The sequence below is a fragment of the Schistocerca cancellata genome, chromosome 3 (assembly GCF_023864275.1).
Source record: "Schistocerca cancellata isolate TAMUIC-IGC-003103 chromosome 3, iqSchCanc2.1, whole genome shotgun sequence".
Lineage (NCBI taxonomy): Eukaryota > Metazoa > Arthropoda > Insecta > Orthoptera > Acrididae > Schistocerca > Schistocerca cancellata.
In genome coordinates, this window is record NC_064628.1 from 869,266,023 (window position 1) to 869,702,501 (window position 436,479).

A 436,479-nucleotide genomic window follows, 5' to 3' on the forward strand; every position below is an offset into this window, starting at 1 on the left:
GAACACGACCATTTCTACCTATGTCAACATCGAATAATCTATGTGATCAGAAAAAGTTCAGTATCCTAATGAAATTACAGGCTGGATGAAGCAACAATCCTTTACATCAGAGTGAATAGGCAAAATTGAAAGTGTCCTCCAAATAAGACAACATTAATAAGTGTGGCATCAAACTGAAAATTAGACATAGAATAACCTAACATTACACAGAGCATCACTGGTTCATTACATTGTACTGTGGCTCTCAGTGGCCTTGTATATGCAATATTGTAGTATAATTAGTTAAGAAAATCTAACAGTAAACTCAAGAACTGGATGGCTCCAGGTGACCTCGTACTTAGAATATGTTCATATCGTAATAACTGAAACAATTATAGGGAAAATATCAATCAGAGGCTCCCAGTGGCCTTTCTACATACATAAATACTGATCTTATTAGCAATAAAGTGGTCTATTATTACATGCAAATCTTAATATCTGTAACAATTATAGAGAAAATATGAATCAGAGGTTCCAAGTGGCCTTTCTACATGAAGTAATTGCAGACCTTAATAACTAAAAAGTGACAAAAATCTTCTTTGAGGCTCACAGTGGCCTGGTTTTACCTGAAATAAGTGCTGACCTTAATAGCAAATGTGACAGAAAACATCTTTCTGGCTCAAGGTGCCCTATTTTTACATAGCATAAACATCAAAGTTTAGGAAGTATCATAAAACATCATTTACCTATAACTTTGTATGGCACTTGGCCTATGCATAATTCATAATGAGAATACACAGCTCGGCATGTCTTTTAAAAGAACAAAGTGCATAAATAGCAGTATTATATAAAAGTACAGCTCTGTACGGCCTGTAAGAGTACATATTAGACAAATAGAATCATAGAGTCACAGTATGGTATCATGTGAGTAAAGACACAACTTTTATAGGTTGTGTGGCACCCTTGGGGCTTCATAAAATTATCCATTAAATGACCTATATCTCTAACGATGCGTATTTCAACAGGGAAGAATATGGGAATGATTGATATGGGCAGTGCACTTTATCCATAAAAAATGATTAACTGTCTATAGTCATTCATCTTGAATCAAGAACTGCTATGGCCAAAGCAAAGAAAAAATATGATTATAGTATATGCAAGCGTAAAGACCAGAGTACTAAGTGCAATATAGCTTACTGACTAGATAAATTTAATTATCACAGTAAATCAAGAGATAAATATGCAAAGATGGGGGTGAACTGCAGAAATATTGGCACCTCTAAATGTGATTAGTAAACTGGAAAAAAAGGCAGTCATGCATGCTAACATAAGAAGGCAGTATCATATGCAATCTCATAGGGATTGGCGAAAAAAAAATGTTTAAATGTAAAGCTTCTGTAACGGTCTCTCACAGACACCTCCAATTATGTGGCACAAGGTAAGACAGACTTTCCTAGAAAGTACACAATATACACAAAATATGTACTAGCAACATATAATATCATTATAGAGAAATCATCAGTATATCAATATAATCCTCATTATTGGAGTGCAGCTCAGGGCATGAACACACATTAAACATCAATATTCCATGATTATTCCAAAAATTTGGTGCAGCACATGACATGAACACTCAGTAAATTATCTAACAATACTCTTATACCTAACACCAAAAATATCCTTAATCCTAAATCTTTATAGGCAAGCTGTCCAACTTACCTATTACACCAATAGGAAAATGGTTATAAAACCCTGCCAGGAAACAGTGTGAGAAGTGTCAGTGGTGTTCAATATTCCATATAAGTTGCTTATGTCGTGCTTTCTATGTAGTGCATTTCCTGCACTTGCGTGTGCTTCTATTGATGAGCATATTGTCTCGTTTGGAAACAATGAGACTTCGGTACATTGGTTCTGCAAAATATAGGAAATGGATGAGTATATTCAATGGACATGAGTTACAAGGTACATTGATTTCTTAAATCTACATAGGTGAAAGCAAGTAAACTAGTGACATGACCAAGTACAAGAGATATACAGCAAATTATAGCACAATTCTGGGTATGAAAGAAACATGGCAACATTTTAAAAGTATAAAGAATGACTAACCTAACAAAAATGTAATAATAATTCATCAGACAATAGCATAACTGTCAGCAGTGATACTGTCTTGCCTAGGGTGTGCAATAATGGCAAAGTGGAGTACCATAGCATCAAAAAATGGCACATTTCATAGTATCAGTAAAGACATAATAGCATCAGAAATAAATGAACATAAGGTATATATAGGCTATATAGAAAAGGGCACAAAATCTTATTATACACAAAAAAATGTTTGAGTTACAGTTTGCAGCGGTCAGACCACCCAAGGGATGTGATCTGCTGGACACATGTCAAAATAAATGGTGTCTCTTTCAGTGGTGCAGGCCTAAGCTTACGGTAAGAGAACCGACCTGCAAGATTCTCCCTGCCAGGCCACGTCGCCACCCAATAAAATGCTGAATAACCAAGGAATCGTGAAAACAAGGCACCAATAGAATTTGTACAAGCAGGCTAAATGCATTAGACAAAAAAACATGTGTTGTGTCATATTATTATGTACACTCATATGAAAACAGAATAAACATATACGAAAGCTTTCAACATAAATACATACATCTGAAAAATTTGGCAGTTAGCATAGTTCCTGAAAAATAGCAAAAAAAAGTTGCACAAAGCTGAATGGCGGAAAAATAAATAATTGTGGTATGTGATCATTAAAAATTCTGTCTAGCTACATGAAATGAACCAAAGCAAAATTTATTCTATAAAGTGCTTGGCGTTGCTGATGTGGTAATTTCCTCGCGATTTTCTCGTCCGTAAAGTTTCAATATGAACAACATAGGGGTGGGGAAGATTACTTGTTCCAAATTGTCCAGAATGCAAAAGTTCAAATTTACTGCAACAGCATTTTCCTTTGTTGGATAGGTAGTGAGTGCATACCAACACTTTTTGTTCTATGCAAAATTCCTGGAGGTTAGTCACCAGTTTTTGTTGACGTTTTCGGCGCTGTGATGCACGCTTTATATTGTTAAGTGTGATGTCTATAATTTCACGTATTTTGTTAGGTGGATCTATAACTTTTAACACAAGATACAGGGAAAGCATGGTACAGTCGTTTGGTATGGAATTGATGACGCCCTGAAAATCTGAAGTGTGCTTGTCCCAATCAGTATGTTTTTTTTTGTGACAGCAGCTACGACAAAGTTTTCCAATCTCTTTCATGATGCGCTCAGATGTGTTGGAAGAAGCGTGGTACCTGGAAACAAAAATGGGCGTAATATTTCTAGCTTTCACTGTGTGTTTCCATATTACTTATCGAAATTGCGGTCCATTGTCGGAGATTACCTTCTGAACATGTCCAACGTGAAGCAAAAAATTGTTAGTAAAAGCATTAGAAACACTTCTAGTAGTGGCTTTTCTGAACGGAGTGAAAGATACAAATTTCGAAGTTAGTTCTACAGCAACGAAAATGTAACAGAAACTTTCATTAGTTCTTGGAATGGAACCAAATAGATCAACAGCTGTCGTTTAATTGGTACAATTGGGTAAAGAGGGGCAATGTGAGATACTGTGAAAGATAAAGGTTTTTGAAAAATTTTGTAAATCGCTAAGACTCGTCGAATACGCTTTTCCATATTTGTGAAATAACAGTTCTGTCGAAGTATCAAAAAGTATTTGCGAGCACCATTATGGGCGTAGCTCAATTGTGTATACAAGATTAATTTATTGACATGTTATTCAAGTACGCAGAGAGTCCAATTATCGCTCTCAGGGCGAGCGCCGCGAAACAGAATGTTACTGTGCACGATGTAGTAAGTTCTGATTGTTGTCTGGTTCGTGTCACGCTCTGTTTCCAGACGTCGTCTTTGCTCTGCTCTCTGGCGATGTCTTTTAATGACGCCGAAACAAAATTTTCAAAAACTACCTGTTTAATGCTGAAATTAGTTTGACAGGAACTAGCACCGATTTCTTGCTGGTTACTGCACAGTGAGCAAGAAAGCGCATCTGCTACGGTATTCTAAGTTCCTGTGATGTGGACAATCGTAAAACGAAATTCCTGCAGTTTCCAACGTTTAAGTCTGTCGCGTGTGAATTTAGCTGATAAAAGAAATCGAATAGCTCTGTGATCTGTTGTGTGTCTGCCGTATAGAAAGTGACGAAATATAGTGAAAGCCCAAACAACACAAAGTTTCGAGTTCGGTGATAGAATAATTTTTTTCAGCCGATATGAGGATGCGACTAGCAAACGCGATGCTTTTCTTAATAGCTGTAGGTAGACACCAAGAGCAGTCTTGAAGCTGTCTGTAGCAATCGAAAAATTCTTTGTCGGGTCGGGATGTGATAGAAGTGGAGCGTTAAGCAAAGCCTTTCTCAGATTGAGAAACTCGGACTGTGCTTGGTCGGCCCACGACCAGATAGTATTTTTACCAGTAAGATGACACAATGTAGGGGTATCTAGCGCAGAGTGGTGTATGAAACGGCGAAAAAATTGATCAGAGGAACCTGCTAAGTTTCCTTTTTGTCGACGGAATTGTAATGTCTGGGATGGCTTGTAGTTTGTCGGGACGAAGTTACATTACCTAGAAATTTAATGGATGTCTTTCCAAAATGAGATTTACTGAGGTTCACATCTTCTGTAAAAAAAGTTTGCAATAGCATGCAAAGAACAGAATTATGTTCTGACCAAGAAGGTTCTTCAATTAGAATGTCGTCAATGTATGTGGTTTTCTGTCTTTTAATTCATTTGAAAGAATAGTATTCATCGCACGGATGAAAGCAGCGGAGCTAATTGTTAAACCAAAAGGTAATTTACAAAACTGATAGCAGTTACTGAAACAAAGGAAAGTAGTGTATTTTCTGTAACTAGGATGCAGTTGAATTTGCCAGAATCCAGATGTTAGGTCCAGAGTAGAATAGATTGACGTTCCTTGAAATATTTTGCAAGAGCGCTTCCATCATTTGCGGACGATTGGTTTCAGTAATAATGATTTTGTTGATATGACATGAATCCAACACAAGACGAAGTGAGCCATCTTTCTTGTTAACAACGTGAAAAGGGTTAATACACTCCTGGAAATTGAAATAAGAACACTGTGAATTCATTGTGCCAGGAAGGGGAAATTTTATTGACACATTCCTGGGGTCAGATACATCACATGATCACACTGACAGAACCACAGGCAACAGAGCATGCACAATGTCGGCACTAGTACAGTGTATATCCACCTTTCGCAGCAATGCAGGCTGCTATTCTCCCATGGAGACGATCGTAGAGATGCTGGTTGTAGTCCTGTGGAACGGCTTGCCATGCCATTTCCACCTGGCGCCTCAGTTGGACCAGCGTCCGTGCTGGACGTGCAGACCGCGTGAGACGACGCTTCATCCAGTCCCAAACATGCTCAATGGGGGACAGATCCGGAGATCTTGCTGGCCAGGGTAGTTGACTTACACCTTCTAGAGAACGTTGGGTGGCACAGGATACATGCGGACGTGCATTGTCCTGTTGGAACAGCAAGTTCCCTTGCCGGTCTAGGAATGGTAGAACGATGGGTTCGATGACGGTTTGGATGTACCGTGCACTATTCAGTGTCCCCTCGACGATCACCAGTGGTGTACGGCCAGTGTAGGAGATCGCTCCCCACACCATGATGCCGGGTGTTGGCCCTGTGTGCCTCGGTCGTATGCAGTCCTGATTGTGGCGCTCACCTGCACGGCGCCAAACACGCATACGACCATCATTGGCACCAAGGCAGAAGCGACTCTCATCGCTGAAGACGACACGTCTCCATTCGTCCCTCCATTCACGCCTGTCGCGACACCACTGGAGGCGGGCTGCACGATGTTGGGGCGTGAGCGGAAGACGGCCTAACGGTGTGCGGGACCGTAGCCCAGCTTCATGGAGACGGTTGCGAATGGTCCTCGATGATACCCCAGGAGCAACAGTGTCCCTAATTTGCTGGGAAGTGGCGGTGCGGTCCCCTACGGCACTGCGTAGGATCCTACGGTCTTGGCGTGCATCCGTGCGTCGCTGCGGTCCGGTCCCAGGTCGACGGGCACGTGCACCTTCTGCCGACCACTGGCGACAACATCGATGTACTGTGGAGACCTCACGCCCCACGTGTTGAGCAATTCGGCGGTACGTCCACCCGGCCTCCCGCATGCCCACTATACGCCCTCGCTCAAAGTCCGTCAACTGCACATACGGTTCACGTCCACGCTGTCGCGGCATGCTACCAGTGTTAAAGACTGCGATGGAGCTCCGTATGCCACGGCAAACTGGCTGACACTGACGGCGGCGGTGCACAAATGCTGCGCAGCTAGCGCCATTCGACGGCCAACACCGCGGTGTCCGGAGCAAGTATGTTGGGTCTGACACACCGGTGTCAATGTGTTCTTTTTTCCATTTCCAGGAGTGTATATTGAATAACGGCTGGTTCAATGATACCTCTAATACAACCTGAAGTTCTTGCTTGACTTGATCTCTATACATGAACAGAATAGAATAACGTTTTCTGTAACATATAATGCGGTTTTACTTGGAGTTCGTAAACAAAACTGGACATGGTTCCCGGTACATTGTTAAATACTTCAGAGTGCTGTAAAAGAATATTCTGTAACTGTTGGCGCTCATCATCGTTCGAAGCTTTACATTCATTTACCTTCTGCTGATCGTCTGCACAACGTCATAGTCAAGTTCATCAGGGGTACTTTAATACAGAAATACGGTCTGTAAACAGTGTTGCATGCCAATTAGTATTCTTAGATGCTGAAATGACCTCCACTCTCTAAATGTCTTGCTCCTCATCTGACAAATAATTCTGAAAAGTGACAGACAGTTGTTGCGTATCGGATTTCAATGTAAGTAATGACTTCTTAAAGTTGATAACAGCGTCATGTTCCACAAGGAAATCCGTGCCAAGTATCACGCCGGTTGTTAAGAGAGGAACAATCCAGAAATTAGCAAGTATAAAAGATAGATGGGTTTGCAGTTTCTCGTTTACTCCCTTGTTGGCGACTGTACCTCGAACCTTAGTTTTACCAAGTTGCAAAGTAGGACAGGTATTGTCGGCATTATATTTTGAAATGCTGTTTCATCTATCAGCCAATTTTAATTTCAACTATGGGATGAGAAATATTCTTTTGAGTCTAGTGCCTCTCTTGTAATAGTGTGTCTCTAATGTCGTCGAACGTTATGACGTTTTGCTGAACAGTATCATGAATAGCAGAATAACAATGTGCGTGTTCCCACTGAACAGCGTTGGTAGTTTCTAGTCATGCGTTACTAGTGGGCTGGTTGATGGCAGAATGTTGCTGTGATGGTTCAGTTATATGAATTGTACTGATTGTGAAATTAACTGGCAGATTAACACTGTGTGCCGGACCGAGACTCGAACTCGGGACCTAAGCCTTTCTCGGGCAAGTGCTCTACCATTTTAGCTACCCAAGCACGACTCACGACCGGTCGTCACGGCTTCAATTCTGCCAGTACCTTGGCTCCTACTTACCAAACCCCACAGACGCTCTTCTGCGAACCTTGCAGAACTAGCACTCCTGGAAGAAGGGATAAAGCGGAGACATGGCTTAGCCACAGCCTGGGGGATGTTTCCAGAATGAGAGTTTCATTCTGCGTGGAGGCGAAAGGCAAACGTCCTGAGTTCGAGTCTCGGTCCGGCACACATTTTTAATCATCCAGGAAGTTTCATATCAGCGCACACTCCGCTGCAGAGTGAAAATCTCTTTCTGTACTGATTGTGATGAAAGTTGCTGTTGCCAAAATTACGCTTAAATTGTTGACTATTCCCATCAGGCTTGTGGTGAAAATTTTTTTGCTGTTAATCGTTTCGATGTGACTGCGACCATTGGCTTTTTTGGAGAAGTTATTCCCTTCCGGTTACGTAAAATTACTAGACTTGGACGTACTGGCAAAGCTAGGCAGTGGCACATTGACCTTCGCTTGAGCTTGTACACCGTAGCCGCGTGGGATTAGCCGAGCGATCTAGGGCGCTGAACTCACGGACTGTGCGGCTGGTCCCGGCGGAGGTTCGAGTCCTCCCTCGGGCATGGGTGTGTGTGTTTGTCCTTAGGATAATTTAGGTTCAGTAGTGTGTAAACTTAGGCACTGATGACCTTAGCAGTTAAGTTCCATAAGATTTCACACACATTTTTTGTACACTGTATTGTTGTTGAATATTTCCGGGCTGCTGCGGCTGCAGCAAGAATTGCGGCTGGAAACTGTGACTGATAGCGTCGAAATTTTGATATTTTTGCTGCTGCTGAATGCACTGGTTATCAAAATGTTGTCTCTTATTAGCATGTCCATATACACTCCTGGAAACTGAAATAAGAACACCGTGAATTCATTGTCCCAGGAAGGGGAAACTTTATTGACACATTCCTGGGGTCAGATACATCACATGATCACACTGACAGAACCACAGGCACATAGACACAGGCAACAGAGCATGCACAATGTCGGCACTAGTACAGTGTATACCCACCTTTCGCAGCAATGCAGGCTGCTATTCTCCCATGGAGACGATCGTAGAGATGCTGGATGTAGTCCTGTGGAACGGCTTGCCATGCCATTTCCACCTGGCGCCTCAGTTGGACCAGCGTTCGTGCTGGACGTGCAGACCGCGTGAGACGACGCTTCATCCAGTCCCAAACATGCTCAATGGGGGACAGATCCGGAGATCTTGCTGGCCAGGTTAGTTGACTTACACCTTCTAGAGCACGTTGGATGGCACGGGATACATGCGGACGTGCATTGTCCTGTTGGAACAGCAAGTTCCCTTGCCGGTCTAGGAATGGTAGAACGATGGGTTCGATGACGGTTTGGATGTACCGTGCACTATTCAGTGTCCCCTCGACGATCACCAGTGGTGTACGGCCAGTGTAGGAGATCGCTCCCCACACCATGATGCCGGGTGTTGGCCCTGTGTGCCTCGGTCGTATGCAGTCCTGATTGTGGCGCTCACCTGCACGGCGCCAAACACGCATACGACCATCATTGGCACCAAGGCAGAAGCGACTCTCATCGCTGAAGACGACACGTCTCCATTCGTCCCTCCATTCACGCCTGTCGCGACACCACTGGAGGCGGGCTGCACGATGTTGGGGCGTGAGCGGAAGACGGCCTAACGGTGTGCGGGACCGTAGCCCAGCTTCATGGAGACGGTTGTGAATGGTCCTCGCCGATACCCCAGGAGCAACAGTGTCCCTAATTTGCTGGGAAGTGGCGGTGCGGTCCCCTACGGCACTGTGTAGGATCCTACGGTCTTGGCGTGCATCCGTGCGTCGCTGCGGTCCGGTCCCAGGTCGACGGGCACGTGCACCTTCCGCCGACCACTGGCGACAACATCGATGTACTGTGGAGACCTCACGCCCCACGTGTTGAGCAATTCGGCGGTACGTCCACCCGGCCTCCCGCATGCCCACTATGCGCCCTCGCTCAAAGTCCGTCAACTGCACATACGGTTCACGTCCACGCTGTCGCGGCATGCTACCAGTGCTAAAGACGGCGATGGAGCTCCGTATGCCACGGCAAACTGGCTGACACTGACGGCGGCGGTGCACAAATGCTGCGCAGCTAGCGCCATTCGACGGCCAACACCGCCGTTCCTGGTGTGTCCGCTGTGCCGTGCGTGTGATCATTGCTTGTACAGCCCTCTCGCAGTGTCCGGAGCAAGTATGGTGGGTCTGACACACCGGTGTCAATGTGTTCTTTTTTCCATTTCCAGGAGTGTAGATCGTTGTCGGAATCAAATCCTCTATTTCTCTTGTTATGAAATGGGCGGGCTTTCTCCTTGTAAGCGAATGAGTTATGCCCTTTATTGCCGTTATTAAAATTCTTATTAGCAAATCAATAGTCCCATTGCTGAATTTCTATAAATTGTATTAAGCCTCTTAAATACTTACTCTTCTTACTCTTTGCTTTATGGTGAGAAGGGAAACTCGTAATGAACTTGGAACTTTCGAGATGCATAATTGTATGAGAGCAGATTGACTATACAGTTCGGTCAGGTACTGGTTTTATTGGTCCATGTACTCAAAAAACTGGGTGATAGTTGGAAAACTGGAGTATTCAAAGTTGAGTAAACTGATTAGTTGGTCTCTTATGCCTCACTGAGTCGTTTCCAACCAATATGCAGATAGAGAGTTGCTTTCTTAGAACGTTCTAAACGGGGTACTAGCAGTAATAGGCAGCCCGGGTGGCTGACTAGTGTGATAAGGATATCTTGTAGAACACATTATATCAAAATGTTAGAAGTATTCATAATCAAGCTACAGTAGCCCATTACAAACGGTATTGTAAGGTGCTTAAAAATGTTATTAGGAAGGCAAAGAGTGTGCATTGTGCAAAAAAAATCAAACTACTATTATCGCTATAGAGTGAATGAGAGAACAGAATATATATATCTGATTATTTAAGCATCAACGATTTCACAAAGTGGTATCCCAGATATGCTCAATAATGTTCATGTCTCGGGAGCTCGGTGGCCAGTCACTCAGAAGACTGTTCCTGGAGAGACTCTGTAGGAATTCTGGATGTGTGGGGTGTCGCATTCTCTTGCTGGAATTGCCTGAGTGCATCGGAAAGCACAATGGTCATGAATAGACGCAGCTGATCAGACAGGATGCTTACGTATGTGTCACCTGTCAGAGTCATATCTAGACGTATTGGGGGTCCCATATCACTTCAACTGAACGCGCCCCACAACATTACAGAGTCTATACCAACTTGAACAGCCCCCTCCTAACATGCAGGGTCCATGCATTGATGACATTGTTTGTTTACCCATACACGTCTATCCGCTCAATACAATTTGAAACGAGACTCGTCCGACCAGGCAAGATGTTTCCAGTCATCAACTGTCCAGTGTCGGTGTTGACGGGCGCAGGTGAGGCATAAAGCTTTGTGTCGTGGAGCCATCAAGGCCTTTGGTTCGGAAAGCTCATATCGATGGTGTCTCGTTGAATGGCTTGCTCGCTGACACTTGTTGGTGATCCAGCTCTGAAATCTGCAGTAATTTGCGGAAGGGCTGCACTTGTGTCACGTTGAACGATTCTTTTCAGTCATTGGTCCCGTTCCTACTTCCCGACCGCAGCGATGTCGGAAATTTGATGTTTTACTGGGTTCCTGAGATTCACGGTACGCTCATGAAATGGAAACGGTCGTACGGGAAAATCCCTACTTCATCGCTACCTTGGAGATGCTCGGTCCCATCGCTCGTTCGCCGACTGTAACACCACGTTAAAACACACTCAAATCTTGATAACCTACGATTATAGCAGCAGTAACCGATCTAACAATTGCGCCAGCCATTTGTTGTCTTATATAGGAGATGACGACCGTAGCGCCGTATTCTTGCTGTTTACATGCTTCTGTATTTGAATATGCATGCTTATACCAGTTCCCATAAAGGCTTATTTTTAACTGAAAACACCATACTTGTGGAAATTACGATTAGTCTATACTTACGTAGTGTCACTAACTATTTAGTATCTCTCCTCTGTACGAGCATCACACACAAAGTTAATAAAAATTAAACATTCATCAATAAATTGAAATTTCTGTGTTCTTTCTGATCTCAGAAGCTTCCTCTGCTTTGACTACCCTAATTATTTATTTGTTTCATAAATTCCACCACCCATAGACATTGAAGCTACAAAGCTCTCTTATTAAGGTGTTAACTCTATTATGTCTCCAATTGGGTACTAGCTGGCTCTTCCTTTTGTACATCCTCAGCCTCTCTGTTTCGATATGCCTACCAAAACAAGTATTTGCAAGAAGCATATACCATAAATTTGGTGTCGGTACTCCTCAAGTGGGATATTACTGAAGTTTCTAGTGGCAAGTCACAAAGCTTATGCACAATAATAATTTCCTGGCGGATTAAAACTGTCCAGACTGGGACTTGAATTTGGGTCCTTCGCCTTTCAAGTGCAAATGCTCCACTGAGTATTTCTCCAATCTGTTTCTTCATCTTTTCTCATTAGTGATTCCGTGCAGATGTCACAAGCCATCAGCCAAGTTCCATCAATGAGAATTTCACTGAGGTCTTTTTCTTCTGCAGAGGGTGGTTTAGTCCACTGCCCGAACATGCTGAGTTACTGTGCCAGCACCTACTAACCTAGCAAAGCACCATTTGGGACCAGTACTCACAGCTTTAATTCCACATCATCACCTTGCTTTCCAACTTCACAGAAATTCTCCTACATAACTAGGGGTCTAGAACTCCTGGAAAAAGGGTATTTCAGAAACATGGCTTAGCCACAAATTGGGGCATTGTTTCCAGAATGAATTTTCACTCTCAATAGAGTTTGTGGTGATTTGAAACCTCATGAGGGATTAAAATTTTTTACTTGACCAGGCTAAGCCATCTCTCTGTAGTATCAGTTCTTCTGGGAGTTTTAGTCCTGCAAAGTATGCAGATGAACTTCTGTGAAACTGAGAAGGTAAGAAATGAGATACTGGCGAAAGTAAAGCAGTGAGGCCATGTCGTGAGTCATGTGTGGATAGCATAGCGAGAAAGACAAAGGCCCCAGTTCAGACCCTAGTCCAAGACACACTTTTAATGTATCAGGACTATTCACTTTAACGAGCACTATGCTGCAGAGAGTCCACGTTTTTACCTTTACTGTTATGAATGACTGTAAAATACCTGTCATAATATTAATAATTTGTACTGGCTGAGGAAACAGTGAAACACCCAGAAGTGTTGGAGGCAACATAATGAAACTTCATGAATTGAGAGGATATGTAGTGTTATTTCAGTTATTACTGTATCAAGTCAGATTTACAAAGCACTTGGCAGTATGGGCCCACTTATCAGAATGATGCTGCTAAACCCACCCCTTGCTGGCATGGATGCATGCTTTGATTTGGTTGGTAAGAGTCTCATAAATCCATTGAACCATCTCCTGATACAAGCTGGCTCATAACTTTGGAACTGATCCTTGATACCCTCGGCACTGCAACAAAGTTGGTCTCTGAGCTAGACCCACACATCTTCTAATTGCGGACATATCTACAGATGTTGTACATCATATCCTACATTCCCAACTTCACGTAAGATCTCCTGCATAGCTCAATTTCATGCAGACAGTTCATAGAGACATGTGCCACATGTGGATGAGTGTTGTCCTGTTTAAATATTGCACCACTATACCGTCACATGATAGGTAATACATGAGGATGCAAAATGTTTGTTATGTACTGTTGTGTTGGTTGAATTCCATTGGCTGAAGTCATACCTTGCAAATGCAGCTATTGAAAAGTGGAAGATAAAGGGTTACTGAACATACAAAATGGAATGTGTTTGATGTAGGATATTGCTTTCTGATCATATGTTTATTTCTGTTGTAACGGAATTGACTGTACCTAAAATGAATACCTGCTATGTTTAATAATAATATTATGAAATGTACTTGCACTCCTCTATGAACACCTGCTATTGGTGGAGAAGTGGTTCATCATGTACCTATTACAGAGTATATAAAAAGTGTTAAATTATTTACTGATGCTACAAGTAAATTAGCAAATCCACCAATTACAATTGGTATTATTACAAATATAATTATCACAAATGAATGGGCTGTAATAATTGCATTATATATTTTACACCTCCAGTTAGAGTTCTGAACTGATGTAACTTGGTTCAAACAAGTATGCTTATTGATACTAATATTTCTGTCTACATTATAAATAAAAAATGAAGTACCAATGTCTATTTAGTTTGTTCAGAATAGTCATTTCTTCAGAAAGATGGCTCCAATGTTAGGCAAAAGACTGTAAATCTTATTGTAAGAACTTTGACTCTGTTATCATGATCTAGGTCTTATATTTGGTTATAACTGTTAACTGCAATTCTAGAGGTGCAAATTTTTCTAGAGCTTTTAAGAGCAATATTATAACAATAATTCTAAAAACCATCAGTAGATAAACTTAGGCCCTTACTATATAAAATTTGGTTTTTGAGACATATATTTTACTGTTCATGAACATCTTGTACATAATACATTAAGAGCTAAAAGCTGCATTCATATACTGTAGTGTGATGTCTTAGGCATTAATACTGCTATAATTGTTTTATGTTTACTACATTATTGTCTTTTGATGATTATATAAAAATTCACTTTGGTGAGGATCAAACAAATGTTGGTTATTCACCAAATGATAGTAAGCTTAAAAGTGCTATAAATATAATTTCTGTCTTTATTTTTCTTCCTGAGCAAATTTAATTCATGAAGAAGTAAACCATTTGTTTAAGTATAAAGACTATAATTAGTCTTAAAAATTCTTATACGGTACAGATCACTAATATTTTCTCTTACGAGTAATGAACCAATAATTCATCATAGTTGTTCATACTAATGTTTGAAGTGACTCTCCAAATGCTCAAATAATAATACTTAGAAAAATAATTGTGAAAATTGGTGTTCTTATTTTAATACAATAAAATAAAATTTTTATTTCAACAGTATTTTGTAATTTAATGCATCTAACTGCTTAATTATTTTCATCCTCCTATAATTTCTAGGAATAGTGCTGCTCAAAATTTAAGTAATAATCTCTCTTCTCCATCCTCATAGATATTTCACCTGAATAAGTAAAATTAAAAATAATGCTTTTGTTGATGCTATAGCATGAAAAATAAACTATTTAAGCGATAATTCGTATATTACTATGTTTTGATAAATTTAATAATAGGCAGTAAATGAGAGTTAGTCGATTCTACTCCAATTCAAATTCCAACTCAGGATTTAGTGAGAAGAATTTCGTTGTTTCTGTCAATAATGTTGATAGAAGTTTTATAAAGTTTTGTTTGTTACAAAAAAGAGAGAGTAAATACATATTTAATTGCAGTATGAAGCCAATAGATGAAGTTGCTTGACTTTCTTAGTTATATATTAATGTGCATGAAGCCTGTTATGTAGTATTTTGTAGGGGTTATTTTATTTACTTTGTTTACCCTGTGAAAATATTGAATTGGGCATTACAGTATGTAATAATATTTTTTTTACTTTTTTCTTTAAGTTAAACAATTAAATTTAATATAATACCATTGATTAAATATATGACTATAAGTTTGGTGTAATAATTATTAGGTAATTATCTTGCTCTGCATGTGTATCAAATGTGTATGGACATATTTTTGAAAGAGTATAGAAAATTTTGTAATATATTTTAGCAGTGTAAATGCATATAATACACTACTTTGAAATGGTAACAAAAATCTAATATAAATGAAATTTGAAACAATTAATTACCTACATGAAGATAAACATTGATGTACAAATTGAAATAAAGCTACTAATTTAAATGTTATTATATTATACAATACATATAATTGTGTGTTATTAGAGAGGGTGCCCAGCTATCTTGTCCACCCAAAATATCTCTGGAACAATAACAGCTATTGGAAAACAACTTTCACCAGTATATAGGAGTCCCATTTAAAAAAAAACATAAGTTCCTAATATGTACATTCATGGGCCCCAGCCCTACCTTGATACCGGTGAAAAGTCGTTTTCCAATAGCTGTTATTGTTCCAGAGATATTTTGGGTGGACAAGATAGCTGGGACACCCTGTATATTAAATTAAAATATTCATTTAAAAATAAATTTGTATTGTTTAAATTTTCTTTATTAATTATAAAAATGGAGATTATGTAATTCAGTTAATAACAATACATTCATTAGCAAATTAGATTTGTATCACTGTTTTATTTATACATAATAGAGATTTTACTGTTAAGAACTTTTTGTAATGCTTTCTGTTTTCTTAATTATTTCATAATTTTAGAAGTCAAGTAAGTTGCATCTGTCACCATACATATATTTCCTAAAAACTTTTTATTCTTTTTAGTTTCCTCACAGTTTTCATGCTTTATGTAAGTTATCTTAAATTAATCGTTCTTAATGCTGAACTTTGATTTTGGGATTAGGAATCTTAATCAACACCTACAGTCAGGTTTATACATCTGATGCAATTGAATGTTATTGGTATTTATATAGTTGATGCAATTGAGTACTATTGGTTTTTAAAGTTGTTTATTATTTTAGCATTACATTATGCCCTTGGAAAGTGATATTTCAATTTTTTGTGCGTCCTGTTAAGAATCTGCAAAACATATATATTAAACTAATGTTAGATACCCTATAATTTTGACATTTCTGTATATTTTCCAGGATATCATTAGTTAAGGTCTTTAAAGCCAAATCATTTTGTGGCATCATATTCAATTAGAATAATCTACAATTTTATTAATAACAGCCACATAACTCCAGCTAATCTATTTGTTGGTGTATCTTCATTATTAGAAAATTTCCTGATTTGAAATTATAAAGTTTTTTGGATCAATATGTAGCTTATGATGAATATCATAAGCTATATATTGATTACAATATATATTTGTAACAGATTATACAGTGAAAAACTTCATGAAAATCGATTAGATAGTGTTAAAAGAAATGAAAAAATTCCTTGACGTCTATATTTATGTGCTGCTCCATGACTCTGCTGTCAATATCTTTATTCTTGGCTTGTGTGTAACTTCTGTGTTTTTCTTACAGTAAATGTGTTGTTTTTTTCCGCATCATAGGGTGTAATTACAAAGCTAATAAAATGTTTTCTTGCCTTTAAATAATATTTTTCATCAGGTTATGGGCCCAGTACACGTGTAAAGGCAAACAACACAGTTTAATTAAAACAATATTTGAAATGAGCGTATGTCTGTAAAGAAACATGACTGCTAGCGGCGATTATAAGGTCAGCATTGATAAGCTTGAAGGACCTGACGACTGGGCCAAATGGAAATGGCATATTTCTATGGTGCTACGTTCATATGGACTAGAAGATATTATTAACGGTACACGTGAACGTGTAGAGTTGCCGCAAGATGCGACAAGTGAACAAAAAGAAGCGTATGAGGAATGGCTCAAGGACGACGCAAAGGCAGCAAGTCTTATAGCAAGTGCGCTAAGTAAACCTGTTGCAGAACTCGTCTTAACGTGCAAGAATGCTAAAGAAATCTGGGACAAATTACGCGCCCGATTTGAACGTAGCAGTACTCAGCGTTTGAATATGTTGATTGAAACATTTTTCCGTGTTAAACGTGATGAATCGGAAGATATTAGTGCGCATGTGGCCAAACTGCAAAAGTTATTTGTGGACCTGAACGATGAATTAGCAAAACATGAAGAAAATACGCTATCTGAAAGAATCTTAAATGGTCGAATTTTGTCTACACTGGGAAAAGACTACGACAATTTTAAGGATCTCTGGGATACGATACCGACAGAAAAGCAAAGCTTGAGTTTATTGATTGAAAAACTCTGTACTATTGAACTGCGTGAACAAGACGTTAATGGAAGTGCAGCTTTTGTCGTTTCTAAAAGAAGAAAACGGCAAACAGCAAACAAGTAATCAGCAAGTAAAGATGACGAAGTCACAATTAAAACAGAAGTTTCCGTGTAAATTAGGTCACTGGGCAGCAGAGTGTCCACAGAACAGTCGTGACAGCAATAAAAGAAAAGAGAAGAAGCAAGACAGTGAACACGCTGCATTTACTTCATACGCTATGGGTGTGTGTACCAGTAATCACAGTGACCCAAATAAATGGTATTGCGACAGTGGCGCTACAAATCATATCACTCCCAACAAACAGTATTTTGTTTCGTATAGTGAATTTGATGTTCCTCAAGTAATTTCATTGGGAAAACAAGACGTCAAAATGTGTGCGTACGGTCAAGGAACAGTTTACATCCAAATCCGACAAAACAATAAATGGTACAATGCTAGAATGGACAATGTTTTGTACGTCCCTGATGCAAGTGCTAATCTGTTCTCTGTGAGAGCCATTGCCTGCAGAGGCTACAGTACTAATTTTAGTTATAATAATGTCTGTGTTCGAAAACAAGTCAGTGGCAATATTGTTATGACAGGTTATGTGAAAAATGGACTTATGTGTTGAACATGCGTGTTGTTAGAAATGCAAAAATGAATCGTATGAGCTTGATGACTTCATCCGAAACATTGCAAGTGTACCATGAAAGGTTTGGTCATCAGAATAAACAACATGTGAAGAATATTTTAAAAGGAATGAACATTAATGTGGAAGATGCCAAGAGTGAATTTTGTGACGGCTGTGCAGTTGGAAAGATGCATAGGCTGCCATTCAAAACACGAACAATATGCGCTACCAGTACTGGTGAATTAATCCACGTGGATGTAAATGGACCAATGAGCACGAAATCTTTTGGAGGCAAGCATTATTATGTATGTTTCGAAGACGATTTTAGTAAATTTCGTCGAATTTTCTTTTTAAGACACAAAAGTGAAGTGTGTACTGTGCTTAAGCAGTTTTTAAATGAAGCACGAACTAATGGACATGTTGTCAAACAATTTAGATGTGATGGTGGCAAAGAATTTAACAATAAGAATGTCAGTGAACTGCTTGCAGAGAGGGGAATAGAGCTACTGATTCCTCCTCCTTACACTCCTGAACAAAGTGGTGTGGCTGAACGGGAAAATAGGACCATTGTTGAAGCTGCCCGGCCAATGCTAAATCCGAGTAAATTACCTAAAGGGTAGTGGGCAGAGGCATGTAACACAGCAGTCTACCAAATAAATCGTACTGGAAAATCATCAGTTGAAAATAAAACCCCTTATGAACTATGGTTTAATCGACCAGTAGGACGACTTGATCATCTCAGAATTTTTGGCACAGGCTGCTATGATCACATTAGCAAACAATTCCGTTCCAAGTTTAATGATAAGGCAATTTTTGGACGACTTGTTGGATATGTTAATGACAAAGATGGGTTCAGAGTTTGGATTCCATCTAAAAGAAAAGTGGTGTTGAGTCACGATGTAAAATTTAAGCCAGAAATTGTTTGTGATTTACATAGTGATCATGTTGAATTTGAAGTCCCTCGGGAAGAATTTAATGATCCGAATTCATCTAAAGATGACCAATGTAAATCTCCTAGGCTGTACACTTCTGGAGGAAGCCAAACTCAAGAAAAAATTGGCACTCTCGATTCTAGAGAAAGTCAAGAGTCGAGTGAATCTGAAGAAAATAAAGAATTAGCAGAATATCTAAAAGCAGAAGCTGCTGAATCTTCTAATGAAGAGAAACAGAAGAATAAAAGACAATGAAGAAAACCAACCTGGATGGAAAGTGGTGAATTTTGTATGGCAACAAAAGTTGATGCACTTGGATACAAAGATCCAAACTGTTTTTCAGAAATATTGCAGTCAAACGAGAAGGAAGAATGGATGCAAGCTATTAGTGAAGAACTTCAATCACTTAAGGAAAACAATACCTGGGTGCTGGTTGACTGTCCGAAGAATGCCAAAGTATTGCAAAACTGCTGGGTTCTACGGCGAAAGGTTGCAGTCAATGGAGGTACTCGCTTTAAAGCCAGATTGGTTGCAAAAGGCTGTATTCAGAAAGCAGGGATTGATTATGACGACGCCTTTAGCCCTGTGGGACGTTATGACACCATACGAACTCTGTTGGCTGTAGCTGCTTCAAAGAAAATGCTGCTAGAACAATTCGATGTAAAGACAGCTTTTTTGAATGGAATACTTGAAGATGAAGTATATATGGAACAACCAGAAGGTTTCGAAGATGGTACAGGCCGAGTATGTTTCTTAAAAAAAGGTCTTTATGGGTTGAAGCAAGCGCCACGTTGTGGGAACAAAGGTTTTGTTGAGTTCATGAAGAAAGCTGGTTTTTCAAACAGTGATGCAGACCCATGCATATTTTATCGTAGACAAAATGGAAATAGCCTTTATGTGGCAATCTACGTTGATGATGGCCTAATTGTCGGCAGTAACAAGAAAGAAATTGCTGTTTTTATGGATGTTTTACAACATGAATTCGAAATAACAACTGGCAGTCTTGACAATTTTCTTGGCATAAAAATAAAGCAATATGAAGATGGAGCAATAATGATAAGTCAAGAGAAATACACAGAAGAAATTCTGCAAAGATTTCGAATGGCAGAATGCAATACAATCTCAACTCCTATTGGACGTGAGGACAATAATCAAAACGAAGAAGTTTCGTCATCTGTACCCTACGGTGAAGCAATTGGTTGTCTCATGTACCTTTCAGCAGTAACTCGTCCAGACATCACTTTTGCAGTCAATAAAGCTGCTCGAGCTATGGAGAAACCAACCACTGAAGACTGGAATAGAGTAAAGCGCATTTTCCGGTATTTGAAAGGGACCTTAAATTTTGGAATTGTATACAATAAAAAAGAAGAGTTAAAGATTTACGCTGATGCAGATTTCGCAGGTGATAACCGGACAAGGCGCTCAACAACTGGAATTCTTGCAAAGTACTCAGGTGGTGCAGTGTCATGGACAAGTCAGTTGCAGAAAGTAGTGGCCACATCCACAACCGAGGCGGAAATAATTGCGGCTAGTGAAGGAGCAAAAGAGTTAGTTTGGTTACGTTGTCTGCTATCAGAATTAGTGGAAATGTCGGGCCAGCCTCCAGTTCTTTACATTGACAATGCTAGTGCATTGAAGTTGGCGAAAAATCCAGAATATCATCGACGTTTTAAACATATAGAGGTCCGACATTTCTATGTTCGTGAAAGATATCTGAACGGTGAGATTTTCTTGGAACACATTGGTGAACACAACCAGTTGGCAGATATTTTGACGAAACCTCTTGAACGAGTTCGATTTAATTTTCTATGTTCAGAAATTGGCATGCAAGAGACAAAGCAATAATTTCATGATTTTTTTCTTTTGGAGGAAGTGTTAAAAGAAAAGAAAAAATTCCTTGATGTCTATATTTATGTGCTGCTCCATGACTCTGCTGTCAATATCTTTATTCTTGGCTTGTGTGTAACTTCTGTGTTTTTCTTACAGTACATGTGTTGTTTTTTTCCGTATCCAGGGTGTAATTACAAAGCTAATAAAATGTTTTCTTGCCTTTAAATAATATTTTTCATCAGATAGTAATTTAGTATAGTTGACTAAACTGCCATTGACTCTGAGATAACTGTGGCACTGTTATATAAAATTCATATGTACAACTTATCAGTACCTTGTTAACTGACATAATTCCAGCTGATGATTTACATATTATCTTACAAAATGTATAATGGTAAGGAAGCTATGGAATAAATTCCAAAGTACTTCAGGAGAACTACATCAAACTATACTTGTTACGAAAATCAAGAAAATCTGTCCTTCTAAAATACATACATACTGCTTTACACAATATATCACCGCAGTTCAACAAACCAAGCACAGAACAATAGTTGGTTGGTTGTAAAAGGAAAATTTATATTTCTTCATTACACTTGTTCAAAATTCGCTTTGAATTAGCAAATCATATAAAAATCTCGGAAATATGTAATCACATCATGCATAGTATCAAACATCATACATAAACATAAAATGAAAGAAATTAGGAAAAACATCAAAAACTGAACACACTCTTGAAATGACACACACTAGTTGATGGCAGAAACAGAAGATAAACAAACCATACATTTCACAAACGACTGGTCAGCCTCACTAACATATATGTCCCAAAAAAGAACTATATATGTTAAAAAGAAGACCTAAATACGATTTCTGCAAGCTTGTTACATACTAGATAGTGGAGAATCAAATAACCGGAAGTGACTGTATAATAAAACATCAAGAAAAAATAATTTCAAACTTCAATGTATGGCTAACAAAAGAGCTAAAAACAGAGGAAATTAGATGTGCAATACGTAATCAGAATAGAAATATAAAGTTAGGAAACTAAAGTGCCAAAGGAAAATTATCCAGAAAAGAAGGGGTAAGATTAAAAATGCAGAACTCTCCTGCCAAAAGCTATAAGTTACAAGGACACTGCTGCAGTCACAGTGTCACAGGAAGAATACAAACATAAGACTAAAATTTCTAGAGAAAAACAAGATATCTAAAGAAACCAGTGTTCAGTTACAAAGATACCAGAAATATACATGTAAACTTTTGAAAAATGCACCACACATTCACAAAACAGAAAACAAAATGGCTGAAACAGAAATGGTTCAAATGGCTCTGAGCAATATGGGACTTAACATCTGAGGTCATCAGTCCCCTAGAACTTAGAACTACTTAAACCTAACTAACCTAAGTACATCACACACATCCGAGGCAGGAATCGAACCTGTGACCGTAGTGGTTGCGCGGTTCCAGACTGAAGCGCCTAGAAGTGCTCGACCACACCGGCTGATGAAACAGAATATCTCAAGACACCAACTATAAACAACTTACCAAAAATTCATGAGCAGAGCATCCCACAACAACCACCTGACATCATTTGATAATACATCCATATACACTAATATAATCACTACAGAAACCACTAGCATCATAAAAGGATCCTTAGACGAACAACAGATTTTCCAGACCACACATAAGATACGAGAAATATTCAATAATTAATCACAAAGGAAAATTATTTCTCATTTGACAGACAAGTCTATTCACAACAAGATGTGCATCCCATGATATCACCAATCAATGGATTCCTAGCTAACAACTTCTCAAATCACACTGAGAACAACATAGTTGAACTTATAGTGAAACTCAAACAACACATAATAAGATATTGGCATCATTATGTTGAGAAAATCATTTGTTTTTTAGGTGAAACACCTAGTCACATAGAACCTCTCCACAATGACATAACACAGTCCATCCAAAGATTTAAATTCACCACAGCAACAAAAAATGTTTAAAAAATCATAATTATTTACTTCACAGTACACAGAAACAATGACCAACATCAATATTCCATATACAGGAAACCCACCACTACCAGCACAGCCATTCACAAAAACACTAACTACCCTCCAATGCACAAAAAAGTTAATTTCCAAAGCATGTTACAGAGGTTGAATAAAACTACAGTCAATTTGTACAATGCTATAAAAATGAGCTGCAGACAATAAAATAGTTGTTGAAACTGAATGAGTGACAAACATGATAGATTAACTGAATCACAAAATAAAAATTGAAGTGAAAGAGCCCACCTTCCAACACATAATAACAAGCAGATAAACACCAACATACAAACACTGACACATAGAAAACACACAGAATACAAACATACCTGAACAAGAAACAACCACAACAATTAACAAATGGCTCACAGCTCACAGGGATGGAAATATATACAAAAAACAAAGACTGAAAACAGCCTACAGAACAGATTACTCTATACAAAAGAAATTGAGGACAACCAACATTACCACAATGCATGCAAAATCTGTCACCTCATATGTGAAGGCTGTAACTCAGTTTCTATCTGACAGAAGGTATAAATTTCAGCAGTAGATACAGTCAACACAGACGGTCACTTGAGAATATCAGCAGTCACTCTACATTTGCAGAGTATCTTATAGATATGAACCACTGGGCAACAGAAAGAGACACTGACCTAAAAATTGTTAAGTGCGGCAAGACTCCACATACAAAATTATAATAGAAGAAAATGAGTGAGTGAGTGAGAGAGAGAGAGAGAGAGAGGGAGGGAGGGAGAGAGAGCATGAGAGAGAGAGAGACAGGGCATATATTTGAGAAATATAGACAGGCAGACAGACCGGTTGTCAATTCAAAGTTCGAAATGCCCACCCAGAATTTACAAAACAAAATGGTGGAACTGATGAATGTCTTGTAAACATAAATGTAGTGATGTTATAAAGAACATTTTGCATAGGGGCATGACAACATGCAAACATGAAAAGCAAGTAAACACAAATTATATACTCCCCCTCTCTCACTCACCACTTTACAAACCATATTACAAGTAATGTGTCCTCATAATATTTCTAAAACCATTATATTAACCTAGCAAATGATAGTTAAAAGATAATTAACAAGTTAGTGTTGATTGCAGACTGGAATATAATGACAGAATTATACACATTTAAAAAGTGGAGAAAAATCAGTAGTTTCATTTTAGGCCTAACATTTCGATATATACATTTACAATACGATCAAGAAATCCTGATTAGTTTGCAGATGATAAACTTGAGAAAAATGTCAGCCACCTGCAAATAACATATAGTGGTAAAAAATCAATATTTAAAACCAGTGCAAGGGCAACTGTCCTGCACCACAGACCATAGATTAAAGGAGTGAATGATAGCTGCAGAGATGTGTACAGGCGAATAGATCTGTACGTTTTAAGCAACCGACCACCTGGCTGAACCAAGGGGCTACCAACAGTTTATTCTCAATGACTGTTCAGTAAACATTGCTTCATATTGGTCCCCTTGCAGGAGTCGCACTCATTCACACATGCTGACTGCTGTGTATCCACGATGAAGACTGGGATTGGCAGGCCTGTACCGCAACTGGATGTCAACTGAATGGCGACAGGTAGCCTTTTCAGATGAATCACACTTTATGCTCCATCAAACAGATTGCCATTGACATGTATGGTGCGAAACATCTGAAAGCAAACATCCTGCAACAATCGTTGGAAGGGTTCAAGCTGGAGGTCGTTCCCTGGATGATCTCGTCATTCTGGAAAGCACAATGGACCAACACAATTATGCATCTACCCTTGGGGACCATGTCCACCACTATATGCAATTTGTCTCTCCTCAACGAGATGGCCTCTACCAGTAGAACAATTCAAGGTGGCACACAGCTAGCAGTGTACATGCGCATTTTAAATAGCGCCAAGGTGAATTTTCTATTCACCCCTGACCACCAAACTACCTGGATTTAAACTCAATCGAAAATCTGTTGGACCATCTCGATTGGGCTGTTTGCATCATGACTCCTCAGCTGAGAGAACTAGTGCAGCTTTCCTCAACACTGGAGTTGGCATGGCTCCACATCCCTTTCAGTACCTTCAAGAATCTCACTCACTCTCTTTCTGCATGTATCGCAGTGATCTGCACTGCAAAAGGCTTTTGACAGATGGTCACATTAATGTGATTGGACAGTGTAATTTTTCTGTACAGTAATTTACACTTACCTATCATATGTCTCCCTCCTAAACGCACAGAGACAGAAACACTAACATACACACACACACACACACACACACACACACACACACACACACAAACAAACAAACAAACACACACACACCATATTACCACACATTCAGAATTTCTTGTATGGAGCAGAAGGACTTGTGAAGCAGATACGTTTTCTTTTTTTGTTTAAATTCTCCACATCACTGAATAAGTGGGCAAACATTTTTATGACGGAATACATCACTATATTTTGTCTCATATCGTTATTTCTTATATAGTATTCACTTTGTCTGCTACATTATATGTAGCGACAAGGAAATTGCACTGTTATGTGCTGTCACATTAATTATACTTGATGACTGAAGCAATCGAGAGAAAGGCGTCGTCGTCATTGATCAACGATAACAGAATGTAGAAGAACTGGCGGGAATAACTTGCTATTTGTGGAAGACAGCTCCGGCGTCCATAACTTACTGCGATGTCATCCATTGACAGTGAAATTGTGATTAAAAAAAGACACAAATTTCAGGAACATAGTTCCAGTCAACCAACAACATTCCATTAATCCTCTTCTTTTTTTTTTTTTGCAAATGGAGGTTCATTTCAGAGCCTTGCGAATTTATTTCTCATTTACTTGAAACTTGTAGATCACTGTGGAACTCCTGAACGAGTATTTAAATGACAAACAACTTTAAATATCTGAATTATCGAATTTTTATTCATTTTCATTCAAGAACTGAACAAATACCACTAAAAAGCCTGACTTCCCCGAATGTGTCATTAACACCTAGATTGCTTACGAATGGGACAGGAGAATGACCACTAATTGTCGATGTCAGTGCCCAAACACACACACACACACACACACACACACACACACACACATTAATCATTCCATTCTCTTATAGAAGTCTAATTCTGCTTGATACAAGACAAGACTTCGTTCGCCTTTTGTATTGTCAGTGCCCTCTGTATTTGTGTCACCTTCCATAGTATGCATGGCACATACTTGCCATAGGCACTTCATTCATCAGTGCCCTTTTTTTCCTGCTTCTCCAAAACTGTCAACAGCAACTAAGAAGCGAGATTATAGTTGTCTTGCTTCCCATCTTTGCCATTAATTTTTTCCTGTGGCGCAGAAGATGTAGTATAAGGACCAGCAACTTCCTCGTTTTCGTCACCCCCTCCTTCTGTTGAATCTTCCAAAACCTGAAATCAAATTCCTTTCTTTCACATACCAGCGAGTGAAACCGACTGATGTGAAACGGCATATGTATGTTCTCACAGGTAATTCACTTCCCCCATTCTGTGGGAGCAATTGTTGGGTATGATGTAGTCCTGCAGCGTCCTTTAGCTAGTGTAAGCGAACTTTATAATTCCAAAGGGTCAATTAGCATCGGGCTGCTTGCTGTTGTTGACGCCACCTACAACTTTTTTATGCAAGTATTCGCTGCCAAAGAAGTATTTCAGATGGCATTGTATTGAAGAACGAGCTCATTGGTGAATTAATACGAAAAAACAAACAAAAAACGAAATTGCCACAAACCAAATGCGTACCTGGAGGGGCAAAGTCGCTACCATATATTGTATTTTCTTTGCAGTTTAAACTTTTCAGTTACACGAAATCACTGTGTAACCGTACCCAGGAAGGCATGTTCAATGTGCAAAAGAAAGGACTCTTAATTACTGAGTGTCTAAGACTAGAATGGCTGTAGAGAACACATTTGGTGTTAAGGCTTTGGTTTTCCGTGTCTTCTGAAGAAAAGATTCAATATACCCCACAAGAAGGCTTCGCATCATACAATTTACAGACAAGTGAAATTATCCCAGGCACGTGCTTCTATTTTTACTGAGCCACAAAACATACCACAGAAAGCTTCTAACTAATAAATCTGTGACGAGTCACAACTTATTTTTTAAGCCCAGAAGAGAGCCTTGCTTTACCTAGTCCATTATTATAAGTGGATCGATCTTTAACAGAGAGGTGAAAAGGATGAAATCATTCAACGACTTTCTAGACCAAGCGAATTTCATGTGGTAGCTGGAGGAATAGTGGGGACTTGAATCTTACATGGGTCCACTCGGTGCTGACCAAGGTCCTTGCAACGTGTTATATCCTATGTCAGTTACCTAGTCTGCTCTCACTGAGCGAGGTGGCGCAGGGCTTAGCACACACTAGACTCACATTCGAGAGGACGATGGTTCAAAACCGCGTCCGACCATCCCGATTTAGGGTTTTCCTAAACCGCTCCAGGCAAATGCCAGAATGGTTCCTTTGAGAGGACTCGACCGATTTTTTTCCCCGCCCTTAAAACACAGCGACCTTGTGCACAAGCTCTAATGATCTTGTAGTGGAGACGACGTTATATCCTACTCTTCCTTCCTAGTCTGCAACTCGTCCTGATGCTGAACTCCAACTGGTAGCACTTATGAGTACAGTCCTTGACTAAGAGGAGAGGTCTGCGGGAAAAGTTTGCTTTGCCAACAAAATAAGTACCCAAAATGTCAGGTGAAAAATGCCATATTGTAGAGACCCTGTGTCTTCCAATTAATTTGGGATACGTTATTAATACTTTTCTAATTGCAGATCAAAATGCAATTCACCAGAATCCTTGGAGCCTTCACAGCAGCCACTAGTTGCAACTAATCGTCTTCATAATGTAACATTGATCAATCAATAATCTCTGTAAGTCATTAAATTAAATATGCTGCTGCCATGCCGAAGCAGCAGGATAGTACTGTCACTGAACACCCACAATTCTCCACTGCTATGAAACTGTCACATGCAGTTAACACCAGAAGGCCTTCTGTGATTATTTATCACAGCACTGACTAGAACAATAATTGTTACTGTGTTTACCATGAAAGGAGTCTACTGGGGTACATTTGTATGTGGACCCTAACATGGTAATAATATTCATGTGAACAGTTGTGGGTAGTTGTTTGTGAGAGAAAGAGGATGGAGTAGGCAGTTTTGTGGAGTGCTCTGTGAAGCACCCAACTGTTAGATTAATTTAGAAATTACAAGAAAATGTAAGCAGACGTCTTCTCGCAAGTAAGGTAAAGATGTTAAATGTTTATGATCCTCGTTTTACCAGTGCGTTAGTATAGATGAGTTGGCTGATAATTTCTAAGTTGTTGAGTAACCCCAGAATGTATGTAAACTGATTTGACGAAAAGGCTAGTTAAATATTTCCCTTTTGTAATGATTCTGACATTTGTTAACGCAGGTATGTGTAATTTTATTATTTGTATTCATGATTTTTTAGTGACGTTGGACAATACTTGCTGCATAAATGTTATTGTTTGTGAATCAAGTAGTAAAAATGATGCAATTTTTCTGAGTGGCACAATTTCAATTGTCAGATGTTTTGAAAAGCCAAACTTAACTTGGAATATAATTTCACTAAAAAAAATCAGTGTTAGTAATTCACCACAATCAGTAACGCTTCCCTTTCCAGGTCATATGTTTTTCAAAGACAGTGAATTTTTTTGATGTTTTCATTTATCAGCCAAAAGAATTTCATCTGCATTTCAAAGTATTATGGCTAGCATTGCACACTGCTGAGCCTGTAGCTACCATTTTTTTTCTGAGAGACCTGAATATATCGCATTCCACTGTTGCTGCTTTAGAGGTAAGACAATTTAACATATTTGTTTGTGCACAGGGACCAAAGTAATCAGTTTTGAACAGGGCCAGAGCATTCAGTGCCTAAGGGGCTGAATATATTTTACAGTGACTGTATTTCTTTATTGGTAATGGGAATTGCATTGCCCAATCAGTTCGTGTAAATGTTTGCTAACGATAACACAGAGTAAGCACACCACTTGCAGTTACAACATACTACACGATAAACCCAGTATTGTATCTAGTGCTCAGTCATCCATTCATTCAATAATTTAGTTAAAGACGATATATATTTGCATACAGTCACACATTCACTCAATGGAAAAAAAATAATAAAATAAAATAATTAAATGGACATTACAACCATTACACAAACTTTCTTCCTCTGATCCAATCAAGTCTAAATCTGTAGTTATTGTCACAGCCAAAAGTATAACTTTTAAGTACAAGTTAAAGCCACCCCCTATGTGACTGTTCACATTTATACTATGCAACCATCTGAGGAAACCAACTAAAGCTAACTGTGTCACTTAGATCGAACTGACAACATCTACAGGTCTGTCCTCCACAAACAGCTGACGTGCTTTTTTTTCAGGGAGCGAATTGATGCTGCCTTATTTGTAAATTGTTTGTCGAGTGTGACATCAAGCACATCACTTTCCATCTATGCATAATTTTGTTACTTAGATGCTTCAGACCTACATCTACATCAGTACTCCACAAGCCACATAATGCTGTGTGGCAGAACATACTTCTGGTACCATTATGTGATCCCCCTATTCTTGTTCCATTCGCGACTGGCATGTGGGATGAATGAGTGTCGGTAAGGTTCTGTATTAGCTCTAAATTCTCGGAAGATCTTGTTGTGGACATTAGACATGCCTAGGCTGAGAATGACACGGTGGTTGTTCGGTACTGTTGGACCTTCAAGGCCTATTCAGACAGAGATCAGTTTTTATGTGAGAGGACATGTATTTGGAAAAGTTCAGGAGATACAGGAAGATTTCAGTTATATTACATCTTGGACAGGCAGAGATTCTGCAATCAGATATTTGATTGTAAGGTGAAGCCAGAGGCATATAAGACTAGGTCACAATCTAGTAATGATGAAGAGTAGGCTTACGTTTAAGACTAGTCAGAAAGAATCTATGCACAAGGAAGTAAGGTATGGCAATACTAAGGAATGAAGAGATATGCTTGAAATTCTCTGAGGCTATAACTAAAGCGATAATGAATAGCTCAGTAGGTGGCTCAGTTGAAGAGGAAATGACATCACTAAAAAGAGCATCCACAGAAGTTGGGAAGAAAAACACAGTTACAAGGAAGGTAACTGTGAGGCAACCATAGGTAACAGAAGAACTACTTCAGTTGATCGACAAAAAGCGGAAGTATAAAAATGTTCAGAAAAATCCAGGAATAGAAAAATACAAGCCACTTAGGAATGAAGTAAAAAGGAAGTGGAGAGAAGCTAGGGCGAAATGGAAGTGTGAACAAAACGATTACTCATGTTGGTGCATAGAATGTTTGATTATGGCCACATACCATCATACTTTTGGGAGAACATCGTCCACACAATTGCTGGGGTTGCAAGAGTTGACAAGTGAGCGCACAATCAGCTAAACAGCTCATGCATCCAAATTACTAAGAAGAATAACATACAGAAAGAAAACTGAGGATGCGTTAGATGACGATCAGTATGGCTTTAGGAACAGTAAAGGTGCCAGAGAGTCATTTCTGATGTTGGAATTGATAGTGGAAGAGAGACTGAAGAAAAATGAAGACACGTTCATAGGAGTTGTCAATCTGAAAAAAGCGTTCTACAGTGTAAAATGGTGCAAGATGTTCGCAATACTGAGAAAAATGGGGGTAAACTGCTCGGAGAGACTGGTAATATACAATATGTGCAAGAACCAAGAGGGAATAGTAAGAGTGGAAGGCCACTAACAAAGTCTCCAGATTAAAAAGGGTGTAGTCTTTCGCCCCTATTGCTCAATCTGTACGTCTAACAAGCAATGACGGAAATAAAAGAAAGATTTAAGAATGAAACTAAAGTGGAAGGATATCAGTGTTAAGATTCGCTGATGCCATTGCTATCCTCAGTGAAAGTGAAGAAGAATTATGGGATCTGCTGGACGGAATGAACAATCCAACAGTATCGAATATGGACTGAGAGTAAATCGAAGAAAGACGAAAGTAATGAGAAGTAGCAAAAATACACTACTGGCCATTAAAATTGCTACACCACAAAGATGACGTGCTACAGACACGAAATTTAACTAACAGAAGAAGATCCTGTGATATGCAAATGATTAGCTTTTCAGAGCATTCACACGAGGTTGGCGCCAGGGGCGACACCTACAACGTGTTGACATGAGGAAAGTTACCAACCGATTTCTCATACACAAACAGCAGATGACCGGCGTTGCCTGGTGAAACGTTGTTGTGATGCCTCGTGTAAGGAAGAGAAATGCGTACCACATCGTTTACGACTTTGATGAAGGTGGCATTGTAGCCTATCGCGATTGCAGTTTATCGTATCGCGACATTGCTGCTCGCGTTGGTCGAGATCCAATGACTGTTGGCAGAATATGGAATCGGTGGGTTCAGGAGGGTAATACGGAACGCCGTGCTGGATCCCAACGGCCTCGTATCACTAGCAGTCGATATGACAGGCATCCTATTCGCATGGCTGTAACGGATCATGCTGCCACGACTCGATCCCTGAATCAACAGATGGGGACGTTTGCAAGACAACAACCATCCCCACGAACAGTTCGACGACGTTTGCAGCAGCATGGACTATCAGGTCGGAGACCATGGCTGTGGTTACCCTTGATGCTGCATCACAGACAGGAGTGCCTGTGATGGTGTACTCAACGACGAACTTGGGTGCACGAATGGCAAAACGTCATTTTGTTGGATAGGGACGTTTGCAAGACAACAAGCATCTGCACGAACAGTTCGACGACGTTTGTAGCAGCATGGACTATCAGCTCGGAGACCATGGCTGTGGTTACCCTTGATGCTGCATCACAGGCAGGAGCGCCTGCGATGGTGTACTCAACGCCCAACTTGGGTGCACAAATGGCAAAAGGGTCATTTTTTTCGGATGGGGACGTTTGCAAGACAACAACTATCTGCACAAACAGTTCGACGACGTTTGTAGCAGCATGGACTATCAGCTCAGAGACCATGTCTATGGTTACCCTTGATGCTGCATCACAGACAGGAGCACCTGCGATTGTGTACTCAACGCCGAACCTGGGTGCAAGAATGGCAAAACGTCATTTTTTCGGATGAATCCAGGTTCTGTTTACAGCATCACGATGGTCACATACGTGTTTGGCGACATCGCAGTGAACGCACATTGGAAGCGTGTAATCGTCATTGCCATACTGGCGTATCACCTGGTGTGATGGTGTGGGGTGCCATTGGTTAGACGTCTTGGTCACCTCTCGTACGCATTGACGGCACTTTGAACAGTGGACATTACATTTCAGATGTGTTACGACCTGTGGCTCTACCCTTCATTCGATCCCTGTGATAACCTACATTTCAGCAGGATAATGCACAACCGCATGTTGCAGGTCCTGTACGGGCCTTTCTGGATACAGAAAATGTTCGACTGCTGCCCTGGCCAGCACATTCTCCAGATCTCTCACCAATTGAAAACGTCTGGTCAATGGTGGCCGAGCAACTGGCTCGTCACAATGTGCCAGTAACTACTCCTGATGAACTGTGGTATCGTGTTGAAGCTGCATGGGCAGCCGTACCTGTAAACGCCATCCAAGCTCTGTTTGACTCAATGCCCAGGGACATCATGGCTGTTATTACGACCAGAGGTGGTTGTTGTGGGTACTGATTTCTCAGGATCTATGCACCCAAATTGAGTGAAAATGTAATCACGTGTCAGTTCTAGTATAATATATTTGTCCAATGAATACACGTTTATCATCTGCATTTTTTCTTGGTGTAGCAATTTTAATGGCCAGTAGTGTAAGAATAGCAAGCAACTTATCATTGTAATTGGTGATCATTAAGTAGATGAAGTTGAGACATTCTGCTAACTAGGTAGCAGAAAAACCCACGACAGACGAAACAAAGAGGACATAAAAAGCGAGACCAGCACTGGCAGAAAAGGGCATTGATGACTAAGAGAAGCCTGCTAGTATGATACATGGGTCTTAATTTGAGGAAGAAATGTCTGAGAATGTACGTTTGGAGCATAGCATCTATGGTAGTGAGACATGAACTGTGAAAAACCGGAACAGAATAGAATAGAAGCATTTGAGATGTGGTGCTACAGAAGAATGTTGAAAGCTAGATGGGCTGTTAAGGTAAGGTAAGGAAAGGAATATTTGGGAAACACTGACAAGAAGAAGGGACAGGACAACGGAACATCTGTTAAGACATCAGGGTATAACTTTCAAGATACTAGGGGGAGCTATAGAGGGTAAAAACTGTAGAGAGAGGCAGAATTTGGAATACATCTAGAAAATAACTAAGATATAGGTTGCAAGTGCTACTCTCAGATGAAAAAGTTGGCACAGGAGAGGAATTTGTGTCAGGCCACATCAAACGAGATAGAAGACTGTTTGAAAACAAAAAAAATTTTGGAGGAAGTGACATGCTAACCGACTCTTTCTGGAAAGCACTCTCCGGAAATTTCAGTCGTAAACCTCTTAGTGATGCACAACGCCTCTCCTGCAACGTCTCCAACTCGAGTTTACCGAGCGTCTCAGTAACGCTCTCGCGCCAACTAAACGCTCCCCTGACGAAATGCGCGGCTCAGCATTGGATCCTCTGTATCTTTTCTATCTGTCCTACCTGCTAAGGGTCGCATATTGATGAAAAGTACCGACAAAACGGTCGAACAAGCGCCTTGTAAGCCACCTCTTTAGGTGATGCGCGCTGGTGTAAGCTGTCGCCACCACACCGGTCGGCAAAGATGTAGTGCGAATGTCACGAGAGAAGCCAGAGACACACCCAGAAGCAACATGCCGCCAACGGCCTCTCGACAGCATGTATTTAGGCCGCCGCCAGTGACTGAAGGGCCGAACTCACTCACTCACTCATCGAGTTTGGCATCTGTCAGTTTACTTGCAGAGCGGGTTTACTTCATCACAGGCTGTGACAGTGCATAGCGAGCAGATTAGTGAGTATAGCGGGACTAGTACCTTACTTCAGTCTGCAAGAGGACTATTACTGATGAGCTTGTACCACAACCCATAGATCCTGTTCAAATTAAGTGAAGTATCCAGTTCATGTAAATAAAGAACCGTATTAATCCACATGTGCATTTGTGTTGTAGAAAGAGGATATCAACCACACATTACAGCATACTCTTCCTATCTTCCTTGCGGTATAAGACTCTACAAGGTGAATTACATTCTCTTAAGATTCTCCCTTTGACTCTCAGTCTGACATCTGTTTTTCCTACTGTTTGTTTTACGTGATCATTTCACATAAGATGGCTCCGGATTGGTACTCCCAGATATTTTACGATGGGCACTGTTTACAGCAATTTATCATCAATATGATAGATTTACAATAGTGCATTTCTTTTACTGTCTATGCACAATGTGTTACATTTATTTACGTGCAGGGTTAACTGTCAATTCCTGCACCATTCATCAATCCTCTGTAGGGCCTTCTGCAAATTGTTACTGTCTTCTGGTGTTGCTGTCTTCTTATACACAAACGCATCATCTGCGAACAGCATTAAACAGCTTCTGACACATAGACCATTTATTTATCCTGTAACATTTCTCTCACACTTCCTTGAGATACTGTCGAAATTATCTTTACTTCTGTCGTTTTGTTCTGTTAAGAGTGTGTTGCTGAGTTCTACCTGCAAGGAAGTCTTGGACCCAGTCGCAAATCTCGTCTGATACTCGTTTTTTTTTTACACTAAACAGCAGTGTGGAACAGTGTCAAAAAATTCCAAAAGTCGACGAACACGCCATCAAACTGAATGCCGATGTCTACAGCGCTGCACGAGATCGCAGATCTCGCGGAGGAACAGAGCGATGAGTTGCACATGATCTCTGTTTACAGAATCCACGTTGATTTTTGTAGAGAAGATTTGCTTTCTCCAAAACGTCATAATAAATAAGCACAAAACCTGTTCCATAATTTTACGGTATATTGCCGTCAACGATATGGGTCTCTAATTACGTGCCGGGAATCACCTGTACTCTTTTCCAGTCGCTAGGTAACATCCGTTGCTCCAGCGATCTGTGATAAACTGCTGCTAGAGATGGAGCAAGCTCCTTCACATAATCTGTGTAGGATCTTCTAGGTACCTCAACTGATCCTCAAGTCTTTCCACTACAAAGCGATTGTAGTTGCTTTTCCATTCCGTGATCAGTTACCTAAATGCCTGCCATTTCGAAGTTCGTACGATGATGGAAAGGAGGAACCGCATTACGATATTCCGTGTGAAACAATTTCCGAAGATCGAATTCGGTATTTCGGACTTCCTTCTGCCATTTTTCATTTCGATTATGGCCACTGAGTGAGTAAACAGATGATATCGAACCACTTATTGATTTCACATAAGACCAAAACCTCTTAGGGCTATTAGTAAGATGGCTTGACAAAATTTTACGTGTACCTCACATGCCTTAGAAATTCTTCTTATACTAATTTTACGATCTCCTCGTCTATCAAAAACCGTAATTTTACTGAAGGACTACTTTCTCGCTCCCAACCTCAAGAGCCATCGGACGAGTCCATTGGCTGTTGCTAAGAGGTGTCTTCCCAACAACACTTCAGCGTACTTTTTAGTTCCGACAAATAACGAGCGAGGTGGCGCAGTGGTTAGCACACTGGACTCGCATTTGTGAGGACGACGGTTCAATCCCGCGTCCGGCCATCCTGATTTAGGTTTTCCGTGATTTCCCTAAATCATTCCAGGCAAATGCCGGGATGGTTCCTTTGAAAGGGCACGGCCGACCTCCTTCCCTAATCTGATGAGACCGATGACCTCGCTGTTTGGTCTCTTCCCCCAAACAATCCAATACAAATTTAGTTTTGGCCGAGCGGTTAAAGGCGCTACAGTCTGGAACCGCACGACCGCTACGGTCGCAGGTTCCAATCCTGCCTCAGGCATGGATGTGTGTGATGTCCTTAGGTTAGCTGGGTTTAAGTAGTTTTAAGTTCTAGGGGACTTATGACCACAGCAGTTGAGTCCCATAGTGCTCAGAGCCATTTGAACCAAATTTAGTTTCAACGAAAGTATTCCCACACCAAGTTTCCAGAACTCTTGAGACGCCTTGGCTTCACCCCTCCACGGCCATTGCTGTCACGCACCTGGATGACTAGCACCTTTAGCGGGCTTGGTTCACCCACCAGCATAAAATGGTCGAATAAAGCTGCCAAGCACTTCCCCATATTCTGATCAACTACTCAATTAAAAGCTACATAACTCATGATCTAAAGCGTATATTTAGAATATTACTACCAGCATTTGCTCCTATCTTCCCCTTAATAAATTACGTAACGTTATCTCTCGGAAATGAGTGTGGTCTGTGAGATGATTTATCACTGCCTAATCTATGGCAAAATAACTATGAACGAAAGTTATATTCAAATTCAAATGAAGATAAGCAAACGTTAAGTTTTTTAACTCTTTCTCCACACTGTCTGTTGATTCTTTTGGCTCATGGACATCATCGAGGAACTGCAAGAGCTGAAACACAAAACATTGTACATTTGTATATAGCATTCGCACTGTTGTTTGATCTTTTGTTATTCTCCTCGCTTCTCCTGTTGGTACTGGCTGAGAAGCAATCGATTTTATTTATTTTTTCCGATACAGTTGCTGCTGGTGTCAAAAATAGCACCAATTTTCTGCAAAGAGTCTTGGTTTCATTATTGTTGTTTTTCTCCTTGCTCCGCACATTCCACAGGCACCCCACTGCCTGATACAGCACCATCAGCTCCACAGTCTGTTGCCTTGTCCACTTAGTTATTTGCTAAACAAACCCAATAGGCATAATCACCACGCAAAAAACAAACATCAGCCAGTACTTTGTAGTGGCGATGTGTGGTGGCTGGCCAGAAACATTGTTTTCTTTGATCTGTATGAACTCTGTGTGGAGAAAATGGGTCTCCAGGGTGTACTTCATGAGGTTATAGACCAGTGGTTTCCAGCCTGGTCACTACGTGGTGAGACACAGTCGATTTACTTACTCCCTTTCTGTTCATAATGATTACTTCAGTTTTAATTGCGCACTGCGATGGTAATCCGAAGGGTCAGTCATAAAGTTCCCTGATTAACTGTCTTGGCAAGTTTTTGCATCTCAAATCAACAATGCATATCTCACTATATTGCTGCACACATGCTGACTAACACTCCCTCACCGTATATCGCTGCTCAACTGTTACTCTTGATACCACGCTCTGTGTTTTCATGCCTACAATGTACACAGCAGTTCTTCACATCACAGTTAATATTACAAATGCAGATAAAATAAACAAAAGAAACTAGTCTTTTCATATTCAAGTAATAATAAGAAAATATATTTATCCAAGTGAGAAACAGAAATACATTCCTGTTACATTTTAACATTATTATCAAATACAGCTATGCTACATCATCAAAGATATGAGTACTTAGTCTAAGAAAACAAGAGAATGACAATGAAAAGAGAAATAAATTACTTATTACTAATGGTTATACTTTCACAACTGCCATAGATAGCTGTTTCTACAATTGTAAACGTGTTTCCAACATATTTGCAAATATCAGCAACCCAGCAGTAGTCAGAAACATTGTTGCAAATTCAGTGTGTCTACCTTTATGTAATACGAACATCAATGTTGTTTTCTAACAGTGATGGATTAAAGATAGAAATATCATAATGGAGTAATTGTATTTTGAGACTTTGATCAATAGTTTAAAGAGCTGCCTACAAGAGGGTCCAGACTGGACACTATGTATTATCCTTAATATAGACTTCTGTGTAACAAGCACCTTTTGTTCAATGACGTTTTATCGCAAAATATGATGCCATAAGAATTAATGAATGAAAATAGAAAAAGTAAGTCAACAGTTTGATATTCTTATCTTCGAAATTTGACGTTATGCGAAGGTTGCAGAGACTAGAAGTTTATGAAACTTTGTATCACATGTCTTTCAGACCATATTCTTATCAATATAAACATCCATGACTCTAGAGTATTCTATTTCGGTTATTAAATTCCACTCATGCATTGTTGCTAATGGTGTTGTCAGCACTTATGCAGTACCTAATTGCATGTAATTGTGTTGTATCTAACATGTAAACCTACCTAATGACATAATTTGATTTTGATAACCTTTGAATATGTTCTAGTGTACAGCAAACTACAAGGCACAGATTTTTTATATAGCTATTATGCATGTGAAACATTCACTACAAAAAAATTAAGTTTAGTGTTTCTGAATGAATACCATTGAAACGGCTACAGATACAAAAAAAATCGTATAAAATTCATATGGTTTTTAATGTACACTTTTACAGTGCATACAGATTTCTCAAAAACCTCATTTTTTCGAATTTCTCTCACAACCAATATTTTGACTGTCATTTCAACATTTGACTAATAGCAAAATGTATTGCACTGTTAATACCAAATTCAATCACATGTGAAGAAGTGGTGTTTGAAAGACGCATTTGTCAGCTTTAAGCTAGAAACATCTATATATCACCGTATGGACACCCAATGTGTGTCCTCCTCAATGGCAATTGTCATACTGGGTCGTTTAATAAATCTTTCCCAGATAAATATATTCTACATATATTTATCTTTTAATTTTATGAAATATAAAATATCTTGTACTGTACTTTTTAGTTTTGAAATGGTACCCTTTTCAGATCTAAGCATGTTGTATCTCAAATTGTTTGTACATTATTGTTGTAACGTTATTGAAAATCTGTACAATAATAAAAAAGTGCAAAACTGTTCATAGAGACAGAAAGGTGTCAAAGAGAGAAGATCTGTATAAAGGGGAAGCACAGATGCTACAGGAGGGATGAAAAACGAAAACTTATTAGGTATTTCCCAGTATGTATTACTTAAATTTCAAATCACCATGGACAAATCAGTACCAATAGATGATCTGTATATAACGAGGTGGGCTTTACAAGCGAGCGGTAATGATACTTTGTCACAACATTTGTTCAAAGCTTCCTCAAAATGGATTCATAATTTTAACCTAAGGCACCAGATTGTGTCAAGAAAAATCAATAAATTCATCACTCAGATGCAAATAACAAATAAGAACAGAGAGAAAAACTTTACAGATTTGTGGAAACAGTAAAATCGAAAACTGTATTGACTAGATATAAGGACCACTTGGGTTTCAATATGGAAATGCATGCAGGATGAACATTATTCTTCAGAGGAACATCATAAATGGAAATTCTAGCAAAATACCTCAGTTCCTTAACCACCTATTTATACAGTAAAACTCATTACAACTGCAAGCAGAAATTTAGTGTCCCCCCTCGCTTGTAAAGATGGAAAGTTTAGAACCAAAGTTGATAAAGATTTATACAAAGTGGATAGTATCCTTGTGTTCACTTCTGTGTCCAGCAAATTGATATTGGAGCTCATAAGAAAACGGTTTGAATGGATTGATATTCCTAATATGAACGAAAAATCGGTCTTGTGTTTAGATTTGGGGATTGGGCAAATTTCATAACAATGATTAACATGTAAAAGAGTTAAATATTTTAACGATTCCTGCTGATATGACCAGAATGATGTAGCCATTAGATATACATACATTTCAGTCATGGAAAAAAAGATTGAAACATTTTTCTGACATACTTATATTAGCTAATTACAAAGTTAAGTTGCATTTAATAAATAATATTCTAAAAATTCAATCCCTCATTCACAATCAGTTTTTTCCTTACATAATCATTAACCTTTTTAAATATGAGTGACACAAGAGTTGTTACACTGAACAGAAACCACCCAAAACTCAGACATCTCACAACATTCGCTTTCAAAAGTGTGATCCTGTTCGGGACTCCTGTCATGAAACTGCGCTTATGTCAAACGTGCTTCATACAGAAAATTAAAGTGCATTCAGCATTTTTTGGTCCAAACTATACTGTGCTTCGTTGTTATTGTACAGATCTACAATACTATAACAACAATAATGCACAAGCAATATAACATAATTAAATCTGAAAAGATTACAACCTGAAAACAAAAAAACCAAATGTAAAAAAGACACAATACCACACAAGACATTTTATATTTATCTATAGAACAATGTATGTAGAATATACATTTAGAATCTGTTTATCTGGGAAATTGTAATATTATTGGATTTCAGCTACTTTGCATGTGAGATATTTGTCATTAAAGAAAAGGACAGCCCACGAGCGGTAGTTTGTAAAGATGCTAAGCATCACAGCGCTAGAGTAAAGAGATAAAATATTTTTTTTAATGTGCTCCTATACCAAAACGAGCGTCCAGCGTTTAAATACCCTAAATAAACACTATGACCCGCTGGGTGCAGATATTTAAAATCATTCTGCAGCGCTTCATAACAAGAAGCTGTGAAACAGACGAAAGAACAATCTATCTTTTGTTAAGGAATATTCTAGAAACTTAATTATCCCTTGTTCTTTGGTGGCCGACATGTTAAGACGTACTGCATAGCATTGCTACAAGTTGTATTTTTATTTTGTGTAAAAACTATGTGAAACGACGAACAAACATTTTGGTAACTCGGGTGTGGATACAATGTACTTACGCACACGCAAGGACATTTAATTTTAGGAAGGAATAGACTGACAAAGCAGCGATTACTGGAATGCGCCATCCACAAAATAAATATCAGATGTAAGTCATGCATTTATTGTGTATTTGTCATTGTTTAGAAGTTTAATGCCAATTTGTTCAAAATATATTAATATTTTACGATGCAGTAATTTTCTTCTTATTCTTTTCTTTCTTTCACTAACTAAACATGATGTTCAAATTGTATATGAGCTTTGTTACAGGTTCACTCTTTATCACGGTGTCTCGATTGTATTTGGGAGACCACTAATGTGTTCAACTTCCGATCTGTTAACCTTTTTCTTGTGAAATTCCACTAATTTGCTTTCATTTCCATTTTTATATTCAAATAGGTCCCTTAGGTATTTCCATCGAAGATTCTGATTGCATGAAGGCAACCCAGATCAAAAGGTCAATCATTCACATGATCAATCTATACATCTCCTGAACACGATCGAGAACTGACGCATCGGTGATCTCTCTTTTAAAGTCGTACTAAAAAATGGCCACACAGGATAGCTGTAAGTACGCAATCTAGCGTTAGGTTGCATTTTGTCAGTGAATATTACCAACCAACAGTTACAGCATTACTATTATTAATAAGCAAGATCCTAAGGCCAGAAAAGACTTATTAAACAACCCAACATGGGTGTGGGGAGCATATGATTTTCTCTGTTACTAATATCATGTGAATGAACAAAATGGTTTCCCTCAAATAATTCATGTTTGGTGTACAAAAAGATAATATTCTCATATATATGGCGATGGCAGAGTTAACATTTTATGTTTCCGAAGTAATGGACAACATGGTTCTTTATGATTTTCAGTACAGATAATTCGAATGATTTTTTCTGTATTTTTAGTATCCATACTGTGTTCGTCATATTACCCCAAAAAACAATATCATACCTGATAATAGATTCAAAGTAGCTTGTATACATTGCTTTTTGTGTGTCTATGTCAGTTGCAGTTGATAATATTTGCATTTCAAATGCAAACCTGCTCAGTTTGTTTGTTAGGTATTCAATGAGTCCCTGCCAGCTCAAATTTTTATCTGCATTTAAACCTAAGAATTTAAATAAGTCAACTTCTTCCGTATCTTTGCTGTTATATACATTCTTAATCTGCTCACATTTTGACTGTTTGGTTTTGAACTGCATCACAAGCATCTTAGATACGTTTAGATTCAACCTATAAAGCTGAAATTAAGTTTCTAAAGTATTGAGGGTACTGGCAACAGATTTGGAAATTTTTCTGAATCATGATTTTCAACTAAGGCAGAAGTATCATCAGTGAACAGAACATTTTGGGAATAATTCATTAACATAGAAGGAAAATAGGACTGGGCCTAATACAGCGCCTTGTGGAACACCACGAGATTTTTTTCCAGTCAGAAAAATAATTTGCACCATTTAAAGACATGCTACCTGTTTGCTTTCTGTTTGATAAGTAGTATTTAAGCTGTTGTAGGTCAGTGCCACTAATGCCATACTTTTCGAGTTGATAAATAACAAATACATGGTTTACAGAATCAAACACCTTTGTGAAATCGCAGAAAATTCCTGCCAGTTTATCTCTCTTGTCTAATGACGTACTTATTTTCCCAAGGAAACTGTTCGCAGCATCTATAGCGTTCTTCCCCAGTTGAAAACCAAATTCATTGTTTAGAATATTTTGCAATGAAGGTTTGAATATGGGACAACAGTAAGTTTTTCAAATATTTTAGTTATGACTGGGAGAATTGAGACAGGAAGATAATTTCCCATGATCTCTCCTGATCCCTTCTTGAAGAATGCTTTAACTTAGCACATTTCAGTACCTTGCAGAAATGGTCCTCTTCAAAACATTCATTTATCATTTGAGCAAGCGGGTTTGCAATTTTATTGTGTGCTGCTGTAATAACTTCAGCGTGTACTCCATTCCAATGTGCAGAGTTGTTGTTTTTTAATGTCAGGATTACATTTTCTACAACCTTCACAGAAACTTTAAAAATTCTATAAAATTTTCAGAGTTTTCACTAAGGCCAAAGAGATTTTCTTTGTTGTGAAAATCTGTTGCATCTAGATCAGCCTTTGCTAAATTTTATGTAAAATTCATTAAAGTACCCTGGTATTTCAATTGGACTTGTAACAGTACTTCCTTCAATATCAATTTTCGAAATTTCTTGGTTACAAGCTTTAACACCTACCTCAGATTTAATTACTGACTACACAGCCTTTGTCTTATTTTTATGATTTAAAATTAGCCTGTTATTTACCAGTTGTTTTGCAGCCTTGACAATTTTTTTAAAATATGGTTTTATAGATTCTAACATACTCACTGAAATCAATATCTTTATTATATTTTAATTCTCTGTGGAGTTGCCTTTTCCTTACACTGGAAATTTTTATACCCTGGATAACCCACTTTATTTGTCATTTTATTGCTGTAGAGTCTAGGTGGAAATGTTTCATTAAAGACACCAAGAAAACAATGTAGGAATTTCTCAAAGTTTTCGTCGTTTAAGTTACAATGATGAAAAGGCCATTTTTTTCTCTTTCTCTGAATATTAGTAAGGTTTCTTTGCTAAAGTTCCTTCACATACATGTTCACATTTCTCAAATGTTCCTGTCTGTCTGTGGCAGCTCAGTGAACAATGCACAATGATCTGAAATATCTAGATCTAGACAAAATTTATACACATCTTCATGTACATAATCGAACATTATCAATACAGGTAGCAGTTTGCCCATTGTCTCTCGTAGATTCAAACAAATTCAATTTGAAACCACATTTCTTCACTAAATCAGTGAATCTTGAAGCATAGCTACTATCACATGCGATTTCAGTAGCAATTACAATTTTTTTCTTTCTTTCTCTACAAAGCATAATTTGAATCTTCAATAAGAGTAGTTCTGTTGTTGACATCCTTGGGATTCAGTATATTGAGATTATTATGACATTTACTAGTGAGTCCACTACTTCTACACAACAGTTATCAAACACACATTCTTCATTTAAATAATTAAAACAATTTCTGCTCTTGTAGTTTAGATCACTAAGTAGAAGTACACATGAGCTGTGCACGACTTATCTCTTCTGCTACTTGCTAACCTAGAGTTCAGTATTTTGTTTAAAATTTTAATTGTGTGCTCAGTTAACGAATGCTCATTTAAATAAACAACTCTAGTATTTGCACGTACTTACAACGATTTCCAGTTTGTCTGTTTTAGAGCTTGTATTGTTTGAAGCATCAGTGTTTAAATCATTAGTATTCCAATGCATAACTTTGACTATTACTTGTGGGCTTTTGCACGTTTATTGCCAGATAGTGGTTTGGTTTGGTCTTTCTTAATTATACTCAAGTTTTTTCACACCCATCACTACTTATCAGTTTCCCTTATTTTTTATAACCTGGCGAGTATCTATGAACATCTTATTGAAAATTTGTGAGCCCAATCTGTCCAGATGTAGATGAATATTTATGAGACCAGTCTATCCAGATGTAGACCATCTTTGGGAAGACACTTCGCACTTAGAAATTTGTTGGGATCAATGAAAACGACTCCCAGTTTACTGCACTTTCGTTAATATTGCCGTTTATTCCCTGCACATAACTGTCACTCACTGATATCCTGCACACATTGCCACTGCTTATTATTCTGGAGTTTGGGTAGAGGCTTCCAACCATTCGAATAAGGTTCCTTGTGTAGTTTACAATTTCTTCTTCGCTGTAGTTTTGAAGGGAATTTCCTCCCAAATGGATAAAAATGCCTTTTAGATTTCTGTTACGCTTATCTGCTGCGCTCTCACTTGAGTTTAAGACGTTGTTTAGATATTTATGCAATGTATGAGACCTGATTCCTGTTCGAACGTCGATTTCGGAATTTGGAACGACTATGTTTTTCAACAATGTGTCACCTATAATAAAGAATTCACTTTCTTTATTACTATAACGCCATTTTGTATTTTTGTACGTTACACCGGTCCACTTATAGATGTTTAGTTCTTATCTATCTTTAGTTTCCTTCTCTTTCGTAACAGCGGCTGAATTTTTTCGTGGTTTGTTAGTTGTTTCACTCCGCGTATTTTCTGATGTAGGTCCTGCTAATATACAACGTTATTCACGTTCCAACGCAATGTTCACGCTCCTGCTTTTCCAATGTCAATTCTGCTTTTAGGGAGTCAATGCCACTTCGAAGAACACAAATAACTTCGTCTTTAAAATGTAATGCGGATGTTAAATGCGCAGTTTCGTCACTTATGCATTCGAGGCATATCTATTGAATATCGTCATTTATAAATTTTATGCACACTTTTGCGCTCTTCTCGTGTAACCAAAATTTGCACTTAGCACACCGAATTCCTTTGAATACACTGTTTTCACTTTCAGCGCGAAGAACTGTTTAATTTCAACTGATTTTGGAACATCCTATCACCACATAATCCAACCGGCGCCATGTTGATCTGAATGTCGAAATGGAAAGCAAAGTTGGTGAGGGGGAGGGGGGGGCAGAGTTAGAAAAAAAATGATTTTTTGACATGTGTGTGTGGACTGTTGTAATGTACATTATAACCACAGAATTTTTAAGTTCTTTTATGTCTGGTGTTTAAGAGGCCAGGTACCCATTCAGCAAACTAAGTGGTCACAGGTTACATACGCCTCACACTAATATGAACTGAATATTTGGTTCCATATTATTAACTACAAAATTATATTATTAGTTGTGGTGTTCATCTTATGAACTTCTGCAATTGCATTGTGGCCTGGATTCGCTTATCATACTGGTGACTTCACGACGAAGTATATTAGATTCAATGTTGTCACCGCTACCATTATATTATTAGATGTTCGTATTAAGTGCTCAGAATGGGAAGTAAGATGATTTTAAAGATACGTACCGTCCTTGCAGACATTTTGTGTTAAGTATCCATGTATGTACGTCAATCGCTTCTGGACTCCACTCCAATTCTGACAAAGTACGTTTTTCTACGTGGAAATGAGTTTTGTAGCGAGCAGGAATTGCTTACGATGGCACTGTTTTAAACGGATTGACATTTACTCGGGAGAACAGCGGATCCAGCCTTCATCCAGTAGCCCTTATTTATGTTTTTGTTGTTTCCCCAAATCGCTTCAAGAAAATTTCCAGGTTGGTTCCCGCTTTCAGTCTACGTGTGACTACCTGAGCAATCCTTGTCGATCTAAACTCGTTAATGTGTAAATGCCTGTACACATGAATTTCATTTAAACTCTAATATTATCCCATCATTGTATAACTGATCCACCGACGAATAAAACTACAACTACTATTACTGCGCTCATAAAAATGTGAACAGTATTCGCCATCGGTAGTAATTTTGGCGCCGGTAGTTGGTGCTTATTGGAAATGTGCATTACCTTCACTGATTTTGTTTGTTGTTATAATATCTTTGCGTACCTGAGCTGTCATTCAAATGCGAGTTAAGCGCGCGAAATTTTGTATAGTCCCAAGTATTACTTGCGTGTATTATTTTTGTATCAATGTTTTTCAATTTTCTATCCAGTTGTTTCAAGAGCGTGAGCGACAAACAAGTGATTGAAGACGTTTTTTACTAATCAGTTCCTTCCGGATTTTGTTAAGTTGCTATTGTTTTATTGACACATCGTGTCACTTTTTGTTATTTTATGTATAGAGAAATATGTGTGAGTCACGTACTGTGCAAAGTGCTCAGAAATTAGGAGACGTGGGACTCAGATCGTTGTGGTGCTCTGTATTTAATTTAGACACTTTTCCTGTTATTGAAGAACATGAACTGCAAGAAGTCACATTGCTTGTTAATACACTACTTATGTTATTCAAAAGTAAGTTTTTTTTTGATTGATTATATAATTGCCCCACAAAAGATAACATGAAATAATTCTGTTGAACGCTGAACTCTACCTCTAGCCTTATTTTGTTGAGCCTTATAGACCACTCAAACCCTTTACTAAACATACCTCAACCTTGATTTTATATTTTGTTTCTAATATTGTTTCCAAATATTCCTTAGCATGTATTTTGTGCGTTTTGTTTTTCACTTGGTGCTCTAATTAAAGACCGTAACAGCTTTCAGAAAGTGTTCTTAAAGTGTGGACTTGCAGGGTTTCCAACTGTTATGCAGTGATAGTATCTAGGGAACATGAGGCTAATTATCCCTTTCTAGATTCGACACCAAGTAAACTGGGTGTCCTACCTGACCATCTTTAATATGAATGAAAATTTACATAGATGTCCCTTATAGAATAAATTAACCTGTGGAAACTTGGAGCTCAAGATACAAAACAATTCACCATTTTAAAAGACTTTCATTAGCGGAACCCAAAATGTTGTATGAGCTCTGTGATAGTTTTGGGAAAATTTATGATGTATTAAAACTGAAACTAGCAGTAATCAAAGGATGTATGAGGATCAGCTGCACAGTGCTTTTGTGCTCTTTATGCGGTTACAATTTCAAGGCTGTTTCATTCACTATTTTCTTGCTATAGGATGTCAAGTTTGGGTAAAAACAATTGCAACAATTTCTCGACCATTTTCTGTTGAAGAAAATGCATGTCGTGTCAACTCCATCAAGACATCAGAAGCTTCAGAAGAAAAAAAAAAAAATGAACTGTGTTGTACCCATACAGAAAAATGAAAGGACAGAAGGAATTTCAGCACATCTTATAGTAATTGCTGATAGCTGAGCAGATCCATTTTCATGAATACAGGCTAATATTATACTTCTGTAGAACCAATCAGAAGAAAGAGGGAGTATCTATATGGAAAACTTGGAGTTGTGTCCCTGCGTCACCTCTCCCCAAAAATGTGAATGTGCATGCTGACCCACCACTGCAACACCTTCATCATTACCACGCATAAATGTTGGAATGGTTCCTTTCTTCCCAATCCTTCCTCCATCTGAGGCTTGCACCATATCTAATGACCTTATCCTTGATGATATGTTAATATTGCTTCTTCCTTCCTAGATTCTGATGCCAGTTGCACTCCTGAAATGTGATACTATAGTAGAATGTTGAAGATTAGAAGGGTAGAGTGGGTAACAAATGAAGAAGTACTGAATCAGATTTGAGGGAAGAGAAATTTTATGATACAACTTGAGCAAAGGAAGGGATTGGTTGATGGGATACATCCTGAAGCATCAAAGAATTGTCAGTTTGGTAATTTGGGAGGAGGGGTATTATATAAGGCTTGAATATAGAATGCAGGTTCAAATGGATGTAAGTTGCAGTTATGTGGAAATGAAAAGCCTTCCACATGGTAAACTAGTATGCATGAAACCTGTCTTCAGTGTGAAGATTACAGTAACAATCATCTGCTTTCTACAATTAAAGGTATGACTCTACCCATGCAAGAGGGAACACCATTAAAGTTTAGTTTTCTGAATAGAGTTTGGTGGTAGACACAAACGCTTTTTCATGTTTTTCTTTGTGAAGAATCTTCACAGAAGTGCAATTGAGAGGCAGGTAATAAGCTTTCCTCAAAAAATTAATCTAGTGTTTTATTATAGGGACTGTTGATAAGAGTGGATGGAATGAAATGAGTTCGTAATTGGAGGTGGTTTGATAACTCCAGTTTTATCTGGTGTCATTTGGTCTCTGTCATATGCCTCCAATTTCACTACACTTGTTTGACACAGTGGTTCTTTATGATCATTGTTGATTTTCTGGTACAAATGCAATTTTTTACTCTTTCTATTTCTCCTGTTTGTTTGTGGTAGTATATTCTCTTCTTTCTGATTCTATATTGTAGAGAATGCAGGCCAAGGCTCTACAGAATTATTTTTCATTTCTGGCCCATGTTGGATACCATGTTGCCTTGAACTGCTTGCAGTGCTTGCTCCAGTTTGTTTTACTTTGGCGTCAACATGAAATATACTATCTTGCAATGGCTGCACTCAGAATTCTGCTTTTAAAACTTCCTTATTCCCTGAAAATTGCTTGTATATTCACTTTCATAAGACTGCACTGCTATGCACTTCACAGTGGTTTGCAGAGTGTGGATGTAGATATTAGCGTCTTTACTCACTGCCCGCATTTGTTGGTGTAAAGGATGTGAAATTGTGGTCACTTGTTGTAAGTTCATCACATACCCTCCAACTTAAAATGTGGTCACTGCTTTTCCAGTCTGCATGTATGATGTTGTAGTTTGTTGGTTGTTATAGACGGGCTAAGAGGCCTATTAATCATGGGCAGCCTAGAGCTTTTGTATAGCATCATTGAGGCAGAGTTACATTAGTAACTCTGCTATACTGCTATCTGATAATGGTGCTCACCATACCACTCTGTCGTGTGCAAGCCTCTTTTCTTCTGCATACTTGTTGCAACTTTCATCCATTTGCAGCTGCTTACTACATTTAAGCCTTGGTCTCCCCCATTGACTTATATCTTTTCACATCCCTCCATCCCCCCTGCAGGTCCGGGGTAAGAATAGGCCCGAGGTATTCCTGCCTGTCGTAAGAGGTGACTAAAAGGAGTTTCAACTGTTTCGGGATTCCATGTGATGGTCCCCCTTGGGGCTTGACCTCCTTTTTTCAAAATTCTACAGAAGTACGAGCCTTTTGGGGAAGGACGCCTTATGTGGTGTATCACTGGTCCTCAGTGCACTAAGACCTTGGCACTCAGCATTGTAACGGCGTTGTAACCACACCCACTATTCTTCAAATTGGGCCTAAACGCCTGATGGGTTGCACAAGTTACGCCCATAGTGCGTCCCCATCTGCACCTACGATCATGATGGACTTTCCATGGCACCTGAAATCCAGCACGGTAGCCAGCCCGTTGTGGTGGGGTCGTCATGTGCCCTCTAGGTTGTAGGCCCCTGACAACACAGGGATCGTACTGCCGATACCTGAGCTGCACCCTCCCCACGTCTCCTTGGGGCATCGGGACTCCCGGCAACAGTCATCCTGCCAGGTGGCCCTTGCTGAGGCTGGGTGGCGCCCGTGGGGAGAGCCCCTGGTCGGAGTGGGTGGTATCGGGGCGGATGTTTCGCAGATGAAACGTCAACATGTATCAGGTCACTCTGCGGCCGAGTCTTTTAAAAAGAAAGGTACTGTCTCTGGTTCTGGTTCTCCTGCCCTTTCCCCCTTGGCCACTCCCTGGGAGGAAGGACAGGCCCACCGGCTTGGGGCAAAGTACTTCCCCCGCTATTTAGTCTGTTCTCGGACCGATAGGGGGACGTTTGCCACCTCCAAGCCCATGTTCTTTGTCCAGCACCTCGAGGACATCTTCGGGGAAATCGAGGCTCTCAGTAAAATGCATTCGGGGTCCGTTCTTATAAAGACCGCCGCCGCCACACAGTCGGCGGCGCTCCAGGCGTGCGACCGACTAGGGGACATCCCAGTGTCTATTGTCCCGCATCTGGCACTAAATAGGTCACAGGGGGCTATTTTTCATCGGGACCTCCTGCTGCAATCTGATGAGGAGCTCAGGGCCAACCTGGAGTGCCGAGGCGTGCATTTCGTCCGTGCGAGTTCAGCGCGGCCCCAAAGACCATCGCATCGACACCGGAGCCTTTATCCTCGCCTTCGAGGGGGATGTTCTCCCGGAGAAGGTAAAGGTGATGTGCTACCGGTGCGACGTGCGACCTTACGTCCCGCCTCCTATGCGCTGCTTTCGGTGTTTGTGCTTTGGGCACATGTCGTCACGGTGTGAGACTGAGCCCCTTTGTGGCGATTGCGGACGTCCTCTTCGTGAGGAACATACTTACACCCCACCACCTCGGTGCGTCAATTGTCCTGGCATCCACTCACCTAGATCTTTAGACTGCCCCGCGTATCAGAAGGAGAAGAAGATTCAAGAATTAAAAACTTTGGATTGTCTCTCTTATTCTGAGGCCAGGAAGAAGTATGACCGCCTCCATCCCGTGATGTTGACAACTTCGTTTGCCTCAGTCGTGTCCACTCCTTCCACAGTATCCTCACCCCTATCCTGTCCCCCCTCCACCTCCTCACCCCATCCGGGGTCTATGCCTCCGCCTCCCAAATCCCTCCCTTCCAAATCCTCCTCCCTCGCGGCCCCTGCCCCCTCTGCCCTGGGGGCCACCCATCCTCCTCCTCCCCCTCCGCCGCCTGAGAAGCGATCCTCTTCTTAGGCGTCCATCGGGGAAACGTTCCGGACCCCGGCTTTCGAGGTCCGGCGTTCCAAAACGGACCCCGCACATGAGGACCTTCTTCGGGTCCAGCCCACCATCCCCGTGCCTCATCGGACTTCCAAGAAGGCCTCCAAGAAGAAATCTTTATCCCCCTCTCCACCCTGGTGCGTTTCGTCTGATGCTCCATCCATGAGTCGCTGCTCCCGGCCGTCCTCAGTTTCGCCGGGACGTTCTGCTGCCAGTCGCTCAGCTGGCCTCTCATCGGTGAATGATGCTGCCCCTTCTACGCAACCCGGGAAAGCGGCCGCCACTGGCGACGACTCGATGGAACAGGATCCACCTCCCACTAATTGTAGCGTTGTTTCCTCGACACCTGGCCCTCCGCGGCCATCGAGGTGACCAGCTCTTCACCCATTTCGTTCCCCCTCTTTTCTGACTAGCGATGGCTTTGTTACATTGGAACATAAGAGGTATTCGATCTAATCGGGAGGAATTACAACTGCTCCTCCGCCTGCACTGTCCACTCGTCCTTGGTCTCCAGGAAACCAAGTTGTGCCCAACTGACCGCATTGCTTTTACCCACTATACCTCGGAGCGGTCTGACCTCCCCCCTGTGGACGGTATTCCAGCTCATGGTGGGGTCATGTTGCTCGTTTGGGACGATGTCTGTTACCATCCCCTCCCATTGACCACCCCACTCCAAGCAATAGCTGTCCGTATTACTCTTTCTGCCTTTACTTTTTCTGTTTGTACTGTCTACACTCCATCGTCATCCGCAGTTAGTCGGGCTGACATGATGCACCTGATTGTTGAGCTTCCTCCGCCGTTTTTATTGTTTGGCAACTTCAATGCCCATCATCCCCTTTGGGGCTCTCCTGCATGCTGTCAGAGAGGCTCCCTCTTGGCAGATGTCTTCAACTATCTCAATCTTGTTTGCCTCAGTACTGGCGCCCCGACTTTCCTCTCGGACTCTACTCATACCTACTCCCACTTGGACCTCTCGATCTGTTCTACCACTCTTGCCCGTCAGTTCGAGTGGTATGTCCTTTCTGACACCTGTTCGAGCGACCACTTCCCCTGTGTCGTTCGTCTCCTGCACCACACTCCATCCCCACGTCCTTCGAGCTGGAACATACCGAAAGCTGACTGGGGACTTTACTCCTCCCTGGCGACCTTTCCGGACCACGATTTTCTCAGTTGTGACAGTCAGGTCGAATACCTCACGGCTGTTATCATCAATGCTGCCGAACGTTCCATTCCTCTTACTGCCTCTTCTTCACGTCGCGTTTCCGTCCCCTGGTGGAATGAGGCTTGTCGAGATGCTATCCGTGCTCGATGACGTGCTTTACGCACCTTTCGCCGCCATCCTACGTTGGCGAATTGTATTGGATACAAACGACTCCGAGCGCAATGCCGTAGATTCATCAAAGACAGCAAAAAAGCTTGTTGGGCCTCTTTCACCAGCTCCTTTAAAAGTTTTACTCCCTCTTCTGTCGTCTGGGGTGGCCTGCGCTGGCTGTCGGGCATTAAGGCCCACTCCTCGGTACCTGGCCTGACTTCAGGTGATGAGGTCCTTATTGATCCTGTGGATATCTCCAATGCCTTCGGCCGCTTTTTCGCGGAGGTTTCAAGCTCCGCCATTTACCACCCTGCCTTCCTTCCCAGGAAAGAGGCAGAAGAGGCTCAGCAACCTTCCTTCCACTCGCTGAATCTGGAAAATTATAATGCCCCCTTTACTATGCGGGAACTCGAACGTGCACTTGCACTGTCCCAGTCCTCTGCTCCGGGGCCAGATGCCATTCACGTTCAGATGCTGACACACCTTTCTCTGGCAGGCAAAAGCTTCCTTCTTCGTACCTACAATCGCGTCTGGACCGAAGGTCAAGTCCCCATGCGTTGGCGTGACGCCCTCGTTGTTCCTATACCCAAACCCGGGAAGGATAGACACCTTCCTCCTAGTTACCGCCCCATTTCTCTTACATGCTGTGTCTGTAAGGTGATGGAGCGCATGGTTAACGCTCGGTTAGTTTGGATTATTGAATCTCGACGGCTGCTTACCAATGTGGCTTTCGTCGCCGCCGCTCCGCTATTGACCACATTGTGACCTTGTCGACATTCATCATGAACAACTATTTGTGAAAGCGCCAAACGGTCACCGTGTTCTTCGATTTGGAGAAGGCTTATGATACCTGTTGGAGAGGAGGTATCCTCCGCACTATGCACAGGTGGAGTCTACGCGGTCGCCTGCCCCTTTTTATTGATTCCTTTTTAACAGATCGAAAGTTTAGGGTACGTGTGGGTTCCGTATTGTCCGACGTCTTCCTCCAGGAGAACGGAGTGCCTCAGGGCTCCGTCTTGAGTGTAGCCCTTTTTGCCATAGCGATCAATTCAATTATGGATTGCATTCCACCTAATGTCTCAGGCTCTCTTTTTGTCGATGACTTCGCGATCTACTGCAGTGCCCAGCGAACATGCCTCCTGGAGCGCTGCCTTCAGCGTTGTCTAGACAGCCTATACTCATGGAGTGTGGCAAATGGCTTCCGGTTCTCTGAAGAGAAGACGGTTTGCATCAACTTTTGGCGATATAAAGCGTTCCTTCCGCCATCCTTACATCTCGGTCCCGTTGTTCTCCCATTTGTGAAAACAACTAAGTTTCTAGGGCTCACACTGGACAGGAAACTTTGTTGGTCTCCGCACGTCTCTTATTTGGCTGCCTGTTGTACACATTCCCTTAATGTCCTCAGAGTTCTTAGTGGTTCATCTTGGGGAGCGGATCTCACTGTCCTGCTTCGCTTGTATCGGTCCATAGTCCAATCAAAGCTGGATTATGGGAGCCTCGTCTGCTCGGCCATCCCTCTTACGCCGTCTCAACTCCATCCACCATAGGGGGTTATGTCTTGCGACCGGAGCTTTCTACACTAGTCCCGTCGAGAGTCTTTATGCTGAAGCTGCCGAATTACCATTGACCTACCGGCGCGACGTACTGCTTTGTCGGTATGCCTGCCGGCTGTTGTCAATGCCCGACCACCCCTCTTATCAGTCCTTCTTCTCCAATTCTCTCGACCATCAATATGGGTTGTATGTGTCTGCCCTGCTGCCCCCTGGAGTCCGCTTTCGTCGCCTACTTCGACAATTGGATTTTGCTCCCTACCACCTTCAGAGAGGGTGAGAGCCCGACACCACCTTGGCTCCAGGCTCCGGTTCATGTTTATCTCGACCTCAGCTCGCTCCCGAAGGAGGGTACTCCGGCTGCAGTGTATTGCTCACGGTTTGTCGAACTTCGTGCGCGACGTGCCAGTCACACCTTTATTTACACTGATGGCTCCAAAACTGACGATGGTGTCGGCTGTGCCTTTGTCGTCGGGGCCATCACTTTTAAATACCGGCTCCTCGACCAGTGTTCCAGCTTTACAGCCGAGCTTTTTGCTCTTCATCAGGCCGTTCAGTATGCCCGCCGCCACCGCCATTCATCGTTTGTACTCTGCTCTGATTCACTCAGTGCTCTTCAGAGCCTTGGAGCTCCATATCTGGTCCATCCGTTGGTGCAACGGATCCAGCAGTCCCTCCATTCTTTTGCTGAGGGTGGCTCTCCTGTCAGCTTTCTGTGGGTTCCCGGCCATGTAGGAGTGCTTGGGAGTGAGGCTGCTGATGCTGCAGCCAAGGCTGCAGTCCTCCTGCCTCGGCCAGCCTCCCATTGTGTCCCGTCATCTGACGTTAGTGGGGTTGTTTGTAAGAGGCTTGTGTCATTTGTGGTGGGATACTTGGTTCTCACTTCAAGGAAACAAGCTCCGGGCAGTAAAACCGTTCCCAGCTGCTTGGACAACCTCCTCCCGACCATCTCGGCGAGAAGAGGTCCTTCTGACCAGGTTGCAGATTGGGCATTGCCGGTTTAGCCACCGCTACCTGCTCTCTGGTGACCCAGCCCTGCAGTGCCCTTGTGGTCATGCATTAACAGTGCGCCATGTTTTATTGTTGTGTCCCCGTTTTAGTCAATCTCATGTTGTCCTGTCTCTGCCATCTACTTTACAGGATATTTTAGCTGATGACGCTCGAGCAGCTGCTCGTGTTCTTCGTTTCATTACTTTGACTGGATTGTCCAAAGACATCTAACTCTTTCACTTATTTTATCTGCATCTTTGTAAGAACTTTCTGGTGTCCCCCCCCCCCCCCCCTTGAGTTTTACTAGATTCTATGTGCTCTAACAATTGTGACTGGGCGCTAATGACCTCAGTAGTAGAGCGCCCTTAAACCCCAATAAAAATAAAAATAATAATAATAAAAAAATCCCTCCATTACCAAACTGACAAGTCCCCAATTCAATTCATTAACTCCTCTTTAAATATTTATATTTTTCATTTGATTGTTGAATGATTAAAGTCTTCTCAGTAATAATAATAGTAATTATTATTATATGCTTGGGGACATCCATACTAATGAACTCTGAAGTTTTCGACTACCTTTGAGGTGGATTGACTCTGATGCGTTGTAGAATGATCTAATTATAAGTTTGTGCCCATCCTTCGTGTGGTGTCACCGCCAGACATCACACTTGCTAGGTGGTAGCCTTTAAATCGCCCGCGGTCCGCTAGTATACGACAGACCCGCGTGTCGCCACTGTCAGTGATTGCAGACCGAGCGCCGCCACACGGCAGGTCTAGAGACACTTCCTAGCACTCGCCCCAGTTGTACAGCCGACTTTGCTAGAGATGGAACTGACAAATTACGCTCTCATTTGCCGAGACGATAGTTAGCATAGCCTTCAGCTACGTCATTTGCTACGACCTAGCAAGGCGCCATATCCTTTGCTATTTATCTTGTGAAGCATGTACAGTCAAGAGAGATTTTCACCAATTGTGGATTAAAGTTAAGTATTCTACCAGTTACCTCCTGTTTTACTAGTCTTATTTCTCTGACCTGTTCCAGACCTCACGCCAGCCTGCGTGAGCTTAAACGCGTGCCTTTCGGCTTCCTCCAAACCCCGTGAATTGGCTCCTGCCAATTCACAACACTTCGTAATGTGACATGCCTATATGCAAAGAAAGGGTAAACTGAGTTATGCATGAGTGATGCTTACAAAGTATCTGCTGATTTGTGGACAGAAGCTTTAAAGGCTAAAGGAAATTTAATGTATTCAAACTTAGAATATTCGAGAATTTTGCAGCAAACCAACATTAAAGATATTGGTAGTTATTTTGCAGGTCTGTTCTTTTACCTACGGGAGTCACCTGCACTTTTCCCCAGTATCTTGGGGCTTTGTGTTGGGCGAGAGATTCACAGTAAATGCAGATCAATGAAGGGGGCCAGTGCCGAAGAGCGCTATCTGTAAAACCAAACTGAAATTCCATCCTGACCTGGTGACTTTTTACTTCCAGCCTCTTTCAGCTGCTAACACCAGGATACCTATTTAATCGCCGTTTTCCCAGAATTTTGTGAGTTTTGTTGTTAAACCACAGTGAGCCTTTTCCATCCTTAATTCTCTTACTCAGCACATTCTACTGTAGAGCGTGATTTACAGTCAGTTTAAATTTTGCATTCCTCTGTGCCCATCATATTGAAAGTAAATAATGTCCATTCACTTCTATGCAGGATGCTCATCTGCTCTTTCCAGCATAAATACTCTCCTAGCAGTCTTGATGGATTTATTAACTTCAGCAACCATTATTGCTAGGACATCATGATCACTATACTGACACTTTCTGCATGTGCATGAAAGATCTAAAATATTTCCATTGCTTATAAGTTGTCAAACTAGCTCATCAAAACAGTTTTCTGAGGATATGTTGAGAACTACTTCCCTGGACTGTCTGTCTGTACCAGCTGCAATGAACCCACAAACATCCCAGTGTATACTAGATAGGTTAAAATCACCTCCAACTAATCTTGCACAATTGGGATGCTTTTGCTCTTCTTTATGTGACTTTTTTTGCCTGATTCTACAATTGTTACAGTGAAATCAGGTGGTCATTAAAACATCTGATAATTTCAGTTAGGTTGGTTACTTGCACCATTAACTTCGCAGTCACTCAATTTTTACCCCATAACATCTAACAGTTTTGTTGACCTCAGTGATCAAACTCCCCCTCCTGTGACATCTAACCTATCTTTTTGATATATGTTGCATACCTCTTTAAATATTTCAGAGCTTTGTACCTCATTTTATGTAAATTGAAGATGGAAGGTGGAGAAAGGAAAGGGAAGGAACTATTGATGTCAGCTGCATCAAGACTTCATGCGGAATCACCGCCGCTGGACTGGAACTCGAACCCGGGGTCTCCTGCTGCTAGGCAGTCACATTAACCAGTGCACCACCCACACAAAATGTTTATCACAATTGCACAGACTACCTTGTGCAACCCTGTCCATGTCCTCCATGCTCGCTACTTTAATATTTCTGCAGGTCGTCAAACATAGTTGTGCATCAGCACTGAAGGTGGTGGATTCATTGCCTATTGATGTGAATCAATTATGTGAATGCATGGTGTCTGTTCTTTCGGACATGGATAGGGGTGCAAATACAAGTAGGTGACGCTAGTTGGGAATGTAGGTTGACTGAGAGGCGTGCCAAGATAGTCCATGCAGTTGCAATAAATACTATGTCTAGGTGGCACAGTGGTTAATGCGACTGCGTAGTAAGCAGAAAATCCTGAGTTTGAATCCTAGTATGGCATACACTTTCACGTGTCACTGCTGATTCCACCTAAAGTCCCGAGACAGCTGACATAAATAGTTCCTTCCTTTTCCTTTCCTCTCTCCCCCTCGACCTTCAATTTACATAATACATATCACAGGTGCGGTTTCTGCATGGTGTCTGTTCTTTCAGACATATAACTTCAGATTTCATCCAACACTTGGCTGAGAGTATAGTTTGAGCCTGACAGCTTTCCTGCAGGGCAGTAAATTAAGGGACATTGCTACAAATGCTTTGGGTAATTCACTGTTAAACTCTTGACGTTTGAGGTGTCTTTACTTTGTAAGTGATCTGATTTCACTTTCTGCAATCGACTGGTGAGCTTCCATCAGGGGACCTGAAACCACCCATAGCTTAAAAAGAAAACCATGTGCACTTTACAAGTACTTTGCCACAAAATATGTGACACTTCAAGATCACTGGGAAAGCATGAAGAATTATATTGCTTGAAATGTTCCTACATTTCGTGGAACCAAAACTGATCTTCCCCAAAGTTAGTCCACTTTTTTTTTTCTTCTCCTCCCTGAAAACAATTCCTGTTAAAATTTTGCAACCATGACCTATTAGACTGACAGTTCAGTGATATTTATACCTGTCAGTACTTGCTTTTTTGGAATTGGAATTATTACATTTTTCTTCATGTCAGATTTTTTTACCTGTTTCAATGTCTTGCACACCAGGTGGAATAGTTTTGTCATGGCTGGCGCTCCTAAGGAGCTCCGTAATTCTGAGGGAATGTCTTCTATGCCAAGGACGCTATTTCGACTTAGGTCTTTCTGTGATGCATCATTTTCTTCTCACATTATCACATCTTCCATTACCATAATATTATCAACAAGTTCATTTCCCTTTTGTAGCCATTCTATATATTTCCTTCCTCCTTGCAGCTGTCACTTCTTTGCTTAGTCATCTCACCTGTCACCTGTGCTGCTGCTATTCAAACAACTGCTTCTGTTTTCTTCAAATGTCTCTCTAACTTCCTGACATGGGCAGCATCTATCTTTCCCCTAGGTATGCATGCCTTGCATGTTCCTCTAGTCATTCTTGCTTAGACATTTTGACTTTCTGTCAATCTCATTTTTCAGATGTCTGTATTCCCTATTGCCGCCTTCATGTGCTATATTTTTATATGTACTTCTTAACTACTCCTTATGTGGTTAAGTCTAGTGACTATTGAAAATATTGATTCATTGTGTGGAATTTCCCCATGTAATTCCTTATTTATTCCTTCAGTGCCTCGTCACATAGTCGTTATATCTTTGTTACTATTATGCTTTTCTCCAGCACCACAGTGGCAGCCATCGGATGATACCCTGATAATGTTACAGTCTGTGAAATGCACCCACCACATCAAACTTCACAACATAGAGAAATGGCCCTGAGAATTCAGTGTTTTTCTGGGACTGAGGAATATTGAGGACTCGTGTTGTTGTATCCATTTGTGCACACTCTGGGCTCGCCGTGGTGAGATGTTTAATCTTAGTGTATTGATCCCTGACAAAGATTTCTGAAGTATCAATCCTTGTCATCTGTCAGAAGCTGCAATGAAATTCCGCATATTCTTTACAAAGAAGGAAGATGCTGGCAGCTGGCTTTAACTGTGCACATGTTCCACATCCTGGAGGACCTCCTCACTACGGATCAATTGGAATGAAAGTAAATCTAATCTAATCTAATCTAATCATGACAAAATAGTTGTGCATGGTGATACTGCTTTGTTGAGGATATTTGGCTGTGTCCTGTATAATGGTTGTAGCTGTACCTCAGAAATGCATTAAGGGCATTCAAGATTCCATTTCAGTGTGGAAACGCATCCTCTCTTGGGAATTGGACTCCAGATCAGAGTAGTTTTGCTTATGGCGAGTAAGAAGTAACTGAAAGGTCTAAATGATTTGTCCTTCCTTTTTAACCTTACCCAATGTAGGCTCTCCCTCTCTCCTCCCTGAGGAAGGAACTATTAAATCTAAAAGCTGTGAAGTGTGTCATTTTCACTTTTACACTGAAGAGCCAAAGAAGCTGGTACACCTGCCTAATATCTTGTAGGGCTCCCGCGAGCACACAGTAGTGCTGCCACACAACATGGCGTGGGCCTGACTAATACCTGAAGTAGTGCTGGAGGGAATTGACACCGCAAATCCTGCAGGGCTGCCCATAAGAATATGACGAGATCTCTTCTGAACAGCGTGTTGCAAGGCATTCCAAGTATGCTCAATAATGTTCATGCCTGTGAAGTTTGGTGGCCAGTGGAAGTGTTTAAACTCAGAAGAGTCTTCATGGAGCCACTTTGTAGCAATTCTCGATGTTTAGGTTGTCACATTGCTCTGCTGAAATTTTCCAAATCCATTGGAATGCACAATAGACATGAATGGATGCAGGTGATCAGACAGGATTCTTACATATGTATACAAAGACAGTAACTTGTTCTCGAAAGAACAGTTACTGTTGATGACCGTGCAGCTTTTCCCTGGAATAAATGATGACTAACTGAAATCTCAGCTGCCGACAGGTGTTGTTGATATACCTCGATGTAGACAGCTGAAAATGTGTGCCCCGACCGGGATTCAAACTCGGGATCTCCTGCTTACATGGCAGACGCTCTATCCATCTGAGCCACCGAGGACACAAATGAATAGTGCAACTGCAGGGACTTATCCCTTGCACACTTCCCGTGAGACTCACATTCCCAATTGTCCACAATTCTACATATGTATTGTACCTTATAGACATTTGCCCACCCACTCATTACTCGCTCGCACTTTGGCGATTCCCATAAGAGTTTGGGCAACCTGTGCGCGTTCGCACAGACGAAGGTCAATGGCTGGGTAGCCTTTTAACTATATATACGAGGACAGTAACTTGTTCTTGCAGCTGAGGTTTTCAGTTAGTCATCATTTATTCCATGGAAAAGCTGCACGGTCATCAACAGTAACTGTTCTTTCGAGAACAAGTTACTGTCTCCGTATATATATAGTTAAAAGGCTACCCAGCCATTGACCTTTGTCTGTGTGAATGCGCACAGGTTGCCCAAACTCCTACGGGAATCACCAAAGAGTGCGCGAATAATGAGTGGGTGGGCAAATGTCTATAAGGTACAATACATATGTAGAATTGTGGACAGTTGGGAATGTGAGTCTCACGGGAAGTGTGCAAGGGATAAGTCCCTGCAGTCGCGCTATTCATCAGTGTCCTCGGTGGCTCAGATGGATAGAGCGTCTGCCATGTAAGCAGGAGATCCTGGGTTCGAATCCTGGTTGGGGCACGCATTTTCAGCTGTCCACATCGAGGTATATCAACAATACCTGTCGGCAGCTGAGGTTTTCAGTTAACTTACATATGTCTCAGCCTCAGTCATACCTAGACATATCAGGGATATCATATCCCTCCAAGTGCACACGCCTCACACCATTACCAAGACTTCACCAGCCTGAACAGTCCCCTGCTGGTGGTGTCAAGTTTCCCAGATAGTACTCCATTTCTGCATGGAATGTTTTACTGAAGAAATGGAAATCGTGTTGTTCTGATGAGCAGCCAGGGGATTAGAAGTCAACAAAGAAGAGCCCATTACAAGCGAGGAATTATAATATAATTGCGAGATTTTGCAGATGTCTCGGAGGTTACTCACTAATGAGTGATTTCCTTCAACAGTCATTCATCCCATCACCACATTTGTACTACTGGGTATGCTGTATTATGATTAGTACAACAAGCAGAGATCTCACAAGAAGCTAGGGAAACTATATATCAGCCACACTCACACAGGGTGCAATAGGCATAGATGGACTAATATGACAGGGTAGGATAGTTAACAGATATCATCAGAAATTGTCTAAGAGTATTTCATTGTTACTTCCCTATCTTTTACACGTGCTTTTCATGTTTCTTTGTGTCAGAACCTTCATATTTGCGCTCAATTTTAAAATGGTGAAGAAATTATAAAAAATTCTGAAAGCCAGAGGCAAAGTTGTATAAATTCTAGATAAAATTTCTGCCAAAGTAGATAGTGTCAGGTGGGGTAGATGCATCACACTTCACTAACAATATTAGAAAGTTATTCAGAGAAAAATAGCATAGCAGATTCAAATGAAGCTCAGTCGTAATTGACAAACAAAAGCTGAGCAATTTCAAAACTGACCAGCAGCAGTTGTAAAAAAGCATTCAGTGAATTCAAAAGCAATATCTAACATGTTGAGTCGCCAAGAAATTGCAAAATATTTAAGCCTTTCGTGACCACTTGTTCACAAACTGCCTGTTGCCTTCTGTCTTGGATTCTTTGTCTGGTGTTTGTTTGACTATTTTTCTGATGTTTCGCTAGCATAAGTGGTCGGCATTGTCAAAGCTGCCCCCTCCATTCGTGGTAGACTGGAGTTGAGCTCATGGTCGCAGATTATATGTACCTGGTGCGCCAATGTCCAAGGGCTTTTCCATGGTCATTACTGCTGTGGTTCTCTCTTTGCTATCTGTAGTGGTCATTCGCTGCAGCATGGGAATCCAGGATCCAATCTCCTTCAAGCTTTCCTCTTTCTTGTTGTAACAGTTATCATGTTGTTTGTGGATTTCTGCGGCTTCCCTGAACAGGTGAGTGTGGTAGCTCTTCTCCACAGCAAGAACTTCTATGTCAGTGAATTTTATTATGTGGTTGGTCTCACACAGCACATGCTCGACCATGGCCAATTTCTCCAACTTTTCCAGCTTGCAGATACCATTTTAGTTCACTGAGCCTGGTATTGATTTATAGCCCACTCATTCCTGCATAGGGTTTTTCACATGTACATAGTATGCAATGTATTCCTGATGTTGCAAGTGGGTCACTTTTGTTTCTTTGCTGATCTGAGACAGTCTTAATCTTCTTCATTGATTTGTTTTCTAGCTGAGGTGCTGTGGTTGGGCTCACTGCATGCAGGGAGAACATAGTGCTGGGCAGCCGCAAGTCAGTAAGGCAGGCCGCTGCCTTTAGGCCTTCTTCTCGGTCTTCTTTGGCAGCAGCACAGCCCGGATGTTGGGCAGGACACCACCCTGTGCACTGATGACGCCCAACGGAAGCTTGTTGAGCTCCTTGTCATTGCAGATTGTGAGCTGCAGTTGGCGCGGGATGATGTGTGTCTTCTTGTTGTCGTGAGCCATGTCTCCAGCCAATTCGAGCACCTCAGCTGCCAGGTATTCCATGACTGTGGCGAGGTAGAGAGGCCCGCCGGTGCCAACGCACTCAGCATAGTTTCCCTTATGCAGAAGGCAGTGGTTTCAGGTACAGAAGGCAGTGGTTTCAGCTGATTGGGAAGTGCAGCCCAGCCTGCTTGAGCGGGACTTTGACTTTTCCTTGACTTTGTCTCCCTTTCCACGTCCAGACATTTCGACTGGTGAAGTGTGACTGATGTAGGCAAACGAGTGATGGTGTGACCCGCAGCGAGTCGATCAGTGGAGTCTCTATACCATGCATGCACAATATCTGTCACTCTAGGAATGTGTGACAGAATGCTCGTAATCTACATTTCTTCTTCTGGTGTGTCACATCGTCGAGCGTTTGATTCCACAAGACTTCTTATGTGAATGGTGGAATACCCATTGCTCCTCAGAATGCTTTCCAGGTGTTGTATCTTGTGTCTCAGGCTCTGCCACTCACATATTTGTCTTGCACATTTTATGAGGGTATTAATCATCCCTCTTTTTCTAATTTGATAGTTTGTGCAGGTATTAGACCCTGTGTTGGTTTTCAACGCACCATTCCGTGTCCCAGGGTTTCATTATCCCTCATAACCAGTTTTTCTAGAAAGGGTGGCTGTTGGTACTTTTATACCTTCACAATAAATTTTATGTTAGCGTGGAGACTGTTCAGATGTCTTAGAAAGCCACCACCCCCTTTCTCTCTCTCTCTCTCTCTCTCTCTCTCTCTCTCTCTCTCTCTCTCTCTCGATGTATCTCTACTGCACCTTAGGTGTATGAGGTGTAGCAAAGTCCAGCACCTGTGTTTCGAAATGCTCCATGAAGAAGTTGGCCATCACTGGTCTAAGTGGACCACCTATGACAACGCCTTCCAGCTCTTCAAAGACATTGCCATTCCACATTATATAGTTCGTGCATGCATGAAGGAACGTGGTACTTCTGTATGTTGGCCAAGAGAGAAGATGCTTTAATTAACTGACTCATATTCCATGTGATTGGTAGTATCAGATCTGCATTTAGTTTTCGGTATGTTGTCGGATTTAATAGGTCTCGAAGCTTCTGCTCTAATCTCAGTCTTTCTTACAATTTCACTATCATCCTCGGAACTATTCCTATGGAGGATATTGTTGCTAACCTGTTGCTTGACATGCCCTATCAAATTAGGTGAGGAAACTTGCAATGAAACTGCCAGAATACTACACAAAGCAAAACCCTCAGCTTGCAACCTGAAAAAAGAAGTTATGAGTTATCAAGAGGTTTAATTCTGACAAGAGTATATTGATACTGCCTACCAACAAGAGAAATATGGCCATTGTAATGAAGAGTGGAGATTATGAACAGAAGCTCCAAGATCTATGAGATACGATGACAAACCCAAAACTAAGTGCATATCCTACATATCGGATCATATAGAACACCAACCGGTTAATCAAGGAGTCTTCAGTCTTGGCGGAACCTTTGCAGCTCACAAACACTACCACCTCGGCTGTATAGATTACCAAAAATCCAGACCAAATGACATCCTGGTCAGCTTTGATGTTATTTCTTTTTTCACCAAAGTGCCAGTCAGTAATTATCTAGAGTATATGGTTTCCATTTTCCCATAAGACGATATAAGGCTCTTTCATGCATGTCTCACCACTAGCCGAATATGTGAACTGTAGCATCTCAGATGCAAGATGCAACATCTGGAAAGTATTTTCAGGAGCAGTGGGTACTCCACAAGTTACGTAAGAAGCGTCACGGAATCCAACACTCGGTGAAGTGACACATCAATAGAAGAAATGTGTGGTACTATCATTCAGCGATACATTCCGAGAGTGATGCACAAATACTGCATAAAGGCTGTTTATAAACTGACAAACAAGATCAGAGTGTTTCAGATTGGCAAAGAACAAAAGGGACACACTTGCAGTGTCAGGTGTGCAAAAGTCTATTATGGAATGACTGGACAGTCGATCAACACCAGGATCACCGAACAGAAGCGGCATTGCCCATTGGGACAGGTAAAGAAATCAACTAGATTAGAGCATGCCATGTGTGAGACCGACCACATAATAAAATTCACCAACATGGAAGTTCTTGGTATGGAGCAGAGCTACCACACCTGCCTGTTCAAGGAAGCTATAGAAATCCACAAACATGACAATAGCTCCGACAAGAATGAGGAAATCCTCAAGGTGAACTGATTCTGGGTTCTGTGCTGCAGCGAACAATCATTACAGGCAACAAGCGGATAACCACAGTGACAATTACCACAAAGAAGCCCTTGGACATTGGCGTGCCAGGTACATTTAGTCTGCGACCACAAGCTTGACTCCAGTCCCCCACCAGCAACGGAGGGTGAAGCATTGACAATGTAAGCCACTCATGCTTCCAAAACATCAGAAAAAAAACATCAGTCAAAGAACCTGAGACAGAAGGTAACAGGCAATTTTTCAAGAAATTTTAAATTAATTAATGAGTCAAAGCTATCTGTCCCAGATACTCATTGATCATATTTCTTGAAATGTATTTCATAAATCAAAGGCAAAAATACTCGATTCCATCTACTGAAACAGCTTCACTGGTGATGGTCGCAACACTGTTCTTACTTTCCACCAACGTACATATGCTAGAATTACAGACAATGTGAGTGGAATTAAACAACTGAAGCTGTGCAGTAGAGAATAGCACAGTGGGCGTGTTCAGATACCCAATAGACTAGTTCCTATTCTAACAACAGGCTATTGTTGCTCTATGGTACAACAAAGCATCTTACATGACATGTAACAGACAGTTCATTTCAATCTAAGAATTGTGGGACCAAAGTACAGACCTTTCCTGTTGCCACCAATAAATTAACATTCTATCTGTTATGCTGTGTGTACACACCAGACAATTAATTAATTTCGTGTTCTTACTTGGGAGAGTTAACTGAAAATCTTATTTGTTTCCAGATTTTACAATCTGTCAATTTCTTTAATGGTCCAATATTCACAGTTTCTCATTACAAAGTGCAATGTGAACATTCAGTACAAAATTTTATGCTTGCCTGACACTGAGATCCAGAGTCCAGCATTTTGTAAGTAGTGTGTTAACAACTACACTATTCACGTACACTTCAGTTGCAACTCCTATACTGCATCTGAAAGACAGAAAATCTGATTCCTGGTTCTACACACAATTTTCCCTTACCAACAGATTTCATGAGTGTATAAACTCCGTTAAAAACTAGTGAAATATCATCTTATGCTAAATGCATGAATTAGTAAAAAAGAAGAAGAAAAGTCGAGAAAACATTTCACTTCCTTCTACACAAATTTAAATTATAAAATACGAGAAGTAATTTGTATTTCTAGAGCAGGAGTTGTTAATGCTACTAGTTGCCGCACCAGAGGCATTAACAGTAACAACATACACACATTGCCTTTTAACCTTTTCCATGTAATAATCAGTGACTTATATCTTATGGGCAATAGCATGTCTTGATAAGGAATGATTTTGAAGCCTCTCATTTTTCTTGGGACTGTGCAAAATCTTACATCTAGTCATTGATTGATTCTTTTTCCGCAGTTGACTTAGAATGCTTAGCAATTTTTTTACTTCTCAAAAATCTTTTGTGGAAATTCAGTGATTCTGTTTCTCTGCTGGTTGAAGTTCCACTTCCTGAGATACAAGTTCTTCAACTCTTTGTAAGTGAGCTTTATGTACTCAGAAACTAGTTTTTTGTGATGTGTGCTGTGGACTTATCTGTGTAATTTATTGAATACAAGAGGAATACACTTGAAGCATCAATAAAAATATACTGATGCTGATTACATCTATACAGTTCTACGCAGATTACATCTGCAGTTTGGGCAGTGGAGCTTTTTCTACTTATGGAAACGTGCTATGCTGCTGGGTCATCTCCAGAAGTGCGTATGGTTCTCAGAATCTGTGCTACTGTGATTGAAAGACATCTGCCCAGGAGGAGATGCAAGAAACAGAATGGGGTGCTCATCTGGTAAGGGTGCCAACTCTGATGCAACCTGATTAACTGCAGTGGAGATTGCTGTGCTGCCTGGACCTTTTCCAGTGGTCATGCTGGATGCTGATTGTAATGGTGGTGGAGCCAGACCAGAGCTCCCAGTGTGTAGCAATAGTGGTGCTGGTAGAGTGCAGTAGCATGCATTGTTGGCATTGATGTAACAGTTCTTTCAGGCTTTTGTCCCCACATGGAGCAGTTCTGTAAGAACTGAGAAATGTGGTGAGCACTTTATCAGGAGAAATGGTAGCAAGGCTTAAAACCATGTGCACAGTGGTTTTATAAAGATGTGGACCATGGGTTCTGCTTCACCTTTAGATTAGGTGTGAAAAGCTAGCTTGAGAAGGTGAGTGATTCTTTGCTGTATTGAAAAGATGCAAAAATTGAGCTGAATTGTGGGCCATCATCCGTGTCAGTAAATTTGGAAGGCTTTGAATGTTGAAAACTTATTCGTAGGCAAACACTCTGTGAAATTACTTCTGCCCACCAGTGGTTCTGTGTCCTTGTTAACAACTGGCCACTGCTTTGCAAAAGTTAAGGACAGAAGTACTTTCCTATGACTCATCACTGCGAAGTAACATAACTCGATGAAACTTGGACCATACGAGAAAAAACTGCTATAATATAGCACAAGACAGTACAGTACAGGAGGTAACTGAAAGAAATACACAATGAGATGAAGCGAAATAGCGCTTTTACTCAAAGACAACAATTACACTGAAGGCGCCACAATTTATGATGGTCCCCTGGACATAGGGTGTGTGGTCACCACGGACAGCAATGCACACTCTACAACATGCTCTCATGCTGGTTGGTAGGGTGTTCTTGTGGTAGGGTGTTCCATTCTTCCACCAATACAGTTGACAAATGCTGGATGGTTGTTGGTGCACATGGACATGCTGCAATACATCTCCTCAACACATCCCACTCCTGCTCAGTGGGATTTAAGTCAGGAGAATGGGCAAGACAGTCCATTGGCCAAATATCTTGTCGACACCCAGCCAAATGTGTAACCTGTCGTAGGGATGCACCCGAGGGTGATTGTCCACCTCCTTCTCCCTGCCGTATCAATTGCAGTGGCAGCCATACCACATCCTCTTAGGATTGTTCCATGTATCTTGATGAGCAGGCTGTGCAGGAGACCTGGGTAAAGGGAAAAGTGCCTTACCCTGTCACTCGCAAGCTACTGGCTAGTCGCAAACTCTGCATTCTCCCGTCTGGCACTTATAGTTCAGTTCTTGCTACCTCTTGCTCCATGAAGGACATGGCCACCAGACATACAACCTCAGATTCAGCTCTGAGGTTGTCAAATCGCCCAGTGCCAAGGTAGCATCGCCATCCCCTCATCCCACTGTGCAACGAGCCATTAAACTCTCGTCTCAAGGGGCGAAGCCACCAGCTTCACAACTGGTAGGCCGGAAAGGACAGAAAGAGTACTCCCATGAAGACTTCCTACATCCCTCCAGCCAACCAACATCTGAGTCTTCCTCTGCTAACTGGAAGGGCTCAAAGAAGTCCACCAAAGGCAAACGGTTTTCTTCCTCGCTGACTCGAAGATCCTCTTTGATGGTGTTGCCACTTGATACCTTAGCCCGGCCGGCCTTCGTGTCACCAGTGTGTACCACCAACTGTTTTTCTGCATTGGACTCCACAGACCGACAGCACAAGCAAGCCGATACTTCCATGGACCTCATGCAGCAGGATCCTCCTGCCTCTGTGCCCTGTAGCAGCAAGTCTTTGCAGGCTATCACTCTGCAGCTGCTGAGATGACACCCCTTCATTTCTTCCTCATCATGACTCTCCTCCAGTGGAATGTTCATGGCTTTCGGTCCCACAAAGAGGACTTACGGCTGCTTTTAGTTTCACAGCATCCCCTTGTAGTTTGCCGTCGGGAAACAAAATTGCATCCTTGCTTTGAGCTTTCACATTTCTTCCCGGTTCGTTTTAACCTTCCCCCTGAGGTTGGCATTCCATCTCATGGGGACATCATGCTGCTCATACGGGATGACATTCATAGTCATCCCATCTCCCTGACTACCTGTCTTCAAGCTGTTGCAGTTCGCCTTTCCCTTCCTCACCTGACTTTTTCCCCATGTGCCATTTATGTCCCTCCATCATTCAGTGTCACCAGGGCAGACTTCCTTCAGCTTATTGGGCAGCTACCTCCCCCATTTCTGCTACTCTGTGACTTGAATGCACATAATCTCGTTTGGGGTTCTCCCAGAACCTGTCAAAGAGGTGCCCTTTTGGCTGATATTGTTAATCCTATCAACTTCTTCTGCCTTAACACTGGAGCACCCACATTCCTTTCCGACTCTTCGCACATCTGTTCCCACTTGGACATATTCTTCTGCACTGCCCAGCTTGCTCATTGTCTTGAGTGGTCCATTCTTTCTGACACCTACTCGAGTGACCATTTCCCATGTGCTATCCATTGCTGACTCCTACCCCAACTGCGTGCACACCCAAATGGCAGCTTACTAAGGCTGACTGGTGGCTTTACTCCTCCTTGGGGACCTACAAAGAACAAGATTTCCCCAGTTTTGATGACCAGGGGGAATATCTGGCAAACATTATCTTTACTGCTGCAGAACGTTTCATTCCTTGCACTTCCTCTTTACCATGCCATGTCCCAGTCCCTTGGTGGACTGAGGCATGCCATGAAGCATTTTGTGTGTCGAGACGTCACCCTACGATGGTAAACTGCATTCACCATACGCTTCCTTCCTCTGTCGTGTGGGCCAACCTCCAATGGCTGTCTGGGACCAAGATCCATTCGCCAATTTCTGGCTTGACAATGACAGACGATGTCATCTTGTAACCTGTCGCTATCTCCAAGACCTTGGGCCGCCATTTTGTGGAAATTTCAAGCTCTTCCCTCTATCACCCTGCCTTCCTCCATTGGAAACGAGCAGAGGCGGCTTGGGTGATACACTTCTCTTCTCAGAATCGTGAGTGCCACAATGCCATCTTTACTATGAGGGAGCTAGACCATGCTCTCAGTTCATTCCAATCCTCCACTGTCCACATTCAGATGTTGCAGCACCTTTCTCTTGCAGGCAAGCATCTGGGCAGAGGGCATGTTTGCCGGACGTTGGCTTGACACTATCGTCATACCCATACCTTCCTTCTAGCTATCGCCCTTTCTCTCTTACCAGCTGTGTTTGAAAGGTGGTGGAACATATTATGCGTGCCCGGCTGCTGTGGTGGCTCAAGTCTCACAATTTACTAACAATTGCACAGAATGGACTTTGAGCACACCGTTCTGCAGTTCACCATGTTGTTACTTTGTCCACCCACGTCGTGGACTATGGCTGTGTATTTCGATTTGGAGAAGGCCTACGACACCTGCTTGATAATTGATATCCTCCAGACTCTTTACACGTGGGACTTCTGTGGCTGCCTGTGCCGTTTCCTTCAGGAATTTTTAATAGACCGAGTGTTCAAGGTGTGTGTGGATTCTTCCTTGCCGGACACCTTTATCCAGGAAACTGGTGTGCTCAGGGTTCTGTCCTGAGCGTCATCCTCTTTGCTATTGCCATTAATCCTATAATGGACTGTCTCCTGCCAGGCACCTCTGGCTCCCTTTTTGTTAGTGATTTTGTCATCTATTGCAGTTCTCCACGGACCAGTCCCACTGAGTGGAGTCTTCACTGATGTCTTGATTGTCTTTCTTTACTCCTGGAGCATCGACAGTGGCTTTCGTTTTTGCACTGACAAAACTGCCAGTGTGAATTTCTGGCGGCGCAATTGGTTTCTCCCACCATCTTTACATCTTGGGCCTCTTGCTCTTCAGTTTATTGAAACTCTGAAATTCCTGAGGCTCGTGCTTGATAGGAAAGTCACTTGGTCCTCCCGTGTGTCTTACCTATCAGCCCGCTGTACGCAGTCCCTCAGTGTCCTTCGTGTCCTCAATGGTACTTCTTGGGGTGCAGATCGAACCACTCTCCTCCATTTGTACAAGTCCCTTGTCTGTTCGAAACTAGACTATGGGTGCTTTGTTTATGCATCTGCGTGTCTGTTCCTCTTACGCCATCTCAACAGTATCCTCCATCCCTCCTGTGGGTCCGGGAGTTGGAATAAGCCCGAGGTATTCCTGCCTGTCGTAAGAGGTGACTAAAAGGAGTCTCACACATTTTGGCCTTTATGTGGTGGTCCCCTGTAAGGTTTGACCTCCATTTTCCAAATTTTCCCGAAGAGTGAGCCAATTGGGGAAGGGTGCCTTACATGGTGCATCGTGTCCATCATGTGTTGAGACCTATCACATCCTTCGATGTGGATCTGCTCTTCTTCTCATTCTCCAACTGTTGGGCAAGGTCACCCTTGTGGGTGCGTATTTTTCCATCAACTGTGCAGTATCGTCTTCTATGCTGATGATGATAATGGACTTGTTTGCTTGGTTGCACCTGATATCCAGCACAGTAGCCAGTCCGTTGTGGTGGGGCCGCCATGCACCCTGTTGGTTGTAGCCCTCTGACCACACAGGGATCACTCTGCTGATGCATGTGCCGTTAACTCCCCATGTATGCCAAAGAGTAGATGCTCGTCACCTTGGGGCATCGGGACTCCTGGCAATGGCCATCCTGCCAGATGGCTGGGTAGCGCCCGTGGTGAGGGCCCCTGGTCGGAGTGGATGGCATCAGGGTGGATACGTACGATGAAGCTTACCACGTCATCACTTGCTGGTGATCAAATGCCAGCAGTCTCTAAACATTCCAAGTCTCAGTACATTGCAAGGAAGTATGATCCTACATTGTTCACCCCCCTGGCCACACCATGGGAGGAATGCCAGGCTAAGGATGGCAGCGAACCTTATTCGCCCCCTCACCTCATATGTACGAGAGCTGATGGGGCTCCTTTGTCTCAATGAAGCCTCAGTTTTTTATAGAGCATTTAGAGGACAGTTTTGGGGAGGTGGAGGGCTTGTCCAAAATGAGATCTTGGTCAGTCTTGATCAAAACAGCATCCTCTGCCCAGTCATGGGCGTTACTCGCTTGTGACAAGCTGGGGGGTGTTTCTGTAACCATCATGTCTCATAAGAGCTTGAATGTGGTCCAAGATATTATATTCTACAGGGACCTTCTTTTGCAGTCTGACGATGAGCTGCGAGCTAATTTAGAGTGGTGAGGTGTACATTTCGTTCGGCATGTCTACTGGGGTCCAAGGGATAATTAGGTTGCCACCAATGCCTTCATCTTGGCCTTCGAGGGTTATACAATAGCCGAGAAGATCAAGGTGATGGTCTACTGCTGTGATGTAAAGCCCTATATCCCTCCCCCAGTGTGATGCTTTAAATGCTGGAAGTTTGACTTTATGTCTTCTCGCTGTACTTCCAGCATCTTATGTCGAGATTGCGGGCGCCCATCACATCCAAATACTCCACGTGCCCTACCTCCCATTGTGTTAACTGCGGAAAGCACCATTCGCCTTGCTCACCTGACTGCAGGATTCTCCAGAAAGAAAGGAAAATCATGGATTACAAGACTCTGGACTAACTGACCTACACTGAGGCTAAGAGGAAATTTGAACATCTACAGCCTGTACATATGTCATTGTCTTACGCTGCCGCTACAACAGTTCTAGCCCCATCAGTTCCGCCAACCCCAATCACCTCTCAGATCCGGAAGACTATACCTGCCCCCTTGATGGTGGGCAGCACTTCTCTCCCTGTTGCTCCTGCACAACCTACTTCGGGAGCAACAGCCCCCCCCCCCCCCCCCCCCCCCCCGCCCCAACTGTCGGGGATATCAGTCCCCAGTTCTGCACCAGAGAAGCGTAAGTCTTCTTTTACTCCTCTCGCTAGGAAGGGGTTCGTTGGGTCACTCCCTTCCCAGCTTTCTGCTAGAGGAAAAGATGACACCCACCAGTCACTGAAGAGCCCAAAATCAGCTGCTCATAGGGCTTCACAATCATCCTCAGCCCCGGATACTGAATCAATGGAGTCCTCCCAGCCAGGGAAACCCAAGGAGCAGTGAAGATCAAGGGAATTGCGATGGCACCCACACCACCACTACCTATAAGTTCTATGTCTGAGGATGAGGTGAAGATTCTGGCATCTGCTGAGGACCTAGATCTCGCCTAACCCTCAGACACAATGTCTATAGCCTGTTCAGGAAATAAGTCGGTGGCACCAGGTGACCCTGAGGCGTGAACTGCCTCATTGAGTGTTTCCTGCTTTCCCAGTCTCACATTGACATCGTCCTCCAGTGGAATTGCGGCAGTTTTTTCCACTGCCTGGCTGAGCTACGGCAAGTGTTAAGCTTTACATCTGTTTTCTGCATTGCGCTCCAATAAACCTGGTTCCCGGCAATGCGGACCCCTGCCCTCCGCGGCTATAATGGATATTACAGGAACCGTAGTGACTATAATCGAGTGTCAGGTGGAGTTTGCGTTTATGTCCTAGACTCAGTCTGTAGTGAACCTGTGCCCCTTCAAACCCCTCTTGAAGCTGTGGCTGACAGAATAAGGATGACACAGGAGATAACTGTCTGCAATGTATATCTTCCTTCAGATGGTGCATTACCCCTGAATCTATTAGCTGCACTGATTAATCAACTCCCTAAACCTTTCCTACTTTTGGGAGATTTGCGTAAGCACCATGCTTACTGGCCGAAGCAGAGATGTTGAAGCTTTACTGTCTCAGTTCAACATGTGCCTCTTAAATACTGGGGCTGCCACACATTTCAGTGTGGCTCATGGTAGTTACTCAGCCATTGATTTATCAATTTGCAGCCCAGGACTTCTCCCATCTGTCCACTGGAGAGAGCCCATGATGACTTGTGTGGTAGTGACCACTTCCCCATCTTCCTGCCCCGGCGTCAGACCCACGACACCTGCCCAGATGAGCTTTAAACAAGATGGACTGGGAAACTTTCACCTCTGCTGTCACCATTGAATCTCTCCCACACGGAAACATCGATGCGATGATTGAGCCAGTGACAACAACAATCCTTTCTGCAGCTGAAAATGCGATCCCTCGTTCCTTTGGGGTGCCCCCAGCGAAAGGCAGTCCCTTGGTGGTCACCGGAAGTAACTGAAGCAATTAAGGAGCATCGGCGAGCTCTACAGCGGCATAAGCGGCAACCTTTCCTGGAGCACCTCATAGCCTTTAAGCGGTTCCATGCCCACGTTTGCCAACTTATCAAATGACCATTGGGTGCCATACATCACCTTCCCAAATCTGGGCAGGGATCAAACATGTTTTCGGGTACCAGATCCCAACAGGTGTTCCCCGTGTTGTTATAAATGGCGTGCTATCTACCAACGCAATCATGATTGCCGAGCACTTTGCTGAGCACTATGCCTGACCCTCCGTATCAGAAAATTACCCCTCCTCCCAGCCTTTCGCACTCTCATACGGAGTCTGGAAGGGAAAGTCCTCTCATTTACTATATGCCACAGTGAATCCTATAACGCTCCATTTACAGAGTGGGAGCTCCTCAATGCCCTTACACATTGCTCCGACACTGCTCCTGGGCCAGATTGGATCCACAGTCAGATGATTAAACATCTCTCATCTGAGTACAAGTGACATCTCCTTATCATCTTCAAACGGATCTGGTGCGATGGCGTCTTTAAATCGCAGTGGTGGTAGAGCACCATCATTTCGGTGCTCAAACCTGGTAAAAACCAGCTTTATATGGATAGCTATTGGCCCATCAACCTCACCAACGTTCTGCGTAAGCTGGTGGAACGTATGTTGTGTCAGGAGTTGGGTTGGCTCCTGGAGTCACATGGCTTACTGGCTCCATGTCGGGGCGGCTTCCGCCATGGTCGCCCTACCATCTATTGCAACCATCCTAGACACATTTGGTGTTCAGAACTTTGGCCAGCGGACTTGCAACAAAGAAGGGCTGAGCCGTGACCATCACCCGTAAGGAAATGATGTGTAACAGTGCACCTAATGCTTTCTGTGGTTTTATAGCAACTCACATGGCTTGACCAAGTGAAGGTTACAGGCCAGTGGAGTGGCATGGCTGCCCATCACAACATCCTCTTGGACATGTTGTGTCCTCTGCTAGCATAATGTCGCTGAGGCCTCTCTCATCCAGGTGAGTATCCCCATGTTGGCCCATGAGCTCAGTCGCCACTCAGCCCGGATCAGCATGATTATCTTCACCCACCATGGGTCTGTGATGTATCCTGTGGCCTCTGCCCACAGATTTCGGTGGTGCCATCATAATCAGTTTCACCTCCATCATCCTGGTCACCAACTGTTTTTCTGTCCACAGTGGACCTCCAATCGTGTGATGAATCGCACAAATTCCGTTGAGCCTCAGCCCATGAGATCTGTCGAATACACAGTGATGGCATTAATGTTGTGGACTATGTCATAGGTGGAACTTTGATACAATGCAGATTGGACTTTGCTTTGAAGTACGGACTTGAGTTCCTGGTTTCTAGGGGGAGTATCATGTATGTATTTCTTGTTCTAAATAAATCAGTGTTACTCCCTGCTATGTCATGTGTAACTCACTGTTACAAAAACTGCCAGTCACAATTCCTTGTTAACTAGCTCAGATTGCAATCTTTGAAATCTTATCAAATTCTGGGTGGATATTTGTATAGCTTTTTTCAGATAGTACTTCATCAAAGGTAACTGCACATCTGCACAAAAAACTCAAGATTATTGTTAACATTATATGCCAGGTTGTTAATACACAATATGAACAGCACAAATCTCAACACTCTTTCCTAGGGCATGTCAGTAGTTACTTCTATTGATAACTCTCCATCCAAGATAACACGCTATGTCTTCATACAAAGAAAGACTCATTACAGTCACAAATTTGACTTGATACCCTATGTGGTCATCCTTTATTAATAAGCATAGGTGCAGTACTGAATCAAATGCTTATTGGAAGTAATAACACTGCACCTATCAACCTGGCATATTTAATTCGTGTCCTTTTGAACGTCATGTGGAAAGTGTGTGGTGAGTTTGTGAGATTGATGCCTTCAAAAACTGTGCTGGCTGGCAGGCAGGAGGTGATTCTGTACTAGATACTTCATTATGTTGGCGCTCAGAGTATGTTCTAGGATTCTACAACAGATGTACCGACATGTAATATATATTTGATGGTGTTTTGTGGATGACTTCTGCTACCCTTCTTTCAGATGGACATAACCTGTGCTTTGTTCCAGCTGGTGGGCCCAGTTTCTTGTTTGAGGGGTCTGTGGTATATTATGATCACAAGAGGGGTAACTCGGTCACAAATGCTCTGTGAAATCTGATAGGAATTCTGTTGGGTCCTGGAGCTTTGTTTAGTTTTAGCAATTTCAGCTATTATCTCCACACCACTGACACTAATATCTTTGTCACTTATCTTTGTAATGCTGCAAGAATTAAACTGGAGCAGTTCTCCAGATTTTCTTTTGTAAAGGAACACTTTAAAAATGTGTCCAATATTTCTGCATTTATGAGAATCTAAATTTTAGAAATTGATGTGGAATATATCATTGTTTTAAAGCAATGTTGCAGTAATTCCCAACCTCATCGATATAAGAGGCTACAAATAGTGTTAACTTAAACCAATATTAGAAAAGAAAGGAAATGTTATCATTAGATTTTTTTTTTCTTTACAGTGCAATAATTTTAATGTTGTATATGGTGAGGTGTCAAAATGCGGTACACTTTGAGCAGTTCTTTTACCTGATTATTTATTCATTATCAACCTTACAATCCCCCAACATTAAGTGATAAATTTTCAGTTGTTAGTTGAAAGATGTATGTATTTCTGATGTCACTAGACAAGGGAAAGAAATTTTCTTACCTGCTCCTCTTCAGTTAGTTCAGCAAATATACCAAAGAGACAAAATTATGCAAAACCTACAGGGCTTCTGCTGCAATGACCGAGAAAGGAGTTGCCATTGTGCTCTGTATATGGACATATTGGTTTCAGGAAAACCAGGTAGATAATTATCACTGTATTACAGACTTACAAAAGGATTTCCCATTCCCCATGTGTTGTATTCTCACAGTTAAGTCAGATAGTCATGTGTCAATAACAGAGAGAATAGTTGGAAGTGAGGGACAACAAGCAGCTAGCAATATGAATGTGTCTGTCCATTTGCAGTTATTCTTTCTTCTGATGATGGAGATGAGATGATGTCCTGTATATATATATACGTGTGTGTGTGGGAGGGGGGCAGGGAGGGGGAGGGAGTTTGTTCTTTGACAGATAACTTTTTAATCCAGTAGGTGGACCCATATGTTTGCCGCAGTATGTGGCTGTACTGCAAGATACATTCTTAGGAGATGTTAACTATTGGGAGACTTTCCCTCTATTTACCCAATCTGAAAACTATTGAAGTATTCAGTGTAAATATTCATTTACTGCTGGACACCCATTGTTGTTGTTGTGGTCTTCAGTCCTGAGACTGGTTTGATGCAGCTCTCCATGCTACTCTATCCTGTGCAAGCTTCATCATCTCCCAGTACCTACTGCAACCTACATCCTTCTGAATCTGCTTAGTGTATTCATCTCTTGGTCTCCCTCTACGATTTTTACCCTCCACGCTGCCCTCCAATACTAAATTGGTGATCCCTTGATGCCTCAACACATGTCCTACCAACCGATCCCTTCTTCTAGTCAAGTGGTGCCACAAACTTCTCTTCTCCCCAATCCTATTCAATACTTCCTCATTAGTTATGTGATCTACCCATCTAATCTTCAGCATTCTTCTGTAGCACCACATTTCAAAAGCTTCTATTCTCTTCTTGTCCAAACTACTTATCATGCATGTTTCACTTCCATACATGGCTACACTCCATACAAATACTTTCAGAAATGACTTCCTGACACTTAACTCTATACTTGATGTTAATAAATTTCTCTTCTTCAGAAATGCTTTCCTTGCCATTGCCAGTCTACGTTTTATATCCTCTCTACTTCGACCATCATCAGTTATTTTGCTCCCCAAATAGCAAAATTCCTTTACTACTTTAAGTGCTGGACACCCATATCTGCAATTTTTTGTCCTCTATTCAGGAGTTGAAACGTCTTGGGAGATTAAAACTGTGCTCTGGACCATGGCTTGAACCTGGACCTTTGCCTTTTGTACAAGAGTTGTTCACAGCACTTTTTAGAGTCCTTTATCATGATGTATTACTTGTGTATCTACGATTACGTTTTCACAGTATGATGATCATTTTTACTTTTGGACTCCCTGAATGAAACAAATGTTTTGCCTTTGTTCTTTGGAGTGTATCTTCAGAGGCAGGTTTTGTGGATGTTGTTCTACATGTTGTGGTTTTGTTCCATCTTGAATTTTTGTTTTGCAGACTTCACAGCACGAGGAACTGAACACATGGACAGTTTAAAAGTAAAAATTATCAACATGCTCCAATATTACAACAGGACTAAAAGTTGAAGATGTTAATTTTTATTGTGTTGAACACCTGTGTTAATAATACTATGGTATATAATTTGAAAGTAAGCTAAGAAACACTTCTGGTGAACTCCTATTTCACAGAGAAATCCCGTGTTTAGAAACTTATGCATATTTTGAGCAAAATTATTACATATTGTTATTAAAGTATGATTTTCTGTATGCAAACTCTTCTGTAAATTGACAGCTTGCAGTCATACTATAATAGAAATTAATTCATAACATGTAATTTGACCGATTTCATGTACTGTGACATATTTTGCAAGTGACCCAAGGAATGTATCACCCACGAACTAGAATACTTCACAATATTCTGTTTTGTTTTATTTTAATAATATATGTGTATTCTGTAGTGTATTCTAGTTCTGTGTAGCAAATGTACTGTTGCCTCGTCAACTGTGGGAGTCAGCTCCGACACAAACAAGGATGGAGAGAACTTGCAATGACTGGTGGCAGGAATCCAAAATGATCTGTAGACAACAATTTTAAATTAATAGAACTCTTTATTTCTAAAAAGGAAAGAAAAACTTAACTTCTTGTTATGAAGTGGCTTCATGTGCCTCCTACGTGCAATTAAGTTGGCTCTCTACTACTACAATGCGGGCTAAGTATTATCTTCTTATTACTCAGTAATGATGCTGTCGAAGCCTGCAGCTGAATTGGGGCCAACCAGCAATGGGCTGCTGGTTAAGTCAGTGTTGACATTGGCCGCTGAACTCTGTCTTCGTGGAGGTGTGGCGCTGCCCACTCTTTCCATTGGTGTGCAGGTCAGTACCTTCTTGATGCCACTTCGCGGCACTGTGCTGGTTGGTGCAGTCGATGCTTTGGGACTGTGCATTCCCCTTCCCTCCCACCCCCCACCCCCACCCCAAAAATGACACACCATTGTCATGAAGGGAGCCATCTTATGACAAAAGAGGTGGGGGTGGGGGTCAGGTAGCTGGGTGGCATGAGGAGCCCCGAGAGCTGCAACTGGGACCAACGCCGAGTCCCCAGCCACACCCCAACATCCATCCTGTGCTGCGATGGGAACATAGATCAGATAACCGCCAAAGGGCACCCACCCTCTTTCTGAGCTGGTCTGATGAAAAACAGTGAGTGTGGTGCCGGGTCCACAGTGGCACCAGGCTGAGCGCTGGGAACTTGAGCTATTGTGGCGGCAAAGGCAATGGGTTCATCTCCATCATTTCCACAGACGGTGCCAAAGAGGCCGCTGGGAGTAGCTGCACCAGCCACAAGATCCTGAGAGGATGCAAATTTTGGGACAGAAAATATGTGTAAGAGTCTTGCACTTGACAAGCATGAATCTGGTTCTGATGGCGGCACAGCAATGATACTTGTGGAGTGTGGGAGGTGCCATACATTGTGGTGGGTGAAGCAACTGTAGCAGCATTCGGTGTTGCTGGCCATGTAGAAGCTCCGCCGGCAATGTATCATCGAGAGACTGGGAGCAGTATGTTACAAGGAAGAGTGGCAGTGCTTGCTCCCATGTGTGGGAGACACATAGTTCACTCATCTGTTGCTTGAATGTAGCCACAAATTGTTCAGCTTCTCTGTTTGACAGAGGATGAAACAGAACAGTAGTAAGGTGAGTGATACCATTGGTTGTACAAAACAGTTCAAATTCCTGAGCTGTAAACTTTTTGCGACCAACACTTTAGGCAAACCTTCGAAGCAAAAAATAAATGACAAAGCCTGAATGGTGATACACAATGTAGTCAAGTTTATGGATGCTGCAAATGGATGTTTGCTAAGAGAGTCCACAACAATAAGCCAACAAATGTTCCAAAAGAGACCAGCAAAGTCAATATGCACTTGTTCCACGGTGATTGAGACTTTGGCCAAGCTGAAAACGTTTGTGGTGGGGCCGATAGATTTTCAGCCCAAGCTAGACAGTGTGCCTTCCTGGAGGTGTGACGCTGCCTGCTCTTTCCATTAGCTCGCAGGTCAGCGCCTTCTTGATGCTGTTTCGCAGTGCTGTGCTGTTCAGTATGTAGCCAGTGTTTTAGGACTACACATTTACAGCTCTAGAATGCAGCTTAGAAATCTTTGCTGCCCTTGATAACTATTCATAAACTTCAGACCTTACCCTTCAGTTATCCAATAGTCTTTTTTCTCTCTTCCCTTTTATTTTCTTCAGATCCACTTCCTACGAATTCCTCGGATTTCTTTTGTGTAAGAGATTACAATTTTTGTTACTGTTAGAAAAATTATTATGTAACCTGGGGCAGCTCTTAAGTGATTATTGAAAACTTAATGTGTCACTGATATCCCATCTAAATCCCCCCCCCCCCCCCCCCTCCCAGTACACTGACTTGGTGCCTGGCTTGGTGTTGCGGAACATGTGCTGTTGAACATATGCAATCTCAAAATCAGTACATTCATAATTTAATTCCAAGATTTAAAAATTTTGTAGCTATAACTGTTAGAGACTCATTTAAAAAGTTTTGAGAAAGCAATGCAAACTTTTTGCTTTTAATATTTACTTTTATATAATTGAAACTAGTCACTTTCAAGTGATAATATTGTAGTGCACTTTCTCTAATCATATTGTGGTTTGCCTCTGTAGGGAACTATTTCAGGTACACTCTGTCTGTCTGTAGGCAGACACAGCTGCTTCTAGTGATTTAGAATAGGGTCCAGTGATGATTTTTCTTTTGCTTTCAGCAAAAGAAACACATTGTGAACAAATCTGTGCTTTAAGATGGGTGTGGAGGCCCCTAGATTCAGGATCTTCACTAAATGTGTGGTTTTTTTGCCACCCTGTGAGCAGATGTGCTTTAGATGGACAAGGTCCCAAGTAAACATATTGTTGGCTGTTTTTTCTCAGTTGGCCTAGAAAAGCTTTAGAAGAAATAGTACTAGATCTGTCACAGTATCTTAAAGTCTAATAGTTGTGATGTGTCAAACATTACTGTGAAACATCTTAAGGATGACTGCTGTTGCATGCCAAGACTGGTTTTCATCTTCTAAAAGAAAATTATTTTTTGTCTGCGTCAATTAAAGGAGTGAGAGAAGTGCCCAAGGAGAAAAAGATCAATGAAATGGAATAACATTTTGTTAGACCCATATAGAAGTCACAAAAACTTGTATCATGAAAATCTTATTCTTTGCAGTCTATGGCTGAAAGCAACGGAACATTATTAGAGCTCAACAATGGAGGCCCATTTCCCACTTCTAATATTTTTACTTTCTTGGAAGTGCAATGTTTGGCTAGTTGTTATCAAAACTTCCATAGTATCCTTTGTATTTCTAATTGCCTCATTTCTTTTCTAGAGCTACATTCCAAGTTGAAAGAAGCAGAAGATCAATATGGGACCATCAAGACTGAATTACAAGCATCAGTGGTAGAAGTAAATCAGCTGAAGAAAGAACTAAAGAGGTATTATTATTATTATTATTATTATTATTATTATTATTATTATTATTATTATTATTATTTGTATTATTACTATTTAGAATTTGGCATTGTATATCATCCAATTTTTTTTTTTTTTTTTTTTGGCTAGTGGTAAACTTTCCTGTGTTTACTGCATGGAGTGTGCTAACATTGAATATAATATGTTGAATTTTTCAAAACAGTATAACATAAAAAATGACCAGAAAACAAACAAAAACTTCCCTCTATGATTCCACATGCTTGTTTTGTCAACCTTTTGCCTTGTGGTGTTGGAACTTGTTGGAATTGTGTTGACTTCCTCATTGCCAGTACAAAAGTTGCAAAGAAATGCTGCAGACATATGAAGTATCCCTGTGAGTTGTCAGACAGGTTCTGTTTGGAAGAATATCCCTGCCTCCTCCCTTTTTCCAGAGAAGCTTCTTGATATTGAGCCGCTAACAAAGAGCACTTTTGTGACAAGGGGCACTTGACAAGATCATTTACAGATGTAGAAAAAAAGTTGTCCCTCTCTGATTGTATAGCTACAGTGATTGCAAGTATTCAGCATAGTAAGAAGAAAAATTTCAAAGTTCAGTTGCTAGAAGATTGGAATTGTTACTTTCGGCCATGAATAAGGAACGACAAAAATTGCAGGAAACAGCACACAAGTAAGAATGAAGTAAAGCTGAGATTCAGATTGCCAAAAATTTTAAAGAGTTCCCAGAAAGAGAGAGCTTAGATTTGAGCTGAATTCAAAAGAAAGTACTGGTTGTTAAAAGGCAAGAGGGAAGGTCAGAGCTTACCAGTGCACTACGAAGAACAATGTAGAATGCTGTCCTTCCATGTATACATGGGGGATTGGCTTAGTATGCAATAGAATTAAATGCTAGGGAAGTAGAGTAAATAATGGTGGGCATACAATAAAGGAGATCGTCAAATAATGCATTTTACCACATAAATGTGTTGTAAAGTTGAAGACATGACACTAAGTCTGTCATGAAACAGCAATGATGTAGCATACCTCTTAGGACTTTTAAGAATACGTGAAATGTAAGAATGCAATTCATTATTCTCACAAACTATTTACTTTTTAAGTTATGTCATCACCACCTCCACAGCCCTGAGATTTGAAACTGCTGCCATTAATTATGTATGTGTACATTGTGAGTCAGTTCAGTTAATGACTTCACACCCTCTGTGCCACTGCTTTATGATATAATAGGCTTACTCCTTTTTCTGCTCCATGTAGTCTGAACTACCTTTCTTTTTATTTTCGTCTTGTAGAGCTGATGGTGGCTGTAAAGTTGAAACCAATTATCTGTGCAAATAAAATAAAATGTGACTGTGACTGTGAATTCTGTGATCCATTTAGATATGGAGGTCACTGGTCTCCTCCAAAGGTCAAAACAACCTCTTTTCATTATCATATGTATAGTGACATCTTGCAACTAACTGGTCAGAAATAAACCTGCACAAGATATTCTCTGTTCTCTATGTGTGGCTGAAATAATATTACAGTAATCTTTGTTAATCTGTGGAAGTGGCATGGTTCAAACATGTGAATAGGAGGAAGGGAAAGAAGGACTAGTGCTTCTTTATTCAGTGTGCAAGGTTGCTAAGAAAAGTCATTTCTGTATATTCTGTAAACATAGAAGTATCTGGTAGGTTTTTATGCGAAAAAGTTTCTTAGTACTAAATTAAATTACTGTTTTGAATTTCCTACAAAAACAATCCTATTCTTTTTCTCTCTATGAGTAATAGTTTCCATGTTCCAGGGATGGAAAAATCACACGGTATTAACAATGTTGTTGTAATGGTATAAAATCTATGTTTCTTTTAAAATGAAGTGGGTTAACAACAATTGTTAAATGTTACCACGTCTAAATGCAGCAGAGTCATATTTATGGGATATCTAACAGGGTGGGAATGGGTAGAGGGTAGGAGCGCAGAAGCACGAGGAAAGGTAGGTCACCGGATGCAAAGTGAATGATGAGCTGATGATTCCTCATGCTATCTACCCCATTATGCCACAAGCAACAACTGCAGGATGTTTCACAAATTTATATCGACCCTTCACAGTGCGCCTTATGAATTACTGGAGTTACAGTGTGCTGACATGCCCATGGGATGTTTATTTCCACAAAGTGCATTAACACTACATGGGATGTGTATATGAGTAATTAATGATACTAACACAAGAAACATTTAATGATACTAACACAAGAAACATGTATGGGCAGACTCTACATTAATCTCTGTAGACTGTTCTACACTCATAGTGGTGGGGAACTAATTCTTAGTCACCCACTGTTTAAGTACGGGCTTAATGAAGCTATTTTGTCTACTCACTTAAGGAAATTGAACAGGAATCTTGTGGAGGTATAGTATCCTTGTAAACCGAAAAGTGAGAAGTGCTCGGTGTGGGGGTGTTACCTATCCCCGAAGAACACAACTACTGGCATATAGGATGACTAAGAATCAATTTCCCCTAAATCAGTATAGAATGGTGTTCAGAGATTTACGTAGATTCTGTCCATATACTATTAATAACTTGTATATGCATCCCATGTAGCGTTAACGCACTTTGTGGAAAATGAACATTGCCTGGACATGTCTGCACACTCTCTCTCCTGTTATTCATAAGGAGTGCTGTGGAGGGTCTCTATATACTTGTGAAACACTATGAAGTTACTGCTTGTGGTGTAGTGAGCTGGACAGAGTAGGGAATCACCCTCTCACTGCTCAGTTTGCAGATGTATGGAAAAGGAAAGTGAGTGACCACCTTCCAACAACCTACCTTCCCTTACACTTCTACCTTCCACCCCCTCCCTGAACACAGTTTATCTCTTAATATGGCTCTGCTGCATTTACACTTGTTACATACATTTAATATTTGTTTTAACCCGCTTCATTTAAAAATAAACAATGATTTCATATCGTTAAAACAGTATTTTTAATACTCTGCAATTCTCCAATCCCTTCCAACATGGAAACGATAAGTCCTAAAAGAAAATGAATATGAACTTTATTGTAGTAAATTTAATTTACTTAAATTAGTACTGGGAAACCATTTTGCTCGTAACCATGGTTTTCGAATTACGTAAGAAAAACATAAAAAGTGACCTTTAAATGCCCCCAATCCACCCCAGTGCTCACTCCCAAGTGATCAGGATTTTTTAGTATGTTGTTCGTGGCACCCCCTCCTACCATTGTACTAAAATTTTTGACCATGAGATTTTCTTCCGATAGTCAACCATTTGTGGTCTTTGTTAAGTGGGCTGTCAGATGTGATTGTATTTTTGTGAAAGTTTTATTTCAAACACTAGACTACAATAAAAATACAAGACAAGTCCACACAACAGTTTCTTGTTTTGCTCCTTACCAACAGCAACAATGATAGAACCTCTGAATGAAAAGCTAACAAGGCAAAAGACAGGGCCCTGTGCTCTTCAACAAATCAGGAACATGGTTCACAAGGTCAGTGATGGATTTGCACATCTTCTGTTGTGCTTGTTGACACATGAATCATCAGTTCAGATCAGTAGAGCTGTGAAGTTGCAGTTGACAGGGCCTATATTTAGAATATCGGGTAAAAGGAAAGAGAGTGTGCCTGTTGAGGAATTGAAGAGTGTACAAAAGTCTTATTCATTAGAAATAAAGTTAGAAGTCTGCATTGCTATGTGCCTGTTGAGGAATTGAAGAGTGTACAAAAGTCTTATTCATTAGAAATAAATTTAGAAGTCTGCATTGCTATGATGAAGGTAACCGTATTATTGTCATTCAGCATGCTTTGGGACTTACTAAATCCACAGTGAGACCTATTCATGACAATGCGGAATTAGTTCGAAAAGCTGTTCACTCTTCAAGTGACTCAAGTGTGCTAAGAGTGTTCAAATCACTGCTGGATGCGATGGAAACAGTGAAGAAAATGCTCAGCCATTTGATTGAGCAACACGACCACCAGCAGATGCCTCTCTCGGGAACTGCAATTAGAGCTACAGCAAAGGGCTTGTACTAAGATTTGACAAAAGAAGGGAAAGACCCATCTTTCTCAGCCAACTCAGATTGGTTTCATCACTACAAGCAGCATTTTGGCTTTCACAACATTAAAATGACAATGTGCAGCTGCAGTGGAATAAGTTGGTGCCATGGATTTTAAAAAGATGGTTAAAGAAATTGACACAAAAAGTGTATACTGCAAAGGGCATAATGCATGTCACTTCAGGCAGGTGGGTTACCTTCAGAGTCTCGGATTTTGTTGAATTAAGCCAATGTCAAAATTCAGGAGTAAGTAATAAACACTTTTTTTGTGCCCCCCTCCACAAAAATTCCTGCCCCGAGATACAGGCCTCCAAAGATGACACTGTGAACACCATTTTAAAGGTGTGAATTTTGGAAAGTTTTTAAAATGCTCTATCTCTGTGACAGTTCTAGATATTTTGTTAGTTTTTTTTTTTTTTAAGATAATTGTTTTATGATTACAATGGTATCTTCCATTTGGACATATTAAAGTTCTTTTACTATTGCATTTTGAATTTTTTATACTTAACTGACATTTTTTTTTTAAAAAATGCCAACCCAGAACAGTTAGATTTTTTTTCTGTTGATTAGTACCATACTCTCTGTAAAGGAGAGCTTCCACTTTTAAGTAGGACCAGTTTTATTTTTTTTTAAAAAATCATTTCTTTTAACTTTCGAGGGTAATATATGTCTTCACTAAAGACGTTTCTTACTGATTTCTTTGTTACAATGTTTATTTCTATTGCCGTTGTTGCAGTTATTTCATTTCACTTTCTCTGTTGCAGATATTTCTTACAGTTTGTTGTAATTTCATGTCAGTTTCTTTGTTGTGGTTGTTCATTGCAGGTTTCTGTATTGTAGTTGTTCAGTGCTAGTTTGTTTACTGAAGATGCTTCTAAGAAGTCTGAGTCCCATCCAGTGAGTTCTGTGTTTTTGTGAGGAATTTACCAGTTGACACAGTTGCAGTGTTTTTTGTGAAAAGGACTGTTTGACATGTCTTCTGACTGGTGCCACATGAGAGTGAAGTGTGCTGACTATTTAACACTTTGTTCAAGTTAGGAATAAGTGTTCTCATTTGAAGACTCTGTTTCAAAGTGAAGACATTTCCATTGATGAATTTTGTATTCTAAATGATTTGACAGAATAACAACGATAGTATCTGAACAAGGTGAAGCCTCCCATGGTGCAAATGATGCACATTTTGCATCAACAGAGGAAGAATTAAGTACCCTGAATCAGTCAACTGCAGAGGTAGTTGTTAGTTCTGTTAAGAAACTGTTAAGTCAGTGAAGTCGAGTCATAAGCTCCATGCATCAAGAGAGCACAGAGAAATTACTAAAGCTGTGGATGAATACACTACAGCAAATGATCACACCCTTCAAAGTAGAAATTCCATATTAAGAAGAAAATTAACCAAAGCACTCTTGCACCACTTGCCAGGAATTTTTCACAAATATCAATTCAGCTGTTGAATATTGTGCATCCTACAGTGAAAAGGTGCAAGTTTTAACTATTATTCCAGAGACATTTTCAAAGAAAGCAATTTTGATCCAAGTTGTATCAGTATCAAAGTACATGGTAGACAATTTAAGAAATGTGAGGTGTGTTAAAGGAGTCCTTGGAAGACCAGATCCCTATTATGGTCATCCTGAAGAGGCAGTTCAAGTTCAAATAGTGCAGTCATTTTATCTGGAAGATAAATGGAACGGTTCTCGCCAGAGTACCAACAAAAAAAGACACTATAACTGTAACAGTTGAAGGTCAAAAAGCTGTGAAAGTGGAGAGGTACATGACTCGCAGTATTAAAGAAGCCTAGAAATTTATAATAGCAATTACACAACATCACATATTGGAAGATCAAAATTTTATGCACTACGGCCTAAGTGGGTAGTTCCACACCCACCTAGAGATGTCTGTTTATGTGTGTATTGTGTGGTAACTTCTAAGAACTTACTGGAGCACGTGGCATATGACACCTTGGTTGGGCATGTGAAGTCATTTAGTAGTCTGTGATGTAAAACGAGAGACCTTTTTTGTTTAAAGAATGTGGTGACTGCCCTTGAAAGTTAGGACAGTTTTTACTGACACTTGGCCTGATAGACGTAACAGATAACTGTGCAGAAATTACGTACTCTACATAGGTGGAAAATAAACCAATTAAGAAAACTGTTGCCTTTGACAGTTTCATTGATGAACTTGGCAAATGGTCAGTGAAAGCCGTAACACATCAGCATCTGAAGAAAATGCAACAACACATTGCAGAAGTGAAAGGGTGTGTACAGGTTGATTTTGCAGAGAATGCAGAAAATTCTTCAACTGCAAACAGGGCAGAGAAGATCATCAGTATTTCTGATGGTGCTCCTAGTCATTTTAAAAATAGTTACCAGCTGTTTGAATTGAGTAAGTCGCTAGTGCCAACTGACTGCGTATACAGTGCTACTGGTCATGGGAAGGGGCCTTGTGATGGTGCAGGAGGCCTGCTGAAGCACCATGCTACAAAACAGAATCTTTGCAGACCAAATACAGCTGTGATTCAGAATGCTGAGGATTTTACGAGAGTTGTGAAACCGTGCACATCCACAGCCCACATTCTTTTGTTCAAAGAGGAAATCGAAGAACTCTGTGAGCAGAAAAAAGAAGAATGGTCCAAACAAACTATTCCTGTGAAAGGAATTCAGAAAACATATTTTTGGACTCAAAGTGATGGGCGAACTCATATTGCACACACTTTAAATAGCAATAAGGAAGAAATGTTGTTAGTTTGGCCAACAATTGTAAGTGCTCCAGTCCCTATTGGTTCAACTGTAAGCCATCACTCTATATCAAAGGAAGACATTGAAGAAGTGGAACACATTTTTAGTTCATTGACTGCCTAATTTCAGTACAAAACAGAGTGCACAGAAGTTGTATAAATAGAAACCTTTAAGGCTTTGGACCTTCCACATACATTTTAGAACCATTTAAAATGCTTGAAAAATTAGTCTCTTGCTAATTTTTCAAAACTACAATTATGTTAAATAAGGCTAGGTTTTGATTTTTATGAACCTGTTATGTGATAATGTGGTAATAAAGCAGGTTTTAGGTATGGCAAAAATTTCAATTGTTCATAAAAGCTGTTCAACGTAAAAGTGGAAGCTCTCCTTTTCAGGGAATGTAGAACTATGTGGTACTAATCAAAAGGAAAAAAAAATCGAAATTTTGTGGATTGACATTTCTGAAAAAAAAATTTTTCATAAATTACAAAAAAGTTCAGAATGCTATAGTAAAAGAATTTTGGCAGATATGTCCAGATCGAGGATTTCTTTATAATCATAAAGCAATTATCGTTCAAATAAAAATAAAAATAAAAGCCCAACAAAACATCTATAACTGTTCCAGAAATACAGCATTTTAAAATTTTTTCCAACATTCGCAACTTCAAAATGGTATGCACAGTGTTATCTTTGGAGGGCTGTATCTCGGAGTAGAAAGTTTTTTGGAGGAAAAAAAAACCTATTCCTTACTTAGTTCTTCATTTTAACATATGCTAAATTCAATAACATCCAAGACTATGGAGGTAAGATTTTTTCCTAGCCTGCCTGAATCAATATGGACTATGCCGTAGTAGATTTTGAACCTTGATGAAACAGGTGTATCTGGAAAGTAATGCCTAGCCACAAGATCACTGCTATTGAAGAAAAAAAGCACCTGGATTTAAGGCTGCCAGGGACTCATGCACACTTCTTTTTGCAGAAAATGTTCAGGGGAGTGCAAATGAAAGCTACGTATGATCTCCCCCATTCGAAACCCTAGGGCACTGAAGGGTTGTGGAAAGAGCCAAGCTGGGATTGAGCAAAAAAGTGTGGATGACTTCTCGTATTTTCAGCTACTTTTTTGTAATAACTAAATAGATGATTGTACTGTGATAAATAAAAACAATCCCTTTCAAAATTCTTCTCCTCTTTGATGATGTTCCCAGCCACTCACTTTCCATTATTGATTCAAATAAAAACATTATCTGTTTCTGCCACCGAACACTACATCTATCCTGCAACCCATGGACCAGGGAGTTATTTCTACATTAAAGGCATAATATCTGCATAAAACTTTCTCAAATCTCATTGAAGAATGTGATTTGAATGACTAACTTACAATCACAGTTTTCTGGCAACAGTTCAATATTAAGATGGCGACTGCTGTTGTTAGAGATCCTTGGACTGATATCACTCAAATATATGTGGGTGGTGTATAGAGGAACCATGGCAAGATGCTGTACCAGTGCTAGAAGATGAAGTGATCTCACTGTTGCAATGAAAGAAAGTGCGGACATGGCACAGCAGATTGGATTCACTGATGTCGATGAAGAGAATGTCTGTGACTTCCTAAACTCTTATTCCAAGAGTCTGAGGAACGAAAATTTGCATATAAGGAAATCCATTATGAAAACTGAATGGAGTATATTACCACCAGATTCTTCTGATGCAGATGGTCCAGAGGCTATTTAGGTTGTAGATAGGCTTAATGAACATGATTTTAACATATTACTGTGTGTTTCAGTGTTAAATTTTTAAGTGCATTAATTCTGCATTAAAACACATTTCAGAAAGATGATAATGGTTATTTTGATAATAGTCATAAAAAACTATTCTATTTTAAACTTAATATGTGAATAAATGAGAACCTAACACCACATTTTGAATTTAAATTAAATGACTCAATTTACATGAATTTGGTATGTGTGGCGATTGCACGGAATGTAACTATTGCGTAAAATGAGATTTACCTGTAGAAACTAATACACACAAAAACGTCTTTTCCTGCTTCTTAAAAATTGCAGTAATGACAAATACTGGATAAGAAGGGGGAAAATGGAAGATAAGAGTAAAAAGATTAAGGACAGGGGTCTATGCTCTAAAGAGAGTTGGGCTCCGTTAATCAAAAGCACATAATGCCAAAACAAGATGGGGTATGGGCCTGAAATCCAAATGCAAAGTAACTATGCTTGTATAGACCGTCTGAAGTTAAGCAACATCTTGCAAGAATATAATGAAAACCAAACAGGCCAAAAAGGAACATAAACCTGGAACATCCTTGAAACAAACTATTTGCATTCAAACTCTAAAATGTCATCACACGAGACAATGCAAATGGGAAATACTGGGAATTGAAAGAAATCACAAGCTCCATCTACTGGTCGTGACACACAGAGGCAGATCAAGTACTGCAAGAATGTGAAATTACTCTGAAGTGGCACAAACAGCTATGGCACACACTATAGTTAATGGACCAAGCTCAATAAGTGTTACATGGCTTGTAGTATGTGTTCATAGTTCTAAAGAAATCTTGTGTGTTTTAGTTAAAGTCGTTTCCCCAAGATACTCGAACGCTATTTGGAAAACTTCTGGTATATTTTGATCTTCTAAAGACTGTCCATAATCCTTCCCTTATTCGGCTTGTGTAGTAGCTGCGTTCCATTATCTATTCTTGGCATCTCACATCCATCTAACCTACTATGTTTGCCAAAAAATGAAATATTACTATTGCTTGCAGGTATGAAAAAAGAACTTAAACCTCCACATATGGAATAGGCCATAGACATGTTCCAGCTGGCTGATTGCTGCCTACAAGGCAGTATGAGAAACGATCTATGATCAGCATGCTGCCAATCCCTTTGGCCCTTATTGCCAGTTGATGAATACTGGTGATGCTTCCATATTTCAAGCAGCTCTTCATTTGGCATCTGGGGCTGAGTAGACTCCATTCCAGACCTTCCTACCTCAGAAAAAATCTGAGGAGATGCTTGCATTGTGACCAGGTCTTCCCACACCAAAGGCAGCGACATTAACAATATGGTCATAGAGGTGATCTATTTGCAGCTGTATGTATCCTAAACCTGTCACTATAGCTCTTGCTTGTTTGGCGTACATAGAACTTCTCCCATGTTCCACAGCCAATCATGTAAATACTCAAATTCAAAAGATGGTGCAATCCTATGCATATTCTGCCACAATTTCTTACTGAAAGATTTTATGTATGTAAGTTGTTTTTATTTTTGGTGTTATGAAATGCTCTAGTGATCTTATTTGAGGCAGGAAAAGATACTGTATTTAGATTTTCCTTTCTCTGGTTTCCTTAATAGCATTATTTTATTGTTTATTTTATCCTTTTTCTCGTCGTGTTTATTATTATACAGTGTGTGTACCCTGTCTTCTGTTCTCAGTATTGTATTTAAGTATTTGAAGTTCTTTGTCAGTCTCTTTGGTTCTAGAGGGATGTTTTGAAATTTGCTTATCGTAGGATCGAAGTACACTTTTTATGCATTATAGAATAACATGCTGTCTTGTAGTGCATATCATTCAATTAGAGCAACATTGTATTAACTTTGTCTCTGGAGCTATTGGACAAAACTAATGTTTTGGTGTTGTAATTTTTAGGATATATTACATTGTCACATGTTTGTTTAAAGTTTTTAGAAAAAGTAGGTTTTGTAAAATTAATGGTTCCACTGCTGATGTGTCAACAGAAACAAGCTTACTGTTAGTTGGAGCTTGGATGTACTCAATTCAGTTGAATATATCCGTGGAGTTTTATATGCTATATGTGGATTTGTATGTATTCAATCTATTAATATTATTGTTGAGCATTTTACTCAATAAATACAAATAATTGAGTTATTGTATTTATGTATTTTTGGTTTACTCTCAATGTGGGTCTCTCTAAGCTTGTTAGTAGAAGGGCTCTGCCTTATGTTTATAAGAATAAGTATTTCCATCTTTTTGAGGTGTTCTATTTTTGTCTTTGTATTTTTCTCTCTTTATATGGCTATTTCCATCATTGCAGCTGTTAAGAAGAAGAAGAAAGAGAAATATGTGTGGGCATTAGCTTTCGTTTTAGAAAATTTGTTTTACTTCAGTTTTATTGAATTCAGATTGTTACTTCAGTTTTGTTGCATTCCAATTGTTACATCTATCCCTTCTGTCGTTTTACCCATTTACTTTAAATCTGTTATCTAGGTGTCCATTCTTTGTATTATTGGTACTGAGGACGATAAAAAATTGTGCATTTACATTGTCTTGTATTTATTATAATATAAGTCACTTACTTTTGTTTAATAAATCATTTTTACAAGCTGATTTTTAAATTTATGATTATGTACAAATGATGAGGTGCCTTATTCATGTGTAGGTGCACAGTCCACTGTGTCTGTTTTGATCCAAAGGTTTTTTCCCATTGCTGCTGCTGTTAAGGAGGAAGAAAGAAAACTGTGTGTGGACTTGACTTGTATTCTGTTATACCGTATAAAGCAAAAGTGTGACAAAGAACGCTGTCACATGTAATTACTATTGCAACAAATAGTGATTATGATACTATCAGTTGTTTCCACATTAAGATATGATTTAGATACAACTTTATTTATGAAGCCAGCACACATGATGAAGAAGAAAGGAAGAAAAAAAGATTGGGTATTACATTCTGTCAACATTGAGGTAATTAGAGACTGAGCACAAGCTCAGATTGCATCAAAGGTGGGGAAGGAAATCTGCCACGTCCTTTCAAAAGAACCATCCCAGCAATTTCTTGGAGCAATTTAGGGAAATCATGGAAAACCTAAATCTGGATGGGCGGGTTGCAGGTTTAAACCACTGCCCCCCCCCCCCCCAAATGTGAGTCCAATGTGCTGCTAACTACTCACATAATAACAATCAGTTCAGTTTGTGGCAAAATGTGTATTTTAAATGGTCTCCTCATCTATTGTATGCCCATCATTCTTAATTCTACGTAAGTTGCGTTAAATTCTATTGAAAATTAGTCAAGCTCCTTGTGTTTTTACCATTGTGTGATTTGATGAATACTTGAACTGTAACCCAGATACGTCCATTTCTGACTGCTTATGCTATGCAAGTTCTCTTTTGGCTTAACACCCAATAGTTGTTTTATAGTCTGTGATATGTATTACAGAAAATCATTTGAAAAAAGCTTCACTGCCAAAAATGCCAAATAATGGAAGTAAAATAAAGGGATATTTTAATCTTTGCATGTGGACTTTGGCCTCTGAGCAACAACTTATTGTGTACAAACTCTGTGCGTAATTATCTTTGTCAGACATTTTTTGTCTTTGAAATTTGTTCTTAGCTGTCCGATAATGTGAATGTCTTGTACATGCACTCCGCAATTCTATGAATAAATGCTGTTAATACTTTATCTGCAACCAACATGAATGTCATTCCAGTTACCCATCTACCTGGAATCCACATTCCCTGACAGGCACTGTGTCAGAATGTTGTTATTTTGATTTGATTTTGATTTATTGATCCATTTTCATCTACAGCTGCACAATATGCAAGAGATATTTGGATTTTTTGTTAATATTAACAGTTTTACATATAATATACCTTTGTACATAATAACACACATTAATATATCAATTAATGATTAATACTTAAATAGATGTTGTTACTCTATATACAGAGAGATAAAATACAAATGTTCTTCTGAATGAGACTACCTTGGGTAAACACACAAAAATTTAGTTTTGTAGGTATTCATTTACTGTGTAAAAGCAGTGATCAACCAAGTACGACTTCGGTTTAGATTTGAAGTGACCAACGTTTTGTATGTGTTTAATGGTATCTGGTAAGACATTGTATAGTTTGATACTAGGATGGATAAGGCTGTTTTGAAATAACTTTGTGTTGGCACATCCAATTGTTGTCTTGTATCTTAGCTGTGTATTGTGTGATTTTGAGTGATGAGTGGTCTTTTTGTATGTAAGTTTTGCTTTAAATATATTATATTTTCAAGTATATACAGGGTGTCCCAGCTATCTTGTCCACCCAAAATATCTCTGGAACAATAACAGCTATTGGAAAACAACTTTCACCGATATCAGTGTAGGGCTGGGGCCCATGAATGTACATATTTGGAAACATTCTAAAACGAAAGCATATGCGTTTTTTAACACAAACATGTGTTTTTTTAAATGGACCTGCTATATTTTTTCTGCAGCAATCCATAGCATGACAAAGCACATACACAATGGCGTTGATTGCATCACAATATTCCCATTACATCCCGAGATATTAAGACGCGAAGTTGACGCTTGAAATACCCGACATGCGCTGCTAGCGCACTTCCTGAGGCTCAGGCGTGAACCCCATGCTGCCCGTAATCGCGATGTGATTGACATGCGTAATCACACTTCCATACTTATCAATAGGTCCGAAACGAGTAATACGGTCTGCTGCCATCCTGCATTAACGTCGTACATTCCAGCAGGTATTTATCCTATAGGCTAGGGGTGATGCGGTTTTGTAACATATCTGTGTACCGCAACGTTAGTCACAAAGTAACGGATTAACGATAAGCGAAGTTAACTTTGTGACTAATGCGCTGCGGTACACAGGTATGTTACAGAACCGCATCACCCCTAGCCTATGGGATAAATACCTGCTGGAATGTATGACGTTAATGCAGGATGGCAGCAAACTGTATTATTCGTTTCGGACCTCTTGATAAGTATGGAAGTGTGATTACGCATGTCAATCACATCGCGATTACGGGCAGCATGGGGTTCACGCCTGAGCCTCAGGACGTGCGCTAGCAGCGCATGTCGGGTGTTTCAAGCGTCAACTTCGCGTCTTAATATCTCGGGATGTAATGGGAATATTGCGATGCAATCAACGCCATTGTGTATGTGCTTTGTCATGCTATGGATTGCTGCAGAAAAAATATAGGAGGTCCATTTAAAAATACATAAGTTTGTGTTAAAAAACACATATGCTTTCGTTTTAGAATGTTTCCAAATATGTACATACATGGGCCCCAGCCCTACATTGATACCGGTGAAAGTCGTTTTCCAATAGCTGTTACTGTTCCAGAGATATTTTGGGTGGACAAGATAGCTGGGACACCCTGCATATGCAAGAAAGTGGCAGGATCATCCTTTTTTGAAACAATGGTCTACATGATTTGCGAATATCTACCCCTTCCATTATTCTTATAATTTTTTTTTTTTTTTTAATTTTGAATGTTTTGATGGCATCTCCAGAATTTCCCCAGAACATAATCCCATACGGGAGGTGAGAGTGTACAACTGCATAATATACACACTGAAGGGTGTTGTAGCTGGTACAATTTTTTAATGTACACAGCTCAAAACAAGATGTACTTAATTGTTTGTTCATTTGCTCAATATGTGCTTTCCATTTCAAGTTGTCTTGTAGGTGCAGTCCAAGAAATTTGGTACAGGCTGTTTTGGCAATTGTCTGTCCATATAGCTCTAGATTGGGTGATACCAGATTTTTTGTTTGTGCTGTGTGTATATTCATAGCTACAGTTTTTCATGGTTTATTATTAAGTCATTGTCATCAAAGTAACATGTTAGCCTGTCAGTGGCTTCTTTTATGTTTTTTACAAGAGTTTCTTCTGAGTTTCCGGTAATTAGAACACTTGTATCATCAGCAAATTGAAATATTTTTACTGCTGTCATTGCTTATGTTTAGGTCATTTACATAGAGTAAGAACAGAACAGGACCCATTACTGATCCTTGTGGCACTCCATATTTAACAGTCAGTAGCTTGGAATTATATTTCCTAGTGACATTGTCCCTTTCTTGATCTATCTCCACATATTGTTCCCTGTTTTTAAGATAAGAGCTGAGCCAGTTGTTAGCTGTTCCCCCAATGTCAAGATTTTCTAGCTTCAGATGTAGTTTAAAACAGATAAGGTGTGATACAATCACAGTCGTGTACATGATTAATATTTACTGAGAGATGTCTCAGTTTTTTAAACCGGGTGACAAAATCAACATCATGATAAGCATCATCTGAACAAAAATTGAAAATAGCCAAGGGCCTTATACAAGTGATTTAATTTAGCACTTTCTGAGGGAAACTTCTTATAACTATGTGTGAAATAGGTTATTCTTGTGATGCATTTACCATGTCTGCAGCAGTTCCTTGGGTGACACTGTCTCTCTGTGTCTGTCGCACTGATGATGAGACTGTGTTGCCCATTACAGTTCTTCATTTCTATAAAAAAAAAAAAAAAAAAGATTCCATTAAAAATCCAGAGTTGAAGGATACACAGCAAAAAAGAGGTTTAACCTTTTAAAAGACAAATTCAAAGAGTGCTTTCAATAGAATAGTAATGGTGGTGGCAAATGGTGGTAGGATTCCTTTTTTGTATAAATACTTCTTGATTATTTCTTGTACAAAAAAATCATCTATTCAGTAGCATTTCTTATCACTTACTGTAATAATGGATTCAATAGAATTTTATTTTATTCATACATCACATTGAGCACAAAAAAAAATTAAGACTAACTCTTTTTATTATATGTTTTAAGCTGACTTGTCAAGAAAATGCCATCATTAACCACATACCATGGTAAAATTAGCGTGTAATATTTACTTGCGAGTGTGTGTAATTGTCAGAGTTCACTACTTAATTATAATTTTTGCTTGTAGGGCCAACGAATCCTCATGTCAGAACTGTTTAATTTTGGAAAAAGAAGTTGATAAGTATGTCAAGAAACTGAAAGACCATGAATCTCGCATTAATTCTATAGGTTAGTAATTCCTATTTATATTTTTCTTCCGTAAATATCAAATTTGCATTTAGTTTGCACATAAAAAAATCACAGGTTGGCAATGCTTACAACCACACAAAAAACAAATGAACAAATGTAAACACTGTAATACTGTGATGAGTGTGGAACACGTGTAACTGTAGTTCTTTTTCTAAAGTGAGGTGAAATGCAAATAGTGCCACTGCAATGCATGAAAAAGTGCTTTCAAAAAACTCCAAGTGTAAATCTACGACAAAGTTTCTTTTGACCCCAATGTCCACTAACAACGAATGAAAATATGCAACAAGAGACAGAAACACCATATGTAAATTGCATGCCAAATTTAAAGAAATACTGTTTTTAATCTATAACAACGAAAACGTACAGGCATGTATCCATATTTCCAGGACGACCACAGGCTTTGTAAATAAAAGCAAAACACTTTTGGTGTAAAGTTCTCTTTCATTAATTGCAATAAGTGTAAGGCAGAGAAACTGATAATTGACGTATTTTATTTGATGGTAATCTGGAAAGCTAATTTCTTCATTAAAATCTGTATATTTGTAGTAAGTGTGGATTTAAAATCGCTAGATGTTTTACCCAGTAGTCTCTTTTATAAAGCAAAGGTAAAGCTGTTATTAACCCAAAGGTTGGTTTGAAACTCACAGTGCTTAACAAGGCAGGATCATGTTGGAGGTGGTATGCATATGCCTTCCTCAATCTTAATTAACCCAGCCAATTACTAGAGGAACCAAAAGTGTAATGTGGACTCTGAACCAGAATGTATCTCGGAATTTTTCAAACATACAAGTCATCTACTTTTCCTGTTGACTATTTCTTAGTCTTTAACTACCTCACTGATTTCAAAAGTGCAGCTGAACAAGGTCACTCAGTGGTAAAATACTGGACTCACATTTGGGAGGATAGTAGTTGAAGTTCTAGTCAGGTCATGCTACCAGATTCCTTCTCGACCCTTCCCCAATGTGAGGCTGCGCTTTTCTGCTGATGGCCTCATCATCAACGTGCATCACTGTGGATAATCCATTAGATTTTTGCTGTACAACTGCTACAAATCTTCCTCCGGTCTTTTAAATTTATGTATTGCACCACTGTGCATGCAACCACAGAGACTCGAGCACCCGAGATGTCATTTGGTACCAAAGAGCTATGCATTATTGGAGTCTGTGGTTAGCTGGCTGATCAGCAGTGGGATATCAGTGTCATTAGTTGCTGCACTGTAGCAGCTTCTTTGAGAGTTTTTAAAGGAAAATATTGGATTCTATCCTTTGTTCAGGCTGAAACCACTATCTTTTAATTCAAATCACCACTCTATGAATTTCTAGTCCACTGAGTCCCAAAAAGATAAAGCCAGCGCTAGAATTTTGACATTGTCACAACTGTAATTGTCTTTAATAAACTCTCAAAAGACATTGCTGCATTTCAGCATTTAATGACACACTGATAGCCCAGCATTAATTGACCAGGTGAACACACATTTGGTTTGTCCAAAGCTGCTGAGCGACATCTCTGGTGCTTGTGTGTCTATAGCTGCATGTCCAGTGGCACAGCCCGTAGCTTTAAAAGGGTGGTGGGAGCACTGTAGCTTCAGTCTGTTGGTTCAGGCTGAAGATAACCATAAGATAAGTGATCAAAATATATGGTGAGGAAATAGGTTTTCAGCATTTGCATGCACTAAACCTAATGGATCAACCTCATCATCGACTGGATATTAATCCTTTTGGACTCAGTGTTGAACTACGTCTGACATTAAGATTTTCCAGTGCAGCTTCAGTGTCAGATGATGTCTGACATGTTTCCATTAGTGTAAACCAAAAAAGAATTGGAGAGAATGCTATTTGTAGAAAAATTGTATTGGAAAAGGTTAAACCCAAGTCGTCTTTTATTTTTTCACTGTTCAAAAGCAGTTGAATTTCATGTTTTCATGACAGTCACAAATGTAGAACTCTATAAGCAAGCTGCTCAGTTTTAAAGATGACATAATATCAAATGAAATTGATATGAAGCTCTTGAATGTGTTGAGAGTATTCTTCTTCATTTTCCACCAACAGGAATTGTCATTTGTGAAAAGGCACAAAATACACTGCTGGAAATTGAAATAAGAACACCGTGAATTCACTGTCCCAGGAAGGGGAAACTTTATTGACACATTCCTGGGGTCAGATACATCACATGATCACATGATCACACTGACAGAACCACAGGCACATAGACACAGGCAACAGAGCATGCACAATGTCGGCACTAGTACAGTGTATATCCACCTTTCGCAGCAATGCAGGCTGCTATTCTCCCATGGAGACGATCGTAGAGATGCTGGATGTAGTCCTGTGGAACGGCTTGCCATGCCATTTCCACCTGGCGCCTCAGTTGGACCAGCATTCGTGCTGGACATGCAGACCGCGTGAGACGACGCTTCATCCAGTCTCAAACATGCTCAATGGGGGACAGATCCGGAGATCTTGCTGGCCAGGGTAGTTGACTTACACCTTCTAGAGCACGTTGGGTGGCACGGGATACATGCGGACGTGCATTGTCCTGTTGGAACAGCAAGTTCCCTTGCCGGTCTAGGAATGGTAGAACGATGGGTTCGATGACGGTTTGGATGTACCGTGCACTATTCAGTGTCCCCTCGACGATCACCAGTGGTGTACGGCCAGTGTAGGAGATCGCTCCCCACACCATGATGCCGGGTGTTGGCCCTGTGTGCCTCGGTCGTATGCAGTCCTGATTGTGGCGCTCACCTGCACGGCGCCAAACACGCATACGACCATCATTGGCACCAAGGCAGAAGCGACTCTCATCGCTGAAGACGACACGTCTCCATTCGTCCCTCCATTCACGCCTGTCGCGACACCACTGGAGGCGGGCTGCACGATGTTGGGGCATGAACGGAAGACGGCCTAACCGTGTGCGGGACCGTAGCCCAGCTTCATGGAGACGGTTGCGAATGGTCCTCACCGATACCACAGGAGCAACAGTGTCCCTAATTTGCTGGGAAGTGGCGGTGCGGTCCCCTACGGCACTGCGTAGGATCCTACGGTCTTGGCGTGCATCCGTGCGTCGCTGCGGTCCGGTCCCAGGTCGACGGGCACGTGCACCTTCCGCCGACCACTGGCGACAACATCGATGTACTGTGGAGACCTCGCACCCCACGTGTCGAGCAATTCGGCGGTACGTCCACCCGGCCTCCCGCATGCCCACTATACGCCCTCGCTCAAAGTCCGTCAACTGCACATACGGTTCACGTCCACGCTGTCGCGGCATGCTACCAGTGTTAAAGACTGCGATGGAGCTCCGTATGCCACGGCAAACTGGCTGACACTGACGGCGGCGGTGCACAAATGCTGCGCAGCTAGCGCCATTCGACAGCCAACACCGCGGTTCCTGGTGTGTCCGCTGTGCCGTGCGTGTGATCATTGCTTGTACAGCCCTCTCGCAGAGTCCGGAGCAAGTATGGTGGTTCTGACACACCGGTGTCAATGTGTTCTTTTTTCCATTTCCAGGAGTGTAGAATAATAAGAAGAGAGACCTGTCTGCAGTGAAGGTCCTTTTACTGATGCTCTTAAGGATGTCAAATGGCTTAAAAAATGTCAAACTAAAAGCTCTTCACTAGGCAAGCAAGTAAACAGCTTATCAACTGAGAGGTCCAAGACCTCAACTTATTCCTGAAACAGAAACAAGATCCTACAGTTCCACTTCAGATAGGTAAAACATGACACACGAGGTAAAAATTAATACACTTCTTGAAGGAAAAATTAAAACCAATAGCTTTTTCACAGCAAATACCTGTGTAAAAGTAACTTACAAACCTAATATCAGAAGTATCATTCACCCAGGAAATATTTCAACCTAACGTTAGTTTATCATAAAGCCTGAATGATCATAAATGTAATTCCACCAGTTACTGTCATTGGCCTTAATGAGTAATGGAAAATAATACTATTAGCGGCTTGGCTTTTGTTTGTACATAAAACCCACTTATTTTGCAACCCCCGGAATGGCTATGTGTCAACTCCCAAAACTGAACAGAAGTGACTGATTAGCTAGCAAATCCAAGCATCCACCTTAGGTGGTGGTTTTCTGTGCATTTGAAGTGCCATATTTTATGCAACAGTTGGAGGTGTGTAGCCTAACTTTTCAGCTTGCCTAAAAGCATATCAAGGTTCATGAAATTGTGTCAGAAGGAAGGAAAATTAACTTGAGAAATCTATACATTTAGAAATAGACAGAATGGCTCACCAGTACTTACCTTCAGGAAGAAAAATTACTGTGCTGTTATAGACACAATTAAAAGTGAAAGAAGCTTTCCTAGCTTTTGGAACTATTAGTTCCTTCTCTGGGAAGCAAGAGGGTTAGGTCGAGGAGAATTAGACAGGAGGGGCAGAATAAGAGGGACTCACCTACTGTAAGCACGAGGGGAAACGCAGAACCTTGGGTCAAATGTAGTAGTGCAGAGGTTTTCAAACATTTTGTATCTGCAGTAGCTTCTTTGATCTGATGGAAAGGCGTCACACTCCCTCCTGTTTTTCACAAGATTTTATTAATTTCACGTATCTGCAAATGGTTCAAACATTTGAACCAGTATACTACCATGTCTGTTATTAGAATGTATTGAAATGTTCTAAGCATAAAGTTGTCGACAAAGAAATATTATAGCTCTGTATAACATCAGTTTAAGATTACAGCTCCAGAATGGTGGGTGAAATCTATAATGTCAAAAAGTGAAATGTTAAATGATAATTATTCATCTTGTAAGATACAGTTTTCAAATCATTTGATGTGATGTATAGGAGACATGTCAGAATGTAAAATAAGATACATCCATCTCCTCTTCCACACACCCTCTGACCTTGAGCCTTATTCATTGTTATTGTAAATTCAGATTCTGTAGTACTATTCTAATCATAAACAAATAAGCCACAAATAGAACTTTCCTGTTTGCGTACTATTCAAAGAAAATTATACATACAGTATTATGTACTTTATTATGCATGATACATAACCAATTCTTTTTTACTAGGAAGCTATCTATATTCATTTGTTTCTGCCAACGCTTCAACACTTGGTGAAAATGTGACACAGCATTATTGTCAAATAAATTTGTAGCACACTTAGCCACTGCTTTATTGGGGGTGATGATTTTCAGCATTTCTCTTTTTGAACCAGAAGATTCCTGCTTTGCTGCTACCTCCTCCTCCGAACCCCTCTCCGCAACTTCCTGCTGTGAAATACCCTGCAACTACATAATCTCTTCAGTACTCATTTCTTGACCGTGATCTTCCACAAGCTCATCAATATCATTGTTATTCTCTTTTGGTTCCATGCTCTTGGCCAAAGACACAATATCGTTGACTACACACTCCACAGGTACTGAATCAAATGCCTCAGAATCACATTTGATAATGCACTCTGGCCAAAGCTTCTTCCAAGCAGAAGTAAGAGATCTGCTGGTAACCCCTTCCCATGCCTTTTTGATCATCCCAAAGCAGGCAACAATGTTGAAATGATGTTTCCAAAACTCTCTGGGAGTGAGATTGGTAGCTTCAGACAAATTAAAGCAATGCTCGAACAGTGCTTTAGTGTAGAGCTTCTTAAAGTTGGAAATAAACTGCTGATCCATAGGCTGGAGTACGGAGTGGTGATGGTAGGCAGAAATTGGAAAGTGTAGTCCATAAGAAGCAAGACATGGAGTGCCAGATACATCTCAAGAAAATATTTTTTCACTGAAGAACCAAACACTTCATTAATCCAATCACAAAAAAGATCACGTGCCGTCCAAGCCTTGCTGTTTGACCTCGACATCACATTTAACCTGCTCTTCTGGACTTGCACTTCTTGAAGGCTCATGGTGTTCCTGAATGTTAAAAAAGCAGTAGTTTGTCAAATCACCACTTTCATTGGCACAGAATAGCAGTGTGAGATGGTCTTTTATTGGCTTGTGACCAGGCATTGCAGACTCATCTTCTGTTATAAAGGTACGTTTCAACTTTTTTTTTCCATAATAGACCCATCTCAATTAAAAACCTGTTGTGGCAGATAACTCCCAGAATCTATGAGGATCTTGAAGTTGCTGGTGAAGTTCTCTGATGCCTTTATGTCAGACTTCGCTGCTTCTCCATGCCTCACAATGTTGTGGATGCCAGTTCTTCTCTCGAACCACCCACGGCTTCCCTTAAACACTTCTTCAGCCACTTGTGATCCTGGCGTCTTGTTAACGAGGTTGGTGAAAATCATTCTCATGTTCTCACAGATGATGATCTCATTAATAGTGTTACCTTGCAATTGTCTTTCATTTACCCATATAAGGAGCAACCCTTCAGCTTTGTCCAGAGTATGAAACCATTGTTTAGGTACAATTGTCACTCCCTTTGCAGCATCAATCTCATTAATCATGTTGTTCTTGAGGATAGTGCAAATAGTTGGTGTAGACCGACTGTATGTGCGTGCTAAATCATCAATGCTCACACCACATTCACATTTTTCAATGGTTTTACATTTCATTTCTAAGGTCATTTTCTTTCTCTTATGGTCGTCTTCTTGCGGCCTTATCGTCGGGGACATTTCTACAAAGGTTACTAAAATTTGCACACAAAAAATGCTGTGTAAACACAAGTTTTGAGAAATGTGTTATCACAAGCTGCAGGAAGATGGCTGCAGAAAGAGTGCTTAAACCCAGACTGCAGTACATACTAAAGACATTGCTCGTATGCCACTGCCAACAATGAAAGGTGTTCATATTGTTGAACTTTTTCCCAACCTCACACTAATAGGTGGTGACGTTACAGTAAATCTCCATGTCGCTCATTATGTGACACATAATTTGCTAAGCGAGTCATTTTTGTACAATTTGTTGTGCTTGTTATGCGAATTGAGCGTTATGGGAGATGCTTGATAAGTGAGATTCCACTGTAGTTTATATGCATCTAAACATTAATTACAGTAATGTGTGAAAATCTGAAGTAAATTGGAAAGGTATATTTTGAGATTTTTAGTAACAATGTCTGTTTATATTGAAGAATTAAGTACCTAAAAACACACCCACATTCAGTTTTGCATCAAAATTTCAAAGCAGTCTGTCGAGAACTTTTGGAGATTTGAGATTTTGAAGAAACAAACATCTACGTTTGTACTGATATAGAAACTATAAATATTCCTAATCTCAAATACCTGAAAGTTTTTAACCAAATGCTCTGAAATTTTGACAAAACGTTGCACTGGAGTACGCGTGTATTTTCATATATCTCTTTTAAAGTATATGTAATATATAATTTTTTGTAAATTTAATAACAGTAACATGTAATAATGTATTTTATATATATTGTTTTAAAGAAATAGGTACCTAATAACATGCCTGTATTAGAATGAAGCGTTGTGTCAGAATTTCAAAGCAGTCAGTCAAGAACTTTCAGAGATACACAATTCTGAACAAATTAACATTTACGTTTTTATTTATATGGATTTATTGTTTATTTGGTCTTCAGTGTGAGTACACAATGTAGCCTCTAACAGTTAAAATCAGAATTTGCATCTTGTCTAAGTTTCTTGGTCAGATTGTAAAATTGCTCACTAGAATAAATCTTGGCAGGCATCAAAGAACTGCTCTGTATGGCGAGTGTTGTAGTTGTGGTCAAAATGGAAACAGTTTAGTATATCCTGATTTTGATATAGCAATGAGACCAACTCAAATATGTAAAGGGAAAGAGTGTATGGTATTTTTAATTTTTTTATCATTGGTCGAAAGGATACACATTGTTTGGCAACATGCATTCCAATTTTTTTGTTTTGTAATACTAGGAGTCTCATGAGATTTTCTGAATTTCCCCAGAAGATTATGCCATAACAAATAACTGACTCAAAGTAGCAATGACAGACTACTTTTCCGGTGTGTGTGTTTGTGTCACATGCCAAAATACATATTGCAAATGGTAAGCTGTTGGAAATGGTAAGTAGTTAAGTTTATTTGCTAAGTAGTCGGTGTGTACCTTCCAATTTCAGTATTTCTCAGGATTTAGGCCTTAGAACCTCAGACAGTTTGCCTCTGTGATCTCCTGATCAGTGGAAGCTACCTTTATTTAACTCCGTTCTAATGATTTAGTAATAAATCGTATAATTTTGCTTTTAGTACATTTTGATGGAACCAAGTATTGTTGATACTTTTCTGGAATTCTTTCAGTTACCTAATTTCCAATTACAGCTGCTGTGTCGTCAGCAAATGAAAAAAAATGAGCGTCAGTAGCAAGTGCTGGGTAGTTAATGTTGAAAAGGAACAAATGGGGACCTAATATTGAACCTTGTGGGATTCCTTGAGATATTGTTTATCAGTTTGAGTATTTTGTCGAATGTGAAGTTACAATTACTCTTTGTTTCATATCTGTTGAGTAAGAGTAAAGCAGTATCCTTGAGTCCATATATCTGTAATTTTTTTTTGAGAAGTGAGGAATGGTGAATCAGGTGCTTTTGTCAGGTCACAGAATATTCTTGCGATCTTATCACACTTATCTGATGTGGAGCGTATTGTTTGAATAAACTCATTTATGGCATTTACAGTGTTTTTGTCCTGTCGGTATCCGAACTAGTTTTTAAAATTATGTCATTTATAGTAAGAAAGTTCTTTAATTTGTTTTGCTGCAATCTTTACAAACTCTTTAGGGAAGGCCAGCAGAAAAGAGACAGGTGATAATTTGCCATATCTTCTGTCAGTCACTTTTTGAATAATGGTTTTATCTTTCCATATTTCAATATGTTCAAAAGATTGGTTTATAATAACTGACAGTGATTCTGGAATCAAACAGTGGAAAATCCAGGATGGAATGTAAAAATACCAGAGAAGGAAAGTTGCTACTCACCATATAGCGGAGATGCTGAGTCGCGATAGGCAGACGGGTGTGCAAGTTGCGTTTGCATGAATGTGTGTGTAAGTGGTTCTGAAATGGTATTATGCACTCTTTTGATTACAGAAATAGGTATTTCATCCCACCTAGACAAAAGTTTTGCTTTTTAAAGACTATATTTCATTTTCCACATCCCTGTGGATGATTTTTTTCAAACTGTTTAAAAGATGTGTTCTGGTTTGTTTCCAAGCTTATGAAATTTGCTTTGTCTTGATAGGCTGACATGTGTACATCTGATCTTGCTGTATTTAAGGAGGATTTGTTGAAATAATTTTATATCTGAACAGAGTATTATAATATCATTTTCAAACACAATTTTTAAATTCTTTCAGCTTTTGACTTTGGCTCACAATTATGACTGAACAACTGACCCCACTGCTTTTGTCTTCTTTCCGTGTTTGGGGATAAACATATTATTTGCTATTCCTTTAATCACTACTACAAATTTCCATAATACACCTTTTTAAGGTTTGAAATAGCAACAAAATCAGGATTTCTGTTTGATTTTAACTCATCATGTAGTTTTCTGTTTCTAGGACTAGAAATTTTTATTCCTGTATAATACATTTAGGTTTACTGCTTACTTTCTTTTGCCAAGATCTAGGAGGAAGAGATTCACAATGTATATCTAAAAACAATTTCAGAATTTGCCATAGTTTATGGCCTTTGAACTGTAGTAGTCTACAGGTGAGCTTACAGTACTGAGTTTATTCCAGATTAAATCCATATTACTTTTTCTGAAAATTTCTTTTTATATGCACTTCTGTTTATTGAGCACTTAAAAGCAGATCAATTAAGCCTTCAGAACTGATGATCAGAAATGCCTAGGTCGAAGTGGTGCATATTTGCATTTTCAAACTGATAATTTCTTATGATAATATAAATGCAGGTCACTGATCTGCTGTTTGCTCTAGTGCCTTCAGGAAAGTTTAACTCGAAACAGTATTTCTAAATTAAGTTGCAAAATTTTGTCTGATTTTACTCAGGCTAGTTATCTTGAGTGCGTATGGAAAAGCAGATGAAGAAGTTCTGAAGTTTTCAAAATAAGCACCTTTTTTTCATTAAAAAAAGTTTAATATTTTTCCCATTGTGCTGGACACAACCAGTAGTGCAGGCACTAAGAACAAAAGTTTGTTTACCTACATACAGGTAAATATCAGACATAGAAACAGTACTATAAGCTGTAGAACACAATCTGTGGAGGAGCACCGGCTGCACTGTCTTTATATAAAGGAAGGCTCCAGTAGGCAGCGTGGTGGGTGGTCTGACCATGTGCAGTAGTCTTGTGACCCACTATAGATGGCCTCTGGTGGCTGACTCATGCAGCTGCCATTGGTGGACTATTTGAAGTGTAACGCATCGATAGCCTGGAGCCATGGGGTGTATTCAGTTATTACGTACAGGATTATAGCAATTTTATTTTTAAAATGCCTGTTTTGTTCTTTTTTTCCTTTATTCTTTTTAACTGGAATTATGTAAAAGGAGTCTTATGATATGGAGAAGAAGTAAAAGCAGTATCTATACTGTCTTATTGAGAGTGCAATTATTAGAGGGCATACCAGAATGAAGTTATGCTGTTCCAGTTCAGATACATGTACGTTATTGTTGAACGCTATTCAAATTTTGATAATGTAAATTTGTTTGTTTTTAAGAACAGAGTTTCACAAAATGAGACAAGACATGTAACTCAAAATTGCTACACATAGTTCATTTGGTAAATTTAATCTCGTTTGTTACTGGAACATATTTTGATAGGACTTCTCTTGAAAACATGCACATCCATTATATCAGTATTGGGGAAATTCCCTGTAACTTATATCCATTTAGTTTCAGATCTGTCAAGTAACAACCTACTCACTCAATTGTTATGACTGCTTAAGCTTTGAATTCATTACATTTATAATATTGTGAAAGATTAAATATAGAGAAAGATTACATAGTAGTTACTTTGTATGTCACATTATAAAAACAAACCCATCCATCACAACAATGAAAGGAATTAACATTATTATGCTAATGGTTCTGTTTTGGGTATTATAGCTTTTTAAATACAACTTACGGAAACTCATAGAGGAACTTTAATTGTAAATTACATGAACACCTCACACATTCCAGTTGGAGAACTCTATGGCTGTGAATTAATATACCGCATTTTATTTACAGAGTGTTAATGTGTAATCTTTGGGGTAATTTTGGTACACCAATTGTATTAAGCTTGTCTATTCGGGCTCTCCCTAAGTACAAAATAGCTGTTATTGTATAACAAACAAACATTCTGTGAGATGAGTATTTCATTGTCATGAAATCTATTGAAAGAAATGGTATCAAGTGATGAGTGATCTGTTGTGGTTGGCAGGAGAGGCAACACCGTGTTACTAGAGGAAGCCGAAAGGCACGCGTTTTAGCTCATGCAGGCTGGCGTGAGGTCTGGAAGAGGACAAGGAAATTAGAATTTAGAAAAAACGGACGTAGCTGGTGGAATACTTAACTTTAATCCATTAATGGTGAACGTCGCTCTTGACGGTACATGATTCACAGTATCAATAGTAACTGGTAATGGCGCCTTGCTAGGTCGTAGCAAATGACGTAGCTGAAGGCTATGCTAACTATCGTCTCAGCAAATGAGAGCGTATTTTGTCAGTGAACCATCGCTAGCAAAGTCGGTTGTACAACTTGGGCGAGTGCTAGGAAGTCTCTCTAGACCTACCGTGTAGCGGCGCTCGGTCTGCAATCACTGATAGTGGCGACACACGGGTCCGACGTATACTAACGGACCGCGGCCGATTTAAAGGCTACCACCTAGCAAGTGTGGTGTCTTGCGGTGACACCACATGATCTCAAACAGGTGTGTGTATTGTTACCAAGTGTGTTTTAATTACTGACACAAGAAAAATTTGTTACTACATAGAAGTCTGTGTGTAGTTTATGCCATGGGACTCCATGATAAAACATTGCCACGCCAGGCCACAATGTTCGTAAAACTGCAGTAGTTTGTGGATAATGTCCCGTTGTATCTCTACACAGCAAATACCCACAGTGAAAATGCTGTAGTATACTGCTCCCACACAATCAAGAGCAATCCATAGTTACAGGTAAAATGTGAAGGGTGACTGCATGTATAACATATGCAGTACTATGAAAACCATCAGTAGATTCACATTTCATTCACAGTTATTGCCATAATATGTTAAACTGTGGCAGGATGTGCTGGACTCTCAGATCCTTAGAATATCGTCATATTAAGCGAGGGTTAAATAACTCAACATTAGTGACACAGCGCAGTGGTAAGGCACTGGACTTATTTTGGGAAACACAGCAGTTCAAATTCCTGTCCTGCCTTATAGATTTAGGTTAGGTTAGGATTTTCCTAACTCTCTCAAGTGCTAGGATGGTTCCTTCCCATCCAAGCTTGTGCTGCATCTCAAGTGATCTTTTCATTGATGGGAGATTAAACCATAATGTTCATTTTTCTTGTTGCAACGGACTTACAATCTAAAGTCAAGGCTGGCTGTTATATGTTGGGAAAATGAAAATAAAAAATTTTAGTCATAATATGATTTCCATATTCTACAGTCCTAATGAGTACAATATGCAGCAACTACTACAGACCAAATTAGTAAGAAACAAGTAGAAAACATTCTGATAAAATTTAACATTATTAACACAGAGATGCTGTATATGAAGTACACAGAAACAAAACTTTTCAAAAATAGAATCTTATGACTTAAAAATAAATAAAACATAAATAATAACAGTGATAACTGCAAGTTCTCAAAAGTGCAAAATTTAGTTATGAAAGAGGATTTATATTTGATGTAGATGCATGTAATTTTTCTTGAAATAGTTTCTACGTATCTTGTGTAACTGTAGATGTCCGCATACAGGCTACATAGTTTCTGAAATTGTGTTAGTGTTTATTAACTCTGAGTGAACATCACATATATGTTCAATAGGGCTGATACCAAGCAAATTTGGAAGCCAGATATGACATGGAGCATAATACATATCACTTCAGGCAGGAGGGTTACCTTCATAGTCTCGGATGTTATTGAATATAGCATATGCTAAAATTCAGGAGTAAGTAAAAAACACGCATATTTTTGTTTTCTCCAAAAAAAAAAAAATCCTGCCCCGAGATACAGGCCTCCAAAAATGACATTGCGAACACCAATTTGAAGATGTGAATTTCGGAATTTTTTTAAAAATGCTGTATCTTTGTAACAGTTCTAGATATTTTGTTAGGGTTATTTATTTATTTATTTGAAAGATAATCGCTTTATGATTACAATGGTATTGTCCATTTGGAAGTATCTGCCAAGGCTCATTTACTGTTGCCTTTTGAATTTTTTTGTAATTTACCGAACATTTTATTTATTTATTTATTTATTTTCAAAAATGCCAATCCAGAAAATTTAGATTTTTTTTTCTGCTGATTAGTACCATGTAGTACTATATTCTCTATAAAGGAGAGCTTCCACTTTTAAGTAAGACAGGTTTCATTTTTTAAAAAATCATTTCTTTTAACTTTCAAGGGTAATATATGTCTTCACTGAGGTTGTTTCTTACTGATTTCTTTGTTACAATGTTTATTTCTATTGCCTTTGTTGCAGTTATTTCATTTCACTTTCTCTGTTGCAGATATTTCTTAAACTTTGTTGTAGTTTCATGTCAGTTTCTTTGTCGTGGTTATTCATTGCAGGTTTCTGTATTGTAGTTGTTCAATGCTAAATTGTTTACTGAAGAGGCTTCTAAGAAATCTGAGACCATCCAGTGAGTTCTGTATTATCATGAGGAATTTGCCAGTTGACACAGTTGCAGTGTGTTTTGTGAAAAGGACTGGGGCCGCAGGAGAGTGAAGTGTGATGACTATTTGCATATCCATAAAAGAGTGATGTATAAGACAAACAAAAAAACAGACTTTGTTCAAGTTGGGAATAAGTGTTCTCATTTGAAGGCTCTGTTTCAAAGCGAAGATGTTTCCATTAAGGACTTTTTGTGTTCTAAGTGTTTTGATGGAATAATGACAATGATAGTATCTGAACAAGGTGAAGCCTCCCATGGTGCAGATGATGCTAACTTTTCATGAATAGAGGAAGAATTAAATACCCTGAATCAGGCAACTACACTGATAGGTGTTTGTCCTATTCAGAAATCATGGTCAGTCAAGTCGAGTCATAAGCTCCATGCATCAGCACGATAAATTACTAAAGCTATGGATGAATACACTACAGCAAAACTGATCACACTCTTCAAAATAAAACTTCCATATTAAGAAGAAAATGAACCAAAGCACTCTTCCACCTCTTGCCAGGAATTTTTCACAAATATCAATTCATCTGTTGAATATTGTGCATTCTACAGTGAAAAGGTGCAAGTTTTAACTACCATTCCAGAGACATTTTCAAAGAAAACAATTTTGCACCACATTCTATCAGTATCAACGTACATGGTAGACAAATCAAGAAATGTGAGATGTGTTAAAGGAGTCTTTCGAAGACCAAATCCCTATTATGGTCATCCTGAAGAGTCAGCTCAAGTTCAAATAGTGCAGTCATTTTATCTGGAAGATAAATGGGATGGTTCTCGCCAGAGTACCAACAAAAAAAAGACACTATACTGTAACAGTTGAAGGTCAAAAAGTTGTGAAAGGAAGACGTACATGACTCACAGTATTAAAGAAACTTTTGAAATTTGTAAGAGAAACTACACAACTTCACATGTTGGAAGGTCAAAATCTTATGCATTACAACCTACGTGGGTAGTTCCACACCCACCTAGAGATGTCTGTTTATGTGTGTATTGTGTGGTAACTTCTAAGAACTTACTGGAGCACGTGGCATATGACAACTTGGTTGGGCATGTGAAGTCATTAGTAGTCTGTGACGTAAAGCGAGAGACATTTTTGTTTCAAGAATGTAGTGACTGTCCTGGAAAGGGAGGACTGTCTTAACAGACACTTGGCCTGGAAGACATAGCAGATAACTCTGCAGAAATTACATATGCAACATGGGAGGAAAATAAGCTAATTAAGAAAACTGTTGCCTTTGACAGTTTCATTGATGAACTTGATAAATGGTCAGTAACACATCAGCATCTGAAGAAATTTCAACAATAACACATTGCAGAAGTGAAAGGGTGTGTACAGGCTGAAGAACTGTGTTTAATGCTTCGCTGTGATTTTGCTGAGAACTGGTCTGTAATTCTCCCACAAGAAGTACAAGGGTATCGTTGGAGTAATGACCAGGTTTCCATGTTTACAGGAGTGACATATTTTCAAAACAAGACCACAAGTGTTGCAATTATAAGTGATGACACAGGACATGACTCAGCACATGCTTTGCTAGCAATGCACAAAATTCTTCAAACTCAAACAGGGGCAGAGAAGATCATCATTATTTCTGATGACGCTCCTAGTCATTTTAAAAATCGTTACCAGCTGTTTGAACTGAGTAAGTCATTTGTGCCAACCGACTGATTATACAGTGCTACTGGTCACGGGAAGTGGCCTTGTGATGGTGTAGGAGGCCTGCTGAAGCACCATGCTACAAAACAGAATCTTTCCAGAGCAAATACAGCTGTGATTCAGAATGCTGAGGATTTTACGAGAGGTGTGATATCTTACACATCCACAGCCCTCATCTTTTTGTCCAAAGAGGTAATCGAAGAACTCCGTGAGCAGAAAAAAGAGAATTGTCCAAACAAACTACTACTGTGAAAGGAATTCCGAAGACACATTTTTGGACTCAAAGTGATGAGCGAACTCGATTGCGCGTACTTTAAAGAGCAAGAAAGAAGAAATTTCGTTAGTTCGGTCAACAATTGTATGGGCTCCAGTTCCTATTGGTTCAAAAGGCATCACTCTATATCAAAGGAAAATACTGAACAAGTGGAGCACATTTTTATTTCATTGACTGGCTAATTTCAGTACAAAACTGAGTGCATAGAAGTTGTATGAATTGAAACCTTTAAGTCTTTGGATCTGTCACATACATTTTGGAAGCATTTAAAATGCTTTATAAATGACTCCCTTACTCATCTTTCATAACTAAAACTATGTTGAATAAGGCTAGGTTTTGATTTTTGTGGGCCTGTAAGTAACAACGTAGTGATAAAACAGGTTTTATGTGTACGACAAAAATTTCAAGTGTTAATAAAACCTGCTCAACCTAAAAGTGGAAGCTCTAATTTTCACTGAATGTAGAACTGTATGTTACTAATCAACAGAAAAAAAATCAAAATTTTATGCACTGGAATTTTTGAAAAAAAAATCCCTAAATTATAAAAAAAGTTCAGAATGCTATAGTAAAATAACTTTGACAGATATGTCCAAATGTAGGATTTCTTTGTAATCGTGAAGCAATTATCTTTCAAATGGAAAAAAAAAGCCACCTTGAGCTGACCTAGGTTTCTTGGTCTAATCCGATACACAGTGTCTATCAATGTCCCCATAAAAGATATATTTTAAAATTTTTTTCAAAATTTGCATCTTCAAAATGGTATGCACAGTGTGATCTTTGTAGGGCTGTATCTCCAAGCAGAAATTTTTATGGAGTCCTTCTTTTTAACACATGCAAAATTCAGTAACATCTGAAACTATGAAGGTAACATTTATTCCTAGCCTGCCTGAATTGATATGGACTATGCCATGGAATTAATCACCTTGCCCTTCAAATAATTGGAAAATGCAATGTTTGGTAGGTGTGGCAGCTGTGATGCAAGAAATTAAGAATAATACTGAAGTAATCTACATCTTTCATTGTTTGCAAGTCTCAAGAAGCCCAGGTCAGTGTCATGACTGACTAAAGCATTAGGCACTATTTTAAGGGGGAAAAAAAGCCGTATACTGTCTATTTTTGCAACACACATTGAGTTAAGTCATTGCTGTAGATTTTACAATGTATCACTTCAAATGGTGATGATTTCAGTCTGCACCTTGAGCTGACCTAGGTTTCTTGGTCTAATCCGATACACAGTGTCCATCAGATGTCCCTATAAAAGAACTACCAGAGATCTGGAGACTGGGGTGCTCAAGCGAAGCAGTTTTGTCATTCCTTGAAATTACGCGATCCACAGACAAACATTTTACTACTACCAGAGACTGGCAGTGTGTAAGGTGCCTCCATCCTCAAAGAAGTAAGGGCCTATCACCCCACTACACACCATATAGTAACTTTGTTACTGTGCAATGGGCACTGGTGAAGTTGAGCGGGGGTTTCTTGAGCCAGGTAACAGAAGTTCAGCTGATTCATGTGACAACTTGAGTGGCAATAGGCTTCTTCATATATTAAGACTCTGAATATAGTTTGCTTCCTCACTGGCCGTAGACAGCAATTGTTTTAATTCTGTATGGATGAAATTCAAGCCAATGAAGTATTATTTGGATGCCGCCACGTCTGAGCTGCAAGAACTTGGCAAGTTTTTGCACTGATTTAGGATGATTCCTTTTCATGGCAGCCCACACGGCATCTGTATTTTCATTGTTACTACACACTGTGAAACCCAACCAACCTCTTTCTTCAGAGCCGAATCAGTTTCCTCAAAATTCAAAATTCACATTATACAGCTGTCAAACTGTAATTATGTTGGTGAAACGAATGTGTGGTGACTGCATGCTCTGAACCATTTGACTGCTCCATGGTAACTAAGTTTCGGTTAGTGCTACACAGTATGATGCCTTTCCCCGATTTCTGTTAGCACCAACTTAAAATTTTCCCATTTCTCTGTGCTACCTTGTACCACTACTATTTCCATGTTTACATCCCACATGACGTCTGTTGACTGACAGTTGTCATGAGGTTGGCATTCCAGGAATAACAGGAAATTTGTATACATTGTCCAGTGGTCAAATCATGGTGTTGTGAGCGTTTCACTGAAACATTTGATTCACTAGCTCTTCCATAGTTATTTTGATAGATGCTATGATGGGAACATGCTAATATCTGCTGAGACTTACAATTTTCGTGATTCTTGGCCACCTTGCCACTGGGGTCCACATTCTGCTCTTTACTTATTTCCTCTACTTTCTCAATACTCAGTACATAGATTGTATCAGGCGATTTTTCTACATCTCATCACTTGTTAAACACCTTTTGAATTAATATATAAATGAAAATAATCAATTTTTGAAAATATAATATAATTGTATAGATTAAAAAATGTGCTCACCAAGCAGCAGCAAGAGAAAACATATATAAAAGTTAAATAAATGTGCAAGCTTTTGGAGCCAGGGGCTCCTTCTTCTGGCAGAAGGGGAAGCAAGAGGAACGGAAGAAAGTAACTGGTGAGATTTAGGGAACAGAGAGAGTTCGGGAAAGTTGCACAGAACCCTTGGACAGCGGAGACTTACTGAATGCTCCCCATTCTGTAAACATCAGCAGTCCTTTTCCTTCATCTTTCTTCCTTCCCCTTCAACCCTTCTCCAAGAAGAAGGAGCCACTGGCTCTGAAAACTTACATGCTTTTTTAAGGTTTATGTGTGTTTTCTTCTGTCTTCGCTTCGTGAGTGGATTTTTATTTATTTGTTTTCAAATTAATTTATATAAAATTATGAGACAAAATTACAAGTCAGTACTTAGCTTTAAGAGGCAAAATTTTTGTACAGCTGATAATGTAGTGAACCATGGACCTTGCCGTTGGTGGGGAGGCTTGCGTGCCTCGGTGATACAGATAGCTGTACCGTAGGTGCAACCACAACGGAAGGGTATCTGTTGAGAGGCCAGACAAACGTGTGGTTCCTGAAGAGGGGCAGCAGCCTTTTTAGTAGTTGCAGGGGCAACAGTCTGCCTTGTAACACTAACCAAAATGGCCTTGCTGTGCTAGTACTGCGAATGGCTGAAAGCAAGGGGAAGCTACAGCCATAATTTTTCACGGGGGCATGCAGCTTTACTGTATGGTTAAATGATGATGGCGTCCTCTTGGGTAAAATATTCCGGAGGTAAAATAGTCCCCCATTCGGATCTCCGGGCAGAGATGTTGTTGTCAGGAGAAAGAAAACTGGCGTTCTAAAAGTCAGAGTGTGGAATGTCAGATCCCTTAATCGGGCAGGTTGGTTATAAAATGTAAAAAGGGAAATGGATAGGTTAAAGTTAGATATAGTGGGAATTAGTGAAATTCGGTAGCAGGAGGAACAAGACTTCTGGTCATGTGAATACAGGGTTATAAATACAAAATCAAATAGGGGTAATGCAGGAGTATGTTTAATAATGAATAAAAAAAATAGGAATGCACGTAAGCTACTACAAACAGCATAGTGATTGCATTATTGTGGCCAAGATAGATACAAAGGCCATGCCTACCACAGTAGTACAAATTTATATGCCGACTAGCTCCGCAGATGACGAAGAGATTGATGAAATGTATGATGAGATAAAAGAAATTATTCAGATAGTGAAGGGAGACGAAAATTTAATAGTCATGGGTGACTGGAATTTGATAGTAAAAAAGGAAGAGAAGGAAACATAGTAGGTGAATATGGAATGGGGGTAAGGAATGAAAGAGGAAGCCACCTGGTAGAATTTTACACAGAGCATAACTAAATCATAGCTAACACTTAGTTCAGGAATCATAAAAGAAGGTTGTATACATGGAAGAAGCCTGGAGATACTGGAAGGCTTCAGGTAGATTATATAATGGTAAGACAGAGATTTAGGAACCAGGTTTTAAACTGTAAGACATTACCAGTGGCAGATGTGGACTCTGGCACAATCTACTGGTTATGAACCGTAGATTAAAACTGAAGAAACTGCAAAAAGGTGGGAATTTAAGGAGATGGGACCTAGATAAACTGAAAGAACCAGAGGTTGTACAGAGTTTCAGGGAGAGCATAAGGGAACAATTGACAGGAATGTGGGAAAGAAATACAGTAGAAGAAGAATGGGTAGCTTTGAGGGATGAAGTAGTGAAGGCAGCAGAGGATCAAGTAGGTAAAAATACGAGGGCTAGTAGAAATCCTTGGGTAACAGAAGAAATATTGAATTTAATTGATGAAAGGAGAAAATATAAAACTGCAGTAAATGAAGCAGGCAAAAAAGAATACAAACGTCTCAAAAAGAGATTGACAGGAAGTGCAAAATGGCTAAGCAGGGGTGGCTAGAGGACAAATGTAAGGATGTAGAGGCATATATCATTAGGGGTAAGATAGATACTGCCTACAGGAAAATTAAAGAGACCTTTGGAGATAAGAGAACCACTTGCATGAATATCAAGAGCTGAGATGGAAACCCAGTTCTAAGCAAAGAAGGGAAAGCAGAAAGGTGGAAGGAGTATATAGAGGGTCTGTACAAGGGTGATGTTCTTGAGGACAATATTATGGAAATGGAAGATTATGTAGATGAAGATGAAATGAGAGATATGGTATTGCGCAAAGAGTTTGACAGAGCACTGAAAGACCTAAGTCGAAACGAGGCCCTGTGAGTAGACAACATTCCATTAGAACTACTGATAGCTTTGGGAGAGCCAGCCCTGACAAAACTCTACCGACTTGTGAGCAAGATGTACGAGACAGGCGAAATACCCTCAGACTTCAAGAATAAAATAATAATTTCAATCCCAAAGAATGCAGGCGTTGGCAGATGTGAAAATTACCGAACTGTCAGTTTAATAAGTCACAGCTGCAAAGTACTTACACGAATTCTTTACAGACGAATGGAAAAACTGGTAGAAGCCGACCTCGGGGAAGATCAGTTTGGATTCCATAGAAATGTTGGAGCACGTGAGGCAATACTGACCCTACGACTTATCTTAGAAAATAGATAAAGGAAAGGCAAACCTACATTTCTAGCATTTGTAGACTTAGAGAAAGCTTTTGACAATGTTGACTGGAATACTCTCTTTCAAATTCTGACGGTGGCAGGGGTAAAATATAGGAAGTGAAAGGCTATGTACAATTTGTACAGAAACCAGATGGCAATTATGAGTCGAGGGGCACGAAAGGGAAGCAGTGGTTGAGAAGGGAGTGAGACAGGGTTGTCTCCTCTCCCTGAAGTTATTCAATCTGTATATTTAGCAAGCAGTAAAGGAAGCAAAAGAAAAATTCGGAGTAGGAATTAAAATCCATGTAGAAAAAATAAAAATTTTGAGGTTCACTGATGACATAGTAGTTCTGTCAGAGACAGCAAAGGACCTGGAAGAGCAGCTGAATGGAATGAACAGTGTCTTGAAAGGAGGATGTAAGGTGAACATCAACAAAAGGAAAACGAGTATAATGGAATGTAATCGAATTAAGTGGGGTGATGTTGAGGGAATTAGATTAGGAAATGAGACACTTAAAGTAGTAAAGGAGTTTTGCTATTTGGGGAGCAAAATAACTGATGATGCTCGAAGTAGATAGGATATAAAATTTAGACTGACAATGGCAAGGAGAGCGTTTCTGAAGAAGAAAAATTTGTTGACATCAGGTATGGATTTAAGTGTCAGAAGGTCTTTTCTGAAAGTATTTGTATAGAGTGTAGCCATGTATGGAAGTGAAACATGGACGATAAATAGTTTAGTCAAAAAGAGAATAGAAGCTTTCAAAATGTGGTGCTACAGAAGAATGCTGAAGATTAGATGGTTCAAATGGCTCTGAGCACTATGGGACTTCACTTCTGTGGTCATCATTCCCCTAGAACTTAGAACTACTTAAACCTAACTAACCTAAGGACATCACACACATCCATCCCCGAAGAAGGTTTCAAACCTGCGACCATAGGGGTCATGCAGTTCCAGACTGTAGCGCCTAGAACCGCTCGGCCACCTCGGCTGGCGAAGATTAGATGGGTAGATCACATAACTAATGAGGAAGTATTGAATAGAATTGAGGAGAAGAGAAATTTGTGGCACAACTTGACTAGAAGAAGGGATCGGTTGGTAGGACATATTCTGAGGCATCAAGGAATCACCAATTTAGTATTGGAGGGCGGAGCAGAGGGTAAAAATCGTAGAGGGAGACCAAGAGATGAATACACTAAACAGATTCAGAAGGATGTAGGTTGCAGTAGGTACCGGGAGATAAAGAAGTTTGCACAGGATAGAGTAGCATGGAGAGCTGCATCAAACCAGTCTCTGGACTGAAGACCACAACAACAACATGAGAAGTACTATAATTTTGCCTCACAAAGGCAAGTACTGGCCAGCAATACTGACTTAATTTTAAAGTGTTCTCAAGTGAATTTTCCTTTATAGAATTATGTTATATGATTTCCACATTACACAGGAGATCTCGTTCTCATATTAAAAGTGTGTTCAAAATGTTGTGACCAATCACTGTAAGTATTACTTTCAGCTGTTGCTTACAACTTAAAAAATTCTTTTGTTAAAATACTGAAGTAAATCACAATGTATAATTCAGTCAACAGCGGATTGTGTACTGTTGCCACATTTCCTGACAGGTCAAAACTGTGCGCTGGAGCTGAATGTGAATCCAGACTCTTGTCTTTTACAGTCAATGCTCTTACCGACAGAATCACTGAGGCATGATTTACAGACTACCTCCAGAGCAAATAGGGGAGAGATAATTACAAAACTGACGCTGTGAAAGTGGATCCTGAGTTGTTCCCGTATAGTAAGAGCATTCACTGTGAGAGGCAATGATGCGTATCAGAGTCTCTGCCCAGTGTACTATTTTATTCTAATGGGAAATTTCATAGAAGTTCTTGTTTTTTTTAGGGAAAAAGAAAAAACAGATGTGAGACTTACACTAAAGGAGTGACAATTTGTTTTTAAATGATTCTTTCAATATAGAATTTATCTCTCTCTCTCTCTCTCTCTCTCTTTCTTTTAAAGATGATGTAACTTACCAAACAAAAGTGTTGGTATGTTGATAGACACACAAAATTCAAGCTTTCGCAACCCACGGTTGCTTCATCAGGTAAGAGGAAAGGAGAGGGAAAGACGAAAGGATGTGGGTTTTAAGGGAGAGAGTAAGGAGTCATTCCAATTCCGAGAGCGGAAAGACTTACCTTAGGGGGAAAAAAGGACAGGTATACACTCGCGCGCGCGCACACACACACACATATCCATCAGCACATATGCAGACACAAGCAGACATATGTAAAGGCCTTCTCCTTTCCTCTTTCCTGATGAAGCAACCGTGGGTTGCGAAAGCTTGAATTTTGTGTGTGTGTTTGTGTTTGTTTGTGTGTCTATCAACATACCAACGCTTTCGTTTGGTAAGTTACATCATCTTTGTTTTTAGATATACACTCCTGGAAATGGAAAAAAGAACACATTGACACCGGTGTGTCAGACCCACCTTACTTGCTCCGGACACTGCGAGAGGGCTGTACAAGCAATGATCACACGCACGGCACAGCGGACACACCAGGAACCGCGGTGTTGGCCGTCGAATGGCGCTAGCTGCGCAGCATTTGTGCACCGCCGCCGTCAGTGTCAGCCAGTTTGCTGTGGCATACGGAGCTCCATCGCAGTCTTTAACACTGGTAGCATGCCGCGACAGCGTGGACGTGAACCGTATGTGCAGTTGACGGACTTTGAGCGGGGGCGTATAGTGGGCATGCGGGAGGCCGGGTGGACGTACCGCCGAATTGCTCAACACGTGGGGCGTGAGGTCTCCACAGTACATCGATGTTGTCGCCAGTGGTCGGCGGAAGGTGCATGTGCCCGTCGACCTGGGACCGGACCGCAGCGACGCACGGATGCACGCCAAGACCATAGGATCCTACACAGTGCCGTAGGGGACCGCACCGCCACTTCCCAGCAAATTAGGGACACTGTTGCTCCTGGGGTATCGGCGAGGACCATTCGCAGCCGTCTCCATGAAGCTGGGCTACGGTCCCGCACACCGTTAGGCCGTCTTCCGCTCACGCCCCAACATCGTGCAGCCCGCCTCCAGTGGTGTCGCGACAGGCGTGAATGGAGGGACGAATGGAGACGTGTCGTCTTCAGCGATGAGAGTCGCTTCTGCCTTGGTGCTAATGATGGTCGTATGCGTGTTTGGCGCCGTGCAGGTGAGCGTCACAATCAGGACTGCATACGACCGAGGCACACAGGGCCAACACCCGGCATCATGGTGTGGGGAGCGATCTCCTACACTGGCCGTACACCACTGGTGATCGTCGAGGGGACACTGAATAGTGCACGGTACATCCAAACCGTCATCGAACCCATCGTTCTGCCATTCCTAGACCGGCAAGGGAACTTGCTGTTCCAACAGGACAATGCACGCCCGCATGTATCCCGTGCCACCCAACGTACTCTAGAAGGTGTAAGTCAACTACCCTGGCCAGCAAGATCTCCGGATCTGTCCCCCATTGAGCATGTTTGGGACTGGATGAAGCGTCGTCTCACGCGGTCTGCACGTCCAGCACGAATGCTGGTCCAACTGAGGCGCCAGGTGGAAATGGCATGGCAAGCCGTTCCACAGGACTACATCCAGCATCTCTACAATCGTCTCCATGGGAGAATAGCAGCCTGTATTGCTGCGAAAGGTGGATATACACTGTACTAGTGCCGACATTGTGCATGCTCTGTTGCCTGTGTCTATGTGCCTGTGGTTCTGTCAGTGTGATCATGTGATCATGTGATGTATCTGACCCCAGGAATGTGTCAATAAAGTTTCCCCTTCCTGGGACAATGAATTCACGGTGTTCTTATTTCAATTTCCAGGAGTGTATTTTTCCCACGTGGAATGTGTCCCTCGCGTAAATTTCAAATGTTTAGATATGGCTTTTGTAATGTTCCTCTTAGTTGCATAATGTTCAGCGATCTATCTTTGAACCAGAATTTGACTATAATTTTGAAGCAATTGTATGGAATTGCACATCCATGTCTAAAGTTATTACTTAGCTGATTGTCTCTTTGTGTCCTGCTTGTCACGCATCCTATTCTCATAATAAGAAACATTAACTGATTTAATTAGTGTGATATTCAGGTAGCTCCCAAAGATTATTCAATAAAATAAAGTTCCTGAACTTTAAAATAATTGCATTCAGCAATATTTTGCACTCTGAACTAATCACACAAAATACATCTGCCTTTAGCAGTTCTACAAAAGTATACCAGCTCTAGTCCCACCAATACTGTCCATTTACAACTATGATCCTGCCAAGACTGTGCACAAGGAAGAAGAACAGAGATATAACATAAAAACCAAAGAGTTTACATCTTTGATGATAACAATTGCTGATAAATCTTCAGAAGATTAATAAAATGAAATTTCAAACTTTTAAGTAAACTGCTTCGACATTAATTCATATATGCAGAATATGAATATTTAAGTATGAAATAACTAGTTTTTATCAACATGTATTTATATTAAGTTATTGTTATGCTATTAAAGACATCAGTACTCTCTGGTATTTTATAATTCTTATTATATAATTGGCTTGATTGACTTACACTTTGTATCATATGGAACTGGGGACCTAGAAACGATGGAGAGGCTTCGTCCCCGCCGTAGCCTGCAGAGGTACACAACCCCACAACAGTTTACTCACCCCGCCCCACACCAAACCCAGAGTTATTGTGGGGTTCATGCCCCAGTGGACCCCTCAGGAATGTCTTCACCAGACAAGTGCAACACCAATGTCTGCATGGTAGAGTAATTATGGTGTACGCGTACATGGAAAAAGTGTTTGCACAGCAATTGCCGACATAGTGTAACTGCGATGGAATAAGGGGAACCAGCCCGCATTCACCGAGGCAGATAAAAAACCGCCTTAAAAACCATCCACAGACTGGCCGGCACAGCCAACCTCGACACTAATCCGCTGGGCGGATTCATGCCAGGGACCGGCACACCTTTCCGCCCAGAAAGCAGTGCATTAGACCACACAGCTAAATGGGTGGGCTGATTTACATTTTACAAAGACTGTCTTGTATATAGGCTACAACCAAAAAACAACTGTAAAGCAATAACTGAAGTATATTTGTTTTTACATTAGTGTGACCCTGTGTTGTCCAGGTACACATACTCAATGGGTAGCTTAGAGCAAATTAAAAAAAAAGTAAATTATGTAATTTAATATCCTAATGTGTTTACATATCATAAGGATATGTATTCTGTCCTTTTTTGTGTTATTGGTTGAACATTGTGGCATTATTTGTGTCCTAGTCTTCTATAAGTTGCTGTGATTTTTGCATTAAATTTTATGTGGTGGAAGTTTCTTTTATATTACATTTCATGTAGATGAGACATTTGTTACAGAAAATTCATGACGAGGCTTCTGTACCTTTTCAGCAAATATTTTAAACCTTCAGAATGGACAAGACAGTGAGCCAGATGAGAAGAAGTCTACAGCAAGAGCATATGATCTGGTGTCTCAGATGCTTCTCGGAACCACCAGGCCTCCAGTTCAAGCAAAAAGACGATGTAGGGAGGAAAGGAATCTTGACACATCAAAGAGAAAAAAGATAAGATCAACAAACAAACATTTAGAGCACAGGGAGTGCATTTCAGACTCTGAAGAATCCACACCACAGCATGACTCAGATATGTTGCAGAAAGATGACCTTGCTCATGCTTCAAAAAATATTGTTATTCCAGAAACTCTTTGGTCATTTCCACAGGCAACTGAATGCCCGGTGCAACTTGCAGATAATAGATTGGACAAAGAGGTTCAGAAGAAATGTTCTGGTGAAAATTCAGGTAAAACAAGTCCTGTAATTAGCAGCAACACACCAGTAAAACCATCATTAAAGCATGTCAAGAATTTATCAGAAGTTCAGGTTTCCAGTAACAGTCCTGGTAAAGTTCTATCAGTTACTACCTCTAATGCAGAAAGTAATACTGTTGCAGCTCTTAAAAGCACAACTGCTGATGAAAACCAGGATTTAGGGAAGTACACGTCGCGGGCAGACTTGACAAACAAAATTGGTAAAAAGCCAGATTTTTGGAATTTGAAGCCCAACTACAGTGTTGAGCTTAAACCTGGAGATAAGCAAAGTCGTAGACTGAAACAGACTCAGCTCTCAGTAGGATCCTTTGCAAAAAGGATAGATGTTGGATCACTTGAGGAATTTAATGAAGGAATCCGAAAAACTTCTACACAATACTCAGCAAAAATTTGCACTGATTTGGAGGATGAGCTACTGCAAAAAGCCATTCAGGAATCACTCAAGTATTCAGAGGATAGGCTTTGCGTCTCAGAGGATGATGATATTGTTGCTGAAAGCCCAAATGCTTCACAGAAGAAAAAAGCAAACCCCCTGCAAGATAACATAAACAGGTAAGATACATTTATTGAATTTCATAAAAACTTTGAATGATAGTCTTTGTTAAAACCATAAAATATTACATGGAATGCGTTAGGTATAAACACTGACTTTTTGCTTTGGGGCATTGAGTGTGTGTGTGAATAGATGATGTGAAGAAATATTGGATCATACCATTACAGCCTTTTATAATCCATTGTAATGAGTGAACACAGCACTGTCGTATCGGAGAAATATTTGTGAGGATCCTGCATTAAATATCCATTTAAAATTAGCTGTTGTATAGATGGCTTACAAATATGAAACAAAAAAGTAAAACCTTTCTAGTATCCCAACCACTCATCTGGTTCAGGTTTATTGTTGATATGTGTGTGGTTCAGGTTTATTGTTGTATGTGTGGACTCAGGATCAAGACACCCTGTCCACATTTCTTAACAACCTACACACTTGTTCTTGCATCCACTTCACCTGATACGCCTCTACTCAATGCGTCACCTTTCTGGACATTTACCTCAACCTTTCTGATGGCTCCATCCACACCTCTGCCTACCCATTAAGCACCAGCAGCACTTGTATTATGACTGCTGCCATCCTTTCCACACCAAAAAATCCCTTTGATACAACCTAGCTACCCTTGGATGATATATCTGCAGAAATGAGAACGCCCTTGCCCAGTGTTACTGAGGGCCTCACAAAGGCCTCACCAACAGGCAATTACCCCCCCCCCCCCCAAACCTCATCCACAAACAGATCTCTTGTGTCTCACCCACAACATAAGCACTCAAATCAAGACTGGAACAACTGAACCATGTACTTTGCCAGGGCTTTGATTATCTCTCATCCTGCCCTGAAATGAGAGACATCCTACCCTAGATCCTTTCCACCCCTCCTGTGACAGTGTTCCATTGTCCACACTACCTATACCACACTCTAGTCCATCCCTATGCCACTCTCATTCCCAACTCCTTGACAGAGAGCTCATATCCCCATGGCAGACCAAAGTGCAAGAACTCCCCAATCCACCCACCCAGCACACTATTCCAGTTCTGTCACAGGCTTATACTACCCCACCAGAGGCCAGACCATGTGTGAATTCAGAAATGCCATATACTAACTCTGCTGCAAACACAAGACAGCCTTTTATTCTGGTATGTCCACCAGGATAAATGGCCACTGCCAAACTGTTGTGAAGAACAAAATTGACCACATGGGGACACACATGCAGCTGAGCATAATATGCTCAGTTTCAATGGCTGCTTCACAACATGAGCCATCTGGATCTGTCTCACCACCAGCTGCTTTGAACTATGTAGATGGAAGTCATGTGTGCAACACATTTTCTGCTCCCATTATTCTCCTGGGCTCAATAGGTAACTATCTGACCCCACACTCTCCACCCAACAGTTTGCTCTTCCTCTTTCCTGTCACCCCCTGCCGGTTTAAGTCCCCACATTGCCTTCGGCATGTGCCTCTTACCACTGGCCACTAGTCATGCCAGCCCATATATCTGCCACCTCTCCCTACTGCATTCCTAATCGTAAAACCAGCCTCCTCCCTCCGAGACACTAGCCACCCACATCAAGCCCTCTCTCTGCCTCCCTCTACCCCAGTCCACCCCAATCAACATTATCCCCACCACAACCAGTCCACCTGCTGCAAAATAGCATTGGCAGTGTTAGTCCAGTCAGCACCATGTAGTGGCATAGGTTTGTGTGTGAGTGTTAATGTATTTTATTCTAGATCATCAAAGGCTAACTCCAAAAGCTAGCAAGTTGTCTTTCCTTTGTGGGTGCCTGTTGAATACTCAACACTTCTGCTTTTTGGTCAGTGGCCTTGTTTAATCTTAAAGTATCAAAGTTTACATATGCCTGGTATTTTATACAGTACTGAGTACATCATTTCCCCAAATACTTTTAACATATTATACAGCTAATTTTGCAGGCTGTGTTATTAGTTAATCCAGCTTGTGTAGACGGGTGAAGTAAATATACCAGATAGCAACACGAAAAGACAATCTCAGCATTTCAGAAATCCCTGTGCACTATATACACATTACACACAAACAGAAAACACTCATCAAGAGAAATATTCCAACATTTAAAAAGCACTTCTATGGTTTCTTTTGAGTAAATGTGTAGTGATTATTAACATTATTTCCAGACATGTATTTAAACATGTCAACAAGGCAGTCAATTGTCTAAATAGCATTACTGACATAATGGCATTCATAAGTAACTATAAAAATGATACATTGCACGGAACCTTGCTCACCATCAGTTTATTTGACACTGTCCATATGAGCAAGCAGCTGAAAATGGCACATTACTGAAATTAGTTAATAGTGTGAAAAAAATGACAGTGATCATAATACAGCCAAGGTGGAAAATGGGAAAGTCATTTAATCCATTTAAACATTTTTAACAGGGAAGTTGAATCATAACAAAGTGAAATAAAACATAGTCTACCACCACCACCACCACCACCACCACTACAAGAAAAAGAACTAGGAAAGGAAGGTCAAGTTTGGTTTCATGGTCAGGTGTCATATTTAAAGTTACCAAAATGCAGTTCAAAATTCCATAAACTATATTGTTAATCACTAACCATTCAAATCATGTATCAGTACAATAATACCAAGGGTGACTCAATCACTTCTTTCAATCTTCCATTTTCTTTAACTGTTCTCATGATGTAGGGGCAACAATGTGGCAGCAGGTGTGCTCTCATAACTATAGTTGCAATACAGTTACCAAACTACAGTGAGTCTGTTTGCTTATGTGTAAAGTCAGATGTATCCTCTAAGACCTGTGATGTCATAGTGATCGTAGGTGTCACCTGTGTTGGCACCTCTGTGATTAGACTTTGCCAAAATAATCAGTGCACACACTTGTACATCTGCTCATTACGCCAGACACCACCGTTCTGTTGTTTCTTCCTTGTCGTCTATGGCTGGCTAATGGAAAGTGATAAATTATTAGCTGAGCTGTCCCACATTCTTTGTTGGCCTACGCTTGTTATTCTAATTGATGTAGCCTAAATGGTTCATGGGTCTTAAAAATTTATAATCTTCACATAAAATTACTATGTTTTCTGTATGCTCTTTTCTTATGTTTATTTGTTTTTGTAGATAATTCCTTTTTAATCATAATTCTACAATCCAGCAACAAGCTTTGCTATCTTCTATGGTGTGGAACCTAGCAACAGTGTGTCACTTAGGACGCAAGTATCAGTATTGTGCATAATAACGCAAGAGACTCATGAAAAAAGCTTAAAAATCTCTAAATGTATAGGAGACTTATTTACAGTGTGCTGGCTTTCATGTGTGGCCCTATTACATATCAGATTGGAAGTGTCTGTGACAGGATTGCAATAGGAGATGATGGGTGGATGTATAAAAAAGATCTTGCACTGGAGTCATGCACAGGAGAAAGATGCATGGCTAGCAATGTCGGAACCAGGTATGCAACACAATTGGACTGAGATATTACATGTATTGAGTGAGCAATGAAATACCACTGTGTGGTCTGAAATGTAGTGTCCTCTAAGGTTGGTTGGTTGGTTGGTTGGTTGGTTTGGGTAAGGAGACCAGACAGCGTGGTCATCGGTCTCATCGGATTAGGGAAGGATGGGGAAGGAAGTCGGCCGTGCCCTTTCAGAGGAACCATCCCGGCATTTGCCTGTAGTGATTTAGGGAAATCACAGAAAACCTAAATCAGGATGGCCGGACACAGGATTGAACCGTCGTCCTTCCGAATGCGAGTCCAGTGTCTAACCACTGCGCCACCTCGCTCGGTCATGTCCTCTAAGGTGACTGTATAACTTCCATAAAGATTTTAATGATCTCATTCCATCAGTCCTGATCCTCACAACCTTAGTTTTATACACTGTACCCCAGGCACTGGTCTGTTTGGGAGAAATGATAAAATTTCCTTGTGGCAGTTCAAAGTTAGATATTCGATAAATGTGTTAAGATAAATGCTGAGCTGATTTCTTTGAAAGTCTGTGAGAGAGATTTTCTTCGCCATCCTCATCCGAGCTTGTGCTGTGTCTACGTACTCTGTAACAAGTTTGTTCTTTGTCCCATCTTTGAGATCGGTATCCAGTCTACCCAGTACCATCAACAGCTAGTATTCTTAATATCATTTGAGGAAGCTAATCTGTTTGGCTCATCTACAAACAAATCCTAAGAGTCCTGCTGCCACTGTAAACCATGCTTCATAGAATACCTCCCTTATCACCAACATTTTGACAAACTCAGCCTCTCCATTTGCCAAGGCTTCAACTGCACTTCGATGTGACTTCAGATGAGGACATCCTATTCAAAAAGATTCATTCATTACTGCCCCTCCCCTTCCTTTAAAGTGGCATTCTTTGGGCCATACTGTTTATGCAGTATTGTTACTGATTCTTTCCCCATTCTCATTCCCAGTACTGTGCCACATGGGGATTTCCCATGTGGATGTTTCAGAGGCAAGTGCTGTTCTGAGTACCTAGTTTACACAGTATCCTAACTCATTCCTTCGCTATTGCTGTGTGTGGTCCTGTGTCCCATGAGGCTTTCTGCTGTGGATGAATAAGATGCCATGCACTTGACCACCACCACCAGTCTTCCAGTCCTATAACAGGGGTATCGCAACCAACCAAATGTAAGGCCTTGTGTGAAAGTAATCGCAACATTTACAAGGTTTGCTCCAATTAAGGTGCATGTACTCATATGAGTGGCCACTGTTAGGCTGTGGCTAACCTCAAACCTAAACATCTAATTCAAAAACACTCTGCATAACACAGCAGTTATGACTTTCAAAAGCTACTTCAATACTCCTGTCATTTGGATAAACACCCCTCCCTCTTCAAAGTACCAATTCCTCTAAACTGGACAGGTTCCCTATCTCTACTACTCCCTGTTCTGTGACTCTCCTTTGCTCCGTCTCTCATAATTTTCTCAAAAGCTTTGTACATTATGTTGTTGTATTTCCTTTTGTTTTCTATCATACTATACAACTTCAATTTTATACCTGTTGCCAATATTAACTCTTATTGTGCCAACACTGCTCAGAGCTGCTGTGCATGTCCTCCCCCTCCCTCATAATCATTCAAATGTTGCAATGCCCACATAAGTAGTGTGTGTGTGTGTGTGTGTGTGTGTGTGTGTGTGTGTGTGTGAGTGAGAGAGAGGGGGTGGAGGGGGGGAGTCATATTTGTTTCCGTTTTCTCATAGAATTTTTTCTTAGAGTTTTCATTATCGTAAGTGGCTGTTACCTAGATGTTAAATGACAGTGGGATATGTAATGAAATGTTTTTAAATTCCAGAAATTACAATTTACATATATTTTAATTGGCATTCATAAGATATATGGTGATTGCTACTATTAATGGCTCCCTTCTGCTTTACAATCAATATCATACCAGACAACACATATTGACATGTCATGCTTAGTTTTCAAGCCTGCTAATTACTTTTATTACAACCTTATGTGTGACATTAATTTTGTTACTTTTATTTTATGACAAATGTAAGATGTTTTGAATACTATGTCAGTGTAAAACAATACCATAAAATGTTTCTTTTGCTTTAGGGTCTGTGACACAGATATGACAATATTTCTTCCTCCCAACATGGAAAAGCGTTCAAATGGTGGCACTTCATCAGTATCAAAAGCTAATTGCAGTGGAAATAAAGCAAAAAATGAAAGGCCAACAACAAATTTAGATGCAGATAAAAAAGGAAATACCAGCTTTGACAGGTAATGTTGTATACCACAAAAGAAATATCACCCCCCCCCCCCCCCCCCCCCAAATACACACACACACACAAGATAGCACCTTCTTGGCAGATGTTTTTTTCTTAAAATATTTTTCTACACATATAGTATGGAAAGCAGTCATGAGAATCTTTTTTGAGGCAGTAAGTAATGATGAAGTGAACATAGGTATGATTGAACACACTGCCAATACTATTATTCCAGTCCTCGCAGACATCTTCAATCTCTCCCTTGTTCAAGTGGTACATGTAGTACTGAGTCAAAGCAAAGCTTAATTCAACTAGTACTCAGAAATGATAAAACAAAATCAGCCAGCACCTACAGGCCAATCATCACCTGCAGTACCTAAAGCCTTGGAGTACATTGTTCATGTACAACTGCCATTTGATCATAAAATTTATAACACTCTTGATGAATATCAATCAGACTTCTGAAAACACCGCAGCACAGCTATTGCATTTATAAAGATGGCTGATGACATCAAGCACGTTATGGACAGTGGTGAAGTGACAATTTTAACACTGCTCCATTTCAGCAAGGCTTTTGATGCTGTTTATATCCATATATTATTTATGAAAATGAAACAGCTGAATTTCTCAAACATTGTAGTACTTTGGTTCGATGGATACTTTAAAAACAGATGTCAATGAGTGATCTGTGGATCAGAGAAGTCACCATGGAAACATGTGATCTCTGGAGGCCCCAGTGTTTTCTCTTTGATCTATTGCACTTTCTCACTGTATACTGATAATGAACATCTGTGTTACATTCTTGTAATTTATCACTTATAAGCTGAGACATCCAATTGTAGTTACACAACAGCCCCGAAAAAGATTGCTGCTGCCATATCAGGCACTAATGATGGCCTGTGTTCAATAGTGTGAGGGCAAAAAACCTGTGTCTTAAAGTAAACTGTAAGAAGTCACAGGTAATCATCATCATCATATCACACTGAAAGTTGATCAGTGGACATTTTCCAGTAAAATTTCAACATAATCTTGGATGACATATATATATAGGAAAGGACAAGCTATTACAGCATGCAAGAAATCTTTCTTGCTTATTAGTAATTCAAAAATTTTGAAAAATATTCCAACCTTCAGCCCTGCAAATCTTTGCTACTCTGATTTAGAGCATCATGGGACAACAAAGACTGAAAACTCTTGACAACTTGAGCTAGCCATGACTGCTTACATGAAATTTGTGTGTAACATTCTGTTGTTTGATTACACCTTCTATGCTCGGTTAGGGTCTGTGTGAGCAGGTAGGCGACATAAATTTCATACACACCGTTTTCTTTATTAGGTTCTTAGTATCTGTACTCTCATATTGTATACCTCGCAAAAGAAATATTCTGACATCAGTCACAATCGCTCATTGAAATAAATCCAGTTTTGACAAGTGAAAATTTGCACTAGACCAGGACAATAATCCAGATTTCCCACTTATTGAGAGTGGTCACTTTAACCACTCTTTCTATCTGAGCATGCTTCCTGCCTAACCAAATTCCCATATGTCATACACTGCATACATAGTGTTCCGTGTCCATTATTCTCATTACTTTGCCTATCCAGTCTCCTGCAAGAGGTCAAACAAAGAGTGCACCTGTACTGAAGGTATCATTACTTGCCATCAGGATGTTTACAAGTGTCTGTTCATTCAGGCATGTGTGTGTGTGTGTGTGTGTGTGTGTGTGTGTGTGTGTGTGTGATACACTGCCTGGCTGCAGCTGGTGTCTGAATTTCTCTTCATCATGTATATGTACGGATGCAGAATAACTAATGGTGTCTGTCATCATCATTCCACATCTGCAGTGTGTCAAGCATAATGGCTGTACCTTTGCATAATACTAAATCTTTCTCCATCTCCTCTGTATCGACTACATAACTGAGGAACAAACTGCCCTGTAGCCTGCATCTTATTCTAAACCACTTTGGTTAAAGCTGTATCTATTATCATCAGCACAGCTTCCCTCTTGGCCAATGCCAGTTGTTTTTGTTCAGTCCAATAGTAAAGCAGTATCTCTATCACACTGTTAACAATATACTTGCTTTTCTCACCCATATTTATTTAAATCTTCTTCCTTCCATCTCATCTGCTAATCATGCCAATTGTTTCTCACTCTTTCTCTTACCAGTTAACTTCTTTCTCATATTTTATTCCTTCTGTTCTGCTGTTTATTTTTGTAACATGTCATTATTCACATTCAGTAAGAAAGTAATGCGAAAATGCTTAACACTAGAACCGCCGGATTTTTCGAATCCTCCAGTCAATACATTTACAGCTTGTTCTTAGACTTTTTGTATTGTAGGGGATAACTTTTTCTGTTACAAATAGTCACCCTAATAGTCTGTTATTTTGTTATGGAGTATTTTCATATTTTTTCTCCAAATACTTGAAAAATGTTCATCAAATTATAAAGATACCTTTGTGGCTTTTATATGTATAAGAAATACAGCCAAGTCAAAAAGCTTTCGTTAGTATATGATATTGCAACAAGTGAGAAAGAACGTGTAATATAGACTCAATATGTTACCATAATTTAGAGGTCTACACTTCGATACATATTGTCTAAGGGTAAACATTACAGTCTGCGTAAGTAAATACGTTCTTTATAGATACCTACTGGTCATCATTGGCTGTAGACTAGAAGCTTTGCAGCCTGCACAGACATAGGAAACCATAACAAAACAATTCTTGAAACTTCCTGCCAGATTAAAACTGTGTGCTGGGCTAAGACTCAAACTCAGGATCTTTGCCTTTTGTGGACAAGTGTTCTATTCTTTGAGCTACCCAAGCAGGACTCACAACCCATCCCCACAGCGTCACTTCTACCAGTACCTTGTCTCCTACCTTCCAAACTTCACAGAATTTCTCTGCGAAACATGCGGTAGTAGCACTCCTGTAAGAAAGCATATTGCAGAGATGCAGTTTAGCTTCAGCCTGCAGGATGTTTCCAGAATGAAATTTTCACTCTGCGATAGAGTATATGCTGATATGAAACTTACTGCCAGATTAAAACTGTGTGCTAGACCAAGACACGAACTCGTGACCTTTGCCTTTCACGGAAAAGAGCCCTGCCAACTGAGCTATCCAGGCACGACTCCCGACCTGTCCTCACAGCTTCACTTCCACTAGTCATGCTTGGGTAGGCCAGTTGGTAGAACACTTGCAGAGCACTTGTCTGCGAAAGACAAAAGGTCTCAAGTTCATGTCTCAGTCCAGCACACAGTATTAATCTGCCAGGAAGTCTCATATCAACGCACACTCTGCTGGAGAGTGAAAATTTCATTCCCCAGAACATTTCTTGTAGACTGACCCTGGTTTCTGTATAATCTCTGCGAAGTTCCACAATGAGCTTGAGAAGGAAGTTTCACCTTGTTATTCTGATCTTTGTTCATCTCTGTAGGTTACCCAATCATTGATGCCTGCTAAATCTAGACTATTATAAAAATATGAACTGGGCACATTTTTCCACCAGCTTTCACAGAGTGCTGGCAAGCCACCTGGTCAACATCATGTACCATGTTTGGTGTTTCCCTGTAACACGTCACTGTTAGGCTTTCAGTACATGTAAGCTTCAATTTGTACATCTGGATGCAAGGAACTCAGAATTATTACAAGTGTATCTGGCTTTACTTGGTACACTGTGAGGGTAATACTGTTTTTGAGAGCTACAGTTTTGCATACTTTCTCACAAGCTTTCTTCATACACTCGGGCACTTCCCTTCCAACTTTGTTGATTGTAACGAGCAAGGTTCTTTGACTCTGTTACACTTCTTATATAACTGATGGAGTACCCATTGTTCCTCAGAATGCTTTCCAGTGTTAAGTCTCATGTCTGAAGTGCTGCAGCTCACATATTCGTCTTGCTCATGTTACAAGCATATTAATCGTGCCTCGTCAACACTTGGCAAAGTGTCACATCAGAAAAAGAAATGTCGGGCATGGCCTTTCTGAATACATTTCCAGAGTGATGGACAGAATCGGCACAAACATGGCATAAAGACTATTTATAAACTGACAAAGAAGATCAAAGAGTGTCTCAGGTCGGCAAAGGAGGAAAGGGACCCACTTGCAATGTCAGAAATATACTGCATACTATGCAAAATGTGGAAAAGTTTATTGGAATGACTGGACAATCAGAGAACACCAGGATCACAGAACATAAGTGGCATTGAAGATGGGGCATGTGGAGAAATTGGCCATGGTAGTAGAGCATGTGCTGTATGAGGCTGACCACACAGCAGGGTGTCTACGACCCGGGAGATCTGGGAAAAACCCAGGAATTTTTTCATCCGGGAGAAAAATGGGAAAAACCCGGGAATCATTTTGAGTTTCGGGAATTTTTCAGTGTTTTAGTTTTCAGTTAAATTTTTGTGATTTTGACTGGTAAGAACCAATACTCTAACAAAAAAATTTACTGTATCCCACTTCTGCAGAATAATACTGCAACAACAAAACATGAACGAGAGAAAAAAAACGAAAATAAAACTTAAGTCGCAAAGAAAATGCGCCATAAACAACATCAAAACACAGTGCTCATACAAGCGTCTGCCAACTGCAAAGTGTGTCAAAGGCTTTAGGAAGACTGCGCAGTGCTTCGTAACAACAAATTGCCTCCAATGAGCATGACATGACAGTTTTTTACATCAGATTCATTTTAATGCAAGATCTTTTAATGTTTCACACGTACGAACATGCGGGCTTCCTGCATCATCGTAGCTGCGCAAGTGCAGTGACGCCTGTTATCTGGCGCTTTCTGGCAACTGCTGAAACGTACCTTTCTAATAGGTCACGGAAAAATATTGCGAATATTGCTTTGAAAAACGTTACTTTCAAAGTAAATTTCCTTTTATGTAAGATAAACTATGAGAGTGTACGACAAATTTCTTAAATCACAGAGCGTTTGACTCTCATTTAAAAATCAACTCCTTGGGGACGACCATATGAAGAATTTCGAGCCCAGAAGATCAGACAGTTACGTCGTTATTCAAAAATTTTACTGGCACATTTATGTGATGTATGATGCACAAAAAAGATCAACAATATATGTGGAAGCTTATCTTCTCTTGCAGCTTATTAATCTTAGAGACAAATATTATATATGATAGCTATGCTTTTCTTGTAGCAACAATTATACATTAATTTAAGCCATTAATTTTTCTTATTTGTGTGTTTGCGCTACTTAAGAGTGATCTTGCTATTGGCTGACTACATCATGTGTCAAATGCTGTCATCAGCTGGCGAGATCAGGTGACATGAGCTGTGACTGGCTGACAAAAGCGCATCGCAATCTCGATGTTAATGTTTCGGAAAGTAACATGTGGTGTTTGCTGGAATTTGAATTTATACCTTCGTAACACGGAAATATGCAGTGTATATGTTGCTGTACATCAAAGATCTTTCCAAAACGTGTTTTTTTCCCCCTGAGTTTCATTTTTTAAAGTGCCGGGAAATTCTACGCTGGTGTATAAAACCATAAACCATAAAAGGATTAATAAGTGCTGAGAAAAAGTATGCTGTTACTTAACACGGAAAATGTGTATTTTCACCTGGGAGAAAGTGTATTTTCAACCAGGAAATCCAGGAAAAATCCGGGAATTATTTTTCCTTGTCCATGTAGACACCCTGACACAGTAAAATTCACTGACATGGAAGTTCTGGCTGTAGAGAAGAGCTATCATGCCGCTTGTTCAGAGAAGCTGTAGAAATACACAACATAAGATTAGCTTCAACAAGAAAGAAGAAAGCCTCAGGGTGAATGGATCCTGGATTCCCGTGTTGCAGCAAAGGACCGGATAGCAAGAGGAAAATCGTACTGAAAATAACTATGGAAAAGCCCTTGGATACTAGTGCACCAGGTACATATTATCTACAGCTACAAGCTCGACTCCAGTCTACCACCTGCACTGGAGAGTGAATCTATGACAATGCCAGCCACTTGTGCTGGCGAAACATCAGAAAAAGCATCAAACAAATGACGGCCAAAGAACCTGAGACAGATGCAAACAGGCAGTTTGTCAACGAGTGGCCACAAAACCCTTAACAATTTTGTACATACTTGTAAGGTTTTGAAGCCATGAAATGAGTGACCTGACATCTTCTCTTGGACAAAAATTACTGCTCATCTACGCAAATGTACGGACAAGGACTGTGCATGTTTTTACAGCTTGCTATGGCTCTCTTGTATATGTCTGATGTGAGAGCAAGCTTATCATTTTTAATTGCTCCAATCATGTCAACCACAAGTCAAACCCAACAACAAATCAAACATGAGGTAAATTATGATTCCCCTGAAGTGATTAGGTGACATGTGGAACAAATACTAACAAAGAGATAGAGGGGCTGGCCAGTACTTACCTCAGCTCAGTACAGCCGATAGTTACACAAAACAGAACAGAAAATTTACATTCCTAGCTTTCAGAGCTTTGTTCCTTCATCAGGGAGGAGAGAGGGGAAAAAAGGGAAGAAGGGAAAGTGGATTCAGTTACAACCCAGGTTATGAAGCAACAGGGAAAGGTAAACAGGGAGGGTAGTAAGGATGGAGGCATGGTCGTCAGAGTGAAGCCAAAGATATTCTACTGTAAGTACTGTGCCAGCTTCAAACCAAAGAGGATGCATACAGAAGTAAAGAGGTATATAGTATAAAGATAAACACAACTATGTAGGAAGAAAAGGTGCGTGAATGGCTAAAGAGGAGAGGGAAAAAGGAGAAGACCGGAAAGTAAATGGAAGTGAGGTTGGTTAACGTAGGTTCAGTCCAGGGGGATGGCGGGATGAAAGGATGTGTTGGAGTGCAAGTTCCCATCTCTGCAGTTCCGAGGCACAGACGAACTGTCCGCCTAGGAGATGTCCAATACCCAGTAGCAGAGCATGCCCTCCAGCATAATTCTAGGGACCCAGGAACCTGCTACGCTGTATGTGTCATTGGTTTCTCCCACCCAACACCAGTCCCTCGGAACTCCAGAGATGGGAACTTGCACTCCAACACATCCTTTCATCCCGCCATTCCCCTGGACTGAACCTACGTTAATCAACCTCACTTCCATTTACTTTCCGGTCTTCTCCTTTTTCCCTCTCCTCTTTAGCCATTCACGCACCTTTTCTTCCTACATAGTTGTGTTTATCTTTATACTATATACCTCTTTACTTCTGTATGCATCCTCTTTGGTTTGAAGCTGGCACAGTACTTACAGTAGAATATCTTTGGCTTCACTCTGACGACCATGCCTCCATCCTTACTACCCTCCCTGTTTACCTTTCCCTGTTGCTTCATAACCTGGGTTGTAACTGAATCCACTTTCCCTTCTTCCCTTTTTTCCCCTCTCTCCTCCCTGATGAAGGAACAAAGTTCCGAAAGCTAGGAATGTAAATTTTCTGTTCTGTTTTTTGTAACTATCGGCTGTACTGAGCTGAGGTAAGTACTGGCCAGCCCCTCTATCTCTTTGTTAGTATTTGTATTCTGCATTTCTCTGACAAAAAAATTCCACTTCTATTCCTTCCAATTTATTGGCATCCCTGCCATAAAGAACTGCAAGAAATGTTTCAAGCTGTTCTAACAGTAATGACAGTTCTTCACCTCCCAATGATGATGCACCTCTGCTTCAGTGCACTTGTGAATATGACAATGGAAGTGAGGTTGGTTAACAGATTAATCAATAAAACAATTTGAAATCTCAGAAATTTTTTTTCTCCTTCGTTTCACATTACTACGTACACATGGCGATTCATCATAATGTTTTGTAGTATAACAATGAAAATCAGTTGAATTACTGTCTATATCTTCTCCGTTGGATTCAACTTCTTCAGCATTATTAATCAAAGGTAACGTCTGGTCGTCTGTGAGTCTGCAAGGACAATCCACGCTGCTCTACTGCATGGTATCTGTTTGTTTTACATGTATAAAGAGTTCTGTTCTGTAAAAAGATGCTGCACTCAGTTTCATATCTGCTTTGCAGCAGCTGACACAGTCAAGGCTACCAATAATGTGTAGCAATTGGCAGTTTCTAGATTATTCAGTTGGACAAAAATGTCCCATCAGCAGTTCTAGGTATATTTTTTTCTCAAAAACTACAGAATTTATAGTGTCAGTTTTTTTTTTTTTCCGAAATTAACTAGGTTGTGAAATAATGGACTTTCATCCACCCTCAAAAACAATTAGGAGGAAAGGGCAAAAATTGTGCCATGTGGCAAATAGTACCATCTGTGCTTCTAGTGTTAACACTATGTTAAAATAAGACTGGCATTTCTTAACTCTGATGTAACAGCAGTAGTAATAGTAATAGTAGTAATTACTATTACTCATATGTATTACTTATGTTCTGTGCAAAATTGTAACATTAACTCATTGAACAAGTCTGGTTAGGTGTAAGAGAGTGGTGAAGGACATGGTCTTCTTTGGTTAAGTAAATGCATAAACAAATAAATAAAGTGATATACTAGCGAGAAAACTTGTGGTAGGGTGTTAGAGACAGGAAACTGCGACATATGAATCTCGCAAAACCATGGGCTACTTTTGTTGAGCTGTGAACAGAAGAAGTTGTTCTTATACACTTGTGTATTTGCAGTACAGTACTCCTTTAAAACTGGAACACTGGGACTTTTTATACATCTAAAATTTTGGCAGTGTCAAATCGATCACAATGACAACTTGTCCACGTCTCTGTTTTAACACATTTTTAAGTGTAAAAAGTGATTGATTGTTTGTGAAAATATCATCCAAACTGAAGATATATATTACATTCATTTATAGATTTCATATTTATGAATGGAGTCATTTTGGGATAAGGATACAAGAGAAAATAAAGTTGTGTTTCCTTCTAATCAGGAGACATGAAAGCAAACAAAGCATTCCACAGAGATTCCTTTTGTACACACACAAGTTTCTTACAGGTCACATGCATTCAGCCATTTTTTTTTTGTATGTTGACACATCTGAACTGCTTTTTTAAGTTTTCTACATGCTGCTTCATCTTCATTATTTCGTCCTTTGCTGATTGTAGGAAATATTTTTTGACATCTACTTTTCATGTGTTCATCTCTTAATTTTTTTCTGAGTTGTTGCAGAAACTGCTGATACCTTCCCTTAGAACTGCTCTATAAAGAATCCATGCATTTATTATAGAGAATTCTAATATATTACAAAGCAATTATACTAGCCATCTCTATGAAGTTGCTTTCACGGAAAATTTTGTTGTCACCTGGTTCAGTACATCCACTCCATATAAAATTTTATTTTAAATTTCCACAGTTACTGGAAGACCTCAGAGTTCTTCATGAGCTGTTTCGTCCCAGTCTGTGAAGCAGGGAACAATTTTTGGTGACACAATTTCAGACTTTTGGCACCAAAGAAAAGTGCTCTGCTTAAGAGTTTTATTAACCTTTTTTCCCAGGTATTAAAGTGTAAAAACTTTACAATGTCTCTAAGTGTATCCCTTTACATTGTTTAGAGGAAGAACTGTTGGTCAACAGGTTTCTGACCTCAAGCTATCTTTTTAGATTTCACTGACGCAAAATAAGCCATGGACACAGAGAACTGCAATGAATGCGTCCAGATCACAAAGAGAGATGCACCAACTATAGGCTTCCGCCTTTGTGGACAACTGTTTATATTTTAGCATTAAGTAATCTACAAACAGCCAACAGAAGTAGCAGTGCTGTGAATTTCACAAGTTGTTTGCCTCTGCTGTTTAGCATAAAATATTTTTCTTTTGTGGTCATCCAAGTTCATTCACCATTCTTTTATATCTGTCCATGAATGATACATGGTTTTCACGGAGGAGTTTGTCTACTGGTGTAATAATCTGTAGAGTAACTTCTCTGGTCACTTCACAACTACTTTCACTTGATTCAGCACTGTCTTGAATATATTAATCAAAACTAGTTCTTACTTGTAGTTCAGTTTCACTACTGAAACTTGCTATAGATACTATACATACTGCTTCCTTGTCTGACAATTTGTGAATTATTTTGAATATCTGTATCATGACAAAGCACTTTAAGTATGGCATGTCACTGTCATGTGCAGCATAACTGAGCAAAGAAATAATTTCTAGGTATACAGTGAGGAATAAAAGCAATGAGCGTAACTACAGATCTGTAATTTATGCTGTGGAGTCTGTTTTGAAAATAAATTAGTAACATTATTTCAAAGTTGATGAACAAAAAATATTGTCATAGACAGAATTTTTTTAAACAGTCATTCTAACAGCTTTGACAGTTCTAATGTTAAGGACATGGCTTCCTGCTCCTTGTAACTGACTGCATTTTATATTCTGACACAAGGGCTGCCCATAGTTTAAGCGAAGGACTAGCACGAGTGTATTTTAAACTTCTGTGAATTGGTCGAATTATTAGGTAGGAGACTTGAATGTTTTCCTGGGTGGTTGCTTCATTCTGTATGCTGCAGCATCAATAAGGCACCTACATTGACCCATTATAATGTTATATGCATGAACCTGAGATGGTATAAGAACATCCTGAAGAAAAAAGTTATTGAAACTGGGCTCTGTTTTAAACTGACTTGGTAACTTACTCCTAAAGTGCTAAGACATTATTGCAAAGGAACAAGTTCTTCAGTTTATGTTAAAATATAATTTGAGTCATTAAATGCAATGCTCCACCTGTGTAAGAACTGGTGAAATGAATCAGAGAAAAGCTGCACTGAGAGAAAGAAATTTTGAATAATTGATTTGGGTATTTTGCATCACATTCAAGGAAGGAAATGCAAAGAAGTTTAATACATCTTTCATATCCCAGAGAAAGAAGCAACACGTGTTATGAAGAAGCTGCTGTTTCTTCTACTTCCAAAACTAGTAGCAACAGCAAGAGGTACAGAGTATGTTATTGTGATCAATATTACTCCCGAGCTATATTATCTAGAAGTTGCAAATGAGTAAGTTTACGTAGTCTATTAGTGGCAACAAAATAGGGTGAAAAAGGACTGCAAATGAATTAATAATCAATATTTTATAGTATAACATGCCACGTTCAAGTAAATAATTTTCATTTCCTATGGCTCTTCATACCAAAGTAGGAACACGGTTTTGGAAATTCTCTGTTGACCTGTCCATCCTATTTGAACTTGAATTAGAATAAATAATATTGGCAAAGGGCCACTTTAATGATGGTAGTTGGATAGTGTCATTCAGTACTGGAATACCTTTCACACCATATCACATCAACATGAGGTACAGTGGACCTACCTTCACTTGTGATGATAGTTCTCCTTTAAAATTAATAATCTAAATTTTGTTTGTTATTAAGTAAGTCTTCAGTCCAAAAGCATATCTTCCTGGATATTCCATATGCATATATTGAGTGTCCTGGGTGAGAGTGCTTAACTGTATGAAAGTCTCTCTGATACTCATGAAAGAAGACATCAAACTGTTTTCTAGACAACTGGTGGATTTAGAAGCCGTTTTCTCTATGCGAGAGCTATTTGGTCTTTATAAATATAATCAAATTATGTCTTCTCTTCAAGAAATCTACATCAGTTTACATTTCAAAAAGACTTACCCAACAAAAGCGCTGGCAGGTCGATAGACACACAAATAAACACAAACATACACACAAAACTCTAGCTTTCGCAACCAACGGTTGCCTCGTCAGGAAAGAGGGAAGGAGAAGGAAAGACAAAAGGATATGGGTTTTAAGGGAGAGGGTAAGGAGTCATTCCAATCCCGGGAGCGGAAAGACTTACCTTAGGGGGAAAAAAGGACAGGTATACACTCGCACACACACACATATCCATCCACACATACACAGACACAAGCAGACATTTGTAAAGGCAAAGAGTTTGGGCAGAGATGTCAGTTGGGACGGAAATACAGAGGCAAAGATGATGTTGAAAGACAGGTGAGGTATGAGCGGCGGCAGATTGAAATTAGCGGAGATTGAGGCCTGGCGGATAGCGAGAAGAGAGGATATGCTGAAGGGCAAGTTCCCATCTCCGGAGTTCTGACAGGTTGGTGTTAGTGGGAAGTATCCAGATAACCCGGACGGTGTAACACTGTGCCAAGATGTGCTGGCCGTGCACCAAGGCATGATGAGGATCACCCTGTGGCTAAACATGCTATAGTTAAATTCATTTTTTTTTTCCCCAGCCTTGGATCACATGAATGCTATACCTTGTCTGTGTGAGATGGTATACTAAGCATGTGTTCTTTGATCCAATCTGCATTCACTGGATCAAAATGTAAGGCATTTTGGACGATAGTTGATCCAATAAAACTCCCCTGCTGGTGACCTCTCGCTAACTGCATTAAATAAGATGTATAGCACAGTCATGTTATTCTTAGCTTCCCATTTTAAGTTCATGTTTCCCAACCTACAGGTGACAGACCAAAATCTTCCCCTGTAACTATGATAAAGAATGTGTGTGATATTTTTTCCACAGTTGTTTTGAAGTGTTTTACCACTTTGGTAATTCGTGTGGATGAATGATAGAAAAAGTAAACTCTTTATTTTAAGCTCTCCTTTGGTGCTATCTTCTCCCAGATCATATCATATTCTGTCGAAATTGGTCTCCTTGGACATAATGTTGTAGCTTACAACATAAACACATCACTGTCATTGCTACACAGTCTACTCTTTCAGTATAAACTCCATTCTGACTTCAATATTTAACTGATTTTTGTATTTCTGGTTTCAACCAATTCCCTGTTAAAGTCTTCTGTGTGCATAATTACTGATCAGTTTTTGTCACTCATGAGCTTACCCTAAACAATTCTATACCACTTTAATGTTGGATTTGATTTTTTCTGACCTATAATGGTATCTATTCCCCTTTATAATAACTACATGTCATCTGCATGTAGCTTACAGTTGATAGCATATGGCATAGTGCTTATCAATTCAGGCAGGTTAGGAAAAAATCTTACTCTCATAGTCTCAGATGTTATTGAATTTAGCATATGTTAAAATGAAGGACTAAGTAAGGAACACACATTTTTTTGTCTTCTACTCCGAGATACAACCCTCCAAAAATGACACTGCGCATGCCATTTTGAAGATGGGAATTTTGGAAAAAATTTTAAAATGCTGTATATCTGGAACAGTTCTAGATATTTAGTTGGCTTTTCTATATTTGAAAGATAATTGCTTTGTGATTACAAATAAATCCTCCATTTGGACATATCTGTCAAAGTTCTTTTACTGTTGCCGTTTGAATTTTTTTTATAATTTACATAAAAAAAATTTTTTTTTCAGGACTGCCAATGCAGAGCAGATAATTTTTTTGTTGTTGATCAGTACCATATAGTTCTACATTCCCTGAAAAGGAGAGCCCCCACTTTTAAATTGAACAGGTTTTATAAACAATTCAGATTTTTGCCATACATAAAACTTGTTTTATTACGGCACATTATCACATAACAGGCTCATAAAAATCAAAACCTAGTATTATTCAACATAATTTTAGATTTGAAAGATGTTTAAGAGATTCATTTTTCAAGCATTTTAGATGGTTCCAAAATGTATGTGAAAGATCCAAAGACTTAAAGGTTTCAATTTATACAACTTCTGTGCACTCTGTTTTGTACTGAAACTAGCCAGTCAACTTTTCAGTATCTTCCTTTGATATCGAGTGATGCCTTCCAGTTGAACCAGTAGGAACTGGAGCACTTACAATTGTTGGCTGAACTAACAAAATTTCTTCTTTCTTGCTCTTTAAAGTGCATGCAATATGAGTTCCCCCATCACTTTGAGTCCAGAAATGTGTCTTCGGAATTCCTTTCACAGAAGTAGTTTGTTTGGACCATTCTTCTTTTTTCTGCTCACGGAGTTCTTAGATTTCCTCTTTGGACAATAGAATGAAGGCTGTGGATGTGTAAGATTTCACAACTCTTGTAAAATCCTCAGCATTCTGAATTGCAGCTACATTTGGTATGGAAAGATCATGTTTTGTAGCATAGTGCTTCAACAGACCACCTACACCATCACAAGGCCACTTCCCGCGACCAGTAGCACTGTATACCCAGTCAGTTAGCACAAGCGACTTACTCAATTCAAACAGCTGGTAACGATTTTTAAAATGACTAGGAGCATCATCAGAAATAATGATGATCTTCTCTGCTCCTGTTTGCAGGTGCTGAGTCATGCCCTGTGTCATCACTTATAATTGCAACACTTGCGGTATTGTTTTGAAAATATATCACACCTGTAAAAATTGAAACCTGATCATTACTCCAACAATACCCTTGTACTTTTTATGGGAGAATTACAGACCAGTTCACAGCAAAATCATGGTGAAGCATTAAACGCAGTTCTTCAGCCTGTACAAACCCTTTCACTTCTGCAATGTGTTGTTGCAATTTCTTCAGATGCTCACGTGTTACTGCTTTCACTGACCATTTACCGGGTTCATCAATGAAACTGTCAAAGGCAACAGTTTTCTTAATTAGTTTATTTTCCTCCCTGTCACATATGTAATTTCTACAGAGTTATCTACTACATCTTCCATGCCAAGTGTCTGTTAAGACTGTCCTCCCTTTCTAGGGCAGTCACCACATTCTTGGAACAAACAAACCTCTCACTTAAAGTCACAGACTACTAATGACTTCACACTCCCAACCAAGGTTTCATATGCCATGTGCTCCAGTAAGTTCTTAGAAGTTACCACGCGGTACACACATAAACAGACATCTCTAGGTGGGTGTGGAACTTCCCACTTACGTCATAATGCATAAAATTTTGATCTTTTAATGTGTGGTGTTGTATAGTTGCCCTTATAAATTGCAAAAGTTTCTTTAATACTGCAAGTCACATACCTCTTCACTTTCACAACTTTTAGACATTCAGCTGTTACAGTTATAGTGTCTTTTTTTGTTGGTTCTCTGGCAAGAACAGTCCCATTCATCATCCATATAAAATGACTGCACTATTTGAACTTGAGCTGCCTCTTTAGGATGACAATATTAGGGATCTGGTCTTCCAAAGACTCCTTTTACAGACCTCACATTTCTTGATTTGTCTACCATGTTCAAAATTGTTTTATTTGAAAATGTCTCTGGAATAATAGTTAAAACTTGCACCTTTTCATTATAGCATGCACAATATTCACCAGCTGAATTGATATTTGTGAAAAATTCCTGACAAGTGGTGCAAGAGTACTTTGGTTCATTTTCTTCTTAATATGGAATTTCTACTTTGAGGAGTGTTGTCAGTTTTGCTGTAGTGTATTCATCCATACCTTCAGTAATTTCTCTGCACTTTCTTGACACACAGAGCTGATGACTTGACTTCAGTGACCACGGTTTCTGAACAAGACTAATACTTACCCATGTAATTGACTGATTCAGGGTATTTAATTCTTCCTTTGTTGATGCAAAATCTGAATTATCTTCACCATGGGAGGCTTCGCCTTGTTCAGATACTATCATTGTTGTTATTCTATCAAAACATTTAGGACACTGAAAGTCGTCAATGGAAACATCTTCACTTTGAAACAGAGTCTTAAAATGAAAAACTTATAGTCCTTTTCACAAAACACACTGCAACTGTGTCAACTGGCAAATTCCTCATGATAGCACAGAGCTCACTGGATGGTCTCAGATTTCTTAGAAACCTCTTCAGTAAACAAATTAGCATTGAACAACTACAATACAGAAACCTGCAATGAACAACCACAACAAAGAAACTACAACAAAGTGTAAGAAATATTTGCACCAGTGAAAGTGAAAAGAAACAACTGCAACAAAGACAATAGAAATAAACATTGTAACAAAGAAATTAGTAAGAAACATCTTCAGTGAAGACATACATTACCCTTGAAAGTTAAAAGAATTTTTTAAAAATAAAACCTGTCCAACTTAAAAGTGGAAGCTCTCTTTTACAGAGTACTTATATGGTAACTGATAAACAGAAAAAAATCTAACTTCTCTGTAAGTTGTAAAAAAATTCAAAAGGCAACAGTAAAAGAACTTTGACAGATAATCCAAACGGAGGATACCATTATAATCATAAAGCAGTTATCTTTCAAATAAAAAACTCTAACAAAATATCTAGAACTGTTAGAGAAATACAGCATTTTAAAAAATTTTCCAATATTCGCATCTTCAAAATAGTGTTCACAGTGCGTGAAAACAAAAAAAGATGTGTTTCTTACATACTCCTGAATTTTAACATATGATAAATTCAATAACATATGAGACTATGAAGGTAACCCCCCTGCCTGAAGTGATATGGCTTATGCCATATATGGAGCAGCCTTCCCAATCTAAAGACTCATGTGCAAACACTGCTACCAGAGCAGCTGCTTCAGAAATATATTACATGCTTGACCTCACCCAGGCCAAGAAATCTGCACAGGATATCATTACAGAATAGACAAAACTCTGCTGACAATCTGGTTTGGGCCATCCACCATGATTCCCACCACAGGGCCAGTCTGTCCTCATGAGGAGTTGGCAAATTGCAAGCTGTATTATAACCCTCTGAGTGAGGCTAACACTGTTCACCATTTAGCAGGGCATTCTGTAATTGCCAGCAGAGCCCCCACCTCATCTTTGACGATACCCTGGAATGCTTTCAGAGTCCCCACTGGATCTCTTTTTAAAAATCAGTTGAGGTGACCCGCACTACTTATTGGCTTAGAAGCACTTTCAGCAATAGGAAACTGTATGCTGGTGTCAACATCACATTCACCCTCTGACTAGAAATCTAATCCCCAACCATTGTTTGCTATTCTCTCTCAGGTGAGGCCAGTTTTGTACATCAGGAGGCACAGCAGCTCCACAATTCCCAAGCAATGGCATTAGCACATAAGGTGCTACAGCTATCGCCCAAGGCAGCTGCCTGAAACCTGTCAAATGCGGCCAGTACAGTGTCTAGCAGTTTGTAGACTGGACAATTCCGCCGGTAACCATAAACAATGAACACAGTCCCTTGCCTATTTCACTATTCAATAGTCGAAGACTTTGAGATCCAAAAGTTTCAAGAAAGAACACAACTATGATCAAAGCTGGCTGAACTCAAAATGATGTTTAAGTACCCAAACAATTAGAGACATGTTTTCTACAAAACAAAAAGAAAGCAGGCAGTCACATCTAGAACAAAGAGAACAGTCATTTGCATGGAGTGTGTATACTGAGTCACTGAAATTTGAGGGTAAAATATTTTACAGTTGACAGGATTTGAAACCATTCGTGAACAAAAAGTGCCATCCGTATTATGACGCTCTAAAAGTTGAATAATTGTCAAGTGTGATGTAGCAATATGTAAAAGACCAAGTGGTGTAATATGCTGTTTGTTATTTCCATAGTTTTTCATTAACAGAAAAAGATTCTAACAAGTCTATTATGAAGGGAATCAGTTTTAACCAACATAAAAAAAAATAATATTGAAGGAGCTACATTTTTGTATATTTAAAGTTGTCTGCAGTCCCAGAATACATAGAATTCCCCACAGCATAGTATTTGTTTTCGGTATAAATGGAAATGCATCTGGCCAATCCAGGTTACTTCTTTTGTCCTTTATCCTAAATTCAGTGAGCTGCCTCTAATAGACATGGGAATGGAGGACTTGTGCCAATACTCTAACATTACGTCCATCCCCATTTTGTACAAAATTAGTAAGATTTGCTCTAAGTGATATATTACCTGGACATTGCTCCTTTCCCATTTAAATGTTATTTACTTATCATCCTGCAATTTATTCATTGAAATTGTCAATACTGCTGGACAATTTCTAATATCAGGTCACTTGTTACTGCATAAAAGGATGAGAATGCTTTAATACGTTACAAGATGCTAACTTGAAAATGACATGATGTCACATTGCAATAAATATTGTACAACTAGAAGTGGACCATACAGTAACTTCTTTTTGGTCAAATGTTTGGAGTGGCACTGATGTTGTCCATAGGGCTCCATATAAGACAACTGTGAGTGGAGTGAAATCAAGGCTCCCTAAAATTATGTAATGGGTTTTTTAGAAATTTTCATGGGCAAAAGGAGCATCAAATTGACCTGAGTGCTGCAAAAAGAAATTCCTTTAAAGTAATCACTGTAATTGAGTAAATGTTGTTAATGATTTGAGGAAAAACTGAAAAATTTCACATACAGCTGCTGATATGTGAATGAACTGCCAGAAAGTTGGTTTGCACATTTAAAGTTACATTGGTACGGTATTTTGAGAACAAAAGACACAAGAAAAATACATGTCATGGCAGTAAAATTGTTCTGAACAGAATATGAAAATTGAAGGTGAGAAAAGTCAAAAGTTTTGTGAAATGACTTGTCTCAAAGTAAGAAATAAATTAAGGGGAACATTTGAGGTGCCTTTAAATTATGCTCAAAATCATGTTCTAATCTGCAACCCCTCACTTTTCGAGAAATTATTTCTCAAAACATTCGGCAGATTTTTTTAAAAGCAATTTAAGTGTGTCTTTGTTGAAGCCTGCATTCCATATCTGTAGTCTAATGTGCAAGCATTGTTCACTCATGTTGCCAAAAATTCTCCTGAAGAGTTACTTACCAGAAGAAGTAGTCTTGATGATGAAATATACATTAAAGAACAGAAGTCTTATTTGGGTGATATCGTACAAGAAAGGGGGGGGGAGGAGAGAGATATTGATAACGTGAACAGTTCTTGTACAACTTGATTATTTCATACGTTCATGCTGACAATAGCTATTTGTCTCCAGGTTAAGTACTTAGTTTATGCCGCACGGGCAGCAAAGAATTGAGGCACAAATTTTTCAGCTTCAAATATTGAATTTCTGTACTTATATTCTTGAATCATTTTTCTGTATTTTTTGATGTAGCAACAATGGACCTGACAGTTCATTGCAAACAAGTCAACACACTTGTTTGCTGTGCTACAATGGACAAGGCTAGGATAGCTTAATTGCTTCTATTTCATTTTTAACAACAGCAATAAGAATATTATAGCATATTAACCACTATGTGCAGTGTCTATTATTTAAGATTAGATAATGATCTACAGCAGTTTTTTTTACATGTTTTGCACCCATATCTGTTCTATGTTGATGTATGTTACAGAATACCCATAAAAACAAGTACAAGCCCAGATTACAAATATAGACGTGGAGCTGTAAGGAAAAAGGACCAGAGGCAGGCACTAGAGGGCTGGGAATGTGATATATGCAAGAAGGTATGAATATTTATTGAACCTAGATTTTTTATTTTGTTGTAAAATTCAATCATTTTATACTAAACATAAATTTCAGTACTATGAAACAGGGAAGGATGACACTGCAGCTGCACAAAAACAACACATGAATCATTGCTCAAGGCACAGAGATAAATATCCTGTAAGAGCTAAAACACCACCAGGTACTTGTTGAAATCCTAAATAAATTCATAATGAAATATTTTATGAAAGTTGTACTAAACTACACTACTGTTTTTATAGGTTTCTGGGATCCAGACTTTCCTACAACACAGCAGTGCCGCAGCAAAATGCTTGATGTAACTCAAGCAAGCAATATTAGTAAAACCAAAGGGAAAAAGTGCACCAAATGAATTCAATAATTAGTAAAAAAAAATATAATTGTGTACATGCAGCTGTATATTTTTAGAACTTTTTCCAAAGTAAAAATATTTTATTTCCACAATTTCTTAATTGACATGTTCTTCTCAGAGTCCTTCTGCATGACTTTGGCCACAGCCATTTCAAAATCTTCTTGTGTCACATGCACTCTCCGTTCCCTCAAAGCATACATCCCTGCCTCTGTACAGACACCCTAAAACATTAAGAGAGAAAATATACAGTCTTACATACACAAACATAATAACAATAATAATAATTTAGTGAGTGTACACTGAACACATTATTACCTTAACTTCTGCTCCTGAAGCACCAGGCATCAGCTCTGCAATTTTCCGTAGATAAATACCTCTAGTGAGATTCATTTTTCTTGAATGAATTTTTAATATGTCCAGGCGTGCCTCCTCATTTGGTGGTGGGAATTCAATCTTTCGGTCAATACGTCCAGGACGCAGGAGAGCAGGATCAAGAATATCAATTCTATTTGTAGCCATTATGACCTGAAGAAATCCAAAATGATTTTATGTATCATTATTGTACTTATGTATAATATACTGATCTGTCAATAATGAAGTTGTGACTGAGTATCCAAAGTCAGCACAGCATTTTCTATTGAGGATAAAAATATAAATTGGATTTCAAAAGCCATCAGCAGTGAAAACTAACCAAGCAATTATTACCTGAATCATGTGATCCATTTCTTGGTGCCACCTCTTCTGTCATAATTGAAAGTTCTGAATCTCATGTAAAAGTACTTACAGAAACAACGTCGAAAACTACAGTTAAGTCTGCACCACCACAAAACATCAATTTTATGATTTCTTTCCATTTAAAGAACATTTCTAGTTTGGAAAATGACACATTAACCGCATTATGGATGCTGATGTGTAGAATGTAAGCATCCATGCTATAATTGAAACACTGCTCATTAAAAGCCAAGTCTTCACAGCACGGGTAACATTGAACATACTTAACAACAGCTCTGATGACAAAAGGGGGGTAATTTTTACTTTTCAGCAAAATTGAAACTTATGCAAGGGAAGTTTTCACAATAGGTTTGTCTTATGAGATGAAGCAAAATTCTGTTTTTTAATCATGTAGCAAACAGGAGCAATGTGTGAAACAGATACAGATCTCCCTGTACTAGCAATGCAGCACATTCACAATTTACCATAAAGGTCAATGTGGGTCTGTGAAATCACTTAGTTCACAGATCAGAGCACTGCATTACATCTATTTAGATTTTGAGTGACTACTGCTTTCAGATTGGTATGATTGCAAGACAAACTTTGACTGTAACAAAAACTGAATTTTTGTGTGTGAATGCAAAGCTTTGCCGTATTACATCTAGCAACAGTTATGGTACATTACTGTTCTTTAGTTCCCTAAGTCCCAGCATTCACTCACGTAGAGACTCCGCTTCGAACACAACATTTGGACATTTTGTATTGTGACATTATCAGCATATTTTCAGTCAATTTGGACACCTTACTTCCAACTCTGGCAACACAATCATGTTTTTTTTATACATCTAGAATCAATTAAATGACCAGGACAGATCGTCGATCTTCCTCCACTTACTGGCACCTCCACTATTACTCTGCTGTGAGAACTCCTGACTGCTCAGGCAACAAAACCAACCCTGTAGCACAAATTTTCCCTATTTTTACTAAGTGGATTCTATTGCTTATACCATCAATACAAATTGCTGAATAGGATTTCTTACATCTAATACTATTTCAACGTAATGTCATTAACATTGCCCTGGTGATAATGTCTGATATGAAATCAATGGCTACCACATTTCCTGCAGACAAATGAATTTCTGCTACAATTAAATAGCTTATGTCACTCTTTCTAAATCAATGCTCACACATATGGAATTTAATATGTTGCCTAGCTGTCAAGGCTGTGACTTAAGTTTCTAGTAACTCTTATCAAAAAATGTATCTCCACTCCAGCACAGGCCATTCACAATGTATTAGTTATTCCAGGCCAATGCCTTTTCACCAGAAAACTATTCACTCACACCAATGACAACACACAAATATGAACACAACTGACATACAGTGGAACGTCGTAAGTACATCTCTCATTACCACATTTTCCCACATAGTATATACATCTTTGAAGTCAGAGTCTGAATTGTATTAAACACATGTTAAAATGTTTTAAATTTGATGGTATAGGTAGTGTTTGGACATTGTGATTTTTGCTGCCGAGAGTTCTTCAAGTATGATGTCTGCAGCCACAGAGTGAGGAAACGTGTAGTGAAACAGTGTTGTTCAGTGCCAGAAACTTTGCTATGGTAGAAATGACTTCTATCAACAGGTACCAATTGAGGCAGAGGGTGAAATTGTAGCAGCCAAATATTAAACGAAATATTTATTAGCATATGACACAATAACCTGTGTTCTTTGTTTGTGTTGTATTCAGTCCATGGCGGTTGTTGTTTTTTTTTCCCCTCCCTCCAAACAGTGTACCAATACATCATGGACAAAAAGGCAGTTAATGGCAGAAGAAAAGCGGAGCATTATTCAGGAAGTGCACAAAAACTGACACATGAAGCATGTTGATATTGCACGAAAACTAAACATTCCTCCATCAACATTAAATACAATAGTGAATAAGCAAAAACCTGAGTGCAACAGTACGTTTTCAGAACTGGAGAATATGTTATTGAAGTGGATAAAACAGGATTATGCTTCGAATATGCCAGTTGATGGTATTGTGGTTTGTGCTAAAGCAATATATTTTGCACAAAAGGTGGGACTTACTAACTTCAAGCCATCCAATGGTTGGCTCGAAAGGTTCAAGAACCAACACAATTTAGTGTATAAATGTGTTCAAGGTGAGGCAGGAAGCATAAACACTGACACTGCAAAGTCATCGAAAAATACTCTTAACATCAGCCGTGGAAAGGTACAGTCTTTTTTTTAAAAAAGACAGATGAAAAATTGAGCACTGTATGTGGGAAGAATATTAAGACTGAAAGATTAATTTGATGGTATTACTCACTGTTTTCATTCTTGTGGCAGGCACTGCTTTGGAAAACATAATATATGTTTACAAAATACAAACAAACCAAAGAGTGTGGCTGTTGTCTCCAAAGAGTTTTGTTGATCCAGAGATTTTCTTTGCTCATTTTTCGTTTTGTGTGGCATTCATAATAAAATATTTATTTCAGTATTTTAAACATAGCTGCGCAACAGCAACGGTTCCATGTAATTAGACTAAAAACAGCCGACCAGTTGCAATGGATAAAGTCATCTTTACCTAGGTTTCGACAGATTTAAATCTGTCTTCTTCAGAAGGCGGCAGTATTACATTAATATGGAATGATGTATCATTGTCGTTTTTACAAATATCTGCATAGATCCATTAGTCCAAAATAAAATATAGCCCTGAAAATAGGGTTTGTCATGTAAATAAAAATTAGTACATGGATGTTGCAGAGTCGCTGTGAGCTCTGCAACATCCATGTACTAATTTTTATTTACATGACAAACCCTATTTTCAGGGCTATATTTTATTTTGGACTAATGGATCTATGCAGATATTTGTAAAAACGACAATGATACATCATTCCATATTAATGTAATACTGCCGCCTTCTGAAGAAGACAGATTTAAATCTGTCGAAACCTAGGTAAAAAAAAAATATTTATTTATTACATTAGTTTCTTTATAAAAATTATTATTATGTTTTTATGCTGCAAATTTTCTTATGCTATTTACAAAATCTACAACAAAGTGTTTAGGACAATATTTCTGGTAGTGAAGTTATGTTAGACATGTTTCTCAATCCTCAATAAACAGGATAGTATATATATGGGGTGGGGTGGGGTGGGAGGGGGGCAGAGAGAGAGAGAGAGAGAGAGAGAGAGAGAGAGAGAGAGTGTGTGTGTGTGTGTGTGTGTGTGTGTGTGTGTGTGTAAAAAAGAGGTAGAGAGGATGGTGTTTAGGTGTGGTATGGGTGAGGTGGGAGTGGGAGTGGATGAGTACAGTATTTATTAGTTTCTCAAATTCAAGGACTTCAAAATTTTGGAAGAATGGGTTGTTTGCTAAATCAATTTGTTCATTTAAGATGGTGTGGGGTGTTTGAAAATTTCTAATTGTTCCAAGAGGTCCATTTTTATTCCTTTGTCTTCAATGTGTAAAATGTGGAGGTTGGTTTTTATATCTGTGATTGAATACTATTTTGGCCTAGATGGGCTGAAAAAGTGGATGTATTTAAATTTTTTAAACAGAGTGTTTCAGTGTGCTCTTTGTATCTGATTTCAAAATTTCTTCCTGTCTGTCCTATGTAGTAGCAAGAACAGCTGTCACAAGTTAATTTGTATATACCGGATTTGTGATATAGTGGGCTGGTTGTTTTAATGTTGTGAATTATTTTGTTTTGTATTTTGTTGTTTGTGTGGAAATTGATTTTGACTTTGTGTGGTTTAAATAGTTTTGCAAGTTGATGTGATACATTACCAAGGAAAGGCATACAGACATATTTAGTTTCTTCTGGTGCTGAGGAAAGGATTGTTGATGGTTTTTGCTTAGTTTTCATTTTTGCATCTGGTTTGTCAACTATTGTTGGGTCATAAGCATTATTGTGAGCTATTGTTTTTAAAATGTTTATTTCCTTGGTTTTTACAGCAGGTTCAGCATGAATTTTGTTTACACAGTTGAGTGCTGATCTGAAAAATGCTAATTTATGCTGATTTGGGTGGCATTATGTATTATTTATAACAACACCTGATGTGGTGGGTTTCCTGTAAATTTTGAACAGCAAAATTTACATCCCTCGGCATAGTAAACCTGTACACCAACATACCTCTAACAGAAACACTCCAAATAATCAAAGACAACTTGTTGCATCATAAAAAGTGAAGTAACATAGAAATCCATAAACTGATGGATTTGCTTGAATTAGTGTTGTCTCACAATTACTTTTCCTTTAATAACGAAATCTATATTCAGAAAGACGGTTTAGCAATGGCCAGTAGCTTAGCTGGCCTCCTAGCTGACATTTATATTAATTATCTGGAAAACAAATTCTTTAAAGATAAACCAATGGAAAAAGGCAAAGTCATTTATTACAGACGCTATGTTGATGACACATTGATACTATACAATGGAACAACAACACAATAGAAAATCTAGCCACTAAACTAAATAATATACATTCCAAAATACAGTTTACTGTTGAACACCAAACCCAACAGGGAATTAATTTTCTTGACTTAAACATAACATGTCACAACAACAAACACAAATTCAAAATATATTTTATTACGAATGCCACAAAAAACGAAAAATGAGCAAAGAAAATCGCTGCCTCCACAAAACGCTTTGGAGATAACAACAGCCACACTCTTTGGTTTGTTTATATTTTGTAAAGTATGTGGGAGTCGCCATTGGTGGAAAAGTGCCTCTTTCACTTGATATTTAACAATACTGGTAAGTATATATTATGTTTACCAGAGCAGGGCCTGCCACAAGAATAAAAACAGTGAGTAATAACATCAAATTAATCTTACAATCTTAATATTCTTCCCACATACAGTGCTCACTTTTTCATCTCTGTATTTACTACAGATACCTGACCCCAACAATAATCCAACTAAATTATATCATCTGATGATGAATTGCCAGGCAATTCGAAACTGGTCATGAATAAATAAAAATTTAAGAACAAATGGCAATTGGTTGCAGTAATTCCTGAAACCTTAACAAGATAGTCACAGTGTTCCAAATTCAGAATGGATAAAAGTTTTTTGTCACAAGTAAGGTTTCGGGCAGCAAGGCTTTCATCAAAAATAAACCACACACACACACACACACACACACACACACACACACACAAACTGCAGTCTCTGGCAACTGAAGCCACACTGCGAGCAGCAGTACCAGTGCACGTTGCGAGTGGCGACTGGGTGGGGATATGGAGGTGGCTGGGGCGGGGCGGGGAGGGGTGGGGTGGGTATGTCGCTAGGGGTGGGAGACAGTGAAGTGCTGCTGGGGAGCACACAGGAATGAGGTGGAGAGAGGGTAGGGGAGCTATGTGCAGTTGGGAGGTTAGCCAGAGGGCAGGGAAGAGGGGGTTAGCAGAAAAGGAGAGAAGTAAAACGACTGGGTGTGATGGTGGAATGAGGGCTGTGTAGTATTGGAATGATAACAGGGAAGGGGCTGGATGGGTGAGGACAATTACTAAAGAAGGTTGAGGCCAGGAGGATTATGGGAACATAAGATGTGTTGCAGGGAAAGTTCCTATCAGCACAATTCAGAAAAGCTGGTGTTGGTGGGAAGAATCCAAATGGCACAGCCTGTGAAGTAGTCATTGAAATAAAGGAGGTTGTGGTGGGCAATGTGCTCTGCAACAGAGTGGTCCACTTGTTTCTTGGCGACCATTCATGCGGACAGAGAGCTTGTTGGTTGTCATGCCCACATAGAATGCAGCACAGTTGTTGTAGCTTAGCTTGTAGATCACGTGACTGGTTTCACAAGTAGCCTGGCCTTTGATGGGATAGGTGATGTTTGTGTCTGGACTGGAGTAGGTGGTGGTGGAAGGATGTATTGGACAGGTCTTGCATCTAAGTCTATTACACACACACACACACACACACACACACACACACACACACACACACACACACACACACACACACTGTTTCTTCCTCTCACGTATGTAAGCCACCTTCAGCCACTCAACCTAGGTACTATAAAATGCCTGAAACGAAAATACAGGAAAATTCTTGTGCAGATGAGGCTGCCTGTCTTAATACTACAATGAGAAAGTTAATGATGTGGGATGCTAGGCGTTTAGTCAGTGGGATTCCACGCAAAAAAGCACAATCTCAAACTGCTTCAAGAAGCTGGCCGGCAAGGAAGTGTAGTTCAATAATGGCAGTGAATAATGGGTCAAGAAGATAACATTTCCTACCTTGGATTCTATGCCTTTTGAATGTGTCTAAAGTATTGCCTTCTGTCAGTCCATTACAACTGATAAAGTCTTGCAAGTAGAGGTGGCAGAGAAACAAGAAGAAAGTGGAGATGAGGATGAACCAGAACACATGCCAGTTCCTAAAAAATCAAAAGGAGGATGAAAGTAGGAAGTGGGGGTGCTGGGACACTTTCCACTTATCAATACGAGTGCAAATATAATTGCATGGGCTTCTGCAACCAGAGTAAGTTGATACAAAAGTTTTTCATGTGCGGTACCAGGTCATAACATAAGAAACTGTATTGGAGAAACAAACATTTCAGCCATGGTTACAGTGGCCTCCTCCTGGGTCTACTCGATAGTGAAAGGAGGCCACTGTAACCATGGCCTCAATGTTTATTTCTCCTGTATAGCTTTTTACATAACGGCATGGTATCCTACTTAGAAACCTTCTATATCATGGCTGAAAATGTTTCAGTGTTAGAATAACCACAAACAATCTGTCAATATATGGAAGACAGGCCGGAAATTCTCAGTGCCTGTTGCAGAATGTAACTAAAGCATGACTCAAGAACCTGGATTCTTGTTACATGTTCCAATAATATTTCTGAACTCTTAAGCAAGTAATTTCTTCCCAGAACAGTTTCTGTGACTTCTCTAGACAAACTCCATTCCTTTCCTTCCAAAATTCTTTGTTCGTCATTTCCTCCCACCTATTTCTGAAACAATAACTTTGCTTATATCTATTAGTAATTTACTTAGCCTTAGTTCCTATAGCACACACCTGCCCTCAACCCTGACTAAACAATATCTCTTTCACCTTTGCCCGTTTTATTTCTCCAAGCCTGTTTTCCTTTTTGAGTCTGATTTCATTAATTCTCTATACTCTTCATAAAGATTATTATACCTATTTTTCTCCTTTGTCAGCATCACCGAATTGTGAAATATGTTATGGAAAATGTTCACAGTCATCACAGTGTAAATTATACCTTGATATTTTTTGTAGCTTCAAATCCATCTAACTGATTTAACAATTCCAACATCGTTCTCTGCACTTCTGAGTCTCCACCGCTTCCCGATTCTATTCGTGAGGAACCAATTGAATCAATTTCATCCATGAAAATAATGGATGGTGCATGCTCCCTGGAGAATAAAAACAAAATAATCATCATATATTCTGTTCGCCTAAATTACCAAATCAAAACTGCACAAAACAACTTACCTTGCCATTACAAACAATTCACGAACCATACGAGAACCTTCTCCAATAAATTTCTGAACTAACTCTGAACCAGAAACACGGATGAATGTACATTCTGTGTGGTGTGCTACAGCACGGGCAAGCAACGTTTTCCCTGAATCAAAAGTAAAAGCTGTCATTGTCAATCTAAGTGACACATATCAATAATACAAAAAAGTTTTACAGAAACTGTGGAAAATATAAAATTATTTTCACTGCTGTATTTCTCTGATGTGACAGTATGGATTACTGTACCTGCATTTGCACCACTAATTGCAAGTACTATGTATTCTTAAGGTATTTTACATAGTATCACTCTGACTCATGGGAGAGATTATTTCTAAAGAGGAGTGGTGTACAAAAATAAAGCACACAAACATCATCATAGTTTACTTATTGTGAGAGAGAATTGCTTCTTGAAAGACATCATGTGCAAGATAGAGTAAACAGAAATAGTGGTTAGTTGTAGCATGTTTATTAAAGTGCCATACTGTCTGTATACACATGGTGTGTAAACAAAGAAAATTCACTATTATTCACAAGACAGCTATATTGTTAAACTGTCTTAACATAGCAAAGAAATGTAATTTGGCCTTGTCTTCTTCATGAGTGATAAACACTCATAAATAATTTACATTTTTTTTTAGAATGTAGATGTTAAAGGTCTCCATACAAAATAAAAAGAAAGCACTTGCATTTCATCAGTCAAAGATCTAGAATCATCCTCCTCAAATGGTTCCATAGAATGAGACTTGGAAGCATTCACACGGACAGAAATGTATTGCAAGAGAATACAGTGTCTCTACAACATCAGCATTGTCATAAGAGTTTTGATGCCCTTACTGACACTACCGCTCATGACCCCTCATCTCATTCTGCCGCCACCACCACCTCCTCCTCCTCCTCCTCCTCCTCCTGACTGAATTTGCGTACCCCTTCATTTCACATTCGAGTGTGATAACATTTTTTTCTAAATATTTATGTAGCATTCATCTATGGCAGGATGTGGGTACCATTCCATTATTTACCTAGCTGGATGTCGGAAACTGCTTAAAACCCAATCGAGTATGGCCATCTCACTAGCTCTTGTTGTTAATCTGTGAGACTGATTCAATCTAGAGCAGGCTCTCCTCCCAGAATACTGGAAGAAGCATGTTAACACACTTGGCTATCCAAGCAAATCAAAAAAGATCATAAATGTAAGCAGAAACAGTGAGACCCAGGTGTTCAAGCACTCCAGTACCTAGCCTCAAAGATTATATCTCTTTCGTAAATTCAGAATAAAAACACAAGGTCTCACTTAGCTAGTATCCTAGCTGTGTCAGTTCATAAAACAAAAACACTGGCAAACTCCTTTGCTGTTGATGCTATCTGCCTCTGGAACAAGCTGCCTAGCAGTCTTCACAGAATTTGAAGTCCTGCTACTTTCAAGAAAAAGCTGAAGAACTTCCTCCTGCCATCTTCAACGCACTTTTTCACAACTGATGTATATGGCCAGTTTTCCCTTACGTCAAAAAGCAAGGCCAATGTTCCTATCTTCTCCCACTTATGCTTCTTTTCCTTTCTCTATGAATCAACACCTTATTCTCCTTTATGTTCTTTAACAGTGTGTTAACAATTTCATCTTCCCTTCCTCATCCATCCCCTTCTCCTTGCCCACTGCTGCTAGCATTCATAATTAAAAATCTACTCTATTGTAACCGCTATTTTTTTTTTTTTTACCATGTGTGTATGTTTTTCTTATCTGTGCTACCGTAATTTGTATTTTTCTAAATTTAGTATAACATACTTACTGTAATACACACACACATCAGAAAAGTTTTCCATCACCCCAGTTCCCAGAACTCCTGAAGACAGACGTTGACTGTGAATATTGTATCACAAACACAGTCCTTTTGACTGTTCAGAGATGTCACTAAACCCACCCTAAGATGTAAACAACCATGCATGAGCAGCAACTGTTAGACTGAGGGGGTCAAACAGCCGATCAGCCTCCAAGTCATTCACCAAGAAGGAGGTACACAGCTCGTGTTGTCTGTAGTTCAACCATGCCTAAACTGTCAATACTATGGTTTGATTGCATCTGCCTTGTTACTTTGTGTCAGGATGGGCTCTCAATAAGGGAAGTGTTGTCCAGGTGTCTCGGAGTGAACCAAAGTGATGTTGTTAGGACATGGAGGAGATACAGAGAGAGGAACTCTCAATGACATGCTTCGCTCAGGCCGCCAGGAGCTACTACTGCAGTGGATGACTGCTACCTACCAATTATGGCTTGGAGGAACCCTAACAGCAACGTCACCATGTTGAATAATGCTTTTCGTGCTGTTACATGACATCATGTTACGACTCATGTGGGGCCGACGTACAATATGCGAATGCCATCCTCTGACTGATATGGCAAGCATAATTTTTTTTTTTTTTTTGTGGTTTTAGGGCGCACAACGTCAATGGTCATTAGCGCCCTGACTACTCTAAGAATGCACCGCGAGGCACAAGTTGACAACAACAACTAAAAGGGAAAACACGATAAAAGACAGACTGACAGGCATAGGATTAAAAAACAACATCATCAAATGTCCTTAGCGAGGTTTGTCAAATTGATAAAACAAAGAACACGAGCAGCTGCTCGTGGGTCATCCGCTAAAATGGCATCGAAAGTATTAGGCAGGTTAAGATCGAGGCGCAGTGTGTTAAGATCTGGACAGGACATTAAAATGTGTCTAACCGTCAGCAAGAGCCCACATGGGCAGAACGGCGCCGGCGCAGCCGTCAGCAGATGGCGATGGCTGAACCGGCAGTGTCCAATTCTTAACCGGGCCAAAACTACCTCCTCCCGCCGAGAAGGGCGTGAGGAGGACGTCCAAGCCACGGGAAGAGGTTTTAAGGCCCGAAGCTTGTTGTCTGTAAGGGCAGCCCAATCGGCATGCCACAGCGACACAATGCGCCGACAAATGACCCTGCTAAAATCGGACGAAGGGACACAACAAGAAGCTGTCCGAGGCTGGAGGACCGCAGCCTTGGCCGCGGCATCTGCAGCTTCGTTCCCAGGGATACCGACATGGCCAGGAACCCACATAAAGCTAACCGGAGAACCGACATCCACCAGCTGCTGAAGAGAGCGTTGGATCCGGTGTACGAAAGGGTGAACCGGGTACGGATCACTGAGGCTCTGGATGGCGCTCAGGGAGTCGGAGCAGATGACATAAGCAGAATGTCGGTGGCGGCAGATGTAAAAAACAGCCTGGTAGAGGGCAAAGAGCTCAGCTGTGAAGACCGAACAATGGTCATGGAGCCGGTATTTGAAACTTTGTGCCCCGACAATAAAGGAACACCCGACCCCGTCATTGGTCTTAGAGCCATCTGTATAAATGAAAGTCATGTTGATGAACTTCGAACGAAGTTCCAAAAAACGGGAGTGGTAGACCGAACCGGGGGTAACCTCTTTTGGGAGCGAGCTGAGGTCAAGGTGAACGCGGACCTGAGCCTGGAGCCAAGGTGGTGTGTGGCTCTCGCCCACTCGAAAGGTTGCAGGGAGTGAAAAATTAAGGTGTTGAAGGAGGCGATGAAAGGGAACTCCAGGGGGTAGCAGGGCAGAGACATACAACCCGTATTGACGGTCGAGAGAGTTGTCAAAAAAGGAACGATAAGACGGATGGTCGGGCATTGACAGTAGCCGATAGGCATACCGACAAAGCAGTATATCGCGCCGGTAGGTGAGTGGCTTGTTCGCCAGCGTCAGCATGAAGACTCTCTACGGGACTAGTATAAAATGCTCCGATCGCAAGTCGTAAACCCTGATGTTGTATGGAGTTGAGGCGGCGTAAGATGGATGGCCGTGCAGAGGAGTATACGAAGCTCCCATAATCCAGCTTGGAGCGGACGATCGACCGATATAGACGAAGTAGGACGGTTCAATCCGCTCACCACGACATACCACTGAGAACACGGAGGACATTTAAAGAACGGGTACAACGGGCGGCCAAATATGACACATGTGGAGACCAGCTAAGTTTCCTGTCAAAGGTAAGGCCTAAAAATTTGGTTGTCTCCACGATTGGGAGAGCAACGGGACCGAGTCGTAAGGACGGTGGGAGAAACTCTTTGTAGCGCCAGAAATTAATACAGACCCTCTTCTCTGCAGAAAAACGGATGCCATTGGCGACACTCCAGGAGTAAAGACGGTCAAGAGAACGCTGAAGACAGCGCTCCAGGACACGTGTACACTGCGCGCTGCAATAGATGGTAAAATCGTCCACAAAAAGGGAGCCTGATACATCAGCTGGAAGGCAATCCATTATTGGATTGATCGCGATGGCGAAGAGAGCGACGCTCAGAACTGAGCCCTGTGGCACCCCATTCTCCTGGCGAAAGGTGTCCGACAGGACAGGACAGAACCCACACGTACCCTGAACTGTCGATCCATTAAAAAGGAACGAATAAAAAGAGGGAGGTGACCGCGAAGGCCCCATGTATGCATGGTGCGGAGAATGCCCGCCCTCCAACAGGTGTCGTAAGCCTTCTCCAAATCAAAGAACACAGTCGCGGTCGGGCGCTTCCGCAAGAAGTTATTCATAATGAAGGTCGACAATGTAACCAGATGGTCAACAGCAGAGCGGCGCCTACGAAATCCACATTGTACATTGGTAAGTAGGCGTCGAGACTCGAGCAGCCAAACCAATCGAGAGTTAACCATTCGCTCCATCACTTTACAGACACAGCTGGTAAGCGAGATAGGTCGGTAACTGGAAGGCAAGTGCTTGTCCTTCCCCGGCTTAGGAATCGGGACAACAATACACTCGCGCCAGCATGCGGGAACATGTCCCTCAATCCAGATGCGATTGTATGTACGAAGAAGAAAACCTTTACCCGCAGGAGAAAGGTTCTTCAGCATCTGAATATGAATAGAATCAGGCCCTGGAGCGGAGGACCGTGATCGGCCAAGTGCGGTTTCGAGTTCCCGCATGGTGAATGGGGCATTATAACTTTCACAATTCGAGGAGCGGAAGTCAGGTGGCCTAGCCTCCTCTGCCTGTTTGCGGGGGAGGAAGGCAGGATGGTAATGAGCGGAGCTCGAAACCTCTGCGAAAAAGCGGCCGAAGGCATTGGAGACAGCCTCAGGGGCCACAAGGACTTCATTCGCGATCTTCAAGCCAGAAACTGGTGAGTGGACCTTAGTGCCAGATAGCCGGCGCAGGCTACCCCAGACAACAGAAGAAGGAGTAAAACTGTTGAAGGTGCTTGTGAAAGCAGCCCAGCTGGCCTTCTTGCTTTCTTTAATAATACGACGACACTGAGCACGTAATCGTTTATAATTAATACAATTCGCCACTGTAGGGTGGCGTTTAAAGGTGCGTAAAGCACGTCGACGAGCACGTAAAGCGTCTCTACATGCTGCGGTCCACCAGGGGACCGGTACGCGATGTGGAGAAGAAGTAGGGTGAGGGATGGAATATTCAGCAGCAGCGAGAATGACTTCCGTGAGGTGTGCGACCCGACGATCGCAGCTTGTGAAGGTTTGATCCTGAAAGGTCGCCCTGGAAGAGAAGAGCCCCCAGTCTGCCTTGGAGATGGTCCAACTAGAGGAGCACGGAGAGGGAGTATGCTGCAGGAGATGGATAACACACGGGAAGTGGTCGCTCGAATATGTATCAGCAAGTGCATACCACTCAAACGGGCGTGCAAGTTGGGGAGTACATATAGAGAGGTCTAAATGGGAATAGGTGTGAGATGTGTCCGAAAGAAAAGTAGGGGCGCCAGTATTGAGGCAGACAAGATTGAGCTGGTTGAAAAGGTCTGCTAACAAGGAGCCCCTCGGGCAGGATGCTGGAGAGCCCCAAAGGGGATGGTGGGCATTGAAGTCTCCAGTTAACAAAAATGGTGCAGGTAGCTGAGCAATAAGTTGCATCATGTCTGCCCTGGTAACGGCAGATGACGATGGAGTGTAAACGGTACAAAAGGAAAACGTAAAAGTGGGGAGAGTAATGCGGATGGCAACTGCCTGCAGGCCGGTGTGCAACGTGATGGGATCGTAGTAAATATCATCCCGGACCAGCAACATAACCCCTCCATGAGCTGGGATACCTACCACAGGGGGTAGGTCAAAACGCACAGAGGTGTAGTGTGCCAAGGCAATTTGATCGCATGGGCGTAGCTTCGTTTCCTGGAGGGCTACGACGAGCGGACGATGCAAGCGGAGCAGCAACTTCAAGTCCTCTCGGTTGGAGCGAATGCTGCGAATATTCCAGTGAATAAGTGCCATCGTAAGAAAAGGAAGATGAGAGAAGGGGTCACCTCGAAGGCCGCTTAGGGCCTGGCTTCGAGCGAGCACTGCCGCCGCTATCAGTAGGCGGACAGTCATTGTCCATGGGGTCTATAGGGTCATCGGCCATCTCGGGAGGATGGCTGGGAGGGGGAGCTTCCTCCGCCGGTGAACGGCCAGATGTACGGCTACCAGCGGTGCGGCCAGGCGAAACGGATGACGGCCTGGGGCGGCAACCGCTGGGTGGCGCAGGAGAAGAAATGCGCCGTGGCGGAGAAGGAGAACTGTGCTTCCTATGCGCCTTTTTGGAAGGACGTTTGGTGGAAGTACCGGTCGAAGGCTGGGAGGTCGAGGGACGGAGGAAGTCTGCACGGGATGGTTCCTTCTTGAAGGCCCGTGCATCTGACTTCGGGGTCTTCGACTTAGCAGAAGCTGAGGAAGGGGCTGGTGTCTGTGGGGTGATGGGAGGAAGAGGAGACGTCGACCGCGCGATCTTAGCACTGGCCGAACGGACGACCGTGGTGCTAAAGGTCAGATCGCATGTCTGGGTTGCTACCTCCCGGGTAGTCCGAGGAGAGGCGTGGACAGTACTGTATTTCCCCGCTGGGAGCAGCGTGGGCTTCCTACTAGCCAATAGCTTGCGAGCAGCCGAGGTGGACACTTTCTCTTTGACCCGAATTTCTTGGATACAGCGTTCTTCCTTATAGACAGGACAGTCGCGGGAGGATGCGGCATGGTCACCCTGACAGTTCACACAACGAGGAGACGGAGGTGGACAGTCACCCTCATGGGCATCCCTGCCACAAGTGACACATTTAGCCGCATTGGAACAAGACTGTCGAGTGTGATTGAAACGCTGACACTGGTAGCAGCGCGTAGGTGTCGGGACATAGGGGCGAACAGAAATAATCTCGTAGCCCGCCTTGATGCGCGATGGCAGCTTAACACTATCGAAGGTCAAGAAAAGTGTCCGGGTCGGTACAAGGTCATTGTTGACCTTTTTCATGACCCGATGGACAGCCGTCACGCCCTGCTCAGCGAGGAAAGATTGAAGCTACTCGTCAGTCAATCCGTCGAGGGAGCTAGTATAGACTACACCACGAGACGAATTCAAAGTTCGGTAGGCCTCCACCCAGACTGGGAACGTGTACAGGAGGGTGGCCCGAAGCAGTTTTTGTGCCTGAAAGGCACTCTCAGTTTCTAGTAATAAGGTGCCGTTACGCAACCTGATACAAGATTTGACAGATCCGGCTATGGCATCTACGCCCTTCTGAATAACGAAAGGGTTGACAGAGGAAAAATCCTTTCCGTCCTCAGATCGAGAAACTACGAGGAACTGTGGGGCAGGCGGTAGTACTTTTGTCACTGTTGGCTGGTCACGTTTCCGTTTTTGGGTCGAAGTCGAGAGAGATGGAGTAGAATCCATTGCGGAGGAATCCCGCATGATTGCCAGCGTCTCCGATGGCGCACTTCTTCCTTGTGGGGACCCTCTCAGAGGGCACTCCCGCCTTAGGTGAATGTTTACACCTCAGGTCACACCTCCCGAGAAACAGACGGAGGGACCAATCGGCATGGTCAGAAGGTATCAGCTCAGGCAATCACCCCTCCCTGGGCCTGGCCTTTACCAGGGGGTACGCGCGTGCCTTACATGTCTACCCAGGGCGGGGACTTACGCGTTACCCCGTCACCGGCTAAGCATGCAAACGCGTGGGTCGGCCTTCAGGCACGCACAGGGAGGAAGGAAGAAGAGGAAAAAGAAGAGAGGGAGAAAGAGGACAGACTGTCTCAAACGCCAAGGCGGAGACCAGAGAAGGCAAGGAGAAGAAGGCAATGAGAAGGCAAGGAGAAGAAGGCAATGAGAAGAAGGCAATGAGAAGGCAAGGAGAAAAAGGCAATGAGAAGGCAAGGAGAAAAAGGCAATGAGAAGGCAAGGAGAAAAAGGCAATGAGAAGGCAAGGAGAAGTCAAGGGAAAGAGTAAGGAAGACAGTGAGGTGGAGAAGAGCAAAGAAAGGAACCAACAAAAGGAAGGAAGAGACGAGAAGTGAAAAACCAAAAAGACCACAATTATAGGTCGTGGAACCGTCCGTCTCCGGACGCAGGCGCTAACTACCCCCGTGAGGGGGATGGACTCCTTTTAGTCGCCTCTTACGACAGGCAGGAATACCTCGGGCCTATTCTAATCCCCGGACCCGCACGGGAGGGGGGGGGGGGGGGGGCCCAAGCATATTGGCGAGGCATTCGTCTTCGTGAACAACAATTTGAGCCCCCATCGTGCACATCTTGTGAATGACTTCCTTCAGGAAAACGACATCGCTTGACTAGAGTGGCCAACCTGTTCTCCAGACATGAATCCTATCAAACAAACCTGGGATAGATTGAGAAGGGCTGTTTATGGACGACATGACACACCAACTACTCTGAGGGATCTACGCTGAATCGCCATTGAGGAGTGGGACAATCTGGACCAACAGTGCCTTGATTAACTTGTGGATAGTATGCCAAATGAATACAGGCATGTGTCAATGCAAGAGGATGTGCTGCTGGGTATTAGAGGTATTGGTGTGTACAGCAATCTGAACCATCACCTCTGAAGGTCTAACTGTATGGCGGTACAACAAGCAATACGTGGTTCTCATGAGCAATGAAAAGGGCGGAAATAACTTTTATGTTGATCTCTATTCCAATTTTCTGTACAAGTTCCAGAACCGAAGGGATGCAAAACTTTTTTCAATGTGTGTATAATATAATTGGATGGATAAAAAATTTACTCACCATGCAGCGGCAGGAGGATGCACATATAAAGGTACCTAAATCTACAAGATTTTGGAGCCAGTTGCACCTTCTTCTGGCAAAAGGGTTGATGGGGAAGGAAGAGAGTTGAAGGAAAATGACTGGTGAGCTTTAGGAAATGAGCAGAGTTCGGAAAAGTTGCCCAGAACTCCAGTTCAGGGAGACTTACCAGACAGGATAAGAAGGAAAGAAATCCTGCTATTTTTAAGAAAAAGTATAGTAAGTCTCCCCTGACCTGGGGTTCTGGATTACTTTTTGAAACTCCCCAAATCCCACCAGTCCTTCCACTTCAACCATTCAGCCAGAAGAAGAAGCCACTGGCTACGAAAGCATGCAAATTTGAATACCTTCATATGTGTTTTTTCCTGCTACCACCTGGCAAGTAGATTTTTTTTTATCAATGCAATGTAAAATATGTAGAATGCCTCGTTAGATCTCAGAGAGGGGGGGGGGGGGGGGGGGGGCGGCTGATGGCCCTAATATTCTCGGGTTAAATAAATCAAAAAATAAAATAAATATTAGAACGATACTTTGTCATAGGTCATACAATGATATATGCACAGACATATTTTCAGTTTCTACCACATAAATTTTTAGAATTTACTCTTCTCAGAAATTTAATCTATTAATTTGTGTGTGTGTGTCACATGAAATGATCATATGGCATTGTTGGCCGGGAGGCCCCATGCGGGGAAGTTCGGCCGCCGTATTGCAAGTTCTTTTTAGTTGATGCCACTTTGGCGACGTGTGTGTGTCAATGATGATGAAAAACACACAACACCCAGTCATCACGAGGCAGAGAAAATCCCTGACCCCGCCGGGAATCGAACCCGGGACCCCGCGCACAGGAAGTGAGAACGCTACCACAAGCTGCGGAACCACGCGCACATTTGGATCTGAAGGGCGCCCGACGGCGAGGTAATCAGCACCCATATATATTGCGAATGTGGAAATGAATTAAAAGTGTTGTACAAGCATGCACTCGAAACGACCACACAGTCACTATTTACCACGTGCACTCTCACATGCACTAAAATCAATTAGGAGGGAAGAGAGCTTATTGAGAAATTAAAACACAGAAGAACTAAAATAAATACACAGGCTAATGTGACTGGCAGACCACTTAAAAAATCTAGGGAACCAGCCATCCTTTGACACATTAAAAACATCTCCCTACAATCTTGTTAAAAACACTGGACAATTCACAGAACTTTAAAACCCTAACCACATTCGTCTGATCACACACAAATCCACCACAGTCCGCTGATCGGCAAATAAAATGCAGTCCAATAAAATGTGGCACACTGTGATCTGCATGCCACAAGCACCACACATTGGAGGGTTCTCTTGCTGGAGTAAGAATCCATGTGTCATAGGGCTGTGGCCTAAGTGAAGACGAGTAAGAACAACCTTGTTCCGCCGACGTGGCTGGAAGGAGGTATTCCATGGCTAAGTTGTGGGCTTGATGACACGGAGCCTGTTAACGGTCACTGCCAGCCACTCATCTTCCCATCAACACATGACTTTGTACCTCAACAGCGAGGTGGTAGCATGCAGGGGAATGGCACATCGAAATACCAGAGAATCACAACACACCTCCTTGGCTGCTCGATCTGCCCTTTCATTCCCCGCAATTCGAATGTGCCCAGGTACTTAGCAGAAAGACACCTCCTTCCCAAGTTTCTGTAGTTGTAGGATGGCATCCTGGATATTCTGTGTTACTGTATCTGCTGGGTACAAACATTGAAGAGAGTAAAGGGTGCTCAGGGAACCTGAGCAGACGAGAAATTTAACACCATGAGAACACCTCATCTGCTCCAGTGCTCGCAGACCTTGAGGACATGATCCAGGAAAACGATGGAGCAACCAACAGAGTCCCCTGCTTAGAGTCATCCGTAAAAACAGCTACATGGTTGTAGTACTCAGATAAAGTATCAGAGAATATCACATTAAAAACGGAAGCAGGAGTGCAGTCTCTCCTGTACCACACCAAATCTAAAATCACTCTGGGCCTCTCCAGTAACCAGGGCGGCAGGTGGTTGAAACCCTGGATTTGGGGCCATACTGGCTCCAAACCGAATGACTCCAGCACACACTGCACGCAGATCCCAAACAGCATTGTGGCTCATGGATGGTTGCAAAAAAGGCATTCCAGAGGTTGACGAGTAACAGTATGATGTGCGGGTGAAGTTGGAGCTGGAAGGAACTTACACGCCTGACACACCATGACGAGCTCGTGCCGGATGGTAAGTGGCAGTTCCCCCACTTCAGCACAAATGATAGGTATGCGACTAGGTATGCGACTGTTGTGATAAGCACCTGTGGCCAGCCAAAACCTGTCATGATGGACAGCGTCAATGATATGCAACTAAGAGGGCTTTGCTGACCCATACACCATACAACCATAGCCCAGCTCCGAATATACAAAAGCCTGATAAAACTGAAGGAGACACGCCCCGTCCATTCCCCAAGACCTGTGACTAAGGCACTTGATGATGATCAGTACCTTCACAGTTCTGGCTTTCAGGTCTCACACGTGTGGTAACCATGACAATTGGTAGTAAAAAATGAGACCCAGAAACCACACTGTTTCTTTAAAATGTAGGAACACTATGTCTTTAAAATGTAGGATGGTGTCCCCCCATATTCAAGGAAGGCAAATGAAAAAGACGACAAGAACAATTAAAATGCGCGTGCGTGCCCCCCCCCCCCCCCCCCCCCCCCCACACACACACGCAGAAAACTGAAAACCTGTCTTTGCAGCCCACTCCTCTAACTGCACTGTAAGTTGCAACTGATGGCTCACTGTTGCAACACTGAAACACTGCAGGAGGAACAGAAAACAGAAAAAATTGTCTACAAATAAGGAGCATTGTACAGGACTCCTTACTGTAGATGTAACACTGTTGATGGCTATGGCAAAGAAGGTAACACTTAAACACTCCCCTGAGGAACACTAGTTGCTCAGATTGATCAGAGAGTGTGTCACCAACTCGGGTCCTAAAATACTGCTGAGACAGGAAAGACCGTATGAAGATGGGCAGGCGGCCACAAAAGCCCCATTGATGCAGTTGTGCAAGAATACAATGTCTCCAAGTAGTATCGTATACCTTGCTTATACTGAAGAATATGCCGAAACAGTGATCTTTACAGAGAAAAGCCTGCTGAATAGCTGCATCTACAAGGGTCAGGTTGTCGACAGTGGACCAAAATCTTCTGAATCCACACTTAGAGAGGCTAAGGAGTTGCCTGGTCTCTAAGAACCAGACCAGACGACGGTTAACCATTTGCTGATCAAGGTAATACTCCGATAACCACTGGGACATGTGCAGTCCTTTCCTGGTTTGAGGAAAGGGACCAGAATTGCCTCCCTCCACAAATTGGGGAAGTTGTCTGTCTGTCATATTAGATTAAAACATTTGAGGAGGATTTCCTTTGATGCCACTGGCAAAAGTCGAAGCATGTAGTGCCAGATTTGGTCGTGACTGGGTACAATGTCACGAATCTCAGTCAGTGACAATTCAAGCCCCAACATGGAGAAAGGGGAGTTGTAGGCATCAGAACTGTTGGACCTGAAGTTCAACTTATCCCTCTCTACAGTTGCACGATAGCAAAGAAACACCATATCCTGTCTTGTATTGACAGTAGTTTGTGACAAATGTTCGGCCAGCGCATGAGCAATGTCTCTGGGCGTTGTTTGGAGGCACCCCTGTTTCAGCACTGCTGCATTTACCGGAAGTCTTCCGGATGGCTTCCCATACTTTTAGAGAAGAAGTGGAACAATTGATGAAGTCCAGGAACACTTGCCATGACCTTTTCTTACTCTCCCTAACGTGTCAAGGCTTGGCCATCACGACTTGAAAGGCCCTAAGGCTGTCTGCTGTCGTTAGCCATTTAAAATGTTCAAGAGCTGCACGCCTTTCCCTGATTGCAGAACAGCACCAAGGTAATGGTTGCCTCCTAAAATGATCTGAGGACTGTGGGATCAAGAAGTTAGCAGCATGACGGATCACTTTTGTGATATGGTCCACCCATTCTTGAATGCTGTCACAGTGTTCGAACACAGCCAGTTAGCTGAACGCATGCAGTTAGCCCTGCTGACCATCCACTTTGGGGGCTTAACTTCCAGTGGTGAGCCATTTGGTAGGTGAAGGCGGATTGGGAAGTGGTCACTTGCATGAAGGTCATCAACGACCTCCCACTGAACAGAATCAGTGAGTGTGGGAGAACAGAAATAGAGGTCGATGGCTGAGAATGACCCAGCAGCAGTAGAGAAATGTTTGAGTAACTTGTTGAGTATGCACAGCTCGTGTGACATTATGAGGCCCTCCAAAACCTGATCCTGAGGGCAAGCATTGGTCAAGCCTCACAGGATATGATGGGCATTGAAGTCTCCCAGGAGGAGGAATGGTAGCGGGAGTTGTGCGATAAGACCCATGAGAGCCTCAGAGTCTAGTGCATCTTGCAGTAATCAGTGATCCAAAGACAAACATGAATTTGAAGTTAGCAGCAGCTGCAGGTCAGTAGCCAAGGGGAGAACAGAACAGTGGTGTGTATTAGTGACAAACACTGTGACACCTCCCTTGGCCCTTTCTCCTGGCAGGTCATCCTCATGGTATAGTGTATATCCCTGTAGCACAGGGATATCTGTATCTTTAAAATGTGTTTCTTGTAAACAAAAGCACAAGGGACGTGCCAGTGCTAGGCGTTTCAGTTCCTCCATATGAGTCCTGAACCCATTCACATTCCACTGTAATATGAAAGCCACGTCATCGGTGTGGTTATAATGTACCCTATCTTTACACGGGGTGGGGGGGGGGGGGCGTCAAGTACTTTAAGGGCAAGGGGGAGTGGAGGGACTGCCTGGATCCAAGGCATCCAACTCCATGATATCGTCCTCGTCAGTCAGGTGGGAAAGAATGACATCTGATGGTACTCTGGACAGCTTTTGACTCGAACGTCATGAGCCTTTCACTGCACCCTGTCCCTTCGAGGATGAGGGGGAAAGGGGACGGTGAGAGGGACTCTGCTTTCCTTGTACCTTCTGGATGCTCACTGCGGAACTGTTGTTGGTCTTTTCTGGTGCAACTGCCTGGACTGCTTTGTACTTACTCTTTTTCCTTTGACATATACATGTTCAAGTTCAGGTGCTTGTGGTGGATGCTGGCACACTAGGCATCGACTGTGTTGAAGTTCCGCCTTGGGAATAGGCTTCAGCACCATGGAAGAATATAGGGTGGCAAAGACAGGGGGTTTCATTGCCTTATATTCTTTTTCGGCTTCAGCATAGGGGATCTGCTTGGTCACTTCTCTCTTGTATTTTGTGTTCTTCACCAAAAACAGGGCAGTCTTGGCTCCAGATTGGGTGGTTCCCAGAGCAGTCGATGGAGATCACCGGGCAGTCAGTCCCAGGGTCAGGAGCGCCTTTTCTGCAGTTCCCGCAGATTGCTTCACCTCCAAACCTCATGGTTGTATGACCAAAACACTGGCACTCATAGAACCACATAAGGTTTGGAATGTATGGCCGAACATTAAGTAGAAGGAACCCTGCCACAAGGTGTTCAGGCAGTGTCGGAGAATTGAATGTGACAATGAAAGTAGCAGTCTTTTCAGTTGCTCCACATAGACTATTCCATGGGATGCCCATTCTTGCTTTAGTTCTGCTATGTCTATGTCCATGATATCTTGGCATGTGACAACGCCCTTACTGGAGTTGAGAGAGGTATGCATCTCAACAATGATATCTTAATCACTCAGTTTCTGCAATTTCTTAAGATGGTCTACCTGCTTTAACCTGTTACTTTTGACCAACACTGAGCCATTACGCAATCGTTTATAGACCTTAATGTTCCAGCAAGGCCTTCCAAACCAATATCGATATTGATGGGAGATACTTTTTCAAATGTCCCCTCCTTCCTTTTTATCACCAGAAACACACTGTTGTTCATGATTCCATGAGGCCTGTTACTGCAGTCCAAAGTGTTCTTATTATCAGGAGGACTAGCCTCTCTCATTCTTGTGGATGAATGGGTGTGAATACTCCCAAGTGGTACACCCTTTCCGCAAGGAGGAGGAGAAGAAGAAGAAGAAGATTTCGAGGGTTCCATCTCGGCCCCACAAGCAGTTAGGGAAATAAGGGTCCACTCAGACAGAGCCCCATGCCTGAGTAAGCCTTATACAACTGGGGTTAGACAGATTCCCCAGAGGTTGTCCGCTAACGACTGTTCCACCGCCACAGCCATGCATCCCATCAGCACGCAGCACACCTTGAGACGGAGGTTTTACCCAGCAAATCAGTGCTGAGCCGCTGAGGGCTGGATGACAGCAGATATAGAAAGTATCTCTCACAAGAGTCATCATAGATGCATTTTCTTTGGTTTTGGCCATTATTTGCAATTTTCTTTTTCCTACGTGTAGCTGGATCAGCCCAAACAAATACTGCCCATCATGTCATTCATGCAATACCCAGTATCATGGAAACAGTTTGTTTTCTGTTACAAACGTAATTATTTTTAAATTTGCATTCGGGAGGACGACGGTTCAATCCCGTCTCCGGCCATCCTGATTTCGGTTTTCCGTGATTTCCCTAAATCGCTTCAGGCAAATGCCGGGATGGTTCCTTTGAAAGGGCACGGCCGATTTCCTTCCCGATCCTTCCCTCACCCGAGCTTGCGCTCCGTCTCTAATGACCTCGTTGTCGACGGGACGTTAAACACTAATCTCCTCCTCCTATTTTTAAATTTGAACTTGTCATACCAGTTTGACAGAGTGGTCCCAAATTAGTCCAGTGCATTATTCATTTTATCAGTATTTATTAACAGTGACAGTAAAACATGATAAAAAACCAGTACTACAGCAGCAACAGCACCATTCTAGCCCTTGCTGACTGCTACAACCATCCAGCAGCAATGCTTAGTCGTTACTGTGGTACGATTATTCATGATTTTTTTCCTCTCCCAGTAACACCTATCGATAAAATGAATATTGCAGTAAACTAATTTGGGACTGCTCTATTGAACCGGCATACAAAATTCGGTTTTAAAAATCATTTTGTCTTAATGGGAAACAAACTAATGGTTTACATCAACACTGGGCATCACATGAAAGAAGTGATTAGCAGTATTTGTTTGGGATGACTCCAGATACACATAACAAAAATGAAACTGTAAATATTTGCTTAAATACCAGAGAAAATGTACCTAATGAATCTTAGGAGAGACAACCTGTATATCAACTATTATGTAGAACTTTCAGATTCCTAGATTAGAAGAGTTAAAAAGATTGTTCTCTAATCACTGACAGACGCCCTCCACATTGAAAAGTTATGTCATTTCTGCTAACTGTACAAATCATCTGCACCTCTGTACGTGAACATAATTCATTTCGTGAAATTAGAGTACACAATGGTGGCTGTGCAGAGTTCAAATTAATTATTTGAGAGAAAGGAAGTAAGGAACATCAACATTTTTGAGATTATGCACAAGCTTATTGCTGTCTGGGTTCACTATGACTTAACACACTGTTCGGAACTGTTTCCAAAATGCTGCCTATGCTCCAATAGCTACTGACTTCTCAAAAGGAGCATGGGAAATCAGCATGGGTGTTTTATCAAGTGCAGTATGTTGGCCTCTCTTCTTGTGATGACATCCTGACCGTCACACCTCAGATAGATGTAACTGAATTATGAGAGGCTCATAAAGAGGAGGAAGCTGAAGTACATTATAGTGGTGGGAAGGGTGAAAACGAAGATTCAAATGCACCAAATTTTTCTGTAGCTGTGCAAGGACTTGACATCATTTTTGAGGATTTAAAAGATTTCCTTTATCCTTATCATGTTTATCCTATGTCAATAATTGAACAAAATAACTTGTTAACAAAAATACCGAATATTACTTTCAACTAAAATTCTATCAAATTCAAATTGTGAGTCATTGTTTCAGTATAGGTGAGCTAAAGTCTTCTTAGAGGACAAACATTTAGGTTCCAAGAGGTTCATTCTACTGCACACATTACCCAAGGTATCAAAAATCCATACATGTTAGTATCTGCCTACATTCCATGTGAGTTGCAATAATGCTTGTTTTACTAAAGTAAAACATGAAGCCAAATATGTCACAAGGATGCTAAAATTATTTTTGACGATACTGAATTTATGTCGAATAGATGACAAACTGCTAAAAACAGGACTTATCATATTACATGAGCATAAGATGACCCACTTTTTTAAGAGGCTTCTTTGGAAAAATATATTTTTTATGTATTCTGACTAATCAAAGTTACATACTTTCATTGACCTATGGTATCTGCCTAAAATGTTTATGTTACACATATTCTAAACTTTGCCATTTATTGACAGACTGTATTTTGATAATACAAGAAGAACTAAACAAAAAGAAAATGTTTACATTAATTTTTATCTTTACTGCCTTTTTAGTTTAGGTAGCCTGTCGTCTTTGGTATCCCTTTTTTAAACCATCATCATTCTCATCATCCTAAGAGGACAGCTGTGAAACTTATACCTTCATAATCAGAAGTACTTGGCTGTTTCTTCCTAATAAGTTGCAATTTCAGAGGTTGTGGTTATGGTGGGACCTGAGTCACAGCTTTTTTTCCTTGAAGGAATAGCAGATTTTGCTTCTATACTGGTGTGAAAATGTTACAATGTCTCTTGCTTCCAAACATACTATCTGTCCACTAATCTCTCATTGGCTGTTTAGAACTATCAGCTGACACAGCCCCTATCATTCCCGCCAAACATCACGATGAGCATCGACAACACAGCTGCACTAGCTCCAATCTAGACTTTTACCATCTCCTGTAGAAATGTGTGCTATTGTTGAGTATTTGTCCAATTTTAAAGTCAGTTCGACTGTGAGTGTAAATGGATTCAGGCGAACTGCAGTTTAAACATAGTAGATGTTCATAAAAATCCCAAGTATGCAGTGTAGATTCCAATGGTTGGCAGTACGGTGAAATTTGCTGCCTGTGCATGCCCACCCATCCCATGTTCATCGTAGTTCAACTTCTCAGCCAAGCTGGTGTGACTGCACCCCGCCTGCAACCATTCCATAGTGCTGTGCTTGAGCGACAGTGAAACACACACAGCAATATCTTCTGGGATCCAGGTCATATGCAACAACAGCAACTACTATGTAAATAAAAGATCCCAATCACGATTCAGTACAATTCTTGAAATTTTGCTCATCCCATATGCCTGTGACATCTGTCTGTGCTATTTCTACAACAAGTCTTTCTGCCATAATTTATACTTGTGATAACAACTGCTGTCTGCTTACTGTGATTACTGTTTGTTAGACATTTCACTCTGTTTTAATTTTCTTCCTCATTTCATCTGAATGTCACCCTCTTGTTCTAAAGCTGCTAATGTTTTTCCCCACAGGATTCTAAGATGTGAACAGCAACCAAATTTCTTATTTACAACCCACTTGGTAAATTGCTACAGTTTCTCAGAACCAAATAAATACTGACTGGAGTTCAGAATCAGGTAATGGATTTTGAGGGACATTTTCGCCTTTGAGTGTTACCTTTACTTAAAAAGCAGCATAAATGTATGTTTACAGCATCAGTCTGTTGTGGTGACTACTTCACAAGTTCTCGACTATCCCTTGCACTAGTACTGCGAGTCAAATGTCATGTGACCGTTCCGAGTAAGATCCGTACTGTACGAAGCACTACGGCATATCAGGAAATCTTGGGCCTATTCGAACACAAGTAGTTTTTGCTAAGCCCTACTCTTCGGAATTCTCCAAAATTAATTTTGTATGGAACCTCAGTGGCCAAAGCTCCCCTCCTTAAACATACAGTGACCCTAATGATAATCCATTAAACAATGTAAAAACGTTGACCTTGCCAGCAATACTTTAATCTGTGAATATGACAACCTTGTATTTTCCCAATGATGAAATTGGATAAATACAGTATATGGTGTATGGGAATTAGCATTTGAAATGATTCCTGCAAAAGCAGTCCAGGTATCAAACACTGGTTTGAACACCACGGAGTCTGACAATGTGTGGGCATAAAAGACATGGCCTGATCTAGCCCCTCATCATCAAAGCTGGTTTCTGCAGCCTCTATGGGAAGACTTATAACTCATCAGGGCCCTGGACCACACTGTTGTTTCGAATGCCTAAGAGGAGCAATGAATCAGAATAAAACATATGACTTCAGTTATATACCGATAACAACAAACTAGATATAACTGAAACAAAAACAGTACACCTGAAGCAATCTGTCACACCCAGATTTTGCATAGATACAGGAAGCATTCGCTATAAACACTGTGCTATTGTAAAGGTAATATATTTTATTAAGCATTGTGACATATGAGAAAAGTGAGTTAATTTTCCTTTAATGTGAAACCAGACAAAAATCTTCTATTTTAGTTAAGGAGATCTGGAACTGGACAAAAAAATCAAGTAATTTACCCCTTGTTTGCCAGCAACAGTAGCCAAGGACCTGCAAATTTTGATTCTTATAGAACTGTTTTACTAGAAGTGTCACAAAGCAATTTAATTAGCTACTTTGAAACACAAATGTACAAAACTGTGACACACACACACACACACACACACACACACACACACACACACTCTCTCTCTCTCTCTCTCTCTCTCTCGAAAGGACCAAAATTAAAATATCTTGGACAGGAGCAATAAGCAAAACTGAATGGCATATTAATGTATTTCAAGAGTAGTTAAAAAAGTGGGCAAAATTATGACATGACTAAAAAACTCAATGCAGATCACCAAGAAAATAATTATGACATGACTAAAGAACTGATTACAGACCATAAAGAAAAAAATATCACCTGTTCCTGGAGGTCCATAAAGTAGAACACCTTTTGGCTGTGCAATGCCTAATGCATCAAATAACTCTGGGTGTTTCACTGGCAATTCAATAACCTCCTTTATTTCTTTGATCTGTTTATCTAGGCCACCAACCATTTCATATGTGCTGTCAGGCACCTTTTCAACCATCATGAGGGAGACTAATGGGTCAACCTGAAATAAAAAAACAACTTATAAGATACTTAATTCTGAATAAAATGCAGCTCCAATTAAGGTCATTTGAAAATAAAGTGAGAGATAATCACACAGAAAGAGATAACTTCTCAAAAGCCCTATATCTGGACATAGGTCTCCTAGTTATGCCAACAAACAGCGCTAATGTTTGCTTAAGAAAATCTATAGTATCGTACTTCCTAGTAATTTAAAAATATTAAGTGTGAAGATACGTAGCATGCTTCCTGGTTTCAGTTCCCTGAGTGGGGCAAAGGGTGATAATATAGCTCTTACCAACACATTACATCCAGCACAAGAACAATTACTGGAGTATTTATTAGCCACAAGGATCAGTCTACTAGTTATTCTGATTGATACCAAAAATTCTATCGCAAACAAGAAAAGATCAAGATTTCCTCGTAGACACAGTGTCTTTTTTCATAAAAGCATAAACAGTCCTTTTGAAGTTTGGATGAAACTATGGAATTACCAGAAAGCAATTTTTTCTTTCTGTTTTCTTGTGAATTTCCTAGGTACAATTTTTGAAAGTTCACAACAGGTTACTATGACCAAGTTGTGTGTTATGCAGTACAGACATTGTGGAAGCCAATAAAGTAAAAGCAAAAGATAGTTTTAAGACTTGTAGTATGTGTACCCGAAACCCCTCTACATAACTGTTTACAGCCTATGGAATGATGGATACTGGCTGTATAAGTGGTGATAATTCTATTGAAATATGCTCACACTGTCCATCAAAAAACATCAATATTAAACTACAATAATTACAAAGCACCATTGGTCCTCGGCTACATTTCCTCACTGAACATGTGGCAGTGTTAACTGAACTGTCTCAGTTCAGCAAATTTTAACAGAATATTTAGGAATGAGAATGACCGGCAAAAAGCAATTAGCAGAAGCACACTGTACTTTGAAAGAACAGCTCAAACTGACTGAGCATTCTTCTTTCCGCACAGTTGTTATTGGTGATGAATTATGGTGTTATAACATAGAATAAAATGGCAATCAAGTCCATGGAAGATGTCACTGACATCTTGTCCAAAAAAAAGTGTGGAAAAGTGTGTGTGTGTGTGTGTGTGTGTGTGTGTGTGTGTGTGTGTGTGTGTGTGTTGGGGCTTATGGGTGCTCAACGGTGATGTCATCAGCTGCCTTATCCTCATTAAAACAAACAAATGTGGAGATGATCTCTAAAGCTGTTGCACACTCAAGCACTTGAAAGGACCGCACAATACTGTATACCACATGAGCTAAAACAACTTAAAAAGAAGATTACCTATAAATGAAATTAAAAAACAAATAAAATGATGAAGGAGCTAAAACAAAAGCAGAAGGAACTGCCACTTACAAAAAAAACTTGGGCAGAGACAGTCACCCTGTTAACGCATTAAAACCATATCTCTAAAATCTTAGGAAAATGCTGGACAGTCCACAAAACTTTAAAACTTGAACCACATTAATTTGAATGTCACTTAAAATAGAGGACAAGTCCAGAGCCAAATCCGCCGCGGCTCGTTGGTCGGAAAATAAAACACAGTCCAATAAAATGAGGCACACAGTGATCTCTACGCCACAAACACTACACACTGGAGGGTCTTCTCCCTGGAGCAAGAAGCCACGTGTCACAGAGCTGAGGCCTATTCAAAGACAAGTAAGAAGGACCTCGTCCTGGTGATGTAGCTGGAAGAAGGTACGCCATAGCCACATGTGGGCTTTGCTAGACGTAACTCACTGTCTATCACTTCCAAACATGCATTCCCCCACCGATGCATGACTCTGGATCTCAAAAGCAAGGCCATAGCATGCAGGGGGATGGCACACTGAAATAACAGAGATAGCATGCAGGGGGATGGCACACCGAAACAACAGAGGATCACAACACACCACCTTGCCTGCTAGATCCACCCTTTCATTCCCTGCAATACAAATGCGCCCTGGCACCCAGCAGAAAGACGCCTCCTTCCCCAGTTGTTTTTGTTTGAGGAGGGCATCCTGGATATTCTGGACTATTTTATCTGCTGGGTACAAACAATGTTGAGAGTGAAGAGCACTCAAAGAATTGAAACAGACAAGAAATTTAGCCCCCCCATGAACCATGGACCTTGCCATTGGTGGGGAGGCTTGCGTGCCTCAGCGATACAGATAGCCATACCGTAGATGCGACCACAACGGAGGGGTATCTGTTAAGAGGCCAGACAAACGTGTGGTTCCTGAAGAGGGGCAGCAGCCTTTTCAGTAGTTGCAAGGGCAACAGTCTGGATGATTGACTGATCTGGCCTTGTAACACTAACCAAAACAGCCTTGCTGTGCTGGTACTGCGAACGGCTGAAAGCAAGGGGAAACTACGGCCGTAATTTTTCCCAAAGGCATGCAGCTTTACTGTATGGTTAATGATGATGGCGTCCTCTTGGGTAAAATATTCCGGAGGTAAAATAGTCCCCCATTCGGATCTCCGGGCGGGGACTACTCAAGAGGATGTTGTTATCAGGAGAAAGAAAACTGGCGTTCTACGGATTGGAGCGTGGAATGTCAGATCCCTTAATCGGGCAGGTAGGTTAGAAAATTTAAAAAGGGAAATGGATAGGTTAAAGTTAGATATAGTGGGAATTAGTGAAGTTCGGTGGCAGGAGGAACAAGACTTCTGGTCAGGTGACTATAGGGTTATAAACACAAAATCAAATAGGGATAATGCAGGAGTAGGTTTAATAATGAATAGGAAAATAGGAATGCGGGTAAGCTACTACAAACAGCATAGTGAACGCATTATTGTGGCCAAGATAGATACGAAGCCCACACCTACTACAGTAGTACAAGTTTATACACCAACTAGCTCTGCAGATGACGAAGAAATTGAAGAAATGTATGATGAAATAAAAGAAATTATTCAGATAGTGAAGGGTGACAAAAATTTAATAGTCATGGGTGACTGGAATACGGTAGTAGGAAAAGAGAGAGAAGGAAACGTAGTAGATGAATATGGATTGGGGCTAAGGAATGAAAGAGGAAGCCGCCTGGTAGAATTTTGCACAGAGCACTAGTTTGCACTAATTTGCATAGTTAACACTTGGTTCAAGAATCATAAAAGAAGGCTGTATACATGGAAGAAGCCTGGAGATACTGACAGGTTTCAGATAGATTATCTAATGGTAAGACAGAGATTTATTGGTTATGACTTGTAGATTAAAACTGAAGAAACTGCAAAAAGGTGGGAATTTAAGGAGATGGGACCTGGATAAACTGAAAGAACCAGAGGTTGTACAGAGTTTCAGGGAGAGCATAAGGGAACAATTGACAGGAATGGGGGAAAGAAATACAGAAGATGAATGGGTAGCTTTGAGGGATGAAGTAGTGAAGGCAGCAGAGGATCATGTAGGTAAAAAGACAAGGGCTAGTAGAAATACTTGGGTAACAGAAGAAATATTGAACTTAATTGATGAAAGGAGAAAATATAAAAATGCAGTAAATGAAGCAGGCAAAAAGGAATACAAACGTCTCAAAAATGAGATTGGCAGGACGTGCAAAATGGCTAAGCAGGGACGGCTAGACGACAAATGTAAGGATGTAGAGGCTTATCTCACTAGGGGTAAGATAGATACTGCTACAGGAAAATTAAAGAGACCTTTGGAGATAAGAGAACCACTTGCATAAACATCAAGAGCTCAGATGGAAACCCAGTTCTAAGCAAAGAAGGGAAAGCAGAAAGGTGGAAGGAGTATATAGAAGGTCTATACAAGGGCGATGTACTTGAGGACAATATTATGGAAATGGAAGAGCATGTAGATGAAGATGAAATGGGAGATATGATTCTGTGTGAAGAATTTGACAGAGCACTGAAAGACCTGAGTCGATACAAGGCCCCCGGAGTAGACAACATTCCATTGGAACTACTGACGGCCTTGGGAGAGCCAGGCCTGACAAAACTCTACCATCTGGTGAGCAAGATGTATGAAACAGGCGAAATACCCTCAGACTTCAAGAAGAATATAGTAATTCCAAGCCCAAAAAAAGCAGGTGTTGACAGATGTGAAAATTACTAAACTATCAGTTTAATAAGTCACAGCTGCAAAATACAAACACGAATTATTTACAGACGAATGGAAAAACTAGTAGAAGCCGACCTCGGGGAAGATCAGTTTGGATTCCGTAGAAATGTTGGAACACATGAGACAATACTGACCCTATGACTCATCTTAGAAGCTAGATTAAGGAAGGGCAAACCTATGTTTCTAGCATTTGTAGATTTAGAGAAAGCTTTTGACAATGTTGACTGGAATACTCTCTTTCAAATTCTAAAGGTGGCAGGGGTAAAATACAGGGAGCGAAAGGCTATTTACAATTTGTACAGAAACCAGATGGGAGTTATAAGAGTCGAGGGGCATGAAAGGGAAGCAGTGGTTGGGAAGGGAGTGGGACAGGACTGTAGCCTATCCCCGATGTTATTCAATCTGTATATTGAACAAGCAGTGAAGGAAACAAAAGAAAAATTCGGAGTAGGTATTAAAATCCATGGAGAAGAAATAAAAACTTTGAGTTTCGACGATGACATTGTAATTCTGTCAGAGACAGCAAAGGACTTGGAAGAGCAGTTGAACGGAACGGATAGTGTCTTGAAGGGGGGATATAGGGTGAGCATCAACAAAGGCAAAATGAGGATAATGGAATGTAGTTGAATTAAGTCGGGTGATGCTGAGGGAATTAGATTAGGAAATGAGACACTTAAAGTAGTAAAGGAGTTTTGCTATTTGGGGAGCAAAATAACTGATGATGGTCAAAGCAGAGAGGATATAAAATGTAGACTGGCAATGGCAAGGAAAGTGTTTCTGAAGAAGAGAAATTTGTTAACATCGGGTATAGATTTAAGTGTCAGGAAGTCGTTTCTCAAAGTATTTGTATGGAGTGTAGCCATGTATGGAAGTGAAACATGGACGATAAATATTTTGGACAAGAAGAGAATAGAAGCTTTTGAAATGTGGTGCTACAGAAGAATGCTGAAGATTAGATGGGGAGATCACATAACTAATGAGGTACTGAATAGAATTGGGGAGAAGAGGAGTTTGTGGCACAACTTGAATAGAAGAAGGGATCGGTTGGTAGGACATGTTCTGAGGCATCAAGGGATCACCAATTTAGTATTGGAGGGCAGTGTGGAGGGTAAAAATCGTAGAGGGAGACCAAGAGATGAATACACTAAGCAGATTCAGAAGGATGTAGGTTGCGGTAGGTATTGGGAGATGAAGAGGCTTGTACAGGATAGAGTAGCATGGAGAGCTGCATCAAACTAGTCTCAGGACTGAAGACAACAACAACAACAACAAGAAATTTAGCACTAAAAGAATGTCTCATCTGCTCCGGTGCCCACAATATCGCACATAATTCTGCATCTGAGACAGTATAAAGTCTCAATGCAGCCTGTCCTTGGTTGACTGATTCATTGAGAGAGTTTATGGACCAAATGGCGAGATCATCAGTCCCATGATTCCGAAGTGAGTCACAGATGAAAGTGGATCCGCTAAAACTGGACGGATCCAGTTGGGAGTCAAACTATAAAATAATGAAGTTGAAATACACACAGTAAAAGGCAGAAAAGGTGAAACCAAATCTAAAAACTGGAAAAAAAGGGGTGGTCCTTCCATGGGTGTGTGGTCATGGGGCCCCAGACCAAGAGGACATGAAGAGAGGTCCCAACCACAACCACTCTGCCCCTGCTCCAACAGTAAAATAAAACTTTATCTCTGGAAATAAAAACCACTTTCACGGAGGATATGGACATGGACATGTTCGTATTGGCACACGACAGCAAGATCTTTAGCACCCGCGCAGAAACAGATTGACACGAGTTTCAGTAAAATATACAAAACAGGAAGATAAAACAGCATGTAAAACACGGATACCAAAAGTTGGAAAACTACGTGCGTACCCGGACAGAACGACGGGATGAAGTATTGCATCAGTAGTAAAATACTAATGACACAGGAAGAAAGTGGTGTAAGGAGCTAAAACAATATGGCAGGTGGATATGGCTGGCTGACCACAAGAACGAAAAAAAGGAGAAGCCAGCCACGCTGCAACACACAAACCTCTAGCCTAAAACTTTAGGCCAGAGTCCAGACACACCTCGAAACTTTAAAACCTTGAGTCACGCTCGTTGCATGGAATCCCCTTGTCCAGAGAAAATGAACACACACTCCAAGCCATTTATTGGAAGCTGACAACTCGGGTGCCCCAGTGCTATACCTGTGTGGTCAGGGGGCAATAGCCATGAAAATACGTGACAACCTCTCCCCCACAACAGGCTGACTACTGTGTTGGGGTTTAAGCACTTTGATTGTATCCCATGCGTTAGGTGAATAGGTGGAATTGCACATCTGGTGGGATGTGTGCCACTTTGGGTGGCCTCACCCATAGACCATTTTTCAGAGAAAATTTTGAAAAGTGGATGATCAAACTGGGACCATGGGTTAGTCAGAAAAAGAGATACAATATAGCCTAAAAAGTTGGAAGTGTGATCAGAATGTGAAATGTAGGATAAGTTTGGTCTGCATCAAAGAAGCCATCGAGATTTGCGAATCGTAGTGGAAGGACAGTTGGGTAGGGGAACTGCATCTTGTAGTGAGAAGAAATGCTGCAGTGGCTTTGGTCCCCACGTTTGCCACACACACGCTCACAAGACAGTTGTGGGCTTGATCACTTGTGTGCACCTTACTTTTCATCTCATTTTTGCTCTAGGGCAACTGCAGTAGTATCCTGGTGAACCAGTCAGCATCCTGGCTATGATACAGAACGGCTACATATGATGTGTATTAATATTATGCATAATTTTTTTTACATAATGATATTGGAACAGTTATATTCATTTTGAATCCGCCATTCCTTCTGTGTATCGTATATGCCAACAGTATGTCAAAGATTTTACTTGAGAATAGCCTAAAGGTTAAAACTGTCATACCAACAATGCAATTTAGAGCCCAGAGTGGTAAAGGCCTTCGAACATTTCAATGAGGCTGTGGAACATTGTGTAATGAAAATATTACAAAATTTGTTATTCAAAAATGTGACACAACCTTCCAATTCAAATTAAATAACTAAACTTAAAAGGCTATTAAACACTAATATTCTTACCTTATTAGGAAGTATTTTGTGTAAGGTGTAGCTTTCATTTCGAAGAGCTACCCGAGAATTTGCTGTTACATCATTTATGTCTATGTTTTTATCCAAGTCTACAACAAATTTTCCTTCAGGGTGCACTTTCACCAAGACTTTCTTTTTATCCATAGGCTTTACAACCTCACCTACATAAGATCCTTGCTCTTGCAAGAGCTGAAGTTCTTCACGCAACATTCGGACTGGAAAGAAAGACCAGAGCTAAATGATATCTTATTAAAAATAACTCTTCCCTGCCAGCCATACAGTAGATTTATTCTACAGACATTAGCCCTATCATGGTACAAATTTTTGGCAAGCTATTTCATTTCACAAATATTAAACACAGCATTAATTATTTAGTACATCAAAGAACAAAAAGATTATTAATTTTTGCTCACATTTGATTTTAAGGAATTCTAAAACAGACATGCATCAGATAGCATTTGAAAAGTGAGCCAACAAAATGTTATTTATGAGGTGATTGCTGTATTTGCTCAAAATAGACTTGTTTTTGTGGGCTCCAGTCCAAAGACTGGTTTGATGCAGTTTTTCACACTAGTCTATTCTGTTTGAACCTCCTCATCTCTGAATACTTACTGCAGCCCACATCCATTTGAACTGCTTACTGTAGTCAAGACCTGTCTTCCCTTATCATTTGTTCCCCCATTACCAAACAGACTATTCCTTTGTGCCCCAGGGTGTGTCTTGTCAACTGATCCTTTCTTTTATTCAAGTTGAATATTAAATTTTTTTTCTCTCCCAAATTCGATTCAGTAGTTCTTCATTAGTTGCTCTATCTACCCATCTAATTATCATCCACATTTCGCTTCTGTACAAGGCTACACACAAATACAGGGTGACCCAAATGTCCATTAACATTTCAAAATGCACTAATTCATGGAATAATGTAAGCAGAGAGGTAAAACTCGACACACATTCCTGAAGTTACATGGGATCTTACTGAGAACAAAAATGAGTGCAAAACCTGGCCATTAGGTGGCACTGAACAGCAACACGTCAGGTGTGATGTACACTAATGTGTTACAGAATTGCATCATCCTTAGTCAAGTTGATAAAGCAGGATGGCACTCCATCCCATACTACTACAGTTGTGAAAGATCTCCTGTGCACACATCATGTGGTGAGGATCATATGCTGAACCACCACTTCTGTGACGCTCAGCCTCCTAGGTCCCCTCACATCAATCCGTGTGGTTATTGGTTGTGGGGTTACCAAACATCACTAGCCTACTGCAACTGTCTGACTTCATTAGAGATGCCAAAAGACAACATTTGACAGCAATATCCCATCCGGCCTACTGATATGCTGTGCAGTGCCATTCAAAACATTGTCCTTCAATTACACGTACTATTGATGCATGACGGCCGACATGTTGAGCATTTGTTATAGATAAGATTGCCTTTTCTAAATATCAACTGTTACGCTAATTATTGCTTTTGTATCGTACAAAACACCATCTGTTGTTGTTTTTGTTTCCAGGGCTCTCAGGTGTCCAGCCGGATGCGATCGTTGAAGTCCCACGATATTTTGGCGAATAACCTTTCCGCCATCATCAGGTGGTTCTGATGGAATGGTCTGTCTGCTCATTGTCAGTGTTATTTATGTCCGTCAGTCGGGCTTCGATTCCCTGTGCCGACACAGGTCCGTGCCCACCCAGGGGTCGCGCCGGGTGGTGGAAGATGCAGAATCTGTGGAGTGTCCTCTGCGGCCGTCGTAGAAGGGTCTTGTGTCCGCTTGTGGCATGACTCCTTGATGGAGTGAAGTAATGGTTGCCATGCCTTGCTTAGTTGAAAACCTGTGTCTCGGTTTATGAGATTGTCTGTTATGCGAATTTCAATGGTTGTTTGGTTGGTTTGGGGAAGGAGACCAGACAGCGTGGTCATCGGTCTCATCGGATTAAGGAAGGATTGGGAAGGAAGTCGGCCGTGCCCTTTCAGAGGAACCATCCCGGCATTTGCCTGGAGTGATTTAGGGAAATCATGGAAAACCTAAATCAGGATGGCCGGACGCGGGATTGAACTGTCATCCTCCCAAATGCGAGTCCAGTGTCTAACCACTGCGCCACCCCGCTCGGTGAATTTCAATGGCCTCCTTGAAGATGCTGCCCCAGTAGAAACTGGTAGGGGCCAGAATCTTGGTCTCTTCGTATTTCGCGTTGTGTCCAGTTTCCACGCAGTGTTCTGCCAATGCCGATTTGGTGGGCTGGCCTAGGCGCGTGTGGCGTTGGTGTTCTTTGCAGCGGTCTTCGCCTGTTCGGATTATTTGACCGATGTACATTTGCCGCAACCACATGGAATATTATATACACCCACTCTCTTGAGGCCAAATCCATCTTTCACTGTCCCCAGTAGGACCTGAATCTCGGATGGTGGTCGGAAGACCGTGTCAATTTTGTGTTGTTTTAGCAGTCTCCCAATTTTTGATGTGTTGCCTGCATTCGGTAGAAAGGCAAGGCTTGTTTCCTCATCTTTAGATTGTTCTTCATCTGGGTTTCTGCAGTGTTTCCGTCATCTGAGGGCTGTCTGAATCTGTCGTTTGCTGTATCCGTTCTTGTGAAACGCATTTTCTAGGTGTTTGAGTTCTTTGTGCAGATTTTGTTCGTCCAATATTGAGTATGCCCTATGAACCAGTGTGTTGAGCATCCCGTTTAGTTTCGCAGGATGGTGGCAACTCGAGGCATGTAGATCACACCATCTGTTGTTGCCCAAAAAGGAAAATGCGTCAACTTCTTTTAATGTATCACACCTTAATCACATGATTTAGCTCGAAAGCAGTCCATTACCTTGTTTTATTTTCATTATTGTTCATATTGCAGCCTCTTTTCAAGACACTATCCATTCTGTTCAGCTGCTCTTCCAAGTCCTTTGCTGTCTCTGACAAAATTCCGTGTTCCTAACTTGCAAAGTTTTAATTTCTTCACTCTGAACTTTCAGTCAATTTCCAGATTTCACCTTGATTTCTTTTACTGCTTGCTCAATTTACAGACTGAATAACATCAGGAAGAGGTTACAACCATATCTCACTCCCTTCTCAACTACTCCTGCCCTTTTGTGTCCTTCGCCTCTTAAATTTATGCCTGGTTTCCATACAAGTTGTATAGTTGTGTATAACCTTTCACTATCTGTATTATATCTTTGCAATTTCAGAGCATGTACTCCATGCAGCATTTTCAAATGCTTTCTCTAAATCTAAAATGCTATGAACACAGGTTTGCCTTCCTTCAAGCTATCCTGTAAGACAAGCCATAGTGACAGTACTGCTTTGTGTGTTCCTACATTTCTCCAGAACCCAAACTGATTGTCCCCGGGATCAGTTTCTACTAGTTTTCCACTCTTATGTAAATAATTTGTGTCTGTATTTTGGCAATCATGACTTATCAAATTGACGGTTTGGTAATATTCACACCTGTCAGCACCTACCCATACCATCTGGATCCTTCCCACCAACTCCAGATTTTTCTTAATTGCACAAGTGGGAACTGTCAGTGCAACATATCCTACATTCCCATAACCCCCACCCCCAATCCTTGGTCATTTGCTTGTCCCAGTTTCCATCTGCCTCTATCCCATACCCTTTCTTGCTCCCATTCCAGCCTCACACATGGCTTCTACTCCCCAGCTCACCTGCATGGTCCTTTCTCTTTCTCTGCTTGTCTCCTCTCACTCTCCTCTCTGAGCACACTTCTTCTGATGATGATGCAACTGTGATTGAGTCCGCATAAGGAGATCGTTGACAACTGCAGTGGGCTGGACGTGGCAGCTTCGTGAGCCTACCTCAAGCAATAATGTAACGCAATTTTGTAAATGTCTGTATGGCAGCACCGCAGTTCACAGCTCTGTGGATGACTCCTGAATTTGCCCGAGACTGATCTCTGGGAAAATCAACTGGGGCTCTGTAGAAATGTAGGAAAACACAAAGCAATACTGACATTACGACTTGTCTTACAGGATAGAATGAAGAAAAGCAAACCTGTGTTTATAGCATTTATAGATTTAGTGAAAGCATTTGAAAATGCTGCCTGGAATACATGCTCTGAAATTCTGTAGCTGTTAGCATTTCACGGTTGAAAGATGGCTAGAGCACTGCAAGCTATCAGGGATCTTCTTTCACCGTTGCGACTATAGCAGCCCACCATCCTGGCAATGTCACATCCCTGGATATTGCCACAGGCACCACTACATCATCTTCCCCCATTCCTACTCTGCCATCCCTCCCTCACTCCATCTCTTCCATGTGGCAACCACCTATCCCTGCAAAGATTACTACTTGCCCTGTGGAACCAAAGTGCCTTGACATGGCAGTGCCATGTGTGTGCAAGTTGTGCATGTACAAATGAGTATGTGTTGTTTCTCTGCCTGATGTAGGACTTTGTCCAACAGTTAAAATGTACCCGTGTGCTATTACATGTGCCTGTCTGCTGTTCAATGCCCCCTCTATGTGGGGGGTAGCAATCTATCCTAATATTTATATTGTTATTTCATCCAGGATTTTGAATTATATGAGGTATGTCCACAAAGTAAATTCCATTTGGTTATATAAAACAAATGTGTACAGACACAGAAAAAAATATTTATTGTACAAAAACCTACAACTGTTAAACTATTTTTCTACACATCCTCCGAAATTTTGTAGGCATTTGTCATAGCGTGGCACAAGTTTTTGTATGCCTTCTTCATAGAAGGTTGCCACCTGTGTATTCAACCATGTGGTAACATGTTCTTTCAGCTCGTCATTATCGTTGAAATGTTGACCACCAAGGACAGATTTGAGGTGAAAGAAGATAGGAAAGTCGCTAGGAGCGAGGTCCGGGCTGTATGGAGCATGATCAAACGCGTCCCAATAAAATTTCCGTAAGAGTTGTTTGGTCACATTTGCCGTGTGAGGCCGGGCATTATTGTGGAAAAACACCACCTTTTGACAGTAATCCTCAGCACTTGTTCTGCATTGCACAGTGCAATTTCTTAATGGTCTTGCAGTAACCATGTGCATTGATTGTTTGGCCTCGTGATACGAAATCAATCAGCAAAATGCCTTTTCTGTCCCAATAAAATGGTGCACATGAATTTTTGAGGTGTCAAGATTTGCTTAGGCTTAACCTTCATTGGGGATGAAGAGTGCCTCCATTCCATTGACTGCCGTTTTGTTTCAAGGGTGTCGTATGATCCCCAAATTTCATCCCCCATGACCATCTGAGAAAGAAAACCATTGCCTTCTTCATTGTAGCATGTCAAAAACTTAAGTGCACTGCCCATCCATTGTGTTGTTCAGTAAGAGTTTTGGGTACCCAACATAAGCCAAGTTTTCAAAATTTCAGTTTTTCAGTAACAATTTCATGAATTGGTGATCGTGAGATTTGCGGAACTTCCATAACAAGGGCACTAAGTGTAAACTTAAAGTTGTGTTTAGTCTTCCCTTCAATTGCGTGAACCAGTTCATCAGTAACCACAGACGGGTGTCCACTTCGTTCTTCATTGTGCACTTTATCACATCCTTCATTGAACAGTCTGACCCAATCTTCCAACCATTGAATCACTCATAGCATTTTGTCCGTAAACCTTGCAGATTTGTCGATGAATTTCCTTTGGTTTAACTTTCTTTGCATTTAGAGAATGAATCACAGATCTGACTTTACATGCAGCAGTATTTTCAATTATGGCTGACACTATACAGAAGCACTACAAAGTACACATTGGCAGCAGCGATCTAAAAAATGGAGTACATGTCTTCTCCTTAAGTCAGAGTAACTGCCGCGCATGCTCGGAACTACGATCGTAGTGCTGCCGCGGATAGAAATAGGAATGGAATTTACTTTGTGGACGACCCTCATATGTAACTAAGCTCTGGTTAGATATATGCTTAACAGAACAGTTAAGATTGGGAAGCACCATCATACGATTTATTCTCTGTACAGATACTTCTAAGAAATCAGTAACTACAGCACAAGACATGTAAAGTACAGCAGAGAACTAAAAATAAACCGATGCTACCTGAAACATGTCAAAGAGGGAATGTCTGAAGCATTTCAACTATCATAGCAGAATTTTGGGGAAATAATTCTCACAAAACAAAGAAATTCTGGTCACATGTAAAGGCTGTAAGTGGTGGCACAATTAGTTCCCAGACACTCATGGGTGACACAGGAACTTCTTGTGAAACCCATACCAAACAGGACTAATTAATTTGTTTGATCTATGAAAGAGTGCCACAAAAGTTCCAAAAAATCTCAAGCTTACTTTAACTACCTCAACCAGTCCTTCCTCTTTTGGACTTACCACATAGATCTTATTCACAAATAAATCTTCCACACAGTATCCTCTTCTTATCGTCCGACTGACGCAGCTTGCACTATCAATAGGCTTTAGAAGTAAGTCCTTGTTACCCTGTGCCATCCAAGCCTCAAATGCCACAATACTTCATTCCATCAAGACTATGACTTTCTCATGTTAAGCCCTGAAATTAAATCTTCTCTTCCTGATATCCTCTCTTCCCTCCACCCTTTAAAATGACCCACTGTAGTCTTGCATTGCACCACTGACCTCCGGAACATCTTTGTTACCAGCATTTGAAGATGACTGCAGAACAATTCTACCAAGCCAAAATACATTTCAGTTTGCTTAAGGACCACAAAAATAAGAGAAATTAAGGCTTATACGGAGGCATATAAAAGTCTTTCCCTTGCTCCATTTGCAAATTACATATAGTGGTACATGGTATCCTCTGAGGTGCACCATACGGTGGCTTGTGGTGTATAAATGTAGATGCAGATATTGGAATTTTGCCTCCTGATGGTATGAACTGACTAAGCATCGGTCTCTATAATTTTAAGAATATTCTCTACCGAATTCCCCTTTTGATGTGAAAAACCTGAGCTGTCAGACTCTTGAAAAGAGATCAACTATCCTGTTAAAGTATACTTACAAAATTTCTAGAACTATTGGAATCTAGGTATATACTATACCCCATAAATATCACTCCTTTAGAGACTGCGAAGGTAGCATTAAATATATTACAGTGTGAACAAATGCATTTAAGTAATAATTCTTCTCACACTTCATATGTTAATGGACCAGAAAGAAATCTTAACATATGGTAGAATGGGGGGGAGGGAGGAGATATGAAGTAGAATGAAATTTTCACTCTGCAGCGGAGTGTGCGCTGATATGAAACTTCCTGGCAGATTAAAACTGTGTGCCGGACCGACACACAAACTCAGGACCTTTGCCTTTCACGGACAAGTGCTCTAGTGACAGTGACAGCACGTCAGTTGTGCTTGGGTAGCTCAGTTGGTAGAGCATATGCCCGCAAAAGGCAAAGGTCCCGAGTTCGAGTCTCTGTCCAGTACACAGTTTTAATCTGCCAGGAAATTTCATATCAGCGCACACTCCACTGCAGAGTGAAAATCTCATTCTGGAAACATCCCCCAGGCTGTGGCAAAGCCATGTCTCCACAATATCCTTTCTTCCAGGAGTGCTAATTCTGCAAGGTTCACAGGAGAGCTTCTGTGAAGTTTGGAAGGTAGGAGACATGGTTCTGGCGGAATTAAAGCTATGAGGGCAGGTCGTGAGTCGTGCTTGGGTAGCTCAGTTGGTAGAGCACTTGCCTGCGAAAGGCAAAGGTCCCAAGTTCGAGTCTTGGTCCGGCACACAGTTTTAATCTGCCAGGAAGTTTCAGATATTAACATATTTTAGACATCCAGAATAACATCATTTTAAGGCTGTAAGCCAAATAAATTCAATCACAAAAAATAAAAACTCATATTTTATACAAATTACCTTTGGCATTAAGCTCATTACGCTGGGCCTGGAGTCGCCTCAAGTTCTGACTTTTTTCTGCGACTACTAATTGTAATTCCTCTATTTTTGTTATGTAATACTGACGAAAGCCTTCACCCTTACTTGGTCTGTCATCTACTTCCATCTGGAAAAAAAAAACCATATAATTAACAGTGGATAAAAAAAATAATAAATCTACAGCATGCACCAAAATGGATTGGGTGCTATTAGAACAAAAATTTTCATTTCACAAAACATGAGTGCTTGATTGTTGGGAGGCTGGGTGATTACCTAAGCATAAAACATTGGTTTGATGGTAATTCCTAATGTCATAAGAACCTACTGCTGTGCGTCTAGGTTTTGACAACAGATCATATTCATATTAGTCAACAACAACTGCAACAGTGCAGTGCTTGAAAGAAAAGGGCAATGATATGTCAAACTTCAATCGTGAAGCACTGCCAAATACAGTGCACACATGAAAGCAGTGCCAGTTATGTTTCACTGATGTCAAAAGATGAAATAACAGAATATTAAGAGTTTGAATGGGAAAAATGATTGAACTATGGGAAATGTGGCTGCCACATGCTGCAAAATTTGAGCTCTTAAGGGTATGATACAATGTCACATGTGAGACCAGTGGACAGTAAAGTGTTGCACACTGTGACTGGAATACAGAATGCAACCACAGCTTGGGACGATTTTCATCTTGTCCACAATGTTATAACTGACAATAAAGCTTCATAAACACTGTCGATTCACCACTGAGATGGGTGTTTACACGCCTGCACCGATGATCCACTGCCTTGTGCAGAAAGAGGGTCTTGTACGTATCAAATATAATCTCAGAATCAATCGCTGTACCGGGAAGGCTTACCTCCACACGTTCCAGGCCAGCAGGAGAATGCCCAACTATATGCGGTAAAGAAATGTAAAACATCTCTTCAAAGAAAAACTTGTTCAATGAAGTTTCCTAACCACCACATTTGCCTGGCATGTGACTATGGAGGTTCTCATTCTTACCACAGTTTTTAAAGGCTATAATTGTAACTTATGGAGCTTTCATACATTATCCATACTGGTCCCCAAGTATCCTTTCAATATTAATCTAATGATCAGTGTAGAACTAAATTTCTTGATAAAAGCTCTATTGTTCCAGTGTTTGCAGAACAGTATTCCACAAAACAGAGCACCTAGCACTGATATGAAGCTAGACTGCACACATTTTGGAAATTTGATTTTTAGCAGCTCACTTCACTTCAGAAAATGAATAAAACAGTAGGATTCACCTTCAAGTCACTCAGGTATGTCAAACAAGTCAATCTGTAATTAGCCTTCATAAAATGCCTATTAAGGGGAGTAACAATGGAATTTTCTTTCCACATTTTCGGATTTTTATCTCATTATAAAATTTGCAATGATAAATATATCACTTACAACCTAACATGAGAAGTATTTTATTTTGTTAAATCTAATTTACACCGGTTGAAAATGTTAAAATTTTTAGGTGCATTACTTCAAGATCTAATAAAATCGGTTCTTTTTTTTATATATAGAAGACTGTGGATTGCTGTGTTATAAAGGTTAAATTACGTGTTTGTATTGGTCATGTTCAGAAGAGGATGGGCACCAGGCTGAGGAAGTTGAAACAAAGCTTGAGAGACCAGAAACTTTCTGATGGTAAAACCATAAGAGGTAGGCTGACAAACAAACTGATTGATGAACTACAGCAGTATTATGGGATGGCCATAGTAACTTACTGAGGATTTGATGAAAATGAACCAGGCAGTACAAGCTACCTTCTTCCACAGACTGTCAACTGATGAAAAACCAGTACACCACCTTTGCCCTCCTGGACCTGATTCACAGTGCAATTACCGCAATGCCCAGTACTCAAACAGTTCATACAGCCATACATATTCCATCCCAGCAGCAATCATAGATATCATAAAACCTATTTACAGAGACCTGGCAAATCCTGAATTACTGAAGAAGTGTCTGCATGGTCAGACTGAAAATCCCAATGAGTCATTTAATAATCTTATATGGACTCGCTTACCAAAAAATGTTTTTGTTGGAGTAAAGACACTAAAGGGGGCAGTCAGTGATGCTGTTATTGCTTTTAATGATGACAACATTGGTAGGGTGAAAGTGCTACAGCATATGGGAATTAATTCTGGAGCAAACTGCATCAGAGAACTTGAACGGATGGACAAGGTTCGCATTGATAAAGCAGTGTATGCAACATAGTTGACCACTAAGGAGTCCAGAAAGAAGTAAAGAAGAAAAAACCCAGAAAAACAGTCAAGAGGATGATACACAGTATGGTGCAGGGTGCTTCTGAATGACTAAATTAAGCATATATTGAGTGAGTTACAGTCTTTTGAAACTTTAGAAGCCATCCCTGAAAATTTACATTTTCTGTGCATTTTTCCCTAAGCCTCAGAAACCACTTTGAATGGAGTATTCAAATTTTTAGGGAGTAATAACATACATAGCCTGAGTCTACTGAACTAAAAGAAGAACATAATGTTATCGCTAATTAAAATTATTTGGAATAACGTACAAAAAAAAGTAGTACAAAATTTTAACCGTCTAATTAAACAAGTATATTTCCGAAAGCAGTGGCTGAAATGCAATTATTGTAGTTCAGTAGACTCAGAACATACAGTTTAATGTCCTGTAAAAGTTCCATGTCAATGGCAACAGTGATTCCTGGAAAACAGGTAAGCCAAGTCACTAAATTTAACATTGTCGCGATAGGGCATTCCAACTCCCATTAAGTACTTCAAATGAAGAACAGTGATCTCATTTTTGTCGACTTCTCATCATACAAACTGAATATTTAGCGATGCCTGCTAAACCCTATTACCAAAAACTGAAGAATGTAAAATACATATAAACCTTATTTGTGGCAGTTACAAGGCTGTAGCAGGAACAAATAACAATAACCATTGAAAAATATGGACTTTATACAGGAGTCTCTACCAAGGATATTACCACCAACTGCAGAACACTGACATTCTCACACACACTCTCCTCTCAACACTGTCTAACAGTGTGTAGTTGATTCAGCATTCACAATATGTTGCTATAAAAAGAAATCTGTAAAGCTGTGGAGATGTACTTAGAAACCTCATTAATGCAAACCTGTAGACCCCCCCCCCCCCCGACATTATATCTCCAAGTTCTATAACAACTCCTTGCATCTACACCACTTGTATAGGTGTTTACACAAGAATCATCTCACCAAATTCTACAATGCCATCTGACAAACATACAATGATAGCACTTAAGAATTTCCATTATGAAATAAGTAGGCTATAGGCCCACAAATATGCATCTTCCACAATCACTGCCTGGGAATACAAACCCATCTAATGAGTTCAACAAAGTATCAAGACATTTCTCCTAAGTGGGATGTAGGAAACGGCGCTGTCTGCTATATCACAGTAGCACAAGAAAGTTGGTTGGAAAACTTTCAGTACGTTTTGTTTGTTGTTAGGCAACAAGTCACAGATAACTGAAAATGCTACAACCCTTACCCTAACAAGATGCACTGAGTAATGTGACAATTGTTCCACTCATATATGATTTTTAACTAATTGTGGAAGAGATGGCTGAAAGACCTATGTGACATACATACGCTTGTTACATTAAAATCACAAAGAATTTGAAAAGATCTTCGAGAAGCTCATTTTCAATTCCATGAGCATATTGTGTTCTTCATGCCACAACTGGCAGTGATGGAGGCTATAATGAGGAGAACGCATCCCTAATAAGCAATAGAAATTATTAGCCTGTATATTGGAATTCGATTAAAATTCATTTTGTATTCTTACTGCAATATGCCAATCGTTCGGTCAAGTCAAATGCTAGCTTACAGGAAAATGAAATTTCTCCAGTTTTCGTGATTGTATCCGAGGTACGATTTACACTGTAGTTTAATAACTTCCCTCGGAATGAATGGTTATCTACAGCATAATCTTTTCTATCGAAACTATATAATATGAGAGCTAATGCTTCACGGATTACGAGGAAACATCTATGTTCGGTACTCCGAATAAACAAATCTACTGTACTTGTCATCGTATACTGAAATTACATGAATTGTCCCTGAGTACTTATTAGAGGTTTTCCATCATGTAAATAAACAATGTCAATAAAATTTGCAATAATCTAACTTGAAGAACCTTTCAATGTTGCACACTGCGTTGGTTTAACAGTAACGATTACTCAGCACTATGCCTCTCCAGATACTGGATTATTAACAAAATGCATATCTGACTGATAGCTCTATTTAATCATGTGCGCTAAAATCTTGAATACAAACCTCGAAGTTCGTATGCGTCATTTTTATGTTGCTGTCTCACGTTTCCACAATAAATACTACCCACAACGCACTGACACCAACACTTTACGATATAAAGAAGTTCCTGTCAGCTGCAAACAGTTATTTCGTCGTATAGAAATCTCTGGCTGCAAATCAAAGATGCTACTATATGTTTATGTGTCGTTACTCGTTAGTCGTTAGGATGGATATCGTTGGGCGGAGATGGGAAAAGTGTAATTAAAATTAACAACATGGTACAATAGCACAGTACGTGAAAAAGAAACTAGAAGTAGTGGTGTATGCCTTCTAAAAAACTGTGATTAGTAACAAGAACAAATTTAGGCTGCTGTATATACGAGTTGCTCGTGCGTCGCATGTAAATAGTGGAAAAGTGAAATAATGAGCAAGAGGAAACTCACTATATTGTATGGAAGCCAGACAGGATCAGCTCAAGATGTTGCAGAAAGGATATGGAGGGAAGCACGGAGGTAATACGAAAAAAACTTCCCATATATTATGTTGCGATACTTGTGCCTGCAGTATGGTAATGAATTAGTTGATTAAATTGGCCGCAATTTTTAGTGACAGGCCCTTGTATCTTCCATTACGTTGGGACGTAAATGCGATTAGAAGATTTACTTGTGGTAGAGGCAGATCAAAGCATCAGGCCCACATTGTCATAGGTAAACTACCAGCAGAGTCTAGTTATCAGTGGTCTGCTACATCCTTGGCTTACCCTTCGTTTTCTAAAATTTCTCGCTTCCCTAATATTCCAGCTTTTCAATGGCCATTCAGTTTCAGTATGTTCATTTGTTTAATTATTATAATTTCTTTTAATCCTCATAAGTAGTTTGTGATTGAAACACATTCCCCCTTCTGGCCGTATATTGCGACGAACTTATCTATAGTGTAGCGCGTGGTTTATGTTACATTGACATTGACAAGTGACCGTTAGTTACAAGTTGGCAAAGGTAGTAAATGTGAATGTAAAATAAAGGCTGTGTTAAAGTATCCTTTGCCTCACATGATCTCGTCTGGTGGCGCATCTGAGTTCAGCATCACATTTTTGAATTTGCCCTCCAGATATCATTAGTTTGTAGTGAGTGTTGTGATAATTTTATTGCTTTGTATTCTGTATTTAGGATAATACTAACTAATCTTATGCAAATTACATCTGGTCATGTGGTTGAGGTGGATTTTTTCACCTGACACCCTGATGAGGCAGTTCTGTGAAAGTGTCGCTTTTCTGTACAATTGGCGCGCAGTCTGATAATATCTCTGGTGAAGTGTTGGGACTCTGGTAACTTGTGCTAGGTATTTTGAGGGGCAAGTTCCATGGGAGATGGGAAGTGAGCCTTAGGGCCCATTATTTGACTCGCATCTTCTTGGCATGGGTGTCACCCACATTTCCCTAAACTACTGATGCTTAGTCAAGCAATGATCTGACTAGGTCATAGGTAGAACACATTCTATTTATAGTGACTGTGTGAAGCTCGGATGAAGTAGTGGAAATAAAGTCCACAATTGGCAGATGGCCTTCCCACAGATATTCTTGATGTGCTGTCATCATTCTAGTCCACGGTTCAATGTGACACTGAGGTATTTTGCTGTCACTGACCCCATGATATATCCACCATTGATTCTTAGCTGTGGCAGGTTAACTGGAACTTTATTGTGGCAAAAACTATGGCTTGACTCTTAGCAGTGTACTGAAGTCTCCACTTATTTCATCGGTATTCTAGGTCATCAAGAGCAGTTTGGAGTCTACATTGAACAGCCCGAGCATTGATACTTCTTGTGAATGAGGCCATGTCATCAGCATAGAGTGCTAGATGGACTCAGCCCCTCATTACCCCTGCGGGTCCGGGTGTTAGAATAGGTCCGAGGTATTCCTGCCTCTCGTAAGAGGCGACTAAAAGGAGTCCCTCCCCCTCAAGGGGGTAGTTTGCGCCTGCGTCCGGAGACGGATGGTTCCGAGACTTATATTTGTGGTCATTTTGGTTTTTCACTTATTCTGGTTTCTTCTTTCCTTTGTTTGGTTCCTTTCTTTGCCCTTCTCCCTCTCACTGTCTTCCTTACTTTTTATCTTGCCTTCTTCTCCTTGCCTTCTTGTCCACCCTCTGGTCTCCGCCTTGGCGTTTGAGACTGTCTGTCCTTTCTCTCCCTCTCTCCCTTTTTTTTCCTCTTCTTCTTTCCTCCCTGTGCATGCCTGAAGGCCGACCCACACGTAGCCGGTGACGGGGTAACGCATAATTCCCTGCCCTGGGTAGAGAAGTAAGGCCCGCACGCACCCCCTGGTAAAGACCAGGCCCAGGGAGGGGTGATTGCCTGAGCTGACACCTTCCGACCATGCCGATTGGTCCTTCCGTCCTTTTCTCGGGAGGTGTGACCTGAGGTGTAAACGTTCACCTAAGGCGGGAGCTCCCTCTGAGAGGTTCCCCACAAGGAAAGAGCGCGCCATCGGAGACGCTGGCAATCTTGGGGGATTCCTCCGCAATGGATTTCTCTTCTTCTTCTCTCTCGACTTCTGCCCATCTTGATTGATGAGGAGATTCAATCTTTCCTCTCTGAGCAGGGCGTGACGGCTGTCCATAGGGTCATGATAAAGGTCAACAATGACCTTGTACCGACCTGGACACTTTTCTTGACCCTTGATAGTGTTAAGCTGCCATCGCACATCAAAGCGGGCTATGAGGTTATTTCTGTTCACCCCTATGTCCTGACACCTACACGTTGCTACCAGTGTCAGCGTTTTAATCACACCCGCCAGTCTTGTTCTCATATGGCTAAATGCGTCACTTGTGGCAGGGACGCCCATGAGGGTGACTGTCCACCTCTGTCTCCTCGTTGCATGAACTGTTAGGGTGACCATGCAGCGTCCTCCCGCGACTGTCCCATCTACAAGGATGAACGCTGTATACAGGAAATTCGGGTCAAAGAGAAAGTGTCCACCTCGGCTGCTCGCAAGCTATTTGCTAGTAGGAAGCCCACGCTGCTCCCAGTGGGGAAATACAGTACTGTCCTCGCCTCTCCTCGAACTATCAGGGAGGTGTCGATGCAGACATGCGATCTGACCTTTAGCACTTCGCCCCGTCAGCGTCTCCTCTTCCTCCCGTCACCCCTAAGACACAAGCACCTTCATCAGCTTCTGCCGAGACCAAGCCCCTGAAGTCAGATGCACGGGCCTTCAAGAAGGAACCGTCCTGTGAAGACTTCCTATGTACCTCGAACTCCCAGCCATCAAAGAGTACTTCAACTAAACGACCTTCCAAGAAGGCTCGTAGGAAGCAAAGTTCTCCTTCTCCGCCACAATGCGTTCTCCTGCACCACCCAGCGGTTGCCGCCCCAGGCTGTCATCCGTTTCGCCAGGCCGCACCGCTGGTAGCCGAACGTCTGGCCGTTCACTGGCGGAGGAAGCTCCCCCTCCCGGCCATCTTAACACGATGGCCAATGAACCTATTGAACAAATGGACGATGACTCTCCGCCCATTGAATTGATAGCGGCGGCAGTGTTTGCTCGAAGCCAGGCCCTCAGCGGACTTCGAGGTGACCCCTTCTTGCTTCTCCTTTTTCTTTTTCTTCTCACAATGGCACTTCTTCATTGGAATATTCGCGGCATTCACTGCAACTGAGAGGACTTAAAGTTGCTGCTACGCTTGCACTGTCCGCTCGTCATAGCTCTCCAGGAAAAGAAGCTATGCCCATTCGATGAAATTGACTTGGCACACTATGCCTCTGTGCGTTTTGACCTACCCCCTGTGGCAGGTATTCCGGCTCATATAGGGGTTATGTTGCTGGTCCGGGATGATATTTACTACGATCCCATCACATTGCACACCGACCTGCAGGCAGTTGCCGTCCGAATTACTCTCTCCACTTTTACATTTTCCATTTGTACCGTTTACACTCCATCGTCGTCTGCTGTTACCAGCGCAGACATGATGCAAATTATTGCTCAGATACCTGCACCATTTTTGTTGAATGGAGACTTCAATGCCCACCATCCCCGTTGGGGCTCTCCAGCATCCTGCCCGAGAGGCTCCCTGCTAGCAGACCTTTCCAACCCCCTCAATCTTGTCTGCCTCAATACTGGTTCCCCTACGTTTCTTTCAGACACATCTCACACCTGTTCCCATGTAGACCTCTCTATATGTGCTACCCAACTTGCACGCCGGTTTGAGTGGTACGCACTTTCTGATATGTATTCGAGCGACCACTTCCCTTGTGTTATCCATCTCCTGCGTCATACCCCCTCTCCATGCTTAACTAGTTGGAACATCTCCAAAGCAGACTGGGGGCCCTTCTCTTCCAGGGCAACCTTTCAGGATCAAACCTTCGCAAGCTGTGATAGTCAGGTTGCACATCTCACAGAACTCATTCTCACTGCTGCTGAATATTCCATCCCTCACACTATTTCTTCTCCACATCGCGTACCGGTCCCCTGGTGGACCGCAGCATGTGCAGACGCTATACGTGCTCGTCAACGTGCTTTACGCACCTTTAAATGCCACCCTACGATGGCAAATTGTATCAATTATAAATGACTACGTGCGCAGTGTCGTCGTGTTATTAAAGAAAGCAAGAAAGCCAGCTGGGCTGCTTTCATAAGCTCCTTCAACAGTTTTACTCCTTCTTCTGTTGTCTGGGGTAGCCTGCGCCGGCTATCTGGCACTAAGGTCCACTCACCAGTTTCTGGCTTGATGTTCGCGAATGACGTCCTTGTAGCTCCTGAGGATGTCTCCAATGCCTTCGGCCGCTTTTTCGCAGAGGTTTCGAGCTCCGCTCATTACCACCCTGCTTTCCTCCCCCAAAAACAGGCAGAGGAGGCAAGGCCACCTAACTTCCGCTCCTTGAATCTTGAAAATTATAATGCCCCATTCAGCATGCGGGAACTTGAAAATGCACTTGCCCGTCACAGTCTTCCGCTCCAGGGCCTGATTCTATTCATATTCAGATGCTGAAGAACCTTTCTTCTGAGGGTAAAGGTTTTCTTCTTTGTACTTATAATTGCATCTGGATTGAGGGTCATACTCCCACATGCTGGTGCGAATCTGTTGTTGTCCCGATTCCTAAGCCTTCCAGTTATCGACCCATCTCCCCTACCAGCTGTGTCTGTAAGGTGATGGAACGAATGGTTAACTCTCATTTGGTTTGGCTGCTCTAATCTCGACGCCTACTTGCCTACTTACCAATGTACAATGTGGATTTCGTAGGCGCTGCTCTGCTGTTGACCATCTGGTTACCTTGTCGACCTTCATTATGAATAACTTCTTGTGGAAGCGCCCAACAGTGGCTGTGTTCTTTGATTGGGAGAAGGCTTACGACACCTGTTGGACGGCAGGCATTCTCCGCACCATGGGTACATGGGGCTTTCGTGGTCGCCTCCCTCTTTTTATTTGTGCCTTTTTAATGGATCGACAGTTCAGGGTACGTGTGGGTTCTGTCCTGTTCTGTCCGACGCCTTTCGCCAGAGGAATGGGGTGCCACAGGGCTCAGTTTTGAGCATCGCTCTCTTCACCATAGCGATCAATCCAATAATGGATTGCCTCCCAGCTGATGTATCAGGCTCCCTTTTCGTGGACGATTTTACCATCTATTGCAGTGCGCAGCGTACATGTTTCCTGGAGCACTGTCTTCAGTGTTGTCTTGACCGTCTTTGCTCCTGGAGTGTCACCAATGGCTTCCGTTTTTCTGCCGAGAAGGCGGTCTGTATTAACTTCTGGCGCTACAAAGAGTTTCTCCCACTGTCCTTACGTCTTGGTCCCATTGCTCTCCCATTCGTGGAACAACAAAATTTTTAGGTCTTTCATTTGACAGGAAACTTAGCTGGTCTCCACATGTGTCATATTTGGCTGCCCGTTGTACTCGTTCCCTAAATGTCCTTCTTGTTCTCAGCGGTACGTCGTGGGGAGCGGATTTAACCATCCTACTTCACCTATATCGGTCGATCGTCTGCTCAAAGCTGGATTATGGGAGCTTCATTTACTCCTCTACACGACCGACCATTTTATGCCACCTCAACTCTATACAACATCAGGGGTTACATCTTGCGATTAGAGCGTTCTATACTAGTCCCGTCGAGAGTCTTCATGCTGAAGCCGGTGAATTGCCACTAACCTACTGGCGTGATATACTGCTTTGTTGGTATGCCTGTTGGCTATTGTCACTGCCCGACCACCTGTCTTATCGTTCCTTTTTTGACGACTCTCGACCATCAATACGGGTTGTATGTATCTGCCCTGCTACCCCTGGAGTTCGCTTTTGTCACCTCCTTCAGCACCTTGATTTTTCACTCCCTGCAACCTTTCGAGTGGGCGAGAGCCAAACGCCATCTTGGCTCCAGGCTCAGGTTCGCGTTCACCTTGACCTCAGCTTGCTTCCAAAGGAGGTTACCCCAGCTTCGGTATACTCCTCCTGGTTTGTTGAACTTCGTTTGAAGTTCATTAATATGATCTTCATTTATACAGATTGCTCTAAGACCAATGACGCTGTCAGGTGTTCTTTTATTGTCGGGGCACACAGTTTCAAATACCGGCTCCTTGGCCATTGTTCGGTCTTCACAGCTGAGCTATTTGCCCTCTACCAGGCTGTTCTTTACATCCCTGCCACCGACATTCTGCTTATGTCATCTGCTCTCACCGGATCCAACACTCTCTTCAGCATCTGGCAGACGACGGTTCTTTGGTTACCTTTATGTGGGTTCCTGGCCATGTTGGTATCCCTGGGAATGAAGCTGCAGATGCTGCGACCAAGGCTGCGGTCCTCCAGCCTTGGACAGCTTCTTGTTGTGTGCCTTCATCTGATTTTAGCAGGGTCATTTGTCAGCGCATTTTATCGCTGTGTCATGCCGATTGGGCTACACTGACAGACAACAAGCTTCGGGCCTTGAAACCTCTTCCCACGGCTTGGACGACCTTTTCACACCCTTCTCGGTGGGAGGAGGTAGTTTTGGCCCGGTTACGAATTGGACACTGCCGGTTCAGCCATGGCCATTTGCTGAAGGCCACGCTGGCGCCATTCTGCCCATGTGGGCAATTGCTGACAATACGCCACATTTTAACGTCCTGTCCGAATTTTAATACACTGCGCGTTGATCTTGGCCTGCCATGTAATCTGGATGCCATTTTAGCGGATGACCCAGGAGCAGCTTCTCACATTCTTCATTTTATCCACTTGACAAACCTGTCTACGGACATTTGATTATGCTGTTTTCTTTTAATCCCTTGCCTGTTAATATGCCTTTTATAGTGTTGTCCCTTTTAGTTGCTGTTTTAACCTTGTGCCTCGCAGTGCATTCATAACTTAGTCTGGGCGCTAATGACCATTGTAGTTGTGTGCCCTAAAACCACAAAAAAAAGAAAAAAAAAAAAAAAAAACAGCCCCTCATTGGAACATCGGCCATAAGAGCATATAAAATATTGGCTCAAGGACAGATCTTTACTCTACTCCTGTGGGGATGTATCTTTTGTTAGATACCTCCTCATTGGAGTTCACATTGTAGGTCCTGCCAGCCATATACAATTTGAAGAGCGAGACATGAGGTACTGGGACTCTCAGATCAAGTAGCTCATGCCACACAGAGTGAAATGCCTGGGAGATACAGAGGAACAGTGTGCCTGGGTATTCACAGCGTTCCAAGGTGTCCATGGTTTATTGCATGAGCTGTCATGTGGCCCATTTGAAATCCAAATTGGGCATCCTACAGCAGATGTTCTAGTTGAAAGTGTTGCAGTTGATGCACACGGTATAGCTGCTTGAGGATCATCAGAAGTGTTGGAAGAAAGCTGATGGATCTGTAGGTAATAGCAGATCCGCCTCTGCCTTGGGGATGGCTACTGCCTCTACATGGTTCCATGCAGTATGATAATAGCTGCTGGTGAGGATCAGGTTGTAGATGTCAGCAGTCATGTTGGTTGCTCCTGGCGGCAACTTCATCATGTGATTCATCACTTGGCCGTCCTTGCTGTCTTGTGACTCTTGAAGCAACAGATATGTCATATCACTTCCAGTCCAGCTTGAAGTGGTAGTAGCTTGTTGCATCGCAGGAGCTTGTTGGTGGCCTCTCAGATGATTGTGTCATCTAACCACAGCGCAGAGACACTCTGTGACCATTCTTTATTCCAGTGAGCATCTGTTAATGCCTTGAACTCCTTGTCATTTAGTCACAGGGACTCTAATGAGCTGTCACTCCCTATGAATTCTATTCCTGTGTGTGATGAGGTCCAAGATGTGCTATGGCAATGTTCTCGCATAGGGCAGTGTTGTTGAGGAGCAGCCGCTTTGGTGTCTGTGAATTGTTGGATTACAACGTGAATGTCTTTAAAAAGGGCTGGGGGGGGGTCTCCAGTGCTGCACTGATTTCAGCACAGTATGCATCCCTCCTCTGAAGTCTATATTCTGTTGTGTTGGTACAGAACTGTCCAAATTGTCGGAGGGCAATGCATTCGACATTGTGGCTCTGTCTACAAGATGCCCTTGATTGGTATCAAGAATAACTGGCTAGCCACTTTCAGGATACATGTTAGAGTCAAAGAGGCCTACAGTAATGATGGGGGCTTGATCTACAGAGGATGGGATGTTAAACCTGAATATTCCTTCCTTCATCTGCATCCCTTTGAAAACTGTCTTCCAATGTTACTGGTAAATTGGGAGTTCCGAGCAGCACTTTTGGCATTGAAGTCCCTTGTGATGAATAGCTTGCCACAGAGAGCAAGTAGTGCTTCGATGTTGTCAGGTTGAAGAGCTCTTCGTAGTGAATGGTATATTGCAATGAAATTGCATACTGTTTCCACCACAACTCCTGTTGCTCCCATTGTTCCCAGTGTGTGGAACTATATTATATTATAGCAGAGTCTGTTCTGTACATAAACGGTAAACCCTCTACCTGCTGTTGGCTGGTCTTTCCTGCAGATACTGAAATTAGACACATTAACCTTTACCTCAGATTTCAGGTGATTCTCATACATCAGACACATTTTGACCACGTCATCTCATGAACTCTAAGAATTCTGCATCATGTGCATGGATATCATTGCAGCTCCATCTGCAGATGATAAGTACATGGGGTCTAGCAGCCATGTTTAACAGTGGTGGATTGCATCAAGGCCATCTGGAAGGTAAACTTCACTGCAGCACTGATTTTCTTTGGGAGACTGGCCATCACCTCGGAGACACTGGTCAGGGCTCTGGAGATGTCATTCAGGCTCTTGGTGATCTCAGCTGCCATTGCTGTGGGGGCATGGTTTGGCTTAACTCGTTCTTCTCTGGTCTTTCCTGGTGATCCTTCCAGGCCTTCTGGGTTGCTGCTCCAGTCGGGTATTGGATATTGCTGCTGTCGTAGATTGAATCACATGTTGTCATCACTGCTTGGAGACAGCGCACTTGAATGCTAAACATTGATGATAGCTGGCAACATACTTTTTGCCACAGTTGGCACAAGCAACAACTGGGTTTTTCTTCATCAGACACTCCCCGGTGCTGTGGCCAATTACTCTCATGGTGCCTTTTATGGCCATGCTGTAGTACTTGGCAATGTGGTTGAAACGTGAACATTGAAAGCACTGGAAAGTCACTTTTTACTCTGATTTCTCCCACAGCAGTCTAGATGTTGCCAACATATCTAAGCTGATATATCTTCCTGTTGAAGATGTTGTCGATGAGAATTGCATTCGCCAGAGGTTTCCATCTACGTGTCTGTGGTGATTCAAAAGCTACGTGGTTCTGTTGTCACAGGCTTCAGATTCCAAATATTCTTAGACACCAGTGAGTCTGAGGCATGACGACATGTGAATAGTAGGGTAACATTTGCTAACCACAAGTTTCTTCACAGCACTGTAATCGGGAACATTTCCCACACATCTTCAAGGCAACAACAATTATGGTGATTAATGAAGAAACAACTTCTTTTACCATGAACTCCAGATAGTCATCTGAGTATGTCAAAGCTAACAATCAGCAACACTGGTGGCTCACTGGAGATTGGTGCTGGTTCTTTTGGCATTAGTTCCGTGCTGTTTTCGTTTGGTGTAATAATGGTGGATCACTCACTGTCATCAGTGCTTCACTTGCTCTATGACAACAAAAATGTTGTAAAAATCCATCTTCAGCACCAGTTTATTTTTTCCTTCAGGTACAATTGTTCTGGTGGCAATTGTGCTCAGTGTCTTCATGTCATTGGTAGTGCTGCTGCTTGCAGAAGTAACTGTGTCTTCATCAGTGTCTTCAATGGTGCATTTAAGACTAATAGCTTCAATTTTCATACTTCTGATGCAAGACGTGATAACTGATGCTGTTTACGAGTGCAGTAAGGAGTGCCAGGCTTCTGTTGTCATTGGTGTCTTCGTGTGCCTTGTCCAGTTCCATGTGCCATGTTGATTGCTTGTCTAGTGCCAGGTTCATCACCACAAGCCACATCGTGGTATGTGGAGCAGCCAACTCCAAATTGGGCAGGTCAGTTACCTCCACTGTGAGTGCTAATAATCAACGTGCCATGACGTCGCTAACTCAAAACATTGTGTTGACAGGGTGATCTGTAGTTTTTGACAGTAAGACCTCATTCCAAAGTTGTGATTTCAGAACAATTATAGTCAATTTTCTATAGATATAGAATATTGTTTGTGAAACAAGTTTCATTTCAAATTTTGTAAATGGAATAAGAATTAAAGTTTAGAATTGTGTTAATAAAGCAGTGATGGAAACCTTGCCTGTAAATTAAGACAACATAGTTACCTAAATTTTGTTAAGCAAGTACTTCACCATTGATACATTTGTTCCTAATATAGTTTGTTGTTGTTTCACTCTGATGATTCATTTAGGCAAAAAGAACATCTGAGTTGAATTATAAAGGTATATTTGCTATACTGACTGGCACCTTAACTAGTGCTCCCTCTGCAGATTAATATGATTTAATTCATAGGAATTAGTTTGTCCATTTGCTAATGACATATGGTGTTAAATTACTTGCTGCTGTGAATGGTAGGTGTCTCATGAGTTTTGCCAAATGTTGTGTTGACAAACCTTGAATGTACACAGAAAAGACAAGCACTTAACCCTTCTTAGCTATATGATACTTGTAGAGTAATTAGTAAAAGTGCAAAGGGTTAAGCCGAGTACGTTCGTATTGTGATATCTGTTTTGCAAAAGCAGTTCGTAAGTTTTCTGGCAATCTCAGTTTAGTACTTTTCAGTACTTACTTCTCCTCCTCCTCCCTCCCCCCCTCCCCACAGGCCTGTCAAGTACTTCCTTCTTCTGTGCTCTGTCTTTAACTTTGCTCTTTCAGATTCCTCACCTCAGGCGCCCAGTCATTTATGGCTGGGAGTAGACCTTGATTTGATATGTAGGACATTCTCCTTGTTGACAATTTTGTGTAATTACAGAATAGTGATTATGAGTACTAAATTTGATGTCTGCATAGTTTCTCATCATTTTGACTAACTCATATTTGATACTTGCATCTGCATCTGACCTCTATTCCCTCAAAATCTTACAAAAGTGTGGACTTTACACAGAAGGTTGTCAATTTGATGCACATTCCACCAACTATGCAAACCTAACTTAAGAGTCACTTGTGTGAGTTTATCAATTTGTGCACCCACTGCCAGTGCCTCATTGCTGTCTTTGTTGGTTTACACATTATTACCACAACCTTACTATTGTGGCGGCCCTTTGCTGCACATCGGTGTTAGCAGTTCTGGGCATTTCTAGTTCGCTACAACCATCTCGTGTCTATATCTGCCCCAAGCCACCGATTGTGACATACAACCAGATACCTGCTTACTGTGGTTGCTACTCATTGGGATGAATAGAATAGCCCCTTTTGTAGTGAGGCTTCCACTGACCTAGCCTTGCCCTCGGTCTTGGTCTTCTGCTTGTAGTGTCAGCATCGGATTTCACTCCCACACATGTGCCACGTGGCAAAGCATTTTGTCTCTTGAGATGCCCATCATAAAGTATGGAGACTCACCCACTCTGGGCCTTCTCTACACCTGCTACTCAGCTCAGTATGTAAATGGGTGTATCAAACCACAAGACTTTCCAAACGGCAGGTGTTAGTGCCCGTATTGGTACTATCCAAGTTTTGAACTCTTACTGTCATGGCCAGTACTCTCACTTGATAACTTTCCTTCAGGTCTTGCCATGGCCATTTCTCCCACAACAGGTGATCTGTCCCATACCTCGTGTGAGTAAAATCGGTGTTTTGCTGGTGAATACTCAGCGAGAAATTAATGACTTTACTGTGTGTCCCATACTCACACTGTAGGCATCCAGATAATATTTTTCTGGTTGAGTCAGCACTAAGGATAGTATTCGTACTGCATCACCCTTTTTTCTAGTGTCATCATATTGGCAACTCTGAGAGCCTTTAAATTTTGAGACCGTTTCTCGTTTCCTCTGCAGTACTTTAGTTTTTGGAATAAACGTGTCATTTTCTTAATGTAGTGTGAACGTTAAGCATTGCGCATTATGCAACATGCCTCATCTTGCAATTTTGTGATTGTTTTATTAAGTTAGAAAGGGAAACATTTGTACACTGGTGACCCACCAATAACCTCTGACATCTCCAGCACCTCCAACATCATCGACGACCTGACTGCACACCTCGCAGGCCTGCAACGCCAATCTGTGTAGGTGACTTGAAGTGATGAACAACCAGCAGCCCAACCCCAGTGCTGGACTCCACGGCAACACCCACACCAGCTCTTGAATAAGTGCTGCCATTGTCCCCCTGGCGTCAATGCCCAAGCCCACCTCAAATTTCACCAATAGGTCTGGCCATTTTGTGGCTCACCTGCTGCCCTTCAGTCCCTGGGACCTGCAGCTGTGGCTTTCTGCATTGGATGCTATCTTCGATGGCTACATCATAACTTATAAAGTGACCCAAGTTCACGTCAGTGATCAGCCTGCCGACGTACACGATGGAGCTCTGTGACATCATCTCATCACCACCAGTCACTATGAGACACCAGTGCCACCTCATGATGGAACTTACTTCCTCCAAGATGCAGCACATCAGGGTCCTCCATACTCTCAAGCAGTGCAGGGACCAGCAATGCTCACAATTCTTGTGCCACTACTAAAGCCTGACGGAGCCACATGTGGACTCAAAAGATTTCCTGTATGACTCATGGGTAGTTCACCATCTGGCACCAATACAGACAGCTGCAGTGTCAAAAGACTGACCTCTCCCTCACACCACCAACCTCAACGAAAGAGTGCATGAGATGCTGGCCTCCTTGCTTGCGATCTCTGCTGCTGTGCATCAACCACACTCCCACCCAGTGCCACCAGATGGCTGTCATACTGCCAGTCACCCCACCAAATGGTCTCCCTCATCCCTCAACATGCTGCTAATGATGTCACAGCTGCTCCTTTCTCCACAGGCATACAGCTCAGTGTCCAGCAGCTGGGAGTATGACATCTTTAGTCACCGCAGTTGCCATCGTGGGTTGGCCTGGACACTGCTAATGCAGGAACCCTTGCTCTTGGCACCCAAACTCGAACAGCTGCCAGCTGCTGCTCAGTCAACCTGCACATGTTCGTTCGCGATGTTTGCTCTGCCTTGCATTCCTGATCGGTACCAGCTGTTGTCTATCTTCACACTGCGGCTCGTATGGGACTCTTGCACTGCCTCAGCCATCCTCCTGATGGCAGCAAATAACTCCACCATATGTGCCTATGGCATGCATCATAACTTCCTCACCCTCAGCCTGCAATAGGACCTCCCCAAGTCCTTCACCATCACTGATGTCGCTGACCCCATTATCAGTGTGAACTTCATTGGGCACTACCAGATGCTTCCTGGTGTTGCTGGCTGACACTTCATTGATAACAATACCAGGAGATCAATGAAGTGCACACTCATTTTGCTGTTTTTTTCAATGCATATCAGGTAGCATAATCCAGCCCATGCACTGACCTCCTGGTACAATATCCCACTCTCAAATGCCTGTCAAGCACGTTACATGAGGTCTGCAATTCAGCTGTCCATTACATTGATACCATGCCCCCAGCCACCCATCTTCTGCCAGCCATGGCCCCTATCATCAGATGAGGTCAAGATCACAAATGCCGAGTTTAACAAGGTGCTTGCTGCCAATATAATGTGCTCTGCATAGAACTTATGAGCATCCAACAGTCAGCTTGTCAAGAAGCAGCATGGCTCCTGGTGCCAATGCGTTGTTTACTGGAAGCTAACTGCGCGTACTATCCATAACTTGTACCCAATGACATTACTATGCAGTTACAACATGCTGGCTTGGTCTACAACCTTCAGCATGATTGACTGCATAAGAGATTTCATCGAGATACCAGTCGCACCCAAAAATGTCTAGAATGCGGCCATCATCACGCCATTTGACTTCTGTGAAATTGCCTTTATGACCTACAGCCACGATAAAGCTGGCCAAACATGGCAGCATTCCTTCGGTGCCATTTTGTGTGGCTTGCCTTTGTATGGCACCTTCACAGATGACATACTCATCTTCTCCTTGATGTGTGAGGAACACTGCAAACAACTCCATAGTATTTTTTGAACACCCCCAGGATGTCAGCATCACATAGAACATCACATCAACATAGAAAAGCATGTCTTCGGTGTTAGCAAGATGGTATTCCTGGGCCATACCTCCACTGCTACCAGTTCACATGCCCTGCCCAATAAAGAACATCCCCTCTTGAAATTTCCACTACTTGAAACCTTCAAGCACCTCGATCACTTCCTCAGTGTGTTAAACTTTTTCTGCTGGCATCTGGGGAATGACGCTCTGCGCAGCGCCACCGCCAACTCCGCTCCAAGCACCCACATTACAGAACCTTCCTGAGATGTCAGCTTACCACACTACTGCCAAGGACGTCACCGTCTACCCACTGAGCTAAGCTGGTGCTACCCCTGGCCCACCAGTCATCAACAGCAAAGGCACATCCAGGATGGTCATGCTCCTGCATCTCTATGGCTCCTGCAGCCTATGCCCATCATAGCAAGTTCCCCTCCACAGCTGCCAACAGTTGTTAGATCCCAACGCAACCTCTGACGATTCCGCCACTCCCACAGCAGGTTATTTCATGGCCCACTGATTCACATCGCAGTATCTTACATGTGGATTTTTGTCCGTCAGATGCAGGCATCATGGCTATCAGTCTCTTGACACAACCACCCAGCAACGCTGCAGCCCTCTCGCCGCCCCACACTGGCAACCATGTCCAGCACCTGCTCACCACTGCACAAGCAGTTCTGAACACAGACTCGGGCCAAACTGACCCGGTACCCTCCACCCCATGCGCTGCCAGCTTACTCATCCCTCACACTCGTTGCTGATACCATTCCGGTGCTTGCTGTCACACAGGAAATCGTCACTACTAGCAGCCAACTGCCCTGTCCGGTGTCCTGAATTCCAGCACCCACCTCCATCATATGACCAGCACCCTCAGCATCATTCACCACCACTCTTGGTCTCATCACTGGTAAACACACCCCTCTACTGGTACCAGCCATCGTCATTCCCACATCGCTCCTCCTCATCCTCCTCAGTTCTCTGCTCTCGTGACAGGGGGGGGGGGGGTGAGGGGGGATTTGTGTGATAGTGTTTCTCCACACATCAGTCTTAACACTTTCATACGTTCCTAGCTCACTACAGCTGTCTCCTAATACAGCGAGTTTCTTTCTTCAGCCACCTACTTCCGCCCCAAGCTGTTGATTTTGCCATGCGACCGGTTATGTACCTACTATGGTCACAAACTACAGGGATGAATAGAACAGCTCAAGTTCTGTGGTCGTCTGCTTGTGGCATCAACATGGACTTCGCCCCTGGGCATGCACTGATACACACACTATGCGATAATGCATATCATATCTGAGACATCTATTGTGAAATATTGAAGCTCAAGCATGCTGCACAGTCTCTAAACATACTACACAGCTTGGTATGTAAATCTGTGCTTAATGCTGCAAGACATTTTCAATGGCAAGTGGTGCTGCCCACATGGGTATTATCCGAGTTTCGATCTGCCACATGTCTAGGCCAGTACACTCATGTGATAACAGTGTGCCTTTCCCTCGGATCTTTTGCTGTCTATTTGTCCCATGAGAGACAGTAAATTTGTTGCCTCATGTTGGTAAAATTGATGTTGTGCTGGCGAATAAGCGGTGATGAGTTAGTGGCTTTGTTCTGTGTCTCACACTGGGAAAGCTTGCAGAAGATGTTTTTCTGGACAGATCAGCACTAAGAAGACTGTTCATACAGCACCGCTCTTTTATCTAGTGTCATCATATTGACAGTTGACTTTCTCTGACAACTTTTAAATTTTTTGACCATTTCATGTTTTCTGTGTAGTACTTTAGTGTTTAGAAGGAAGATGTAGTTTTCTTAACCTCTCATGACCATTAATCTTTGTGCAGTACCAAACATGCTTTACCTCGCAATTATGTGATTATTTTTAAGTTTCCCTTTCCTTCTCCACTTGCAACTGTAGTGAGTAAAATGGTCTGTCTAAATGCTTCTGTATGAAAACTATTTTTTGTTATGTTGTTGGTTCTTCTACTACATGTAAGTTGGTGACAGAATTATTCTGCAGTCTGTTGCAAATGCCGGTTCTCTTAAATTTTTCAATAGGGTTTTGCAAAAAGAACCTCTTCTTCCCTCGAAGGATTCCCATTTTAGTTCACAGACCATTTTTATAATACTTGCCCATTGATCGAAACTATGAGTAAAAAATCTGGCAGTGTGCCTCAGAATTGCTTCAGTGTCTTCCTTCAATCTGACCTGGTGGGGATTCAAAACACATGAGGAGTACTCAAGAATGGGTCACCACAATTGCTCTGTAGGTGACCTCCTTTACAGATAAACTACACATTCCTAGACTTCACCCTGTATATCAGAGAGAGCAATTTGTCTTCCAAACAACCGACCTTACCTGCTTGTTTTACATCTTAATGTTTAATAGATGACACTGTCAAGCAGCAATCACTAATACTGTATTCAATCGCTATAATATTGTTTTTCCTACTAATCTTCATTAACTTACATTTTGGCACATTTATTACAAGTTATCATTCATCAAACCAAATTGTAATTATATCCATGTTGTCTAGTAGAACCCTCCTACAAAGGATGACACTTACTCATACACTACAAATCATCAGCAAACAGATGCAGATTGTTTACATGTATAGAGAACAAGAACAGCCCTGTTACACTTTCCTGGTAAGCCTCCGATGAACACTTGCCATCTAGAACAACCTACTGCGTTCTGTTACTTAAAAATCACTGAGCCACTCACCTATCTTCGATCCTATTCAGTGTGCTCGGACCTTTATTAACAGTGTATCATTGTGTCACACTTTCTGGAAAGATAGGAATACTGAACAGGTTTAGTTCCAAAGACACTTCCTTATTTTCATGCAGAATTTTAGATCTCTCCAATTGTTTCATAGTCGAGTCAGTGCACAGGAGAATAGAATTTCACAGAGATCCTGAGTGTGGCTCTGCTTCTGATTGTGATAAACGGGCTTGCAGGAGCTATGGGGCATATGGTCTTATTGTCCCTATATATTGACAACTTTTGTATTTACTAGTTCTTAAACTGCAAATGTTGCTGAACACCAACTGCAGTGCACCACAAGGAAAATACGGACCTGGTCCCTCACCCACAGCTTCCGGTTTAACACTGTTGAAACGTGTGTTAATCAGTTATTAATCCATATACAGAATTTTAACCTCGTTATAAGCTGCTCAGTAGGATAGTGTCATATCACTATTTGGAACTTTCATTTGATGCTCAGTTAATGTAGCTACAACATATTCACCAACTTATAAAGAAATGCAAGTTGAAATTTAATGGGCTTCGGTGTCTCATCACACATCTTGAGGCAAGAGCTGCTCCACCTTCATGAATCTAATCCTATCTTAATTAGATTATAGGTGTTTGGTTTAGCAGGATTTGCTGCCTCAGTGGCATTACAGGTGCTGTTCCCAGAAGACCAACTAATGCTGTTCAATAAGCCCCGTGGACAGCTTCCTGGCAGAGACTGGGATCCCAACTTCACTGATGAGTTGCCAGCTGTTAGTTCTGAAGTATACAGTATTAGTTTGCAGTTAAATTACCATATTACCGAAAGAGATGGTACTGTGGTGTGACACTGGACTCCTACTTGGGAGGCCAGTGGTTAAATCCTCATTTGGCCAGCTACATTTAGGTTCTTTGTGATTTTCCTAAGTCATTTAAAGTGAACTCCAGAATGGTCAATTTAAAAGGGCATAGTTGATTTCCTTCCCCCGTCCAAGCTTATGTCTCATTTCTAATGACATTGTCATTGATGGGATGTCAAACACTGATATTCCTTTCGTCAAACTCCGTATCCCTTTCCCCAACAGGTGGATTCAACTCGTGTAAATGAGAGTAAGGTCTGGTGTCATTTTAGTAGCTTGTCTATGGTCTTTTTGGTCCCTCCTCCACCGTACTCCAAGGAATCACCTGGTTAGGTCGTCTTTGCAAACTGCCCCCTCTCTCTTGTCTAATAGTGCCTACCTGACACAAAGCTCCGCCTGTACTTACCCTTGTAACCAATGCAAGCATTTATTGTGGTGCTTGTCCCACTCCTTTCATGGGGGATTTTCTGGTTCAAATTAAATCTTTACTGATGGTTTGAAGGCCAACAGTCACATCAGTACACCTTCACACATTCTGAAATCACAAACAACATTCCATACAGTATGGGTGCAGAGTTTTTACAGTAGATTAAATGGTGATTATCAAGGCTGTCAATTATACTCAGAAATTTCCAAGAATTTCCTAATTTGCGGTCTACAAGCCAGAAACCAACACTATCCTCTGAACCCATTGTTTTTGATCAGATGATCTTCTGTTTGGCCTCTGTGGAACTGGGAGCTCAATTATACATGTCTGGACCCCAAGTCATCAGGATTCTGAAGAATGAGCTTATTCTGTCAGCAAAGGAGGTTACCAAGGTGGAAATCTTGGAGCTGGGTCTGTCAAGATCTGACTTCCAGTCAACATTGTATCTTCAGTTTTGAAAGCTAGGAACAGAGAATGATATGTGATGACCACTACAGAGAAGTTATGAGCAGTAAAAGGGGCCATGGTTGCATGGAAGTACTTTTCCATTTGCTAATTTTTTTTTGTCTGTATGGGTTTCTGTTGAAAATGTCTAATGGACTTATATGGGCCTTTTTCACCTGCTGGATCCAGAGTTTGGTTTTGAGTTGTTCTTTGTATGTCACAATTGTGTGAGTGAGTCTAGTTGTTGGAAGTGTGTGGGTATATCCATAAAATTTCAGTCTTCCCGTTCTGATGTCTGCTGCAAGTCAGAGATTAGGTGGGTGGATCACATAACTAATGAAGAGGTACTTAATAGAATTGGGGAGAAGAGGAATTTGTGGCACAATTTAACTAGAAGAAGGGACCTGCTGGTAGGGTGCATTTTGAGGCATCAATTGATCACCAATTTAGTACTGGAGGGAAGTGGATGGTAAAAATAGTAGAAGGAGACCAAGAGATGAATACACTAAGCAGATTCAGTAGGATGTACTGTGCAGTAGCTACTCGGAGATGAAGAGGCTTGCACCGGATAGAGAAGCATGGAGAGCTGCATTAAATCAGTCTTTAGACTGAAGACAACAACAACAACAGCAGCAGCAGCAGCAGCAGCAACATCTCGCTTAGAATTTTGCATTCTCCTTTTAGTTTATCTGCCAGATTACTTTTTCTCTGGAGTGTATGTCTTTCATTAGCATAGAAGACTTCAGGCTTTATAACTGTGTTATATAGTGCCTGATTTTTGTTTATATCCAAATAATGTGTGCCATTTTTTCTCCCTATGGAGGTTTGAGAATTTTGACTGAACATTTGGGAAGTATGGAACTCTCTCGATTTGTCTCTATTTTGTGATCAGTTTCTGAGTAGGATGTTTTGAGCAGATGTACTGTTTTTTGAGGTTATTTGGAGGCCGACTCTTTCAATGCGTTCCCTGATGGCCTCTGTCTATTCAAGTGCTATCGTCAATTTGTCTGTCAGTACTAATCAGCCATCTGCAAAAGCTAGGCAAGAAATTTGGATGTCACTTTTAGGTATATCGAGTTGTATGAGTTTTCAATAGATTTGGTTTTTAAGTTCTTTTTCACTCTTTGGGATGTCTTTGTCCAAAACCAGATTAAAAAGGATAGGAGGTAGGCCGTTGCCTTGCCAAACACCCATTTTGATCAGAAATGGCTCTAACACCTCACCCATGAACCTTAATTTGTAGGTTGTGTGGATAATAAGATTGAGTGTGTGTATATATATATATATATATATATATATATATATATATATATATATATAAAAAGAAAGATGATGAGACTTACCAAACAAAAGCGCTGGCAGGTCGATAGACACACAAACATACACACAAAATTCTAGCTTTCGCAACCAACGGTTGCCTCGTCAGGAAAGAGGGAAGGAGAAGGAAAGACAAAAGGATATGGGTTTTAAGGGAGAGGGTAAGGAGTCATTCCAATCCCGGGAGCGGAAAGACTTACCTTAGGGGGAAAAAAGGACAGGTATACACTTGCGCACACACACACATATCCATCCACACATACACAGACACAAGCAGACATTTGTACCCCCCTGCGGGTTCGGGGGTTAGAATAGGCCCGCGGTATTCCTGCCTGTCGTAAGAGGCGACTAAAAGGAGTCTCACATGTTTTGGCCTTACGTGATGGTCCCCTCTCGGGTTTGACCTCCATCTTTCTAAATTATTCCGAAGAGCGAGCCAATTGGGGAAGGGCGCCTTACATGGTGCACTGTATCCGTCGTGCAATTAGACCTTTAGCCGGCTTTCACGTCGTTGCAATGGTGTCCCGCTCGTTTTCGATCTTTAGGGCGGGGATACGTCCCTGGGTGCGATTACCACGCTGCCCTCTGCAGTGTTTCTTTTAACTGCGACGACGACCTTGGACAGTTTTGCACCTAAGATCCAGCACGGTAGCCAGTCCGTTGTGGTGGGGCCGCCATGTACCCTCTTGGTTGTAGCCCCCTGACAACACAGGGATCGCTCTACTGATGCCTGCGCCGTTAACTCCCCACGTATGCCAAGGAGTAGATGCCTATCCTCCTGGGGTATCAGGACTCCCGGCAACGGCCATCCTGCCAGGTGGCCTTTGCTGTGGCTGGGTGGCGCCCGTGGGGAGGGCCCTTGGTCGGAGTAGGTGGCATCAGGGCGGATGACCCGCAATGAAGCGTGGTACATCATCTCTCGCTGGCGGCCAGCCGCCAGCAGTCTCTAAGCGTTCTCGGGCTCAATTTAATGCTCAGAAGTACGATCCGAAAACGTTCCCCTCCCTGGCCACGCCGTGGGAAGAGCGTAAGTCCCAGGATGGAGGTAACAGTTATTCGCCCCGATTCTTAGTTTGCACGAGAGCTGATGGGGAGTCTTTTCTCTCCACAAAGCCTCAGTTCTTCGTCGAGCATTTAGAGGACAAGTTTGGGGAGGTGGAGGGCTTGTCTAAAATGCGCTCTGGCTCAGTACTGATACAAACGGCATCCTCCGCCCAGTCACGCAGGTTACTTGCTTGTGACAAGTTGGGGGATGTTAACGTTACTATTACTCCACATAAGAGTTTAAATATGGTCCAGGGTGTTATTTTCCATAGGGACCTCCTTTTGCAGTCTGATGACGAGCTGCGCGCCAACTTAGAACGTAGAGGTGTTCATTTCGTCCGGCGCGTTCATCGGGGTCCGAGGGACAATCAGGTTGCTACCGGTGCCTTCATCTTGGCCTTCGAGGGTGATACGTTACCGGAAAAGGTCAAGGTGATGGTCTACCGATGTGACGTCAAGCCCTATATCCCTCCCCCGATGCGGTGCTTCAAGTGCTGGAAGTTCGGCCATATGTCTTCCCGCTGCACTTCCAGCCTCACATGTCGAGATTGCGGACGCCCATCTCATCCCGATACTCCATGTGCCCCGCCTCCCATCTGCGTCAACTGCGGGGAGCACCATTCACCTTGCTCGCCAGACTGCAGAATATTCCAGAAAGAGCGCAAAATCATGGAATATAAGACCCTGGACCGACTGACTTATACTGAGGCCAAACGGAAATACGACCGATTACGTCCAGTGCGAATGACAACTTCCTACACCGCTGCTACAACACCTGTGCTAGCCTCATCAGTTTCGCGCCTTCCGGCCGGATCGACGAGTGGTACAACTCCTCCTGCCCCCTTGCCAGTGGGGGGCTCTACCCACCGGGTTGCTCCTGTGCCACCTACCTCAGGAGCAACACCATCCCCCCCATCGGGGACGTCGGTCCCCGCTTCTAAGCCGGAGAAGTGTCCAACTTCTTCGGCTTCTCACGCTCGCAAGGGGTCCCTTGGGTCCCTCCCTTCCCAGGTTTCCACCGGCGGGAAGGCTGACGATAGACAGTGGCGTAAGTGCCCACAATCTGCAGGTCGAAGGGCTTCCCGATCCTCCTCAGTCCCGGAGACTGAATCGGTGAAGCCCTCCCAGCCAGTTAAACCCAAGGAGCAGCGTGAGAAATCAAAGAAGAGCAGCTCTAAGCCCAAGGAACGCGCGGTGGTAGCCACCCCATCGCTACCTTCTAGCTTTGCGTCTGAGGACGAGGTGGAGATTCTGGCGTCCACTGAGGACCTCGATCTCGCCGGTCCCTCAGACGCCGTGAATAGCACTAGCACTAGCACGGGTGCTCAATCGGAGGCAGCAGGTGACCCAGCGGCGTAATCTGCCGTCCCAGTCCCGGCACGCCTTTCTCAGCCATGGACAAAACCATCCTCCAGTGGAACTGCAGCGGTTTCTTCCACCATCTAGCTGAGCTCCGCCAACTTATCAGCCTTCACCCTTTCCTCTGCATTGCTCTGCAGGAAACTTGGTTTCCAGCAATGCGCACCCCCGCCCTCCGTGGCTATCGGGGTTATTATAAGAACCGAGCAGCTTATGAAAGGGTGTCTGGTGGCGTCTGCATCTATGTCCTTAACTGTCTTCACAGCGAGTCTGTCCCTCTACAAACAGCTTTAGAGGCTGTAGCTGTTAGGGTGTGGATGCCGCAGGCTCTTACCGTCTGCAGTCTTTACCTTCCACCGGAGGGTGATGTCGCGCAGCATGTCCTGGCTGCGCTGATAGCCCAATTGCCGCCACCTTTCTTATTACTGGGCGACTTTAACGCCCATAACCCTCTGTGGGGTGGGTCAGTGGCAACAGGTCGAGGCGCCACCGTTGAGCATTTATTATCGCAGCTCGATCTCTCGATTTTGAATGATGGTGCCTCCACACACTTCAGTGTGGCGCATGGCACCTACTCCGCCATTGACCTTTCAATCTGTAGCCCTAGCCTCTTACCATCTGTCCACTGGAGTGTGCATGACGACCTGTGTGGTAGTGACCACTTTCCGATTTTTCTGTCACTACCACAGCGTCACTCTTCTGGGCGCCCTAGCAGATGGGCTATGAATAAGGCTGACTGGGACTTGTTCTCCTCCACTGCCGCTATTGAGCCACTCTCAACTGATGCCATTGATGCGGTGGTTACATCGGTCACCGCCGGCATCGTCACTGCCGCCGAGTCTGCCATTCCCCGTTCTTCTGGGTCCCCTCGTCGGAGGGCTGTGCCTTGGTGGTCGCCTGAGATCGCTGAAGCGATTAAAGATTGCCGGCGGGCGCTCCAGCGTCACAAGCGACATCCCTCCATGTATCACCTTATCGCCTTCAAACGGCTGCGTGCGCGGGCCCGCCTCCTTATCCGCCAAGGCAAGAAGGAGTGCTGGGAGCGGTATGTGTCCACCATTGGACTCCATGTCACTCCATCGCAGGTCTGGGCCAAGATTCGACGGGTCTTCGGCTATCGGACCCCTGCCAGCGTCCCTGCGCTCTCACTGAATGGAGCAGTTTGTACTGACTCCGACGTCATTGCAAACCGCTTAGCAGAGCATTTTGCTATGAGTTCCGCTTCTGCGAATTACCCCCAGGCCTTCCGCTCCATTAAAGAGCGAATGGAACGTCGGAGCCTTTCTTTTCGCACCAACGCTTCTGAACCCTACAACGCTCCATTCAGTGAGTGGGAATTTCAGAGTGCCCTTGCCGCTTGCCCTGATACCGCTCCCGGGCCAGATCGCATCCACTGTCAGATGCTGAAACACCTTTCAGTGGACTGCAAGCGACGCCTCCTCGACCTTTACAACCGTCTCTGGGTCGAGGGTAAGTTTCCGTCGCAATGGCGGGAAAGTATTGTCATCCCCATTTTGAAACCTGGAAAGAACCCTGTGGAGGTGGACAGCTACCGTCCCATTAGTCTCACCAACGTTCTTTGCAAGTTGCTTGAACGGATGGTGAGCCGGCGCTTAAATTGGGTGCTGGAGTCTCGGGGCCTTCTGGCTCCGTCTCAGGGTGGGTTCCGTAAAGGCCGCTCCGCCACCGACAATCTGGTGAGCCTTGAGTCGGCCATCCGTACAGCCTTTGCCCGCCGTCAGCACCTGGTCGCTGTCTTTTTCGGAAGGCGTACGATACGACATGGCGTCATCACATCCTTTCTACGCTTCATGGATGGGGTCTTCGGGGCCCTCTGCCGATCTTTATCAGAAATTTTCTGTCGTATCGTACCTTCCGCGTGCAACTCGCGGCCTCGTATAGTTCCTCCCTCGTCCAGGAGAACGGGGTACCCCAGGGCTCTGTCCTCAGTGTCTGCCTGTTTTTAATTGCAATAAACGGTCTCGCTGCGGCAGTAGGAAATTCTGTCTCAGCTTCCCTGTATGCTGACGACTTCTGTCTTTACTATAGTTCTATTAGCATTGCAGCAGCTGAACGTCAGCTACAGGGCGCAATCCGCAAGGCGCAGTCTTGGGCTGTAGCGCGTGGTTTTCAGTTTTCGGCTGCCAAGACCCGTGTTATGCATTTCTGCCGGCGCCGAACGGTCCATCCTCAGCCGCGGCTTTATCTTGCCGACGAACTTCTTGCTGTGGTGGAGACCCACAGGTTTTTGGGTGTCCTTTTTGATGCCCGGTTGACTTGGCTGCCTCATATCCGGCAGCTTAAACGAGCGTGTTGGCGGCATCTCAACGCCCTGCGTTATTTGAGCCACACCCGCTGGGGCGCCGACCGATCTACCCTGTTGCGGCTCTACCAGGCGTTCATCCAGTCTCGCCTGGATTATGGGTGCCTAGCTTATGGCTCAGCATCCCCATCTGTGTTGCGGGTGCTGGACCCAATTCTCCACAGCGGGATACGCCTTGCCACTGGTGCTTTCCGCACCAGCCCTGTGGACAGCGTCCTAGTGGAGGCAGGTGTACCTCCACTGCGGTTCCGACGCCAACGTTTGCTGGCCGCTTATGCTGCCCATGTTTTTAGCTTGCCCGGGCATCCAAATTATCGTGTCCTGTTCCCGCAGTCAGTCGTCCATCTGCCAGACCGTCGGCCCCGGTCGGGTTGCCCGATCGCCGTACGCATCAAGGAGCTTCTCTGCAGGCTTGGGTTTTTCCCAGTTCCACCTCCTTTCCGGGCGCCTCTGCGTACACCCCCGTGGTGTGTTCCTCGCCCTTGCCTTCGGCTCGACTTGGCACAGGGCTCGAAGGACTCGGTCCCTCCAGAGGCCTTCCGCCGCCGCTTTTATTCCATCCTGGCCACGTATCAAAGCTCTGGAATTGTTTACACCGACGGTTCAATGGTTGCTGGTCGTGTCGGGTATGCGCTAACTCTAGGGGACCATTCCGAACAACGGTCCTTGGCGGCTGGCTGCAGCGTTTACACTGCTGAGCTAGTCGCCATCTTTTGTGCCCTAGAGTATATCCGCTCCTGCTCAGGTGAGTCCTTCGTTATCTGTAGCGATTCCCTGAGCGGTTTACGAGCTCTCGACCAGTGTTTTCCTCGTTCTCGTCTGGTGATGGCTATCCATGAGTCCCTGCATACTCTTGCGCGTTGCGGCCGCTCTGTGGTCTTTGTGTGGACCCCCGGTCATGTCGGTATCCCGGGCAATGATCATGTTGACCGCCTGGCGAAAGAGGCCACGAGTAAACAGTCTCTGGACGTTGGCCTCCCAGAGACTGATTTGCGGGCAGTCCTCCGCCGAAAAGTTTTTGCGCTTTGGGACGCTGAATGGCGCAATCGGATCATGCCCAATAAACTCCGTGCCATCAAGGAGACGACGACTGTGTGGCGGTCATCCCTGCGAGCCAACCGCAGGGACTCTGTCGTCCTTTGTCAGCTCCGCATTGGCCACTCCCACCTGACACACAGTTATTTACTGCGCCGGGAGGACCCTCCTGCATGTCGCTGCGGGGCGGCTTTGACAGTGGCCCACATTTTGTTGGCCTGCCCCCTTTTAGCTGTGGTCAGGCAGACATTTGCGGTGCCTGATACGCTCCCTGCCCTCTTATGTGATGACCCTGGTATGGCTGACTTAGTTTTCCGTTTTATTCGGGCAGGGGGTTTTTATTATTTACTCTGAGTGTTTGTTCTGTTCTTTTGTGTTGATTCTGGCCATTGGCCTACGATTTTACGCTGAGTTTTTAATGTGTTCTCGGTGGTTGGCTTTTCCTTTTTATCTCTATGGTCGGCCAACCACTGTCACACTCTGTGTGATTTTAATTTGTTTCGTCTGATCTCTGTAGGAGTATTTCTTGTCCTGTGTCGTCTGACGTCTTTCCTGTTGTTCGTTTTTTATTCTCTTTGGGTGGTTTTACTTTTTTTGGAAAAAGGGACCGATGACCGTCGCAGTCTGGTCCCTTTAATCCCCCCCAAACCAACCAACCAGACATTTGTAAAGGCAAAGAGTTTGGGCAGAGATGTCAGTCGGGACGGAAGTACAGAGGCAAAGATGATGTTGAAAGACAGGTGAGGTATGAGCGGTGGCAGATTGAAATTAGAAATTAGCGGAGATTGAGGCCTGGTGGATAGCGAGAAGAGAGGATATGCTGAAGGGCAAGTTCCCATCTCCGGAGTTCTGACAGGTTGGTGTTAGTGGGAAGTATCCAGATAACCCGGACGGTGTAACACCGTGCCAAGATGTGCTGGCCGTGCACCAAGGAATGTTTAGCCACAGGGTGATCCTCATTACCAACAAACACTGTCTGCCTGTGTCCATTCATGCGAATGGACAGTTTGTTGCTGGTCATTCCCACATAGAACGCTTCACAGTGTAGGCTAGGCAGGTCAGTTGGTAAATCACGTGGGTGCTTTCACACGTGGCTCTGCCTTTGATCGTGTACACCTTCCGGGTTACAGGACTGGAATAGGTGGTGGTGGGAGGGTGCATGGGACAGGTTTTACACCGGGGGCGGTTACAGGGGTAGGAGCCAGAGGGTAGGGAAGGTGGTTTGGGGATTTCATAGGGATGAACTAAGAGGTTACGAATGTTAGGTGGACGGCGGAAAGACACTCTTGGTGGAGTGGGGAGGATTTCATGAAGGATGGATCTCATATATATATATATATATATATATTTTTTTTTTTTTTTTTTTTTTTAGTCTTTGTGCTTTGAAGATGTTAAAAATGGATTGCCAATCGACAGAATCATATGACTTCTTGAAGTCCACACAGGTATATATGATCCAGCTGTTCCTGAGCACTTTGTATTTTCATGTTGTTTTTAAGTTGAATTTTTGTTCTATACAACTTCAAGCAGTAGTCTGCTTAGTATTTGCCAATTTTTTGATCAAGTTCCTCATTAACACATTGGAGTAGGTATGTAATTAATTAACTAACCAACCAACCAACTAAATATGCTGTCATACAACAACACATCCCTTCATTGATTGCACTGTGTTTTTGAGCTACTTGTAAGCTTATATTTATGCATTTACTCCTCATTATTGTCACTTGCATATCTCATCGTGACACTCACGTTTTCATTATCGGTGCTACTGATGTATATACTACTAATGTCTATTCATACCTCCTGATCATTCTTCCCTCTCACTCATCACCCCTCGTCTGTTAACATCACTTAGACTTGTGTTTCTGTCTTTAATATTTACTCAGAACTTGTTTAGTACATTATTTGATATGTGTTTTGTTAAAAGATTCAGTAGTATAAATGTATCTGTAGTCTTAATTAACAGCTGAATTTTACTTGAAAAGTTGTTATTCATTTGTAGTCTTTTTCTGACATTCAGTAGAAGACTGTATACCCAGACTTCTGTATTTCCAGCTTCCAAATCCCATTGCCATTTGCCAAGTGTCCAGTTTCAGAGAGCTGACTTAATATTTTTTCTGGAACCTGTAATTTCTTGTACTTTAAGTTATCTCACCCTAACTAATATGTTGCAGCAAGATACTTCACAGTGATGTCAGTCGGATATATTCCCAAAGTAACAAGAAGAGTCTCTGCTGATGTAGTATTGAATTCTTTGGTCATCCTTAAAAAAAACCCTCTCTTCGCACAGTTCAGGCTGGCTGTGTGTAGTACCAAACTGAGGGATTAAGTCCAGGCACATATTGCAAAGCCCACAATAGCAAACAATGTTTCATTGTGGCATTGTTTTCCAGCCTCCAGGGCTAAATTTTAGCTGGCAGTACTGATACTGGCAATTTTGTGCATGGAAATCTTTCTCCTGTCATTGAGGGAACACCTAAATACAAGTTACAGTGCTGTGCATAATAGAGCTTTTATGTAGCTTAAAGAATTGATTATGATTTAAGGAGACTTTGCTTTGCTTGCCGGGGGATCTCATCCGAGATGTGGAGGAGGCCCTACCGGCGGCGATAGAGAGCACTGGGTGCACCAGACTGCAAATTGTTGCTCATGTCGGCACCAATGACTCCTGCCGTCTGGGTTCAGAGGTCATCCTCAGTTCGTACAGGCGGTTGGGGGAATTGGTGAAGGCGGAAAGCCTCGCTCGCGGGGTGGAATCAGAGCTAACTATTTGTAGTATCGTTCCCAGAACCGATCGCGGACCTCTGGTTTGGAGCCGAGTGGAAGGCTTAAACCAGAGGCTCAGACGATTCTGCGGAGATCTGGGGTGCAAATTTCTCGACCTCCGCTATCGGGTGGAGAAATGTAGGGTCCCCCTGAATAGGTCAGGCGTGCACTACACGCCGGAAGCGGCTACAAGGGTAGCGGAGTACGTGTGGAGTGCACATGGGGGTTTTTTAGGTTAGAGAATTCCCTCCCTAGGCCCGACAAGACGCCTCCTGAGACGCGACAAGGTAGGAGTAGGCAAAATGCAACAGGGAATAACAGTATTAATGTACTGATAGTAAACTGCAGGAGCGTCTGTAGAAAGGTCCCAGAACTGCTCTCATTAATAAACGGTCACAACGCCCATATAGTACTAGGGACAGAAAGTTGGCTGAAACCAGACGTAAACAGTAATGAAATCCTAAACTCAGATTGGAATGTATACCGCAGAGACAGGCTGGACAGTGAAGGGGGAGGCGTGTTTATAGCGATAAGAAGTGCAATAGTATCAAAGGAAATTGACGGAAACCCGAAATGTGAAATGATTTGGGTGAAGGTCACGGTTAAAGCAGGCTGAGACATGGTAATTGGATGTCTCTATAGGTGCCCTGGCTCAGCAGCTGTTGTGGCTGAGTACCTGAAGGATAATTGGGAAAATATTTCGAGTAGATTTCCCCACCATGTTATAGTTCTGGGTGGAGATTTTAATTTGCCGGATATAGACTGGGAGACTCAAACGTTCATAACGGGTGGCAGGGGCAAAGAATCCAGTGAAATTTTTTTAAGTGCTTTATCTGAAAACTACCTTGAGCAGTTAAACAGAGAACCAACTTTTGGCGATAACATATTAGACCTTCTGGTGACAAACAGACCCGAACTACACTCCTGGAAATGGAAAAAAGAACACATTGACACCGGTGTGTCAGACCCACCATACTTGCTCCGGACACTGCAAGAGGGCTGTACAAGCAATGATCACACGCACGGTACAGCGGACACACCAGGAACCGCGGTGTTGGCCGTCGAATGGCGCTAGCTGCGCAGCATTTGTGCACCGCTGCCGTCAGTGTCAGCCACTTTGCCGTGGCATACGGAGCTCCATCGCAGTCTTTAACACTGGTAGCATGCCGCGACAGCGTGGACGTGAACCGTATGTGCAGTTGACGGACTTTGAGCGAGGGCGTATAGTGGGCATGCGGGAGGCCGGGTGGACGTACCGCCGAATTGCTCAACACGTGGGGCGTGAGGTCTCCACAGTACATCGATGTTGTCGCCAGTGGTCGGCGGAAGGTGCACGTGCCCGTCGACCTGGGACCGGACCGCAGCGACGCACGGATGCACGCCAAGACCGTAGGATCCTACGCAGTGTCGTAGGGGACCGCACCGCCACTTCCCAGCAAATTAGGGACACTGTTGCTCCTGGGGTATCGGCGAGGACCATTCGCAACCGTCTCCATGAAGCTGGGCTACGGTCCCGCACACCGTTAGGCCGTCTTCCGCTCACGCCCCAACATCGTGCAGCCCGCCTCCAGTGGTGTCGCGACAGGCGTGAATGGAGGGACGAATGGAGACGTGTCGTCTTCAGCGATGAGAGTCGCTTCTGCCTTGGTGCCAATGATGGTCGTATGCGTGTTTGGCGCCGTGCAGGTGAGCGCCACAATCAGGACTGCATACGACCGAGGCACACAGGGCCAACACCCGGCATCATGGTGTGGGGAGCGATCTCCTACACTGGCCGTACACCACTGGTGGTCGTCGAGGGGACACTGAATAGTGCACGGTACATCCAAACCGTCATCGAACCCATCGTTCTACCATTCCTAGACCGGCAAGGGAACTTGCTGTTCCAACAGGACAATGCACGTCCGCATGTATCCCGTGCCACCCAACATGCTCTAGAAGGTGTAAGTCAACTACCCTGGCCAGCAAGATCTCCGGATCTGTCCCCCATTGAGCATGTTTGGGACTGGATGAAGCGTCGTCTCACGCGGTCTGCACGTCCAGCACGAACGCTGGTCCAACTGAGGCGCCGGGTGGAAATGGCATGGCAAGCCGTTCCACAGGACTACATCCAGCATCTCTACGATCGTCTCCATGGGAGAATAGCAGCCTGCATTGCTGCGAAAGGTGGATATACACTGTACTAGTGCCGACATTGTGCATGCTCTGTTGCCTGTGTCTATATGCCTGTGGTTCTGTCAGTGTGATCATGTGATGTATCTGACCCCAGGAATTTGTCAATAAAGTTTCCCCTTCCTGGGACAATGAATTCACGGTGTTCTTATTGCAATTTCCAGGAGTGTATTTGAAAAAGTTAACGCAGAACAGGGAATCAGCGATCATAAAGCGGTTACGGCATCGATGATTTCAGACATAAATAGAAATACTAAAAAGGGTAGGAAGATTTTTCTGTTTAGAAAAAGTGACAAAAAGCAGATTTCAGAGTACCTATTGGCTCAACACAAAAGTTTTGTCTCAAGTACAGATAGTGTTGAGGATCAGTGGACAAAGTTCAAAACCATCGTACATTATGCGTTAGATGAGTATGTGCCAAGCAAGATCGTAAGAGATGGAAAAGAGCCACCGTGGTACAACAACAGAGTTAGAAAACTGCTGCGGAAGCAAAGGGAACTTCACAGCAAACATAAACATAGCCAAAGCCTTGCAGACAAACAAAAATTACGCGAAGCGAAATGTACTGTGAGGAGGGCTATGCGAGAGGTGTTCAATGAATTCGAAAGTAAAGTTCTATGTACTGACTTGGCAGAAAATCCTAAGAAATTTTGGTCTTATGTCAAAGCGGTAGGTGGATCAAAACAAAATGTCCAGACACTCTGTGACCAAAATGGTACTGAAACACAGGATGACAGACTAAAGGCCGAAATACTATGTCTTTTTCCAAAGTTGTTTCACAGAGGAAGACCGCACTGTAGTTCCTTCTCTAGATTGTCGCACAGATGACAAAATGGTAGATATCGAAATAGACAACAGAGGGATAGAGAAACAATTAAAATCACTGAAAAGAGGAAAGGCCTCTGGACCTGATGGGATACCAGTTCAATTTTACACAGACTATGCAAAGGAACTTGCCCCCCTTCTTGCAGTGGTGTACCGTAGGTCTCTAGAAGAGCGTAGCGTTCCAAAGGATTGGAAAAGGGCACAGGTCATCCCCGTTTTCAAGAAGGGACATCGAACAGATGTGCAGAACTATAGACCTATATCTCTAACATCGATCAGTTGTAGAATTTTGTATTGTGTTCGAGTATAATGACTTTTCTGGAGACTAGAAATCTACTCTGTAGGAATCAGCATGGGTTTCGAAAAAGACGGTCATGTGAAACCCAGCTCGCGCTATTCGTCCACGAGACTCAGAGGGCCATAGACACGGGTTCACAGGTAGATGCCGTGTTTCTTGACTTCCGCAACGCGTTCGATACAGTTCCCCACAGTCGTTTAATGAACAAAGTAAGAGCAAATGGACTATCAGACCAATTGTGTGATTGGATTGAGGAGTTCCTAGATAACAGGACGCAGCATGTTATTCTCGATGGAGAGAAGTCTTCCGAAGTAAGAGTGATTTCAGGTGTGCCGCAGGGAAGTGTCATAGGACCGTTGCTATTCACAATATACATAAATGACCTGGTGGATGACATCGGAAGTTCACTGAGGCTTTTTGCAGATCATGCTGTGGTGTATCGAGAGGTTGTAACAATGGAAAATTGTACTGAAATGCAGGAGGATCTGCAGCGAATTGACGCATGGTGCAGGGAATGGCAATTGAATCTCAATGTAGACAAGTGTAATGTGCTGCGAATACACAGAAAGATAGATCCTTTATCATTTAGCTACAAAATAGCAGGTCAGCAACTGGAGCGGTTAATACCATAAATTATCTGGGAGTACGCATTAGGAGTGATTTAAAATGGAATGATCATATGATGTTGATCGTCGGTAAAGCAGATGCCAGACTGAGATTCATTGGAAGAATCCTAAGGAAATGCAATCCGAAAACAAAGGAAGTAGGTTACAGTACGCTTGTTCGCCCACTGCTTGAATACTGCTCAGCAGTGTGGGATCCGTACCAGATAGGGTTGATAGAAGATATAGAGAAGATCCAAAGGAGAGCAGCGCGCTTCGTTACAGGATCATTTAGTAATCGCGAAAGCGTTACGGAGATGATAGATAAACTCCAGTGGAAGACTCTGCAGGAGAGACGCTCAGTAGCTCGGTACGGGCTTTTGTCAAAGTTTCGAGAACATACCTTCACTGAAGAGTCAAGCAGTATATTGCTCCCTCCTACGTATATCTCGCGAAGAGACCATGAAGATAAAATCAGAGAGATTAGAGCCCACACAGAGGCATACCGACAATCCTTCTTTCCACGAACAATATGAGACTGGAATAGAAGGGAGAACCGATAGAGGTACTCAGGGTACCCTCCGCCACACACCGTCAGGTGGCATGCGGAGTATGGATGTAGATGTAGATGTAGATGTAGATGTTAAGCGACATGTAGGTAGATCTTTTTTTCTGCATCTGCCTTTAGTATGTTGTTGCTGTAACACCACCACCACCACCACCACCACCACCACCACCACCACCACCACCACCTCATCTTTTACAGCACATGGTTTGAATTTTCTTCAAACTCCCATTTTGAATCCCCAGAGGCCACCACCAAAGAGAGGGCAGGTTTGTGTGGGTTTAGGAAGGGTACGTAAGAATGATTTTTGTTTGCAGTAATAGCTTCTCACTATGTGCATCTCTTAATTATTGAAAATTGCTTTCCAGATATCACTTCATGGGTCCTGTGCGGGCAATGGATGATTATCCTGTCAGTCAGCTTATATATGAACGATTAGTGGTTTTTGTTTGTTCAACAACAGGGCAAGGTGAAGAGCCCGATAATATGAAGCAATTTTGGAAATTTCTGTTAAGAAAAAATCTCCCAAAAAATTCGTTACAGGCTGTAAGGTAATTATTGTCATTTCTTTAATATTATTTACCTTCTAACTGTGTAGTAGTGTTACAGATATGTTTGTGAAATTACCACTTAATAAATTAAAGATGGAAAAGTCATACAGTAACAAGCACAACATGCAGCAGCTGCAGTTCCTGTTACACGTATATGAGGGGTGGATATTGTGCTTCCAGTAAAGGGCTTTCCAAGTTAGGAGTAGAAAGTGAAGCAAAGTATGGTAAAAAATTTGAAATATGACATGATTCAATCAAGTTCTGTTTCAAACTTCTTTATTTACACCATTAGTGTCACAGTTCATTTTCAACTGCATCTGTGGTAACATACATGAACACATCATTATCATTTTGTTAAAAAATCGCATGCCATGCATATTTGCATGCAGCATAGTTGTCAAAATAAAATGTCTAAAATAAAAGGTGCACATGATGTAAAATGCTTTTGAGAACAATAACATTACTGTGTTATTAAAATGTTATATCTAGCCAGAAGCAGCAGGGAAACAAACCTTGTAATGTTTACAATAAATCACACTTTATGCACTATGACTGTCAGAGTATGATTTGTAGCAAACATTACAAGGTTTGTTTCACTGCTGCTTCTAGCTCGATGTAACATTTTAATAACACAGTAATGTTGTAATTCTCGAAAGCACTTTGCATGTCATGCACCCTATATTTTAGGAGATGACCATGCTGTGCACAGATATGCATGGCACGTGGTTTTTAATGAGTGGACAACAATGTGTCCACGCCTGTTATCATAGATGCGCTTAAAAATGGAGTGTGTATGAAACTAGTAGTGTGAATAAAGTAATTTAAAACACAGCCTGGTGATATCATCTCACTTTTGAAATTTCTTGAGGCTATGGTTCCCACTCTGAAGAAAATAAAAAATGTTAACTTATGAAACACAAAATGGGGAGAAAAGCCTTCCAATGTCAGAGTGAGAAAAGTGGACAGAAGCATGTCATCAAAAGTAATTAATGGCAGATGAGAAGCCCAATGAAGATTCTTTTTATTCATTCTTCTTTTATGTGTGACTGCCTAACTGTATATACAGTAAATTTGTGCCAGGTTTAAGTGATAGATGGTGGGCTGTTGATTAGGTACGATGGTAGACCAGAAAAACTACACAACCAAACCTCTTGTGAGTATGATGACTGTTGAACCCTTCGTGAGGGCCCCCACGTGCAACTGCACTCCACCACCAAAAAGCACATGCAATTGCAGGCAGTACATCAATAATCAGTGTAACTGCCAGACTGTTGAATGCAAGCTTAAATTGTGTTGAGAAGGTGCTGGATGCCAGTTTGTGGGAGGAGTTCCCTGCCTGTTGCTCCTGTCTGCTGTTTGCAGATGATGCTGGAGTTGTTGTCCGGTGGTGTCCCATATTTGCTCAGTAGGAGACTGATATGCTGATTGAGCAGGCGAAGGCAACATGTCGACACACTGGGTAGAGCATGTTGGGTTACAACAGCGGTATGTAGAGTGTGTCGTGTTGTTGGGGAAAAAAAAGCCTGGAATGCTGTTCATGATTGGCAGCACAACAGGTCGAATCACCAGATTGACTTACAAATTTGCAGTCAGGGTGTGTGAGATAAGCACAAGAGTGCTACCGCTGTCATACAAAATGGCACCCCAGACCATAACCCCAGACGTAGGTCCAGTGTGTGTAACACACAGACAGGTTGGTTGCAGGCCTTCAACTGGCCTCCTCCTAACCAACACACAGCTATCATTGGCACAAAGGCAGAACTAGCTTTCATCAGAAAACACAACAGATCTCCACCCAGTCCTCCAACGAGCTCTTGCTTGACACCACTGAAGTTGCAGGGTGTCTGGCTCAAAGCTGTCCTTGAAGTAACCGATTTGTAACAGACCATTGTGTCACTGTGGTGCCAATTGCTGCTCAGATTGCTGCTGCAGATGCGTTATGATGCACCAGAGCCATATGCTGAACACCATGGGCATCACTCTACTTAGCTTCCCTCCCCGTAGTGCCACAAGGGCATCCGAAGCCTGGTCATTTTGTGACCATACATTCTCATGACCACCCCTGCCTGCAGTCATGTACAGTGGCTACATTCCTGCCAGGTCTTTCTGCAGTATTGCAGAAGCAGCATCCAGGTTCTCGTAGCTCTATTACGTGACCTCATTCAAACTCAGTGAGATGTTGATAATGGCTTCTTTGTCACCGTAAAGGCATTCTTGACTAATATCAGCTCATGACATCCAGTCTCAAAGGTAACTGATGCTGACGATCATTACATTGTCTATTCAAAGCAAACCTGATTTGTTTCCTCATAATGGCACTACTAGTGCCACTCCCGTGCATCTGGTGCAAAATTTGAACAGACATCATCTTTCAGACACAGAAACATGCCTACCAACTTACGTTTAGGTCACACGACTCTTTCTTGGTGTTCCTGCCCCCCCCCCCCCCCCCTCCTCCGTGTATTTGGTTTTATGTTTGGTCAGATTCAATAGCACTCATTGGCAGCCACTGTCCAGAACAATTAGTGCTTTATGACAAATCTGTGCAACAAGAGTCATATCATAAGTGAAGAATGGTGTTTAACTACGTAATTATAAAGCAATAGTTCTGTGAAGTCACCATTGCTGATGGACAGTTGTCCAGTTCACCATTCAGTAAAGACATTTTTATCACTTAAAAAAAGCCAATACATTTTTCACAGTTGGCAAGTACAAGGCCATACACTACACAAGAGGTAATGAATTAGTCAGTGCTACATTCCTGATACCCAAACACTTTACAGAAGCCTAAACTCACAACTAACGTAGAAGAAACTGGTGTTGTTGCTTTTTAACTGTAACACAGGTGATACATACCTTGTGCTAACTGATGCAAACAGTGGCTGTGCCTGGATCACTTTCACATGTATGCTTACCTTTTACAGTGCATAACTTGCTGAGTAACTCTCACCTAAAGGGCCCCAAGTCCATTCCGTACCAGTAGTAATAGCAGAAAAAATGTTTTACTGTAAGACCAGTTGTGGTGGTATTTGTTGGCAATGAACAGGATTTATCAACTGTAGATAACTGAAGATTTTAGCGTATCAGGATGGCACGGAAATCTATGTCTAAATTGTAAGGAGTTTTATAAGCCTTGATGATATCCACAGTGTTGCGATCTATCATTGATGTTGCAGATAACAATGTTTGAGATGTCATCATTAATAGAATTGAAGTATAATAATATAGACTTGGATATTTAACTTTAAAATCTGGGAGTATGAAATTACCGAAGTACACTCTCACACCGGTTGAAAAAACAACACTCTAAGGGACAGAGATGAAACACAAAAATTCTGGGATTTCCCAGATCTGACCTAAACCAACATTTCACCACCAAGCATTAAAATCCTCCTTGGTGATTTAAGTGCACAAACTAGGCAAGAAAGAAGATACTTAGATGTCATTGGAAAATTGCCAGCTTATAAGTGAACCACCAAAAATTGGCCAGAGCTTGACTGAAGTTTGCAGGAACCACAAATATATCTGAAAATCAACATACTTTAAAAGCAAACATCATAAACTAAAAGCCTGCAGACCTCCACACTTCAGAAAAGGTGAATGGCAACTAGGCAGTGTTTCATGGATAAAAGTCCCCATTATGAAATGAACAATATTAATGTCTTGGGGAAATACACAGGCTATGACCACTATGTTCTAAATATCATAATGAAAGTAACCCTAATCATAAAGAAGAAATAGGAGAAAATTTTACCAAATCACATTAATAGAAAAATAGAGTACTAAAGGAATTTTTGGGGAAGAGTCTGTCAACACCAAATCACTACAACAATATACAGTCAAAATTGATAGCAGATCGACTTGTCAGACTATGTACAACACTATGGTTTTCACTACAACTCCGATGTCGGACAATGTGCAACACGTTTCCATTAGTCTAAATAAATAAGAGTTAGCGAGAATACAGCGAGTAGAAAAATTTGATTAGAAAGTGTTAGCTCCAATAAATTCCAGGGAGAAACTTGATTGTTGGGTTGAAGAACGTGACTAGGCAGTAGCAAGAAGGCACCAAGCTTGGATAAACTAAAAGTCTTAAAGTCGGAAAAACCAGATTTAGAAGTAATAACAAAAAGAAATTACACCCATAAAATCATCAGACAAATAAAACATAAAAACATCATAGAAATGATGGAAGAAACTTCAAGAAAAAGCAATCACAAGTTTATTACAAAACTTTTTTTTTGGCGGGGGGGGGGGGGGGGGGACATTCCATTTGCGGAATATTAATTGACTTCCCCCCCCACCCCTCCCCTCGCGTGTGTGCTTGCGCGCACCCACAAAAACACACACACACAAAATCACTTTTTTTATGATACATTCATAACTGGTTCCGTGTTCAGAGGCCATCTTCAGGTGCTAAGGGGCTGCATTCGATCAACAAGTGTTCATGCGTTGTCAACTAAAACATGAACACCTGTCCATCGAATGCTGCCCTATCATTTCAAGATAGCCTTTGAATGCAAAAACTGGTTTTGATTGTATAATAAAAAAGTGATTGTGTCAAGAAAAACATGATAAAACTTTTGGCAGATATCTTTAAAAAAAAATAAGACCCTTCAACATTAATGCGGAGAGATACATTTCACCTAAATATGGACACATCAGTTTTAACCTCCGCTAATCTGATAGATCCTCAAACCATCAGTGTGGTGAACTAAAAAATTACACAGTAAGTGGCAAATGTATAATCTGTGCAGAAGTCGGGAAAAATGCAGAGAGACGTGCAATCTTAAATCTCCACCAACATCTAATCAAAATGTGGATCGCACAGATAATTCTACAGCACTGGACCACAGGAATAATCTGTCCATTATTCAAAACAGAAGGTAAAACCAACCCAGATAATTACAGAGGAATAATCCTTCTGGACTGTACATACAAAATTTTTCCTATGTAATTTATTATTATATAAGCAAGTATATAAAGATACAAACATTTTGTGATTTAGGTCTGTCAGATCCTTATGGTCTTTGCTTCAGTATTTTGCTTCACTTCAATCTGTAGGATTTGCCCTTATTTAGAAGCTTCAGTGCATTCGCAGAAAAAAAAAAAATCTTTTCCTTCAATACTAAAGCTGTAACTGCTGTTTTAGCTTTGAATACAGTTAATGTGAAGAGGAATTTTCGTGGACATACTAGGTAGAAAATGATTTTCATCACATCACTGCTGCATGCTTTGTCAGTTATTGTTTCTACAAGAAGTGCATTTACTTTAGTATTTGGCAAGGAATTTGTTGCATAAAGCCACTATTAATCAAGTGTCACTCTCAGATTCACAAACGGCTTTACTCTCAAGCAAAGGAAATACTTGTTAAAAACTGTTGTTTTCCAGATGTCATTAAAAACTGCTCCTTTCACATAATTCATCATGTAATCATTTAAAGATAATTTTCCTATCCCTGCATCTGAAGAATACCATCATTGGCTTGCCATATAACCCACTGGGTTTTGGCTTCACTATTTTGCACTTATTTCGATAATATTAAGCAATAAGTATCATGACTCATTAGTTTGATTGACCCCCGTCCCCTCTTCAATAATTCAGTATTTATGTTCTTATACCTCTACTAATCTCTGTGTCTTGTAATCTCTATTCAGAACAGATAGAACCATATTGGAGGTGGTCCCTGTACACCCCGTCAAAGAAAGATCATTGTGGATGGTGTGGATGCACTCGTGTAGTTGTCCAGCACTGAATTAGTGGATGAATTGCTGCTCTGCAACCCATCATTTAACTACCATTACCTGGAAAGTCAGTGCAATATAAGATGGGACTGTGATCACATGTGAACAGGATTCTTCCATTCACAAAGTTGTGAGGTAACTGTAGTGCTCTCTCTCATGCACAGCAGCCATCCCTAATTCAGTTGCTTCTCACTGTATAGTCACACATTTCTGGAAGTGTTTCTTGTACATATTGCTTCTTTCTCACCAGATTTGCTGTTTTGGGCTTAGGTGATTCTTCATATGCCAAATTCAATTTTGCTGCAAAGAAACTTTATCGACGTTTGCTACAACTTGGCGGAAAGAATATAGTGAATCTTGGACTTGCAGATGATCAACATGACTTGGGTGTGGATGCTGTAGTGGATCCATGGCTAAAAGACTTGTGGGCCAAGTTGCTCTCTTTGTTTCCATTACCCCAAGGTGCAAAACCATTGGACAGAAGCCATGTATATGCACCAAGGTAACTATGATAGAAAACATTGCATTTAATTCTTATTGTGTGTTTAGCAGTTTATAACAGTTACATTTTGCATAATATAAGATGGCTTTTGTTAATTTGACACAGCTGCTTATTGAAAAAAGTTAGTTGTTTCGTTACTACTTGAGCTTTCATAGGTCTGTGAGTCCTGAAATTTTAATTTTTCTTGAAGGAGACAGTGATGCTTCTAATTAACTAAGAAGAAATGTGTTTCATTAATGTCTTTCAGATGGACTGTGACATGTGTAACATCACAGCATTTACATAAGGGACTGATGACAATGATACAGGGCACAGAAGATCCATTCATCATAAAGGAAAATTTGATCAAAGCTTCTGTTATTGAAAACCACAGAACAACATCTGAATCACACTTTCAGGTTAGTTTAGTTTTTAAAAAAAAAATGGTATTCTTCACTTGTTTCTTTGTGATGTAAAAAAAAAGGGAGTGATCATTTTTATTGGGGCTTCATGAAAGATTATGCAGTTTCCTGAAATGTGAAATTAAGCTGCCAAGTGGGTCACATTTAACTTGATAAGACGCTGGAACGAGGTCATTATTTTTGCCTATGCATGTAGATGCAGAGAGTGATGTACCTTATTTATAGGCACATCCGTGAGAATATTCAGTAGATGCACAGAATGTTGTGGTGCACCTAACCAGTTTGTTGAATTTCAGCCATTAGATGGAAACCACATGTTTCTCATAGGGAAGGGCTGGTGCTTATCTACAAACTTAGCAACTGTAGATTTTTGTTTTGGATCTGGTCAAAAATACTTTGTGTACTCAATTATGGCAGGCACAAATAAATTTTGGGGCTGGCTCAGTTGAGGGTATAATGTGCAGAAATTGCCTTTGTTGTTATGTTCTTCCTAAAAGACTTTCATATAACAGTTTGTTTGAAATTGGGTTTTCAATGACATGAAAATTCTCTGCAGAGAAAGAGAAATGTGTTTGTAAGAGTTAGTTAATTTCATTTGCTGATGCTCTAGTGACGCAGAGAGCATGGAAAAGTTAACAAAGCTGTCCACTCATACTGTGTCAAAGATCAGACTATAGCTTCAACAAATACTTGATGCTCTACTTTGGTTTATATTTACATTTGACTGACACCTTGAAGTGCAATTTTTTCTTTCTGATAAATAAAATCTTACTTGAGCTTTTGTGATGCACATCATAAGAGTGGTCTCTCTGGGTGGGGGTGGGGGAATCAGCTGTGTTGATTTCAGAGGGTGTGTTAAATGTGTGCATAAGTATCCTCATACTCTGAAATAATTTATAAACATTTTACTGTGAAAATTTGTAGACTGGTGCTTACACATAGAATCCATGTGGCTATTATGAGACTTTAAGGTGAGATTTGTTGTATTGCATATGCTCTGCTGATATCAGATATTACGTCTGTGTTGCTTACATTTGTGTGTTGTATATTAAAACTAATTTAACAATTTTAATTCAAATTATTTGCAATTTTAAGAGCTCATAGATAATTGTTTGTTAATTTTAACTTTTCTCTCTTTTTTTATTTCTTTATGTGTAACAGGATGTGAGACTGCTGCGTCTTTCAACATCGATGCTTACATATAACCCAGGTGATGTTTTAATGGTAACTCCACATAACTCTGCAGAAAATGTAAAGAAATTCTTTGAATTACTACCGCAGTTTGATCCAGATTCTATTGTATCGGTAACAGAAAAGAGTCCTGATGTTCCAGTTCCGATTCCGCTGAGGAAACCATTCAGCATGAAGAAGTGTGTTGAACAGTTTCTGGACCTCAGTGTAAGATTATTTACTTACTTTTAGAAGTTCAATAATTTACAGTTAAGAGTGTTAAAAACCACTGCATGCCACTAATGTGATTGGGGTAATATATTCTATCAATTTTCAGGATATGTCAATTAGATATTTCTAGAGAAAATTTTGTTGACAGTGAAACATTTGAGTTTATATTTTGAACTTCTGTACAGATTAAAATTGTGAGGGCAAATCATGAACTGTGCCTAGATAGTGGAATATCATTACCTGCAAAAGGCAAGGTGCTGGGTCAAATACTAATCTCATTTTAAAATGTCTGAAAATTTAAAAATAGTGCACACTCTGTTTCAGAGTAAGAGAAGACATTATATTTGCTTCTGACAGGAAAAAAGTATATCTGTGTTATCCCATGGAATAAGCTCCAGTCATTTGGTAGCTCAATTATTTCCACATAAACTAATGCTAAGAAAATTTCAAAAGTAAGAATCAGACAGAAAATGTTATTAGAATTGGTGCAAACAATCAGTTATTAACAGTTGTGAGAACTCACCAGCAACATTGCACATGATGACATAAAATATACAAATATATTACAGATCCTTAACTGAGAAAATCCTAATATGCAAAATAACTGCTGAATGAAGAGAGAGACATTTCTGAGATGCAGAAATGTGCACTTACTGGGGTTCAGCTAGTTGATGAAAGTTTGAAACATATGGCATGTTGTTTGCTGAATGAAGAGAGAGACATTTCTGAGATGCAGAAATGTGCACTTACTGGGGTTCAGCTAGTTGATGAAAGTTTGAAACATATGACATGTTGTTTGAAATAGTTCATTGTCTCTGGGTAACTGAAACTTTTAAAAATGTTAAGAATGAAGGGCATTATTTTCAGGTGTTGAAAATTAAAGTTAATTCATTCCATATGTAACAATGTGTAGAATGTCTCACATCATTGGCTGTAGTACTACTTAGAGAGAATGCTCAATCATTACTGTAATGCATTTCTCACAACCAACAAATTTATTAATTGGGTAACCAGGTTTAACAAAGCCTTTTACAATTGTCCAATTACGTACTTGCTATTCAAAGTCTGATTAATGACAACCCAATTCATCTGTGTGTTACGCCTCAGAGAAGCTCTTCATTCTTGGCAAGCTCAGTATCGCAGACCTTCCTACAGGAAAAGCTCAGTAACGTGATGCACTGTGCTGCAACTGCCAGGACACACATTTCTAATGATGTAAGCACGTCAGGTGGCAGTCGGGTGTCCTTCATGTCATCCTGCAGCACCTTGAACATAAAAGAATTCACAAACCAAATACAGAGTACTATTAAATACATAACTAATTAATTTTAACAATATTTCATGTCACTGAGCATGTTATCAGTTAGTTAAAATGTCAAGGGTACAGTCATTATACCTATTCATCTTATTATTATAAAATAATTCTGTACCCTTACCCTCCCTTCACTTTGTAACCATCCGCATCCTATCCCATTTTCCTCTCTGAGGAAGGAAGTAACAGTTCTAAAGCTTGGATAGTGTGTTTTAATTATTGCCAGACCTGGAATTTTTCTTTCTGTACTAAAATAGTACTGGACAGCCATTGTATCTTCCAGAATGGTGTAAAACTGTTCGCTTGGTGTGCTTGCTACACCAGGTTACTTTTTTCTGCTGATGATTGTGTATGAGATGTGAGTGATGCTGTGTGTGGCACATTGTCAGCAGGTTTTTATAGTTAGTTGATTAATATGGTACTGCTTGCAGCTCTGCAGTACTGTGCTTCTCACTCTGTTCCATTTCATGAACCCAGTACACAAATTCATGTTTGTGCTGTCAGTTTGGACTACCCTCAGCTACACATTACTATTTCTGTTATTGCACACTAGCATAGTAACTGAATTATGTGTTGTGAATGTAATATGACTGACTGGCTGGAATGTCAGATGAATATTTATTTCATTTCATGTCCTGTAGATCCTGGTAGCGAGTGAATCGCAAGGATATGGAACGTGTGAGATTCTACGTAGTTCAAATATAAGTTATATAAATACAATAAAAAGATTCAATGTAAATAAAAATCAACTAAACAACAGCACAATCAATTAACAGAAAATTGTGTTTCACATGTTAAGGATGAGTAATGTATTTGTGATAGGAATGTATCAGATTGTACACAGTTGAAATATATCTTACATAAATAAAAGATACAATGTAAATAAGATATCAGCTAAACAGTAGCACATTCAGTTAACAGAACATTTTTGTTTCACATGTTAAGGATGTGTAATATATACAGGAGTAAAGATAAACTAAATATTCCAAAGGAAATACAGGAATACTAATAAATAATTGTCATATGCCTGTGATAGTACTCAAAATAAAATTAATTATAATAAGTTTACAACATTTACTAATTTAGTGATTATATACATTTTCTTTCACATATTCATCAACTGTATAAAAAGATTTCTCTATCAGGTACTCCTTGAGATTTTGTGTGAATGCTGGCAATCTTTTGTGAAGGCATTTGATGTGTGGTGGGAGAGCATTAAACAGCTTAATGCTGGAGTAATCAGCTCCTTTTTGGAACATAGTGAGGCTTTTCAGTTCAATGTGCAGACTGTTATTGGTTCTTGTGTTATAGTCATGAAATTGGATGTTATCTATGTAGATGAAGGGTTTTTACAGACAAGGGCAACAAGGAAAAGATATATCGTGAGGAGGTGGTAAGGATCCCCATCTTTCGAAACAAGCGCCTGCAAGTGTGCCTGTGATGGACACTACTCATTGTTCTAATGTTGTTGTTGTTGGTTTTTTTATTTTATTTTTTTTTTTTTTTTTTCAGTGAAAATTTTCTTTGCGAGAGGTTGGGTTCCCCCAGAATAAATAGCATATGACATTAATGAATGAAAATAGCCAAAGTACGAAGCCTTAATGGTGTCTACTTCAACCACTGAGGCAATAACCCGTAGTGAAATTATTGCTGAGCTAAGTGTTTTATAACGGGGAAGAATGTGTGTTGACCAGTTACATTTGCTGTCTATATAACCACCCAGGAATTTTGTAACCACAGCTTTTTGTATTTCTTGATGTCTGCACTTAATGTTAATTTCTTCCAAATTTCTTTGTGGAGTATGGGAATATCATATAAAGGGTTTTATCTGTATTGAGTGAGAGATCATTTGAAGAAAACCAGTTTACAATATCATTGAAAACTTTATTCGTAGTTTGTTCAAAATTGTTGTCTGTAAAATCGTCATTTAGAATTGTAGTGTCATCTACTGTTTGTAGTGTCATTTACTGTTTGTATCAGAACAAACTGGGAAATCATTAATGAAGATGAGAAATAGCAGTGGACCCAAAACAGATCCTTGTGGCACACGACAACTTATTGAGTCCCACTCAGATGAGGCAGGTTCTCTGGATGAGCCATTCAGCATCACAGTCTGCTTTTGGTCCTTTAGGTATGATTGGAGCCACGAACCAATGCTACTACCCAAACCATAATATTCTGCCTTTTTCAAAAGGATTAGATGGTTTACACAATCAAAGGCTTTTGAGAGGTCACAAAAAATACCTACTGGAGACTTTTTTTTGTTCATGGCTTCCAGAAATTGTTTGGAGAAACAGAATGTTGCTTGTTCTGTAGAAAGACCAGCACAAAATCCAAACTGACTCTTGTTTAGGATATTGTATAAGCTAAGATGATTGACAATCAACCTGTGCATGAGTTTTTCAAGAAGTTTTGAAAAGATGGTTAAGAGGGAGATTGGGCGATAGTTTGTAAACATTGTTTTTCTCACCTTTTTTAAAGAGTCGTATCACTACAGCTAGTTTTAGCATGTCGGGGACTATTCCTTCTAGCAGATATGTATTGAATATGTTGCATAAGACTGGACTTATATATTTATAGCAATATTTCACTATTTTACAGGAAATATTGTCCACACCAACAGACTTTTTATTTTTTAATGAGGTAATAATTCTTTCAATCTCTTTTACTGTAGCATGAAGTAAGGATAATTGGAGGGGTCTGTTACTGATATCCTTCTGCAGAAGAGCCAATAACTCGTTCACAGAAACTTTACAGACTGTTTTCTCTGCTGCTGAAAAGTGCCTGCTGAAGATTTCTGGTTTCTTTACAATATTGGTACTTTCTTTAATTTCAATGGGTGTCCTGTGCCCCCCCCTCTCCCTTCACTTTATTACATTCCATATTGTTTTTATTTTGTTGTCAGGCTTATCAATTTCAGACTTGATGCACATATTTTTTGACTTATTTATTACCTTCTTTAGGATGTTACAGTAAAGAGTGTAGTGCTGACATTTCTTTGGATCATTACAAGTTGTACAGGATGTTTTTATTCCTGCAGTGTTCCATGACTTATTGACAGTGCTTACGTGACTGTTTCTAATTGCTTGTTTTGGGAAATGTGGCTTCAAAGGTGACACAAATTCATTCAGAAATGTATTAGTGTTAATCCAGCTATCACTTAATGTGGGATATTCTTGTGAAACACATATACATTATTTTACCTATTATTGGAAATTTCCTTATAAGCTTTCAATATAGCATCAAAATGTTTTTAATGTTTATTGTACGACTGTTTCAATAAACTTTTAATCTATTAGGATTGAAAATAACGTACAATTCTGCTTGTATCGAAAAGCTGAAAAATGGTATTTTGTGGCTTGCACATTAGAGTACCTGTTATAACTATAAACCTTGTGTTATATATGCAGATTTATTTAACAAAGAGTTGGTCTTTTTGCAGGCTATTCCAAGGCGATACTTCTTTGAGCTGATGGCATTTCTTGCAGAGTTAGAGCTGGAAAAAGAAAAGTTGGAGGAATTTGCATCTTCAGAAGGCCAGGAAGACTTATTTAATTACTGTAATCGTCCTCGGAGAACTTTGTTGGAAGTTTTGCAGGACTTTCCCAATACTTCATCAAAAATCCCTCTCGATTATTTATTTGAGCTTTTTACACCTATTAAAGCGAGAGCATTTTCTGTAGCTTCTTCACCCCATGTAAGTGAAATATTGTGTAAGTTTTTAACCTTGCATTTAATGTGTTAAAATTATACAATTATTTTAAACAATGGAATGTCCAGGTTAGAATCACAACAATATTATGAAAAGGATATATTGCTACTCACCACATAGAGGTGATGTTGAGTTGTACAAAGTCAAGACTTCTAATCAATTAAACTTTTGGTCCAAAAGCCTTCTTTGGAAATAGAAAGCACACACACATTCACACAAGCATTACTCAAACACACATGCCTACTGTCTCTGCCGCAGTGGCCAGTTTGCGGGATACAAATGTTGGAGTAGGTGGTGGCGGCGGCGGTGGCGGCAGCGGTGAGGGGACGTGTGCAGCAGGTCTTGCATCTAGGTCTACTCCTCGGAGAACGAGTGGAGTGAGGACAGACAAGATTATTGCATAGGTTCAGTAGGATGTAGACTACTGCTATGGGAGGTATGGGGAGTATAGTGGGTAGGATATTCCTCATTTCAGGGCACGGTGAGAGGTAGTCAAAACCCTGGCAGAGAATGTGATTCAGATGCTCCAGTCCTGGATGGTACTGAGTCATGAGAGGTGATCCTTCATGGCCAGATGATGGGAGTGTAGGAGATGGTAGGTGAGTGGAGAGATAAGACAAAGATCTGTTTCTGAACAAGATTGGGAGGGTAATTTTGATCTTTGAAGGCCTCAGGGAGTTCCTTGGCACATTTGGAGAGAGACTGATCATTACTACAGGGGCAATGGCCATGGTAGCTTGGCTCCATGGAAGGGACTTCTAGCCATGGCCACAGAAGTATGCATTTGGATGTCTGTGCAGTTTTGTGCGTGCGTGCGTGCGTGCGTGCGTGCGTGTGTGTGTGTGTGTGTGTGTGTGTGTGTGACACACAGAGAGAGAGAGAGAGAGAGAGAGTGTGTGTTTGCCGAACAAAGGGCTGGTGCTCAAGGATTGGTGTGGGTGCTGTTTTCTGTTGCATGTTTCTGTGCTCAATACATCAATTCCCAGAGCATGGGTGGATGCCTTTCCTGTATTTTACAAGTTGTTATTGTGCTTTATCTGATAAGTGAAATCTGTGATACGAAGTTCTGCAAAGGATATGTTATTTTATTTTTTAATGTTTAGAAGTTGAAATGTATTACCAACCAATCAAAAGTGTATAGCACCCTATTACTGAATGAAAAAAATGTGAAAAAGTGATGGGAAATGTTCAATAATGGATGAAGAAATGTGCATGATGAAACTTCTCTCAACTGTCTGACGCTCATAAGAGATGTTTTGAAGAACGAAATAGTGCATGCCACCTGTTCATAAAGTACAATGAGTTCCTAGGCAGGAAATATTTTGGAAGTGATGATGACATGTAGACAAATGTAGACTGGCAATGGCAAGGAAAGCGCTTCTGAAGAAGAGAAATTTGTTAACATAAAGTATAGATTTAAGTGTCAGGAAGTCGTTTCTGAAAGTATTTGTATGGAGTGTAGCCATGTATGGAAGTGAAATGTGGACGATAAATAGTTTAGACAAAAAGAGAATAGAAGCTTTCAAAATGTGGTGCTACAGAAGAATGCTGAAGATTAGATGGGTAGATCATATAACTAATGAAGAGGTACTGAATAGGATTGGGGAGAAGAGAAGTTTGTGGCACAACTTGAATAGAAGAAGGGATCGGTTGGTAGGACATGTTCTGAGGCATCAAGGGATCATCAATTTAGTATTGGAGGGCAGTGTGGAGGGTAAAAATCATAGAGGGAGACCAAGAGATGAATACACTAAACAGATACAGAAGGATGTAGGTTGCAGTAGGTACTGGGAGATGGAGCAGCTTGCACAGGATAGAGTAGCATGGAGAGCTGCAGCAAACCAGTCTCAGGACTGAAGACAACAACAACAACAACAGATGACATGCAGAATACAGTGAACGAATGGGTTAGTGGACTTTTAGCAGCCGAGTATGGTATGGGTATTTTAACCTCAGGAAAAAATATAATGAATCCTTAAATAATGGCGGTGAATGTGTATAGAAGTATGAGTGACAGTCAATAAGCTGCATCTGGTAAAGTACACAACATGGCCATGGCGTACCTCTTCGAGGCACACAGATGGGACAAGGTCCTTTTCACTCGCCTTCACATAGGACACAGCCCTATGACTTGTGGGAGGTATGCTTCAGCATAAGGACGATCCAATGTGTGTTGCTTGTGGTGTACAGTAGAGTAATGCACGGTGCTGGTTTCAGCCTGCTCAGCCCGTATCTTGCAGCATGACCTCTATGGGTTGTGGGCCATTTTACCGGGCCTGCCGGACTAGCAGGCTGAGTGTAGACTACCAGGCTGGAGCCAGCGAGCTGACAGGCCAACCTGTCAACTTAGCACCCCATTGCATCAAGCGCCCTGCTTGCGGTACTGCTGCAGCTGTCTGCCTGTGCTGTGACACGTCTTGCATCTGTTTGAAATGTCTTAAGATATACGGGGAGAGAATGACTCATTCACATTTTGTTATGTGATTACTATAGAGTCTATTCACTGCTACAGTAACTGTGATTTTAAGAACTCCATTCTACAAAAAAGCAATGCCTTTAATTCTGCTAGCATATGTTTGATTTGTGCTGTTTGAAACATAAGACACATAATTACAAGAATCTATCCACAATAAATATATTCTGAAATTGTTACTAGTGTCACAAGCACTCTTACAATGTGTGTAAATACTGTAACAGACTGAAACTAAATAAAATCTGGTATTACAAGGAAGCGTGCAGTGCCCTTCTTTTCACATTTTTTTTCATTGTAGGTAGGCCTTGTAGTCAAAGCTCTGTCTTTTATGATTTTCAGCCATGAAATGAACATAAAAAATGCTGAAACTAGTGCGTCAGTTAATTGCACGGATGACCAATGAAAATCCAATATTTATATTCAGTACTGTAATAAGAACTGAAAATTTAAAACTTTATTTTAATGTTCAGCTGTGAGAATTTCTCCCCTGCTCCACTCCTCTCTTTTTCAGGTCCACTGTCTCCCCCCTGCCCTGTCTGCACCCTGCTCCTTGCCCCACAGCCAGACAGTGCTATATGCTCTGCCAGACAGTGCTCTTCTCTTGCCCCCCCTCCTCACCCATACCCTGTTATGGCTCCCCCTCCACTGCAGATTGGTGCTTTTACTCAATGCGAGAGTTGCATTCTAGCCACACTGGCCACAGATAGAAACCACGTGCGCTTGAGGTGTGCCAGGTTTGTGTGTGTGTGTGTTTGTTTCTGAAGACAGCTTTTGTCAAAAGCCCAATGTGTAACAGTCTGTTGTCTGTGACTATCTGTGACTCAATGTATCATCTTTATGATGAGTAACAATCTATCCTTTTCATAATATTGTTGATATTCCAATGTAGACCTTCCATTGTGTTATGAGTATTTGATTATTTCTCTTCCATTAAGTTACAACTCAGCACCAAATTCATTTTATCAATTGAGGAGAGACCAGAAGACTATTCTGTAATTTTGTTTAGAGCTGGTCAGGCAAATTTTATCATAATTGTTAATCAATCACACATTGTCTTCTAGATTGATAATTTCCAAAGACACTCTTTAGCATTAGGGTCTGTGATTTTATCTTGACTTATTACTAATGCAAGAAATAGCTGTTATTTTATTAGAAGAGTTTGAAGAAAAATAATTAACTTCACCAAACAAAACAACAGTATAACCAATAAGCAAATTCCTATTATATTCTGAATAATTTTTCAGGGATTACAACATTCACTATTCTTCGCAATATTTCAGTTCCCCTTATCCAAGTACTAGTAGGGTTAGGAGTTACTTGAATGCAGTAATAAGAAAGCAGTTATTTCCTTTCTCCACAGTGATTCTCTTCAAATAAGATAGCTTACATAAATTGTCCTTTTTTTGGGACAAAGATATCATTGTTAATAAAAATTCAACTCCATATCTCTGTTATGATTGATGGATAAGAAATAACATATCCAGATCCATACACTTCTAATGTGCACTCAAGGGTATGTTAAGCAGAAGTGTTGCAAAATCAGAAATCTTTCATTTAGTTTTGTTTTACAATAGTCTTTTAGAGAATCATGAGGATGTATTCAATATGTCTTCCGAGCATCGGCGTTCACATGATGTCATATACTGCATTTATTTATATGTATAGTTTCCTACATTTATCTGTTGTTTTTGTTGGTAGCGAGGTTTTTTAAAAACTTCAGAGTTTGCACTTTTGATGCAGCTGTGTTCACAGTAACCATATTCTCACTGGATATTCTGTCTTCAGAAGTCCTTTTGATGTTGTTCTGTTTGTGATGTATTAGTACAGCAGCCACTGCGCCACTAATCAGCCTGAAGTTATCTAATAAATGAGTTGTAACTTATAAGAACAGTTACTGTTATTGACACCATCCTCACCATAATGTTCACCATAAGTAGAGTCTAAGAATATTCTGTCACTAACACTGAGGCACTAACACACAGAATGGGTAAAACAGTGAAAAACAAATTGCATTATCATTGTTGAAATGACTTGATGTGATCCAGACTGTTTACATTCTTGGACAATTGCATGCATTTCTGAATCACAGGGTAAACTGTAAATAAGGAAGTTTCAGTACAAGGAGATGTTTGTGGTGACAGAAAGTAATTTGAAAATTATTGTAATTAATTGAAATGACTCTTTCTGATATGAGCAGATGTTTGTGTTTACACTGCCAGGACAATGATCCTTAGAGTAAATGCAGTAAGCAAATAATTAAATTTACTGCATTGTTTAACTCTGTTTCATTTTCACTAAGAAATAAGTTCACGGAATTAAAATAATGTGACATGAGGAGTGATTTCTTCATAGATATACTGTAAGTGAAAACCATTATGTTTAAAATTACACAGTACTGTTTCACCTCATGAAAGCTTGTGCTACCTACCAATATCCCAGTCAGACTGTTGGGAAAAAAAGAAGCCTATACTTCGCGAAAAGTGAGGTAGAATATTTTATTTATTAAACATGTTTGTATGGTCGTAAAGACTGGAAAACCAAATTTTCTCAACAAAAGTTGTTTCCTAAACTATCTTTAGTAAAAAAAAAAATTAAATATTGGACTCTTTTTCGCCTTCTTCAAAAATCTGTTTCTTGTGTGTATAGCACTTTGGTGTCTATTTCCTTTTTAAAAGGTTGTAAAACTGTAAAGAACCAAGATCCAGCATCTGAGTCAGTTCCTCATGTAAGTTGATCTGTAGAAGAGCATGCTCCTGCTGAAAAGCAGGTTTTAAATATTCTTCCATTTGCAAGAACTGCAGTGGAGTCAACTGTGAAAGCATGCCGGAATTTTTATATGAAGAAAATGGAGAAGTGTTAGTTTCTATGGAAATTGAGGAAACAGATGTCAAAATCAACATACTAGAAGAGGCTGACTTACTGTTGGAAGAAGAGGTTGATCCGGGGCCCAATCCATCTTCTTGTCCTGGTTCTTCTAACTCAAGGCATTTACGGTGACATCAAGGAACATGGCCGGTCGAAACATTGGAAGTGACTCATATATCTACCTCAAGTGCACGAAAGGTTGAACTACACTGTCAGAAGTGATGATAGTAATAAATGTTTACATATTACCACATTTTCAATTATAATAAAGCTACATAGTTTTCATTTGTATCACATGGTTTCTTCATGCAAGTATAATTAGTGACCTATTTTGCCTTGCCTGTTTCAGCAAATGATAGTTATTTTTCTGTAATATATCTAAAAACAAAGATGATGTAACTTACCAAACGAAAGTGTTGGTATGTTGATAGACACACAAACACACACACAAAATTCAAGCTTTCGCAACCTAAGGTTGCTTCATCAGGAAAGAGGGAAGGAGAGGAAAAGACGAAAGGATGTAGGTTTTAAGGGAGAGGGTAAGGAGTCATTCCAATCCCCGGAGCGGAAAGACTTACCTTAGGGGGAAAAAAGGACAGGTGTACACTCGCGCGCGCGCGCGCGCGCGCGCGCACACACACACACACACACACACACACACACACACACACACACACACAGACACAAGCAAACATTTCGTTTGGTAAGTTACATCATCTTTGTTTTTAGATATATTTTTCCCATGTGGAATGTTTCCCTCTATTATATTCATATCATTATTTTTCTGTCATTTGTTTTTTAATATAGAAACATAAAGAGTAAATGATGTAGTTTTATAAATGTGCGTGATTCAGAGCTGAGACACCCAGGAGCTTAATTTCGGCTAGTGATGTATGAATCACAAGTGATGAGAGTCCAGAAATCACCCAATTGCACATGGAGTAGATGTACTGCAAAGTGAGATGTTCAATTCCAGTGTATAACATAATATATATTTCTAGTATATAAACAGAGCTGAAATAAAAGTACTCAAAACCAAGGTATATTGCCATTTTGCACATAATTCGAAAAACTGATACTTTTAATGAACTGTAGTGCCCTGGGTATTGGGTGCAGGAAAAAAATTGGAATACTCAAATTTTTAGAGAATTTTTTGCTCGTTTTAAAAAGGAAATAAATGTCAAAGCATTTTTTAAAACTTCAAAAAATTCAAAATTTTTCAACTATCGAAAATTTACCCAACATAATTTTTGTTGAAAAAACTGTCTTCAAATGTTTCAACAATATGAATGAGTTAAAAACAAGTTATATCTACTATTCGACTAGACTACAATTCTGTCTTGTACACCCTCAATCTCTTCAAGCACATTTTCCTTTACATACAATTAACTATTACATATTCTTATACATATTCATCATTAGTGACAACTTTGTTACAGGGTCATCCTAATGAAGTTCATATTCTTGTGGCAGTAGTCAAATATCGCACAAAATTATTGGCTCCACGTCTGGGCCTTTGCTCCAATTGGATTGCAACATTAAATTTGAATCAAAGAATACCTGTATGGGTAAAGAAAGGCTCCTTCCAATTTCCTTCAGACACAGTAAGTTGAAACTACATTGATCTATATTTTAGGTGTTAATTAAAATTTGTAAACTGCTTGTAACCGCTTGCTTCCTCTTTACCCACCATATATGTCAGTTCATATTTGCTTGTGTGCACTCACTTTTGGCCTGTTCTCCCCTCTCCCACTATGTTACATATAAAAATATGTGCTGTCGCCTTGCAGAAACATGACATATTAAAGTGGTGTGCAAAAAAGACGATGGGTGTTGGGGCGATGCGCAATAGCAAGAAGCAGTGTACTACATAATGCTTCTGCCAATCGCATCATTCTTCTGCATCATTCTGTACCACATGTTTCAGGGTGCATGAAGAACATTTAGTGCTGATTTTAATGTTCATTTAGGTACAGTGAGTTACTTAGCCACTATAGTATTCATTAGGGATGGTATAAAGCAAACACAAGTGTTACATTAAGAAGCAGCAGTGATAGTTTCCTGAGCGTGTAAATTCTGCTAAGCAGATTCAGAAGCAGAAAGAATGGCTGACGGCTGGGTGTAATGCTCACCCCTGCCTCTGCATTGCCAATTGCCAGGGTAGGCAGTGACTGGAGTGTGAGGCAAGGGACAAAAACAGAACACACACTGGCGATGCCGCAAGATATTCTGTCTCTCTCTCTCTCTCTCTCTCTCTCTCTCTCTCTCTCTCTCTCTCTCTCTCTCTCTGCAGAACGCATTGAACTGTTGCCTTTTTACATGCACCCAGTTTTTGTAGGAATCATCCCTGCATTCAATTGTAGTGACTTGAGAGGACTATTGAATTCACAGATCAGGCTGACTATCAGAGTGACCAAGTTTATATACAATTTATGTGGACAATAGTTTTGTACTTTTGAGTATGTTTTTGAGTATGTTTTAGTGAGTTACAGTCACCACAAAGCAATTAAGTGGAAAGGCACTCACAAGTGGCCTGCATTGTGTACTGTTCTATACCTTTTAGTTAATTTTATTTGCGTAATGCATTTAAGTAGAACTAAAACAATGGAAAATCTGGATATTAAAGTATTTCTGCAAGGTAGCAACATTTTGGAAGAAGAAAGTCTTAAACGTAGATTTTAAAACCTCCAGTTTGTCACTCAGAAATTTAAGCTCTTATTCATTTATCCATTCAGTAATTCATGCATCATGTTTCATTGATATCATCGACAAAAACCCTCAGGGATGTGGAACAAGTCAATTTATAGATAAGAATAGATTAGGGGCAGTGCACTATAATGTCTTACATCATGCCTACCAGTAAGTAATAGAAGGCAAGGAGTAATTATCTCCTCAAAGGTAACAAATTATCATTCAAAATCCTGGATAGTTGCACAAGTTGGCACTCAAGGCTCTATTCTCACTTCTATTTTTTTTTCTGTTATATGTTAAATATTTGAAAATTCTGAAGCAGAAAACCATTGACTGCATAATAGCTGAGAAACAAGACTCCTCTAAATTGTTTGACTCTGAACAAGGCAAAAGTCCATTATTTAAAATCCTGGAACAACTAACAGTACCTTCTGTGAGATGATAATGTTTTGCGGAATAATATGAGAATTATTTATTTGAAATCATTCACATAGTACTAGAAACAAAGATATGACAATGAAAATAATCAATTTTCATTGACGTTCATTGGCCGAAATTGTGTACTAAGATTGCACAATATATCAGAATTAAAAACTTCAACAGAATAAATGACAGAAATATTCTGCACGCGAAGTTAGGTCTACTGAAAAAGAATCTACATGATACCCCAATACAGATATGTTATCACTTCATAAAAGAGTGCATGAAGGATGAATGAATAACTTTTGATGTCACTGATCATTAGCCTTATGTAAATATATCGTCATTTGTGGAAAAAAAATCACCTTTAGAAAACTGTCCGATCTCTTTAGATAATTATAAGCAAACTATATTTCATGTATTTTCCTGTATCCTAATCAGATAATTAACAAATGAATGAAATGAGACGAAAAAATCACTATTCATCTTAAACTATCAAAAGAGAAGCAACCAAAGAAATGTATTTTGTGCACCGTATTAGCACTATATCGCTCAGTATTGTGTGTCCTTATTCTAGCTAAATGTGTGAACATGTTGCTATTTTTCTAAGAAAATAGCTACCTACATCAAATAACAGAAGCCTGTTTACAGTAAACTACAACTTGTAAATAGTCTTCATGGGTTTGCCACCAGATGACGTTGTGCGAATTCCACAATATTGCCTTGGAGCAACTGTCCAACAGCTTCAGGTGGTTGACCCTTGCTGGTGGACAGATACAGCTGACAGTATCTGCACGTTGGCACCCCGTACTTAGAACACACATGTGAAGAAAGCGCAGGTGCAAAAATCACACATGTGCAGTTATTTACAGATAGGTGGCACATACTTGAATGCCTTCCAGTGAAAATCGCAGAGTGGCCCTCCTGCACGTGCACTGTATGCTATGTTTACTAATAGTGTGGCCAGACGTTACTCACTAAAAAACCATACGAGATCAATGTTATGATGGGCCTGTTATTGAAAAATTTTGATTTAGTAACAGCCAATGCAGGGATCGAGCCTGTGCTCAGTTGAAATCCCGCATCCCTGTTGATGAGATTATCAGCTGTACGGATATGTATTGCTTCCTTAATGACGCAGTCCCAGAAAGATGATGCTGGGGATATAACTTCCATCATCTCATAAATCATGCGATGTCCTGTATTCAGATAGTGTTACCAAATTCCCAACTTCCCTGGTTGGCGTAGACATGTATGACACTGATGTTCATCGCAGCGCTCTGGTACTGTGTGACATATCTGGCCTATATATACCGCCCCACATTGACAAGGAATTGTATACACACCACATTTCCTCAGGCCAAGATCGTCCTTAACCGAACCCAACGAATCCCTCAGTGTTGCAGATGGTAGAAAAACACATTTAATGTCATGTCTACCGATGCCTCTTCTGATTCTTGACGACATGGCACCAAAATACAGGAAGAAGGCCAAAGTGGTGGGTGTCTTTGTATCTTCATTCTGGCCCATAGATGGAACTTGCTTGGGCCTGAATGCATTACATGTCTGTCTTTCAGAATAACCATTATGTCGAAACAGTCTTCAAATGTTGTATCTCACTTGACAGGCTTTCAGGATTAGATACTATACACGCACTATGAACTAACATACGTAATGCACTACCGCATTGTGCATGGTGATAGCAGGTTGTGGCCTGCAAATATAGATCTGTATGTGTTGGCTTGCATTAGATGCTTTGTCCCAAGGTTCAATCTGCTTTACCTAATACCAAAACACAAAGAAAAGGTAAAGTACCATCTTTTACTGCTTTCATTGTGATGTTTATATTCGTATGGAGTGAATTTAAATGCTGAAGAAACTTACGTAGAGTATCAAGTCCATGTGTCCACACCACAAACGCATCATCCACATACTGCAAAAAAACAAGAGGGTTTGGGAGTGTCTGACTGTAGTGCTTTTTCTTCAAAGTCCTCCATGAAATAATTCCCCCCCACAGAATACAGAAGAAATTCTACTGTGTTTCTCTTGTGCACAGAATATAATAACAAGATACAAAAACTGCTTGATGATTCTGCGTACACTAAATTAAAAAATGATCTGATGGGTAGGATCCAGAGAAAGACTTTGGAACTCATCAGGAAGAGCTTGACTCCAGCACAAGTCACCTAGGGTTTGCGTCAACAGAATGTATTTCCTCCTACACTCTATGGCCTACGCAACATCCACAAGAATGGGGTGCCTCTCTGTCCCACTGTAAGCAACATAGGAGCACCTACTTATTTTGTTGCTAAATGTTTGACATCACTATTGGGAGTTCTCGTAGGCAAGTGTGATAATCACATTCGAAACTCTGAGGATTTCATAGGTCACCTGAAAACACTTGATCGCAATCGTTGGATCTCTTAGTAAGTTTTGATGTTGTGTCTTTATTTACAAAGGTGCTGTTGGAGGACTCTTTAGAGCTCATTAGCAAGAAGTTTCAAGAGGACATAGTGGCATTATTTAAACATGTGCTTACTTCAACATACTTCTTATTTCATGACCAATATTTTGAACAAGTCGATTGTGTTGCAATGGGAAGTCCTCTGTCTTCTGTGGTGGCCAGTTATTTTATGGAGGACTTTGAAGAAAAAGCACTGCAGTCAGCCCTCTCAAACCCTCTTGTTTTCTGTGGTATGTGGATGATATGTTTGTGGTGTGGCCACATGGACTTGGTACTCTTCTTACGTTTCTTCAGCATTTGAATTCCCTCCATCCAAATATAAACTTCACAATGGAAATCCAAAAGGGGGTACTTTACCTTTTCTTGATGTTTTGGTATGAAGGAAACCAGATCGAACCTTGGGACATAGCATCTGCCACAAGCCAACACATACATACCCATTTTTGCAGGTCACAAGCTGCCATCAGGTTGCACAATGCGATAGGCATTATGTATGTTAGTTCATAGAGTGTTTGTGGTATCTGATACTGAAAGCCTATTGAATGAGGTACAACATTTGAAAACAGTGTTCTGACAAAATGTTTATTCTGAGAGACAGATACATAATGCATTCAGGCCCAAGCTAGTTCAGTCCATGGAGCAGAATGAAGATACAAAGACACCCATCAGTTTGGCCTTCTTCCTGTATTTTGGTGCCGTGTCGTCAAGAATTGGAAGAGGCCTCGGAAGACATGACATTAAATGTGCTTTTTGACCATCTGCAAAACTGAGAAACCTGTTGGGTTCGGTTAAGGATGATCTTGGCCTGAGGAAACTTGGTGTGTATAATATTCCTTGTCAGTGTTTGGCGGCATATATAGGCCAGACATGTCCCACAGTGCAAGAACGCTTCGATGAACATCAGTGTCATACGTGTATACACCAACCAGGAAAGTCGGGAATTGGAGAACACTGTCTGAATACAGCACATCACATGATTTATGAAAAGACGGAAGTTTAATCCCCAGCATCATCTTTCTGGGACTGTGTCATTAAGGAAGCAATACACATCCGGACAGCTGATAATCTCATCAACAGGGTTGCGGGATTTCAACTGAGCAAAGCCTAGAACCCTGAATTGGCTGCTAATTAAATCTCAATGAAAAATGAAGATTTTTCGATAACAAACCCATCATAACATTGGTCTAGTATGGTTTTTTAGTGAGTAATGTCTGGCCCCACTGTTAGTATATGCAGCATACAGCGTACGCGCAAGAGGGTCTTCTGCGATTTACGGCAGAAGGCGTTTGAGTATGTCACCATCCATCTGTAAATCATTGCACATGTGTGATTTCTGCACCTGCACATTCTTCACGCTCCTGCTCTATATACAGGGGAGTTAATGTGTGGATATCACTGGTCATAGCCTCCTGCTGGCCCAGGGGTTAGAATAGGCCCTAGGTGTTCCTACCTGTCATAAGAGGCAACTAAAAGGAGTCTTACACCTTTCGACCTTTATGTGATGGTTCCCTGTAGGGTTTGACCTCCATTTTTCAAAATGTTCCAGAAGAGCAAGCCAATTGGGGAAGGGCGTCTTACATGGTGCATCATGTCCATTGTGCATATAGATCCTGAGCCCATTTTCTCATCGTGGCATTGTAGTCCCACTTATCCTCCATCTCATGAGTGAGGACACCTTCCTGAGTGTGTTTTCCTCCACCCACTATGCAGTGTCATTTTCTGTGCCAACGAAGACCATGGACTTCTTTGCACCTCATTTTCAGCACAGTAGCCAGTCCATTGTGGTGAAGCCGCCATGTACTCTGGTGGTTGTAGCCCCCTGACTACACCGGGATCACTCTGCTGATACCTGCACTGTTAACCCCCCACGTATGCCAAGGAGTAGATGCCCATCACCCTGGGGCATTGGGACTTCCGGCAATGGCCATCCTGCCAGGTGGCCTTTGCTGTGGCTGGATGGAGCCTATGGGGAGGACCACTGGTCAGTGTGGGTGGCATCAGGGTGGAAGACGCGCGATGAAGCATACCACGTCATCACTTGCTGCTGATCAAACACCAGCAGTCTCGTAAGTGTTCCAAGTCTCAGTACAATGCCAGGAAGTATGGTCCTAAATCATTCCTCTCCCTGGCCACACCATGGGAGCAATGCGTGGCTAAGGATGGCAGTGAACTGTACTCGCCCCGGTACCTCATATGTACAAGAACTGATGGGGACTCCTTTGTCTCAATGAAGCCTCAATTTTTATAGAGCATTTTGAGGAGATGGAGGGCTTGTCCAAAATGCAGTCACAGGCATTACTCACTTGTGACAAGCTGGGGGATGTTTCCGCTACCATCACACCTCATAAGAGCTTAAATATGGTCCAGGATATATTCCACGAGGACCATCTTTTGCAGTCTGACAACAAGCCGCACACCAACTTAGAGCAACAAGGAGTTCATTCCATCTGGCTCGTCCATCGGGGCCTGAGGGATAATCAGGTTGCCACTGGTGCCTTCATCTTGGCCTTTGAGGGTGACACATTACCCGAAAAGATCAAGGTTGTGGTCTACCTCTGTGATGTCAAGCCATATATCCCTCCCCCAATGCAGTGCTGGAAGTTCAGCCATATGTCTTCCCACATCACATGTCAGGATTGTGGACGTCCAACCCATCCCAGTACTCCACGTGCACCGCCTCCCATCTGTGTCAACTGTGAAGAGCATCATTCCCCTTGCTCACCAGACTGCAGGATTTTACAGCGAGAAAGGAAAATCATGGAATACAAGACCCTGTACCAATTGACTTACACTGAGGCCAAGAGAAAATTTGATTGCCTACATCCTGTGGCTATGACCCCCTCTTATGCCACCGCTAAGAGAACATTGTAGCCCAATCAGTTCTGCGAGTTCCTCGGCTTCCAGAGCCAGAAGACAACACCTGCCCCCTTGATGGTGGGGGACACTTCCCTCCCTGTTGCTCCCTCACCACCTACCTCGAGAGCACTGTCACCCCCAACCATCGGGGACACCAGTCCCCACTTCTCAGCTGGAGAAGCGTGTCTTCTTCAGCTCATCTTTCTAGGAAGCGGTCCCTTGGGTCACTCCCTTCCCAGGTTTCTGCTAGTGCAGGGGCGGGCAGGATTCCTGCACGTGTGCGGTGCACTTGCACGCGTGCAGTTAACAGGTGTTCTGCGTGCACACAGGGGCAAGCTGGCCACCCGCTTCTCTCCCCTCCCCACCATACCGTCTCTCCGCTTCTTCCTCTGTAATGCGTTTTGTTTCCTGGCCTGCTTTATTGAATGAAGGAATAAGGTTAGTACGAGTGCTTGAAAGAAATCATGGTTTGAAAGAGTACCTATTACCTACGATATGTTGTATTTAATTATCACAGGTGGAGTTTACAATACGTTTAATGTCTGGAACAAAATTTCTACATACAGACAAATGCAAACAGTTACCGACATTTTCATTACTGATGTTTACTCTTAACCGAGACTTATTAATTTTCATAACAGAAAAAAATCTCTCGCAAACGTATGTCGAGCCAAACATATTATCTTCGCGGCTTCACGATGGAGACAAGGAAACTCTTGCTGTGGAAAGTTATGATAAAAATCTATTACACGTCTTGCCAAAAGGAACTTGTCTCTCATACGAGAATTACGCTGTAGAATCTACAGTGTAGATCTGTTAATTCCATTTGCAAACTGCGTGAATATCATCTACAGAAACAGCAAATTGTCTCGAGAACTATTCAAAACCTTGGGATAAGTATGATATATCCCCAAATCGCTTGAGAATTTCCTCTTTTATTGCACTAAGTACGGGAACATATTGAAATTTATTATATAGGCGTTCAATATTAAACTTCCGCTGATCAGCGAGAATACTGTCATTTCGAATTTTCACGTTTTTGCACAAAGAAAAAATGATTCTCCCATTCCTTTTTAAAAGATAGCAAATCTCCACTTCTTCGTTTCCTTGATTCACTCTGCATTTTCCGGTTCTTGAAATACAATGTTCACTACGTAGTGGTCGCTTCGCTTCAAAGTCCACAGCTTAGCCTGGTACTACACTGCCACACCCTGCCAGCTGTCACCACAGTCCCATTCGACGATTGCACGCGAGCAGCACACGTGCAGCGCTGTATGAACATGAGCCGCGTGCAACGTTTGCCCGCCCCTGTGCTAGTGGGAAAGATGACACCTGCCAGTGGCTGAAGTGCCCAAAAGCAGCTGGTCGTAGGGCTTCACAATCATCTCCAGTCCCGGAGACTGAATCAGTGAAGGTCTTCCAGCCAGAGAAACCCAAGGATCAGTGAGAGAAATCCAGAAAGAAGACCCCCAAAACCAAGGGAATTGCTGTGGCACCCACACCACCGCTGCCTACAAGCTCTGCGTCTGAGGATCATGTGAAGATCCTGTTGTCCACTAAGGACCTAGATCTCCCCAGACCCTCAGACACAATGGATATAGCCTGTTCAGGAAATCAATCGGTGGCAGGAGGTGACTCTCAGGCGTTGACTGCCTCATTGAGTGTTTCATGCCTTCTCAATCTCATGATTATGTCTTCCTCCAGTGGAATTGCGGCGGTTTTTTCCACCACTTGGCTGAGCTACACCAACTGTTAAGCTTTACACCTGGTTTTTGCACTGCCCTCCAGGAAACCTGGTTCCCGGCAGTGTGGACCCCTGCCTTTCATAGTGACTATAATAGTGTGTGAGGTGGAGTTTGGGTTTTGGTCCTGAACTCTGTATGTAGTGAACCTGTGCCCCTTCAAACTCCTCTTGAAACTGTGGCTGTCAGGATACGGACGACGCAAGAAATAACTGTCTGCAACATATATCTCTCTCCAGATGGTGCGGTAGCTCTGAATGTATTGTCTGCACTGATTGATCAACTCCCTAGACCTTTCCTACTTTCGGGAGATTTTATTGCCCATAACCCCTTGTGGGGTAGCACCATGCTCGCTGGCCATGGCAGAGATGTTGAACATTTACTGTCCCAATTCGACCTCTGCCTCTTAAATACTAGGGCCGCCACACATTTCAGTGTGGCTGATGGTAGTTACTTGGCCATTGATTTATCAATTTGCAGCCCAGGACGTCTCCCATCTATCCAATGGAGAGTAGATGATGACCTGTGTGGTAGTGAACACTTCCCCATCTTCCTGTCACTCCCCTGGCATCATGCCCATGGACACCTACCCAGATGGGCTTTAAACAAGGCAGACTGGGTAGCCTTCACCTCTGCTGTCACCGTTGAATCTCCCCCAGGTGGTGCCATTGATGTTGTGATTGAGCAGGTCACTACAATGATAATTTCTGTGGCGGAAAACGCAATCCCTTGTTCTCTGGGGTGCCCCTGGCAAAAGACAGTGCCTTGGTGGTCACCGGAAGTTGCTGAAGCAATTAAAGAGCATTGGCAAGCTCTACAGCGACCTAAGTGGCACCCTTTCCTAGAGCACCTAATAGCCTTTAAGCAACTCCATGCCCGTATTCGCCTGCTTATAAATCGACGGAAACAGGAGTGTTGGGAGAGGTACATGTCGACCATTGGGTGTCTTACATCACCTTCCCAAGTCTGAACGAAGATCAGACATCTTTTTGGGTAATAGATCCCAACAAGTGCCCCTGGCATTAACATCAATGGCGTGCTCTCTGCCAATGCAGACCCGATTGCCGAACACTTTGCTGAGCACTGTGCTCGAGCGTCTGCGTCGGAGAACTACCCCTCAGCCTTTCGCACCCTCAAACAGCAGATGGAAAGGAAAGTCCTCTCGTGCACTACAAACCACAGTGAGCCCTATAATGCCCCATTTACAGAGTGGGAGCTCCTAAGTGTCCTTGTACATTGCCCTGACACAGCTCCTGGGCAGGATCGGTTCCATAGTCTGATGATTAAATCATCTGACTGCAAGTGACATCTCCTCGTCATCTTCAACCAGATCTGGTGCGATGGCATTTTTCCATTGTAATGGCAGGAGAGCACCATCGTTCCAGTGCTAAAACCCGGTAAAAATCTGCTTTATGTGGATAGCTATCGGCCCATCAGCCTCACCAATGTTCTCTGTAAGCTGCTGGAATGTGTGGTGTGTCGGCAGTTGGGTTGGGTTCTGGAGTCATGTGGCCTACTGGCTCCATGTCAGGGCGGCTTCCGCCAGGGTCGCTCTACCATTGATAATCTTCTGTCCCTCGAGTCTGCCATCCGAACATCCTTTTCCAGATGCCAAAACCTGGTTGCCGTCTCTTTTGACTTTACGTAGACCATACGGCACAACCTGGCAACATCATACCCTTGCCACTTTGTATGAGTGGGGTCTCCAGGAGCCGCTCCCGATTTTTATCCAAAACTTCCTGCCACTCCGTACTTTTCGTATCCAAGTTGGTGACTCCCGTAGTTCCCCCCCCCCCCCCCCCCTTTCCCGTATTCAGGAGAAAGGTGTTCCGCAGGGCTCCATATTAAGTGTGTCTCAATTTTTAGTGGCCATTAACAGCCTAGCAGCAGCTGTAGCTCCTCTGGTCTCCCCTTCTCTGTATGCTGATGCCGTCTGCATTTGTATTGCTCCTCCAGTACTGGTGTTGCTGAGTGGCGACTACAGGGAGCCATTCACAAGGTGCAGTTATGGATTCTAGCCCACGACTTCCAGTTTTCAGCCGTAAAGTCATTTGTCGTGCACTTCTGTCAGTATCGTACTGTCCACTCAAAACCTGAACTTTATTTTAATGATGATCCACTCAGTGTAGTGGAGACGTATCGATTCTTAGGACTGGTTTTCGACACCCGATTGACTTGGCTGCTACACCTTTGTCAGCTTAAGCGGGAGTGCTGGCAGCACCTCAATGCTCTCCACTGCCTGAGCAACTCCAACTGGGGTGCAGATCACTCTATGCTGCTGCTGCTGCAGCTCTATAGAGCCCTTGTTCAATCCCGCCTTGACTATGGGAGTCTGGTTTACGGTTCAGCAGCACCCTCAGCTTTGCGTTTACTCGACCCAGTGCACCACTGTGGCATTCGCCTAGCAATGGGAGCTTTTAGAAGAGTCTGGTGACCAGCGTCCTGGTGGAGGCCGGAGTCCCTCCATTGCAGATTCGACGTTCTCCTGAGCATCTGAATTACCATCTCCTTCTCCCAACCGCGGCAGTTCATCTTCTGCATCGGCAGCCCAGGTCAGGACTCATGATTGCAGTTCGCGTGCGATCCCTTCTCTCCAAACTGGATTCCTTCCCTTCACCACATCTACTTGAGGTCCATTCACACACACCTCCATGGTGTACACCTCGGCAAAAGCTTCATCTGGACCTTTTGCATGGCCCTAAGGACTCCCTTAACCCCGCCACTCTCCGCTGTCACCTCCTCTCGATTCATGACGTGTTCCATGGCTCTGAAGTTGTTTACACCCATGGCTGATGGTGACGTTGGCTTCGCCATGTCCACAAAGGCTATATTGAACAGCATTCCTTGCCTTCTGGCTCCAGTGTATTCACTGCAGAGCTTGTGGCCATATCTCGTGCACTTCAGTACATCCGTTCATGTTCTGGTGAGGCTTTTCTTCTCTGTTTTGACTCCCTGAGCAGATTACAAGCTATTGACCAGTGTTACCCTCGCCATCCTTTGGTAGTGAACATCCAGGAGTCCATCTCTGCCTTGTAACAGTCCAGTTGTTCAGTGGTGTTTGTGTGGACCCCAGGACGTGTTGGAATCCCAGACAACGAACTTGCTGACAGGCTGGCCAAAAAGGCTATGCAGAAACTGCTCCTGGAGATGGGCATCTCTGAAACTGACCTGCGTTCAGTCTTACGCTGCAAGGTTTTTTGGCTTTGGGAGACGGAGTGGCATAACAGTATGCACAAGAAACTGCGTGTCATTAAGGAGACTGTGAATGTGTGGAAGTCTTCCGTGAGGGATTGTCGCAGGGAATCAGTTGTCCTTTGTCGGCTCAGCGTTGGCCATATGTGGCTCACACATGGTTACCTCCTCCATCGTGAGGACCCACCTCAGTGTCGCTGTCTCTCCCAAATGACAGTCGTCCACCTCTTGCTGGACTGCCCACTCTTAGCTGCGCTGTGGTGGACTTCTAACTTTCCCAGCACCCTACCTTCGGTGTTGGGTGACAGTGCCTCAACAGCAGCTTTAGTTTTACGTTTTATTTGTGAGGATGGGTTTTATCATTTGATCTGAGTTTTAGCACATGTCCTTTGTCCCTCTGTGTCTTCCACCCTGGGGCTTTTAGGGTGGTGGTTTTAATGTGTTGCAGAATGGCTGGCATCTCCTTTTTTATTCTCATGGTCAGCCAGCCATGGTGAACTGCTTTCTTGTTTTCCTTTCTCCTGTTATTGTGCCATACGTCGTCTTTGTTTTCTTCTTTCCCTTGGGTAGTTGTTCTTCTGGGAACAGGGGGCCAATGACTTCGCAGTTTGGTCCCCCCTTTCCCTTTTAAACCAACCAACCATCGGTCATACCCAGCCACCAGAAAGGTTCAACCACCTGAAGCAGTTGGACAGTTACTCTGAGGAATATAATTGCCATGCAGCTATACAGTAAGAATTAGCAAATTGCAGTGGTCAAAAATGTTAAATGTGTGCCTCTAGATTATCAGATAATTTACAGGAATTTCTAGTTAGGTGTGCTTTTTAATCTTCTTTTGAATTAGTAGGGTTCTTTAGTTGCTTGCTTTGCTTTAGACGAGAGCTCATTGAAAACCTTTCAAAGTAAGGAACAACATTTTGAACCCTAGATGGGGAGAAAAGCCTACTTAATAATTCTTTTTGTGTTTTATATTATGATGTGAAAGTCACACTTAATTTCAAAGCAATTTTTTTCAACGGAAAGTATTATGTTGTGAATGAGCTTGAACAGTAAGTGTAATAATGCCAAGATCTTATATAGATGCCTCTGCAAGCTGCATGGTTATTTACCTTACAGAATATTTGTACTGCACACTACTTACAAAATAGTATATTTTCTGCAGGTGCATTGACCTTGAAGATAATTCCATGGGACAGTGGGGAAATGCTTATTTTTAATGTAACACAATAAGAGGTACATATTATGTGCAAAAAGTGCCAAACTGATCTTCATGATTATCTTTGTGGTCAATCAAATTAAACATGTTACTGAACTGAGCCACAGTGTCTCATTTAGTGTATGACTATTAATAAAAATGTACTTCTGATGCCAGCACGTCATTTTTGTTTGTTCGAACGTGCATAATAAGAATTTTTGTGATATTAAGACTTAAACTGTTTGCTATGAGCCAGTTGTAGGCCTGTTAAGCTATAATTTGGGCTCTCTGTTTAGGTTGTTTTGGCCCCTGTATTTGTGTACTTGTATCATCAGCAAATGGGTGCTCACAACATTAATAATCATTCAGCTGTATTGTGTTCACTGAATAGACATTGTTGTTTTCAAGTTGCACACCAAAAAAGGCATAGCAGTTAGCTGTGCTTTGCTGTCAGTGTAAGGACCTTTAGTTTTTTAAACAGAAGCCTACATGAGCTTCTTGAATCAACACCATATATTACCCAGATCTCACTTCTGGGCTGAAAATATTCTTTCTGCATGAACTGAGGCATCCATAACTATTATAGATGACATACAAAGTAAATGAATGTTGTATTACTGATGCTGAACGTGGGCAAATCCCAGTTGCAAATGTAGCTGCATTCAATCTGTGGGAGGTTGATTGTGTGTATCTTACCCAAAAACATATCATCTAACCTCATCCCAAAAATCTGATGTCTTCCATTTCACTAATTATCCCATCATTGTAAGACAGTAGTTCCTGACTTGAATCTGTGACATTCTACATCTACATCTACATGGTTACTCTGCAATTCACACTTTAAGTGCCTGGCAGAGGGTTCATTGAACCATTTTCATAGTACTTCTCTACCATTCCACTCTCGAATGGCGCGTTGGAAAAAGGAACACCTAAATCTTTCAGTTCGAGCTCTGATTTCTCTTATTTTATTATATTGGTCATTTCTCCCTACGTAGGTGGGTGTCAACAAAATATTTCTGCATTCAGAAGAGAAAGTCGGTGATTGAAATTTTCGTAAATAGATCTCGCCACAAAGAAAACTGCCGTTGTTTCAGTGACTGCCACCCCAACTTGCGTATCATATCAGTGACACTCTCGCCCCTATTTCGTGATAACAGGACACGAGCTGCCCTTCTTTGCACTTTTCGATGTCCTCCATCAATCGTACCTGATAAGGACCCCGCACCACACAGCAATATTCCAGCAGTGGACGGACAAGTGTAATGTTGGCTGTCTCTTTAGTGGGTTTGTCACATCTTCTAAGTGTTCTTCCAACAAAGTGCATTCTTTTTTTCGCCTCCCCATGATATTATCTATGTGGTCTTTCCAGTTAAGTTGCTCATAATTGTAATTCGTAGGTATTTAGTCGAATTGACAGCCCTTAGATTTGTATGATTTATTGCATACCCAAAATATCAGATTTATTTTAGTACCCATGTGGATGACCTCGCACTTTTCTTTGTTTAGTGCCAATTGCCACTTTTCGCGCCATACAGAAATTCTCTCTAGATCATTTTGTAATTGGAATTGATCGTCTGATGATTTTACTAGATGGTAAATTACAGCGTCATCTGTAAACGATCTAACTGGGCTGCTCAGATTATCACCTAGATCATTTATGTAAATCAGGAACAGCAGAGAGCCTATGACACTACCTTGCAGAACGCCAGATAGCACTTCTGTTCTACTCAATAGTCTTATCACTACGAACTGTGACCTCTCTGAGAGGAAATCACAAATCCAGTCACACAGCTGAGACAATACTCCATATGCACTCAATTTGGTTAATAGTCACTTGTATCATCCACAAACATAGCCGCTGCAGAGTATCTGCTGTAATTGTAGATAGATCTCTAAAAAGTGGCCTTAGTAGGATACCCCAGATAACAATAATCTCAATTGAATGCCCGCTCATTTCTTGTTAGGCGAGAGTGTGTAAGGCAACCTTCAGCTTTTTACTGCTCATATATGACTCAAATCATCTAAAAGATATAAGTGGCACAGTCAAACACATTAATTAGCAAAAGATACACTATGGCTCCAGTTAATTAATAACATCTTTGGATGTCTTGTGCAAGACAAGAAATATTGTCTAATCAACTGAAGAGCCATATCAAGAACCAAACTCTGGATCTGTTAACAATGTGTACCCTGAAAAATAGGCAAAAACTTTGTTGTTCCTCAAAACTGTTTCATGAGAAATCATCTTAATTGATGTTAATTTGTGATATTTATGTGGTCTTTCTTTGATTGCCAAAAGTTGTGGGGAACATTATTTATAAATCTTGTCTTTGATGTGAGATGAACAGGAGGTCATTTCTTGATTATGATGATGATGATGATGATGAAGTATTACATTTGTAGTATATTGTTGTTTGTGCAATTTTGTTTCAGTCCATTCCTGTTATAATGATTGGGCCTGGAACTGGTGTAGCTCCGTTCCGTAGTTTTATTACAGAGAGAGTGGCACTTGGTGAAGCTGGAGCTGAAAGACTTTACTTATTCTTTGGCTGTCGCTATTCGAGACAAGATTTCCACTGTCAGGAAGAGTGGCTTAACTTTGAACGAAATGGGCAGCTGTCGCTGTTTGTTGCTTTTTCCAGAGATCAGGAGGAGAAGAGGTACGTTGTATTTTCTTGTAATATTTTTGTAGTTAAAGACTATCAGTAGTATGTTACAGAATGGAACTGCTGCATCCAACACAACAAGGACATTTTATTACAGAATTTTAGTTGAATTTTTTGTGTAATGTTTTCAGTTTTAAGAATTTTAAGTTCTTTCAAGGAAATTCTGTCCTCTTATTTGTCACATTGCTTCCTTGCTCACAATAGTTGTTATGTGGTTCCTCACTTATGTAGGTTCAAACGTGGCTTCTCTCATTTATAGAGGTTTTCACTTGTAGGACAAAAAAGACATGTTTTATTCACATCAGTATTATTGTGAGGACAATCTGCGCTGGCAACTTGCCAGTGCACTACCATACTCCCTGTGTTGTGGTGAATGGGATGCTTTAGACAGTGTATTAAACTGATGTGAAATATGGTGTAACAAACTTACCTGTGAAACATGTAGGTCATTTTGATATCCCAATGATAAGAAGAGGCAGCTTGTCTGTTCCAGGCATGTTTTCTACAGAGGAGAGTGGTGACGCACTTCATACTTTGTGTACCTTTGTGGCACTCTTCTCATTTAAACATAAAGGTGCTGTCCAGAAGGCACTTGCAATACAAACCAGGTTCATCTGCATTGTGTCATCTGGATGACACCCATTTAAAAGAATTAGTAAATCTTCAGTCCACTGCTTGCACTTACCTTGATCCACATTTGCTTCCCAAGTTGATTTTCTTTAAAAAAAAATTTTTTTTAACAACCTAAATATTCATAGCTAGATGGAAAAATTCTACATCTGCAGGTCTCTGGTTTTTCCTTTCAACTATGGTCCGTCTATGGGAATCCCCACACCCTCCAAAGCTTTGTTTCATCCACTCCAAGAAACACTGTCAACATTAAGAAATTAAACAGTTCAGTTTTTCTTAATATTTCCATGTCTCTCAAGTCACTGAGCCATTATGTCTTTTATGATCTTGTAAGAAGTGGACTGAGGTAAGCCAAACATACACAAAATCTCACTTTGTGACGTGCTACCCTCAAGCACTTTCCAAATGTTATGCTTGATGAAAACACTTTAATTTTTTGCTTTGACATACTGATAATGTGACACATCTTCCTCAGAGATTGACATTTGTTGATTGATTCGTCTTTGTCTCATGAAGTATTATTGTCATGCAGAGAAACAATAACCTTATGTGTGTGTGTGTGTGTGTGTGTGTGTGTGTGTGTGTGTGTGTTCTCATTTACCCAGGTTTGATCATACAGTGTGGAGAAAAATTGTCACAAAATTTCAACTCTGAATAGCTGATACCAGTAGGAACCAAAATTACTAATGTTGTGTAGGTCGACAAAGCACAATTTTTAAACTACAGAAACTTCGCACCATGCACTCCGATTGGCTACGGGATTGCCCTGTTGCTGGATGCTCTGGACAATGCATGACCGCAAATGCTTTGCCTGCTGGAGATCCCGATGTATTCAAGGTGGTTTACTGTATGACTAAATCGCAGGTGACGTGTGTGTGCTCCGAAGTAAAGCCTACGCGTGTGAATGCCTCTGATGTCAGGTGAAGACAAACAGCAAGACCTATTCGATATGTGTGCATATCACGTTGGGGTAATGACGGGGCGAGGCACGTTTGTATGTGTGAACCGACAACCATAGCACTGCCCATCAACCAATGAACGGGGCAACAGGCCAATCCCACGACCAATCGGAGCGTGTTGCACCAAATTTCCGTAGTTTAAAAATGGTGAGTTGTTGACCTACACAACAATAGTAATGTTGGTTCCTACTGGCATCAGCTATCCAGGGTTAAAATTTCGTGACACAATTTTTCTCCACCCTGTATTTGTATCTACAGAGATGGAATGAGAAGTAAATGAATAATTAAGTACTAAAATTAAAATTGTGTGTGTTGATTAACTAAATACACATTCTGCAACTTAAGGACACTAAGGTGATTAGATTTGTGTATGTAACTTTTAAAAAAAAGGAGACACTTGGGTGGTGGTAGTGTGCATTAAGTAAAGAATATGCTATCTGAAACTGAGTGTAAATATATGGACTGTGAGAATTAAGCTACAGTGCCAGTTTTTTATTTATTGTCTTGTTCAGCATGTAAACTACATTAATAAACAGTAAAAGAAAAATCAGAGTTCTTCAAGACTGGAGTTTTATGTGGCCATTGCAGTTCTGCATATGGAGAGCTGTGCAAATCTGTTACAGCATTGTCCATTCAGATATGTAGCATTGCATAAAATATTTCACAAGTTGCACCCTTCAGTAATATAGGAAGGTCATTTTGTAGAATCCATCAATCATTTTCAAGTATGAGCCCATTCTCTTTTGTACTTGATTAAACTCCATCCAAGTTTTTAATTACATTGTGGCCTTTCATCTTACTGGCTGGCTTCAGTCACAATGGTACTTAGAAACTGACAAATACCACATCTTCTTTCATTGTTCCTCAGATCAAATTGCTAATTTTTCATCTTTCTGTTGCAATAGGAGTCTGGGTTTGAGGTTGTTGTGCCTATAAGATTTTTATGTTTTGAAAGTTTTAAGCTGTACTCAATCTTCTTGTACTTATTGGCTGTCTCTGTAGTTATTGTAACTGCAGAAGGTGTAAGATGGCCCAGGACCAGAACTGTATTGCATTGTGTGCCCAGCCTCCTGACATTATTGCATTGCCTTCTTCAGTTGGACATCCATTCTAACAATATTACCTCTGCTGTGCCTACAGTACTGGAGTAAAAGTAGGATCACCGGCCAAAAAATTAGTCACCCCTAGAGCTATCATTAAAAGCATCATTTAACAATGTGTAGTTCCACCCCTAGACTGCCTCCCACCTGGATTTGGCACCTAATAACCACCTGGATTTGGTTAGGAAACGAGTCCACAAGGTTGTGCAGGTACATTGCATCCAGGTTAAGCTGCTTGCTGAGGATTTGACCATGTAGTTGCACCAAATTGCAGGAATGCTGATGTCGGTGTTTTACTGCTGTTCTGACATGTTCCAATGGCTTTCTGTAGGGTTCAAGTCAGGTGATTTTGCAGACCAGTCGAGATGTAATATGGTGGGGCGAGTGTTCAGAAAACCAGTCACATATTCTTCCACTCCCATGAACTTTCCTGTTGTCACCTTTATGTGCCTGTGTGAGCAATAGCCTCTTGCAAGGTGGCCGACTCCAAATGTTCATTGCATGAAGTTCTCATCACAGTGTTCTCACACTAACTGCTTGGGACTGGCCTTCATTCATTGCCTGCAACAATTCTTGTCGAGCTTGGAAGAAATTTTGATTCATAAGCCATGAGACACGATCTTTTTCCGACTGCAGTTGCGACGTCATGTTTCACGGCCATGTGCGTTACACCACTGCTTGTAGACTTGTTGAAAAGTCCATTGTGAAACACCAACAAATCCAGCAACTTCACTTTCCATGTGGCCAACAAATACCGCTTTTTGCAACTCTGTCATGTCCTTACATTTACCCAAGTTTACGTACAATGTCCACTTGAAACACGAGTGTCTTACTGATCACTACTGCCTTATACTCATCTAGAGACAGTGAACCCACAGTCGAGAGCATGGCTCAATTGCTGCACCATCTGTAAAGGTTTAATGATTCATTTGTGCGTGTACACTGCTGTGACTAATTTTTTGTCAGGCTGTTTTTATCACAATCCAGAACACGCCTGCCACTTCAGCCAGAATAGAACTTCAGGTCTTCAGTTTGTACTTCATCCCTACCAGCTGGCATGTATGCAAGAGAGTTTGCTACAGCATTATCTATTATGTTGGCCTGTCTTTGTGCTTTTTTCGTAGCTCATTGATACAGATGTGTACCTTTTTATTTGCTCTCCTCATACCCTATTTGAATTATGATGTAAGTTATCATGAACCTTTTTGCCAAGCATACTATGGATTGGCTCACATGATGCTATAAGTTGATACTTTGACCAGATACAGGTAAAAGAGGAAACAGCACTGGTTCCTGCAGTATGCCATTTTCATCTGTTATTTTCATTGGCATTTCTTTTGGTTTAACTTTAGGCTGTCATATGATTTGCATATTTCCGAGTTCAATATGTATGTGCCTGCATCTGATGTTTGTTTGGCCAGGATTCCCTGAAATTGTACTGAATCATGAACTTATGGTGTTCAATAAGTATATCTACAATTTTAATTTTTTCTTCCTATTTCTCAACATAGATTGTAAGAAGATCTCACTAATTCCTGTCCACCACTTGATTTGAGAGAAGTATAGCCATGAAATGTAGGTTAATTATACTTGCTACAATCTTCCTCTTATAATTGCATTGGAACACACAGTAAGGAAATTGGTCAGAAGTTATTTAGGGTGTCAAATGTTTTACCTGGATGCAGAATGGTGAAGACTCTTGACACCTTTCCACATCTTACTGATATTGTCTGGTTTAATGATCTCCAAATTTCCACAGGAATCACCAGCTTCTTTGAGTAGAATTGAAGAAGTTAATATTTCAACTGTCTCCAATCACTGTGGCACCTTGTCTCGTTTCTGGTCATTAGATGATCCAAAATGTGAACTTTTCTTTCTTCATATCTTTCTCAATAAATACATGTTCTCTAAAAGACCTGTGACCAGTGCAGATTTAAAGAGTAGCTTGGGAAATTTTTTTGTACAATTATATTATTTCTACAGGCTAACCAACCTCTTCCTCAGGCTAACCAACCTCTTCCTACTAGTCTGTGCTCTACCAACAAAACACCACACCCCATCTCGCCAGATTGTTCAGTCTGATCAGGTAACTTCAAATTGTCTGTAACACCATGACAGTTACTATTACTTTGACCATCTATTAGCAGCCTGATACTCACAGTTTGTCCACTCATACTCATTTTAAATTGTTTTCTGATAAAATACGTACATTGGAACCCCATTTTTACACTTTTCAGGAGACTTTAAAAATTATGTAAAATATAGGAAATAACTTTTTCAGTGGCAAAAGTTGGATATAGGATTCCCCCTTGCATTTTCATAGCTTATGTATGATGATATACGTAATAGGCATCAAAATTCTTGCCAGGGACTTTTTTACTATCTAATAAAGCTTATCTGAATTTTGTACTATGTTTAGCCGCTGGTGTAACTGTAGCTGACAACTGTCTGGGAAGTAGAAATGTTTTGACTTAATTTCATTCATCATTATTGGGGTTTTTGGAAAGCCTGGATAAGTGTCACTCATAATTTAAATAACGAAATACTGAATAAGTTAAGTATTTTTTCATGCTTGGAACAACACATTTTGAAAAGTTATTCTCATTGTCAAGTGCACATATTTACATAAGTATTTTCTGTTGATATTTGCATAGGTTTTGTTGTACCTCTCTTACAATGTAGCAGTTTTTTGAGGTTGTATAGTATATTGTGCCTCCTCCATTATGCAGTAAACACGCACACTGAAATCATCACTCACACTGTTTGTGAAACATCACAAAAAATTACTTACATAAATATTTGCATTTGACAGTAAGAATAAATTCTATAAATATATGAAAAATACATAATTGGTGCAGTGTTTCATTATTTAAACCAGAAAAAGTTGAACAATGCAAAGAGAGCAGCTATACAAGTGGCAAAACAACGAAACACATGAAAGAGGTGTTTGAGTAATGCAAAGGTGTCATGGCGATCACAAAGCTGCGTATGCGCATCAGGGACAGTTTGAAAATGGTTTTGATCGATTTATTTGAATGAACCTCATTCCTCCCATCACCCACCATGCCAAGTAAAGCTTGACAGTTGCAGGAGACAAAGCACAGATTCTTCAGGCTTTTACTGATTCAGATGTGCTGGTGTCAAGAAACTTAACTGTGTAACAGTACTTGAAGACCAATCTCATGACGACATCATTTTAGGTCATTTACATCAGTTTTTTTCTCAACAAACATTGTTTTATAAAGTGAAAATTGCTGGAAAATTGTAACAATATTATGAAAAGGAAAGGAAAGTTGCTACTCACCATATAGCGGAGATGTCTGTGAAGCAGTCATTGAAATGAAGGATGTCGCAATTGGCAACATGCTCAGCAACTGGATGGTCCACTTGTTTCTTGGCCACAGTTTGTAGGTGGCCATTCATGCGACAGACAGCTTGTTGGTTGTCATTCCCACATAGAATGCAGCACAGTGTTTGCAGCTTAGTTTGTAGATCACATGCAGGTTTCACAGGTAGATGCGATAGACGATGTTTGTGACCGGGCTGGAGTAGGTGGTGGTGGTAGGATGTATGGCACAGATCTTGCATCCAGGTCTATTACAGGTGGATGAGGTAAGGGGTTGGGAGCAGGGGTTGTGTAGGTTCGGTGGACAGCGGAATACCACTGTGGAAGGGGGGGGGGGAATAGTGGGCAGGACATTTCTCATTTCAGGGCATGACGAGAGGTAGTCGAAAACCTGGCAGAGAATGTAATTCAGTTGCTCCAGTCCTGGGTGGTACTGAGTTACGAGGGGACTGCTCCTTTGTGGCTGGATGGTGGGACTTAGGGAGGTGGTGGGAGAGCAGAAACATAAGGCACAGAAGCTTTGTTTTTGTACAATGTCGGGAGGATAATTATGGTCTGTGAAGGCTTCAGTGATACCCTAAGAATAATTTGAGAGGGAGCGCTCGCCACTGCAGATGCGATGACCAAGGGTGGCTAGGCTGTGCGGAAGGGACTTCTTGGTATGGAACAGGTGGCAGCTGTCGAAGTGGAAGTATTGCTGGTGGTTAGTAGGTTCGATATGGACAGAGGTATTGATATAGCCATCTTTGAGGTGGAGGTCAACATCTAGGATGGTGGGTGTTTAGTTGAGTAGGATCAGGTGAAGCAAATGGGGGAGAAGTTATTGAGGTTCTGGAGGAATGTGGATAGGCTGTCCTTACCCTCGATTCAGATCTCAAAGATGTCATTAATGAATCTGAACCAGGTGATGGGTTTAGGTTTCTGGATATTTAGCAAGGATTCCTCTAGATGGCCCATGAATAGGTTGGCATAGGATGGTGCTATGTGTGTTTGTAAGTAATGTCTTCAAAGGAGAAGTAATTACGGGTGAGGATACAGTTGGTCATGGCGACTAGGCAGGAAGTTGTTGGTTTGGAATCCATAGTGAGTTGGGAAAGGTAGTGTTTAATAGTGGTGAGGTCATGGGCATTAGAGATGTTAGTGTAAAGAGAGGTGGCATCAATAGTGACAAGAAGTGCACCATGTAGTAAAGGGGCAGGAACTGTGGAGAGTTGGTGGAGGAAATGGTTGGTATCTGTTATATAGAAGAGTACGTTCTGGGTAAGAGGTTGAAGATGTTGGTCTACAAGAGCAGAGATTCTCTCGGTGGGGGCACAGTAACTGGCCACACTGGGGCATCCTGGGCAGTTGGGTTTATGGACTTTAGGAAGCACGTAGAAGGTAGGAGTGTGGGAGTGGTAGGGGTGACTGGAGGTCCTGCTGGATTTCTGGAATGGGGTCAATGTGGCAAAGTTTGTAGGTGGAAGTATCTGACTGCAGGCGGAGTCCTTCTGCCAGGTAATCCTTGCAGTTCAAAACAACAGTTGCGGAGCCTTTGTCCACAGGTAGGATTATAAGGTCGGGATCAGTTTTTAGATGGTGAACTGCGGTTCTCTCTGTGGATGTAAGGTTAGTTTGCACGGTGAGGGATTTGGGGAATGACGGTGTGTCAAGGTTCGAGGTTAAGAAATTCTGGAAAGTTAATGGGGTGATTTGGGAGCAGTTGGCTTGGAGTGTGGTTGGATGAAGGTGTGAACTGAGTTAGGCAGGGCTCAGCATTGATCTTTGGTTGAGTCTGATTGGTAGAGTTGGTGGCAAAAAAGTGTTTCCACTGCAGGGATTGGGAGAAGAAGAGAAGGTCTTTAACAAATCCTCCGTGATTGAATTTGGGAGTGGGACAAAGGTGAGGCCTTTGGAAAGGACTGATATTTCGGTGGGGCTAAGGCTTCTGGAGTAAAGGTTTGTTTCAGGTCTGTTCTGCTTCTGGATTCTGTGTGGTGGTGGGAGTAAGTTTAGGAGGGTGGGGTAAGTGTAGTAGGTCTGTGAGATGGCATTTGTTAGCTTTAAGGGGACGTGGGGGAGGTTCGGAGGCTGTTGTAGAGGTGGTGGACAGTGGTACTCCAAGATGGGACTAGGAAGTGAGCCGGGTGGTGAGCTTTATGAGGTGGTGGTGTGCATTTTGCTCTAGTTCTGGAGGGCTATAGTTTCAGTGTGTGCTACGGGTTCCAGGAATTTGGGATTGCGTAACAGAAGAACTTTGTGGATGGAGAGAAGGTACTGCAAGGTGGTTTGGACTCGGTTGATATGATTTTGCAGGACTATGTTGGTTAGGGCTAAGGATTGATGGAATCTGAACAAATAGAGGTCATATTGTGGAAAGGGGCTTGCAGCCTGGGATGGGTAATTTGATGGTAAAGCCATTTGGGGGGATTTCATGAGCCAGGCAACAACATAGGAACAGTGTGTGGGACTGGGATATGGCTAGGGATAAGGAAACTTTTCTGTATTGATGCAGATGGAAGGAGCTAGGATCCATGGTGGTGGAAAAAATGCGAAAAATTATGTAAATAACATAGAATTACATAATAAAAAATTCACAAAAATAGACTCAAACATGTGTGAATCATCACGAGAAGGATGAAATGGATCCAGAAGGGGAAACGATATGAGATCTGAGGGAGTCGACGATATCGAAAAATTAGTGGGTGTGAACTGGAATAGAATGCAGAAGGAATGGGGGCTGTGCCGGGGTTTGTAGGATGAGATACATTATCGTGGGGCACCAGAAAGGTTCTGGAAATAACTCGAGAAAATACGGGATAGTGACATAGGGAAAGTGATCAATTTGAAGGTACAGGATTAATGATATCAGCAGGAGTAATGTGGGACATAAGATGCTGCACCAAAAATCATCGTGGTCTTGTAACTGTCCATTGTGCACAGCCAAGATGGTTGGTACAGTGTGGCTCGTAAGTAGAGCGTGCAGTGCGGTTTGTAAGGTGACAAGACAATCACAGGAAAGGACGCACGGACATTGAGTATAGTGATACTTTAGAAAATAGTAACAAAGGAAAACAGCGCTGGTTTAGAATAGAAGAAAAGCCATCAGGCAAAAAGCAAACAATGGAAAATCCAGTGTGGAATGCAACAATATTATGAAAAAGAAAGTTGCTACTCACAATGTAGCATAGATGCTGAGTCACAGATAACGCACAACAACGAATGTAAAAGTGGATCACAAGTGATTGTTTCTTATTCATTCCCTCCGAGAATGTTTTTATCAACTTGCTGGGCTTGACAGTCTGTGTCACTGTGATACCTTACATTTAACACATGTAAGTAGACTGGTATCCTTTTCCTGCAGCAGGAAAATCTGAATAGTTTTTCCATTATTTTACCCTTAATATTACTCTCACTTTCTGCTTACTCCTTGCTTGTTGATGCCTCCTCCGTTCTTCCAGTGACTCTTGGTAACAGTGCACCAAGCTGAACCCTATAAGTAACACTGCCTTCTCCAGATTTTTATTCACCTTAGAGTACCATCTTGCATACATTATAATATTCCTATTCTGCATTTGTCTTATTTTTAGTATATAAAATTTGTCCTATCCCCCCCCCCCCCCCCCCCCCTTCAGCAAACAAATTTGTTGGCTACTCTCTTATTAGCCTGTGACCTCAATATATACATCCATCTTGTTATTCGTGGATACTTTTAATGATCCACTCTTTATATGCAAGAAGTTGCCTACCTTCTACAGATGCTCCTTAGAGTCTCCTGTACCAGGGTGACCTCATGCAACTAGTTATAGAAGTTTGTTTAGTTATTGTGGTAGATATCTCCTTTCCTATTGCTTTTGCCAACTTTGCTGTTGGTTTTCATGTATGGTGATCTTCACGGCTGTACATCTTTCCCATTTAATTAATTCCGGTACTTTCTGTTTCTGGATCATTTAATCTCTCCACATTGAAATGGGGAATATTTTTTATTGTCTGTGGCTCTTCATATAGGGGGAAAACATTGTAATGTTCCCCTCTCTCTTGTCACTTTTTTTATGACTTTACAACCATACATTATCTCCTTTCTCATCTTTTGAAAAGTAATTTCGTTTACTTACCTCCCACCTCAAATTTTATGACTTTGTACTCTGCCACTGTGTTTTAATTTAGTAAAAAAGTTATCCACTTTAGGTCCTATCTCCATATGTTTAGGGATAATAGTGATTCCTCTTCAATATTTGCTTTCACAATTTTGCTGGGTGCTACACTGGTTCTAATATAGAGCAAGTGATTCCATATTATTTCTGTATTTGATATTAATTTCTGCAATTGTTCTTTTTCATCCATGTCTAAATGTCTAAAATTGTATTTTCATTACACTTCTCTGTAATCTCCTTGGTCCACTATTTTCTAATTTTGACCTGGGCTTGTTTTCATGTTATATACCCTGTTTTCAGAGCTTACCACCACTCTCCCATTTGCTGTAAAACGTGGTTGATTCTTGTCTATTTTCTCTAATTAATAGAGGCAAGACTCTCCCATCATCATTATTAATTTTCATTGCCACATGGTTCAGATTTGTTATTAAATCATTTTCCATCATCCAGTCTACCCCTAATAACACGTTTATATTCACGTGGGGAATTACCAACAAAAATTTTTGGAAACTTGTCTATTAATTTTAAAAGTTATCAGCACCTCTGATCCTAACATTTTGCTCTTCAGTTCCCGTACATCAACTATACATGCAATAGATAAATAATAGATAGTGTGGACTTATCCACACTTTATTTCTTTCCCAAACCTCTATAGCATTAATGTGTGCTTTTGATGCAGTATCTACTATGAAATCAAAGGATTCTCCTCTGATCGTTTCTTTTATGATTAACATACTTTTTCTTTCTTCCCGTGCACCTCTTGTTGTTCTAACATTCTTCCCTTGGTATCTAAGGAAAGTACTGATCACTACCATTATTTTTTGGGTGCCCATGGACTTGATTATTATCATCCTCGGTGCACCACTCCTAAAATTATTTTGTTCACTTCATGTCATGAAAAGTTTTGGCCTTCCATTACTTCTGGTATATTGGTTTCTGTGCAGAGTTTACCTATGGAATCTGATTTTGATGTAAATTTTTATTATTTCTTCTCACCTCTACCCATGTGTCATCTTTGCTTTGTATCATTACTTTCTTTGATTTTATATGAATAATCAAGCTGGTCTAGTGACTCAAGTAAGTGTTGTGCAACCGCCTCTTTTCGACTAAGTTTTCTCTTACACAGTCCAGCAATCAACTAATTGGTGCTTAAATCAACTGTGCTTCATTTATTGTATTTTTTCGCTTATCAGAGTACATGGCCTGGTTTAAATGTCACCCCAAGAAATTTCTGTAGCCTACTGAGCTATCCTTACATGTACAATGGTCTAGTGATCCTAATCTAGGCTTGTTCTGCACTTTGTCTGACAAATATTTGGTCATATAATCAAGGTGGATTTTCTTCCTCTTGGGATAACCAAAAATGTATACGTTTTTCAAGTTACACAGAAGAAGATTTAGTTCAACTGTTCAGCAGTTTGGAATTTTTCCGTATTTAGCAAAGAAGCAAAGAAAACTGAACTAAATCTTGTATATAACTCATAAAATGTATACATTTCTGTGATTTATACAGTGTATACATTTCTGATTATCCCAAGAGGAAGGAAATCTGCCTTCAAATGATTTTTAAAAATTGCCAGGTGTACTTGCCCATGTGGTTTGAACATAGAAAAGCTGCAGGATCTTCTTCTCTTCATTTTAAAGTGTAACTCTTCCAACCAATTTGTGTTCAGATAACTGTGATTCATGCTTGGATTGTTCGGTTTCAACTTGTAGCCTGCAAGCATTATATGATATTGTATCTATGGATTCTGTTTCCTCGCTGAGGCATCGAAGTAACATGCCGGGAATTTGGCGTGTCAGCACATCGCAACGTTCTTCAAGTTTGTCATCACTGTTGATTTTTTGACCACCAATGGACATTTTCAGCTGCAAAAAGATACGGAAATTGATACAGACAAGATGAAAGCTCAAGGAGGGATTCAAACTTGCTCCAGCTACATTCTGTAATACTTATCTGTCTTGTTTGCTGTGTGAGGTCAGGCATTGTCATGAATCAAAACAGTACTGTTTGTGGGCTTTCTGCAAAGCTCATTCTGTATTGCAGACCGCAGTTTCGTAAGCATCTCACTGTAAACATTTGCACTGATTGTTTCACCTCACAATAAAACAATGCAGCAGTAAAATACTATGTACATCCCAAAAGACTGTGCACATAACTTTTCAATGTGTCAAGATTTGTTTGGTTTAAGTCTTTCCTGGTGATACAATGTGCCTCCATTCCACGTAACAAGGACACATTTTTCAAAACTACAGTTATTCAGAAAAAATTTCATTAAGAAGTAATCTTGAAATTTGTGGAAAGTTCTTAGAGAGATTGAACTCTGTAACTTTATGATTTCTTTTAAAATGTCTTCAACTAAATGAATCAGTTGTACATTAACCAAACATGGATTCCCACTTTGTTCATCATCAAGCAATTGAGCATGTCCTTTGTTGAACGTTGGACCCGTCTACCATTTTAATCACTCATCACATTTTCTCTGTAAATTTATTAATGAATGTTGACTGGTTTAGTGTTGTTCACATTCAGGAAATGGATTACAGATCAAATCTCACAAGCAGCCGGATTTGCAGTCAACTTTGCTGTTTTAACTTCATGTAGAACTTAAAATTGTGTCATCTTCTTCTCCTCAATTCAAAGCAACTACTGCCAATACATTGAACTGCGGTTGTAATGTTGTCACAGAAAGAAAAAGGTTCATTTAGTAAGCATGAAACCATCACAGACATGATCAGACAACTCCAGTGACAAACACTGCAAGAGAAAGCATTCTGTATCACGGTACGGTTTACTGTTGAAGTTCTGAGAGCATACATTCCTAGAAGAGTCAACAAATACATTGCTTCCTCCTATGTACATCTTGCAAAAAAAGTATTAAGATAAAATTAGAGAGATTCGATCCCACATGGAGGCTTACGGGCAATCATTCTTCCCGCAAACTATTCATGAATGGAACAGGAAAGGGGGAGGTGACAGTTGCACACAAAGTATCCTCCACCATACACCACAAGGTGGCTCGTAGAGTATAGATGTAGATGTAGAAGTGGAATTTACCTTCTGAACATAACTCATATTTCAATAAGCAATAAATCTACTCTAAACTAAAAACAGTCACCTGAAGTATTTATCCGATCAGTCAGTAACTAGACTACTGTACTACTCTCTACTCATTATTAGTCTCTAAAGTTCCTTTCTACAATACTTCTATGCAAGAGTCAAGGTCATTACAATAAAATATGTCTGTACTAACCACTGCTTCAAAAACCAGACTCCAATTGTAATGACGCTGTTGTTTATTAAACTTTTCAATGACAGCATTTTCATGAGGCCTGTAGGTGCACATTTAGTAATTGTTTAGTAATTGTTGTGGGTTTTGAGTTTACAATGGCATTCTGTATTTTATTAAAGTGCTGCATAGGTAAGTCACTCATTCTGCACCAATTCTCATAACACAGCCACAGCCACAGCCACAGCCCCTGCTCTCAGTCTAACCTGCAGCACTTCACTGTCAGCCACACCCACCATAATATTCCTTCCCCTCCCTGCTCCAACGTCGTCCTTACCCCACCCAGTCGCCACTCCCATCGTGCACTGGTGCTGTTGCTCACAGAGTTGCCTGAGACTGCAGTCGTGTGCGAGTTGGGATTGCCCGTGCGTGCGTGCGTGCGTGCGTGCGTGTGTGTGTGTGTGCGCGCGCGCGCGCGCTCCAGCGTGCGCGCGTGTGTGTGTCTAGTTAATGAAGGCCTTAATGGCCAAAAGGTATAATTGTGTGAGTCTTGTTGTTGTGCTTATCTGCAACTCAGCATCTCTGCTATTTAGTGAGTAGCAACTTTTCTTCTCAAAAAGCGTAGTTTTTTATGTAGCAGAATTTTGTGACATGTTGTACACTAATGTACCAAAGATGAACACTGTAGCATTAGTTTATCCCAGTCAAAATAGCAAAAATTGTGAAATGCCCACAAAGCATGTCTTTTGTATGGACTTGCCAACAGTGCAGTTTGTTATGTGTTAATCTTGCTGCTTATTTGTCTTCAAATCAAGATTCCAATCTAAAATGACCATTTATGAAGTTAGTATAATGTAAATGGATAGATAAAAAATCTACTCACCAAGCGGCGGTAGGAGAACAGACAAGCTTTAGGAGCCTGTGGTTCCTTCTTCAGACAGAGGAGTTGAAGGGGAAGGAATCACTCTTTCCTTCTCATCCTGTCAGGTAGTCTCCCTTACCCACAGTTCTGGGTGACTTTTTTGAACTGTACCCTTTCTGTAAACATCTCCAGTCATTTTCCTTCACCCTTCTTCGCTCCCATTCAACTCTTCTGCCAGGAGGAGGAGCCACATGCTCCAAAAGCTTGTAAAAGTTAAACTTTTGTGTGTGTGTGTGTGTGTGTGTGTGTGTGTGTGTGTGTGTGCGTGCGTGCGTGCGTGCGTGCGTGCGTGTATGTGTGTGTTTTCTCCTGCCCCTCTTGGTGAATAGACTTTTTATGTATCTATTATATTATGTTGTCAGTAATTGATTATTTTTGTTGCCTTATGTGAAGTCAGCTTGCCACAAATTCTGTCTGATGTATGTAGTATTGTAGTGGTGAATAATAGGTTATGTTAATTTCATAAGAAAAAGTTGTAACTATGGTAATGGATTTATACTTTGCAGATATGTTCAACATGTATTATGCGAGCAAGCAGATTTACTGTGGGATTTGTTAAATAAGAAGAGTGCATACATTTATGTTGCTGGAAATTCAAAAAATATGCCAGAACAAGTCAGAGATACTTTTATTTCACACATTTGTGGTGGTGCAGGAGAACTTCCGGAGACAAGTGCTACAAAATTCATTGAACAACTAGAGATGAATGGAAGATATCAGACAGAAACCTGGAGCTGAAAGTATCAAACTGTGGTTGTGTGAACTGCCAATATTTTTGTTTTTGTCTAATTTTCCTTTCTGATCTTTTTTTGTACTATGCTTGTTGTACAATGTGTATGTTACCTGTTATTGTGATAAATGAAATGCCTTGCTAAAACAGCTAGTTTTCCAAAGGCCTGGCTTAAAAACTGTTAAATTTAAGAGCTGTATTGTTAATAGTTGCTGTTATATAAAGGTGATTCTCATACTTAATTGTTTAAAAATATTTATTTATCTAATCCTGATATATTTTACATGAGGTCCTTCCAATGGATTTAAGTTTTATTTCTGACTTTATGATATGGTTTAAGGTAATTCTACACTTACATTAGCCATGGGATCACTTTTCTTTGTGTGTGCTTGATATGCGTTTATATCACTGGTTCACAAAAATGTAATAATATGAATGAATATCTTCTGTTTCTTCTGAAAAAAGTTATTTCTTTAGTTTACAAACTATCAGAAATGTTGTCGATGCACTACCTGCAAGTAATTCAGCACGAAGGGTGTGCTTTGATTGATCAGGATCATGTCACAAACTTTGTGTAATTTCTTTAATTTACTTCTCATAATTGGAAATACTGTGCAGTTACTACTGTGGTATAGGGTAAACAGAATGCATTTGAAATATATTAGAGGGGCACAGCACAGAGGGAGCTTTAAAGCAGATACTGTGAGATTCTTTCTTAACCAGTCTCACTGAGCAGGGGTTTTGTTGCCTTTGGCATTTTTCAATATTGTATCTCTTATATTTACATAATAATATAGGTGCAAACCAGTATTTCCCTACACTTCCTATTCTTTAAAGAATCAAACTTCGAGTATTTCTCATATCTCAGTGTGTAAGATATCATATCTCCTGAACTGTGTGTCATGCAATGATATAGTTTTGCAGATACATGCAATGGTATATGTGGATTCTGTTTGCAAAATGTGTTGCAAATAGTTAGTAGTAATGAAGTAATAAATTAAAATGTCAAGCCTGATGATGAAGTTTTATTGCACGAACAGCGAAAATGTAGAAAGTCATACACTTTCTTCCTTTCATTATTCTGTGAGGGTTGGCAGCGAGAAACTGTTTCAACATCACGTTAAATTTTATCAATAATTATGTGAAATACTGAAAATCAAATTTTTGTTGCCTCTCAGAGTGTGTGTGTGTGTGTGTGTGTGTGTGTGTGTGTAGGTAGGGTTCATCTGCATGTTTTGCAAAATCGTAAGTTGAAAATAATCATGGTGATGGTATTATATTGGATATTGTAGAGTTGTTTTACATGTTGGTGAATTTTCCATCCAGCATAATACAGGGTTATTACAAATGATTGAAGCGATTTCACAGCTCTACAATAACTTTATTATTTGAGATATTTTCACAATGCTTTGCACACACATACAAAAACTCAAAAAGTTTTTTTAGGCATTCACAAATGTTCGATATGTGCCCCTTTAGTGATTCGGCAGACATCAAGCCGATAATCAAGTTCCTCTCACACTCGGCGCAGCATGTCCCCATCAATGAGTTCGAAAGCATTGTTGATGCGAGCTCGCAGTTCTGGCACGTTTCTTGGTAGAGGAGGTTTAAACACTGAATCTTTCACATCACTATGCGTGAAACTTGCCCACACGCGTTCAACCGTTTCTTCGCTCACTGCAGGCCGACCCGCTGATTTCCCCTTACAGAGGCATCCAGAAGCTTTAAACTGTGCATACCATCGCCAAATGGAGTTAGCAGTTGGTGGATCTTTGTTGAACTTCGTCCTGAAGTGTCGTTGCACTGTTATGACTGACTGATGTGAGTGCATTTCAAGCAAGACATACGCTTTCTCGGTTCCTGTCGCCATTTTGTCTCACTGCGCTCTCGAGCGCTCTGGCGGCAGAAACCTGAAGTGCGGTTTCAGTCTAACAAAACTTTATGAGTTTTTCTACATATCTGTAGTGTGTCGTGACCATATGTCAATGAATGGAGCTACAGTGAATTTACGAAATCGCTTCAATCATTTGTAATAGCCCTGTATTCATGAAAGAAACTCTACAAAAGACTAACATGTGATCACATTGTTCGAAAAATAAAACTTCTGAGACGATTACAGAAACCATTTGATAACTAACAGGTAGTATTTATCATTTGAAAGGCCTTTCAATAAAATACAAAAATCTAGTTATAACTTGATATTACCATCTTAGGAAATTTTGCAATCATTTAAAACAAATTTAATGACAGATTTCTTTCTATATGTTTAAACACACTTCACTGAAAATATATATTAAAGCACAGTTAATGATAATAATAGTTATAACAATAACATTCCTAAAACAGATCAATGCAAGGAGCTCAGAAATGTGCAACAGAAAACAGCAATCACACTATCTTTCAAGAACTAGCTCTTTTTCAAACAAAAATACACTCGTTCACACATAGACACAACCACACAGATACTTAAACGCACATTCCTGTGGCCATGGGAAGACTCAGTGACTCTTGCAAGATGTTGCACATTACTATTTTGTTAAAGACACATTCTGAGCCCATGGCTGTGTACAGAATAAAGATTGACTCTTACAGAAAGACAACACCAACCAGCCACTTTTTACAATGCTGTTTATTTATTTAAATCACACTGTTACCAGTTTCGAACTGAAAGGTTCATCTTCAGACGGGTAGTTCACGTTAAGGTACACAGATTTCACTTTTTGTTTTCCCAGCTGATGGAATTTCCTTTGGGGTGATGGTGTCATCGATAAAACCACACCATTACGTTCCAGTGCTGATGCAGCAGCAAAGACTGTGTGGTGCACTTTTTTTTTAAGTATATGTATACACGTAATCTGGAGCATCACTCACACACCAAGAAGTTCACCACATGGAAGTATGTAGACAAAGATGGCGATATCACAAACATAACATGCTGTCTTTTCTGTAAGAGTCAACCTATATGTCGCATATTACTCCATCAATGACTTTTCATTATTGTTAAAAATTATTCATCTGTATTTCCTGCAACCCTGCAAAAGCATGTGAGTGTGTGGACCATTAAATTCTACTGGGAAAACTAATATTACTATGTTTATGTATCCATCGCTCATGGACGTTGTCTTACCCCAGAAACGGGAAGCAGTGAACCATTTGTTGACACATTTTGCAAAACATTCGAGAAATTCATGCACTCAATTGTACTGTCACATTTAAGCAGAAATAACGTATTCAGTAATTTTTGACTGATGCTGTAATTTTTATATTTGTTCACATTATATTATGAGCATTAAGTAGTATATCATAACTGGAGGGTTTTCTCCATAATAAACATAATTAAATGATATTTCCTATAAAAAGTAAAATTTTGTGGAATGTATGGGATTCCAAACAGCTGGTGCAGATCACACTTAACAAAACAGATGCAAAGAGGAGTCATGAATAATTCAGAAAAATAGGAGGAGAAAGAATTTTAGTGACTTGGAGAAATCACAAATAGGACTCCACCCCTATTGCTTTCATTTGTGAATTAAACTGGACTGTGCATAAAGCAGAGTTTGTACGTTCCATACGTGACACATATGTTCTAATTATTTCATGGAGAATTCACTTCTACACAATTAACAAAATAATGCCAACAATAAACAAAACATTACCAGGAGCCACTGAATAAAATGGAGTGTTCCACATTTCGTGTTGTCATTTTGGTTACAGTGTGAACTGGGAGAAAGATTTTATTCAGCTTTTCAGACATAATATTTTGCACTTTATGTAACTGATACCTTTTCAAAGTGAAAAATGGATACCTTAACACTTTTCCAGACTGACATATGTTAGTGTCTTCTCTGTTCCATACTCAGGAAATGAGCATTGGGGCACAGATGAAAGTCCTGAATTGCTATCCTGATCAAGATGCTTTGGCACTGCCTTGTAAAGGTGAATCCTCATCAACATTGAGAGGAGGCAAGACTCTGAGTGATCTCTCAGTCCTTTTCCAGTCTTCTAAAACCTATCTGTTAGTTCTCCTTGAAGGAAGCACTAACAGTTCAGAAAGCTAGGAATTGTGTGCTTTGGTTATAAATGTGCATTATTAGCTTACTCCAATGTCAACTCCTGAAGGTAAGTTATAGACAGTCATTCTGTGTTCTTGAAATTTCAGTTATTTCAAGGGTATTTATAGGGACAGTGTGTATATCACAAAAGACCCGACTATTTTTAAATGAATACACAATAACAGTATTAACTTTTGTTCAGTATTACAAAAAGAATTCTGTTACAGTTTCGTAGTTCTCTGTTATTAGCTCAAAGCATAACTGTTCATCTTTCACCTCCTCTCACCCCCTCACCCTTCTCCTCCTCCTCCCTCCAATAAAAGGAATTGAGACTAACAACAAACAAATATGAACATGTCACAAGTTGAACAATGTCAGTCTCTTCTATTTTTCATGACAGTGATCAGTTTATGAATGTAGAAAAAACATATTTGAGTTTACGGAAGAACTCATTTGCATATATTTTTGTGGATGGCAGAAACAGCTACATGTTTTCATTCAGCAGCCAGCACTTATAAATCCAGGTTTGAGATTTGTGCAATTTGTGTAAGGGTGGTAATGGGTGGGTTGGTTATATGTAGGGACAGGAAAAAATCATTTCATGACCAAATTATGTGTTATTTTTCCCAAATTCTGTGTATTTTTTTTTTTTTTGTCACATTTGGTGCTTTTCCCAAATTCGGTGTCTATCTTTTTTTGCCAAGTTCATTGTGTGTGGTGCTTTTTTACAAAATTCACTGTCATTCTTTTGCCAAATTTGATAGTTTCTTGCTAGATTCAGTGCTGCTTTTTTTCCAAATTCAATGGCTTTCTGACAAATTTGATTGTGTTTTTTGCCAGATTTGTTGCTTTTTGTTTTTGCTAACTTTGGTGCTATTTACGTCATCAAATGAAAGATCATCATTCAGGAAATCAACTGTTATTGTAAGATCAAAAACGAACCCCCAGCTTTGAGTAGATTAGAAGCAAAAAATCAGTTTGGACATTCAGTAACTATCGGTTATGAATGTTAGTTAATTATCATCCTTATTTTTGTAACATTTTTATGCAATGCAAAATAACAAATTTTTGCAATATGTTGTAAAAGTCACTGGTTTCATGTTTTTCCACTAAAAACCATTAATTTTGTGTTATTTTTTCATGTTATCATTTTCACGAAATTTTCCTGTCCCGAATTATGTATAAGTAGGCATGAGTGACAAAACACTCATGTACTACCCTAAAAGGAGGAGGAGCAGCTTTACATGTGTGTTTCAGATTGTTAATAATACCATCTTATTTCAAGGAACTTCACACAGCACCAGTGATCTTCAAAATAGAATCCTCTTGTGGATATTAGAGGAGGCAAATAAGGCTTATTATATGAATTTTTGCACTACTCTAAACTGTATCTGTTCAAACAGTAATCTTTTAACGTTAGCATTGGCAGAGTTCATTTAAAATACAAAAACTGCTTGTTCCTTTCCCCTTGTGTTCCGTAGTCATTATGTGAGAAGTTTGGTATTATTGAGGCCTTTGCTGTTATTTTTAGGTCCTGTTTGGCTGATGCATGATGTAGTAATGATGATTGCCATGTTGAAGTTTAGAATATTCACAGCCCAAGTTCATAGATAAATTTACTGTTCTGTGCTGAGAACCGTGAAGCAGTGTGGTGTCGGGCCTGGTCGCGGTGAGTCTAGATTGATGAGTCACGATTGTAGCCAGTTCCTGTCCCAAAACTGAGTGACCAGTTGGATGCTGCTGCAGGCTGTGCTTGGCCTTATGTATCCAGTAGGTGCCTCCAAAGTGAATTGCAATGACGCAGCCACTGCCCTACAAAATAATGTTAATGGTGTTATTCATCACGAAATGCTACAGAACCACTGAAGTCTACCGCGGGACGAAGCCTCTCCGTTGTTTTTAGGTCCCCCGTCTTTTGACACAAACACAATACAATGCTCACAAGTAGGTCTCCTGTCACATCTTCAGCAGGTTGAAAAATCTTCAATAAAATTTAAAGCAAGAGCATTAACATTAAGGGTGTAAGAGGAATTCCTCTCCCAAATGCAAAGGGAAGAACAAATAGGTGGAAAGAGTACACTGGAGGCCTCTTCAATGCGGAAGAATGGTCTGATGATGTTACAGGAGAAATGGGAGTCAGTATGTAAGATATAGGTGATCCAGTATTAGATTTGGAGATTGACAGAGCTTTGGAATATTTGAGATCAGATCAGCCAGAAGGCATAAATAAGATTCTTGCATAATGTATAAAATCATTTGCGGAAAGCTGCAACCAAATGCCTATTCAAGTTGGTTTGTAGAATCTACACAACTGAAGACATACCATCAGGCTTTCAGAAAAACATCATTCTGGCAATCCTGTAAATGGCAAGGGCAGATACATGGAAAAGCTATTGTACTATCATCTTAATAGCTCATGCATCAAAGTTGCTGACAGTAACAATATACAGAAAAGTGGAAAAGAAAATTGAGATCAGTTTGGCTTTAGGAAAGGTAAAGGCACCAGAGAGGCAGTTCTGATCTTCTGCATGATAATGGAAGCAAAGTCAAGACACACTCATAGGATTTGTTGAACTAGAAAAAAAGTTGGACAATGTAAAGTGGTGCAAGATATTAGAATCTCTTCAGAAAAATACTGTAAGCTATAGGGAAAGATTGGTAGTACGCAGTTGGTACAAAAACCAAGAGGGAACGAGAAGAATGAAAGACCAAGAATGTGTTCAGATTAAAAAAGGTACAAGACAAATGCAGTCTTTTGCAACTATTGTTCAATCTGTAAATCAAAGGATGAATGATGATAGTAAAAGAAATAAAGTAGGATTAAAATTTAGGGTGAAAGGATATCAGTGATAAGATTTGCTGATAACATTGGTGTCCTCAGTGAAAGTGAAGAAGTATTACAGAACCTGTTAATGCATACAGAATATGGATTCAGGGTAAATCAAACAGATGAAAGTAATGAGGAGTAGCAGCAATGAGCTTATTGGTAAAGTAAACATGAAAGTTGAGGACCAAGGAGTAGATTAAGTACGGGAATTCTGCTCCCTTGAAATAAAAATGGTGAATGAGACAAAGCAATGAGAACACAAAAAGGGTATTGGCACAGGCAAAAAGAACATTCCCGACCAAAAACAAAATATTCTGCTGTCAAATATTGGCATTAATTTGTGGAAGATCTTTCGAAGAATGTATCTTTGGAGCACAGAGTCTTATGGTAGTGACTCATGGACTGTGGGAAAACAGGGAAAGAAAAGAATCAGTGTCTGAGATGTGGTGCTGTAGAAGGATGTTGAAAATTAAGTGAACTGATAATGAATGAGGAGGTTCTCTGCAGAATCAACGAATAAAGGAACAAATCGAGAATACTGACAAGAAGGAACATGCTGATTGGAGTACACCCAACAATTAATTGAAGATGTTGGGTTCAAGTGCTACTATTAAATGAAGGGTTTAGCACAGGGGAGAAACTCAAGATGGGCTGCATCAAGACAATGAAAACAATGATGATAAAAAAATCTAAAAATGGTACTTTATTCCAGCATCCTGTGATACAGAAACTGGCAGAGGGTTGGTATATCTCCATTTGCCATACAGGTCAATACTACACTGTGATCCAACCAGTAAAGAGAAGGTTCCATTGATTTCGAAAATTTCAAGCATGCAGGAAGCTGATAACCACCGTAGTACATTACCAACCATGGTTCAACTCCTTCCCACTGATATCAGAGAGGCATTAAGGATTAAACTTTGTGTAGTTGCCAGAAGAAAGAGATGTAAACCACTTGTTGGTATCCTGCAGTTTCTTCAAAGCACAGCAAAGCCATTACCTCTAAAGTTTTGAAACTGAGAAGGTACCTCTTCCAACAACTGCTCCTGTCTCATTGTATCATCAAGTCCCTCAGATATACAAAGCACTTTTTTTTTTATTTTACGTGAGACAGTAACATGTGTACGTGAAATTTGGTATACTATCTGTGGTTGTGTAAACACCCCACTTGTATTATTCTCTGTCTGTTGACTTCTTTTTTATATTGTGTTTTGCCAATAGTTGATGTGTCAAGATTATTTAGCAGTAAGTATTGTACCTATGTGTAGGTTCTAAAATAATTCTAAATTGTTGTTCATGCTGTTTATACTGTGATTTCCTGGTATATATTGCCACGAGTTGTGGTGCAAGCAGTACTAAAATAATTCTAAATTGTTGTTCATGCTGTTTATACTGTGATTTCCTGGTATATATTGCCACGAGTTGTGGTGCAAGCAGTACTGCATCATGATCGGTATAGCTGGCTGGCATGCTGTGGGTCACCAGTTCAAAACAAATGAGCAGCACTTATTTGCTGTTTAATATTAATCATTTTTTGAAGGGTCTTGTAAAAGCTTATGTTTGTAATATTTGTACATTCTGCAGTATTCAGTGTTTGTAAATGGCTGCACTCTCCGTACAGGAGTTCAGTTCTGTTCTTGCTGTATGTTTGTGTCAGCAATAAACGTGCTTTTAGTGATATCTGTTGTATTTTATTGATCACCTAGCCTTTGGATTTGTGCTTGATTGTGGTCTCAATGTGACAATATGATTTCATGTTTGTAATGCACTGTTGTTGTCAGTATGCTTCAACAAACCCAAGCCAGATTACATTTGCACACGCACGTGTGCACAGGATGTAAACAATAACTGTTTGCAACATACCACAGAGGTATATATGAACTAGAGATGAAAAAAATTGATTTAGGACACCTGCAGTCCATCTCACCTTAAAACAACCTCATATTGGCCCACAAAAGCCATCTGAGCTACACCACATGTGTGCCACATGATATTTTTATTAAAATTGACCTTGAATACTAAAAAAACCCTTGTTCTTCCACTTACAAAGTGTGTAACTGGTGTGTATACAAATTTTACCTCAAAATTTTGTGAATTTTAACATTATAAAATTAACAGATAATTTTGTTTGTCTGCCCTTGTAAGAAACTACTCTGTTTGTAAGGGTTAAGTTTAAGTCAAATTTTTCATAACTTTTACAAAAGTCATCTTTCTTTCATTGTCATCATGGGAAAGTTTAAATTAATAATGTTAATGAAATAGCCAACTAAACTGGTGATGTTGAGAGAGCAAGAGGCTATTGAAAAATCTTGCACAGTGCAAGTGCATTCTAGCTTAGAAAACTTACTGGCAGATTAAAACTGTGGGCCAGACTGAGATTCGAACTCAGGACCTTTGCCTTTCACGGACAAGTGCTCTACTGACTGAGTACCGAAGCATGGTTCTTGCCCTGTCCTCACAGCTTTACTTCTGCCAGTTGCAAGAAGCCTACTCCCTTATTTGTATCTATCACAGACAAGTTTCTCTCTAAAACCAGTTATGTTGCTGTAACTACAGAGATTGGACAATGTTTATGCTGCACCACTTGGAGTGGGCACCTTACATGGACCCGAAGACTAAAAATGGGACTGTGTGCCTATTGGTTCATGTTCTATTAAAATCAACTACTTTCCATTAAAAATCTTCACTCTCAGTTAGTTCTAATAGAATTCGGTTTATTATTACATTTCTGAGGTAACCATTGCTTCTACCAATCTTTGCTATCAACTCACTTCTAATATTGATGAGTTTTCAATCCCATCCATGAACACTGCAATGTTTGATGGATTTATTGAACTTCTTACAGCATGCGGACATGTGTTGTCCAACCACATCTGACCTCCAGTCATGACTTTCTACTATTCCTTGCCTTCTGCGCCACCCATAATGGTAGACACCAAAGCAAACTTCTCGATCATTGGGGATTACCCCAGCAGCAGCGCTGCTTCACTAGGCTGCTATGTGTAACATACAGATATCAATCTCAAAGAAAAACTACATCTGTAATCTTACACAGTACTTCATCTCGTACTTCCCATACTTCATACGAGCTCTCCTGCAAAATTTACAAGACTAGCACTCCTGGAAAAAAGAAAATTGTGGAGACCATGGCTTAACCACAGCCTGGGGTATGTTTCCAAAATGGAATTTTCACTCTGCACTGGAATGTATGCTGATATGAAACTTCCTGGCACATTGAAACTACGTGATGAACCGAGACTCGAACTCAAGACCTTTGCCTTTTGTGTGCGAGTTCTCTGTTGGCTGAGCTATCCAAGCATTACACACACCTTTACTTCCACCAATACCCCGTCTCGTACTTTCCAAATTTCACAGAAGCTCTCGTGTGAATGTTGCAAGACTAGCATCCCTGGAAGAAAGGAGAGCTTCTGTGAAGTTTCAAAGATAGGAGATTAGGTATGGGCAGAAGTAAAGCTGTAAGGACAGCGCATGAGTCATGCTTTGGTAGCTCAGTCAGTAGAGCACTTGCCCATGAAAGGCAAAGGTATTGAGTTCAAGTCTCGATCTGGCCCACAGTTTTAATCTGCCAGGAAGTTTCATATCAGCGCACACTCCACTGCATTCAGTTTTGTGCTTGGTAGCAGTCATAATGTTTGGCTCATTGGTCGACTTTTTGTCCACTGTGGCATAACTTCACAACTGCACTGCAGGGCCTGTGAAACATATGTTTTTGATAAAGTTAAGAATATAAGCCATTCAACTTTCTAACTGGTCGTAGATTCTGTGCTACAAAACAGAAATAAGAATAAGAAAAAGAATAATGTGTTCTTGATGAAAAGGAGAAAATGGTTTGGCACTTCAATGAATCACTCCAAAACAGAGGTGGACAATGGCAAATAAAATCTTAATTATTCTAGTTCAACAAAGGCAGTACTTTTTACTGAGAGATGACCAGTCCTTGATACAGGCTACATTTAAGCACAGTTCAACAATCTAGCACATGCTACAGGTCCTGCATCTTCCATCTTCCTGTTCACCTTTTCTTTTTGGGGGGGGGGGGGGAGTGGGAGTGTGTGTGTGTGGGGGGGGGGGGGGGGAATTAACCATTAGCAGTTCTGAATTGAAAATAATAAAACTGCTGACTGTCTAAGATAATTTGTAAAGCACTTGACATAATAAATCTTTGCTATAAAATTGTATGCATTTTTAAATGGTTGAAAAACATGTTATTTTATTAAGCCACATTTTACCTGTTACCAACTGGCACAAGAATCTTAGGTACATATTCAGTTTCACTGCTTTGCATTACAACAAACTTAGTCTAGAGTGTGCTGTTGGACACCCCCAACCGGGAGATCGTGATTGTGATGACAGATTGATGTGTAGCATTGCCCAAGATATAGGTTTTAATTTGAAAGGTGATAATTTGGTTGTGAGTTGGCAAAGCCAATGGATGTGAATTTCAAGTAAACGTTGTGGTAACAGAGTGAACCAAAGAGTAGCCAATGTTTACATTCGTGCCACATTTAACATACTTTTCGAAAAACGAAATCTTATAAGTAAAATGGATTACGTATATTAGGTGAGGACAATTCTCAGACAAATATCTGTATGCATATTATATACAGTCATCGAAACAAAACTGTTGACATGGAAAACAGCTAACTCTCATATCAGGCATCCTTGGCATATACAGCCATGTCACAAATTAGAGCAACACTATCAGCCTGTTAATGCTAATGTTGGTTTATTGAGGCAACATATTATCATAGCAGCAAGACACATTAGACACAACATTGAAAATGAATAGCAATGAAACATTATACACGGAGGTGTGGGATACTGACAGCAATTGCAAAATATGCAGTGATTTCACACTGGTCCAAGGATGATGTTAGCACACTGTGCCATTAGCTCATGGTCAAAGTGCTTGGTCATCACTTGTTGATCATAGTTCGGTTCCATCATCTGGCCAATATCTTTTACATCCCTGTCATTGTAGGTGCCAACAGTGTTTCTGACATCTCTTGTCTTGATGAGTTCAACACTGGTGCACATTGTCTGTAATCTTTAAGAGAACTATTTTAATAAGAGCTAACAAAATCTGTATCACAGAACTCTTAAGATTGTGAACAAAAATCATCCAAGTTACTTTAAAAACATTCATTTTGTAGAAGTGATAATATTATTATTTGGAGGAGTAAGTGATTTTATATCAGTCAGACTTTACAAAATTTTATGTTTTACGAAGCTCATATTTCAAATGTAGGGGAGAGAGACTAATCAAATAATTATTCTTTGTCACACTCAAATGTAAGCACCAAGTTCAACAGTGTTCCTATTGCCTTTTTATTTGGGAACATTAAAAATCACTATCACTCTCAATTTTGAAAACAATCAGGTCTAAATTAGGTTGCTGAAGAGGAAGTCTTGTATGCACGAATATAACTATTCGCAGAAGAAACAGACAGAATGGGAAATCAGATGCACCAGAAAAATAATCAAGATGAAATTGAATAAAAGAGAATAAATTTTGGTATTGAAGTACAACATGCAAGGAAAAATTATGTTCAACTATTCAGCATATTGGATGTGAACAAGATGTTTAAAAACTGTCAGACAATATTATTAAAATCTGGTTGGACATGTATAATGATACGAAAGAGGTAAGCAGGTATGGAACTGTATGACCTTGAATTGACAGGGCAAGCATAGAATACGGTTTTCCAATGGAAACTATGGTTTGTTTTTCCCTAATTTTCAGAGAAAATAGCACTCAATGATTTCAGTGGTCTGCAGGTATCAAACTACACACACCAGGTAACAGAACTGCAATTAGAACTTAATTTGAGAAAATGAGTATTTATGTCCTCATTTGGCAAAGGCTTTTTTTAATTTACCCAAAAGATATTGATGATAATTTTGAATATAGAGGAAAGGTGTCTATTATGGGAGAGTTCGCTAATGTGAGACATCTAGAAAGTAAGTGCTTAGCCCTGTTGGGGAAGGTGTCAGAACTTTGTTCTCACACAAACTGAGGTGTATATAAGTGACAATAAGACCATTACAGAACTGGACATTGTCAAAGCTCCTTGATTTTAATAGTGTTGAATTTCAAGATTTTTTAGTGTATGTGTTTGTAAAGTTTTAATGTCAGAAGTTTGTAACTGTTGCAACAATACTCATATTGTTATATTCTTCATGAAGTACTTTTTCATTAGCTATAATGAATTGTGCTTCAGACCAAGCAGTATAACTATGAGGCTATGTTTCTAACATAAGATGTCACATTTCTGATAGGCAGTACCATAGGTATCCTAATACACAACAATATGACATGTTAGACACACTATCTCATATTAGGATAGCTTCAGCTTGCCACCCTAGTACATGGATTCAGACTCATATTTTTAAAAGTTGTTTGAAGATTTTGTGAACTTTGTGAAATCAGCTGGCAGTGATCCTGCTGCACTAATACTTAATGGACATCATATCACATTTGTATGATACAAAAAGCAAGAGAAAACTGTGTCTGCATCATTTGTTTATAACCCCATTTCATGCATAAAATGCAGCTTCTGGTGAGGAATTCTGGAGCCATTTAAGCTGCATTATCCCCAATAAATAGAAACCTGGAGGGCAAATAACCCAGGTCAAGTAGTAATGTCATTTTATATTACAAATTATTTGGAGCAGCCTACTTGAGAATATCAACAATGTATAATGCTATAAATGGTCTCCAGAAAGTGGGACTCTCCCCACATAAAAGAGATATACTTAGAGAAGCTATGTTATAACATGAAAGGAGTTTGACATACAAATTGCAAATAACAGAGGAAATGTGACTCTATATTATATCTTCAGCTCCCAAAATCAGCAAGTCATATTAAGAGCCAACAGTTCTAGTAAATTTAGCATGTTGTGGATCTGCTAAATGGCTAACCTCATCTCCATACAGGGGACAACTGATAAAAATGCAGAGAGAAGGAAGCTGTAGTGGGATGAAAGAAGACAGTAGCAAAAGCTTTTTTTTTTAAAAAAATTATCTTCCAGTCATCTGGAGTCCAATACAAATTTAATGGAGAACAGTGCTTCAGATGCACAAGCTGAAGACAACGACACTAAATGTATATTCTCCAGTTGTCGTTCCTCTGAAGAATAACATAGAGAAATGGGTACAGTAAATGGAATACTACCCTTGGCTCCCGAAGAATGTTAACTTGAAAAAGAGCTTTTGTATGTCCTGACTGCACTTCTTTTGCACAATAAATGCAGAAAATATTGGAGAGGCAGTAAGGAAGAGTAAGTAATGTGTTAACATAAACTTAACATTGACATAAACTAGGTTGTAATTAACAAGTTTATGTTACAAATTCTTGTTAATTGCTTAGCCATTTTTAATATTCTTTATATAACAACTGCTATACAGTTTTCAAAAATTACCATACACACACAAAACAGAGTACAGTAAATCTCATAGCTGCTATGCAACTGGTGACAAAAATAACATATTTAAAGCCTGTGTCACATAACGCAATATTTGTCATTGCTTCTACTCCCAGTGACTGGTTGCCATTTCATGTAGCAACTGTTGGTCTTCTTGTACAATTAATCACAAAACACAGTATTTTAGATTCAAAATTATTATTTGGAAACATCCTTTTCGTACCAGTACTGATATCACACTGCAACAACAAAACAACTGAACTCTAGATCTCCTATTCTGTGAATTTCAAAATGTCATTTGTTTTGAAAAGAAAAAGAAAGTTAGCACAAAGAATGATTATTTACAGCACTGTAGGTTATGAACATAAATATAATTTTACATAGTCATCCCCTCAGTTTGTAAGTCAATAACTTGAACTTTTTGGGAAATTTCACAACACGACCAAATTGGGTAACCAGGCAATATTAGAGTTGTGCCTTACAGCATATTCACAGCTGTTGAATTATTTTCTTTTCTCATACAGCAACACAGTCCTAGGAGAACTCTTGGTATGATGTCACTTCTTTTATTTTTACAACGTGCTCATACGGCCCCCTTCAATGTTTGATGGAATCTCTCTATTTCCTCATTTAATTTTGGGTGGTGTGCCGTAGTCTGACCTAATTTAGAGACACAAATCTTAACTAATGCATGGAACAGCTCTGATTGGAACTGTGCTCCTTGGTCAGTCACCATTTGGTTAGGTGCTCCAAATCTAGTGATCCAAGAGTTACAACATGTTCATGCTTTAGTATGTATAGTCAATCTGTTCTTTGGCATTCTATACACAATTTCCCACAGTTTTGGATATCTTGTTTTATGTTTGACCAAATAAATCTGTGCATGAGCAATTTGATAGAAGACTTAATACCAGGATGTGTCATACTATGATAATGGTGAAAAACAGAATATCTGAATTATTGATGAATATAAGAATGGTTGTTACTTGTTGATATATCATACCATAATAATTACTTGTTGATACATCATACCATAATAGTCTTCCACCAGGAGTTTTTTGTTGTTTAAATTTCTTTGAGATATGAGGACTAGAGTGAAATTTCTTGAGTTCTTCATCATTCACTTGGGCATCTTCTATCTTCTTGTAATAAATTGGTTCTATTTCTTCCAGTCTGGATAGGTCATCAGCCACACTATTTTCTTTTCCAGAAATGTGTCTGATATCTGTTGTAAATTGTGATATGATTTATAGGTGATGCAACTGCATAGTGGTTGCTTTATCATTTCGTTCTTTAAAAGCATGTGTCAAAGGAGCATGGTCAGTACAGACTGCAAATGAACGTCCTTCAAGGAGGTACTTATAATATCTTATTGCCATGTACATGCTGATGAGTTCCTTATCATCTGTTGAATATTTCTTCAGGGATGTGGAGAACTTTTTGGAGTAGAAATCAGTTGGTTTCCATATTCCTTTTTCTTTTTGTTGCAGCACTGCAGTGGATGTGAAATCTGAAGTGTTTACAAATAATGCAGCATCATTGTTTACATTCGGGAATGATAAAAGAGCTGAATTTGTGAGATCCAGTTTGCACTTCTCAAATGGTTTTATAGCCTCTTCTGTCCACAGCATGCACATTTTGTCGTTTTCTTGGTATTCTTCAAGTAATCACTTGGAATAGCTTGATGTTCTGTGTCATGTCCCAAATGCTTTCAGTAAAAATTCAGTATGCCAAGGAAATGACGTAATTCTGACACAGTTCCTGCTAGTTTGAAATCAGTTATCACTTGTACTCGTTTTGAGTATGGTTTGATATCTTCCAGAGTAATTACATGACTTTAAAAAATTATTTCTTGAACTCCAAATACAGATTTTCCAACATTAATCCTCAAACCAAATTTGTTCAGTCATTCAAACAGGACAGCTAAATGTTGAATATGATCTTCTGGAGAGCTAGAAGCTATCAGTACATCATCTAAACATGCAAAACAGAAATCCAAAGCTCTCAAAATGCCATTAATAAATCTCTGGAAGGTACTGGGTCCATTCCTGAGGCCAAGCAGCCTGAAATTGAATTCATAAAGTCGAAAAGGTGTGATCACAGCACTATTTTCCTTATTACTTTCAGCTAGTGGGATTTGGTAATATGCCTTTATAAGACTGATATTAGAAAATACAGGGTGTCTCACGAAAGATGCCCAGGAGGGGTCCGCAGGTTGCGTGGCTCATTTGCCAGCTGTTGCCACTCCATCTGCTGGTTGTTGCTATACGTAGTTCTTGGACACCAATGCTTTGTGCATGCTCCCTGCACTGTGTGACTGAGTGTACTGGAGTTTTCTTTTGAGTTTTTTTGTCTAGTTTGATCACTTCAAATATTGTTGCTAGGCATCATTGCTGCAAATGCGACGAGTCCGGGGCTTTCCCTGCCTGTATGTCGCTGGGCGCAGTCTCAGACCAAAAAACTGTGCATGTGTCTTCAATACTGCATGGCTGAGTGTACAGGTATTTTGTTTTGAGATTTCTGCTGAATTTACATTTTGTATGGTATACATGAATGATCAATGAGTGTTTCTTGTATTGAACTACACAAAAACAGAATCGTATGTGGAATATCAGCTTGAATTCATATGAAAGTTTCACAGTGTGTGTGTTGATACACAGTTTCGTGAAGAAATTTCAAGAGATTGGATCTGTGTTACACAAATGAAGGCCTAGAGAACCTTGTGTTTTAACCGAAAATAAATTAGGTGAGATAGGGGAGGCCTTGGAAAGAAGTATTATAAAATCTCTGCGCTGTTTCACAATTCAGACTGGTGTGTCAAGAGCATCTGCTCACAGGGCTGTGCACAAACTTAAATTGAAACCATACAAAATAACAGTAGTGCATCAACTGAGGAACCCAGATACAGCTGCTCGATGTTATTGCAACTGGCTGTTACAGTCTGTGCATGATGGGGAAGTTGATTATCTGGTGAAGTATGGCCACATTCATCAGGGTACATAAATTCTCATAACAATCAACGTTGGAGCTCCTAAAATCTTCGTGAATTACATCAGTAACCTCTGCATGATGTGAAAACAGGAGTGTGATGTGCAATTAGTGCAAGACGAGTTACTGGAGCAATCTTTTTCCATGAAACAATACACTCTGATAGGTATGTGAAAAATATACTGCATCTTTTCTTTCAAGATCTAACATCTAATGAAAAAATGTATGGTTCTTTCATGCCAACAATGCAAGACCACACATTGCCAATGCTTCTGTGACTGCAACACGAAATGTTTTTGATGATAGGATAATTGACTGGCTTCCTTGTTCTCCAATTTTAAATCCGTGTAATTTTTATTTTTGAGGAATGTTAAAAGACAAGGTGTGTGCCACTAATCCCCACGCTCTTGCAGACATGGAAGACAAAGTTCAGCTAGTCATTTCTGAGATTTTGGCAGCCAAAATTCAATGAGTATTTGCTAATGTGTTCTGGAGATGTCGAGCTGCTCTTACCAAAGAGGGACATCATTTTGAGCACCTACTGTAAATAAAGGTAAGCTTAAATTAATCAGATGGCAGTGCAACATTGTTTATGCTTAGCTCAGGGGAAGCACACATGCAGCTGACTACCAGAAGATTAGTGTCAGAGAGTGAGGCGCAGTAACAACCAATGGATGCGGTGACAGTGGCCTAGCCGTGCAACCCATGGACCCCTGCCAGGCATCTTTTGTGACACACTCTGTATTTACTTGCTCACAAGGATGGAATTTAAATCATTTATATGAGGAACTAGACAGTGGTCAGGAAGAGTCTGGTCATTAAGAAGTTGACAGTCTCCACAAACATGTCACTGACCATCTGGCTTTTCTACCATGTGCAATGGATTAACCCACTGATATTTAGATGTCCAAATGGTCATTGTGAACTGTAATTCTTGTTTAGCCAACTTCAGTTTATGTGGATGTAATGTGTGGGCTTTTGAATGCACTGGTGGACCACTGCTCGTTACAATATAGTGTTTAACATCATGCTTAATTTCTCCAAGCGTAAAGGTGGATTCATACTTGATGGAACATCACCATCACATCCGTAATGTCAAAAGATTCTCCTCTGTAGTTCAAATGGTGGCATTCATACAATCTGCCAACATGACGTCATTGATACATCATGTCATGTCAGCGTCATGTCAAGGTTTCTCGGGAAGAATGTTTCAACAGGCCATTGAAGGAGTCATGTAATATTTCCCTGTTGCTGCCAGCAAGTAGCGCCTCTATATTTGTTTTGTTTAGTTCAGCAAAACAGCCCATGTAGACAAACCTTACGCAAACCATCAGCTTCTGCCATGGCGACATTAGACACCTAAATCTTGACTTTCTCTTTGTAATTTTTATTTGTATCTTGCTTAACAGGTAAAAATCTATTGATCAATAAAACAAAAAACCAGTCCAAGTTGCAAATTTTTTACTTTTTATTCATTCGATGACTAGTTTCATGCCAAGACCCATTTTCAAAACAACATAACAAAGTCAAAAAAGAAACTTCCGAAGAAGTCAAAAATTTGCAATGAACATTTACAGTGCACATATGCAGTCATTTGTGTGTGTGTGGGGGGGGGGGGGGGGGCGGCACACGCATGTGCATGCGCGTATGTCTGTCTATTCTTGACGAAGGCCATAAAGGCCTAAAGCTATAATTGTGAGACCCTTTTTGTACTGCCTATTTACGACTCAGCATCTCTGCTATGTGGTGAGTAGCAACTTTCCTTCTCATAATATTATTTACAGAACTGTAGGTTATGAAGTTAAACATAACCCTACAGCAACTGCTAGATAGTTACACTGAGCTGTTGTTTTGTAGGAGTGGGTAACAGCTAGTGGAGTGTCATACAAACCTCATTCCTTATTTGTAATGTCAAACAAACCCATTCATATAGTTTTGAAATGATTGATGCATAAGATAAGGCTCATGCTGAGTTGGATAGACATTTGTTAAGTTAAATACAAGGACGTCAAAAAAAGAAAAGAAAACAAAAAATAAATGATGGTTTCTCGACCAGATTAGTTGACAGTAAAAGGTGGTTGTTTTGGCCTTTTTTTAAAAAAGAACTAGCTTCAGAGGATCCACTTGCCTGCAGAAATATTTAGGGCTTAACTCAAGGACTCGAGGAAAATTTGATGAATTACTTGATTTGGTTACACACCAACTTTTGAAAAAAGATGCACTGATGAGAAGTGTGATTCCATATAGGACCAAACTAGAAATCCCCTTGCATTACTGGGCAAGTGGTGATAGCCCGAAATCTTTGCAGCATTTATTCAAAGCTTCTCACAACAGAGTATCTACCTTGGTACTATTTATCAAGTTGTTTGCCTTATTTATTCTAGTTATATTAGTCTATGTGAAGTGAAGACATACATTTGAATACAAAACTTTCTTGCTGTTATTTACATTTTTATAAGTTTAAAAAATTTTATGATCTATATTAAGAAATGAATAACAGGTTTAAATAAAATGTTCAGCATCACCTGTTGAATAGTATAGCTGTTTGACTGGATTGTGTGTGTTCACCTACATTGAGAACAGTACTCTCACCAGTATTCCCCTGGTCAACTTCATAATGACCAGAGGAGACAGGGTGCCAAGTGGGGACAGGTAATGGGCAACCACTGAACGGACTGCATGGTGATGACAAATGAGTAAAGGAAGATGGAGCTGTGTGTGCATATTCATGGGGAGAAACAGCATTGGTAGAGCTCACTGTTCACTGTTGAAGAAGAAGCCAACTCAGAAATTTGAACCACAATCTTTCCATGAGGTGACAGTATCAGGTAGGGGAATCTAATTGACAGGATCTTCATCTCTGCTGGCATCGTGATCACACACACATCGTCCTAGATAACAACGTAGTAGTATAGAAGCACATTTACAATTATCAATCAAAATGTTAGTAATCAGTTGAGAAAGAAGCAGGATTAAAGTATATGGTACCTTGTGCCAGTTAAAAACATCACCATAAATAATTTATAGTTGAGTGAAATATTACATCATTGTTGTAAATTGTAAGTGTAGGTATGCAAGATGAACCATCAGGATGATGAATAGCTCAAGTATTATCTTCTATTTGTTCCAATTTCCTGACACAGCTGAAGAATGTCAAACCATCCAAAGGTCATTTGAAACAAAATGGAATTTTTCTAACGACTGTGGTGTTTTAGATGGGAAGTATAATTGCCATAATGAGTCTCAGGATTAGCACTTCAACATTTTACAATTATAAAGGCTTTTACAGCATTGTGCTGTTTGCAGTGGTCAATGCTGAGCACTGCTTGAGACACACAGATATTGGAAGTGATGAAAGAGTTTCCAACAGCACCATATTCCAAATGTCTTAAGTTGAATATTGCACTTGAGAAGTATTAGTTCAATTGGCCTGATGATAGACTTTGTGAGGGATATGATACTTTTCTGCTTCAAACAAATTTACTAAAGCCATACAACCTCAGGAAATTTTCATTGGAAGAACAAATTTTTAATTACGAGTCAGTGAAAATGGCTTCAGAATCCTGGATTCACGATTTCATACCTTTCAAAGCCCATTTGATCTGAAAGCTGAGACAACAGAAATGCTTCGGGAAAGCATGAGTTGATAAATTAATGGTCATCAATTACTTGGACTGTTGCAGGATATTTATCTCACCACTATTCCATGATGCATACTCAGTGAGGAAAAGTTATGCTATGGCTTTCACAACTGCATTATCTGTGCCATGGCAACTGAATTCAGGGCAAAACTGTTAACACCATTGTTAGTTTATATTTAATGAAATATGAACATTGTCTTGTCAATAATAATATGCAAAAAAGTACCTGAGATATATAAAATATTTTAGTTGGCCAATTCCAGGGGAGTGCGCAGGGCACAGAAGAAAAATAACATGGCTGCTGTGTGGTGAGGGTATGCAATAGAGGAAATGTTAATCGATTCATGCATTGATGAAGAGATCTATATGTGAAGCATATGACTACCACCACCATAATGAGATTTTCACTCTGCAGCGGAGTGTGCGCTGATATGAAACTTCCTGGCAGATTAAAACTGTGTGCCCGACCGAGACTCGAACTCGGGACCTTTGCCTTTCGCGGGCAAGTGCTCTACCACTTGCCCGCGAAAGGCAAAGGTCCCGAGTTCGAGTCTCGGTCGGGCACACAGTTTTAATCTGCCAGGAAGTTTCATACCACCACCATACCTTAGCAAAAGATTTGGCAGAGAACCTGAAAAAATTCTGGTCCTTTGTAAAATCATTAAGCAGGTCCTGTCACTTGTTGACCAGTCTGGTGTGACAGTTGAAGATAGCAAAACAAAAGCTGAAGTTTAAAATTTCACATTCAAGAAATTGTTCACATGCAGGAGAATCATACAAACATACCGTCATTTGACCATAGAACAGACTCCCATATTGCCAACATAGTAATAGGCATCCCAGGCACAGAAAAACAACCAAAAGAGTTGAAAGCAAATAAGTCACCAGTTCTGGATGGAATTCCAATTCACTTTTACAAAGAGTACCCTATCACATTGGCTCCTTACCTAGCTTGCTCTCTCACCAAGTGTAAAGTCTGAAGTGACTGAAAAAAAGCACAGATGACTCCTGTATTTAAGAAGGATAAAAGAATGGACCTGCAAAATTACAGACCAATATCCATAATTTCTGTTTGCTGTAGAAACCTTTGACATATTTTCTGTTTGAATATAATAAATTTTCTTGAGAGCATTATGCTTATATTCATGAATCAGCATGGTTTTAGAAAGCATTGCTCATTTGAAATTCAGCTTGCCCTTTTCTCAAATGAAATACTGTGAATTATGGATGAAGAGCAACAGGCAGATTCCATATTTCTAGACTCCTGAAAAGCATTTGACTTGGTGCCCTATTGTAAGCATATGGAGTAGGTTCACAGACATGTGAGTGGCTCACAGACTTTTAAGTTACAGAACCCTGTATGTAGTCCTCAATGGCAAGTGTTCACCAGAGACAAGGAGATCATCAGGAGAAGCCAAGGGAAATGTGTTAGGAATGCGGTTGGTCTCTATGTACATAAATAATTTAGTGGTACAAGGTGGGTAGCAATCTGTGTTTGCTGATGATGCTATGGTGTACAGTAAGGTGTTGAAGTTGAGTGACTGTAGGAGGATACAAGATGACTTAGACAAAATTTCTAGTTAGTGTGATGAATGGAGCAAGTCTGAATGTAGAAAAATGTAAATTAATGCAGATGAGTAGGAAAAACAAACCCGTAATGTTCGGATACAGCATTAGTAGTGTTCTGCTTGACACAGTCACATTGTTTCAATATCCGGGTGCAATGCTGCGAAGCAATATGAAATGGAACGAGCATGTGAGAACTGTGGTAAAGATGGCAAATGATCAACTTCAGTTTATTGGGAGAATTTTAGGGAAGTGTGATTCATCTGTAAAGGAGACCACATATAGAACACTAGTGCGACCCATTGTTGAGTGCTGTGTTTGGGATCCACACCAGGACAGATTGAAGGAAGACATCAAACAAATTCAGAAGCACTTGGTTACACTTGTTACTGTTAGGTTCAAATAATATACGAGTGTCACAGAGATGCTGTGAGAACTCAAATGAGAATCCCTAGAGGAAATGAGATGTTCTTTTCAAGGAACACTATTGGGAAAATTTAGAGAACCAATATTTGAAGCTGACTGCAGAACAATTATGGTATACTGCTGCCAACATATATTGCACATAAGTACCATGAAGGTAAGATATGAGAAATTAGGGCTCATATGGAGGCATATAGACAGTCATTTTTCCCTCCCTCTGTTTACAAGTGGAACAGAAAAGGGAAAGAGTATCAGTGGTACAGGGTACCCTCCACCACAAGCCGTATGATGGCTTGCGGAATATCTAGGCACATACACACACACACACACACACACACACACACACACACACACACACACGCGCGCGCACGCGCACGCACACACACACACACACACACACACACACACACACACACACACACAGGGCTGACAACTTACAGGCACATGCACCTCTTACCAATCAACTGCTATAGTAAAAACTACACATGTAAGCAAGATGGTTTTCTGAATGCGCATTGTACTAATGGTCATCTTCAAAAGTGACACTTGTTTGTAGCAAGGAATGAAATTAAAATAAGACTGTTGTAAGGCCAAGCAATTAATAATGCCACAACTGTGATATCACTGACATTAATAGAAATGGGGCAAGGAAAGCAGTCTACTCAAAGTGTTCCGACTGGTTCCCTCATGTGACAATCAGTTTGTAGTTGCAATCAGGCAATTAAAAGTGTGGCATCTATAATATATAATTATTTGTATAATGCAGAAGTTACACATTTGAGCTCGATTGACAAACCTCATGAAATTCCTCAAAAAAGAGTCTGCCTTACGGAACCAAAGTAACTACAGTTTATAGATGCCTTCAACTTCCTTGCCACATTTCAAGAATTTCTTCACTTTGTTTAATTCATTTCTGTATGTGTTCTTCTTAATATTATTAATTTTTCCTTTCAGATGTTCTTCAGAGGAAATGTTCAATCCAGTTTCATTCAGTTCCAGAAGTAACTTTCTACAACTATTTTGCCACACATTTTTCTCCAGTTTCATCCACTTCTACAAGTAACTCTCTACACCTCTTTTGCTGTGCATTCTTCTTCACATAGTTATTGTTATTAGTGCCCCACAGTCCTTCATATTTCCAATAAACATCCAAAAATTTCAACATGTCCTTGCCTGACTACTTGCACATACTTCCTTCCAAGTTTTCCATGATGGCAACAAAGAAACATAAACAAAACAAAACCGTGAACAAACCAAAAACAGTTGAATGCCTCATCTGATCACAACAGCATAACTAGCGATGGAGCTATCAGACGAGGTGACAACAGTGCTATGTATCAGCAACTAGCTAACATGAGCGCCACATTCTGCCACTAGAACTGAAGAGTCATCACTAGTTTTTTAATAAGTTATTACTCACTGCTATTAAAGCAGCAGTGACAAAAATAGCCCTGTGTGATGCAGTCTTAAGCGTGGCAGCAATGTCAATCTGAACTAAAAAAAAAGGGATAGGCTTTGGCCCATTCCACAGTGATGGTTGTGAGCAGTATCTTCACAATGCAACACTTGCAGTCCAGTGTGGAACCTCCTATCTGGATCAGATAGTTATATACCTGATGCAGCAAAAACCATTTAACATCTAAACAAAAAAATTGTTTAATATGTCATTAGCTTTAGAGGAATTGAGAAGAATGAGTGCAGAGAATTCTGCTGTTTTTAAAAATTTCCAGGTTGTTCATACAGAGTTGCAGTTGTCTCAATTCGAGATGAATGACTTCAGGCATGTTATCTGTGTGCCTAGTGACCCCTAAAACTGTGGATTAATATCAGTCATTTTCCTCTTTGTAATGTCACCACCATGCCTCAGTTTTGCATGATAGTCTTATCCTCACAGTGCTGGTATTTTTGTCTGGATAATATATACTATATCTAACAAGTCTAGTACATACTGAACCAGGTCTACCAGATATATGCAGAAATATACACTCAAACATTCACTTTTAAAAATATTTTTGTTCCAGTAAAAGTAAAATTAATAACCACATTGCCCCAAGTAGACAAACACCCCACAAGTGAATGGAGTTTTATGGGGCACACATGTTAGATCAGAAATGAAGATTATGATAGTTAAAATTATTGTAGAATGTGTAGCAATGTACAGAGTAGAAACATGGGAAATAACTGAAATAATTGGGAGGAATTTATTGTCAATGGAGATGGGATTCTGGAGTTGTTGCTGAAGGTTGACACTACAGAATAAAATTAAAAATGAAGACATATGTAAGAGAATGAACCTGGGCACAATTGTGATGGATACAATCAAAGCAAAATGATCGCATGTATGCCATTTGGCTAAGGACAGTGGGCATAAGATGATGATGGAATGGATTCCAACTGACAGAAGATGATGAAGAAGAAGATGCTTGAAAACCACAGGGGAAGAGGGAGTCAGAAGAGATATGGCCAAATGTAATGACTGGAAACATAGGAGACTTCAAAACTAGCACATGAAAAATGACACTAATGTATTAAACTGCAATAATAATTAAAAAAGATTAATTTTTAAGCCCATCATTGGCAAACTGTGCATCACATATTATGCATTCTTTGCATCAGACCTTTTTTAATGAATGAAAAACACATCATATTGAAATATGACATTTGGTAACATTATCATTCTGATTCATGTAGAGGGTGTACTTAGTAATAGCACATATTAAAACTCACACCCAAATGACTCAAACTCCCGTGCTCTGCTGTACTGTCCATATTACTAAATGACTAATTTAGTTTGTGAAGCATGGTCTCAATTGCAGGACGTCTATCTAACAGCTTGCAGGGACAGCAGAAATATGATTTTCAGTATTTATCTAACTATTGACTGAATTAAAAAATTTATTATGTTGTTATAATCTACTCCAGTACTTTTAAATTTAATTTTAGAAAAGATACCCAAAGAACAAAAATATTAGCCCTAGCTCGAGTAAGACTGGTAATAATGCAATAAATCCACTTGCATATGTGAACAATGTTGTTCTAATAAATGATAGCAAAGAAGACTTGCAGCACATGACAAGTTCTTACAGAAATATTGCAAGGAAAGGATTACAAATTAACAAAGAGCAAACTTAGTACATGGTTGCAAGCCAGGCACCCAATGATGATAACCAATTGACAGTTGATGAAGTCACATTTAAAAGATTCGACATATTTAAGTATTTAGGAAGCATTTTTAGAAAACAGAATAGAATGAAAACTGAGCAAGGAGAACAGTGGAAATAGAGAAATTCTGACTTGTGACATGTGCTGTGTAATAGAGGAGTTTTGAGAAGTTTTAAAAGCATACTATATAAAAGTGTAATTTTGAACCGCAGGGATTACCTGGTTTAAGGAGTCCCCCCCTCCCTCCCAGCTGTCAGGTTTACCCACTTACAAACCCTGCCATAGTGACCCCTGTGAAATCCAACATGATCTCCAGTCCCTCCTCAAATCCTTAGTCCTTTCCAGAACCTCTTCCCTGAGTCTATCTCTCTCCTCAACCCTACCACTTCCCGCACTCTTAACTTCTACATGTTTCCTAAGTCCATAAGCCCAGCCACCCAGGATGCCCCATTGTAGCCCTATACTATGCCCCACTGAAAGAACCTCTGCTCTCATGGGTCTACACCTTCAGCCTGTTATCCATAACCTACTCTCCTATATGAAAGACACCAACTATTTCCTCTGCCAACTCTTTACAGTTCCCGTTCCTTTACCACATGACTACTGCTCATCACTATTGGTGCCATCTTCCTCTTCACTAACATCCCTAATACCCATGTCCTTGCTGCTATTGAACACTACCTTTCCCAATGCCCAAAAGATTCCAGACCTACAATCTCCCTCCTGGTCACCGTGCTCAACTATATCATCAACTACTATTACTTCACCTTTGAATGTTACATCTACAAACAAATCTGTGATATGACAACAGGCACCCACATGGCACCATCATATGCCAATCCGTTCATGGGCCACATAGAGAAATCCTTCCTAACCAACCGGAATCCCAGATGCCTCACCTGGTTCAGATTCATTGTTGACATCTCCATGATCTGGACTGAGAGTGAGGACATCCTGTCCACATTCCTCCAGAACCTCAAGACCTCCTCTCTCCTTTGCTTCACCTGGTCCTTTTCAATCCAAGATGCCACTCTCCTTGATGTTGACATACACCTCAAAAATGGCTACATCAGTACCTCCATCTACATCAAATCTACCAACCACCAGCAATGCCTCCGTTTCAACAACTGCCACCCATTCCATACCAAGAAGTCCCTACCACTCAGCCTAGCCACCTGTGGCTGTCACATCTCTAATGATGAGCAGTCCCTCTCAAATATACCCAGGGTGTCATTGAGGCCTTCACAGACTGAAATTAATCTCCCCCACCCCCTTACAACTTGATACAGAAACATATCTCCATGCCTTGTCTCTCCAGTCACCCATCACCTCCGACATACAAAGGAGCACTCCCCTCTTGACTCACTGACCTGAAGCTACTGAATCACATTCTCCACCAGTGTTTCAGTTACCTCTCATCCTGTACTGAAGTGAGGAATATCCTACCCACTATCCTTTTCACCCTTCCCACAGTGGTATTCTGCTGTCCACCAAACTTACACAGTGTCCTTGGCCATCCCTACTCCCCCCCCCCCTGCCCCCTTGCCTCATGGCTCATATCCCTGCAATAGACCTAGATGCCAGAACTGTCCCATACATCCTTCCACTACCACCTACTCCAGTCTGGTTACAGGCATCACCTATTCTATCAAGGGGAGGTCTACCTGTGAAAGTAGTCTTGTGGTCTACAAATTAAGCTGCAACCACTGTGCTGCTTCCTATGTGTGCATCTGTCCACCAACAAGCTGTGGTCAAGAGACCATTGGACCACCCAGGTGCTGAACACGGTGTGCAACACAACGAGCTTCACTTAAATTACTGCTCACAGCCCATGCCATCTGGATTCTTCCTGCCATCCAAACTGCTCAGATGGGAACTCTCCCAGCAGTATAGCCGACACTCCTGCAACCCCAGTGGCCTCAAATTTTGCTTGTACCTGTCCTTCACCCACCTGTCCCCTTCCCTGCTTCCATTCCAGCAGTACATAGCCCTGTATTCTACCAACACATCTAGTAGTGTTTTTCCCCTCCTCTCCTTTTACACTCTCTTCGGCCCCCTCCCCTCCCCCCCCCCCCCACCACACACACACACCACCCCACCTGTCACACCTCCTGACTACACCTAGCAGCCCTCCCCGTCCTCACCACATCTCTGCATGCTCCCACAAGCAGCACTACCCTCCCACAACTACTGTTCTATCCTTCCCCATCTACACCCCCACCTCCCTGTACCCTCATCACCCATGGACTGCTTCTCCCATCAGGCGCAGTTGCTCACTGTCCAGCCACAGTGGTCAGAGGCAGTGGTCACATGTGTGTGGGTTGTGCTTGCATGAATGTGTGTGTACTTTCTACTTTAGAAGGCCTTTTGGCTGAAATCTCAAATGTGTAGCAACCTTTTTGTTGTGCCTATCTGCAACCCAATATTTCATCTACATGGTGAGTAGCGACCTATCCTTTCCATAATATTGTCACTATTCAGTTCAGGTATTAAAAAGTAATTTAGAAGTGAAACTTCCTGCAGATTAAAACTTCTCGAAGTTCAGAGAAGCTCAGTCTGCAGAGCATTTGCTCATTAAAGGCGATGGTTCTAGGTTCAAGTCCCAATCCGGCACACAGTTTTAACCTGATAGCACCTTTCGAATCAGCACACACTCCACTGCAGAATGAAAATTTATTCTGATAATTTAGAAATAATTCCAATAGTTATTAGTATAAGTAGTAATTTGTTGTCAGTATACTTTACAGAAGTAGCCGCAGCAGTGGTTGTGTGAATGAATGGATACTGACAGCTTAATAGTTACATCCTTGTGTATATTTTTTAGACCATAGTTATACCTAAAAACAAAGACGATGTGACTTACCAAATGAAAGTGCTGGCAGGTCGACAGACACACAAACGAACACAAACATACACACAAAATTCAAGCTTTCGCAACAAACTGTTGCCTCATCAGGAAAGAGGGAAGGAGAGGGAAAGACGAAAGGATGTGGGTTTTAAGGGAGAGGGTAAGGAGTCATTCCAGTCCCGGGAGCGGAAAGACTTACCTTAAGGGGAAAAAAGGACGGGTATACACTCGCACACACACACATATCCATCCACACATATACTGGTGTCTGTATATGTGTGGATGGATATGTGTGTGTGTGTGCGAGTGTATACCCGTCCTTTTTTCCCCTTAAGGTAAGTCTTTCCGCTCCCGGGACTGGAATGACTCCTTACCCTCTCCCTTAAAACCCACATCCTTTCGTCTTTCCCTCTCCTTCCCTCTTTCCTGATGAGGCAACAGTTTGTTGCGAAAGCTTGAATTTTGTGTGTATGTTTGTGTTCGTTTGTGTGTCTGTCGACCTGCCAGCACTTTCATTTGGTAAGTCACATCGTCTTTGTTTTTAGGTATATTTTTCCTTCGTGGAATGTTTCCTTCTATTTAGACCATAGTTACCTACATTTGCAACCAGCAATTCTCGCCCATACCATTTGAAACCTGCACCAAGCACCTGTACTTCTGAGCTTCCTGTCCACCACATCCATTGTATGCGCAATCTCCCAAGCCAAAATTTCTATTAGAACCCATTCACATCCGCCTGATCCCACTCTCTTGGTGGCCCTCTTCCCACAATATTCTTGCTGACCACTTTTGCTGAATAAATTTGCTTTAGCTCCATTCCCCTGAAATTTAATTTTGCAAAACATAAAAGGCATAAAATGTGCTAAGCAAGCCAGCATCCTTCTTTTGAAGCTAACACTATACGGAAGACTTCTAAGTGCAAATCGTACCAAACTAAGCTTTTTTACTAGTTTTTCCATGTGTTGAATGTGTTTTAAAATATCAACCAGCTGGAAGAGAAAGAAATTTTACATATAGATTTAATGTAATGTGTGAACCTTAATGTCTATTTCTGATAGCAGCAGCTCACTTTTAGGAGTTTTAATATCGTGTGTGCCACAGGTCTCAAGCTCTGGATCTGAAGGAATCGGCAGTTTAGCTGAAAACTCCAACACACTTGGTTCTGTGGATGCTTAGCTGCAGACTGTTCTTGGATTAGCGGTCTCCACAGCTAATACCCAAAGCTTTGAAATGCGTGTGACTCAAAACATGGTGAGATAAATATTTATTTGTTTATTTATTTAGTGCCCGTTTTATCACATTCATGATATTGGACTTGTCAAAGTACAGAACAGTATATAATATTACATATTTACAAAATGTACAGAATCTTATCACTGGTATCAACACATCTTTATAACAAAAACATTATTCTGCTTACGTGCATACAGATAGAAGAAAAGCTTGCAAAACCCCCTTGGTTGATTTTACTAAAAGTATTAAATACCAGTACTTTAGTTAACTAGGCACAGTAACATACAGCACAAAAGCTAGGTGCATAATTACATACATACATGGATGAAAGAAGTTTGGTTTTATCTAGGTACAGTTGATAATTATGAAATCTTGTTTAGAGAGTTATGAAGTAGATCTACAGATTTGAGCAAAATTCCTGCTATTCATTAATGCTGTTGAAGCTGTTTATTAGTAGATTTTTTAGTTCTTTTTTCAATGTATTACTATTTGGTATTTTTGTTTCGTAAACAGCACTGTCCTGATTTATTGATTTTCTATGCACATCCCTATGATAGTCATCCCTGTTTCTTGTTTGATAATGGTGGATCTCACTATTCAAAGGTGAAACTTGATGGTTTTTAATTAAGCATATGCTTTCAAATATAAATACAGATGGAAAGTCACGATTTTTAATTCCTTAAAGATACCTCTACATAGTGCTCCGTAAGTAGCATCACTTATTAATCTTAAAGCTTTCTTTTGGAGCTTAAAAGACTGCTTTGCAAAAGAGGTATTTCCCCAGAACACTATTCCATATTTCAGTAGGCTGTGCATGTATGCGTAATAAGCACTTAACAAGGTTTCGGTATTGCAGCAATCTTAAAGCACTCTTAATATGTAACAGTAATTGCTTACCACGAATGTGTGCTGTTTTTATGCTAATAAATGATCTGTAACTTTGTATGTGCCAGATTGTGACTTGAACCCAGAATATTACTTCTTGCTAGAAGTGCTCTTACTCATTGAGCTATCTGGACAGGACTTAAAGTCACTCCAATACACAAAAAAGGCAACCTCTCAAGATGTGATAATTTTAGGCCTGTTTCAATTGTGCCAATCTTCTCTAAAGTGATAGAAGCTATATTAAATAATCAAATAGTAAAATACTTTGAAGAAAACAAAATCTTCACTGATAATCAATTTGGCTTCAGATCAGGGTTGGGAGCTGTTAAATCTGCCTTATCACTTTTAACACAGTGTGTGAAGTAACTAGAAAGCAAGCTAGTGGTTCAGAATAAACTCCTTGATTTATCAAAAGCTTTCGACACTGTGCCTCATACAATCTTATTGAACAAACTGCAATTCTATGGCTTTGCAGGAAGTGCTCTGGAATTGATAAAATCTTATCTAAGTAACAGGTGGTTTTTAATAGTGCAGAATCAGGTTACTTACCTGTGGGCATGGGTGTCGCACAAGGTTTTGTACTTGGCCCAATTTTATTTATTATTTATGTAAATGACTTACCATGTAACATAGTTGGGCCATCAACTAGGACTTACTTATTTGCAGATGATCTTGCAGTCTGTATAACTGCAGAAACAGCACAGAAGATGAAATATGAAGCAGACCAGTGCACTGTAAAAGTTGAAAATAGCTGTAAAGCTAATTCCCTTTGTGTCAACCGAAAAAAATACAAGACCTGTATGTATCGTGGAATAATAACACTGAACTTGAGCAGAGCTCAAATGCTGTTAATTTCCTTGGAATCTCAATTGATTCGAAATTATCCTGGGGTAGCCATATAGAAAAAGTGGGAAGCAGCATTAGCAAAGGAATATTTGCTCTAAGGAAGCTGCGTCTTTGTCTAAACGTGCCAGTACTTAATGTGGTTTATTTTGCTTTAATACACAGTCACGTTTCCTATGGTACAATACTGTGGGGACATCAAAGCAAGGCAGCTAATGTCTTCAAACTACAAAAGAAGGCAATAAGACTGATATGTAGCTTGGCACCCAGAGCTCACTCTACGCCAAGCTTTAAAAAATTACAGATTATGACCCTGCCGTCAATATTTATACTACAGTGTGTAATGCATATTAAGGAAAACTATCCGAGTTATCAACAGTATGACATGCGACATAATTATAACACAAGAAACAAGCAGGATCTAGTTTCTTTCTGATGTAACTATAAAAAAAACACAAAAGTGCTTCTTATACAAGTCCATATAATTTTTAATGCCATACCCCAACATATCAGGGATCTTCCAATTCAAAAAAAAAAGTAATAGAAATTCTTCTTGAGCTCAGCATTTATGAAACTGATGAATTTTTAAGGGAGGCAAAGAATATGGTATGACTACACTTTGTGATCAGTTTTTATATCCTTCTATATATGAATAAGTCTGTAATTGGCTAATTTTACTATGCAATATCAATTTGTACCAGAAGTTTCTCTGTTTTGTTTTTGTGTGAAGGTACCATAATTATTTGTGTAATATTTATATTGTGTAATATTTTTCTTGTTTTTGTAATTATTTGTGTAACATTTATACTATGTATTATTGACTTTTGTAATGCCTCAGATGATCTCTGAGGTCTCTACAACAATAAAAATCAATCAATCAATCTTATGACCTGTCCCTGCAGTGTCAGTTTCATCAGTAACACACTCTTTCTGTTCTGCAAATCCTGCTGCACTAACACTCACAAATGAAAGGATATCTCAGAGACATTCCTTAGTTGTGGTCCAGAAGTCAGTTTCCATTGGGGATTTTCCACTTTGCAGTGAAGTGTGTGTTATTTTCGTAGCTTTCTGACAGATTAACCATTCAAAGCCAATATTCCTTCCAACAGTGCAATCCAGTGATGTCTCCTGAACCATCCCCACAGCTTACATTCTGCAAGTTCATCTCCCTTATAGAAGCTTGTTTGACTAGGTGTCCTGGAAATAGAAGGTATTGGACAGAAATAGTTTGCCACAATCAAGGTTGATTTTTTAGGATAAGAAAGTCTCTCAGTGTTCCTAATTTAGAAACTATCAATAATATTAACCTTGAGAAGGATATATCCTCTCATGATTGTACTAATGTATCATTTTTACATTATAATGTTGAGGGCTTGGGTAACAAAATCGATGTATTTGAGGCCTTAGTTACAGATCTAGCTCCACATGTAATCGTGGTTACAGAGCATTAAAAAGCTAACCATAATATTCAGTATTATAAGTTACAGAAGTAAAATCTTACATCATAAAGGAGGGGGTGTTGCTACTTAGTAAGGAAATGTAAAGTAATAAGTTCTGTGGAAAAAGTATCATGGGTTGATGATTATTGTATTGAGAAAGACTTTGAAACAGTGATAATTAAGTTAATGATTGTATCCGTCCCACTTATTGTGGTAGGTATATATAGAGCCCCTTCTGGTAATCTCGAGGTTTTCCTGGAAGCACTGGATAGTGTATTGGGGAAGCTAAGCAAGGGTGGCAATACAGTAAATATTATAATGTTAGGAGACTTTAATATAAACACACTAAGCGACAGCCAGGAATGCAAAGATTTACTAGACTGCATACAATCCTATGATATTAAAGATCTACTGGGCCCACTAGAATAACTGAGTCAATCAGCAGTTCCATAGATCATGTAATGATCAATCATGAAAATGTTGTGTCGGCACAGGCTGTAAATGGCACATATCTGATCATCTACGACAATTATTAGTGATTGGTTGTCTTAATAAACTTAAAGTAAACAAAAAATATGAGAATAGAAGATTATTTTCTGAATACAACATCACCTTGCTAAAGAAAACCTTGGATCAAGAATCTTGGGAATCAGTTTATAGAGAAAGGGGAGTTGGCAGCAAATGGGAAGTATTTGTAAAAATTTTAACTAGACATATTGATATTACTATCCCGGCAAAGAAGATCAATGTAAATAAAAATAAACCTCCAGTAGTCAAACGTGTAAAACTGGATGAAAAAACGAAAAGACTCAAAGAAGGAATGGAGTATATGTATAAGCTACACAGAGAAATCAGTCTTGATTCATATAAAGAGGATTATAAAAAATATAAATATGAGTATCGCAAGGAAGTAAGGAGAAGGAAAGTAGAACATATTTGTAAACAGATCCGAAATTCTGACTGTGTCTTAAAGTCGTGCTGGGCAGTAGTTAACGATATGAGGAACACTGATTCAAAAACTAAAATTAATAATATAGAGTTAAGTATACATAATGATAACTTTTCTGATCCTTATATAGTTAGCAATATATTTAATGATTACTTTACAGATACTATTGAAAATAATACTTGCATGAAACAGGAGAGGCAGTTTAAATATGATAAGGAAAAGGAATGGGACTCTTGTAAGCTACCTACAGTAACCATCAAGGACGTAACACAGCTAATTGACAGCCTAAAAAATAAAAGATCAGCTGGATGGAATGAATTTTCTACTTTTCTGCTGAAAAAATGCAAGGGTGAGTTAGCCAGACCATTAGTCCATCTAATAAATTGTGTACTTGAAGAAGGTGTGTTTCCGAAGAAACTGAAACTTGCTATAGTTAAACCTTTATATAAAAAGGGGAAAGAAAACAACCACAGAACTACAGACCAGTTGCCTTAACCTCAGTGTTTGGTAAATTAAATGAAAAAATAATGCTAGAAATCTTAATTGAGCATTATAATATGAATAACTTAATAGGAGATTTCCAACACGGCTTTAGAAGTGGTCGGAGCACCATATCTGCAGCAGTACAGTTTGTACACTGTCTGATGGAGAAAATAAATGAAGGTTACGAAACGGCAGGAGTGGTTTTAGATCTTTCCAAAGCGTCTGACAGAGTCCATCATGGCATTCTTTTAAGTAAACTTGCTTATGATGGTGTCAGTGGGAAACTGTTGCTTTTAATAAAATCTTACCTTAAAGATAGACAACAATGCACAGAAGTTCTCGACCTCCGCTATCGGGTGGAGAAATGTAGGGTCCCCCTGAATAGGTCAGGCGTGCACTACACGCCGGAAGCAGCTACAAGGGTAGTGGAGTACGTGTGGAGTGCACATGGGGATTTTTTAGGTTAGAGAATTCCCTCCCTAGGCCCGACAAGACGCCTCCTGAGACGCGGCAAGGTAGGAGTAGGCAAAATGCAACAGGGAATAACAATATTAATGTGCTAATAGTAAACTGCAGGAGCGTCTGTAGAAAGGTCCCAGAACTGTTCTCATTAATAAACGGTCACAACACCCATATAGTACTAGGGACAGAAAGTTGGCTGAAACCAGATGTAAACAGTAATGAAATCCTAAACTCAGATTGGAATGTATACCGCAGAGACAGGCTGGACAGTGAAGGGGGAGGCGTGTTTATAGCGATTAGAAGTGCAATAGTATCGAAGGAAATTGACAGATATCTGAAATGTGAAATGATTTGGGTGAAGTTCATGGTTAAAGCAGGCTCAGACATGGTAATTGGATGTCTCTATAGGCCCCCTGGCTCAGCAGCTGTTGTGGCTGAGCACCTGAAGGATAATTTGGAAAATATTTCGAGTAGATTTCCCCACCATGTTATAGTTCTGGGTGGAGATTTTAATTTGCCAGATATAGACTGGGAAACTCAAACGTTCATAACGGGTGGCAGGGACAAAGAATCCAGTGAAATTTTTTTAAGTGCTTTATCTGAAAACTACCTTGAGCAGTTAAACAGAGAACCGACTCATGGCGATAACATATTAGACCTTCTGGTGACAAACAGACCCGAACTATTTGAAAAAGTTAACGCAGAACAGGGAATCAGCGATCATAAAGCGGTTACGGCATCGATGATTTCAGCCGTAAATAGAAATATTAAAAAGGGCAGGAAGATTTTTCTGTTTAGAAAAAGTGACAAAAAGCAGATTTCAGAGTACCTGTTGGCTCAACACAAAAGTTTTGTCTTAAGTACAGATAGTGTTGAGGATCAGTGGACAAAGTTCAAAACCATCGTACATTATGCGTTAGATGAGTATATGCCAAGCAAGATAGTAAGAGATGGAAAAGAGCCACTGTGGTACAACAACCGAGTTAGAAAACTGCTGAGGAAGCAAAGGGAACTTCACAGCAAACATAAACATAGCCAAAGCCTTGCAGACAAACAAAAATTACGCGAAGCGAAATGTAGTGTGAGGAGGGCTATGCGAGAGGCGTTCAATGAATTCGAAAGTAAAGTTCTATGTACTGACTTGGCAGAAAATCCTAAGAAATTTTGGTCTTATGTCAAAGCGGTAGGTGGATCAAAACAAAATGTCCAGACACTCTGTAACCAAAATGGTACTGAAACACAGGATGACAGACTAAAGGCCGAAATACTATATGTCTTTTTCCAAAGTTGTTTCACAGAGGAAGACTGCACTGTAGTTCCTTCTCTAGATTGTCGCACAGATGACAAAATGGTAGATATCGAAATAGACAACAGAGGGATAGAGAAACAATTAAAATCGCTCAAAAGAGGAAAGGCCTCTGGACCTGATGGGATACCAGTTCAATTTTACACAGACTACGCGAAGGAACTTGCCCCCCTTCTTGCAGCGGTGTACCGTAGATCTCTAGAAGAGCATAGCGTTCCAAAGGATTGGAAAAGGGCACAGGTCATCCCCATTTTCAAGAAGGGACGTCGAACAGATGTGCAGAACTATAGACCTATATCTCTAACATCGATCAGTTGAAGAATTTTGGAACACGTATTGTGTTCGAGTATAATGACTTTTCTGGAGACTAGAAATCTACTCTGTAGGAATCAGCATGGGTTTCGAAAAAGACAGTCATGTGAAACCCAGCTCACGCTATTCGTCCACGAGACTCAGAGGGCCATAGACATGGGTTCACAGGTAGATGCCGTGTTTCTTGACTTCTGCAAGGCGTTCGATACAGTTCCCCACAGTCATTTAATGAACAAAGTAAGAGCATATGGACTATCAGACCAATTGTGTGATTGGATTGAGGAGTTCCTAGATAACAGGACACAGCATGTCATTCTCAATGGAGAGAAGTCTTCCGAAGTAAGAGTGATTTCAGGTGTGCCGCAGCGGAGTGTCATAGGACCGTTGCTATTCACAATATACATAAATGACCTGGTGGATGACATCGGAAGTTCACTGAGGCTTTTTGCAGATGATGCTCGAAAATTGTACTGAAATGCAGGAGGATCTGCAGCAAATTGACGCATGGTGCAGGGAATGGCAATTGAATCTCAATGTAGACAAGTGTAATGTGCTGCGAATACACAGAAAGATAGATCCTTTTATCATTTAGCTACAAAATAGCAGGTCAGCATCTGGAAGCAGTTAATACCATAAATTATCTGGGAGTACGCATTAGGAGTGATTTAAAGTGGAATGATCATATAATGTTGATCGTCGGTAAAGCAGATGCCAGACTGAGATTCATTGGAAGAATCCTAAGGAAATGCAATCCGAAAACAAAGGAAGTAGGTTACAGTACCCAGATAGGGTTGATAGAAGATATAGAGAAGATCCAACGGAGAGCAGCGCACTTCGTTACAGGATCATTTAGTAATCGCGAAAGCGTTACGGAGATGATAGATAAACTCCAGTGGAAGACTCTGCAGGAGAGACGCTCAGTAGCTCGGTACGGGCTTTTGTTAAAGTTTCGAGAACATACCTTCACCGAAGAGTCAAGCAGTATATTGCTCCCTCCTACGTATATCTCGCGAAGAGACCATGAGGATAAAATCAGATACACTAGAGCCCACACAGAGGCATACCGACAATCCTTCTTTCCACGAACAATACGAGACTGGAATAGAAGGGAGAACCGATAGAGGTACTCAAGGTACCCTCCGCCACACACCGTCAGGTGGCTTGCGGAGTATGGATGTAGATGTAGAAGTTGTGTATAATAATGGAGAGGTAATCGAAAAAAGAAGATCAAAGATAAGAAATATAAATTTTGGTGTGCCACAAGGCTCTATCTTGGGGCCCTTCTTGTTTATTTGCTACATGAATGATTTCCCAAAAGTATTCGACACCAGTCATCGTATTACTATGTATGCTGATGACACATCTGGGGTTTGCTGGGCATGTAGTAATGATGACCTAAATTCAGTGGTACAGAATTTCTTAGAAAAAGCCCAAACACATTTTGAAAAAGAAAACCTGAGGGTCAATATTAACAAAACTAATTTAATTTATTTTAAGACAAGTAGTTCAAATAAAAATACTGTTGTAAATGAGGAGATTCAGGAAAATACCTGTTCAGAATGTAAATTTCTGGGGATATATATAGATGACAGACTTTCGTGGAATCAGCAAATAGATCATGTCTGTGGTAAAGTAACATCTAGTCTATATTTACTAAGGAGATTAGTTCAGTATTTAGATATCGAAGCAATAAAAATAGCGCATTTTGGGTTGGTGTATCCCCATCTATCTTATGGAATTGTATTGTGGGGTGGGTGTAGCCAATACAATATAAAAAGGATATTTGTATTGCAGAAAAGAGTAATAAGAACTATGGCAAAAGTAAGACCCAGAACTTCATGTAAAAACCTGTTTATTAAGTTTAATATTATGACTATCTATGCAGTATGTATGTTTCAATCAATATTATTAGTGAAAAATGACAAAAAAGTGACAAACAGGAATATGGAAATCCATGATTATAATACAAGACAAAAATCAGACTTTCATATGGTGAGCAGACGATTGAATCTAACAACAAATACCCCATTCATTAAGCGAGCAATATTTTATAATTCTCTGCCAAACAACCTGAAACAGCTCTCTGGTAGAATTTTTAAAAACGAGTTAAAGAAATGGCTTATATTGAAGTGCCCATACAGTATGGTGCTGACATGATTTGACCTCAGGAATGCTATGTTAAATATACTTAAATGATATTTTACTTAATAGCATGTAATCTATTTATATTGTGTATCAATAATCTAAATGTAATTATTATAACATTGGCCATGCATGTTAAATACATATTTCGAGCTGTAAATAAATAAATAAATAAAAAGTGCTAATTTATGACTGCATTTTTCACTCTGCAGTGGACTGTGTGCTGCTTTTGAAACTTTCTGTTAGATTAGAACTGTGTGTCAAAATGTGATACTGTTCCTCTCAAAGTTCTAGTCCTAAATTAGCATACAGGAGAAATTCTGTGAAGGAAGTAGAGAGGAACTGTCAGCACTGCAGCTATGAGGAGACCTAGGCAACTTTGTCAGCAAGAGCATTGTCCACAAAAGACAAGGTTATGTTCGTATGATTTCAAATGATTTAAAATTTCAAAATAATGTAAAAAGTTGGCCTGTCATCATAAGTACATTGGTTGTGTTTTAATCACGTTTTGTTAACTCAGTTGCCTTTGACTGAGCTTAAATATTGGATTTCAAGTTGTATATGAATTGATTTCGTTACTCTGTTACGAGACTTTGCCCTTCAGGATTGTTTATCCTTCAAAGGAACGACTAAAAACTTCATAATCACTATAGCTGTTCAGCAAGATACCCGCTAAATCCCTCAGCATAATATGATAGTCCTCAACAGAAGTAGAACGTATTTGAGCCTGGAATGTAATGACAATTTCATTACAGTTACCGTACTCTGTTTCGGGTAAAGCAGTTTCTGATTTTGCGTAACTGCATTATTGAGAAGTAAGTTTTAATAGTTGGGCAGTTGATTTGTATGTTTTGGACTTCTGGCCAACCCCCCCACGGAGAATCATATCTGAGGAAAGAATGGAACAAAACGATAAACTTTCATGCCGTCAGTAAAGGTTACGACCTCTTGCATCAAAGCAGATAATACAGAAGCTTTTCTTCGTAACTTGGAGTGTATTTTATTTTACGTTGTACACTGCGGCTGCCCGCGCCGTTTGACTACGAAGGGCCTGTAGTTCATGTAGGTATCAGTATTAGCTACCGACTTGAAAGACCGCGTGGCAGAAGAATACCTACATTAATAAACAGCTAGCCGAACAGTCTTTTGTGATCAAAGTGCGCGAGTTCGAGGTATTAAATCACTCCTAGGTAACGTAATGTAGAAACTAATAGCGAATGTCTAGATTTCGGATAGATTCTGACAAACATGCGTAGTCGGTATACCTAAATATTTTCAGTGCAAGAACATTTTTGTAATGCGTTACATAACCACCTGTTGCTAATAACTGCAAGGTTAAACGCATGTTAAGGGAGGGAAAAGTAATTATATAGTGATTATACCGTTGCTTTAGTTTCAAGAAATTGGAAACAATAACCAAAAACGTTGCCAGAATACAATGTGCTATTTGTTAAGAGTGTTAGTTCATCAGTAACATAATTACGAAGTGTTGTTACCGGCCCAGCGTACAAGACGTTTTCGTCGTTTTTATGATTTCTGCACTTACGAAACAGATTTCACAGAATGGACGAATTAACAGCATTTCACAATTAGAGTAATCGGCATCTTCTTGATAGACAGTATAAACTTGCCATTGACTCGTGATTTTATAATTGCAGGAGAATCGCCAAGTTTTGTCATTTGAAATGACAGCCAATGTACTTGTCATCGGGAGCGGCGGGCGAGAACACGCTTTATGCTGGAAACTGGATCAATCACCAGACGTAAGTTTAATGTCGTAATAAGTCATTCCATCCTTATTTTCTCTGCTTGATAACGTGTCCGCACAAGGTAATCAATAGCGGCTTTTTGTTCTCTATATTTGTTTTTCGACATCATTTTTCTTACAAAATTATTATTTTTCTCGCAATTTGGAAACGTTTTATTATTGGATCTAAGGTAATAACTTAGTACATTTCGTCACATTCGACCACACCAAGGACCAGTTCTGTGTATTATTATTACTCTCATATGCTGATTTCCACTCCTCTCTCCTCCTTTCCACTTTCCTCTTTTAATTTGCTAGGCCTAAGTACTCCGTCTTCATGCACGATTTCCTGTGTGTGCTGTACATTATCCCACTAATCTGTAAAAAAATGTTTCTTTTTAGATTAGGTCCAATCTCAACTTAACTATATCTCTCACATTGCAGTTCCGCCCCCCCCCCCCCCCCCCGTTTTCCCTGGCATCAGTGAAAAGTTTGATTTGATGAACAGTTTAATTGCTAGTTTCTATAGGACTGAGGGAAAACTGCAGAGCTACCTTTGCAGAAGGGCGAAGTTAATTTTGTTTTGGAACCAACCTTCTATCGTAACTTATTTTTATTTTACAACATAGAATGAGACAAAACTTATCATCTATGAGCAAGTTAACAGGCTCAACTGAACCTACTGATATTGGATATCAGCTTCATTGTGTAACACGGTGGTGATGATGTGACACGTCACGTGTGGAAACACGAAGACAACAGAACTCTGACAATATTTCCTCTTGTGTCTATATTAATTTTTGGAATGTAGGTTGTGGTGACGTGCTGATCTGTGACATAGACTGGGGTCTAGGATAAGACGGAAGGTAAAAGTTTGGTTTTGAATTGATTAAGCAAATGAATGTGAATACAAAATTGTGTATGTGGTGACAGACTGATCTGTAGTGTTGCCTGAGGTCTAGGTTAGGTTGGAAGATGTCAGATAAGTTAGTGAAGCTGTATCGAATACGTCAGTTAATCCAAATAATGTGATGCATATTATTAGGCATACAGCTGAATAATAATTTTAAGAACAATAATATTGCTACTGTGGTATTGGAAAATGATTTCAGATGCAGTAAAAGTTTGATATTGTTGAGCTGTGCTCCATTTTCTGTTATGAATAAGTTGAAAGTAAATCACAGGAAAATGGAAACAGGATGCTTTATTCTGTATACCTTTCTGGAGGAGTGAAATGTTAACAGTGATTGTTTATAACTTGGTCAATTAACCTGCACTGATGAGTAATTGAACACACTACTGAAAAACTGGAAATGAACACCTCTAAAAATATGATATGGAAGCAGCATATTTGTTTTGAATTCTAAAAGATGGCAATAAAGGCATTGATTCAAACTTCCTACTGTGAACAGAGCTGGGACCACTACTGAGCATTAAACTGTGGATTTTCATGCAATTGTGTTTGAATTGCTGAGATAGTCGATCATTTTGTCAATGTCATACTTTGTTTGCTAATATTATAGACATGCCAGGATAGAATTGGCTAACATTGTTCATACAGTTAATTTACTATCATTGAGGCCACATGTTTAGAACCTTCAAAAAACTGGATAGTGCTTCTGGAGAACTATCCAACACATTAGACATGTGTCAGTTGTATGTCAGTGTTAGTGCTACCTTAACAAAGAATGTGCAGTCTTTTCAGCTTGCTTTCTGTTAGCAGTCATGTACAGATTCATTCCTTGACTGCCACATTGGACTACCAGACACTGCTGGTATTACACCACCTGCAGCATAATTGAGGAGTGTCAGTTAGGATCATTATCAGTTTGCTGATAGCTGGGCTGAGTAATGCTACAACTTGCCAGACATCCTTCTAGAACTCACTATGCATATCTGATGGCCTAGTAAAGCATTCCAGTGGTGAAATGAATTGCACAATGCTCAGTTTAATGATGAGAGAAGATATTGGCTTCATGTAGCACCTCCAGAAATTAGAAGTGAGGTAGCTGCTAGGTGTGAGAAAAGCAAGGCTATCACAATGGAAGCGCACTCTGTGTGACCATCAGCCAACATATCCCTGGCTGGAATCAAGAAAGAGCTTCTTGGCAACTACTGAAGCTCTTAGAGGAACACCACAGCAAGCAAAGATCTCAAAGTGGCAGGCAAAATGTCAACTTTTGGAGAAATGGATATTTCTGAAAGAAGAGTTCCTTCTTGGTCATTCAGAGAAGCAAATAACGTGAAAGGCTGTGAACGTACTATACTCTACTTTTGCGAGATCCAAGACCAACCTGCAGAAGTGGGATCTTCCTGTGAAGTCAGTTTTTTGCATGTGTAGTGCTGTGTAGACTAACAACCATCTACTGGAGTGCTCTTTATCTCCAGCCATACACACCATGAGAGACCGGTGGACACCAAATGCACTTGATGTGGCCAAGTTTTGGTCAACCAATGTAGAAACTGATGTCAACAATGAATTTCCCTGTGTTGATAATATACTTTGTACTTCTGACATGGTAATAAATAAATTGAAGATTCCTTACGGAACACTACTACTATTCTGTAGAGGAGTTCCTTACTGTAGTTGAGAAATTTTCTGTGTAATGTGTTATATACCCATTTACTCAATTTTGTTATTTATTCATTTACTCAATGTTTTGTGCTTTCTTAATTCTTTAATTGTTTGTTTATAAATTTTATAATTGTTATTCCATAAACTGTGTGCTGACTTGTTTCATGACTACATAGCTTGGACTAATGAACTATCATTATACTAGCAGCAGGAAAAGGCAGTTTTATTTACAAAACAAGTATCGTTATACTGTTTAATGCTATTTACACTTGTCCCACTTAAACTTAATCATGTTAATTAATAAGAAAGCTGCTACTTCAAAAAAACCTATAGGTGTGATTGTACTTTATCTTATCTGTTGAAACACAAATGTGATGTGCTGAGTGATCCAAAATTGGCAGGAAAACTAAAAAAAATCAAATAAAGTTTTCACAAAATGCACAGAATGATATTGAGTACATTATAATAATAAAGAAAAAATGGCAGTATAGTTACATTTTTCAGTGACATGAGTTGGTAATTTGCATCGTGACATAGTACAGTTGTCACTAATGTGCATTTACATTTCTACCAAGTGAAAAATGCACTTTCTTGCTCACAGTAGTATGTGGAACATGTACTTGCCATTGGTACCAGCCGTCAGATCTATTTAATTTTTCTTCACCCATATGGATGATGTCAGTGTTGAGTATAATTTTTTCTCACCTGCTGATTATTGCAATGCAAAATCCCATACTCAGGATATGAGCATAGGAGAGCAGATGCAGGAACCCTGCACCACTTCTCATGGCAAAGTCCTAGTGGCAATGGTTTGCCATTGCCTTCCTTCAACCTGATACTGTATGAAGTGTTAAGAGTGGAACTGGCGTGTCGGACTGTGATGAGTGTTTTCGGCAGTGCAGTGTTTGGTTTGTGTTGTTATGTATGAAAAGAAGGGAGAGCATGAAACCTGGTCCTGGCACATAGCCTACTCCTTGCAAATAGCACTGAAGGGGGCCACCGGCTTAATGTCCTCATCCGACAGACAGATCACCATGAACAGTCTCATACGCCCTTGCTATACCGATGGTCTGTAGACAAGAACATTCTCAGGATGTAAAGAAAGAAAGTAAGTTTATTTCCTACCAGTAAACATAAATTCCTTTTTAGTGATGGTGACCATGGCTGGAGGCCAAAATAAGAAACAGTAATTGGCTGATGGCCAAATTACAATAATAGCAATTGATTTCTGGCTAAATACCCAGATAACTAAAAACTCTTGACAGAAGACCATTTCTAATAGAACAACAGTTAATATGTCTTCTGACCAGTCTGGCAGAAGGCTGGTATTGAAAGTAACTTAATCCTGTGTGAATTAGCCTGTCAACATAATTCAGAAAATAACCAAGTATGCCATTTGTGTTCTCCGGAGTTAGACATCAATCACTGATAGTCACTGTAGGTGAGGGATTTTATGGTTTGGTGGTGCAAAAGTCAACAACCTGTATAATTTACAGATCCAGACTGTTGAGATGGCACCGTAGGCCACATGGCAGTTGTCAATGATCCAGAACATATTGGTTGTTCTGGGAGGATGAATTGGCAGGATAGCAGCAGTGCACTGTGATGCGTCTTGTCAGATATGCTGAAGTAAGCCCCTGATTGTGGAAGAGCAGTTGCTCTTGGCACCTGGTCCCTTGGCTTACTCTAGCAAAGACTGACTTCTGTGGTCTGTGCATGACCTTAAATAGGCTGCCCACAGCAGAATACCACGCACACTATTTTCAATAATGTGCCTACATGCAATAAACTGGTGCATGTAGGTTGTTACCTCTAGTGGCTTATCTGATGGCTCCTGCTGGCTGCCAGTGTGACCTGGACTCTGCTTGGTGGCCAACAGGCTGCCCCTGCTCAGTCCAAGACCCGCCTGATGGATCTGTTTATCCAGGTGGCTGGTGCAAGTAGGTGCTTGGCTGAGATATATGAGCCCTCACATTGTGAGACACTGTGGAGAGGTCTCATCTTGAATCCAGGGTATAGGTGCAAAGCCTGGAGATCAGGAGCTTTACATCACCACCTCTCCTCCCCTTGCTGAGTGAACACTGGCAGGAAAATTTTATCCACCACCACAATTGAAACCTACTGAGCCCCGGGTTGAGTGTCACCACACTAGTGCCTATTAGCAGCCTTAGCTACAGAGGCAGGTTATTATTTATTAAGTGCTATGATTATGTGATATAACTTATGTATATTATATTAGAAGCAGAAATTAGTTGAGTTGCTGTACATACTCTTAATCTTTGTTAATGCTCATGTTCTTTTTATTAACAAAGAGGAAATATTTAACAAATAATACTGCTCAGATTATTTTATAATATGGGCATGCATGCAGAACAAGGAATGGTGCTGGATCCAAGTATAAGTAATGTTGTATGTCCCACCATTTATTATGCATCCATGCTGTCAGACCTTGGAGTGCTACTGAAACACTTTTGTAAAGCCGTCTTACAGGCCAAATAAAAAAGTATGAGTTCTGAGCAGAAACTGTTTAGGTGTTTTGTTTCTGCCATAATAGGAAATAAGGTGGAAACATAATCAAATGGAAATTTTCACTCATCATTACACCTACTATTTTTGCAGGTGAAGGAGATATATGTAGTTCCTGGCAATGTGGGCATACAACAAGTAACGAAAGTTAAAATAGTTGATATCAACATAAAAGATTACAAGGTGAGTTTATTTATTTATATTATTTGTGTTGTAGTAGATTTTTAACCAATTGCCGTGTATTGGAAAGAAAGATGTGTCAGCTTTTAGTGATCTCCTATTACTTTACCAATGCTACTATACAATAATCACTATTCTTTAAGGTGCAGTAACATCCGTGTCTTGGAAAAGGATTATTAATTATGAGTAAATGACCATTTTATGAGCATCACTGCTTGCTGATGTATAGTTGTCACACAGCATTGTTTTGTTCAAATCCATCATCCTCCATATAAACTTAAAGATATCTCTCATGCAATTAAAGCCGTGTGATAATCTGATTACATTCCAAAACACTTGTGAAAATAGATCTTTCATCCAGGTGGATCTCTCGTCCTGGGGCTGTGAGTGACCTTCCCTTACATTTAACCTACACCAACCCTATATCCCACCTTCTCCCCAGGGAAGGAAGTAATATTTCCAAAAGATAGGAGATTATTGTGCATTCTTATATGTGATACATCTCATGTTATTCAAGGCAATTGGTAAAACCAAAAGCTAACAAGGTACACTTTCTTGAACTTGCAGGGCATCCCAATTCATTTCTAAAGAAGACATTTTTTGGCAGAATACAGAACTCCACTCAAATCCTGAATACTCAGATAATGTTGAAAAGATTTTAAAGCCATTTGTTGTTGCCGTGTGCATAAGAGATCAATTAAAACAAGCCTTAGTTGTAAGGTACAAATAATGCAAAATAGTAAACGAGTTGACATCTACATCTATATCCATGCTCTGGAAACAACTGTGAAGTACATAGCATATAGTACTTTCCACAGTATCACTTATCAGTCCATTCATTTATAGAGCATGGTGGAACAATGATTCCTTGCTAACCTCTATACACACCATAATAATCTTGTCTGTGCAATCTGCATGGAGCGATACATATGAGAGTCCCTTTCTTAATATTGTTTGCTGAAACTTTTTAAGTAGGCTTTTGTGGAACAGTAGCCATTTATCTTTAAGTTTCTACCAATTCAGGTTTTTCAGAATTTGTATCAGCAATTTAACTATTTTTATAGAATTACTGACAGAAAGAATCAGGAAATGACAAATCTGGATTTGCAAAGAAAATGAAAAACTTAAGAATGTGTTCTGTAGTATCTATAGTATTTCTTCGGAACAGTTTTTCACAAATGTGAATGTTAATTAGGTAAATTCTTTATCCACTTACCCTGAATATTTTATTCACTGTTGCAGGCTGTTTCCAAATGGTGCCAGCAGAACAATGTAGGGCTTGTTGTGGTGGGCCCAGAGGATCCATTGGCTGGAGGCATTGCAAACGAGCTGCTGTCAGCTGGTATCCCTTGCTTTGGACCATCTCGGAAAGCATCTCGGATTGAGTCTGATAAAAGTTGGGCAAAAGAATTCATGAAGCGACATGAAATACCAACAGCTCAATGGGGTGCTTTCTCTGATGCCCAAGAAGCAAAGAAATTCATAAAGAGGTATGTCCATAGTTACAGAAAGTGTTAAACTAATGTTTCAAACAATGGAAAGTCCAGGTCGGAATATCAGTAATATTATGAAAAGGTTAGATTGCTGCTTACGGTAAAGATGACCATTGAATTGCAGATAGGCACTATGAAAAGACTGTTACTTATAAGCTTATGGCCAAAGTATTCTTCAGAAAAGAGAAATGCACACCTCACACACACACGACTGCTATTACAGAATATTGTGAATCAGAATGGAACTGGTGATGAGTTTGCCATATCATTTGTGTGGATGGTCTTGTAAATCTCATAGATTTTACATTGTCTGTAGTCATTGTAAATGCATAAAAGATTGTAATGACTTCTACAAATTTTCATCTTTGCAAACATTTTTTTTTCTGCTTATATAAAGCTCTCATCTAGCAGCAAATGGTGTATATTGTTTGTCATGGTAACCTTTGCATGGCATGTGTATGCATTCATCAACAGAATTTAATTTTGAAATCACTTATCACATATTATTCACATCCATCTGAACCTTTCCATATGAAGTTAGAACTCTCTTCTTAGACTACTATTTTAATTTAATCTTTCTTGAAGAAGTTGATTTTGTTTTAATGCTTCTTGAAGTTTCTCTCTGTTATCCTCAACAAATCTCTTGACTCAATTTTTAGTACTAATAATATGCCATACAAATTCAGAAAATGACTTATGTGTATAATTTTTATGTGCTATTTCTGTTGCTTGTTCTCAGTGCAACTTTCCCTGCTCTTGTGGTGAAGGCTAGTGGACTTGCTGCAGGGAAAGGAGTTGTTGTGGCAAAGTCACAGGAACATGCCTGTCAGACTGTTGACAATATGCTTAATGATCGTTGCTTTGGTGATGCTGGAAACAAAATTGTTGTAGAAGAACTGCTTATTGGAGAGGAAGTTTCAGTATGTATTTTTGTTGACAATGCTTAATCGCACTCATTTGATAAACCACTATGGTAAATTGCTATATGTTGCTTTTGTAGCTGTTGTTAAGTCATGGTTGTTGTCAGACGTCCTGCCTCCCTTCCACTGCTTTTGCTCGGTTGTCAAGTTTCATTTCATGTGACGAATAGAGGGTGATGGCCAAACATGTTAATTTATTAGTGAAATTGTGTGTACTTGTGCTGCAAATTTTGAAAGGAGTAAATCAATTGGAAAGAATGTGTAAGAATTCTAAGATGATGAAAAAGACTTCTGCTGCAAGATGCAAGATTATCCATTTTACACAATGGTTTAGGTACATGACACAGAAGATAACTCCACAAGAAAAGGCGGAGTGAAAATACGCAAAATAAACCAGCACTCTTGTCTTTAGATCAAAACAATTGGATGTAAAGTAATAACATGATGAATTGAGCTTCTTGATTAGTTTATGCACGTGTTGACTCCATTTGAACTTATCAAGCTGAACCTCAAGGAAATTTACTCTCCTTGCTTCATCCATCATATGATCATAAATGTCTACTCCTGGTGCTAAAACGTCATTCTTACTTCTTTGAAATTGCATAATATGAACCTTTGTGAGACTATAACTTACACTGTTAGCTGTGAACCATTGGAAGGCCTGTTCATTTCTCATCTGAGATGTGACTGCTAGGATTGAGTTTGAAGACTTGATTAGTACCCTTATGTCGTCAGCAAACGTTACAGTTTTTGAAATGCTCTTTAAAGCCATACAGTCGTTTATGTAGGTAAGAAACAAGAGTGTGTCCAGTACTGAACCCTGTGGCACATTGCATGTTATGTACCTCCATTCCAAGTTTCTTTTTATGCCGAAGATACAGTCAGTTAATGAGATGGTTTATCATGGAGGTGAGATTTCATCCGTACTAGAGGGATGTCATTAATGTCCTAACACTTTAGTTTGCTAAGTAGAATTTTGTGATCCACACAATCGAAGGCTCTGGACAGGTCATAGAATATACCAACAGAATTTTTTTTCTTGTTTAGCTCTGCCATTACTTTATTTCTGAGATCTCATTTTGCTTTCTGCGTGGAGGATCCTTTAGGAAAGCCAAACTAAGAGACTGTTAATAAGTTCTTCTCAGTTAAATGAGTTATTATTCTCCCATAGGCTACCTCCTGAAGTACTTTTAGAAAGACTGGAAGGAGTGTTATAGTTCTGTAATTAGATGTGGTTTGCTTATCTCCAGTTTTGTGGAGGAGTGTTAATGTAGTTCATTCAAGCAGGAAATGACCTTGGGGGGGGGGGGGGTGTCTCTGCAGACATCATGAGACTCTGGCATAAAATGGGGGTGATACGCGATTACAAGAACTCGGCAAGAGAGTTCTCACAGCCTCTGTCACCTCAATTCTCCAACTTCCTACCTACACATGGTGCCCCTGTTAAGCCGAGCAACTCAGCGGAAGGTTGGGTAACCAACCCCAGCGGGAAACTGAGTCGGTGAGCATATAGGAGTTGGAGGACAGTGGAAGGCAACGGGAAACCACCACTGAACTATACCAAGAAAACCCCATGGCTTCGCTCAGCTCAAAATGTTCCGGAGTTTCAAGTTCCCCGATCGGATCTCCGGGGGGAACCAGGTTGAGAGGAGCTTCACGAAGAGTAAGATGGTGCAAAGAGAAGCACTGCATATGAACATGGAATGTAAGATCCATATATCAAGGAAAACTAGACATAGTGAAAGAGAAATGGAGAAAATTAACATAGACATATTGGGAATAAGTGAAATGAGGTGTTCTGGCATGGGAGAATTTGCTTCGGATGGCCATATGGTGTATTATTCTGGGCACGATAACAACAGAAGTAATGGAGTAGCCTTCATAGTTAGTGATAAAGTGAGAAAAGCTATAATGGGATGCAAATATAAAAATGATAGAATGATGTCCATCAGACTTCAAGGTCAGCCCCTCAACATCACAGTAATTCAAGTTTATGCACCAACAACTGATGCTGAAAAGGAAATTATTGACCAGTTCTATGGAGATCTACAAGAATTACTACTGTCAACACCAAAAAAGGATATCGTCTTCATAGTTGGAGATTGAAATGCAAAAGTGGGAAATGAAGCTGTAGAAGGTATAACAGGGAAATATGGTCTTGGTACAACAAATGAAGCTGGACAGAGACTCCTAGAATTCTGCCAAGAAAATTCATTGATAATTACTAATACATTGTTTCAATTACCAAAACGACGCCTATATACCTGGACTTCGCCAGATGGCCAACACCGGAACCAAATTGATTACATACTTTGTAATCAGAGGTGGAAGAGCGCGGTTCAGTCAGCTACAACAAGACCTGGGGGACTGTGGATCATATCATGAGCTCCTGATTGCAAAATTTCAGCTGAAACTTCAGAATATACCAAAAAGTATCGCAACTTGCAGATACGACCCTAACTCTATACCCTCCGACTATGCTGTAGAGGTACAAAACAGATTTAATGTATTACAGCTGGAGGACAAAAGCTCGCAAGAGATGTGGACAGAAGTAGCTAATACTGTCAAGGAGGCCACAGAGAAACACATTCCCAAGAAAAGGAACAGTAAGAAGGCTAGATGGCTATCAGTTGAGGCACTGCAAGCTGCAGAAGAACGAAGGAAAGCAGAAATCAAGGGAGATAGATCAGCTATGTTTGAATTAACTAAAGATTTTCAGAAATTAGCTAGAAGAGATAAAAATATATTCTTTAATGAACAGTGCAAGGAAGTTGAAGTTAGTAACAGAATGGGGAAGACAATAGATCTTTATAAGAAAATTAGAGAAATTAAAGGAAAATTCCGGGCGAAAATTGGAATGATAAAAGATAGAAATGGGAAAGATCTGAGTGAAACAGAGGATGTTAAGGAAAGATGGGCAGAATATGTAGAAGACCTATACAAGAAAGAACTGCATCATGACAGGGCTCCTTCTGCTGATGTTAATGTTAATTTAGAACTAGAGCCAGATATTTTGGAGAGCGAAATCCAGTGGGCCCTTGAAAATATGGCTGATAACAAAACTAGTGGACATGATGAAATACCAGCAGAATTGTTTAAAGTCACTGGAAAGGATGCAGTGAAAGTGCTGCACTCAATATGTCAAAAAATATGGATCACGCAGCAGTGGCCAGAAGACTGGAAAAGATCAATATTCATCCCCATTCCAAAGAAGAGAAGTTCTAAAGAATGCTCAGATTACCGAACAATCGCACTTATTTCACATGCTAGCAAAGTTATGTTGAAAATCTTACAAAATAGACTTCGCCAATATCTAGATCGAGAGGTACCAGAAGAACAAGCTGGATTTAGGAAAGGAAGAGGAACTAGAGATCAAATTGCTAACATTCGGTGGATTATGGAAAAAGCAAGAGAATTCCAGAAAGATGTGTACCTCTGCTTTATTGACTACGCCAAAGCCTTTGACTGCGTCGATCACAACAAATTATGGAATGTACTGAAAAACATGGGTGTACCAGATCACCTCATTCATCTGATACGGAGTTTATACCTTGACCAAGAAGCCACGGTGAGAACTATGTATGGAACAACGAAATGGATAAAGATTCAGAAAGGGGTCCGGCAAGGCTGCATACTGTCACCGTACTTATTCAATCTGTATGCAGAACATGTTATGAGGAATGCGAGGCTAGATGAAGGAGAAACAGGAATTAAAATAGCTGGAATAAATGTAAACAACCTCAGGTACGCGGATGATACGATCCTGTTGGCAGAAAGTGAAGAAGAATTGAGAACACTCTTGCTGAAGGTGAAAGACGAAAGTGAAAAAGCCGGTCTTATGCTGAATGTGAAGAAAACGAAAATTATGGCAACTACACCTACCAATTCGTGGGATATAGCAGGAGAAACCATGGAGGTAGTGATCACATTCAGTTATCTCGGTTCCCAGATCTCTGCTGATGGCGACTGCAGCCATGAAATCCAGAGACGCCTGTTGCTCAGTAGACAGGCTATGTCAAACCTTGAGAAGGTTATAAGGTCCAGAGATATATCACTAGCAACAAAGATCCGTATTGTGAGGGCTATGGTCTTTCCAGTTGTGATGTATGGATGTGAAACCTGGACCATTAGAAAGGCTGAACGGTGAAGAATTGACTCCTTCGAATTGTGGTGTTGGAGGAAACTTCTTAGAGTTCCATGGACTGCAAAGAGAACCAACAGATCAATATTGGAGCAAATTAAACCAGATTTCTCCCTAGAAGGTCTAATGTTAAAACAGAAGCTGACCTACTTTGGACACACAATGCGAAGGCATGCCTCGCTGGAAAAAAACATTAATGCTGGGGAAGATTGAAGGAACTAGAAGAAGAGGACGTCAGAGGATGAGATGGATCGATGGCATCACAGAAGCAATGTGTTCCAACCTGGAAGGTCTACGGGAGAAAGTGCAAGACAGGAAAAAGTGGCGTCATTTGATTCATGGGGTCACGAAGAGTCGGAACCGACTAAACGAATAGAGAGAGAGAGAGAGAGAGAGAGAGAGAATTAGATGTGGTTTGCTTATCTCCAGTTTTGTGGAGGAGTGTTAATGTAGTTCATTCAAGCATCAGGGAATATGCTTCACATCATTAATTGATTACCAAAATACCTTAATGGTAATCCTAATATGTCAGTGCAAGATTTTAATATTCTGCTAGAAACTCCATCGTAGCCAGCGGAATTACCACTTTTTAGTGATATAATGAATTCTGTAATCTCCATTGGGTTGTATGTGGTTGATGCACACAGTGTCTACCCAAGTACATCTAACATATGTGTACTTGGTTGTTTATCAGTGAATCAGTGTTTGCAGCCACAGTGAGGAGGTAATCATTGAATTTGGTGGCCAGTGTTTTCATTGTGTCACCATTTCTGGCAGAGCTGTTTTCTGGAGTCTCGATTTCATTTGCATTACAAGTTTTGTTTGTTATTAAATAATGTTTCAAATAGTTTATGCCTTGTTCTTGGAGTATTTTATTTTTTAAGCATAGTACATGAGTTTCACTTTTCTAATGACAGAATGGAGGATTGTATAATACTAATGACAGTGGAGTTGATGGAATTCAAATCTGGACCACTGCTTATTATCTGAATTACACTGTGCTCTTTCTTCCTAGCACAAGATAACTTTAATCCCATGAGTTATCTACCTCTTATCCTTGCTTCTGTTGATATGTGCCCTTATTTGTTTTAAGGAGTGACAAGCCTCACTGTGTTCCAGGAATATGTTTAAGGAAAGAGTTAAATTTTACATTAACAATGTCAGTTTTATAAATTTCTCCTTAGCCTTAAATACTGTGATGGAGTCATTGTTTATGAGTCTGTGATGTGTTTCATTTCTTCTAAGATCTTAACCAAACTCACCAGCAGATTTTATTCTTAACATTTGATCAGCATGGTTGGACAATCCACTGACCATTGGGTTTACCTTGGATGGAGTATCAACTGAAGTAGAAGTAACTTTAGACATGTGCCTGGAAAGCTTAATGTAACACTTGCTGTTCATGTTTTATAGTAATGATCTGACTGACAATGTTTATTGATTTGCATTTGTGTATAATGAAGTGCTACCCAATGAGAACTGCACAGATATCCAGTCAGATCTTGATTTGATATCAAAGTGGTGTGAATATTGGGAATTCATTTTAAATGTGCATACGTATAAAACACTATATTTCACAAAACACAGGAAAGTAGGATCCTATGATTGTAATAGCAATGATTCTCAGGTAGAACCAGTCAACTCATACAAATACTTGGATGTAACAGTTTGTATGGATATCAAATGGAGTAATCGCATGGGATCAATCGTAGTAAAGCAGGTGGCAATGTCAGTTCATTGGTGGGATGTTGGGAAAATGCAGTCAGGGGGACTGCATACAATATACGTACATGTGGTCCCTTCTTAGAATATTTTTGTAATGTGTGGGAATGATAAAAAAATAGGACTAAAAGGGGATATTGAATGTATACAAAGTAGGGCAGCACGAGTGATCACAGGCTTGTTTGAGTTACAGGACAGAATCAAGCAAATGCTGAAAAACCTGAACTGTTTGATATATTGGAACAGATGTGCCAATTAAATTGTGAAAGATTACTTCCAAAGATTCAAGGACACGTATTAAGAATCTAGGAATATACTTCAGCCTCTTCTCTGTTGCTCTTGCTGGGATCATAGAGGCAAGATCAGACTAATTGCAGTGTGCACACAGGCATTCAAGTAGTAATTCTTTCTGCACTCCATTTGCAAATACAGTTGGAAAAAGAAACCCAATTATGGTTCAGCAGGAAGTACTGTCTGCCATCCACATCACAAGGTGTTTACAGATCTTATCTTGTGGTTGAGTAACCTTCTCTTCCTTTTTAACTTTTCCATCATATCGCTTTCACCTTCCCAACAAATGAACTGTTAGTTACAAAAACTAAGTAGTGTTTTACTTTTATACTTTTCTGTCTGTGGCACTATAGTAAAGGATCCCATGTAGCCAATTCATTGGAGTCTGTAGTCGAGTGTTGATACTCCACAATTGTAAAAATTGTATTATCATGTACTCCTTTATCCAAAACATGAACACACATCAGTGAAGTGATTGAAATTGAGATCACAGATAATGAGTGCGTGAAAAATGAATGCACATTGCAATCATTAGTCACCAAATTGGTGATTCTTTTTATATAAACATACTTTGTGCTTGCTAATAAACAACAAAATATGGGTGCACTGGACCTCCTCCAGCAGACAATTACAATACCAACCGTGAATACCCCTAATTCAGGGTTCTATTTGATGTTTTTGAATGGTACCCCTTTCTCTAAACCTCTCCAGTGCTTTTCCTCTCCCCCCTCCCCTCCCCTCTTCCTGCCCCTTCAATTCTTCTGCCAGAAGAAAGAGCCACTGGCTCTAAAAGCTTGTAAAAGTTAAATCCTTTTTTGTGTATGTGTTCCCCTGCCGCCGTTTGATGAATAGACTTTTTATCTATACATTTGCATTATATTATCAACAGTGAATACTGTAAAACATAAACTCCAACAGAAATTACATGATCTCTCAAAGTCCTGGCAGAGTTAAACAAGAAAAATTATTGTGTTGGTGTATTTTCTAACCTTCGCAAGTTACTTCAGTGTGCAATCCACAAAATATTGTATGGTAAACTGTTCCTGCTCTGGCCATCCTACTTGCATGAAAGGAAACTGAACTTTCTTACGAGGCAAGCTGCAATGCATTAGTAAACTGAAAATCAGAATCTGAGTATAAAAAATGCCAAATATAGTTCAGTACTGGGCCCACTCCTGTTCTGAAGCTATATTAATGATTTTCCAATAACTTTAAAGAACTGTTAAACATTTATCAATGACACAGCATACTAATCAAGGACCAACAGCCCCACAATCAGTCCAAATTATAGTGGAACATCACAGCAAACAGTTAAAATTTTACTCTCACAAAGAGCCATATTATGCAATTTATAAAAATAAAAAACAAAAATTACTTAACTTTTTATACCTGGGATTCACAGTCATGTAGACCTTTATTATATTTACGCCAGTGACTGTAACACTTTCTTTAATTCACGATTGCAATTTTGGCCTTATGCCATTATCAAGTGAAGATGTTATGGCTATTAGGCCATATCAACCTAAAATGAGCTGACACATTTATATTTCATTGTCATTACTGTTAAAGACATTGGTGATGCTTGCACTATGTAATGGTGTCACCAATGTATTTAATAGTAATGATAACATATTTGATATTGTAAAGCTATAGAACAAAAAATCTTGAAAGTACTGGATATATCTTTATTAGTCATATATATTCTTTCAAGATCACCATTGACTTTGAACATTTTAAGACATTAAAGTTTTTATTTTTGTATGTAGACACAATTTGTAGGTGAAAAAATTTTTCAAATATTTCTTTCTTCCCACTTACAGGTATTAGCATTTTCAGATGGTAACACAGTACGAGCCATGTTACCTTCCCAAGATCACAAAAGATTAAAAAATAATGATGAAGGTCCTAACACAGGTGGAATGGGTGCATATTGTCCATGTCCTCTAATATCAGCAAAGGAGCTGCAGATGGTTGAAGAGAAAGTGTTGCAGAGAGCAGTTGACGGGCTGCGAAAGGAGAATACACCTTTTGTAGGTATGTTCAGACTTAAGTGGTCAGTACGCATAGATATTCATCCTTACGACACTTGAAAAAAGAATTGCCTCAGTAATTACTCTAATTAAGGTATTAAATTGTGACAGAGTAACAATGCAATAAGATTTGAGATTAGCAATGGCAATAAGTCATTCATTCATATATCATCAAGGAGAATCTTCAGGGATGTGGACAGACAAGTAATATGTTAACAGGCAGAGGCAACAATTGCTGGGTACATTTTAAAGTATGCTAACAAAAAGTTATGACCGGTGCTAATGTACTCAAATAGACCGTAAGTTAGTTGCCAAAAGTGCATTTGGTGCAATAGTTCTAAATAAATGAAAATACAAATTTATCAACATCACAGAAATATATGAAGAGTTCAGTGAACCTGCAAAAGATGCTTAAAGTGATTACCACACTATTCTTAGCAAACATTGCATCTTTTCAACACTGATTTACAAATTTTGTCACAAGTCTTTCGTGACTGTAGGTTATCCAGTTCTGATTGGGTTTGTTCCTTCAGATACTCAAGATTACAAATCTTGACGGAATAGACCTAATTTTTTTTTTGTAGTCCCTACACTGAAAAATCTATGTGTGTGATACCTAGGACCTTGGAGACAATTCATTAACCCCATCTGCCAATCCATTCATCAAAGTTTTCATTTAGAAAATCTCAATAACTCCATAGTGCAGGAGTGCTCCATCTTGTTGCCATATAACCTTTCCCTTAGGCAGCGGCAGATGTTAAAAAAAAGTGGAGTGGGCTATTTTTTGTTTCTACCAACACTTCTTGATGCATATCAAGATAATTTACAAAACTGATATTAGCTGAACAAAAATAAGGTCCGATAAGCCCATCATACCAGGAACATTTAACTCTGTCTTCATCGCCACATAGGGATTTGTATAATCTCAGTAGAGACTGTGCCATTCACCATAAAAGTTGCTACATCACTTCAAAGAATGCTTTTGTAAAACTTGGGATTGGCTGCTTATTGAACTGTGTGCATCTCACAGAATTCCAGAAGCCTGTCTGGATCATCTTCATTGAGGCCTTGAAGTAAAGCATGTCTCTATGATCTCAATTTCAGCTTCTTTTGAATCTTATATAGGCTTGTTCTTGCTAGTTCATTCTCCTTGAACATTTTTCATTGAGATTTAGTTGGTGTTTGCACAGAACATTGCACATCGACATTAAGACTCTCTTCTGTAACAACAGGCTTTGGCCCACCTGAATAAAGAAGCTCTGCTACCAAGGCAGTCTCTTTAAATCTTAAATTTAATTTGCAGATACCTCATCAAAATGGAGGTTGGATGTTTGGGAAATGTTCCACAAACAAATCACATATCACTGTAATTATGGCTGTGTTACCATTATGCTGGAGGAAAAAAAAATAAATAAAAAAAAAAAATACTGTTCTGTACATTCTATTCACTCGGGCAACAACAGACAACATAACCTCAAACTGCTAGTGTAAACCTACTTATGGATGCAACACACTAGTCAAGTCCACAGCCAACTACCTCTGTACTAGGCAAAACAGAGTCTAAGGACAAATATTAGAGTTAGGCAGAATTTACATGTTGTATCATTATTAATATGACACTGTTTTCTGTTGTTAACATATGACTTCATTCAAGTGAGGGGAAGGCCTTAATTGCCATACCATGCCAGTTTCCCTAGCAGAATTTTATGGTATCTACAGTCATACGTCTTGGCATGATCACAGGAAACACCAGCAGGGCAATTTTTATTGTTTAGTTCTGCCGGAACTGAGTTTTTGAAATGGAAAATTGCATCCTTAGTAGAGAAGCCTTTTCGGAAATCAAATTGAGAGACTGTTAAAAAGTTATTCTCAGAAAGTTGGTTGAGTATTCTGTTGTCAGCTGTTTTCTGAAATATTTTTGAGAACATGGGAAGGAAGGAGATTGGTCTACAATTAGGCATCAGTTGTGTATCTCAACTTTTGTATATAGCTGTTGCCACTGCATGCTTCCTCCCACAGGAAATACTCCTTTACTTATCACCTGATCATGAAGATAATGTATGAGTGACACTATCAAGTCAGCAAAATAGATTAGTATGTTGGCTGAGATACCATTGAAGCCAAAAAGTTACTTTTTTTAGTGACCTGTGAGTGTAATAATCTCTCTGACACAGGTGTTGGCAAAACTGACATCTGGTGGTGAGTAGGCATTACGTGTCTAAGTAAGTTGACTGGATCTGACTTTGATGGACAATTTTTTGTCCCTATGTTTTCAGCTACTGTTGGGACATTGAATTTAGTACCCAAAGATTTTAATTTTGTATTATCTACCTTGATGCCAATGTCACCTGGGAGTTCAATATATTTGCTGTGCTGAGCTTATTCACTTCATGCCTAATAATGCTCCAAATTGCTCTTGCCTAGTTCATGGAATATTGAGTTTTTTGTGCATAGTACATGGTTTTTGCCTTTTTGATGACACATTGAAGAATTTTGCAATACTGCTTGTAGTGTGTTTTTAAGTCTTGACTAGAGTTATCCCTTTGCATTAAATAAAGCTTTCAGTGATCTTCTGTATATATCAACTGCAGCTGCAAATTTCTTCAGGGAAGTCATTGTCCTGCATAGGCTGTTTTTGTTTTTGAAATAAACACTTTATTTCATGATTTTGCTCTATTAGCTAATTTCACCCCCTTGGGCATGCTCAAACTATCTCCACCACAGTGAAAAAGTCTAATCATGTCTAATTTTGAACTCATTTGTGTGGAGGAAGCTCCATCTAATGGTACCTCTAATAAAGGTTGCTTATGAACGTGGTGGTAATGGACACAACTCGCACATATATGTCAATTCCGTATTTAAAATATAAAATGCAACCCTTACGTGGGCCTTTGTCACTGTGCCAGTGTCAGCTACATTGAATCCGTTGGTTCACATTTAAGCTGAAATGTTAAGCACATCATTTCCAATTTTATTTTAAATGTGAACCAATAGATTTAGTGCGGCTGATGCTGTTACAGTGAAAAAGACTCACATAAGGGTTGCTTTTAATATTTTAAATACGGAATTGACTATTCTACATATGGAATTGACATTTGTGGAAGTTGTGCTCATCACCACCACATTCAAAAGCAACCTTTATTATAGGTATGCTTAAAAATTATTAGATGGAGTTTTCTCCACATTAATGTATGGAAAGTAAGATATGTGATTGTAGTTTTTCACTGTGATGGAGGTATCTTGAAAATGCCCAATGGAGAAAAAATATTTAATGTTGCAAACTCATAAACTAAAGTGTTTATTTCAAAACTAAAAACAGACTATGTAGGACAATAACTTCCACAGAGAAATTTGGAACAGCTGTGGACCCATATTTCAAAACTAAATGCAGAGCAATGACTTCCCTGAAAAAATAAAGCTCCCTATTCTCAGTACTAGATTTTCTGATTCCAGATAGTTACCAGTTTTTCTCAGCTTCCACTGTAAATTTCATAGATGGGTTGCAAAGGAAAACTGGATTTGTTTTGTTGTAAGAGTATTATTATGAAAAAAATTAAAATTCCTTGTGTGTTCTTGATAAACTTCTTCCCATTTTTCACTCTGTAAATTCTTTCTGAATATTGTAACTGAGTTATCATATACAACTCTGAGAGATTTTCTTTTTCCTTTTTTAGTTGTAATTGGGTGGTGCTCCAGAAAATAATAAGTCAGTAGGCGAATACTTTCTTATATGGTCAGTGACAAGGACACTGTGACTGAAAAATTTGACACTGTCACTCTTTTTTATTTGGTTACCAAACTTCTTGTATGCACAGTCAGTATCTCACTTAAGTAAGGGTTCTGCACAACGTAACTCCTCTCCTCTGGTATGTGATTTTTTCCAGGAGTGTTATATGCTGGACTGATGCTTACAAATGATGGCCCTAAGGTACTGGAATTCAATTGTCGATTTGGTGATCCGGAAACTCAAGTGATTCTTCCTCTGCTTGACTCAGACCTGTATCAGGTCATGAGGGTATGTACCATAATTATGAACTGCAGTTACTGCAACATTTTCACTGAAAACTATTATATTTGGAGAGTTAAGAATTGGATGATGACATGAATATTATTTTTTTTTTAAATGTGTTTCATACAGGCATGCTGCAGTAATTTGCTGGCAAATGTGAATCTGAAATGGAAAAGAGAGTTCTATGCGGTTGGAGTTGTAATGGCAAGTCAGAAATATCCTGAGTCATCTACCAAAGGCAAAGTTATTACTGGTAATTATTTAATGCACTACTTATTATTCTTATACATAAGGATGCAATATACTAATTTTCTTTGCATATGGTGATGTTTTTACACATTCATAATATTAGGTAAACAAGTTACTGCAGTCTGTATGTAACAAGAGCCAAGGATGTTATTTAACTAAATGAACAGTTTGCAGCATATAACCAAAATAATGAATGAACATAGTGGATCTAGTGTTTTACTACCTTTGACTTGTCATATCACTGCAATCTAATATGTGTTACAACTAATTAATTGTTTTGTAATATTTTTTTTTTTATTTGGAATGCACAACACTCAGTTCTATCAGCAATAATAAAGCAGTAGATTTGCGTAGGATCCTCCCATCTCAACATTTTCCACCACTGATTGGTAATGTTCAGATCATTTGATTGTATTTACTGCAAGAGTTTTTGAAATGTTTAGATCAGAATGAATGTAAATGGGGTATTATGATCTTGACTGATCTTCTTAGTCTGCAGTATCTCTATATTAGCACACTGTGCTCCTGCCAGACATAACCCATCTTTTTGGAAACAAGTTTAAGCATGCCTCATTTCAATCACTATACACTGCCTGACAAAACAAGTGAAGCACACAGAAGACAAGGTCGAAAGTCAGTGTAACTTTGTACTTGTACACACCGTTGATGGATGTGTAAATGATTTAGAGTTAAATTTCTCTGTGACAGGTAAAACGGCTATCATGGTGCATTAGTGTTATAGGTATTCAATATTATTACAAGGTCCCATAGGGGTATATCGGGAGTGTGAACCATGTCAGATGTTTAGTGATCACTGTGAAGTACATGTAGATGCCGTGAACTCTTCTTAGAGAGCATTATTGGCCCCTCACGGGGTTTGAAAGGGGCTTCATTTTAGGTCTCTACTTGGCCAGCTGGTTGAATTGTGCACTATCCAGACTGGTGGAGCATTCGGACATGACAGCTGCCTGATGCTGGACTACAGGGGAATGTGAGGACGGGGGTACTCATCATCGAGGTTCCAGTCGACCACATCTGATCGTGACCGAGCACATTGTAACACCTTTGTATCTGGACCTGCCATCCAAGAACAAGTAACATTCTATGTCATCCTGTGCCATTGATCAGAGACTAGCAATAGCCGGACTGGGGAATTAACATCACACGTGTGTGCTGCCATTAATACCACTACACAAGTAGCTGCATTTGAAGTGGTGCTATGACCAGGAAGCATAGACTACTGATGAATGGCATTGCATTGAGTTCTGCAATGAAACACGATTCCATACAGTGGTGACTTGAGGACAGATCTCATTCTTCCAATATTTTCGAGAGGAACAGCAGTGTTACTCCTGATTCAAGGTATGGGGAGCCCTCAGGTACGACTTCAGTTAACTGGTGGTAGTGATTGAGGGAGCTCTTAATTGTACAACCATAGAGACATCCTGTGTCCTCATGTGTTACCTCTCATGCAACAGTATCGTGGAGCTGAACAATTCTCATGCACACATACCGCGTGCATCTACACATCTATGAACTGTTTGCATGACATTGAGACTACAGTGGCCAGAACATGTATGGAATCAGCTTGGATGTCAACTCCTTCGCAGTGCCAGTATTCTCAAGGACTAATTGCAATAGTTGTGGACCATCTTACCTCAGAAAGGATACATCGACTTGATGACACCCTTTCGAACCAAATTATTGTAAGCATCCAGGCCAGAGGAGATGTTATTCCATACTGATTAGTGAACTAGTACATCAAAGTTCTTTGAAAATTTGACTCGATACCATGGTCACTGAAATAACATTACACACCCTCCCAAACCATCAAATTTAATTTTGTTTCCTCTTCCCCTTCTAGATGTTTCTATTTTCAGGCAGTTTAGAAACTTGTTGCATGGACTTGACAACATATGCATTGTGCTAATTTGCTGTGACAGCAGCCGAAGTTTAGGAGATTCTCACCTGATTGTAGGGATTCAATCTGTCCAGCTCCTGATAGAAACTGATTGTATGAGATAATATAATGTAAACCAATAGATAAAAAAAATCTAATTTTATTTATCCATTTACAATATATTATCAGTAACTGATTATTTTTGATTGTTTGAGATGATAGTTGAGTGGTGTCATAATTGTTGCATTATCCAGGTGGTTGTTTGTGGCCATCCCCTATAATGTTTGGGAATCCTAATTATTGAGCATTGATTTCAGGTCACTGTTACCCTCTTTTACATTACTGTACTCTCTCTGTGAATCGTGAACAATTTCCTATTTATTGGCCATTGTTTCTCAAAACAGCCAGCGCATAGTTAGCCTTTATATTCTTGTACCAGTTCCCTGTGGTCAGGTGATCTGCCACATTGAAAGCTGTATAAGTATATCTGCACCTGTTTATGCTTGAAAACTACTAAATAATAATTGAAAATTTTGACAGAATTGTTTTATTACATGTTTGGACTCTGTTCTCCATACATATGTTTAACGAACCGTAGGTGCCCTCAGTTGTTGGTGCAATATTGCTCACCACTCTTCGCATGGGTTAATTCCATTTTCCAGACATAATCCTTAAACAAAAGATATAATATTTTTAATTCAGTGTAGTAATCTTTTATTTACAAAATCATCTTTTTAGTCTTATACTTAATCATTGGTGTACTGTACAGCCTGTACCTATGACTTCTCAACATCCTTGCCAGATCTGATTGTTGACAGTAGGTGAAGAAGATCTAAGTTTTACTGGCTCTTTAAGAGAAAAGATTGTCCATTGAAAACATCACAAAAATGTACTGTCCTTGGGTGTGAGACATTGCACATACTGGATCAGCATTTTTTCCATTCATTTCAGAAATGTAATGTTGGTTGTATCCCAGTCATGTAGCTTTGGGTGTGATTGAGTTTTATACACTTATTACTTCTTACAGAATTTTTCATTTCTGTCAATTTGGTATTGATGGGAACAATATAACTAAATGTAAACTTTGAACTCTGTTTCAGGGATTGAGGAAGCAATGCAAATACCCAATAATCTCGTGTTTCACAGTGGTACAGCACAAAATGCATCAGGCGAGCTTGTCACTAATGGGGGTAGAGTGCTAATATCAGTGGCTCTTGCTCATGACTTAACTGTTGCTGCAGCAAGGGCAAGGAAGATGTGCGTTAGCACTATAAAATTCGATGGTGCACAGTACCGCACAGACATAGCTCACAAAGGAATAGCAAGGTAATGTAGCACAGAATTTATTTTTGTCTCAGAAATCTGTACACTGCATATGTGTGTAACATTTCACTCGTGGTGGATGAATATGTTATGAAGAAATTAATTTCTTACTACATAAGAGTTATATGCAATTTTGGTTTGATTAGAAAACGTTTCTAGACTTCGTTATTCATCCAGCAAAATTAAAATTTTCTTCCTATCTTTTGATGTTTCTTATTAGTTGGTGAAGAAATAAGATCAGCTTTAATCTAGAAATATCATGACTGTAGTTTGAGACATCTGTATCCATTCTTTACAGTGCTTTCACCTGTCCATTCTCCAGATTGATCCATGTGCTTATCTTTGCCTTCTTTAACAAGCCTGTGTCAAAAGAGTTTACACACTCCCTGTACGAGTCGTGTTATTTAAGTAAGTACTGTTTTGAAATTAAAAAAAGACGTGCTAAGATATCTCAATAATTTTATTTTTACATGAAAGCCTGTACCTTACTCTATGCACTGATGCCATTACAGTCTGCTTCTTCCTTGTTTACGTTGTGTACTGAGTGTTTAAGATGCCTCCAATAATTGTGAGTCCCACTGACTGTGAAGTATGGGCTGTTATAAGATTTCTTAGTGCTAAAGGACTAAAAGCGATCGATATTCATCGTGCGAGCTGTGCAGTTTACGGAGAAAACATTATGAGTGATGGAATGGTTAGAAAGTGGGTGAGAGCATTTAAAGATAGCTGCACAAATGTGCATGATGAAGAACGGAGTGGGCGTCCTTCGGTCGTTAATGAATGTTTGGTTCAGGAAGTGGAAAATAAGGTGAGAGAAAACAGACGCTTTACAAATTCCTCCTTGCAGGATAACTTTCCTAATGTTTCTCATAGTGTTTTGTATGGCATTGTGACCGAGCACTTGAATTACTGAAAGTGTGCGCACGTTGGGTACCGAAAATGTTGACAGATGTGCGCAAAACCAAACGTTTAGACAGTGCATTGACTTTCCTTGAGCGGTACCACAACGACAGTGATGATTTCTTAAGCCAAATTGTTATGGGTGATGAAATGCGGGTGGCCTTCGTCACACCAGGATCAACGCAACAGTCCATGGAAGTTGAGCAAGGGCATCGTTTTGCTTCAAGACAATGCCCGTCCGCATGTGGCGAATCAGACCAAAGATATCATCACATATTTTTGATGGAAACTCTAGATCATCCTCCTTACAGCCCCGATCTTGTGCCCAGTGACTACCATCTGTTCCTGCACTTGAAGAAACACCTGGGCGGTCAGCGTCTCAAGACGATGACGAAGTCAAAACAGTGATGCTGCAGTGGCAGACTTCTATGAGGAGGGTATTAAAAAACTGGTACAACATTATCTCAAGTGCCTCAATATTGACGGAAATTATGTAGAAGAGTAGATTAAGGCACAGGCTTTCATGTAAAAATAAAATTATTGAGATTTCTTAGCACACCTTTTTTAAATTTCAAAACGGTACTTTAAAAAAGACATGCCTCGTAAATGCAAGCAGTATCTCTTTACTGTTTAAATGTCATTTCTCACATTTCTTGTCTGCTTTTCTTGTAATCTGCTGGCCCATTACATGATTATATTTGTGTGCAGTTTGGTTCTATTCACCTTTATTAACTGTATTTCCTTAAAGAGAGCTTAAGCGTGGAAGACATCTATAGTTTTCATTATTCGTATTACTATTGTTATTCTCATACCAGAAATATTTTTAAAGCCACACTAGATATTATATTTACTATTATGACCAGTTGAATGTTGCCTACAGTCTCTATGTCAAAACAAAATTCTGGAGAACAAAAACTAAGGATGGAAAGCTTCTAAGTCTAGAATATCACTAGGCTATGTGACACAATCAGTTGTATAACAATGAAAATAATCAATTATTGATAATGGATAGACAAATGGATAGATTAAAAAATAGATAGATAAGCTGCTCCTTGGTAAGTAGATTTTTTTATCTATCGATTTACATTATACAATCAGTTGTAAGGTGCATAATGAATATGGAACTCTGATCTCCAACCCTCTCTGATGCCTTTCCCTTTATCTTTGTCTTCCCTCATTATCAGACTTGGGTGTGAGTGACCTGTCCTTCATTCCAACCTTTACCAACCTACTCCTTTTTCCTCCTTGAGAAAAGCACTAACAGTTCTGAAAGCTGAATCAGTGTTTTCTACTTTTATATATGTCTGTCATCAGTATTACCTGACCACAATATTATTGCACTTGGCCTCTCATGGCTGTTATTGGAAATATGTGGTGACATTACAGTAAACAAGTACAGTGGTGGCTAAGAAAAATACATCACATTGTTAATTATTTCAAGAGAGTTGCGCATATACTATCAAGTGATTCAGCATGTTCTCATGAAATATCGTGATAAAAACTTACAATAAGCTGACCAAAGCACCCTCACTCCCAGGTGCAATAATATTGTGGTTGACAAATACTTGCAATTTCACTGCCTGAAGGCAAAAAATACTGGCCAAACATCCAAACATTCTGCCTCGTGGAATTTTATAAGAAATGTATAAGCTGTGTGAAGGGATGTAAATGAAAGCAGAACTAATTCTCTATAATTTGAAGCTTTGACAGTTTGATTTGACAGCTATAGAGTAAAAAAAATGATGGGTGGGAAAGAGGTGTGATGGAAAGAGGAATATAGATATGTGCATTCATACACAGAGAAAGTACAGCAGTGTGCTGGACCATGTATGTATGAACCATCATCTGTGATAAACACAAACACATCTTTTTTTGTTCATTACATAAAAGGAGGTGATGCAAGCACCTAAAACTGCAACTCTTCCTTTTTTTTTTGTGTATTAGATTCAGAAAAATATTGAATGACTATCAGAAAAATATTGAGTGACTATGAAATGTAAAGGATGAGTAGTACAGAAAGTAGTAAAAAAAGTAAAAAATAAATAAAGAAATGAAACACTTTGCATTACTAAAGCACTATTTGTCATGATGTGTTGCTGCAGAACTATTTTTTGACCTAGAATTTTTTTCTTCTCTTATACCAAGCTTCATTATAGTCAGTCTTGTATCACCACCAGAAGACAATATCAGCAGAAGTAGCATATACTGTGTTAGAGTACAAAGTTACAACATTTGTTTACAAGCTGTTCAAGGGTGTTGTGTAAACATATCTGATTTGCAAAGCTAGAAGTGCACCTGGATGATTGAAGTAGAATTGTGCAGCAATGGACAAGCAGTTTGCTTACTGTCACAAAGCTGTTTTTTAATGCACCAAACTAGTCTGTCGCTCTATTCTTTAGATACATTTTGGAATAGTTATGGTGAATACATGACATTTTGGCTCATGATGTTGGATTTGACCATGGTCACAGATTGGACAAAGACGTTTCTCGAGGCTTCTGTCTGGTGTCATCAAGGATGTCCACCTGATTGAAATTTTACTGTGTGCGATACAGACTTTTGCTACAACTATACTCTTTCATACTCAGTGAGATACTAAATAATCAATTTGGAGGGACTGGATGAGCAATTTATTGCAGATGTGTCCTTACACTCTGTTGGTAGGAAAGAATGGTTGAGCTGCTGTAATATGGAGAACTGTTTTGAACTGAGGAAGAAACAACTGCAGGTCTGTGTTAACTCAGATGAGTCATTTTTTAAAGTTTTTGTCTTGCTGCTGGATACAAACTAAGCAGTGCACTGCCATAAACCATATCGCATGTGTAAATTGAGATTAATGCCAAGCTGATGGCCAAACAGAAGTATAGAGTGTATGTTATGACTGCAAGTAACATGAGCTTAAATCAGCACTAATAGACAGGGCAGAATAGTCTTACACAATAACACAAAATCACTCAGAATCCCAAACCAAAGCCCAGGTCCAGCAAAGCAAAATAACAGCTGTGTTAACTGCGACACTTGGAGTCACTGCAGCTGAAAGCTGAACTATTTGCCACACAAATAATGTCACCATTCTCACTAGTGTTTTCCGTAACCCTGGAGTGGTGGGGTATTAGAAAAGTGACTATCACACTAAGTCAATGTATTTGGTAGGTACACAAATTGACTATGGTGGCTGAACACTAATGTAGATCATCATCTTGATCAACTTGTATTTATGCTATTTGAATGTCTGAGCCATCCATATCTCTGTGTATGGGTCTGACCATCATGTCTGTGTACACAGGTAAGAAGCTGAAACGATCCTGCAGTTTTTTTCTCCACACATTGAGGTGGTGCTGTGGTTAAACATTGGACTGTTTTATTCTGTACAAATCCCTATCCATCCAGAAATATTTCTTTTTCTGTGATTTCCTTAAATTGCTTCTGGTAGTTATGAAAATGGTTCCTGCAGCAAACCTTGTCTTCCTCCAAATCCTTGTCTAGTTGCTTTGCTGCTTCCCTCTAATGATTTTATGGCAAATGAGATGTTAGAAATAAACTACTCTTCCTTTCCTCCCAAATTCTCAACAATATCCCTCATTTGTTGTTCTCATAAAAGTATTTTTTTCATTGTCAGGCTTGACAAATATTTCATACATCTGCTAAATATGACAGCTTTTCGTGTGCTCATGATAACAACTAACAATCCATTGTCACAAATTGCTTCCTAGTGCACCTGACAAATCCAATAGATTCAGTGTTCCAGATGACTTGCTGCTTTGGAATATGTATTTCTTTTCTTCCTTTTTATTTTTTATCACATATCTTATATTGCCTAAATATTTGCCCATAGGATTTGATCTACTGTACGTGAGCTACAGTGTCCAGCATGACAGTACCACAGCTTCTCTTTTCTCTTGTTTCCTTCTCTGTGACAGTTGATTATATTCAATGGATGAGGCATGAAAATAAATTCATAAAATTATGCGTTTTCCAGTCTGCAGGCTGTAAAGGCCTTGATGTCCACAAGTGGAACATCCATTTTACCCTTAGCAAAAGTTATATTTTCATTTATTGTTAATTACTTTGACATATCTAAAACCATGACATTGTAATTCTGTCAGAGACAGCAAAGGACTTGGAAGAGCAGTTGAACGGAATGGATGGTGTCTTGAAGGGAGGATATAAGATGAACATCAACAAAAGCAAAACGAGGATAATGGAATGTAGTCGAATTAAGTCGGGTGATGCTGAGGGTATTAGATTAGGAAATGAGACACTTAAAGTAGTAAAGGAGTTTTGCTATTTGGGGAGCAAAATAACTGATGATGGTCGAAGTAGAGAGGATATAAAATGTAGACTGGCAATGGCGAGGAAAGCGTTTCTGAAGAAGAGAAATTTGTTAACATCGAGTATTGATTTACGTGTTAGGAAGTCGTTTCTGAAAGTATTTGTATGGAGTGTAGCCATGTATGGAAGTGAAACATGGACGGTAAATAGTTTGGACAAGAAGAGAATAGAAGCTTTTGAAATGTGGTGCTACAGAAGAATGCTGAAAATTAGATGGGTAGATCACATAACTAATGAGGAAGTATTGTATAGGATTGGGGAGAAGAGAAGTTTGTGGCACAACTTGACCAGAAGGGATCGGTTGGTAGGACATGTTCTGAGGCATCAAGGGATCACCAATTTAGTATTGGAAGGCAGCGTGGAGGGTAAAAATCGTAGGGGGAGACCAAGAGATGAATACACTAAGCAGATTCAGAAGGATGTAGGTTGCAGTAGGTACTGGGAGATGAAGAAGCTTGCACAGGATAGAGTAGCATGGAGAGCTGCATCAAACCAGTCTCAGGACTGAAGCCAACAACAACAACAACAACATCTAAAGCCAAAGATGATGTGACTTACCAAACAAGAGCGCTGGCATGTCGATAGACACACAAACAAACACAAACATACACACAAAATTCAAGCTTTCGCAACCAACGGTTGCTTCGTCAGGAAAGAGGGAAGGAGAGGGAAAGACGAAAGGATGTGGGTTTTAAGGGAGAGGGTAAGGAGTCATTCCTATCCCGGGAGCTGAAAGACTTATCTTAGGGGGAAAAAAGGACAGGTATACACTCGCACACACACACACACACACACACACACACACACACACACACACATCCATCCGCACATACACAGAAACAAGCAGACATTTGTAAAGGCTCTCCTCCCTACCTCTCTCCCCTCCGTATCTCTTTCTCCTCACTACCCCTCTCTCTCCTCACTATCTTTCTCTCCTCCCTACCTTTTCCTCCTCCCTACCTCTATCTCTCCCCCCTCTATCTCTCCCCCCTCCCTCTCTCCCCCCTCCCTCTCCCCCTCCCCATCCCACACTTGTGCTCCCCATCCCTTTCTCCCCCTCCCACTCTCCCTCTCTCCAACTTACCACCCTCCCTCTCTCTCCCCCTATCTCTCCACCCTACCTCCCTCTCCTCCCTATCTCTCCTCCCTACCTCCCTCTCCTCCCTACCTCCCTCTCCTCCCTACCTCCCTCTCCTCCCTACTTCCCTCTGCTACCTCCCTCTCTCTCCCCCTCCCCCTCCCTCTTCCCCCTCTCTCTTCCCCACCCCTTCCCTCACTTGTGCTCCCCTTCACTCTCTCCCCCCTCCCACCCTCCCTCTCTCCCCCTCCCACCCTCCCTCTCTCCCCCCTGCCGCCCTCCCTCTCTCCCCCCCACCCTCCCTCTCTCCCCCCCACCCTCCCTCTCTCACCCCTCCCACCCTCCCTCTCTCACCCCTCCCACCCTCCCTCTCTCTCCTCCCTACCTCTCTCTCCTCCCTACCTCTCTCTCCTCCCTACCTCTCTCTCCTCCCTACCTCTCTCTCCTCCCTACCTCTCTCTCCTCCCTACCTCTCTCTCCTCCCTACCTCTCTCTCCTCCGTACCTCTCTCTCCTCCCCACCTCTCTCTCCTCCCCACCTCCCTCCCACTCCCTCCCCCTCCCCCCACCCCCTCCCCCTCCGCCGCCACACGCCCCTCCCCCTCCGCCGCCACACGCCCCTCCCCCTCCGCCCCCACATGCCCCACCCCCACACACACCCCCTCCTCCGCCGCTACACTCCCCTCCCCCTCCTCCCCCACATGCCCCTCCGCCCCCGCAAGGCCCTCCCCCTCCACCCCCACGCACCCCTTCCTCTCCCCCACGTGCCCCTCCCTCTGTCCCACATGCGCCCCTCCCTCTGTCCCACACGCGCCCCTCCCTCTGTCCCACACACGCCCCTCCCTCTCTCCCCCACACGCCCCTCCCCCAATCCCCCACCCTCTCCCTCTCTCCCGCTCACACCCCTTTCTCACTCCCCCACCCCTTCCCTCTCTCCTGCACATACCCCTCTCGCACTCCCCCCACCCCCTCCCTCTCTCCTGCACACACCCCTCCTTACTCCCCCACCCCTCCCTCTCCCCCTCCCCATTTCCCGTACTCCTCCCTCACCTCCCCCTCTCCCCTCACCCTACCAATCTCTCTTCCCTCTCTCTCTCTCCTCCCTGCCCTTCTCCCCTCCCTCTCCTTACCTGCCCCTCTCCCCTCCTTCTCCTTACCTGCCCCTCTCCCCTCCCTCTCCTTACCTGCCCCTCTCCCCTCCCTCTCCTTACCTCCCCCTCTCTAATCCCTTTTCTTACCTCCCCCTCTCCCTCTCTCATCCCTTTTCTTACCTCCCCCTCTCCCTCTCTCATCCCTTTTCTTACATCCCCCTCTCCCTCTCTCATCCCTTTTCTTACCTCCCCCTCTACATCCCCCTACTCAGCTCCCTCTTCCTTCCCTCCCCCATCCCCTCCCCCTTCCCCTCTCGTTCCCCCCTCTCGTTCCCCCCTCTCGTTCCCCCCTCTCGTTCCCCCCTCTCGTTCCCCCCCTCTCGTTCCCCCCTCTCGTTCCCCCCTCCCGCTCCCCCCTCTCTTTCCCCCTCTCTTTCCGCCTCTCTCCCTCGTGCCCACGCGTACACACACACACACACACACACACACACACACACACACACACACACAAAAGTGTCTTGGCACCACATTCTTACCATATGCACTTGCTGCTGCCTCTCCCACCTTAGTATCAGCTATCCTTGCCCTATTCTCCCTAATGTACACTGCCTGTTTCTCCTCTCGCAAACTCTACCCACTCATTCCCTCAACCCAGCTGAGCTGCAGTACTGGCACAGTGGAAAATGGCATCGAGGAAACAGTGCAACGACACAGTGCTCTCATGCACAAATCAAAAGGTCAGCAGTCTGTTGTGTAAGAAATGCAACAAACATGTTACCAAAGGCATCTTGTGTTAACTGTAATATTTGACTACATGACAAATGTGTAGAAATGACACTGAAATCATAGTCAACAACTGTCCTTTGAATATACCGTGACTATTTACATATAGCAATAGCAGAATTACGAAGTGCACCGAATTCAAAAGACAGAATTTTAAATTACTGCGGAATAACATAGCGACACTTAAAATCCAAATGTTGGCACTCAAGAAAAAAAATGCTAAGCTAGTAACTGAATTAGTTGTGTGTTTGTTAAAAACAAGAACCAAACTCATGTGCTTATGATGACAAACAAATGGTAGACACTGTATCCAACGAAGATACAACAAATAAAGTACTTGGGAAATCAGTTTTGAAATACAAATGGAAGACAGTGAAGTATAATAAAAATAAAAACAGGGTTGATAATGAAGAGAGAAAACTATGTGGTGAAATCATACTACCCAAGAAATATTTGATAATGGGCAAGTCTCTGTTAACAAATGTAATAGTTCTAAACAGCAAAATCGATGTTCTTCCGGGGTTAGAACTAATCAACTCGGTAAACACATTAAAAACATTTTGACATCAAAAAAGGATGTGACAGCAAATGCAGTGGAATCCATATGAGATCGCAAAGGAGTAATCATCCATGTTAGGACAAATTCTGTATGAAACAGCAGCGAGGAAGAAGTTATCAATGCAGCTAGAAACTTGATTCATTTAGTAAAAAGTGTTTAGTCATCATTTAAATTAATTATTAGGGCCTTCATAAGTAGGAGGTCGCTACGTGAAAAGTACATCTGCGAAATAAACAGTGGTGTGAGAAATCAACGCAACAGGCTTGGAGCAATTTTCATCAATCAGAATGAATTTTTAAATCACAAATGATTTGGGGAGGGATGGTTTTCATTTGAATAGACTAGGCTCTGCAACTTTAAGTGAAATCAGATGTCTGCAAAATCACAAACAATGGACACTAAAATAGCATAATGGGCGTGGTAAACAATATAGTAAATGAAAAAATGTTAACATTTCTGCAGCATCGAAACCTAATATATCAAAGAAAAGCTGAAAAGACAAAAAATCAAAACAGATCTCAAAGTGCTACATCAAAAGATGTAGTACCTAAGCAACAAATGTATAAAATTACAGCAAGCACTGAGTGAGGAGAATGTTGGTGTGATCATTCTTACAGAACATGGTTTGCCCAATAATTTAATTAGTATGACTAATTTAAACAGCTATACTCTGTAGAACAAAAGCAAACTGGTGCTTTTCATTTATTATAATGTTGTTCTACCAAGAACCGACGGAAGATTCTGTCCCGTAATTTCAGTAGATTAGAACATAAAAGCTGTCATATATTGTAAAGACCATCTACAGGTCCAAAACTTGGATTTGGTCACAGAACTTAAAGTGGAAATGACGTGAAATTTCAGCAATAAAGTTAGTGGTAAACGAAGTTCCCGTGAGTGTTATAGGGCTGTAGGGATCTTCTAGTAGCATAGTTGATGACTGCATACAAAACATGGAAAAAAATGATTGACATTGTATGTAAGAAGTGCAAGAATATTGGTATTGTTTTAGCTGGTGATTTTAATATAGATTCCTGAAAGTACACTAAAGATAGTAAAAACATAAATGCTATTCTGTGTAGTTATAATTTGTCAGACAGAATTGATGGGCCAACCAGAATAACTCAAGGTTCCTCAAGCTGAAAGATCACTTTTACATTGACTGTAGAGTTGATGTAATAAAACCTCACCTCTCTGATCATCTTTGCTAGACAATTGAAATACTGAAAATGCACAGTTCACAAGATACATATGAGGTGTGGGAAATGAGATGTGTAAATGAAAAATCTTCAGAGGATTTAAGAACAGTTCTCGCCACCCACCTGGCCTTAATTTACATTAATTTCTTCTGTCTCAGCATTTCTTCACTATAACTACTCCTTGCTTCACTCCATTTCAATTTTCTACATCTTTCAGTGTCTTTCCCATCTATATTTCACTGTTCTGCCTGCTACCTCTGTTACATACAATGCACTTAACTTTTTACTCTGATTAACTCATGCATGTTTAAACAGTACTCTCTGTCTTAATATTACCCTGTCTTCCACCTTTCAGCTCTCAGGTTTTCAAATGTCGTCTGGTGCAGTACCCAACAATCAGTCTTTCCTTCTCATCCTCTGACCTACGGTTCTGGGTGACTTTCCCTAAATCTGCCCCTTTTCCTAGACCTCTCCAGTCCTTTTGCTTCACCCTTCTTCCTTCCCCCTCAACCCTTCTGTCTGAAGAAGGAGCCACTGGCTCCAAAAGCTTGCCAATTATAACTGGAACTGTCTTTTATGTGTGTGGTGTGCGCCACTGCTTGGTGAGTAGATTGTTTATCTATCCAGTTAAATAATTCTGTCCATAATTGATGGTTTTCATTGTTAATAATTAGAATTAGTAAGAGAATAAAAGAAAAACTGTGGAATATTTAGAGCAACACTGAACGGCTTGTAGAGATTAAGGAAAATGTAAGAGAACTGCAAGTGACAGTAGATGACATTAAGAAACAAACAAGTGAAACCAAAATACTGAAAGACACACAAACCATGTGACAAACAAAGATCAATAAAGAAGATACAGGAAAGGTGATGTCAAGTGAAGAAAGAAAAAAACGTTTCTGAAAGAATGAAACAATACTGGGCAGACATGGAGCAAAAAACCCTTTATATACTAGTTAAATTGTAATAATCCTTTGTATAACCATTGTTTTTTTTAATTGCTTTGTGTTACTGAATAATAATAACTCTTTGTTTAAACCTTTGTATAGATGACTAGAGTGGTCCAATGAAGGGCATAAATATATACCAGTTCTGCTATAACTTCTGCACATCTTTTTATGTGGGTATAACCACCAGTGGTATAAATGGCCATTGCCAAACTGTGGTCAAGAGCAGAGTTGGCAACCCAGTGACAGAACATTCTGCTGAGCACAACATGTTTGATTTCAGTGGCTGCTTCACAGCTCTGACATCTGGATCCTTCCATTCGAAACCAGCTCCTGTGAAATACATAGCTGGGAACTGAACTTATAACACAACGATACTTCGATCCAGTAATTCTCTTGGCCTCAATCTTCTAGCTGGTACTCTGCACCCACTCTCACTTCTGCTCTTGCGCACCCCTAGTTTCATACATTCTGTATTCACAGCCTCCTACATGGAGTCACTCTTTTAACTTGTTCTATCTACTTCATTGTGTAATGTGTGCAATCCACTCTGTTTGTGGCTAGAATGATGTCACCAGTGTATCCTATCCTGTAGGCCCACTGCCTCTCTGTCCCAGGAACCAGCCACCCTTGCCCAACCCTATTTTTCACTCCCCATGTCTTTTCTCCCATTTCTCCCCTACTGCACTCCTCCCTACACAACTTCTCATCCCAGTTGAGCTGTAGTTCCAGCAGCTGGGATCCTGTGATCTTGTAGCCATGCGTGCGTGCGTGTGCGTGTGTGTGAAGGAGGGACAACTCATCCAAAAGTTAGCAATGTTCCCACACTTGTTTAATCATCTGTCACTGACTGACCTTTGAGGGGCAGACATACAAAGAGATCAGGGGTACGACCATGGGAACCAGGATGGCTCCTTCCTATGCCAAACTTTTCATGGGTCACTTGGAGAGGGCTTTCCTGGAATCCATAAGTCTTCAGCCCCTGGTTTGGTGTAGATATGTTGATGACATCTTTGCCATATGGACTCATGGTGAGTCTGACCTGTTAAAATTCCTGCAATCTCTAAATACATTTTCTCAATTAAATTTCACATAGTCCTATTCCAAATCCCATGCCATCTTCCTCAATGTTGATATCATTCTCATCGAAAGCCAGCTACACACTTCAGTCCACATTAAACCTACTATCAAACAACAGTACTTACATTTTGACAGTTGCCATCTGTCCCACGTCAGACGTTCCCTCCCATACAGCTTTGACATTCAAGGCAAACATATTTGTTTGGATGCAGACCTCTTGCAGAAATACCCCACCATTCTCACCTCAGTCTTCACTGTACATAATTACTCCACCAGTCTAGTTCAAAAGTATATATCCCAGTCCATCACATCCAATCCTGGTACTGCTGATCCCTCCAAAAAACAACTTCTGAGCGCACCACTGGTCACTCAATATTATCCTGGTCTGTAATGTGTTAATCAGTTACTCTGACAAGGCCGTGACTTCCTAAAATCATGACCGAGCGAGGTGGCGCAGTGGTTAGCACACTGGACTCGCATAAGGGCACTGCTAACTTCCTTCCCCATCCTTCCCCAATCCAACGAGACAGATGACCTCACTGTTTGGTCTCCTCCCCCAAGCAACCCAACCCTAAAATCATGCCCTGAAATGAGATCCATTCTGTCTGAGATTTTGCTCACCACACCTAGAACAGCTTTTTGTCACCCTCCCAATCTCCGTAATATTCTTGTCAGCTCCTATGCTCATTTTGCACCCATCTCCCTACCCTATGGCTCCTACCCCTGTGACTGTCCCCACTGCAAGATTTGTCCTATGCAGCCTCTCACCACCACCACCTATACCAGCCCTGTAACTGGCAATACATATACTATCAAACGTAGAGCCTCATGTGAAACGACACATCATATACCAACAGTTATGTAAACACTATTCGGCCTTCTACATTGGCATGCCTACAACCAAATTATGAGTTAGGATGAATGAACATAGGCAGAGGGTGTATACTGGCAACATGCAATATCCTGTTACAGAGCTGTACAATGTGACAATTGTGTCCTCAGTGCTGTTTCACCACACACGCCATCTCGATTCTTCGCCCAGATATCAGTTTCTCAGAACTCCGCAATTGGGAGCTAGTGTTACTACATGTCCTTGGTTTTCACCATTCATCTGACCTTAATTTATGTTCATTTCTTTTGCCTCAGCATTTCTTCACAGTAACTACTCCTTTCTTCAAAGGAATTACTCCTTTCTTCACTCCATTTTAGTTTTCTGTATCTATCATTTTTTTACCTGTATTTTTGCCCCCCCCCCCCTCCCCACCCTTCCTCTGTTATGTACAATGCCCAGTAATCTCTGTCTTGCGTATTCCCCCGTCTTCCATCTTTAAACTCTCAGGTTTTCAAATATAGTTTGGTGCAGTCCCCAACAATCAGTCTTTCCTTCTCATCCCATCCGGTAAGTCTCCCCTGACCCACAGTTCTGGGTGCGTTTCCCAAAGTCTACCCCTTTTTCTAGACCTCTCCAGTCCTTTTCCTTGACTCCTCTTCCTTCCCCTTCAACCCTTCTGTTGGTAGAAGGAGTCATTGACTTCGAAAGCATGCGTAATTATAACCTTCTTTTATGTGCGTGCTGTGCTGTTGCTTGGTGAGAAGAGGTCTTATACATTCAATTACATCTTATTGTCAAATTTTGATTGTTGTCAATGACTTAGTGTGTGAGCTGTTTAGTGAAATTTATGCCTTTCATCACCTAAAAAGCAAAATCACTCATGTGTTTGTCTGGAAATGCTGTTATTGTGTGTTGATGAGCATTTGCCTGTCTTGAATGATGGTGGGGGACAGTAAATATGTAATTACGGGTGTTCAATAAACGTGTGACTGTTTCACAGTCACAAGTATTGTCAAAAACACACACACACACACACACACACACACACACACACACACACACACACACACACAGAGAGAGAGAGAGAGAGAGAGAGAGAGAGAGAGAGAGAGAGAGAGAGATTGGTGGTTGTCTTAATGTGTACTTCGGCCAACAGATCAACTAAATTGGTATTTGGTTTCTGTACAGATCATTGTTGCAGAAAGGTCTCCTCACATATAAAGAAAGTGGTGTTGATATCAATGCAGGGGACTCACTTGTAAATAAAATAAAATCATACGTAAAAAAAACCAACAGGACTGGTGTGTTAGGCTCCATTGGAGGATTTGGAGGTGTTTTTGATGTTCCTGCTACTGGTTATAGTGATCCTCTTCTTGTGTCTGGTACTGATGGAGTTGGCACAAAATTAAAGGTAATTTCATCACCAATGTATCTTTCTTCTTAAATATTCATCGTTTATACAGTATGGTGTAGCAGTAGTTATGAGGATTCAGCATATGCTACTTTGTATTTAGAAACTAACTCACCACACAGAGGTGGCGTTAAGCAGCAGACAGAAACATTTAAAAGTAGACTGTGCCTCTCTGCTGCTCACTGCCATCTCAGTGTGGTAAACAGCAACCCAGCTTAATTCATATTGATGTTTTCCATTATCTGATTATATTTAGAAATTGTATAACACCATATAGTTGTTTTTGTCATCATTCTTATCAGGTAGCTTTGGTGCAGTTATCCACTGTCTTAGATATTTGAAAACTGTGGTCTTTTGTCAGACAGTTCCAGCAGTTTCAAGAAAAATATCAGTTAACTGTATGTGTCGTGGTTTGTTGCTAAGTACGTAAGTTGATTGTATGATAAGAAAATTATTTCTGCACTTCATGTTTCTTTAATTTCCATTACAGATTTAGTAGCTTTGCTAATTTTCTAACTGTAAATAAAATACAAGTTGTTGTGGACTTTCATTGCTTCCATTTACTTCTTTTCACAGAAAATACAGTAGTGAATGTGGGGTGAGTTCTGTTTTTTAACTCCCTGCATGTAGTGACATTACCACTTAGAGATTTGTCATCTTGATGTAATTGACAACGTTATGCTGAGTTTTAATATTGTGGCTGTCTCTTAGTTGAAAATATCATCACTCTTTCTATCTCACTCACTTTAATATTTTTTTTACGATATTTGAGTTAAGATGACTGACTAAAACGAAGCACTCTGAAGTGAAAATTTTCTTGTGTAGCATAGTAGTTTGCACTTTTTGTTTTCCTAATGAATGCTAATTGACATCATTACGTATTTTGGTACGCAGAACAGTAGTAGTTGTGTTAAATTTTAAATGTTGTTTGTAAAGTGTGAAACATAACACTTAACATTTTAATGTGACTGGTTTCTTGCCCAGTATAATAAATACATGCTCCTGGAATTGCCTCCTATCTTCATGTATTAACATGTATGCATACAAAAACTACAGCTACCAGGTGTACAAGTATGAAATGCAGATTTCAGACAACAGATGTTGCACCAACGCAGTTTGCACTATAAAGATTTGACAGTGCACCATTTTGTTGTGTCATTAACAAGTTACAGATGCCCACAAGTGATAAATTGGAAAAGTGTGTGAATAGAGTTGTGTTGTTGTTGTTCAATTTGTCAAAATTTATACCGAACAAATAGCATTCACAGGGAGCATTAATTATCTGTTTTCATTCGAATAAAACTGCTGCTGAATCATACCAGTTACTTTGAGAAGTTTATCGTGAACGTACTCTGTTCAAGATATGTGTGAATGATGGTTTCAGCATTTCAAAAATGGTGACTTCCATGTTGCAAACAACGAACATAGAAAACCATCAAAAAAATACAAAGATGTGGAATTGTAAGCATTGTTGAATGAAGATGATTTGCAAACACAAAAACAACTCACCAAGCAGTTGGGCACTAGACAACAAGCTGTTTCCAGTTGGCTACAAGAGATGGAAAAAGTTCATCAGACCAGTAGGTGGGTACCACATGAGTTGAATGACAGGCAAATGGAAAAGTGCAAAAACTCGTGTGAGATTTTGCTTGCCATGTACAAAAGGAAGTGATTTTTATTTTGAGAATCCCAAGTGCAAAAAATCATGAGTAGACCCAGCCACACCATCCACATTGACTGTAAGACTGAATCGCTTTGGCAGAAAGACGATGCTCTGTGTTTGGTGGGACCAGGGGGGCATGGTCTATTATGAGCTGTTAAAACCTGGAGAAATGGTTAATACTAATCGTTACCAACAAGAATTGACTGATTTGAACTATTTGCTGCTTGAAGAAAGGCCACAATACAAAAAGAGGCAACACAAAGTCATTTTTCTTCATGACATTGCTCCTTCACATACAGCAAAACAGGTTCGCAACGCGTTGGAAGACTCAGCTGGGTAGTTCTACCCCATGCAGCTTACTCACCAGTCTTGGTTCCTTATGATTACCACTTGATTGCATCGATGGGTTGTGCACTTGCCTGAGCAGCACTTTGGTTCACACAAAGATGCGAGAAAATGGTTCGCTGAATGGTTTGCAGCAAAGGGGGAAAATTTTTACTGGTGTGGAATTCACAAAATGCCCAAAAGATGGGGGAAAATGTGTAATAAATGATGGAGCATACTTTGAATGAAGCACTCTTTATCATTCCTCTGTATTTAACTTTTTTTGTGCTGTTTTTTTCTGCTTACTGTATTGTCTCACTACTCATTTTTCCACTTAAAATGTTTCTCTTGTTCAGTCTATTGAAATTTTTCCATTGACCCATTATGAAGGCTACACTATAGGTTGTTATATAGCACACAACAGTACAAATTTTAAATGATCAACACTGCGGACCAAAGGACGTGTTATAGTATTATTGGAGTTCCTGAAAAATTAGAAGGGAATAGTAAACTTAAGCACAAGGAAAAGGGTGTCTTACTGCCCAGAGATTAGCTGTTGCAATAACAGCTTTATTTTAGGCAGTTTCGTATCCTATCTACAGCTAAGACTTCTCCTTGTTTCACATAATCTTCATGAGAAAAAAATGTCAAATGGAGACATCAGAGACATTAAGTTAGAAAAAAATATAAGAAAATTATATTAGTTTCCAATTTAGGAAAATGTAGAACCATTGGTAAATCAAACTGAAATATATTGGCTGACAGAGATAGAAAGCTTGTATTATGCATTTAATGTAAATAAGACTATAAATGAGACTATATTACAAACATTGTGCGTCTTTGGGCTATTGGTGAATGATTTATACCTATATCTACTGTCCATTGCTTCTTTTGTGTGTAAATTAATTGGCTTTCCTCCATACTATTGCATGTATTCCACTGTTTGGCTCCATTTAATAGAAATCAGAGTTAGTTTGTTTGTTTCCTTTTTTGTGTAATAGATACTTTACATGTGTGCCAAAACAAGTTTGATCAAATGATAAAAAAGACATATAGATCGGGGAAACGTTACCATGAACTTCTTTGTGAATCGTCTACTCCTTGGGAAAAGGAGAAGAAATATTGTACATACAAATTATAATTTTATGCAATTTATATATGTAACATCTGCATATGTTTAGTTTTGTTAGGTACATATGTAACAGGGTGTATCATGACTAATAGCATAAATGCATATATCTGAAAGTAAATGGCACTAGAGACAAAAAGGTCTCAGTAAACATAGGTTAGCTAATGAACTGTGTGCAAAATAATTGTGACTTTGTGGTTACTGTCCACCACTGACTTGATTCTGTTTTATGAAAAGGTAACTATTCTGTACAACATTTAAGAAAAGGTATTATAGATGCCTTGACGGGAGTGCAGGTATTTTGAATTAACACAACAGTGCACAGCTGTACTCATAGTTAAAGGAGGTGTTCAAAGTGTTGTCCTTGTACCCGGTGCAGGCCTGTACCCATCACTGCAATGAGTTTCAAATCCTTTCAAACATGCATGGAGCATTTCAAAAGTCTTATAAGCAGTGACAAGACTCTGTTTCATTTCATCAAATGTGTTAACGGGAATGGCATACACTAAACATTTAAATTGGCCTCAAACACAGAAATCCCTGTGATTCAGATCAGATGATCTTTGAGGTCAGGTACAGGTCCTCTTGGCCAAATTTATCTTTTGTCCACATCAGCGTATTAGATGTCATCTCACCATAGAAGCAAAATTTGCCAGTGCTCCATCTTGTATGTGGCATGTCCTCTGGCATTGCTCTAAAGCAACTTCCTCGAGCAACCCTGCAAGATAATGCCGCAGAAACCGAAAGTAATTCTGTCCATTGAGTGTGTTTGGTAACATACATGGCCCAATAAGATGATCATCTAGTACTCCTAGCCATCGACTCAGTGAGAAATGTCACTGATGTGGACACTCGTGCACAGCATGTGAATTGGAGCCTGGATGATCACAAATGTGATAACTAAACACACCATCACAGGTGAACCCTGCTTCATCTGTAAATAAAATGTTTGTCAAACATAAGGTTGCTTACAGCTTGTTGTTGCATCCACTGACAGAATTTAATCTAGGACCATAGTCCATCTCAGTAAGACCCTGAACTAATTGGAGGTGATATAGGTAAATTGCATTGCAATGCATTATTTTCCAACCACTACTATGGCTCATTCCAGGAAATTATGTTGCAAGTCTGCATGTCTACATTCCTGGAGAGTATTCGACTGTTTGCAGCATTACATCTTCAAGCACACACATAATTTGTGCAGACCTTCCTGCACCTAACAGCATGTGCAAAGTTTCTACTTTCTCAAAGGTGTACTCCTCATTTCTGTAATGTTCCATGTTACCAACACAACTGATGCTCTGCGAACAACTGACATGAGTGATACTCTGACTGTATACTGTACTGTCATATTCATTCTGCTTACAACTCCACCTCTTGAAAATGTAAACATAGGTCACACTGCGAAGCAGCATTTGGTGTTCACACAGAATGATGTTTGCACAGAATGGTAAACACAAAGTCGCAATTATCTCACAAATGGTTCATTTGCAGACCTATGTTTGTGTCTAGTATCGTGTACTTTCAACAGTATGCATTTTTCCTATTAATTATGATACACCCTGTATAAGTACTTTATCATATTCAAGTGTGAAAATTGTATACACACTTTGTCACGTACTTGTATTACTACTTCCAACAGTCTGGATGAAAATCAACACAAAAATTTTGTTTAGTAGTAATTTTAATATCCACACCATAAGATTGTGCTTCTTGCAAATGATAAAAGGTTTTAAACAGGAAACAGTACATAACTAATTATTTAGGATGTTAATTTTGATTAATTTGTTATATTTGTACATCATTCTTATTCATTGCAGAAGTTGTGGCGATTTTTTGGGTTATTTCGTATTCTTACTGGAACACGGAGATTTTAGTTTACAAATAATCTTTTTACAATCAAATTTTATTAAATTATTCATTTATTCATAAATAATTGGTTCATTAATTGACATAATTGTACCTTCAGCTATCTTCAACCGCGACAAATTTACCAATAGCAAACAGCTCTCTTCTTTGCCCTAACATAGGCTCTTAAATAAATGACAATGCATCATATTTTCAGTATTATTATAATCAATATTTTATCTGACTTACAGTGAACAGAAACTTGTGCAGATGAATTTACACATGACAGAAATGGTCAGCAGAAAACACAAACATTTTTACATAAAAAATTTTCCAATGCTAAATTTAAAAAAAGAATATTTTCAACAGATAATATTGAAATATGTAAATTTTCATTAGATATAAATACACGCCAATTCCCTTCAATAGCTGTGATTCAAATGGCAAATCTTTATCGTTCCAAATCTTTATCATCTTATAAAGAAAAGTGTTCCAAGTGACACTGAACACCAGAAATGAATTAACTGTTTACATTTTGAACAATTTTTTAAATGTTTTTCCATAGCCTTTGCCTCATATCTTCACAGGGTCAACATGTTAATTATTGGGTTTGGAAATTGTAGTTTAGAAGGCTGCCAGATGGCCTTCCTGTTGCTACCCCCTTCTCTCTTCCCCAAGAAGGACCTTGTGTACTCCAACTGTCGGTGTCTAGTGTTATCCCTTGTGAAAGTGTTTGAATGTTCTCTAAATGTTGGTGAAATGCGTTGCTGGTGTGGGATGTGGATGCCTGCCCTATATTCACCTAACTGAATGCAGGAAACCACATGAAAACCATATCCAGGCTGACCACACTCCACCCCTTGTGGGTAATCTGCTAGGCACATTTCATGTGGGGCCAGCATGCTTCCCAAAATCTGGGAAGTGATTTGCTAACACACGTCTATGGAGGCAGGTTTTTAAAAGACATGCACATAACTTCCATTACATTATTTTATGTTGTAAATTATATCCAATTTCATTAAATAATGATTAATGTAAGCTGTAAATATACAGTTATGTAATAAAAGATTATTGTTTATTGTATTCTAGAGTAGATGGATCTCAGTCTGTTACATGCATGTATTGGATGTATTACATTGCTTGATATTAACAAATGTGATTTACCACTACATGTGCAGGTTGCTCAGCAGTGTGGCATCCACTCAACAGTTGGTATTGATCTAGTTGCAATGTGTGTAAATGACATTCTTGCACAAGGAGCAGAACCACTTTTCTTTCTGGATTATTTTGCAACTGGTAATCTGAACGTTGATGTAGCTTCGCAAGTGGTTTCTGGTGTAGCTGAAGGTTGTCGCCTTGCAAATTGTGCTCTCATTGGTAATTAATAGAAAATATTTTTTCCAACTGCAAAGTTTTCAAAGAGCTTAAGATTGTTATGATACATAACTTTGTCATATTTATGTAATTGCTTTAATTGAATGTAACAATAAAATCTGTTGTATATGTTTGCAACCTTAGTGGCCATTGTCGTAATCCTTAGAGTTGTTTGGTCATATCATAATCCTCTTCAGAATTCTTGAATACTCAATGTTTAGGTCCCTCTGCTGGGACCAGAAACATCAAGTATGGTAGAGTTTTGAAGAAGAGTGTGACATAGCGTAACAACTTGCAAAATTTTACCATCAAAATTTGTTATCGCTTTTTTATGTGAAATGCTTATTTTGATATGAATATTCCATCTTCAGGATTGATGGTGCTTATTATAGAGAACTGATCAAGATTTTAATATGTAGGAGCTTTGGTCCTTAAGAGAATGATAGACCTGTTGTTTGAAAGTTAAAGTACAGAAAATGGTCAAAGTGCAAAAATATGTGAAGTTACGATATTCCTGCTGCTGTGGAACAAGAATGACAGGTATCTCATCAATTTACATATTTATGTACTTGACCATTTCCATTAACTTTCATAATATTTTCATGTATCTCATAAACTATGCCCATACCAATTGTTACACATTGAAATCTCAAGGATCCTCATATAGTAACCATTCTGGATTCTGAAGACTTGTATAATTATAGCAGAGCTGCTCTTTGATTATAATAATAAAGCAGCTCACAAACTTTATATGTTTGTCCATAAATTGTGTAATTTTTTTTTAAATCAGGACTGCCACTGTGTACTGAATTCATTCTTTCTATGGTTTTTAAAATAAATAATAGCTTCCAGTTAGCAATTCATTGGTTGTTATCCACAGGTGGTGAAACAGCTGAAATGCCGGGGCTTTATGCTGAAGGTGATTATGACCTGGCAGGTTTTGCTGTAGGAGCAGTCGAACGTAAAAAGTTGTTGCCATTGATGGATTCCATTATTCCTGGTGACATTGTTCTTGGATTGTCATCCAGTGGAATTCATAGCAATGGATTCAGTCTTGTGAGGAAAGTTGTTGAAAGATTTGGTGTGCAATATAGTAGCAAAGCACCATTCAGCAAGACAGGGAAGAGTTATGGTATGTGTCGTGGTGAAATAGAAAGTCTTATGCCTGTTTGTGTCTTTTCTTTCAGAATCTATAATTCTTTACTAACTTAGGATTATTTTTTCATTTTTTAAATCTTGTCTTTTGTTTCATGTTGTGACTATGAGTCAACATTTCCACAATGTTCATTTTGATTTATCACTTTGACTTGTTGACGTATCATGAAGAATTCCTTATGGACAACTGTAGAAGTAAAATAATGTTAAATATGAGTCATTAAATAGCATTCTACTTCTTTGCCATTTAGAACTAGAGTTAAAAAAAGGAAGAGATGCTACAGATATGAAACTTGATACAGATCAAACAATGGAAAATCCAGGATGGAATGTAACTTGATAGAAAATATTTGCAGTTTGATGAAGAAAGGTGAAACAAAGATAAAGCAGATGGCAACTGTCATGTTTTTGGGACAGTGATGTTGACTTACAGGATCATAGAGCATAGAGCAGACATGATCAATAATGTGAGAATTATAATATAAAGTGCTTACAGAAGACAATGGATTTATCAGAGGAAAATTCAGTTTATAAAACTATAAAATTGTGAGGACAGAATTAACCTCGGGTGGCAAAATTATTAATATAACCAATAGATACACATAAACATTCAAGAAATCGTTGTAACTTTAAGAAGTATTTGTTCCTAATTTTGGGAAAGGGATAGTTTGGGAAACATTGGAAAGGAAATTCAATTTATTCTGCTCCCAGAATGAGAGGGACCCACCTGTAGTGAGGATGAGGGCAGACAAAGATGAAAGGGGTAGGCTTCAGAGACAGGATAAAGTCAAAAATAGAAAGCACTGTGTTAGCTTCAGTTCAAAGTTGATGAAAGAGCAAAAAGTGAAGATGGATTAAGAAGAAAAAAAAGAAAAAAATGAAATGAACTGTACAGTGGATCTAGCCAGTTCGAGCTATTGAGAGTAATTCATCAACACGTTATTGAGAGTTAAAAATTTTCATTCATGTGTGTAACTGCAAGTAGGTTACAGACATAGTTTTCCAGCATGAGTTATTGCACTTCCTATGTGACACAAATGCCTGTCCTTCAGGACAGCAGCAGTTCTTTGTGGTAAAAGCTACTGACAGTTTATGCTTTCAGTGCCCTGTTGACTGCACTAAAGTTCCCACACCACTGACTAGCCAATAGTGAGGTCTGAGGAAGAAGTCATGTGGTTGCTACTGGTTGTGTCTTGGGGAGCAGAAGAAAGTGAAGTTGCACTCTTGGTGTCTAACTTTCTGATACGGCAGATGACCTCCTGCTATCAGTCTCCATGTTTACTGTCTCTGACCAGCCACCAACTAGTGCAGATTGAATCACCTTTCTCTCTTCTACCTGTTCCTGTATTTCATGAAAACAAACTGGTGGAAGCCCCTGGAGTCCAGCCTGGACAATGTACACCCTAATACCAGAATATGGTGAAAAGTTAGTTTTCATTCACCTCCCTTCTGGCACCTCCCTCTCCCACCATTGACACAGGCCGCCTCCACACAGGTGCAGTCCATACAAAGACAAAAACCATCTGAACGTGCCTTAAAGGCCCAGCGTTACTGACAGGCAGTCATGTCATTTCTCAGCCCTTAGGCATCACCGGATACAGTCCATACAGAGTAGTGGAGTTAAGAAGTAGATAGAAAAGGACATGGGATTAAAGAAATAAAAGATAATGAAATAAGATATAAAACAAATAAATATTATTACGATGCTGGTGATGAAAAAGAGGGAGGATTTTATGTTCAGGAGGGTGTTGCGGAGCAAAGATATCTTAGGTGTCAAGTACCCATCTCTGGAGTTCAGCAAAACTAATATCATGTGAAAGAGTCCAAATACCCTTATGATATGCCAGGCACTCAGACCCCTTTTAATGCTGTAGAGTATGTTCAGCAACAATGTGTTGGGTGTCCCCAAGCCTCACAGTTCTTCTGTGCCCACTCTTGATCTCAGCCAGTTTAAAGTGGTCTTTTCTCTCTAAAACACTGTGCAGTGGACATGCATTAGTCAATAAACATTACTGTGGTTTTGCAATTTGCTTTACATTCGATATTGTAGGATTTAACAGTGGTGGGGCTGGAGTAAGTGTTGGTGGATGAGTACATGATATAGATTTTACAACAGGAACATTTCTAAGCGTATAAATCTTGAAAACTCTGTTTTTGTTGTTGTTGTTGTTGTTGTTGTTGTTGTCATTGTCGTTGTCGAAACGTTGATGTAGAGATATTGGTCTGGGAGAGAGCACTTGGCTTGAGGAAGTTATAGCCTTGTTTTAGTAATGTATTGAGTCATTCAAGCCATGTGTGGTATTATATCAAGAGGCATGAATCTCTTAAAAAGAAAAAGAAAAGCAGGAACTGTATTATCAGAGGATGAGTGAGTTTACAAATAAAATCTGTGAGGTGTTTGTGAGAGAGGAAAGTTTGGAAGTGAAAGTGTTCTACATGTATGTGATTACTCTGCAGTTCACAATTAAGTGCCTGGCAAAGAATTCATAAAACCACCTTCAAGCTATTTCTCTAGTGTGTCACTCTCAAATAGTGCATGGGAAAAACTAACACTTAAATCTTTCTGTGTGAGCTCTGATTTCTCTTATTTTCTGATGATGATCACTCCCCTCCTGTGTAGGTGGGCACCAACAAAATATTTTCACACTCTGAGGAGAAAGTTGATGATCAAAATTTCATGAAAAGATCCTGCCATAATAAAAAACACTTTTGTTTTCTATGATTGCCACTCCCAATTCATGTATCATATCCATGGCAGTACTCCCCTATTTTGCAATAGTGCAAAAAGAGCTGCCCTTCTTTGAACTTTTCTGATGTTCTCTGTCGATTCTACCTGATGCAGATCCCACACTGCACAGCAATACTCCAGAAGAGGATGTACAAGTGTAGTCTAGGCAGTCTCTTCAGTAGAACTGTTGTACACTCCTGGAAATGGAAAAAAGAACACATTGACACCGGTGTGTCAGACCCACCATACTTGCTCCGGACACTGCGAGAGGGCTGTACAAGCAATGATCACACGCACGGCACAGCGGACACACCAGGAACCGCGGTGTTGGCCGTCGAATGACGCTAGCTGCGCAGCATTTGTGCACCGCCGCCGTCAGTGTCAGCCAGTGTGCCGTGGCATACGGAGCTCCATCGCAGTCTTTAACACTGGTAGCATGCCGCGACAGTGTGGACGTGAACCGTATGTGCAGTTGACGGACTTTGAGCGAGGGCGTATAGTGGGCATGCGGGAGGCCGGGTGGACGTACCGCCGAATTGCTCAACACGTGGGGCGTGAGGTCTCCACAGTACATCGATGTTGTCGCCAGTGGTCGGCGGAAGGTGCACGTGCCCGTCGACCTGGGACCGGACCGCAGCGACGCACGGATGCACGCCAAGACCGTAGGATCCTACGCAGTGCCGTAGGGGACCGCACCGCCACTTCCCAGCAAATTAGGGACACTGTTGCTCCTGGGGTATCGGCGAGGACCATTCGCAACCGTCTCCATGAAGCTGGGCTACGGTCCCGCACACCGTTAGGCCGTCTTCCGCTCACGCCCCAACATCGTGCAGCCCGCCTCCAGTGGTGTCGCGACAGGCGTGAATGGAGGGACGAATGGAGACGTGTCGTCTTCAGCGATGAGAGTCACTTCTGCCTTGGTGCCAATGATGGTCGTATGCGTGTTTGGCGCCGTGCAGGTGAGCGCCACAATCAGGACTGCATACGACAGAGGCACACAGAGCCAACACCCGGCATCATGGTGTGGGGAGCGATCTCCTACACTGGCCGTACACCACTGGTGATCGTCGAGGGGACACTGAATAGTGCACGGTACATCCAAACCGTCATCGAACCCGTCGTTCTACCATTCCTAGACCGGCAAGGGAACTTGCTGTTCCAACAGGACAATGCACGTCCGCATGTATCCCGTGCCACCCAACGTGCTCTAGAAGGTGTAAGTCAACTACCTTGGCCAGCAAGATCTCCGGATCTGTCCCCCATTGAGCATGTTTGGGACTGGATGAAGTGTCGTCTCACGCGGTCTGCACATCCAGCACGAACGCTGGTCCAACTGAGGCGCCAGGTGGAAATGGCATGGCAAGCCGTTCCACAGGACTACATCCAGCATCTCTACGATCGTCTCCATGGGAGAATAGCAGCCTGCATTGCTGCGAAAGGTGGATATACACTGTACTAGTGCCAACATTGTGCATGTTCTGTTGCCTGTGTCTATGTGCCTGTGGTTCTGTCAGTGTGATCATGTGATGTATCTGACCCCAGGAATGTGTCAATAAAGTTTCCCCTTCCTGGGACAATGAATTCACGGTGTTCTTATTTCAATTTCCAGGAGTGTATTTTCTCTGTGTTCTGGCAATAAATCACACTCTTTCGTTTGCTTTACCCACAACAGTATGTCATCTTTCCAATTTAAGTTATTTGTAATTGTAAACCATACTTAGTAACTCTGCTTTAGTGGCACAGTCATCAGTATCATCACCATTGTTCGTGCTGTGAAGGTATTGACTGTGTCTTTCCTTTGGTGTACTTTACATACAGCCAGAATCTCTTTGGATTTTCTGCCAGATTTTGAGACAGAGTTTCTTTGTGGAAAGTATTAAAGCCATCTTGCATTGAAATTTGTGATACATTTTGAGCTGTAAAATTCCATCAATCTTGAGAGTGTTGAATGATTCAGTGTTGGAACAGGTAACTTTGTCTTGGATGCTGACCTTGAAAGGTAGTGTTTGATATTGAAAGGGTGTCAAGTGCCAAAGTATAGGTATTGTAGTTTATTGGCGACTTTTGTGTGGATGGAGGTTTGGATGTGGGCAGCTGTAAAGTGGAAGTCAACATCAAAAATGGTGACTTTGGATTTGGAAAAGGATCATACTAACTCCCCCTCCCCATGAACCATGGACCTTGCCGTTGGTGGGGAGGCTTGCGTGCCTCAGCGTTACAGATGGCTGTACCGTAGGTGCAACCACAACGGAGAGGTATCTGTTGAGAGGCCAGACAAATGTGTGGTTCCTGAAGAGGGGCAGCAGCCTTTTCAGTAGTTGCAGGGGCAACAGTCTGGATGATTGACTGATCTGGCCTTGTAACAATAACCAAAACGGCCTTGCTGTGCTGGTACTGCGAACGGATGAAAGCAAGGGGAAACTACGGCCGTAATTTTTCCCGAGGGCATGCAGCTTTACTGTATGGTTAAATGATGATGGCATCCTCTTGGGTAAAATCTTCCTGAGGTAAAATAGTTCCCCATTCGGATCTCCGGGCGGGGACTACTCAAGAGGATGTTGTTATCAGGACAAAGAAAACTGGCGTTCTACGGATCAGAGCGTGGAATGTCATATCCCTTAATCGGGCAGGTTGGTTAGAAAATTTAAAAAGGGAAATGGATAGGTTAAAGTTAGATATAGTGGGAATTAGTGAAGTTCGGTGGCAGGAGGAACAACACTTCTGGTCAGGTGACTACAGAGTTATAAACACAAAATCAAATAGGGGTAATGCAGGAGTAGGTTTAATAATGAATAGGAAAAATAGGAATGTGGGTAAGCTACTACAAACAGCATAGTGAACGCATTATTGTGGCCAAGATAGATACGAAGCCCACGCCTACTACAGTAGTACAAGTTTATATGCCAACTAGCTCTGCAGATGATGAAGAAATTGAAGAAATGTATGATGAAATAAGAGAAATTATTCAGATAGTGAAGGGTGACAAAAATTTAATAGTCATGGGTGACTGGAATTCGGTAGTAGGAAAAGGGAGAGAAGGAAACATAGTAGGTGAATATGGATTGGGGCTAAGAAATGAAAGAGGAAGCCGCCTGGTAGAATTTTGCACAGAGCACAACTTAATCATAGCTAACACTTGGTTCAAGAATAATAAAAGAAGGCTGTATACATGGAAGAAGCCTGGAGATACTGACAGGTTTCAGATAGATTATCTAATGGTAAGATAGAGATTTAGGAACCAGGTTTGAAATTGTAAGACATTTCCAGGGGCAGATGTGGACTCTGACCACAATTTATTGGTTATGACCTGTAGATTAAAACTGAAGAAACTGCAAAAAGGTGGGAATTTAAGGAGATGGGACCTGAATAAACTGAAAGAACCAGAGGTTGTACAGAGTTTCAGGGAGAGCATAAGGGAACAATTGACAGGAATGGGGGAAAGAAGTACAGTAGGAGAAGAATGGGTAGCTTTGAGGGATGAAGTAGCGAAGGCAGCAGAGGATCAACTAGGTAAAAAGACAAGGGCTAGTAGAAATCCTTGGGTAACAGAAGATATATTGAATTTAATTGATGAAAGGAGAAAATATAAAAATGCAGTAAATGAAGCAGGCAAAAAGGAATACAAATGTCTCAAAAATGAGATCGACAGGAAGTGCTAAATGGCTAATCAAGGATGGCTAGGCGACAAATGTAAGGATGTAGAGGCTTATCTCACTAGGGGTAAGATAGATACTGCCTACAGGAAAATTAAAGAGACCTTTGGAGATAAGAGAACCACTTGCATGAACATCAAGAGCTCAGATTGAAACCCAGTTCTAAGCAAAGAAGGGAAAGCAGAAAGGTGGGAGGAGTATATGGAGGGTCTATACAAGGGCGATGTACTTGAGGACGATATTATGGAAATGGGAGAGGATGTAGATGAAGATGAAATGGGACATATGATACTGCGTGAAGAGTTTGACAGAGCACTGAAAGACCTGAGTCAAAACAAGGCCCCCGGAGTAGACAACATTCCATTGGAACTACTGACGGCCTTGGGAGAGCCAGTCCTGACAAAACTCTACCATCTGGTGAGCAAGATGTATGAAACAGGCGAAATACCCTCAGACTTCAAGAAGAATATAATCATTCCAATCCCAAAGGAAGCAGCGGTTGACAGATGTGAAAATTACCGAACTATCAGTTTAATAGGTCACAGCTGCAAAATACTAACGCAAATTCTTTACAGACGAATGGAAAAACTGGTAGAAGCCGACCTTGGGGAAGATCAGTTTGGATTCCGTAGAAATATTGGAACACGTGAGGCAATACTGACCCTACGACTCATCTTAGAAGCTAGGTTAAGGAAGGGCAAACCTACATTTCTAGCATTTGTAGACTTAGAGAAAGCTTTTGACAATGTTGACTGGACTACTCTCTTTCAAATTCTGAAGGTGGCAGGGGTAAAATACAGGGAGTGAAAGGGTATTTACAATTTGTACAGAAACCAGATGGGAGTTATAAGAGTCGAGGGGCATGAAAGGGAAGCAGTGGTTGGGAAGGGAGTGAGACAGGGCTGTAGCCTATCCCCGATGTTATTCAATCTGTATATTGAGCAAGCAGTGAAGGAAACAAAAGAAAAATTCGGAGTAGGTATTAAAATCCACGAAGAAGAAATAAAAACTTTGAGGTTCGCCGATGACATTGTAATTCTATCAGAGACAGCAAAGGACTTGGAAGAGCGGTTGAACGGAATGGATGGTGTCTTGAAGGGAGGATACAAGATGAACATCAACAAAAGCAAAACGAGGATAATGGAATGTAGTCGAATTAAGTCGGGTGATGCTGAGGGATTTAGATTAGGAAATGAGACATTTAAAGTAGTAAATGAGTTTTGCTATTTGGGGAGCAAAATAACTGATGATGGTCAAAGTAGAGAGGATATAAAATGTAGACTTGCAGTGGCAAGGAAAGCGTTTCTGAAAAAGAGAAATTCGTTAACATCGAGTATAGATTTAAGTGTGAGGGCGTCATTTATGAAAGTATTTGTATGAAGTCTAGCCATGTACGGAAGTGAAACATGGACGATAAATAGTTTGGACAAGAAGAGAATAGAAGCTTTTGAAATGCGGTGCTACAGAAGAATGCTGAAGATTAGATGGGTAGATCACATAACTAATGAGGAAGTATTGAATAGGATTGGGGAGAAGAGAAGTTTGTGGCACAACTTGACTAGAAGAAGGTATCGGCTGGTAGGACATGTTCTGAGGCATCACGGGATCACCAATTTAGTATTGGAGGGCAGCGTGGAGGGTAAAAATCGTAGAGGGAGACCAAGAGATGAATACACTAAGCAGATTCAGAAGGATGTAGGTTGTGGTAGGTACTGGGAGATGAAGAGGCTTGTACAGGATAGAGTAGCATGGAGAGCTGCATCAAACCAGTCTCCTGACTGAAGACCACAACAACAACAACATATTAACTTGAGTTGGGAAAAGCAGTAAAGCTGTTGCACAAAGTGGTGGAGTTCTTCACCATGCATGCAGACCGCAAATGTATTGTTATTAAATCTTTTCTGACCCAGCAGCACCACCTTTTGTGTCTTGAGGAATGCCTCTTTCATGTGGTGCTTTAAAAGGTTGGGAAACTGGTTCCCATAAAGGCCTCTCCCCTTATCCATTTGTGAGTTCACAGGTGAAGTATTTATGGGTAAGGATGAAGTGAATTAATTTCAAAACAAACAATGTTTTTGGAAGACTTTCAGGAGGACGTTGGGAGCAATATTGTTCTAGCACTGAGAGGCCATTTGTATGCAGTACATTTGTCTAGAGTGAGGTCGTATCGATAGTGTTAAGAAGGGTTCCATGTGGAAGAGGGCTGAGAATGATACTGAGATGTTCCAGGAAGTGGTTGATTTCTTTTGTGTGAATTATGGGCTGTGTGTGATGGATTGGAAGTGCTGGTCAACCATGGCTGAGATTTGTTCAGCAGAAACTTTGAAGCCAGCTGCTGTAGGACATTGGGATTGTTGTTTATGAATAATTTGGAAAGGGGATAGAAAGTCTGGATGAACAGAATGAGGTCATTATGAACAGTTTTGTATGTGAGGTGTCCAGGGGCCAACAATTTCTCATCCCTGCTGCTCCTCAGTATTATTGTCATTCTTTAGTTTACTCTTGATCCATTTTCTGTGCTCCTTTGACTCTTCGTTCTGTTAAACAGGCCTTGCAACTCTGTGTTAATTGTGTCATGATATCCTTTCACCCTGAATTGTAATCCCTCTTCTAAATCTTTATTTTATTTCCTTTTTTGCTTCTTTGATATGTAGGTTGAACAATACAGAAGAAAGTTTGAATTCCTACTTTATACCATTTTTACTTTTAGAAATTTTCTCTCGGTATTCCATTCTTATTATTCATTCTCCATATAGTCTCAAAGTAAAGTTACAATCTCCACTTTCTTTTAAACCATCTGTGCTCCTGACTCTAACTAGATTTTTATGATTGTTGCATTCATTGTTTTGTTACTTTCCCCCTTTATTGTATTGTTCTGTCAATGCCTTTTCTTTTAGTGATGTAGTTTGATCTTTACCTTTCTGTCAATGGCCATTGTTTCTTTAAAGATATTTTCAAAATATTAGCACTTTACATTCTTCTGATGTTGACATGTATTTTTCTTTTTCATTCAATATCATTTTTTTAAATTTTATATAAGATTGCATTTGTTACAAGGAAACAATGTCTGGCCAGTACATCCCTTCAGGAAGTGTAATTCCAATTACTGATAATAAACGTATTCAGCAGGAAAAGTAACTATACCTGACTTTCTCAATCATTAGTTTCTTCCTTGGTAAGGAAAGAGGGATAGATGAGGAAAGGTTTGAAAGGAAAATGGATCAGTCAGACCACAGGGTTATAGGGAACCGATTTATTGTTTGTTCCTTCACAAACCTACACTTCTTTCCTCCCAGAGAGAGGCACTAACAGTTTTCAAATCTATCTACAGTTTGCTCAACATTTGAATTTGTTTATCTGGCAACACCTGGAGATAAGTACTGGTCAGCCATGGTGTCTATCTGCAATTTTAAAATTTTCTCAAATCAGTGTGTCTTTTCATGAGATTACTTTTAGCATCATTACTTCCTCATAAATGCTTCAATGTGTTTAATAATAATGTAGCGAGTTTCCTTCTTGCAATATTTTTAACCTGTATGCCTCTCTCCTTCTCATGTTGTCATGCCCGTTCATGTTTTTTTTTTTTTTTTTTTCTGGTAATAATTGTTGTATGACTGCATGAATTGAATTGTCAACATCTTAAACTCAACTGCTGCCATTTCTTTGTTTTTACTCTACACATTTTTATCTTCATTTGTAACTGACAAGGGAGGGATACCAACTGTGAATTGCAGATTTGGATGAAATTTTGCGCAGGCTTTAATCATTTAACAAATTTAACTTGTTTTAAAGTCTTTTTGTCGTGTCTGTCTGTGACTCAGCATCTCTGTTACATGGTGAGTAGCAACTATCTTTTCGTAATATTGTCATTATTCCATCTTGGATTTTCCATTGTTTCATTTTTTTAAAAAAATAGACCTGTATTTCAGCTTTTGATTAAACTCTCAAAAGTTTTTGAGAAAACTGATATAGTTTTATGTATTATCCCAATAACTACACTTGCTAGGTGATCTAGTCTCATAGACTAGTGGTGAGTGCACAATGCTCTGAAAGGATAAGTCTATCTGTTCATCTTGCAAAAACTTTCTTCATTAGATAAAATATCTTTTTGACAAAACAATCAGCATTTTAATATCATAAATAATTTTATTCATTTTATGTGGAAGAACTGCTAAAGTTGGTCTTTTTTTTTTTACAACATTCGGTGCAGCGAAGGTTTGACGTGTGAAAAATTTCATCCAAATCCACGGTACACAATTGGTTGCTGTTGTAATCCTATAGTATGAGTTCATGTAATCAAATAGTGTGCGATCTAAATGCCTCAACGGCTGGTGTTGAGATTGCAGATTTGCCTTAGAGACTTTTTATTTGTGTAATGTATAGTTATGATACTTTGTGCTGTTCTATACTTTTTTCAATGTTACAATCAATCTCTTCATGTGGAGCAGAATAAAACTTGTTTGGTGTTACTTCTGATATTGTGTCTGTACAATGTTACAACAGTAGCCTTGCCCTGAAAGACTTAACTTAGGCTTGTAATAATTGATACAACCCATTCCAATGTTTAATGATCAACTGCAGTACCATATCAAACTGGTAGCAAGGTATGACAGAAAATTTTAGTGAATGTCATTGTCTCATTATAGGTGAAGAATTCTTAACACCAACAAAAATTTATGTGAAGGGCTTGCTGAAAGTACTACAGAGTGGAAAAGTCAAAGCTCTGGCCCACATAACAGGTGGTGGGCTGATTGAAAATATACCCCGTGTATTGCCTGATGGCACTGGAGTAAGATTGGATGCTGCTTCTTGGGAAATACCTCCTGTCTTCGGTTGGATAGCAGCAGCAGGTAGGCAGTGATTTTCAGTCTTACTTCACAATTAATCAAAACTATATTTACCTAGGAATTGTGCTGTTACATTTTTTAAAACTGATACTTTCATAATTATGAATGAGTTGAAATTTGCTCATCAAATGATAAAGCTAATTTGTTGGTAAAATTAGTTAATAGGTTCTGTTTTTAAAACATTCATTGGCTGCTTATATTTTTCTTGATATCTGGCTACTGCAATTAATTTTGGTGGGCTTAGTTTGAATAGATTGAACTATATATTCAACATTCAGTTCTGGATAAAAAGGCCTCATCTAGTCTTCAGCTATAAGCATTCATGTTGCTCCAATGTGTTTTCTGGTGTCATCACCCACTTTCCACTAGGTTGGTATCTCAATCTTCTTTCATCTCTTGATATCACAAAGTATGTCATTGGTATACTTGCCATTCATTTATGTGGATTCATGTCCAAACCACCTCTCTTTCATTTTCATTGTAGTCATACTTAATCATCCATGTCCTACAATCCTATACCATCATTTAGTTTGTTTAGTACATATTTCTTTTCTTGCAAGTTCTTTGGAAAACTACCTCATTTCCTACCTTCTCAGTCCACTTAATTTTCAGCATACTTCTGTAATACCACATCTCAAATGGTTTGACCTTTCCTTTTCTGGTTTTCCTACAATCAATAATTCACTTACACACAATTCTGTGTTCCAGACTACAGTCTCAAATACATCTTCACGAAGTTGAAACTGTTCTAACCCAAGAACACTGTAATTTACTGCTCGTACAGTACACACATGTGGAAGACAACGTACAATACAATTAGGTATACACAAGTGGCGGGTGGAGGCTTGCACTCTGGCCTATATATTCATTAGATCCAGCAGGGGACACAACCAGCAGGCTGAATGCGCAACTGCTGTCGTATTAGCAGGCTGAGTGGCCACTAGTGGCTGAGTGAAGCACAAAGTTCACATGCGAACAGTGAAGTGGTGCACACACAGAATTGGTAGTTACAGCACTCCCTTTCCTTTGTGAAGAAGTGACCACTGTGCTCACATGCATCTCTTGTGTGGTCAACGTAGGTTGTTAAGCCACTCAATGCATTGCCATCGCCGCGTAGGGTCGGGTGCGGTGCCTGCTCCCCACCCTCTCCCTCCCCTCCCTTTGTGAGAGGCTGTATGGAACAACAGGCGAGACTAGTGCATCATCCCCTTCCACATCTGTGTCCAACCCCAGGGAAGGAGGTTGTGGCGAAGGCGGCGGAATATTTGGTGCCGGCTGCGATGGAGTAGCTGTGCTCCCCAGCAGCTGAAGGGGGCACCCACAGCAGAGGAGACAGTTGCAGAAATGGCGGGAGCAGCAGCAGAGAAAATGAGGGTACTGGCTATGATTCGGGAGATGGCTAGGCAGACGGGGATGCAGTGAAGGCAGAAGTGCACCCAATGCACAGCTGCCCACGCAAGGTTGTAGCTGGTTGATATTCCTGACATCCATCCGTCAGCCATGTCGACAATGAAGATGCGTCATCCACAAATACTCTCAATTACTGGTGACACCTGTTTTGGCCGGTGGCCAAACCCGTGAGCCCAAACAGCTAGGACAGGCTGGGAATGTGGTGCTGGTACCAGCACCGGCAGACAGCTTGGTGTCAGCCAAAGAAGATGTAGCAGAGACTGGGGCTGATAGCCATGCAAAAACTCCTCCACACACTTATCCCCAACATGTGTGAACTCATAAGTAGTGAGGAACCAGTCAAGAGCTACTTCTGGTGACACATCCAAAACGTACTTTATAATCTGAGTCTTAAATGTTTGTACTAGTCATTCTGCTTCCCCATTCAATTGAGGTGGAAAGGAGAAGCTGTGACATGGCAGATATGGTGTCTTTTCTTTCTTTCTTTTTTGTCAGTAACTAATGTATACATTGCAAAAATTTTTGACAAAGCAGAGACCATTGCCACCGAAAAAGTAGACAGACAACACAAAACACAGGGAAACTTAGAATAAGCATCAGTTGCAACAACTGAGTAGAAATATAAGAAAGATCCCACAAAATCTATATTAATTTATTTTCAAGGCTATGGATCTGGCCACGGTGACAAAGAAGCACAGGAAGCTGCATTATCGGTGGCACACTGTGGGCTGACTGCCTGGTCCAAAAACATGTCTGCATCCTAATGTTGCACTGTAGGTTGAAATATATCTCATAATCATATCATGAAAGGAAAAGAGCCCACCACTTTAAGTGATATGCGGCTTTATCTGGCAAAGACTGAAGGCAAAACGTAGACCCGTAAAGAAAAATATGAAATGTTTTTAGAACATACACAATTGCCAAAGCCTCTTTCTCCATCTCAAAATAGCGCTGTTGCTCTATATTTAAGGATTTAGAGCCATATGCAATAGGGTGTTCAGAGCTGTCCACGTACTTATGAGCAAGGAAAGTGTCAATGGCAAACTGAGACCTGTCTATCGCTAACACAAGGTGCTGGCCCAGCTGAAAAGTGGCCTACAGCTTAAATTTCCCAGTCATAAGCCAGAGACCAGTGGAAAGGAACACCTTTATATAATATTGCATGGAGTGGTTGTGCCACATTATCAGCATCAGGTATGAATTTGTATTAGTATGCAATTTTGTCTAAAACTGCCTGTAATTCCTTGATGGACGTGGGCTGTGGCAGCGCGGCAATAGCATCGTTGTGCTGGTGCAATGGTTTCACATGTGACACTTCGAAACACAAATAAGTAATGGATGGTTGAAAAACTGTGTCTTGGCTGAATTACACTTTGACCCTGCAGACTGTAAAACAGAAAATAGAGCATGAAGGTTCTGTAAGGCACCAGGCATTACTATGTCATCTAAATAGTTGATGCAGCCTGGAACTGATGGAATAAGTTGCTCTGAAAAGTAATGAAAAATAGCTGGTGCGTTTGCCACACCAAAAGGCAAAGATTGGTATTGATAAAGCCCAAAGGGGGCATTGATTACTAGAAGGCATTTAGATTCCTTGTCGAACAGTAGCTGTAAATGTGCCTCTGCCAAGTCAGTCTCTGAAAAATTATGGCCCCCAATAATTTTGCTAGCAGCTCATCAGGGCATGACAAAAGATAGGTTTCAGTGCTTGACTGTGTGTTAATAGTTTTATAAAATCACCAGAGAGCCATAATTTACTGATAGGTTTTTTGATTATCGCCAATGGTGCTGACCGTTCACTGGATGAATAACATCAAGGGATTAAAGACAATCTAATTCTGCTTTTACTTGATTCCGTAAAGTTACTGGTACTGAGTGGGCCCAGGAAAAGTGGAGTTGGGCATACTGTTTCATCATAATATTAGCCTGAAATTGTGTTGCACAACCCTGTCATGGAGAAAATAGAGAGGAAAATTTGGCACAGAGAGCATCCCAACTGTTGATATGGAACTTGATCAGAAACCAAAAGCACTTCATCATCACTGGAGAATTCAAACAGTTTAAAAGCGTCCAAACGAAACAGATTTCCAGTGTCAGCATTGTTCACAACTAGTGATGCTAATGAATGAACCACAGTCTTGTGAGTCAAAAGTGCAGAAAACCGTCCAAGAATTGGGGATCTGTTGTTTGTTAAAACTCACCAGCCTCCATTGCACAGGAGTTAAGAGGGGGAGAGCCCAAGTCCACATGAGTCTAAGAATTCACAAATGTAGCTTGTGCACCCATCTCCATCTGCAGTCTCAGACACACATCAGTGTATAGCTTGCTTTGAGACACCATCACTGCTGACATATTGTTGGAGAGGAGTTACATACAGAAGCAATGTCTCCTTTCTTATAGCACCTGTTACATGTTGTCCAGCACTTGGGACGCATGGTACATGAATTATTTAGAAACAGTATGGGCATGAAGGCAGTGGAGCACGAAGCTGTCACTGTTGTGACTGGACTTTTTTTGTTGCAAATGCTGATTATCTATACGGTGCTGAGATGTCTGTTGTGCTGCTACAAAAGCTTCCCCATTCCATTTAAAACTAGCTGAATGCTGGGAGGGGTAGGAGGAACTGATTTCTGAAACTTTGGACCAGACTTCTATCTTTATGTTTAATACATGTGTAAGCATAGGAATTGCACACTGTAAAGCTTGCTCTTGAACTTCCCTATCAGGAGCAAGATGTACCAGGTGTACAGGCATGAAATGAGCGTTAAGATACAAATGTGTCGATAGGGAACATATATATATATATATATATATATATATATTTTTTTTTTTTTTTTTTTTTTTTTTTTTATGACATCTGTCAAAGATATGTAGTATACATCAAGTCATGGAACAAACAACATAATGTGTTTTCATCGTGTTAACAATGTCAAATTTTGTACCAGAAAGTGACGATTTGCGGAAAGCATTAAGTTTTTTGTTTTCATTTGGAAAAAAAAGAAAGAAAAAGAAAAAAAAAAGTTCTGCAGAGTCGCATGAATGCTTGTCGAGGCATATGGTGATCATGCTCTATCAGAAGCAACATGCAAAAGATGGTTTCAACGGTTCAGAAATAATGATTTTGATGTAAGAAATGAAGAACATGGAAGACCATCAAAAAAGTTTGAAGACGCCGAATTGCAAGCAATATTGGATGGAGATGATACTTTGAGTCAGAAGCAAATGGCAGCAATGCTAAATGTTGCACAACAAACAATTTCCGACCATTTGAAAGCTATGGGAAAGATTCAAAAGGGTGGAAAATGGGTGCCACATGAATTGAATGAAAGACAGATGAAAAACCGAAAAACCATTTGTCAAATTTTGCATCAAAGACATGAAAGAAAATCAATTTTGCATCAAATTGTTACTGGCGATGAAAAATGGATTTGTTTTAAGAATCCTAAACGGGGAAAATCATGGGTTAATCCGGGGCAACCATCAACGTCGATTGCAAAACCAGATCGATTCGGCAAGAAGACAATGTTCTCTGTCTGATGGGATCAGAAAGGTGTGGTGTATCATGAGCTTCTAAAACCCGGTGAAACTGTGAATACTAATCGCTACAGACAACAGATGATCAATTTGAACTATGCATTGATCAAAAAAGACCAGAATGGGCCAGAAGACATGGCAAAGTAATTTTTTTACACGACAATGCACCTGCACACAAAGCAAAACTGGTTCAGGATACAATCAAAACACTTGGCTGGGAGCTGCTACCCCATCCACCGTATTCACCAGACTTGGCCCCTTCTGACTACCATTTGTTTTCATCAATGGGACACACATTGGCTGAGGAACACTTCGATTCCTACGAAGAAGTCGAAAATTGGGTGTCTGATTGGTTTGCTTCAAAAGACGAACATTTCTATTGGCGTGGTGTCCACAAATTGCCAGAAAGGTGGTCAAAATGTATAGAAAGCAATGGTCAGTACTTTGAATAAAATGTTTTTACTTTTCAATTCAAAATTAGTGCTTCATTGTCACCAAAAAAACTCTCATTTCATACCGCTACGCCTGGTATGATTGCGTCTTGAACCATTTGATCTGCATGGGATTCCGTATGAACATTTGTCACAAAATTATGACGGCAGCTAAGTTCATGTAGTTCTGCTACTCATGCCCTATGTGACTGTTTTGGCAGTGGTAAAACTCCACACGAGCAACAATAATGTGAGTATGTTTACAGTGATAGGTAGAACATAACTCATGCACCTGATAAAAAGAAAGACTTGAAGATTCTTCTAAGGGGGCGAGCTGACACAACAACTGTTACCCACGAGGTGAAATCCATGGTAAAAAAAGGGCCTTGCACAAGTTTACATCTGTTACCCTAAATACCTGGAAATATTGCCACAGATATGTTTTGTAAGTGTCCCAGTCTTCTTCAGCGTCATGGTATGCAGGCAACATTGTAAGTGTTGAACACTCTAATTTATTGCTTGAGCAGTACACACACATGGAAGACAATGTACAATACAATTAGCTATACACACGTGGCTGGTGGAACCTACCACTCCGGCCCCTGTATTCATTAGTTTCAACAGGGGGTGCAGTCGGCAGGCTGCTGTCATATTAGCAGGCTGAATCAAGCACAAACTTCACACAAGAACTATGAAGTGGCACACACAAAATTGGTAGTTACAGCAGAAACCTATGTTCTTTTGGTGAGGAATATTCTCATTGACTGTGGAATCTGCTTCTTACATCTTTCTGGATTTCATTTACTATGTGGTCTGTAATTTTGATGTTAAGTTTCTTGTTGTGTCCGTCATGCAGAATTTGATTCCAAGGTTTTATAAATCCTTCATTTCATTTATTTCATTGTCTCCAGTTTTGATGATGTAAAGTTTTTTACAGACTTCATTTCTGAGGCTCTTCATTTGTTCAACAGGTCCTGTAACACTTCCTCACTTTCACAGAGGATAGCGATGTTGTCGGCAAATCTTATAATTGATATCCTTTCTCCTGAATTTTAATCCTATATAATAAACAACAGAAAAAACTGACAAAGGCAAAAGTATGTGATAACAGGAGCAAACATGGGTCCACAAACAAGCAGTGGGTGAAATTATCTGAAAGAGCTGCCACTGATTTCAATACAAAATATTGTCCTAGTTAGGGGCAAATACACTTGAAATGCAAACTTTTCAATTAATCTGCTTCAAATATATCTTCTGTCTTATATTAGTTATTTTGAGTCTGAGGCATAACTACATCAAACACTACCAGTAATGGCGAAACTAAACTATAATCCTCCTCCTTTGCTTTTCTTGTAGGGAACACCAATTGCCACAATGATTATGTAATACTTGTTAAAGTCATGCTATAGATCTTGTGCTGAAATGAAAACTATATTGCTGTTGCAGGTGGAGTAAGTGAAACAGAGATGTTAAGAACCTTCAATTGTGGCATAGGTGTTGTTTTAATTGTGAATCCGAATGATGTAGCAGATGTGCAAAAACTTATTACTGAAGAAGATGCAAAAGTCATTGGCCAAGTAGAAAAACTTAGTTCCACAGGTAATTTTTTATGATATGATGTTAAAGACAAATAATCAATAACTGAAATTGTTTCAGTGCTTAAGTAGTTATCACAGTATATTAACATGCTTTTCTTATGAGTGGTATTAAGTCTTTTTAACTGTCATTTTTATTGAAGATTTGCAATCAACTCTGTTGGAGTTTTTGCTGGGTTGTTTGGTCCTCAGTAAGGTTTGGATTATTTACAATGGTTATTGGTTTGGGGATATTTTATGGCTACTTAAAAAACGATTTCCATGAGAAGATCCATCCAAACTGTGACTGTAGCAATATAATGTTAGTACTGTAGTTCTCATGCTAAAAAGTCTCCATGTTTTGTATCATAGTTATGTCACTTCCTGGAAGTAAACATCTACAAGTAAGTATGACTTCCATGTCTGATGTAATTAGTTTCTATTTTCACAAGCACTCTGTAAAGTGTGCTTTGGTTATGGAACATAGCTTTTTAAACATGCAGCGAAATTACTATTGCTCTTTTTATAAAGTGGTATGACATACTGAGTGTGCTGCTTACTGCAGTAATTATTAGGGGAGGAATGACATAGTGTAGTGCAGACTATTCCATCACTGTTCCACACCTGAATGCACCCACCAGCTTATCCATATGCATGCGAAGGTAGTGTAGGCTACCCACCAGGCAACCTGTTTCTTGTTTTCTGTGTGTGCACAAGCCATTTGACCATCCCTCCCTGTGGGCTCTCAATACCTAGCACTAGCTATGTCCCAGCTCCCTGATTACCCAGATATCAGCTGTTTGTCCACTCCTGCCCATCTCTGACCATGGGTACACAACTACCCATGGCCAGTCACTTGTGCTGGAACAGCCTGGCATGGTGAGTAGCACAATGTTATCATTACCATTGAATGCAAAAATGCAGAAATTTTCTTGCCCTTCATTATAATTGTCACCCAAAAGGAGGGAAGGGAGATTATCTCATGTACCACTTCAGGGACTCAAATGCATGTATTTCACATACTTTTACCCCAGCCTTAACTTTCATACATCAGCTCTGATTCTACAGTAACTGTCCAGTTCCTTGAATTCATTGTAAGAAGGTAGAAGGAGCAAATATTTTCCCATTATTCCCTCCCCTCCTCTTCTTTGCCCCCCCCCCCAAAAAAAAATCCTTTGTCGCTTTATTTTTTTTTTTTTTTTCTGTAAATGAGAGCTGGGTCCACTTGAGCAGTCGGATGAGCGATAAGAACTTTTCACTCTCCCACAGGAACGCCTTACCTGCTGTACAGGGCACACTAACAGTCAGTTTCCTATCTAGAAGTTTAGTGTGTGGTGATTGACATTAATTCTGTTTGGGTATGTTTTTTTACACTAATTATGTTTATTATTAATATCTGTATTTCGTATACTGTTAATGCATTTAGTGGAGAGTAAACACTCCCATGTGTATCTGAGCACTATGTTGTCACTATGGAAGGGTTGGCATAACATTGGGAAACAGCCTGAAAGTGCTCCTTGTGATATGACTGGGTAGAGAGAATGAGGATTCTTCTGCACACTCTTCAGTGTACAGGATATTTTTTTGGTCATCAGTCTACTGATTGGTTTGATGCGGCCCGCCACGAATTCCTTTCCTGTGCTAACCTCTTCATCTCAGAGTAGCACTTGCAACCTACGTCCTCAATTATTTGCTTGACGTATTCCAATCTCTGTCTTCCTCTACAGTTTTTGCCCTCTACAGCTCCCTCTAGTACCATGGAAGTCATTCCCTCATGTCTTAGCAGATGTCCTGTCATCCTGTCCCTTCTCCTTATCAGTGTTTTCCACATATTCCTTTCCTCTCCGATTCTGCGTAGAACCTCCTCATTCCTTACCTTATCAGTCCACCTAATTTTCAACATTCGTCTATAGCACCACATCTCAAATGCTTCGATTCTCTTCTGTTCCGATTTTCCCACAGTCCATGTTTCACTACCATACAATGCTGTACTCCAGACGTACATCCTCAGAAATTCCTTCCTCAAATTAAGGCCGGTATTTGATATTAGTAGACTTCTCTTGGCCAGAAATGCCTTTTTTGCCATAGCGAGTCTGCTTTTGAGGTCCTCCTTGCTCCGTCTGTCATTGGTTATTTTACTGCCTAGGTAGCAGAATTCCTTAACTTCATTGACTTCGTGACCATCAATCCTGATGTAAAGTTTCTCGCTGTTCTCATTTCTACTACTTCTCATTACCTTCGTCTTTCTCTGATTTACTTTCAAACCATACTGTGTACTCATTAGATTGTTCATTCCATTCAGCAGATCATTTAATTCTTCTTCACTTTCACTCAGGATAGCAATGTCATCAGCAAATCGTATCATTGATATCCTTTCACCTTGTATTTTAATTCCACTCCTGAACCTTTCTTTTATTTCCATCATTGCTTCCTCGATGTACAGATTGAAGAGTAGGGGCAAAAGGCTACAGCCTTGTCTTACACCCTTCTTAATACGAGCACTTCGTTCTTGATCGTCCACTCGTATTATTCCCTCTTGGTTGTTGTACATATTGTATATGACCCATCTCTCCCTATAGCTTACCCCTACTTTTTTCAGAATCTCGAACAGCTTGCACCATTTTATATTGTCAAACGCTTTTTCCAGGTCAACAAATCCTATGAAAGTGTCTTGATTTTTCTTTAGCCTTGCTTCCATTATTAGCCGTAACGTCAGAATTGCCTCTCTCGTCCCTTTACTTTTCCTGAAGCCAAACTGATCGTCACCTAGCGCATTCTCAATTTTCTTTTCCATTCTTCTGTATATTATTCTTGTAAGCAGCTTCGATGCATGAGCTGTTAAGCTGATTGTGCGATAATTCTCGCACTTGTCAGCTCTTGCCGTCTTCGGAACTGTGTGGATGATGCTTTTCCGAAAGTCAGATGGTATATCGCCAGACTCATATATTCTACACACTAACGTGAATAGTCGTTTTGTTGCCACTTCCCCCAATGATTTTAGAAATTCTGATGGAATGTTATCTATCCCTTCTGCCTTATTTGACCGTAAGTCCTCCAAAGCTCTTTTAAATTCCGATTCTAATACTGGATCCCCTATCTCTTCTAAATCGACTCCTGTTTCTTCTTCTATCACATCAGACAAATCTTCACCCTCATAGAGGCTTTCAATGTATTCTTTCCACCTATCTGCTCTCTCCTCTGCATTTAACAGTGGAATTCCCGTTGCACTCTTAATGTTACCACCGTTGCTTTTAATGTCACGAAAGGTTGTTTTGACTTTCCTGTATGCTGAGTCTGTCCTTCCGACAATCATATCTTTTTCAATGTCTTCACATTTTTCCTGCAGCCATTTCGTCTTAGCTTCCCTGCACTTCCTATTTATTTCATTCCTCAGCGACTTGTATTTCTGTATTCCTGATTTTCCCGGAACATGTTTGTACTTCTTCCTTTCACCAATCAACTGAAGTATTTCTTCTGTTACCCATGGTTTCTTTGCAGCTACCTTCTTTGTACCTACGTTTTCCTTCCCAACTTCTGTGATGGCCCTTTTTAGAGATGTCCATTCCTCTTCAACTGTACTGCCTGCTGCGCTATTCCTTATTGCTGTATCTATAGCGTTAGAGAACTTCAAACGTATCTCATCATTCCTTTGTACTTCCGTATCCCACTTCTTTGCGTATTGATTCTTCCTGACTAATGTCTTGAACTTCAGCCTACTCTTCATCACTACTATATTGTGATCTGAGTCTATATCTGCTCCTGGGTACACCTTACAATCCAGTATCTGATTTCGGAATCTCTGTCTGACCATGATGTAATCTAATTGAAATCTTCCCGTATTTCCCGGCCTTTTCCAAGTATACCTCCTCCTCTTGTGATTCTTGAACAGGGTATTCACTATTACTAGCTGAAACTTGTTACAGAACTCAATTAGTCTTTCTCTTCTTTCATTCCTTGTCCCAAGCCCATATTCTCCTGTAACCTTTTCTTCTACTCCTTCCCCTACAACTGCATTCCAGTCGCCCCTGACTATTAGATTTTCATCCCCCTTTACATAGTGCATTACTCTTTCAATATCCTCATACACTTTCTCTATCTGTTCATCTTCAGCTTGCGATGTCGGCATGTATGCCTGAACTATCATAGTCGGTGTTGGTCTGCTGTCGATTCTGATTAGAACAACCCAGTCACTGAACTGTTCACAGTAACACACCCTCTGCCCTACCTTCCTATTCATAGCGAATCCTACACCTGTTATACCATTTTCTGCTGCTGTTGATATTACTCGATACTCATCTGACCAGAAATCCTTGTCTTCCTTCCACTTCACTTCACTGACCCCTACTATATCTAGATTGAGCCTTTGCATTTCCCTTTTCAGATTTTCTAGTTTCCCTACCACGTTCAAGCTTCTGACATTCCATGCCCCGACTCGTAGAACGTTATCCTTTCGTAGATTATTCAATCTTTTTCTCATGGTAACCTCCCCCTTGGCAGTCCCCTCCCGGAGATCTGAATGGGGGACTATTCCGGAATCTTTTGCCAATGGAGAGATCATCATGACACTTCTTCAATTGCAGGCCACATGTCCTGTGGATACACGTTACGTGTCTTTAATACAGTGGTTTCCATTGCCTTCTGCATCCTCATGTCGTTGATCATTGCTGATTCTTCCGCCTTTAGGGGCAATTTCCCACCCCTAGGACAAGAGAGTGCCCTGAACCTCTATCCGCTCCTCCGCCCTGTTTGACAAGGCCGTTGGCAGAATGAGACTTCTTATGCCGGAAGTCTTCAGCTGCCAATGCTGATTATTTATCAAAATTTAGGCAGTGGCGGGGATCGAACCTGGGACCGAAGACGTTTTGATTATGAATCAAAGCCACTACCCCTGGACCACGGGTATCCTGTACAGGATATACAGTTCAGAAACAGGTGCCCTAGGCAATCTCAGAAATCTCTGGTACTGGTGATTTCTCTCAAACTATAAAGTAGTCTATGTCCCATTAGCCAGTATGATCTTCTTCTACAATGCATTATACAACTTCTTCAGCAGATCTTTGATTTTCTGAACTCACAGCATGAAACAAGGTTCATAATACCTAATATTCTCCCCACACCAAAGTGAATGTCGTTTATAACCCTCCCCCCCCCCCCCCCCCTTTCTCTCCTATTTCTTAAAATACCTAGACAGACCTCGCAATCCAATATAGATAATGACAGAAGGGTACAGGAAAATCGCTAAATGAGAAGATGACTTATGTCCATCACATAGATGGAGAATTTGGGAAAGAGAGATAAGACTAGGGTAAAAGATAGTAAACATGATTTGACCAACAGATTTGACTTACTAAGTGAACTAGAGGAGGATGAACCCAAATGTAAAGTAACATAGAATGCTGCAGAACAGGCTAGAGACCTTGTAGATGAGTTGAGAGGAAAACAATAGTAAAAAAGAGTTCTGAGAAATGATAAATCACGGAAGGGCTGTAGCATGAGCAGCTACAGGAAAAATAAGTTTTTTGTGTACTAGGCCTAAAGTTTTGTGATAGTAAATGACAGTCTTAGCCTGCTGACAGAATACTTAAAACAAAAAGCAAATATAATCATGTGGCGGTAGTTGGAGTAGCCTGGGGAAAATGACATCTACTATAGTATTATTTGATACCTGGTCAAAATAGCAGACACTAATCACATAAAAGTCATCTTTGTTGAAGTCCTGTGGTGCTGTGATCAGGTGCTGTTAACAGTGCATAGCATGGAGCTTATCACATCATTTATGATTAGATAGTCAAGGGCCACATTTTTGGGCGACTGGAGACAGATATGAATTGTTTCTCTATTTGTCTGCTAGCAGCAGGACCAAGTTATTTGCAATATTATTTATGCTGTTACCAGTGGGATAAATATGACCTCTCCCTCTTATAATGTTTTCTTTAGATATGCTGGCCGTGGAAGCTGGAAATAGATATATTTGAATATAATTCCAGAAGTATATTACAAATATTAGGGATGAATATCTTTTGTTTTTTTTTATTTAAAAGGATATCTGGTATTTAAAAGCTGATAACAGAAAGCTAGCAGTGGACTATTCTGTGCACAAGTGATAAACCTTGTAGTTACATTAGAAACTTTGATTATGTGATTCAATGATATGTAATATTTTTACATTAGATTCATGTACAGAATTATTTTGAAAGAAGATACTATCTCTGTATGGCATTCTATAAATGTGTTAATTAGAAAGGTGTTTCTTCTGACAGCCAGTCTGACGTGTCATATGTAAAATCACAAATGATTGTCTGCCTTGTGTGCAGTATCTTGTTATTTGAATTCCACTTGATAGATGTCTTTTTCTGGAGAACTGTTAATAAGCACCTTCTATTGATAATGTAGGCTTTGAAAATCTTTGCCGGCCGGAGTGGCCGAGCGGTTAAAGGCACTACAGTCTGGAACCGCACGACCGGTACGGTCGCAGGCTCGAATCCTGCCTCAGGCATGGATGTGTGTGATGTCCTTAGGTTAGTTAGGTTTAAGTAGTTCTAAGTTCTAGGGGACTTATGACCACAGCAGTTGAGTCCCATAGTGCTCAGAGCCATACGAACCATTTTTTTGAAAATCTTTGGGTGTTATCACAAACATCAAAAAGCCTTGTGTTAATTGCATTAAGTTACATTACCAATCTACCCATGTGTGTTGTGTATCACCAAACTAAATCAGTTTAAGCAGCATCCAGAGTAGGTTGCTACTAAGAACATAGAGTGAACAATGACACTCTTGGGAGCCAGTGTCTCCTTCTTCTGGCAGAAGTGTTGAAGAGGAAGGAAGGGGGATGAAGCAAAAGAACCAGTGAGGTTTACGAAATGGGGAGAGTTTGGAAAAAGCACCCAGATACCAGGGTCAGGGGAGACCTACCAGGTGGGATGAGAAGGAAAGGCTTTTCCTTTGCCCTTCTTCTTTCCCCTTCAACCTCTCTGCCAGAAGAATGAGCCACTGCCTACAAAAGTCTGCACATTTCTTTAACCTTCATAAGTGTTTCCTCCTGCCAATACTTGGTGAGTAAATTTTTTAGCAACTTTGCACTATTTTCTTATTTGACACTTCTATTGAACAAACACTTTTTTTTACTATAGCTGCAATGCTCCAGAAGATTTTGACGCAGAATAGAATTGAGTGAAAGTATGCTAGCAATCCTGTCTAGAGGTCCACCAAGTGAGTGATTTTTGAGTGCAAAGCAGGGAGAACTGACCTTTTTGATAAATTTGTCCACATGCTGGTACCATCTCAGTTTACTATCCATCTGGATACCCAGGGACTTCACACATCCAGTTATGCTTATTGATCTCTACTTCTGGTACCTGTAAGTCATTTTTATTTGTTTGGGAGGCTGTATTTGAAGATTCCTCCAATGTACCTGGTAAATCATTTATCTAGACCAAAAACAGGAGTGGGCCAAGCACCAAACTTGTGCCACACCAGATTTATTGTTCCCCTCTCTGAATTAATCTTATTCCTTTGCTAGTGCGACCCTTTGTTTTCTGGTTTCCCTGGCACAGTTATATATTCTAACTGTCAAAGGCTTTGGCAGGTCACAGGAAATGTCAATAGGCTAGTTTTTGCTGTTCTACTCTAATTGAGTCTGAGAGATCATATATTGCATTCTCAATAGAGAAACCTTTACACAAGCCAAACCGACCAGTTGTTAAAAGATTATTCATGGGAGGATGGTTTAGTATTCTGTTGTAAGCTAATTTTTTCAAACATTTAGGAAAAAATGGGAAGGCATCATTGTTAGCTGCAACAGGCAGAAGACACGCTTTGTTGGTGCTGCACATCTTAGTGATTCTGATTGAGACAAATTCACACTGTAGTGTTCTTCTTTGGCATGTCAGTGTAGGAGTTGGCACAGAAACAGCTAAGTAAAAAATCCTTGTAATTTAGCACATTATTTATGTATAAAAGTTGACTTTGGAATTTTCCTTTGTTTCAGACCTCGTTTACAAGATTCGTGTTCTGATTCATATACTTTATTGTTCACATTGCTTCTGCATAATCTTTCATTGATTGTATCATGTGCCATTTTGAGAATTTTTGGAAGCTATCATTGTCCTGTGCATAAACTAATTTTTAGTTAATCAGCATTTTTGATTTACACTACTGGACATGAAAATTGCTACACCAAGAAGAAATGCAGATGATAAACAGGTATTCATTGGACAAATATATTATACTAGAACTAACATGTGATTACATTTTCACGCAGTTTGGGTGCATAGATCCTGAGAAATCAGTACCCAGAACAACCACCTCTGTCCGTAATAACGGCCTTAATACGCCTGGGCATTGAGTCAAACAGAGCTTGGATGGCATGTACAGGTACAGCTGCCCATGCAGCTTCAACATGATACCACAGTTCATCAAGAGTAGTGACTGGCGTATTGTGACGAGCCAGTTGCTTGGCCACCATTGACCAGATGTTTTTAATTGGTGAGAGATCTGGAGAATGTGCTGGCCAGGGCAGCAGTCGAACATTTTCTGTATCCAGAAAGGCCCGTACAGGACCTGCAACATACAGTCGTGCATTATCCTGCTGAAATGTAGGCTTTCACAGGGATCGAATGAAGGGTAGAGCCACGGGTCGTAACACATCTGAAATGTAACGTCCACTTTTCAAAGTGCTGTCAGTACAAACAAGAGGTGACCAAGACGTGTAACCAATGGCACCTCATAACATGACACCGGGTGATACGCCAGTATGGCGATGACAAATACACGCTTCCAATGTGCGTTCACTGTGATGTCGCCAAACACGGATGCGACATCATGATGCTGTAAACAGAACCTGGATTCATTCGAAAATATGACGTTTTGCCATTTGTGTTCCCAGGTTCATCATTGAGTACACCATCGCAGGCGCCCCTGTCTTTGATGCAGCATCAAGGGTAACTGCAGCCATGGTCTCCGAGCTGATAGTCCATGCTGCTGCAAACATCGTCGAACTTTTCGTGCAGATGGTTGTTTTCTTGCAAACGTCCCGATCTGTTGACTCAGGGATCGAGATGTGGCTGCACGATCCGTTACAGCCATGTGGATAAGATGCCTGTCATACCGACTGCTAGTGATACACGGCCGTTGGGATCCAGCACGGCGTTCCGTATTACCCTCCTGAACCCACCGATTCCATATTCTTATAATAGTCATTGGATCTCGACCAATGTGAGCAGCAATGTCGCGATACCATAAATCGCAATGGCAATAGGCTAGAATCTGACCTTTATCAAAGTCGGAAACGTGATGGTACGCACTTCTCCTCCTTACACGAGGCAGCACAACAATGTTTCACCAGGCAACGCAGGTCAACTGCTGTTTGTGTATGAGAAATCGGTTGGAAACTTTCCTGATGTCAGCACATTGTAGGCGTCGCCACTGGTGCCAACCTTGTGTGAATGCATATCACAGCATCTTCTTCCTGTCGGTTAAATTTTGCGTCTGTAGCACGTCATCTTCGTGGTGTAGCAATTTTAATGGCCAGTAGTGTAGTTACTGTAGCAGATATTCGAACTAACATATTGTGTTGCATTTAGTCTTCCCTTAAAGAAATATGTATTATATATATTTATCATAAATTAACTCTATTTTCGAGTTTGCTAATATCTATGATTAACCTCAAAAAGTTTTCAGAAATTAGTAATTTTTACCATAGGTTTTTCTGTTGCCACAATATAAATTTCATTTTATGTATTTGCTTAGATTCTTATAGAACATTAGCAGCTTCATAGCTCAAGAGATTAAGTTATAATCAGTGGGCTTAATTTAAAGTTATGTATTCACTTTTTTGCTGTACTTCGCACCAGCTAAAATACAGCCCCACTGTGAGTGCTGTTCTCAAACACAGAATGAGTTGGTTGACATTCCTAAGCACCTGGAAATCACCCTGACTACTGTCAAACAATTGGCAGCTGCTGAGAGTTGTATTGAAAGAGCTCCCAAGAGTCTTGTACCTGTAGTACTGGTACTGAAGGTACCTCAAGTACTACTCCTGTCTCGTATGCTGAAAGTACGGGATCCGTCATTACTCGTCCACTTGACTGAGAATGGAATTTCCATTGTAGAGCAAGGCATTCTGTACAGGGTGGGTGGGACTTGTGTCACCTGTTTTGGGGAAACCTGTTTTTTTTTCCAGTGTCAAGAGGAGGCAAACACAAAATTGTGGGGACCTATTAATCATTGGTTGCTGAAATCAGTGACAAATGGTGGTACCCATTAGGGAAATAGCAACAAGTGATAGGGAAGGACACCAGGTGCACTCAGTGTGCGCGCCTGTGGGCATAATTCAACATTTTGTGTAGGCTATTGTGGCAGCCATTGTGGGAACAATGTTCAAGCAACTGCTGACTGTGGCGCACATTGGAACAAATGGCACCTGTTGTCTGGGCTCTGAGATCATACTTTGGTTATTCCAGTGACTGGCAGAAAAGGTTGAGAAGACCAGCCTTGCACATGGAGTTTGAAGAAAGCTCACAATTTGCAACATTGTCCCCAGAATTGGTAATGGCCCTTCGGTTCTGAGTCAAGTGGAAGGACTGAACCAGATACTTTGGAGACAGAGACAAACTAGGCTGCAACTTCCTGGACTTGTGCAGTAGAGTTGAGAACTGTAGAGTCCCCCTAAGTGGGTCAGGTGTGCACCACACAAGAGACTCTGCTACTCAGGTAACTGACTGTGGGGAGTGCATACAAGGGTTTTTTTTTTTAGATCGGGCAACACTCCATCCAATCCAGATGATGATATCCGTAGGAAACCCAGAAGTATCAATGTAAGATCGAAAGAGATAACTACCGCAGGTGATAATATTAAAAGCCTAATGGTTAACAGCCAAAGCATATGGAAGTGATGTCTTGGTCACAATATATGAGACAATAAATACACTGAGATAGAAACTGAAGCTGCACGTGTGATTGTTTTCGGGAAAAACTCAGTATCAGGGTGGCCCATAAAATGATGACTGGCTCCTTCTATCACCCACCAGACTCATCTCCTGATGTAACTGGAAACTTTAGAGAAAACATCAGTTCACTTGTACGTAAGTTCCTCACTCATGCTGTAATCAGCGGTGGAGACTTAAATCATCCAACAAAAAATTAGGAATATTACAGTTTTATTAGTGGTGGATGTGATAAGGTATCCTGTGAAACATTACTAAATGTCTTCTCTGAAAACTATCTAGAACATATAGTACAAAAACCCACTCATTATGGCAAATATTGGATCTAATGGTAACAAATAGATCAGATCGTTTTGAGGATGTCCACACCAAAACTGGTATCAGTGACCGCAAAGCGCTTATGGCGACAATGATTAACAAAATACAAAGGACAACGAAAACGAGCAGAAAGATATATATGTTGCAGTAAACTAGTGGCTCAAGTTTAAAAGACTAATTGAGCATGCACTGGGTAGGTATATACCCAGTAGAACAGTTTATAATGGAAGGGACTCTCCATGGTATACATTCACTATACAGAAACTTCTAAAGAAACAGAGGTTACTACATAATAGATGTAAAGCAAAGCTAAGGGCTGTAGATAGAGAGATGCTGAATGAAACATGTTTGGCTGTCAAGAGAGTAATATGTGAAGCCTTCAATGACTACCATAGCAGAATATTGTCAAATTATCTTTCACAAAACCCAAAGAAATTCTGGTCGTATGTTAAGGCTGTTAGTGGCATCAAAGTTAGTGTCTGGTCTCAAGCAAACGAGCCAGGAACTGAAACTGAGGGTGGGAAAGCAAAAGCTGAAATGCCTAACTCCATTTTCAAATGTTCCTTTACAGAGGAAATCCCAGGAGAATTGCCCCAATTTAATTCTCGTACCACTAAAAAGATGAGCAAAATAGGTATTAGTGTCAATGGTGTTGACAAACAGCTGAAATTGTTAAAATTGAAAAAAGCTCCAGGATGTGATGGAATCCCCGTCAGATTCTATACTGAATTTGCAGCTGAATTAGCCCTTCTTCTAACTATAATCTGTCATAGATTCCTTGAACAAAAAAACTGTGCCCAGTTCTTGGAAAAAAGCACAGGTCGCATCCGTCTACTTGAAGGGTAGTAGAAGTGATCCACAAAACTACCATCCAATATTCTTGACGTCAGTTTGTTGTAGAATCTTGAAACATATTTTGAGCTCTAACATAGTGAGGTGCCTCGAACAGAATGACCTCCTAAATGCCACCCAGCATGGATTCTGAAGACGCTGATTGATTAAACATAACTTGCACTTTTCTCACATGACATGCTGAAAGCTTTGGGTCAAGGCAGTCAGTTAGGTGCAGTATTTACTGATTTCTGAAAAGCATTTGACTCAGTACCACCCCTACACTTATTGTCAAAGTATGATCATTTGGGATGTCAAGTGAAATTTGTGACTGGATTAGATGTAAAGCCATCATCAGATGAGAAGTAGCTTCAGCTGTGCCCCAAGAAGTGTGTTGGAACCCTTGCTGTTCATGTTGTATGTTAATGATCTTGCAGACAATATCAGTTGTAACCTCAGACTTTTGCAGATGATGCAGTTATCTATAATGAAGTATTGTCTAAAAGAAGCTGCATAAATATTCAGTTAGATCTTGATAAGATTTCAAAGTGGTGAAAAGATTGGCAACTTGCTTTAAATGTTCAAAAACATAAAATTGCACACTTCACAAAATGAAAAGGTAGTAGTATCCTGTGACTATAATATCAGTGAGTCACTGTTGCAATTGGCCAACTCGTACAAGTACCACAGTGTAACGCTTTGTAGGGATATGAAATGGAATGATCACACAGGCTCAGTTGGTAGAGCAGGTGGTAGACTTTGTTTTACTGGTAGAATATTGGGGACGTGCAGTCAGTCTACAAAGGAGATTGCTTACAAATCACTCATGTGACTGGTTCTCAAATATTGCTCAAGTGTTTACTAAATAGAACTAACAGGGAACACTGAACATATCAAGAGGAGGACACCACGAATGGTTACAGATTTGTTTGATACATGAGAAAGTGCCACAGAGATACTGAAGAAACTGAACTGACAGGCTCTTGAAGACAGATGTGAACTATCCCGAGAAAGTCAACCAACAAAGTTTCAAGAAATGGCTTTAAATGCTGGCTGTAGGAATATACAACAATCCCCTACATATTGCTCACACAGGGATCGCGAGGATAAGATTAGAATAATTATAGCATAAACAGAGGCATTCGAACAATCATTCTTCCTGTGCTCCATATATGAATGGAATGGGAAGAAACTATAATAACTGGTACAATGGGATGTACCCTCTGCCACTCACTTCATGGTAATTTGCAGAGTATAGCTCTAGATGTAGGTGTAGATGAAGGAGATCAGTCTGTAATTAGAAGTTAGTTGCGTATCTCCACTTTTGTATATTGGCGTTACCATTAAAGACTTCAGTCTTTCAGCATTGACTCCTCGATATACTGATTGATTATAAAGGTACTCGAGGATGACAGTACCAAGTCAGCATAAGATTTTATCATTTTGGATGAGATGTCTTCATAGCCAGTGACCTAATGATTTTTGTAATTTCTCTATGAGATGAGTTGGCAAAACTGTAGTCTGGTGATGGAGGACTTGTTACCTGAATGAGATCATTACTCTACAGCGGAATGTGAGCTAATATGAAATTTCCTGGCAGATTAAAACTGTGTGCCGGGCCGAGACTCGACTTCAGGACCTTTGTATTTCGCAGGCATGTGCTCTACCGCCTGAGCTACCCAAGCATGACTCACGCCCCGTCCTCACAGCTTTACTTCTGCCGGTACCTCATCTCCTACCTTCCAAACTTCACAGAAGCTCTCCTGCGAACCTTGCAGAACTAGCACTCCTGGAAGAAAGGATATTGCGGAGACTTGGCTTAGCCACAGCCTACGGGACATTTCCAGAATGAGATTTTCTCTCTGCAGCAGAGAGTGCACTGATATCAAACTTTCTGGCATATTAAAACTGTGTGCCTGACTGAGTTCGAGTCTTGGACCGGCACAGTTTTAATCTGCCAGGAAGTTTCATACTTGTTACCTTTCTAAATAAGGAAATACGATCTTTTGTGCATAGTACATATTTTTTGCATTTTCGCTGACACACAAAAATTTTGCAGTTCTACTTGTAGTGGATTTTTAAGTGTGGATTAGAGCTAATTCTTTGCTTTAAATAAAGCTCCTCTCTTCCTAGCATAAGATTTTTTGATCACAGGTGGTGTTCTTGTTGTGGTCTTCAGTTCTGAGACTGGTTTGATGCAGCTCTCCATGCTACTCTATCCTGTGCAAGGTTCTTCATCTCCCACTACCTACTGCAACCTACAGCCTTCTGAATCTGCTTAGCGTATTCATCTCTTGGTCTCCCTCTACGATTTTTACCCTCCATGCTACCCTCCAATACTAAATTGGTGATCCCTTGATGCCTCAGAATGTCCTACCAACCAATTCCTTCTTCTAGACAAGTTGTGCCACAAACTCCTCTCCTCCTCTATTCTATTCAATACCTCCTCATTAGTTATGTGATCTACCCATCTAATCTTCAGCATTCTTCTGTAGCACCACATTTCGAAAGCTTAAATTCTCTCCTTGTCCAAACTATTTATCGTCCATGTTTCACTTCCCTACATGGCTACACTCCATACAAATACTTTCAGAAACGACTTCCTGACAGTTAAATCTATACTCGATGTTAAAAAATTTCTCTTCTTCAGAAACGCTTTCCTTGCCATTGCCAGTCTAAATTTTATAACCTTTCTACTTTGACCATTATAAGTTATTTTGCGCCCCAAATAGCAAAACTCCTTTACTACTTTATGTGTCTCATTTCCTAATCTGATTCCCTCAGCATCACCCGACTTAATTCGACTACATTCCATTATCCTCGTTTTGCTTTTGTTGATGTTCATCTTATATCCTCCTTTCAAGACACTGTCCATTCTGTTCAACTGCTCTTCCAAGTCCTTTTCTGTCTCTGACAGAATTACATTGTCATCGGCGAACCTCAAAGTTTTTATTTTGTCTACATGGATTTTAATTCCTACTCTGAATTTTTCTTTTGTTTCTTTTACTGATTGCTCAATGTAAAGATTGAATAACATCGGGGAGAGGAGACAACCCTGTCTCACTCCCTTCCCAACCACTGCTTCCCTTTCATGTCCCTCGACTCTTATAACTGCCATCTGGTTTCTGTACAAATTGTAAATACCCTATCGCTCCCTGTATTTTACACCTGCCACCTTCAGAATTTGAAAGAGAGTATTCCAGTCAACATTGTCAAAAGCTTTCTCCAAGTCTACAAATGCTAGAAATGTAGGTTTGCCTTTTCTTAATCTAGCTTCTAAAATAAGTCGTAGGGATAGTATTGCCTCACGTGTTCCAATATTTCTACGGAATCCAAACTGATCTTCCGCGAGGTCAGCTACTACCAGTTTTTCCATTCGTCTGTAAAGAATTTGCATTAGTATTTTGCAGCTGTGACTTATTAAACTGATAGTTTGGTAATTTTCACATCTGTCAACCCCTGCTTTCTTTGGGATTGGAATTATTATATTATTCTTGAAGTCTGAGGGTATTTTGCCTGTCTCCTACATTTTGCTCACCAGTTGGTAGAGTTTTGTCAGTACTGGCTCTCCCAAGGCTGTCAGTAATTCTAATGGAATGTTGTCTACTCCTGGGGCCTTGTTCTGACTCAGGTCTTTCAGTGCTCTGTCAAACTCTTCATGCAATATAATATCTCCCATTTCATCTTCATCTACATCCTCTTTCATTTCCATAATACTGTCCTCAAGTACATCGCCCTTGTATAGACCCTCTATATACTCCTTCCACCTTTCTGCTTTCCTTTCTTTGCTTAGAACTGGGTTTCCATCTGAGCTCTTGATATTCATACAAGTGATTCTCTTTTCTCCAAAGGTCTCTTTAATTTTCCTGTAGGCAGTATCTATCTTGCCCCTAGTGAGATAAGCCTCTACATCCTTACATTTGTCCTCTAGCCACCCCTGCTTAGCCATTTTGCACTTCCTATCGATCTCATTTTTGAGACGTGTGTATTCCTTTTTGCTTGCTTCATATACTGCATTTTTATATTTTCTCTTTTCATCAATTAAATTCAGTATTTCTTGTTACCCAAGGATTTCTACTAGCCCTCGTCTTTTTACCGACTTGATCCTCTGCTGCCTTCACTACTTCATCGCTCAAAGCTACCCATTCTTCTTCTACTGTATTTCTTTCCCCCATTCCTGTCAATTGTTCCCTTGTGCTCTCCCTGAAACTCTGTACAACCTCTGGTTTAGTCAGTTTATCCAGGTCCCATCTCCTTAAATCCCCACCTTTTTGCAGTTTCTTCAGTTTTAATCTACGGTTCATCACCAATAGATTGTGGTCAGGGTCCACATCTGCCCCTGGAAATGTCTTACAATTTAAAACCCGTTTCCTAAATTTCTGTCTTACCATTATATAATCTATCTGATACCTTCTAGTGTTAGCGACTCTTTTTATCAGTTTCCATCATTAATGTCCCTGACCCATTGTAAACGAAAGTGGGTTCATTATGTTGTAAGAATATTTTTAGGAAAGAATTACGTTTCTCCTCTACCATGTCTCCCTTATAAACTTCTTCCTATTTTTCATCCTGTAACTTCTCTCTGAGCAGTGTAACTGAATCAGCATTTACAATTTTGTAAAAATTTATTTTTCGTTTCTTAGTCAGACCTGATTGTGGGTGTGTGTTATTGCTGCTATTTGGCTATACTGGTCAGACAAACAATTCCTTTTGTGGCTTACATCTATTTTACTGAAAAAAAAGGATTAAGAAATATAAATTGTCAGTTGCTGTTGCACTATGTCTTCTGTTCTTGGTGGAAATGTTACTGTGAGGATCAGATGGAAGCTGCAAATAATTAATTCTACGTGCCCTTGATCAGACTTATCAGATATGAAATCCACTTTGAAATCTCCAAGTATAATACTTCCCAGTTATTCCTACTAAATCTCATTAGTACCCCCCCCCCCCCCCCCCACCACCACTACCACCACCACCACCACCACCACCACCACCACCAGTTGCTTAATGAAGTAGAGGGGTATGTAGGCTATCAGGAATGTTGTCTTGTATGTTGCAGGTCTATTGCTGAAGTACAGCACCTAATTGGGTTCAATACAGTATTCACTGAGGTCTACAGCCTGGACTATATTCCACTTTTTGTGTATGTAGCTACTCCCTCTCCTCACGTTACTCCTACACTAATGTGATACTGACATATTCATTCTTAAATTGATTTTCTCCTTTAAGAATCTTTGCTAATGCTGTCATGGCATGTCTGGGTATGGAACGATTATCTAGGACACCTAGCTTACTGACTGTCAGTCAGCTACATATGTCCCAATGTGACCACACTGAAAAGCACAGGAGCCTTAGTATCACATCACCTATACCTGACCAAGTGGTTAGATGAATACAGAATATACCACCATATCCAGTGCAAACTAACTTCATCTGCAGCTATGACAAGTTCCCTAGTATTTAATGCTAGCAAAAAATAGTGGTTGTTATGTAAGCTCTTCAAGTATCTGAATGGCTATCTTCTCCTAGAAATATCCAGTCTGCTGCTTATCAGGCTACCATAATTCACCACTACAATTTTCCATAACTCATTGCCCTGACATACCCACTCTCTTTGTTTAGTATTAATTCCTAGACCTTCCATTCCTAAGGCCTCCTGCCCTTTATCTCTGTATTTCTTATTTCAGATTAGTCATTTCGAGCTCGCAGATGACTAGCAGACAAACTGTGAATGTGTTGTGGTTTTATACGGGGGGGGCTGCTCAAAAAGTATCTGACCTTATTTGTTATTGTTGAAACCAACAAAAGTATTGGGATGCACACATACTCTCTGTATGTTGTAGACATACATAATGTGCATGCCTGTTTTTTTCACAACTGTGGAAACAACCAGTTGCTGACAAATGAATACGTGTAAGTTGTAGTCATGGGATTTAGTGTTGTGGGCAAAATGACAGAAAAAGTGGAACAACATTATTGCTTCAAATTTTTTTTAAGCTTGCCGAGTCTCAAGTTGAAACAATCCGCAAGATACAATCAGTGTTAGGGGATGAAGTAAAGGGTACCACACAGATAAAGCACTGGTTCCACCATTTTTCAAATATGGCCACATTCCAGTGAAGATTGAACCGTTGATCATAAGAGAATCCTGATGATGCAGGATAGACGGAGCACATTCAGAGAACTTTCACATGAGGTTTAAATTAGAATTGGCTTCATTCATTTCGTTTTAACATAAGATTTGCACCTCAGGAGGATTTGTCCCAAAGTTGCTAACAAATGAGTAGAAGCAACTTTGTTTGGAGATCACACAGGACATGCTGTATACTGTGAACAGTAATCCCAACTTCATTAACACAGTGATCACTGGTGATGAGTCCTGGGTTTATGGGCAAGACCCAGAACAGAAGTTCCAGTTATTGCAGTGGAAGCACCAATCGTCCCTGAAACCCAAAAAGTGAGCCAGGTCCACAGGGGTGTGAAAGTTATACTTGCTGTCCTCTTTGACTCCAATGGCACAGTCCATCACCAGTATGTGCCAGAAGTCACTAATGTCAATAAGGAGTACTACCAAGAGGTTACGTGTCACTACTACCAAGAGGTTGTGTGTCACCTTCATGAAGCAGTGAGATGCAGATGGCCAGACTTTTGGGCAGTGGGCATTTGGCACTTCACCATGATAAGGCACCTGCTCGTCATTCTCAATTAATTCACAATTTTTTGGCCAAACATGATATGGCTGTGGCTTGTCAGCCTGCCTGTGCCCCCAATCTAGCTCCACTGTGTTTCTCCAAACTGAAAAATACTCTGATATGGACTAGATTCCAAAACTTTCAAAATAGGGAAGATATTAGGCAGAATTCGATGGAGCAGCTGTGCATAATAACAGCAATGCAGTAGCATTAGGAAAAACAGTTGTATCTAAATAAAGATTTATTCTATAAATAAAAGTCAGACACTTTTTGAAATGCCCTCATACATAAAGTAAAGGCTTAAGCTGTTTAAAACACTTTGTCCTTTGAACTAACTGTTGAGAAATATTGATGTGCAGGCAAGTAAGCATTATCATTTGTCGACATCTTACATTTTTATGTTGTTTAACTTAGACATACTGCTGCTGAACTGTGTAGTGTTTTTGTTATGAGGCATAATTTGTTCTTGTTACTGTCATTACATTTAATTTTGCATCAGGTGTCCCACGTGTACATGTAGAGAACTTTGTTCCTGAAATGGAAAGAATTATGAGACCATTTGTTGAATCAGTGGTTGCTGCCAGAGAACCTCTAAGGAAAAGAGTTGGAGTTCTAATTTCTGGAAGTGGAACAAACTTGCAGGTTTCTTGCTCTCCATTTTATACTGCATGCATAAATGTTAAAATTACTGCTTTGTTTGTAGTGATAAGTCACATACACTATCTAGTCATATGTTGAATCAACTCTCCATGAATACTGTTGTGGACTTCATGTATCATTTGTCTCAGCAGCACTATTTTCCATTTGGAGTGGCATAAGCTTCCAAGTGACACACCATTCAAATGGCTGCAAACATCTCCACAAAAGAATTACCAATGTATGGAGTTTGTCTCTCACAGAATGCTGTTCTGGTCCAAAAACTACCATACTCCCATTTCAAAAATACCACAGACAATTATGTTTTATACAGTATTTTATTAAAGTAATATTTGGTAATGTAAGTAAATAGGTCTTTTGCAACTAATCAATTTTTGTCTGAACAGCAGAATAAACAAAGCTCTTGTGGATGCCATAGTTGGTGGGACACCATATAATGACCAAAGTAGTATTTACCTGTACTGACTGTAGTGTGCAAGTGCTTTCTGTAATAGCAGAGCATAAAAATATGATGGGGAAGAGTGGACAAATGTTATTGTTGGATATGCGTACTTGCATATCAGTTCTTTCACTTGCCTAGAAACGCTGTCTTGTTTAAAATGGTTGTAATTTAATATTATTAGTAATGTATTGTGGCTGAAAATGCGGTTGGATTCTTAAAGAAGGCATTTCTGGACACACACAGTTATATTGAGTTGTTTTGATTTGCTACTGTATTTTTTTGTTCTGTTGTTGAAAAAGGGTTTTCACATGTAGGTATGAAGTAAAAGGGCCACAGTGGCCTTCTTTCAAGGCTGAGTCTTACATTCTATATTATTTTTGGGATAAATTGCTCGATTTTCACAGAAGCTGACACTATTCATGACAGTCATTGGTCTTAGAAAGAATCTCAAGGGATCATTCTTTCTCTTTCCAACATGATTTGATTAGTTTTGAATCAAATGGAACTAGTTACTCTATGCTACATAACTTTAGATTATCCAGTTATGGATTGTTTCTTAGTGAGACAAAATGACAGTATGAATTCATTGGACTGCAGTATTATCAGAGGGCTAGAATTATTGATATATTAATAATATGTATATTTAGTGACATCCTTAGGAAAATAAGAAAGATGGAATGAATTCATTTACATATTTTCTGCTATTTTAAATGGTATTGATTTGGTTTTATGTAAATTACTATGGCATATATGCCCATGAATAGAGTTGTTGTTCTCTCTGTTACCATTTAGCATAGAATGTTTCTTCAAATTGAAAATCTTGAGAAAAAATCTTTGGTTTCATCCATTTGTTCCTTAAAATGTGCTGAAAAATGTATCTTATCACAGAGTCACGTTCTAATCCATCACTAACTCTTATAAGAAATCTCCAAGTTTTTTTGTGAAGAATTTTTGTTGTGTATACACATGCCATTAATATTTATGTCAAAAAGTACGTAAGCTTAGTTTCATATTATTATTTTTTTCTGTTTATTCAGTCCCTCATTGATGCCACCATGGATCGTTCACAAGGGATTGGGGCAGAAATTGTGATCGTTATTTCAAATAAGGCTGGTGTCCAAGGGCTTGAAAGAGCAACAAGAGCAAACATTCACACAAAGGTAATGGCAAGAAGTTATTTTAATTATTTCATTACACAGTTTGAAATTAGTTAGAATAGTTGTCATAGAAAATAAGCTGAAGTTGGTGAGAAAACAAGGAGATAGACATATTTTATTTACATTTTTACGCTTTGTGTGTTTTGGGGCACTGTTCTTGAAACTGGTGAGGTGCTTGCTTTGCATAACTGTCCAAAATTAACTGAATATTTTACTGAATCTTGCATCAAGAAAGAATTGAAAGACTGCTACCGGTAAGCTGTGTAAATATAAGGAAATCAGAAAATGGATGCAGTATGAAAAAAATCAGTTAAAGTGGGTATAAAGATGGCAGTAACAGTGATAATGAATGAAGTTAATTAAAATACAGCACTAACCTGTTAATGAATGACAGGGAAAAAGAAATAGCTAAGCGGAAACAGATGATGATGATGCAGCAGGCGAGGAAAGGAGAAAATGAAATCCATAGCTCATTTCCTCTTGCACATCACTACTAAGTGTCTGTAGGCTTACAATGCTGGGTGTATTATTTTTCTTACAAAGTTTCTTTTCACTTAGACCGTTTACCCTTTTCCAATAAATGAAGGTGTTTTTAATTCTTGAAAGTCTGACATTCTGTAACTGGTCTACACGTGGAAGTCATTTAGTGCCATTCTTTGGCCTAGTAATTAGTTGAGTAATCAGTGATTATTTAAAGTTTCATATTATTCTAGTTAAATATAAGGTATTTTTATCGCTCAAACATTGAATCTGAAAAAAAATGTGTCATGGGAAACGGTGTAATATGACGTAGGACAACTATCAAAATAATTCAGATGACTAAAAAATATCATTTAAGAAGTGATGACAGAAGTTTTATTCTCTGTATTTTATATTCTACAGGTGATACCCCATACAGCATACGGATCTAGATTAGAATTTGATATGGCAGTACATGCAGCTCTTAAAGAAGCTCGTGTCGATATTGTGTGTCTAGCGGGATTTATGCGAGTACTTACAGGAGATTTTGTCAGATTGTGGCGTGGACGCCTGATAAACATACATCCGGCACTGCTGCCATTGTTCAAGGGTACTCATGCTCACCGCCAGGCTCTACAGGCTGGTGTAAGGGTTACTGGGTGCACTGCACACTTTGTAGAGGTATGTATTTCATCTTAAGTTGCTAATTAAACAGTGTCCTGATGGGCAGTGCTCATTTCATACTTTTACATACAATATACAAGTTTTCAGAGCTTATTTGAGACCAGGCTGAGCTGTACTTTATGAAATTTTTTGCAACTTAAGCAAAAGTGTACCTATATTGGGAGACAGATATTAACGATTGTGTAATTATTTATCAGTACACGTCTCTTTGGAAACTGAATATGTTTCTCTCTAAGAATAATAAACCTATTCCATGTACACTCGTGACCAGCTTAGTTATAGATACCTCCCGTATAGTATGCAGACCTGCTACCATCTTCATGATGGCAGTACAAGACAATGAAAATGTTAGAGAGTGATTATGAGCCATGTCTGTTCAAATGTCACTCATAACTCCTGGTGATTGGTTGCCGTTGGGTCCTAGGTGAACACATCTTGCTCAGTGGCGTCAAAGATGTGCTCCATAGTTTCTAAAGGCCATGTGCCTTGGGATGGTCTTCACAAGTACCTCAAATTGTGTGGCATGTTCTTCAAACCATTCTGAACCATTTCGGAAGGAATGGACTAGTGCACTGTTTTGCTGAAGGCACAGGTCACCTGCAGAGTGTTGTAGCAAACAAATGGTTCTGTGCAACCAGACAGTAGATAGCTGTGTTGATCCTTAGCGAGAGACAGTGCCAGACATATAAAGAGCCCCATTACGTCTTCCATGTGGGAATACCCCCACTACCTAACTGAATGTTGCCCTGATGGTAAGTGAGATGCATTACCTCATGTTGTTGTTTTTTACATATGTGTACTCTGGCAGTAGTGTGTTCCACACAATTCAGATGTTCAGTGATGGCGACCTCCGCACCTGGTGATGGATAGTGAGCATAGGGACCTAAATTAAGGTACTCGTGGTAACTATTTGGCCTGGTGGCTCTGAGAAACCTAGTGACCATACGGCCTCGGAGATGGTGTGCCCATGATCTGGTTGCAGTCAAATGTGTTGATTAATTGTGACTTTCCTAAGCTACCTTTGATTTATAGTCTGATGGCCAGAATGAGGCTTGATGGCATGCCAATCATGAGACCCACCAAACTGTTCTATTCACTGTAGAAGCATTTTGTCTTGCACATACCTGACCGCTTGTGGGTGGACATAGTCCAGTTAAAATAGGGAACATGGAGTTTCCTGGGGGAGGAGCAGAACCTCTGGTTTTTAAATGCCTTCGTTATGTAAGATCTGTTTTCAGTTTTCTCTCAAAATGTAAATGCACATGTGGGGACCAATATAATATTGTTAGTAGAGGAAGTTACCTAAAGATACATTTTGCCACTCATGAAGACAGTGATGGCATTCAGATTCTCCAATGTGCTTGTGGTTATTATAAAATGGAAATAGAAACAGTAGCACAGTTGATATTGGCCTGGTGTAAAGTTGATGGTTTTGTACTATTGACATATATTGAATGGTCCATGCCTGTTGCAGTATTGTGAACAAAGCTGAATAGCCTGTTAAAACAGCTACAGCAGCAATATAATGGTCTCACTGCACTGTGTGTCCCAGTACTCACTCATTGCTAATGAATAACCCTCTTCTATCCAGTGGTTCCACACATTTATTATGGTCAGGGTAACATTTCCTGTAGGAACTGAAATGTCACAGTATGATAGTTCCATTTCCTGTAGATCAATCATTCTATCTCCATTCAAAGTCGTTCATGTCCTGTATAGCACTCTTAGATTTCGATGAGGATAATTGGCGTAATTTATAAAGCAGCTTCTGAGGCCAACTTTGTTGTGGTGAGTAATGTGCTATGAAATTTTTGATCTTGGTTGTTGGTTGCCATTCATCCAGCTAAACACCTGGTTTGATTGCCATGTCACCAAAAATGAGGAGTGGTTATACAATGATATTACTGCTTTTTCGAATTGCTCTTCCTACAATTGTGAATGAAATGCTTCTTTTAAGCCAAAAGTATGAATCAGTATTCAGATGCATGAAGTAAGTGCTACACTTTGTGGCAGATTAGACATCAAGCAGAGATAAAGTTATTAATATCCTTGTATAATTGTGTCCAAAATACCAATTTTCATTTGGGGTAAGGCTAGCCCTTATTTAACAAGAAAAGTAGCCAAGGCCCTGACAGGGATTGTAGTTGGTATGTTAAAGTTTTGTTGTTCCTGGAAGATGAAGGAAATAATACTTTGTGTAGGAAATTAGAAGATATGGCATACAAAATTTGGTTGTAGAGTAGATGAGACTGTAGAGGAGTGACATTTTTGGCATTTGAGGAACAGAGGGCACAGAGGAGGTGGGTTGGGGAAAGTAGGCAGCAATCAGAGGCCTTGTAGATGTGATTGGATATTTTAGGGCGCTATTAGAGAGGTGAAGGGAAAATCATGGAAGGTGACTTATTGAGCAAAGGAAAGAAAGCTAAATGGAGCTGCGATAAAGTCCGAAGGAATGTAGGTCTTTGCCATGAGGCCAAGGTGTATGGAGAGTGCCCTGCTGCGAATTGCTAATGAAGGTTGTAGCATGTGGAAAAGTATGTGGGTGACTTGAAGACACTGCAAGTAATAGAATCCAGTACGTTGTCAGTGACAGCAGATGTTCCTGAAGGCAAAGGTGTCATCAGGAGTGCCCCAGGGAAGTGTGATTGGACTGCTGTTGTTCACCACACACATAAATTATCTGACAGATAGTGTGAGCAGCAATCTGCAGCTGTTTGCTGATTAACCCAAAGTTTACAGGGCAGTGTCATCTTTAAGTGAGTGTAACAGCACCCAGGATGACTTGGACAGAATTTTTAAATGTTGTGATGAACGGTAGCTAGCTCAAATTTTCAATGCAGATGAGTAGGAGAAAGGATCCTGTAATGTTAGAATAAAGTATAAGTGGTGTGCTGCTTGACACAGTCACATCAATATATCTAGGCGTAATGTTGCAAAATAACATGAAATAAATAAGCTCATAACATTGGTTGTAAGAGTGCCGACAGCTTTGGTTTACTGGGTGAATTCTGGGAAATTATAGCTTGTCTATAAAGGGAACTGAGTATAGAACACCTATGCAACCCATTCTTGAGTACTACTCAAGTTTTTGGGATCCCCAATAGGTTGAATTAATGGAAAACATCAAAGCAGTTCAGAGGCGATTTGCTACATTTGTTACCAACAGGTTCAATCAACATGTGTGTGTTACGGAAATGGGAATTCTTTGGGGGAGGATGATGATTCTTTGCTGAAACACTCTCGAGAAAGTTTGGAGAACCGGGATTTGCAACTGAATCCCAGACAATCCTGCTGTCACCAATGTACATCTTGTGTAAGGACCACAAAGACAAGATAAGAGAACTTATGACTCATACAGAGGTATACAGATAGTCATTTCTCCCATTTGTGGGTGGAACACGAAAAGGAATGATTAGCTATCGTACACGATGCCATCTGTGTACACCATTTTTATGTTCTGTACATGAAAATGTAAATCATCAATGACTGTAAATCGGGCATGTGGTTCTGCGGGGTAGTAAGGGCTCTTTTGGATGGCTTAAGAAAATATATTTTCATATTTTCAATAATTATTAACCTTACTTTATGATTTATAAACACACATCATAGATTAGTCATCGATATCATCTTTTACTATTATATTTTTTGTTGCAGGAGGAAATTGATGCTGGGGCTATATTAGCACAAGAAGCAGTACAGATTGAGATAGATGACACTGAAGAAACACTGCAAGAACGAGTTAAATTAGTAGAACACAAAGTTTTCCCTAAAGCTCTGAAACTTGTTGCCACAGAACAAGTGCATTTGGATGAAAATGGGAAGATTGTTTGGAAGCATTAAGAATTTAATAAAGTTAGAGAGAGAGAGAGAGAGAGAGAGAGAGAGAATTAATCTCAATGCTCAAACATGACTGAAATAGTTTTTTACTTTTTTAAGAAATAACTTGTTTACAAGAATCTCAATAGTTGAAAAAATAATGAAAAATTAAAAAAGAATTATGTTATTCTTGTCTAAACCTTTTTTGTTATTCCTAAGTTCCGTGGTTCATTTTTCTATTACTTTTCTCTCTAGACATCTTAAATATAAGGAATTTTTTGTGGAACATAAAGTACAAATGATGAGCACAAAGAATGCGAAAATGTCAAGTGATTTCTGAATCAGTTCATAGATCGTGATATTTGTCATACATATGATGGGCACCACAGCTGAAAGACATACACGTCATAAATGTGCACCCAAACATTTCTCTGCTTGTTGTCCTTTTCCCATTGTGAATTTTGAACTGTATTACAAAAACCCAAGCCAACAATATATATCTTCATTTTTTAAATTTTTTCTTTCGACACACTTTGAACAGCATATCAAACCATAGCCTCCCCCCCCCCCCCCCCTTTTCCCCAATTGTTTGACATGTACATGTTGTCATTGGTCCGCATGTTTCCTAAAAATGAAGAAATATGTCTCTTGAACATAAGGAAACTTATATGTGAATCCCCCAAAAGCTTGATCGTATGACCATGGGTCTCTGTAGCTTGGGTACTTCATGAATCTTAAACGTTGACTTATTTTTATTTTTTCACTGTCTTCCATTGGGGCACCAGGAAACTGGTAGTCTCCTATGCAGCATATAGATTTGTCTGAAAATAATGTATTTAACATCCCTTAAATAAAACTACAAACAAAAAATTCAGTAGGATATCAGCAATTTCACCTATGTTAGATCCTGTTTTCAAAAGAACTCAGTAGGATATCAGCAATTTCACTGATGTTAGATCCTGTTTTTTCAGTGAAATCCTCCATCCCTGTGCACAAAGAATTCGTTGCTGTTTGTCTGACATGTGACTAGTCTTTTTTTCTTCAAAACACAGAAATCGTTCACCACAGAGCAGAACAGAAGGTAGATATACTGACTTGGGCACATTAGCTTTGTCAATCTTTAATGTGTCTGATTCTAAATCAGAAACAACTGAACCCACAACACTAGGTGCTTCCCCAAATGTTTCAGTCAGTTGCTAATAGGTCAGATTTTCAGCATATGTACTGGGTGATCAAAAAGTCAGTATAAATTTGATAACTGAATAAATCACGGAATAATGTAGATAGAGAGGAAGAAATTGACACACATGCTTGGAATGACATGGGGCTTTATTAGAACCAAAAAAATACAAAAGTTCAAAAAATGTCCGACAGATGGCGCTTCACCTGACCAGAATAGCAATAATTAGCATAACAAAGTAAGACAAAGCAAAGATGATGTTCTTTACAGGAAATGCTCAATATGTCCACCATAATTCCTCAACAATAGCTGTAGTCGAGGAATAATGTTGTGAACAGCACTGTTAAGCATGTCCGGAGTTATGGTGAGGCATTGGCATCGGATGTTGTCTTTCAGCATCCCTAGAGATGTCTGTCGATCACGATACACTTGCGGCTTCAGGTAACCCCAAAGCCAATAATTGCACGGACTGAGGCCTGGGGACCTGGGAGGCCAAGCATGACGAAAGTGGTGGCTGAGCACACAATCATCACCAAACGACGCGCGTAAGAGATCTTTCACGCGTCTAGCAATATGGGGTGGAGCGCCATCCTGCATAAACATCATACATTCCAGCAGGTGTTTATCAGCCAGGCTGGGAATGATGCGATTCTGTAACATATCGGCATACCTCTCACCCATCACAGTAGCAGTTACAGAACCAGAATCACGCCTTTGCTCGAAGAAAAAAGGCCCGATATGGTAGATGTGGTAGATCCAACTCATACCGTGACTTTCTCGTTGTGCAATGGAGTTTCCATGACAGTGCTAGGATTTTCGGTAGCCCAAATTCTGCAATTGTGGGCGTTGACAGACCCTCGGAGCGTGACATGAGCTTCGTCGGTCCACAACACATTACTCAACCAATCATCAACTTCCGCCATCTTTTTGAAATTCCCATACCGCAAATGCCCTCCGCTTCACTATATCGCCAGGTAACAGTTCACTATGCCGATGGATTTTGTACGGATAGCATCGGAGGGTACACCTAAGTGCCAACCAAACAGTAGTGTATGGAATACCGGTGCGACGTGCTGACTTCCCCGCGCATAGACGAACCCGCTACAGTCTCCATTTCTTCCTGAACTGTCTCAGCAGCATTACGCCTTGTGACCGGTCGGCCACTACGGGGTCTATCATCTAAACAACCCGTGGCTTCGAACTTCGAAATCATTCTCGCCACAGCTGCATTTGTCAATGGACCTTTACCCGTTCGAATCCCCTTCCTATGGTGATAGGATCATAACGCTGAGCTAGCACATTCCCCATTATGATAATACAGCTTCACTAAAAGCGCCTTTTCATGTAACGTCAACATGCTGTGACTGCTGGCACATCTGATTCTCTCGCTCATTACAGCTCCTTTTATACACGATTGTCATACGCAGTCACACGTTTTGCTGTCCAGCACCATCTGTCGGACATTTTGTGAACTCTCTTTTTTTTTCCCCCCCCTCCTTGTTCTAATAAAACTCCATGTCATTCCAAGCATGTGTGTCAATTTTTACCCCTCTATCTACATTATTCCGTGGTTTATTAAGTTTTCAAATGTATACTGACTTTTTGATCACCCGGTATACACCAGTATACAGCATACACCAGTATGCGATGTAGGAGGCTCAGGTTCTATGGGCACCTACAACAAATGAACAACAATAGGCTTACCAAGAAGATCTCAATTGTTAAAAGCTACAAGACTGGAAGCCTGTGGCTTAATGAAGTACTAAAGAACTTGAATTCGGCTGGGATCTCTGATCTTGAGATAGAAGATTGTTCCAAATTTTGTGCTATGGTAGATCTTGGACTCCACCACCTAGAGTCCCTAAATGTTGGAAGCCCATTTCACAGGAGAGGAAGGAGAAATTATCAGCAGGGCTCAAGAGATATTGGGAATGGAAGAGAGCATCAAAGAAGAACTAGTCATAAGTGCTCCTTAGTGGGCTTAAAACAGTAATATATTATTATTTATTTTCGTTACAGCCATCTATGGGCTATGTTTACGTAACTTCCCTCACTTTCTAAAGTTCTCTTCCTTCCTCTTTTGCTAGTACTCCTTCATCTGTTGGCTCACTCATGCACATTCTTCTGCTGAGAATACTCTGTTCTTCCTCATTTTCTCCTCGAAGAAATCCTTCACCTCCGCAACCTTTTTCCTAAAGATCTGCCAGTTCACAATTACTTCTGCCATGATCCCGCATTTTTCTAGATCCCAGTGCACTTCTTTAACCCATGGAACTTGTGTCTTCCTGTTCCCCTGGAAGAGAAGAATCTTGTTGCTGAGCCTCTCTGATTCCATTCTTTTAATATGTCCATAGAAAGACAGTCCTCTTTTCTTCATTGTGGTGGTGATATTTTCGAATTATTGATAAAGTTCTTGATTTGATATGAGGTGGAATGTAAATTCATTAGATACTTTTCTGGCCCAAGAATCTTTTTAAGGAATTTCCTTTCTTTCTTTTCCAAGTCTGAAAGTCCCTTCCTGGCTATTGTCTGAGATGCATATAAACGTTCAGGTTTGACAACTGTGCTATAGTGTTGGAATTTGGCCTGGTATGAGAGTGATTTAGATTTATATGTGTTCTGACACAATCTGAATGCTGTTTCCATTTTTCTTGCCCGTTCTTCAATTGCTGCCTTTTCATTGTTTGGAGTAAAAACCTCTCCTAGGTACTTGAACTTCTGAACTTTTTTGATGTCGCCATACTTGGTCTTCAATGTCCAAACTGGATCAGTGGCATTTATGTTCATATATTGTTTCTTCTCAAAAGATATTTGAAATCCTGCTTTCACTGGTGTTTCCTTGAGGACTTCAATCTGTTTAGTTGCAATTTGCAGATTCTCTGCAAAAAACACTATATCATCTGCAAATGTGAGGCATTCAAATGTAAGCCCAGATTGTTTGTGACTTAGCATGATTCAATTTGGAAAGTTGAACTGACTCATTTCTTTTCGTCCTTCCCAGATAACTTTTTCTAAAACAAAGTTGAACAAAATTGGAGAGAGACTATCTCCTTGTCTCAAACCTGTTTTGATATCAAAGGGCTCTGACAGTTCTCCTAAAAATTTAATTTGTGATCGGGTGTTTGTTAGTGCTTGCTAAATAAGCCTCGTTGTCTTATCATCTGTCTTTCAGCACTTCTATTAATATGTCTCTATCTACGGAGTCGTACGCCTTGGTAAAGTCCACAAATGTCGTGATCACTTTCTTATCAGATGCTAGTGTCTTTGTTTTGATTAAGGTTTTGATGGTAAAGATCTGCTCTGCACAAGGTCTTCCTGTCCTAAAGGCAGCTTGATATTCACCTAGTTGTTGATCTATGTGATGTTCTATTCTGTGTTTGAGAGCAATGGCAAGGATGTGGATGTTACTGGTAGAAGTGATATTCCTCTGTAATTATTGACATTGAATTTGTCTCCTTCCTTGTGCAATGGGCGTATGACAGCATCTCTCCATTCTTCTGGGATCTCTCCCGTGAGCCAGATTTTTTGAAAAAGTCTTTCAAGTCATTCCAGAAAACTGTCCCCTGCGTACTTCAAAAGTTCTGCAACAACTGCATCTTTGCCAGACACTTTGTTGTTTTCAAGCCTCTGATGATCTCTCATATTTCCTTTTTATCTGGTGGGGTGGAATCAGGAAGTTTATTTTGTGGTTCCTGGAAGGTTAATTTTTCTGATGGTGGGTCACAGTTGAGCAACTCTTTGAAGTACTAGCCCAGTGTTCACAATTATTCTATTTGTTGTTCATAATCAATTTGCCCTGATCATTTTTGAAACAGATTTTGGGTGATGAGTAACCTCTAAGTTTTGATTTAAATGTCTGATAGAAGCTTCTGGTGTTTTTCTTCTGGAAATTCTCTTCCAGCTCCTTTAATTGATCTCTTTCAAACCTTCATGTGGTGTTCCTAAATACTTTTTCTGTTGTCCTCCTTTGGGTTTTAAATTCTTCGAAGTTCTATTTGGTAGAATTCCACTTGTTTCAAGCTTCAGAACATTTCCGTAAGGCATCTTCACATTCATCATCCCACCATGGATGTTTCTTTTTCTTAGCAAAGAAAATTGTTTCGCTGCTTCCTGAATCTTCTGAGCCATTTTGTCCCACTCATTGGAGTTTAACGTGTCAAGTTCATGCTGATACTTCACAACTATTTCTTCACTGATTTTCAGTTCTTCAATTCTGTACTTCTGTATTCTGAGGGTTTTCCTTCCCTGATTTCCAGGGATTGGTTTCACTTTGGCCCTTGTCAGGTAATGGTCGGAATCAAAATTAGCACCTTTCTGCACTTTGACGTTCATTATTTCCTTCAGGCTGATGGTCGCTTTGTGATCAATCTGAATTTCTCCTAACATGGGATGGGGTGATTGCCATGTTTTCATCTGCTTTGGAGTTCTCGTAAACTGGGTGGACATAATTTTCATTCCAAGTGATTCACAAACATCAATCAATCTTTCGCCATTTCTGTTTGTCCTTATATAAGCTACATATTTGTCCACAATGTTCCAGAATTTTCTCTCTTTTCCAATCTGGGCATTGAAGTCCCCCATAAGGATCTTGACATGCTTGTCTGGAGTTTTGAACAGTTCTTCTTCGAGCTGTGACCAAAATTCTTCTACCTTCTCTGGGTTCTTTCTATCGTCTTCATTGATTGGCACATGGGCATTGAATATGGTGTGTAATTTGTTTCCACTTGCAAGAGTTCTATAGACAGTCTAGGAGATGGAGATCTGAACTCTGCTATAGATTCAGTTATAGAATTATGAATGAAGGAGGCCGTTCCAGGGATCAACACTGCATTCTTCGTTTTCTCTGTTTTCTTAACCTTGATAGCTGGTCATCCTTTCAGTATCCTGTAATTGCCCATAGCTGACACTTCATCTGTTGTGACTCTTGTTTCTTGGACTGCTAGAAGTTTGATTTTGTATTCATCAAGTACTTTGATCAGTTCCTTTTGTTTTCCAATTTTCAATAGGGTGTTCATGATAAGTGTACCAAAGAAATGTTTCGCCTTCGTTCTGAGTTTGCAGGGTGATGGATCCTCCGACTGATCCAAACATGATGGTGTAGGGCCCTCAGAATCCATTGCATTACTTGAACCAAAGTTTTGGCTCCAGACTGAACCAGCTGGGGTACTAGTTTCCGTATGTTGTGCCATCATGGTAGTTGCATGGGTTTAGATTCGTGGGATAGGGTGAAACCCTACCCAAAAAGAAATAATATATAGTATATTGGGTTCCAAGTCCCTGTCAACAAAATAAAGTGGAATTGTTTCTGGTGGTGTAACTGTATTTAACAATTTGTTGCAGATATGACAATAAATTGGAAATATGCCAAAACTGGAAACAATAAATTCTCTATCTATCTGGATTTTGGATTTCTTTAGTAAGAAACAATGGTCATTGTCAATAAACCACTTTTATAGAGTGCATAAGTAATTCCTATCCTACTGATATGTTGTGCCTGTGCTCACTATAATTGTTCCAATTGTAAGAGAACAGCAGCTGAATGTTATAATTACAAGAGCAGCAGTTTTTCTGCTAATTATGTAATACCTTGAAATGGAGACTTTTTAACTGACAAATAACATGCTGTCTAACTTTAGTGATAGCAACAATGATATTAAACACACACACATGGGCAATGTCTTCCTGGGCACTAAAGTCTGACTTTGGTGAGTGGCAATTTTGGCTGAGGTAGTTGGTGTAGGTCTAGAAGAGGTGCAGGGCTGTGAGGGGGAGGGATAGCTGGGGTGGTGAGAGATGTAGCAGAGCTGCATTTTGAAGAGTGCAGGGACAGGACAGTGAACTGCTAGGTGTAGTATCAGGAGGCTGGGGAGGGAGGTTGGGTGGTTGGTAGAGGAGGGAAACAGAGAAGGGCAAAGGACTCTGCAGCTGTGTTGGGTGGATAGCAGGCATTTGTGAGTCTAGAGTGGGAAGAAGGCATTTGTGAGTCTAGAGTGGGAAGAAGACAGATGCCACAGGCTGTGGAGCAGTCGGGCGAGCACATCGTGTTGGGCAGCACGCTTTGATAAGTGGGTGGTCTAGCTGTCTCTTGGCCACAGTATGACAGTGGCCCCCATGTGGGGAGACTGCTTGTTAGAAGTCCGCCTGTAGTATGCTGCACAGAGGTAAGTTGGCAGACCATATGGCTGGTTTCATGGGTGGCCCTGCCTTTGATGGGTAGGGAATCCCAAAAATGTGGCGGTGAGAGAATGTATGGGGCAGGTTTCACATCTAGGTGTATTACAGGGATATGAGCCATGGACAAGGGGTGGGAGCAAAGATGGAATAAGGACAGACAAGTATATTGTTTAGCTTGGGTGGGCAGTGCAGAATACCACGGGGGGTGGGGGGGGGTGGACTATTTCTCATGTCAGGGCACAACAACCAGAGAGTAGAAACCCTGGTGAAGAATGCAATTTGTCCTGGATCGTACTGGGTTCCAAAAGGGCGTGCTCTTTTGTGCCAGACAGTGGGTATGTGGGGGATGTTAGGTGCTGGGGGTTGGTAACATTGTTGTTGACAGGCACAAATGGAGCCATTTGTGAGGTGGAAGTTGTCATCCGAGTAGGTGGCTTGTTGGGCTGAGGAGGACCAGGTGAAGCAAATGGGACAGAAGGTGTTGAAGTTCTGGAGGAATTTAGGTACAGGTATACTTACACTGAGTTCAGTTAGTGAAGATTTCTTCAGTGAATCTGAAACAGGTGATGGATTTGGGATTCTGGGCGGGCCCATGAATAGGTTGGCATGGGATGATGCCACGAGGATGATAATTTATGTACACGACAGATGCAGCTCACTGTACTAAAGCATGTTTTTATAATCATGGGGTTCTCCATCATCAAGGGTGTTATAACTGTCTCCTACTCCCACCAGTGATGCGGAAGATAGCCTTTTACAACTCTTCGAGGATACTGACCATCACTCAAATCTAACACCATAGGTCGCACCTCCAAAAATCTGTCCTCACCGTAAGCACACCACAACTATGTGACACCCTCTCTGAGAAGACATTACATTACATGGTGTAAACCAGTTGTTATCAGCTGGGCTTCAAAAGGAGCAATCAGGTGCAGAATCCTCAGTCTCCAACCATTTCAAGTGAATTATATGACGTGTACGACAGCTTGTGCTACTATGTTGACTATTGGCTTTTTTACTTGGACTTTTTTGTGGTCAGCATTATTGTGATCACAGTAAGATAACCTTGCATGGACTTGGTATTATCGTGTGCATACCTATTCAGTGTAATGCTGTATTGTCAAAAATTGATGTTCTGAGCCCATGGCTGTGTGCAAAATACAGGGTGATTCTTGCAGAGAAGATAACAGCACCAGCCACCTTCTATAATGCTATTTATTTATATAAATAACACTGTACCAGTGTCCAGTGATGCTAATTATATATAAATGAATAGCATTATAAAAAGTGGCTGGTTGTTGTTATCTTCTGTGCAGGAATCAACCCCTATTCTGTGTAACTTGATTACTGTCAATAAACATGTTCAAAGTGACAGCCTTTCATAACAGGCGCTATGGAACATAATGTGTGACTAACTTAATGAATCCAAAATTCACAGCAAAGAAGCACATTTATCAAGAATTGGCATAGCCTTTCTTTCCAGCTGCAGCTTCATCTTCCTATTGTTTCACTCTGGTGCATAACGGTATATATGTGTTTCGTCACAAATTACAATACAATATAATAACAACAAAAAATCTTATGTGCAACAACAGTAATATCTTCAGCCGAAGGTATTATCATTATTGCAATGACATAGCAGCTTCTGTCCCAATACCCATCATAAGACAGATTTATATAAAAATAGGCTTCCGAATTTCTACAAGAAATAAGACCGTGGTAATTTTTTTATTGACATAATTTTGTTTTTCGGCTTGTAGAATAGAAACCCACTTCACACACAATTTTTTCACTTTAAAGCCCTCAATGACGGCAACACCTGTCCTCCCATACCATTCACGCACTACGTAACACACCCTGTATAAAGTTTCTTGCTGCCAAAATTGACAAACTACAATGGAATCAGCACATTGATCTTTTGGAAAAGCAGCTCAGCTTGACACGCTTTGTATATATCTCTATTCATTGTTTTGACCTACAAGCAAATATCAGAGATAATTTTAAATTTCTCACTCTCCATCATACTACGGAATCAACAAATGGAATACATACTTACAGACAATAAAGTATTTATATGGCAAAAGCAAGCAATATGTATATAGTGTAAATTGCATCATGGCTGAGCAGTCATTGTGTCTGACTGCTATGTGGAGGACTTGGCTTCAATTCTCAGTACTGCCGAGGATGTCTTCTTGGTGGGAGGTCTGTGGAATGCACTAAGCCTGATGAGGCAAAGTGAGGAGCTGGGCACCAAGTATCAGAAAGCTATGAGTTAGGAGTGTGGTGTGTTGACCACACGTCCATTCACACTGCGTGCAAAAGCTACTATGTGCAGAGAATGACATGGTGGCCAGTCAGTGCCACATGGTTGTCAGAGCCTGAATGTAGAGTCATATAAGTGCTCATTCTGGAAAGGACATCATCATCATCATCATCATCATCATCATCATCATACTTTACACTTATTTTAAAGTCCATTTACTGTTATATGGTATTTGTAGTTAATGATAAAAATTACTTTCATATGGATTCTTGATTTACATTCACAACACAAGTTATAAAATTTCATTAATAATTGTGAAAGATGCAGAACCAAATCATTAGGATTAAAATACAGTTTACAATATCTGAATGTGATAATTGAATGTGATGTGATGTCCTCGTGTTGTGCAATCAGAGTCCCTTGACATAATTGCATGGAATCAGAAAGTTTGGTATGCATTCCTGGAAAATCTCCCACCACACTACTTACAAGCAATTCCACCAAACATCAACAGTGGTTGATGCAGGATTTTGATGTTAAAGATGTCAACAAAATATATCTTGATTGCCCTTGAAGGGTGATACCTCAGGAGGAAAAAACCTTACACATTCCTAGCTACATATGGCCAGATATTATCCTGCTGAAACATGGCAGAGTCCCTACACACTATAATCTTAGTAATGCATGGGCTGTTATTCATTGTGTAGGAAGCAAGATTACTGTCACACATGATGTTTGCTTTTTTCACCTTTTAACAATGCAGCCAGCCAAGTCACAGTCAATATACATTGATCAGCCCACATATTATAACCTCCCCACCATGATGTTGGATGCCACCTGGTGGCGTTGTGGGCAAGTGACACTGATAACGAAAGAATGTAAGCAGAGCAGACATGGATGAGGGATCGTCCTACTGAGAATATGGGCTACAAATGAGGGAATCCATTGAGATAAGCGACTTTTATAAAGGACAAATTATTGTTACGCAGAGTCTGTAAACAAGTATCTCGAAAATGCCAAAGCTGGTCAAATGTTCATGTGCTACTGCCGTGAGCATCTACGGAAAGAGGTAGGAGGACACTGAAACTACCACTAGGCGCTAAATGGTTGGACGTTATGACTCTCCACAGAATGTGTGGTTTGGAGGCTTGACTGCTCTGTAAAGTACGATAGATGGTGATCTGTGGCATCTCTGCCGAAAGAGCACAATGCTGGTGCAAGCACAAGTGTTTTGGAACACACCATTCATCATACATTGTTGAACAAGGAGCTCCACAACAGACCACCCCTATGTGTTCACATGTTGACCCAACAACATCGTTAATTACACAGGCCAATGATGGGAAAACTTTTTTGCTGTTTTTAGGGTGGAAATTCCAAATATGATACTTAAAAAACTGTATCACCCATCATTTCTTCACATTTTACAGTTAAATTTATTCAATTAAGCTATTTTTAAAGAATTTAAAAGCTTTTATATAGTTAAAATAATTTAAACAGGAGGTGTAATGAATATAGATGACGTTGGTAGCACTGCTGAAAAACATTTGCTGGCAAAAAAGGTCAATTCTATTTTTGTGTTAACAGATGGTGTTTTGCTTACTGTCAACCTAACCTCACTTTCCCATTTCCTGTACATGTGCTCTGAACAATGTCTAATCATGGTTGTAAAAACTCTGCTGACATTTTTTGTTATATTTATGGTGAATTTGTGATTAAAAAACACCAAAGAAACATTACAGACTTTGTGAAAAAAGTTTATCTATAATACTTTGGATCTAAACTTGGTGATCAAGGCAAATCTTGGGTGCCGCTTAAGGTACGTTATGTGTGCGGTGAAGATCCGAGTAAATGGTCCCAAGAGGAGAAAAAAGCCTTTAGATTTCCTATTCCTGTGATATGGAGGGAGCCAAGAAATCATTCCGATGATTGCTACATTTGCAGTGTTGATATTACTGGTCATAATTCAAAAAAACAAGAAGGTAATAAGCTACCCTAACCTTCCATCTGCCATCTGACCAGTAGGCAAGGTGTAGATCTGCCGGTTCCTGAACTACCAGACTATTTAAATTCTATTGCAACAGAAGTATTTTCTGATGTACAATGTGATTTAGATGAACCAAATGATGATGAATTCCATTGTAATACAGAAAGTCTAGAACCCAAATTGTTTACTCAGACCAAGCTTAACAATTTGGTTAGGGACCTGGGCTCACCAAAAGAAAAAGCTGGATTGCTTGGCTCTAGATTAAAAGAAAAGAACTTATTGGCAGTTGGAACCAGCATATACGTGTATAAAAAGAGAGAGCATCAATTCTCCAAGTTTTTTCAACAAGAAGGTACTTTAGTGTACTGCTCAGACATTCCCGGTCTGATGAATGAGTTTGGTATTGAATACAAAAAGGAAGACTGGAGGCTGTTTATTGATTCATCCAAAACTAGTTTAAAGGCTGTTTTATTACACAATGTTAACATGTATGCATCTGTACCTTTTGGACATTCTGTACATATGAAAGAAAGCTATGAAAACCTAGAAATAGTGGTAAATAAAATAGGCTATTCTGCTCATGGTTGGATGATATGTGGTGATCTAAAAGTAACATGCATGCTCCTTGGTCAGCAAGGTGGCTTTACCAAATTTCCATGTTTCTTGTGTGAATGGGACAGTAGGGCTAGGAATCAACACTGGTGCAGAAAGAATTGGCCTGTGAGGGATTCTTTAAAACCTGGTGAGAACAATAATCTACGCAAAAATCTTGTAGATCCAAAAAAACTTACTCCTATCACCTCAAAATATAAAGTTAGGCCTAATTAAACACTTTGTAAAGGCTTTGACTAAAGATGGGCCACTTTTTAAGTATATCTGCCAAAAGTTTCCACACCTTTCAGAAGCTAAACTAAAAGAAGGCGTCTTTGTTGGACCTGACATTAGAAAATTGATGTTTGATGTTAATTTTGAATCCACAATGACCTTAAATGAGAAATAGCATGGGTATCATCAAACAAGTCAGTACAAAGTTCGTAAGACATGAAAAAGACCCAGAATAAGTTTCTATTATAGCTACAGTGTTAAAGAAGTTTAAAACTTTAGGGTGTTTAATGATCCTGAAAGTTCACTTTTTGAACAGTCATCTTGATTACTTCCCAGAAAACATGGGAGACGTTAGTGAGGAGCAAGGAGAGTGTGTTCACCAGGACATTAAAGTGATGGTAAAACACTACCAAGGCTGCTGGAACACCAACATGATGGGGCACTGCTGTTGGCCACTTCACTGAGAAGTTCAGCAACAACTCATCGTAGAAAAAGCTACACAAGAAGCTTCAAAGAAAAAAAGAGATAGAAAATACAAACCAATTCCAACTGACAAGTGGAACCTCTATTAACATGTATCATTGTTTTAAGTAGCTTACTGTAAATACAAACCATGCTTATGTTGTAACAAAGCTTTTCATTAATTTCCTGTTTACTGTATAGCATAGGATTTTTATATTGTATAGTAAAAAGCATATTGCTCAAAAACTATAGGTGATACAAAAAAAACCTAAGACTAGATTTGGATTTAGCTCATAAAAATCTATAAAGATCAGCTATCAAAGTAAATAAAGTTAAAAAAAATTTTTTTTTTGTTGGCCTGTGTTATTATTGCAGTGGGCCCAGGACCATTGGGATTTGACCATCGAACAATGGAAAAATGTCGGCTCTTTGGGTGAATCACATTTTCACTGCATTAGGTCGATAGCCGTCTCCACAAATGCTGTCATTGAGGTGAATGGTGCCTTGAAACGTGCAGCGCACCACAAATGCAGGCTGGTGTGAGCAGTATTATGTTATGGAAGACATTCTTCTGCACTTGCATAGGGCCTGTGATACTAATCAAAGACACGCTGAGAGATGCGAACAACCTGCGTCCCTTCATGCTTAATATCTTCCCCAGCGGTGATGTCATCTTCCAGCAGTAAAATTGTCAATGTCTCAGAGCCAGAACCATGCTACAATAGTTTGAGGAACATTATAGTTAACTCATGTTGATGTCTCAGTGACTAAATTTGTCTGATATATATCCTATGGAACCCATTTGGGCCACTATTGCATGCCATCACTGTGTACGCAAATCAGCAGCACTTTATTTATGTGAATTACATGACCTGTCTGTACACATCTAATGCCACATACCTTCACAAACCTGCCAACAAACTGTCAAATCCCTGGTATGCAGAACCAGTGATGTATTTTGTTCCAAAGACGGGTGAACAATTTAGCTATTAAGCAGCTGTTCATAAATTTTAGGCTCGGTGTATGGGGGAGAACCATTTGCTAATGGATATCTTTCTGCTATGTGGGATATGCAAAATTGTGAGTACCACACAGAATGTGGTCAGTCTTTATAGAATTTGGCAAGCTCAAATCAGCTGAGCTATGGACTGACAAGGGCTTCCAGTCCTAATTGTAAATTCTGGCGATGCTTCAGTGATGTCTGTGATGTGTTAGTGACATACCATGTCCCATATGGAATGGGGATTTTGGTTAACCACCTGGAACATGAGAATGTTGCAAACCACTACCAAAAACCCTCAAGTCAATGAGGTCGGCAACTGTTGAAGCAAAACAGTTGTTACGAGGTAAACTGCACAATGATGGTGGCTTTAGATAGCCCTTTACAATTTTCAGCTCAAAGAACTGTACACACTAGGCAAAGACCAAGTGTTTTTGATAATGTTGGCGAGGCTGTTCCAACGGCCAGTGAGAGAACAGAGTACAAACAGCTGAAGATTGTGGCAGGCATTGTTAACAAATGATGCCTTTCATATAGACTTCTTGTTAATACCTGGATCTTTGCAGCAACTGGCAGAGAAGATTGAGAAGACTTTCTTACTCATGGAGTTCCAATGAAGTTCACACTCTGCAGCACTGTTACCGCAACTGATCATGGCTCTCTGTATTTAAGTCAGATGGTAAGTTTTAACCAGAGACTTTGAAGGCTTTGTGACAAGGTAGGTTCCAACTTTCATGATCTGTGTCACAGGATTGAGAACTGTAGGATAGTCAAGTGTGTACTACACGTCAGAGACTGCTACACAGGTAGCTGACCATGCATGGGGTGCTGTGTTCGTTTTTCCTTTTTTTCTTTTTTTATAGAGAAGGATACTTTCTACCCACTCCAGATAATGATAAGTGTAGAGAACCTCACAGTTAACTGTGGAAGCAGTTGCAACAAAATGTTAGAGACTGAACCAAAGAAGCTAACATAGTACTAGGCACAGAAAGTTGATCAAAAAACAAAACTGATAGTAGTGAGAGTACCAAAGTGTGCATCAAAAGGATAGGCTAATGGGAAATGGATGTGAGATTTGTCACGTTAGACAAGAAAATTAAATTCAGTGACATTTGTATTGATCCTGCATGTCTGACCAAGACTCAGTATCAAGGATAGAAATAAATTTGTGATTGGATCTCTTTTCTATGCACCAGATTCCCATCGAGACGTAATCAAAGAGAGAACCTCAGTTTGGTAGTATGTATGTTCTCCAGTCACTGTCATAATTGGAGGAGACTTTAATGATCACAAAATTGACTGGGATGGTTATAGTTTTGCAAATTGTGGGTGTAACATTACATTCTGCAAAACAGTACTAAATACATTGAGACTGGTACCAGTGACAATAAAGCAGTACTAAATACGTTGAGACTGGTACCAGTGACAATGTGGCAGTTCTAACTACAGTGATTATAAAAGTACAGAGGACAGCTAAAACATAGGAAGATTTACATGTTCAGTAAGTTAGATAAAGAGGTAGTAATGTCATATTTCAAAGAGGAACTCAAAACATTCACCTTTGAGCAATAGCATGGAGAACAGCCAAGGCTCAAATCTGAAACATTAATTGACCGCACACAAGACAGATAAATACCTACTGAATGTAAAACAAAGGATATGGCTATATAAGCCTTTGGTGGCTACTGTAGCAGAACCTTACAGAAAAGCCTCTCAGGAGGAGGAGGAGGAAAAAAATCTGGTCAGTGGCACTGAAGTTGGTGACTAGACGCTTGTGGATGATACAGAAACTGAAATTGAGTGTAGCAAACCAAAAGCAGAAATCTGAACTCAATTTCCAAATGCTCCATTACAAACAAACTGCACAGAGTACGTCCCCAGATTAATTCTCACACTCCTGCAAAGCTGAGCGTCACGGATAATAGTGTGAGTAGCATTGAGAAACAAATAAAATGGTTAAAATTGGACAAAGTTTCAGGGCCCAATGGAGTCCTTATCAGATTCCATATAGAATTTGTGATGGAGTTAGCTGGACTTTTAACCATTATATATTGTAGATCTCTGAAAGATACCCAGAAAAAAAAACCTTATTAACAGAGGAATCTTGGAATCATATCATACCACAGGGACAGCAAAGACAAGCTTAGACTAATTACAGCATGAACCTAAGCATTTAAGCAATCATTCTTCACATAATACATACCTGAATGGAATGGGAAGATGCCCTAGTAAGTGTCACAATAAAAAGCACCCTGTCAGGAACTTCACTGTGGTTTGCAGAGTGTGGGTATAGGTGTAGAATTGTTGTCCTTGCAAATGTGAGCCATTTCACTAAACACAGTGCCAGTTTATGGGTTTTCTCTCAAAAGAGAATTGTATGAATGATGTGATGTATGACGCACTGAGGCACAAATATTAACACAAATAACTAAATTGTCTCACGATATTGCAATAATTGTTATGTTTTGTCACACCATCAGAGTAACCTCACTTCGTACTAACATCTCCCCCCACTCCCCCTCTCCCCCAATACACAGTCTCTCAGTGTTAGAACAATACATCTCCCTACAACGACCAGAAAGTCTTTCTAAAATCTCAATTACTGTCAAATTAGTCAACTTTATCCATACCCATGAAGTTCATTTTCGTGGGCCAGATCTACAAACAAACAAGAGAGACTGCGATGGGAACTTGGATGGCTGTGTTCTATACCAGCCTTTTCATCCACCCATGGAAGACACATCTCCAGACACAGAAGCCAGGCACCTGCCTTGGTACAGGTTTATTGATGACATCTTTGCGGGTAGACTCATGGTGAAGAATGATGCCTCTGTTTTTTCCAAAAACTTAACTTTTTTCCCCAACTAAGGTTCACATGGTCCTTTTGCTAATCCAGATTCCAATTCCTTGATGTTGATCTCCACTTCACTGAAGTCCACATCCAAAACACAATGTATTTAAACCAATTACTATGCAACAATATCTACACTTTGACAGCTGCCAACCTTCCACATCAGATTCTTCCTTTCCCTACAGCACAGGCATCTGCAGCAAATGTGTTTGCTCCACTGCCAAAGCCATTAACACCTATACCAATAACCTCTTCCAGGGTTTCCTCTTCGTGTCCTCCTAAACACACATACACACACACACACACACACACACACACACACACACTCTCTCTCTCTCTCTCTCTCTCTCTCTCTCTCTCTCTCTCTCCCCCCCTCTTTCCTGGATAAAGTAGCTACTGTAGTGTTGCCTTTGTGGTTGTCAGCTGTGCCGGAAAGACCGCAAAGCAGATAGTCTGCAATTAAAGTACACAGTAATGTATTAGCATTGTTCAAAAACAAAAATTAATTACAATGTCATAATTAAAATCAATCAACTAATGTTTATAATAAATTCTACTTTAACCATCATAGTGTGTGTGAAAATATGGTACTTACAAAGTACTTTAGAATCCAATTTCACATTTTCTTACACTATTTGGGACAAAATACTGTCCAGCACTTGCAGTATTTGAAAAGCACATTGCTTACTACACTTGTGCTGTAACATGAGATTATCGCACACCCATCACTACTCCTGGATTAAACAAAAATTTTCAACAGCATGAAAAGTGACAGAATTAGACGGCGTATAATCTGCAAAGCTGATAATTGACAGTTTACTGTACTATTTATGTTTCTGGACAGTCACTTGACTTATAAAAATGTTTAAAGAAATCTTCCAGTGACTGTACAATCCTCTCTCTTCCTCCCCCCCCCCCCCCCCCCCCCCTCTCTCTCTCTCTCTCTCTCTCTCTCTCTCTCTCTCTCTCTCTCTCTCATTAGTTATGGTGTAATACTGACATGTTCAATATCAATTTCGCAATTTGAGTATGATAAAACTGGATCAATACAAAATCAAAAATCAAATCAATTGAAATGCAAAGCCTATGTATCATAGCTTTTGTTTGGTTTTCTTCATGGTCCTATTTTTGTTTTTCATTTATTTTCCTTACCAATCATTTCACTGTTCTTTACTTTCGCTGTTCACCCCCCCCCCCCCCCCCCCCCCCCCGGTAAATGATAAGCCCCATCAATAGCTTGCAGGTAAACATCAACACACTGCTACAATAGTTTGCTGTTGAACATCTATGATCAGTGAATACCTAACTACACAGTTCACTATTTCTGAAATAAATTGAACAGATACTGTCATTGTTTTAAAACACAGCCTATTTATGTTACACTAATTCCACTGTTCAGTTGACACATTACTCTAATTTATACAGACTTCCCGTCTGCAAATCAGCCGTGGACTGACTGTCTCGGGACCAAAAATCGGGCCTTAATATATCCTCACTATAATAGGCACTGAAACTACACATTGTTCGATTTTGAAGTCACAGAAATTACAATTAAAACGTAACTCATTCAGTTAACTGAATACATAAAAAATTCTTTCTTTTCAACAGTTACTTGTACCACAAAGATTAGGTCAAATTATTTGTTTAAATAATGAAATTAACAAGTATAGTTATACAAACAATACTTTTGACAAACCTGGTAATTATATTGGAATTAATTAAGGGCTGGGTTTGCTAATACGTTTTCGAATGGAGCCAAATAAATACTTTAAGAATCCTAGTAGTTCTTCTTCCAAATGTTTATAATTAGTACAACATTTATATTTGTCTGTAGGTCAATAATAGAATCTACATCATGAAAAAATTACTGAGAACCCTATAACAAAAGATTTGGGATTACGGAAGTGTCCGAATCCACCAGCCTGCTTTGACCCATGATGTCATCAATATGGCGGACATGACTATTCTAAGCGTCTCCAATATGGCGCTTATGACGTCACTAAATACACACAGGTGACAAACACAAAAATACATATAAATGTGACAATAACATCTCTCTCCAAAAATACAATCAAAATAACAGTACAATGTGGGAAACTGGAGGTTTTAGGGTGGGGACAAGCAAAATATAACAGTAAAAAAACACAATACGATCCCAAACCAAACAAAATGACGAAAAAGAAAACAACGTTACAACATTCTACTACACCAACAAAATCTATAGGAATTGGACACTTCCCTTGACCTATATAAGTCAAACACAGGTGAAGATTCCATAACACCAACACCTACAAACTACGAAAATTGGAATCGGACATTTCCCTTGACCTATATAAGCTGGCAAGACCAAAACACCAACACCTACAGCTAAAAACTATGAGATTGCAATCGGACATTCCCCTTGGGACATTCCCCTGGCAATACCACAACACCAATCGGACATTCCCCTGGCAATACCACAACACCAATACCTACAACTAAAACAACGAAAATTGGAATCTGTCTTTTCCCTCGACCTATGTAGGTCAACCACAACTATTGGGACCAAAAAACCAACAGCTGGAAAAACAAAAAAAAAAAAAAAACCCTCAATATAAAAATCAAACATCCCTACATAATTTAAAACACATTCAGTACACCATAAATACATAAAGTATGACAATTCAAGAAGAATAAACGCAAAATAACAATTACTTACCATCAACAAATTCCGGTGCTGCAAACTAGGTCGGACTCCCCCCCCCACACACACACACACCGCCACATGTACCTCTCCCTGGTCCGAGACAACAGCTCTGATCAACCTCATGTGCTCGCGACAAATACTACACTTCACAATCTCAGCTGTCCAAATAACTGGAGGAATTTAATAACAGACAACACGTCCTCCTCGATCTCCAGCCACAATATAGAACTGTTATATTTCATCGTCATATCGATACTTAACAACAGAAGGCACACAATAAATTAAACGTCTTACTGCACCACAGACAGCAAACCAGTTGTACCAAACACATAAACAAAAAAAATTAATAGTTAACTGACTGGAAAAGCTCCAAACCTTACGTCCCTAACTACAACCACTGCCAATGATTTCACAGATCTAACACCAAGGCTCAAATGAACCCAGTGCAACATATTACACTCAGTACATACACACACACACACACACACACCAGCAGAGGGCACCATCAAACACAGCAAGATGACATCTACAAACACAACCAATGCATAAACTCAATGCCATTATGACGTCACACAGCACAACACCCTCATGTCATGGTTCAAAGCAGACAGATGGTATCGGACGCTTCCATTGACCCAAAATATTAACTAAGAATAGTCAAAATAAATTAGGAAATTGATTACATACACAAAACTAAGCACAAAATTAGACAAGGTGCTATATTTCTTAAGACTGAGGGCCACCCTTTCTCTTTTATGAAAATGCAGATTATACTCATGCATGTTGTTGTTGTGGTCTTCAGTCCTGAGACTGGTTTGATGCAGCTCTCCATGCTACTCTATCCTGTGCAAGCTTCTTCATCTCCCAGTACCTACTGCAACCTACATCCTTCTGAATCTGCTTAGTGTATTCATCTCTTGGTCTCCCCCTACGATTTTTACCCTCCACGCTGCCCTCCAATACTAAATTGGTGATACCTTGATGCCTCAGAACATGTCCTACCAACCGATCCCTTCTTCTGGTCAAGTTGTGCCACAAACTTCTCTTCTCCCCAATCCTATTCAATACTTCCTCATTAGTTATGTGATCTACCCATCTAATCTTCAGCATTCTTCTGTAGCACCACATTTCGAAAGCTTCTATTCTCTTCTTGTCCAAACTAATTTACCGTCCATGTTTCACTTCCATACATGGCTACACTCCATACAAATACTTTCAGAAATGACTTCCTGACACTTAAATCTATACTCGATGTTAACAAATTTCTCTTCTTCAGAAACGCTTTTCTTGCCATTGCCAGTCTACATTTTATATCCTCTCTACTTCGACCATCATCAGTTATTTTGCTCCCCAAATAGCAAAACTCCTTTACTACTTTAAGTGTCTCATTTCCTAATCTAATTCCCTCAGCATCACCCGACTTAACTACTCATGTATGTTAATGATAATTAGTCAAAAATGAAAAAAAAAAATGACTTCAAGGAGGCAGATGGAAAAATAAGAGAGGAAGTAAAGGAATCCCAACTTTCTTCGTCACATATTCTATTGTTTTTATATAACTTTTTACTTGAAACTCTGGTATTCTCTTTAATTGTTGGTTTGTTTCAGTAGAGATTTTCTTTCTTTGTAACTTAAGCGTCTTCTGGTGCTTGCAAATGTATCTGCATTAAATGATTATTCCTTTCACCTATGACTGCAATAAAGAGCATGTTGGTGCATATATTTGATAGATTTCCATGGAATATCTTGTGTTTGGTTTTTAAAACAAGTATTGATATTCTTTTGGAGATTCCTCCAAGCAGACCTGTAAAGAACCAATGCCTGATGAAGGATGGAAGATAGACTGTGGTATGTATATTTCCTTCTTTTCCTGCTGTTGTTTATTTTGTAAGATTTGTGCATACAGCTTATAACTGTCTATTTTGTTGCATATTTATTTACTGGTTTTGAGGTGTAAACACCTGCGAGTTTTAGGAGAGGATTTGTTATTCCTATTCCCCGTATTTCAGTCATTCACTGAATAATTTTCATTTATTTCAGTATTCAGTGTGTCTAAACCTTCAATAAACGTTAATAACTCATTCACGGTTTTCCACCCTCTATACAATATTTCTTGTTGCGTGTTGAATGGTAAACGTCTAATGAGTACCTTTACTAAGTGCATTTCATCTATCGAATCATCTAAGTACTTCGAATTTGTCATATGCCATTCTGTGTACCCCTTTGTGCCCCATGAATGGAGTAAGGTGTATGGAGTAAGGTTAATAACTTTAAGATTAATTTTTCTTGAAAACTTGATGACCATTACTTCCTCTTAAAGCTTTTCTCAAATTCTTCTGCATGAGCATTTCCCCATTCTGCAGTGTCTCCCACTAAATATCCTAATGTGAAATCTATTTTCTTTACGTCATCCCACTTTTTACGTAAAGATCTGGCAAACACTAGTAAAAAATAAATTTGGTATACATCACTGTCTGGTTTATACTTTGGAAACTGCTTTGCTAAATTAAATCCATTTCCTATATACGAGGGCAGTTCAATAAGTAATGCAACACATTTTTTTTCTGAAACAGGGGTTGTTTTATTCATCATTGAAATATACCAGGTTATTCCCCAATCTTTTAGCTACACAACACTATTTTTCAACGTAAACTCCATTCAATGCTACGGCCTTACGCCACCTTGAAATAAGGGCCTGTATGCCAGCACGGTACCATTCCACTGGTCGATGTCGGAGCCAACATCGTACTGCATCAATAACTTCTTCATCATCTGCGTAGTGCCTCCCACGGATTGCGTCCTTCATTGGGCCAAACATATGGAAATCTGACGGTGCGAGATCGGGGCTGTAGGGTGCATGAGGAAGAACAGTCCACTGAAGTTTTGTGAGCTCCTCTTGGGTGCGAATACTTGTGTGAGGTCTTGCGTTGTCATGAAGAAGGAGAAGTTCATTCAGATTTTTGTGCCTACGAACACGCTGAAGTCGTTTCTTCAATTTCTGAAGAGTAGCACAATACACTTCAGAGTTGATCGTTTGACCATGGGGAAGGACATCGAACAGAATAACCCCTTCAGCGTCCCAGAAGACTGTAACCATGACTTTACCGGCTGAGGGTATGGCTTTAAACTTTTTCTTGGAAGGGGAGTGGGTGTGGCACCACTCCATTGATTGCCGTTTTGTTTCAGGTTCGAAGTGATGAACCCATGTTTCATCGCCTGTAACAATCTTTGACAAGAAATTGTCACCCTCAGCCACATGACGAGCAAGCAATTCCACACAGATGGTTCTCCTTTGCTCTTTATGGTGTTCGGTTAGACAACGAGGGACCCAGCGGGAACAAACCTTTGAATATCCCAACTGGTGAACAATTGTGACAGCACTACCAACAGTTGAGCACTGAGTTGTTTGATGGTGATCCGTCAATCATCTCGAACGAGTGTGTTCGCACGCTCCGCCATTGCAAGAGTCACAGCTGTGCACGGCCGGCCCGCACGCGGGAGATCAGACAGTCTTGCTTGACCTTGCGGCGATGATGACACACGCTTTGCCCAACGACTCACCGTGCTTTTGTCCACTGCCAGATCACCGTAGACATTCTGCAAGCGCCTATGAATATCTGAGATGCCCTGGTTTTCCACCAAAAGAAACTCGATCACTGCCCGTTGTTTGCAACGCACATCCGTTACAGACGCAATTTTAACAGCTCCGTACAGCGCTGCCACCTGTCGGAAGTCAATGAAACTATACGAGACGAAGCGGGAATGTTTGAAAATATTCCACAAGAAATTTCCGGTTTTTTCAACCAAAATTGGCCGAGAAAAAAAATGTGTTGCGTTACTTATTGAACTGCCCTCGTATAAATTCTCTGTTACATCTTTAGTTACTCCTGTCATAGTTTCAGGTTTACAATTTTCTAATTTCTTTCTATTATCGTCTGTTGCTTCCCATATTCTATCTAGTTCTTGTTTACTGCCAATTGTACCTTCCCCAGAAGAGATTTTGTCATTATTTATTTTTGTTTTGTCTTTTACTTCTTGTACTATGAGTAACTGTAAACGTTTTTCCAAATGTTTCATAGCATCAGGTGTCCCTATAACAGCATTTTTCTGTATAGACATAATATGCTTATTTACGTCTGCAATACTAGCTTGTACCATTTGGAATTGGGAATTCACATTGTCTATATAGTCAGTCCACTGTCGGATTGTTATTCTGTGTACACTTTCTTGTAAATCATCTGTTAACACTTGTTTAACTACTTGTTGTACCTATACTGGAACCAATTCTTGTAATTCATTTACTTTAGAGTTTATTTCCATTATTTTAATGTTTATATTATTAATTTGTATGTTAAAGTCAGATTCTAAATTAGCTGTAACCTCTTGTATTTTATGGCTTATTATGTCATCTATTGATTCAGTAATGTGTCCCTTAAAGGACTGCTGTATTCATTGACCCAAACAAATTCTTAAACTGCAAGTGTCTGAGAAAAGACAGCCTGCACTTCAATAGATTAGGCTCTGTGAACCTTAGTAAAATGTTCATAGACGTGTGTAAAGTCCTAAGAAGCAAGGGAAACTAATTCATTGTGATAGGGGTGACAAAGAAAAAATTCAAACTGAAAATAAAAAGTTTATATACCAAACAAAGGATGCACGTAAAATAACTAAAAGCAAAAATGATCTGTTGATGCACTGGAATATAAATGGCTTAGGGGCAGAACTACCAAATCGTAAATTCTCAAAAATCGACGAACTAAAAATTCTGCTTTCAGAATCCGTAAATATTAAAATAATCTGCCTAAATGAACACTGGTTAACAGAAGATAGTATAAAAGTACTAAATAGTATTAATAATTTTAAGGTAGCTGCTACCTTTTGTAGAATAAGCAAATCTCGTGGAGGCTCCTGCATTCTTGTCAATTCTTCCATAAGTTATACAGTAAGAGATAGTTTTAATTATTTAAATGAAGAGAGCGTGTTTGAAAGTTGCTCTGTAGAACTGAGTGATCTGAATACACTGGTTATAGCAATTAACCAAATTCGAATGCCTCCTGGAAAAACTCCAGAAAGAAAGTAAAAAAAAAGTTGTTATAGCAGCAGACTTCAACTTAAATGTCTTAGTTGAAAGCAATGATTCCACAAAATTTCGTGACTTAATTCAGAAATCTGGTTTCAAGCTAAATTTTTCTGAAGGCACTAGGGAAAACAGCAGATCAGTGACCTGCATTGATAATATTATTACTAACTACAAATTTGACAGTGGAAATAAGCACAAATACTGCTTAGACTTGGGCATTTCAGATCACTCAGCTCTGTTTATTGAGCTCCCAAAAGCAAATAACCTAAAGCCTCCAGAAGTGTGTATAAAAAGGGACCTCAGTAAAAGTAAAATGGATTTATTCCGCAGTAAATTAAGTATAATAAGCTGGCCTGTAGACTACAATAGTTCAAGCTCGATAAACTATGACGAATTCTTAAATTGTTTCTTAGAGGTATTTAATGAATCATTTCCTCGTAGATATAAGCAAAAGAAAGTTAATGGTAAACTCAAATGGATTACAACAGGAATAAAGATCTCTAGTGCCAGAAAGAGAGAGCTCCACAATGAGTTAAAATCAAACAGAAATCCAGATTTTGTTATTTATGTCAAACAATATAAAGCTGTATTTAGGAAAGTTGTAGCGGCAGCTAAAAAAATGGCAAATAATAAATTCATACAAGAACACAGAAATAAGACAAAAGCAGTGTGGTCAGTTGTTCAGTCTGAACTAGGAGCCAAAGTAAAAATTCATGAGATTTTGAAAATTAGACATGAAAATGAAGTTATAGTAAACCCTGTTCAGATGTCAAGTTGTTTCAATGAATTCTTCCTAAACGTAGTAAGATCAGATGTGGATATGACATTCTATCAGGGC

General features: G+C 40.4%; 4 protein-coding genes across 8 annotated transcripts; 3 read left to right on the top strand and 1 right to left on the bottom strand.

Annotated features, from left to right (window-relative positions):
* Nucleotides 1-45,896: 45,896 nt before the first annotated feature.
* LOC126175931 (uncharacterized) lies at nt 45,897-149,170 on the top strand. The gene is made up of 7 exons (XM_049923009.1): nt 45,897-46,260; nt 81,049-81,154; nt 96,620-96,720; nt 122,808-123,795; nt 129,358-129,525; nt 148,548-148,659; nt 148,736-149,170. The coding sequence occupies exons 1-7, from the start codon at nt 46,098-46,100 to the stop codon at nt 148,850-148,852; spliced, it is 1,755 nt and encodes a 584-aa protein (XP_049778966.1). The 5' UTR covers nt 45,897-46,097; the 3' UTR covers nt 148,853-149,170.
* On the bottom strand, nt 148,669-196,730 carry LOC126175932 (26S proteasome regulatory subunit 8). The gene is made up of 8 exons (XM_049923010.1): nt 196,587-196,730; nt 192,254-192,398; nt 184,437-184,660; nt 177,110-177,302; nt 157,211-157,343; nt 156,978-157,131; nt 149,346-149,555; nt 148,669-149,251 (listed from the first exon to the last, which is right to left on the bottom strand). The coding sequence occupies exons 1-8, from the start codon at nt 196,605-196,607 to the stop codon at nt 149,111-149,113; spliced, it is 1,221 nt and encodes a 406-aa protein (XP_049778967.1). The 5' UTR covers nt 196,608-196,730; the 3' UTR covers nt 148,669-149,110.
* Nucleotides 196,731-196,785: 55 nt separating this feature from the next.
* LOC126175930 (NADPH-dependent diflavin oxidoreductase 1) lies at nt 196,786-281,385 on the top strand. Of its 2 annotated transcripts, XM_049923006.1 has the most exons (9): nt 196,786-197,074; nt 230,275-230,457; nt 236,452-236,703; nt 236,951-237,101; nt 238,266-238,502; nt 243,260-243,514; nt 250,307-250,471; nt 265,861-266,087; nt 280,920-281,385. In XM_049923006.1, the coding sequence occupies exons 1-9, from the start codon at nt 196,986-196,988 to the stop codon at nt 281,149-281,151; spliced, it is 1,791 nt and encodes a 596-aa protein (XP_049778963.1). In that variant the 5' UTR covers nt 196,786-196,985; the 3' UTR covers nt 281,152-281,385. The 2 variants fall into 2 exon arrangements, with proteins under 2 accessions (XP_049778963.1, XP_049778965.1); XM_049923008.1 differs by lacking the exon at nt 230,275-230,457 and having other exon boundaries at nt 236,571-236,703.
* Nucleotides 281,386-321,087: 39,702 nt separating this feature from the next.
* LOC126175928 (trifunctional purine biosynthetic protein adenosine-3) lies at nt 321,088-411,332 on the top strand. 4 transcript variants are annotated; one of them, XM_049923003.1, is made up of 18 exons: nt 321,088-321,212; nt 321,809-321,913; nt 327,092-327,181; nt 328,421-328,668; nt 329,411-329,591; nt 337,566-337,779; nt 341,660-341,790; nt 341,914-342,037; nt 345,034-345,259; nt 359,242-359,464; nt 365,607-365,805; nt 366,683-366,934; nt 377,985-378,188; nt 385,007-385,159; nt 404,418-404,560; nt 406,055-406,177; nt 407,057-407,314; nt 410,972-411,332. In XM_049923003.1, the coding sequence occupies exons 2-18, from the start codon at nt 321,836-321,838 to the stop codon at nt 411,155-411,157; spliced, it is 3,033 nt and encodes a 1,010-aa protein (XP_049778960.1). In that variant the 5' UTR covers nt 321,088-321,212; nt 321,809-321,835; the 3' UTR covers nt 411,158-411,332. The 4 variants fall into 4 exon arrangements, with proteins under 4 accessions (XP_049778960.1, XP_049778961.1, XP_049778962.1 ...); XM_049923004.1 differs by having other exon boundaries at nt 321,170-321,322; XM_049923005.1 differs by having other exon boundaries at nt 321,201-321,340.
* Nucleotides 411,333-436,479: the final 25,147 nt, after the last annotated feature.

Excerpts from the sequence above, each read along its gene's own strand:
- LOC126175931 (XM_049923009.1), top strand. The coding sequence starts at position 46,098 with ATGTGTGAGTCACGTACTGTGCAAAGTGCTCAGAAATTAGGAGACGTG. Across the intron at positions 81,155-96,619 it reads CTGAAGAAAGAACTAAAGAG|GGCCAACGAATCCTCATGTC; the intron begins GTATTATTATTA and ends TTTTGCTTGTAG. Across the intron at positions 123,796-129,357 it reads CTGCAAGATAACATAAACAG|GGTCTGTGACACAGATATGA; the intron begins GTAAGATACATT and ends CTTTTGCTTTAG.
- LOC126175930 (XM_049923006.1), top strand. The coding sequence starts at position 196,986 with ATGAGCAAGAGGAAACTCACTATATTGTATGGAAGCCAGACAGGATCA. Across the intron at positions 230,458-236,451 it reads AATTCGTTACAGGCTGTAAG|ATTTGCTGTTTTGGGCTTAG; the intron begins GTAATTATTGTC and ends CTTTCTCACCAG. Across the intron at positions 237,102-238,265 it reads CATCTGAATCACACTTTCAG|GATGTGAGACTGCTGCGTCT; the intron begins GTTAGTTTAGTT and ends TATGTGTAACAG.
- LOC126175932 (XM_049923010.1), bottom strand. The coding sequence starts at position 196,607 with ATGACGCATACGAACTTCGAG. Across the intron at positions 157,344-177,109 it reads TTATGGACCTCCAGGAACAG|GGAAAACGTTGCTTGCCCGT; the intron begins GTGATATTTTTT and ends CTTTTGATTCAG. Across the intron at positions 149,556-156,977 it reads AAGCTACAAAAAATATCAAG|GTCATAATGGCTACAAATAG; the intron begins GTATAATTTACA and ends GGATTTCTTCAG.
- LOC126175928 (XM_049923002.1), top strand. Across the intron at positions 342,038-345,033 it reads CAAAGGCAAAGTTATTACTG|GGATTGAGGAAGCAATGCAA; the intron begins GTAATTATTTAA and ends ACTCTGTTTCAG. Across the intron at positions 404,561-406,054 it reads GAAGTGGAACAAACTTGCAG|TCCCTCATTGATGCCACCAT; the intron begins GTTTCTTGCTCT and ends CTGTTTATTCAG.